Source organism: Mustela lutreola, chromosome 9 (assembly GCF_030435805.1).
Source record: "Mustela lutreola isolate mMusLut2 chromosome 9, mMusLut2.pri, whole genome shotgun sequence".
In the NCBI taxonomy this organism is placed as follows: Eukaryota; Metazoa; Chordata; class Mammalia; order Carnivora; family Mustelidae; genus Mustela; species Mustela lutreola.
Genome location: NC_081298.1, coordinates 76,210,508 through 76,787,223, shown reverse-complemented (window position 1 = coordinate 76,787,223; position 576,716 = coordinate 76,210,508). Strand labels below are relative to the sequence as shown.

The 576,716-nt window shown below is 35.0% G+C and overlaps 1 pseudogene; it reads left to right on the top strand.

Annotated features, from left to right (window-relative positions):
• Nucleotides 1-251,128: 251,128 nt before the first annotated feature.
• On the top strand, nucleotides 251,129-252,024 carry LOC131808375 (large ribosomal subunit protein eL6-like; annotated as a pseudogene).
• Nucleotides 252,025-576,716: the final 324,692 nt, after the last annotated feature.

Here is a 576,716-nt window from a genome sequence, read left to right as displayed (position 1 = left end):
AGTATTTCTGCATAATTCATACTGAATGTAGTGCTCAGAAGCTAGCATTATTGGGGTATGCATATTAATTATTCATATGCAAATTGAGAACCATGGGACCCAGCACAGCTGGAATATATAACTCTTGCTGCCTTTTCTAAAGAAGTACATTTCTTGTACCCTTGTATTATCATTTCTTTATATAACATTTTCCAATTCACCCAAACAAATGTCTACTCATATTAAGATCTTAACTTTTCCATTAGCTAAAGCAATTATGAATGTGAGAAGATGGAAACTGTTAATACAAAACAATTACACTTTATGGCTCATCTTTTGCGGTCCCCTTCTGGGGGAATATACATCTTTTGGATGTTGTTCTTTATGAACCGTGTATTTCAAACACTTCACCTCTATATCTATTTCTCTCATACTTGAGCATTTTTTATTTATGCCCATTGATTTCCCCCTAAAGCAATATTTAGAGAAACATAATTCCAAACTAAAGATACAATAAGGATTCACTTGATTATGACCTCCATCACGACAATCCTCATTTTCTCAGTTGTGACTCCTTCACTGGTGAAGATAAAGGGAATAAATATAGAGGCAGAGGGGGAATCATTAAAAGCAGTAGTCTCAGGACACATTATATTCCAAATATCAAAAGCATCCTCTGAAATAGATTCAGAAGTGAAACTCTTTGCTTGAACTTTGGAATTGCTGGTTATTCTATACATAAGGCTTACATGGCAATTATCAAATTGAAGTCAAGGGTGACAGGAAAACATCAGCCAGGGATCTTCTGTTTCAAGAAGACATACATAGGAAGATGCCATCATTGTTCTGGATTAATATCTCAGTTCATAATTCACTTCTGACTAAAACTATATGGAATGAATAAATCATGGGCATAAGAGGCACCAGCATAGGAGATAAAGTCAATGGTACTGTAATAGCATTGTATGGTGACAGATGGCAGCTATACTTATGGGGAACATAGCATAATGTATAAAGAAGTTGAATCAATATGTTGTACAGCTGAAACTGATGTAACATTGTGTGTCAAGTATACTAAAAAAAATTTTTTTTAGAACTATATGGAATTTTAAATTGAAGAAAGTTGGTCTTTGGCAGCGATGCTGCTGTCACTCCACTTGGTATTCATTTCCTCTCTTCTCAGGGTGCCTGTGCCAAATTCCCAGGCTTCCAGCCATTCATTTCCTCTCTCCCATTACCATTCTCCTATTAAAAGCTGTACTCCAGAAAGACACACTTAAGCATTTAGAGTAACTATCAGATTGGAATGTATCACATCTCCCAGGCCATTTTCACAGAAACAAAAGGCAAAGCCTTAGAAGAGAAAAATTTTGGAGCTGCTGGAATTCCAAGGAGCACCATGACTATGAGAGATATGGGTTATTTAGGTAGAGCCTATAAAGCTGCTTCCTGCAGGGGGGATAGCTGCCCACTCGTAAGACATGGTCTCTTAAGGCCTTGACAATAAGACACATGAAGATGAAGACCAGTAGCTCCATATTCCTGATATCCTAAATGTGATGAAATGTCACATAAAAGTCAAACCATTAAATTTGGGAATCAATTATATTAGGTAAAGAACATGAAAGCAAGAAGCTAAATTTAAAAAGTCCAAGTACAGAGATTATTCTAACTTGTCTCTTAGCTACTACTTCCTTATCTAACACTGCGAGTGCCTTCATACCCGATAAGTCATGAAGTTATTTTTTATTTAGAATGATTACCTAGTCCAGGCCTCCTTCAACAATTGAGAGTTCGAGTCTACGACTGTCTTTAAACTGGACTTCTTGAGCCCATCCTCTATCACTACATCAGAACTTAGCAAGTAACTCCAGAGTATGGCTCCTTAACAGAAAACAAAAATAAAAACAAATATCAACAAAACAACAACAAAAACCCTATGTGGAATGAGAAATTGAAAATAGCTGGAAGTGTATTGAATTGATACATAGATCTCTCATTCCTGCTCTTGATCATCCCATTGGTATTGGATTCTTGGAATTTAGATCGCAAGCTCTTGGACTGATTCTGGTTTCCAGTTACTATCTTGCAACATAGTTATGCTTCAGGAGACCTGACATACATTTTCTGAAGTATCATCTTCATCATCATCTTCCCCTGATGAGGTGGTTGTGTTTCCATTTATGTATGCCTCTGTTTTCAAGCTGTTGATAGCGCATATACCCGTCAGTGTATGCTTTTCCACAGCTCCCTGTACTTTTCCCCACAACAGACCCACTGTTACTCCAGTGAGAAAAATCTCTTCATAAAATCCCAGAGCTTTCTAGGATTCCAAAAATTCTTTTCTTTCACTTAAATTTTTCTTCTTTTTTTCCTTTTTTTTTTTTAATTCTTTTGCACTCTTCAGAAAGGAATATATCCATACAATTTTCTATATTTACCTGGGCCCTCACAGAACCCTTAGTCTAGCTGGTTATTCTATACTGTCTTGAATTGTTTTGTATTTTGGGATCTTCTTTCCCTAAGTACATTTTAGGTTAAATAAAGCACACTGGACAGGTTATCTTGGGAAACTGAACATGTGTCTTTATCTCTACTTTTTTGAAGCCCATTAAATTAAAGAGATACAGACCCAAAAGGATAAAGAGGATGGGAGAAGGGAAGGCAATCAATAACTTTGGGAGATAGATAAATAAAAATCTGAATTGGCAGAATGGATAAAACCAGAATCTGAATGCTTTCCCCAGGAAAAGATAAGAAAGAAGCTGACATATGCTATAGAGAGAATTGGAGGCACCAGGAACTTAACACTAGCATAACAGATTATATACTGGATAAGGAGTGCTAAGATGCCTCAGATATCCTCTGAAGGCCCTCACCAGGCAACTCTCCTCCCTGATCCTAGATGGAGGGAGCCTGGAGTTTTGTTCACTCCAACAACTGAACCAGATATACTCCGTGATTATAGCTGCCAGAGAGTAGTTGCTGGAAACAACTACTTAGTTAATAAAGAAACTATATCAAACAAACTGAAATCAACTGTGACCTTCTTCATCACCTTCCACAGATTAGAACCCAGATTGCTGGTAACCTCCGACTCAGCACCTAAAAGTGTATAAACTATTTCTCTTTAATTTACAGTTCTCTCCCACAAGTACAATGACATTTAAAGATACAGCAGTGAAACAGTAATTTTCTCAGTATTTCTTAAAAATGAATCAAAAGCCTTGGAGAATTTGAAATTTTGAGGGAAGCCTTCAGCATAAAAGACAGACACTAATAAATAAGTTGGAAAACAAAAGAAATGATTACAGCAGAAAAAAGGTAGAAAGCAGAATAAGACATCAAAATGAAATTATAATCCACGTACCAAATTTTATACAGAAGGTTATAACAAAAAATTAAGAAATAGGGTTATTCTTCAGTCTCCTTTAATTATAATTATCTCAGTTGCTATGATAGTAATGCTTAAATAATATATTTGTTTGCATATCAAGCAAGTGAAAGGTAAATTATTTCTCTTTCATTTTTATTGAATTAAGTATGCTGTATAGTTTCTTGAATATCTAGATATCAAGCAATTGTTGAGGGTCTTATTTAATACTACTAAGAACTTCCTTAAAAAGCAAAACTCTAACATTTTTCAAAACAATGCTCTGAGCCCTCTGAAGCAGCTTCATTTCTGTTTTCTTTTTCTTGCTAACCAGCCTTACTTCCTAGAAGCTCTGTCTTAGTGCCATTATGACCTCAGACCACTCCAACAGCATTTTTGCAACCCTCTATTCAATCATTTCTTACAACCTGTTTTTTGATGGAATATTTTAGAACACATATCACAAGTTAAATATAGTTAAGTTATATATTTTTCTACACTGTCACCCAGCTGTCCGGCTAGGAACTTTACAGATGACAAGCATAATAAATACCTCATTCTGGTTCTTCCTCTGGTTACTAGATAATCTAGAAACCAGCCTGAATTAAACCAGCCCCAATTTTTTTGCTTATCATAATTATACAAGCTTTGACCATATAAAATATGGACATTTTTAGATCATTGTCAGTGAGCTCATTTTAAGAGACACTGGGTTGAATTATCTCTCATAAAACCATATTATGGTTTTCTGGTTTGGGTTCATCAAAGAGTAAAGAAAAGAAGATTTAGATTTCTTCTATGAAAAATGACTGTGCTCTTCAAGTATTTAGCTGGTGACCAGCTTGCATGGCATCCAGGCTTTCATGGAATCATTTACTACCTGGAGAGTATAAGCTTTGTTTTCTGATATGAGTTTAATAACACTCAACACCCCTGGGGTTCAGTAATCAGAATTGGGTGTTTATGCCCAACACTTGAGTAGCTAGCTCATCAGAAAGAATGAATGAAAATCCTTTACCCTGAATTTTTAAAAATGTCAGTACTTGTAAAAAAAAAAAAATCTTTAAAAAGAAAATAGCAATGGAGGAGGTAAGAAAAAAAATATTTTTATTATATTTAAGGCCTGAAGTTGTCTGATTCTCATCAGCAGACTAGCTTCAATACTATTTCTTTAACTAAAGTTTTGGAGTTTAAGGTCAATTTTAATTAACCGTTGAAAAGTGCATCCAAAACATTCAAAACATGAGGCACTCTGAGATGATTTTTGTTGTGTGTGGTTTCCATTTTGGTATCTTGTCCTTCCCCTGACATTTTGTGGGTTTCGTATTATTTCATTTTATTTTTCAGGAAGCAGCACTAACGAAAAACATTGCTGGTATCAACATTCCAGCTGAGCTTTATTCACTTTGATTTACCCCATAACTAGTTTCGACGTCTGCAAGCGATGTGAACTGAAGAGTTGAACAATTAGCTACTAAATATTGTCCCTAAAGCTACTTTTCTCCCAGTTGTTTCTTAGTTTCATGATTATCAGAGCAATTACTCCCTCTTTTCTATTGTAAGATGTAGCCATATTTCAGTCCCTGTGGCACAAATATTTAATAAAATGGTCTTGGTGTGTTAGAATTTCATTGCTGGGAAAACACAGCATCTGATCAGGCTCCTAAAATACAGGCATTAATTTTATGTGTATAATATCTTGCTTGAAAGCTACAACAGAGGAGGTGTGCAATTTCTGACAGCAGTTTTCAAGTTGTGTCTCTGAATATTTTTTCAGTGGAGGGATAAAAAGGTTCAAATTTACATTTTAGTCACTTTAAAAATGGGATCGAATTCTCAACATTCACAGTTTGGTTCAGATGCCGATACTGATGACAGTACACCTACCAAACAGGTATGGAGAGGTTTACTACTTACATAATGAGCTTTCTGGGGAGAGCAGAGTGACTCACAACCAGGTCCAAAACGGGTTGAATGAGCAAAGAAAGGAGAATGACTTCGGTTTTTACGGTGGTTCAGGATGGTGGGTGGGGTGAGAGGGTGGGCATGTGCCCGCAGAGATTTGTGGTTTGAACTTTTTCCACAGGGAGCTCTATGCTTCCTTATCCACTTATGCAGATGTGGGGCAGATAGGGAAAAGAGGGGTATAGCTGAAAGGTTTTCGGCTGTCAAAGATCAAAATTAAATCAAACTACTTATTGTAATTTGCATTTAACATTCCCTTCCTAATGAATATTTGCTATCAACTTACTGATCATAATTTGCAAGGTTCCTAGACTTCATTAGTTGTTGATTAAGACTGATAAATTTTTTAAAAGGTGAGGTCTTCATTAATGTGGCTTGTCGAACAGAAATAAATGATGTGTAAGTTGTTATAGACAGTGATGATTTGCCTACTGTTTTAATTTATTTTTACTTTTAAAAATGTCTGTTTATTGCCCATGTTAATATAGACCAGTGGTTTTCAAACATTAACATGCCGTAATATGACCTGAAAAATCTTGTTAAAACACAGATTGCCTGGACCTCATCCCTAGAGTTTCTGATTTAGTAGGTCTGAGGTGGGGCTCAATAATTTGTGTTTCTAACAAGTTCCCAAATAATATTGTTACTAATGTCTAGGGGCCACACTTTGGGAATGACCAACCCAGCTTTTGAGGGTTTTTCTTGTTTTGTTTTGTTTTGTTTTTTAGTTTTGGGGTTTTAATAATTTGTTTCCTGGTATCTTGTCCCTATGAGGGCTTGAAGCTCTTTAAGTATCATTGAATAATGAGTTTTGGTTGTTCATATTAAAAGCAAGTCCTCTTAATGGCTAAAGAGCTATCTTGTTACTTTCTAGTGTAGCTGTAGCCCACACTACAATAGCCTTCTAATTATTAGTATTTTGTGATATTTATACTAAAATATACTCTAGCCTAATAAATTTAATTGTGACATTGGATAAATATTCATAAAATTATATGATCTGTGGCATTTTTTTCTGGCAATAATACTTAAAACTGTATAATTAAGTTGAACTAGTAACTCTCAAAAAGTTTAAGGAAAGTGAATAAACTGCAGATTTATTCACTATTTTCTTGTAACTATTTTCTTTACCAAGGTTCCTTATTCACCAAGATGCTCTTTTCAAATTTAGTCTTCAATTTCAACATTAGATTATTGGGTGTAGTGAGAAAAGATGATAGAATAGAAAACACATGAAACTAAGAGTCAGGAAATATAGATTCTGGACTAATTTTGGACTAATTTTGCCACTAATTTTTCATGTGATCATGGGCAGACTAAACCAGCTGGCAAGTTTTTCTGAAAAGGCAAGACAGTAAATGAAATATTTTACACTTTGGAATTTACATGATCTCTGTCAAAATACCCAACCCCATTCTTATAGAGCAAAACAGCTGCAATTATTTATGAAAAACATGAGGGTCTAGATTTAGTCCACAGGCTACAGTTTGCCCACTTCTGGTTTAAGCATTGGTTTTTATTTGCTTTTGTTTTTTTAATCTGTGAAAGGAATAGGTTGGACTAGCAGCAAACATTCTGTGATGCTGCAACTTGGTGAGCCTTGGTCTTGGTTAAAGAGTCTATTCTCACCCAACAGGGAAGAACTTACATATTAGAATCACTCTTTGTATAAATTGCATCATCCAATTGGAAAGGGAGATTTAAGGTATCATTTCTGATAGAGATAATACCTTATATTCCAACTCTAGACAGGTAGATAATAGTAAAAGATAAAAGAGGAATTAGAAATTGTTACAAGCAGATATAATATATAATGTTAGAAAATGATATTTTATTATTTGTTAACTATTAGCAGTATAACTATTTTTATTGTTATAGCAGAGAGTTACATGGGGGTTTGTTCATGGAAATAGAGACTGGATTTGGAATTTTTTTGGTTTTGTTTTATTTTTATTGTTGTTGTTGTTTTAAATACGATCTCCTATGACTAAACAGCAATGTTTATAGTCTGAGAAGGAGAGAAGAAAAAAACAAAAGAAAACAAAACACAACCCACACAACTGGCGTTTAAGCAAAGACCGGAAGTAACAGAACTAGAAACCATGCTTCAGAGCCAGGGTCCAGGTATATAGATTGGTTAAGAGGGAGCATATACATGCCAAGTTTTACCTAGAGAACGAATTCATAGGCAACACATGGACACTGAGAAAGAAAGAACTGGAACAACTTCTCCGGTGAATTCTTGTTGAAAAGTGGAGAGTAACATGAGGAACTGGGATACAACTGTTGGATTTCTTGCAGGAGTTGCCTTCTGTCTACCTCCACTGGTTTCAAGGATCATTCTTCACACGGCACATAAGAGTGAATAAATGCTTGAATGCATGACGAAGTTAACTATACAGAGGGTGTCCTATGAGCTCTAAAGAACAGGCAATCTCTTCTTCAGGGGTTCTAAGGAGTCACCACCATTTTAATATCAGTTCCTTTCTAGACTTCTTTACTCTCGGCAAAGCAGGCCTTTTATTTTCTGTCTACTCTTCCTTTAATGATGCAGGAAAATATCTGTCTCTCCTCTGAATTATTAGACATTTACGACTTAGATTCTTACCGTTTATGTCTGTGAGAGCCAGTTATGTGCCTTAAAGAGTTTTTTTGACTTTGTTTTATTTTGTTTTGTTTTGTTTGTGTGTGTGTATGTGTATGTAGAAAAAGACACACACATACACATTTTGTATGTATATGTATATATATGTGTGTGTGTGTATATATATATACCATGTACCAAAAATAAAACTCAGTCTTTAGTAAATGATAATCAGCCTCGTCAAATTTTTAAAACCATCTTAAAAGTCTAGTGAATTAAAGTAAATTGAAAGATTAATTTTGCCCTCACTGTCCAGCATTACTGCATTTTCACTTTGGCTTTGGTTTGAACTCAGGTTAGCCTTATCATCTGACAGAGAAAACATAAATCTGGCAGCCTAACTTGTTACTCTCTAGAGAATCTTTCTGTACCACCACTACCCCCCATTTAGACATCTTCTGCAGGAGTTCTAGAACAAAACATGCTGAAAAGGAAAGCTTTTAATCTGATATTCTAGTTAAATTAAAAATGGAGACGTTTCTTCTATAGAGTTCATTTGATTATTTAAGTATATTTTGATGATTGGGCAAAATGCAATCAGATTTATATTAGATGACAAAAACTTTGGGTCTGCTATACAAACCCATTCTACTAAAATATGAAATATTGCATATAATTAATTTTTAACATAAGGGTCTCTCATTTCAGATCCTGGCACAATCCACAACGTGAGCATAAGAATGCCTTGATTCCCATGAAAGGCAGGTTTAGAGTTAAGAATATTCAACATTACCCTAAATATAATCTGTGTAAATAAAATATCAAGTTAATCTAAGAGTCAATTTATTGTGGATTTTAAATGGATCAAAAGAGAGGATTCCCCTCCCTGAGTTTCCCTGCTTCTAACCTGAATCCTCAGCAATTTTTACCAGATAGTTCACTCTAACTTGATAACATAATCTTTTTTCTTTTTCTTGACTAGCAGTTACCCCAAAGGTAACATCCAGATAATTTTCACATTGTGCAATGCTCTTCACAACATGGCTTTTGGTTCCATGTTCATTCTCTTTTGCCATTTTCTGTCCCCTTATACTTTATAATAGAAGAATACTGAACTACTCATTCACCAAGGAACCTGCCGTTTCCAAATTCTTTTGCAGTGGACATATTATTACTTCCATCTGAAATGCTCTTCTTATCAGCCAACTTAGATATTTCTTTTTAAATTAAATTAAATTAAATTTTTGTGTGTGTGTTCCAAAATTCATTGTTTATGCACCACATCCAGTGCTCCATGCAATACATGCCCTCCTTAATACCCACCACTAGGCTCACCCAACCCCCACCCCACACCCCTCAAAACCCCTCAGTTTGTTTCTCAGAGTCTACCATCTCTCACAGTTTGTCTCCCCCTCTGATTTCTCCTAACTCACTTCTCTTCTCCTTCTCCCAATGTACTCCATGTTATTCCTTATGCTCCACAAGTAAGTGAAACCATATAATTGACTCTCTCTCTGCTTGATTTATTTCACTCAGCATAATCTCTAGTCCCATCCATGTTGATACAAAAGTTGGGTATTCATCCATTCTGATAGAAGCATAATATTCCATTGTATATAGGGACCATATCTTCCTTATTCTATTTGTCTATTGAAGGGCATCTTGGTTCTTTTTACAGTTTGGTGACTGTGGCCATTGCTGCTATGAGCATTGGGGTACAGATGGCCCTTCTTTTCAATACACTTGTATCTTTGGGGTAAATACCCAGTAGTGCAATTGCAGGGTCATAGGGTAGCTCTATTTTTAATTTCTTAAGGAATCTCCACACTGTTCTCCAAAGTGGCTGCGCCAGCTTACATTCCCAACAACAGTGTAAGAGGATTCTCCTTTCTCCACATCCTCTCCAACACTTGTTGTTTACTGTCTTGTTGATTTTGGCCATTCTAACTGGTGTAAGGTGGTATCTCAATGTGGTTTTGATTTGAATCTCCCTGATGGTTAATGATGATGAACATTTTTTCCTGTGTCTGTTAGCCATTTGTATGTCTTCTTTGGAGAAGGGTCTGTTCATGTGTTCTGCCATTTACTATAGCACCAAGGACCAAAAGATACCTGGGAATAAACCTAACCAAAGAGGTAAAGGATCTGTACTCGAGGAACTACAGAACACCCATGAAAGAAATTGAAGAAGACACAAAAAGATGGAAGAGCATTCCATGCTCATGGATTGGAAGAATAATCATTGTTAAAATGTCTATCTTTCCTAGAGCAATCTATACTTTCAATGCCATCCCAATCAAAATTCCACTGGTATTTTTCAAAGAGCTGGAACAAATAATCCTAAAATTTGTATGGAACCAGAAGAGACCTCAAATTGCTAAGGACATGTTGAAAAAGAAAAACAAAACTGAGGGCATCATGTTGCCTGATTTCAAGCTTTACTATAAAGCTGTGATCACCAAGACAGCATGGTACTGGCACAAAACCAGACACATAGACCAGTGGAACAGAGTAGAGAGACCAGATATGGACACTCAACACTATGGTCAATTAATCTGATAAACCAGGAAAAAATATACAGTGGGAAAAAGACAGTCCCTTCAATAAATGGTGCTGGGAAAATTGGACAGCTATGTATAGAAGAATGAAACTCAACCATTCTTTTACACTATACACAAAGATAAACTTGAAATGGACAAAAGACTTCAACATGAGGCAGGAATCTGTTAAAATATAGAGGAGAACATAGGCAGTAACCTCTTCAACATCGGCCACAGCAACTTCTTTCAAGACATGTCCCCAAAGGCAAAGGAAACAAAAGCGAAAATGAACTTTTGGGACTTCAACAAGATCAAAAGTTTCTGCACAGCAAAGGAAACAGTCAACAAAACAAAGAGGCAACCCACGGAATGGGAGAAGATATTCCCAACTTAGATATTTTTTAACTGTTCTTTCTATTTCAGTTCAGATGTTTTGTCTTCTGTGGAACATTCTCTGATTGTCGGTAACTGACTAGAATTTCCTTTTTCCTTTGCTTCCATGGTCTTAGCACAAATAAATAAATATCTTGAATTCTGATTATTTTAATACAATATGTAGAAATGTAAAGATATGTTTCTCTAGTAGTTTATGTTGTCGGAAAATTCTCTATGGCTTTTACCCATATTCCTGAAGAGTTCAGAGTTTCTGAACAAAAGGGCATTGTAAGGATGTTTGCTTTAACAAACAGCCTTGGAAGCTAGATTTCATGCCCTTCCAAAGACACAATCTCCCTCTCTAGAGATGCCTTTTCTCTCTCCCGCAGAGATTTGTTTAGTGAATAAATCTATCTCTAGGGCAGAGGATGGGCATAAGTATCAGCAGCTTGTAAAAGTTAAGAGCCTTCTAATTGGGGATCCTCTTCCTGTAATGAAAACCCACTGCATGCACTGATGAACACTGGCCTTCATCCCTTTGTCCTATGGGGATAGTGGCTTTGGGAACCAGAGCTGAAGTACTGTTCTTGTTCTTGCTCTTTACTGTGAGTAATCAACGATCAGCTTCTGACCTAGGGTGTGTGGTGTTCCTCAGTATACATATATGAAACTGCCGCAAGACAACATGTTAGCTAGCATGAAGTTTAAAATCACAGACCCTTCACAGTTTCTAACTTTATAAGGTTGAGACCCAGCACAGTGCCTGGCATATAGGAAATTCTTTATAAATATATACTGAATGTTTGGGCTGGTCTGTGAAGGCTAGAGGAAGACATTAATCGGTATACCCAGTATCAGTAAAAAGTATGAATGACATTGAAATTGACCATAAAGATTACTGATGTATTATCTAGCGTACCCTTCTGGATATCTGCACCTTTCATTATCTTTGAGCTATTTTATTAATCTGTACTGAAAACTGACAGTAATGCAAATGTTTCTTTATCCATTAAAAAAGCAAATAAAATTTGCCATGTGAGTATTGACCCATTTTATATCCATTTGTAAATTCATGTCAGTATTGTTAGGTTGCCTGAATTATCTACACTATGTATTGCCTACATGTAAACATATGTTTATGTGTGTATTATGTTTGGATTTTTCTTTTAATGGGTTTTAACATCTTATTGGTTCCATCATTAGCATGTTAGGAAAATCTGGGATGTTTGTGTTTATTTTAGAGTTATATTAAAGTTATGATTTTATAAAAATATTATACTTTAGGACTAGTGATATATCTTTAACATCATGAAGTGTTGTGCAGGAATTTCCTGTGTGTGGGCATGCTTGTCTCTGTGTGTGTTCATGGGTGTGTGTGGAACAGCTATTCCATTTGACTGTTTTAGACTTCCCTCATTTTCCTTTTCTTGGCATTTTCCAAATCTATAGATCACAGAATATCTACAGTCATTGCAATAACTAAACTACTCTGTGTTTTTAGTATGGGCTTCAGATTTGGTAATATTTAAAAGGTGCTGGAAAAATATATAGTAAGGTAGACAAAGAAATCTCTAAACTTGACCAACCCTTTGCATTGTGAGTAAAAATAACACAGATTTTAGGTTTATAAAATAAATAAATAAACACCTATTATTATATTTTATAAAGGGATTCTAAGTACACCCCGCATGGGAAATATCTTGGTAGAATGAGTCATACCCATGCCATACCACAACTGAGCACCCAGAAGGTGTACACGTTTAAACAGCAACCGAGAAGATTCACGCTGCTTGCTGTACATCTTGCCAAAAGCAAACTTACCTCCAGGAAATTATGAAGTTCTTTATCCCAAGTTCCCTTAAATAGAAAACGGGAAAATTTTTGTTCAGAACATGAGATTAAAGTGAGAAAGTCCTTACTTGCCATTCAGATTTACCCTTCTATTTATGAGAAATCAATTCAACAAAAATAGAAATCATATATACATATATTATTATATTGCAAAGCAACAACAACAAACAACAACCTCACCTAAAACAAAACAAAACAATTGGTGACTTTATTCAGAGTTCATCTGTTTTTTTCACTGATGTCCGTTATCTCAAGACCCAATTCAGGATCTGATTACATTTAGATATTCTGTACCCACAGCATCCTCTGAACTCTGACCATTCCTCAGTCTTTCGCTGTTTGACCTACCTGAAGAACCTTAGTCTGAAATTCTGTGGAAGTTTCCTCAGTTTGGGATTGTATGATATTTTCTCATGATTAGATTGACACCTATGCACAGTGATGCCTTATTGGAAAGAATATCAGAGGTGACTTGACTTTGCTTCATCACATCAGGTGGTTCACCATGATAATATGTTTTCTTACTGGTATTATTTGTCTATAGTGGTGTCTACCAGGTTCCTTCACTGTTTAGTTAGTACTGCTATCCTTGTAATTGGGGAGAAAATATTGGAAGAGAGCTCATTTAAGTCTATGCAAATATCTTGCTTTCTGGTAAAACTTTGACCATTTTTTAGCATCTGTTGATACAGCTTGCCTGCAGCCATCACTGCTGAGGTGATTTTCTATTCTCCTCATTTCTTCCACATATATTAATTGAAATTATTTTCTAAGAGTTGGCTCTTCTCACCCATTTACTTATTTATTCAGTTATTTATATATATTTTATGCTTTAAGTTATAATCCAATACTGTCAAAATTAATTTTGTTGCCCCAATGGTGCCAGGTTTGGCCATTTGGAACTTTATCAAGTTTGTTCCTACAGTTTTCAACTAATTCTCATTTTTTTTTCCCCTAGCACCACAGTATGCTCCAAGATCATTTTATATTTTCTCTGCTTCAGCCTGAAATCGTTCACCTCTCCAAAGAGCCATGGTCCTTTTATTAGAGTATAACAGCTACCGTTTTCTTTCTTTTTTAAAAGATTTATTTATTTGAGAGAGAGAGAGAGATCACAAGCAGGCAGAGAGAGAGGGGGAAGCAGGCTCTCCACTGAGGAGAGCCCGACGTGGGGCTCGATCCCAGGACCCTGAGATCATGACCCGAGCCAAAGGCAGAGGCTCAACCCACTAAGCCACCCAGGCACCCCACAGCTACGGTTTCTTAAACTTGCAAATTTGATAAATGATTCTCTTCAAGGTTTTATGCTAGATTTCCTAATATTTCATAATGGGATATGATTATATTGAATGTTTTTATATATTTCCATTAGAACAAAATGTAAATACTATACTGTACATGAAGAGGTAACTGATTTCATATGCTGTCTTCTGTGTGGCAATGTACTCCTCAAGTAAAAAAAAAAAGCAATAGAGAAAGAAAAGAAATGGCCAGTTTCCAGAACAACAGTCAATATTTATTGAATTCTAACTTATAAAGAGTACTGTGCAAAATACTGCAATATGGAAAAGATAGGGCCCTGCCCTTCAGAGGTGGTGCTGTCCTAGTGAGACCAGGAGAAACATTTAACAAATGAACAAGTGCTAGTGTTCCATGGGATCCCATAGATCATACATTACATTGTATTCCAATGTTTCAACATCATATTTCTCCTTCAATTACTTTTATTAGATCTCCTCTCCTAGAAAAGAAAGCCCACTATTTTTAAACACCATGTAAAATCCAATTCCTTAAAGAATTTCTTCTTTATGAGTTTTATTCCTTAGAAAGTTATTAAACAGGGGGGAGGAGTCAAGATGGCGGAGAAGTAGCAGGCTGAGACTACTTCAGCTAGCAGGAGATCAGCTAGATAGCTTATCTAAAGATTGCAAACACCTGAAAATCCATCGGCAGATCGAAGAGAAGAAGAAGAGCAATTCTGGAAACAGAGAAACAACCACTTTCTGAAAGGTTGGACTGGCGGAGAAGTGAATCCAAAGCAACGGGAAGATAGACCCTGGGGGAAGGGGCCGGCTCCCAGCAAGCGGCGAAGCAACGGTGCACAAAATCAGGACATTTAAAAGTCTGTTCTACTGAGGGACATCGCTCCAGAGGCTAAACCGGGGCGAAGCCCACGCAGGGTCAGCATGGCCTCAGGTCCCGCAGGGTCACAGAAGGATCGGGGGTGTCTGAGTGTCGCAGAGCTTGCGGGTATTGGAACGGGAAAGCTGGCTACAGAGACAGAGCTGACAGTAAGCTCACAGCTCGGTGTGACCTTGAACCGGTCGCAGGCTCGGTGAGCTCGGAGCGTGGCCGGAGGTCAGGCAGACGGGAGTAACTGGGCGCTGTTCTCTGAGGGTGCACTGAGGAGTGGGGCCCTGGGCTCTCGGCTCCTCCGGGCCGGAGACTAGGAGGCCGCCATTTGTATTCCTGTCCTCCGGAACTCTACGGAAAGCGCTCAGAGAACAAAAGCTCCTGAAAGCAAACCCCAGTGGATTACTCACCCAGGCCCCTGATAAGGGCAGTGCAATTCTGCCTGGGGCAAAGACACTTGAGAATCACTACAACAGGCCCCTCCCCCAGAAGATCAACAAGAAATCCAGCAGAGACCAAGTTCACCTACCAAGGAATGCGGTTTCAATACCAAGGAGAGCATCAGAATTCCAGAGGAGGAGAAAGCAAAGCACGGAACTCATGGCTTTTTCCCTGTGATTTTTTTTTTTTTCTTTTTAAAGATTCCGTTTATTTATTTGACAGAGAGAGATCACAAGTAGGCAGAGAGGCAGGCAGAGAGAGAGAGAGAGGAGGAAGCAGGCTCCCCGCTGAGCAGAGAGCCCGACATGGGACTCGATCCCAGGACCCCGAGATCATGACCCGAGCCGAAGGCAGCGGCTCAACCCACTGAGCCACCCAGGCGCCCCTTCCCTGTGATTTTTTTAGTCTTGCAGTTAATTTAATTTTTTTCTTTTTCATTTTTTGTTTTTTTTCTCGCCTTCTGGTTAAATTTTTTTTAACTTTTACCTTTTTCTTTTTTAACATTTTTTAACTAGTTTATCTAATATATATATTTTTTCTTTTTTATATTTTTCTTATTTGTTTTCTTTTTTAAAATTCATTTTCTTTTCTTTTTTTTTCTTTTTTCTTTTTTTTTTTTTCTTTCTTCCTTTTTGAACCGCTTTTTATCCCCTTTCTTCCCCCTCACGATTTGGGATCTCTTCTAATTTGGTTAAAGCATATTTTCCTGGGGTTGTTGCCACCCTTTTAGTATTTTACTTGCTCCTTCATATACTCTGGACAAAATGACAAGATGGAAAAATTCAACACAAAAAAAAGAACAAGAGGCAGTACTGAAGGCTAGGGACCTAATCAATACAGACATTGGTAATATGTCAGATCTAGAGTTCAGAATGACAATTCTCAAGGTTCTAGCCGGGCTCGAAAAAGGCATGGAAGATATTAGAGAAACCCTCTCGAGAGATATAAAAGCCCTTTCTGGAGAAATAAAAGAACTAAAATCTAACCAAGTTGAAATCAAAAAAGCTATTAATGAGGCTCAATCAAAAATGGAAGCTCTCACTCCTAGGATAAATGAGGCAGAAGAAGAATTAGTGATATAGAAGACCAAATGACAGAGAATAAAGAAGCTGAGCAAAAGAGGGACAAACAGCTACTGGACCACAAGAGGAGAATTCGAGAGATAAGTGACACCATAAGACAAAACAACATTAGAATAATTGGGATTCCAGAAGAAGAAGAAAGAGAGAAGGGAGCAGAAGGTATACTGGAGAGAATTATTGGAGAGAATTTCCCCAATATGGCAAAGGGAACGAGCATCAAAATTCAAGAGGTTCAGAGAACACCCCTCAAAATCAATAAGAATAGGCCCACACCCCATCACCTAATAGTAAAATTTACAAGTCTCAGTGACAAAGAGAAAATCCTGAAAGCAGCCCGGGAAAAGAAGTCTGTAACATACAATGGTAAAAATATTAGATTGGCAGCTGACTTATCCACAGAGACCTGGCAGGCCAGAAAGAGCTGGCATGATATTTTCAGAGCACTAAACGAGAAAAACATGCAGCCAAGAATACTATATCCAGCTAGGCTATCATTGAAAATAGAAGGAGAGATTAAAAGCTCCCAGGACAAACAAAAACTGAAAGAATTTGCAAACACCAAACCAGCTCTACAGGAAATATTGAAAGGGCTCCTCTAAGCAAAGAAAGAGCCTACAAGTGGTAGATCAGAAAGGAACAGAGACCATATACAGTAACAATCACCTTACAGGCAATACAATGGCACTAAATTCATATCTCTCAATAGTTACCCTGAATGTTAATGGGCTATTTAGATGTCAAAAGACACAGGGTATCAGAACGGATAAAAAAACAAAACCCATCTATATGTTGCCTCCAAGAAACTCATTTTAAGCCCGAAGACACCTTCAGATTTAAAGTGAGGGGGTGGAAAAGAATTTACCATGCTAATGGACATCAGAAGAAAGCAGGAGTGGCAATCCTTATATCAGATCAATTAGATTTTAAGCCAAAGACTATAATAAGAGATGAGGAAGGACACTATATCATACTCAAAGGGTCTGTCCAACAAGAAGATTTAACAATTTTAAATATCTATGCCCCCAATGTGGGAGCAGCCAACTATATAAACCAATTAATAACAAAATCAAAGAAACACATCAACAATAATACAATAATAGTAGGGGACTTTAACACTCCCCTCACTGAAATGGACAGATCATCCAAGCAAAAGATCAGCAAGGAAATAAAGGCCTTAAACGACACACTGGACCAGATGGACATCACAGATATATTCAGAACATTTCATCCTAAAGCAACAGAATACATATTCTTCTCTAGTGCACATGGAACATTCTCCATAATAGATCACATCATTGGTCCTAAATCAGGACTCAACCGGTATCAAAAGATTGGGATCATTCCCTGCATACTTTCAGACCACAATGCTCTAAAGCTAGAACTCAACCACAAAAGGAAGTTTGAAAAGAACCCAAATACATGGAGACTAAACAGCATCCTTCTAAAGAATGAATGGGTCAACCGGGAAATTAAAGAAGAATGGAAAAAATCATGGAAACAAATGATAATGAAAATACAACGGTTCAAAATCTGTGGGACACAACAAAGGCAGTCCTGAGAGGAAAATATATAGCAGTACAAGCCTTTCTCAAGAAACAAGAAAGGTTTCAGGTACACAACCTAACCCTACACATAAAAGAGCTGGAGAAAGAACAAGAAAGAAACCCTAAGCCCAAAAAGGAGAAGAGAAATCATAAAGATCAGAGCAGAAATCAGTGAAATAGAAACCAAAAAAACAATAGAGCAAATCAACGAAACTAGGAGCTGGTTCTTTGAAAGAATTTATAAAATTGATAAACCCCTCGGCCGACTTATCAAAAGAAAAGAGAAAGGACCCAAATAAATAAAATCATGAATGAAAGAGGAGAGATCACAACTAACACAAAGAAATACAAACTATTATAAGAACATACTATGAGCAACTCTACGCCAACAAATTTGACAATCTGGAAGAAATGGATGCATTCCTAGAAACATATAAACTACCACAACTGAACCAGGAAGAAATAGAAAGCCTGAACAGCCTCATAACCAGTAAGGAGATTGAAACAGTCATTAAAAATCTCCAAACAAACAAAAGCCCAGGGCCAGATGGCTTCCCAGGGGAATTCTACCAAACATTTAAAAAAGAACTAATTCCTATTCTCCTGAAACTGTTCCAAAAAATAGAAATGGAAGGAAAACTTCCAAACTCATTTTATGAGGCCAGCATCACCTTGATCCCAAAACCAGACAAGGATCCCATCAAAAAAGAGAGCTATAGACCAATATCCTTAATGAACACAGATGCGAAAATTCTCACCAAAATACTAGCCAATAGGACTCAACAGTACATTAAAAGGATTATTCACCACGACCAAGTGGGATTTATTTCAGGGCTGCAAGGTTGGTTCAACATCCGCAAATTAGTCAATGTGATACAACACATCAATAAAAGAAAGAACAAGAACCATATGATACTCTCAATAGATGCTGAAAAAGCATTTGACAAAGTACAGGATCCCTTCCTGATCAAAACTCTTCAAAGTGTAGGGATAGAGGGCACATACCTCAATATCATCAAAGCCATCTATAAAAACCCACCACAAATATCATTCTCAATGGCGAAAAACTGGAAGCTTTTCCGCTAAGGTCAGGAACACGGCAGGGATGTCCATTATCACCACTACTATTCAACATAGTACTAGAGGTCCTAGCCTCAGCAATCAGACAACAAAAGGAAATTAAAGGCATCCAAATCGGCAAAGAAGAAGTCAAATTATCACTCTTCGCAGATGATATGATACTATATGTGGAAAACCCAAAAGACTCCACTCCAAAACTGCTAGAACTTATACAGGAATTCAGTAAAGTGTCAGGATATAAAATCAATGCACAGAAATCAGTTGCATTTCTCTACACCAACAGCAAGACAGAAGAAAGAGAAATTAAGGAGTCAATCCCATTTACAATTGCACCCAAAACCATAAGATACCTCAAAATAAACCTAACCAAAGAGGCACAGAATCTATACTCAGAAAACTATAAAGTACTCATGAAAGAAATTGAGGAAGACACAATGAAATGGAAAAATGTTCCATACTCCTGGATTGGAAGAATAAATATTGTTAAAATGTCTATGCTACCTAAAGGAATCTACACATTTAATGCAATTCCTATCAAAGTACCATCCATCTTTTTCAAAGAAATGGAACAAATCATTCTAAAATTTATATGGAACCAGAAAAGACCTCGAATAGCCAAAGGGATATTGAAAAAGAAAGCCAACGTTGGTGGCATCACAAGTCCAGACTTCAAGCTCTATTACAAAGATGTCATCATCAAGACAATATGGTACTGGCACAAAACAGACACATAGATCAACGGAACAGAATAGAGAGCCCAGAAATAGACCCTCAACTCTATAGTCAACTAATCTTCAACAAAGCAGGAAAGAATGTCCAATGGAAAAAAGACAGCCTCTTCAATAAATGGTGTTGGGAAAATTGGACAGCCACATGCAGAAAAATGAAATTGGACCATTTCCTTACACCACACACGAACATAGACTCAAAATGGATGAAGGACCTCAATGTGAGAAAGGAATCCATCAAAATCCTTGAGGAGAACACAGGCAGCAACCTCTTTGACCTCAGCCGCAGCAACATCTTCCTAGGAACAATGCCAAAGGCAAGGGAAGCAAAGGGAAAAATGAACTATTGGGATTTCATCAAGATCAAAAGCTTTTGCACAGCAAAGGAAACAGTTAACAAAATCAAAAGACAACTGAAAGAATGGGAGAAGATATTTGCAAACAACATATCAGATAAAGGACTAGTGTCCAGAATCTATAAAGAACTTAGCAAACTCAACACCCAAAGAACAAATAATCCAATCAAGAAATGGGCAGAGGACATGAACAGACATTTCTGCAAAGAAGACATCCAGATGGCCAATAGACACATGAAAAAGTGCTCCATATCACTCGGCATCAGGAAAATACAAATCAAAACCATAATGAGATATCACCTCACACCAGTCAGAATGGCTAACATCAACAAGTCAGGAAATGACAGATGCTGGCGAGGATGCAGAGAAAGGGGAACCCTCCTACACTGTTGGTGGGAATGCAAGCTGGTGCAGCCACTCTGGAACCCGCATGGAGGTTCCTCAAAATGTTGAAAATAGAACTACACTATGACCCAGCAATTGTAATATTGGGTATTTACCCTAAAGATACAAACGTAGTGATCCAAAGGGGCACGTGCACCCAAATGTTTATAGCAGCAATGTCCACAATAGCCAAACTGTGGAAAGAACCTAGATGTCCATCAACAGATGAATGGATCAAGAAGATGCGGTATATATACACAATGGAATACTATGCAGCCATCAAAAGAAATGAAATCTTGCCATTTGCGACAACATGGATGGAACTAGAGCGTATCATGCTTAGTGAAATAAGTCAAGCAGTGAAAGACAACTATCATATGATCTCCCTGATATGAGGAAGTGGTGATGCAACATGGGGGCTTAAGTGGGTAGGAGAAGAATCAATGAAACAAGATGGGATTGGGAGGTAGACAAACCATAAGTGGCTCTTAATCTCACAAAACAAACTGAGGGTTGCTGGGGGGAGGGGGTTTGGGAGAAGGGGATGGGATTATGGACATTGGGGAGGGTATGTGCTTTGGTGAGTGCTGTGAAGTGTGTAAAAGTAGTGATTCACAGACCTGTACCCCTGGGGTTAAAAATATATGTTTATAAAAAATAAAAAATTAAAAATAAAAAGAAAGTTATTGAACATCTACCATTTGCTAAGCGAAGACAGCAACAAGATATCTAATGCATCTTTCCTAATTTTAAGAAATTTTCAATTCGTAGGGACCAATCCTCCCAGGTCTACCAAATCCATACTACTTTGTTTTGTTTTTATATTTGTCTTACATTTGAAATTCTGAAAAATGCCTATGTACAGTAATACACCTCTGTGTAGTATTTTCCGTTCACATTGTTTCCTAGTTATCTTTTATGGATTTACTTCATTCTATCATCTTAGAGGTTCAATTTGCTTGAGTCACAGGTTTTTAGCTACGTTTCATTTATCCTTGCAGTAGTGGTCAGTGGTATTTAGATTGCAGATAAATATAAGAGGCTTATTATCATTGTCAACATCGACTGCATTTAGTAAAACAGAAAACAAGTCACCTAGATTCAAAGAACAACCCTACTTTTCTCATCGCTGAAAAGTTGATTTGATATTATTTCATAGGGTTGTCATATTGAAGGAATGAGCTCCTACATGTAACATTTAGACAGGAAATTGGAACATAGTATACACTTAATGTTATTAATTTTTAACACGAGTTTATGAGTGACATTAATATTTTATGTGATAAAAAGCATAGAGTATTTACCACACAATGATTATCACTGAAAAGGAGAGTAATATATTCAGATATGTATAACTGAAGTTAAATTTTGAACCAAATGCCAATGTCACTCTTCTTGACTGACCACTTTTTTGTCTCTGTTCAACATCCTCACATAATTTAATTTTTCTTGCTGCAAAAGCATTTGAAGAAATTAATTTTCAAACAAAATTGCCATCCTTGAGCTCCATCTAATTAGTGAGAAGTCAGTACTATTAGGCTTAACAAGTAAACTACAGATGCCTTCATCTGTCCAGGCTACTCTCTGCAAAAGGGTTTGCATCTTTTTGTACAGCCCATGTTTTCACAGATGCACACAATGGCATTCAAGATTAAATAATTTTCAGTTGTTGCTATTTAATATTAAAAACATACAAATAAAAATACAAAATTATCCATGAAAGATACATAAAGTATGAAGAATATCTACTAACTACTTTAGTTAAGTAAATAAGAAATTATAATCACTTTGGTAAAGTCATCCATATGATCTCCCTTCATTCCACAGCTTCCCTTCTTCATTATTTCTAAGTTGTGTTTATTCTTTTGTTGCTTTTCCTCATAGTTTTACAAATTAAATCTGTGTACCTCCTGAGTTTGTCAAGTTCTGCATCTTCTTCGATCTTGTATAAATGAAACACTGTAAATGTATTGTAACTTGCTTGTTTACTAAAAAAAGTCAAAATTTATCCATTTTTTGTGTACATCTATATTTTATTCACTTCACTGCAGTAAAAGAAATCTAAGGTAAGAGTACACCACAGTTTATTTTTCCAATCTACTAAATGATAGAAATTTCAGTTTTCAGGTTTCTTTTTACTTGTTTTAGTTTATCAGCTTTATTGCTTTATTCTATGGATTTTAGTACACATGGATCAGAGTTTTGCATTAATGTGTAGAAGTAATATTGCAATATTGCAAGATTAAATTATCCACATCTTTTTTTTTTTTTAACGATTTTATTTATTTATTTGACAGAGATCACAAGTAGGGAGAGAGGCAGGCAGAGAGAGAGGAGGAAGCAGGCTCCCTGCCGAGCAGAGAGCCCGATGCGGGGCACGATCCCAGGACCCTGGGATCATGACCTGAGCCGAAAGCAGAGGCTTTAACCCACTGAGCCACCCAGGCGCCCCTTTTTTTTTTTTTTAAAGATTTTATTTATTATCCACATCTTTAACTTTACCATATAATGCCAAATTCTTTTTGATTTTGACTTACCAATTGCATACCAAAAGTAGAATATAATTTTTTCTATTATTCCCCATCCTTGACATTAGCTTTTCATTTTTGCCAATATGTGAAGTGTGAAATTATTATTTTATGTTATTTTTTTAATTTTATTTTATGTTATTTTAAATTTGCATTTCATCATTTAATAATGAATGCTTATGTTTATTGGTCAGTAATATTTGTTTTTCTATGGATTATTTTTAAAGTTTTTATCTATATAGTAATTTGATTGGAAATGCATTGAAATAATAAATCAACTCAGAATTCATATTTAATATGTTGAGAATTTACCTTTCTGGGCAGCATTCTAGGTAATTAACTCAAATTGATATTCTGGTTTATCAATTGGGTATTCAGTTGATTTTATCCATGTCAAAACTGTTGTTGAGCTTTAAATAGAAATTATTACATTTTTCATACAAGTTCAATTTAGATTGATTTTTGATCAGCTTGGTCTTTTTTTTTTTTACCTATTTCTTGCAATTTACTTCTATTTTCAATCACCTCTAATATTTTGTTAAATATTTTTATTTTATTTTATTTTATTTTTGCCTAATTATTCTAATGTGTATATTGTCCATGGGTTTGATATGGTTATTTGTAGCTTTCACTCATAATGCCTTGTTTCTTTGTGTTCTGTGAATTTTACTATAGTGTCACGGTTTTTGAATCTTTGTGATCTACTTTGAAGGTAAGCATGTCAGCCTCCCCAATGGAGACCAGTAATCAGAGGCCATCTCAAGTCAAATTCTCTACTTGAGGTTCCTTAGGCCACCAAGGCAATCTGAAAATAAAAAAATCTGCAGTAACCTTGAATGTCAGAGTATAGTTATAATTTTCCAAGGGACATGCCTTTTTTATGTCTACTGAGCACCAACACACAGAGTTCCTCATTTGGAGACAAGCATGGGTTTCACTATTATTCATCCTCTAGGTCATTTCTACTGATGCACCCACTTTGGGTAGCCTTAAAAGTCAAGCTCAAGTTTCCCAGGTTTGGCAAATGCCAAAATGCCCTCCACATGGAAATCCATTTCTGCTTTATGTTTCTCATCTTAGTTTCTGGTCTCTGAGATATACTTTACTTATGTTCCTGTACATGTAAAGGTATCAGTGTGCGTTTTTATTTTTAGCTGTTTTCAGTGGACAAATCTTCCAGATCATAGTATAAGAAATGGAATACTCCTCATTATTTTCTAGTGTGGATGGACTTGTATTTAATTCAAAGAGAAATTACCTCTACTGCCCCAATACACAGATCCATGCTCCAGTGAAAAGAACTGAAATGAGACTGTTGCTGCCAATTTAACACTAAGAAAAAAGCAAGTTTCTAAAATATTAGGACAAAGATATTGGATTCCAAACTAGCCAGGCTCTCCTTCTGCTACCTGTTCCCATACAATGTTCACTTAGAGTCTTAAGGAACAGTGTGTGATGTTTATTGTGGGAATCTATCCTATTATGAAATCTGTGTTTTCCTTTGCTCTGGACCGCTTCATGTGGGAGTAGCTTTTATTCCACTTCATTCCTCTGCATGTTTTCATAAAAAAATGATTAGAGAGGTAGTTTCTGTGGCTGCATCTTTTGCCTTTACCTAAATAGAGGGAATCTTGCTGAAATTAGACCATGCAATGAATATAAAATTTCCAAATGTTTTCCAAATTATCTGGAAACAGTAAAGAAGAAAGTGTCAAAGAGTTGAACATAATTTATTGAAGACCCCAAGTTCTTTGTCTTAAATATTTCATGGTCACAAGATAAATACCTGTAATGATTCAACCCCAGCAAGAAACCAGAGGATCCCCTATGCAGTGTTATTGCAAAAATATCTGACTCTGTCTGGTAATAAAATATGCGCTTTAATAGGTATTATCTTAAAATGTCTCTCCAGCTTCCTTCACTGGTAATTATGATTTGTTTTTTTAAAGGGGTATGTTAGGGTTTTACAATAGTCATTTTGGAATTTTAGAGCAGCAAGGAACTTCGGAGGCCAATTATCTCTATATCTGTCTGGATAATAGAATTAACTGGCAAGTCTTCTGGGAATTCAAGGATTCAGATTCCTGCCCTGCCCTCTGAATATTATTGAAATAGTGGGGACTAGGCATTGGTATAAGTAGTTTTAAATAACTTCTCAGTAAATCTGGGTGAAGAAATGATCATATCAAGTCATCTAACTATATCAAAGAAGAAACTGAGGCCTTGGTTGAATATTTGCAGAAACCACATATTTTTCTTTCTTCGTGCTAAACTGATGTTTTTTAAGTGCTTATATAACGTATAATATTGTTCCTGGCATATCACTAAAACACGCACATCCAAAAGATGATTTGGGAGAAATGGAGTTATAGTCCATTGGTAGTAGTTGTATTTAAAAGTTTGTATTACTGTTACGTCTTATTTGTCCCATCTTACTTCTTCTTCTTTTTTTTTTTTTTTAAGATTTTATTTATTTATTTGAAAGACAGAGATCACAAGTAGGCAGAAAGCCAGGCAGAGAGAGAGAGGAAGGGAAACAGGCTCCCCGCTGAGCAGAGAGCCTGCTGTGGGGTTCGATCCCAGGACCCTGGGATCAAGACCTTAGCTGAAGGCAGAGGCTTTAACCCACTGAGCCACCCAGGCACCCCCATCTTCTTCTTAATATCAAAAAGCAAAGATATTAATTACAGGGTTGAGAGTTACCCTTTATCATGGGGCAGATTCATTTTCAAAATACTGTCGAACTGCTTTGAGTGTTAACACTCCTGGGAATGTATTGAATTCCTTAGACATCTGCTTATTATCATTCGGGTCTCTAAAGTCCATGGTATGTACACATAAAGGACAATGAAAATTGCTTAAGTTTAAATTACATCCAATATTTCTAGTTGTAACCTAAGTGATCTAAATTTTTTAAGAGATCTAAATTTTTAAGGTTTAAGTTTAACTTATTAATATTTTTGTTCCATTTACAAATGTAGTCAATTTTTTATTAAAAGATATACTTTTCACTTTTTCTCTGATAAATGCTTGATTTCTCAATTTTAAAAGATTAGAATTCCTTGAAAACTAGTCTCACTTACAAATGTAGTTTTTTTTTTTTTTTTACTCTTGTGAATACAACAGAACAACATTCTAGATTTAATGATACATTGGACTTTCAAAAAGCACTTCTAACAACTGACAGGGTAGCCATAATAAACTAGCAATCAAGCTCACCCTAGGTTTTAAGCAACTATAGTGAATCTAATAATTAAAACTGAACAAGGTAATATAACAGCTTCTCATACATGGTTAAATACCGTTAACCAAAATGATCAAGTTCTCTTAGACCTTCCAAATTAATATCAAAAGCCTGAAACCAATTTTAAGACTAATAATACTTAAGACAATAAATCAATACCAATATATCAATGTATCAAATAAATATCAGTATCAATAATATCATATATCAAATAAGTAATATCAAATAATATCAATACCAATAGATTTTATATGAAAATGGTAATGTTATGAGTTTTGATTACTTCATCATCTCTACTATTTCCATCCTTTCTTTGGATTTATAAAATCATTCATTCACTTAAACAGGATTAATTTCACTAACTTTGGCTAGCTACAGTTATAGGGTGGTAAACTGGGCCAGGTACAAAGTTACCTATATGTCAAAGACTCCCATTCAGAACTTGGGTATGGGCAGTACATATTGGATTCTTCCCCAGCACACATGAACATGTTCAGTACCTTTCATGGTAAAATTTTTGATTGCCGTGTCATGTAGAGATTCCAAATCAAGAATTCAATATGTTATTAGTTTCACATTCACCCAGATGCCAATTTTCTTAAGCATTATTTTGGTTAAATTAATTTCTTTATTACCTGAAGAGATCTTCCATTTTTTTTCTTTATCTTACCAATCACTCTTCTAGACTCCCTTTACCTCTAATAGGTACTCAGCCATGGCTTGAAAATTGTACCTTGATAGGGTAGCCAGATGAAACAATGAATAGCCAGTTAAATTTATATTCCAGATGAATAACAAATAGTTTTTAGTAAAAGTATATTCCATGCACTATTTGGAACATACTTACACTAAAGAAAAGATTCACTGCCTATCTGGAATTAAATTTAAATGGATATCTTATATTTTTATCTGCGAAATACGGTAATCCTTATGCTTGGCATAGATTTCCAGAAGCTACTGTGTCAACTTTGCTTCTATTAATAAGTGATTCCCTTACCTTTTTTGTAGACACAGTGAGGTTAAAATCCTGTCATTCTTTCCCTTCTCCCTCTGGCAGAGCACACTGCTTCAAGTAGATGTTCAGTGAATATTTGTTTTATGAGGCCTTCTTCTCAGAATCTAAATAATGTCAGTCTCCAGATCAGTTTGGGAAGTGTACAGCTGTTGTGCTGGCTGATATGAGCCTCTAGAAACAAACAAACAATCATACATTCAGGACGTGAATTCACTGGAATGCATGATGTACCTTCTGATCTTCCCACACAGTAGCACAATGGGAGAGGGAGGAGAGATGCTGCCCTTTACTCAACAAAAGTAACCATAATTAGAGTAATTTTGGAGTAGTGCAAAATTACCAATTACAAATTACAATTACAAAAGTAACTGGGAGGGAGTCATTTTTTTTTTTCCTTTCACAAGATGACATATTCCTATTTTTGTGTTACATTCGGTTTATGCAATATTGCTGCTGAAGGCCCATTTAACACCTGTTTTGAGCAAGCTTGCTGTTAAGATGTCCAGGAAGCTGTTCATTCTCCTCTCCAGGCAGGTCATGCTCTGCTGGATGTGGTTTGCAGGGACTCTCATCAGGGGTTAAAAGCCAGGCTTCATTAGCTGGCCTGTCCTGCTGGGGCTCTCACCTCTGCTCTCCCCATTGTAAAATACATGCAGGCTATCCAGGGGCTCTGATTCCTGAGTGGCATTTATATGCTTGATTTAAGAGACTAATGACAAGGAGAGTGATCTTTAGAATATACTACAGATAAAATGCAGGACAGTCAAGGAGACAGCCCCGAGAACGCTCAATGCTGAATGAGAATTTCGGAGTTGAGGAATTTACAGACTTCGCTTCCGTGCAGCTTAGTTTGAAACTCTTCAGTGATCCCAGAGTTACTTCTCTAGGGATTTCAGATAAGAATTGGAGAGATGACCTGGGAATCAATATTCTTTCTAGAAACAACCCCAAATCACCTTCAAATGATTGTGTGGTCAATTTGACACTACCAAAAATTGTGGGGATAGAGGGACTTTTATGAAGATATAAAATCCTCACCACTATGGAATTTATAGTTAGAAAGATCACCAATATAAGAAAGTACCTAACTATAAAAATGTTTTTTTTTTTTTCTCACTGTCTGAGTAGAATATATTAAGTGTGGAGTAATATAAATTTTAGGGGAAAATAATTGAACTTAAACTCCAGGTATGAAGACACAGGCACTACTAACATAATTGGTTCCTTTATCTTTGTAGTTTATATACACACAGATATGTATTTATCAAAATATAAACACACATATATATACAAAACATACACTGTTTTATTATACAATTAATATACTGTTTTATAAATGTAGTTAACATCTATACTAAAAACTCATTAAATATGTATTATCATATGAAACATTGTAGAGTATCCATTTTTGGATTTTACAAAACTTATTTAACCAATCCAGTATAGTGGAACATTAGAATTTTTTTTTCTTTTTTTCTTAATGTATAATTAACATTTCAAATAATATCCTTGTGCTTGTATCTTCAAACACATTTCACTTTCTTAAGATAAATTCCTGGTACTTGCCCTTAAGTTTTTTCATACATATTTCAAAATTGCCTTGCTGAAAGTCTCCTGGGTAATGCTGACACCAGAGTGTGAAAAAGCCTCTCTCCACAAAGGAAGATTATATGGTAAGAAGGGAAGGAATCCTGTGTCTGCAAACGGGAATGGAAAGGTTTGTGAAGAATATGGAAGTCAATCCAGGATTAAAGAATAAGCATTTCATAAGAAAAGAGGAGATGAACTGTAGGTAATGTTTTGACATTGTTGTTATTCCTCTTTGAAATCACATCTGAGCTGAAAGAATTTCAACGTACAAACTAGAACGAAGCCTCATTGTTCTCACTGCAAAAATCATTCCTTCAGGATCACCTGGGTGGGCTCAGTCCGTTAAGCGTCAGACTCTTGATTTCAGCTCAGGTCATGATCTCAGGGTCCTGAGACTGAGGAACGCCATCAGGCTCTGGGCTCAGTTTGGGGTCTGCTTGAGGTTGTCTCTCTCTCTCTCTCTCTCTCTCTGCCTCTGTCCCTCCCCTACTCTCTAAATAAATAAATAAATAGTCTTTAAAAATAATCACTCCTTCACTTCTCCTGGGACATCACGGGATGGACAGCCATTTCTTCTGCTGTTTCAAACTCCTGCACACAGTCCCTCGGGGTAGAATGTACTTCTTTCTACTCACATTTCCATTTTCATCATTCTAAGTCATTTATTAACCAAATCATTTTAAATGAGAAAGGTCCTGTCCCCAGTACATATTTTCTCCTATTGAGAACCAAACAATGTATCCCAAGTGGTATTTGATTTGGAGGATGAACAAGAATGATTTTTCAGCCTAAATAAGTTTGCTTTTTCTGGTTTCCTTTTTTACCAGAAATGCTGTTACTGATGAGCTTCTAAAAGTCAGTCTCCTCTCCCTGCTGGCGGTATTTTCAGAGAAAGTAGAACAGCAGACAGCCTTTGCTGCTCTTTTGCAATTTTAACAAATTGTCTTTTGTATGTGTCTAGGCAAATGCAAAACTCCTCCTTTTGCAGTGATCAAAACCTAAAAACAAAGGCCTGTTGATTGACTAAGTTTTTCAATTTCTAATTAGCAAATTTTGTTCTTACCTTTGTAGACACCATAAATCAACCCCTTTCACTTCGAAGCTAAAAGGCAAAGATCCTTTGAATCTCTAAGTTATGACACATACTAAACAAAGACAGGCTGCACTTTGATGTTTTCTTTGGTTTAAACTTATGCTGCAAACAAGAAGAAATTATACCTCAGCCTTCAGCTCCTGAAGCTTTCAGAAAGAAATTAACCCCTCTGAAGAAGGACTGTCATCTTCTTCCAAGGGAACGTTTTATTAAAAACATGTTAAAAACCAACAACAAGCAAAAACAAAACAAAAAAACCCAAGAGGTTCTCTGAAAGAGGACCTACTATGTTTAAGGCATATCATAAAGAAAAAAAGTTTCTCACAGAACCCTTAGCACAATTCAACAGCTTGACTTTTGTTAGGCCTCATTTAAAAAATAACAACCTGAACATTGAAGAGACTTAGAAATTTGCTCTTGGTCACAAAGTGATGAAGCCAATATCTGAATTGAGATATATTTCACTCCAACATCTGTGTCCTTCCTACGACGCACATTGTGATGTTATAGAATTGAGTATAACACAGTGACTGTAGGCTTCAAATGACTAAATGAATTCATTTTCCTCTGGGCACTTTTTAAGAAAAGAAGAGTAAATGTGAATGGAAGAAATTGAGGCACTTGAACTTTCCCTACATGGTAAAAAAAAGAGTTTACTGCAGTTTACTGGGGAATGTTTTATCAATGATATAGAATAATGATATAATCTTGAACAAGAGAGCATGGTGAAAGTTGCATTTTAAAATGATTCTTATTTTATGCAGGATGAATGTAGTATGTCAAAAAAATGAGAAGGTTTTGGATATGGTCTTGGTAATGGGAAGCAGTTGGGAATGCAAGAGATGTACCTCAGGAAAATACAATGGAATCTGATGGTAGATTAACTGGGGAAGTAAAAGAAGATGCTATACTTAAATATGCATTTTCTAACTTGAAAATCTAAAGAATGTGCTTGTCACTATTAGAAATCAGGAGATGATAGAACAATGAAAACACATCTCCATCCACAGCAGTCCACAGCAGTCCACAGCAGGGATAGCCTCAGTGCTTGATATTTCAAGGTTGTAGGGAAGAAAATTTTTAGTTATTAGTACTTGAAATTTAGAGAGAGGTTGTCAGATTATTGTCAAGGATCTGAAGTTTATCCATTCTAGAATGGAGAGTAAAAATTATAGTGTTCTTATTCATACAAACTCTGTCTGCGAGGATCTCATCTGTAAGTCCTAGAAATGTGTTAGATTGAAGTTTTTCTAGAAGAAACACAATCACCTTTTCATCAGAAGTCCAAGACTCTGCTGTACATATTCTGTTATAATTTCATAAGATGAGGACTTTTAATTCAGTCAGTAAAAGAAACCAATCTGAACCAGTCAGGATCCTAACCCTTTCTTCTTAATTAGCAATTTCAGCTTGCCTTAATTTATCTAGATAAATATTCAGGTCAACTACTTGACTTAAATTAGGTTCAGGAAATGACAAACCCACCCATCTTTGTTTATCCCTTTTTAATCCATATTGTTGGCAAGTTGACTCTAAAGTAGTGATTTCAATCACATTTGAATTACATGACATGAAATGAAAAGAAAGGGAAAAAAAATCCCAATGCTCACTCAGGCCACCCTCAGATATATCAGAATCTCTGCTGATGACATCAGGATGTGAAATTTTAAAAACACCCAGAGTTAAAGACCAATGCTTAAGGAACTACCATTCTGGAAAAATATTCCTCATATTTTTTAACCTCTCTCTCTTTTTTTTTTCTTTTTTAATATTTTATTTTTTATGAACATATATTTTCATCCCCAGGGGTACAGGTCTGTGAATCTCCAGGTTTACACACTTCATAGCACTCACCATAGCACATAACCTTCCCAATGTCCATAACCCCACCCCCCTCTCCTGACCCCGTTTCCCCCAGCAACCCTCAGTTTGTTTTGTGAGCTTAACCTCTCTTTTTTAACACTCAAGACTGTGAGTTAATGCATTTTCATTTACATTTCAATTGGGCCACCATGTTTTGTTTTAGAAACATTTAACATGGAGTTTTATGTTTTGCAGAATTGAATCTACAGTGTGGATCCATCAGCAGGCTGTCCTCACCTCCTGGGGTTTGATTGGCAGGAACATGTTTTCCTGTGGAGTTCTGCCAATAGCATTTGTGTACAACAAACAGGGCCAAGTCTCCAGAAAGGTTTGGGCTGGATAACATGATGGACACTTTGGCAGAACCTTTCATTATTCAGCACACTATTGTGAATTATTAATAAAATTGTGTTTTGAGGACCTAGAAAAGTGAAAATGGTAGCATGAGTCTTACAAATGATTAGGTTCAATATATTATTAATTAGATCATTAAAGAATATAATATGCAAATATTGTATTGGAGCTAGTCAACCAAGGCCAACTGTGGCAAACTTTACTTGATAATTTGCATGTCATACACCAGGTATAGGAAATAACAGATCAGGAATGGTTGGCCTTGCTACATGAGAGAAGATATCAGGATTACAAACCCTAAGACAACAGGTACTATTCCTAGAGCTTCAGAATGACTTTGTAGGGAATGCTTCTTAAAAGACGTCATAGCAGGCTGATATGCCAATATGGACGTCTAATTTACTACTTGTATTTTCTGATTTTCCTCATTTCTGCTTTTTAAAGCAGAGGAACAAAACATGTCCCAACTGAAGGTTTTCTTTCCTTCTACGGTAATATTTTCATCCAGTCCTCTGTTCCAGCCTCACCTCAGGCCACTAAGAAGCCATTGCTAACGTCCACTGATAAATTGTCTAATATCTCGAGTCTCCATTTTCTCGTGGGACTAAGTAGATATGTTACTTTTTCCCACAGCCTATTATACAATATAGGTGTAAGTATAAAAGAAGTCAAAATGTACAAAGATGCTACTCATAGAGTAGGTATGGACTTAATTCAGGTATGTTCCCTACTGTCACTTCCAGACTACTGCTCGCCTCTATACTCACCAGAGTTCTCTCATTGGTATTTGAATATACTCAATCTCCCTGACCTCAACACCCACACTTTTACATGCAACAATACTTCTTCAGAAGCTACAGCCTCCTGTATCCATTACCTTAATTCCCTCATCCCCATTTATTGTCAAATGTCTTAGAAGTTGGTCTTATGTACTGAATCTGCACCTCATACTCCAGTCTGGCTTCTGCTTCTGTAACTTTGTTAACACTAGAGTCACTAAGGATTTTTGTCATCAAACCTAAGGAATTTGGCAGGGGGGAGAGGTTCTTGTCTCAATTCCTAGGAGACTTTAATGCTATTGGTCATATATTTTTTCTTAATACTCTCTCTTCCTTTGGATTCACTTTTGTATTTTCTCTTATCTGTCTGAAAGATTATCATTTTCATTCTAATTTAGATGCTCATCCACTTTAAACCGGCTATGAGCTGTTGACAAAGTGACAAATTTGGAACACTTGTATTTTCTTTACTGTAACATATTATTATTTATGGCCTATATCATACATATATATTGCCAATCTTCCCACCATAATCTCTAGGCATGAAATTAATTCATTATCTGCTGTGGTTTTCAGATGCATATCCCCAGCAAAGATGTACCTTCTCTGGTTCATATCCACATAATTAACCAAAATGATCCTCAAAATCTTTAATGTCTAATTTAAACACACACTACTCTCCCTAAAATCCTTGCACAGTTTTCTATCTCAATAAATGGGACCCTCTCCATCCAATTCTGTGGATCAGAAATTACAGTCACCTCTGCTACCCCTTCCTAAATCTCTGGATTTCATCCACTTCTCTGTATTTTCAGTGGCTATACCCTAGTCCAAGATACTATCCTTTCTCATCTGGACTATTAAAACAGTTTCCAAAATATTCTCCCACATCCACTCTGCCATCCTGTTACTGACTGTCCATATTTCAGTAAGACTGATTTTATCAGGAGGTGATTCTGTTGATTTTATATTCCTCTTCATTTAAAATATCTTAATGTTTTCACATTATGCTAAAGATAAAGATGAAAATTCTCAAAATGAGCAAGAGGCCTATTTAATTAGATCAACTAGTATCTTTCCAGTGTCATCTGACACCACCCTCCCCTTCATTTCCTGTCCATGACACACCAGCTTCCATTCAATTTTTTAAAGACTATATTTGCTAGAGAAGTTTTGGGTTCACAGCAAAATTAAACAGAAGGGAGATTGCCCCTGTATTATTTGCTACCACACATGCATAGCCTGCCCCCCTGGTCAATATTCCCCAACAGAGTGATACATTTGTTCCAAATGATAAACCTACAATGACCTATCATAATCACCCAAAGTCAACAGTTTATATTGGGGATGAGTCTTGTTGTACATTCTATGGGTTTGGGCAAATGTATAATGATATGTATCCACATTATATATATGTATCCACAATCATACAGAATAGTTCCACTGCCCAAAAAAATCTTCCATGTTCAGCCCATTTACCCTTATCTTCTCCTAATCCCTGGTGACCACTGATCTTTGCATTGTCTTCGTAGTTTTCCTTTTCCAGAATATCATATTGTTGGAAACATATAATATGTCGCCTCTTCTGCTTGGCTTATTTCATTCAGTAATATCCATTTAAAGTTTCTCCATGTTTTTTCATGGTTTGACAACTCATTTCTTTTTAGTACTGAATAATATTCCATTGTCTGAATATAGCATAATTTATCTGTCTATCCACCTACTGAAGGACATCTTGGTAGCTTCCAAGTTTTGGCAATCACAAATAAAGCTGGTATAGATATCTATTTGCAAGTTTTTGTATAGACCTAAATTTTCAACTCACTTGGATAAATACTGAGGCCTGTAATTTGCTATAGCAAATGGTAAGAATATATTTAGTTTTACATGAAAATAGCCATAATATCTTCCAAATAGTTTGTATTTTGCTCTTTGCATTCCCACCAGTAACGAATGAGAACTCCTATTGTTCCACATCCTTGCCAGTATTAGGTGATGTCAGTATACAGGATTTCAGCCGTTCAAATAATTGTGTAGTGATAGCTCATTGTTGCTTTAATTTGCAATTCCCTAGTTCCACAGTTTAGTTTTCCCTTTTCCAGAATGTCATATAGCTGGAATCATACAGTGTGTGGCTTTATCAGACTGGTTTCCTCCACTTAGTAAAAGGCACTTAAGTTTCTTCCATATCTTTTCATGGCTTGATAACCTCATTCACTGTATTCCCTTGTCTGAAATAAGCTTTCTTTTACAAGAACATTTTTGCACAAACTTCAGAACAGATTTCATGAATTCTTTCCTCAGGGGCACCTGAGTGGCTCAGTGCATTAAGTCTCTGCCTTTGGCTTGGGTCATGATCTCAGGGTCCTGGGATCGAGCTCTCATTGAGCCCTGCATCAGGCCCTCTGCTCAGCAGGGAGCCTGCTTCCCCGTCTCTCTGCCTGCCTCTCTGTCTACTTGTGATCTCTCTCTCTGTCAAATAAATAAATAAAATCTTAAAAAAAAAAAAATAATTCTTTCCTCAGAAAAACTTTCCCTTCATTCTCAGTTTTCTTTAAAAATATTCTCCAAAACGGAAGTGGAGATGCAACGTGGGGGATTTGAGGGGTAGGAAAAGAATAAATAAAACAAGATGGGATCAGGAGGGAGACAAACCATAAGAGACTCTTAATGTCACAAAACAAACTGAGGGTGACTGGGGGAGAGGGGTAGGGAGAGGGTGGTGGTGTTATGGACATTGGGGAAGATATGTGATATGGTGAGTGCTGTGAAGTGTGTAAATCCAGTGATTCACAGACCTGTACCCCGGGGGCTAATAATACATTGTATGTTTATTTAAAAAATTTTTTTAATTAAAAAAAAATTCTCAAAAACTTACTTTTTTTTACATTGGTAATTATAAATTTATTAGTGGTTATTTGCTTAATGTTGGTGTCCACAGTGGACTAAGTTCCCTGGGGAGAGTCCAGATTTCTCTTGTTCACTGTTATCTTCCCAGGATCTAGTGCAATCTGACCCATATAAGGGGATCAGAAGTACTGGTTGATCAAACCAATGTACAAATGAATAAATGACATTTGGAGGATAATTCAATGTTCAGTAAAACAATATTTAAATAATATTTGGGATATTTTATGCTAAGATTTTATAATAGCACATTAGATTAAGAAAACAGTACCATTTACAAACCCTAAAATGATAATAAAGAATGCTAAATATTTGGTCTTTTTATCTGTTGAACTTTTTAAGCTCACTAAGTTAAAATATACAGCTAATTAGATAAAGAGAATATCAATGCCATTTTATAAATTTCAAATAATATTAGGGCTAAATATTATTTTTAATTTGCCATTTTTTTACTAGAAAATTTGTAGTCTCTCTCTGCTCAGCATTTTAAAGAAATTTTTTTTTTTGTTTGTTATTGTTGTTGTTTAATAAACTCTATAGTTAATTGGGGGAAATGTTTTTCTGTTGATCACAAGTAGGCAGAGAAGCAGGCAGAGAGAAAGGAGGATACAGGCTCTCCGCAGAGCAGAGAGCCCGATGTGTGGCTCGATCCCAGGACCCTGGGATCATGACCTGAGCCGAAGGCAGAGGCTTTAACCCGCTGAGCCACCCAGGCGCCCCTGTTTTTCTGTTTTTAATCAACATGTGAATCTTTAGTGTTTTTCTCTTTTTCATTTGCTTAGTTGGTATTTCTCCCCTTTAATCAGGCCATCCAAAATATAGCTCTAATGTCTTTGTATTTTTGTCTCCAGTATGAATTTTAGATTCTTTAATATGTGGAAATTCCTGATGGCTTAGTTATTTTTACGAAGAATAGCTTAACAAAAGCTTTTGGGAAATCATGCTGCTTGACCTCTTTGCAATATTTTATGGCCCACGTGCTTGCTTACAATTCTTCAGGGCTATACATTAAAATACTGTCACACAATTTAATATTTACTTATAGGAGGTCATTAAATGGAATGCCATATTGAGCTAGAGAGTGATATGTTATTAGAGAATGACTAATTGTCTAAAAAGGAAGGCCTTGCATGTTGACTGGTACTGTACTACATTTACTATGCTCTGATCTAGAACAGTTCAATAAGTCTCTGTGATGATAAAGAAAGCCTAGTCTTTGCTAACACAAAACAGCCACTAGTCATATGTAAATACTGAACAATTGGAATGTGTCTAGAATGACTGGGGAACTGCATTTTAAAATGTTGCTTAAAATGAAATTAATAATTTAAAATACCCACTTGTAATATCCATAGTATAATTAGTCTCTAATGATGCACAAAAAAAAAAAAATAAAAAATAAAAAAAGATCAAGTTTTTGTGGAATTATTGACATTATCTACAAGGCTGGTTTGACTGGTATCTGGTAATTTGGCAGTTTGTAGGCTTCTGTATTTAGGAAAGCCAGAAAAAAGCAAAACAAAACAAAAGATCACTGAAGAGTTGTTTGTTCTGTGGCCTTTGTAATTAGGTTGAGATTCAGTGGAAGTTTGGGAAGATTGCCTAAATCCAATCCTTAAAGAGTTAAATAGAAGAGTCTTATTCCAAATCAGCATAAGAGAAGAAATACATTAGGTAACAAAATATAGCAGAGAATAACAGGCAAACTGACCCTTGCCAAGAGAAAGTAACATATAACTAAGTGGTTACAAAATAGAAGAAGAGATCCATCTCCCCTGGTCTACTACAGAAGAATTTTGTTAGACAAAGCAAGAAAGGCAGAGAGGAGATTAAGCTAGAATTAAGATTATTAAGGGGGTAGAATAATTTCCTCATGTGCAACTGGTAGATGATTGGATATTTGCATCGCTATTTGACTATTTAGTCAATTTTTAACAAAAACTTTTAAATAGATTGTTTTTAGAGCAGTTTTAGTTCACAGCAAATTGTTTAGCTGTTTACTAATCAAAATACCAAGCCAGAAATTATTATTAAAAGTATATACTTTATTATGTGTCAATAGCTTATTCCTAAAATGGCCTCTCTTTATTAAATGTAATACCTTAAACACCTAGCACAGTATCTAAAAGTTGTTAAGCAAATGTTTAAATAAATCATTGCTAGACACATATCAGTTGAAATTTAAATTACAGGAATCCTAATTGTCTACAAATCAATAACACCACCTTCTTTCATAGATGAGAATTAGATAATTTTGAATCACCTTAGCTTTAAATCCTTTGTGAGTTTTTTTTCTTTCAATGACTTTCTTTTAAATAGTTATTGTTCTCAGCCCTCCAAATATCCAAAAAGAAAAAAAAAAAAAAAAACAAAACTAAGTCATTTTATGGTATGTATACTCCACTACAAAATATGTGTTTTTCAGAATTTTACCAAGCAGAAACATAAAAACCCAAGTTCTTGAGCAAAAAATGTAGGGCAAAAAATGTAATTCTCTAGTGTAAATTTTGAAACAAGTAGCTAAATGGAAAGCAAAATTGGAAAAATAGGATTTCACTGTTCTTTTTAATTCCTCCCAACCAAAAAAAGACAAAACCATATTGTCAGATACAACTAGGCTTTGTACCTCTTATATTTGTGTTTATTAGATGACAGGGTTTTATTTCATCACAAAATCCCGGACAATATAGTACACATTGGGGGTTCCTGGGTGGCTCAGTGGGTTAAAGCCTTTGCCTTCTGCTCCCGTCATGATCCCAGCTTCCTGGGATCCAGCCACACTTTTCATCAGACTCTCTGCTAGGCAGGGAGCTTGCTCCCCCCTCCCACCCCACCCCCCGCCTCCACTGCCTGCCTCTCTGCCTACTTGTGATCTTTGTCTGTGAAATAAATAAATAAAAATCTTAAAAAAATATATAGAGAGAGAGAGTGAGAGAGAGTACACATTGTATATAGTATGATACGCTAATTGGATTTTTAAAAATTCTCATCCTATCCATTTCTCTACTTTTTCTACAGGTTAATTTTAGTATTTTCTATTGGCATCTCAGTACCTGGAAGTAAAGCTACAAATATATCTCAATTCTTAAAGTTTTATCACCAGAGAGTAAAAAATTTCACTTCCAGATGAAATTAGAAAATCCTGAGGAAGAACACCAACTTGCTAATAGAGTTTCAGGTGCCCACCCGTTGTGGTCATGTCTCTGTTCTCCATTGCATCCAATGGTGACAGCAGGGAGGTGGGTTCCTTTAAGAGACCATTTCCATTTAGAACATATATTTGGTGAGGGAAAAGAAAGTGAATTGTTGTCTCAAAAGACAGTGTAGTCAGACACAGACACAGACACAGCCACTTTAGAGGGATCAGAGGGACAGAATACCAATCCACTTAAGTCCATCATACTTTCTAAGAACATAAAGCAAGCATCTTTGAATTCCTACGAAATTATCTTACTATATCTAAAAATACGCCACATATGGAGGAGATGTGTTGTTTTTACTTAAGTTTACTTATACTTCTCAGTACACAAACATCTGATGTGGATTTTGACTAAATCTATATATTAAATCAGGCTGCCCAATTGTGTACATTTGAACATCCAGCTGACTGCCTTTTCCCTATCTTGCAGTTTAATTCTTAAAGCTTCCCACCTCCAGCGTGTGTCATGTGAATTTTCAGAAAGCCCTATGGATATTCCTAACCAACTGCCATAATATTCTACATACAGAGAGTGTAATTTAGCTTTCTTTCCTCCAGTACTCTGTTAATGGATTATTTTTATTTAACTCCATATAAGGCACAGTCTTTTCTGCACAGTGGAAGAAAAAACAGAAAAGCAAAATAAATGCTTAGTTTTGATTGTATCCTTTGCACCATTCCCACAGAGATCTATATAGCCCCAGGGAGGAAATATTGAGCAAGGAAATGAATGCAGCAAAAAGAACTGTTACATTTGAAGCAAGACTGTTCTCTATTACTCTGGATAGAACCTGGCCAACCAGGACTCCTTGGTGTTAAGTGAAACAAGCGCTTTCTTCTCTGGTCCTATAACCACAGTGGTCTCTGGTATTGTACCTTCCCAGTGAATATATGGACAAAGTTCATCAAATGGATTCCTTTATTCTTTTAAAGCTAGAAGAATTTTGAATATCTAACTATATTTTAAAGAAAATCCCACTGTCCACTTTGCCTAGTGAAGTACTTTAGCCAGTCTTTGGCTGCTTGTTTTGAAAGAGCAAGGGTCATGCCTTTGGGATAAGACCTTGTGGATTTCAGCTGCCTGTCAGAGAACAAAGCTAAACATTTTCAGCCTATTTCAGACCTGCTTATATGGAATTTAAATAGAATGTGTAGCTCCACTGCTACATTTTGATTACTAACAAGGAAATCAAAAGTGCCTAAAATGACCCCCCCCCAAAAAAAAAAGAAAGAAAGAAAAAGAAAATGTAGTCCTTTTGGCCAAATCTACACATGCTTAGTGATGTAAAGAATTTGACAATTCTTTGGATCGTTTAAACAAAAAATGTTTTTCCCTCGTAGCCATTAAAATATGTTTCCAAGGCTATTTGATGACATAGGAAATATTCACTATATATTTTGAAATGGAGAGAAGCTATGTTAAAGCTCTATTAGTGAGGTTTAATCTTGAGAAATATATATGAGTATAATTAAAAGTAAGAAAAACCCACGGGCATGTTACAATTGTAATATTTAGGTGGCAGATTTAAGGCTGATTTTAATTTTATCTTTCCGAATTACTTACAAATATCCTGCATCAAACTGGTCTTTCAGTAAAATGATGAAAAGCTTGGGTTCTGGAGTTAAGGTGACTATTTTTGAATTCTCATTCAAACTCTTACTAGGTGGTTAATACTAAGCAAGTTACATTTTCCTCATTTTTAGAATGGCAATGATACCGGTAACATTGTAACAGCATACCTGTGACAAACTGAAATAATGTATATAAGGCACTTACAGAGCCTAGCCCATAGTAAGCTTAATAAATGTTAGCTATTTCTGTTGTTTTGATAAGAAACCTATTTTTCAAATGGTATTTTCTACCTATGAAAAGTACATATACGTACATTGCTCAATCTAAAACAAATCACTCTGTCTTAAATTTATGGGAAATTAGGCCATTCAATATTGACTGAGATTCAAGAAATCTGCTAGGGGCTCAAATGAATGCAGACATTCCATTCCTGTATAGTGTAGATGGAGACAGTTTATTTTTTGTTTGTTTGTTTTTGTTTTTGTTTTTTTTTTTTAAGATTTATTTATTTGACAGAGAGAGACACAGCGAAAGAGAGGAAACACAAGCCGGGGGAGTGGGAGGAACTCCTTTTGTCAATAGACTTTTAATGGTGTGGTGCTAAGAGGTGCAGGGAAGGGAAGTGTTCTATTGTCCTATAACTAGGTCTCAGTCTTTTGGGGAGTCTTCTCTGGACTATGAACTATGCTTCTCAGGCTTCCTGCTGTTCCCATCATCCTTAGGTGGGACAAGATGACTAGAGTGGGCTGGAGTCCGGTATGTCCCTTCCCTCACGTTGGTCAGGCTTTGATAAAACTCCAATGGGTCAGACTCTGGTTAACTAGATCCTCCTATGGGTAGATAGGCATGATTGAGAACAGAATATCCTGGCATGTTTCAAAATGGTTACTTTTCCCTCCTCCCCGCTGAAAGTGCAAGTGGAATTTTCTTTGATATTTACGGTAAGAAACTGGTAGAGCTCCTGGAAGTAATGATTAAAAAATTCCCCTCCCTCAAGGCTCGTTCCTACTCTGGAGTTTTTCATTCTCTGACTTGTCCACATTGAGCCTCCAGCAATTTTTCAGTCACTGTTTAGGTTTTCCCATACTCATACTCATTCCTGCAGAGGTTTCAGTGCATGGGTTTCTGTTCTAGTTAGTTGTGGTTCTGTATAGTCATTGTCTATCTGTCTCCCCAGTCTGGGGACAGTGTTTTGCCTTGTGACCTCACTTCTCTGACAGATCTCAAAAGAGTTTTTAATTTTTTAAATTGTTAGGATTTTTATTCCTTGTTAGGACAGAATGATGACTTTCAAGTTCCTTACATGCTAAAACAGAAAATGAAGTCCATAATCATATCTCTTTAAAAATCAAAGAAATATATACATGTTTAGAGAGTCAAATGAAACTGTAAGGCTTGTAATGCAAACGAGCAGCCCCCTCTCCTCCATCTGCCTCTGAACCCACCAGATTCTCAATTCCCTGAGAAGACAACTTCCCACTCTTCGAGGTATTTCTTCTTGAATTTACCTCCATTCTTCCAAGTTATTTGCTCAGACATATCTTGTTTTTAAAGTAATTTCTACACCTAATGTGGGTTCAAACTCACAACCCTGAGATCAAGATTTGCTAACTGGGCCATCCAGGCACCTCTATCTTTTTTTTTTTTTTTTTTTTTTAATTTAGATTATCTCAATTAATTTGGAAGACTAAGATAGTATTTATTGGTGTGGGAAAAGAAAAACAGATTTATCTCTCACTACCCCAACATGGCCACATTTTCAAACCCTCCCCTCAGCCCTTAGGAGCTAATATATAGTTCTATAATCTACTGTGGTTGAATTATTTATCTTTAGTCTATTTTAATTTTGTAGATGTGGTTCAGAGCAGGGCCATATAGTAAAATAAACTATGACTGCATTTCCTTTTCTTTTCCTTTTTTTGGGCAAACTGTTTCTTTTTCCAGAGATAGAAAGTTAACTCATTCTTCCTTAATTAGTTATTTGCTTATGTAGTTTCTATCCAAGTTCTTCCCTAAACTCTTGTGACAGAATTGTGCATGTACTCTCAACATGGACAAACAACAATTTTATTATTTTGTGAACTAGCATGTGTGGGCCCTACCTTTCCACTGGTGCAAGGCACCCTGATTTGCCCTACCTGTCAACCTAGTATCTTGGGTATTTCCTTTTTACACCATCCTCCTTCTTGACTTAATTGTATTCTTGGGTCTTTGCATGTTATTGCTGCTAGTGCTTGTTCCTTTGAACCACGGTGATCTTGGGAAGTCAACTCCCATGTCAGAGTGAAGCATGAGGAGCTGAGAAGGAGTTCTATATGAAGGGTTTGGCTTTTGGATTTCAGACTTTATTATAGAGTGATTCGACAGGACTCAGATCTTTTTTGGCTCACCCCCAAGTTTTAATCTCTATGGATTTTTTTTTTTTCCTCTTGGCCCAGTTTCTTCTGAGAAAATTTGGCAGTGAGTATTTTAAGAGACAAGTGGTAGAACATGCTTGAGAAGCTTACTGTTTAACATTTGTACTTTCACAACCCTGTTTCCAGTAAAATGCCTTGCCTCTTTCACCCTGCTTTTCACTGTGTCTCACATCTTGGAGATTTCTTCTCTGGTGAGTTGTTTGCCTGACTTTTTCCCTCCTTTCAGTGATTTAAGATTATCCAAATAACTTCATTATTTTTTATTCTTTCTTCTTGCCTCCCTCTCGTCCTTCCCTTTCTTTCTTTATATTTATTTCTAAATGTAATTTTTCTTCATACTTTGTCATCAGATGGTTAAAACTCTAAGACAGACACACACACACACACACACACACACACACACAAACACACACACTAGCTTTAAGACAAATTATGGCCACTAGTCAGTTTGAAAATATCTCAAAGTAAAAGTAATTTATGCTGATCATGCTACTCAAAAGCAATAGTATTGATACAGGATCTAAGAATTCTCCTTTGAAAAAATAATGAAACCTCCACAAATGCAGCAATTTTAATTTTAGATTTCTAATTAACTCTTAATTCTAAAGGTGGTAAAATGCCTAAAGCTTCAAAGAGTAAAGATGCTGTAACTATTTTTTAATATAATAATTAACTTTTAATTCATTAATGCATTCTGTAGCAGAACTACTCTACTTGGTATTCAGAATATTCCTAGAATCTTTTCTTCTCAAATGAAAGAAATAGTATTTTGCTGCAAATAAATCAATGCTATATGTTTTATTTTAAAATTTAGTTGTTGTAATCTATTTCATGATACAGTAACATTCTCACTGGGTGATTAATAAGTTAAATTTATATTTCAATTCCTGTAGAATTTGAAATATTTATTGCTTCTTTTAAGGTAGAAAACTTAACCTTCTGTTCTCTCTGTTCTGTGACTGATTAAGTCCTGAAAATTAATGAAGAAGCTATTTTTTTTAGCTTGAGCCACTTCTTTAATACATCTTTGTTGATTCTCAGACTTGTCTTGTCCTTAGAAACCAAGATAATATTCCTAAACCAGGAGGAAGTACCACTGAAGAAGTACATATTGAGTGTAATGTCCCTTGCCAAATTTCTAGAAATCAAACCTTTTTGTGTCACTAACAGGTTCTGGGGCATGTGCGCCTCTGCCTACTTCTCCTTAGACCCCATTCCTTCAAGTGCCCAACAGGTCTATGACTTCAGAATGAGTATCTGGCGCCTACGTTGTGCTGTCAGATTTTGCCAGTTCCCCCTTAATAGCATCCTTTTTATTGTCCCTAATTCCCCATACCTCTGGCCCTGCCTTATTTTAGGTGTCCATAATGAATCTTCTCATCTTACTTTCTAACTCTATCCCCTTCCTCTCCAAATCAATTTTGCATTTGTTTGCCTTAGGATCTTCCTAAAGAATGCTTCTATTAAAACATTCTTTCTCAAAATATAAGTTACTTGTTTCATTCCTTATTCATCGCATGTTAAGTCTAAGCTTCTCTATGTTACTTTAAATATTCCTTTTCCATTATAGCTACACCGATATCCCCACCATTCAAACATTATACTTATTTTCGTTGCTATTTGTTTTTTCATTGTTTACTTTCCTTTAGAAAACACTTTCCACTTCCCTTGAATTTTTTAAGTCTTATCTGTGTCAAATCCAGACCAATTTCTACCTCTCTCTCTATTTCTCAATCTCTGTCTCTTTCTGGGTGTGTGTGTGTATAGCTACACACTAGCTGTAGTTAAAAGTATCTAATATATACCAAGCTACATGTTAAAAGTATTTCTCAAAATGATCTGTGAAATTGTTACTATTTTTTCCAGCTTTATATAAAAAGATGGTGCTAAGAAATACTAGATAATTTTGCCATGCTCATATAGTTGGTAAGGGAAAGAGATGGGATTTGAACTTGTTAATGCCAAATCTAGATCCCAAACCCCTAAATACTGTGCTGTATATTTGGTAAATACATTATGTCCTTTCCTATACCAATGGAATCAAACCACACAGGCAAGTAACTACTCCATCTATAACTTCAGGTCAGGAATATATCTGTAAGTAAAACACCGAAGTGAAAGAAATTTTACAGAATCACTCTAGGATATAGAAAGACAAACGCTGAGAAAGTAAGATGGGATTTCATGTTTAGTTGAGGGAGAAAAAATAATATTAGAGAATTTTTACAGAGACGTTTTTCAGGTTTCCATTTTTGCTTCATAAACATTACACCTTAGATGGCAGTTTAGTTGGTTTGGGGATTGAAGGAGTTCAGAACATGCTACCCAAAAATATGCTGCTTTGTATGTTGGTTATTTTGAGCTGAAGACGCTTGAAAGACAGCACATGCAGAGAGAAGCTTTCTCTGAACTCCTCTTATTTGCCTAAAGACAGATCCTTCAAAAGAAACTCAGTTGTCATAAATCCCTCCCTAGGAGTTTCATTAAGCAAGCAAAACTGATTCTTATGGAAGTCAATACCACACCCAGACGAACATTGTCACGAACGATCATATCTCCCATCTATTTTATTAAGGAGCCATCTATCTTTCAAAAAAAAAAAAAATTACTCTACCCTAAGTTGCCTACCGCACCAACCCCTTCCCCTATTCACATAGTACATAAGCTCTTAAACCTCACTGTGTTTTTGGATATTCATCTTTTCCCCCTGGCATGCTTTCATGCATGCAACATCAAAAATTAATAAATGTGTATATCTTGTCTCCTGTTAATATATGCAAATACTTTTCTTTTCTTCTTCTTTTTTTATTTTTGATAAGCCCAGCAATTGAACTTAGGAGTATAGAGAGAAAATCTTTCCTCCTCTAGTGTGCCATTCTAGGGGCCCTTAGATATTCAACCATCTTCTGTTCTTCCAAATAAAAAATCTCTGTTAAGAACTGATACATTCATGGGGGCACTACACCTAGAATGCAGGCATCTCCTGACAAGGTTCTCATTCCTTCGATTCTCATTGTTTGCTTTTTAAGCAAACTGTGTGTGTGTGCTTCTTGGCTAAAGGGAAAACATCAGCCCCCTTTGTTTTTTCTTCTTTTTTTCTAAAGGATGAATATCAAGATGCAACCAACTGTTGTACACAATCAACATTCTGGTCCTACAATCATCTTCTTTACCTAAGATCAATTACTCCATTTGCTATGGACAATTGACCACTCTCTGCTGTAGGAAACTGCACTACAGAACTGAATCACATAAATGGATATTTTAATGTAATAGTTTAAATTTAAATTAAATTTAAAATTCAGCTCCTCATTTGCACAAGCCCCAGAAGCAGTCGCTCAACAGTCATAGTACTGGACAGCACAAACAGAGAATGTTTCCATCATTATGTGTCATGAAAAAAGTTTTTGACATTGCTACTCAGAGCTCTTTTGTGGTTTCGTTTGTTGGTTTGTTTGTTTTATCATGGCTACAATTAAACTAGCTTTTTAAAAATGCAGAAGTTCTATTACCAGCTCTCACAGTTTTAATCAGAATGTCTCAGGGTGGAGCCAAGGTACTGGAATTTTTTTAAAGTGCCCCACTTTTAGTGATTTCAGGCAGCCAGGGTTGAGGTTCAATTCTATAAAGTAAGGTTTATCTTTCCAGACTCCACAGCTCCCTTTTGAAAATGTCTTTTTAATCAGCATTTAAGTATGATAAAAATCTCTGCTCTCTTAAAAACAAACAAAATCTTTCCCCAGAATAGCTATAACTCCAGTGGCAACAACAATAACATCTCCTCTTGATCCAGGATCCCATTTTTCCACCACTTAACTTTCTTATTATTTACAAGATCAATTCTTTAAATGTGTGCCTTAATCCAGGGTGTCAATTTTCTCACTTTCCACTTAATCCTTATTCCAAATAGCCTGACTTCTGTCTCTGCTATACCACCAAAGTGACTCCTAGTAGGTAGACCAATGACTACCACTTTATTCAATACAGGCAATATTTTTCAATGTTTATTTCAGCTGATTCTCAGGCGTCCTTAACACTTTTGGCAATTTTGTCCTTGATACACACTCTACCTCACCTCTTCTGATGCACTGTCTCCTCTTTTCCTACTCTATCTCTTCTGTTCTCCTTTATTAAGTTTCTCAAAGTTTCATTGTAGGTTCTTTCTACTTCTTGTTATTTTCTCTCTTCTGAAATAAAAATCATAGTTACAGAGTATATGACAATCTATATAACAACCACTCTCAAATTAACTTTTAGTCAAGATCTTTTCTCTAAGCCAGAATCAAACTGTTTGAGCACTATCTTTACTGGGATGTTTTAAATACATGTAAAGTTAATCTGTTGAGAACACAGTGTATGCTCCACTTCAAATGGGTTCTGCTTCTTGTAGTTTCTATCTCAGTCTGAGCCACTGAAATTCTCCCACTGTATAAACCAAGATGCTAAATTGTCTTTGAAATCTGTTAACAGTATCTACCACATGTCCAGTAGATGACCTCAGAAATGTCTCTCAGATACGTGTGTTTCTTTTTCTTTCTGCTACCTCCAACTTAGTCTAAGCTACCACCATCTCGTGTTTCTTTTTCTTTCTGCTACCTCCAACTTAGTCTAAGCTACCACCATCTCTTTCTCCTAAGTGACTTACCTACATTAATGACGGACACCTTCAAACCCCAACTTACACAACCAGAGTGATCTAATATGCAAACAGGGTTCTGTTCTTGACCTGCACAAATGGTTTCAATCATTTTTACTTTTAGGATACAGACCAAAGTCTATTATTTATGCTTGCAAAGCTCTTCTGATCAGCCACCTTATACCTCCCAGCCAAAATATTCCATTCTTCTCCTTACTCTAAGTGCCTTAATCAAGTTGACCTTCTTGAGTTTTTCTTACCTAGATACCTTCACATTTGTCATTTTCTTCTGGAAAGGTTTTCCATTCTACTAATTAAATACTACTACATTTTAAATTCCAGCTCAAATATTGCATTCTCAGGAAAGTTTTCCTTGATTTGATAAATAAATTTAGGTTTTCCTATTATTTATTCTCAATAAATAAATTCTCAAAAAATTCTCAATAAATTCTCAATTTATCCCCAATAAGTTTATTTAGCACAATTAACCACTGTTTTAAAAATGTGTTATTTTGTATAATCATTCAATTAATGTCTGCCTCCTCCAGTGGATAAGTTTCTAGATATCAGAGGCTGTATTTATTCTACTCAATATTTTCTGTCTAGTGCTCTAGCATAGTGCTTGACTCACCTTAGGTATGCAATAAGTATTTATTAAACAAATGAAAAATATTTAAGAACAGTATATAACTTATTTTCTAAATAGAAAATAAGCTGTCTAATGAAATATTAGATACATGGATCTTCTGATATGCTTGGAAAAATGATGATCCATCATCAAAGGTAATTTTTTAAAAATTTTAAATGACATGATCAAACTGATTAAATAGTGAATAATTCAGACCAACCCTGTCATAAGCAGTTTCATTCTTACAAGCCCACGTTCTGTGTCTAGAATGAAAATGAAGGGAGTTATTATATCAGCACAATGTGCATGTTGGAGGAGAGTCTGCTACAGAAGCAAAAAGATGAATGTAATCCTTTTTCATATGGATCAATTGCCTGGGTATTCAAAGCATTTCTCTCTTATCCAGTCTGCCCATGTATACAGAACTGACACCAATTTAATCCCAAATAGATTAAAAAATAATCTACATGTACAGCATGGTAAATTCTTTTTTTGTTTTCCAAAAGCTTGTGCATAACTATTTAGGACAGTGAATTCTTCTTACAATAACAAAAAAAAATTAAAACAAATTAAAAAAAAAAAAGAATGAAGAAAAAGTTGAAATCCTGCTTTGAAAAAAGTGGTTGTTTTAAATATAAACATTTGTTTAGTACACAAAAAATACAAATAAAATCTGAAGCTTTTTAAAAATCATTAAAATAATAATAAAAATGCTCACTCCTGCTCTGAAACCCAGCTTTCAGCAACAGGGTACTGACAATGTTCTCTTGGCAGAGGCGATAAATAGATAAATAACAACATGTAGCCTGAGTTTATGGAGGTAGGAAAAGTCAAGCATGATTTCAGATACATTCTAGGACTTTATTAAATTCATTTATAAGTTAGAGAATTTTTTGATGTTGTATTAGTTTAAAAATTCTCATGAGTTCTTGTTTGTATGAAGTCATGGTAGAAATATGGCCCAGTCCTAAAGTAATCTAATACTATGGGATAAGTAAAAGAGGATTTCTAAATCAGTGTCTGGTACTAAATTCCAGATATGTAAATAACAAGAGAATTCCATTTCTTAAAGATTTCATTGAACAGATGTTTGCCTACTTTTCTGAATGAGCCATGAAGATCGAAGCTATATGAAATGAATTCTTATTACAAAAGTCAGTTAAGAAGTCAGTAACATTTGCATATGGACACCAATCCCTTTAGGTCATTCTTTACCCCATGAAGAGAATGTAAATAGATATACTTAAAATGGCTCTAATGTAGGGCCAGCTGGTTTATTATGCAGTAAAGAAATTTTAGTCTGCAGAGTGCTCAGTGCCCTGTGTCCTGGAAGAAATATATTTACCTAACTGTTGAATTTTTTTTTTTTTTTTTTTTAGTTTCCAGATACACTGAAAATATATTTCTTTTCCTTTAAAAAATAAATTCCAGATAGGGAGAGGCAAGATGGTGGAGTAGCAGACTGAAATGACATCAGGTCACAGGAGTTCAGCTAGATACTTATCAAACCATTCTGAACACCTACAAACCCAACAGGAGATCTAAGAGAAGAAGAACAGAAATTCTAAAAACAGAAAATTGACCACTTTCTAAAGGTAGAACATGTGGAGAAGCAAATCCAAAGCAACAGGAGGATAGACCGTGGGAGAGGGCCTGGCTCCTGGCAAGTGGCAGAGCAGTGGAGCACAAAATCAGAACTTTTAGAATTCTGTTCCACTGAGAGACATCTCTCCAGAGGCTAAGCAGGGGTGGAGCCCTCACAGGGACAGTGTGGTCTCAGGTCCCGCGGAGTCACAGAAGGATTGGGGGTGTCTGGATGTGGCAGAGCTGCCAGGTATCAGAGCGGGGAAGCCAACTAAAGAGACAGAGCCAGGAGTAAGCTCCCAGATCAGGGTAACCTTAACCTGTGGCACAGTCAGACCACTGCTCTTTGAGAAGGGACCCCAAAAGTGGCAGATCCAGGGAGACTTATCTTCCTCCTCTGGAGGCAGGAAACTGCTGGGTTTGGAGACTCCAAATAGGGCTCCAAATAGAGACAGAAATGCCTGGTCACAGGCTGGGTGAGTTCGGAGAGCAGTCTGAGACCAGGAAGATGGGAGCCCAATTGACCCCTTTTCCCTGAGGGCACACTAAGGAGTGGGGCCCCAAGCTCTTGGCTTCTCTGGGCTGGAGATTAGGAGGCTGCCATTTTCATTCCCATCCTCTAGAGCTCTATGGAAAGAGTTCAGGGAATAAAAACTCCCCGAGACTCAAGCAGATTTCTTAGCCTGGCCCCTGGCAAGGGCTGCGCAATTCTGCCTTGAGCAAATACATTTGAGAATCACTGCAACAGGTCTCTCCCTCAGAAGATCAACAAGAACATCCAGTCAAGACCAAGCTCACCTGATCAAGGAGAACAGCAGAATTCCAGAGAGAGGGAAAAGCAATACATGGAAATCATGGCTTTCTCCCCATGATTCTTTAGTCTTGCAAAGTTAAATTAAATTTTTTAATTTTATTTTTTCTTATTCTAATTTTTTTAACTTTTCCTCTTTCCTCTTTTAATGTTTTTAACTAGTTTATCTTAACAATACCTCTCTAAAAAACATCTTTTTAAAACTTCATTACTATAGCCATATTTTATCCTTCATTATATTTAACCTTATTTTTTATATACATATAGGTTTTTTTTTCTCTGAAAAATTTTGGGATACAATTTCTTCTAATAGATCAAAATATACCCTAAATCCAGCACAGGAATGTTTCTAGTCTCCACCCTGAGCACTTTCTCTCCCCCCCTTTTTTTTCTTTCTTTCTTTTTTCTAACCAACTTATCTTATCAATTCCTTTTTTAAATTTTTTAAAAATTTTCACCTTTAGAGTCATATTCCATCCCTTCATCTTGTTTACCCTTATTTTTGTATATATAAGTGTTTTTTTCTTTAAAATTTTGGGAGGTAGTTTCTTCTAAGAGACCAAAAAACACCCAAAATTAAGTGGGTGGCTCGTTCTATTCATCAGCATTTTTTTTTCAATTTCTTTTTACCCCTTTTTTTCTCCCCCCAGTTTGGGGTCTCTTCTGATTTGGTTAGTGTATATTTTTCTGGGGTCTTTGCCATTCTTTTAGTATTTTATTCTCTCATTCATATATTCTTATCTGGATAAAATGACAAGGTAGAAAAAGTCACCAGAAAAAAAAGCACAACAGGCAGTACCGATGGCTAGAGACCTAATCAATACAGACATTGGTTATATGTCAGATCTAGAGTTCAGAATGATGATTCTCAAGTTGCACTAGAAGCCTTGAAAAAAGCATGGAGGATATTAGAGAAACCCTGTCTAGAGAAATAAAATCCCTTTCTGGAGAAATATGAGAACTAAAATCTAACAAAGCTGAAATCAGAAAAGGTATTAATGAGGTGCAATAAAAAATGGAGGCTCTTACTGCTAGGATAAATGAGGCAGACGAGAGAATTAGTGATATAGAAGACCAAATGACAGAGAATAAAGAAGCTGAGCAAAAGAGAGACAAACAACTACTGGACCAGGAGGGGAGAATTTGAGAAATAAGTGATACCTTAAGACAAAACATTAGAATGACTGGGATTCCAGAAGAAGAAGAAAGAGAGAGGGGAGCAGAAGGTATATTGGACCAAATTATTACAGAGAATTTCCCTAATATGGCAAAGGGAACAAGCATCAAAATCTGGGAGGCACAGAGAATCCCCCTCAAAATCAATAAGAATAGGTCCACACCCCATTATCTAATAGTAAAACTTACGAGTCTTAGTGACAAAGAGAAAATCCTGAAAGCAGCCCAGGACAAGAAGTCTGTAACATACAATAGTAAAAATATTAGATTGGCAGCAGACTTATCCACAGAGAGCTGGCAGGCCAGAAAGGACTGGTATGATATATTCAGAGCACTAAATGAGAAAAACATGCAGCTAAGAACACTACATCCAGCTAGGCTATCATTGAAAATAGAAGGAGAGATAAAAAGCTCCCAGGACAAACAAAAACTGAAAGAATTTGCAAACACCAAACCAGCTCTACAGGAAATATTGAAAGAGGTGCTCTAAGCAGAGAGCCTAAAAGTAGTAGACCAGAAAGGAACAGAAAATATACAGAAACAGTCAGTCATCTTACAGGCAATACAATGGCACTAAATTAATATCTCTCAATAGTTACTCTGAATATAAATGGCTAAATGCCCCAATCAAAAGACACAGTATATCAGAATGGATAAAAAACCAAAACCCATTGATATGTTGTCTACCAGAAACTAATTTTAGACCCAAAGACACCTCCAGTTTTAAAGTGAGGGGGTGGAAAACAATTTACCATGCTATTGGACGTCAAAAGAAAGCTGGGGTGGCAATCCTTATATCAGATAAATTAGATTTTAAGCCAAAGACTATAATAAGATATGAGGACACTATATCATACTCAAAGGGTCTGCCCAACAAGAAGATCTAACAATTTTAAATATCTATGCCCATAACATGGGATCAGCCAACTATATAAACCAATTAATAACAAAATCAAAGACACATCAACAATAATACAATAATAGTAGTGAACTTCAACACCTCCCTCACTGAAATGGACAGACATTCAAGCAAAAGATCAACAGGAAATAAAGACCTTAAATGACACATTGGATCAGATGGACATCACAGATATATTCAGAACATTCCATCCCAAAGCAACAGAATACACATTCTTCTCTAGCGCACATGAAACATCCTCCAGAATAGACACATCCTGGGTCATAATTTAGGTCTCAACCAGTATCAAAAGATTGGGATCATTCCCTGCATATTTTCAGACCACAATGCTCTGAAGCTAGAACTCAATCACAAGAGGAAAGTTGGAAAGAACCCAAATACATGGAGACTAAAGAGCATCCTTCTAAAGAATGAATGGGTCAACCAGGAAATTAAAGAAGAATCGAAAAAATTCATGGAAACAAATAATAATAAAATAATAATGAAAACAAAATCTGTGGGACAAAGCAAAGGCAGTCCTGAGAGGAAAGTATATAGCCATACAAGACTTTCTCAAGAAACAAGAAAAGTCTCAAGTACACAACCTAACCCTATACCTAAAGGAGCTGGAGAAACAAGAGCAAAGAAAGCCTAAACCTAGCAGGAGAAGAGAAATCATAAAGATCAGAGCAGAAATCAATGAATCACTAGAAACCAAAAGAACAGTAGAACAAAACTAGGAGGTGATTCTTTGAAAGAACTAATAAGATTGATAAACCATTTGCCAGACTTACTGGAAAGAGAAAGGATCCAGATAAAATTATGAATGAAAGAGGAGAGATGACAACCAACACCAAAGAAATACAAACAATTATAAGAACATATTATGAGCAACTATACGCCAGCAAATTTGACAATCTGGAAGAAATGGATGCATTTCCAGAGACATATAAACTACCAAAACTGAACCAGGAAGAAATTGAAAACCTGAACAGACCCATAATCAGTAAGGAGATTGAAGCAGTCATCAAAAATCTCCCAACAAACAAGAGCCCAGGGCCAGACAGCTTCTCAGGGATATTCTATCAAACTTTAAAAAAAAATTAATACCCATTCTCCTGAAATTGTTCCAAAAAATAGAAATGGATGGAAAACTTTCAAACTCATTTTATGAGGCCAGCATTACCTTGACCCCAAAACCAGACAAAGATCCCATCAAAAAGAGTATTACAAATCAATATCCTTGATGAACACAGATAACGAAAATTCTCACCAAAATACTAGCCAATAGGATCCAACAGTACATTACTACACCATGAGCAAGTAGTATTTATTCCTGGGTTGCAAGGTTGGTTCAGCATCTGCAAATCAATCACTGCGATACAATATATTAATAAAAGAAAGAGCAAGAACCATATGATACTTTCAATAGATGCTGAAAACGCATTTGACAAAGTACAACATTCTTTCTTGATCAAAACTCTTCAAAGTGTAGGGATAGAAGGTATATACTTCAGTATCATCAAAACCATCTATGAAAAACCCACCATGAATATCATTCTCAATGGAGAAAAACTGAGGGCTTTTCTGCCAAGATCACGAACACAGCAGGGATGTCCACTATCACCACTGCTATTCAATATAGTACTACAACTCCTAGCCTCAGCAATCAAACAATAAAAAGAAATTAAAGGCATCTGAATCGGCAAAGAAGTCAAACTCTCACTCTCTGCAAATGATATGACATTTTATGTGGAAAACCCAAAAGACTCCACTCCAAAACTATTAGAACTTATACAGGAATTCAGTAAAGTGTCAGGATATAAAATCAATGCACTGAAACCAGTTGCATTTCTATACACCAACAAGACAGAAGAAAAAGAAATTAAGGAGTCTATCCCATTAACAATTGCATCCCAAATCATAAGCTACCTAGGAATAAATCTAACCAAAGAGGCAAAGAATCTGTACTCAGAAAACTATAAAGTACTCATGAAAGAAATTGAGGAAAACACAAAGAAATGGAAAAACGTTCCATGCTCATGGATTGGAAGAACAAACATTGTGAAAATGTCCATGCTACCTAAAGCAATCTACACATTTAATGCAATCCCTATCAAAATACCATCCATTTTTTTCTAAGAAATGGAACAAATAATCCCAAAATTTATATGAAACCAGAAAAGACCCCGAATAGCCAGAGGAATGTTGAAAGAGAAAACCAAAGTTGGTGGCAACACAACTCTATACTTCAAGGTCTAGTACAAAGCTATATCATCAGGAAGGTATGGTACTTGCACAAAACAGACAAACAGATCAATGGAACAGAATAGAGAGCCCAGAAATGGACCCTCAACTCTATGGTCAATTAATCTTTGACAAAGCAGGAAAGAATGTCCAATGGAAACAAGACAGTCTCTTCAACAAATGGTGTTGGGAAAATTGGATACCCACATGCAGAAGAATGAAACTGGATCATTTCCTTATACCACGCACAAAAATAGACTCAAAATGGATGAAAGAGCTCAATGTAAGATAAGAATCCATCAAAATCCTTGAGAAGAACACAGGCAGCAACCTCTTTGGCCTCCGCCGCAGCAACTTCTTCCTAGAAACATCACCAAAGGCAAGGGAAGCAAGGGCAAAAATGAGCTATTAGGACTTCATCAAGATCAAAAGTTTGGCACAGCAAAGGAAACAGTCAATAAAACCAAAAGACAGCTGACAGAAAGGGAGAAGATAGTCACAAACAATGTATCAGCTGAAGGGCTAGTATCCAAAATCTATAAAGAGCTTATCAAACTCAACACCCAAAGAGCAAAGAATCCAATCAATAAATGTGCAGCGGACATGAACAAACATTTCTGCAAAGAAAACATCCAGATGGCCAAGAAACATATGAGAAAATGCTCCACATCACTTGGCATCATGGAAATACAAATCAAAACCACTATGATATACCACCTCACACTAGTCAGAATAGCTAAAATTAACAAGTCAGGAAATGACAGATGTTGGAGAGGATGTGGAGAGCAGGCAACTCTCCTACACTGTTGGTGGGAATGCAAGCTGGGCAGCCACTCTGGAAAACAGCCTTGAGTTTCCCCAAAAACATGAAAATAGAGCTACCCTACAACCTAGCAATCACACTACTAGATATTTACCCTAAAGATACAAATATAGTGATCCAAAGGGGCACGTGCACCCAAATGTTTATAGAAACAATGTCCACAAAAGCCAAACTATGGAAAGAACCCAGATACCCATGAATGGATTAAGAAGATGTGGTGTATATATACACAATGGAAAATATGCAGCCATCAAAAGAAATGAAATCATGCCATTTGCAATGATGTGGATGGAACTAGAGGGTATTATGCTGAGCAAAATAAGTCAATCAGAGAAAAACAATTATCACATGATCTCTCTGATATGAGGAATTTGAAAGGCAGAGTAGGAGGTTTGGGGGATAGGGAAGGAAAAGATGAAATAAGATGGGATCAGGAGGGAGACAAACCATAAGAGACTATTAATCTCACAAAACAAACCAAGGGTTGCTGAAGGCAGGGGGATATGGAGAGGGTGGTTGGATTATGGACATTGGGGAGGATATGTGATATGGTGAGTGCAATGAAGTGTGCAAGCCTGACGATTCACAGACCTGTATCCCTGGGGCAAGTAATACATTGTATGTTAATAGAAATAGTTAACAAAAAATGTAAAAAAAAATTCCATCTATAAAAACATTTTCATGGTGAATCCCAATAAAGTTATTGTCCTGTGAAGGATATTTATCAACAATCAAAGAACGTCAGACAGTTTCTTTGAGCTAAGGCATCTCATACCCATATTTTAAAATAAATACAGCATATCATATTTTGTGTCTTTTCCTAAAGGGCCTACTTGAAAATATTTATAAAACTATATCTATAAATAATGTCGTTTGTATTAAAGTATAGTGGGATTTTCCATTTAAACCACTTGGTAATAATGCTTTGAATATTCCCTGGAAATAGATTAGAGTCTCAGAAGTTTGGAATATGAGGGTGGTCAACTCTATGTCTCAGCCTTCCAAGAAATTTTAATGAAGAAGGTTTTTTTTTTTTTTTTTTTTTTTTTTTACTTTCACCAAAACTGTTGTTGAGATCAGATAGTTAGAAGCAGCAGAGAAAGGGTCAAGCCAGAGACACTGGAATCCTAAGACAGAAAACCCAGAAGAAAACCAAACAACTATGAATTTGTATTATCCAGTGACAATGTCTTTAAAAGCAGTCATGAAGGAAGCTAATTAAAAAGAATAATTTACCCATTGAGAAAAAGCACAGAAAGAACATGAGAATGTTATTTTTGAACAAGTGTTAGTGCGATATGAACTGGCAGATGAAAATGTTCTTTAGATATCTGGTGGTGATTGCTCACTGTACCTCATGAGCCACACTAATTTTCACCTCATGTTCCATCTTTATTGAGCACCATGCTGGGAAGAGCCCAAGTTTTAATTGATGATCGTCAAGAATATGAGAAAAGCTATAGCAAAATAGGACTGGATCAAAGTAAAAAACATCTACAGCATTCTACACAGACTTTGACCCTGGGTTCCAATTCTAGTTATTCTACTTTATAGGAGATATGCCCTCAAGGAAGTCACCTGGGCTCTCTCTCTACTAATCATCTTATCTATAAAATAAGTGAATTATTTCTATGAAATCTAGAATACTTTCCAGCTTCAATTTAGCACCGAATGGGCTGGTCCTAGCAGCTCCCCAGCAACCACAGTGATTGATGGAGCTTCTGGAACTCTCACTATTTCAGCTGTGGCTCATTATACCACAATTTCTTAATGCTTGATTCCCACTTATATTTAGTAGGGATCTGTATCTATTCAGACTCACACAACAGGTTGAACCATGTTAGAGAAATAACAAAAATATTCCTCCATACAAATATAGAAGCAAGAACACAACATATTATTACTAAGTGTTCACTGGCTTACATACATGTAAGGAGACACAGCAGAAACGATGAAGTTAAGACAAAATATCACACATTTTATACAGCAAAGAAGAAGAAGAAAAAAAAAAGAATTCACTATCTCCTTGAGAGACTAGGGGCTGCCTCTCCTGACCATCCTAGACCATCTCCTACATACCTCATGATGAACTCCTGAGCTAGTTCTGGATTACATTTTAACATATCTGGAGGTGCTGGCATAGAACTTTAGAGAGATCACTACACTGGAAAAACAGGACTGTAAACTTAATTTCCATCAGGATTTATCTCTATTTCAAAGATTATCATGATATCTCAAATATACTATTTCTAAGGAAACACTAAAAAAGGGGAATGGGAAAATTGAACTATCTGCCCTTTATAATAAAATTATTTTAGTTACCCTTAAAGTATAAATAACCTCACAACAACAACAACAACAAAATGGACAGCATAGATTTCTGTTCTGAGGCTGGAATTTTAGTGGAATGTATAATTTCAAAGAGTAAATTATAAAGAGAAAAATAACTCAACCCCAATAGAAACTTCCATGTAGGAATCAGTTCTAGTCATTGTATAACAGTGTCAATGATTACCACTGTCTATATTTCATGCTATTATTTTTTAAAAATTACATTTGCCCAAGATCTTCCAGGTCCTCTCGTTATCCACAGCTTGAAAAAGAAGACTTTCTTCCAGTATTCTAACTCAGTGCTATCCAATTAAAATAAAATGTATGCTTCATGTGGAATTTTGACTTTTCCAGTAACTACATTTAAAAAGTAAAAAGAAGCATATAAAATTAATTTAATGTTATTTTTATTTTAATTTTTTTTACAGACTTTTGTTTTTATTTGAGAGAGAGAGAAAGCCAGCATGAGTGGTTGAGGAGCAGAGGGAGAAACAGACTCCCCGCTGAGCAGGGAGCCCGACATTGGGCTCCATCCCAGGACCACAGGATCAAAACCTGAACTGAAGGCAGGCACTTACCCAACTGAGCAACCCAGGTGTCTCTAAAATTAATTTTAATACATTTTATTTAATTCAATATATCTAAATATTACTATGTTAACTTATAAACAATATAAAAATTATTAAAATACTTTATTATTTAGCCAGGTCTTCATACTCTGGTGTGTATGTTACATTTACAATATTTCTCAATTCAGGCCACTCATCTCAAATGCCAGTGGCCATATGTGGCCAGTGGCTGCCTTAGTAGACAACATAGTTCTACCCAAATTCATAAGGAATGTGCTCTCTGTGGTAATGGTACACATATAATTTTACTCTGATATTTTAAGTTATAGGCAGCAGGATGACTTTTTTCAATTTCTACTGTTGTGCATTGTGGGTAATAATTACAAACATCTCTTTCTAGCCCTCTGAGTTCCAAAATAATTGACAACCAGGCAGATGTTTCCTGCAGCTATGGATCAAAATATCAGCTTCAGTGAAAAGAAAAAAAAAAAAAAGATATATTGTGAAACATGGCTTAGATCTGTTCTATACTATACTTCCTGATCCTGTTCTCTAGGTCTAGCTCTGGGCAGCCTGTCTATATGGGGGTGTATAGAATAGACTGAACTTTTACCCATGTGTGCTACCCTTAGAGAAGGAGCTGAGTAAACAGGATTCTACTATTCTGCAAGGAGACCTCAGGAAGAATTTTTTTTTTTTTTCAACAATCTCATAAACAACTTTTCCCCCCATTTTTTTGGAGGAAAAGAGGAAATTTGAGAAAATTCTTTTCAATACTATTTCACCTTGGGGAATAGAATGGGCAAGGGAATGGTAAGTCTGTACAGCTCCTCCTAAATTCCCAAGAAGAATAAGATTTTAATTACACTAAAGAGAGCTATGTAGCAGTATATTAGAAGGAGGTAGACTAAAGAGCTTTTAACTAGAATTATGGGTGATTTTACTTGCCAAAGTAAGAAAAACCTACAGATCTATGTTAGGAAGAGATACACTAGAAAGCTTTTAACTGAAATTATGGGTGAGTTTATTTGAAGATTTACCATACTATGCCAATTAAAAAACAACAAGGACATGCAAATAGTCTATCCTTCTTACCCAACTTTCTAGATCTCTTTTACCCAGAGCCTTTAGGAATTTGTCAGAATTTGATTGATTAGACTGAAAACAAATGCCCCGGGGCCAGATGTATGTTGTTGGTGTGACTTATCTATTGTTGATTACAGCTCAGTGAAAAATGGCTGACATTTCATGCCCCAAAGCATGGAGGTGGCCTTATTTAAGCTTGCTTATTTATTTATGTATTTATTTGTTTATTTATAATACTGAACAATCATTGACAAATTGGGACAAATTCACAAAAATTGGTTTCTCATATATATATTATATATGTATATTTTATATATATATCTAATATACATATATTTGGAAGAGCTTTTTAAATTTAAGTTTGGCTTTGCATCACATTCCCTCCAAATCATAATAAATAATTTTCAGATACAGTCGCCAAAAAAACCTGAAGTAGGAAGAAAACAGATGCATCTATTTACTCTTCACTATTTTTCTTTGGTTTCTAAGCTTCACTCATTTTTTAAAAAAATTTTTAAAAACAGTATTTTATTTTCAGGATGACATGGGACCTGATAGTCAATGAAATCTGAGGCTCTCTGCTTTGAAAGATCATGAGCAATTAGGGATTGAAAAACAGTGGCTTCCAAGAATCTAGATGATAAATTATTAGGGCTCTGTGTACCTGAAGCACTGAGCTCTGACAGGAGAAGGTGGCCTGAAAGGCCATGTAGCGCCACTGGAAATAATCTTTGTGACTGCACAATTTTTATAGGGAGTGACCTTGTCAAGATCACATATTGCTTCTTCCATTACTTTAAACATTATATAACATCCTTCCTTTATGTCTTTCTTCCGTCACTACTAAATACTACACATTTATTCAAAATAATTTGTTATCATTGTCCCTGAAATGGGAATAAAAATGCCAGCTGATACAGATGACTATTTGATATAAATGGTACTGTTTCCAAAGCTGAGAAAATATAGTGATCTTCAAAGAGAGAGGATGAGGGTACCAAATGCTAAGTTGAGGTCAGTCTTCAATCACCATTTAATCTTGATTTCACTAGTAAACACTGCATTTTTTTTTTCTTTCCTACATATACACCAGAGATGGAGATCAACATGAAACTCGTGAAATATTTAGACATAACTTTTAAGGATACTGAATTATTTTAACAGCCATTTTTGCATTTCTACTGCATGAGATACACTGCTAGAGGTGCTAGTGATATTAATATAAAATAATCAGTCCTACCGTCAAGGATCATGAATTATATCAGGGAGACTATAATAGATATGTGGACACAATGATCTGTCAACACAAACGAGGAGGCACTCTTCTCACAAAATATATTCAGAAACTTCCTTTGGAAATTTGGAGCAATAAGAAAATTTTACTACTTTCAGTGTGGCACAGAAAGAAGAACTGAAATTAAGTCCAAAGTAAATCTCTGGAAAGAAGAGACCAACAGGCAGTTTCAGGTAATTTCTTATACAACCTGCATAAATATCTGATTAATTTAATGAAAAAAAAATCTTTCCCTTCTGTTCTTTCCTTGATAGAGACAAAACTTAAATATCTGATAAACTCAGTGTCTACAAATTATCTGATGCTTAACAAATCAATAAAAATATATTCCAATATTTAAATCATGTGTACATGTCTCTGGACAGATTTTTTGAGTGGTTCAGTGGAGAGATTATTAGGGACAGGAGTGTGGAGTTCAGGAGGGCAGTATGGTAAGAAAGAAAAACATTATAAAATGACATTTGCATTATGCTAGTCCAGAAGAGTGGTTCAGATATTAGTGTTTCAGTGGGGAAGTAGAGAGTTTTTTGCTATTTCTATTGTGGTATTGTAATAGAATTCCAGCAAGTCTTAAGGGTTAACTTGCTTTAGGTTAACATAATCTTTGCTTGATTATCTAAGGCCCTTGATCTGCAACAGAACTAATTTCCTTTCTTTGAGATTTGCAGACCACTGACCTTGGGAAATGAAGAACCAGAATTTTACCAGGCTACAAAGTCCAGCCAGTCTATTTGAAGATGCCTCAGCTTTCCATTTTCCATTAGAAAAAAAAAAGTTTTTTTTAAGGTCACACAAATGACTTTACTGACCTCCCTTTATGCATCTGTACACCTTGCCCTCCTGTGCAGAAAGAACATAGTACTCTTACACAACCCCAGGGTATCAGACCTTCTTGCAAAAGCACCCCTGCGTACCAAGGAATCAGACCTCCTTGCACAACCCCTTCAGACACCAAAGAACTAGAACTCCCTGTACAACTGCCAGGCCCCAAGATAACTCTGTGGCTGGCATCCTTGAGTCTGCACATAATCAAGAAATGTCACAGATCACTGTACTCTCTTAACTGATTAAACCCCTTTAAGAACCTACGGGCCAGGCAGAAACCTTGGAATTGGCCTATGGACAAGAATCACCTTCTCCCCAGGTTGCTGTCCTCCTGAATAAAGCTCATGTTCCTTTCCAATCAAAATTCTTCTGTTGATTATTGAGAATTCCAGTAAAGGGCAGTCGAACTTGGCTTTTGTTAATAGTATATCTACTAAAGAGTAACTCACACCAGAAACTGGTTTCCAGGAAAGTAACATGAAAGATAAGCTAACTATGCTGAGTAATTTTCACACTTTCCCCCTGCTTTATAATTCTTTTCATGGTATCCCTGGCTATATCACATAGGAATGAAACTCTTCAAGCAGAATTTAATGTAAGAGTACTGGGTTGAACATTCAAAAATTTATTCTTAGGTCAAATTATTTGCAGATACCAGATTTAGGTCTTCACATTAATTTGGGGGACGAATTACTACAAAGGCATTAACTCATTTTTGCAAGGATAACTGTAGTTTAATTCTTCCCAATATATGGCTCCAGAAATAACTAGACTCACAGCATGCTTAATTTTTGTTTGCCTGCTCTTTCTTTACACACAAGTATACCTACATATGAAATGAGACCCTTATAGAGGCATTAGACAGCTCACATTAAATGGATATATCATCACATAGAAAGGTACTTACTACTTGGCCTGTTACAGGAAACGGTATCTTAACTGCTGAATTATGGGTAGTTTTTGAGCACAAGCAAATTCTTAAAGTGAGATCTTTTTCATTGCTTCCTTAATTTTTCCGAGTGGGAGGACATCAACCACACATGAGCTAGTTTCTATCCCTCATGGTGTAAGACTATGAACTTTCATCAAACGATATCAGAACTCCCTCTTCAGAAAAATCTAGAGGCTAGGTGGCCTAGATGAGGAGGTTTCAGGGACCTGGAAGAACTATAGGAATCAAGACAAATTACTGGTCATTCTGTTATTAGTTTGGTCCCAGAGCTTGGAGTCTTTTATGCTTGGTATGTTTTCTCTCACATCTCATATCCAATCTATGCTGACATTTTCTAGTGTCCTACTAGTAATTAATGCATGACTTAATACTGAATCCTCCTTAGTCTCTCTTTTTCATAGTATGTATCACCTTCTAACACACTGTAATTAACTTGCTTCTTAATTAAACACTATTTCTGCCTCACTGCTAGAATGCAAGCTTTCTTTTTTTTAAGGTTTTATTCATTTATTTAAGAGAGAGAAAGAGAGCACGCACAAGCAGAGGTGGGTGCGGAGGGCAGAAGAAGAAGCAGACTCCCCACTGAACAGGGAGCCCAACGAGGGGCTGGATAGATCTTGATCTCAGCCAAAGGCAGATAGATGCCTAACTAACTGAGCCACCAAGGTGCCCCAATAAGCTTTACAGACCAGGAAGATGTGTCTGTTTATTTCCTGATTTATTTGAAACCTGCGGAGGTAATGCTTAATAAATATTTATTGATTGACTATATGAAGCTGACATCTGAGCAAGGACATAAATGTGGTAAAGGAATAAATCATGTGGCTATCTGCAGAGACTTTATTCCAGAAGTGGGGAAATGAAAATGCAAAGAGTCAAGATAGGAGTAGCAGGCACCAAGGACACCAGTGTGGCTAGAAGAATGAGTGATGGGGAAAGTACAGGAAATAAAGGCATATAGCTAGTAAGTGATGGATCCTAAATTTAAACCCAAATACTCTGGCTCAGAGTCTGTGCTCTTAACTATTCAACTTAAATTAATATCCAACTCTATCATTTACTAACTATATGATTTGGAACAAGATTCATGAATACTCTCAATCTTAGTACCCCAATGAGTGATATAGAGCTAACTACCTCCTAATAGTATTATAGGAATTAGGGGAAATACTGCTTGATAAAATGCCTTATAAATGTATTAGTAAATATTAGACCTTCTTTCATTCCATGTCTATTCTCTGACTCAGTGGTTATACTGAATTTGTATGGTCAAAGAAGAACTCAAAAAAAAAAAAAAAAAAAAAGCCCATTTGTCCCCAAATCTAAACCTGAGAACCATTAGCCAACCTAACCCACCACACTGATGTCGAATAATATTCTGAAGGATACAAGGCAAGAATTTATTCTTAAGGAAATTCAGGTTAAAATGAACTGGCACTTGATCAATTGTCTAATCAGGGAATTACCCAGGGATGGACAATGAATTTTGAGTAATGATTTAGCTTTCTGTCAGCCTCCAGATAGCTAAGTTTCCCATTTAAGAAAAGTCTGTCTTGAGAGATAAGGACCCAAGGCAAAAATAATCCTAATTACAATCCCAGGCAGGGGACCTCGACTTTCACACTGAGCAGTTGACACCAGTTGTATTCCTTATGCCTCTTTTTAACTCACATGGAAGAAATTAGCGAGCATTTGCTTATTGTACTGGAGATTAACTTTACTACATGGAGTATGAACCCACCAACTCAAGATTTAAAGGATTACAGGACTTTCCAAGAAATTTTGACTTTCAATAACTCAGAATATTTCTGTAGTATAGTAATAATCCACGCTTGTGGTCAACGTGGTAAGTATTTAAAGTCTTACATTTAGGGAGGAGATCACATTTAAACATCATTGAAAATGGTGGGGGATTCAGATTTATCTTAATTTGGTTTCTTTACCTAAGTCCTGCTCTCCAACTCATTAAAAGCAAATTCATTAAGTGCGGTCACTTTCCTGCCAAAGCTGCTCCCTCCCCCCACCAGCACTTAAAACTTTGACATACCAATCACAGTCCAGATAGATTGAAAAGATGTGCTATTTGATAGATTCCAGAAGGAAAACTTCTACTATTTTAGATGAAAGTCCAGATGAGGAATTGCAATTGGGAAATAACAATCAGGACTGACATCCATTAGGCAAAGCAAGGTAGGCTATACCAAGAGACCACAAAGTACTTTCAAGAGCCCATGAAAATTCTTTTAATTTCCCTTAAAATAAAAAAGAACAGTATTTAGGATAAAGGGAATGTTTTTCATATACAGTATTAATATATCCTTTGTACCAATGTGATTATAAAATATAATCTTTATATTTTTTATGGGGAAGGCAAACGTGTTTAGGGCCCATGTAAGTCATAATGTGATAAAGAACTCAAAATATGTTTGATGTTTGGAATATGAACATAGCCAAGGGTCATCTTTTTGAAATGTACCTCTTCATTAAGAAGACAAGGCTAAAGATTCAACTTGGAGGCACAGTCATATTGACAAAAAGCCACCAGCATAGGAAACCCACCTGAGGCCTTGATTTCTTAATCCTAGTTTGTTCTGGTCTGGACATCTGGGTCTATTACTTCCCTTCTGTTCCTAAACTGGATTTAGTTGTCTAACTCTTCATTCTTCTAAGCTGAGATGGTTTTATTTGTTTTTTTTTTGTTGGTTTTTTGTTATTATTTTGTTTTGTTTTAACCTCATTTTAATTTACTGGCTTTGCTTTATTCTAAATTTGTACTTTTAATTCAGAGATGTGGTCTTCAGACTGGAAAGCAAAACCATAGTTGTTTTGTAGGAGTGGGTCATGCTTCAAATCTTGAGTGTAAGAGAAAAGGTAGTCTCCCCTAAACTAATGTAGCTCTAACAATAAAACAAGCTAATTCTCTATCATCTCCTGTGGGAGGCCGCAATAAGGCTTGAGACGAGGACCAAACCAGGCCCTGACTTGTGCCTCCTTTAAAGTCCAGAATAACCTAACAAAAGGTTTAGGATGGGAAAAGTGGAGTAGCACTGAGAAAGGGTCTGTGCTCTGTGTTGTGCGCTGGCCTACGTGACTTCCCACATGCTTGCTAAACAAATGAGAACAATTCAGTTGGGGTCAAAAGTTCATTGCTGGTCTTTGCTGCCCTAGTACTGCTCATAAATTACTTTCAGGTTTGCTGTATCAATACAGAACAATTGTATTGGCATCAGCCATTTAGCATCATGAGGTCTGCTTATAGTTAAATGTGAAACTTATTATGGGAACTCATGATTGTTTAACTAGGCACAGGTGTATTGCTTCTCCTATCATTATATATATGGCCTTAGTGCTTTGAATAAATTTAGTACTGTTGGACATCATCCTCAGTGCTCCTCCTGCCCCCATCTCTTTGTCTCTTAATTTCTTTTCACCATCCTCTTACCCTCACGTTTCCTGGTCGATTTGTCGCGCCAGCCGTGACAATCTCCAAAATTCAAAAAATTTCTATTCATCCCTCAGAAGGGAAGAGATAGAGATGTGATGTTATTTTTCATTGTTAATGTTTTAATTACTATTATTTTAAAATACTAGTCCTTGCTCCTCAGCAGGCAAGTAAAAAATGACATATAGTATGTGCTTAATATGTTTTCTTATAATGGACATAAGAAATCAGGCCTGCAAAGCCTAATTCTTAGAGATGGGCCTTTTTTATGTCATTATTTCATTCATTCAATTAATCAATTCAATTGAATTCAATCATTCAATCCAATTTATTGATATATTCAGTACAAAAAATATTTAAGATATATTCTATGTATGGCTTAAATTTTATGTTGCATTTATTTTGCACTATTTTGGTTCTATACCTTAAGTACTCATTTCCTTTGGATGACTGATATTTTACATAACTTTAAACATATCTGATATCAAGAAGTTTAGTTTACATCAGTTGGAGGAGGGAGTTTCTCAGACTTCATGGATGTTATAAATAGAATCTACTGATATTAATGTGTTGCCTTTTACCTTTCTCTGGAATGGTGCTAAAATACCTGTGATACCAGGGAATCAACAATGGGCCTATGGGTCCAGGCTTGTAAGCGAAGATTCAGAAAAGAAAAGTCAAGATACTATAGATAATTCAGAAAAACATAAGGTAAACTTTAGATAAATTGGAGCTTTATTAATCCTTTGAGAATCCAAGAATATTTTAAGGCATGCAAGGGAGTGGCAACAGTTAATAAATAATTTACTTATTGCATTTTCCAGAATAAAACCTGTTATAAAACCTCTGTGTTGGTCATGGAAGAGGAAGAGCGGGACTGGGGGATTGTGAAGGGCTTTTCAGAACCTCAGTCTGCAGTTAACACACTATATTCACATATCACTGGCCAGAACCAGTCACCTGCCCTGTTAGTTTCTGGGGCCAGGGACACCCAGAGTAGGGTTGTCAGCTGTAGCACACAAGGACCTCCAGTTGAATTTGAATTTTAGATAAATAACAGTAATTAACTTATACCTAAAATTGTCCTCATTTAACTGAAATTCAAATTCACCTAATCATCCTGTATGTTATCTGGCAAGCCTCTCACTAAGTAAAGGGACATTGGTAGGCATTTGCTTTTGTCTGGAGTAACATATTCCTTCCCTTGGGGAATTCTGTGGGCACCCTTCAAAGCACACTATGTTAGTCCTGTCTTGGGTGATTGAAGAAAGCTATTTAGTATTTTTATTCCTCAACTTCTACTCTTCTTTTCTAATAATAGGGTTTTTGTTTTTTTGTAAAAACATGGTTTACAAACCAGCATTAGAGCTACCTATATGGTAGTAGAGTAAATTTAGCTCGCTAAAGTATGTCCTGAGGTGTCTGCAGATAGTACCTATTGACTTTTGTTGAAGGGCAAAGTTTGACTCACAGAAATAGCACAACTTGCCCCTAAGGCTATATTCCATGAAGAGAGCAAAGTTTAGAATGGATGAACAGCTTTAAAGTTACACTGGAACAGAATCAATAGTCCAGGGAATCAAACTTTCAGAAACTAGCTTTAAAAGTTGGTCTGAGGAGATGTGCATGAATGTGAATTTCAAGAGAAATAATTTATGCAGAGGAAGAAATGTCTGGGGGGAAAGAGGTGAAAGGACAGGTCATATATTCAGGAAAGTGAATACCAAAACTATTTCTGTGGTTTGGGGAAAGATTAATTCCTAAAATCCAATAGTTGGGTGAGAGACAAAATGAACAAAGTGAATAAGATGAATGGAACAAAGGACCAGGTGTACAACATTAATTGAGATAGTGTGTATACAACCTGCTTAGACCAGTTCCTGATTTATAAAGGCTTAGTAATTATTAGCCATTATTATTCACTTTCATAGATCTCTAGATAAATTTTTTCTATAATTGAACCTTTATTAAATTCAGGAGTACTTAAAATTTATAAAGTCTTAAAATTTTCTGTTACCAGGTGGTAGTTATGACTTAGGGGTGTAACAACCCTCCTTTGACAACTTTGGTAAGATAAAAAATATGACATTATTAAATGGAAAAGTGCTAGATTACTTGCAAGAAATATGATTGTGTTGAGGGAATTGTAACTAACTAATTAACTAACTAAAATACCCACATGTTAATCCAAGCAATGTTCACACAAATATTCAATTTTAGTCCCTCTCTCAAAGTTTCCAGGCCTTTGGAGAAAGTGCACAGGACAATTAAACCAAAATGCATAGTTTACTAGCTGTAATAACAGTATTTTTAGTAGTCAACATAGTTTGAGGGGATTATTAGAAAGGGTCATTGTGAGATATAATTGAGGTGATACCTACAAAGTACCAACAATATGGTATGCCACAAATGAGTAGCTGCTTTTATTGTATTCATTGTATTCATTTATTATATCACTATCATTTTAATATAATGGCTCCCCTAATCTAGTATCACAGAATCAATACAAAGTCTTTCTTTCTCTCCATCCCATACCAATCTACACAAACCTCTCTAGGCAAACTTCTTGTCATTATCACCCAATGATTCCATTTGCATTTTTACCTCTTTTTCCTGTAACTGGGCCCATGTCTATTCTTTTCACCTAACTAGGTTTTATTTACACTCTTGAGTGGAATTTAAATTTCACAATTTCTGAACACTACCCTAAGAGTCCCAAAGAGATCTCTGTCTTCCCAATCTCATTTGACACCATATTGTCTAGAAAGGCTTAAATTCTAACTCCATGTACTACTAACTATAAGAAGTAATTTTCCTCATCTATAAAATGGGGATACTAATTACATCTATCTTAAGAAGTTGTAAAGATTAAATTATAATATAAATATGCTTGATTCATAAAGCTACTTATTAAATGTTAATTCCCATCACAACTCCAGGCACCAGATGTTGTTAACTCTGCAAATGTATGTACATCGTACCTAACTGTATTTTCAGTTCCTTTAAAAACACCCAACATATTCTTTATATGTATGTACCCATTTTGGTTCCCAGTACCATGCTTTTTTTGGTGCCCAGTACCAGCTTTTCATTTAACATGTTAAGCCAGTATTGTAAGACCTGTTGATATGAAGATTTTAAAAGCATTGAGTGGCCATGGGTCTCTGTGGTGATGGAATTTTTCTGTTATTTTGCCTGTATGGATATCAATATCCTGGTTATGATACCGTACTACAATTTTGTAAAATAATACCATTGTGGGAAACTTGTAAAAGATAGGCAGGATCTCTTAGATTATTTTTTTAAAACTCCATTTAAATCTACAATTATTTCCAAATAAAAATAATTATTTTAAAATAATAAAATATATAATAAACTTTAAAATATGTTGCAAGTTGACTACATTTGTTTGTTGTTTCTTTTCTTTGGCTCTGGCAACAATCTGTTTTTGTTTTACATAAATTAAGGGGCTGCATATAAAATTTTTTTAAATAGAATGCACTAAAAAGAATGAAGCACTGACCCATGTAAGTACATTTGCCTTTTTTGGTAAACCATTAAAACCATTAAGGCATTTAAGATTGTTGGGTGCTTGGGAGTTGTATATATTCAGGGGCTCCAAGTTAGTTTGAAGACTTTAATTTTCACTTTCTTTGCCAATGTAATGCCTTATTTGCCATTGATGTCTCCTCTCTTTGAGAGTCATTTCACCTTCCCAAACTTTTTACCTCTTTGCACACAACCCATCTGTGATCTTTCAGGCCAACTGCAATGGAAGAGAGCCATCCTGAGCTCACTGTGGACTCAGCCACCTTCCTCTGCCCTTGAGCACCTGGGTCTTTTGGAAATGACTTCATTTGTTTTTCCTTTCTTTCTTTACTTTTTTTTTTTTTTTTTTTCTGAAGAAAATACAAAGTTTTGTATTATGTTGAAGATCTGAACAAAAGAAGCCAAAGTGACTAGGAAATCATTTTACCGGGCTCTCAACTGTCATTTCAGACAGACATTTTAGAGGGGCCTAATTGAAGCTCAAACATGAGAGAAGTCCCTCTCCGGCTGCTGTGTCCCTGAGATGGGGTCAGGTTTCATAATCCCAACTCAAATCCTATTGCATTTCTAGTATTCTCTGGTATTATTATCTAAAGTAAGTGCACCCACAATACCCAGGAATTCAATCACTAGGTAATGTTCTATGTGTTTAGATATATATGCAGGGACTGGTGGTTTTATAATGTAACTTCACGTCTAAGCATTTTATTAAAAGGTGTTCTTCAAACAGTGAATTTGGAATTGTAACAGGATTATGAGCTCTCTTCCTTGGAGACTAGTACTCCTGTAATCATCATCATTATCATCATCCTAAATATTGAGAGACAGCAAACACTGCATTATACAATCTATTTGGGAAGCTTTTTAATTCTCAGGATGTTCCAAATTGAGGTAGTAGCCTGACTTCCTGAAGCCTACCAGAATTTTGTAAAAATAGACAGGAAAAGAAGAAGGAAGAAAGAATTACATATGTCAACCTCCCTCCTTTCTACCTCAACCACTCTTACCATTGGGAAAATAAAGCATAACACTCCCTCTTCTCACACTGCAAACTATAGAGCATCCTTCTGTGGCTTATTTTCTTCTTCACTGAACTGTGTGTTATGTTTCACTTAAATAAACTTGGATAAAATAAGAAATGTGGTTGGGTGCACAATTTGAATTGCCCCAGGCTGATCTTTCTTTAGGTGACCTCGATAACGGAAAGAATATTAGAGTGGATATATATGTGTGTGTGTTTAGGGCACAGAAGGATATCTGGAAGGATACACCCAATTTGATAACCTTAAGGAGTAGAAGTGGGAGAACCAAAACTGGGGCAAGGGAATTAAAGGGTGTTAAGTTTAGGGGTGCCTGGGTGGTGCAGTGTGTTAAAGCCTCTGCCTTTGACTAAAGTCATGATCCCAGGCTGCTGGGATCGAGTCCCGCATCAGCTCTCTGCTCAGCGGGAGGCTGTTTCCCCCCACTCTGTCTCTGCCTACTTGTGGTCTCTGTCAAATAAATAAATAAAATCTTTAAAAAAAAAAATAAAGGGTTTTAAGCTTGAAAGATATTTCCAAGGCAGTCTTTCTCTGATTATCATGCTTGTACCCATACTGAGAGCAGATAATCCCCAAATGCACTTCTGCAGAGTTGTTCACATGGGAAATACTAATAATGTGGTTAAGAGATCATCTTCATCATTTTTTTTCCCAGATCTGAGGTCTCAGCAACGGCTCATGCCTGCTTGCAGATATTTAGACAAATGTGTTGATAAAGGCAATTGATTATGGCCATTTAATTCTCTGTTGATTATCTTTGAGGGTTTTTGTGATGGCCTCTTCCCCTCTCTTTGGTTAATCCTATTGTTCCCAAACTGAATAGGCTGCCTCTATAAATATAATTTACTATGTCTGTGACAGTCAAGACTTCTAATAAAATGACTACAACATTGTCAAAAGGCAGGAACAGCTGTGGTTGTTATTAAGCAAGTTATTACCTGCAGAGGTGTTCATTTAACAGCTTCTAAAACCTTTTGTGAAGTAAAATAACATGAAGTGATTAAAAGGAGAGAAAGAGAGTAGAAGTTTGGGACTTAACCTCATCAGTTTAGCTCTTTAAAATGGGACAAATTTTAAATTAAAATATGGAAAGTAAGAACATATCAAAAAATTTTCAGAATTTTCTATTTGTATTTTCTTACATTTTCCAAATGCTCTGATCCTTTTTTTGCCTGTGATGCAGAGCATCTAAAATATTCTGATTAAATTATTAACTTACCCAATAAACTTAAAAATTACCTTGATCTTTCACCTATTTTTGACACTTCTTTAGGTAGAGCCATGATACAGAGAATGGAGGCATGTTGGAAGAAAATATTACGCTTCTTTTTAATTGCTTATTATTGTTATTGCTTTCTGAAATACTTGAATGATCCACAGCAAAAGATATATCGGCACAGAAGAGAGTAGAACATTAACCAGTTCAACTTCTCTTTTCCCTTCCACAGTATTGATCTCAAGAGTAATACCTAACAAACCACCTACATACTGGTATCTGTCTCAAAATTTATGCACTTCCTGAGGAACTCAATCTGTAAAATGTCCTAAGCAATGTCAAAATACAACAATCTGGAAGATAATATTTATAACATTTACCACAGAAAAAAGACTAATACATTATGTAAAAGAGATCTTTTTAAATGTTGGGGATGGGGTGCTTGGGTGGCTCCGTCGATTAAGTGTCAGACTCTTTTTAAAAAATATTTTATTTATTTATTTGACAGAAAGAGAGAGAGAAAGCAAGCAAGCACAAGCAGGGGGAGTGGCAGAGGAGAGTTGGAGAAGCAGGCTCCCCGATGAGCAGCAAGTCCGATGGAGGACCCTGAGCTGAAGGCAAATGTTTAATTGACTGAGCCACCCAGGTGCCCCTCTAAGCTATAATACTGACACAAATTTAAAAAAGTTTGATGACATATTACATTGGTGAGGCTGTGGGAAAATAGTCAGATTCATATGTCAGTGGGAATGCAAATTGCCACAACCACTATGGAAAGGAATTTTGCAGTAGCTAATTAAATCTACATGTATGTTTACTTTTTGATCCAGCAATTCTATTTCCATGAATTTACCATGAAGATACAACTCTAACAATACAAAAAAAATATAGAAAGGATTTTTTTTTCCTATCGTTTGTCATTGCAAAATATTGTAGACAACCCACAACAAACTATATCATAGTTCAATGCATTCATAAGAAAAACTGGGGAAGATCTCAATGAAGTAATATGGAATGATTTCTTGTATATATTAATTATAAAAAAACAAGGTACAAAAAAGCATAGAGTATGCTACTTTTTGTGTAGGAAAGGAAAAGAAATATGAAAATATGTACATATTTGGTCATATGTGTAAAAGGAACCAAAAGAAGCATGAAGCAGATATTTATGAACTTGGTTAACTACAGGGGCAAATAGTAATGCAGTTTAAGGATTCCAGCAGTGGGGTGGAACGGGGAGTTACATTTGTTTCAATAAAACTTTTCACATATGTTTAGAAACCACTGATGTTTTACATATTCAACAATAAACTTAACAACAACAACAAAAAGGAACAAAATAGAACCCAAACAGAAATAAATCAATTTAATTCTATTTCCAATGAATATACAACCGCACTAAGGGAAAGCCAGAATTAACTCTACTAACTTGAACACAGTTTTGATGATTGTTGGGGAAATACAACTGAAAACAAAGTTTTCTAACCCTTCAAGCCCTCCGTGAAGGTAGTGGGAGAAAAAGAACAGTTTTATTACTGAATAACCATTAAATCAGAATGTGATATGCAACACAGGCAATTCCCTAAGACATTGCAAAGACAGAAAGAAATTTTACATTTTTAAATTACCAGGAAGACACAACCTGTTCCATACATGTTTTCCAGATAACAATAACTAGTCCTTACTAGTCCCCACCAGCACATTTTATCACATATAGTCCATCCTACCTTTACTTGTTAATTGGGATAACCTTCAGTGTTAGTTAACTGGCCTTGTACAAAAGAAGAATAAACTTCTGATATCTTAATGAAAGCAGGTAAATTTGCAACTTTGAGCCAAGTGCCAACTGAAGTTAGGGCCCTACACTTCTGTAGAAACAGGGCGATAGTAGCCTTATTTCTATTGTTATTTGTTTATAGTCCCATTTCCTTGAGAAAAATGTTCTTAGATTATGAAACTAGCAAGAACATTAAAAAAAAGGGGGGGGGTTAATACACTTAGAACTAATTCACAAAGAAAACATTCTAAGAAAGGGGGGAGAAGGGGACATGCCAGTCCTTATTTTTTTCAGGATGAATTGAGCCTTTTATTTTAAATATTTGTCTTTACACTATATAGTATCAGTATAAAGACAAAAAAAAACCTGTAAACAAATACTGAGCTATGGCTAGTAGGTTTGTTTCCCATAGTAGTATGAAATAGCAATTCTGAAAATATTTTCTGTGTTTTCTATTGCTGGAAGAACAAGTACATATACGAAGGATAGTAGGTACCAAGTATCTCACTATTTGGGAAGGAAATTACAAATATGAAAAAGCAAAAAGCCAAAATGCACCCTATGGTGCCGGACTGGAATTGGAGGTATCTGTATCAACTCGTGGATATAAAGGTAGCTAAAGAGGAAGAAATCTGTCTTCACACACAAACATCTTCCTAGCTCTACCATGGAGAGGGTCTGGATGAAATAATGCTCCAATGTCAATGTAGCCTTGATCTTGACTATAAAATATCATTTTGCCTTAAAAGTAGTCTGATCTCCTTGGAAAAATTGCTGATTAAAGAGATGAAATGGAAATGTACAGGATAAGGCAGAAACATCTTTTTGATTCAGGAAGAAAGGAAATGCTCAAAGACTGTGAGAACAAGCAGCCAGCTTGGAAAGATTCAAACTGGATAAATTTTAAATAACATGAGAATCAAAATTAATACAGAGTATAATGGATTATAAATCATGGAATAAATAATAATCAATGGGTCCACATTGACAGAAATATAAATGAAAGATTAGATAAAAACAAAGAGAATAGAAATCTCTTCAGGAAAGGTAGAAAGTATGACTGAGTTAAGAAAATCATAATTTGGCAATTATCAGAATAATTCTTTATCCCAGCAAGAATAATCAATGGATGCTAACTGAAACTAATAGGGGAAAGTTTGTGAGGAACAGAGAGTTCTCAAACTATTTTCTCAAAAGTCTTTTATTAAATCCAAGAGAAAAATCAGTAACTGTAAAGTGGAAAAACCTGGCAGACACCAGCTTACCCTAGTGATCAAAACTAACATAATCAATAATGTGCGATGATACACTAAGAAGGGAATAGCATCAATTCTGCAGTATTCCTGGCAAAAATGTATAATAATCTAATCATAGGAAATTTCAGAACCTAAACTGAATGATGTTCTACAAAATAACTCATCTTTAGTCTTCAAAATGTCCGTGTCTATAAACAAAACATAAAAAACATACAAACAAATAAGAGCTAACGTGTAGTGCCAGATTAATGGAGGCCATAGAAGTTCTTAGACTTGGGGTGAACTAAAATAAAAACACAAGGATATTACTGGTACAAGAGATACAATTTGAACATTGAGTATGGATTTGGTAATAGAATTGTATAAATGGTAAACCACTGATTTTAAGTGTAGTTTGGTTCTGTAAGAGAATATTTAGTTTCTTAGGAAATACACATTATAGCTCTTTGGGGCACTGCATCACAATGTATGCAAAGTATTCTCAAAAGGTTTAGGAAATATTTATGTAAATGTTACATAAGTATTTTCTAAACTATTATTACATAAATATTATATATAACTAATAATTATATATAAAATAAACAATATATTATATGTAATTATTTTCTAAAACCATATATATTCACACAGGCAAAGACAGAAAAAGAAAGAATCATCAGCCCAACAGGGTGAAATATACACAACTGGTGAATCTGTATAAAGTGTATATGGCAGTCCTTGGTACTGTTCTTGTCAAATAACTATAAATTTGAAATTACATTAAATGAAAAGTTATAGAAATTATATTTTAATAAATAGAATATGATTAATATTCCTAGGCCTGTGTTTTCTAATGCTAGAAATATGTATATATATGTGTGTGTATATATATATGTATATACACATATACACTCACACACATTTCTAGCATGTGTGTGTCACACACACACACACACACACACATTTAGCAAAAATGAGGTGATACTGTGGCAGTTGTCTACGCTGGAGACCCATTAAGAATAATAAATATATTCTTCTTCTACCCACTTAAGCCTCCATGTTGCATCACCACTTCCTCATATCAGGGAGATCATATGATAGTTGTCTTTCTCTGCTTGACTTATTTCGCTAAGCATGATACGCTCTAGTTCCATCCATGTTGTTGCAAATGGCAAGATTTCATTTCTTTTGATGGCTGCATAGTATTCCATTGTGTATATATACCACATCTTCTTGATCCATTCATCTGTTGATGGACATCTAGGTTCTTTCCATAGTTTGGCTATTGTGGACATTGCTGCTACAAGATGGGATTGGGAGGGAGACAAACCATAAGTGACTCTTAATCTCACAAAACAAACTGAGGGTTGCCGGGGGGAGGGGGTTTGGGAGAAGGGGTTGGGATTATGGACATTGGGGAGGGCATGTGATTTGGTGAGTGCTGTGAAGTGTGTAAACCTGGTGATTCACAGACCTGTACCCCTGGGGATAAAAATATATGTTTATAAAAAATAAAAAAATTAAAAAAAAAAAAAAGAATAATAAATATAATGGGCAATCACTGAATACTTACCACAGAGTAGTGATAATTCTCTCTTTATTTGCATTATGTAATTCTCACAACAATCTTTCAATACAGGTAGTATCTTCATTTTACAGAAGAGATTTAAAAGAAGTTAAGTAATTTTCTATGGGTCGCTGAACCAGATTGACAGATTTGAATTCTAAGGCTTAGTTCATAATTATAATGCTTCTTCTTTTACTTCTTTTTAGAATTGATTTATTTTTCTCACGAAGGTAGAATATATTTTTTTGAACACAACAAAAATAAGTTATAGACCAAACAGATAAAGGGGTGTGTTTAGGTGAGATATATTTTTTAGTAGTTTATCTTGGATTTCTGGTAAGCAAATTTGGAAAGGCAAAGGATCTAGAAATATTTACATGGTAGCAGACTAATGGTTATGTTCTGAATGCTTACTTTTTATTTTCTTTCAAAGAAGAAAGGCAGATTATTTGTATCTGAGGTATCCAAATAGCAAAGTTTCAAGGAGGTATCTATGCAAATTTACCCACCAATATCTCAAGATACATAGAAAACTACCCTTAAAGGCTACAATTTAGATGTATTAGAATTTGTTTCTTCCCTCTTTCCTGCTACATCTCCTATTAGCTACACAGTGCTAGAGGATAAGTGATCCCATACCTGGACACTGGGTCATTATTTCAATCTAGAAAGGTATTCTAACAACTGGAAACATAACTACAATATGAAAACAAAGTCGTGTATATTAGTGGAAAGATCTACTTAATCAAGTATGAGAGGTTAAAGGGGAAGATAAATGTCCACATATGTTAGTAACAACTACATGTGCTTCATACTATATTTTAGATTTTTTTGAATTACATTTGAAGGGACTATCTTCTAGTGACATTAAGAGTCCTCTCATTCATTTATTATTACCCCATTCACTCACTGTGTCTGGGGTGCTTACCATAACTTCTTTATCCTTTGAGTTTCACTTTATTCAGTTCTATCAAACACAGGAAAAGCAAACTTTCCGAATTGTCCTATCTGGTTCTTTGTATTTTTCTAAGCCTCACAAATGCTTTTGCCTCGTGATTTTTTCCTCTATTTGCAATTCAAATTCATTTGACATTGCCTGACAGGGTTTCAAGATCAAAGGCAATGAACAAATTCTGAAGACCTCCCAATCTAGTTGTGATATTCCTACCTAAATATATATTATGCCATTGTATTTAATGGGCTTGCTTTGATTTAGAAGTGCAGTGATAAGTAGAGTAGTAGAGAAGAGGGAATAAACTTGCCATGGTTATCATGTTTGAGTCTGGGCTTCATGTTGAGTAAACATTCAAGAGATGGATGGAGAAAGAGAATGCCAGGAGAAGGACTCCTAATCTAAGGGATGCAGTTAATCTTTAAGATTCCAAGTCAAAGATACAAGAAGAGATGTGAGGGAGTCTGGGTCTCAATAACAGTCACATCTGGATACAAATCAGACAGTTAACAAGGGCAGCAAGCTGGATATTATTGAGGAAGACAAAAGAGAATATTCACCCCAGATGACAGAGATGTCCAAGTGGAAGCATCTAGATGCAAGAGACCAAGCAGGACAGAGAACCCCTTATATGAAATATGCCACCCAGATCCCTGTAGTCTTTGACTGATGGGGGCTTTGCCACCTCGCAGAGATTGTAGCCGGAGTTTAAAGCTGCACATTTGTATTCCAAATCCCACCTATTAATAATTGAGACAATCAATTAAATGCCAATATTTTTTTTTTAGACATACAATGTGCCCAGTATGGTAGTGCTATGTTAGAAAGGATCAAAAAGAAAGAGAAAAAATTCATGTTAAAGTCTGAGTTCAAATAAATGAAATAGCTGCAAATCTTGTTCAACTTAGCAAAATGCTTCTCAAAATACTAATGAAGGAAAATTATCATAGAAAATGTAAGTCTTGGAAATCAGTAGTGTGTTTGCCACATTACGGTAAGTTTGCTGCAAAATATACCATATTTTGAAAAAAAATCAGAATGGGACACATCAATTTACAATCACTCTCTTATTCATGTATTTCTCATAAACTTAGTATGTGAAGAAATAAATTTCTTATAAATGGAATATTTTTATAGGGGAAAAAATAAATTGAAACTTTCTTCAGCCTTGTATGACATGTCTTGATTTTCATTATTATAATGAATATTTTTAATCCAAGGACTTTAATTCCTTATGCTTCATTTTCATCTGTAACTCTTGAAACCTGGGGCCAATTCAGTTAGGGGCCAGGAGAATTCAGTACAAAATGGCTCAAATGACAAATGGCCTAAAGAGAAATACTTTACTGACATGAGAAACCACATAGGACAGCAAAATTAACTTTTTAAATATGCCCCCTCTTTTGAGCCTACAAATTCTAAAATGTTTCTGCATATCATATTGAAATAATGACATAATTATAATAACTCTTCTAGTACTTACAGTGACAAATTTATTCCTAGTTAATTCATTTGTTTTTATGTAGAGACTTCCATTGGATCGTGCTTTAATTCAGTATTAACCATGCTATTATTTCAAAGTGTTTCTAACTCGGCAATAAATGTTGGTGATTTAGTTATAATTAAATAGAAATGAGTATATGAAAGCCTAATGAAGTTCAGAGAAATATTCATTATGTTTCAATACATTTATATTATCTACTCGCTCAATAAATTGTCATACCTCTATTGTAATTAACTAGGAATTAGTTCATTTAATTTTTTAAAAAACAATTTCTGGTCTCAGAATTCTTACTTTGTTATACATCCATTGAAAACCTAATTGAGAGTGCAAGAAACATATCTTCTAATGAGTCAAAACAAAAAAAAAAAGTAGTTTAGCACTGCAAGTGAATTATAATTGACTGCAACTGTTTATGGAATCATGATAGATTTGTAGTATTCAACATTTTTCTGCATTGACTGTCTCTGATACTAAATGTCTCTACATATTTTAGAGTTCAGTGCTTGATCAAATACTGTAATTCTATTTCTTTCCTGTCTTTTGTTACCTGATATGAAGGCATTATCACATTTGTTCGTGTCAGTGAGTCATTTTCGGTTTCTAAAGGATGAGATCTTTTCCTTATTTCATGTTGCTGTGTTTTTATGCATTCGCCTGGCTGGGCAGAGCATGTCTTTCTTTCCCTCCACCCCACAATATCAGAACCAAAGTGTGGATAATGCTAGGAATTAACTGAGTGGCTACAGATTTTTCTTTTGTCATCCTCATCTTCTCCGACAACGTCTTCCTCCTTCTTTTGCTCCTTTGGCAGGTTTATTGAAGTATAATTCACATGCCCTATAATTCCCTAAACCATTTAAGGTATACAATTTAATATTTTCTAGTATACTCACAGATATGTGCAACCACCATCACAGTCAGATTTGGTTCATATTAAGCACCTCAAAAAAACAAAAAAACAAAACAACAAAACCCAAAACCCATACTTTTATCACTTTTCCTATCTCCCCTTCCCCCAGCCCTATAAGCACTAACCTACTTTCTGTCTCTATGGATTTCTCGATTCTGGACCTTTTATATGAATGGAATATCATGTCATATGTGGTATTTTATGAGTGGCTTCTTTAACTTAACCTAATGTTTTCAAGATTCATCCATATTGTAACATATATTACTATGTTATTACTTTCTATGACCAAATACTATACCATTACTATTACATACCATATTTTCTTTAACCATTTGTTAGCTGATGGACATTTGGTTTGTTTCTGTCTTTTGACTATTATGAATAATGTTGTTTATATATATTTATATCCAAGCTTCGGTGTTTCATTTCTCCTGCAGATATAAATAGGAGTATACTTGCTAGATCATATGGAAAGTGTATTTTCAACATTTTGAGGAAAAGCCATCATTTTACAGCCAAAGTGATTGCATCATTTGACATCCCCATCAGCATGGTATAAGGGTTCTAATTTTTCCACATATTCAACATTTGTTATTAAATACCTTGTTGATTAGAATCATCTTAATGGGTGTGAAATGGCATTTCATTTTGTTTCTCATCTGTATTTCCTTGATGACTACTAGGGTTGAGTATTTTTTATGGGCTTATTGGCCACTTATATACTTTCCTCATAAAAATGTCTATTCAGATCCTTTGCCCATTTTTTTTTAATTTTTAATTTTTTATAAACATATAATATATTTTAATCCCCAGGGGTACAGGTCTGTGAATCGCCAGGTTTACACACTTCACAGCACTCACCATAGCACATACCCTGCCCAATGTCCATAACCCCACCCCCCTCTCCCAACCCCCCTCCCCCCAGCAACCCTCAGTTTATTTTGTGAGATTAAGAGTCACTTATGGTTTGTCTCCCTCCCAATCCCATCCTGTTTCATTTATTCTTCTCCTACCCCCTTAACCCCCCATGTTGCATCACCACTTCCTCATATCAGGGAGATCATATGATAGTTGTCTTTCTCTGCTTGACTTATTTTGCTAAGCATGATACCCTCTAGTTCCATCCACATTGTCGCAAATGGCAAGATTTCATTTCTTGTGATGGCTGCATAGTGTTCCATCATTTATATACACCACATCTTCTTTATCCATTCATCTGTTGATGGACATCTAGGTTCTTTCCATAGTTTGGTTATTGTGGAAATTGCTGCTATAAACATTCGGGTGCACATGCCCCTTTGGATCACTACGTTTGTATCTTTAGGGTAAATACCCAGTAGTGCAATTGCTGGGTCATAGGGTAGTTATATTTTCAACATTTTGAGGAACCTCCATGCTGTTTTCCAGAGTGGTTGTACCAGCTTGCATTCCCACCAACAGAGGAGGAGGGTTCCCCTTTCTCCGCATCCTCGTCAGCATCTGTCATTTCCTGACTTGTTAACTTTACCCATTCTGACTGGTGTGAGGTTATAACTCATTGTTGTTTTGATTTGTATTTCCCTGATGCCAAGTGATATGGAGCACTTTTTCATGTGTCTGTTGGCCATCTGGCTGTCTTCTTTGCAGAAATGTCTGTTCATGTCCTCTGCCCATTTCTTGATTGGATTATTTGTTCTTTGGGTGTTGAGTTTGCTAAGTTCTTTATAGATTTTGGACACTAGTCCTTTATCTGATATGTCATTTGCAAATATCTTCTCCCATTCTGTCAGTTGTCTTTTCGTTTTGTTAACTGTTTCCTTTGCTGTGCAAAAGCTTTTGATCTTGTTAAAATCCCAATAGTTCATTTTTGCCCTTGCTTCCCTTGCCTTTTGCGTTGTTCCTAGGAAGATATTGCTGCGGCTGAGGTCGAAGAGGTTGCTGCCTGTGTTCCCCTCAAGGATTTTGATGGATTCCTTTCTCACATTGAGTTCCTTCATCCATCTTGAGTCTATTTTTGTGTGTGGTGTAAGGAAATGGTCCAATTTCATTTTTCTGCATGTGGCTGTCCAATTTTCCCAACACCATTTATTGAAGAGGCTCTCTTTTTTCCATTGGACATTCTTTCCTGCTTTGTCGAAGATTAGTTGACCATAGAATTGAGGGTCTATTTCTGGGCTTTCTATTCTGTGCCAGTACCATGCTATCTTGATGATGACAGCTTTGTAATAGAGCTTGAAGTCCGGAATTGTGATGCCACCAACTTTGACTTTCTTTTTCAATATTCCTTTGGCTATTCGAGGTCTTTTCTGGTTCCATATAAATTTTAGGATTATTTGTTCCATTTCTTTGAAAAAGATGGATGGTACTTTGATAGAGATTGCATTAAATGTGTAGATTGCTTTAGGTAGCATAGACATTTTCACAATATTTATTCTTCCAATCCAGGAGCATGGAACATTTTCCCATTTCTTTCATGCGATCCTTTGCCCATTTTTAAATTGGGTTATTCATCTTTTATTAAATTAATTGTAGGATTTTATATATTTTAAATATAAGTCCCTTATCAGATATATGATTTCCAAATAACTGAAAGACTGTATATTCTTCTTCATCAACAAATAGCATATAGTGCCAAGATCAGATTAATGGTCACAGTTTCTAGTGACACTTTAGTAAATATTCTGAACACTTTTACTAGATGAATTTAGTCTTCATTTGGCATTTATTTCTTGTGTTTGCTATAAATTTTAGAATAAAATTATGAACAGCTAGTCCCTCTTAGCCTTGTAATTACACATCAATATAGGACCCTTAAAAAGATCCTAACTCTAACATTAAGTTCCTGGCATTTCGTATAACCACAAATCCACTGAAGAGACTAGAATAGCTGGAGGATTACAGTCTCCCAAAATGGATTTTCTTCTTTCCTATTTCTTCAGAGACCTATTGAAGCTCATCGTCAAAGCAGGGACTTAAAAAATTGCAAGAAAAATACTCCACATCTCACAGCAATCAAATAGGCTTCACAGTTATTTCTCACATTTAACTGAATTTATATGTATGTATATTACTTCTATATATTCATTCACAAGTACATATTCTATTTAAAATCTCTTCTCAGTAAAAAGCATTCAGCTGTTGGATCTGGAGATAGTTTCTGAGGCAGGATGATGAGTTTACATCAATCTATTCACATACCTTTATTTTGTTCCCTATCTTTCTATAGGATTTTGTGGATAGAAATAGAGCCCTTGGTGCTAGGATACATAAGTACAGACTGCGTGACACTGATTTTTCTCCCATTGCCTCTCCTGTATTAACAGATGTCATGTCTGCTGTTTTCATACTGGTCAGCTGATTCATCCTAATCATGGATCTTGAGCTAACAGTTATTTTGAAGGCATTGCTCAACCATTACAGTTGAGATGGTTCCAGTATATTCTGGGCATTCTTCATGATCTTTTATTTTGTCGTCATTACATAGCTTGTATGAAACTTTCACAGACATGTTTCAATGGCTTCTTACGTCTTTTAGGTGTGGTCAAACAAGGCCTCATACTAATCAGCAAATAACTCTTGAGTTCACATGGGATTCTCAATTGCTGGTCCCTACTTTACTACCCTTTACTTTATTGTTAAGGGGTAACTTTAGCGTTTCATCCATCTATACTCATGGATTGCTATGCTTACAGAAACAATTTTCTTCACTTGTACACTTTCTTCAGTGACAAGAAATATTTGACCCTTAACTTTGTTTTCTGGTTTTGCTTTTCTTAAAAATTATACCTGAAGTTCAGGTTTAAATTAGACAGATTGGTATAAGATTCTAACTAAGAAGACATGTGCATCCTCTAAGAAAATGAAATCCCACAAATGTAACTTAGTAAACCAATGTAGTATTAGATGAATATATTATTACACCTAAGGAATTAATAACAAGAGTAAGACAAGAAAGGCCAGTTTCTTTATCTCTTAGGATACTGTAGTATCATTGTAGAAAATAAGTGCTGACATTCAAAATATTTTTTCTAAAATTTTTGAGAGCTTGTTTACTCTGTAACTTGTCACTGCAGCTACTACACCTCCTGAACAAAAAGATCTTCCAAAGGTCCTCTGCTGACTAAATAACCTTCTTTCTGCAATGTTATTGATTTTACAGTGCTGCATTTTAGTTTCCTCCAGGCCATTTCCTCCAGGCTACCCTTTACTTCCTAAGGCAATAACCATTTTTAATCTTGCCAACCAAGCAAGAGATGGTTTGCTGACAAGAGCCCAGCTGCCAAGCCCCTAGCACTCTCTCAGTTCTTCAATTGCACTCAAAGAAAAATGTGACAGATCAGCAGTAAACTTCTTGTTTGTTTTCAGATTGACCTGCTACTCATATTTCAGGGAAAGAGAATAGTTTCATATTTGAAAAGATGAGGTATGGAAACTTTGCCTAAGATAATTAAGGTTGCTTCTCCAGGAGTCAAGTATTACAAACCACTTTTTTCTCTCCCTCAATTTTTTTTTTCTACAGTTCTCACCACCTGTATGTCCTTATGCTATTTCTAACAGTGAAGGTTGGAACAGTCCTGCTATAGCTTGAAGGTTGGTGTTGGCCCCAAATTTATATGCTGAACACCTAATGCCCAGCATGATGTTATTAGGAGGGGGGGCTTTTGTAAAGTGATTAGGACATGAGACATGAGTGCAGAGTCCTCATGATAGGAATGAGTGTCCTTATAAAGGAGATCCTGGAGAGATCCTTTATCTGAGGACCTAATAAGAAGTAGGCAGTTTGTAAGCCAGAAGAGGGCCTTCACTAGAACCCAAGTACTGCCAGCACCCTGATCTTGAACTTTGAGCTTCCAGAACTGTATTATCAGCACCCAGTTTGAAATATCTTGTTATAGCAGTCCAAAGATACTGAGATAGGTCCTCAAAATTACCTTCCTTTTCTAATAAGAAAATGGAGGTCACCAATTGAGAATTCTTCTGAGGTATAATAATCCATGGAGATAACCAGGTTTATAGTTTTGAAAGCATGAGTTTAAAAATGAGAACAAAATGTTATTCCATTATATCAAAATATTTTGATTTTTAAATAATTTCTCGCATAACATGGGGCAATATGTGCTGGAAGGACAGAGAGACTGTAGGTATGTGATAAATACTAAAGATACTCTACTATGATTTAGTAAAGACAGCAAAGCAATTAATTTATACCTGATTAAACCTTCACTGTAGAAAGGTTAACTCTATGCTGTTTATGATGTAATCAGCCTTTTAAGAAAAAAGTTTTTATTTTGAAATACTTATAGATTCACAGGAAGTTGCAAAGAAATTAGATTAGTTGTTTGCAACCTTTTCCAAGCCTCTCCCAATATTGACATATAAAATAATATATCATAACATAATATACAAACCAGGTAATTGGTATTAGTAATATCCACAGAGCTTATGCAGATTTTACCAATTATAAATGCAGTAATGTGAGGAGGTATATATACTTTTAAGCAATTTTATTACATGACTAACCTCCTAGAACTACCATCACATGCTCCTTCCCTAGTCTAAACCCTACCAACCACTACATATACAATTATGTAATCCGCAAATAGACAGTTTTATTTCTTCCTTTCCAATTACATGGATTTTCTTTCCTTTTCTTGCCTTATAATGCCGTCTAGAGATTGCAGTGCTATGATAAATAAGAATGATGACAGCGCAAGTCCATGTTTTATTCTCAACTTGAGAGGTAAAGAAGTCTGTCACCATTAGGTAAGATGAAGCAAACACTAGGTTTTTGGTAAATAATCTTTACCAGTTGAGCAAGTTCTCCTTTATTGATAGATTGCTGAAAACTTTTATCAGGAATAGGTATTGGATTCTGCCAAACCCTTTCTTTCTTTCTTTCTTTTTTTTTTTTTTTTGGGGGGGGGTTGTTTTGTATTGTTTTGTTTTTGAGAAAGAGAGAGAAAAAGCCCTAGGGGGTGGGGAGCGGACAGAGGGAGAGGGAGAATCTGAACCCAACTCCCCAGTGAGGGTGAAGTCTGGAGTGGGGCTCTATCGCACTGCCCTGAGATCATCACCTGAGCCAAAATGAAGAGTCAGATATTCAACCAACTGAGCCATTGGACACCCTTGTTAAATGCTTTTTCTGCATTATATGATAGGATCATTTAAGTTTTCTTTTTTAGTCTGCTGTTATGGAGAACCATGTTGATTGATTTTAAAAAAAAGAAGAAGAAGAAGAAGAACTTTCCTTGCATACTTGAGATCAACCCCCATTGGACATTTATACCATGATGGATTCAATTTACTGATATTTTGTTTAGAATTCTGGCACCTAAATTTATGGCAGCTATTGGTTTATGATTTCCTTTTTTTTTTTTTTTTGTACTGTACTTATGTGGTTTTGGTAACAGGAAATATTGGCCTCAAAGTGAGTAGAAAATATTCCCTCCTCTTCTATTTACCGATATAGTATAAATTTGTGTTAATTCTTTAAATTCTCCAGTGAAAATATGTAAGCCTAGAGGATTTTTGTTTTTGTAGTTGTTACTGTTTTTTGTTTTTGTTTTGGTGAGGGAGGAGTTTTGTAACAAATTTGTTATATACAAATTATATACAAATTGAATTTGTTTAATGATAACAACTCTATTCAAGTTAAGTAGATTATTGCCCTTTCCTCAAGTTTACTGATTTTATCCTATGTAGTCTCTACTTTGAGGCAAACCAGTGAGGTTTTTCTTTGCTTATTATATATTTCAGGTCTAAAATTTCCCTTTGTTTCTTCTTTATAATTTAAATTTCTTTTCTAAGATTTTCTGTTTTTTTCATTTGTTTCAAGAGGATTTGTAACTGCTTCTTAAAGCATTTCATAATGATCATTATAAAATTTTTGTTAATCTCAGTGTTTTTGGTGTCAATTGACTATTTTTATCTTTCATGTGTCAATTGTACTTCTATCCAATTTAGTATTAAGTGTATCCCAGACTATTCTGTATTAACCATTTATTTGACTCACCAAGCCTGCAGTATTTTTTTATTTGTAATTCAGGGGAAATGCTCTTCCAATCCACTATATAAAATAACACAGATAATTAAAACATAAATCAACTCAATTATTTTCCTAAAAATAGGATAAAATTGGGGCGCCTGGGTGGCTCAGTGTGTTAAAGCCTCTACCTTCAGCTCAGGTTGTGATCCCAGGGTCCTGCTGCATCGGGCTCTCTGATCAGCAGGGATCCTGCTTCCTTCTCTCTCTCTCTCTCTGCCTGCCTCTCTGCCTACTTGTGATCTCTGTCAAATAAATAAATAAAATCTTTAAAAAAATAAAATAAAAATAGGAGAAAATTTATAATCATTTTTGCTTGTTCCATAATGCTATTTTTCAAACTACTTGATCAATCAGAAGTCAAGGTAGGAGAGCTTGATGATTCAATAATAATAAGCAATTTTATTTTCATTTTTAAAACTTTGTAGGAAGAGGGCACCTGGTGGCTCAGTGGGTTAAGCCTCTGCCTTCGGCTCAGGTCATGATCTCAGGGTCCTGGGATTGAACCCCGCATCGCATCAGGCTCTCTGCTCAGCAGGGAGCCGGCTTCTCCCTCTCTCTGCCTGCTTCTCTGCCTACTTGTGATCTCTCTCTGTCAAATAAATAAATAAAATATTTAAAAAAACTCTATAGGAAGATACATTTTGGAGGAAAGGTGGTATTGAAGATATTAAAAGTGATTGATATTTCAGTTTACGCATATCACATCAGGAAATTCTGAATTTCTTTGTTTAAAAAATAGTTTAAAAGACCTAAACAAATTAAAGAACAAAGCAGATTCTCTGTCATCCATGTTTGTAGCATTTCCTTCTCTAAAGCAACTAACTGTATGGTATAATATGACTTCTCCCATTTCTGTACCTCCTTTTAAACTGTGCCTGCCTCTGAAATGGCCTTTTCAGACCCAGCTAAACATCCATGCACAGACAAACTCCCCCACTGTATTGTTTATTATCTGCTTCTCTTTTATTTAGCCCTTCACTGAAGGTCTATGTCATTCTTTATTGCTTACCTTCATAAAACTGAAATGGTAATACTCAAATTTTATTGTTGTCATCAACTTTAAGAAGCATTTATACACACAAACAAACACACGAGTATATATATTGCTGTGGTATCAATCAGCATACACTAATTTCCCTCCTCTACTCACAAGCTTCTTAGTAGTTATTTAGCATTGGAGTTGACCAGGTAAAATTTGAAAATCCCTGCACATTTCATAGACTTATACTCAAGGTTATAAAGGATTGTAAGTGAAACATAGCCTAGACAAATACTATGTATTCACAAAAGTATGTATTATGTATTAGGATAATGAAAGACCCTGAGTTCTATCATGCGGCCTGGTCTTATAGGCTGGTTGTAGGCTGCTGGACTGTTCCATAATAACCAGAACTGTGGGTAAGCACCTTTGACCTTTGGAAGGTTACAACATTCCTCTTCTTAGCTGGCACAGTTAGTAAAATTACAGTATGGGGTGATGGTTAAGAGCATGGATCTTAAAGAAGAAAGGCTTCCCTATCACTGACAAAATTATCAAATATTATTTTATTATTTTGGCACTTTTAAAAACTTCTCTAGGCCTTAGTTTCTTCATGTCAAGACACTCAACATCATTTCTTAACAGGGAAGTGCACAATGAGATATCACCTTATACCAGTTGAGACCACAATGAGATATCACCTTATACCAGTTACAGTGGCTAAAATAAAAATGACAAGAAATAACAAGTGTTGGTGAAGATATGGAGAATGGTGGGAATACAAACTGGTCCTACCACTCTGGAAAATAGTATGCCGGTTCCTCAAAAATTAAAAATACAACTATCTTAGGATCCAGTAATTCCACTATTGGGTACTTACCCAGAGAAAACAAAAACACTAATCCATGTACCCCTATGTTTACTGCAGCATTATTTACAATAGCCAAGATATGGAAGCAACCTGTCTCCATCAGTAGATGAATGGATAAGGAAAATGTGGTATATGTGTATCTATGTCTATATGTATGTCTATATATATCTACACATATATATGAATATATATAGTGGGATATTATACAGCCATAAAAAGATGAGATTGTGTCATTTGAGACAACATGGATGGATCTAGAGGGTATTATGATAAGTGAAATAAGTTAGAAAAAGACAAATATTGGGGCACCTGGGTGGCTCAGTGGGTTAAGCCTCTGTCTTTGGCTCAGGTCATGATCTTGGGGTCCTCGGATCGAGCCCTGCATCGGGCTCCCTGCTCAGCAGGGGCCTGCTTCCTTCTCCCCCTCTACCTGTCTCTCTGCCTACTTGTGATCTCTCTCTCTCTGTCAAATAAATAAATAAAATCTTTAACAAAAAAAAAAAGAAGACAAATATCATATGATTTCACTCAGATGTAGAATCTAAAAAAACCCAAAACAAACAAATGAGTAAACAAAAAGCAGAATCAGACATGAATACGGAGAATAGACTGATGGTTGCCAGCGGGAAGAGGGATAAGGGCTTGAGAAAAATGGGTGAAAGGGAGTGGAAGATAAAAATTTCCAGTTATGGAATGAATAAGTCATGGGAATAAAAGGCATAGCATAAGGAATATAGCCAATGATACTGTAATAGCAATGGTAGAGGACAGATGGTAGCTATACTTGTGATGAACACACCATAATATATAAAGTTGTCAAATATATTTATTAATAATACAAATTAACTGGGAAATTATAAAAATTAAATAAGAGAAAATGTGCATAATGCTTAGTGCCCATTAAAATTGTTTATGTCCATAAAAGCACCTATAGTTATTAAGTATTAACCTTTGGATTGTTAATGTAATGTTTGGATGCCCTTTATTTTATTTTTGTTGGTTTAAAACAGAGAAGGATATAGAGTATATTTGCTATATAGTATGTTATTGCTCTCACAGAAGGAATTTTCAGAGGGGTTAAAAAAATGTGATTTTCTTCACCTTCTCTTCTAAGATTCATTAATCACAGATATTATCACTATCAGATATTATCACCTAAGTCCGACCAAATTTTTGCACATGATTTGTAATTCCACAATCTGATTAAGATTCTTGAAAAAGGTAAGAGGTTACATGATTTAATATTCTAAAATATTTATAGAGCATTAGAAATACTTATATTTAAAGGGATAATATAACATTTGAAAATGGGAGAGAAATAGCAAAATTGCAAAAATATATTATGCTTAATATACATAATTTTAACCTGTCAAGAAAACCAGTTCTTGGAACTGCTTTTTAAGTCATATTAGTATATCCCCTCAAATGGAAAGAATTGATTTGGGAATTTCAGACGAAAGGTGGGTTACAAGTGGGAAAATCTGATTTGATCACTACGCTCATTGGATATTTCATGAACCCTTAAAAACGGGTTATCCCTCTAAAATAACTTGATCAGCTGACCCCCTGATGTAGGTTTGGGAGAAACTAACTTTGGTAGGAAGAAGTTATTAAGTCACATTTTGTATACCCATCTTCAGCTATGCATTTTAGATTTAGTGAGGAGGAGGAGGAGGGGCAGGGGGAGGAGGAGGAGAAGATCTGATGTAATTGAGGGCAATTGGGGGAATGATGATAATTTATATTGGGACAGTCAGGGAATACCTTAATGAGGAAGTTGAGGTCTGAACAATAAGAAGGAACAGCTGAGGATTTTCCTGGTAGTAGAACATCTGTACAGAGGAAGCAGTAAATATAAAAGTTCTAAGGTGGACATAATATTGCTGTGGATGGCCTGTGAAAAGGTAATTTGGTGGGTTGATGAGGTTATAGAGATAAAGAGCCCAGATCAGGAAAACATTTTAGGACTCTAAAAAAGATTGGATTTTACACTAAGTGTAATGGAACACAAACAGGTGTATGAGTTTATTAATTCAATAAACATTTTAAAGTATCTAAGCTAGGAAAGACACTCTAATTGGTACTATAAGAGATGTGGATATGAAATAAAGTCACAGGCAATGTCATGTAGAGACACATGTGGTGTGTGACAATAAATAAAATAATTCCCCACATTTTTAAAAAAATGTGGGCAGAGAATTCAGAAAAGGATACATAGAACTGAGCGTTGAGATGCACTTTATTGAAGACATGATATTTGCACTGAGTTTTTAGTACTTGCAAGATTTTGTTAAGATGAACAAAGACGAAAAAGAAAATGGAGAACAGTTTCAGTGAGTGGGAGAGACTACCTTTTTTACGCAACAGCTATTATCCTCGCCTCCCGTTTTACTGAAGTAAATCTGACCTTAAATTGTATATATTTAAGGTATATTGTGTTGATTATTTTATAAAAGAGAGACTTTTATTGCAACACAAGGTAAACATAGAAATTTAACAAGTCCAGAAAGGTAATGGGACTAGATCAGGATGATTCTCAAAAGTGAAGTTAAGAAGTTAGGGTTATTTTTCTTTAGGTTATGATGGAAGAACATTCACAGCTTTGAGTAAGAGACTGCATGATCCAAGATGTGCCTTAGAGAGGAATAATGAGAGCAATAGTTTGAAAGGGACGTAGATGAGGAAGAAATGTGAATAAGTGATCGTGTGGCGCCATGGACAAAGATGGGGCAACTGAATCTAATTACAAAATACCTGCTGCATCACCCTTTCATTTTCCATTTCCCTCTGTCCTGTATCAGTGCTTTACAACTGGAACATCATTCCCATCTGTCTCTACCTGACATCTTTCTCATCACAGTGTCACCATAAAAACAATCCAAAAACACAGACATTTTCATATAAGGCAACAGGTGAAAAATAGTCAATTTTCTGAGACTGATAGAATAAAGTCCAACTCTAATGTGGTTTTTAAAATCTTCTAAAATGTTGTTTCTTGCAATTTCATCCACTCCTCTCCCTCATTATTTACTAATTACTTACAGTTTCATAAACACATGAGCTTCAGTTCCTCTTGGTCTTTGTTTTTCATCTCTCTACAGACTGTGATGTTTGGTACTGCTTTCTTCACCTGTTGCTAATTGGCTCATGTTTCAAAAACAAACTTATTTTATATCTTTGGTAATTTCTCAAACCTGTCAACCAAATGCACGTGTTCCTTGCTCCTGTTACCTCAGTACTTTGTTTGAAGAGCTACTACATACCAATCCATGTTGTTGCTCTTCAAAAAATGTTACCTCTGCCCAGACTCTCCTCAGAATATCAACAGGGCTTTTGACTGGGATGATGAAAAAGTTCTGGAAATATATAGTGCTGACAGTGGCACAACACTGTGAATTACTTAATGCTACTGAATTATACATTTAAAAATGTATATTTAAAAATGGTTAAGTCCTATGGCATGTGTATTCTATCACAAGAAATAAAATAAAAATCCTGCATCATAACAAACAAATGGTGAAATATTATTAGCATTTTCATCAGGAACAAGGGAAGAATACTTCATCACCAGTGCTTATCTTGGTGAAAGAAGGAAACCAAGAGAAATGAATGAGGCATATGGATTAAAAACAGAAAAAAATCTTTACTTTCAGAAAAAAAAAGTTTGCCCCCTATGTTAAGAATCTAAGACATACAACTAACATATCTGAAATTTCTTATTTAAAATTTCTTCTTAAAAATAAAAAAACACTGAATGCAAAAAAGAAGCAAAATTACAAGACATAAATAAATACAATATGTTCTTTTGGATGGTTAGTAAATATGTGGTCATTATATCATTCTGTTATTCTGTGAGTATGTTTAGCTTTTACCACAGGAAGGGGAAATGGAAATCAGTTCCTGGTGGTTTTATGTGTAAATTGTTTCAAACATAAAACAAACAAACAAACAACAACAACAACAACAAAAAAAACACATGCACTATTTATCATATTCCCTAGCAGACAGAAAAAAAGATTCCACAAATTTTTTTTTTTAAATGGCAAGGATAGTACTTAAATAAAATATTTAAAAAACCTAAATAAAGTGAATTTCAGGAGTATTATGACCAGTCATTATTATTCTTGGAATTAAGAGCACAATATTAAGAAGTTCATTAATTTAATTCAACATATTAATAGATTAAAGAGCAAAAAACATATATTACCATCTTATGAGGCAGTCAAAAGAAAAAGCCAGCTAATGAAAACCAAAATGATTCTTGGCTACTAAGCCCCAAAATGAGAATACTTAATGAATATTACTATGCTCATTATAAAAAAACAATGCCTAAATTCTCAACTTGTGATAAATGCCAAATTATCCCACTTGAATTAAGAAGAAGCAAAAGAGCCTCTATCATTACCATTAATATTTTCTCTGAAAAATTTTGGACAATGCATAAAGACAAGACATCAAAATAAAAGGGACAGTTATTCTTAAAGAGAGATAATTGTATCTATATTGGTTACTGATGTCATTGCATGCCTAGAAAATCCAACCAAAACAACAGAGAAACTATTGTGAATAAGAGCATTCATTAAGGTGATTGCCAACACAAAACAAAAAATCAGAATATTTTTATACATAAATATAATGGAAATATTCTATTTATAATATTAAAAGAAAAATAAAATATCAAAAAGCAGGTTTAACAAGAAAGTTACCAGACCTATGTAAAAAAAAAAAGTCAGTATTACAGAATATTAAAAAAAAGAAATTTTGTCCTAAAATTAATTAATACTGATTGAAAAATAAATGGAAATATAGGTCAATTGCTCTTAATATTTTGTATTTTTATATGTTAGTTATGATTTGGGGGTAGGAAATCTCCAAATAGTATGAATTCAGTAAAAACAGGTGAAACAAGAAAAGCAAAATCAGAGACAAGTACAGCAATATAAAATATAAAATCTTATAGTTTTCTTATATTGAAAATCCACAGCAAATAATGAAATTCACTTTAACTCTCCATATAAATATCTGCTGTTTGTCAAATTTCAGAGGATAGTTTACTTGTGTGGCCTTTGAGTAGGACTTAACTTTAAAATAGCATCTAATTAAGTAACATTTTACTTATATCATTTCCTTTTACATTTCAGGTGAATTCTTAATCTCATGACAGTGCTAAGTAAGGGTATGTGATTTAAAAGATTTTATTTTCCAACAGTTTCAGTATATGCAACTAAGGAAAGAAAAATGTGTGATCTTCTTAGAAATGATAGGCTGTTTATATGTCTTTATATGTGGGCAGTGTTTCTACACATTTAGCTATAATCTAAAAATAAAATACATGAAAATTCAGTTCTTTTTATGCTTATAAACTAAGTTTGCACTTTTTTCCAGAAATGAAACAAAAAAAAAAAATGAGGCTATGACTTTTTGAATTCTAAGTAAATTAAACTGTAGTATATTGGGACAAGGTAAATATTCTTGGAATCTAATTATAATGGAGACATCACTCTGAATTGATCCAAATGGGAAATATACCTCAATAAAAAATTCAATCCAGAGGAAATCTTATTTTATTGTGAGCAATATAGTATAAGTACTAAAACAATTAAAAATAATAATAATTGTTACTCTAAATATTTGTTCTATGGTATTCATCTATCTACCTTTCTATAATCTATAATTCATTTTTTTAAATAGATGCACTCTATGACAGCAGGAAAAGCACTGAATAAAGTTTGTCAACGTAATAAATATCTTATTGTTGAACTGGACAATAAAATATATATGTAAAATTTTCAGTGACATTGGAATAGTGACATTCTAAATTATGCATTATTCTGACTTAACTTGTATGGATTTATTAGGATATCCTAAGAAATCAGTGTACTCTGCTGGTTATTTTTGCTAGCAGACTTTGTCTAAACAAGTAATTTTAATATAATAACTGACTATTCAACAGGTTTAGGCAGACTATAACACAACTAAGTTTAGAATGGGTATCAAAAGACAGGATAACATAGAAACCAAAACCAAATGCCAGATGAAATCAACCATCTTAATAATGAAATCAAATGTGAGTAGTAGTGGATTGAAAAATAAACAAAAAAAACCTAGAACTAACTGTATACCTGTATGAGCTTTACAGGTTATCACCTTAGATTCACTTTATCACTTTAGATTCAACATACAGAGAGGCTGAAAGTAAAACGACGGGAAAAAAATATATACCTGAAAATAACAACTATAAAATAGCTAAAACAATGATACCAATAAGAGACAAAATGGAATTTAGGATAAAAATATCACTCCAAGTAAAAAGGGATATTTTATAGTGATAAAATAGTAAATGAAGAAGATAAAATAATTATAAACAAATGGACCTAAAAAAGTAAATTCCAAAATACATAGAATGGAAGCTGACATAACTGAGGGAAGAAAGAGATAACTATAATTGCTGAGATTTCAATACTCCACTTTTAAGCATGAATACAGCCACTAGGTTGAACATCAAGAAGGAAATAGAATACTTAAACATCAATATAAACTAAATACTACTAAACGTACAGTAAAATTTCAGCAATGTTGGAGGGTACAAGATCAAATTTTAAAAATCAACTGTATTTCTATGGGGCAACAATGAACCATAAAATTAAGTAAAAATAATTCTATTTTGAAACAAATGAAATTAAAATAAGTTTCATAAATTAAATTAAAACAATTATATTTAAAGTAGCATAAAAAGGAATAAAATGTCTAAGAACAACATTAACCAAAAAAATACAAAACTTCTACTCTGAAACCTAAACAATATTGTTGAAAACATTTTAAGACATCTAAATAAATGGAAAGATATCTTAAAGATATTCTCAAAGATATTGATGGGAAAACTTAATATTGTTAAAATGATAATATTTCTCAAGAAAATCTATAGATTCAATTTAAGCCCTATCAAAATCCCATCTAATTTTTAAAAGACAAGTTGATCCTAAAATTCATATGGAAGAATAAAAGACAAACAATAGTCAAAAAAATATTTAAAAAGAACAGAATTAGAAGACTCACAGATCTTGATTTCAAAACATACTACAGATATGTAATTAACAAAATAGTATAATTCTAACATAAGGATAAGAATATAAATAATGAAGTAGAATTTAGAATCTGAAAATAAACTCTCACGTTTATTGGTTAATTGACAAGACTGCCAAGGCAATTCAATAGGGAAAGAATATTTTCAACAAATGATGCAGGGACATCTGTTTATCTATATGTAAAAGAATATATCTGTGCCCATAATTCTTCACCCCATAATGAAAAATTATTGGAAATGGCTCATAGGCATAATACAACAGCCAAATTTACAACTTTTAAAACAAAGATAAGGGCAAATCTTCAGGATTTTGGTTAGAAAGTTTCTTAGATATGAGAAGTAACCAAAAGCAAAAGCAAAAAAAGAAAAAAAAATACAAAAATTTTTTCTTCAAAGGATATCATCAAGAAAGGGAAAGTGTAACCCACAGAATGAGAGAAAATATTTGCAAATAATACACCTGATAAAAGACCAATATCCAGGATATATTAAAATCTCTTACAACTTTATGAAAAAAGACATATAAGCCATCTACAAAATGGTTACAAAATAAAAAGAGGTATTTCTCTGGGGAAATGAACAAAGGTCCAGTAAGCACATGAAAAAATACTCAGATTCATAAGTCATTAAAAAAATGAAAATCAACACCGCAATGAGATATCACGTAACACACACTAATATGGCTGTAACAAAAAAACACATTTAATAGCAAGTGTTGGTGAGGATATGAAGAAATTTGAACCTTATACTTTGCCAGTAGGATTGTAAAGTGGTTCAGCCCCCTTGGAAAACAGTCTAGAATGTCCTCAATTGGTTAAACATAGACTCCAGTTCCACCCCGTGGTATATATCCAAGAGAAATAAAAAATATATGTCTATATAAACACTTGTATATGAATATCAGAGAAACATTATTATAATAGCCAAAGAACAGAAATGATCCAAATTTCCATCAATACATGAACAGATAAAATATGGCATAGACATAAAATGAAATTTAATTTAGCAAAATAAAAGGAATGAAGTGTTGATACACGCTACAACATGGATGAAACTTGATGGAAAAGAGGCCAGATCCAAAAAGACACATATTGTATAATTCCATTTATACAAAATGTCTGTAAGATGTAAATATATAGAAACAGAGAGTAGATTTGTGGTTGCCTGGACCTGAAGAGGTACAGTAGGCATGGGTCAGAGCAAATGGGAAGTGACTGTCGCTGAGTATAGGGTTTCTTTTAGGAATGAAAAAAAATGTTCCGCAATTAACTGCAGTGAGGCCTGTAGAACTCTGTGAATACTAAAATACATTGATTTGTAGAATTTCAATGGATGAGTTGTATATCCTGAATGTTACTTCAATTACATGGTTACAAAACAAAACAAAAGACTGCAATAACCAAATGAAATTCTTTTGAATCTATCCCTGTCTGAACTTTCTAGTTCTATATCTTAGGACCCTTGGTCATAAAATACACTCCTGACAAACGTGTTTTCTCACTCTTACTTTGTGAAGGTTGGAATCCTCCTGCCTTTATGTCCACAGTCAAATCCTACAAAGACTCACAGCCTTTCCTGATCTTCACATCCAGGCTTCTCATTCCTGAACTCCCACATACCTCTATGCCTTCCATCTAATAATGAACTCACTGTTTACATTCTATACATATATGATAACCTATCTGGAATCTCTACAGATTTCTAAAGCACAGGATTTGAGCAGTTATTTAATGTTCTCACTGTTAGCATAGTGCCAGGCATCTTGCAACATTTCAACAAATGTGTGCTGCTGGATGAGCTAATATTTAGATCAATAGATCCACTGACTCTAAACAACAATGGATGAGGCACAAGGCCTCCTGTCATATACCCAATCCTTGGCTAATCTTCCAAGCTGGCATTTACCCTCACAAATAGTATCTAATTTATTTTGTCAGCCAGACACATACATAGAGCTCCCCCACCAAGCAGAATTCCCACTCTGGGCACCCATATGATCCACTGAATAGGCTAGTCCACAGACAGTTGCTGAGATGGAGAAAGCCATCCCTTTGAATAGATTCCAGTACCATTTTATAGTGGAGTGCAGTTACATATGATCTAAGAGGTCATAGACTCTATTGATTAGATTCATCCTTATATCACTAGTGACTAAAGCTATGTTATTTACATGGCAGCCCTTCAGCGATTATTTCCTGAATGAATAAATAAAGTATACAAGGCAACATGGGTACGAGGTATTTCCCCCTATCCATGGTGGCTTTTAGCAGAAACAGTGCTCAGCAAAGACTGCTTATGACAGCAGTTCATGTGATATGGTGTATAATTTTTTGTGAGTTCATCTTCATTATTTCCATCAATGTGACTAGATGTGAGCTGCATATATAGGTAATTTGTAAGCTTTATTTTGAGATGAGAGAAGGTTTCTGACTTACCCTGATTTAATGAAGGAAGTTGTTAAATCAGGAAATGCACAAAAAAAATCCAGCTTTTTTTGGGTGACCAACAACCGGAGGTTTTTTTTTTTTTTTTTTTAATTTGTTTTTACTACTTTTTGTTTTAAAAACATTCTGTTATTTCTACTTAAGTGTTTTTCACTTAACAGAGACTGCTCTCACTTATTTATTAACCCTTTTTTGAGTAAGGTTCAAGGAGATATATGTAAGGATCAATATAAAAAAGTGATATTTGTTAATGGTCTGTTTTTATAGTAATAATCTTATTATTGCTCCATTCTCTTGGGAAAATATACTTTCTTTTTAATAATAAAAATGACAAATTAAATATATTTTCTTTTCTTATTTAGAGTACCAAAATGGCATTCATTCTCAGCTCTCTAAAAAGAGATATTTTAAAATAACTATCATAAAATAATTTAATACTTACAAATTGATGCAAGCTATAAAAACTAGTTTTCATATTCTTGTACTCTTTCCCTTGTTAGAAATGATGTAATTTTTCTCATGAAAGTGGGATGATCTAATATTGGGTATAAATATTTTCCAAAAGAGCATCTACCCAGTGTATGTGTTCATAGCCAAGGAAATTGCTTTCTAATCTGCAGATGGCAAGAAATTCCAATTTAGCTTCTGCAGGATGGCTAATGGTTCCCTTGACATATTCCATTCAGTTTTATCCTTTATTTTTGAGAAGATGAGCACAATATTCTCTGAGATATAGCAAGCTTATTTATATGGACATCACAAATGACAGAGTTAAAATAAATTTTAGGTTGAACCATAATTTCTATTTACATGAGTATGTATCTGTTAAGTAGAAGACACTATGCTAGCTACTAAATATCCATATTCTATATGAAGATGTCAGATATTTAATAAATGTGATAGATTAATAGATAAGTGGATGGATAGATACTTAGGTGTTAGATTTTCTAAAAATTCCCTTTGTAATCAATCAGCAGTAAACCCCCCCCCCAAAAAAAGTAATTTTATTTCTATAGCTTATCTTCTCACTAAAAATCATACTCTGCTAGGACCCTAAACTTGCTATCTTTCACTATGGAGAAACTAAAAACAATAAAAGGTAAGGTACCTTCTTAAACCACTAGGAAAATAGTAATTATTTTTTATGAAATTTTGTTTTGGGTAAAATATACATTGGTTTGGCTTCCTTAGAAGAGAGAGCAAACGATAAAGCAGGTACTGTCGTGTGTCTCTAGCTCTATTATGTTCCTTGAGAATCTCAGAGCAAATGAGAAAGGTTTTCCCACCCCCCACTCCCCAACCCCTCACTATAGGACCTTATTTAGTTAGTTCTTTTCCATCAGCAACAGCAAGACTCTTTTACCTCCAAGTAGTTACTACTTCCTATCTTGCACGTAGATGGGAACAGTAAAGCTGATATGAATCTCTGACACACGTAGGCCTCCATCACCTCAAATTCAGCACTTCCAAAGATCTAATCTGAATTCCCATCAATGACAAAACCAACTGTTTGTTAAGCAAGTCACATGTTTCAAATGATACATGCTCACCTACCTGCCTATAGTATCACCTGTTTTATTTTCTATCTCAATTTCATACTTTTTTGAGCAAAACCACTAGGGAAATATATTTCAATGACAACATATGATAATGCTGCTCTCTGCAGTCCATCTCATTACAGAAGTCTTGTCTTTCTAAAATGGAAAATGGATTTACATCTCTCATATTATTTCTGCCACACACCTATCAGTGAAACAGCATTTGGATAGCTTCAAGTATATTTAATTTTCTTTAGCTGCTCTATGAAATGTGAATCATTCTCAAGTAAATGATGCCACTTTGAAAGTCTGGTTTTTTTGAGGGGTGGGGGGAATGTAATATAAGTGCCCCATGACTGTGTGTGTGTGTGTGTGTTTAACAATGGAGCAGTTATTATCTGACATTTTCAAAGATCTTAAAAGTCATTTCACCATGCAACTCCCCCATTCAAGGGGTTTAAAAACATGAAGAGGCATTCTAGTATATTTCCCTGCCTTTAGTCAGGATTATATTTAAGCCAACACAGGAAACAGTTAGTTCTATTGTCAAAGGAAAAAAAAAACTGCACTGGTTGGAGTTAAAGAGACAAGGAAGACTTTATTCAAGACTACTGAAATAGGAGTTAAGACTCTTGCAATAAGGGAAAGAGACTGGATTCGAAAGCCCTAGACAAAAGGCACAGAGTTTTTAAGCACTGGAATTAGTTAGTGAAGAAGTACTGGAGGACTTTAGGTGGAGCAGCTGGTCAGTGTGATTGGGTCATCTGTGTTTGCTAACTGGCACTTATTTAAGTTAGGCTCCTACCCTTCCACAGAGACTGGGAGACAGGACACAACCTTTCTTGATGATTACATTTCAAAGGGATGGCCCCCAGGTCCTTGGGAAAGAATCCTCTCTTACTAAAACTGGCAAGATCTTGGACGGAAAAGCTACACTTCAAAGAGTCAGAGAGAGAATTTACAATGGCAAGTTTTCTAAAGTAAATGCTCTAGGACAAATGAGGTCAGGGACCAATACATAGGAAGGAAACTGTTTAAAGTTCAGTCAAGCTAAGGGAGCCTTAAGGGCAGTCTTAGTCACTGTCCTTTATGAAATACTACATAGTCCTTTTTATAGTGACTTTACCCATCACTTACAAGAGCAGGACTTTTCCCCCTCATCTTTGTATTGATTTTGTTCCACAAAATTTTGGAAAGATGGAGTGGACATTTGGAGTAAAATAAATGTATCAGACAGTTAATATGTACAACTGAACAGATTTTTAACATTTTCATCAGATTCTTAGTGCCTAAAAATGCTGTCCTAGATAAATCTTGCTAAGGATTCCTTTTGAGAATATAGTTTAGAGAGCACATTTCTATTGAAGACCTATAAAAGTAAATAGAATGTATATGCTTAAATTCAGTATTGTGCAGTATTTATGTAATGAACTCTTTCAGAGTACCAATATGTTAAATACAATTTTAAAAAATTGTTCCCCAACAATTTACATCCTTCACTTGAAAAAAGAATTTAGAATCTATAATATGGTTTGAAATGTGCCCAACCTAAGTTCTAGCATGTTCTCCTACCTCCTTTTTTCTCCCATTATTTTCTGTGTAAGAAATGAAAGATTGCATATATGAATTTTTAAAATACATATACTGTTAACAGTTTATCCTCACTGTTATAGAACAATAAAATACAGTCAAGTATTTCATTTGCTACATATTACATATCTGATTTATACTGAATATTTGGGGGACTAGAAGTCATCATTTACTGACTATGTGTAAGAAACCAAATGGAAAATAACATTTATTGCTGTATATGGTACTCTACATCAAATATTTTGAAGTTTCATTTATTTTATTTCATCTCTTTTAAAAATCCTATAAGGTAGATCTTCCTTTTTTTTCTTTTTTCTAACTGTTTTAAAAAAAACCTAACTGTACAGTTTATTTGATTTATTTAACTGACTGATTCTTTCCTGCTTCTACAGTCTGATTATAATATAAAAGCTGATTCAAACTGCTTAACCATTTGTGAATTTTAAAAAATGAAGACATTTGGCTGAAGAATACATGTTGAGCATATGTTATAGATTACATTATTATTCCCAACATTTTTTTGTTTATGTTAGAGGCAGGTACAATTTTACCTTTTGCTTTGTGACTTGCCATGAATTTGGTGGAAGAGTCTGTATCTCCATGATATTGTTAGGCTTATGCAAGTGACTGATTTTAGGTAATGAAATGTGAGTAGGTCTGACAGGTGCCACATCTGAACAGGGGGTTTTAAAGCCATTATGCTTTTTACCAGGCCATTCACTCATTTTTCTTTACTATAAAAATATTATGTCCCCCAATATGGGGGGGGGGGTGAACCTGGTGGTGGGTATTAAGGAGGGCACATATTACATGGAGCACTGGGTGTGGTGCATAAACAATGAATTTTGGAACACTGAAAAAATAAAATTAAATAAAAGAAGGAGTATTATGTCCCGAACAGAGGATGCTCCTCAATTCCAAACTTAAAAGACACATGAGGCAGTGCTATAGCAACGGATTCATAGCCCCTACCATATGATAGGAATAGAAATAAGTGTCTCCAATTTGGGGCTCCTTGTCATAGCAGCAAACCTGACAAACACAGTGTATACCTTTGATTAAATAAATGTAGTATAGTATTGATCTATCTTCCTTAGATAGCAAAAAATCAAATACTTTAATAAATTCTATGGGGTGACAGAAATTCTCAGTGTCAGCAGCTAGATGTCAAGACCTGACCTTTACTGCTTACCTGCTTGTACCACTGACATTTGTCCCCCATTTTCCTTAAGCTCTTGTTCTTTTTTAAAAAAGTAGGCTCCATGTCCATTGAGGAGTCCAATGTGGGGATTGAACTCATAATCCTGAGGTCAAGCCTGAGCTGAGGTAAAAAATCGATGCTTAATGGACTGAACCATCCAGGTGCACCTTCCTTAAGTTCTTTTTTCCAGCTTTTCTCTTAACCCAGGCAAAAGGCCCTATGGGCATAATATCCCATGATGGAAACTGAAACTAGCCCTCAAGCAATAAAAACTGCCTGGAGATAGAGATTCAGATCATCCAGAGCAGTTTGAGCTAAATCCCTAACTTGCACCTGCACAGATGGATCATGGAGTGACCTCTGAAATGACCAACAATTACCTTTACCTCATTATAATACTATAATTTCCACCCAAGGAGGAGCAAAAGCCTCATTTACATGATATACAACGTTTGCATAGGCATATTTCTTTAAGGCCCATGTGCAACCTTATGCCCACCTCCACATACAACAACAAAGATTTCCCATCTAGTCATCCTAACCCTAAATAAAAGGAACTCATATCTCCTTGCTCTGGGAGTCATGGCCTTAGAAGTTATTCCCCATGATCTCCTTTGCTGCAAGTCATGTTTTGTGTGTGTGTGTGTGTGACAACTCACTGATGTGGGAAACAAAGGCAGAAGAAAAATTATTAAATTTCCTAACTTATTATATTCCATTGACAAGTCCTGAAGCAGGCAGAGTGACATTCCTCCAGGGACCCAACTGCCTGAATATTGACACTTTGCTAAGGGCAAAGGCAAACACAGCCCGATCCCTAGGATCCTATAAGTCTACTTTAGCATATAAAAATTGCTCTGGAAACTTCCTTCATGTCTCCTCCCCAAGATACATGTTGGCAATCATCTCCCCAAGCATATGACCTATGATATACATTGGAAGGGTCTCATGACTCAGGTCTTATTAGACAGTAATAAATGACTTTTTCCAACAATAGTTAGCCCCATCAAGGTCCTGGAAACCTTGCTTCCAAAATTTGTTAAAAACTTGTGCTATCCCTAACCCCCTCCAAACTTGAAAGTATATAATGGGTCACTCTTCATAACCCCACTGCAGTTCTTTCTGTCCGCAGAGCCTGTCCCCATGCTTTAATAAAATCACTTTTTTTTTTTTTCTTGCACCAAAGACATCTAAAGAATTCTTTCTTGGCTGTTGGCTCTGGACCTCACCAACATTCCAAAATTACATCATTTGATGACCAGGAAGGGACCCCGCTTACTCTAGAGAGCTCTCTCTCTGTTCTCATCTTCACTTAATAAATTATCACTTTACCCGCTTGTGTCTGTGAGATTCCTTGACTGTGAGACAAAAATCCTGCAACCCTGCTCTACCTTTTACCTATGACTCATCAAGGACTGAACTCATCTTGTTTCAGTTACTTTAATACTAGTGTAGTTTTATTGTACAGAGTAGCATTTTATTTAAAACAAACTGTAAGGAAACCCTTTGAATATACAGATACAAGTTTTGATATAAGTGTCCCTGTTGGCCCATTTCAGTAGTTTCTATATACTCAGTCAATAATTACATTTTCAATATGTGTAATAAAATCTATTTGTTGATATGCTACTCTCTGAAGAGTAACTGCAAATACCTTCAGGGAAGAGAGTTTGTCTTCACTTCCTGGTAGATGTTAGAAAGCAGCTAAGGAGTGTGAAAAACACAACATGTTTACTTCAGTGGGGGTCCTCTACTCTGAGACACAGACACATTCAGTCCTACCTATTACATTCCTATATACTGAAATGTATGACCTTCTGAGTTCTGCTTGTTACAGCCTGGATGCTAACTATACCCTTGGAAAGCAGAGATTATTCTCAGGAGATCTGACTGCTGCTAGATACACTGTTACCCATATTGGAGCCCTTGGCATATCATAGTCTGTATGGAAAGGGTAACCTACTGGGTAATAAATACATTTTTCCCTCCTGACAACTTAAGTCATGTTCCCAATTTAGATGATGTTTTTTCTTCTACTGTGACTAAACTACCCTCAGATTAAATTAATATATCCTGGCTGTCTCCCGAACTCCAAAAACAGATATACGGAAGGTCCGGGTGGCCTGAAAAATATTCACAATGCATGTGAATTCACAATGTGTTGTAGGCTTCCCTACTCTTGATGGTCCTGCCACCCACCTTGCATCCTTTGAAGATACATATTACTTGGCTTTTAGGAATGGAATACTTAGTCCTAAAAGAATAAAATATATGAGTCAGGATGGAGCTCTAATAATTGGGAAAATGAGACATATAACTCATTTAAACTGGATACATAAGTTGGTCTACTGCACTTGTGAGGAAAGAAAAATAATTTTACCTCTAACTTTCGAGGTTCTTGGTTTGAGACACCCTGTAACTAAGAGACAGGTTAACAGGAAAAAACTAATCAGAAGTTTAATAACTTGTATATCTTCTGTACACATGGAAATACCCAGGGAAACTGAGTAACTCTCTGAAATGGCCCGAGACACCACCTTAAGTTACATCTCCAGCTAAAGACAGAAGATGTTGGGAGGTGGGGGACACCAGTTGGGGGAGGTGGCCGGGGAAAGCATAATCAAAAAGGGTAAGTTTGTTAGGCAGATTTCAGTCCTGCCTTCTTTATTGTGGAGAGTTTCAAGAGTTTCGGGAGATGTAGTCTTCCTTCTCTGACCAGCGCAGGGAGGGAGACACCCTTACAAATAGAGATTTCCCCTTATTAATATAAATAACTCTTATAAAAGGGTAATTTCATTCCATTTTCAGAGCTTTTCCAGTGTCTTCCCCGTTCTCCCCCTCCCCTTCTTCTCCTCCTTCCCCCCCTTCCTCCTCGTGCTCCCTCTTCCCTTCTTCTTCTCCTTAAATATTCAAGCTTTTATTTAAGTTCAGGTTAACATGGGGTGTAATGTTAGCTTCAGGAGCAGAATTACATATAATATCCAGCGCTCATCACAAGTGTCCTCCTTAATACCCACCACACATTGAGCCCATCCCCCTCCCTGTAACTGCAGTTACTTAAAAAAGCTCAAAAGAATCCTTATGCCAAGAGACATATTTTAGAATAGTAAATTCTGTTCCTTTTCCTTCTTTTCCACAGGCAAGAGGCACAGAAACTCTGCAAATGTCTGTTATATTTTGTATAGGCTTGATGTACAGCTCTTGAAAATCATTATTTACCTTTTTTAGAAGTGGGGGAGGTTGCCACCCAAGTGCCCCTTTATTGCCATTCTTTTTTCTCTTCTTCATGGGCTAATAGGGCCAAGCCCTGTGCCATTTTGGTGCTATTTTGTCTCCATTACTTCTAGAAAACCCCACATAGTACATAATTGCAGAAATATAACCCAGACCTGATTGACTAAAAGTGACACACACTCAGGGAAAATGGTGTAACCAGATTTGGAGAAAATGCTGTAATCTCTCTCCACATCTATCTGACTCCACAAAAGTATACTAGGCAGGGCAGGAATAATGCAGATATCCGGAAAAAATGAAAAAAATGATGCTTTGTTTTTCTCATTTGAATCCCGGGTATAAGACTGAGACCTCAGGATAATCATCTCCCACTTTGTCTACTTTAAATTTGTAACATTAATTTATATATAACTTTAGAATTAGAAAGCAAAAATAGCAGTAATTCTGTGCCAGAGAAGTATCACAAAGCTACTTGATTGGATCCTAAGTGCTGATAATTACAGTTTATCCAATGTTAGAAAATATTGCTCTAATTGCCTTAAACATGCTTACCCTAGCAAATAAATGGTGTGTAAAATTCCTTCTTGTCTTTTCACTTGCTTACCCTTATAAGCAGACAGCAATATAATTCCACACAAAATTGTAATGCCATTTAAACTTTCTCATAAGAAAGTTTTCCTTCTGACCTAGCTTCCAGGTTTTTGTTTATATACATTCACAGATCTAGTCTTCTAAGAAATTCCTTTTTTCTATTTAAATTTCTTTTCACTTCAGGATGACAGGCTTCTTGCTCTGCATAACACTAGCAAACTCAACAAGAGACCACTATCTCCATCCTATCCCCAAATTAACAGTAAACAATTACATAGTCAATAATTTGTGCCAGTTAGAGAAATTGTCATTTATTCCTCATGAGTCAGTGATGTAGTTACTTCTACGATTCCCATTTTATAGTGGAGAAAATAGAAAGACAGAAATGTTAATCAATTTGTCGAACATTATACATTGAACAAGTGACTAAACCAAGATTTGAGCCAGGACATTTGGCGGCAGAGTCCATATTCTTAACTATTGTCCTAATCTGCTATAAATGCCAATAATTCAGGTAATATAATACTGATAAATATAGTAAATATTACAAACAACTCTGATAACCCTGGTAATATCTGTGTTCCCATCCACAAATTTTTTCCCATAAAATATTTTCAATGCTGAATATTGGCCTCATGTTACAAATCATCATTTAGAGCTTCTTGAATTGAACCAAGGCAGAACCTAAAGATAAACACTGTGTTGAAAACCTTTGTGTGCACTTTCTCTGGGTGGCTTTTGAACCTCTAAATCTATTTAGAAATGTTCACTGGCCCTATTACTCAATGTAATAGAACATGCTGACACCAAAAGTGTATAAGATTTTAGGAATTTTAAAGTGGTAAGAGCTTAAAAAAGAAAAAAAAAGGTGCTAAGCGCTATTGTCAGACATATCTTTTTTGTTTCGTTCTTAAGCTACATGGTATAGATTAAAAAACCCATTATCATTTTTTTAAAAAAAGATTTATTTATTTTAGAGAATGAGACAGAGAACAGGCACATGAATGGAAGGGGCAGGGGGAGAGAGTGAGTCCCAAGCTCACTGCCTACTGAGTGCAGAGCCCAGGGCAGTGCTTGCTCTTATGACCCTGAGATCATGACCAGAGCCAAAACCAAGAGTCAGACGCTTAACTGACCGAGCCACCCAAGTGCCCCTTTATTGCCATTCTTTTTTCTCTTCTTCTACCTTCTCTTCCCTTCTTTTCTATTTTTTTTTCTCTCACCTCCTTTCCTAAATAAATCAGGCAAAAGCCAATATGTGAGCTGAGCAAAGCAAGCCTCAACGAGGAGGCAGGCAAATAGGACTCCTATTACCTGACACAAGGTTTGAGACTAAGCAAGATGAAGACAACAATACCAGGGGTCCAGCCTGCGGCACTGGAGCCTGAGTGGGGTAAAGAGAGTGTCACCTGAGGAAGGCAGAGAGAGCAAGGTGCAGAGAGTATCACAGATGGGACTGCAATGACAGTAGCTGAGTGCTGGGGTCCAAGCAGGTTGAGGAGAGTATCCATGGAAGAAGGCAGTGGTAGTGGTGGCCCGGCATTGGGTGTTGGATTCAGAGTAGGATGAGAAGGGAATCTCAAGGGGGCATAAAGCAGAAATAGCAATAGGAGACTCATTATATATAGGAGGGTATCAGTCAAATAAGTAAATATTGAGGATAATCGGTTCCAGATTTCTTGGTATCAAAGAATACAGTTTAAAATACAGGAAGGAAGAAAATTGGACTAAAACCTATAATGTTGGATTTAAATTGTTTATATGGTAAACAGAGAGATCAGTAGAGAGAAGTAGATATAGAAATAAAAATGTAAATGTGAGTGATATACATATACAAAATAGGTCTTAATGGATGTTGTTATGCATTGACTGTGTCCCCTCCAAATTCACACATTGAAGCCATAATCCCAGTGTGATAGTATTGGAGGTGGGGCCTTTGGGAGTAATTAGGATTAGATTAGGCTATAAAAGTGGGACTTTCATGGTAGGATTACTGCCCTAGTAAGAAAAAAAGAGATACAAGACTCTTTCCATCAGTACACACTGAAGACAGGGTATGTGAGCACAAAGAGAGGAGACAGCCATCTAAGAGCTTGGAGATGAATTCTCACCAGGAACTGAATCTGCTGCTACATTGGTCTTAAGTTTTCTAGCCTTTAGAACTGTGAGAAATAAGTCTGTTGCTTAGGCCACCCTGACTATAGTAAGCTAAGAGATATGCACATCATAATATAAACATGTGTCCACACATACATGCACACAGGAGTACACACAAGTATATGTATATTCATTAGCATCTCCTCTGAGCATAGGAGCAGCACCACCCCAATAGAAATCAGGACAACTAGCTTCCAGATGTTGGTTTCTAAATGTCATTCTCAACTTAAAGGAATTGGGGCTTTTGGAGAAATAGTTTTTTCTTTTTTTTTTCTAGGCAGGGCTACAACAGGCAAAATAAAAGATGATTCTGGAATTTTTTTTTTTTTTTTTTGCCAGAAAGCAAAGATTCCCCAATAAATGATGCAGACATATCACAATGACACAGAATCTAGCTTGAAGAAGCTCCCAGAAGCCAAATCTTGGGCAAATTGAGTCTCAAGAAATTAGTTATAATAAAAGGTTCTAACTTATTGAATGTAATATAAGCCTTAAGTACATATTTATATAAATAAATGTTTAAAGAATATTTACATATTTTCACAAAGTATACCCTTCAAATTACATAATAAAAGGAGGAAGGTAAGAGTAACTTCACAGTGGGAAACCTACAGACCTATCTTAACCAAATGATCAAAGTTAACTTTACCTGTAATTTTACAAATTGAAATTACCTGCTAAATGATAGGGGAAAATGAAAACCCAACATCACTTCTGTAGTACTGCTCTTACCTTAGATGTATAATTGTAATGTTTTCATGAGGAAAGATCACAGAAAGCCAAATTGAGAGACATTCTACAAAATCATTTTCCTATAATCTTCAAACCTGTCAAGGTCATCAAAACCAAGGAAAGAGTGAACAAAAACTAAAAGACATGGTACCTAAATGCAACATTTGATCCTGGGCTGGTTATTTTTTCTTTAAAAGACATCACTGAGACAACTGGCAGAAACTGAAGGGTGTCTGCAGTGTAGATAATACTAATGTATCAATATTAATTTTCTGATTTTGGTGATTGTAATATGATTAGGTAGAAGAATACACATGTTTATAGGAAATACACTGAGGTCGTTAAAGATGACAGAAAAATCTGTCAGCAACTTAAGCTCAACTGGTTGAGAAAACATGGTTTTTGTGTGTTTTATGCAAATTTTCTGTTTGTGACAGTTTTGAAATAAAAATGAAAATACATATTGCCATATATTTCATAAAACCAAGAGAAATTTAAGGGCTATTTATATTCATTCCATGACATTCAGTGACCCCTTTTTATTTGAGTTACGTGTTATAAGATTTGATGGTCACATTACTTAAATAAACATATATCAGGTGGTCATTTCAGGCAAATGATTACTGTTTCATGCAGCCCTAGATTTCACTGGTTGTGAAAATTCATTTTCCATTTTGGTGAGGTGTTCAGTTAAGTCCACCAATGCAGATAATCAGTCTGAACTTTTCAATTTGCAGAATCCATTTTGGTGCATACTTTCAAGGAAGGACATCTAATTAGTACATTTCTATTTCTGTTGGCTATGGCAAACTGATGAGAAATTCTTATGTATGAACACGTGCTCAGTCCTGGCCTATAGATTTTGCTTGTGAGAGGTCTTGACTAATTAATCAATGAATATTTATTGTACAAAATAAGTAGAAGAGGGATGCCTAGGTGGCTCAGTGGGTTAAAGCCTCTGTTTTAGGCTCGGGTCATGATCTCAGGGTCCTGGGATCGAGAGCCCCACATCCGGCTCTCTGCTCAGCGGGGAGCCTGCTTCACCCCTCTCTCTGCCTGCCTCTCTGCCTACTTGTGATCTCTGTCAAATAAATTAAAAAAAAAACAAACAAAAACCAAAATAAGTAGAAGAAAACATGTAAGTGCATCATTTTATATCTGTACATATAAATACATTATATTCATAACATTCCTTCTTTCCTTCCTAAAAAATTAAGAGCACAAAGGATCAAGATAAAACCATAACAAATTAAGAATTTTGATTTTTTTAGATATTTACTTATTTCATATTTTCATAGACATACTGTCAAATATTTGCTATTCCCCTAACCCCCTCCATATTCTTAGATACCTAATCTGGAGTTTTTCTGGCCCTCTCAGAGTAGTTATCTCCAGCTTGCATAAAGCTGAGTATATTTTTCATGGGTTAGTGATGAAGTTGTTTCACAAAAATATAGTTTAAAACACTTTTTATTTATTTATTTTTATTTTTTCATCAGTCAAGTTGTGATCATTTGAACTTTAAGCAACAACAAAAATAGTAATTGCTGTGTTAATTTGAACAAGGTTTGCTGTGAAAATCAGTGAGTTCCTAAAAACAGTCCACAGAGAACAGTTTGTATAAATATTTTTTTAAAATACTAGCACTGCAAAAAATACGGTGAATATCAAAGGGTATGTTTAAGTTTTTAAGTACTTTTGAACTAAAGGTTACTCAAATTGTAGAAATGTTCAATTTTGACTTTTTCCTATACCTTGAAAATGTGAGATCCTTAAACTCTTTTAGTTCAAACATAAATTAATTCTTTATGCTATTTGGTTTTCCCATAAATATTTTATAGATATATGTTTTCAAAATAAGTTTTTGTTTTGTTTTGTTTTACAAATCACACTTCTCTTGCTTCTGTGAACCCAATCAACTTTTTGATAGGCTTAAGATCTAGTTTCCATATACCTAAAAATATAAATTGATAATATAATTTATCAAAGAAATTACTGTTTGACTACCTCTTCACAGTTATAAATACTTTTCACAGTAGCTTTCTTCTGGCTTGGTTTTGTTTCATGGTAGCTCTTTTTATGGGACAGAAAGGGTTCAGCTTTTCTTAAAACTTGATATCTAATTGGGGGGACAGTTATGCAATAATTTACTAATAATATAAGATCATATAAGTAAAGCATAGGTCCTTTACATGTTCAGAGATTGATAAGACAACTGTGGGTAAATTTTGAGAGGTGTGAGTTTATATTTGAACCTGGAATTTGGTTAGATGGTGATTTTAAAAAATGGGCACTTTAGGAGCAAGTATAGTGGAAGCACAGAAAATATGATAAAATATGGTTCTAAATTATTTGGTACAGTCACAGGTTCCACTGTAGAGGTAATAAAGAGTTACAGACTTACTTACCAGGGTAAAAATACAATGTGTATATCGTTTTACAGAACCCATGAGGACCACCTCACCTGTTCCCCCGTTTTCCCTCACCCAGATGACCTAGGACTATGTACAGAGATATACAAACTCTTCTGGAGAAACTAAGTTATGCTGATTATTAAAAGCTAAGGTAGACAAGTTAACAGGTGAGAAGGTGGCAGGTCTTGAAGGCTAGGATGATAATACAGAGTTCCAACAGATGAGCTCACTGAAGAAACCCTCACTTCTCAAAAAGCTGAATCAGGGTATCAGCAAAAGAAATATAGAAAGGTTATACTCAAAACTCAAAAGATAAGTAAAGACTGGTCCTTTAGCTCCTCTAGCAAATTAAATGGACAGACTTTTTTCTTTTTTTTTTTCTTCTTAGCTTTATTTAGTTATAAACTCTCTTATTCATAGACAACCAGAAACAGAGTGCACTTATTATGAATAATTGGAATATTTACCTCAATAGAACTTCAATGGGACTAAAGGGGCCATGCAGATTTAATAAGGAATGATTAACATTGATTTTAGGCCACAACAAATTGCTATGGTTTTGTCTTTAACTGTTGTCTTTATTTCCAAGGCACTGCAATAATTCAGATCATCCTAAGGAGCAATTAATTCATTCATTAATTTGCATACTAAGTCAGGAAGATTGCTGATGAAGTATTAAGATGAATGAAATAGGGTCTTTGCCCTGAGGGATTCATGTTCTAGTTAAGGAAGCAGAGATATAAGACAGTGATGAGATGAGACCAGCTCCCCTATGCCTACCTTCTGGGCATCAATTAGCATTCTCCTTGCCTGGAAAACCTAGACATATATCTTTAGCTCCAGCAAATAAAGAAATGACCAGAGTTGCTATAGGTGTGAGGCAGCCATCTTATTATAGAAGAACTGTCCCCCTAATGAACACAAGATCTGAGCCATAGAAAATACTATTAAGATATACATACTTTTCTGTAGCCCTAAAACTACTGATTCCACCACTAACAAATACCATTTGTTGCCATGTTCTGAACATGCGATTTACACCAGGCAGGGGTTTCTAAATGTCATTATCTATAAACAAATACCAGAGATCAATTTCAACAAAATATTCTAGAAGCATTTGGTACCAGTAAAGTAGAGCAAGAAAGTTTTATAAAATACATGTGCTAAAAATTAAACACAGTTTTAGAAGTAACAGCATATCATTTTGAACTAAGGCAAATAATTTTACCAATTGAGAAGTGACTAACTCTAATATGGTTGATTTTGTGGGGTCTAAAATCTAATATCACTTATTAGTTAGCTCTAATTTTAAAAAGATAACAGTACTTACAGCAGGAGAAAAGATACCTCACACTCTTTTAGCATAGTTTTTAACTATTATCAGTCATCTTTCATCTTTATATCACATGCATTTAATTTAATTTCATGCAAGCTCTTGGTAAGTGAACTTATCTAAAGAAAATGAAACTTTCAGGTAGGGAAATGTCTTTATAGCTTTGAAATCAAGCTCCTTTGAATTACCTCAGAAAAGCAAGACCACCATGCATATTTTACTAATTACTGTTATTACTAATTACTAGCTAAATTCTAAATGCTGACCAAAAACTAAGCAAAATAGGTAATGAGAAAAGTAATGGGTTCAAATAAACAGAAGCTATCATATGTTGATGACCGAGGCAGTCCATTTTAATTTTACTTTCCTCTTGCTGCTTTGTTTTTTTCTTGAAATAATATTAGTAATATTGGAATTGTGCAAACTTTGGATAATAAACTAATGCATGTTTGTATTCATTCCACAGTGGAAAGGCAAGAGAGACGAATTATAAAGTATATCAATATATGGATCCCGTCATTGTTTTTCTTTTCTGATACTCCTATATTTTAATTGTTACATAAAATATAAAATCATATAGCCATTGTTTTCTTTAGTATCATGTTCTTTAAAAGTTAATATAATATTCAGACAAGATGGATTTAATTGAAAAATTACCTTTGGGATATGTTGAATTAAAGAAAATTAAAATGTTATTGTAGCTATTTCCCAATTTTTAAAAACTATATGCATGATTGATAACAGGTAATATACATATAATAAAAGCTAGGAAGGGATACAGTTCACTTTTTTGAGTTAACAGTGTATCATTGATATATTTTCAGATCTAACTCATTCTTTCTCACTGGTTGCACAGTATTTCTTAGCATGGTATAAACTATCAATAATGCAATGTTTATATTAATGGTTTATTTTCAAAGTTTGCTATTAGAAGGTAGTCAAGAACATGAATGTATGAATATCTTGTTTCTTATAATCCTCTTCTTTAAATAGGATAGAGTTCTAGTGGTGGGTTTGCACATGCAAAATTTATCCATTCATATATATTTTCATTCATTTAATAAACAGTTATTGAGTACATAATATGTGTGAGGCACTGTTGAAGGCCCTGAAGATACAGTGATTTTAAAAAAGTACTCTTTTGGAACCTACCTACTATTAGGGGGCAAAGACAAAAAAGGTGTATGCAAACAAAAAGAGAATATAAGAGCATGTAGTAGAAGTACTGTGAAATTTTTAAAAAGAAAGGCCAATAATACAAATAGATGATGCTAGGGCATGGAATTGCTATTTTTGGATAGTATGATAGGGAAAGTCTGAGGAAATAATACCCAGGCAGAGTCTTCAATGACTCAAGGCAGACAGCCATGCCATGAACCGAGGCAAAGGATTCCAGGCAAAAGTATCAGTAAGAGTAAAGGCCAGATTGAGGATGCTGGTTTGAGGTACAGCAACAAGTGAGTATGGGTGACCTACAGAGAGCAAGGGCAAGAGCCTTTAACAGATGAAGTCAGAGAATTACAAAGGGCTGGATTATGTAAGATCCTGTGTGAAAGAAGATACAGGAGAGTTTTAAAGGGAAGTTAGGGGCAGGATCATGGTGGGTTGGGGAAAAGGTAACATGACCTGATTTGGCTTTTCTGAGGAGAACACCACAGGGAAAGACATTGAATGCTGGGGACTATTGGAAAGCTACTGGATTAGTCCAAGCTAAAGGCTATGATGTCAGACTGTGACTAAGTACTGTAAGTATTAGTGCTCTCAGATTATTTTTTAAAGATAGAGATAGAATTTTCTTATGAATCAAGTAATAAGTGTGAGAGAAAGTAAGAAGAATAACTTCAAATTATGCACATTTTAAATTTTAAATAATGTCTAATTATCTAGCAAAAAAATGTATGCAGTCACCAACAGTGAACAAAAGAATTCATTTAATTTCACCCTATCAGTATTGGATTTGTCAATATTTCCAACTTTTGCCAATCTAATGGGGAAAGAAATATTACTTTAAAATTAGTATTTCATGACTATTATAGGGATTGGAGAAATTTTGTATGGTTACTGATATCTATTATTTTTAAGTTATTGATGTTGGTGTTATTAACTTAAAGAAAATAAATATATTATTGATATGAGCTACTTCATTGACCTTTGATGTAAATCTTGTAGTAAGTCTTGAAATAAACAAATTTTAACTTTCCATATAACCAAAAACATTTTTCTCCTAATTTTCTAACTTCAGTTTTGTGTTTTGGTACTTATTTTTATTGCTTTATTATGAAGATCTTACTCTACTACAGATCATTATTTCAAAAACCTATTATTTTTAAGAGCACATATAGTAAAATTCATGTAGAACCACAAAAGACCCAGATAGTTGAAGCTATCTTGAGAAAGAACAAAGTTAAAGATATTACATTTCCTGATTTCAAGTGATATTATAAAACTAAAGTAGTCAAAACAGTGTATTATATCATAAAAACAGTCACGTAGAACAACAGAATAGGATAGAGTTCCCAGAAATAGACCGATGTATTTGCAGTCAACTAAATTTTAACAAGGGCACCAAGAGTACACAATGTGGGTAATATAGTCTCTTCAAAAGACAATGGTAGGAAAACATATGCAAAAGAATGAAATCAGATCCCTACCTACATGATTCAGAAACATTAACTCAAAGTAGATTAAAGAATCAATGTAAGACCTGGAACCATAAGGCTACTACAAAAATACCTAGGGAAAAATGTCCTAGACATTGGCTTCATCTGTGAGTTTTTAGATATGATACTAAAAACACAGGCAACAAAAGGAAAAATAAACAATAGGATAACATCACACTAAAAAGCTTCTGCACAGCAGAAGAACCAATCAACAAAATGAAAAGGTAAGCCACGGAAAGGGAGAAAATATTTGCAAGCAATCTATCTGTTAAAGGGTTAATATCTAAAATATGTGAGAATCCCATACAACTCAATAGTAAAAAAAAAAAAAAAAAAAAAAAAAAAAACCAAAAAACCTCACTACAAAAATGGACAAAGAACATGAACAGACATTTTTCCAAAGATGATATACAAATTTATATAACTGTTGTATGAAAAGATGCTAAAAATCACTAATCTTCAGGGAAACATACATCAAAACCACAGTGAGATATTACCTCACACCTGTTAGCTATTATCTAAAAGACAAGTGATAAGAAGGGTTGGTAGGGATGGAGAAAAGGAAACAATTATACACTATTGGTGGGAATGTAAACTGGTACAGAACTATGGAAAACAATATGGTGTTTCCTCAAAAAATTAAAAATAGAATTACCGTATGACCCAGCAATTCCACTTTTGGATATTCATCCAAAAAAAGAAAAACACTAACTCAAAAAGATATATGCACCCCCTTCTCTGTTCACTGCAGCATTATTTATAATTGCCAAGATATGGAAACAACCCATGTGACTGTTGACAGATGCACAGATAAAGAAAATGTGATACATACACACATACACATATATGTCTGTGTACTATTTGTGACAACATGGACGAACCTGGAAGTCATTATGCTAAGTGAAATAAGCCAGACAGAAAAAGGCAAGCACTGATATCACTTTTGTGTGGAATTTTAAGAAAAATACAAAGTTATAAAAGCAGAGAATAAAATGATGGTGGTTAGAAGCTGTAGGGTAGAAGAGGGGGATACTGATCAAAGGATAGGCGCTATTGGGCATAAGATGAATAAGTTCTGAGGATCTAATCTGCATAATGGTGAATATAATTAATAATATATATTGAACACTTGAAATTCACTAAAAGGGTAGATCTAAGTTTTCTCACACACATTAAAAAATTATATGAGGTAAGGGATGTGTTAATTAACTTGATTGTGGTTATCATTTTACAATGTATAGATATATCAAATCATCACATTGTACTCTTTACATACATACAAATTTATTTGCTAACCCTACCTCAATAAAATCAATCACTCAATCAATTATCAGAGAACACAGAATATTACACAGATGGTTAGATGAGAGTTAACAAAACAGAGGGATAATACTAAGAAGAGAGAGTACTTTAGAGCTGAAGAGAAGATATTACATAACTCCTCTCTAAGGCTGTTGATTAGTATCAAGAATTATATCTCTAAGCTCCTTCAGTGAAGCCAAGATTTGATATGAAATCACTTAAGTGCCCTTATGTGCCAGTCACTGTATGGAGATATAGGTGACAGAATCAGGGGAGAGTCGGGCTTATGACTTCAAACAGAAGGAAAAATCTGTGCATCTGACAACCAGCCTCTACAGCTGCAAAAACACTTTGAGACTAGATCAGGCCCTAAGTAATTATCTTGGCATTTGTGGTAATCATTCAATAATTCAGTAGACAATCAACATTGCTATGTAATTAAAAAGTAGTTACATGATATTTCCACCCATAATTTAGTAACTAAAATTAGTGTCTCATGCAATTGTTTAAGTCATCATAGATCTATTTCTTTCAATATATGTTAGCGTTTAATAACTTTTCAAATGATACTTTCTCTTTATAATGTCTTTATTGAGATTATAATATCATTAGGAAACCAAGAGATAGATGACATCATTTGGTCCTAATTCCCATTCCCTAGTCTCTAGCTCTGCTTTATTTTCTCCTTGAAGAAACAGTCCCAGGAGTGAGGGACTTGAATGGGATCAAATAGGTAGCTACATTGCACTTTCTTAAGCAGTTTTTACAATCTGAGGTCTATATTCCCATTCAAGAGAGAATTAAGTAATCAGTTAACTAGGTGTAGATAATTTAGCACTTCTTCATAAATAATAATATTCCACATTCTGTGACAGGGAGCTAGAATCAATGTGTAAAAATGGAATTTTTACATCTGATTGGTGGTAGATATAAAGATACAGATATTAATAATTTATCAGCCTTCATGCATGCCAAATTCTTTAGATTCTAAATTCACAAAGATAAGCATGCTTTCCTAATTAGGGAGACTATTCTTATGCTTCTAATCAATGCAAATCACATTTTCTAAACCTTAACCTTTTTTTTTTACCTTCAGTGAAGGTGCTGAGTGTGTTTTTTGTTTGTTTGTTTGTTTTAAAAAACCCTATTCCCAAATATCAGTTAATTTAAATAAATGCCTTACATCAGAACACTGGCACGTTTTTAAATGAGGTTAAAAAATTGCTGTCTAAATGAAATGAAATTATCTAAGCCAATCCATTTTCCGTTTATACCTAAGAGAAGAAATCCTAGACACTATGATCTAACCAATTGGATATAGCAGGCACAGAACATTAGTTGACTACTAAGATACTACTACTACTTAGATAGTGCCTTTTCTATATATGAACTAACTAAATACTATCTTGTAGATAAAAACTACTGAATGCAAACAGGAAAAAAAATCTATGTGTCTCAGATTTTTCATATCACTTGTTAAAATAACAGAAGTATCTTAATGCTCTACGAATGGAATTAGTTCACATTTTGGCTTCATACCATTTATATCTTGTTAAATCAATGATAATAACTAATACAGCTCAGTAACTTTGGGAGTTTCTTCATATTTTGGTGAATATTACTAGAGCCAAAATAAAATAAATGCCCTAGAATCTTGCTATACAAAATGTGGCCCATGTACTAAGATCATGGGCATCATCTGGGAACTTGTTAGGAGATCTCAGGTTTCGATTCAGACTTAGAGATTCCAAATACACATTTTAACAAGATCCCCAGGTGATTTCTATGCACTTCAATGTTTGAGAAGCAACATCCTAGGAGACATAGATAAATACAGATTCTTCTCTTTTCTGTCAATCTCCTCTACTGCAACTCTCTGATAGGTCTCCATTTCCACTCCCACAGCCCCTAGTTTATCACATCGGTCTCCCGCTTACAAAAATTTCCTAGGTCCATTTATTTGTTGTAGTTCTCCTCTATTTCAGTTGGCTGTCTTAGCACACTGACCATTTATCCTACCCATTCTCTGAGTCTATAACCAGTCTCTATTTATCTCGTACTTTGTTGGTTTCCCTCTCCCTGGCTATCCCACTTATAGCACACAGAGGCAGACTTAATTTGATTTGTCTTCTTGACCTATGCAAGATAATACTTTTTGATTATGTTCAAATATATTGAAGTATTCACTTTATAATTAGAAAAAGAAAAAAACATATCTGAGAAATTAAAAAGAAACATTGTTTGTTTTCATGTATACCTAATTATTTGAAGAAAACCTGAGAAGTCTTTGCCATACCCAAGATTTTAAATTGTTACTTTAGAAGTGTAAATACAAATATAATCTCTTTAAAAATCAAATGTCAAACAAGGTTTAAAACAAATATGAACAACTACAGAATTTAATAGTGACCTTGTTACACTTTCGTTCCAAAAGTCAGTGTTGATTGGTCAGGCATGCTTTGTGTTTCTGTCTCTTAACAATTGGAAAAGTTGACCAATATGGTCTGGAATGAAGCTAAAGTACATTTTGATTTAAAGCTATTTGTCAATAGCTAATAATAATCTCTAAACCAAATCACAAGTAATTCCATTTAAAAAATTAACTTGCTTGATGGGGAGAAAAGAGTTTTTATTGATTTGTGAATGTTTTATTTCAATATCCGTGATAAAAAAAAAATACTTTTTTGAGCTAATAAATATACTTGTTTGTACAGAATTTATCAAAATTTTTATTTTGGATATGACAAAATACAATGGTAAAACAAAGTATTTTATCAGTAGAATTCTGCACAATATTTAATCACTCTTATGAATGTATCTTAGTTACTTATACTGATGTGTCCATTTTTCTGATTTATTTTATCTGTCTAAATTCTGCTATAGAATTGTATATAAGACTCATCTATGAACATCATTAAGACATAAATAAAAGTTCTTGGTTGTGTAGATGAAACCATGAGCTGGCACTTAGGAAACTTGGACTATGGTTCAAATCTCAAGCTCTAGGAAGTATGATACCATTTCCAATCATCAGTTTCCTAAATGGTAAATTCAAGGTTTCATATAGACATTCTATAAGGTCTTTTTCTGTGGAAAACTCTTGCTTTCCTATCATAGCTAAAATGTTCAACCTTCTTTCAATTTGGTAGAAAGTATTTTCAAAGCATTTTTTGTGTGTCTGAAAACTCTTCCTTTTTGGCCATATTTTCCTGCTGCACTTAGTTTATTGCTTTGGATTTCTGGGCATGGAGCCTACTTTGGTTTTATTTTTGTTTATGTTCATCATCTCTATTTCTATTTTTGAAGCTGGAGCTTCATAAATATATTATTAGACACTATAAAATTGGATAATAATACTATAAAATTGATTTTCTATATTTGCACATTCCTTGAGAACCTTGGGTGTTTACAGCAATTAGTCTAATTCTTCAAATCGGAAATGTCACCTCCTCCCTTGCCTGAAGCAAAGCAGCAGGAAGTACAAATCACACTCAACAGCTTGACACCAGGAGGAGGAAACAAATACCTCTGCATAGAATTTACACATCTGACAGTGTGTCACCCATATAGAAATGGGAAAAGACAGCTTTTATTTTAGAGAATGCTGGCACTCTTTCTAATAATCGGGACAGGAAAAACATCAGCATCTACTTTAACAGTGGAAAGGGACTTTAAAGATGCTCTCTGTTGGCTCCTCTTGTCGCCACAATATTTAGTTAGTGCCTGACACAGACTAGGTGCTCAATAACTGTTTGCTGAACAAATTAATCAATGTTGTTTTGGATGAGTGTATATCATTAAAAAACAATAACAACTTCATGTAAAGAGCTTGGAAGTCATCACCCCTATCTTTACAACAACAACAAAAAGCAAGGCAAACCAGAGGCACTTGGGTGGCTCAGTGGGTTAAAGCCTCTGCCTTCGGCTCAGGTCATGATCTCGGGGTCCTGGGATGGAGCCCTGCATTGGGCTCTCTGCTCAGTGGGGAGCCTGCTTCCTCCTCTCTCTCTCTCTGCCTGCCTCTCTGCCTACTTGTGATCTCTGCCTGTCAAATAAATAAATAAAATCCTAAAAAAATAAGGTAGGCAAACCAAAAACTAACACATTTCACTATTTTCATCAGAAAACTGAGGTTTCATGGCAAATAGCCACCTTGATATACAAGACAGAAGATTATAGAGAGTTACAGCTGATATTTGCTTACCTGGAGTAGAAACCTCTACAGTCATAAACTGGGAGGAACACTTAAATGGTAAGTATGATAAATTGCTAGAGGCTGAGTGTGGATTACCGTCAGAATGAAGGACCCCCACCCTTCTGCCAAGAATCCCACTAGATTCCGAAAGGTTCCCTTGTGATTCTGACAGGGGAGGGGAATAATAATCCTTATGAAATATTCCCAGAGGTTTTCTCTGTAGCAAAGGGCTAGTCTCCAGGGGGACGAGCTCTTACCAGAGCCTTTTCCAGAGTTATGGGGGAAGAACATTCTTCTCAGTCCAGTTTTCTCTAGCCTTCCTATCTTATTTAATGGGCTAGGGGCAAAAAGTTATACAAGAAGAAATGTTTGTGAAGGTCACAGGCCACTCATAGGCCCAAAGCACAGGCTCTAAAAAGACAGATATTTTGTTGGGAGATTATGGAATAGTCCCTTTTCCCCACACCTTACCACCATACCAATAGTGCCTTAGGGTAACATTGCTACTGAGACAGCTGCATGACACAGATTCTCTCTCAGGAAAAGTATAAAGGGAAGTACCATGTTAGGAGGAGAGACAAAAACAGGAACACTAGAGGAATTTGAAGCCTCTGACACCCAAAGCTACAGTAATCATTAAACAAAATCTCACTCCTGCCTGGATTAAAATACAGCCTCACAATTAAGAGACTTATTCACCTCAGTTCCTATTACCTAATTATACCATGTCTGACTCTCAATGAAAAATTACTAAGTATACCAAAGGGTAGGAGGAAAAAAAAAAAAAAAAACATCACTTTGAAAACAGAAATCAAGTATCAGAACTAGATGCAGATACGACATAGTTGTGGAATCTCAGTCAGGAATTTTAAATGACTATGGTTAATGTAAGTATTCTCATGTAATAAAAAGTTGGATAATATAAACAGAGATGGATACACTAAGAAAGAATAAAAAAGGAAAACTAGAAAAAAAAAGAACTATAACAGAATGTGTTTCTTTCATAGGCTCATCAGCTGATGGGACATAACTGAAAAAAGGATCAGTGAGCATAAAAACTGGTCAAAAAGAAGATTCCCAAACTGTAAAAATGGATAATAATAGACAGTAGGTCATTCAAGAACTATAGAACAAGTTTTAAGAGAGGTAACATATGCATAACAGGAATGCTAAAAGAGAGAGAGAAAAAAAAAAAGGAAAGAAATGTTGTTAATACCAGGATTAATGAAGTGTCATGACCAATAGAAAAAAACAACTTCTTAAAATTAATGACAGACAACAAACCACAAATCCAAGAAAGTCAGAGAACACCAAGGGAAAAAAGCAAAAAGCTACATGGAAGCATATCATATTCAAATAACAGTGAGCCAAAGGCAAGGTGAAAATCTTGAAAGAAGCAGAGGAAAAACTCTTCTTACCTACTGAGAATCAAGTATAAGAAAGTAGATTTCTCATCAGAAACCATGTAATCAAGTAGTGAATGTAGTACTGGCTATTATATGTAAGTGATGAATCACTAAATTCTACTTCTGAAATTAATATTACATTATATGTTAACTAACATTTAGAATTTAAATAAAAACTTGAAACATTAAAAAAAGAAATCATATATATCTCTCTATATATCTATATGTGGAATGGAATAGAATGGAAAATAATGGACTATTACTCAGCCATAGAAAAGAATGAAATCTGGCCATTTGCAATGATGTGGATGGAACTAGAGAGTATTATGCTAAATGAAGTCAGTCAGTTAAAAAAAGGCAAATACCATACAATTTCACTCATATGTGGAACGTAAGAAATGAAACAAAGGATCATAGGGAGGAAAAAAAAAGGCAAACCAAGAAAGAGGTTTTTTTTTTATGTAGGTTCCGCACCCAACATGGAGCCTAATAACAGGGCTTGAACTCAGAACCCTGAGATCAAGACTCGGATGCTTAACTGACTACCACCAGGCACCCCAAAAGATTCTTAACTGTATAGAACAAACTGATGGTTTCCAGAGGGGGATGGTATTGCAGGGATGGGCTAAAGAGATGATGAGGCTAAGAAGAGCACATGTGATGAGTACAGGGTGTTGCAGTGAAGCACTGAATTACTAAATCTTACATCTGAACCTAATATTACACTGAATGTTAACTAATTAGAATTTAAATAGAAGCTTAAAATAAAATGTAGTTGGTTAAAAAAAAAAAAGGAAGTGAATGGAGTGAAAAATGTAAAGGGTTGTAAGAAAAAAAAAAATCCTACCAATCTAGAATTCCATATTCAGTGAAATTATCCTTTAAAAGGAGAAACATTGTCTAAGACAAACAAAAATTGAGGCAATTCACTGCCAGCTGATCTGTTCTATAAGAAATGTTAATATTTTCTTCAGAAAGTAAGAAAATGATATTAATCATTATATGAATCCAATTTATGTTTTTAAAAGTGTATTGAAGGAATAAATCAAGTGACATACTAACTACTATGTAAAAATTATTTGTCTGATTGAACATTACAAAATATGTTCAATTCAGTATTCAAAAATAATAGACTTTGGAATCAGAACCATTTTTGTTAGGATTGAGTGATCTAGAATATATAAAGAGTTTAACATAATGTATGGACTTGATTATCTAAGCAAAAGAATTTTGTTCAATAGCCTAATTTAAAAGAAGTGTCAGTAAACCTTCTTGATAGTCTCATATTGTTTAGGTAAAATAAATAATATATATATATCTATACAGATATATATATATGGTATCATATAAAAAGTTAATATTTGGAGTAAGAATAATCACGCTGTAAATAAGAGAAAACATGGCCTGAGATTTTTTTTTTTTTTAAGATTTTTTTTTTATTTATTTATTTGACAGACAGAGATTACAAGTAGACAGAGAAGCAGGCAGAGAGAGGAAGGGAAGCAGGCCCCCCGCTGAGCAGAGAGCCCGATGTGGGACTCGATCCCAGGACCCTGAGATCATGACCTGAGCTGAAGGCAGTGGCTTAACCCACTGAGCCACCCAGGCGCCCCAATGGCCTGAGATTTCTAATTGCCCTCAAACATGGGCCAAAAGAATTCAGAAAAGGTAAATAATGGTAAGCTATATAATGTAAGGTAATATAACATTCTGACATATATAATGAAATAAATAATATAGTATCATAAATGGAAAAATGGAAGGAAAAGGAAGGAAGAGTTAGCTGAAGAAAAACTGCGATTCAAAAAAGTAATAAAGAAAAACAAAGGGCCTTGAATTACTTATGGTAAAGTAAAAAGCAGGTAACCTTCATTGATGAGATTTAATGGATAATATGAAAAGCTTATTTCATAACTTCAGTAGGTAATTTAAAATCTATGGACACAGAAAGAAAGATAACTGATGACTAATGTCCCTTTTTCCTCCCAACTACACTAATCCTTTAAATGAAACTAAAATATTTAAGTCAGCAGACAAGAAATATAAAATTATATCCCCAGGGGTACAGGTCTGTGAACCACCCCTGGGGATAAAAATATATGTTTATAAAAAATTAAAAATAAATAAATAAATAAATAAAAGAAATATAAAATTATAATTTGAGATTTACCTAATCACCCTTTTCCTGTCCTTCTGCCTAACATTATTTATGAGTAATAAATTAAATCTTAAAATATTTTCATACAATTTTTCACGAAGTGCTTTCCAGGGCAATAGCTCACTTCTAAATAAACAGAAACATAATCCTATCAGTAGTCCTAATTGAACACCTAGTGTGCATAGAATGCTTTGTCCAGGTTAAAGAATGCTACCAATGAGAAAGGCGCTTCTCTTCATGATCCAGGAAGGAAAAATTCTCTGAGCGTTTGTAAACTTCTCAGTTACAAAAGGTTACCAAAGCAATTAATAAGAAGACTAAGGCTGATACAGTGGAAGTGAAAAGCAAATCATTAAAGTAGACATCTGTAATAATAGACTTACATGGGAAGGCCTCCTGCAGGAGGTAAGTCTTGAACCAGAGTTTTAAAATTACTAAAACCATTTTCAAACAGCTCTAAAGAGTCATTTTATTTTAGGAACAAGAATACCTGAGTTACATTAATTTCAGTCATCATCCAAGACTCAAATATAATGATAAAATTGTTTATATGGGTCTTATCATGCAAATTTCTAGCTACTAGCCAAAGAACTGTTCTACAAGTATATCATATTTGAAGTCAGATTTTAAAATCTTGACCTATTAATTCAACTGATGATAGATTTGAGTAAATATTTGCCTATTTTTTTGAGTGAAATTTTTGTTCATATAACTAACCAGTTTTGAATATCTTGGCAACCAGTATGAAATGAGAAAAGAAAAGGAAAACTATGTAATTTTTATGTGAATGGATTAAGCCTTAATTCAACTTTGCTTCATTTTAACAACAGAACTATGAAAGTTAAGTCAATATATATTATCACATTGCCCTGAGGGAATTTCAGTAAGGTAAATTCAAATTTCAGTTGAAATAAAATTTATCTTAAAAAGGGAAATTTATAGGGGCTCCTGGGTGGTTCAGTTGTTAAGTGTCTGCCTTCAGCTCAGGTCATGATCCCAGGGTCCCCCATAGCATCAGGCTTCCTGCTCAGCAGGAAGCCTGCTTCTTCCTCTCCCACCCCCTTGCTTGTGTTCCATTTCTTGTTGTGTCTCTCTCTGTCAAATCAATAAATAAAACTTTAAAAAAAGGAAATTTATAAATTATAAATTTATAGAGAAAACTCCAGAAGCAATTAATATTGTATGCTCTTTCAACAGGTAGGTAGGTAAAACATACTGAGAACAAAGTTCTTAGGTGAAAAATACATTTATAAAGAATTGGACACAAGTATTTGATTTGTTGAAATAGAGGGTAGGAGCCCCGGGGTGGCTAAGTGGGTTAACCCTCTGCCTTCAGCTCGGGTCATGATCTCGGGGTCCTGGGATGGAGCCCCGCATCAGTCTCTCTGCTTAGCATGGAGCCTGCTTCCCTTCCTCTCTCTCTCTCTGCCTACCTCTCTGCCTACTTGTGATTTCTGTCTGTCAAATAAATAAATAAAATTAAAAAAAAAAAAAAAGAAATAGAGGGTATACCAAACATAAGGGTTGGCTCTTAAATATAAGGTATGTCATTTCCAAATGAAAGAGCTAAGGGCTTTAACCAGAAAACCAACAGCAGTCTGAATTTAGGATTGCTACTGGGGCAGGGACAGGGAAAAGGTAGGAAAGGAGGAACTAGAGCCAGAGTCATATAAATAAGATACTGCTATGGCAGGGAGGCAACGTTCTAAACTGCTAATTCACATGGAGATCCAAAGAAAGTAAAGCCACTGGACTTAAGGATCTGAGATCATGAAGAAATTATGATGGTAAAGGTTCCAGTAATGGAGCACCACTCTTGTGTACTTTAGTCCTATGGGACAGGAGGGAGCCACGCCACTCAAGCCATCTATAAACAGGGGGGTGTTGCTGAGGTCTGCTCACCACGGATTGCCCACAGTGAGACCAGAGTGGACTCAGCAGGAAGTCTGGGAATACTGACAATCCACAGCACTTCCCCAGATTGAGGATACCCTAAAAAACTGCTTCCTCTTTAAAAAGCAGCCTTAAAATGAGACACTTGAAAGACGGTGTTAAGACGAATGAGTTACAGTTCCTGAAAAAAATTATAAAATCCTCTACCTGCCTTTTCTCTTTTTTTGGTTCTTCCCTTACCCTTGACTGACTGACTGACCACCTTCCTACCTTCCTTCCTTCGAATCAAATAAATTTTTTTTTTTTGTCTTTTTGGTAATCTCAGGAATGCAAAATGTGAAATGCTGTGAAAGTGAAGAAGTCATTGGACTTTTTAGGGCTTGGACTCAATAGCTTAAAAATAGTAACCTGCCTTGCTTTTGTTGGACTAGGGTAACACTGAGATCATTTACTAGCATGGGAACATACTCTCATCCTACATAAAAATATTAGTAGAAAATGTTAGTATAAATTTATTTAGCAAATTCATCTCAAAAAAAAATCATGCCAGGTAACTGTCAGTCTGTATAAACTGTACAAATAATGGGTGACATACAGTGTTTCTACAGTGTCACAGAATGATCACAATGTGCTAAAATATGAAACAATGAGGAAAGAAGCAGAAGGAATGTTATATATGGCGTGCATCCATCATAAAATACTTCTCTAAAGTAGTAATTTTGCATGAGAAAAATGAAATAAAATGCAAGTCAACCACACAGAGTTTATTTCCCCCTTCCTACCCCGCCCCTCTCTCCTCTAAGATATCTAAGATGCTATCTCTGAGATAGCATCACTTATTCTCACTGTATTTCCCAAGATTTTGAACCTAAGTGATCCTACTTTCTACTCTGGACTTCAGCTTTATGAGTTAGCATAAAGGCAACCCTTCCAGCCACACTTTCCAAAGGATATAATTACAAATATAACATAAGATTCTCTGCTTTCCAGACTTTTAACATTGTTGTTTTTAGAAAGTAATTGGTATTTCTTTTGCTTTTTTTTCCCCTTCCCAAAGCTCAATGCAATCTATACTGCCTGGAAGCCAGACTTTAAATGAAGCAGATGCTCCAAGTTTAAACTCTGCACTGATGGTAAAGCTGTTTCCTAGCAACACAAAGTTATGAAAACTTCAAGAGCACTACTTTGCTCAATACAGTTTCTCCCATTTCGTTTCATACACTCAGTGGGTTATTATAAAGAACTGAGTATCAAGTCAAAACTAACTTGATCCTGCATTAATAAGAATGAAAAACCCACTCCATTTATTTTGAACTACAGATTATTTTCAAACCTTGGGCAGACAAAATCTGGCTTCGTACAGGTTCTCTGAAAGAAAGTTTTTCAGAATGAATTTTGGGAGGGACTTTATGGAAAGGTGATAGAGCTAGGCCATACATGTATCTGAGACACATTGTTTTAAAACATCTAGCTTCTTTAAATAACTCCAGCAGGTGAGTGTTTAAATGGTGTTTAGTTGCAATGTTCTACAGGGGTTTTCAAACATTTTGGTCTTAGAATGCCTTTATAGGCTTTTTTTTTTTTTTTTAAGATTTTATTTATTTGACAGAGATCACAAGCAGGCAGAGAGACAGGCAGAGAGAGAGGGGGAAGCAGGCTCCCTACTGAGCAGAGAGCCTGATACAGGGCTTGATCCCAGGACCCTAGGATCATGACTGAAAGCAGAGGCTTTAACCCACTGAGCCACCCAGGCACCCCAGAATGCCTTTATATTCTTAAAAATTATTGGGCTTCCCAAAGTGCTGTTGTTTATCTGAGTTATATCTAGTAATAGTTACCACATTAGAAATGAGAACTTGAAGATTTTAAATCTTGTCTTGTTCAGTTTGAAATAAACTTGTTAAAATAAATAACATATTCTATGGAAAATTTCAAAACAAAACCAAAGATAGTCTGGTGGGATGAGTGGCAATGTTTTATCTTTTACAAATTTCCCCTAATAGAAGACAGCTGGGTTTTTATATCTTCCTTGGCACTTACTCTGTTATCTCACATCACAAAGCTCCTAGAAAACTCTACTGTGCACTACTGAGAGAATGATAGTGAAAAAGCAAATAAATTTCTCCTCCTTCTCTTCCCTTTCCCACTCCTTCCTCCATCTTTTTTTCTCCTTTTTCTTCTTTCTAAATTAATTTGTATCATAGTTTGAGAACTGCTCTCAATAAGAATATTTACTCAATCTCTAAGATTTAGATTTCTTTTTCCTTATCAGGCGGTATGGTAAAATGATCATATTTATGGTATGTTACAGTCAGCTGGCTTGAGTTTGACGGCTCTCTTGCTCTATGACTCTAATTAAGTCACTCTAGGTCTCCCCTCTATCATTTATAAAATGGGTCTAATGGTAACATCAGTCCCACAGTACTATTAAGAGAAAATAAGGTAGTAAATAAATGGAAAACCCTTGACATACTTCCAGTCCATAAAAGTCACTACCTAATAAATATCATCTGTTATTCTCTCTGATTTTAAGACTGTAAAATGGAAGACTGAAACAAATGCATCAATAAAACACTCAAATAACCATCACTCCCCCCACTCCTGAAAAAGAGGAAATAACATGAACCTGTAATAATCTGATGCTTATGCTCTTCTGTATTTAGAGTTGAAGTTTGCTTTATTTTTTAATGTCAGTGGAAACATATCTAAAGCTATGTGTTCTTTTGTATTTGCTTCTTTCCCAGCACAATCCTTCGATATCATCTGGTGAAGAGACAGAGGGGTGAAGATGTGTACTTTAAAGAAATAGTGAAAATGACCACCTATGCAATTTGAAAAAAAAGTAGAAAAGTACGCAGTTTGGTTTTAATGACTGATGTCTACTAAATTGGTAATTTATGCTTTCTTTGACCTTTGTTTTGGTTCATATGATGGTCAAAAACAAAAATCAAAATGGGTTTGAATCATATGCTGATTTCTCTCTTACAGGATCAATTCCAGCTACCCTATGTAGGCTTCTGTTTCCAGCAGTTGCAGGATTGATCACATTTGCAACATGAATATCATCTTTCATTTCATAATTTCAAAGCTCTCTTAGTACTAACCCAGTTTTTATTACAGCTTTGAGACTAGATACGTAGTAAACTTTTTTTTTTCTTTTTGCCTTGGGACGTAGCTTACGACAGTAAATGAACTGAGATTGCACAGGGTCTTGCAAAGAACTGATAGGGGAGTCTTGAACTCTACAATAAACATTTCTTTTTAAAAGGAGAATAAATGGATGTTCTTGAAAGTCAAATCTTTAAATAGGACCTTAAATATTTTTTTTTAAATTTTAAACATTGGCAAGACAAAAAAATGATGTTACAAAATGCAGTTTAACAAGTGAGCAAGAATCATATTAGGCATGTTAAAAAACATGCTGTTATGTGTCCTACCAACCAAATCAGTTTGACAGCCTTTGTTAGATACATGAGAGGTTAGGAGGCTCTTTGAAACCTGGGTATTTATCCTGCTCAATAATAATTTAAAGAAATCTTGGAATACCTGAGCATAGAGTTTGAATTAAAAAGAAAATAATGTTTAATTTTCTCCTACATTATGATGAATTTTTATGATGTCAAATTGGAGAACCAAAGAAAATAAAAGGTCACTGTGCCTTCTCTCACTTATTTTCTCTGAGAGAAGCATTTGACTAAGTTGTTTTCCTTTAGCAAAATATGGTAGAGTTAGAAACCTTGTTGTCAGATGGTTAGTACAACAGCTTACAAAATGAGTGCTCAGAAATCCATTTCTGAGCTTCTCTGAACTTCACATTCCTAACTACTTTGTAGTTTTATTGTATTAAGTGAGTAGGTTAACATTTATTAAAGAACCACCCAATTCTCAAGAAAAGTAATATTTCCTTGCTTCCTTACTTTCTTTTTTCTTTTCCTACTTTGTTTATTGCAGATCATTTCTTTTGTCTTATTTTTAGTGTTTGGCCTTTACTATGGAGGCTAACAGCAATCAGATTCCATATGCGCATTTTCTTTTTTTTTTTTTTTTTTTTGCGCATTTTCTTTTGCAGTGCATTTAAAGAGAAACTTTTGGAGTCCCAGTTTTTGAATTAAGCTATAACTTTGTTAGAATCTGTATATTTTTAAAAAATATTGCTTAACTGTTTTAACTAAGTTGAAGAAAGTGTAAAATGTTTCCAAATAGCAACAACAATGTTATCATTGTCATTCCATACTATAGTACTATATATAACCTATAATACTATAATATTATCTATAGTACTATATTTAAGGTTCTTATCCATTACACTATAATAATAGAGTAATACAAGTAGTAATGTAGTATTATTAAACTATAATAATAGTAATATAACACATTATCTAAATTTTACAGAAGGAAATCCTGAGACCCACATGGGTACATTAGTTTCTTTAAAGTCAAGGAGCTAGTAAGTGTAAGGTCCAAAAGAAATTATTTTGTTTCATTCTGGGCAATTAACCACTGCACTAGATTAACTATCTTCTCTCATTTGAATAGCTCCCTCCAGAAGACCAGAAAAACTAAAAAAAAAAAAGAACATTTTCATACTCTTCAGTTTACTATGAGGAAAACATGATAACAAATGGTTTTGGTTTGGTAAAAGTCACATCATAATCAATACTGACACATGTACTAGTGTCTTTTAGAATGAGGTTTTACACACAATCGGAGGTCTCTACTGAGAAAAATGATCATTTCCAATGTCAGCTATCCTGGGAAGAAATAAAATTTGGGGAGTAAAATCAGGAACTTGAAAGGTGTAAAATAGAATAAGCCCAGGAGAGAGGACTTTCTTTCTGAGCTTTTTTCTCCATGTTTTCCTCTTTTCTGGAGGTTGTCCTTCAACTCCATAAATGTTGTAGAAATGTGTTTCTGCCTAATGGAACCAAGAGCTCCTAGAAATGGAGTCTGGAGGTAGCAGGCAGGCACCTTCCAGAAAACTTCAGAAGGATATTTTATAGCCTGTGGACTTTGAGAGAAGCTCGAGAGATTAAAATGAGGTATAACCTATTCCCTATGCTGTAATTTCCTTCCACTATACAAAGTAAACATCCTCAAGTGTAACTTAACTGTGACCCACACCTTGATGTATTGTGAGTACAAGTAAGATCAGAGGAAAATTTAAACTTGCATTCTACACATTCAAAGGATCTGTAAAGTTTATTTATAAATGTAAATATACAAGAAAGTAGCAGGATAAAGTAGATGTAATTATTATTATCAAGAGACAAAAAGATTTCCACTTTGGGCTAGGATGTATTAACAGAGACTGGATTTATAGCTTTACCTTGAATAACTAGAAAACTGGAGAAAACAGAAGAAAATACAGCTTTGGGACATTAAGGAATGCGTGATTATGATCCATGAGAGAATAATAAGATTCCCTAATAAACTGTCTAGAGAATTATTTGTCAACCTCGGATATGAATGGCATTTTAGACCAGATCATTCTTTGTCATGGGGCTGTCTTGTCCATTATAGGATATTTAGCTATATCCTTGGCCTTGAGCCTACTTTTCATACAGTAGTATCTCTCAACTCTAACAAACTAAAAGGTTACTAGATAATGTCCACTAGGGGGCAAAATCACCTCAGATTGGAAACACTGGCCGAGGGTAGTCCCTACAATGCAACACAGGGAAGGTAATCCCAAATAGAAGAACCAAGAAAACTTCTCTGAAGAGAGAGATTAAAGGTTGAAGAGGCCAGAGTGGCTAGATTTTGAAAAACAGTCTACATGAGAGGAGGGAGCTCAGAAAGAATGAGACCAGGGATCAAGAAAGTGTGAGACAGAAAGAATTAAAAACAAAAAAGAAAAGTGAAAGAAAGAAAGAAAGAAAGAAAGAAAGAAAGAAAGAAAGAAAGAAAGAAAAAAAGAAAAGAAAAGCAAGGCTCTCAAATCTATCCAGGGGTTTCCTAGCTCTGATCTACACATATGTGAGAGGAAACTACTTGTGCAGGGAAACAATAAGTGGAAATGAGTAGGTAGAACAATTTGTAGAACCAACAAAACTAGGATGGTATTTTCTGCTCATTAGCCAGAGCCAAAAGATTTTTAATAGGTGAGGAAACCCAGAAGGTGCCACTTTAAATAGAGAGATTAAGTGGGAATACAAGGTAGTGCAGCCACTTTGGAAAACAGTGTGGGGGTTCCACAAAAAATTAAAAATAGAGCTACCCTATGACCCAGCAATTGCACTACTGGGTATTTACCCCAAAGATACAGATGTAGTGAAAAGAAGGGCCACATGAATGCCAATGTTAATAGCAGCAATGTCCACAATAGCTGAACTGTGGAAAGAGCTGAGATGCCTTTCAACAGATGAACGGATTAAGAAGATGTGATCCATATACTCACTGGAGTATTACTCAGCCATCAGAAAGGAAGAACACCCAACTTTTGCATCAACATGGATGGGACAGGAGGAGATTATGCTAAGTGAAATAAGTCAAGCAGAGAAAGTCAATTATCATATGGTTTCACTTATTTGTGGAACACAAGGGATAGCATGGAGAACATTAGGATAGGAAGGGAAAAAGAAGGGGGAAAATCAGAGTGGGAGATGAACCATGAGAAACTATGGACTCTAGGAAACAAACTGAGGGTTTTAGCAGCAAGGGGGATGGGAGGATGAGTGAACCTGGTGATGGGTATTAAGAAGGGCATGGACTACGTGGAGCACTGGGGATTACACACAAACAATAAATAATGGGGACACTACATCAAAAACCAATGATGTACTGTATGGTGACTAACATAAAAGAGAAGAAAGAATCATCAGAAAAAGACATTTACAAATATAAGAATATTATAAATATGTGTCACAGATTCAAGAAGGTTAAAAAAAGAACATGAGCATGAGGAAGAGAGAAATAAGACATAAAACATTATGAAATTACATGTATAAAAATACATATAAAATAAAAAGTACACTGAATGGAATTAGTAGCAAATTAGACATTACAGAAGAAAAGATTAGTGAATGTGAAGGCATAGAAGTAGAAATGAAGCAGAGAGATTAAAGAAAAAGACTGCATAAAAACAGCTACAGCCACAGCCACATCCATAGTAAGCTATGAGACAATAATTGTATTCTGACATGTAATTAGGTCCAGAAAGAGGGGAAGCTGGAAAGGTAGTTTTGAGGAAAACAACAACAACAGAAGAAGAAGAAGTAGAGAATTTACTAAATTTGGTTAAAACTTTATACATCCAAGAAGCTAAACAAACCCCAATCAGAATAAACATAAAGAAAACAATACCAGAACATATAAAAATCAAAATGTTAAAGTCAATTACAAGACAGGAATCTATCAAAATCTTAGAGGATAACAGAGGCAGTAATCTTTTTGACATCAGCCATAGCAAATTCTTACTAGATACATCTTGTGAGTCAAAAAAACTAAAAGCAAAAATAAACTACTGGTACTTCATCAAGATAAAAAGTTTCACTTACTTGTGGAGCATAACAAATATCATGGAGGACATGGGGAGTTGGAGAGGAGAAGGGAGTTGGGGGAAATCGGAAGGGGAGGTGAACCATGAGAGACTATGGACTCTGAAAAACAATCTGAGGGGAATGAAGTGGTGGGGGGTGGGAGGTTGGGGTACCAGGTGGTGGGTATTATAGAGGGCACAGATTGCATGGAGCACTGGGTGTGGTGCAAAAATAATGAATACTGTTATGCTGAAAATAAATAAATTTAATTTAAAAAAAAAAAGGTTCGTCCTGCACAGTGAAGGAAATAGTCAACAAAACTACAAGGCAAACTTTGAAATGGGAGAAGGTATTTGCAAATGACATATCTGATAAAAGGTTATAGCCAAAATCTATAAAGAACTTATCAACATCAACACCCAAAAAACCAATAATGCAGTTTAAATAATGGGCAAAAGACATAAATAGAGATTTTTCCAAAGAAGACATGCAGATGGCCAACAGACACATGAAATGATATTCAATATTACTCATCATCATGGAAATACAAATCAAAACTATAATGATATATCACCTCACACCTGTCAAAATAGCTAAAATTAAAATACAGGAAACAACAAATTTTGGCAAGGATGTGGAGAAAGGAGAGCCCTCTTACACTGTTGGTGGGGATGCAAACTGGTGCAGCCATTCTGGAAAACAATATGGAAATTCCTCAAAAAGTTAAAAATAGAACAGTCCTATGATCTAGCAATTGCACCACTAGATATTTCCCCAAAGGATACAAAAATATTGATTTGAAGGGATACAGCAGCATTATCAACAATAGCCTGATTATGGAAAGAACCCAAGTGTCCATCAACTGGCAAAAGGATAAAGAAGAAGTGGTACACACCCACACCCACCTCCACACACACACAGGAATGTTACTCAGCCAAAAAAAGACTGAAATCTTACCATTTGCAATGATATGGATGGAGCTACAGAGTATTCTGCTAAGCAAAATAAGTCAGGGAAAGACAAACACCATATGATTTCACTCATATGTAGAATTTAAGAAATAAAATAGATGAACATAGGGGAAAGAAAAAAAAACACAGAAGCAAAACATAAAGCAGACTCTTAACTATAGAGAACAAACCGAGGGTTGCTGGAGAGGAGGTAGGTATGGGAATGGTGATGGGCATTTAGGAGGGCACTTGTCGTGATGAGCACTGGGTGTTGTATACAAGTGATGAGTCACTAAATCCTACACATGAAACTGATGTTACACCATATGTTGAGTAACTGGAATTTAAGCAAAAACTTGGAAGAAAAAAAATAATGTCAGTGATGAAAAGAAAAATCTTAAGATCAGCCTGAGGTTTGAAAAAAAGAAAAAAAAGAAGAAGAAGAGCACCTGGGTGGTTCAATCAGTTGAGCATCTGGCTCTTGCTTTGGCTCAGGTTATGATCTCGGGGCCATGAGATCAAGCCCCATGTCAGGGTTATGCTCAGCAGGGAGTCTGCTGGAGATTCTCTCTCTCCCTCTGCCCTTCACCTCACTGACACTGTCTTCTCTCTCTCAAATAAATAAATCCTAAAAAAAATACTAAAAATCAAAAGACCTATGATATACAAAGAAATAAAGTTAAATGTGAAAAATCCTTTTCAAAATTTATACAAATTAGAAGAAAGTTTAGTGATACCATTAAAGTACCAGTAAGGGGGAAATATTTTTGAACTTGGCTGGTTAAAAACAAAAAACAAAAAACTCCAAACATTTCCAAAAATTAAAGTGAAAGAAAAATTTATTCAAATAAAATCTGAGAGATCTCATCACTAGCAGATTGGAAGTGTAAGAAATGTGAAGGAAATTCTTCAGACAAAAGAAAAATGGTATCAGATAACAATTTAAATATATGCAAGTGAAAGACTAGGGCCAGAAATTATAATTGTATAATAAATATACTTATTTAAATTCCTTTAAAAATAATTTATTAGAAATAGTTGATTATATGAACAAAAACAATAAAAATATATTGTGTAGTCTATAACACACATAGAAATAAAAATAACATAAAAAATACAGAACAGGTGAAATGGTTGTAAGTCTTGTTGTCTACTTTTTATAGATAGGCAGTGGCATTATATTTAAAGGTAGACTGTAATAAGTTGAAGATGTATATTGTGAACTCTAAAGCTTTGTATCAAGCAAGAGTGATAAGACAACAGAAATGAAAAAGTTGAATTGTAAAAGTACAAGACTAATCCAAAAAAAGGCAGGAGAAGAAGAGGAAAAACGGAGCAGAGAACAAAAGAACAAATAGAAAACAAATCAGAGGACGTTAGGTTTAAAGCCAGCTATATTGATAAATTATATTCAACCTAATTGAAATGATCTAAAACTCCACTTTACTGACATAGATCAAGTTGAATAAAGAGCAATAAACAACTGTATGTGGTATATAAGAAACCCATATTAAATATAAATATACCAGTAGGTTAAAAGTAGAATGTTTTAAAAGATGTATCATAAAAACACTAGGCAAAGAAAACTGGGTGAAATATAGTAATAGAAATATAGTAATACCAGACAAAGTAGATTTCTGAGCTGAGGATATTACCTTAGAAAAGAGAAATACTTTATGCTGATAGAGGGGTCAAATCAGCAATAGAGAATAGAATATATAGAGAAAAGCAATCTTAAATGTGAATGCACTTAATAGCAACAACAAGAACACTTCCAAATCCAGAGGGCAAAGAGATACTACTGAAAGGAGAAATATACAAATATAGTTGGACATAATTAAATTTTTTTCTCAGTAATTAATAAAACATGTACTAAAAAGAATAAAGAGGATCTGAATAACACTATTAACCACTTTCCCCCTTAAACAGCTACAAAATAACAAAATAGCAAATTAAATCTAGCAGTATAAAAGAAGAATAAAACATAACCAAATATGGTTGGTATCTGAAAATCAACAAATGTATTGCATCATACTCACAGGCAGAAAAAGAAAAGAAAAGAAAAAGTGTACTACTATCTTAATAGAGGCAGAAGAATTATTTCACAAGACTCAAAACTCATTATTAAAAATTTTAGCAAAGTAGGTCTAGAAGCTAATAACCCTCAATATGATAAAATATATCTTTGAAAAAAAATGGCACCTAACATCAAACTTCATGATGAAAACTTACTTTATCCCAAAGTAATTGACTTGATAAAATTGTTGAAAATATTTTACATGCCTTGTGATATAAATGATTGCCATCTCCAACTTACTTGGACATAATTAAAGTTCCACTGGGTCATTTCTACCGAAGGAATCTATTTTAAGACATAAGGAGCCCCTTAGGAAATGACTCAGGGTAAAAGAGAGAGTATTGGCACAGAAGTTTGTCATTGTTGTTTAACAACACAATAGAATTAAAGTGAGGTCAACCCCTATAGATTTTATTCATCTTATCCAGTAGTTAAACCACTGAAAAATTCTGCCTTCCTCTGGCTACTGAGTCCTAAAATGAAAGGCAAGAACAATAACAACAAAGGATTTAGTAAATGCTAATCAAAAGATTATAGCCTATTTTCCACGAGACAATGAAGACTCAAATATAAGTGGCACAGATTTCAACAGTTCAGCAGATACAGAAAATCATGTTAGTGTTGTTGAAAGTAATAAGGGCGTGGTCTTGATGTTGACAATGGCAACTGTGATGTCAAGGGGTTTGTCTCTCTAATACCAGTTCATCTCCTCCTCTTCTTCCATGTCACCGATACTGCTACTATCATCAGCAGTGCATTATCATTGTCAGACATTCATTACAGAGCTGATCAGTAAATGAAACATTCACTATTTGCAATTACCATTTTGTGTAACCACTGAAAAGTCTATTGGTAGTGAGCTATTGTGAAAGATGCTTATAGAAGCTTTCCTAAATGCTCTCATGATTTTCCCTGTACTCCTTATTTTTTCAGTAAATTCTTCAATCACTTATACTTTTACCAGGAATTTTGGGGAATCTAATGACAGATATTGGAACATTCTGACTTATCTGTTGATACCTTATCACTAAGAAGCCACTAGTTACAAGTAAATAGCTTCTCGTACCAATGTTTAATTTATTTTCAACTTCTCGGGGGTGGTCAGAAAAGTTGAGATTACATCATTTTTTCAGCTTTATTGTGCTATAATTTTTAAAATATATTATTGGAACATAGTTATCATGTAAAGTTATATTAGTTTCAGGTGAACAACATAGTGATTTGACAATTCAATATATTACTCGATGCTCATCATGGTAAGTGTAGTCAATATCTGTCATTATACTATATTACAATATTATTGATTATTTTTCTGTACTTTTAGTCTCCATTCCTTATTTATTTTGTAATTGCAAATTTGTACCTCTTAATTCTCTTCACCTATTTTATCCATCATTCCACTGAACTCCCCTCTGGCAACCAGTTTGTTCTCTGTATTTGGGAGTCTGGTTTTTTGTTTGTTCATTTGTTTTGTTTTTTAGATTCCCCATATAAAATAAAGCATATGGGTGGGTTTGTTTTTTTCTGTCTGATTTATTTCACTTAGTTTAATACCCTCTAGGACCATCCATATTGTCACAAATGGCAAGATTTTATCCCTTTATATGGCTATTACTCCGCTTTATATATATGCACCACATCATCTTTATACATTCAGCTATCTGTGCATACTTTGGTTGCTTCCATATCTTGGTTATTGTAAATGATGCTACAATAAACATAGGAGTGCATATATCTTTTAAAATTAGTGTTTTTGCTTTCTTTGGGAAAATACCCAGTAGTGGGATTACTGAATTATTTAGTACTTCTATTTTTAATTTTTTGAGGAACTTTCATACAGCCACTTTTCCATAGTGGCTGTACCAGTTTGCGGATTCCCTTTTCTCCACATGCTCATCAACACTTGTTATTTATTGTTTTGAATATTGCAATTTTGACTGGTGTGAGGTGATATCACTGCGGTTTTGATTTGCATTTCCCTGGTTAGTGATGTTGAGCATCTTGTGTCTGTCTTTTGGCTATTTCTATGACTTCTTTAGAAAAATGTTTATTAGTTCTTCTAGCCATTTTTCAATAAGATTGATTTCTTTTTTCTTTCTTTTTTTTTTTTTTTGGTGTTGAGTTGTATAAGTTCTTTATATAGATTGGATATTAAGCCATTATCAGATATATCATTTGCAAATATCTTCTATTCCATAGGTTGCCTTTTCATTATGATGATGTATTCCTTTGCTGTGCAAAAACTTCTTATTTTGGTATAGTCCCAATAGTTTATTTTTGCTGTTGTGTCTCTTGCCTGAGGAGACATTTCCATAAATATATTGCTGTGGCTGATGTCTAAGAGATTACTGCCTATGTTTTCTTTTAGGAGTTTTATGGTTTCAGGTCTCACATTTACATCTTTAGTTCATTTCAAGTTTATTTTTGTGTATGGAATTTTAAAAATGATCCAGTTTCATTCTTCTGCATGTAGCTGTCCAGTTTTCCCAACACCATTTGTTGAGAAACCTGAATTAGTGTAGAAAAAAAAAGAAAGAAACCATTATAACCTTTGTTAATCCCTGCGAACATCATTTTCTTAGAGCATGTACAGAAATTGAGTACACAATGTGGACCTGACTCATTAAGAAATGATTAAATGATGCCCATATGCTCTGTTTAGAAATATAGTAACATATTTAATTTTTTAAGTCATTGAGGGCTTCTGTAATCCAATTGCATTTAAATGCAATTTAGATAAAATTTATTTATTCAGAAATCTCTGCTATCCCTTGTCTCCATCACCTGCATAATATAATTCTCCAAGAGTTCTTTACGAGTAAGATTTCACTATAATTTGATAAGAAGATGCTTTTGTATGATGAGGTAGTTAGCTAAAAACTAAATAATATCAGTGAATAATTCACTAAATGTATATTGCATGTGTAGATAATTGGGATAATAGATATCATTATTATAAATAAGTGTCCTTGTGGACATATTAACTCCTACCCTGAGGAAGCATGAGGTTTTTTTGTTTTTCTTTTTTAACTTGTTTGCAAATTCTCAGGAACACAATGAACATTAATTGATATGTTTCCATAAGAATATATTCTATGTAATAAGAAAGAAGAACAAAATTTCTTTCTCTCCTTCAATACATTTTATGAGAGATTTCACATATTTATGTTAAATGTATCACAAAAGGGCTTAAAGTGTAATCTTTCTCCTTGGATGTATTTTTATAAGATCAGAGAAAGACAAAAGAAGGCAAAACTTTTGATTTGGCATCATGTTAAACAGGATGCTGTCTATACAAAATATGAAAGAAAAAATCATAACAGTAGAGATTCGTGCACTGTTGGTCCTATCCTGACTTCCAGAGAGGCTACTCAGCCTTTTACAAGTGAACATCCACTCCACTGTTGAATAGATTCACAGAGGATCTCAAAATTGCAAGATATTTTTAGACTCATGAAAGGGCTGTGTTGAACTCTATATGGTCTCAGGCTTTGGTGGTAACAGGAAAACACCAGGGAGTATATTTAGGGAAGCTGTCCTGAGGTCTGCACTAAGAGACTACTGCAAACAAAATAGAAACAGATGGGTAGCATCCTCAGTGCCAAGTGATATGGGGATTCTACAGATCATCACCTGGTCCCTCTCTCTCGCTCACTCTCTCTCTCTCATACACACACACACACACACACACACACACACAGCTCTCTCAGCATGAGAGCTGCTTTATTAAAAGCTGATAAGTGTCTTGGTGAAAGAAAAACAAGAACCATAGATATTGTGATTGCAGGAGCATATTAAAGAGGCAAGGGAATAGTCAAATTGATGTACTCTTTGTAATTATGTTTTCAGTACCTTCTGCCATCAGCCAGTACTCTCTCCAAATTATCTAGAGATATGCATGCACACATTTTCTGAGGTTTGAAAGATAATTATATTGCTTCTGATTTATATTGATCAGGCTAAGAAAAACATTGCACAATTAAAGAAAAAAACAAAATTTTAGAATAAACAACAAAGAATGTATTTGTGTATATGATCTGTGTAGGACCCTCCAAGTGTCCTAGAAGATTTTCTAGTTTGGAAGCAATATCCTGGAAAATTCTATATAAGATAATTTCATAATTCTTCTATAAGAATAGGAGGGGAGAAGCAAAAAATTATAGATGTTAGGTATTGAAAGCTGTAATTTGGTTCACTAAAACACCTGCCTCACCTCACAACATTGGTTTAAAGAGTGTGGCTGGTAAAACTGACAACTCCAAGTCACTGACACCTAAAGGACAACTTCAAAGGAATCCTGTTGAATAATGTATCAATCTGTTGTGTTCCACCAAAATACCCAATGATTTTCTTAGAAAAGCATTTCAAAATTCCCAGGAAGGATTCAATGGGCTTGTCATGACCAGATAGTCCTCGGACTACCTATCAAATAAGAGATAGACATTAAATATCAACTATCATAGCTTTAGTGTGACACAGTGGCTTCAGTTTTCTCCAACTCCAGATTATGGGGGAAAACAGCAGAAGATTTTGGGAAAACACTATAAGCTTCATGAAAAGCATAATGAGGATGTCACTTTTTTCCTTTTTTTAGTTAGGAAAATTATGGCATTAATTTAATGACTCCTAAAAAAAAAGAAAGGAAAAGGTCATATGTATCAGTAAGATGAACTTATTAAGGGTCTAAGAAGGTTTGAATGTGATTACAGGAAATAGAGCATAGAGTTAGGGGTGGCATAGGGAATATAAGAAGTGGTTTAATATTTTGTATGTGCATTGAGGCTGAGCACACAGGTTGAGGTCCTTACACTCAGTTGAACAGCCAAGTCTCCATAATTCTCTACCTGAATACTCCTACTGTCAGGGGAAAGAAATCATTCACTAGGTCAGGGATAAGGCTTCAGAAAGAGTATTTTATGACTAACTCCTTAGGTAACTCTGATGCTCAGTCAGGTTCTGGGTAGGATAAAAGCTTGTACTAGGAAAAAAAAATCAAGATTTCTCTTCAGTTTCTGGTCTGGTCCCTTGTTCTTCTGAGATAATCCTTATAATGGCCAAGTGGTAGAACAGTCTGGGGAATTCTGACACCGTGAGCTAATTGCGACAGGAATACATCCACTCTTAACCAAACTTATTTTCTCTGGCTGTATAAAGATTGTCACAAAAGAAATGCATTCATATCATATAGATTTTGAAACTTGGGAGATATCTAGGAAAATTATTTCATCTCTGTATTAATGACACTTTATTGAAATTTAAAGGATAGCTTCAAAATAAAGTTATACTTATAATATCAAAAGATAAATAGAACCAAATAAACTTTAGAATAACTGGGAAGTTTTTAATTAGCTATAAATACAAAAGATGACTTTGTGCCTTTCTTGGTACCGATCTTAACATTTAAAATATATCTAGAATTTTTGAGTGGTGCCTGAACACAGATAAGAAAAGAGAGAGTATAGAGTAATAACAGACGAGAATGATGGGGAGACATGAAATGGTTCAGCCAAATGAGGCCAGAGGAGTCTTGACTTCTGTTGAGATCATGAGTCAGTACAGAGAGGCCTGTAGTGCAAAACAGGAATGGATCTGGTGCATTTAAAAAGGAAAAAAAAATCCACTTCACATATTAGGGGAGAACATCTCTCTCTGACTCTTCTGGTTTCCATGAGGTGGGCAATTCAGTCTAAATCTGGCTCTCAGCTTTAGGAATCCTATTCCAATGCCAGATTTATTCAGTAATAGAGTTTATATTTGCTTCTCCATCTGCCCACTACGTTGTCCCTCAATTGCTTCCAAACGTGGGAAGGAAAACAGAAAGAAAAAAAAAAAAACATTGCAAAATAGTTTTACTAAAAGTCTATTTTTGTATGAAAGCAAAAGCAGAAAGCCAAGTCACTTTGAGAACAATAAACCAGGATACAAATTCATGACTTTTCTTTAATTAATGATTCAAGCACCTTTTCATAATTTGTTTGCTAAGCTTGATGCTTAGGGGCTACAAATAAATACTAGTTGTCATCACCTGAAGAGAGACCTTGTTTTTCTTCTCTATACCACTTCTTGTTGATTTCTCTGTCCAGTATGACTTTCCTTCCAGAATCGAATCCATCTTTAATGTCCTGCGTTAAATATCCGAGGATTCACAAAAACTTCCCTAATCCCCTCCCCTCAGCAGCAGATAGATTCTTCCACTAAAACCTCATTTAAATGTTGTTATTTCTTTTATAACCCACTTTTTATTTTTATTTCTCTGTGCAGGGTTTTCCTTACTATTAATTTTTTTTTTCCCTACTGTTAGAGTATTTTGAAGGAAATAACCAAACCTTCGTGAATTTTATAATCTCCAAGGTTAATCATCACAGATAACTGGACTTGATACACATATTGAATTTAATTGAATGTATACGATCTAGATTCCTCACATGATAGAATAATGTTTGGGGGAGGGTAATGTGATAGTGAAACAGTATGTCTTTAAGTGAGAAAAAATGAGAACATTGCTTCAAACAGTGCCAGACTCATCTGAAAAAATATTTTGTTAAAACATACATTTATAACCAATATCTTTACCTATATTAGGGGAAGTTTCAGATGTAAATGTCTTCCATTCTGCATTTTATAGAGTGTAGCTGATTTGTTTCTAGTCTCATCCTGCCTTTTCCTATAGTCATCTAATTCTCCCAGAAATATCTTCTGATAATAAATCATGCTGTGTATATAAAGATATACAAATGGACAAGTTTCTGGAGTTATACCAACCTAAAGTGATAATTATGGATAGTTACATTAGCAATGACAAACATATACCAATCTTTTTTTCCTGTTGAAATACTTAAGAATGGCATAAGAAGCAATACTTAAAATTAACACCTCACAAAAAATAATATAAAAGTTAAAAGTTCTCAGGGCTCCTAGGTGACAGTGGGTTAAGCCTCTGCCTTCGGCTCAGGTCATGATCTCAGGGTCCTGGGATTGAGCCCCGCATCAGGCTCTCTGCTCAGTGGGGAGCCTACTTCCCCCTCTCTCTCACTGCCTGCCTCTCTGCCTACTAGTGATCTCTCTGTCAAATAAATAAATAAAATCTTTTTTAAAAAAGTCAAAAGTTCTAAGATAAAGAAAATCAGTTATATAACTTAGAATATACCCAACCTGATCATTACTTGTGTGACTTGAGAAATCAGCTGACCTAAAAATAGACAGACAATACATATACAAATTTATCTTTTCAGTTAACTCTCTTGTTTTTCACTGATATTTAAATTATTTATTTACGTAATTATGTATTTCAGTTGGGGGAGCTCTCTTCACATAGAAGTTTGAGTATTCTAAATCTGGGAAATGAGAATTAGGAAAATAATTTAATGAAAGGAGGATTGCCATAGTGACCCAAGATTAATGTTAACATCCTTCCTATTCTATCAGGGTCCACATGTGGGACTTTACTATTCACTACTTTTCTCTTCATTTTTTTCCCTTTTTAGAAGGAGACAAGTATCTGTTTCCTATAGTCATTTGGGCATGTGTCAGATGCCTTATCATTAGACATACGTGCAAATTAGATAAGGCATTTCATCTCAACCATTAGATCCATTCTCAAGCTTTGGTCATAGCAGAGAATACCAGTATGGCTGGCATTAGGACACAAATCTATCTACTTGCACAAAATCTTACTGTTCTGATTTTCCATCTGACAACATCATGGACAGAGCTCCTCAAGCAAATTCAAAGGACGTAGGTTTGAATATTGGTCTTTGGCTAAGGGTTTGGCCTCAGCAATTTTTTTTTTTTTTTTGTCTTTCCTGTCCCCAGTTAGTATTTTTTACTGAAACCACAGTCATTTGGGCTGGGGGAATACAATTCTTATTCTTAAGAACAGTAGTGTGTTGCCTAGACAAAGTATATCCTTCTTCCTAAGAGGAGGAAAGGAAATCACTCACTAATTCTTTAATTTATCCAATAAAGTTCATGGAAATAACAAACAAAAATGAAAGGAAATATGCTGTACAATGTTAGTAGCATATAAAGATTGTTTCACCCTTAGCTGAGTTGCGGAAGAGGAGAAAAAAACACTTAAACAATTAGATAAAAGGCTTGGCGGCAATGCCATAGCCACAGGATGATAAAGGTTCTCCCTGCAAAGAAGACTTTGCTCCAAAATATAGTACCCAGTGATTCGATATGAACTTAGCCATGAGTCCCAAAAGCTATGACATTCAGAGAAATTTATCCCATGTTTTAAGCAGATAGCAGGAGGTTCTAAGAGATGATAGGATTGGCATTTGGGGCAGGTTAGTGACATTATGGATTTGGGAGATTAGTCTTTTAAGAATAAAAAAATTAGCTACGGGTTGAGTGGTAAGAGGTGGAATAACCTAGAGAATTTAGAAAATTGGAGTGGTTGAGATTGGTGCAGGTTTGGGGGCCCTGACTTGAGTGCTTGGGAGAGGATATATTCACTCTAGCAAGGAATTCTAACAGTTAACTGAAGAATGAAGGTTGAGGTTAAGATAACACTGGTTATCTTAACCTCAGCTGGTTGAGGTCACTGCTGCCACCTCCAACACCATACTGCCCTCAACATTACAAATCTTAGTCTTTACCTGACTGATGCCTAGTAGGACAGGGGGCTTATCCTGGGGTACAGCCAGCACATCAGTGATTATAACTAAGTGGGCTAGCTAAGGTAGAAACTGAAAAGGGGTTGGTAAATAAGTCAGGCTCTTCACACTATAAAGTCATACTGATTGACTTTTAATTGTTTTAATACATCAGGATCTTTCATTAGCTAATTAAAGAAAGTCTCCTAACCTCAAAATAAGGCAAACAGAAGCAAAAGAATGTCACTCTAATTTTATCTGGGCTGTTTTGAATTATCACATGTGAACACTAGGCACCTGGTGTGATTAACATGTAGATCTCTATCCACCTAAACTTTAATGTAAACTTTTTTTTTTCTTTCCTAGGCCAAAGGAGTGGTGAGAGTCTGTCTATGTGTTCTGTGAAAGAGAAGACAGAGGAAGGAGGGCACTGAACCTGCTTTTCGACCTTGGACCATATTCAAGGCTCTCTATAAAGGACTTTGTTATCATGGAAGACTTGATGATCAATTATGAGGGCAGAGAGAAGGGCTGCTTTGACGAAGAGACAGGGTCAGAGTCATTCTCACAACTTCTATAGGGACCAAAACATATCTTCTGAGTCACAGTGAGGATGTTACAGCGATATGTGAAAATTCAACATTTTTTCAACTTTGCAGAGTGGGTTAGGTCAGTGTTTAGCACACAAAGGGGGGAGCAGCAGTGTCCTGCCAGAGCAGATTTGCTCTGTGTAGGCACATGGGTAGCACACACTAATTTCTTCTGCTTATTTCAGCACAAGAAGAAGAGAGGGAAGAGGAAACATTTTTAAAAATTACTTTGTTTTTATCACTAATGTTCTTTAATTCAGTCTTTTAATTTGATTTCCCTAAGGCCCTGTGAGTCCAGTATTAACATTCTTATTTTTTTTTAATTTTTTTATTTATTTGACAGACAGAGATCACAAGTAGGCAGAGAGGCAGGCAGAGAGAAAGTGGGAAGCAGGCTCCCTGCTGAGCAGAGAGCCCAATGCGGGACTGGATCCCAGGACCCTGGGATAATGACCTGAGCTGACGGCCAGAGGCTTTAACCCACTGAGCCACCCAGGTTCCCCAACATTCCCATTTTTATTCTAAAATAAAAACCTTACTGAAGATCTCAAAATTAGTAAGGCAAGCCTTTTCAGTTGTACTCTGTGTTTGACCATATACTCAGATTTGCCTGGGTTAAAATTTTTTTTTATTAATTTTTTATTTTTTATAAACATATATTTTTATCCCCAGGGGTACAGGTCTGTGAATCACCAGGTTTACACACTTCACAGCACTCACCAAAGCACATACCCTCCCCAATGTCCATAATCCCACCCACTTCTCCCAAACCCCCTCCCCCCAGCAACCCTCAGTTTGTTTTGTGAGATTAAGAGTCACTTATGGTTTGTCTCCCTCCCAATCCCATCTTGTTTCATTTATTCTTCTCCTATTGGGTTTAAATGTTAATGCCTCTTCATTCACTTCCAAAAATGATCCAGCTCAAGTAATAAATTATATGGTCACTCCTCTGTGAGCTATTTGTAACCCATCCTAGATCAACTGAATCAAAACACATGTGACCCTAGGGTCCTGAATTCTAAACAAATAATGTAGCTTATCTTATTATATGAATTTGGGATTCCAGCCCAAGACTCTCCAAATTCAAAGCCTGTGTAAGTTTTAGTATACAATACTGGCTCTTAAAATATGTCTATATTTGTGCTGGTACCAAATTTCAAAATATAGACGTTGATGGTTTTACATTGTTTGCATCTGTGTTTGCAAATAGTAATCCAAAGCCACATTTAACACTTAGTATCTTTAGGACGTAGGGCTAGAAGCTTTCTTATACTGGAGCAAAGGGCTACTTTGCACAACTTGCTCATATAAACCTTCCTACAATTATTCTGAAACATGTGTAGAAGAGAAGCCAAATTATGACGTAAATATGTGATTTTTACATGTAAATATATGATTCATATTTATTAAATATATTTTATATTTCATTTATTTGTGTTATCTGAATGAATAGAAGACTAGGTACAAGACATTTACCATTAGTTTCTCTATTAATTTATTTCATCACCAGTGAAATTTCTTTGAGCTTTTCATGTTCTAAAATGGTATATGAAGACAAATGAAGGGGAAGCCTGCATGGCTCAATCAGTTAAGCATCTGCCTTCAGTTCAGGTCATGATCTCGGGGTCCTTGGATGGAGCCCCATGTCGGGCTGCCTACTCAGCTAGGAGCCTGCTTCTCCCTCTGACTGTTGCTTTCCCTGCTTGTGCTCTCTCTCTCTCTCTCACCTTGTCTCTCTCTCTGTGTCAAATAAATAAAAATATTTTTAAAAAAAAGGACAAGTGAAATATAAAAAAAAAAAACAAAAGTTTTCCTTGGCAGGTGTGACACAAAAAATTGGGACTTCATGCAATCTACAAATAAAGAAAATTGATCAAGAAAAGGCATGTATTCTTCAGGATGATTTTGAATACAGTACTGGCCCTCCATCATTTAACTTTCTATGGCTTTGCTAGCATATGTTTCTTGGTTTTGTTTTTTCTTTTTTCTCCTTTTCCTTGACATTATCCAAAATTTACAGAGCTTCAGATCTTAGTATCCAAGCTGGACTAATTATCACAGTCCAGCAGATGGTGTGCTCCAAATGGTATGTAACCAAAGCTGTGTAATATCTTCAGACCAGGCAGGCCAATGGAGCACCATTTCCTTCTACTCTTCTACTGTGAGGTTTTATCTCAGGAGTGCTGGATGAGAGGCAGAGGAAAAGCAGCATAGGAAAATCCTCGCCTGCCCTTTGGTACAAAAACCAGGAAATTCATGGCTCCCTAAAAGAGTCCAGCTGTCAGGGGCCTTTGGATCTGTCCAGGAGTCTCCACCAGCTGGTTTGTTGAGGGAATAATTAGGAGAACGTTCCTGATTTGCTAATGCTGGTAGATTGGAAAATGAACCGCTCTCATGAACTGCACTAGTCCCAGAGCGAGGGGCTGGGATAAGAATGCCTTCTGACTATATACTAGGGAACAAATGAACAAACAAAACAAAACAAAACCCCTCACAGTACAGAGAAGTCTATCCCTGATGTTTTAGCAAAAATTACACGAGTGCGCTGAATGAACGAATAAACAAAATTAATAAACCCAAAGCAAAAACAAACAAAACCACAGCAATACCTTTTATTTTACACCACAAGATACAAGACTGAAGAATCTGATCTGCAGGCTCAAGAAATACGTATCCAAGAGTGGATTTAAAGTTACATATGTAAAGTGCTTGTAGGAGCCATGAAAAGGACAAAGATCAAGATGAATAATGAGGATGGGTGCCACTTACGGAGCTAACACAATAAAAGCACAAAACAAAAATTTCAACAACAACAAAAAAAGATCAGAACATCAAAGTGATGCATCAGAGCACAAAAAATTAATTTGTAGAAGAGAACCATTGCTGAGAATGAATTAAAGTCTTGTAATAGCAAATGGGAACAAAAATTCACAGTAGAGGATTTAAAAAAAAAAAAAAAAGAGGATCCCCAGGGCCACAGGTGGGGCGGAGGCACAGGGATCCCCAGCTGTGAACCCCTCATAGATCAGAATGTCCACTGGGGCTGTGGAGTGGCATGGTTTCCAGTGGGCATGGGGTGGGAGCAGGGTTCACACTGGGCCAGGGTGGGTGGAGATGACAATAAGAAGACAAGCACAGTGCTCCTTTCCCAGCAGCCACACTCTCACCCACACCCTGCTGCCAGAACGGCCAGCAACCCCTGTACCATCTGATGAAAGATGACTCCAGAGTTTGCTGGGAAAGAGAGGAGACGGCAAAGGGATCAATGGTCAGAGATGAAGACCCTTTGTGCTTCTCTGCTCCCGCCTTTATTGGTCCTGCAGGATAATCACAAATCCTTATCACTGTTTCTCAAGCACAGAATGTGGGACAAAGGGTCTTACTGAAACTAGGAGGATCTGTTTAAGAGAAAGATACAATATGCTAATTTGCATGTTCTATGAGTTCTGCTAAACATAGCCAAAGGGACAATGCATACATCTCTTAGATCACAGGGCAGCTGTCTGGGCTAAGAAAGCTTTAGGAAGGGAACTCTTGGTGCCATTCCTATGGCAGAGTGGTCACGCAGGCCTTGGCATTCCAAAGGCCTACACCCTCTTCCAGAAACCTTCCATTGCCCTTAGCGGCATCTTTGTTACATTTTAGCGAGCTAGGTATTACGGACGATTTCAGACTCTGCATTAACCCCAACAAGGGAACCTGCCCCATCCCTGTCTGGTCTCTGCCTCTCTGCATGACTTCGAAGAGAATGAAAGTTCAAAGAGGGCACATTTACACACAGGGGAAGGAAAGGTGAGATACTGTCTAGAATGGAAAAAGGGGGTCTTGTAGATGCACAACCCTCCACATGGATTCTCTTAACTCAGTGTGACTAGTGATACCTCAGTACCAACTGCCCTTCCACAAACCCTCAACCAACAGACTCAGAGGGTAAACACTCACTGCACCGAGGCACTGTGGATGCTGGACACTTGCCTTGAGAGCAGTAACTCCAGGATGGAGGAACTTCCCCGCCTTACTTGCCTATGTAGCGCGCAGCTTCTATGTTCCCTAGAAGCAGGAATGCCCTTTGACCTTTTTTGTTAGCACTTGTGAGAAAGCCTAAAGGTAAAAGGCACTTTGACCTCACAGAGGCATTCCTGATATGCCCATTGAAGAGAACCAGAGGCCCTGAGGCAGGTGTACTTTTAATAAACACCTCTAAAGATCAACCAGTTGAACAATATTAAAAAGGGAATAATAAAACACAAATGAAGAGTTATAGGACATATTAAGGAAACTAGTCATTTAAATAACAGAAGTTCCAAACTGAGGAATTCAAAACTGAGGGAAGATAAAGGAAAAGTAATAATAATCACAATAGTAATAACAAAAAGTAATAATTAAAATTTTAGTATTTATTATTATAAATGTTTGCCTAACCTGAAGAACAATGTGATTTAAATCTCTTGCGTTGAAAGCCCTTGCTGAGTCTACAGCATAGTGAAATGTACTAGTCTATATCGTAGAGACACTTTTGAACTTCAAGAAAAAAGAGAATTTTGCAAAGTTACCTACAGGAAGAACATGTTAATTGCAAAGAAACAAGAATCCAAAACAACATTAAATTTCTCATTTGCAATAATGCAAGCTAGAAAATGATAAAATAATGACTAAAGACTTGAACAAATAAATATAGTCTAAATAAAGTTCTATACAAAGTAAAGTGTTACTTTTTTGATGAGGTAACTTAGAAAAAAGGACTATACTGTCCTGTACGCTAAGAAAGATATACAAATCCCTACTCCAAGTAAAATGAATTCTAATATGTAATCAATATATATATAATAAATCCAGTTGAATAGAAATGCATAATGAAAATTTTACTTGGAATTTGGGATACATGTTCATTAATTTTCTTGAAATAGAGTTGGCTCTCTTTTTGCTAGGACCAAATAATTCTCAATTATGTTCCTCGAGCTTGGGCTTCGGGGTGGGAGGGAACACAGTCTTCTTAAGTTCTCACTCTGTAGGGAAGAGGGCCTGGAAGTACAATGCCTTGCTCTTAGAGTGAGCATGGCACACATCATAATTTAATGTTGGTGCATTAATGCACAGGTATAGATTATGTATACGTTTGGACATATAAAGAGAATCATCCATAGATTGAAAAGATATCTAAATTAACATATCGTGGTGAGAAAATATAATCAGGACAAAACTAGAAAAAGGACCAAATTGAAAATAAGAAGCAATAAATTGAAGTGATTTTAATCACAAATTGAAACCGAGCAACAATTCTAAGTATGTCTTTCACAAATTATCATCAGCCTTAATTCTCACGTCCCAAGAATACCTGGACTGATTTGGAATAGGCTCTGATTAGACCTGCTGTACTCAAACCTCATCTAGGCCAGATGATTCAGCAGAAAATACAATGCAAAAATGTATGCTGTTGCTGTGACACAGAAAGAAAGGATTTCTTCTAATTATATTAACCTTTGAATTTTGATGTGCCCATCCAACTACTTCAAATACAAGGCGGTGAACATGTGGTTCCAGGTGTTTCTGATTTGGTGAATCTTAGTTCAATATGTGCAGAATAGATACCAAGCATCGACTATGACTTTGAGAGCAATAAAGGAAGCACCAGGAAGATGAATCCTGCATACATAGCTCTATCCTGCTTTCTTCTGCTGTACAGACATCATTACGGTGCTTACTTGCTGGTCAGGGAGTAACCTGATTAGAAACTAAAATCAAAAATATCTAAGATTTTATTCTATTCATTTTTAAACCAGCCTTAGTGACTTGGCCTAGATAACATTTTAGCTCTACCCTGTTCTCATATGACACAAATTAGTCATTATCATGATTGTCTTATAAAGTCCGAGTTTATTTGAATTTACTCAAATGTTCACCAAATAATATTTGCTCATAATGATTCCTTCATCCTACTTTCATTTTTGTATTCAACTTCCCTCTCCATCGCCCTAAAGCATTCTGTGTTAGGTAGTAACTGCTGCAATTATGTTGAATAACAAAATTCTTTAATGGCTTACAACAACAAATATTTACTTTCCTAACTCATGAATCTGTGGGGCATTTGGAATATTTCTGCTTTATGGTATGAACTGGGGTGGGTTTGGCTCTGTGCTTGTGGTCAGGTTCATGTCTGTTCCATCGGTATCATTGCTGGGTCCAGGTTAAAGGGGAACATGTACTTGGGGCTTATTTCCTCAAGGCGATCACAGGACCATAAGAGGCAAGCCAGACCCCACAAGAACATTTAAGAATATTTAAACTTTCTGCTTCTATTATGTCACTTACCATTGGCCAAACCAAGTCCCATGGCTACACTCAAAATACCTGGGCAGAGAATATATATCACCCATAATGGACCCATAGTGGAAGGAACTGCAATGTAAGTTTTTAACAGAGATGATAATAACAAACAAACATACTGCACATATTTAGTATTGCAAGAAGTTCTGAGAGGAGAAACTTTGCCTTTGTTTAAAACTATGTCATTGGAGTCCTTGATGTTACATGACTATGGAATTATAGGTTAACATAATTTCCTTCAGGATGTTAATTTGCCTTCATTCTCTATTCCTTCTTTTAACTTTCTCTCTTTCCTTCTTTCCCTTCTGTATACATTTTTCTTTCTCTCTCTTCAGGATTCTGTTGTCTTTCTGAGACATTAGTTGCCCTTCTATTCCTTATATTGTAAATAAGCATCCTTTTCTTCTGAATTCCTATAAGTTTTTGATATGTGCATGTGTTAATGTTTTTGTATTATGCAATTTCATTATAATACGTCTAGATGTAACATTTGTTTAAATTTATCTTCCTTCATTCTCTCTGTGTTTTATGATTCTGGAGAGTGGTGTCTTTTATTAAATCTTGGAAAAAAAATCAAAGCCATTTATCTTCCAAACATCGTCTCTTTCATTTTGGGTTCCCTGTATTATAACCACTAAATCTCTTTTTAGTTAAGATTTTAGGACTTTTCATTTTATCTAACATCTACCTTAACATTTCAATAATATCCACAACTTTGTCTTCATGTTCACAATTATGAATTTCTACCTTACTGATAGGATACATATGTTATCAATAGACATACATATATGTGTGTGTCTGTGTGTATGTAATCACTTTTCAGAAAGCTTATTAGTATTTCATGTATTCACAAAAGCTGGTTCTCACTTTGTGTTTGAAATGTCTTACTGAATTTAAATCATTTAAACACATCCATTTATTATTCTTTTTATATATTCAAGGATCAGTCCAAGCTTGGAGAGTTCTAATTCTTCTAATTGTGTCTGCTTCCTCCTGCTTGAGGTGAATTGCTTCTTGGTAAAGGGCTTTGGAATATTTAAATTATGACCACATATTCTGAGTGACTTCTTATTTCTATTTAATTCCTTTGTGACTTGAGTAGGAAGATGTGGTCTTCTGGAATAGCATGGCATTTACTTCTGTCAGAGTCCTTGAAATTTTACCATCCCAGAAAGCCATTTTAAAAGATAAAATCTTAGAATGGAAAAGAACTTTACTGTTTGGCCAGCAGAATTCAATCTCTATCCATGTAGAACGCTCGCCTTGTTCTTATACTTCTCACAGATTTTTAGTCTTTCACTTTGAGACCTGGAAGAAATGAAATAGTCTCTGACTTTCTTTTCAACAGTGCTGCTTTGTTGTTAGTCTGCCCTTTTCCTGTGAATTCAAATCTCATAGAGCCCCAAGGCCATTGTTCCTCTTAATTCCCAAACTAGGACTGATTCCCCCTCCACCACTCAGAGCAGCTCCAGAGTGAAGTTGGGTATCAAATACCTCAAGGTTTGGTTCTTTCTTTGTTTCTAATTTGAGCCTTTAAAGATTTCTTAAGTGAAAGCTCAGCAATGTATTTAAATAGGATTTGTTACATTTTATCCATTATTTCTAGATGTTTGTAGCAGGAAGGTTTACACAGTAATCTTAATCTGCCAAATACCTGGAATTGGAAGTATCTAATCTTCAATGTAAAGCTATTTACCTCAGTAAGAAATGATATATAATATCTGTTCTATCCATAAAATGTTTCATTTATATGTGTTTGGGTATGTATGTGTATGTCCATCTCTACATATGTTTAACAGATGATAAAATTAGCTATATTACTGGTTACATTCTTTGATTAGACTTAAAAATAAGAGACTATTAAATGAAAGACATGATAAATAGTAAAGGAAATGTGTTTCTTCCAAAGAAACCAGAGATCAAAAATGAATTACAAATTACTCAGAAGTTAAATTAAAGTGAAAAATTAACTTTATATCAATACTTTAAAACTTTTTTTTATCAATACTTTTAAATCAGTTTCCAATGGGAGGAAAATGTGTAAATTATATGTATTTTAATAATTAGAAAAATATACTAAAAGTAAGTTTAATATTTGATTTAAGAAGCTAAAAATTAAAAAAAGAGAAGCATTTTAAAAATTAGTACATGATTAAATGAATACATAAAACAAAAATACTAAAATTAAAGAGATCTTAATCATTTAAAATAAGCCAGTGAAGGGGCACCTGGGTGGCTCAGTGGGTTAAACCTTTTCCTTCAGCTCAGGTCATGATCTCAGGGTCCTGGGATCGAGCCCCACATCGGGCTCACTGCTCAGCAAGAAGCCTGCTTCCTCCTCTCTCTGTCTGCCTCTCTGCCTACTTGTGATCTCCCTCTCTGTCTCTCTCACTCTCTCTGTTAAATAAATAAATAAAATATTTTTTTTAAAAAAAGCCAGTGAAGTAAATAGACATCCAGAAAGCTCCTCAAATTAAAAAAAAATACCAAAAACAAAGAATTTTGCAAGAGAAAAAAAATACCATAAATGTGGATAGGTTTGTAAAGAGTTGGAGGATATTATTTAAATTTATTTTAATGTATAAAAAGTATAGACTAATTATTTGATTTGGCCTCAATTTCATTTTCTGTTTGGTTTTGTTTCATTATTCTTATTATCATTGAAAGATAAATTAATTAAAAATTCATAAAAGTTTTGAAAGTGATGATCTCATAGGGACATACCTTACAGAAACCATAGTTATAAAAATCTTGTTAACAAAATGGAATGACATTCACATGGGAGAATACAAATTATTAAAACAAAAAAAAAACCTTCAGAAAATACATAAATTTAGGTTAAAACTTGATATATGGCAAAAGTATCTTTGTACAAAATCTATTTGTGTAATTAATTGAGATAAATATGGTGTACTTAATAATAATTTATATTTATTATTTGTAGTGGGTAAGTAATTTATAGAGAACAATCTTACTTATTCTTTGAAACTATACAAGAGGAAGGTGATATTATTCCAGTTTTAAAGGATTATGAAAGGTCATGACTAAGTGGCCTGCTTCCTCACTTGTTTTTAGTCAAGGTGTTACACTGGTTGGTTATCACTGATAGAAAACAATGTTAAACCTCTCCTTGATGTCAATTATTTTGTGTTTTCAGACAGAATAAAATCATTAATTTGAAAGAAAGAATCTGAAAATATATTCAAATGAAAAGAATGATTACGTAAAATTGGGGCCCAGGTATACCTTTTTATTTTATTTTTTTAAAAGATTTTATTTATTTATTTGACAGACAGAAATCACAAGTAGGCAGAGGCAGGCAGGCAGAGGGGAGAAGCAGGTTTCCTCCTGAGCAGAGAGCCTGATGAGGGGCTCGATTCCAGGACCCCGAGACCATAACCCAAGCCGAAGGCAGAGGCTTAACCTACTGAGCCACCCAGGTGCCCCTCCCCCAGGTATACCTTTTTAAATAAGACAGGATTCTCAGATCCCCTGAGGTAAAAGAAAATCATATTTGACAAAACAACAGTTTGATATTTTGAGTGTCAAAGGATGAACTGGATAATAACAAAAGTAAAATAAGAGAAATCAGTAAAAGTTATAAACTTGAAAAACTATTTTCAACTAAAAATAATAAAATGGCAAATATCCTCCATATATATATATATATATACTTCTACATATTTAAAAGAAACTTTTCAGTAGAAACATTAATAAAAGTTGTGAACAAGCAAGTCAGAAAAGGTGAATATAATTCAGCAATAAACACTTTAAAATTTGCTCAGCCTTATTAATACTCAGGAAAATGAAAATAAATCCAACTAGATACCATTTTTTCTCATTAGTTTAAACAAATTTTGAAAGAAAAATTCAGATCACTACTGGGGGCATATAAGCACTTTCATACATTGCTGACAGGAGCAAGGACCTTAAGGAAAGAAAATTAGCAAGAGCTGGTAATTTTAAATATATACTCTTTGCCATGAATTCCTATATTTTTAAATCTATCTTATATTTTAAAACACTTAGATATAGGCACCTAAACCTAACTGCTTAGACTGGCAAAAAATCTGAAATAGACACTTGATTAGTATGAAAATAGTTACATAATTAATGATATATTATAGAACCTTATGCAATAATTAAAATAAATATACATCTTTGCCTAGGAAATGCCCAGAGAAAACTGTTAGTTGGAAAGTGGTGTTAGACTGTATTTAAAAATGTACAAGTGTATGTATCATGTGTATATGCATACACATACATATAGACATATTTTTCATATCCTTAAAAGTTTTCTGTATCTAATTTGTGATTTATCTTATGTATATGGGCAGTTTAACTTCCAGTTAGCTGGACAAACAGATGGCGGTAGATACGGGGCTACAGAAGAGAAATACAAAGCCAAAGAGATAGGAAAGCAACCTAGGATAAGAAATGTCAGCTGCCTCAATGTCAGGACATTGAAACAGAGAAAAACATCAGGTAATACACATGCTCAGAACATAGGGATTCTGAGAATCTGAATTTTCGGGTTAAAGTTAGTGTAAAATTCCTTTTAGACTATAACTGAGAGTTAAAAGTGTTTGAGAAATGTGTGCATTTCTCTTACTGTCTTAAAAATGTCATAGAAAGTCTTTAATATTTGGTTGAGATTTCTTAAGGTCTTATAGTGCTGTTGCTTATGTTTATAAAGATAATTCTTCTAACCGATGTTACAGCCATAGACATGAGTGTGCAAGAATATAGATTAAATACAACTGAGCCCAATGCCAAAAAAGAGGGTGTTTGGGGTCTTGAAGTTTTAGTAGGAGACCAGGTAGTTGAAAGCTCAACAATTGTGATTGTCAATGTAGTTGTATATTACAACGCAACTGCAGAGCTTTAAATAAATCCAATTGTTCAGACCTTGATCTCCTTCTCCTGAAGCAGATAAAACTGAGACATGTAGGATTCCAGTAATGTATGTTTTTCAAAACTCCCAGTGAGTCAGATACGCTTTCTTTGTTAAGAACAGCTCACTTCCTCAAGTACTCCCAACTGATAGGAAAGTAGGTCCCAGAGGTGCTGAAAATGAGACAAGGACTGTTTCCAGACTCTCAACCTCTTTAGTCATTTTAATCACTTGTTCTTGGTATTTTGCTTTTATTTGACAGTTCACGTGCCCAGGTTCTAAGTGTTATGACTCAGCAAATCAGTGTTTTCTAAATCAGTGGTGCTTTCAATGATGTAGTATCTGCACAAACATTGACACAGGTGAACACAAGCATTTCCATCCTCCCTCTTCTGCTTCAACTCAAACCAACATCTCTGATCACATGCACTAGTTCTCAGTTTCTACTACTAGCTGTTTTTCCTCTCTTGGCCCCTCCCCTTTCAGACATTGCACAAGATGTTGCACTCTTCCTCAATTCTCATATTCACACCCCCTCCCTTTATTTGACTAGCTCCTGCTCCTGCTTTAGGTCTCCACTGAAGTGTTACTTCCTGGAGGAGGCCTTCCCTGCCACTGGGTTAAATTAGGTCCCAATGCTCTGCACAGTAATTTTACCACCCCTCATCAAAATATGCATCTGACATTTAGAAGCTCATACATTTGGATGCCTGTTAATACAATAATTCATCAGTTAAGTGGTTGTTTACTAATCATCTCTGCTTCTGTACCAATCAGCTAGTTAATAGAAATCAGCAAAGTATTTCCAAATACATTTCAGTATTAGGGTGATATCCTGGGAAATTTTCCCACATTGATGGAAATAAGTAATTTGATGTGTACTTTAATTGACAACTAGATAGATGTCTGATGATAATTCCTAGGGATAGAACACATTAGAAGTTGAGACAGCAAATTTACTTGTATTATGTGCCCCCTGCTCAGCATGACATGGCCCCAATCTACCTTTCCAGGCTTCCATAGAAAAATCCTATATATTCTTTGGGTCCCTACTCATTTGAACTAATTTTAATTTTTGGTGTCTAAGCTTGCCTTTTATTTTTCACCTTTGGAACATGTACTCATCCAAATCTGGTCTGAGATGACTGGGGTGTTTCCCTCACCACACGCTTTCCTCCTTCTCATACCCGATTCTTCATTTTTGTCTATCAGTTCCTTTATTTGTTAATGTCAAGGACAGCACTAGATCTTTATTCATACTTCAGTGCTCCATAGGATGGTTGGAATGGAAGAAATTAAACTCTCTAAGTTACGCTTTATATGAGTAGCAGTCATGATTTTTTTAAATGATTACTTACAATCTGCTCAAACAACAAAGTACTTTGTGCCTCTCTTTTCCCTTTTGTGTGCTAAGTTCTCCTGAAGGGCAAGAGAACTTACCTTATTAATTTCTCCACTCCTCAGTATAACTTAGACAGTGCCTTGCAATAGCAGTACTTCACTCTATAGTTAAATACAGTTACTTGGATAAGGAAGAATCCTATTCCTTGGCAAATAAACCTTGAATATGGAAGATATTAGTATAGCTTATATAAACTGTGAATATGGAAGATATTAGTATAGTTTATATAAACTGTGAGAAAAATAAGAGTCCCATTTAGAAAACCACTGAAATCTTTTAGAGTGTCAATGTTCCAAAAATAAATCAATTTCCTAGTTACTTAATGGAAATCCAAGGGAAAATATTAATGCATTGACAGAGTTGAGCAGAAAATTCCAAAGTAAGTTTGGTTCAAATGGTCATTTGTTATACACATACACACGCACATATACACACAGAAAAAAGTTTAAAATTGCCATGAAGTCTTTTTTAAAAATGTAGTTTATTTGCCTCTTGGCAAAGATTTTTGAGACTGCTGAAAAATCCTCCTACTAAACAATATATACTTTTTTTGGAAGAACAGATAGTAGGATTGTAATTATACTAAAATAATCATGAGAACATGAACAAAAATGGCACCTCAAAATATTAAAGCATAAATAAATAAAATTCTCAATTAAAAAGTTATGACTTACTGGTCGTATATACATGAAACCAAATGTACCTGTTTAAATGTGAAAATATTCAACTAATTATTGAGGCACATTGTTTTCAAAATGCTAAGAAACTGGTTCATTTTGGCTGATGGGCTATTGACATCATGTGAGCACAGATTAAATGTCATAAACAAATATGAACAATTTTTTTCAAGGTAGAAAAAGGTATGAAGGCATGCAGTGTAAGCTAATAATGATTAATTGAGATTCAGAAATTAACAAAGTTAAATCTTAATTAGTAGGCAAGCAGGACGGAATTTAAAATGAATAGCCTACAGCAAATACAAATGACACTGACTGACAATAAAGATGAGCAATTTCTCTGAAAGACAGTTACCTAAGGAAAATGTAAAAAAAAGTTATCATGAAGTTATATAGATTTGTCATATGAATAAAAATATATGGATCATACAGATTTTGGTTACTCTGACTTGAAAGAGTTAAGTATATAAAGCATGTATTATCCCACTGTATAATGGTCAGTTACTTAGGGCCTGATATTGACCCAAATGGATTTTCCAATATTCTATTTTCACATTTTTCTGGCAGTAGTGGTCTAAATCTTCTATGTCTGCTGATCTGAAATCATGTTTACTATTTTATTTTGTAAAGATTAGCAAATAATACCTAAAAGACAGAACTTAATATGTCCTTGGGGATGAACACAAGTTGATAAGCATTACTTTGAAGTAAACATTACTCCTAGACTTTCCAAATTCTCAAATTTATAACTTCTCAGAGAGTAGACATAGATTCTACTGTTATTGTCTTTTCTACTAAGTAAGTTGTTTGGTTAAAAAAAAGAAATACTGGTTTTTGACTTTATAAAAGGTGGAAGAGGGCCCCTTTAAAAGATATAATGCAGGGATGCCTGGGTGGCTCAGTTGGTTGGACGACTGCCTTCGGCTCAAGTTGTGATCCCGGAGTCTTGGGATCGAGTCCCGCATCAGGCTCCCAGCTCCATGGGGAGTCTGCTTCACCCTCTGACGTTCTCCTTGCTCATGCTCTCTCTCGCTGTCTCTCTCTCTCTCAAATAAATAAATAAAATCTTTAAAAAAAAATAAAAGATATAACGCAGTATTTTTCTATTATTCATCAAAGTGGTAGGAAGAAGGCATAAAATCAAGTCAAGGGTCAAAGGAAGACACCTAAAGTCTTTTCCTATTTTCAAGACCTTTAGAAAATTAATAACCTTTTAACATAAAAAAATTTTTTAATGTAACTAACAATTCCTAGTTTGTGTTGATATTGTGATTAAGATAATATAGAATGGAAGCTAGAATTGTGACTGACATATGGTAGGTGATTAAAAATTGATTTCATTTAGTATTTAGTAGTATTAATAGCCATTTTTTTCAAGAGGTATTGAATGAGTTTTGTCCCACATGACAGTGACTGGTAGAGCTGCCTAGGATCTTGCATTTGAAACACCGTTGACATTGTATCTAGACCGAGATCTGTAAGGGTTCATGAAGGGCTGTGGCAACATGAATGCAATATATATTTTGTTTTTGTTGAAAAGTTGTTTGATTTCCTTAAAGTGATACAACGTCATCATAATTAGAAATAAGTTCTCTTGCTTTTGGATTTGTAGACATTCAGGATAGAATGCTATTTTTGTTGAGACAGACTTCACCAATGTTACTGGAAATGATGGACATGTATGAGACAATTGATACAGTATATCTGAAGATGTGTGAGTGCATGTGACCATCAGTCACACCTGAAATAAAACAGTGCATCTGCTACAGATGGAGTTTAAAGTCTATTAAACCAAGTGACATTGCTATAAATCTTGGTAAAAGCAAGGTATTATTACAGTTATTTATTTCTATAGTTACCTATTTTAAGAAATATCTGAAGCAATGTGTTTGATAAATTTAAGTCAAGGAAACTGGCCAGACCCTAATAATTGCACTCAAATAGAAATTTGGTCAAAATAAGCAGCATGGTTTTTCCTTTTGACTTTTGCTTTACAACGGAACTGTTTCATTGCAAATATATACTTTCCTTAGCAGCTGTACACTAATTTAGAATTTTTTAAGCCATGCCTAAGTTTGATTTATGAAGACTGAGATACGTAGTTATACCTTGAATAGTCCCTAGAATGTCAGATCTTAAGAGTCCTCAGGCAATGCAGTATTAATTCACCAAATACTTACATGCTCCTCTTACATGCCAGGCACTATTCTATGTACTTGGATTGCAACAATGAATGAAATAGAGACCTTCATTGTGGACTTATATTCGGAAGTGGGGGCATATAATAAAATTAAATATAATAGAAAAGTAAATTATGTAATGTATTTGAAGGTCTTAAGTGCTCTGAAAAAAAAATAGAAGAGAGTAAGGAGTAAGTTTTAATATTAAATAAAGTGATTGGGTTAAGCTTTGTTAAGAAGACAGAGTGAAGGAAAACTTGATAGATGTCAAGGAAATTAGCTATTTCATATATTCTTGACAAACTTTACAACTGGAAAGAATAGTTAGAACAGGGGACCTACAACTAGAGCACACCTGGCATGAAAGACTCCAGTGTGGCTAGAGCAGAGTAAGGGAGGTGGAAGCAGTAACAGATAAAGTCAGGAAGACAGAGTTCAGGTCCTATAAGGCCCTATTTTTTATTTGTTTGTTTTGTTTGTTTTCTTAATTTATGTATTTGAGAGAGAGAGCACAAGCAGGGTGAGGGGCCCAGGGAGAGAGAGATGCAGACTGTCTGCTGAGCAGGGAGCCCAATCCAGGGCTCATTCCCAGGACCCTAAGATCCTGACCTGAGTCAAAGGCAGATGCTTAATTGACTGAGCCATCCAGATGCCCCAGGACCTTGGCTGTTTATGAACTTTGACAACAAAAGGGTTCTGAGCAGAGTAGTGACATGACATCGTCTGATATTATAAGTGTCATTTTGATCTTCTATGTTTAGAACAGATTAGTAAGGAACAAGAATAAAAGTTAGAATAGCTAGGAGTCTATTGTAATGATCTAAGCAAGATATCCTGGGTAGCTTCAGTGAGTAACAGTAGAAATGGCAAGGAATAGATGGAATATATTCCATCTAAACATATTTTAAAGTCAGAATTAACAGGCTTTACTGAAAAATATAATATGACATATAAGAGGAAAAAAATCAGGAAAATTCAATGTTTTTGATCCAACCCAATCATTCAGAAAAAATGAGTAGCCTTTTCCCATATAAGGCTGGCTATGAGTAGAACATCTTTTTTTTTTTTTTTTTCAGATCAGAAATTCAGTTTTAAACTGCTTTTTAGTTAAATATTCAATTAGATAGTTTCAATTTTAGTTAGATATTCCAAAGAGGACTTGGAGAGACAGTGGATATATGAGCCTGGAATTGGAAGCAAGGTTTGATCTGAAGATATAAATTTGGAAGTAATGGGCAGTTACAATGTTAAAGCCATTAATTTGAGCAAGACAATTAAGACAATGAGTATAAATAGAAAAGACTAGAAATGGTTCCTAGAGCATTCCAAACTTTGAAAGTTGTTATCCTATCCCTTGCTTCAGAGACCTTGTGAAGTAGAAATATATTATTATTCTAAGTGTATAATATTTATCATTTGGATATTGTGTATAGAATAAAATTTCTTGATGCAGTTATAAGATGATTAAGTTTCCATAGGAAGGACTTTTTGTTTTGAGCTGATATACTTTCTTTTTGACTTTCCTGTTGAAAACAAATCTTCTTAAATATCTTATATATCTTTATGTAGAACTATATCCCTATCTAGAAGTCTTACTCATTTTAGAAGTCCAAATGCCTATAACCTGCCACACTACTCATTTACTATTCACCACACAAGTGTAAACACATATATACTCTGTTAGAGTAGGTAATCCACAGTGCAGTGGGTGAGAAATATTTAGAGAATAATGGATGTTAAAAGCAAGTGGACCTGAATATAAATATACACTTTCCTGAGTTACCTTAAACAACTTATTTAGCCTTCTCAAGCCTTAGATTTCTTAAATATAAAATGAAAATAATGATAAGCAATTTTCTGATTTGTCATGAGTGTTGATATTAATGGATGCTAAGTCATTGAGAGGCTATTTTTGCTTCTATTGTTTTACCATGCTTATTACCACTGATTCATTATTTTATATTCAATTTTTACCTGGTTTGGTATCTGGAGCTCTGGTTTTGTAATTATTTCTTTTAAAAATATACATACATGATTTGGGGTCTTTGGGGATAAAATCTTTTTTTTTTAATACACAGAATTTATTTTTTTCTGAGCTCACCTGGGCATAAGCAGTGAAATCTATTATATTCAGCAGTTATTTTCAATGCCAGTGTAGATGACCTTCACAAATGTAAATTTTTCTCAAAATTGACTCTCTACTTTCCCCCCCAAAGACATACATTACCTTGACTTCAACTTTTCTGTGTATTTAGAAATTATTACAATAAAGTGATGAGGAAAATAATCCATAATCCCTGAAAATAATGGGCAATTCTGGGTTATAGGAATAAAAGTTTGGCCGATACACAAAGAGATTCATATTCTCTCATTTGACTTTGACTGTTGGAGAGTCTTTAGAACAGTAGTGGTTAAGATTATGGCTTGGCTGCATTGCACTTCCTCTCCATAAAGGGAAGAAGAAAATAAGAGAACCTAGGGACAGTCCTTCATCTGGATTCAGTGTGTACTGTCATCCTTAGAGTGGGGGCCCAACAAAGTGACCTGAGGATGGGTATTACAAAGAGAAGTCTGTGGGGCTGGGATTGCTCAACCAGCACTTCTCCTGAGTGGTTTACTTTGCTTCAAGCCTCTCATATTTTTCTGAAAAAGAGGTTACTCTGCAGAGTTCTTCCCTTCTAAAGAGATTCTCCCAAGATGGGGAAATATATATATATATATATATATATATATATATATATATATAACCACTTAATTACTGTCTCTGTTAAGTTAGTCATCCTCTCATTCCTCCAATAAGTGTTTCTAAAAACTGAGTATGTATCAGGGACCTTACCATGAGCAAGGGAGACAGAGGTCAAACAACTGCGGACTTCGTGCTATGGATGTTTATTCTCTATTGCGGAACTAAACAGAATCTGAGCACCGAGGAAGCACAGGTGAGATTACAACAAATCAAGTGGGATTCCACCTAAGGAGACAGTGTCTAAGCTGAGTCTCTGTGGTTAAAAAGAAGTTGCCCAAGTTAAGAGATAAGGAAGATGAGAACCTATTCCAGGCAGAAGTAGTACAGCATAACAATAAAAAAATCCTGGCACATCCACTGGCCTTGGAGGCTTGGCAGGTTTTATTAGCATTGTCACCAGTGCCTAATTTTATAGGCAGCCTGTCAAATAGTGCTGCAGCTACAGGGGCAGGAATCGCTCATGTTTGTACCTCCACCCTCCTGTTTAAATACACTGCCTTCTTTGCAAGCCTTGGCTTTCATCCTACTACACCTTAAGTGGATTCTTTCTCTTTCTTACCTCTTCAGAGAGAAGACTTATAAAAATATTAGTTTGGGTTTGTATTAAGCTTCTGTCAAAATTACTGTCTCTTAATTCACCTCTCATTCTTTGAGGGATCTTTAGTTGTTCCTTTATCTGAAAATAACCAAGATGTTATAAATGCTATTCTATTTTTTTTTAAAGCAGGATACTACCATTTTACTTTTTGTGCCTAACTGCAATATATATATATATAATTTGACCAGAATCTGTAGAATTGTGTTCCTAAGCTCCAGTATCAGGGTATCTTGGTTTACTGCCCTTTTCCATAAATAAATGTAAACTTCTAGTTCTCACTGAAGGGCAACAACTTTGCAAGAGTATGGACAGAACTTTCTTAATCTAGAGGATTAGGGTGGTCTCTTAAATTAGAAGTGATAAACTTGTGACTGCCATGATGATTCAGAATCCCAGGGATCTCCAATAACAAAACAAGTCACTTTCATACACCAACTTTTTACTGTGGGCTTTCACCAGAGGCACAGTGATAGCAAGAGGAATGATGCAAATAGTTAGAAGGACAGGAAAACTGAAAAACTCCAACACTCACAAGGCTTTCGCCAGTACAAGGCAAAATGCTGCTCACTGCTGGGAGCAGGAAGGATGGGCAGAGAAATAATCATAAAATATACCAGGTCTTCAGAGTACACTATGGAAGACAACCATAGGCTGAACTTCCTGAAAAACAGAAAACCAAGGGAAGGAATGGAAAGCAAAGAGAGTTGTCTATTCTATTGTAATTCTATTCTAATTCTAACTCTATTCTAATTCTATTGCCTATAACATGAAGGACACAGAGAAAGAGAGATTAAGAGATTGAGAGAAAGAAATATCTTTGGAGTTTAGAGAACTGCTAATTTGGGTGTAAAGAAGTAAAGATTTCTCACCAGTTCTCACAACTCAAGACCTGATAAAGCAAAAGTTTCACTGCTTTAAGATCTTTGAACCAGAAATGAGCTGAATCTACTTAATGGCACAAAAATTCCAAGACTGAGCTCAAATGTAGATAGAAATGATTCAATCCTTTCATTAGCAGCCTGGTCGAGCAAGAGTCATGCTCTTTGATAAGGAAAAATTACTTTTATTTTAGTTTCTACTCATTCTTTTAAAAATGGAAAGATAGATTTTGACAAAAATAAATCTTTTGAGATACACAAGGAAGTAGGATAGTCTCTTTGCTGTATCTTCACATGATAGAAGGAGAAGGAAACTCTGTGGGGTTGGTTTCACAAGGGCACCCTCGTTACCTAATTGCCACCCAAAGGTCCTGTCTCCTAACACCATCACACTGGGAATATTTAGGATTTCAATATAATGGGTTTTGGGGGAGAGCAGGAACACTCAGTGGAAAACAGTAGTGTATAGAGAAAATTGTAACATTAAAAGGATCTATAAGAAGAGATGAAATCTTTTAAATAAAAAATTTTAAGCATCTACTGTAAGAAGCTAGAGAAAAATAAAAACACACTAAGTCCAAAGTACATAGAAGAAAGCAAAAAATAAACATAAATGTAGAAATCAATAAAAAACAGATTAAAAAAACAGATTAAAATGATTAAAATATTTTAAAAAGGAAAATAAAATTTAAAATATTAATACCATTTTTATAATGAATCAGTAACACAAAGAGAAAGCACAAATAGCAATATCAAGAATCAGAGGACATTACTACAGATTACACTGACTTCAAAAGGAAAAATGATATCAAGGACAACTATATAGCAATATATTTAATACCAAGAAAAAATGGAAAACTTCCTTGTTAAAAAACTTGAATTTCAATTAAAAAATTATTACATAAAAGACACAAAAACCTCTTATCCTAAGTGGCTTGACCAGTCAATTACATCAGAGATTAAAGAGGGAAATAATATCAATATTATTCAAATTCTTTCAGAAAATAAAGAAGATACACTTCCTCATTCATTTTATGAATATAAAATGAATATAAAATATCTGCATATCCCAAAACTAAATAATGAAATTGTAATAATAATATAAGTACAACAACAAAACATTCAAATATTCCTCACGACACAAACACAAAAATCCTTCACAAACTCTTTGTAACTTTAGTCCATCAATATATAAAATGGATTATGCAAGTATATTTTTCATATGATAGAAAGGTTCATTTAACCTTCAAAAACAATCAATGTAAATCATCACATTATAGAATAAAGGGAAAATTATATGATTAATCAATAAATTCAGAAAAATATTTGATAAAATTCAGCACTCATTCATTGCATTAATCTTTTAGCAAACTTGGAATAGACAATATCTTCTATTTTATAAAATAGACATATAAAATAGACCTTAGGAGATAGAATTCTTATAATATATATACATATATATGTATATATATATAAGACTATATATATATTATGACAAAAGTCTATAGATAACATACTTAAATCTGAAGCATTGCATGTTTCCCCCTAAGATCAAAAACAGGGCGAGAATAGAGTCTAGAAATAAAAATCACAAATATACGTCAACTGATTTTTGACAAAGAGATGAAAGTAATTCAAGAAGAAAAGGAAGTCTTTTTAACAAGTACTACTGAGCAACTGGATATCCATAGGTAATAAAATGAACCCTGACTTCTATTTCACTCAATAGTTAAAATTTAATTGGAGATGGGTAATATAGTTAGATGAATCACAGCTAAAGTCATAATGTCTCTATAAGAAAACATAGAGTATCTTCAAAACTGTATCTTGAATAAATATTTACACAGGTCAGATAAAAGCACTATCACTAATATAAGAGACAAATATTAAATTTAAAATGATCAAAATTGAATATATGACTCCAGAAAAAGACATCAACAAAAATAAGCAGACAACCTACAGATTGAGAGAAAATATTCTATTCCTAGTACATACGTCTGATGAAGGCTTTTTATCCAGAATATACAAAAATTGTATAAAAATCATATTAATGTTTTAATAGAAAAAATACATTAATAATAGTAAAGCAAAAAACTCAATATAATAGGAAAAGTGTTTGACCAGATACTTTCCAAAAATATAAAATTACCAATAAAACCATGGAAAAATACTCTACATCATTATCCATCAGAAGATGTCATTTCATTGGGAGAGAACAGTTTACACTCACACAAAAGATTAAAGTAAAAAAGTCATACAGCCAACTATCAATCAAAATGTGAAGCAAGTAGAATTTACATATTCGGTAAGGAGTGTAAAATGGTACAAATAATCTGGATAAATACATGAGAGTTCTTATAAAAGCTAAGAACATACCAACCATATAATCTAGAATTCTACTTCTTGGCATTTACTTTTCAAAATGAAGTGTCCATAAGAAAACTTGTAAATATATGTTCAGAGCAACCTTATTCACAATAATCTCAAACTTGAATCCTGCCAAATGGCCATCAATTAGAGCACAGTGAGCAAACTGTAGCTTATTCATACAAATTCAACAAAAAAATATTATTCAACAAAAAAAGGAATTATTCAACAAAAAAAGAATATTCTTCAACAAAAAAAGGAATTAATTATCCCGACATCCAAGACAAAGGTGGGTGGTTTCCTTTACTATTTTATTTATTTATTTTAGAGAGCAAGATGGACAGACAGAGGCAGAGAGAGAGCAGGGGAGAAAGAGAGAGAGAGGGGGAGGAAAATAATCTCCAGCAGACTCTGAGCTGAGAGCAGGGTCCTACGTGGGGCTCCATTCCAGGACCCTGAGATCACGACCTGAGCTGAAATCAAGAGTCAGCTACTCAACTGACTAAGCCCCACAGGTGACCCCAAAAGGTGGGTGTTTTCCAATAATTATTCCTGGATTGCACATATTTTCTGGTAATTAAATATCTAAGGCCTTTAGTCTTTATTTCTATATAAATGACTACTAAATGTATACCTTCAGCATCAAGCCTTAATTTATACTAGCCTTCCTGATTATTCATTCATTTGACTATTTATTTATTGCTTACTTAGGATCAGCATTATTTCTATAGCTATATTTGGAAATACATAAATAGGATCCCTACTCACATGGAGATAATAGTGACTAGAAAGCTGTAATAATAATTTTACATTTATTAAAGGTGTTATAAAGAAAAACAAAATGGAAGAAGTATGAGGACATATTATAGTGAGAGGGAATATGTGGCAAGAACAGGGATTAATTCTTTAGGCAGCATAGAGGTAAACTCTATAACAACTGAAACTTTTGCCCTGATGCCTGCATGATGAAAATAAACTGTGCAAAGATCTAGAGAACAATAAATAAAAAATATAATAATTTAATAGGTAATTTGATCATCAGTTGTATTTTTGAGATATGCTTGATTTTCCCCAAAATGATCCCTACTGTCATTATGTAATCATTTCAATAATAATGTACTAATTCAATGCAGTCTAACTAATAATAGATACATTTCATAAATGGCAAATTTTATATATTTAAATGACAAACCAAGATACTTTCAAGGTAATTTGAAACAATTTAAGGTCTTAAGCAGGATAGGCAGTAAACCTTGTTTATAGTATCTATTTTCTCAGAAAGAAAGAAAAAGTTTCTATTATTCTAATAAAATGGTAAAAAAGAAAACCTATCATAACTTTCCAAAAGAGCAAAAATAAATTACTATAAATTTTCCTAGGACAACAACATTCTAGATAACAAAACCAAACCAAACCAAACCATCAGCTCATAAATACAGACCTATTTAGTTAAGATTGAAATAACTTTCAAAAATCTAAACTAAATAACTCTAATACCTCCACCAGTATAAATATTTATTCCTGAACACATATCTCTCTGGGATTACTGTGTCATATCATTTGATTAATCAATTCTGATAGTTTATCTTGGTACATAGAAATGGACTAGCTACAGAAGACACAATTTCTTCTGGATACATTTTGTTTATTTTCACCAGTGAGTAACAACTATATACCTCATTATTAGCTTAGACACAAACCATTCTCCTTGTATGCTTCCCTTCTTATTTCTTCACATTCTTTGAGTTTAGAAACTTCACTATATCACACTCATTTTTGAGGCTTTAGGTAGCAGGCTATTCTTGAAAAGTCTATATAAATCATAGAATAGCCAATTTCCTTTTGGCATGCCAATGATTCTGTAGCATGTCTATATTTCTATTTTTAAAAGCCAAACTAAAGATCTCTATACAAAGTTTTCCTCTGTAAACATGAGCAACTCTTGAAGACTTTTTGTTGATGCTTTGCAAATCAACTTAGTGTTTTTGAGTCAAGGAAAGTTCTGAATATAACTCTTATAAACTTGTAAATTGTGGAAGGTAGGCTTATATGTGTACTGCTCTGAAATTATGCTATGAGCTAAATGTGTTATGATACATTTCAGTTATGAGATATGATCAAAACTATCAATGAATTTTTTATTTCTTAATGAAATTGCTTAGTAATTGTAGAATAGTGACTAGTATCTTTTTAGACTTACTTATCTTTATATTACCAATTTTGCACTTTAGAAATAACATTATTTTTATTTTACTTTAGTAACATTTTATAAAACTAAAATTTTACTAAAATAAGTAAAACTTACTGTCATGCAAGCTGCTGGGGTCATTGAGAACTGTGTATGTTTATTTGTTTTTACCATAAAACCTCTAAAGAATTTACTTTCTCAAAGCTCATAAGCTTCCAGTGAGCCTCCAACCAAATTATTTATCTGCTCTATTGATGAATAATAAACAATATGGAAGAAGAAAAGAGCAGAGTGGGTTCAGGCAGACTAGGGAAGATAGAAGCAAAGTCCCAAAGGATCTGTGGAGAACAAAGAATATTTTCCCAAGGTGTATTTAGATGTGACCTGATCTGATCCTACATCCCACCTTTGTTTTCTTTGACTCTGCAAAAATGAACAAAAGGCAGCAAGCATAGGGATCAGAACCATGGACAGCTTACTGATGATCAGGATGAAAATCATAAAGTGATCCAAAAAGTCAGCCCAAAGCATTCAGGAGAAAAGTAAGTGATCTGAATTTGAGATTCCAAAAGCAGCATGAAAGCACAGTGTAATATAAAACACAGAATAAGAGCAATAATAATGATTCTAATCAGGTAAATACACTCATTCTTGCCCATTTCCCACATAACTTGTACAAAGTAGTATTTTTGGTCTCATTTTTAAATTTATTTTTCCTAAATTTCTGGTTTTCTTGACTTACTATAACGTGGGCTTCCATGCCTACCTGGACTTATTTTCCACTGTTCCTCAACATGCATGCAAAAACACACACATAGGATATCTCTAGATAGGCCATTGTCGTCACCCTCTCCAGCACATGCAGATCCCTTTTGCTCTATTCCTCTCAGTTGGGATACCCTCAACCGTATCTTCTAATTCTCCAAATACTATTGGTCCTTAGACTCCACTAAATTCCTCATATGCAAAAAACTTCCTAACATGCTAATTCTCTAAGAATATTTTACTAGTATTTTCTAAAGTTTATTGTCTGGCTGCTTGAGATCTAGTGTCAAACAGAGGTGAGTCAGAAGATGAAATTGAATGAGTGGTCACAGGAATATTGGTAAGGCCAGGACTGAGAGTCAGAAAACCAAAACAGGTTAAAGAAAAACCAGTGTCTAAGCCAGCAACAGAAGTATGTGAAAAAACAACAAAGGACCCCTGCAAAGTATGAGTACATTGCTTGTTGCTGGCTCTTCTCCTAGTTGTTTTCAATTTCCATATTCAAATGTTGCAGGCCCCTAGAGTGTGTTAAAGGTTCTGAAAAACCTTTAAAGTTAGTAAAGACAAAATGATATATTTATCTTTACTAATCTTCATTTTGCCTTAAGACTCTTAGACATCATTGCATGGTTAGAATAAAAAAAACTGTGAGTAATCTAGATAATACTTAGATGTTTAAAATATTATACCCATTCAAGACCCTAGAGATGATATAGTACAGGACTTTCCAACTTTTTTTTTCTTTTGTCTTGTATTCCTTTGGAAGTCTGGTAAACCCGAGAATGCTAAGAGCCATTTATCAAATAATGTTTGTACATGTATAAAAAGTACAACATGATATTACAAAGAAACCAACAATATTACAGTACAATTACAAAATGTTTTAAAACATCTAATTTGTGATAGTAATATATGTCACCCACATATAGGGTGAAAATAATAACAATAATATATTCAGTTTTCTGCAATAGCTATAGCATGATATGAAAACATATACGTATAACTGATTTCTCATGCTACCAAATTCAAAGATGCCATTAATACTTTCATGATGCTCTTTCCATATACTAGAAACCAGTATACTAGAAATACTATGGTTTCCACATACTAGAAACCATTTGAAGTTAGTTAATGAGAAGATATTTTCTGCCATCCAAGTTCACAGGGCCTATGAATTCTACTAAGCTACCTGAGAGTCAGTGTGGGGGGGGAGGATGTCCCAAGTTTAGAACCCCAATCTAGTAAAACCTTTTCTTTTATGTGTGAAGAAATGATGGAGCTTGCCCAACATCATAAATCCTAGCTGGAAGTGTTGTAATTAACAAAAATCACATGTTCTCCCACCAAGGTCAGCATTCTGAACACCACAAATCTGCTAATTCAGGAGCTTTCATTTTCAGATGGTCACAAATATTAGTGCGTAAATTGGAGGAATATCTTCATAAATCCTCAGAAGGCATCTTGTAAGTGGAGGATTTATGACATTGTGTTCACCTCTGTCTGGTAAATTACTACCTACACTGGCCTGATCTGGGTATTAATCTATCTATCCCAGTAGCCAGTAAACTCTCATAGAAAAGTCATTGTGAGATATTTATCACATTACCACTGGATCCTTGTATTGAGCTTGGTGTGCTTGTTGGAGCTGAATTTAATTTACTAATTGGTTGTTTATTTATTAACCATTGTCTTTCATAGTTTGCTTTTGTTTCCTAGGACATATTTTTGTTTTCTTACTGGGCAAAAAGCTCCTGGTGACAGATAACCGTTGCAGACTGCTATACCCCAGCAGTGCTTAGCACAATGGTAAAAACACTTAATGAAGGATTCTACAGAGAAAGTAAAGTATTTATGAGAAGATAATTTAATGACTAAGATAAATTAAAACCTATATTTTCAAATGTTTCTCAAAATACTATAGAAAAGTTAATATGAAAATTTGCTATTAATGAGCAGCATTGCCTATTTTATAGGGTTTTTTTTTTCAAAGATTTTATTTATTTATCAGAGAGAGAGAGGGGAGAGAGCAAGCACAGGCAGACAGAATGGCAGGCAGAGGCAGAGGGAGAAGCAGGCTCCCCACCGAGCAAGGAGCCTGATGTGGGACTTGATGCCAGGACCTGAGCCGAAGGCAGCTGCTTAACCAACTGAGCAACCCAGGCATCCCTATTTTATAGGTTTAATGCATAATTAAGATACAATATTTTAAAGCTCTTGGATGAATGTATTAGTTTAGAAACATCAATACTTTTAAATTATTCTCCAAATGGAAAATCTAGACAAAGAGCATTTGCTAGTCTCACCTTGGCAGAGAATTAGCTATTATATTTCAAAACATGGCATTCCAAAAATAAAAGTACTATGCATCTTGGGATATTTAAGAAATAAATTTAAAACCATATTTTTCTCATTTCTTCTGTATTTAGATGTCATCTAATTTCACAAAGTTTTATTTTGATTACTGTCGGGGGAATTAGCTTTTTCACAAGTACAATGATCTATACCATTATAGTGAGTGGTTTTATATCTTACTCTCATGCCGTTAGCCAACTGAGTTGACTCTATAGGATCCTGCTATTCCTGTTTCAGGTCAGGTTGAGATTCAAAAATAAGTAACAAATATAGCACTAGATATTGGATTTTAAATAAAGTACCTGGGGCACCTGGGTGGCTTAGTGAGTTAAAGCATCTGCCTTTGGCTCAGGTCATGATCTCAGGATCCTAGGATTGAGCCCCACATTGGGCTCTCTGCTCAGCAGGGAGCCTGCTTCCCTATCTCTCTCTGCCTGCCTCTCTGCCTACTTGTGATCTCTCTCTCTCCCCCTGTTTTAAATAAATCAATAAAATATCCTAAAACAAACAAATAAATAAATAAATGAATGAATAAAATACCATTAATATGGGAAATATGCTCTAGTCCTCTTACTAACTTTACTTATTAACAATTTTTAATACCTTTTAAGTAAGGATTTTTTAAAAATTTAATTTCCATTTGACATAAGGCAGTAATAGGAGTTTATAAATGGTCAGATAGCTTTTGCATATTTTTTTTGTTTTCTTGACAGTCTTTTAAGATGGAAATTCCATTATTTCACTTTTAATTAATTTACTTAACACCCAAGTCAATGGATTTTACTCTATGTGTTGGTAGGAATCATACCATCACATAGAGAGACAGTCCAAACAGGGGAGGGGAGGAAGGGCAGAGGGAGAGGGAGAGAATTTTAAGCAGATTACACACCCAGCATGTGTCAGATATAGGGCATGATATCACAACCCAAAGATCAGGACCAGAGCTGAAATCAAGAGTCAGAGGCTATACCAACTGAACCACTCAGGTATCACTTTGTTATTTTTATTTGAATTTAAAATTGGCCAATTTCAAATGTAATACCAACTTTTGAAAGTAAAGGGTCATGAGATACTAAAATTAGAGTGTTTGATGTGATTTTGAACTTTTCTAATGATTTAATAATCAGGATGGGATTTGAAAGTTTTCACTATATTACAGAATCTTTTTGGTTGGTAGAAGAACTACTATAATTCCACTATTTGGTTTCTTTCCTCTCCTTTCCCTTCCCTTCCTTCTTTTTCTTTCCTTTCCTTCCTCTTTCTTTCTTTAATTCTATTGTTATTCATCTTACTAAATGTTTACAATGTAGTAGTAGTAGTAGTAGTAGTGTAGTATTAATTCTACACAATGATTTTGAAATGTTACATCATTTTTTCTTACGATAATCCTGTATGATAGGTATTCTCTCTCTCTTTTAAAAAACTTATTTACTCATTTGAGAGAGAGAGAGCCCATGTGAATGGAGGGAGGGACAGAGGAAGGGGAAGAGAGAGAGGATCTCAAGCAGATTCCCCACTGAGCAGGGAGCTGGACTGGGGCTTGATCTCATGACCCTGAGATCAAGACCTGAGCTGAAATCAAGAGTCGGAAGCTTAACCAACTGAACTACCTAGGCATCCTTCTCTCTTTTTTAAGAAGAAATATTCCACAAGATAATCATCTTTCCTTTTCATTATTCCCCGATTCTTCTACATTAAAAGAAGTTGATCAGTTAAAACTAAATTTTTTTGAGTTTAAATTGTCATTTGATCTTTTATTTTTAAAAAGATTTTATTTATTTGAGGGATAGAGAGAACATGAGTGGGGGGAGAGAGAGGGAAAAGCAGATACCCTATTGAGCAGGGAGCCTGACACAGGGCTCAAATCTAGGACCCTGGGACCATGACCTAAGCCAAAGGCAGACACTCAACTGATTGACCCAGCCAGGTATCCCTGATATTTTTATAAAGCCACTCTTCTTTAGGGTAATAAATATTTATATCTATTATCATGAGGTAAAATAAATAATTGATTTAAATTATGAATGCAATTTGTAAAATTTCTGCCAATCTTTTAAAATGTATTACTCATAAGATACTCCATATTTTGACAATAGTCTCATAGTAATTTACATCTGGATTTCTTTTATTAGTTATTGAGGATGGCAGAGTGACATCATTATATATGATTACCACATATATTGTAGGAAAAGTATGAATCATTCAAAGAACACCATGGGCATAGTGAAAGAAGGGGAGCAGACTCTACACCAGATACTCAAGACATGGGGAATTTGTACTGGGAAGATGAATCCCTGTAATATTTGGTTTTGAAAACCAGAGAGGGTTAACTTCAAGAATACTTAAAATCAGTGGGGCTTAACACCTGGAACTTAATTTTTTTTTTTAGTGATTTAATGATTTTATTTATTTATTTGAGAGAGAGAGTGAGAGAGAGCATGAACAGAGGGTAGGGGCAGAGGGAAAGGGAGAGGAAGACTCTCCTGCTGAGTAGGGAGCCCAACACGGGACTCGATCCCTGAATCCTGGGATCATGACTTGAGCTGATGGCAGACTCTTAACTGACTGAGCCACCCAGTGCCCCACAACTGGAACTTTAAAAATCAGCTTGGCCTAGGGAAAGCTGGAGGACAAGAAGAAACTTAGTCCCCACCCTTAAAGAGACAGCAAACAAATAGCCCTGCTGAAATACAGCAAAAGCAATTTGATGAATGCCTATAGTACATGGGAGGAGGATTTGTTTACTATTCTCAGAAAAATGTTGGAAGGGCAGGGATCTTTGGGAAACTTCTCCAAAAGCAAAAGAGCTGGTGGGAGCCATTTCATTCCTGGATCCCCAGCCTGGATACCTGGACACAGTGGGAATACTCTCAGTCAAACTTGTGAACAGCAAGCCCTGCCATGACATTCTTTCATGGACTTTCCCTGTCAAACAGACTCTACAGGAGTTTTCCAAAAAGGATACAGGTCCCCTCCACAGCAGAACTGTGCACAGCTTGCTAACAGCACATCTGTCCCCATATCCTCTTATGGACCCAATCTACCCAACACTCCCTCAGCAAGAATACATCCAAAGTGGCTCCACAAGCATGGCAGTGTGCAAGTATCCCAGACAGAGGACAGCACCATTTCAAGATGACTCTTGCCCTGGGGAGAAGGGAAGAAAACCATACACACCAGCAGACATCTGGTCTGACTGAAAGCCCCACCCTCCAATGAAGGTTTCTCAGAGAACAACACAGGAAAAGTGTTCAGTTTGGTGTGATGGCAGCTCTGGAAAACACTTTTAATTACCCAACTCAAGCCCAAAGTGGCCCCAGACTGGCCTGTTAACAACATAGGAGAAAACCGTGCCCACAACAGGCAAAGAGAACCATTTCAGATACCTGGACTGAAGGCAAACGTGGTTCAACCACAAGAGTAGATTGCATGCAACACACATAGAAGAGACCCCTGAAGTAGGTTCTGGTAAACAGAAGACCACACTGTAGGATAGTATAGGACCTCTTCTTCATAAGGCCACTACTTTCAAGAGCAGATGTAGCTGAATTTCCTAACACACAGAAATAGACACAGAGAGTGAGATAAAAAGCAGTCAGAACATTATGTTTGAAATGGAAGGACAGGACACAAATCAAAACAGGAGAGCTAAAAAATGGAGATAAGCAATGTCTGATAGACAACATAAAACAATGGTCAAAAAATTGACCTGAGGAAAGAGTGAAGGATTTCAGAGAGACCCTCAATGAAGAGGTAGAAAAACAATTAGAGATGAAGAACTCAACAACTAGAATTAACAGTATAACAGAGCAGTGACCTGGTGCACAGGGTAATGGAAAGGAATCAAGCTGAACAGGAGAAAGAAAAAAGAATAATAAAAAATGAAAATAGATTAAGGGTACTCAACAGCATCATCAAGTGTAGTAACATTTACATTCTAGTGATCCAGGAGGAGAAAAGCTAGACAAGAGGGCAGGAAATTTATTTGAAGAAGAAATAGTAGCTGAAAAATTCCCAAATCTGGGGAAACAAATTCATATGCAGAAGGCACAGAGATCCCCCAACAAGATCAACCCAAGGAGGTCTACATCAAGGCATAGTAATTACAATGGTAAAATATAGTGATAAATAGAGGATTTTAAAAGCATCAAGACAAAACAGAACAGTTACATACAAAGGAAATCTCATAAAGGTCAGCTCATAAAGGTCAATCTCATAAATCTCAGCTGATTTCTCAGCAGAAAACTTACAGTCCAGGAGAGTGGCATGGTATATGCAAAATGTTAAAGAAAACAAAACAAAACTCTGCAACCAAAATATTCTATCCAGCAAGGCTATCATTCAGGTAGAAGGAGAGACAGAGTTTCTGAGACAGAAAAGTTAAAGAAATTCATGAACATTAAACCAGCCCTATAAAATATATTAAAGGGGACTCTTTGAGTGGAAAGGAAAGACCATAAGCAGGAATAAGAAAAGTAGAAAGCACAAAAACAGTAAAATTAAGTATATCTAAAAAAAAATCAGTCAAGGGATTTACAAAATAGAAGGATGTAAATTATGACACTATATACCTTATGGGGGGAAACAGAGGTAAAGTTTTAGTGCTTTTTGAATGGGTTCAAACTCAGGTGACCATCAACTTAGAATAAACTGCTTTACGCATAAGATGTTATACAAAACATAATGGTATCCACAAATCAAAAACCAGTAATACATATTCAAAAAATAAAGAGAACAGAATCTAAGTGTATCACTAAAGAAAGCTAGCAAACTATGAGAGAAGAGAGCAAGAAAGGAACAGAAAAGAACTACAAAACAACTGTAAAACAAGTAACAAAATGGCAAGAAGTACATACCTATCAATATTACTTTGAATGTAAATGGACTGAACACTCTAACCAAAAAAATGCAGGGTGAAAGAATGAATTAAAAAACAAGATCCATCTATATGCTGCCTACAAGAGACTCATTTCAGACCTCAAGACACATGCAGACTGCAAGTGAAGGGATGGGAAAGCATTTGTCGTGCAAATGCAAGTGAAAAGAAAGCTAGGGTAGCAATACTTATATTGGACAAAATAGACTTTAAAACAAAGACTGGAACAAGAAACAAAGAAGAATACTATATATCATCATAAAGGGGGGAACGTGACAAGAATTATAACAATTATAAACATTTATGAACCCAACCTGGAACAACCCAAGTACATAAAGCAGCTAATAACAAACATAAAAGAAATAACCTATAGTAATACAAAACTAGGAGAGGACTTTAAAGTCTCACTTACACCAATGGATAGATCATCCAAACATAAAATCAAAATGCAAAGAGTAGCTCTGAATGACACACTGCACTAGAGGGATCTAATAGATACAATAGTCTACTCTAAAACAGAAGAATACACATTCCTTTCAAGTGGACATGGAACATTCTCCAGAAAAGATCACATATTAGACCACAAAACATTTTTTAATAAATCCAGAAAAACTGAAGTCATATCCATGCATCTTTTCTGACCACAATGCTATGAAACTAGAAAACAACCACAAGGAAAAATCCAGAAAGAGCACAATAACATGGTTACTAAGTAGCATGCTACCAATGAATTGGTCAACCAAGAAATCAAAGAGTGAATAAAAAACTACATGGAAATGAATAAAAATGAAATATAACAGTCTACTATCTTTGGGATACAGCAAAAGCAGTTTCAAGAGGGAAGTTTATAGCAACACAGACCAACCTCAAGAAGTAAGAAAATTCTCAAGTAAACAACCTAGCCTTACACCTAAAGGATCTAGAAATACAAGAATAAACAAAACCCCAAACCAGTAAAAAAAGGAAATAATAAAGAGTAGAGCAAGCATAAATAAAATAGAAACAAACAAACAAACAAAAACCCACAAAAAACAAAAAACCCAGTAGAACAGATCAATGAATCCAGGAGCTGGTTCTTTGAAAAGATCACAAAATAGAAAAGCCCTTAGCTGGACACATCAAAAAACAGACAAATAAATGGACAAACAAACAGAAACCGAGGGGGAAACACAAATAAAATCAGAAATGAAAGAGGAGAAATAATAATTGACACCACAGAAATATGATGGATTATAAGAGAATATTAAGAAGTTAAATCCTAACAAATTGTACAACCTATTGGACAACCAAATTGGAAGAAATGGATAAATTTCTAAAAACATATAACCTTAAAAAGTCAATCAAGAAATAATAGAAAATTTGAATGGACCAGTTACTAGCAATGAAATGGAATCAGTAATCAGAAACTTGAAACAAACAAAAGTCCAGGACTAGAAAGAAATCTTCACAGAAAAATTCTACCAAACATTTAAAGAAGAGTTAAAAGCCATTATTCACAAACTAATCTGAAAAATAGAAGAGGAAGGACAACTTCCAAATCATTCTATGAGGTCAGTATTACCCTGACACCAAAATCACAGAGATACTACCAAAAAAAAAAAAAAAAAAAAACCCCAAAAAACCACAAACACACACACACACAACAACAACAACAAAAAACAAAAAGCTGAGAGAGAGAGAGAGAAAGAGAGAGAAAGAGAGAGAGAGACAAATGTGAGAGAGAGAGAGAGAGATGAAGGCCAATATCTCTGATGAACACAGATGCAAAAACTCTCAACAAAATACTAGCCAACTGAATCCAACAATACATTAAAAAATATTAAACACTATCACATAGGATTTATTTCTGGGATGCAAGTGTGGTTCAATAATTGCAAATTAATCAACATGATACATCACATCAACAAGAGGAAGAATAAAATCTACATGATAATTTCAACAGATGCACAAAATGCATTTGACAAAGTGCAACATATATTTACAACAACCCTTAACAAAGTAGGTTTAGAGGGAACAAACCTCAACATGATAAAGGCTGTATATTAAAAAAAAAAAAAAAAAAACACAGCTAATACCATATTTGATGGTGAAAAAATGAAAACATTTCTCCTAAGATGAGGAACAACATAGGGATATCCACTCTGACCAATTTTATTTAACATAGTACTAGAAGTTCTAGCCACATTACTCAGACAACAAAAAGAAATAAATGGCCTCCAAATTGGTAAAGAAGAAGTAAAATTTTCAGCATTTACAGATGACATGATATTATACATAGAGAACCCTAAAGACTCCACCAGAAATCACTAGCAGTGATAAATGAATTCAGTAAGATTGACGGATACAAAATCAATATAGAGAGATCTAGTTCATTTCTACACACTAATAATGAAGTAGCAGGATATATATTAATAAAATAAGCCCATTTACAATTGCACCAAAAAGAATAAGAGGCCTAGGAATAAACAATCAAGGAGATGGAATACCTGTAGTCTGATTATAAAACACTAATGAAAAAAATTGAAGATGACAAAAAGAAATGGAAAGACATTCCATTTTCATAGATTAGGAAAACAAATATTATTAAAATGTCCATACTAACCAAAGAAATCTATGGATTTAATACTATCCTTATCAAAATACCAACAGCATTTTTCACAGGACTAAAATAATTCGAAAATTTGTATAGAACTACAATAGACACTGAAAAGCCAAAGTAATCTTGAAAAAGAAGAACAAAACTGGTTTCAAGATATATTACAAAGTTATAATAATCAAAACTGCATGGTACTGGTACAAAAATGGACACAGAGATGGAGCGAACAGAATAAAGAGCCCAGAAGTAAACCCATGATTGTAGGTCAATTAATCAATGACAGAGGCAAGAATATGCAATGGAAAAAAAGACTGTCTCTTTAACAAATATTGGAAAACTGGAAAGCTACATTCAAAAGAATGAAACTCGATCACTTTCTTATACCATACAGAAAAATAAACTCAAAATGGACCTAAATGTGAGACCTGAAACCATAAAAATCCAAAAGAGAGTACAGGCAATAATTTCTCTAACATTAGCCATAGCAACATTTTTTTCTAGATATGTCTCCTAAAGCAGGGGAAACAAAAGCAAAAATGAACTATTGGGACTGCATCAAAATAAAAAGCTTCCGCACAGCAAATAAGATAATCAACAAAACCAAAAGCCAACCTATGAATGGTGGAAGATATCTGCAAAGGATATATGCTATAAGGGGTTAGTATTTAAATTAAATAAAGAACTTACACAACTCAACACACAAAAACACATAATCCACTTAAAAATGGGCAGAAGACATGAACAGACATTTTTCCAAAGTAGACACAGAGATGGCAGACACATGGAAAGATGCTCAATGCAACTCATCATCAGGTGATAACTCCTCACACCTGTCAGGAGAGTTAAAATCAACAACAAAAGAAACAACAGGTACTGGCAATGTGGAGAAAAAGGAACCCTGGTTCCTTTCTCCACTGGTACATGTGGAGAAAAAGGAACCCTCATGCATTGTTGGTAGAAATGCAAACTTGTGCAGCCACTGTAGAAGACAGTATGGAGGTTGTTTTAAAAATTAAAAATAGAATTACCATTACAGTAATTTCACCATAGGGTATTCACCCAAAGGATATGAAAACACTAATTCAAAAAAATGTATGCACCACTATGTTTTTTGCAGCATTGTTTATAATAGCTAAATTATGGAAGCAACCTAAATATCTATTGATATATACAGACGAGATGATATGTATATACAATGGAATATTACTCAACCATAAAAAGGAATGAAATCTTGTCATTTGCAACAACATAGATGGATCTAGAAAACATTGTGCCAAATGAAGTTGGTCAGAGAAAGACAAATACCATATGATCTCACTCATATGTGGAATTTAAGAAACCACAAATGAGCAAATAAAGAAACAAGAAAACCTCACTCTCAACTATAGAGAAAATACTGGTGATTACCAAAGATAGGTGGGTGGGGAGAAAGGTAAAATAGGTGAAAGGGATTAAGAGTATTTTTATCACAATGAGCATTGAATAATGTATAGTATTACTGAATCACCATATTGTCCACCTGAAACTAACATAACACTGCAAATTAATTATCCTGAATTTTTTTTAAAAAGTAACAATGGTAACACAGGATAGAGATGAAAGAATTGCCTGAATGATGTCGTTGAGTAGTCAAGGAGGAGAAGGGTGTAGTGTTCAGGTGGAGCACTGACCTTGGATAGGAAACAGTTCACACATAGCATATATTCTATTATACTGGTGACTAATGATTTTTTTAAAAACTAGCTTCATGAACATTTAAGCTTTTTATTCAAAAGAACTAGGTCTCATAAAAATCATACAGGAAAGAGTATTTTTATTTTCCCTACTCTATAGATGAGAAAAATTAGAGGTAAACTGGATTTAGGAACCCATTATAGTAACAAAATATTTCAATAAAAATATATTTTTATCAAATGTTCTAATACATCTTAGGATTTTAATTGGAAATTGATTGAGAGTAGCCATCAACCCAGATAATTTAGACCCCCAGGATACATCTAGTGGTAATACTGCTATCATATTTGGCTGTACAGCAGAATCACTTTTGGGATTCCACTTTTCTTTGTCTTGACATAGCATCTTTGGTCTCAATCTTTGGATATTCTCATTCAGTGGATTTGGAGAGGGAATGGGTCATCTGTGTTTTAAAACAAAGTATCATAGCTGTTTTCAGAGTGGCTCTACAGTTGAGTAACAGACGTCCACACTCTATCAAATGGTTTTCTACATATAGATATCCTCTGTAAGCCAGATACACTTTCATCATGAAGAAAGATGACATTAGGAGAAGTTCAGAATGTAGTTTTTATGATAAAAAGACCTTCAAGCAGATGCTCTTTCATAATTTGTAACATTAGATACATGAATTTGCTTTTTATAAAGATTGGGGAAATAATCTGATGTTAGAATGGTAAGTCCTAATTCATGTGTTGGTTTTTAGTTCTCTCCAGGAGGCCTTACACTGATGAAGAAAGGTAGACTGGTCCTAATTTTAACCATAATTATCTTGATTTCAAGAGTCCTGTTTAATATTTTATTTCAAAGAATATTTATAGTTTTTCAAATGTTTAAGAAGAATGAAGTAGAGATGGTATTCGTTTAGGATTCAAGACTCCAAACACCCAAATGCTCAGTCAGCTTTCTAATACCACTGCAGCCTTCCCTCAGAACAGTACCATCAAACATCACTAATCAGTCAAAAGATGCTTACCAATTAATCTCATACTCACTGAAACAACACACTAGACAAATAGTATCATCTTCCTGGGTACTTCATTGAAATAAATCTATTTGATATTTCTTCCTTAGGGTAACTGGAGAGATTTACATGTACTGAGATAAAAGTAACCAAAAGTAATCCTATTATTAACCTGAATATTACCTCCTAATTCTACAACATCCTTCTGATAAGCTGGGCTAGATGTGGGTAACTTTAAGTATTATCTGTACAGAGTAGGCAGATCTAATGCTTAGAACAAAAATCAAATTTCTTTGACATTTCCCCCATTAAAACCTCACTCTTATTCTGGCTACTTAAATCTTACACATCTGATTAATAAATTAGTGAACGATTTAATTTAAAAAATACACAGAAATGTTTCATGTTATTATAGGTTCTCTGATAAGCAGAAAGTAGGATAGAAAAATTAAATACCAAGAAACTTTTTATGGAAAAAATTGAGGCCTAAAATGGGGATGGGAGTCAGAAGAAGCTGAGAGAGCCATCAGGCCATCTTCCATGTCTAACCCAGAATGAAGACAAAGAGAGAAAGGAGGAAGTTTGGACAGAAGTTTAAATGGAAGAAGCACAGTTTTAAGGAAATTTGGCAAGGCCCCCAGTGAATTCTTGAGCCAAAGTCACCCATGAAAGGAGACCACCACCCATGAAAGGAGACCAGGCTGCCTTTGCATCTCTGCTACCATCAATCATTGGCAGGAAGCAGCCTGGGAAATGTGGCCTCTGCACCAAACTGCAACAGGTTCTAGAGGCTGCCAATGGAATGGTCAGTTGTACTTTCTGCAGTTGGAGAATAGACAGGGACATTCACATGACCATCCCACATTTATATTCTAAGGATGTGTACTTGCATGTCTGAGTTTGTGTTATTATTCACCGGTTGTTACTGAGTTTAGGTTAAAACTTTGCCTCCAATAGTTGTGGAGGCTGGAGATGACCCTGAATTTACCAAAAAATTGGACCAGAGAACTCGACATTCGTTTTTCATAGTACCACATACACATATTTTAATGTCTAGTTTTTTGGTTTCTTCCTATTATTTCTAGAGTCAAGACCACAGGGGAAATGGAATGTACTCCTGTTTCTATATAAAGGGAAGGAACTTTTCCCAAAAGTCTCCATTAAGAAAGACTGAGAAGGTTCCAGTCCTGAGGCAGTGTGAACTGAGCCTCTCTCCACACAGCACCGACTCCTCTCATTCCTCAAACTCACCAGCTAATGGAATGTGCTACTCCAAGGAGCAAGATTTATTCATGAAATGCCTCCACACAAAAATGTACAGGAGGGAAGCAGTTCTGCTGTTAGAGTGATGGAATTCTTTATGCTCCGTTTGTGAAGTGATTGGTGTTTACATCCAGCTCTCTCTGTGCTTTGGCTTTAATTTGAGATTACCAGGTGTCTGCCTTTCCTTGGAAGAAATCTGAAGATATTTAAAAGGAATGAGAAATATTTCTAAAGTTACCTTCCTTCTCTTCAACCACAAACCTGAACTGGTTCTGGAGACACAAAGATGAGTACACAAGCTCTCAAGCAGATGGTTGCTCACAAACTCTTTAGAGATTTAGAGAATTTGTATCCTGGAAGGTAGGTAACTGTAATGATGTTAGTTGTCTAGAGATTTTTGTTTTAGTCTCAGTTCTGCTCTGTGACTGAGAAAATAATTTAGTCACTTTGAATCAGGTTTCTTATCTAAACTGGCTAAACTAGCCACTGAATGATGCCTCCAGGAATTTCATAATATGGCAGCCTACATCATAGTTTTTCTCCCATCTTTCAAAATCTATTATCTCAACTGGTAACACAGGGGATCTCAGAGTGGAATTTCTATGGCAATGTTCATCTGAGTGTGTGTGCGCGCACATATATACATGCGTACATACAAACATACTTATATATGCATACATATATATATGTATACAATAAGTGGGGTGATTTTAGGAATGAAGAAATAATCTCAAATTATAGCACAATGACTTTTTTTTTAGTTAGTTTGTGGGGATGAAAATAAAGGAGGGAATTTTAGAACCACAAGATATCTTGGTCCAGATTTTTATTTCTAAAATATTTGGTTTGGGACCATCTGTACCATAAGCAGTGATATTTTTTAAAGTTTGATTACTTGGCCTCACATAGACTTGATAAATTTTTGATAGATTTTTTTGATAAATTTTGATAGATTTTTCACATGGGGCCCGGGAATCTTAATTTTCAACAAAATCTCTAGATGGTTCTTTTACGTGTGAGGTTTTGAGAATTGCTCATCTAATCTAAATCCTGCATTTAGGATTTACAGATAAAGAAATTGAGGCTCAGAGATGACAATATACATTTATGGGAGTGAATTTATCAAATTGATCCAAATAGTTCATATTTATATTCCAGTTGAAATATTAATGTCATTCACTCATTCATTCATTTATTCCTCTAATACCAATTTATTGACTGTTTACTCAGGTATAATGCTAAGTGTCTAATATAGATCAGCTTATTTAATTCTTAAAATATCTCTGTATCATAATAACTCAGGGGTTGTAATTATTTCTCAAGAGACTGAGGTTAAATATTGCATAAGTTTATCTACATTCTGACCCCTACTGAGCTGGTGTTTTTAACTCTAAAACTCAGGCTCTGTAACCAGCCTGCATTTGCCCCAAAGACAGAGAAAGAGCTAAAATTTGCTGAATGTCTATAAAGCAAGACCTTTTATAAATGCTATATAATGTCATCTTTTCTTCATTGGATCAGATTTCATGTGTGTGTGTGTCTGAAACAGGAAATTGAGACTCAGAAGCTAAAAGGAATAGGACCAAGATTACACAAGCCTAGGCATTTGACTTCCAGCCTTCAGCAAGTAATTCAATGTGATTTTTAGGACTGAAGACTGTGATTAGCTACTTGAACTTTCTATAGGTGTGTGAGGATCTAGAATTTCTGAAAGCATATTATCTCAAAACCTGAGTTTCTGACTCCCGAACTGTATGCATTACTGACAATGCTTCAGCCCTTCCCCACTGTGCTGGAAGGTCCCTCCTACCTGTCAGCTGAGTTATCAATGGCTATGTGTTTCAATCAAGCAGTGAAATAGAGAGAAAATGAACATGTTTATTTCCCTATATTTGAGTTGGCTGCCTAGGAATACTGTCAGCTGGGACCATACATTATGCTAATGTTATTGCAGCATTGTCTTTTTTGCATTCCAAGGGGGACTGCTTTTGTTCTCCCAAACTGTACCTCACTAAAATCTGGAAGTACCTGGTTTACATATTCACTGCCATTCCTGGCTTCCTCAGGGACCATTTCAAAGTACTAGACGATGGTAAGCAAATTAGTTATTTGATTCCGATGAACTGAGGTCAGCATAACATCTGTTTTTCTCAACTTTGCTACCACCTTTATTTCTGCAGTGTTTGCTTGTGCCTGTGATTTATTCTGTCATCAAAGAGCTTCTTCAGTGACCTGAAGCCTCTTGTCTTTCCTGTCAGTATTTTCTCAAGTTGCTTTTTGCCATAGCCCAGCCAACAAACTATAACTGACTAACCAATGAAAATTTCTCAAATTCTGCTGCTCTCAAACTATACACATGTCCTTTCCCTCCAGTAAATTGAGCAGTGATATTTGGCAGAGTGGTTATAAACATCTTTGTTGTCAGTCTGCGGAAAGGAGGACAAAAGTCCTTGGTCACCCACTTCCATATCAAATAACCATAAGGCAATGAGTTTATTGATCATGTGTCTTATAGAGCAAAATGTTTACTGTACAAATGGTTTAGGAATCATTTTACTTATTTTTGGAATCTAGGTTCTTTAAGAATTAGAAAACTGAGAAAGGCTTAGAATATGCCATCACCACTGCCACCCTTCAAAAGTCATCAGCTTTTAAATGCAAATCCTTTGGGTAAAGTGTCTGCTCCCAAGGGTTAACATGATGGGCAGATAAGATTGGACTAAACTAGGTTGTTACTGTAATGCGTTAGAAGCAGTCTCAATCCAAAGGGTAAGTATAACTGCAGTCCTGAAGGAGAGGCAAAGTCAGAATGAAAGGAGCTGCCAGGTTCAAGAGGTGAGTGCAGGGAGATAGAAAGAAAAAACAAGAAAAGAAAGAAAGCTGGTGATTTGCCTCAACAACATAAACTTCCTAATGATTAGCACTAAATAATTGAATATAAAATGCTTTATTAATCAAACAAGTGCACTTGAACACTTAAAATCATTTCTTTATGGTGAGTAAATTAAAAGAGATCTATTAATTTTTTTAAAAAATTATGCCTGCAGAATATTTACTTTATGTTATTTGATTAAAGCGTATTATTTATGTTTTCTTTTTCTGCTTTTATAATGAATGGTTTGGGTGCCTTTTGTTTACTCCTACAAGGTTTCTTTGAGTATTTTGTAGATGTAATATCTCTGGGAAAATTCTGGGTCAAATATTCATAAAGCACATGTTAGCTGGAGAGTGTAATGTGTCGTCCAGCTCTGCAGCTTCCTTAAGCTTGGGGAAGATGTTGGGCCAATGACAAATGTTTCAGGAAAATGTCGTAGTTGATGTTTAATAATTTTCTGTAGTCTATACAAATTGTGGCAATTTAATCATCTAAAGTGAATGAATACTTGAAAAGCCAATTATAACATTTTCACTCATTAACTTTTCAAAAAAAAAAAAAAAAAAAAGCGAGCCAAAAGTTTAAAAACAACAACGTGTGACAGACTAGAGAGCAGAGTGCATTTTTATAGCCATCCTTTTTGATCCTTTATTTCCAACACTTCTGCCTCACCCCAGAGAGTACCTCATCATTTTCTGTCAGTCCCACTCTGTGCTACGTCTTGAATACCTTTGTTTTCCTCTAGCTGACCTACAATATCTCTCAGTCTCAGAGCAGACATTCAGAGGAGCGCCTCATTTGTTTTTGAGCCTCGGTTATTGAACCATCTCAATTGCATGGTCTAAATAGTACTCATGGTCAGTTGTATGTTTAGAATGTAAACCAGATATTTTCTTATCCTGCTTGAAGTTTTTCAATAGTTCTTCATTGTTCTCTTGCAGCTTTTCAGGTCCAGCATGATTTTACTTCTACCTGCCCTTCCTTCCTGATTTTATACTTTCATACCTTACTTTCCAACTTCATTGCATGAGAGTCACGCTTCACTTCCTTCTCTTCCTTAGGTATGCCCTTCCCAACACAGTGTCTCTGCACTTTGTCTTCATCTTGCAGTTCTTTCATCAAAGGACTGACATTGGCACCATTCTTTAGCTCTCTAAATACCAGTTTCTCAAAGAACACACTCGGACCAGTCTTTCATAGTAATCTCCTAACACTGATAGTTTGTTCTCTATCTTATCACTCAAATTACTTCCTTGTATCATTCATTCTACCTGCAATGCAAGGAATTCTGTGTAATGGTCAACTCAGCCTCCAATCTGCCCTCCTTCTCATGTGGGAAACAAAAGCAGAAGAAAAATTATTATATTTCCTTACTAACAATAGCCCATTGACAAGTCCTTAAAACAGGCAGAGTGACATTGCTCTAGGGAATCAGCTACCTAGATGTTCGCACTTTGCTAAGGGTGAAAGGCAATCTTAGCCTGGCCCAGGATTCTGTAAGTCTACTTTAGCATAAAAATTCCTTTGGAAACTTCCTTTATCTCTGCTCCCCAGGATACATGTTGGTAATCATCCCCCAAGCATATGACCCACCAATATATATCAGATGGGTCTCATGGTAAAGGTTTTATTAGACAGTAGTAAATGACTTTTCCCAATAATAGCTAGCCCCCTCAAGGTCCTGGAAACCTTGCTTCTAAAACTCCTTAGAGACTTACACTATCCCTAACCTCCTCTCAGCTTGAAAGTATATAAAGGACCACTCCTCATGACTCCAGTGCAGCTCTTTCTGCATATAGGTCTTGTCCCCGTGCTTTAATAAAAATCACCTTTTCACCTCAAAGATGTCTCAAGAATTCTTTCTAGGCCATTGGCTCCAGACCTCACCAAGATTCCAAAACTATATCATTTGGCAACCACAAATGGACCCCCTCACTTAATAAAATATCACTTCACACTTCTGTGTCAAGACTTATTCTTCAGCTCAGAGACACAAGAACCCTGCAAACCCTGCAACACCCCTAGGTTGCCTCCTATACTGGTAAGTTGAAATCTATACTTCTTGGACACCTTTGTACTAGGACTCCAGGGGAAACTACGTGTTTTTTGATATTTGGGAAATAGAAATCAGGTACATGCTATTTTCTTGCTGTTTTCGTTGAGGAGCAAGGTTGTAGAGATGAGAATACCAAGACACTACTGAAAAGACTGAACTTTGTGTTTCAGTGTATATGCTCTAGTTTCATTAATGTCAGAGGCAATAGTGATGCAAAACCAGCTTCTGGAGCACAGTTGAACAAACCTGGAGTCCTCTGGAATGTAAGAACACCAGTAGCAAACCTCTGATTTTCATTTCTTCAGCCTATCAACCTATTTTGCATTTTACTTCTATTACTTTCTGTTTTAAAACTTCTTCTGTGTAAAGTACCTAGAGTGTTTTCCTGCACTGAGCACTCACCAGTTAATGTACTAATTTTTATTTGTTTACTATTTATTTATTTGTTTGTTTGTTTTGTCTGTCCCCAGTAGAATGTAAGCTCAGAGTGGACAGGGACATACCTTATTTATCATTATACAACTGTTCAATACTAAAACAATTCATCACACAAGGTAAGGACTAATGAATATTGATGGCACACATGGGTGAATAAATAATACAAATGAACCAAGTTCAATTGATTTAAGAAATAAGTCAAAGATGTCTAGACCATAATGTTTCTGGTACTGATCTCTGTGTATTTATTTTGGACTTATGTCGTGTTAGGGAAAGAAACTATTTTAGAAGCCAAGATTATCATGCCCCTGTTTTTGCTTTTCAGGGTATATAAATGTTAACAGTTTCTATTGAATAGGTTTTCATTTAGGTGTCAACGAACCCCAGTGAACAAAATATGAGAGCTGGATTAGAAGTTTTCATCCATAGCAGTGATTTTCAATGTAGTTATTGCTTTTCTGACAATCTGCATATTCATCCTGGTGAATAAAATCCTATTTTCATAACTTGTGTTTTGCATGAGAAATCTGGAAATACCATACATACTGTCTGTGTTGCACGCTTCTGAGTAACTCTGGCTCAGGCTTGTAGCTTTCCTTCGCTTCCAGGTTTGCTTCCTCTCCTCTCTTCATCTCTCCTCTCCTTTCCCCCGTTTTTTTTTTTTTTTTTTTTTTTTTTGAATATGAATTAATCTCACCCTACAGGCTGACTAATGCAGTTTCTTTATCGTCATTCACGGAAATGAGTCAGCATCTTTCACTAAGCAACTTTGTGACAGCTGGAAGTTTTATATATTTTAAAATATTTGACTTTTTCAGATGGGAATGGTCCCCTCCAATCAAATGGAACTGCTGTTTATGTTACTCTACTCTCTCACCTGCAATACTTCATCAGGTCACAAGGGCCTCTTGTCTTCTTTTGTTTTGTGTATTTAAAATGGATGCAGTGCCCATCACTAACAGACAGATTCTAAGGATTGGAAGCTGGTGCTGTTAATGAATGCATTTATGAAGGCTCTGTTTTCTATTTGTTTTTTTTTCCTTTATTTTTGAAGTAGCATGTAGATTTCTAGTCCCTACATCAATCATATGTGTGTGTGTGTGTGTATGATATATATGTATATATATAAAATCTTTATATATATATATCATATATATATATATCTCACATATATATATATATTTTTTTTTAAGATTTTATTTATCTTTTTGACAGAGAGAGCAAGAGAGCATGCACTAACAGGGGGAGTGGCAGAGGCAGAGGGATAACAGACTCCCCACTGAGAGAGAGCCTGAAGCAGAGCTCAATTTGATCCCAGGACCCTGAGATCATGACCTGAGCTGAAGGCAGAGGTTTAACCAATTGAGCCACCCAGGTGCCTCTAAATTATATATTTTTAACTGGATCTTCTCAAAAGAAAATGTACATAAAGAAAATCCTGTCATGTCAGACTAGTTCAAAAGCTAAATAAAAGGGAAAAACAATCAAACCACTTTCCCCCCCCAAGGCAGTTTTGTGAGCTCTGAAGCAAAGAGCAATTTTAACCAATAGAAACTGATTCTCTCAAGTGCAGCGGGAAAATGTGGCTCATTGCAACAGAGGAGGGAGCTGGAAGCCAGAGGATTGATGTTGCCTGTTTCCATCCATCAGGTTTCATGAGCTCACTCAATGCCCCTGTGATGAGCTGCATTCAGTGTGCAAAGAGCTGAAGAGGCACACGAGTGTGCATGCTGATGAGCATAACCACTCATCATTCACCAACGCGGCCCACTCCTTCAGATCTTCTTTTGTGTTGAGAGAAGAGAGAACACAAGAATATGTGTTTAGAAGTTCTCTATTTATGTTGGAAGAAATAAAGAAGGGAAACTGGCTGGGGGATTGAAATAAACCAATAAACCAAAGAAGAGCTAAGGGAGAGCGAAGGGGAAAAGGGCAGAACCTAAGGAAGTACATTTCTCAAACACTGCTGAAATTTGCTCCTATGTTCTTTGTTCAAAGAAACAAGTAAGAGAGCTGATTTGACATTGCAGGCATGGAAGGAAAAGTAGAAGAAATAAGAAGAGGGTTCTGCTGATACCTCTAATTGTAATACATATCTCCATGAAGAATGATTTTTATCAACCCTACTCATTTCCTTCCTTCCTCCCTTCCTTTCTCTCTTTCAATTACAGGACTGCATCTAGAGACTACATGGCCCAGCCTCCCGCCTCCGCATATAAAGGATCAGGCATCTCTGAAAAACTTAAATGACTGACCAAAGATAGCAACCTCAATTCCTATAAGAGTTGGGAATATAATGTAGGCTCCCAGATTTCCATTCTAGTGCTCATTTCACTGTACAATCCAGTATTATTATTATCACTTATAGTAGATGATATTTCTTAATGGAATTCAAGCATCCTTGAACATTAACTGAAATGACATTTTCCTAAAATTTAGTATTGTGTAAAAGGTACAACTGACATTGGTAAAATATGTTTTGAATAATTCTTAAAAATCAGTATTGCAATGCAATGAGAAGTTACAAAGTTGTATTTTCTGTTGTCAGGAACTCAGAATTAGTCCATCTGGAACCAAGATCAAACAGTACATTTTTAATCATTTGAAGTAAAATCCATTCCATGCCTGATATTTCTGAAGTGCATAAGGGAAGATGAGAACTATCATAATCCTTTAAGTTTCCTGCTAAGAGGCCTTGACTGAGTTCCAACAAGTAGTATTTTTGATAGAACTGAAGTATAAGGTAGATTTCAGGCATAGGAATGAAGACTTGGCAGTGAAAAAGGGAAGTGCTTTATATGAGGCTACTGGTGATTTTTATGTTTTCAGAAATATTTTTTTAGAAAATAATGGATATTCTTTTAAAAATTTAGGTGATTAACAATGCCATATTTAAGAAATGCTCTTGATACTGCAGGTCAAGTGATACTTTTACTTAAAATATACAAAGAGCTGAAATAAAATGTGTTTTGTTCTAGGAAGGAATAAATCCAAGAATGTGAGTCAATATCCAAATCTTCAATTTACATGTCATAACACTACCATAATAAGAAATATCTCAACATTTTTAAAAATTATAAAAATGGATTAATGTATCAAAAGGAAATGTTAGAAGGAGTCTCAAAATCCTGTAACCCAGACTCTAAATCTGGTAAGGAAGAAAATTAAACCTAGAGAGTAAAGTATATCATAAAGATTTTAATTGACTTATTTGTTCTGAAAATAACTATTTTCAAAAGTTAAGCTAGAAACTAGTTCAACTGTGTTCTCCACATTAGATACCAAACAGTGGGCAGAATAATTCTGGAGAGTCACAGATTTGTTTCAAGTGGTCTTTTAACCCATGTGTGCAGGAAATTTTATCTATAGTCTTGAATAAAAAGTGTTACTAAAATATATATTCTATTTCATAGATAGATAGATACAGTATAATGAACACCAAAGCATTTACAATTTAGTGCTCTGCAATTATTACTGCCTTTTTTTTTTAACTACTATGTTAATAGTAGTTTCCTCATATTTTTTTAAAGTCTATTAAGAATCAATATATTTCCCAAAAAGTAACAATTACCATTTGGTTATATCTCAATATTTTTGATACTTAAAGGGCTCTCATATTTGAAAATATTGAGAAATACTTCTCTACTCCATGAATGAATTATCCTTACCAACTCATGACTTAATGTTATAGTTTATCATTTTATTTTGTGGGCAAAAAGGTTGCCAAAAACTTGGATTTGGGGCCCAATCATAACTTAAAATCATGTGGAAATGGTCCTTATTGTTTCCTACATGTTCTCTACTCTTTAAGCATTGCCATGCCCAAATTTATGTTATACTTTACTTAAATGATTTTTTTAAGGTGGTAAATATGACTAAAAATTACATTCAGTCAAATGTCAGATGACTTTATATATCAACTGGTAATTTTTTTTTAAAGTTTATTTATTTATTTATTTGATAGAGATCACAAGTAGGCAGAGAGGCAGGCAGAGAGAGAAGTGGGGAAGCAGGTTCCCCGTTGATTAGAGAGCCCGAAGCGGGGCTTGATCCCAGGACCCTGGGATCATGACCTGAGCTGAAGGCAGGGACTCTAACTCACTGAGCCACCTAGTCGCCCTGTAATTTTTATTTTTTCAAGTCAATATATTTGTGAAGTGTATTTCTTTTCCTTGCCTGAATTCCCAGACATCTGGGAATGTAAGCATACTAAAACTGGCTATCAGTATTGCATCATAACTTTCAGAATGTCTTAAGAGGTAGTTTTGAAAAGTTGAGCTTTGCATAACATTAAATTACATTTTTATACTCTGATTCTATGATTCTCCTGGGAAGCATCCAAAAATTTAGCCTCTGGACCTTGGGAGTTCCTAAGCTTTTCAATGCAGGGACACCTGGTGGGCCAAGACTCTATTTGTTGTGGCACCTAACTTATTTCAAAATGACTCATCAAAAGCCAAGTTTGGCAAGAGTAAGATTTTCAAAGAATTTTGATCACCTCAATTAACCAAACCATAGGGATTCAAAATAAAGCAATTAACAGACTTAAATAACACAGGATGGTAGAAGGCAGTCATTAGTTTGGCTTTTGTAATATCATGTTTTTAATCACTGGTTGAGTGAAAAGCAGCTTCTTCTATGGAGTTACATGTAAAAAGTCAATGGAAGTAACACTTTACAATCCCCCTAACAATTGCTTCTTCTATCTTGGTACCTCTGACTGTGTCAAAATATTTTAATTATATAAATACACATTTCCACTTAAATTAGGGTCCAAAAGAGTGTTTTTAGTATGACAATACTAAGGGAGCAATTTAGAATATCACTCTTGAGTAAAATTTAGATACATTTTGCTAAAAGTAAACCTTTTAAAGTAAATCTTAAACCTGGGTTTAAGATTGGGTGTGGGGGGGCACCTGGATGGCTCAGTGGGTTAAGCCACTGCCTTCAGCTCAGGTCATGATCTCAGGGTCCTGGGATGGAGTCCCGCATCGGGCTCTCTGCTCAGCAGGGAGCCTGCTTCCTCCTCTTTCTCTGCTTGCCTCTCTGCCTACTTGTGACCTCTCTCTGTCAAATAAATAAATAATCTTTAAAAAAAAAAAAAGATTGGGGATGGGGTAAGAAGGACGGGGAAGATGCCTTAGATAATCTTGAACTCAATATATCATATATTTCACATTTATAATAAACTTGGGCACTGGCTTTTAAATAGAAAATGAAGATAACTTGCCAGAGATATACATAACGGATTATAGAAACGGAGAGAGCCTTGGGGTTAAATCTTGAGTTATTTACTAGCTGTGTGGTTTGGAACAAAGGTTTTGGGTTTTTGTTTTGTTTTGTTTTGTTTGTTTTGTTTTATTTTTAATTTTTAATTTGATGATCTGTTCATTTCATTTGCAATATGGTATTCTAATGGCTTTATAGCATTGTTGAAGTATAAAGTACAACATACAAAATAGCTGCTGCTATTTTAGAATGAGCTGTTTTTTTTTTTTTTTAAACCAAGGTCTCCCATATAAAGTTATTTAAGAATTAGCACAAAGATCATACATGTTAGATATGGAAGGGGGATTAAAAAAAAGTAACTTGCTCCCTACTTTTAAAGGGTTAGGGTTAGCAAACAAACAAACTAAAAACCAACTTGAGGTTTACAGTGGTGTTAAAAAAATATCTATGTCCCTTGTTAAAGTTCGTATGGTGGAAGTTATTGAGGAAGACTGTTACAATGGATTTTGTAGGAGGGGAGAGATGGCTGGCTCAACTTTGAAAACATTAAGGAAAAGAGAGAATTTATAGTCAAGCAACACAGTGGCCATCGATGGATAAAAATTACTGAGAGGAAACATCAGATGTAAGGAGGATCTAACAGGATTTTTGCTGAATACAGGCCAGGGTGATCAGATATTACAGATGGATGGTGGAGTATGAGGAACCCAGACAGATGTGAAGAATGATCAGACATCAAGGCTGGGGGACTCTATCTAAACTTAGGAGGATGCTTCCTAAAACTGTGGAATAAAAGATGATTATGAAATCCCAAAAGTCAAGGCCTAGTCAAGGAAAGAGTTCAGAGAGCCTAACTAGTTTGGTCAAGGGAAGAACTTCTACCAGTGGTTAGGTTACTTACCTACCATGGGCTTAAAACAAATGTCCTAGAGAACAGTGGGCATTGATTTAGGTTCAAGTCATAGCAGTAATAAAGAGAATTAAATGTTATCCCTTGGATTTTTTAATTTCTTATGAACTACAAATATCATTTTAAATGGGATGTTCTTTGTTTCACAAAAAGACTATTTTAGAAAGATACCAAACTCTGGCAAAAAATAAATGACTGGAAATTACAAAAAAGTCATTTCACACTTTCTCCTGTTATAGAGACAATTCTATACAAATCTACTAGAGGGGAGCCTGGGTGGCTCAGTGGGTTAAGGCCTCTGCCTTTGGCTCAGGTCATGATCCCAGGGACATGAGATTGAGCCCCGCATTGGGCTCTCTGCTTGGCAGGGAGCCTGCTTCTCCCTCTCTCTCTCTCTCTGCCTACTTGTGATCGCTCTCTCTCTGTGTCAAATAAATAAATAAAATCTTTAAAAAGAGAAATCTACTAGAATAAGTTTTCACAGAAATTGTATTTATCTCTATGAGGTTATATTGATTTAAACACTATAAATATATACATTTATTTTAAGTTTGACTCCTTAATATTTCTTTCTGCCAAAGACAGTTTTTAAATTAAATAACAGTTAATTTTAAATAATTCTTTTAAAATGAGCAAAAAAATAATTTATTTTAAAAATCCTCAAACACAATTGTTAATGATGAAAAGGTAATTTTAATTCAACCAAATTAAAGGAATGAAGATGCTGTATATTAAGTAATCAAAATAGCATTCATTTTTAGGAGAAAGCATAATATAAAACAAAATAAACCTTAAAATGTTTGTAATTGTTTCTTCTCCAAATTCTATAGAAACATTTTACATATACCAGAAAACACTTGCTTTCTATTGCTAATAGATATTTAGTAATGTTCACTGAATTACCTAAAATTCATAATATCTGATCAAATTGATTTTACACCAAAATCTTTATGAGTTGGAATACACAGAGAGATTCAGCATGGTCTAAAGCTTAAACAAATTTATGGTTTTACGTAGGAAGTTAGGCTTGAATAGTATAGGGGTTTGATGGTAGGTCACCATCCCAAGATGGGCTACTTTGGCATAAAGATTATTCTGAACCGAATAAGACCATGTGGGCTCAAGAGATACTTTTGCTCCTCCTTTAACTATATAGGAGAACCTAAATTGAAGGGTCTTTCCAAAATAAAGGTTAGTACCAAAACCAAATTTTATCAGAATAACCCATCTATATGGAGGTCAAACTGTTTACCAGACATTTATTCTTTTTCATCTTCCTGTGAATGGCATTTCTTTCCTCTGAAGTCCTAGACTCATATCCCTTTCCCCTTAGTTCAGAATGACATATATGACTCATTTTGCCCAAATGTCTTCGGAATTTCCATGTTTATATGGATTCCCCATATGTATGCCTTTAAATTTATTTTCTCCTATTTATCTGTCTCATGTCAATTGGATTTGTAGTCCAGCTAGAAGAACCCTTCAAAAGGACAGGCATTCTTGCTGATAATTGTTAACCACAATTCAACATAATGATTGCCATTATGGAGATAAAATATAGTATTGGTAGAGTAGGAAGAAGGATTAATCAGCTGCCCTGCAAAAACAAAAAGCCTTCATAAAGGTGGTATTTAAGCTTGAGTTTGAAGATTGTATGAGATTAAATTTCTAGGGGTCTGCATTTTTCATAAGAAATGAATTAGGCCATTTTGAGATAATTCTTTTCCAGAATTTTATATATGATTTTGTGCATAAGAGAGGAAGAGATAGATGGTCAGGTGGTTTGAGCTAAATTGTTTTAAGAAAATTTTAAAATTTCACCCACAAGTTTGAAGATTTCAAGAGGAAAGTAAACCAGCAATATTTTTAAATAATGAGATTTGCTACTTGAGTTTCTCCTTAAAGTAACTGCAAAATTACACAAAATTTAGGCTAGAGTTCCAATCTACCAATATTTTTTGACTTGCTTCATGTCACTGGACCATGAAACAGCAATTTCATGCTACTCATTTTACAAATCAGAAAGGAAAAACAAAACTATGCGATGTGATCTGAATGCATATGTTTTGTCTCCTTGACATGTTATATACTTCTTGGGGACCAGTTATCAATATCTGCTTCACAAATATGTTTTTAATTACTTTTGGCATAGTATCTTACATATCAAAGTAATTAACTAAGTTCCACACAATAGTGCTATTACGAGTCAGAGTGAAGTCATACCTGGCCAACAGAATTAGAAAAGATGTTTTGCAGGAGGCAGTATGTAAGATGGACTTTAAAAATTGATAGTTCTGAAGAACATACATAAATAGCCAGTAATAATATGAAAAAATGCTCAACATCATTAGCCATTAAGGTTACAAAAAAAAAAAAAAAAAAACACAATGAGACCCCACTTTATACCCACTAGGATGGCCATAATCAAAAAGACATATAATAAGTATTGAGGAAGATGTAGAGCAACTGAAACCTTCATATAATGCTGGCAGATATACAAATAGTACAGTTGTTTTGAAAAAATAATTTTGTAACTCCTCAAAAGATTCAACAGTCGCAGTGTGACCCAGCAATTCCACTCCTAGGTACATACCCAAGAGAAATGAAAAGATGATCCCCAGGAGTCTTTGGGTATTTCCCCAAACATGAATCTAGGTGTTGCTATAAAGACCTTTGCAGATGTAAATGTAGTCCCTAATTAGTTGACTTTAAATTCTTCAAAAGGAAGATTAACCCAGGTGCACCTGACCTAATCAAGTCAATCCTTACAAGAAGTCAGATTCTAAGAAGCAGTGATTTCTTTTTGCTGGCCTGTTGCAGAAGCGAACAACCATGCTCTGAACTACTAGTCATTGTAATCATTTGTTACACAGCAACATAATACTCATACAAATGCATAGTAGAAAAATGGAAGACAAGTCTAGAAAAACAGGTTCACTCCTGCTTAGAGTCTATGGAGATTAGTGGTTTGTAATTAATTTATTTTCCTTCAAATTTGTTAGTATAAAGATGATGAAGATGTTACCTAATTTAATGTTTCTGCCTTTCAAATTGTGTTTAGGATACATGTGAACATTTTCATTAATTCCAAGTTATTTTTACTCAAGCTGCAAAATTATTTTTACCACCTCTTTTCTTATGATATATAAGTATGTTTTCTTCTTCCAGTTAGATAAAAAATAGTTGGACATTACCAATAATGTGCTGAAATATGCCATGCACATTTCTGCTTTGGAGAATTTGGAAACATTATTTTCATATATTAATATTTGATTTTTAAAAAGCTTATCAATGTCTCCTGCATCATCTTCTATGAGTTGTCTATAAAATACAAGTTATATTTAACATAAAAATAATGCTTATTACTTTTTCTGAGCATTTTACATGTATTGCAGGCCTATTGTAGAAATGTTGAAAACTTTAGCAAATACAAAGTTATTTGGAACTGGAAAATATGATTTGTCTGAAAATAACATGGTTGATTGTTATGTAATTTTAAATTCTTCTACATGTATGTGTTTCTCTCCACATTTAAATATTCCAATAAGTTCTAAATGTTTTTGTGTCTGCTTTTCTACATAAACATTGCAAATAATTTACATGTTATTTTTATTCCCTAACATTGTACTACATAGAGATCTAGATATGTAGTTATTATAAATGTTCTTTAAAGAAAAGTGAGAAAATACAAATGAATCCAAAAAGATTGGATTTTAAAATTGTGTGTAATATTACCCTGAAATATTGTTTTATATAAAAAATGGAATCATACCTCCCATACTTGTTATATTTATTTCCTATTGCTGCTGTAATAAACTTGGTCTCTTGAAACAACTCAGATTTATCTTGCACTTCTACAGGTCGAGAGTCCAAAATGGGTTTCACTGAGCCCAAAGTATTGGTGGGGCTAAACTGCTTTCTGGGGACTCTTGGTAAAAATTAATTTCCTTGACTTTCCCCACTTTTATAGGCTTCTAGTACCCCTTGGCTTGGGGCCTCCTTCTATCTTCAAAGCTAGTCCTATGTCATCTTCAGATATCCTTCTGATTCTGATGCTGACCCTCCAGCCTTGTAAGAACCCCTGTGAATACACTGAATCTATCTGGATAAGCCAGGCTTGACCCATCTCAAGGTCAGCTGACTAGTAACCTTAATTCTATCTGCAACCTTAGTTCCTACATTGCCATGTAACACAACATACACATAAAGTTCTGAGAGTTAGGACGTGGCCATTTTTGAGGAACCACTAATCTACACATCACTCCTGATATATGCTTTTCACAAAGCACTATATAGTCTCATATATACATACATTCATTTTAGAGTTTAATTATGTGATCTTGCCAGTATAAATCATTTGTTTTTCCCTGATGATTTCATTAGCTAGTGCTTATATAATAATGTAACATGGTTATACATGTAGGTATTCCAGTGTTCTAATTTTAATGAGAATAATTTAGTGTGACCTGGTTTTAAAATTGTGTTGGCAGTTGATTTGGAAAAAAGTTTTTTTCTTCATTTATGGAAATAAAACTCTTGAAAGGATTTTAAATTATTTATGTGATTCATTATTCAAAAATGTGTGTTGGCTTTTATTGAATTTGTATCCAGCATCTACTGGGATTTTTATGGATTTTTCTTCTTTCTCCATGATCTATGAATACAGCAGACATTAATAGATGTCCTAATATGTAATCATCTAGAAAAATGCTTACTTTGTCATAGACTTAGCTCTGTGTTTTCCTAGAAAGAGATGCACAGTTGGTAATATTTTATTGGATAATGCAATCCCAGTGTGGCAGACTCAAAGAGAACATAAATGAGGCAGAGAAGGAGGAATGTTCTTGAATGGCTTCAGCCTAGTAATATGTGAGGCTAATTTTTGATTTTGCAAGGCATTCTTCAGAAGCCTGAAGGAATATGGCATCCGGGGAAAAGAAGAGGAAAGAATGTGTCCTTTACCCACTCCTTCCTATCACCCATATTTCACTGGTAAGGGTCACTCTACAGGGACTTAAATCTTGCATTTTTATGTTGCCCAATCTTTCTCAGGTAGCCACTGAAGTGAGATAGATTCTCTGGGTGGCCATGTTCCCAGTGCATGGATGTAACATGCAGCATCTTTAGTGGGTATCAATACCAGCATGTGAGGCAACCTCACTATAACTTTGGCTTTGGAAGCAGTGGGGTGATCTGTGTTTAGGAAACAAGCTTGGCAAAAGTGTGTGTTTATGTGTATATGCATGCATTGGTCATGAGGAGGGAGAGAGTGACCAGTGATTTTATTAAAGATTACCACTACAATTAGGTGGCATTAATCTTTAAATTTCTTAGATGGCTTTTTAAAAATTAAAATTAATCTAACTGCACCTTTTTTTCTTTCTCCAAATTTGTATTTAAACTCTAGTTGGTTAACATACAGTATAATAATAGTGTCAGATGTAGAATTTAGTGATTTGTCACTTACATACAAGATCCAGTCCTCATAATAAGTGCCCTCCTTAATCCCCACCACCTGTTTAACCATCTGCCATCCCCACTTCCCCTCTAGTAACCCTCAATTTATTCTCTATAGTTAAGAGTCTCTTTCTTGGTTTGCCTCTCTTTTCTTTCCCCCATGTTCATTCTGCCTTGGTGTATTTTCCAAACTCTGAATTTTTATTTTAGTTAGTATGCATGGATATTTTAGACATCATGTATTTCTTTTTTTAAAAGAAGATTTTATTTATTTGTGAGAGAGAGAGAGAGTGAGAGCACAAGCAAGGGGAGCAGCAGGCAGAGAGAGAAGCAGGCTCCCCACTAAGCAAGGAGCCTGCGGCAGGACTCGAGATCATGACCTGAGCGAAAGGCAGATGCTAAACCGACTGAACCACCCAGGTGTCCCCATGTATTTCTTTTTTTTAAAGATATTATTTTTAAGTAATCTTTACATCCAATGTGGGACTTGAATTCACAACCCCAATATCAAAAGTCACACACTACCAACTGGGTCAATCATAATATCATGTATTTCTTTATATTGCTCCCTCCCAGGACCCTGAGACCATGACCTGAGCAGAGAGCAGGTATCAACTCACTGAGCCACCCAGTTGCCCCAATAAAAGTACTTCTTAAAATCATTGCAAAGTTTACGATCAAGATTGTTCTGTGTTCTAAGTAATTTATTTTCTATTATATGTATCGTCATCACCAAATTTTATTCAGTGAGCCTAATGTCACTGCTGATGTGAGGTGTAAAGTAAAATTTACTGAAGGAAAGCCACAGTAAAATTGGAAGTCAGGTAGACTAATAAACCAATTACGGCCATTCTGAGGAAGAACACCAGTCAGGGTACATTTCTGTGATAAACCTAATTTAAGTTTTGCTTGAAGTTGTTTGGAAAGCTAAATGATTCAATTTGGGGATGTTCTCTCTAGAGAGGATTTATGTTTGCTTCTGTTAGACATCAGATGTCTACCCCACCCCCATCCCAAGGTTGGGACCATGCTCTTTGAAGAACTCAGCTAAAATTGAGTAAAATTGAGTAGTTTCAGGTTGGTCTTCCCCTGACCCTGCTGCTGGACCAAAACTTAGTATGTGCTCTTATTGACAGAATATACAGTTTCATATAATTTTTTGAGGGGTGGGACAAATTCTTGAATATTTCTTTTATTTTTCTTAGAAGCCCATGAATGCATTTTATAGTGAGAGATTCCCTCCTAGTACTTGGCCTTTTATTTTTTTTTTTGACATTTTATATGGGAAATTTCAAATATATACATAAGAAAATAGAATAATGTAATAAACCCATACAACTATCATCCAGCTTCTGCAATTATCATACATTCATTATCTTGTTTTATCTCTATACAACCCATTTTCTTACCCTGAATTATTTGAAATAATCCCAGATATCTCATTGGTTACCACATGTATGTATTAGGATTTTCCAGCCTATGTTCTACAATGACATATAAACCCATCTATACATGTGATCCACTTATGGACCCTAGTATAGACCTGTTACATTAATATATTTTCTAAAGATTTACTTATTTGGGGCGGGGGGAGTAGCAGAGGGAGAGAAAGAGAATCTCAAGCAGACTCCCTGCTGAACATGGAGCCTAATGTGGGGCTTGATCTCACAACCCTGCGAACATGACATGAGCTAAAACCAAGAGTCGGAAGTTTAACCAACTCTGCCATCCAGGCACCCTAATATTAATATCTAAAATGAATAATTGATCATATAATTATGCACAATTCTAAGATGATTAGCCCCACATCTGCTCTCATTTCTACCATTCAAGAAACATATTGAAATGCATGTAAATGAGAGCAGTGTTACAGGCATAATCCTTAATCAGATCCAATATACATCAAGAAAGCATATTATTCTTTTCTTTTTTAAAAAGATTTTATGTATTTGAGAGAGAGAGCAAGAACACCAGCACAAGCAGGGGGAGAGTTAGAGAGACAGAAAAAGGGAGAAGCAGACTCCCTGCTCATAAGGAGCAATGTGTAGGACTCGATCACCTGAGCTGAAGGCAGATGCTTAACTGAGTCACCCTGATACCCCCAGCATATCATTCTTTTATATATAATACTTCATAAGATATTTAATGTAGGGTTAACAGGCTGTATTAAAATGAATAAAGCAGAAAGATCAGAAAGAGTTTTTTTCATTCTATTCTCTGTCCTCAAACCTGTTCTTATGTGTCTTATGTGTCCAACCCATTGGAAACAACTTGGACAGATTTCATAACTTTCCAAGCACTAAAAACTATAACAACACTGTCATTTTTAAGTATTAAAAAGGCCAGACTAGTTATCATCACTTTCTCACTGACTTCAGAATCACAAGGAAAGGGACACATGGCTTCTGGCCGTTTCTTTCCTTCTTTGCGCTCAGTCTGTTTTTCTTTATGTCTTTTTCATCCCTCCCCCCACCATACAGGGGACTGAGTTCAGGGTAGGGGGAAAGGAAAAGACTGAGCTAATATTTGTGCTTTTCATTTTTTGTTCAATGTCCTGCTTCATGGCGAGCGTTCTAAAACTTATTCATTTGGGGGGAATCTTGTGGTTTTGTTTTTCAGAAATCTCAGGAGGCAGCTCCACAGTGTAAAACTACTTGACAAAGGTAAAAAAACTGAGGTGAAACTACACTTGATTCTAGAGCTACTTTCTCTCTCTTGCTCTCCTATTGTGCCTAGATTCTCTTTCCTCCAAACTTTCCAAACATCTGCGAAGGAGTCCTAAGTCTTAACCATTCCAAACTCCAGAAAATTACTGTCAAGTGTTTTTAAAGGATTGTATCATATTCTACTATATAGATATCAGCACAGCATAGATTAGAATATTCTGCAGGTCATCAAATGCAGCTGGAAAATAGGAGGAAGGTTCCCTAACCTCTCCCAGTAGATATCTTGGGCACCTTCTCCTGCGGCACAGGTGAGAGTCCCTTCTTTTCTTATTCAACGGGGAGGAAAGGGGATATGTAACACTGCTCTCCATGCCTGCCCATTTCTTCCAAAAACTTCTGCCCTCTCTAATAACATGTCACTTCTTTCCTAGGTAGTGTGGAAGAATGTGAGGAAGATACATAAACTTAGTTATTTAATAGTGTCAAGCACTTCTCATTTGAATATATTTCATATCCACAATTATTACTAACTTTGGGGTCCAGAGACAAGAGGAATAACCCCTTCAACTTAATGTTATAATTATTACATATTATTTGCCATTTTCCTCACATATGACCATGGTCTGACTATGTGCTATATCACCCTAGACTATATTTTATTTCTTCAATATACAGAAAGGCAGCTCACTTCATGTTACTAAAGAACAAATAATTACCAGCAAGTGAATACCTTCTAGGTATTGGAACCATCCTAACCATTTACACAGATCATCTCATGTAATCTCAGAAATAATATCATGAGGTAGATATAATAGTTATATTTATCCTCTTTTAATAGAGTTAACTTAGAGCACACAAATTATTTACTACTACAGTAAACCAGAGGTCGAGCTAAGATGTGGACCCAAGAATGTTTGCATATTGGATGTCTCATCTTAAAAATCATAGTATGTTGGGGGGAGGAGTCAAGATGGCAGAGAAGTAGTAGGCTGAGACTACTTTAGCTAGCAGGAGATCAGCTAGATGGCTTATCTAAAGATTGCAAACACCTAAAAATCCAATGGCAGATGGAAGAGAAGAAGAACAGCAATTCTAGAAACAGAAAATCAACCACTTTCTGAAAGGTAAGACTGGCGGAAAAGTGAATCCAAAGCGACGGGAAGATAGACCCCGGGGGGGAAGGGCCGGCTCCGGCGGAGGAGCAACGGAGCACAAAATCGGGACTTTTAAAAGTCTGTTCCACTGAGGGACATCGCTCCAGAGGCTAAACCGGGGTGAAGCCCACACGGGGTCAGCATGGCCTCAGGTCCTGCAGGGTCACAGAAGGATCGGGGGTGTCTGAGTGTCACAGAGCTTACAGGTATTAGAATGGGGAAGCCGGCTACAGAGACAGAGCCGACAGTAAGCTCACAGCTCGGTGTTACCTTGAACCGGTCGCAGGCTCAGTGAGCTCGGAGCACGGCCGGAGGTCAGGCAGATGGGAGTTACTGGGCGCTGTTCTCTGAGGGCACACTGAGGAGTGGGGCCCTGGGCTCTCGGCTCCTCTGGGCCAGAGACCAGGAGGCCACCATTTTTATTCCTGTCCTCCAGAACTCTAGAGAAAGTGCTCAGGGAACAAAAGCTCCTGAAAGCAAACCCGACCAGATTACTCAGTCTGGCCCCTGGTAAGGGCGGTTCAATTCTTCCTGGGGCAATGCCACTTGAGAATCACTACAACAGGCCCCTCCCCCAAAAGATCCACAAGAAATCCAGCCAAGACCAAGTTAACCTACCAAGGAGTGCGGTTTCAATACCAAGGGGAGCAGAATTCCAGAGGAGGAGAAAGCAAAGCACGGAACTGATTCTTTAGTCTTACAGTTAATTTAATATTTTTTCTCTTTTTCAATTTTTTTCTCTTCTTCTGCTAAAATTTTTTTAACTTTTACCCTTTTCTTTTTTAACTAGTTTTTTAACTGGTTTATCTAATATATCTAATATATATATATATATATATATATATATATATATGAAATACTTTTTCTTTATTCATTTTCTTTTTTTTTAATTGTTTCTTATCTTTATTTATTTTTCTTTCTGAACCTCTTTTTATCCCCTTTCTCCCCCCTCATGATTTGGGATCTCTTCTGATTTGGTTAAAGCATATTTTCCTGGACTTGTTGCCACCCTTTTAGTATTTTACTTGCTCCTTCACATACTCTTATGTGGACAAAATGACAAGGTGGAAAAATTCACCACAGAAAAAAGAACAAGAGGCAGTACCAAAGGCTAAGGACCTAATCAATACAGACATTGGTAATATTTCAGATCTAGAGTTCAGAATGACAATTCTCAAGGTTCTAGCCAGGCTCGAAAAGGGCATGGAAGATATTAGAGAAACCCTCTCGGGAGATATAAAAGCCCTTTATGGAGAAATATAATAACTAAAATCTAACCAAGTTGAAATTTAAAAAGCTATTAATGAGGTGCAATCAAAAATGGAGGCTCTCACTGCTAGGATAAATGTGGCAGAAGAAAGAATTAGCGATACAGAAGAACAAATGACAGAGAATAAAGAAGCTGAGCAAAAGAGGGACAAACAGCTACTGGACCACAAGGGGAGAATTGGAGAGATAAGTGACACCATAAGACGAAACAACATTAGAATAATTGGGATTCCATAAGAAGAAGAAAGAGAGAGGGGAGCAGACGGTATCCTGGAGAGAATTATTGGAGAGAATTTCCCCAATATGGCAAAGGGAACAAGCATCAAAATTCAGGAGGTGCAGAGAATGCCCCTCATAATCAATAGGAATAGGTACACACCCTGTCACCTAATAGCAAAATTTACAAGTCTTTGTGACAAAGAGAAAATCCTGAAAGCAGCCCGGGAAAAGAAGTCTGTAACATACAATAGTAAAAATATTAGACTGGCAGCAGACTTATCCACAGAGACCTGGCAGGCCAGAAAGAGCTGGCATGATATATTCAGAGCACTAAACAAGAAAAACATGCAACCAAAAATACTATATCCAGCTAGGCTATCATTGAAAATAGAAGGAGAGATTGAAAGCTTCCAGGACAAACAACTGAAAGAATTTGCAAACACCAAACCAGCTCTACAGGAAATATTGAAAGGGGTCCTCTAAGCAAACAGATATCCTACAAGTGGTAGATCAGAAAGGAACAGAGACCATATACAGTAACAGTCACCTTACAGGCAATACAATGGCACTAAATTCATATCTCTCAATAGTTACCCTGAATGTTAATGGGCTAAATGCCCCAATCAAAAGACACAGGATATAAGAATGGATAAAAAAAAACAAAACCCATCTATATGTTTCCTACAAGAAACTCATTTTAAGCCTGAAGACACCTCCAGATTTAAAGTGAGGGGGTGGAAAAGATTTTACCATACTAATGGACATCAGAAGAAAGCAGGAGTGGCAATCCTTATATCAGATCAATTAGATTTTAAGCCAAAAACTATAATAAGAGATGAGGAAGTACACTATATCATACTCAAAAAGTCTGTCCAACAAGAATATTTAACAATTTTAAATATCTATGCCCCTAATGTGGGAGCAGCCAACTACATAAACCAATTAATAACAAAATCAAAAAAACACATCAACAATAATACAATAATAATAGGGGACTTTAACACTCCCCTCACTGAAATGGACAGATCATCCAAGCAAAAGATAAACAAGGAAATAAAGGCCTTAAATGACACACTGGAACAGATGGACATCACAGACATATTCAGAACATTTCATCCCAAAGCAACAAAATACACATTCTTCTCTAGTGCACATAGAACATTCTCCAGAATAGATCACATCCTCAGTCCTAAATCAGGTCTCAACCAGTAACAAAAGATTGGGATCATTCCCTGCATATTTTCAGACCACAATGCTCTGAAGCTAGAACTCAACCACAAGAGGAAGTTTGGAAAGAACCCAAATACATGGAGACTAAACAGCATCCTTCTAAAGAATGAATGGGTCAACCGGGAAATTAAAGAAGAATTGAAAAAAATCATGGAAACAAATGATAATGAAAACACAACAGTTCAAAATCTGTGGGACACAACAAAGGCAGTCCTGAGATGAAAATATATAGCGGTACAAGCCTTTCTCAAGAAACAAGAAAGGTCTCAGGTACACAACCTAACCCTACACTTAAAGGAGCTGGAGAAAGAACAGGAAAGAAACCCTAAGCCCAGCAGGAGAAGAGAAACATAAAGATCAGAGCAAAAATCAATAAAATAGAAACCAAAAAAAACGATAGAACAAATCAATGAAACTAGGGGCTGGTTCTTTGAAAGAATTAATAAGATTGATGATAAACCCCTGGCCAGACTTATCAAAAAGAAAAGCGAAAGGACCCAAATAAATAAAATCATGAATGAAAGAGGAGAGATCACAACTAACACCAAAGAAATATAAACAATTATAAGAACATACTATGAGCAACTCTACGCCAACAAATTTGACAATCTGGAAGAAATGGATGCATTTCTAGAAACATATAAACTACCACAACTGACCCAGGAAGAAATAGAAAGCCTGAACAGACCAATAACCAGTAGGAGATTGAAACAGTCATTAAAAATCTCCAAACAAACAAAAGCCTAGGGCCAGATGGCTTCCCTGGGGAATTCTACCAAACATTTAAAGATGAACTAATTCCTATTCTCCTGAAACTGTTCCAAAAAATAGAAATGGAAGGAAAACTTCCAAACTCATTTTATGAGGCCAGCATCACCTTGATCCCAAAACCAGACAAGGATCCCATTAAAAAAGAGAGCTATAGACCAATATCCTTGATGAACACAGGTGCGAAAATACTCAACAAAATACTAGCCAATAGGATTCAACAGTACATTAAAAGGATGTCCATCAACAGATGAATGGATCAAGAAGATGTGGTATATATACACAATGGAATACTATGCAGCCATCAAAAGAAATGAAATCTTGCCATTTGCGACAACATGGATGGAACTAGAGGGAATCATGCTTAGCAAAATAAGTCAAGCAGAGAAAGATAATTATCATATGATCTCCCTGATATGAGGAAGTGGTGATGCAACATGGGGGTAAAGGGAGTAGGAGAAGAATAAATGAAACAAGATGGGATTGGGAGGGAGACAAACCATAAGTGACTCTTAATCTCACAAAACAAACTGAAGGTTGCGGGGGGGTGAGGGGTTGGGAGAAGGTGGTGGGGTTATGGACATTGGGGAGGGTATGTGCTATAGTGAGTGCTGTGAAGTGTGTAAACCTGGCCATTCACAGACCTGTAACCCAGAGGATAAAAATATATTATATGTTTATAAAAAATTACAAATTAAAAAAAATCATCGTATGTTGCAGGTAGCTTTTGGCTATACAATATTTCTTTTTTAAAAGATTTAATTAATTAATTAACTAATAGAGCATGAGCAGGGGGAAAGGCAGAGGAAGAGAGAAAATCTGAAGCAGACTCTACACTGAGACTCTCCAACATGAGGCTCCATCCCATGACTGAAGATCATGACCTGAGCCAAATTCAAGAGTCAGGTGCTTAACTGACTGAACCACCCAAGTGCTCTGGCTGTCCTATACTGCTTAAGACAAGGTCTCATTTGGTATGCATTAGGAGTTCTTCATCTGGTCATCCATTTACTCTCTTGTGAGAATAAAATGAGCATCCAATCTTCTGGATTTTTAAACTTAAAAAATGTAAAATGTATAAAAAATATAAAAACTATAAAGAACCATATTTTTTTCCTCTCAGGAGTAAGCTAATAAATTTTATTTATTTATTTGATTTTATAATATACTTAGAGAAGCATATGATGAATTATCTCTATATTTTTCATCTCTATCATTGTTTGTTTCTTCAAGTTTTGACTCCTACTCCAAGAGAGTAGAAGGGTTGAGATGTTTAGTATGATTCTTATCATCTCTTCCACAATAAATACTTATTTGGCAATTATGGTGTGCAAATCACTCTACCAATTACCAGAATGCAGATAAATCTATGACATGATCTCTGGCCTCACAAAGTTAAAAATCTAGTAAAAATAACATGAATCTTATGTAAAGAAAAAGGTAAAAATATAAGCTAGCCTACAATAAATTCCTAAAAGACAATAAATGCTTTAAGAATTCAGAAATTGAATTGAATCAGTATGGACCATTCAATCAGGAATAACTCCTTAATCAGGATATTTATAACTGACTATTATATCAGGAAATAATGGTCCTGGGAAAAGCATTTCAAACAAAGACAACAAGGAATGCCAAAGAGAAGAGCAGTCTTACACAGGTTATGTTTGAAGAAAGTCTTGCACAGTCCCTGTCGTAGAGCATCAGAGATGAATTTGGAAAATAAGACCTAATTTTGAAGGTTCTTAAATAACAACTTAAAATGTGGAATAACTCCAGGATCATTATATAGAGCAGGATAGATTGAAGAATATTAGACTGGTAGTGGGAAGGAAGGGGAAAAAATTAAAAACTAAATGAGGAAAATAATAGGAAGCTATTTATGGTAAAGAAAAGATTGTGGGGATCTACCCTTCCTATTTGAGTCATTGAAAAGCTTATCCTAATATATATTTGTTATGTTTTTACCACCCAAGGCAAAACATAGTGGTGATTAAGAACATACACAAAACCACACTACCTGGTTTGAATCTCTGTCCATTAGTTTTTTCATCTTCAACCTGAAAATAATAATAGTATCTCATAGGGATGTTTTGAGGTTTAAATGAGTCAATATGTGTCAGTAACTAATAATAATTATATCTTAGGCATCTAGAAGAGGGAGTACATCAGAGTAAATATTCATTCATGGTTAGCTATCATTATTATCATTTCTCAAGTAATATTTCAAAAGTTTTAAGGTTTTTAGCAGATAGTAAAAGCCATAAGACTTTCCTGTTATCTTCCTATTCCAGTATGTTCTAACCATTTGTTTAAGAGTAGAGGAAGATCTGTAATCCTTAAACCTATTCTCCATTAGAAGGGAGTAAATATTCATCTTACATAATAGCCTTTATACTCTGAACAACTTATCATTTCCCATTACCCTAGCCCCTAGCAATCACCATTCTGCTTTGTTATCATTTCAGTTATTTTAGATATATCACATAAGTGGAATTATACAGTGTTTATCCTTCTGTGACTGACTTATTTAACTTAGCATAAAGTAGTCCAGATTCATTCATGTTGTCACAAGTTGCAGGATTTCCTTCTTTTTCAAGGCTCAATAGTATTCCATTATATATGGACAGCATCTGCTGTTCAACATAGTACCTATAGTTACAGTATGATTTTGTACACTTAAAAGTTTGAAGAGTAGATCTTATGTATTCTTAACAGACACACACACACACACACACACACACACAGCTAAACAAAACACCAAAGGGTGCAAGAAAACTTTTGGAGGTGATAGATACATCTTTTACCTTGATACTGATGCTATTTTCATGGGTGTATACATATATGTAAACTCATCAAGCTGTGTACTTTATATATGTGTAGTTTTAGTATATCCATTATACCTCATAAAGCTGTTAAAAAAAGGAAAATGTCACAGCAACATTTTTCTAGCTATGCCTCTTTAGGCAAGGGAAATAAAAACAAAAACAATTGGGACTACACCAAAATAAAAAGTTTCTGCACAATGAAGGAAACAATGAACAAAACTAAAAAGCAACCTCCCAACCTATGGGAGAAGATATTTGCAAATGATATATCTGACAAAAGGTTAGTATCCAAAATGTATAAAGAACTTATACAACTCAATACCAAAAAACCGAATCTAAATTTAAAAATGGGCAGAAGACATGAACAGCTATATTTCTCCAAAGAAGACATACAGTTGGCCAACAGACATAAGAAAAGATGGTCAACAGCACTCATCATAAGGGAATACAAATCAAAACCACAATGAGAGGGGCGCCTGGGTGGCTCAGTGGGTTAAGCCTCTGCCTTTGGCTCAGGTCATGATCCCAGGGTCCTGGGATCAAGTCCTCCTCAGCAGGGAGCCTGCTTCCCTTTCTCTCTCTGCCTGCTGCTGTGACTACTTGTGATCTCTCTCTCCTCTCTCTCTGTCAAATAAATAAATAAAAATCTTAAAACACACACACACACACACACACACACACACACACACACACAATGAGATAGGGATGCCTGGCTGGCTCAGTGGGGGTTAAAGCCTCTGTCTTCAGCCGCAGGTCATGACCCCAGGGTCCTAGGATCAAGCCCCACATTGGGCTCTCTGCTCGGCAGGGAGCCTGCTTCCCTTCCTCTCTCTCTGCCTGCCTCTCTGCCTACTTGTGATCTCTGTCTGTCAAATAAATAAATAAAATCTTTAAAACAACAACAACAATGAGATACTACCTCATACCTGTCAGGAAGGCTAAAATCAGCAACACAAGAAACAATAAATGTTGGTGAGGATGCAGGGAAAAAAGTAACCTTTTTGTACTTTTAATGGGAATACAAACTAGTACAGCCACTGTGGAAAATAGTGTGAGGTTCCTCAAAAAGATAAAATAGAACTACCTTATAATCCAGTAATTGTATTAATGGATATTTACCCCCCAAATACAAAAACATTAACTCAAAGACATACATGCATCCCTATGTTTATTGCAACATTATTTACAATGGCCAAACTATTGGAAGCCACCCATGTCAATCAAAAGATAAATGGATAAAGAATTTGTGAGATATATATATGATGGAATATTATTTAACCATAAAAAAGAATGAAATCTTGCCATTTGCAACAACATGGATAGAACTAGAGAGCATAATGCTGAACAAAATAGGTCAGTCACAGAAAGATAAATACTGTATGAACTCATTCATATGTGGAATTTAAGAAAGCAAACAAAGGAAAAAAGAGAAACCAAGAAACAGACTCTTAACTACAGAAAACAAACTGATAGTTACCAGAGGGAAGGTGAGTGGGGGGAATTCATGAAATAGTGGGTGGGGATTAAAGAGTATATTGATCATGATAAAAAAAAATGAAATGTTTAAAAAAGGAATAGTGAAGTTACTATGTATATTGAATAAAATTTTGAAAAATAAGTAAAGTATCAGTGAGGCCTGATGCATGCATGATGGGTCCTTAATCATTATCACGTTTTTATTTCTGTCTGTCAAGGTTCAGTCAAGAAAACAGAAAGTAGAGCAGTTACTGCAGCAGAAAAATTATTAATATAAATATTTATTTAGTCAGGTATTGAAAGCTAAAAAGGAAAACTCTGACTTTCTACAGAAATTAAGTATAGAAGCAGAAGCAAGTACAGAAAGCAGCTCCCCATCCCTAGAATGGGGCAAGCAAAGAAAAGCAGTGGGTTGTTAGAAGCTTGGAAAAGGGATTCTAAAGACCCAACTCTGAGAGGGGGTGTTTCCCTGCTGGTGCTGGTGCTTCAGGAACTTAGAGAATGAATACAGAGAATACAGAGCTAGGACTCAGATCTCTGAAGAGAAAGGTGTAAGTCTTACAACACTCCTGTCCCTATGGATGTGTACACCTGGTATTAGGAATCAGAGAAAAGCTGGAAATTAATTGCTGCAGCTGGAACCAAGGGTCTCTGCCAGGAGGAAGAACCACTGAAGTGATGCAAGTAAGAATTGGAAACTAACAGAAAAGAACAATTTCTTTAACTTTAATCCTTCTCCAGCTACCCAGTCTCTTTATAGGGCTCCCTACTGACAGAATTTAAAATGAAACCACCTGGTAAAAGGGACACTGGTTTGCTGTCTTACAAAAGCATCAACTTGGAATGCAGATCAATGGGTTTGAAATTGAGAAAGAGTAGCTTACTAATTCCCACATTTTTCCCTCTTGGATCTACCAGTTCATCACATGATAGCTGTGTAAGTAAAAATTAAAACACGTTAGTGTGTATGTGTGTGTGTGTGTGTGTTATGAATACCTTTGGAGTCACAGGATTTACAATGTAGTAAATGCTTTTAAGGGAGCAAAATGTTCTGGAATTTATATATTTTTACCATTTGGCAAGGAAGGATGTCATCAGTTTGATGGGAGCAAACTCAATCTCTTGCATGTTCATGCAAAATGATTCAATTATTTTGTTCTTTGGGGAACTAAAATTGAGTAATTGTTAATATTAAAAATCTGAATGATTATTATGTAATCCAAAGACCATTGGTCAAAGATAAAAGGGAGAGGTTGAGAGTGAAAAGAATTGGATTTTGATCCAACTTTTGTTTAATTAGCGGATATGGAATGTGGCATAAATTGCTTACTCTTTCAGGTCCTACTTTTTGATCTGTTGAATGACTCTGCTAGAGAAAGTGATCCTTAAAGTCTCTTCTGGTTATGATAGTCTATGTATATTTCCCATAATGCAATGCAGCAAGGTTTATTTGTTCATTACTTAGTTAAATAGTTTTAACTTGAAATAAGGTTTTCATATAGTCACTCTTGGTCCTAGAAAGCTGGTGAATAACATAGTAACACCGTATTGAAAAATTGATTTTTTATACTTCTAGCTTCCTTTCATACCTATTTTCATCTTTCAAGCTACTCGATGGTGTCATGGCATATTTTCATTTTCCCTTCTGAACTGATCACAGATGAATAGCTAGAATGACTACAGATGAAGAGCTGAAATGACTACTATAGACATTCTCTACCTCTAAAGAAAGGATTTATAAAATTATTCCTAAAGGTCAGACATGTGTGAAGACCAAAATTAACTAATATCTGCTGCTAACATGCTGTTATGGTTTTATGGTCTGTACTTTTTATTTATTTCTTTAAACTTTAAAAAAAAATAGGAAGATTTTCTTATCAAGGACTACAAAAAACTTTTAAAAATATTTTTATCAATGTAGGAGTTGTTTTGGTTAGGAGTCTAGACACAGGCAGCAATTCCATTTTAAATATTTTCAGTTTTTCCATTCTATTGTTAAGTTGCAGAATTGGATCCATACTTTCCCTCAATATTTTTCTTGTTTATAGCAAGACACTTAATCCCATGAACTGTGATTAAATCTATATAAACATGTGAAGTTATAATAAACTTACATATTTTCTAAAATGTTTGAACTTTAGTGTCTTGTTTATAACATATTTTGCATTGCTTTTCTTGTATCTAGAATTGTTCAAGAAATACACCAACATACCTTTAAACCTATAACAATGGCATCTAGTTATCTTTTTCATTTAGCATTGGTGCATTTATCCTAGTTCTTCTTTTCTTCAGAAAATATAAGCTGTGGTATGATCTGTAAGTCACTTATCATTTGCCTTTTCTTCTCCCTAGATGGATCTCTGTTTTTAAATGGTATTTGTTGCCTTGAAGCCCCTTGTGTATTTTAATTTTCTTCTAGTCTTTGAGTACATATTATGTTGTTTAGTGAGAAAGAATGTAATCACAAATTATGATGGATGAAAATTTGTCACCTAATAAATCACTTACACAAATGGTATTTACATACATTTTATATATACAATAGGTAAAGTTCAGTAGAAACATGGTGATGGGACAAGAAAATCATGGCAGGATATAGGCTGTACTCTGAAAGTTTTGTAGTCAAATGGGTTTTCAAACTCATCTACATAATAACAAAATATGAATACTATGAGTGTTGGGGGTAACTGAAAAACTCTAAGCAATTAAAAAAAAAAGAACAATTGGAAAGAAAATTAAATACACATCCTCAAAGCCATAATTTCCAGCTTTCTCATTTTAATTTGATTTAAATTTTTCAACACTCCTAATTAGAAATTTCATTCAAAACCCACTGCAGTTCTTTAAGAACTGCAACGTATTTCTTCATGGTCAAAAATCCTGAGAAAATGCTCTTATTTTTGTTAACCATCTTATCTAAATGGTATATTGGTAAAGAGGGAGAGAAGAAAAAAATTAAATCAATAAATAATGTTGCTGTAGGTACCTATGCTATCAAGCTAAACTAATTACCAGAACAATCTCAAACTTAAGTGGCTTATATAACTACAAGGCTATCTCTCACTCATGACACAGTTCAGCTGAATGTTCTGTGGCTAGATTGCCATCTAGGAGAGGACTCTGTGACTTGGGTTCCATTGTTCCCTTATAGCCACTGGGCCTTTAGCCTCTAGTCAGGAAACTACTGAAGAAAAAATGTGGGGGAAAGCTCATAGGGGAATATTGTAGCCCATGTCTGTAAATAATGGTTTATCACTCTATCCACATTCCATTAGACAGAATGTTAGAACATGAAGATTAGTTCTCTGTCCAATATCTATGTGGATGCTACTAAATCTCAGTATTGGTAGGTAAATAATTTCAGAATTTTTTTCTTAATATGGAATCTAAGTCTTAAAAACATTTGTGGGGATCAATTCTTCCTGCTTTGCCTGGGACTTACCTGATTTTAAAACTGGAAGTAGTGCATCCCAGAAACACCATCCTGTTCTAGATAAATTGGAAGGACTTGTTACTGAGCGAACCATCAAGTGCTTAAGATGTCAGCAGATTTAATCTGTTTCTAGATCCACTACAAAAATGTTATGTCTATCCTGGCATGGGTTCATTAGCAAATAATGGGGAAAAATGAAAGAAAACCTTAAAATAAGCACTTTTTATTATGGAATAAACAGTGGTCACATCTCACCTCAGTAACTGGCCTAAAAGGAACCTAGGATCCTACTACTCAGAGCATTCAGAATCCCCAAGAAGGAAAGAGCTCTCTAGTGATTACCATAGGGGATTAAGTACAAGGGAAATTCAGAGATTCTCTCAGGAAAAATGCCCCTGCAAATAGATTTATGTAGGTCTCTGAAATACAGCCAATTTTGCCATTTTATTAGGTTGTAGGAAATACAGAATCAAATTCTGGGCTTAAGCGTATTTATCAGTTCCTCTCAAGGCTGGGAGATATTCTCTGTTTCTGTTCAAAAAGTTCCATTTGTTTTTAATCCTAATGGTTCTATTTTTCAGATTTCATTTTTAAATTGCCTCAGTGGAAAAGTGGGATATGTGAGTTAAAAAAAAAAAAAAATAGAACCCAGGGAAGAATTATCTTTGACTTCTGGCTCCTGGCAAATGAGTGTAGGAATCTGGCTTCTTTCCCAGAGCTTAACCTTGGAGATGCCATGAAAGCAAGAGGGAAGGGGTCTAAACTCAGAACAGTAAAATCTTGAAGAATTCCCAAAGAGGCAAAGATGCTAGGTTTCTGGTCCTGGCTTAGAAAGCCAGAAGTACCACTGGGGGACTGAGAGAAGAAGAGCATTATTATTGTTCTTCTTTTTTTTTTTTTTTTTTTTTTTTTTTTGCCTCTTCCCCAAACTGCCTGAGAGTATCACTGCTGCCTGTTCCATCACTGACAAGATCAAAAAAGAGAATAATCAGTTAAAAAGGAAGGACAGGAATTGGGGGATAACAGAGCTGGCTGTGCTAGAGGACATGTAAGAAGAAATGGGGTGAAATAATCAACCTCTGCTATTTCTGTCCGTCTTCTTCTCTGCCCTCAGTCATCTAGGTTTTTGGAATTCAGAGAAGAAACCCTTGGGTGTGAGCCTTGCCTGCCAGGAGCAGAAGTGCAGAAATTCTCCTGATTGCTTATGTGTTGAAGGAAGTAAAGTGGGCTGACTTGGTGAACTCATATTGCAAGGAAAGAGCAACTCCACCTTGCACATTCCCTACACTCACTCCCTAAATTCACCTTGGAAGGTATAATTCAAAGTCTGGATAATATCACTTTTGCTGGGCCTAATGCATTTCCAGCCAACATAGCTGCTAGTCCCAAAAAAGTATGAATTCATAGGATAAAGATACACAGACTAGGAAATAAATAAACAAGTAAATAAACAAACAGATGAATGAATAAACAAGAAAGCAAAAAGAGAACAGGACAGAAAGAAAAAAATTAACTAAATAGACCTCCTCTGTCAAATCAAAATAAAGTGTTATAAATAACCCCAGATAAGTAAAAGTGATGGAAAAATTAAGTAGAAGTAAGCAGTTGTAGGTAATTATCAAATGAAGATTATGTAAAAAAATTTTTAATTTAATTTAACATTTTTCAGTGTTCCAAGATTCATTGTTTATGCACCACATCCAGTGCTCCAGGCAATACATGCCCTCCTTAATACCCACCACCAGGCTCACCCAACCCCCCACTCTCCTCCCCTCCATGCCCTCAGTTTGTTTCTCAGAGTCCATATTCTCTCATGGTTTGTCTCCCCCTCCAATTTCCCCCAACTCACTTCTCTCCATCTCCCAATGTCTTCTGTGTTATTCCTTATGCTCCAGAAGTAAGTGAAACCATATGATAATTGACTCTCTCTGCTTGACTTATTTCACTCAGCATAATCTCCTCCAGTCCTATCCATGTTGATACAAAAGTTGGGCATTCATTTTTTCTGATGGAGGCATAGTATGCTATTGTATAGATGGACCATTTCTTCTTTATCCATTTGTCTGTTGAAGGGCATCTTGGTTGTTCCCACAGTTTCATGACTGTGGCCATTCCTGCTATGAACATTGGGGAAAAGTGGCCCTTCTTTTCACTACATCTGTATCTTTGGGATAAATACCCAGGAGTGCAATTGCAGGATCATAGGGTAGCTCTATTTTTAATTTCTTAATGAATCTCCACACTGTTTTCCAAAGGGCTGCACCAACTTGCATTTCCACCAACTGTAGAAGGGTTCCCCCTTTCTCCACATCCTCTCCAACACTTTTTTACTGTCTTGTTGATTTTGGCCATTCTAACTGGTGTAAGGTGGTATCTCAATGTGGTTTTGATTTGAATCTCCCTGATGGCTAATGAGGATGAGCATTTTTTCCTGTGTCTGATAGCCATTTGTATGTCTTCTTTGGAGAAGTGTCTGTTCACGTCTTCTGCCCATTTTTTTGATGTGATTATCTGTTTTCTTTGCTGTGCAGAAACTTTTGATCTTGATGAAGTCCCAAAAGTTCATTTTGCTTTTGTTTCCTTTGTCTTTGGAGACATATCTTGAAAGAAGTTGCTGTGGCTGATGTCAAAGAGGTTACTGCCTATGTTCTCCTTTAGGATTTTGATAGATTTTTACCTCACGTTGAGGTCTTTTATCTGGGTTTAGGCCCCTGCCCATGACTGCCTAATTCTACCAGATACCCCTTAAGATCTTTTGCTCTTTTTGAGTACTTTTAACCAGACTCCAAGTTAATGCTGGTCCCAATCACAGACACTTTTTGTATTGGGGTATTATTTTCCAGTGGGTCACTTCTGGTGGTTTCCTCCCCCTTCTGTTTACCCTCCAATATCAGTTTGAGCATTCTCACTCTGCTTTACCTCTCCACTGGTGTCTTCCGCCCTCATAGAGATCCAGAATACATCTCAGGCTGATTTCATGGGTGTTCAGAGTGTTCTGGTAGATAATTAGCTCACTTTAGGGGACCGGTTGAAATAGAGTCTCCTATTTCTCTGCTATCTTTCCCCTCCTTCCCTATGCAAAAATTTAAATAGACTAATAGCCAAGAGATCAAATGAATGATAATGGAATACTAACTTTTGCTTTATATAAGTTATCAGTAAAATAATCCTAGGCCCAGATATTTTTACAGATGAATTTTTCCAAAGTTTCTAAAAATAGATAGCCCCATTCTTTTATACACGATTACAGAAAAGAATTATAGTTATTTAGGGTCCACAGAAAAGACAGAACCAATGATGTATATACATTATAAATAATTAGCTCAAATGGAGTGGGCTGGCTTCTGAAGTTTAGCTAGTCCAAAATCTGCAGTGTGGACTGACTAGCTGATCAGGAGAACTAATGATGCAGATGAAGTTCAAAAGCAATCTTATGAAGAATTCCATTTTGCTCCTTGGGGTTGGAAAGGGGTGGTTTTTGTTTTTGTTCGTTTGTTTGTCTCTACAGATATTCAAATCTGCAAATGATTGGCCGAGGCCCACCCACATCATGGTGATCAATCTGCTTTACCCAATATCCACCAATTTATATGTTAAATTCATCCAAAAATATCCTCCAAGTTGACATATATAATTAGCCATCACAATAGAAAAAGGTCAAAATATATTCACCCAATTTATAAAGCACATTTACAATTCTGATTTCTAACGAGAAGAGGATAGCATGGGAATACAAAAGTATAGGTTCATTTAATTTATGACAATAAATGCAAAATTTCCAAGTAAAATATTAACTTTCAATGGTATTAAGAATGTTTTATGTGTGTTTAAATTGGAAAAATACCAGTCACTTCTTTATTCTAAAACAAATAATTACCACCAGAAGAAAAGATATTTTACACACTAAAGATATCTTTTGTGCACAAAGCACGTGCCAAGAATCTACATTATCTTTTCAAACATAAAGATTACATTGTCGGTGCTTTTTGACACCTATGCATTGGAGGTATTTTAACAAATTAAATATAAGGAATTTTTATTTTTACTTTAATAAAGAGCAAGGAATATCCCCTCAGGTGATTAATCAGCTACTCTAAGATCTTTCTTTAGTTTTAAATTTATTTTTAAACTTACCTGTATAAATGGAGATAAATATATTTCTTACTAAATTCTTTTTACAAAAAGGTATGTTTATTTCCACACGATTTGACTCCAAAAATGTATTAAAATTTATTACATTCTCTTATGTTTTATCCCTAGAATGCAAGCATATTGGGTATCTTAAAAATCTCATAATATAATTTGCCACAAAAGTTGTGTGAGGAGGAAAATCATGTAAGAACTTTCCCAACTGAAACAGAAAAAAAAAAGGTACTATACCTCAAACACCAAGTCACGATGAAAACATTATGCAAAACTAAGGAACTTGCTTTGGTTTTTAAATTTACCTACCAAATTTGTGTGCATGCACACACATGCACCATGTCAACTACAAGCCTGATATTTATGATAACAATAATTAAGACAAGACATATTACTTCTGAGGGGAAAAAAAGTACATTATTAACACTATTTTTCAACATATACTGAAAATCCTGAACTAAGTACTAAGTCAGAGGAACCAAGAAATAGAGGTATAGAATTCAATGTAGCAAAGATATAAATCACTATACACACAGCTCTATAAATTCAACAGTTACCCTAGCCGAGATCAAATTTCAAAATCAGTTGTATCCTAGGAGTTTTACTTCTTGTATGGCCAATTACCTTCTATCAAACCAACTTTCTCTGACAAGTAAAAATAGTAGACAAAAATATAAAAAAGAGAAAAGCTATAGAATGCACAGGGGAGTATCCAGTAGCAGGCAGATGTTGGTGGGGAGGAGGGAGGTTGACATTTTGAAGAAGGAAATGGCATTGAGTGAATTTCTTCTGTTTACAACTTTTATTCTAAGAGCAGCCTGTTGAATTCCGTTAGAAAATGTGCTGGTTTGAAGAACTCAAGTTCTGTCATTATGGAAGTCACAGTAACTAGAAGTGGAGACAGTGAAATTCAAGAAAGGAGATAGAGAGAAAAAGAAGTCTCAATTGCTGCTGCAAATTCTGCCCAAACTAATGACTAAGACATAAACTGTAAATGCAGGGGGAAGAGTCAAAGTAGCCCAGATAAACTAAACTAAACTAAAAAAAAAAAAAAAAAGCTAAAGTGTTTTGAGCTGCTCCCTATCACAGGTTCAGAAAGAAGAAAGTTTGCATAGTTTATCCAAGTTATATGCCTGTTGTACAAAACAAAACTAAAACAGAAAAACACACAAAAATAACCAAATAAAAACAGAAATATTTTTCAGAAGAACATAATAGAATTCAGAGTTTCTAAAATGTAATGTACAGAATGCAGTCTGAAATTTCCCAACAAAAGAACAAGTCTATTCACAAGAGAAGGAAAATAAATGAAGAGCAACCCCAAGATGATATAGATATTGGAATTAACAGAAAAGGATTTTAAAGCAATAGTACAATAATGCTCAATTAGATAAAGAAAAATAGGGTCATAATAGATGAAAAGTAGTAAAACCTCATCAGAGAATCAGAAAATATACAAAAGAACCAAACGGAAGTTCTAGAACTTAAGTACATATTATTTAAATGAAACATTCACTAGATGGATCTTAGAGTGAAATTGAGATAGCAGAAGAGAGATAATGATGTTGATGATTAATCAACATTAAATATGCAATCTAAACAAAGGAGGGGACTGATATCTGGCTTTAACTCTGATATGTAAAGAGGATTTGAAGTCACCACTTCTGTCCTCCCTAAGAGAAAAACACTGGGAAAACGAAAAATCAATGATTTTGATGAAATTGACCAATTCCTTCAAATATCAAAATGACCAAAACCCACATAAAAGTAGTACATAATCTGAATAAATGTATACTTTTTTAAGGAAATTGAATCAATAATTAATAACCCTTTAAACAAGAAAGCAGTATGACCAAATGGCTTCAATGGTGAACACCACCAAACATTTAAGGAAAGAATTAAAGTTAATTATAATTTTCTATAATGTCTCCAGAAAACAGATGCAGAGGAAGCACTTAGTGACTCTCTATATGAAGCAAGCATTATTCTAATATCAAAATCAGGTACAGACAAGACAATACAAGAAGGGAACATTATAAGATCAATAGCTCTCATGAACATAGATATAAAAACCATTAATAGAATTTAGCAAATCAACCCCAAAACATGTAAAGATAATTATACAACATAAACATGTGGGACTCAGTCCAGTGAGGCAAGGCTGTTTCAATATTTGAAAGTCACATAATATAGCCTTCACATGAATAGGCTACAAAGAAATTATCATACCAATATGTGCAGAAATGAGTTTGACAAAACCCAATTCCTATTCATGATAATCTCTCAGAAAAGTAGAAATACAGGGGATCTTTCTCAACCTGATAAAGAATATCTTCAGAGGAGCCTGGGTGGCTCAGTCGCTTAACTGTCTGCCTTCGGGCAGATCTCAGGATCCAAGGATAGGGCCCCATGTCCGGCTTCCTGCTCAGCAGAAGGCCTGCTTCTCCCCACTCATGCTCTCCCTCCCTCTCTCTTTCTCAAATAAATAAATAAATAAATAGTTAAAAAAAAAAGAGTATCTACAAACACCTATAGTTAATACCATACATAACGGTGGGAAACTGGATGTTTTTACCCTAAGATCTGTAACAAGGCTCCATGTGCCCTGTCATCACTTATATTCAGTATCATACTAGAAGTCCTTACTAATGCAATAAAACAATATAAGTAAATAGAAGATATACATATTAAGAAGAAAGAAATAAAACTGGTTTTGCTCATATATGACATGATTATATGTAGAAAATCACAAATAATTGACATATATACTCCTGGAACTAGTAAGTAGTTGTAGCAAGATTGCAGGATACAAGGTTAATATGAGGAATTCAATTGCTTTCCTACATACCAGCAATGAAAAATCAAAAATACATTTGAAATTTAAAAAAATTAGCAACAGCAAAAAAAAAGAAAAAAAAAAAGAAAAACCTAGGTATAAATAATACAAAATGTGTATAGGATATATATGAAGAAATCTACAAAATTCTGAGTAAATAAATCAAAGAAGATCTTTAAAAAATGAATAAATAGTCCCTGTGAATGATAGGAAGACTGAGTACTGTTCAGATATCAGTTCTTCCCAATGTAACCTATGGATTCAATGCAAAATCCTTGCAAGTTACTTTATGGATATCGATAAACTGATTCTGAAGTTCATAGAGAAAGGCACAAGACCCAGAATAGGCAAAATAATATTATTAAAGAAATGCAACAAAGATGGAGGACTGACTCTACCTGACTACAGGGTTACTATAAAGCTACAGTAATCAAGACAGCATGGCATTTGTGAAATAACAGACAGACTGATGGAACAGAAGCTATAGTTCAGAAATAGACTGACACCAATATAGGCAGCTGATCTTTGACAGTGGAGCCAGGTGATACAAGGAGAAAGGAGTCATTCAACAAATGGTGCTGAAACAATTGGACACGAATATGTTAAAAGATTTAGTAAAATAAAACAAATTATTGGGAGTTTATTTATTTTGAACTAATTCATGTATTTATTTCTGTATTCAATAGTTACTTAATGAGTGCCTTTCAAGTGCCAAGCAGTGTTGTAGGCACTAGAATATAGCATTAAAGAAGACAGCAAAAGTCCTATAAGAGAAAATCAATAGGAAAACAATATTGGCTGGATGATTAGGGCACTCAGTTTTAAAAAAATGGTCAAAATATTTGAATAGGAATTCTCAAAAACAGCTTACACTCAAAACTACTAATAAGTTAGTTCAAATTAGTTAGTCTTCCTAGAGAATGCAAATTAAAAATACAAGGAGATACCAATATAAATCTACCAAAGGACTAAAGTTTTAAAAAATAATTGACAATATCAAGTGTTGGGGAAGACATAGGTGGGTTTCTTCTACGTTTCTAATAGGCATGTAAAGTTGGCAGTCCCACTAAAAATAAGTTTTTGTCTACCCTATGCCTCAGTAATTCCACTCCCAGGTGTATACCCAAGAGGAATAAATGTTTATGTCTAGCAAAAGACTAGCAGAAGAATGTTCATAGAAGCTTTATTCACAATAGCTCCAAAACAGATACCACTGAATGCCCATCAGCAGATAAAAGGATAAACAAACATAAAGTTCAAGAAGAGATAAAACTAATTGATGTTTATAGAAGTCAGATTAGTAGTAATCTTTGAGGGGAGTGTGAACTGGCAATGAGCACAGTCACAATTTATGAAGTGCTAGAAATATTCTGCATCTTATTTGGGGTAGTTTCATGAGTATATACAAATATACATGTGCATATATGTGTATAATAAGATATGCACTGAAGATTAGTGTACCTTATACACTTAACTATATATATAATATATATTACTATATATATCTATGTATATGTCTCTCTATATATACATATATTAGACACAGAGAGATTGGTGTTAGAGTATAATTTTTCATTAACAAGTCCTTGAAATGGTAAAGAGGAATACCATTAACATAACTATTCAACAGAGATTCCATTTACTTTTTTCTTAAAAGTAGGTAAAACAAAACAAACAGGAAAAAAAGAGACACACAAATAAGCCATAACAGACTCTTAACTATAGAGAACAAGCTGATGGTTACCAGAGGGGAGATGGGTTGGGGGATGGATGAAATAGGTAAAGGAGATTAAGAGTACATTTGCCATGATGAGCACTGACTAATGTATAGAATTGTTCAATCATTACATTTACACCTGAAACTAATATAACACTGCATGTTATTTATACTCAAATTTTAAAAAATAAATAAATAAATTACAATGCCCTAAAAAAAAAAGTCAAATTTATCAGTGATATGTAAATTTGGGGATTTTTTTTTTTCTGAAATTCTTCAAGGGGTTTTGGTATTGTACTAGGTTTTTCAGTATTTATTAAATGCCAGGTGGATTTCTGGCATTTTATTCTTAATTTTATTTTTTAAAATTTAAAAGAAATTTAACTTTTTTAAATTAATTTTTTAAATATTTAATTTCTGTGTTTGGTTATATATTGAATATAAGGATATGGAAAGAAAATACTAAGAAGACAACAAGTGCTCTGAAAAGCAGAACAAGGTTTACTGGCTAGGGGTTAGGGAATTTTTAAAATATCTCAGTATAATTTATATTTAGTTTTGCTAAAAGTGTGTGATATTCTAGAATTTTTTTAGAATTTTAGAATTTTGCTAAGTGTGTGTTGTTTTTTAGAATTATTTTTGTAGCATGGTAATATTAGAAAAAAGCCCCTAAAATAGCAGAAATATTCAAACTCTTTTACATAAGTTGAGACATTATGAGAGATGTCCACTCAGAAAACTACAAATGAAACAAAACTGAACACCTATATAAAACAGCTTATATTATGCTTATGTATTGGAAGACTCAATATTATAAAGATACCAAATTTCACCAATTGATCTACAGGAAAGTACAATAAAAAAAAATCTATGTAGATTTTTTATTGCATAGAAAAGAATAAATTAGTTCTAAGATTTATGGAAATGTAAAGAGCCAAGCAAAGATAAGGCAATTCTGAAAAAGAATAACAAAGCTAGATAAATTACAGTGTCAGATATCAAGACCCATTAAAAAGCCACAAGAATTGGAAGAGTTTATGATTGGCACAAGTTTAGGTATACGGACCCTGGGGACAAAGTAGATTATTGAAAGAGACCCAGTCGTATACAGTTACTGGATTTATTTTTAGAAAGTAAAATTAGGGGGCACCTTTCAGCATATGTTCCTGGATCAAATACAAATCCATAAAGGAAAAATAGCTATCTGAGGTCCTACTTTACAACATATGCAAAAATAAATTCCACTTAGAGTTCAGATATGAAATCTCAAATATGAAAAATAAGAAAGTTTTCAAAAACTAGCATAAAATAAGATCTTTGTGAATTCAAAGTAGCAAAGATTTCCTAAACAAGATACAAAATGTACTATCCATGTGAAAAAAATTATAAACTGAAAGGTTTAGAATGAAGTACTTTTGTTCATCTAAATATTTCATTAATAGGATAAAAAGGCAAGCTGCAGAGTGAAAAGATATTTGCGATTAAATGTATTTGTCAAAAAACACATTGTATATAGAATGTGTAATCCTATTTTTAATGTCTATACAAAGGATTAAAGTTAACTTATAAATCCTATAAATCAAAGAAAAGAGAAAGAAAACCTAATGGAAGAAAGGACAAAACACTTCAAATACACTTCACAGTGCAGAATATAAAAACTATAGGGAAGGGGCACCTCGGTGGCTCAGTGGGTTAAGCCTCTGCCTTAGGCTAAGGTCATGATTTCAGGGTCCTGGGATTGAGCCCTGCATCGGGCTCTCTGCTCAGTGGGGAGCCTGCTTCCCTCTCTCTGTGTCTGCCTCTGTGCCTATTTGTGATGGCTCTCTCTGTCAAATAAATAAAATCTCTTAAAAAAAAAAAAAAAGAACTATAGGGAAGATACTTCCCATTGCCAATTATGGATTAATACTGAGGGGTTAGGAATGCTTTTAAAGTCCCTGATCATCTGGCACCATTTTTAATTTTCATTAAAAAAATTTTTTTAGAAACACATAATGTATTATTTGTTTCAGGGGTACAGGTCTATGATTTTTCAGTCTTACACAATACACAGCACTCCCCATAACACATACCCTCTGCAATGTCCATCACTCATCCACCCCATCCCTCTCACCACCTCCCCTCCAGCAACCTTCAGTTTGTTTCCTGAGATTGAGTCTCTTATGGTTTGCCTCCCTCTCTGGTTTCAACTTGTTCCATTTTTCCCTCCCTTCCCTATGGCACCATTTTTAAAAACAGGACTTCAAACATTATGTTTCTCCTACTTAAAAAAAAAAAAAAAAAGGTTTGTTATTAGTCCTTCTGATTTATTGAACAGCATTATTCTTTTCTTTTTCTGCCTCCATGTCCCCTCTCTTAGCCTGGTCTGTCTTCTCTACCTCTTTCCCTTGCCCTTTGCATGCAATAATGCTTTAAATAAATGGAACACATATTCCAAAGGCAATTACTATGTATTTCATATGAAATTCATACTTGAATATTCTTCTCATCTTTACTGTGCAATTGAGGAACAAGTCAGTGAAGTTTATTTGCTCAGACCTTATAGAAAGTAAGAGGAGGGGGATCCAGGTCCTCTTGACTAAAGAACCTTAATACTGATACTCAATACTGCCTTGCTGTAAAGCATAACAATGCTGTGTATTTACTGTAATAAAAGCATTAACTGTGTTTAACACTTCACTTATTTTATCTCTTTAATTTTCATAAGAGTCCTATGAGGTAAGTACAAACATCCCCCTTATACATACAAAAAACAAAAATAATAATTTCATTCTCTACCACTCATATATATATATATATATATATATATATATATATATATATTATGTATGTATACTTTTTAATATATAAACACATATACACATACGTATGTAGCCCTCTCTATAAACATATATATATACATATATATATACACACTTACATATATGAAAGAGACAAAAACAGAGATCTCCTTTCTCAAACTAATTTTGTACTTATAATCTGTATTATGTTCAATAGTTCCTGATAGTTGGAAAAGTATAACTAAAAGCCAAATCTTCATAGGAAGAACAAGATGGCAGAGAGTAGAAGATAGAAATAATCATGAGGAGTTCAGCTAGATAGTTATCATACCATTCTGAACACCTAACTCAATAGAAGATAGAAGAGAGGAAGGGCAGAAATTCTAGGAACAGAAAATTGACCACTTTCCAGAAGGTAGGATGGTGGAGAAGTGAATCTGAAGCGATGGGAAGATAGACCACGGAGTGGGGGCGGGGGCGACTTCTGACAAGCTGTAGAGTGGTGGAGCACAAAATCACAACTATTAGAAGTCTCCTCTACTAATGGACATGCTCTAGAGGCTAAGCAGGGTGAAGCCCTCATGGGGACAGTGTGGTCTCAGGACTCATGGAGTCATGAAAAGACAGGGGTGTCTGAGTGTGGTGAAAGGGGTGTCTGAGTGTGGTAGAGCTCCTAGGTATTGGAGCAGGGAAGCCAGTTGCAAAGACAGAGCCAAGAAGTGGACTCTCAGCTTGGGGTTACCTTAAACCATGATCCAAGGCACATTCGGACTCCCACAAGTGGCAGATCCAGAGAGACCCCATCCTTCCTCTTTTGGGAGGAGCAGTGCAGGAGCATGTTACAAGAATCTGCTGGGTTTGGAAACTCCAAATGGGGCCATGAGCCAGAGATAGAAACAGTTGATCAGTGTTCCTGGCAGGCTCAGTGGTTAGGTGGCTGCCTTAGGCTCAGGTCACGATCCCAGGGTCCTGGGATCCTACATCAGGCTCCCTGCTCAGCGGGAAGCCTGCTTCTCCCTTTCCTGCTCCCCTTACTTGTGTTCCCTCTCTCTGTGTGTCTCATTCTGTCAAATAAACAAATAAAATCCTCAAAAGAAAAAAAGAAAGAAAGAAGGAAGGAAAGAAAGAAAGAAAGAAAGAAACACTAGATCACAGACTGGGTGAGCTAAGAGTGTGGCTGGAGACCAGGGAGACAGGAAAAATTGACTGTTTTTCTCTGAAAATGCACTGAGGAGTGGGGCACTGAGCTCTTGGCTCCTACGGGCTGGAGAATGGGAGGCCACCATCTTCATTCCCATCCTCTAAAGCTGTACAGAAAAAGGAAAGCATTCAGGGAACAAAAGCTCTGAGAGCAAACCCAAGCAGATTATTTAGCGTGGCCCCTGGCAAGGGCAGTGCAATTCCACTTCGGGCAAAGACATTTGAGAATTGCTGCAACAGTCCCTCCCCCAGAAGATCAGCAAGAACATCCAGCCAGGCCAAGTTTACAGATCAATGAGAACTGTGGAAATCCAGAGCTAGGGGAAAGCAATGCATAGAATTCATGGCTTTTACACCATGATCCTTTAGTCTTACAAAGTTAAATTTTTTTAATTTAATTTTTTCTTATTCTATTTTTAAAATTCATACTCTTTGCTATTTTAATTTTTTTAACTATTTTATCTTAACAAAACCTTTTGAAAAATCTTTTAAAATTTTCATTGTTATAGTCATATTTTATCCCTTCATTGTATTTAACCTTATTTTTTGTATACTTATAGGTTTGGGTTTTTTTCTTTAAAATTTTCAGATGCAATTCCTTCTAATAGATCAAAATATACTCTAAATCTAGTACAGGGCTTTCTTCTGGTTTCCAGCCTAATCACATTCTTTCCTCTTTTTTTTTTTTTAACCAACTTCTTATCAATTCCTTTTTTAGAATTCTTTTAAATTTTCATCTTTACAGTCATATTCCATTGCTTCATCATGTTTACCCTTATTTGTGTGTGTGTGTGTGTGTGTGTGTGTGTGTGTGTATTCTTTTTTAAGATTTTGGGATAGTTTCTTCTAACAGACCAAAATACACCCAAAATCAAGTAAGTGGCTCTGTTCTATTCACCAGTATATATATATATAAATATATATATATATATATATATATATATATATATATTTACATATATTTTTATCTATATATGAATATATATAGATATATATTTTTTTCCTTTTTTAACCCCCTTTCTTCTCCCCCCTAGTTTCAGGTCTCATTTGGTTAGTGCATATTTTTTGGGGGTTGTTGCTATCCTTTTAGCATTTTGTTCTCTCATTCATCTATTCTTATCTGGATAAAATAACAAGGCGGAAAAACTCACCACAAAAAAAAAAAAAAAAGAATAAGAAGCAGCACTAGGGGCTAGGGACCTAATCAATGCTGACATTAGTAATATGTCAGAATTAGAGTTCAGAAAGATGATTACCAAGGTGCTACATGGGCTCAGAAAAGCATGGAAGATTATTAGAGAATTTCTCTCTGGACAAATAAAAGAACTAAAATATAAACAAGTTGAAATTTTAAAAAGTATCAATGAGTGCAATAAAAAATGGAGGATCTTACTGCTAGGATAAATGAGGGAGAAGAGAGAATTAGTGATATAGAAGACAAAATGACAAAGAATAAAGAAGCTGAGCAAAAGAGAGACAACTACTGAACCACAAGGGGAGAATTCAAGAGATAAGTGATACCATAAGATGAAACAATATTAGAATAATTGGGATCCCAGAAGAAGAAGAAATAAAGAGAGAGAGAAGCAGAAGGTATACTGGAGAAAATTATAGTAGAGAATTTTCCCAATTTGGTGAAGGGAATAAGCATCAAAATCCAGGAGGCACAGAGAATACCCTTCAAAATCAATAAAAACAGGTCCACACTCCATCATCTAACAGTGAAACTTATAAGTCTTAGTCACAAAGAGAAAATCCTGAAAGCAGCTCAGGACAAGAGGTCTGTAACTCACTATGGTAGAAATACTAGACTGACAGCAGACCTATCCACAGAGACCTGGCAGGCCAGAAAGGATGGGCATGATATATTCAGAGCACTAAATTAGGAAAATATGCAACCAAGAATACTATATCCAGGGGGGCCTGGGTGGCTCAGTGGGTTAAATCCTCTGCCTTCGGCTCAGGTCATGATCCCAGAGTCCTGGGATTGAGCCCCACATCAGGCTCTCTGCTCAGCAGGGAGCCTGCTTCCCTTCCTCTCTCTCTGTCTGCCTCTCTGTCTACTTGTGATCTCTGTCAAATAAATAAATAAATAAAATATTTAAAAAAAAAAAAAAAAGAAGAAGAATACTATATCCAGCTAGGCTAGCATTGAAAATAGAAAGAGAGATAAAAAGCTTCCAGGACAAAGAGAAACTAAAAGAATTTGCAAACACCGAGCCAGCCCTACAGGAAATATTGAAAGGGATCCTCTAAGCAGAGAGAGACAAAAAGTAACAGACAGAAAAGAACAGAGACAATATACAGTAACAGACACATTATAGGCAATATAATGGCACTAGATTTATATCCTTCAATAGTTACCCAGAATGTAAATGGACTAAATGCCCCCAATCAAAAGACAAAGGGTATCAGAATGGATAAATAAATAAGACCCATTGATACACTGTCTAAATTTAGACTCAAAGACACCTCCAGATTTAAAGTGAGGGGGTGGAAAACATGCAAATGGACATCAAAAGAAAGCTGGGGTGGCAACCCTTCTATCAGATTAATTAGACTTTAAGCCAAAGACTATATTAAGAGATGAGGAAGGACATTATATCACACTTAAAGGATCTGTCCAACAAGAAGATCTAATAGTTTTAAATATCTATGCCCAAAACATAGGAGCAGCCAACTAGATAAACCAATTAATAACAAAATCAAAGAAAAACATCAAAAATAATACAGTAATAGTAGTGAACTTTAATACCCCCCCTTAGTGAAATGGACAGATCATCTAAGCAAAAGATCAACAAGACAATAAAGACTATAAATGACACACTGGACCAGATGGACATCACAGATATATTTAGAACATTCCATCCCAAAGCAACAGAATACACGTTCTTCTCTAATACACATGGAACATTCTCCAGAATAGATCACATCTTGGGCCACAAATTAGGTCTCAACTGGTACCAAAAGATTGGGATCATTCCCTGCTTATTTTCAGACCATAGTGCTCTGAAACTAGAACTCAATCACAAGAGGAAAGCTGGAAAGAACTCAAATACATGGAGGCTAAAGAGCACCCTACTAAAGAATGAATGGGTCAACCAGGAAATTAAAGAAGAATTTTAAAAATTCATGGAAACAAATGAAAATGAAACCACAACTGTTGAAAATCTTTGGGACACAGCAAAGGTGATCCTTAGAGGAAAGTATATAGATACACAAGCCTTTCTCAAGAAACAAGAAAGATCTCAAATACACAACCTAACCCTACATCTAAAGGAGCTGGAGAAAAACAAAGAAAGCCTAAACCCAGCAGGGGAAGAGAAATCATAAAGATCAGAGCAGAGATCAATGAAATAGAAACCAAAAGAACAGTAGAACAAATCAATGAAACTAGGAGCTGGTACTTTGAAAGAATTAATAAGATTGATAAACCACTGGTCACACTTCTCAAAAAGAAAAGACAAAGGACCCAAATAAATAAAATCATTAATGATAGAGGAGAGACACAACCAACACCAAAGAAATACATACAATTATAAGAACATATTATGAGCAACTAAACATCAGCAAATTCAACAATCTGGCAGAAATGAATGCATTCCTAGAGCCATATAAACTACCAAAACTGAACCAGGAAGAATAGAAAACCCGAACAGACCCATAACCAGTAAGGAAACTGAAGCAGTCATCAAAAATCCTTCAACAAACAAGAGCCCAGGGACAAATGGCTTCCAAGGGGAATTCTACCATGCATTTAAAGAAGAATTAATTCCTATTCTCCTGAAACTTTTCCAAAAAATAGAGATGGAAGGAAAACTTCCAAACTTATTTTATGAGGCCAGCATTACCTTGATCCCCAAACCAGACAAAGACCCCGACAAAAAGAATTACAGACCAATATCCTTAATGAACACAGATGCATAAATTCTTACCAAAATACTAGCCAATAGGATCCAACAGTATATTAAGAGGATTATTCACCATGGCCAAGTGGGATTTATTCCAGAGGTGCAAGGTTGGTTCAACATCCCCAAATCAATCATTGCAATACAATACATTAATAAGAAAGAACAAGAACCATGTGATACTCTCAATAGACGCTGAAAAAGCATTTGACAAAGTAAAGCATCCTTTCTTGATCAAAACTCTTCAAAGTGTAGGGATAGAGGGCACATACCTCAATATCATCAAAGCCATCTATGAAAAACCCATCATGAATATCATTCTCAATGGAGAAAAACCCGAGAGCTTTTCCACCAAGATCACAAACACAGCAGGGATGTCCAATATAACCACTGTTATTCAATATAGTACTACAACTCCTAGCCTCAGCAATCAGACAACAAAAAGAAATTAAAGACATCTGAATGGACAAGAAGTAGTCAAACTCTCACTCTTTGCAGATAATACACTTTATGTGGAAAACCCAGAAGACTCCACTCCAAAACTGTTAAAACTTATACAGGAATTCAATAAAGTGTCAGGATATAAAATCAATGCACAGAAATCAGTTGTATTTCTGTACACCAACAGCAAGACAGAAGAAAGAGAAATTAAGGTGTCAATTCCATTTACAATTGCATCCAAAACCATAAGCTACCTAGGAATAAATCTAACCAAAGAGCCAAAGAATCTGTATTCAGAAATCTATAAAGTACTCACAAAACAAACTGAGGAAGACACAAAGAAATGGAAAAACGTTCCATGCTCATGGATTGGAAGAACAAATATTGTGAAAATGTCTATGCTACCTAAAGCAATCTACATATTTAATGCAATCCCTATCAAAATACCATCAATTTTTTTCAAAGAAATGGAACAAAGAATCCTAAAACTTATATGGAACCAGAAAAGATCCCAAATAACCAGAGGAATGTTGAAAAAGAAAACCACGGTTGATGGCATCACAATTCCAGACTTCAAGCTGTATTACAAAGCTATATCATCAAGATGGTATGGTACTGGCATAAAGACAGCCACATAGATCACTGGAACATAATAGAGAGTCCAGAAATGGACGCTCAACTCTATGGTCAACTAATCTTCAAAAAAGCAGGAAAGAATGTCCAATGGAAAAAAGACAGTCTCTTCAACAAATCATGCTGGGGAAATAGGACAGCCACATGCAGAAGAATGAAACTAGACCATTTCCTTACACCACAAAAATAGACTCAAAATGGATGAAAGACCTCAATGTGAGATAGAATCCATCAAAATCCTTGAGGAGAATATAGGCAGCAACCTCTTTGACCTCCGTCACAGCAAATTAATCCTAGAAACATCACCAAAGGCAAGGGAAGCAAGGACAAAAATGAACTATTGGGAATTCATCAAGATCAGAAGCTTTGGCACAGCAAAGGAAACAGTCAACAAAACCAAAAGACAACTGACAGAATCGGAGAAGATATTTGCAAATGACATATCAGATAAAGGGCTAGTATCCAAAATCTATGAAGACCCTATCAAACTCAACACCCAAAGCACAAAAAAATCCAATCAAGAAATGGGCAGAATGCATGAATAGACATTTCTGCAAAGACACCCAAAAGCCCAACAGACACATGAGAAAGTGCTCAGCATCACTCGGCATCAGCAAAATCCAAATCAAAACCATAGTGAGATACTACCTCACACCAGTCAGAATGGCTAAAATTAACAAGTCAGGAAATAATAGATGTTGGCGAATATTCAGAGAAAGGAAAACCTTCCTACAATATTGGTGGGAATACAAACTGGTGCAGCCACTCTGGAAAAACATTATGGAGGTTCCTCAAAAAGTTGAAAATAGAGCTACCCTATGACCCAGCAATCATACTACTGGATATTTACCTCAAAGATACAAATGTAGTGATCTGAAGGGGCATGTGCACCCAAAATGTTTATAGCAGCACTGTCTACAATAGCCAAACTGTGGAAAGAACCTAGATGTCCATAACAGATGAATGGATAAAGAAGAGGTGGTGTATATATATATATACATATATATATATATATATATATATATATGTATATATATATATAATAGAATACTATGCAGCCTTCAAGGGAAATGAAATCTTGCCATTTGCAATGAAGTAGATGGAACTAGAGGTTATTATGCTAAGCGAAATAAGTCAGTCAGAGAAAGACCATTATCATATGATCTCTTTGATATGAGGAATTTGAGAGGCAATGCAGGGATCGTGGAGAGGTTGGGAGGGGAAAATGAATCAAGATGGGATCGAGATGGAGACTCTTAATCTCCCGAAACAAACTGAGGGCTGCTGGGGGGTGGGAAGTGGGAATAGGGTGACTAGGTTATGGACATTGGGGCGGGTATGTGCTATGGTGAGTGCTGTTAAATGTTTAAGACTGATGATTCATAGACCTGTACCCCTGGGGCAAATAATTCATCATATGTTCATTAAAAATATATAAATAAATAAAAATAAATCTTCGGTCACTCCAGAAAACCGTAGCCAGTAATCATGATGAAAAAGTGTTAGCCTTCTATTCAGATACGAAGATAGAACACACATGCAAGGGCACCTGGCTGGCTGAGTCCATTAAGCATCTGCCTTTGGCTTGGGTCGTGATCCCAAAGTCCCGGATCAAGCGCCAAGATGGGCTCTCTAATCAACAGGGAGGAGTCTGCGTCTCCCTTTCCCTCTACATGCCGCTTCTCCTTGTTGTGCTTGCTCTCTCTTTCTCTCTCCATGTCAAATACATAAATAAAAGAAAATCTTTAAAAAAAAAGTAAAAGTGCTAGCCAAATAATTTATTAAAATATATATTTATAAAGAATAGAAAACGCATAGAATAGAGACAATCATGAGCCACTATGTTCTTTGGAAACTACCTGAAAGAAATCACATTAAGTAGAATATCACAGAAGATCATGGAAATTTGCTTTAATTCTCCAAGAAATCAGGTAAACTTTAACAACTGAAGACAATAGCATTCAAGACTGCATTCTATATATTCCAAGGCAAATGAGCTAATGCATGTCATTCGGTAAGTACATAACTATAATCATCCAATTTAGAGTCATTTCATAAAAAAATAATAAAACTGGAACACTAATAATCTTTGAAAAACCAACTACTTGCCTATTATATGTTCTTGTTTGTATTTCTATGTCCCTTCAGATACATTATTCCTATAAGAAAATGGAATTATGGATCAGACAGAGGCAAATAACATTTTAGAGATCTTTTGGATAATGCCAGTGAGTTTTTAAGTAAATTAGTGTTCTGCCTGTTTGATGACATCATATAGAAACCAAATCATGTTTGTAAATGAAAATACATTAAGACAGTTTTTTTTTTCTTTTTTCTTTTAGTTGGCTGTTGGAAAGTTGCAGTATTCTGGTTTTTTTGTTTTTTTGTTTGTTTTGCTATTCTTGATATAACACTAATAGAAATACAAAATTGTAGAAATGTCACCACGACAGTCTGAAGTCATTATATAGAATTACCTCTACAGAAGCTGAGAAACCTGGGCCATCAACACAAATCAACTACTAAATGCTGAGCACATACTAAATGCTGCAGCTCAATGCTTTCTATTTATCTATTCATTTTCAGTTCAGACCATGGCCAGAGAAGGGGTTTTCAGCCTCAATGAATCATGGTAAAAAGTAACTCTTCTTATTGCCCACTGATGTAAGTACATTTTTATTAAAATAGTGATTTAAGTAAGTTATTGGTGACAATTAGATATGGGATGGTTTTAAATAACAGAAGGTAAAAGAAATGAGTATACCTATAAACCCATAAAATGAAACAAGATTAATTGCTAAAAGGAAAAAAACCCACACAAGTTCCTGATACTTAATCATTTTTTAAAAAATTAGTCCAAAACAGATCTCCTCAATCATTGATTTTTAAGTGCTAATCACAAAATATGCTTAATAAAGGGAAAAATAACAAAGTCATGAGATAGGAAATGCAGAAATACAAAAAGTTAAAATGAGAAAGGACACAACATATGAAATCAGATGATTAAACAGTATAGCCTTATTTTAGTGTGCTGTTTAAAACCAACTACAATGTTTAACTTAATATATATATTTTATATATAGAAAATATATAAATCTATAAATTTATATGTATTTATATAAAATATATTATATATCAAATATAATATATATTTCAATAATATAATATTAAGATATGTCTCAATGATATCATCTATATATTGATATATATACATATAATGTGTGTATATATATATATATATATATATATACAAAATCCATCCTTTCCAGGGCAGGATGATAAAGCAAATGAAGAAAGTTTGTAAAGATAAGACTGGCCTTGGAAAGGCCAAAGGAGTGCTCACGGGGGATTTTCTCTCCTTCTGACACTGATCAGCATGTAGATGGCTAAACTAGCTAAGAACTGGGGACTATCACGTCCAGAGAATGGATTGTCTTATGCAGAAATGTGTAAAGGAGCAAAGGAGATGGCTTTAGAGGGTGAACCAATGAAATCCCAAATTCCTTAGTAAGGAAAACAGATATATGTCACCTTTTTCATATCCTGAATTAGGATTTCATGGACACTTTAAACGTTCTCTCAGTTCAAATCAATTTGAAAAGCAGTTTATAAATGCTGACCATCTTAGTTCTAGCATATCATCCAAAATCCTCAGGATTTGAAACTCCCTTTATGCTTTAGGCTTACTTGTGTTTGATCATTGTAATTTGGGGAAGACTACAGTTTTTTTTTTAATCATTAAATCAGCTCTAGTTCCCTCAGATTCTGTGTTAAATGCTATAATGAATAAAGCAAAATAGAAAAAAGACTTTTAGGAATATATCATGTTTCTATTTTAAGATAACATAAGATTAATTGTTCCCTACTCTTACTTAAACTTGAGTTAAATAATACTGGTCTTTATAAAGTTAGCTCAACTCTCATACAATAGGTTCTTTTTTTTTTTTCTTTTTCCTCTACTGAACATCAGAGATGCCCTATAAAAGGCACAAACTCAAATAATAAACTGGATGTTTTTCTTTCTTAATCACAAATAATTTGTTTGGGAGTGATATGTTTTATTCAGTATCTATATTTCTCAAGTCCCTTGTGGATAGATATGGCTTTATGAAATGATCTGGCCAATTAGAAACAGGCTGATTACTTGTGTTTTGCTCCCCTCCCCCCCACATTTCAGGACATTTAATTCCTACCTGATAAAATGCCATAAATGATGGGTTGGCAAGGTATGCCCCAATTGCCACATCTTGCCAAGCACCTGTTTTGTAAAGTAATGCTAGAGCCTAATTTTGCACATTCCTTTCAATATGTCTATGGCTGCTTTCAAGCCACCATGGCTGATTTGTGACAGAAACCATACAGACACAAAGCTAAATTATTTACTATCTTCTCTTTTTTTTAAATTTTTTATTTTTTTATAAACATATATTTTTATCCCCAGGGGTACAGGTCTGTGAATCACCAGGTTTACATACTTCACAGCACTCACCTTCTCTTTTATTAAAAAAAAAAATACTTTCTGATCCTTGATATAGAGAACTTCTCACAGACAAACACAAGGAGAATTGTTTATGGAGGACCAAGTGTTTGCAATGGCCGTTTCCTACCCTCTGCTTTTTCTTGACTAAACTTCAGTCAGTCTTCTCACCTTTCTCCAGAAGGGCTCTGCATCCTCCCAAGCATGAGCAAGCACTAAAACACTGGAGTCTGCCCTCTATCAGCTTCTCCAGAGAATAAACTGATCACAAGATCCTTTCTGTGGCAGACCTCACTCGTCATTTCCCTTTGCTTGTCCAGCTGTCCCTTAAAAGATTTTGCTTATATCTGCTTGCCCCTCCTTGAGCCTATGAACAAAAAAACTTTTTCTGTTGGGTTGTGAAATGCTTGTATATTTCTCCCCATTGGAGCAGTATTTTATTTTTTTCTGAATAAAGCCTCTAAATCTGGATTTACATTTTTTTTTCCTTAATTTGTTTTTAATTTAATAGTTTCTGGTGCCATGACATGGATAGAGTGCTGACAGACCCTCATACCCTGCTCTCTTTACCTAGGCATTCATTCTGGTTTCTCAAAACCCTGGGTCCTTCCTGGCTAGAGAAATCAGGATCTATGGTAAGTCACAACTCCTAATCCAGTGCTCCAGACATTTCTCTATAGTAGCATGCTAGAGAGTTGCTTTTAACTATTCAATTGAGCTCTTTCCAGTTCTTTTCTATTTGAGTAGGACTTCCTGGTTCTTTTCTGTTTGAGCAGGATTTTTGCTGGGTCTTTTTTGTTCCAGTGAAACTCTTACTGGGTATAGGCTTTCTTGGTTCTTTTGGAGTGGGGATTTACAGCTTGACTTTCTGGAGAGAAATCCTCAGTTTTTTGGGGGGATGCTTCTCTGCATTTCCTGATTCCACGTTCAAGGTTTGCACAGAGCTAGTCTTCTAGCTCTTCAAGGAAAGCACAACAGACCACTTTGGCTCTCAGGGGAGGACTATACATGGAAGTGATTTTTTATTACCTGTCTCCTCTTTCTACCTGATCCTGATCCTCCCACAGATAACTCTCAATTTCCCAGGACTGAGAGTAGATGAACTCCACCTGACTATATGCTTCACCACTACTAATTTCGCCAAAACTTTCAAAAATGGCCAAGTTTTACCAAGGATAACTTTGAATTGCAATGGTCACACTGGGGTTTTGGAGACATCCTTCATTTAGTATATTTTTAGGGAGCTCTTAAATCCTAATTGTCTAGGATTCAAGAATATTCAAATATTCTCCAGTCAATAATCTGGTGTTTTTTATTTGTTTTTGTTTCTGTTTTTTGGTATGAAGAAACCAAAAAAACTGTTCTCCTAATCAAATCTCAGCACCTTAAACAATCTCAATCTATTCTATCAGAAGCTATGCTAGTCAATCTTTTGAGGAACCACCTGTTTTTCTCCAATGTTACTTCTTTCATTCCCTTCTCCAAGATACTTGTACCCTCAACACATTCTACTCCTTCCCCCCCCCTTTTTTTTAATGGTTTCACTTATTTATTTGAGAGAGAGCAAGTGAGCATGAGCAGCAGTGAGGAGGAGCAAAGGGAGAGGGACAAGAAGACTCCCTGCTGAGCAGGGAGCCCAATGCTGCTGATCCCAGGACCCCAAAATCATGACCTGAGCTGAAGGCAGACACTTAAGTGACTGAGTCACCGAGGCATCCCTCCTTTCCCTTCTGCTCCTCCAAATTTATACAAGTCTTTCCCATAACCATGTTCTCATTCACTTTGTGTTTTATCCTCTACTTCTTGACCCTAACCTTACTAGCTTCTTAATTCTCCATTGTATCTTGTGACCTTAGTACTGCTCCTACAATGTTAAGACTCTAAGAATGAGAAACTACAGAGACCAATTTACCCCCTTCCCAGCAGATTATTTTTTTAACATTGGTCTCAAGCTGATCTGTATGTTATAATGAATTTCGTTGACCCATGTAAAAATAGAGACAAGTCTCTATACAATTCAGGTTAATCTTAGGGGCATCCGCTCTGGAACTCATATCTGCCAACTGGCTCAACTCCTTTTTACAATTAGAAAATTCTAAATTGGATCTATGAATAAATTAAAATAACCCTGAGGGCTATAACGGAGCTAAGGAAATGGGGAAAAAGCTCCTTGATAATATCTAGAAACATTTAGATCCAACTCTAGATGGCCACATGGCATCTGCTTTGTTAATGATAGGTTCCATGTAGAAATATTCTACTATTCTAATACTTAATAATATTAGATTAATTGAAGAAATGTCCCTGTCTCTGAAATCCATTCTTTAACACAGTACTCTGAGGATATATGAGCTGATAAAGCTCATATATGAGTACAAACTCATGACTCTCTAAATTAAACAACTTGAGGATAATTATTATAAGACCTTAATACCCCTCAACCTTACTAGGCTTTGGAAGAGACACCTGTGGCCTTTGCAAGGAGAAAGAACACTGGGCAAAAAAATGTCCTAAGACACAATCCTCAGAATTTCGATGACTCTCTTGTGAGAGATCAGCTTGTATCTACCCCAGATACCTTTAAGCAAACTGGGGAAATAATAATCCCAGTGAATGGACATCCCATTACCTTTCTGGTATACACCAGGGCCACCTGCTCTACATGTGACACCTCATGGTTTTCTACCACAATCCCTCAGAGTACACAAACAATCTCTGTGTTGCACTGAACCAACTTACTACATTTTGCCCCTTTTTTAAACCTACTCCTATGTCTCTCAGATATCATTCCCCCACATGGGTTTTTACTAAGTTCCAGAATTCAGTTCATTTAATATGCAGGACATATTATAATTAGATTGTAGTATTTCATGTTCACGTGAGGTATTAATCTTTTCTTCTCTGATAGCTCTAATAAATGATCAAGTTTTCTTGCTCCTTTCACAGCTCACAAGCCCTTTACAATTCCCACATTCAAGACATGTTTACTCACATTTCTGATTCACTTGAGGCTATGGGAAAAAGACTTGGGACTTACCTTGGAGGCGGAGTCCTTAATTGTGAATTTATATCCTTTATGACCTTCCCTAATCCTATTCTCTCTTCCAACCTTCCCTCTGATGTCACTTATTTTATTGTTGCCTTATATTTTGCTTTCTTCAGCATATACTTTAATCCTAACTCCCAGTATCTATTTACTTTTACATGAAAAAAAAATCAACAATATACTGGAACACTCATGCCCCAGGAATTTACAGAATCCTTTACAAAATTTTCCTGAACATTAAGTGCAAATCTAAAAGATTTGATCTTTGTAATTCAACCTTCATTCAATATGTAGATGACCTCTCTTTTTGTCTTAAGACATACAGCAACTCTTTTCATGAAATATACTTACTATAAGACTTAGTTCAAAAGGGCCAGAAGGTTTCAAGAGACAAAGTTCATCTCTGTTGTCCCCAAGTCCACTATTTAGCTTATGATATTCCCCCTGAGGGAAAAACCTGATCCCCCAGATCATATCAAGGTCATATTTAACAACCTCTTATCTGAAACCAAAGGATAACTTCAAGGCTTTCTGGAACTGACTGACCACTGTAGAATGCAGATCCTTACCTTCTCTGCTATAACATCCCTTTTATACAGCATGACTAAAGAAACTTTATCTGATCCTCTGAGACTTGCCTTCTGTCAAATGATTTGAATCCCTTTCTTTTATCCCATTTAGGGCTTCTTGACTACTCTTTGATTTTTCTGTTTGTTCATGTAAGAGAAGGGCATGCCTTAGGTGTTCTATCTCAAAGACATAATAGATATCAGAGGTCAATCAGATATTTCAGTCTTAGCTCAAGCTTTTTGTCTTTCCTTGCTGGCAAGAGTGGCAATTGCAAATAGAGTTCAAACCATATCTGACCTCGTGCTACGTCATACCATGAACATTTATGTCCTTTGTGCAGTTGGGACCCTTTTCCTGATCGCTCAAGTTCACCTGTTGTGGAATTCTTCTACTCTCTTTCCCACCCATGACAAAATCTCAGTCCCACTAGTCTGCTCCCTCTCCCAGCTAAAGGACAACTGAATAATTATGTTATAGACACTCAAGCCTAAATCCTCTCCCATTCTGACTCTTAGAAATCCCTTGCAAATCCAGACCTTATTCTCTTTGTTGATGGTTCAGATCTTCAAAACTTAAAAGGACATTTTTAACCAAAATATGTCATTTCTGATTTTCAAAATTCTATTCAGTGTAGGTCTTCACTTGGTGCAAAGTCAGCTCAGATCTTTGACTTCATGGTTTTCATAAGAACCTTCTCTTTGGCTACCAATAGGAAATTTGGCATTTTTACAGACAATAGATCTGTGTTTTGGAATAGTATATTATCTGGATATATTAAGGAAAATCAGAGGATTTAAGTCAATAGCTATCCTTAGGGGCCACAAAACTGTTAAAGCTAAAGATAGCAGTTTAGATATACTGTTAGATATACTAAATTGTCATAAAGCCCTATACTTTCACTTCAATCAGTTAAGGCCCTAAATCTACTCTGATTACACCTGATCCTCTATTTGCAGTACTTAAAGTCCCCTAATTCAAAGCCCTTAAATATTAAAAGGCTAACTGGGAAATATCTGGATGTCTTATCTAACCAGACAGACTTTGGAATAACCCAGATACTTGCCTGGTTTCTTCCTCTGTGAGTATTTTATAAAGGCCAGAAAGTTTTGGAACACTGAAAAAGAATAAAACTAAATTAAGTTGAAAAAAAAAAAAAAAAGGAAAAAAACTAAATCAATCTCTTTGCCAACACTGGTGAGGAAACTTCAACTCCCTATCTGGAACAAGTGGTGGCTTCTTGCCCAATCTCTCGAAAATATAATCCTGATAAATCTGCAAAAGTGGGGCAAGGAAAGAATCCCCCACCAGGACCTTTATTTCATTGGCAATTAGATTTACTTAGATTTACTAAGATTAGATTTACTTAGATTTAATTAGATTTACTTCCCTTGATCTCATGGATATGAATATCATTGTATTATCATAAGCATGTTCTCTCACTGGCTTGACGCTTTCCCTGTAAAAGGACTCCTGTCACTATTTAACTAAACTTTTTTTTTGGAACTAGTATTTCCTGTGTCAGAATTCTACTGGGTTGTTCAAATGACCAAGGAACCCATTTCATTTGTGAAGTCATCTAGCCAATCCAAAAAGTTCTTCCCTTATGTCCAAAATGACATTGTCATCTGGAATGATGGGAGAGTTAATGGATCATTAAAATTAAAGCTTGACAAATGGATGAAATAACTCAATCTCCTGTGGCTCAAGGTTTTACCATTAGCACTGATTGTCTTCTAGGTCTCTCCTACAGCAGCACAGCAACTGTACCAATCACAGCAACTGTGCCAATATAACTGTATAGTAATACAAGTAATAACTGATGACCTATGATAATTCACTTTTCTGTCTGAGCTCTCAAAAATTCTATCTTCATCAATTCAAACATCCTAAAATACTGCAAGGAACTAGAGACTTAGTTCTCTGATGTCTCTAGAGCTGACATCAACTGAAAATCAGTAATTCACCCCATTGGAAAGGCCCTTAGATCATCTTCCTTACCACTAACACTGCTGCCCAAATCAAGTGGTCCAAGCCTGGATTCATGTTCTTCAGCTGAAATAAATGCTACTCTGAATGAAAGTGTAGTCTAAATAGAAGCCTTAAACATAGGCTCTTTGGAGAAGAGGGAGCCACAAGTTAGATATCTTTACGATAAGCTGATGACATCATGAAGTGGTGATTTTCCACCCAAGATGTCAGAACCTGGCCTCCTACCATTTCCTTAACTACTTTTATTGTCCTTGACTTCATTCTTCTTTATCTTCTTTATCTGCATCACCTTTGCTATCCATGTACCTCCTCACATTGCAACCATAACTTTTCACAATGAGCTTTATATTGTAAAATCTCTTTCCCCTCACACTACTTTAAATAATTCCCTCCTTTAAATAATTCCTCTATTCCTGCAAGGGGCCCAGAATCTATGGCATTCTTTTGCTTAGTTTATAGCACAACCTGACAACCTTTGTTTTTTCTTTAAAATAATTTCTAGTATAAATAACATTGCAACCTTACTTTTGTTTGTTGGCTCTGTATTTCCTTTGGAACCTTCTGGTTTCCCATAAAATCCTATAAAGACTCAGATTTAAGGGCATCCTTTGTCTTATCACTCAGGGGCCTTTTCGGTTTCTACTCCAAAGTTCAAACAGAACCTCCTTCAATTTCAATACATTTCAAACAAGGCAATCTGTTTCCATTGTAATATAACCAGGGATCCTCGATGGGCCTAAGTATTTGCAATCAAACCTACTTTGCCATCAACACAAACACCTACACTATTCCCATGAGAAAGCAAAAAATACATATTTCTTGGCCTGTCATATGAACCTAATAGATCGAGATGATTTTAAACATAATTTTACCCAGTATGCTTGGGACTATTTCTGTAAGCAACAAAGTTACCAATTTCCTCTTCCCAGCTTGATAAGACAACAATTCTATCAAAAGGGTTTACATGAGTCCCAAGACACAAATCTATGGGACATTTATTTTGTGAACCCTGGATAGCCTTTAATGAGGTACAGCAATGCCTATTGGCATATGCCTGCTCACTGAACTGGATCCTGTTATCAAGTTAATTTAATTAGCGCTTATCAAATTTTTAGCCAGACGTCCCTTGTTTCCTCACCTTAACTGTTCCATTACCGACTTCCTCTGCTATCTGAAAATACAGCATTCCTATAAAACCTTTCATAAGCTCAACAGTACAAAGTGAAAAGGCAATTACCATTAATGTATATGGAAAATTTTTTGAACATTCCCGGACACCAAAAACAACCTCTCTTGGGTTTTTCTGATACCTCAGGACATATCTTGCTAACAGATGCACAGAATAAATTGAGATAAAGCACAGATGCTCACAAACAACAGTTCAAAGCTATAGCAGTGACAGGATGAGTGTATTTCCTGGAGAAGGAGCTTGGTGGTGCCACTGTAGCTGCTGGGGTATACAATGTCTTTGTAACAGCTCACGGCAAAACAAACACACTGAACACTATTTTTACTTTTGTCTTTTTTTTTTTTTTTAAACTGAAAATCCTCTGGATTTCTTTGTACCCCTTATCAGCTTCTCCTGGGACTTGAATGACCACAGCAAGACCCTTTCCTTGTCAGACCCTACTGCTCATTTCTTTTTACATGTTTAGCTTCCCTTTATAAGATTCTGCTTCTCTCTCCCTTCCTCTCTTCTCTTTCCTAAAATAAGAAGGTTTTTGTTTTATTTGTTTGACTGTGAGATACTTGCAGATTTCTGAAACCACAGTGTTCTTCCTATGGTAATTGTATTTCCTCTGAATAATACCACTCTTTTCTAAGTCTGAATTTGTTTTTATTTAGCAGTATTCACTGTAGGTCTTTCACAGAAGACAAGTAGCCTAATTCAAACTTGTGAAAAGTGAGGATACCTGCCAGTATATAAGTATATAAGTTTGTAGCTAACATGGTTGTATAGACCTTTGGGGTCATCTGGTACCTAGAAAACTTACAGGTGCAGGTATCCTATAAGGAGACTGTGAAATTCTCACAAGGTTCCCAAGAAGCCTTAGAAGAAGAGGTTAACCTTCTGTGGTCAAACCTCAAAGACTTGACTGCTGCTGTAGATCATGGTGGATAGTCTGTATCTGAAGCTACTGTTTTGTGCAGGCATTTGGGAAGTTTACCAAAACTCTTGCATCTTCTTTGCTCTACTCTAGGAAATATCCATGACGCTATACCAGAAGTTCCAACATCACCGCTAACCACACTAACCACCTAATTGCCCTTCACAATTGTCTGGTGTCACGCATCACCCTTGCCTTCTGAGGGGGGCATTTATGCAGTGTTGTCTGTAGTGCTTGGGAAGACTGCTGTGCATGTTCTTGAATACTCTCTGATGTCCTATGCCATCACCAAAAACATTCAGACTGTGAACTGGGGAATTTGTGAGACTGCCACTGCCAACCTCATTCTACCATCTGAATGAATATGCTTTCAGATCCAATATCTTAGGATCTTCTCAGTTGGCTCCTCCAAATCTCAAGTCTTAATTTTACTCACTTGTTCAAACTTTAACAGTTGCTCTTTTTAAATTTTACTCTTAGATATAACTCTCATTAACTATCCTTCCAACAGTTCTCAGTCTGATAGTACACTCACTATGTAACACAGCTAGTCCTTCAGGCCAAAAAGAATGTGAAGGGTGCTCAACCTCTGAAAATTATATGGATCAATTTTGACCTGATAAGTACTCTTATTCCACTCCTAATAGTATATAAGGACAAACTTTGTCTCTTAAGCAGTTCATGAACTGACAAAATGTTAACTATTGCCCATTTCTTATCCTCTGCTTTATCCTAACCGAACTTCAGTCTGGAGTCTCTCCTTCCTACAGGTCCCTGTACTCTGTATGTCCCAAGAACATGAAATCACTCAAAATGTGGAATTTGTACCCCTTATCAGCTTCTCCTGGGACTTGAATGACCACAGCAAGACCCTTTCCTTGTCAGACCCTACTGCTCATTTCTTTTTACATGTTTAGCTTCCCCTTATAAGATTCTGCTTCTCTCTCCCTTCCTCTCTTCTCTTTCCTAAAATAAGAAGGTTTTTGTTTTATTTGTTTGACTGTGAGATACTTGCAGATTTCTGAAACCACAGTGTTCTTCCTATGGTAATTGTATTTCCTCTGAATAATACCACTCTTTTCTAAGTCTGAATTTGTTTTTATTTAGCAGTATTCACTGCAACATAATTTGTAATACCAAAATTAAACAATAAGCAAACATAAAGAATGGGGAAACTTAAATATCTATAAAGAATGGAAAAATAAAATTGTGATTTATTAATTCATACAATAGAATAGTAATCAGTAGATAAAAAGAAACAGTTACATTAATTCTAAAACAATATTACCTGAGTGTATACTGTTGACAGAAAAAGAAAATGGGGAAAAACATTATTGTATGATGTGATTTATGTAAAACCTAAAAGTCTTCAAATATTTTATTTTTATATGTTCATACATATATACATATGTAATAAAGAATTACATATTAATATAGAATTAGATACCAAGTCTCTCTGAAAAGAAAGGGAAGGTGATATTTGTGCAAGGAGACAAAGTAGGTATAAGCTGTATTGGTAAATCTTTTATTTCTGTAAGAATAATATAAAATTAAAAAAAGCACAATGTTAACATTTCTTAAATCTGGGTGACAGGCACCTGGGAATTCATTATGTTATTCTTTTCATGTATTGTGTATTTCAAGTATTTCATAACAAATCAAACATAGAAACAACTCTAGAACACCAGGGACAGCTGACAAGTAAAAAGTTGTCTCTGAACAAATACTCCCTTAGCAAATGCAAAATGCAAGAACTTTACCAGCAGTTCTTGCCCTGAGCCTGAAAAAAGAATCCACAGAACTCCTAGTACCTTGTAGTCAGTTCTCTGTTGAAGCCTAGGCTAATTTTTCCATCACTTTGACTCACTTAGTAAAGTTATTAGCTGTACATGTATGGGTATTACCAAATTAATGACCTCCTCTATTTTATTGAAGCAAAAATCAAGAACAGATTATTTTTAATCAAACAATGATTAAAGAAAGGAATATTTGTATATGCTATTTACTTTGGTCACTTATTTCAAATAAGGGATTTTGCTAAAGTATAATAGAGAATAGTTACAAATCTTTAATTCTATCTGCTTTTACTGGACAGGACAAATCATGTATGGTACTTCAGGGCAGCTACCTTGAAATTTTTTCATCATAGAAACCACAAAACAATATTTTATTTTATTTTTTACTTTTTTTTTTAATTTAATTTTTAAGGGTTTTTTTTTTTTGTTTGTTTGTTTGTTTTTTATTTGACAGACAGAGATCACAGGCAGGCAGAGAGAGAGGGGGAAGCAGGCTCCCCACTGAGCAGAGTGCCCGATGTGGGGCTCGATCCCAGGACCCTGGGATCATGACCTGAGCCGAAGGCAGAGGCTTTAACCCACTGAGCCACCCAGGCGCCCTACTTTTTACTTTTTTAAAGATTTTATTTATTTATTTGATAGAATGATAGAGTGAGAGCACAAGTAAGAGTGGCAGGCAGAGGGAGCAGGGAGCCCGATTTGGGGCTTGATCTCAGGACCCTGGCATCATGAACTGAACCAAAGGCAGCCACTTAGTCAATTGAGCCACCTAGGAATCCCCAAAACAATATTTTAAAAGTATTTACTTTCTCAAGTGTTTTTAAATAGATGCTGAGAATGTGTTTTTTGGAGCTAGTTAATTCTGTTGTTGCCTGATTTTGCTTGTATGACTCTTCAGTACCTGAAAATGAATTTTAAAGGAATTAAAGCAAATTTAGTCCAACTACATTGCTTTTGCTATGTTTTACATTAGCACAAAGAAGGTTTTTGTTTTGTTTTTTGTTTTTTTACTTTGTTGGTTATTTTGGGTATAAAAAAATAGATACAGTTTTTTCCTTGTTAGAGGACCTAACCTCACAGCCATCATTTTCAAAATTTGACACTATATTAGCACTTGTTGGAAGAAGAATTGACTGAAGTGAGAAATAAGATATTTTATATCAGAGGTAATTAAATGAAAGGATGGAATCGTGCTTAAAAAATTAAATTTTCCCTGCAAGTAAGACCATTCACAACATTTTACACATTATTGTAAAAAGGCAATGTTTCACACTTCCTTGATACTTATTTTGGAAGTCAAATGGAAGAGGCTGCAACTGTGTAAAAACAAACCAAAAAAGGCTGTGTAAAGACACAGTTCTTTTAGAAAATTTAAAAGTTTAACTTTGGTTAGAATTGCACTCAACTGATCTTTGGCTATATCAATCACTAAATAAGTATGCAAACATACTTTCTTCTCTAATTAACTTCTCTAATCCTTCAATTTTCAGGTTTGTTGTGAGACATAAAAGGCAGTCATATATGGAAGCATTTTATCAATGAAAGGTGCTGTTGTTATCCTACTTGGATCTAAATTGTGGATAACTTAGTTTTCCTTATCTGATGGATTATAAGAATTCATTTAAAAAAATACTATTTTCCTGGGAACAATAATTTTAACATGTTTGGTCATGAAAGAGTAGACAGGTACATTATTTTTTGTAAATAATAATTTTTGGTAACACTAATTATTTTTGGACATATTTTACAAAATATTATTTTTTGTAAATATTTTTGGCAATACTAGTTTTACCTAAAAGAATATATATCTCAATATAGTACTATTTGTAGGAGTAAACTGTGTGAGAATGTGTGTGTATATGTGTATGTTCTTAGAAGATGTCAGTGTTAGAAAGAGAAAACAAAAAAATGAAGTAAGACATGTTAAAACATATATAGCATAACAGTTTAAAAAAATACTAACAAAATAATGTTTGAACTACAGAAATTTATCAGGTTTTATTTTTCTCAAGAATCCTGGGTAACAAAACAAAGATACAGATTGGGGAAGAAAATAAATCAATAGAAGAGAAATTCGCTAGTGAATAAAATACCTGTTAAAATACTTTCATTTAAGGGACTTAGTTCTCTTTCCCATCTTGCAAGATGGCGGACGAAAAAGCTGAGGAACAGGATGCTAAAGAGAAGAAACTTGAAGCCAAGAAAGCTGATGCCGCTGGTGGCAACACTAAGAAGGGTAACCCATAGGCTAAAACGCCGAAGAAGGGGAAGCCCCACTGCAGCTGAAACCCTACCCTAGTCAGAGGAATTAGCAGATACTCCCGATCACCTATGCATTCCAGAAAGGGCACATACAAGAGGAGGTATTCGGCAGCTAAATCCAGGATTGAAAAGAAAAAGAAGGTTCTTGCAACCGTCACAAAACCAGTTGGTGGTGACAAGAATGGTGGTACCCAAAATGCCTAGGTATCATCCTACTGAAGATGTGCCTCAAAAGCTGTTGAGCCATGACAAAAAAAACCTTTCAGTCAGCATGTGAGAAAACTGCAGCTAGCATCACCCCTGGGACCATTTTGATCATCCTCACTGGGCGTCACAGAGACAAAAGGGTAGTTTTCCTGAAGCAAATGAGCAGTGGCTTGCTACGGGTGACTGGACCTCTGTCCCTCAATGGAGTTCCCCTGTATAGAACACACCAAAAATTCGTCACATCCACTTCTACCAAAACTGATATCAGCAGTGTGAAAATCCCCAAACATCTCACTGATGCTTATTTCAAAGAAGAAGAAGTTGTGGAAGCCCAGACACCAGGAGAGTGAGATCTTCGACAGTGAGAAAGAGAAATACGCGATTACAGAGCAATGCAAGGTGATCAGAAAACTGTGGACTCGCAAATTCTGCCAAAAATCAAGGCTGTTTCTCAGCTTCAGGGCTGCCTCTGCTCTGAGTTTTCTCTCACAAATGGAGTTTACCCTCACAAATTGGTGTTTTCCCTCACAAATTGCTATTCTAAATTTCTTACAAAGAACCTAATTAAATAACTGACCCATTTAAAAAAATAATAACTTTCATTTTGATCCCCAGGACAGGTTCTATATACTGTTCATTTGCTTCTCAACCTCAAACAGCTTAGCAAGTACAATCTGAAGAGAGTCTTACAATGAAACATACAGCTTGAGCAACAAAAAGAAAACCTAGAAATTGATGGAGAAGACAAAAATTATAAATTTGAAAATAAAATGTAAACATTCTAAAAATTTTTTAAAAAGCACAATTAAGATATTATATAGTACAGTCACACAATGGCATAAAAAACCAAAAGCATGTGAATTTAATTGTGATGATCTCTGATTGTCAAGCAAGTATAAAAACATATGTTTACTGTTCTCAATTTTCCAAGCAATTTTTAGAGAGATTTCAATTATAGCTATCGTAGAAGACCAACATAATAGATCTTGTAACAGTACCAATTTGGATATAATTGGTTTGACTGGAATTCTCCACCCAAAGCTCTTCCAAATACCTTGTGCTATGTGCTTGGAGGATGGGTGGGCACTAGTGGAGAGAGAGGAGAGGTGAGACCAGGGAGAAGACAGTCAACAGAGAGGCAGGAAGCGGATTTCCTGGTTTCCAGTATTTTCCAGCATAAACCCCTACATAAGGCCAAAGATTGGAAATAAATGAGTTTCAAGATTTCATATGGATTGATGCTACTCTTTTTCAAGTCTCTGCCAGGCAGAAAACTCAGTCATTCCGTTCAGACTTAACTCTAAACAGAAACCAAACTTAACTCTAAACAGAAACCAACTACCAGGTTTCTCCCAAACGTAGGCGGGGCTGCCGTTTAAATAGCTCAGCCAAGCCTGGAACTCCCAGCCAGCAACTTAAACAAGCTTCACTGGTGCATTTCACTAACTATGCAATAGTAAGACCACTGGGTTTAAGTTTTGTACTTCATGAACCCTACTTCTCATGTATTTTTGTGCCCCCAACCCAACACTCATTTTACCTGCAACTGTGTTGAGTCATTCCTATGCTGGGGAGGAGAACATTCCATTTTAAAAGCCTGCCAAATCTCTCCCAATTTTTTTGCCTGAATGCTTCCCAAACCATGAGATCTTGCTCAAATTCATGCAAGGAAACCTAGAAGTTAATGGGATTTAATACACTGGGGATGTGGGTGGGTGGAGGGGATGAGAGGTTGGAAGGCACTCCCAGGCAAAGCTAGGATATAATTTCATAATGTAAACCCTTGTCCTGCAGTGGTTCCCCGGTGGAAGTGAATCCCAGTTGTCCATATAAGTAACTAGCTCTGTAATGACACTTTATCTTCTCTTATTTCTCCCTTGTTTTACTCTTCAATTTTCTCACTCTTGCTGCTAGGTGCCAGCTGCTTAAATAAACTATCTGCTCCCAAGTCTTCCTTTCAGGCTCTGACTTGGCAGACACTCAAACTAAGACACTGTAATACCAGAGTTTTACTGTATGTTTTTGGTACTTGAAGGTTTAGCACTAATTATTTATAAATGCTCCTTCTGATTACATACTAATTTTACATTACAAAAAGCAAAACAAAACAGAAGGGTAGTTACAGAGAGATTGGCGAGAACCCTAAAATAGTTAAAAGAGGTTTCTATATGTCCTAATATAACCCGCATGATCTGGGGCCCACCTGCTTTACTGATCTTATTGTTTATATCTACCTCCCTTGTTTATTGTATCCTGTAGTATCTTTTCCATTTGTTCTTTTTTCAGGAACATTATCACTACATCATTCAGGTATCTGCTCTTTTGACACTCCTCAGAGAAGCATTACTTGACAAGCCCATCCAAAGAGTCACCATCTGTTTCTTCATATCTCCTTGCCCTACTAGAGTTTCCCTTGTATCCCTTAGCACTGCTGACATTGTTATATATATGTTATATATATTATATTATTAATGTAAATATTTTATATATATATTGTTATATATATTTTTTTTCTGAGAATATTATACAACCCTTCCCTATACTATATGTCTTCCAGGAGAACATTAATACCTCTCCAAAGAGAGTTAACAGCTTCCCAAATCTCTATAATTTTTGGTACATGTCTGGTAATCAGTAAGAAAGTACCAGGTGAATTTCTCAGGATATAGTAGGAGACACAAACTACATAGTAATTTGCATGTGTTAATAATTTATTAAGAACTATAATAGGAGATGAGCATAAAGGAGATTAGCTACCAAGTCATAAAGAGAACTCTGAAGAATATAAGAGCAGATACTGTGAGCAGCCAGTACACCTTAGGACAAAGAGAACAAGAAAGAAATCTAAGAGAAGGGTCCTGCCTCCAAGGCCTCCAGACTTCAATGTAGACAGTAAGGTTATAGGCAATAGAAAGGCAGGGAAGTTCTGTAGAGGATCTGTGCTTGTGGAATTTTCTGAGACTCCACCTTTGGGGATGATGGAGATGCCATATATGGGGAGCTGTTGTGCTGTGATAATCACCCTCTAAATTGCATGGGAAAACCATCAAATAGGAAGCAGTACAAAGAGAACTCACCACTCACTGTGGTGATGCATGAAGAAGCTATGATCTAGTATGTTGGGGGAAGCTGCCCTGGGGAACTACTATACAGACTACCACAGACAGTAAGTTAAAAGAGAGCATAAACAAGAAGCAAGAAGAGGCCCTTTTCCTTCCAGATCCACTGAATATTCTTTGCTGACAAAGGCTAATTTTATTCCCTCTGACAGGAGAGAAATGTTCCAGGATCATGAGCATAACAATTAAGTGGGAATTTGGTACCTAGAGGCAATATATTTGTTAAATGATATGGTCAATCCCTTTGGCTGCTTACCTTCCTATGCACCCTTCTGCTACAACTGAATTTCCGTGAAACAACAAAACCATGCTAGGTTTTCCACCAGCAAGATAACAGCTACATTTTTGCAAGTCAAAAATTTCACAAACTTTTCCCAAATGAAGTTTCAATCGTCACTGAATCTACAGCTTTAGTTACAATACCACAGAATATTATGTTACTTGAATATTACCTTATAAGGTTAATTGTCAAAAACTTTATATTGAATTATAATGTAAATAAGACAAAAAAGAAAATGGCATATACTAATAAGCACATGTGCATTATAAACACATAGAAAAAATTGCGAAGCAATTGAAGTGTTCATTTCTTTACTTACTCAAAAGATTATAGTTGATATATACATATTCCTTCCCCTACTACATCTTCCTTATTTCCCCTAACCTTAGCCAGGACCTTGGTCTAGGTTTCTTACTTTGTTGAATGACTCAAACTTTATTCCCAAAGGTTCTGTATTGTTAAATTACTTGCGTCTTCTATTTTCAGTTGCTTGATTTTCCCTTGACCTGACTCACAAACAGGTTCCCTAGAGAACCCTCTGGATTACAGATATTGTTCTCCTTGTCATTATTATATAGCAGCAACTTTATTTTTCCTTTGTAATTGGGAATGATCTCTTCAGCCAATAGAGGAAGCTTCTGTCCTGCCTATTGTTTCAGTGGCACAAGGATCCAAAATGTTTAGGTGTCTGTCCAATTTCCTAATACACAACCATTGTTGTGTTCAATGGTTAAAGTATTCCCTCCTTAAAAACTGAGACCTCCATACCACCAAAGCTAAAGATTTCTGTTACAGGAAATAAATATCCTGATAGTAGGTTATTACAGATGATAGTGAGAAAAGCTGCTCCACTTCATAATTATCAGGCATGTATACTCTGGCCATTGCAAGAGAGCATCATATAATGGTATCTGATTCAACCTTATAATACATTTTACAAGACAGAGCTCTATCATCTCAGGGTGTAGTCTAACCATTGGTGCTACAAAGGGGACAACAGCAATGTGGCTTGTTTTAAGGTCATTTAAATTCACTTACGTTAGCCCATTGCTATACTTGAACTCGTAAATAAGTTCCTAGATCAGAAGCAAAGCTATGTGGAATTCCATGATGGTTTACAAAGGCTTATCTGAGTTTTTAAAAGGTAGTGCTGCCAGAATATTACAAGAAGGAAGGAAAAGCTAGATCCAGAATATGTGTCTATCCTAGTAAGGAATAAAAGCTTTCCAATCCATGATGGAATAAATCTGTAAATTAATTGCCACAGGTGACTGGCTTTTACATTCAGACAATGGTGACAAATTTAGAGCTCAGTGTTCATTTCAAATGTTGGAAAATAAGAACTCAACAATATCGTTACCCAAGCTAGTCCTGACAAAACAAAGTACATTGTTGAGCTCATGCATAGCCTCTATTCTTGTGCACACATCTCTTTGTTCATAGATTTGCTGTTCAAACACTAGGCAGACTGGGGAAAGAGTATGACTGAAATCCATAGTGTATGCCAATTGATTAGGAAGAGCCTACCCTACAGGGGATGTTCTTTGTTGGACTTCAACATGAGATGCAAATATCTTCATAAACCCTGCCCATTCTGAAAGGTCGTCTTCTTTGTTACTAGTTTTCCATTCTTTTCTTTTGAAGTCTTTTTCCCAACCAGCCAACCAGTTAGCAACTCCCTGTGAATTAGTGTGGATTCATGCTTCTGGTTCTTACTCCAAGTAGACAACCAAATGTATATGCATTGTTTGAAGTTTTTCCCATTGGGAGGATTTATTTTATCTTATTATTATTATTTATTAATTTATTATTATTTTTTTAAATAATTATTATTTTTACCATACTTCTTAAGGATTATCCCTGAATGGGACTATGGCATCTTATCTGTTCATTTGTCCACTTTTGGGTAATACTGTTATGTTATACTGAGCCATCTCCTAACCCAGCTTGAGATGTTTTTTTTCCCCTTTCCATCAACTGCTCTTAAGGAATACCCCAAACCCCAAGAGCCCATGGATATAAACTGAAGATGAATCAATGCCAAAAGAATTGATATCAAAGGGATTTGAGCTAACTTATGCAATTAGTTATACTGTCTTGACCTGTCCCATCTGGTTTTTAATCAGAGAACTGTGTTATGATTCTCTTATTGTTCAAGATTCCTATTCACCAAAGATTCTATCAGAAGATCTGCTATATCCTAGGGCCCAAGCAGTAGAGTGGTTTGAAGCATAGCCTGAACTTACGGCAGAGCCTCCATTCCTCTGCTCCTTACTTGAAGCTGGCAGATATTTGTGTCATTCTACGTAGATGTAGATCTAAATCTTTTTTTTTTTTTAATTTTTTATTTTTTATAAACATATATTATTATCCCCAGGGGTACAGGTCTGTGAATCACCAGGTTTACACACTTCACAGCACTCACCAAATCACATACCCTCCCCAATGTCCGTAATCCCACCCCCTTCTCCCAAACCCCCTCCCCCCGGCAACCCTCAGTTTGTTTTGTGAGATTAAGAGTCACTTATGGTTTGTCTCCCTCCAAATCCCATCTTGTTTCATTGATTCTTCTTCTACCCACTTAAGCCTCCATGTTGTATCACCACTTCCTCATATCAGGGAGATCATATGATAGTTGTCTTTCTCTGCTTGACTTATTTCGCTAAGCATGATACGCTCTAGTTCCATCCATGTTGTTGCAAATGGCAAGATTTCATTTCTTTTGATGGCTGCATAGTATTCCATTGTGTATATATACCACATCTTCTTGATCCATTCATCTGTTGATGGACATCTAGGTTCTTTCCATAGTTTGGCTATTGTGGACATTGCTGCTATAAACATTCGGGTGCATGTGCCCCTTTGGATCACTACATTTGTATCTTTAGGGTAAATACCCAATAGTGCAATTGCTGGGTCATAGGGCAGTTCTATTTTCAACATTTTGAGGAACCTCCATGCTGTTTTCCAGAGTGGCTGCACCAGCTTGCATTCCCACCAACAGTGTTGGAGGGTTCCCCTTTCTCCGCATCCTCGCCAGCATCTGTCATTTCCTGACTTGTTGATTTTAGCCATTCTGACTGGTGTGAGGTGATATCTCATTGTGGTTTTGATTTGTATTTCCCTGATGCCGAGTGATATGGAGCACTTTTTCATGTGTCTGTTGGCCATCTGGATGTCTTCTTTGCAGAAATGTCTGTTCATGTCCTCTGCCCATTTCTTGATTGGATTATTTGTTCTTTGGGTGTTGAGTTTGCTAAGTTCTTTATAGATTCTGGACACTAATCCTTTATCTGATATGTCGTTTGCAAATATCTTCTCCCATTCTGTCAGTTGTCTTTTGATTTTGTTAACTGTTTCCTTTGCTGTGCAAAAGCTTTTGATCTTGATGAAATCCCAGTAAGATCTAAATCTTATACTCAAGTATCATATCTGTTATCTCTAAAATCCAAAAATGTCTATCAAGTAATTTACCTAGTATTGTGGTAGGAGGTATAAGGAGCAGCAATTTTTCTTTTACTGTGTAAGAGACATCTCAAGGAGGCTCCAGGCTGCATGGAGCCTGATGTAGGGCTAGAGTCCCAAGACCCTGATATTATGACCTGAGTCAAAAATCAAGAGTTTGATGCTTAACTAACTGAGCCACCCAGGCATCCTCAGAAAGTTTTGCTTTTAAAATAAAGCAACAAAAAAAAGAATGTATCTTTGAAATAATTAAAGAGTTTTAGGCAAGAGACAGAGATTGTGGGAAACTTCACTGAAATGGGGGTCCTCTGAATGTTTATAGGGTTTCTCATCCATCTGGTAATCTGTACACATCTTAATAAAACGTTTAAAATACTTGCCATTTCCTGTTCATCAGATCCAATCAGCATAATATTGTTAGAAGACTGGTGTCATGTTTTATGGAATGAAAAAATTATCAAGGACTCTGTAGACTCTGTTATGGTATAGAACAGGGGAATCTGCACAGTCTGTCTCAAAACTGAAGGTTTTATTTGGCCCGGCCAAGTGATAACAAGCTGTTTTTGGTAAGCATTGAAAAACATTATGGACAAAAAAAAGTATTATTTATTTCACTAAAGGTTTTACATTTGGAAGAATAGCTGCAATTGGAGTCACTATCTGATTAAGTTTCTATTAGTGCATAGTTATTTTGAGATCTAGCCAATCCCTGCAAAGGCCAAATAAGTTAAGGGTTAAGATAGGCATCTTTCCGGGATGCCTGGGTGGCTCATTCCATTAAGCAGCTCCTTTCGACTCAGGTCGTGATCCCAGGGTCCTGGAATCTAGTCCCACATCAGGCCCCTTGCTCAGCAGGAGCCTGCTTCTCCCTCTGCCTCTGCCTGCCTCTCTACCTGCCTGTGTTTTCTCTTTCTCTCTAACAGATAAATACATAAAATCTTAAAAAAAAAAAAAAAAAGATAAGCATCTGCCCTAGGTGATGTTACTACAGATTTTCAAGTGAAGGAGAGCTAGTTAAGTCATAAAATGAGGTACTTCCAGTGGTAAGAAAGGATCAAAGTGATTTGAGGGTTCAAGATTGTTTCAGCGTTTCAGGATCCCTCTCTTTCAGAATGAATGTGTTAAACTTTACACAGAAACTCTGAAAACTGTGAATTCAACTGACAATGTAATTCAGTAACCAGTACAATTGGATTTTATGTTTGATTTCTCAGCAATCTTAGCCTCATGGGTGGGAGAAATAAGAGACTAATTTAGGGCTGTCATGGAAGTTCTCTGGTTATCAGACAGTTTCTAAAATTGAAATTAAAGGATCTTGTCATTTTCTTTCTCTAGGTGATCCTATTCACCATGTACTCAGTTGATGCCTATTACACCATAGTCCTGATAGTCATCACTACTGCCATAAAGGTCAAGTGTGGCTTCCAACTGGGCACCCAAAAAGCTTGCTTCAGGGGGCATTTCATTACAGCCATAGTTTATAGTTTGATTACTTGTAAAACCACGTTATGTCATTTGTTACCAGGAACACATTTCCAACTGGCAAGGATTTCAGAACTATGCTGAAGCCAAAATCATGATCAAATCCCATCTTCCCAGTATCAAGTCTGTACTAGTCAGGAGCCAATCAGGAGCCACATACCAGAAAGCAACTTGCAAAAATATTTTTATAAAGAATTATTAACAATAATAGGAAATTATAGTAATGGGGTATAAAGCTATACATTAGCTGCCAAGGTATAAAGAGAATTCTAAAGAAAAAGGGGATATCATATATAAAAAGAAGTCATTACTACTCTTAGGTTAGAGCAGAGCAAACATTTAAGGAAAAAATCTGTAAGAGTATCCCGCTCCAGACCTCCTGAAAGACAGTATAGCTATTAAACATGAGACAACAAAGACATTCTTTGAGTTGCAGCCCTAGTGGAAATATCTAAAAATCTCTCCTTTGGGGTTTGAGAAAACCAACCATATAAAGCCTCTGCGCTATGGAAGCAGCTAGGGATCTACCCTTTGGGGCGCCAGACTATGCCAATAGTAGGGATATTCTGTACCTAAAATCCATTGGCAACTATGGGGGTACTGAAGGGAGTTGTCCACAGGGAAATGGCATGCATGGAACTCACTGGATCAATAGCAGTACCCTGAAAGGATTCCTTCTGGGATTTGGGGCACTGCTGCCTATGGGGAGGTGAAATGCACTAATGACTGCTACTTGATGGGGAGCCTATCAAAAGAGTGTACAGAAGAATCAGGAAGAAGTTCCCCTTCCCTTTCCAGCATTCCTCCAGTGCCCTCTACTAACAAAGCTTAAAATTATGCCACCTGGCAAAGATGAAGTTTTTCATATCACAAGCAGAACGACAGGTATATTTGGAGCTGGTAGGCATTTTAAGAAACAGGACCAAATGCTCTAAAGCTAAGAGAAAAACAACAGAACTTTATGATTACTATGTTCAAAAGATAAAGGAAAGCATTGACAATGTTAAGAGAGTTCTGAAATATATAAGAAATCAAATGCACATTCTTTAAGGGGAAATAATAAAAATTAATTCTTATTAAAATATGAAAACACAAAAGAATATAACAGATGGAATTAATAACCGTTATTAAAAAGCATATATTTTAGAAAACTTAGTAGGAAATAACCCAAATTAAACCCAGAGAGGGGGGAATAGGAATGGAAAAGACAGTAAAGTCTATATGACATGATATGATAAAAAAAAATTAACAGAGGAGAGGAAATGTTATTTAACAGAGGAGAGGAAAGGAAAGGAGAGGAGAGGAAAGAGAGAGCTGGAGAGGGAAAAAAAAAATAGTGAATACCGGCTCTGCTTGCCTTAACTGGAATGAGTAGTCCTAGCTTGAAATTATCTCTCTGGAATTCTAGAATCTATCTTTTCATAGAAGATCAGAGGTGGCAATTTTCCCCACCACATCAGTTTAAGAGACTATGTAGAATTTTTACGCTCTGATGGACAGAAGTTGAATAGGTAGGAATTTAGAAGATTTCAACAGACTTTCATCATAATTATATCATAAAGGGATTTTTGTGTGTGTGTGTGATCTGTGTTTGCTTTTCTATTCTGTGGAATGACCACCAGTATAAAAGTTTCTACATAAGTTAGGTGAGTGAACAATTGCAGTGTCTATTCCCAATAGTCTGAATGATGACTAATGATTTCCTTATTACCCTGGAAGAAATTGGGATACTACTGAGCATATAAAAGCTTATAAAGATGGGATTAGATGTTAGTTTTTGCCTTTAGACCAGGTAAAGTTAGGAGGTGAAACTCAAAATGCAGGATATGAAACTCCTTTCTGAACAAATTCATTTCCTGTTCCTTTTCTTGAGGATTTCATTTCAGATAAAATTTTAACATAGTAAAAGGTGTAATTCTTGGATTAGAGATCTTTCTTTGAATTTAAGTAAATGCTGATTCACAGATAGTACATAAAAATATTATTTATTTGTGGTTTAAGCAAGAGATAAATTATATACCTCAGGAGAGTTAGTCTTCTTTGATTTAGTCTCTTAAATCATTGTGAATAGAATGTACCAAAATGTGACTCAAAGATACTGAAACTGTTTACAAATGATGAGAAAAGTAATTTTAACTTTTCTGATTTTATTAAGTATGTGGAAGGAAGAAATTGCCACTTAATATTTGAAATAAAATTTGTTTATTTCTTGATCAGCAACGGAGAGTTGCGCTTTGAAGACACAGTGTCTCTGAAAAAATAACATTGCTGATCTTATATACAGGCTTTGGGAAACATGGACATCAGAAAACAGTAGGCAAAGTAGAAACAGAAGTGTCTACAAATTGGGTGACTCCAGGCTTCAGTTACAGGGTTGTTGCTGACACCAACTGGTTACCTTTCACAGTGTGGGACAGTCTCTGTGGGACAGCTGAAGTTCTCATTTGTTGATTGGGAGGGTTTTTTTTTTTTAATTTTTTATTTTTTATAAACATGTATTTTTATCCCCAGGGGTACAGGTCTGTGAATCAGCACTCACCAAAGCACATACCCTCCCCAATGTCCATAACCCCACCCCCCCTTCTCCCAACCCCCCTCCCCCCAGCAACCCTCAGTTTGTTTTGTAAGATTAAGAGTCACTTATGGTTTGTCTCCCTCCCAATCCCATCTTGTTTCATTGATTCTTCTCCTACCCACTTAAGGATTGGGAGGGTTTTAAAATCAGTTTTAGAAGTGCCTTTTTATTAAAGCCAAATAATGACAAATATTTCTATAGAAGGATAGAAACTTTATTGTAAAGATTTTATTTATTTATTTATTTATTTATTTATTTATTTATTTACTGTAGAGATAGAGGGGGTAGAGAATGAGAGAGAGAGAACAAATGGAGGGAGGAGCAAAGGGAGAGAAACAAGGAGGCTCCAGGCTGCATGGAGCCTGATGTAGGGCTAGAGTCCCAAGACCCTGAGATTATGACCTGAGTCAAAAATCAAGAGTTTGATGCTTAACCAACTGAGCCACCCAGGCATCCTCAGAAAGTTTTTATTTTAAAATAAAGCAACAAAAAAAAGAATGTGTCTTTGAAATAAATAAATAGGCATCTCCTTTGGCTGATATACTAAATGTTAGAAATAACAGAGGAAAAGAAATTGCAGCTTAGTTTACAGATAGAAAGATAGTAAACAAATCTGAGTGGGAACACAAATAGTCAAGTATCTTTGAACTCTGTAGTTTATCCTTGCTGTGAATTAACTGCAGTAAATTTAAAGAAAGCAAATTTACACAGCTACATTGTTACAGAGAATGAAAAAAAGCTAGCTATTCACATATGTATCTTATCATATATGCAGTAATGAACTGCCCATCATATTTTTCAGCTATTAGAATGTCACATTCTCCTATTGCTATCTCTCAAGTTCAAATGTATACAAGAAGCTAAAACCACAATTAAGGGATTTAGGTCCTCTGTGATGAACAGATGACTACTTAATAGAAGTTTGTGCAATATTTTACCAAGAGGCTAAATTTCCATTTTCCTATAAAGATCCCCTTATTTTCCCCTTATTATGTTCAAAACTTATTATGTTCCCCTTATGTTGTATTAAAGAGTTGAAGAATATTGTGTGAGAAATGGAGAGAGGGAATGGAACTAAATTTTATTGAACCCCTGCTATTTTTCCAGGTGCTGTTCTAGATAATTGGTTTGTTTTCTTATGTTATCTATTTAATTTTCACAGTAGCTGTCCTATTTTTTTTTAATGAAAAACATCACAGATGAATAAATAATTTTTTTTTTTTTTTTTTTAAAGATTTTATTTATTTATTTGTCAGAGAGAGAGAGCACAGGCAGAGAGGCAGGCAGAGTCAGAGGGAGAGGCAGGCTCCCTGCGGGGCAAGGAGCCCGATGTGGGACTCGATCCCAGGACGCTGGGATCATGACCTGAGCCGAAGGCAGCTGCTTAACCAACTGAGCCACCCAGGCGTCCCTAAATAATCTTTATTGTTAGAAGTTTTACTGATGAACAATCTATGACTCAGAGATATGATAAATTTCTGTAGTCAAAAATTAGATTGTGGAAGCTGGGACTGAAATCCAGCCAAGCATCTAAGCCCTTGAGAGTTCTATAATGAAATAAAATTAAAACTCATGGCCTCTATCCTATTGCATTGCAAAGTAATCTTCTTCGTGAATAATTCTATGTTGTAAATATCAAGAATGTTTAACTATGGGGCTTTTAAATTTCTGTTATCCTATATGATTTTGTGGGGAAAAAAGTGAATTTGCTAAGTAGGTTTTGTTCACTGTGACTCAGTTACCCTCTGGGGCAAACATTATTTATGGAGTTTCCCCTTGTTGTGCAAATTGAACCATATACTATGCACACTACTAAAGTGCTTGCCCTGGAGGAACTCAAGTAAGACAACTCTAATAGTCTATTTTGTTTTTTAAAGTGTTGGCATTCAGCTTACTGGAAGGTACATGATAGAACAATGCTTTTCCCCTCTTCAGGAAATCATGCCACATTTGTTGTTTTCCAATTTTCTAGCTCTCTGTAGTGCTCCATGACTTTCCAGCTGCAATTGTGACTATGCTGGGAAGTTCATTAGTCAATTCCCTCAACACCCAGGGATCCATTTTATTTGGTCCTGCTGGTTTATGTATGTTCACATTTTTAAAAAAGTATTCCCTGGTGAGTTTTAGTCAGTAGCTATTTTTTCATTTCTTTCCAATTCTGCAAACTTCATTTTCTTTGTCAGCCCTGCTTTCTTAGGTTCTTATACTGTCTCCAGTTTTTATTTTCTTGCTTTCTGTGAATCATGGGCTTTAAAATATTAGCTAATTTTCTCATCTCTTCAGGGAAACTTCTCATTTCTATTTTTTTTTCTTTTTGCTCTTGGAATTTATATTTTCTGGAATTACTTTAAATTCTATTATTACAAGTGTCTCTTTGCCCTTATTCTAGATTCTGTTCTGTTTATTCCCTTTATCTTTATACCATCTTACTATTTAAACATATTGGAGTTTACTCTTTTACTCATTAACATATGGATACTTCAGCTCACAACTTTTACACTGAAGTTCTCTGTTACATTGCTTGAAGGAATAACATCCCTAGTAGAAAAAAGACCAATAAGGCATTTGGTATATACATACACACACGCACATCCCTATGCAATTAACACCAGGGATATAAATCATGAAAGAACTTTATGTTGCCTAGCATAAGTCCAAGAACTCAGATGCCTCAGTTTATTGTTCATGAATAATGGCCCCTACATATTAACTATGTTTTGGCTTTTGTATTAGGACTCCTTCACACATACCCTGTTGTTTTGTTCAAGACGAATTAAGCTCAGAGACTGAAAATGTCTTTGCCAATAATTCAACACAGGTTCACCACAGGAATTATACTTTATGACAATATTTCACAAGGCAATCATGTCTCTGAATAAGCTAATAAAAATAACATAACCCAAACCGGTAATAAATCAATTAAACTGTTGTTTAAGGAGAAGGGTGGCTGTAAGGAATAAAGTCAGAATTTAGTTGAAACGTACCTTTCAACAAGTTGGATCTTAGAGGAGTTAGCTTTGCCAACCGAGCACAGCTACTGCCAGAGCAAAAGTCGCTTGTTGCTAGAGCAAGTTCAAGTTGCTAGGGAAATGAAGATGCCAGTGCTGGTGGGCAAGATGATTTCCTTCAAGGAGCCACTGTGCAATTTTCACCACTACTGACAGAGTTGCTTTGCTGTGGCAGAGGCAAATGCCCCACAGTCGGTGGAGAGCTATTTAGATCAGCAAAGGGTAGTCTTGCCCAGACTTGAACACTCCTGATAAGCCTTCAAAAACTCTTGGTATTTAAAGTTTAAAGGTCAGTTACATCCTAGCTGTTCTTCCATGTGTTCTTACTGATAAGTGCCCAGCAGCACCTGTGGACAGTTGAGCAACTGAGTACTTAATGAAAATAACAGATGTTGGTAACAACATCCTGATACAGCTTCCTCAATGTAAACAAATTGACCCTTAGACGTCAACAACTTCACCTGAGTCATAAACAAGTTGCTCTGAAAGCTTAACAAACCAATACACAACACCTGTTTTGTAAAGGGAGCAAATTTACTAGTAGTGAAAGAACTGAACCAGAGTAGGCATGGCTCGTATGGAGCTGTTTCTAACCTTGTATATTGGCAATTACCTCTCCACTTAAAAAATTATTTTGGGGAACAAGCCAAGTTAATTCCAGGGTGATTCACATAAGTATTGACATTCTTTTCAGGTCCTGAGAAGTTTACAGATGTCTTTGTAATGTCAAGGTCTTCCCACACAATCTATACTTGGCTTCTAAACTGTATATTTTTTTTAATCTACCTGAAGATGCTATAAAATTTGCATTTGAAAATGTAGAATAATATTCTTATTGGGTTTCTTTTTATGTATTTACTCAGTTTTGATGAGTCAAAAGTCTTTGTTAGGACGCTGAAAACACGGCAGAATGAGACCTCACAATAGAAGAAGCTACACACATATTAAGAATACCCTTTGGGCACCCTTTGGGCTTCGTTGGTTAAGAAGCCAGCTCTTGATTTCAGCTCAGGTTATGATTTCATGGGTTATGAGATCAAGCCTCACTTTGGGCTCTGCACTCATTGTGGAGTCAACTTGGGGTTCTCTGCCTCTCCATATTCTTCTGCCCCTCCCCCAGCTCATGCTCTCTCTCTTCCTCTCTCTCAAATAAATAAATCTTTAAAAAAAAAGGGATATACTCAGATAGGCTATCATGGTAAAGCACTTGTCAGAGAACATTTCAATATAGGCCAAGAGTGTTACTGACTTAGAGCTTATAGTATAATTTACTGGGCTAACTATTACTAATTGAGAATGTAAGACTACAATCGAAGCACAGGGAAATTATATGTTGGTATTGTCCTTTACATACATGGGCATGTATGTGTATACATTTAATCATACATACTCTATGTCTATGTCTGACTCTCATATATCTATATTGATATATCTATACATATATATATAAATAAGTATATGCATGCATGACATTTGAGGAATGTACTTAAATATTATTTTGGAACTACTTTAGGGACAAATAGAATTTTATGCATATGTAAAATATGGAAGAGTTTTACAATATGGTATGCATATCTTTGTTCACAAATTCAATTAACATTTACTTGGTGCCTAGACTATACCATTTGAATCACATACATTATCTCTCTTAATAATTATGATTACATTGAACATGTGATCATATCATCAAGGCATGTCATAGAATGAAATGGAAAAAAAAACAGAGAATATTATCATTGTCTTTGTGTGAGTTACTCTCAGGAAAAGTAAAAGACACCTAGATATGCAAAAAAAAAAGAAAAAAAGAAAAAAAAAAGAAAGAAAAAAAGAACATCAGTTCCTAAAGTCCAAAATAAAGAATGCAAGTTCCCCAAATAAGAGAGAGAATAGGATAAAAAATTTTAGAAATATAATACAAGATAATATTCCAGAGTTAAAGTACAATTGACATGCCCACCATATGCCCAGACAGTAATGCAAAAGACCATACCTAGACATAACATTTTGAGAACCAAGTTTCTAGAGTATAAAATTAAAAAAAAAAAATCTGTCGGGGAGCTTGGGTGGCTCAGTGGGTTAAAGCCTCTGCCTTCAGCTCAGGTCATGATCCCAGGGTCATGGGATCGAGCCCCACATCAGGCTCTCTGCTCAGCAGGGAGCCTGCTTCCTCCTCTCTCTCTCTCTCTCTCTCTGCTTGCCTCTCTGCCTACTTGTGATTTCTGACTGTCAAATAAATAAATAAAACCTTTAAAAAAAATCTGTCAATAAACACTTAAACAAAATGAATGAAATAAATAAACCAAAAATGCAATCTACAAAAGGAAAAGAATCAGTCCTGCTGATTCTATATAGTCCTACTGAACTATACTCAAACATATCACCAGAAAGACTTGATAAAACCCAATAGATTAATCCTTTTAAAGTTCTATGGGGCTTTTACTTATTTTTATTTTTTTTTATTTCTTTTTATTATTTTTAATATAAATTTGAAGTAGTTAACATACAGTGCGATATGTTTCAGGAGTAGAATTCAGTAATTCATCAGTTACATACCACACCCAATGCTCGTCATTACAAGTCCCCTCCTTAATGCCCACCACTCACCTAGCCCATCACCCATCCACCTCCCCCCATCAATCCTTAGTTTGTTCCTTGTCATTGAGTCATTTATGGCTTGTTTCCTTCTTTCTTTTTTTTCCCCCTTCCCATAAGTTCATCTGTTTTCTTTCTATCTTTTATTTTTTTTCAGAGAACATTTTATTTTTGTTTTTCAATGCTTATTAAGGTAAACTAAACATATATAAAAGTACACACATCACAAATGTGTATCCCAAAGTTACCTGTCACAAATGAACACACCCAGAAAACCAATTTTTTTTTTAAGATTTTTATTTATTTATTTGACAGACAGAGATCACAAGTAGGGAGAGAGGCAGGCAGAGAGAGGAAGAAGCAGGCTCCCTGCTGAGCAGAGACCGCCAATGCGGGCCTCGATCCCAGGACCCGGAGATCATGACCTGAGCCAAAGGCAGAGGCTTTAACCCACTGAGCCACCCAGGCGCCTCAGAAAACCAATTCTTAAGATACAGAGCATTATTAAGACTTGAGAAGCCCTTTTCATGTTATTTTCCAGCATGCTTTATTTCCAACATTTCAAATATCTGTACCAAAAAGTACAGTGGGGTGATTTAAAAATGAAGCATTCATGTTGCTTTCTAGGGGAAAGCCACAGACCTCCGCCCTCCCCTGCTGACCAAAGAAATTATTTCCATAAGGAACCACCTTTAAAATGTTTAGTGATTTCTTCTGAATGCTACCTCTATTTCTTTCTTTCTTTTCTTTTTTTTTTTTTTTTTTTTGGCTAAAAAGCCAAAAAAATATGTTTTTATAAACATATAATGTATTTTTATCCCCAGGGATACAGGTCTGTGAATCGCCAGGTTTACGCACTTCACAGCACTCACCATAGCACATACCCTCCCCAATGTCCATAACTCATCCCCTTCTCCTCACCCCCCTCCCTCTAGCAACCCTCAGTTTGTTTTGTGAGATTAAGAGTCACTTATGGTTTGTCTCTCTCCTGATCCCATCTTATTTCATTTATTCTTCTCCTGCCCCCCTAACCCCCAACGTTGCATCTCCACTTCCTCATCTGTTTTCTTTCTTAAATTCCACATATAAGTGAGATCATATGATGTTTGTCTTTTTCTGACTGACTTATTTCACTTAGCATAATACAATCTAGCTCCATCCATGTCATTAAAAATGTCAGGATTTTATTCTTTGTAATGGCTGAGTAATATCCCATTGTATGTGTGTGTCTGTGTATACACACACTACATTTTCTTTATCCATTCATTAGTCAATGGACTAATTATACATATATTACATATATAGATATATAATCTTCTTTATCATTCATCAGTCAATGGACTTAATTATATATATATATTACATATATCTATATCTATATAGATAGATAATCTTCTTTATCCATTCATCAGTCAATAGACATTTGGGCTCTCTCTCCACAGTTTGGCTACTGTTGATAATGCTGCTATAAACATCAGGGTGCACGTATTTCCCTTTGAATGTTCTCATCATAAGAAAAAAAATTCTATAACTATGTATGATGATGGATGCTAACTAGAATTATTGTGGGTGACCACTGCACAATGTGTACAGCTGCAGAATCATTATATGATACACCTGAAACTAATATAATATATCAATTATACTTCAACTTAAATAAATAAATAAATAACCATGAGAAACTAATATCAACAGTGAAATTATACTCAAATATTTCGCTCAAATATGAAGGTATAGTAAATACATTTTAAGATGTGCAAAAACTCTGAACATTTCACAAAAGTTTCCTTAAAAAAATAATTTAAGTTTCTCCACCATAGTTTTACTTGCTATGACATTCCTCAGTTTAACATATATCACAGTCAGGGGTTCCTGGGTGGCTCAGTTGGTAAGCATGTACCTTCAGCTCAGGTCATGAGCCCAGGGACCTGGGATGGAGCCCTGCATCAGGCTTCCTGCCCAGCAGGAAGCCCGCTTCTCCCTCTCCCTCTGCCTGCCACTCTCCCTGCTTGTGCTTGTGTGCTTTCTCTCTCTTTCTCTTGTGCTCTTTCTTGCTCTGTGTCAAATGAATAAATAAAATATTTTTTAAAATAACATATCATAACCATATACATTTTTATTCTTTGTGTGTTTGATTGCTGATTCCTGGTATACTTTAACCACACTCTACTCCCATTTTCTTTCCACATTGTATATTTAAATACAGCCACTCTTATGTTTTCTAAATATGTCCCTTTATCATAAATGAGCCCCTAATTTAATAGGTCATGTCCTTAAAAGAGAGACAGTAAGAGTTTGTGTGCACAGAGAGGCCCTGTGAAAAAACAGTGAAAAGGTGACCATCTATAAGCCAAGAAAAGAACATTGCCAGAAACCAACCCAACCAGCATTTTGATCTTGGAATTCCAGCCTCCAGAACTATGAGAAAAAAAATTGTAATTTAGGCAAAGAATCAACGGTATTCTGATATGGAAGCCTGAGTAAACTGACACAATATTCATATTATATATATCTGACAAAAGACTTGTATCTAGAATATAAAAAGACATCTTATAGGTCAAAAACCAAAAGACCAACAATCTCATTTAAAATGGGAAAATACTGGGACTCCTGGTTGGCTCAGTCTATTAAGCATCTGCCTTTATGTCCCACATCAGGCTCTCTGCTCAGTGGGGATCCTGCTTCTCCTTCTGCCTGCCACTCCCCCTGCTTGTGCTCTCTCTTTCTCTCTCTTTCTCTGTCTCTCTCTCTGAGAAATAAATAAGTAAAATCTTAAAAAAAAAAAATAAAATGGGAAAATACTTAGACACTTCATGAAAGAAAATACCCAAATAACCAATGGGTATATGAAAAGATCCTCAGCATATTTAGCTATTGGGAAAGTTCAAATTAAAATCCTGCTATAGCATTTCACGCCCACTAGAATGGTTAAAATTTAAAAGTCTGCCAGTACCAAGTACTGCAGAGTATGAGGAACGACTGGGATTCTTATATATTACATTACCAGTGGAATTATAAATTAGTATAGTACTTTGCATAACAGTTTGGCCATATCTATTAAAATAGGCTAGGGGCACCTGGGTGGCTCAGTGGGTTAAAGCCTCTGCTTTCGGCTCAGGTCATGATCCCAGGGTTCTGGGATCAAGCTCCGCATTGGGCTCTCTGCTCAGCAGGGACCATCACAAGCTTAGGTTGTCACCTGTGCTTCTGGCCTACTGGCTAAACCAGAAGTTCCAATGACTCCCTCCTGCTCAGAATGCCAATCACAAACCCAGGTTATTACCTGTACTTCTGACCTAATGACTACAGATCAGAAGTGCCTATGATTCTCTCCTTGGGTCTGATTACTTTGCTAGAGACTCACAGAACTCAGAGAAACAGTGTACTTACTAGATTACTATTTTATTATAAAAGGTTATAACTCGGGAACAACCAGAAGAGAGAGATGTCGAGGGCAAGACCTCTCTGGGCATGCCATTCTCCTAGAACCTCCATGCCTGCCTCTCTCTCTGCCTGCCTCTCTGCCTACTTGTGATCTCTGTCTGTCAAATAAATTAAAAAAAAAATAGGCTAAACCTATAAGTAATTTATAATCTACCTACACTACCAAAGAACACATACAAAAATGTTTATAACAACTTTTTTCATAATAGGCAAACATGGGAAAGAACCTAAATGTTCAATGAAGGAATGGATATATTCCTTAATTTTCAAACAATGGAATAATAATTCAGGGCTAAAAACAACAAATTGTAACGACAGGTAACAACATAGGTTCATCTCACAACCGTAATAATGAGTAAAAGAAGCTCATAACATTATGCATATATGTATCTCTGTTCATATCCTGGACATCAAGAGTGCTTCTTTTGTATCGTTCCTTGTACATGCTCTTTTTATATTTTCTCTGGGATATTTGGCCCCAAAAAATGTAAAGAAAGAAGGGAAAAATTAGAACAACATAAGATGTAATATTCAAAGAGAAGAAGAAGCAAAACTGATACAAAAGAAAATGTAGTCAATACACTCTGGCTATACAGCGAACTATATGTTCATATTCACAATAATGAAACCTTCTTTAATTTTCAACATTCAAATTAGTTCATGAACAAACTATAGGAGGCTTAAAATGATTCAGGATAGAATATATACATTATATATCTTCATTTATGTGCATGTTATGTATGTGTATATGCTATATAACTTAATGATATGGAAGTAAAATAAAGATCCCAGTGTGTGGAGTAGAAAGGCTAGAAGAAAGGAAGAGAGAAGTGTCTTTAATTAACAAAGGGGAATTTTAGAGAAGATGCCTATATATTTTTTTTAAAGATTTTATTTATTTATTTGACAGAGAGAAATCACAAGTAGATGGAGAGGCAGGCAGAGAGAGATAGGGAGGGAAGCAGGCTCTCTGCTGAGCAGAGAGCCTGATGCAGGACTCGATCCCAGGACCCTGAGATCATGACCTGAGCCGAAGGCAGCGGCTTAACCCACTGAGCCACCCAGGTGCCCGAGAAGATGCCTATATTTGATGGAACTGGAAATAAGGTTTATATATGCATTAAGTTATTGAAGTAAATGGTATAATTATTTTTTAATTTTATTTTATTTTATTTGTTTTGTTTTAGAGAAACAGAGAATGCATGACCTTAGGGGGAGAAGGGCTGAAGGAGAGGGAGAGAGAGAATCTTAAGCAAGCCCAGCATGGAGGGAACCTGCATCAGGCCTCTATCTCATGACCCTGAAATCATGACCTGAGCCGAAACCAAGAGTCAGATGCTTAACTAAGCCACCCACTTCAGTTATTAAGTATAGTGAACATATGTTGAGAAAAGGAAGTTGGCAATCATTTGAGTGACTAAGAAAGTAAGAATGTATGAAAATCCTCATTTATTATAATAGATTATATAATTATCTATTTAGATATTATATAATATCTAAAATGTGCTAATCAATGATATTAATAAAACCTAATTTAGAGATGCAGACGGCCCAGTTCAATTCTTAGAGAGTAAAGGTTTCCTAGCAAGAGTAAGCAACTGGATACTCTACTACTATCAGAGAATTCAAATCAATTCTGACACTGTCTACCCAGAGACTGTATCAGATTCCACAGGTTAAGGATTTAGTCCTATAAGACTCTCCCCTCCCCATCAGAGGACCATCACAAGCTTAGGTTGTCACCTGTGCTTCTGGCCTACTGGCTAAACCAGAAGTTCCAATGACTCCCTCCTGCTCAGAATGCCAATCACAAACCCAGGTTATTACCTGTACTTCTGACCTAATGACTACAGATCAGAAGTGCCTATGATTCTCTCCTTGGGTCTGATTACTTTGCTAGAGACTCACAGAACTCAGAGAAACAGTGTACTTACTAGATTACTATTTTATTATAAAAGGTTATAACTCGGGAACAACCAGAAGAGAGAGATGTCGAGGGCAAGACCTCTCTGGGCATGCCATTCTCCTAGAACCTCCATGTGTTCACCAACCCAGAAGCTCTCTGAATCCTCTCCTATTTTGTTTATTTATGGAGGCTTTATTTATTATATAGCCAGAGTTGATTAACTCATTGGCTGTTGGTGATTAATTCAAATTCCAAACTCTTTCCCCTCCCCCAAAGTCAGGGGATTAGGATTGAAAGTTCCAACCCTTCAAGCACAAGATTGACTTCACTTGCAACTAGTTTCATCTTTAGATGCTTTCCAAAAGCCGCTTTATTAACATACAAAAGACATCTTTATAGTTTGGTTTACTTAGGAAATTCCAAGGGTTGGGCAAGTAACATGGTTAAAGACCAAACATATTTCTTACCATAAATCACAAAAACAAAGGAGGTAAATACCAGAAGTTAACACAGAGATAAGAGTTAAAATTTGATCCCTTTTTAGAACAGAACAGAGAATGCCAAAAAGCAACAACAACAAAGGCTTATTTGTATTATGAGCCCTTCTTTACAATTAAATATTTTTAATGATGCACATATTTTATTTTGATTATTAAAAAGCTATTTATATAGTTGCTTGCCAACCATTCTTGCACATAAATAGCACAAAGGGTAAAATCTATTTGGTAGGTAGTTTAATAACTATTTGAATTAAAACACATATACTCTTTGACCCAGCAATTCCACTAAGAAAACTTCATCATACAGATATTTTTGCATGAAAGCACAAAGATTTAAGTATGAATATTCACTGCAGTGTTGCAATAAAAGACTTAAATATCCTTCAATAGAAACTCATTAAATGATTTTGCCACATCCATGCATTGGATTATTCTATTTTATTTTATTCTCTCTGTGCTGCTTTGGAGTATTTCAAGATTTATTGTTATTACATCAAAAGAGAAAAAGATGCAGAACATAATTACAGGGTGGTTTAATGTACATAAGTTTATTATGAATATGCATCTGTATATACACAGCACTTACTTGCAAAAACATTTTTGGGTGGAGGAAACTGAGTAGTAATTATTAATTGAGAAGTAATTGCTAACTGTAATTCAGAGAATGACACTGTGGCAAGAATGGTAGGATAGAGGAATTTTTTAGGAGTGGGGGGTGATTCCCTCTGCAGTGTCCAAATTACTGAATTTGAAAATGAATTATGTTTTCCATTATAAAATCATTAAAAACAACTTTAGAATAACTTATTCATCTTTGTATATTTGGGCTGTGTAACTCAATTCTTTGTATGCAGCAAGTGTTCAATAATGTCTGATTATATGAATTCCAAATGAAACATGCCAGCAGAGAGAAATAGTCACATGGCCCAAATGGAGACTTCTACACTGAATACTCAGCAGTGATTTCCTGTCTGAAATATCTTCTCATCTAGGTAGTAGTTAACCAACATAAAGTGCCTTAAGAACTAATTGGAAGGATGGCCAAGGTCCTCGTTGGAGAACATGTTTATAAATTTCATTGCAATTAGGCTTAATGAGGTTATTACCTCCCTGTGTCCACAATGTCATATTATTGGTCAAAGGACACCAAGGCTCATGTAGTTCTGCTCAATTTGAATCAAGATTACTCTTTTCTAGGTAGAAATTTTATTGAGGTGAGAAACATAATGGGGAAAGACAAAAAGGAAAGATTCATGCCCCCCCATTTTTTTTTTTTTTTACAGCCCTACCCATCTTTGGCCATTGTTGTCTACATTCCTCATGCCCTCATAAAATAGGGCCAGTTCATCACACTTACCTATTAAAAGCTGGGTTACAATATAAGTCTTAAGCCCAAAACCTTTACCTATTTCAGAGACAAAAATGATGTGCTTGTTTCAACTATAAATGCAGTCAAGGTAGTGGTTAAGAGCATAAACTTTGTTCAGTTTGATGACCTGGTCTATCAGTTACCAGCTGAACAATTTCAGGAAGTTATTTAACTTCTCAGAGGTTTCATTTACTCATTTGTAGAATGTTGAAAATAATGTCCAAGCCAATAGAGTTGTGGTAACAAATACAACTGCTAGAAAAGTGTCTGCACAGTGCTTGTAAACAGTAGTTATATATAAACTGCAATCACACACAAAAAGGAAATACCTTTTCTCAGTAGGAAAATACATGCTCATAGCTTCTCCTGGGCAAGTGATATTTTCAGCATCAAAAAAATGGAGTTGGCAGGATGATCTTTTTTAGGAGAATTATCATATATTTAGGACAGAGGTTAACTGTCCAATTAAAAACTTGGAAAAAGAGAAACAATAAGCTTGGGAAAGATACTGAAGATTATAAAAGGACTCCTTAGGACTGGTGTACCATATCCTTTTCCATGTGCTAGATAAGTGTATACATTACCCTGAAAAATCCATATGTGTAGAAAATGTACATAACACTGTCAAGAAGACAGAAGAAAAAATTAATGGTCAAAACTTGGGAAGCTTGTCCCCAAAGCCTCAACTATGTGATCTCACACCCTGATTCCAAATGGAACATAAAAACTTTTTGTCTTATTATAATGCCTAATTAACAATCATTAATTCAACAAATGTTTACTGAGCACTCACACTATGCTAAATCCCCAATCAAAAACAAAAAGCAAAAAACAACCCCCCCCCAGAAAAACCGTAAGTGATGCTTCTCATCATGCAGCTCTCAGTTTACAGGGAAAAAGAAATAATGAACCTGTAAACACAGAAATAAATCTACAAAGACTAATTCTAATACATGCCATGAGCTCAAAACTCAGTGCAGACAGAATAACAGCTGTGGTGGGGGGCAATGTTATTTATATAGAGAATATTGTATATAAAGTTACCCAGCACCCAGGTCAATTTATTCTCTCAATATTCAATATGAATTAGAAATGCCTTAAATTTTCAAGATTTACATAAGCCATGTAGTTTCATAATCATTCATCTTCATAAAAAGAAATGAGTACTTTGCAAATTCTTATTTTTTTATTACCGCTAAATTGAAATTCAGTGCACCAAGAATCCAGCTTTATCTCACTGTATACGATTGAAGTTCCATCTGTCACTTTAGTGTGTCATTGATTTCATTTAAAGCCGCACATAATGACTAGATGCCAAAATCTTCTTTCAGCTGACTAATAATGCTTTAAAATTAAAGGAAAATGTTAGAAGTAATTATTTGAAACTGCTAATTTGTTTATGGTTTTCCAAGAAATTTTGCTGTTTTGATCTTTTACTGGAAAGCAAGCAAGGAAATAACAAAACGTAGGTCTGGGGAATTGATAGTGACAAATCTAATTGCTGATTGAAACCCCCTACCAATGTATAAGATGGCAACTTGCAGCTGTTTGTAGAATCCCTCAGCTGGTCCATTACTTGATAGTAAATCAAGCTCTAAATTACTGATTTTCTTTGCCAAGATCTTTATTATCGCTACCCTATCTTTTAAAAAAGACATTTAAAAGGAGCAAAAAAAAAAAAAAAAAGAAGAAGAAGACTAAATGAAAGGCAATGAAACCATTGGATTGTAACTTTGATCCCCTCCTACAAACAATTAGTTCTATTTGTGCTGGAAAGCTAAATGAATCATTTGAATATGTACTAAATAATTACTGTTCCCACCTCCTCCCTCCTTCCTCTGTCATCTTTTGCTGATGTGAAGACTTTAATCTCTTTTATTTTCTTGTTTTGAACATCCATTCTTTACTCCACCAAAAAATTGAGGTAATATTAGGCAGAATGTGTTTCTCTCTCTCTTAATTTTCCACCATCTTTCCTTCAATAAAGGCCACAGACGTAGTCGTTTTCTTGCCTGTTGCTTTGTGGTTGTATGTGATTCATGGCTTGGCAGTTTTGATTGTACATTTTCCTGATGATTTCTGTCCAAGTCTGTCATTCTCATTTAATTCAAAGTTGAAGCTTTGTAGGAGTAAAATAGTTTTGTTACCAGAAGAATCTTGAAGGCTTTTGAAAGACTTTTTCTAAAGTAGTCAAATCCATTTTAGTATTCAATTGCTCTGACTTTCAAGGTTAAAGTCCCATTTCTCACAGGCATAACTTTGAATGCTACAACAGAACACCCTGGGTCTAAGAAGTAGCAAGTACTGATGATACTATTGATTTTAGCCTTGGTTGGTTTCTATATGGAGCTTTGCAATTCTCATCAAGTATATAAAAAGAAATCCAAATAAACTTCCCACAGCAACAAAAAAATTAAACATGATTTTTAATAACCCATATAGCTACTGACACTTCCATCTCTGCAATATTAATAATATACAAATGGATTCAACTTTCTAGTCATATAAATGAGATAAACTTTTTTTTCTTTTCTCAAAATTATTCTTTTATCATTGTTATGATATGTGTTATGCTTTACAATCCAACTATACCCAAGAGACAGGTAAGTAAGATTGTATAGAAGTCATGCATGTCTATTATTTTATAATTGTTATGAATGTCTGATGTCCTTCCATCATAAAACACCTATGAAGATAAATACTTCAGAAAAATAAATTACAGATCTTCTTTCTGTTTTATATAGTTTTTTTTACTTCAGTTATCTGCAGATTTTTGTAAACACTGCATATGCATATAACGAAGTATTTTTATTTATGCTGTATTTTATTTTAGATTACTTTAAAATTTTGGATAATAATGCATATAAAAATCAAAGCACTACAAAAGGTATACAAAAGAATTTTTGTTCTAATCTTTGTCTTGTTCTAGCACACTGACACACTATGTAATTACTCCCATTTTTAATTTGGGTGTTTTCCCAGTCTTTCCTTTTGCAAATTTTAAAAATACGAATACATATTCTCTTCCCTTCTTTGTAATATACTGTCCTCATGCTTTTTTTCATATAAAAATATATTCTTGAGATCACTGAATATCAGGACAGAGAGTTTTCTCATTTTTAAAAATGCTTCACAACATTTTGATGTGGAGTTATACCTTAGATATTAGTTTGCTGCAAAGAAAACAACACCACATGATTAACTTTAAACACTTGTTATTTTGTAGAGTTCAGGTATATCTACAGGGTAGATTCCCAAAAGTGAGACTGCAGAATCAAAGGACGGTGCATTTATAATTTCAACAGATGTTGTCAAATTTTCTCTGCATCGAAGTTGCTTCAACAGCACATTTTTTTTAAATTTAAATTCAATTAGCCAACTTCTAGTACATCATTAGACCCAGTTTAACAATTCATCAGTTGTGTATCACACCCAGTGCTCATCACATTACATGGTCTCCTTAATGCTCATCACTCAGTTACCCCATCCCACAACCCACATACTCTCCAACAACCCTGTATTTTTCCTTTATTTAAGAGTCTTTCATGGTTTTTCTACCTCTCTAATGACTTCCTATTCTGTTTTCCCTCCCTTTCCCTTTGGTCCTCTGCCCTGTCTCTTATATTCCTCAAGTAAGTGAAACCATATGATAACTATCTTTTTCTAATTGACTTATTTCACTCAACATATTATCCCCCAGTTCCATCCATCTTGATGCAAATTGTGGGTATTCATCCTTTCTGATAGCTGAGTAGTATTCCATTGTATATAACAACCACATCTTCTCTGTCCATTCATCTGTTGAAGGTCTTCACGGCTTCTTGCACAGTTTGGCTATTGTGGACATTACTGCTATGAATATTGGGGTGCGTGTGCCCCTTCTTTTCATTACATCTGTATCTTTGGGGTAAATACCTAGAAGTGCAATTTCTGTGACTAGGTAATTCTATTTCTAACTTCTTGAGGAATCTCCATACCATTTTCCAAAGTGGTGTACCAAGCAGGAAAATAGAAATTATAAAGATTAGAACATAAATCAATGAAATAGAAGCCAGAAGAACAGTAGAACAGATTTACAAAACTAGAAGATGGTTCTTTGAAAGAATTAATAAGATTAACAAACCCCTAGCCAGACTTATCAAAAAATTTAAAAAAAAAGAAAGGACCTAAATTAATAAAACCGTGAATGAAAAAGGAGAGATCACAACCAACACCAAGAAAATACAATTTTAAGAATATATTATGAGCAATTATATGCCAACAAGTTAAGCAATCTGGAAGAAATGGATGCATTCCTGGAAACTTATAAACTATCAAAACTGAAACAGGAAGAAATAGAGAACTTGAACAGACCAATACCCAGTAAGGAAATTGAAGCAGTAATCAAAAATCTCCCAACACACAAGAGTCCATAGCCAGATGGCTTCCCAGGGGAATGCTGCCAAACATTTAAAGAATACCTATTCTTCTGAATATGTTTCAAAATAAAAAAAAAAAAAATAGAAACAGAAAGAAAAATTTCAAACTCATTCTATGAGGCCAGCATTACCTTGATCCCAAAACCAAAGATCCCATCAAAAAGGGGAATCACAGACCAGTATCACTGATGAACATGAATGCAAACATTCTCACCAAGATACTAGCCAATAGGATACAACAGTACATTAAAAGGATTATTCACCTCGACCGGTGGGATTTATTCCTGGGCTACAAGTGTGGCTCAACATCTACAAATCAATCAACATGATACATCATATTAATAAAAGAAAGGACAAGAACCATATGATTCAAGAGATGCAAAAAAAAAAAAAAAAAAAAGCATTTCGCAAAATACACCATCCTTTCTTGATTAAAAAACTTCACGGTGTAGGCATACAGGGAAAATACCTCAATATCATAGAAGCCATATATGAAAGCCCATAGCAAATATTATTCTCAATGGTGAAAAGCAGAGCTTTTCCCCTATGGTCAGGAACACAACAGGGATGTCCTCCCTCTCTCTCTCTCTCTCTCACCACTGTTTGTTTGTTGTTGTTGTTTTTTTTTAAGATTTTTTTTTAAATTTGTTTGACAGACAGAGATCACAAGTAGGCAGAGCAGCAGACAGAGAGAGAGAGAGGGAGGCAGGCTCCCCACTGAGCAAAGAGCCCAAGGCGGGGCTCAATCCCAGGACCCTGGGATCATGACCTGAGTGGAAAGCAGAGGCTTAACCCACTGAGGTACCCAGGCGCCCCTGCACCACTGTTGTTTAACATAGTACTGGAAGTCCTAGCTTCAGCAATCAGAAACAAAAAGAAAGAAAAGGCATCTAAATCCACAAAAAAAGAAGTCAAACTCTCACTCTTTGCAGATGACACGATACTCTATGTGGTAGACCCAAAAGACACCACTGAGGAATTGCTAGAACTCATACAGGAATTCAGCAAAGTCACAGGATATAAAATCAATGCACAGAAATCAGGTGCATTCCTATATACTAACAATGAAGGAGAAGAAAGAGAAATTAAGAATTCATCCCATTTACAATAGCACCAAAAACCATAAGATACATTGGAATAAACCTAACCAAAGAGGTAAAGGATCTGTAATCCAAAACCAGAGAACACGTATGAAAGAAACTGAGAAAGGCACAAAGAAATGGGAAAACATTCCATGCTCGTGGATTGGTGGAATAAATATTGTTAAAATGTCTATGCTATCCAGAGCAATCTACACACTCAATGCAATCCCTATCAAAATATCAACATTTTTCACAAAGCTGGAACAAGTAATCCTAAAATTTGTATGGAACTATAAAAGACCCCAAATAGCAAGAGGAATGTTCAAAAAGAAAACCAAAACCAAAAGTGGTCGCATCACAGTGCCAGACTTTAAGCTATATTACAAAGCTATAATCATCAAGACAGTATGGTACTGGCACAAAAACAGACATGTGACTCAATGGAATAGAATTGAGAACCCAGAAATGGACTCCCAACTCTATGGTCAACTAATCTTCAACAAAGGAGGAAGCAATATCCAATGGAAAAAGTACAGTCTCTTCAATGAGTGGAACTAGGAAAATTGGACAGTCTCATGTAGAAGAATGAAACCAGACCCCCTTTTTTTTTTTTCTTTATATCATACACAAGGATGAACTCAAAATGGATGAAAGACCTAAATGTGAGACAGGAATCTATCAAAATCCTAGAGGAGAACATAGGTAACAACCCTTTTGAACTCAGTAGCAGTAACTTCTTTGGAGACATATCTCCAAAGGAAAGGAAAGCAAAAGTAAAAATGAACTACTGGGACTTATCAAGGTAAAAAGCTTCTGCACAGCAAAGGAAACAGTCAACTAAACTAAAGGCCATCTACAAAATGGTAGGAAGATAGTAGCAAATTATATATAGATAAAGGGCTAGTATTTAAAATCTACAAGAACTTATGAAGCTCAACACCCCAAAAAATAAAAAATCCAGTCAAGAAATGGGCAGAAGACATGAACAGACATTTATCCAAAGAAGACATCCAAATGGCCAACAGACACATGAAAAAATCCTCAACATCACTTGGCATCAGGGAAATACAAATCAAAACCACAATGAGATACCACCTCACATTAGTCAAAATGGCTAAAATTAACAAGTTAGGAAATGACAGATGTTGGACAGGATGCAGAGAAAGGGGAACCCTCTTACACTGTCGGTGGGAATGCAAGCTCATCTTCACATTCTTGAAAGCAGTTAATGAAAGCACCTTTCTGCCACTGTCCTATCAACAGACTATGTGCTCAAACTTTTGGATTTTTGCATTTCTCTTATTTGGTATTGAGTTAAACATCTTTTTATCTGCTGCAGGACCATGTTTATCTCTTTTTCTGTGAACTAGGGCTATACTGTGTTCAGTTATTGAATGAACTACTGGTCTTTTTCTTACTCTTCTCAAGGATCTCTAGACATACAAATTTTTTTTTAAAGATTTTATTTATTTATTTGACAGAGCAATTACAAGCAGGCAGAGAGGCAGGCAGAGAGAGAGTAGGAAGCAGGCTCCCTGCTGAGCAGAGAGCCCGATGCGGGGCTCAATCCCAGGATCCTGAGATCGTGACCTGAGCCAAAGGCAGTGGCTTAACCCACTGAGCCACCCAGGCGCCCCATAGACACACAAATTTTTATTGACATGAACATTTTTCAAAGTTTTTATTTTTTTGACTGCAGCGATAATTTTTGCCATGCAAATATGTTTTTTAGGGTTGATTTTGTCAGTTTATAATTGATTAGTAGTATGGTTTTAAATTTGGAATCATAACTACAACATCTTCCCTACTCCAAATTTCACTCATTTTCCTCAAGCACACACATGATTTTATTTTTTGCATGTACATCATTATTTATTTGGAGTTTATGCATGTCTTGAGATAGGAGTCTAAATTTTCTACCCAGCTGACTCCAAATAATTTATTCATAAGTCCATATTACCACTAATTTGAGATACTTCCTTTCCTATATGCAAAGTTTCCATTGCACTTGGATTATTTATTCCCAGTCATGCTCTCCTATTCCTTTGGTGTATATATGTATTCATGCATCTGTACCTTGTTTTTTAAATTATTGTGACATTTTTCAGAGTTCTCCTGAATATTCATGACTGTTTATTTTTTCCATAAGTACTTTAGGCTTTGCACAACAATTTCAAAAGCCTTCTGTTTATATCAAATTATTAAATCATTGCTATATCTTGTGGATTTATTTTTCTAGAGTCAGTCTTTTATTTTCTTGCATGTTTTTCAACATTTCAAAATTTGGTGACTAAGACATGAATATCTCATAGTCGTGTATTTAAAAGTGACTTTACTCTGTCCTTCTGATCATGTGACTTGGCAGCTAATATTCTTTGTATCTCTTTGTAGTATGAGTCCAAAGTATCTAACCTGTCATATAAAAATCTCCAAAGTTCTTTAGCCTCTTCACACACTGTGTACTTCCTTTTTACACAAGGAATTTGTTTGCAATTTTTAAATGGTTTGCTATTTCTTACAACAGGATGTTGGCTAGATACCTTAGCTCTTTACTCTTCAAGAGACTCTCTCTAGCCTTTCAAGTATTCAGCCAAGGCATCAGCTCATCTGGAAAGTTTTCCAGATCTAGGTACTAATGATCTAGGTACTACTCGTGTTTGTTCTCTCAGCTTCTGGATTATATCTCTCATATAGGTCTCATCAAACTTCGATGCTAATGATTATTTTAAAGCCTTTGCCATGTTTTTCAAGTATATTATTTTGTTTTAATGTATGCACATTCCATGAGACTAGCATAGTAAATGTTATAGGAAATGACAAACACCTATTAAATTAATTAGCTAATATAATACTTGAAATAGGTGAGGCATGATATTAATTTTTCTTTAATTAGGGACTCAGTTGTCAAACTCACACCCAAAATTTCACAATGTTGAGACTTGAGACTAAACCCAAGATCCTTGGCAGGGAGCTTATTTCTTTCTTTTATTAACACAATTGACTGTTCACAAAATCTGCAGTCAAGTGTGAATGGCTACATGGAAGGAAGTGCAAAGAATGGTATAAACAGCAACCACAGGTTATGTGTATGGATTTACAGAGTGGTATTAGATTTAAAGTCGTTTTCCACATGTATGATTATTCTTTGCTAGATATTATAGATGGATTATAAAGGGTTAGACATATATAATTTTTTTTCTTCTTTAAATTTTTTATTTTTTATAAACATATATTTTTGTCCCCAGGGGTACAGGTCTGTGAATCACCAGGTTTACACACTTCACAGCACTCACCAAAGCACATACCCTCCCCAATGTCCATAACCCCATGCTCTTCTCCCAAACCCCTTCTCCCCAGCAATCCTCAGTTTGTTTTGTGAGATTAAGAGTGGTTTGTCTCCATCCCAATCCCATCTTGTTTCATTTATTCTTCTCCTACCCACTTAAGCCCCCATGTTGCATCACCACTTCCTCATATCAGGGAAATCATATGATAGTTGTCTTTCTCTGCTTGACTTATTTCGCTCAGCATGATACGCTCTAGTTCCATCCATGTTGACGCAAATGGCAAGATTTCATTTCTTTTGATGGCTGCATAGTATTCCATTGTGTGTATACATACCACATCTTCTTGATCCATTCATCTGTTGATGGACATCTAGGTTCTTTCCATAGTTTGGCTATTGTGGACATTGCTGCTATAAACATTCGGGTGCACGTGCCACTTTGGATCGCTACGTTTGTATCTTTAGGGAAAATACCCAATAGTGCAATTGCTGGGTCATAGGGCAGTTCTATTTTCAACATTTTGAGGAACCTCCATGCTGTTTTCCAGAGTGGCTGCACCAGCTTGCATTCCCACCAACAGTGTAGGAGGGTTCCCCTTTCTCCGCATCCTCGCCAGCATCTGTCATTTCCTGACTTGTTGATTTTAGCCATTCTGACTGGTATGAGGTGATATCTCATTGTGGTTTTGATTTGTATTTCCCTGATGCCGAGTGATATGGAGCACTTTTTCATGTGTCTGTTGGCCATCTGGATGTCTTCTTTGCAGAAATGTCTGTTCATGTCCTCTGCCCATTTCTTGATTGGATTATTTGTTCTTTGGGTGTTGAGTTTGCTAAGTTCTTTATAGATTCTGGACACTAGTCCTTTATCTGATATGTCGTTTGCAAATATCTTCTCCCAATCTGTCAGTTGTCTTTTGATTTTGTTAACTGTTTCCTTTGCTGTGCAAAAGCTTTTGATCTTGATGAAATCCCAATAGTTCATTTTTGCCCTTGCTTCCCTTGCCTTTGCCGATGTTCCTAGGAAGATGTTGCTGTGGCTGAGGTCAAAGAGGTTGCTGCCTGTGTTCTCCTCAAGGATTTTGATGGATTCCTTTCGCACATTGAGGTCCTTCATCCATTTTGAGTCTATTTTCGTGTGTGGTGTAAGGAAATGGTCCAATTTCATTTTTCTGCATGTGGCTGTCCAATTTTCCCAGCACCATTTATTGAAGAGGCTGTCTTTTTTCCATTGGACAGTCTTTCCTGCTTTGTCAAAGATTAGTTGACCACAGAGTTGGGGGTCTATTTCTGGGCTCTCTATTCTGTTCCATTGATCTATGGGTCTGTTTTTGTGCCAGTACCATGCTGTCTTGATGATAACAGCTTTGTAATAGAGCTTGAAGTCCGGAATTGTGATGCCACCAACGTTGGCTTTCTTTTTCAAGATCCATTTGGCTATTCGAGGTCTTTTCTGGTTCCATATAAATTTTAGAATTATTTGTTCCATTTCTTTGAAAAAGATGGATGGTACTTTGATAGGAATTGCATTAAATGTGTAGATTGCTTTAGGTAGCATAGACATTTTCACAATATTTATTCTTCCAATCCAGAAGCATGGAACATTTTTCCATTTCTTTGTGTCTTCCTCAATTTCTTTCATGAGTACTTTATAGCTTTCTGAGTATAGATTCTGTGCCTCTTTGGTTAGGTTTATTCCTAGGTATCTTATGGTTTGGGGTGCAATTGTAAATGGGATTGACTCCTTAATTTCTCTTTCTTCTGTCTTGTTGTTGGTGTAGAGAAATGCAACTGATTTCTGTGCATTGATTTTATATCCTGACACTTTACTGAATTCCTGTATAAGTTCTAGCAGTTTTGGAGTGGAGTCTTTTGGGTTTTCCACATATAGTATCATATCATCTACGAAGAGTGATAATTTGACTTCTTCTTTGCCGATTTGGATGCCTTTAATTTCCTTTTGTTGTCTGATTGCTGAGGCTAGGACCTCTAGTACTATGTTGAATAGCAGGGGTGATAATGGACATCCCTGCCATATTCCTGACCTTAGCGGAAAAGCTTTCAGTTTTTCTCCATTGAGAATGATATTTGCAGTGGGTTTTTCATAGATGGCTTTGATGATATTGAGGTATGTGCCCTCTATCCCTACACTTTGAAGAGTTTTGATCAGGAAGGGATGCTGTACTTTGTCAAATGCTTTTTCAGCATCTATTGAGAGTATCATATGGTTCTTGTTCTTTCTTTTATTGATGTGTTGTATCACATTGACTGATTTGCGGATGTTGAACCAACCTTGCAGCCCTGGAATAAATCCCACTTGGTCGTGGTGAATAATCCTTTTAATGTACTGTTGAATCCTATTGGATAGTATTTTGTTGAGTATTTTTGCATCTGTGTTCATCAAGGATATTGGTCTATAGCTCTCTTTTTTGATGGGATCCTTGTCTGGTTTTGGGATCAAGGTGATGCTGGCCTCATAAAATGAGTTTGGAAGTTTTCCTTTGATTTCTATTTTTTGGAACAGTTTCAGGAGAACAGGAATTAGTTCTTCTTTAAATGTTTGGTAGAATTCCCCTGGGAAGCCATCTGGCCCTGGGCTTTTGTTTGTTTGGAGATTTTTAATGACTGTTTCAATCTCCTTACTGGTTATGGGTCTGTTCAGGCTTTCTATTTCTTCCTGGTTCAGTTGTGGTAGTTTATATGTTTCTAGGAATGCATCCATTTCTTCCAGATTGTCAAATTTATTAGCGTAGAGTTGCTCATAGTATGTTCTTATAATAGTGTGTATTTCTTTGGTGTTAGTTGTGATCTCTCCTCTTTCATTCATGATTTTATTTATTTGGGTCCTTTCTCTTTTCTTTTTGATAAGTCGGGCCAGGGGTTTATCAATTTTATTAATTCTTTCAAAGAACCAGCTCCTAGTTTCGTTGATTTGTTCTATTGTTTTTTTGGTTTCTATTTCATTGATTTCTGCTCTGATCTTTATGATTTCTCTTCTCCTGCTGGGCTTAGGGTTTCTTTCTTGTTCTTTCTCCAGCTCCTTTAGGTGTAGGGTTAGGTTGTGTACCTGAGACCTTTCTTGTTTCTTGAGAAAGGCTTGTACCGCTATATATTTTCCTCTCAGGACTGCCTTTGTTGTGTCCCACAGATTTTGAACCGTTGTATTTTCATTATCATTTGTTTCCATGATTTTTTTCAATTCTTCTTTAATTTCCCGGTTGGACCATTCATTCTTTAGAAGGATGCTGTTTAGTCTCCATGTATTTGGGTTCTTTTCAAACTTCCTTTTGTGGTTGAGTTCTAGCTTTAGAGCATTGTGGTCTGAAAATATGCAGGGAATGATCCCAATCTTTTGATACCGGTTAAGTCCTGATTTAGGACCGAGGATGTGATCTATTCTGGAGAATGTTCTATGTGCACTAGAGAAGAATGTGTATTCTGTTGCTTTGGTATGAAATGTTCTGAATATATCTGTGATGTCCATCTGGTCCAGTGTGTCGTTTAAGGCCTTTATTTCCTTGCTGATCTTTTGCTTGGATGACCTGTCCATTTCAGTGAGGGGAGTGTTAAAGTCCCCTACTATTATTGTATCATTGTTTATGTGTTTCTTTGATTTTGTTATTAATTGGTTTATATAGTTGGCTGCTCCCACGTTGGGGGCATAGATATTTAAAATTGTTAAATCTTCTTGTTGGACAGACCCTTTGAGTATGATATAGTGTCCTTCCTCATCTCTTATTATAGTCTTTGGCTTAAAATCGAATTGATCTGATATAAGGATTGCCACTCCTGCTTTCTTCTGATGTCCATTAACATGGTAAATTCTTTTCCACCCCCTCACTTTAAATCTGGAGGTGTCTTCGGGCTTAAAATGAGTTTCTTGAAGGCAACATATAGATGGGTTTTGTTTTTTTATCCATTCTGATACCCTGTGTCTTTTGACAGGGGCATTTAGCCCATTAACATTCCGGGTAACTATTGAGAGATATGAATTTAGTGCCATTGTATTGCCTGTAAGGTGACTGTTACTGTATATGGTCTTTGTTCCTTTCTGATCTACTACTTGTAGGCTCTCTCTTTGCTTAGAGGACCCCTTTCAATATTTCCTGTAGAGCTGGTTTGGTGTTTGTAAATTCTTTCAGTTGTTTGTTTGTCCTGGAAGCTTTTAATCTCTCCTTCTATTTTCAATGATAGCTTGGCTGGATATAGTATTCTTGGCTGCATGTTTTTCTCGTTTAGTGCTCTGAAAATATCATGCCAGCTCTTTCTGGCCTGCCAGGTCTCTGTGGATAAGTCAGCTGCCAATCTAATATTTTTACCATTGTATGTTACAGACTTCTTTTCCCGGGCTGCTTTCAGGATTTTCTCTTTGTCACTGAGACTTAAACTTTACTTTTAGGTGACGGGGTTTGGGCCTATTCTTATTGATTTTGAGGGGCGTTCTCTGAACCTCCTGAATTTTGTGCTCGTTCCCTTTGCCATATTGGGGAAATTCTCCCCAATAATTCTCTCCAGTATACCTTCTGCTCCCCTCTCTCTTTCTTCTTCTTCTGGAATCCCAATTATTCTAATGTTGTTTTGTCTTATGGTGTCACTTATCTCTCCAATTCTCCCCTCATGGTCCAGTAGCTGTTTGTCCCTCTTTTGCTCAGCTTCTTTATTCTCTGTCATTTGGTCTTCTATATCATTAATTCTTTCTTCTGCCTCATTTAACCTAGCAGTGAGAGCCTCTATTTTTGATTTCACCTCATTAATAGCTTTTTTTATTTCAACTTGGTTAGATTTTAGTTCTTTTATTTCTCCAGAAAGGGCTTTTATATCTCTCGGGAGGGTTTCTCTAATATCTTCCATGCCTTTTTCGAGCCCGGCTAGAACCTTGAGAATTGTCATTCTGAACTCTAGATCTGACATATAACTAATGTCTGTATTGATTAGGTCCCTAGCCTTCGGTACTGCCTCTTTTTTTTGTGTTGAGTTTTTCCTTCTTGTCATTTTGTCCAGCTTAGAGTATATGAAGGAGCAAGTAAAATACTAAAAGGGTGGCAACAACCCCAGGAAAATATGCTTAACCAAATTAGAAGAGATCCCAAATCGTGAGGGGGGAGAAAGGGGATAAAAAGAGGTTCAAAAAGGAAGAAAGGAAAAAAAGAAAAGAATTAAGAAAAAGAAAACAAATAAGAAAAATATAAAAAAGAAAAAATATATATATTAGATAAACTGGTTAAAAAACGTTAAAAAAGAAAAAGGTAAAAGTTAAAAAAAATTTTACCAGAAGGCGAGAAAAAAAAAACAAAAAATGAAAAAGAAAAAAATTAAATTAACTGAAAGACTAAAAAAATCACAGGGAAAAAGCCATGCGTTCCGTGCTTTGCTTTCTCCTCCTCTGGAATTCTGCTGCTCTCCTTGGTATTGAAACCGCACTCCTTGGTAGGTGAACTTGGTCTCGGCTGGATTTCTTATTGATCTTCCTGGGAGGGGCCTGTTGTAGTGATTCTCAAGTGTCTTTGCCCCAGGTGGAATTGCACCGCCCTTAGCAGGGGCCGGGGTAAGTAATCCACTTGGGTTTGCTTTCAGGAGCTTTTGTTCCCTGAGAGCTTTCCATAGTGTTCAGGAGGACGGGAATACAAATTGCGGCCTCCTGGTCTCCGGCCCGGAGGAGCTGAGAGCCCAGGGCCACACTCCTCAGTGCGCCCTCAGTGAACAGCGCCCAGTTACTTCCGTCTGCCTGACCTCCGGCCGCGCTCCGAGCTCACCAAGCCTGCGACCGGTTCAAGGTAACACTGAGCTGTGAGCTTACTGTCGGCTCTGTCTCTGTAGCCGGCTTTCCCGTTCCAATACCCGCAAGCTCTGCGACACTCAGACACCCCCAATCCTTCTATGACCCTGCGGGACCTGAGGCCACGCTGACCCCGCGTGGGCTTCGCCCCGGTTTAGCCTCTGGAGCGATGTCCCTCAGCGGAACAGACTTTTAAAAGTCCCAATTTTGTGCGCCGTTCCTCCGCCGCTTGCCGGGAGCCGGCCCCTCCCCCCGGGGTCTATCTTCCCGTCGCTTTGGATTCACTTCTCCGCCGGTCCTACCTTTCAGAAAGTGGTCGATTTTCTGTTTCCAAAATTGCTGTTCTTCTTCTCTTCGATCTGCTGATGGATTTTTCAGGTGTTTGCAATCTTTAGATAAGCTATCTAGCTGATCTCCGGCTAGCTGAAGTAGTCTCAGCCTGCTACTTCTCCGCCATCTTGACTCCCTAGATATATATAATTTAAGGGCATGTGATAATAATGCCTAAATGTATATGACTAAAGATTAAATCACCTCCTGAGAAGTATAAATTCATTTTAGCAAGCCAAAAAATGTACTTCTAACTGTAAATTCAAGAAGGGGTTAGAGGGGTTAGAGCGTTTCTGTAATCTTAGTAGGGAAAGGTTAAGTATATCATAAAGTATAAAGGAAAGATGATATATTTAACTGTATGAAATAATATTTATGTATATCAATAATAGTATAATCTTCCCTCAAAATATAGAAAGAAAATACTTTAAAACATGACAAAAGGTCAATGTACTTATATAACTAACTCCTACTAATATAAGGATTTTTTAAAATTGGTATTAATAACATAACAGGCACAGAACACTCCTAGATAATTTATAAATGACTAAATTGCACCAATAACCAAATAATACAAAAAAGAAAAAAGTTGCATGCATTGTAGGGGGATTAAATACATACACATAATAAAGAAAAAGCAGCTTTTTTCTTCTTTATGACTGCCTTAATTTTTCCCCATTGCTCCAATTCTCTGAGTAGTGGAAAAATGCTAATTTTATAATTAACAATATTGTCACTTTTTCTGATGTAAACTACCTTAAGTCTTGGGAATAGTATGAATGCTTCCTTGTCCCTGGAATTCTTTCTTCTGTAGCCTTTTCTCACTTAAAACTAATGAATCCATCCTTATCCATCCTTCAGATGTTTACCTGATTGTCAGTTCATCAGGGAAACATCTTTTCTCCAACAAAGTCTCCAAGTAAAGTCTCTCCACTAAATATTCTCATACAGCCTTACTCTGCTTTCATGGTATATATATTAGGATGTAATTATTTGATTAATTACCTATCTTCTTTATTAGACTGTGTTTTCATCTACAGACCTGTGTCTATTTTCCCTACCACTGAAAATGTGCTTAGCGTAGAGCTGGCATCCACTAGGCATTATTTAAATAAACAAATAAAGAAGACCCCTGGACAGCAGAAGTAAAAGGAGATATAAAATTGTTGGAGATAAAAGTGGGTATACCCTTTGGCCTACTACAAGGTAATTCATTCTGAGCCGTATAAAGATAAACATAATATTCAGTAAGCATTATTTATAATAGGAAAATCAGAAACAAACTAAATGTCCAACAACATGGACTTACTAAAATAAATCACTGCACTTTAATAGAAGACAATACAAAGTACTCTTTAAGATGTCTTAAAAGTATAGCTTTAAATGTGGGAAAATAATCAGTATAAAGTTCTAGATGAAGAAAAGCAGATTTTGTAATGACGTTTACATTGTTTTTAAAAGAGATGCTCACATTCACATACAAATATATACAAATATTTTTAAAGTCATTATGTGGGAAATGTAGGTCTACATGATTTCTTCCTTTCGTGCATTTTTACATTTATTTCCTGCACCGAACATATATTCTTTTTTATATAGTATTTTTATATTAAAAGGAAAAATTAAAAATAATACTAGTTCCAATTATGGGGAAATTATATTTTAAAAATTGTATTATCCTTTAAAACCTGATATATCAGCACTGTATGATAAAAAAATAGGAAAAAATTTGGCACCACAGAAGAAAAAGGTAATTGTGTTTCAGAATCACTGCATTTGGTATATCTAGCTAAAATTTCAGAAATGGCTCTCTTTCCCTGCCGCCGCCGAGTTGTGCGGAGGCGGAGGCAAGGGTGCAGTCAAGATTCGGCTAAAAAAATAAAAATAAAAATAAAATAAGATAAAATTTCTGAAATGTATTTTTTTTTCTATCTAAGGCTATAAATTAGTAGAAGATAATCTAATGGATTCAAAAGGTAAATACATTTCCAAAAGCCTTCTCTGATATAAAGCTTACATGAGACAATGTTTCAGTGCTGGAAAAATCAGGCTTTGTGTCAAGGCTGAATGAAAGAATTTGGGGTTTAACCTTCTTGTTCCGGCTTCGTAGTGATGATCTGTGTCAGTTGGCAAAGATCAGGAAAATGAGTGAGCATCAGCTTTTAGATCCTGATGAAAACACCTTATTTCTGACATGACAACATTGTGAGCCAAGGGTGGCCCAACCTTTCCTGAGTCACTCCTCCCACTGAGGTGTTCTTTGATGCCCACCACAATGGATGTCTGTTACACTCACATGCATGCCTGGAATTGCCATAGTGAAGTACAACAGGTAAAGTATGTGGTTGATTGCCTGCAGGTGTCTGACTGCAGGATGTCTTCACAATTCATTGAAAAATCAAGGCATTCTGAGCCTTGAAGGTAAGTCACTTTGCCACCTCCATCTATTTTTAGATCTACAATGGTAGGAAGTAAAAACAAAATTAACATTTGCATTTTTGTTATATTTGTGAATCAAGAAAATGGGGTCAGGAGAGAGGAAAGAAAACCAGTGTTTTAAGAGATGTCGGAATGGAATTCAGAAGCTGTGGACCAGATGTCACCTCTTTTTTGTTTTCTTTTTTTTTTTTTTAAGGTTTATTTATGTATTTGCAAGAGAAAGAGAGAGAGAGGGAGAATGAGAGCAAGCAAGCGAGCACGAGAGCAGGAAGGTCAGAGGAAAAAGCAGATCCCCTGCCGAACATGGAGCCTGATGTGGGGCTTGATCCCAGGACTCCAGGATCATGACCTGAGCTGAAGGCAGTCATTCAACCAACTGCCACCCAAGGGTGCAAGATGTCACCTCTTATATAAACATAATGTTGGGTGAATCTCACAAGTGCCTTGGGTCTCATTTTCCTTTTAAATAAATGATGGGTTATATAATCATTAATGTCTCTTTCACTTTCTAAATCTTATAACATATAATTTAATTTGTGGCTATCTTAATCAACCTTTTAATAAAATGTATTCATGGCTAGATTGTGCTCACATCCTTTCTCAATGACTTCAATCTTTTTTTTTTTTTTAATTAACATATAATGTATTATTTACCTCAGGAGTACAAGTCTGTGAATCATCAGGCTTGTACATTTCACGGCACTCACCATAGCACATACCCTCCCCAATGTCCATAACCCAACCAACTTAACACTACTCCCCCATCCCCAGCAATCCTGTTTGTTTTGTGAGATTAAGAGTCTCTTATGGTTTGTCTCCCTCCCAATCCCATCTTGTTTCATTTTTACCTTCCCTAACCCCCACAACCTCCTGCCTTGCCTCTCAAATTTCTCATATCAGAGAGATCATATGATAATTGCCTTTCCCTGACTTATTTTGCTCAGCATAATATCCTCTAGTTCCATCCACGTCATTGCAAATGGCAAGATTTTATTTCTTTTGATGAATGCATAGTATTCTACTACATATATATATATATATATATATGTATATATATATATATGCACACACACACACACACACATACACACTACATCTTCTTTATCCATTCATCTGTTGATGGATATCTAGGTTCTTTTCATAGTTCGGCTATTTTGGACATTCCTTCTATAAACATTCAGGTGCACATGCCCCTTCAGATCACTGCATTTGTATCTTTAGGGTAAATACTCAATAGTGCGATTGCTGGGTCATAGGGTAGCTCTATTTTCAACTTTTTGAGGAACCTCCATACTGTTTTCCAAAGTGGCTGCACCAGTTTGTGTTCCCACCAACAGTGTAGGAGGGTTTCCCTTTCTTTGCATCCTCGCTAACATTTGTCAATGACTCCAATCTTAAAGTAAAGAAGATAATTTCCCAAACTCTAACTTTAGCATCATTTTATTGGTAATAGCTGTAATGAATAAGCACAATTTGTTCCTTCAAATTTTTATCCTTGTGCAATAAGCCAGCAGTGATCTTCATATTCTTAACTCTGAAAAGAAAAAGTTGTGGAATTGATCATGATAATAGAGGTAGAATAAATAGAATTAAAAGAATGAAGTTGTCAGGGGCTGGGGGTAGAGATGTTGACCAAAGGTTATAAATTTTCATTTATAAGACGAATAAGTTCTGGAAATCTAACAAACAGCATGGTGATTATAGTTCACAATATGGTTTTGTACACTTGAAATTTGCCAAGTCAGTAAATGGTAAGTGCTCTCACCACACACACACGCACACACACACACAATTATGTGAAGTGATGCCAGTGTTAATTAACTTGATTGTGGCAACTATTTTTACAATATATGCATATATATTAAATCTTTACATTCTATACCTTAAAAATCGTGTTGTTCAAGCTAAATTTACACAATTTTTATTCATCAATCATACCTCAATAAATTTGAAAAAAAAAAAAAAGAGAAAATCTAAGTTCTGAAGGCACGGTTTTCAATTTTATGATCCTACCAATTTGTAAATCACCAGAGTCATATCTAGCTCTTAAAAAGTTGAAGCAAAATAAATTAATCCTTATATCAACTATACTATCATGTAGAAGTAAAAGTGTAGAGTAAAGGACACAACAATATAGTCTGTCTTATACTCTAAGATTTGAAAAATAACAGAAACCAAGGTGAAAGGTATGTGGGGCCAATAATGAGTTCATTTGGCTCAGATGCCATCTTGACCACAGCCAGAAATTGTCTGTCTTATTTTGTTATGGTCTATTTGTCTTCCTAATGTCTGATGTAGAATGTTAAGAAGTGATAACGTCTTCCTGGAGGGACTGCCAACTGAAAATAAAATTACTTCCTACCTAAGTCTAGATCTCTTTCAAATTCCTTGCCCTGCAACATCATCGTATGGAGGAAGGGACACAACCATTTGAATCAGAACGTCTTGAAATCAGAGAGCAGTTCTGGTGTTAGTCAGCAACTAATCTAAAACAACTTCTCCCATGAAATTAGAATAATCCCACTACATAGGATTTCTGAGTCAATACATAACATGTTATTACAGGGGAAAATGCCTGGCATTCAGTATTTCCTTAGTAATTTTAGTTCTCCTTTCTTTATCAACCCCATAAGTAGATGCTGATGACGGTAGATAGATAATCTTACTCTAAAGTCCCGGCAGCAATCAAAGGAGTGGTTTCTTATATCCATTCTTGTAAAATATCTTGCAAAAATCTTAACTGTTTTCAAGCTATATAACTATACATCTGATAAAATGTAATTTACACAGAACATGATTTTTATTTTCCCTTTCTGAATTCCCCAAGTATTTTCCAATGAAATAAAAGGTGGAGTACAAATGATTATGACAGATTAGAATATAAATGAAAACAATGGGAATAATTAGGGGAAGTTAAACTGTTATTTAAATACAACCTTACCATGTTGTTAGTAACTGTTAGTTACTAACAACAGTACTGTTAGTACTGTTAGTAACTTATTTAAATATAACCTTACCATGTTGTTAGTAGAATAATACTGAAGGTCTCAAGGGACTAGTAAACACATGGCTCCCAGCTAAGAGTGATTTCAGTAGGAGTGGGAGCTGGATAATCGTAGCTCAGATACTCAGTTGCTGGTCAGCAATGTCCAGCACACAACCCACATTCCCTTTTACTTTGTGCAGTTAAACTATTTGCAGGCAAGTCAGGTACTCATTGTTCCTGAGTCATCAGAGCCATTCCAACAAGATAATATTTGAGAACAGACCTCACAATGCTGTGTTAAGAGGGCAGAGACAGAGTACTTTACCTGGAGAATATTTAAGAAGTAGATTTGCCATTCAGTATATCAGTTTCAAGAATTTTCTGGGGCTTTCTTCACTTTGGGCTATTTTAAATGTTTGATATATGAGCAGAGGTACAAGGAGGTTAAGATTCCTTCTACCTCATGTAACAAAGCTTCTATTCTCTGGGATGAGTACTCTATTTAGAAATGTTGAGGTGAGATCTTCCTTTGTGACACCGTTAGCCTTCCTGTCACTTCTGCTTAACATCTCACTTGGACTGACTGCCTGGAAGTTAAACAAGGGAGAAGAAATCATGGCTTGATTTTTAGCATGAGGGTGAATATGGGATATGCCATTGTGTACACTCCAGATAACCTGAAGTTCCCTTCTGACAATGGATTTCTGTTGTAATTCCTCATTGCTTCTTCATTTTATATTCCTGACTAATAAAATGGATTTTGGTTTCAAAAACCCAGAAAAGTTTCTGAGAGTTTGGATGGTGAATAATCATGGTTTTCTAACCAGTGGACTTGAAAAACCAGTGGACTTGAAAAACATGGCAGTCCTGGAAAGATACTGGCTCATGGACTACGACAGCTGAAAGGATTTCTTACCTTTTCTATGTTTTATTGATGTGAATTAGTGGTAGGCTTGGGGCCACATTCTAGGTGGGCGACAGATTTTATTTCAGTGTAGATAGTGTAGTCTGAACCTTGCTTTGGTGTTAGCAAACACATGTCAGTAACTACGGTTAAGTTAATTAAACTCCTGTCTTTGGTTTCTTCAATTCAAATTAAGGATAATGGTACCTGATTCATGTTTCAAAGTGAGGTTCAAATGAGATACGGAAAAGATGGTGTTTTTAGAAATATAATTCAAGTTGGAACTCAAGAAACCTATGTGCTCCAGACAAGCTAGCCTATCCCCAGCCTCCTTGACACCATCACAGAGAGGAAAAACAGAGTGCCAGAACTCTGTCATCTTGCAAAGATTTTATTCTCTTTGCCAATCCTCCAAAACTCATAAGTTTGTCATGATCTGAAGTGAGACCATCAAAACTAATCACTTTATATCCTTTATCCCCATTTAGATCAATCTCCCTAAAAATCTCAAGAACCTAAGGTTAATCTTCATGCCTAGATTGTAGTTCCTGTAAAGTTTGAAGGAGCCACATTTAGCCCCTACCTTTTTCCCATTTTCTCTGCATCCCCTATCACCCTTGTTGCTTTATTTTTCTCCAGAGCAAATACTACCATATGATTTACTATATGTAGTTTTTGTTTTTCTGTTTTCCCCACTAAAAGCTCCAGAGAGTGCCTACGTTAAGTGTCTGCCTTCAGCTCAGGTCCTAAAACTAGGGTTCTGGGATGGAGCCCCACGTAGGGCTCTCTGCTCAGTGGGGAGCCTGCTTCTTCCTCTCCCTCTGCTGCTCTCCCTGCTTGTACTCACTCTCTTTCTCTGTCAATAAATAAAATCTTAAAAAAAAAATAAAATAAAATGTAAGCTCCATAAAAAGGAGCTTTGGGCTGTCTTGTTCAGTCGTTTCCCAAGCACATTGAGTATAACTTGGCATAAAGTACATAATTAATAAAGATATATTTATTACAAGTACAAATGGAATTACTAAAACTGTGATATTAATATATATTTAGCAAGTATTTATGAGCACTTAATACACTATCCATAACAAATGATATTAAAAGTGATATATAATGTCTAATATACATATCCCCAAATAACAAATAAGCTAATATTTATCTTTCCAATAAATCAGGGATCTACAATATTAATTATAAATTCTGAATGTTGGAGAGTCTACTGTTTTCAGGTCCTATAAAGTATAAAATAAATCTCTATATTCAAGTACTTCAAAATACTGTTTAACTAATAAGGCTTGCACTTAGATAACTAAAATGCAAAGTAGGAAATGTGATTCAAATAAAGCTACAGATAAAATTACTTGACTCTTAAGAAAAGGCTATTAAGGTAATTATGATTTGCTGGTCAAAAATGTTACAGTAGCAGGCAATAAACACTCTTTCTCGTAGTGTGTTATGATTGAATAATTTAATATTTAGTATTACATTTTAAGCCCCATGATCTTGGGTAGTTTCAAACTAATAGAATCCAGAAAATTATACTCGGTGATGGTTTACATCAGTGCCTGTCAAACCGCAAACGTGTGTTTGTATCAACAGAAGATTACGTCAAAAATTCAGATTCTTGGGGCGCCTGGGTGGTTCAGTGGGTTAAGCCGCTGCCTTCGGCTCAGGTCATGATCTCAGGGTCCTGAAATTGGGCCCCACATCGGGCTCTCTGCTCTGCAGGGAGCCTGCTTCCTCCTCTCTGCCTGCCTCTCTGCCTACTTGTGATCTCTGTCTGTCAAATAAATAAATAAAATCTTAAAAAAAAAAAAAATTCAGATTCTTACTCAGTAGGTCTAGGGTAAGACTTGAAACTCTACAGTTCTAATGAACTCTCAGGTAATGTTGGGAAAGCTCACCAGACCATAGACCAGACTCTGGGCAGCAAGGACCTAAAAAGCATCATAGTCATTAATGAATGATTATTATAACAACTGGACTTTTAAAATAATAAATTATAGAAAAAGTTTATTGAACTTTATTTAGAAGCCTGTTGGTCCAAAGAGCAAAAGACACTGAAAGCCAGATCCAGTGTATTAACAGTGAAAATACAGAGGAAGCAAAGAACATATACGTGTGTATTATATGTATGTGTATGTGTACACATTTGTGTGTCTCTCTGTGTGTGTATTGGTGGGGATATAGATGGATATAGATAAGATACAGATTTAGATTTAGATATAGATATAGATTTAGACATATATGATATATAGGGGCACCTGGGTGGCTCAGTTGATTAGGTGTCTGCCTTTGGCTCAGGTTGTGATCTTAGGGTCCTGGGATCAAGCCCCACATCGTGTTCCCTGCTCAGCAGGGAGTCTGCTTCTCCCTCTCTCCCTCTGGCTGTCTCTCCAGCTTGTACTCTCTCTCTCTGAAATAAATAAATAAAAATCTAAGAAAAAAATATTTAGATGTACAGATGACTCATATATGTCTGTTACTCGGCCCAGATATATGTATATGACTCCCTCTCTTCCTGTCTCTCTACTGTCTCTCTCACTCTCTGTCTCTCTGTCTCTGTCTCTGCCTCTGTCTGTCTCTCTATATATATGACTCACTTAGTAATTGGATCTGTGTGGTATCTATTACAGTTATCTTATAAATAACAAAAGCTTATAGATGTTGATCTAATCCTAATATAAGATAATGATGAAAATTATTAATATGTAGGTGAATCAGTATCTCTACTTACATGATATAATTTTGTGTGTATCTTGTCAGAGTATTAATATCTTTTTAATTAGGATTCTGGGAGAGATTTGTTGGGAACACAGCCCTGCCTTCCTTATTTTTATAGAATCCCCTAGGATATGAAAAGTAGAATGCACCACCCCAAAATATACCACTTTGGCATAGGATTACTTTGAGCTAAAGACATTGAAAAACAGCATTATAAAAACAGATTTAAACACTCATGTGAAAGATGTCCTCTCTTTTTTAGGAGAAAAGAAACATTCTTTGATAGAGAATCAAAGCCAAGAGAATTCTGTATAAGCAGACCTTGTTAAAATAATTCTTATCTTCTTTCGCTTCCCTGTATAGCTTAGCTACATTTTCACCATTGTCTCTCTTTGTGAAACTTAATATACAGCATGTAGGGCCAGTTCTTTGGGTCTTTATTCCCTAAGAGGGTTCCCACATCACATTAACTTGTATAAATGTGTATGTTTTCTCCTATTAATCCATTTTATGTCAGTTTAATTTTCAGGCCTAGCCAACTCTCTCTATAGAATAAAAAGCAATATTGGAATATGATTTACCACAGTGTCCTGTAACTTCCAATGTATTTTTCTATCTGTCCTGTTTTCAGTATTATATAAATGAAATTTGTATCAGGGTCTGATTTCTTTGTGAGTTCCATTCTGTTTCCTAGCTGCAGACCATGAGATTATTTGGTGCAATGTGTTATCTCAAATATGTATGTTTTTAATAAAAAATAAGTCTGCATAAGAGAACAAGAGTTTTCTAACCCAACTAAATCCAACCATGAAAAGTGACACAACCTGTTATGTTGGTTTAGCAGTGTCATGTTTATATAGAGAAGTGATTACATTAATTTATGGATACCACATGGCAGTGATCGGCATGGGTAGCATTTTAGCAAGATCTCAGAGAAGAGAGTAATGTATTTCAAGTGCATGCTCTGATACCTTCCAAGGTTCTGCAGGGGTTGCAAAGCTGATGAATGCAATGCCTTTGAGAGTGCAAACATCCTCATCACCCTACACCCAGTAAACACGGGTCGCTACTATTTCTTGTTTTGCTTTTCTTTTTAATTTGCTGGAAATGTAGACTGAAGCAGCAGAATTAGTAGGGTATTTCTGTTTTCTGTAATAAACCTAGGGTAGATCTGGGCCAGAAAATTGTTTCACAACATCATGTGGTTACAAGTTATTTGTATTTCAAATGTGACATTTTGTTCAATGTTGAAAGGCATTTGAATAGAATATTTCTGCTAAATCCCAATGCAATAATTACATTCTTCCTCTTAAACAACCACTGATATGTTCCTTGTTTAATGTGTAAAGGATTATGTGGTTTAAGTCTAAGATGATAAACTTGTCCAAACTCTTGCTATCAGGGGAGGATTGAAGTCAGTAGGTCATGTTAGAATTTGTCATATAAATAAAAAGAATCAGACCAAGGGGGGAAGGGGATAGAGAATGATTTTGTTGAAAAAAAAGTTGGGAAACATAAATGTATTTCCCAAAATGACTTCTTACCAAAATGTGTGGTTTAAATTTTTTTGCAGAAATGTGTCTATGTGAATCTGGCTATGAAATTTTTAGCTCACCGCTGCTTTATAAATGCAAAGCAACTTGGATTTATTTTATTTTCTCTTACAACAGGGATACTACTATTTCATTTTCTAGTCCCAGATGCAAAATAATGGCTCCTCTTGCATGCCTCAGTAATTTTTGAATTTAAATTAGGTCATGAAGGTAAGTGAGGAGGAAGAAAATGCTAACATTTTTCAATGTTTAGTACCTGAACTTCCAAATTACTTCAAGAAAATCACAAACTTCCCTAAAATTAAACATAGGCAGAGTCCAAAAATTGTATTTTTACCTATGTAAGCCAGATACACAATTATATTGGAAGTAGTTGTTTTTGCAGCTCCAAATTTTGTCATTCTCCTATTGTTTGAATACTATGTTATCTTGCAGAAGACCTAGTCAATTCTGTGGTTGTATGCCATATGGTCTAGAGTATTGTTCTCAAGACCTGAGTCTAATAAAATGAATTTCATAGGCAGATTTTGTCTACCTAGCAAAGTAGAAGAAAATAACATTACCTCTAAACTTGATAATTTTATTGGTGTTACCTTTTAACCAATAAACACAGGAACAGGAATCTTAAGATACTGATTGCATTGATAAAAACTTAATATCCTATTTCCCCTGAACTGTAATTCTCTTGATTCTTAGTTTTACCTCTCTCTCTTTCTCTCTGTCTCTCTCTCTGTCTGTATTCTCTCTGCTTTTCTCTATATATCCTCTTGGCTTTTGCTCTTCTATTGAGTAAAACTACTTACGCAGAGTGCTCAGCATAATTTACTTGACAGCCACTTACATAACACTTACTATGTCCCACTATTCTAAATGTTTAAAAAATTAGTTTATTTAATCAAGCATAATCCTCACAACAACTCCATGAAGTAGGAATGACTTTTTTTTGAAGATTTATTTGAGAGAGAGAGAGAGCATGAGAGAGAGCATGCAAGTGTAGGGAGGGGCAGAATGAGAAAATCTTCAGGCAGACTCCCCACTGAGTATACAGCTGGACATAGGGCTCAATCCCATGACCCGTGAGATCAGGAGATTTGACAAAAGTCAAAACACAAACCAAGAGTCAAATGCCCAACCTACTGAGTCACCCATGCATCCTTAAATTAGGGATTATTATAATTGTCATTTTATAAATGATGAAACTGAAGACCTAAGAAATCAAATCAATTAATTAGTGAGAGATTAGGGATCCAAATCAGATATATCAGCTTTCAGGGCCACTATTACTTTCATTATGCAGTGTAACTTTTTAAATCAACCGGTAAGAATAAATAGGATCAAGAGTTATATTGTAGACAGTTCCCTAGGAGACCAATTCTAAGTCAATAATTCCATTGTTTGTTGATTTATTCTGTGGATCTAGAGTCTTGTGAGAGAAGATCCAACCCAAACTTGTAACCATTATCAAGTATTTATTAATGTAAATTTCCTTAATAACTTATGTTTATTAAATCTTTACTACCAGCTTAATATCACTCTGCATTTTATTTGAGCTTCCTCCATTAATACTCATAACAATCCAATGAGATAAGCACTATTGTTATCCCAATATTCCAAATTAGGTCAGGCTCATAGAGGTATATAACTTCCTATATTCCACTGCTCCTGAATAGCTCAGTCATGGCTTGAAATGGACCTAATTTATTTCAGAGTCCAAACTAGTAACTTCAGGACTTATAATCTGTGATAACACTTAAAAAAGTATAATAAAACAGTTCATTACTGATATCAGATTTTATTCTACATACCTAACATGAGGTAACTGGGCATGCTTTCATTTATTCCTGGCTGGGATTATAAACATGTTCAACCCTTGCTTCCTTCTGGTCATCTTATTTGTCTCAGGGCTTGCACATACCCAAGGGATATATTTAAAAAGTAAAGATGACAGAGTAACTCCTTAAAATTTAACTCCTAAAAACCTTTTATATTTCATGGAAAAAATCTTGCCTTTTTCCTCCCTTGTATTCTTATATCCAGAACATCGCCTGACTTTCACGGACCTGAGATAACATTTTACTCCTGCTTACCTTAGGGGACTCTCGCCTGCAGAGCCACAGATTCCCATCTTTTCTTCAAACCCTCTCTCTCTCCCTGCTGCTCAATCCTTGCCTCTATCAGGCACTTCCTGTTCATCTGGACTCGCTTTTCAGCAACTCCTCTGCTGCAATCACAAGGGGACATGTAAACACTGGCATGGGGCATGGTAGACACTCAATGACTTTTTTAAAACAACCACTTATTTTTTACTCCTTTAATCACCGGTTTTGACATACTTGGTGATCAAAGCATGGCTGTTTCTACTTTTACTTTTTCTTTGGTATATAAAATACAAAGCATCTTCCATGGATGCTAGCACATAGTAGGCATTTGATAAAGATTTCTACAGGATTGAAAGTGTCACTGAAACAGGGATGGAAGCTGGTGACCTCCTTTCTATATCTAGTGCCGTGTTTGGACATAGGAATCTCAGTAAATATAAATCTTATTAATCAATGACATGACTTTTAAGCTCTTGACAGTTTCTTTTCTATGTTAGTATATATTATTTATTTATTAATGCACTTCATACTTAAAAAATTTTTTTTTTATATTTAAGTAATCTCTACATTCATCGTGGGGCTCAAATTAAGAGTTGCACACTCTGGGGCGCCTGGATGGCTCAGTGGGTTAAAGCCTCTGCCTTCAGCTCAGGTCATGATGCCAGGGTCCTGGGATGGAGCCCTGCATCCATTGGGCTCTCTGCTCAGCAGGGAGCCTGTTTCCCCCTCTCTCTCTGCCTGCCTCTCTGCCTACTTGTGATCTCTGTCAAATAAATGAAATCTTAAAAAAAAAAAAAAAAAGAGTTGCACACTCTACCGAATGAGCCAGGCATTTCATACTTCTTAGGAATCTAAATCGTTTTAGTCTCATCCTAGGGCGTTCATATCATTAAAGGACTTCCAAGTCATTGGCAAAGATCTGTACTGATAGGGTTTTCTTTTATCTATCTTCAGAAACATTATACACACACACACACACACACACAGAGTATTTGGATTTGTTTTTCTAATGGCAACCAGAAATAACTAGAAACTTTCTTTTAAATTAACAAAACAGGGGCACCCAGCTGCCTCAGTCAGTAGAGTATGCAACTCCTGATTTCAGGGTCATAAGTTCGAGCTCCATGTGTGGCATAGAGTTTACTTCAAATAAAATACAAAATTAAAAAAAAAATTAATACATATCAAGACAGTGAAAGCTGCACTTACATTTTAGGGAAATATTTTATAGTTAAGTTAGAATATTTGTGCAGAAGTAAAATGTTACATTACTCTGTGTTTTCTCTAATAATGGATTCACTCCTGTCTGTGAAGAGAATTTGTAAGATGAAGATATGGTGACTGAATTGACAAGAACTAGAGAACACACTCTAAATACAAACAAATGGGAGGAGCTCTGGGCAGGAAGTAGGAGAACCTGTGGCCTCAGTTTTGCCACTAATCAGCAGTTTGCTATTAAAGAAATTTTACTCATTTCCACTTAAATACCTTTAAAAAAACAGTGAGAAGTCAGTGACACAAATTATTTTTTAAATGTATTGAGGTCCATTGGTAGCACCCACTGAGAGACTGTGAAATTAGGTTTTGTGTGTGTGCAAAATTGTGTTACTTATTTCAATCCCTGAGAAAACCCAATCCATATTATCTATTCCCACAAAGGATGATTTTAGTCATTGCTTGAGCTTGTGGTATTTGCCTAGAGATTCTGGCCTTTCAGCAAACTTAAGCTGGAGGTTTGAACAATTGACTTAATTCCACAGAATCTCACAGTCTTCTTAACTACAAATTGGAGAGATTCAACACACATTTTGGAGTCCCACGGTTTCTACTCTTTCTTCATGTTGTCTTGTTTTAGATTACCTCTATCTTGAAAGAGATAATTTGCTTTTTATTTTTCAAGACTACTTACTTCACCATCTTTTTTTTTTTATTATTACCTTAATATTTTGGAAGGTCCAATTTACTCAGTGAATAGCCTGCACCCTCACCCTGCTACTGTTTTATTACCTTAGAAATGAAAGTTTATTAACCTGATTTAATATTAATTCTGAATACCTCTAATAGTTACCTCTTTTTAAGTTTATTCCTTTTGTTGGTTTAAATAGAACTCAAAGAGATTACAGGGCAATTTTGAATTTTCCCTTCGCTCTGTTATAAACACATGTAAAATGCCATGATAAGCTAGTAATTGAAGTTAAATAGGCAATTAGAGGAAGTCTGTATGTGCCTTGGTGATAGTCTGTATTGACTAAAGAACACCCAAGGTTAAGTAGTAAGGAGACAAATAATCTAGTGTTTGAGACCACAGGATCTGTGATCATGCAGAATCTTTTTCCAAAATAGGTTTATTCCTTTTTATCTGTATGACCTTGGGTAAAGGTTGCCACTTTTCTAGGTAAGGCTCTTTCTATGTAATTTTTAGATAATAATAGTTTTCTGCATATAGACGTTGAAAACATTAAATTTTATGTCATGTTAAGAATGAAGAATAATGTTTAAATGCAGGAAATGACCAGTAATTTTAAGCAACTATTATGATTATTTTATTATTGTTTTAGTGGTAGCCTTCTAAGAAATTTTCAATAATAAGACTTATAGGAATTGAAGCTGAAAGTGATGCCCTATATTTTATGGTATCAAATGGCATCCTAGGAAAGTTCAACTTTATACATTATCTGGGTCTCTTTTGTAACAGTTTTAAGTGTCTAATCCAAAAGAGAGATAGCACCTGGAGTAGGATGCAGGACACTAACTATTCTAGAGTTCCACCTAAGGATGTTGATCTCAATTATACAGAACATACTTTTCTGTATATTAGTTTCCTACTATGCTGTTTTTTTTTTTTTTTAAGATTTTATTTATTCATTTGACAGATCACAAGTAGGCAGAGAGGCAGGCAGGAAGAGAGAGGAGGAAGCAGGCTCTCCGTGGAGCAGAGAGCCTGATGCGGGGCTCGATCCCAGGACCCTGGGATCATGACCTGAGCCGAAGGCAGAGGCTTTAACCCACTGAGCCACCCAGGTGCCCCCCTACTATGCTGTTTTGTACCTGTGAGTATTTTCGGACTTACTAGAAATTGAGCATAGAAAACAAGTGGAAATACACATCATAATTTTCCCCCATGTTTTCTTTATTTTTGTAAAGCCAGAAATAAAAATTTTCTTTATACATTTAAATATTTATTATCCTTGAATTAAAAGCATTGGCACTTTCAACTTAATAGCAGGCAGGCAAATATATCTGACATTTTGAAATGTGTTCTGTACAATATGTAGAATAATTATAAGTTCCAAATCATAACTAAATATTTTCAATCGACTGGGAGTGTTTGAGATTTGTACAACTATCGTATCTAATAATTATTGTTCAGCATATGTGAATTATCTTACACTCCTTGAGGCATGCTGTGTTATGTGGTATGTCATGGCACAATGTTTTACACTGCCTTATTTATAATTCCAACCCAAAAAGTTCCATAAATCAAAAAATTCTCCACAATTATTCAGCAAATTTATTTGACGGCAAACATGAAATGAAGGATGTGGGGTTCTTTGTTGTCCTTTTATTTCCTTGTTAGTGTAGCTCTTTATATGTTTCACTGGGGCAATATTATGAGGTTTAATTAAGGAGTGGTGTCATAGATGCTACTGGAAAATTTATGTAATACACAATATATGCACTGTATTTCCTTTCTAAAATCTGAAGGTTTCTGAAACTCTGTAACACATCCTGCTCTGAGTATTTTGGGAAAAAAAAATGGGATTTCAGACCTCTGCTAAGGATCATACTATGATAACTAAACTTTAGAGGATTAAATAAGAGAAGTAACTGCAATCATTAAAATGACAAGACTTTCAAATGTTTACTTAAATCTCCCATGTTTCTGCCCCCAAAAGTCATCTGTTTTGTTCAACAAGAGACTCAATTCTATTTAGGCAAATGTATTAAATTGGTCAAGAGTTGTCTATACTCACACCATTCCCTGATCAAACCAGTGTAAACTTTCCTTTCCATAGTCCATAGCATCTATTACTTCTCCAAGAAGCCTGTCAATTTTTCCATAAAACAAAATTGTCTCTCTTCTCTCTCTCACATGTCAAGATAAAGTACATGGGGTATTGCTTACTCAAAAAAAAGTTGAAACTACATTCTATCTCCCTGGACTATTTGTCATGCTCTTGCTTTTTTGGGGAGCACATGGATATTCCATGTGCCAAAGGAAGTGATAGATAAAACTATGAATGATGTCTATAAACATCATACTAGTCATAGTATTCTCAGGAATAAAACAATATATATTCATTCCATCAGGAATTTCTTCCCAAATAAATTGTGTTTGCAGTGAGGACTGTTGTTGTGCCAGTTATTTTTAACCTTTCTGGTACCCAATCTTCTATGACCTTTATTATTGTCATATGAGTCACCACTGAGTTATATTTGATGTTATGTGTTAATACAGCCCCAGAACTGGCATGAGCCTCTACAGCTGCACATGGAGTAGGCTAAGCTAGCAGAGATGTCGGTGGATAAAATGCAAGCTACAGATGTAAAATGCAAGCAATGACAGGATGTTTCCAACAACAGAAAATTAGTTAAATAAAAAAAATTATGGTAAATCCTTATGATGTGGCAATGTACAAATGTTAACAACTATAATGCAAAATGCAATATATTTAAAGATGGACAATAATCAGAGAAATTTATTTTATTTATTTTTTAAAGATGTTATTTATTTATTTGAAAGGAAGGGAGAGGGAATGAGCATGAATTGGGGGGAAGGGGGAGAAGAAAGGGAGGGAAGCAGGCTCCCTGCTGTGAAAGGAGCCCCACTAGGGGCTTGATCCCAGGACCATGAGATCATGACCTGAGCCAAAGGGAGACGCTTAACTGACTGAACCACCCATGTGCCCCAATCACAGAAATTTTTAAAAGTGTTTAAAAGCAACATGGAAGTATGATACTAACTAACTAACTAACTATATATATATATATATATATATATATAAACATACACATATATGCAAATTATATATAATGTTTTTTGAAGAAAGGACCATGAAATCATTTGACTCTAAAACATTTGTGATAATATTTTCAGTGGAGGTGAGTTACTAGTGATTTTCATTTCCATTTATTTGCCTTTTTTCATAGGCGGGGCTTCAGGTACTTAGCATTCTTGAGAACATGTGGTACTCTTATTTCTTTTGTCCATTTTCTTGTTTTTTCTTACAGATTCATCAGAATTCTTCACATTTTGGTGTATTAATTAATGGTCAAAAATATGTGTTGCAACTATAGTCCCCACTCATTGCTTTCTTTTCATCCTTACTTTCTTTTCCTTGATTTCATTTGTTATCTGTCATGATCCTAAGTTCCTTCTTTTATTTAATTTTACAAAGTTCTTTATTTTAAATTAGTCAAATTGATCATTGTATAAATGTTCTACTTCATGCTTCATAATCAATGCAATATATATCTCACATATATGTATATGATATGTGTAGATAGATTGATCAATAGATAGATAATCAACTGCCCATGTCTATTCTTCCCCATGTATCAACAGCAGCAAATCTATCAAATATGACTGTCTATATATATGTGGATCTTTTACTTGGACCTCTAATTCAATGGTCTATTTTTCTATTGCTATTCCAGTAATAAAATTAATAACCATAGCTTATAATAATAATTAGCATGAAGTCAGGCATATATTCCATATAGTTCTGATTCTTTAGGGATGTTTGGTTGTTCTGGCTCTTTCTCTCCCATATAAATTTAGAATCATCTTGTGGAAATCCTCTCACCTACTCATCAAAAAGCATGTTGAGATTCCTACTGGAATAGCATTGAATCTATAGGTTAATTTAGGATGAACTAAAACATTTAGAGTGTTAAGCCTTTGATTAATTAAAAATAATATCTTCTTCAATATAGATCTCTTACATATTTTAATAAAAATTACAGTAGTCCAATACCTTGAACATATTTAGTTAGATTTATTTCTAGTTACTTTGAGTTTCTGCTGCAATTTTAAATTGTATGTTTGAAATTTCATTTTCTAAATGTTTATTGTTGATACGATAAGTAACTGAATTTCATATATTACTTTTGTACCCATCAAACTTAGTTTTAGCTGTTTACCTATAGTTTCTTCTGCATTTTTCTACACATATGATATCATCAGTAAATAATGACAGCTTTTATTCTTTTTCTATTTTTTATAGCTTTTTTTCTTATTCTTGCCTTATTGGACTGGCTTGTGCATCATGTGTGGTACAGAACAGAATAGTGTTAGTGGGTGTTAATCATCTTTTTCCTGAATTTGAAGAAAATGCTCCCAGCATTTATATTTAATTATTATAATTTCAGTAGGTTTTCCATAAATCGCTTTTAGGTAGTTTAAAGAATTCTCTCTTCTTCAAAGGTTCCTAAGAGTTCTATTTTTTAATTTTCATTTTTATCAAGAATGTAAGTTCCTAGAGGTTAGTAATTTTCAATTTTCTACTTGGCCCATTGGTGTATCTCAGTGCTTAGAAGAGTGGCCTATAGTAAATGACCAAAAAAGAAAAAAAATCATTGTTAACCAGGATGTTAAATTTTATACACTTTTTTCTGCATTTATTTTGATCATCAGTTTTTCATATCAATCTGCCAATATAATGAATTACATTCATATATTTTCTATTGCTAAGCAAGCCTTGCATTTCTGCATGTTTCTATAGGGAAGCAGATGCTAGGAAGTATGACAGACATTTCTGTCACTATACAGATTCTGCAGCAAAATATTTTCTTATGATCAAGGAGAATATGGCATCAAGCTAAGATTATCATTTTAGGATATAATTATAACCTATATGGTTTTCACTTTTTCTCCTCAGTTCTCAATGCTGAAAGAAGATGGGGCAGTATGTTACCATACACAAAATAAAAATGTATTCACTACTTTCTAAATATTTAGAATTTAAATAATCCAAATTAATGTGTGAAAAGATGGGCTTATAGGATAAGTTCAAAACTGTAATTTCATTAATTACTGTTCTAGAACTAGGTGTGACACACATCAACTATGCAATTCCTGTGGGAAAATCTATGATAAAGATTTTATCTTGTTAGCTATAACAAGGTGGGGCACCTGTGTGGCTCAGTTGGTTAAGGGACTAACTTTTCATTTTGGCTCAGGTCACTGTATCAGGGTCTAGGGCTTAAGCCCCCCGTGGAACCCCAAATCAACCCTCCCATCAAGTTGCCAGGGAGCCCCTCATTGAACCCTATGTGGAGCCCTGTGTGGGGCTCTGAGCTCAGCAGGGAGTTTGCTTGAGGATTCTCTCTCTCCCTCTTCCTCTGTCCCTTCCCTTCCTTGCTTGCACATACTCTATCTCTCTCTCTCAGGTAAATAAATAAATTTTTAAAAATAGGATTAGCTAAAATGTGCACTAAAGCAACTTTAAGTTATACTTTCAGTTCTAGCCTTGTTGTTCCCCCTGCGTAAAGTATTAGAAAAATTAAAAACCCTCGGTTTATTTTTCCTGTTAATAATTTTACTGTACTGTTCTCTCATTCTGAAACTGAGAATGTAAATTGTCTTGTCATTTGAGACTTTGCAAGAAATATTCTTCTGATAAGCTATGTGGTGCTCCCTGTGTCTAGTAATTTCTTAGAACATTGACTGAATTGTTTTTTCATTGAATATTTCTCTACCTTGTTATCTTCTTGCACTTATGAATAAAAACCAGGCCTTTCCCTTGCTCTGCAACTCTTAGAAATGAAAGATGCATCAGAAAGGATTCATCCTTGGGGCGCCTGGGTGGCTCAGTGAGTTAAAGCCTCTGCCTTCAGCTCAGGTCATGATCCTGGGGTCCTGGGATTGAGCCCCGCATCGGGCTCTCTGCTCAGCGGTGAGCCTGCTTCCCCTTCTCTCTCTGCCTGCCTCTCTGCCTACTTGTGATTTCTCTCTCTGTCAAATAAATAAATGAAATCTTTAAAAAAAAAAAAAAAAAAAAAGAAAGGATTCATCCTTTAAACTGTGTATGTAGCAAAATATAGGAGTTACCCACATACACACAAAGGGACTTTCTGACCTTTTCCCTGGGCACTTTGACTGTTAGGGAAGCGTTTCTAAGTTTAATATTGACAAATTTCATTAGTTTTGCAGCAAAATAAAATCTAGGATATTAGTATTGCTAACTGATGACTTTAATGATAGGGATTCATACTAGAAACATGTATTTAACATTAGCTTGTTAATTGCAGAAGAAAGAATAAAACTAGAGTGCACATGGCATCCCTTTTTCCTAAATTTTTTTTTAAGATTTTATTTATTTATTTGACAGAGAGAGATCACAAGTAGGCAGAGAGGCAGGCAGAGAGAGAGAGAGGAGGAAGCAGGCTCCATGCTGAGCAGAGAGCCCCATGCGGAACTCGATCCCAGGATCCTGAGATCATGACCTGAGCCGAAGGCAGCGGCTTAACCCACTGAGCTACCCAGGCGCCCCCTTTCCCCTAAATGTTATATAAAACCCAGTCTGTGGCAGATGCAAATAGTGCTTATGCAATTTCTTTGGCCTTGATTAAAATTTGTAATCTAATTATTAATTTTATAATAACTATTCTATCAGTTTGATAAAATGTTCTTTAGAGATATAATAAATTAGGGCAATCCTAGACACAGAAAAAATATCTAATTGGGCAACATATTTCTTTTGCCCATTTATCACTAATATCATGCCTTATTACTTTTTCATGTTATAATCCCTGAGTCTCTACCGCTGCCCTCTGTCTGGATCCAACTCTTCTGTTTCTCCCATATTCCTGGCAAAACCTGATTATATTTTTCCATTCATAGTTGTATATGGATGATTATATTTGATATAATTTTTCCTGGAGGTGTTTGCATTTTAATAGAGGCACTAAATTATGTGTGTCCAATATTTCCCCGTTTCACCAAAATGCTGGCTTATTTAAAAGACTATTTCAAGACGCATGAAGCTTTCTGTACTCCCTGGTCACCAGTAAGGAGCTTGGAGGGGTAAAGTGAAGAAATAGTTAGTATCCTGTAAAAGTATTTTCAAACCGAACTGCAATGACAAGGACATTTCTGAGATATCTTGTTTGAAAGGTTGGAAGACTAATGATGTGGGACCTTTACAATATTTCATTGTCAGTTTCATTTATAATGACACCAAGTATAATTTATTTGTCTCTTTTATCCAGGAACAACATCATTTAGGCAAAACTGCTTTCACATTGATAATCAGATATTTCTCCCTGAACACTATTCCCAAGGGTAGTGATATAGCGTATGTAGTTGGCTCAGTAATACTGATCAAGGAAAAGGGTGGGCAAAGTGTTGGTTGATTTTTTAATATTTTTCTTTTGATATATCCTCTCCTAAAGCACCTTGCTTAAGATTCTATCAAGCCCCCCAATGGTTTCAGCCATGGTCTAAAAAATAAAGTGAAAATTTCTGTGTAAATTACAGTGGTTGGATAGTTGCTGCCAATAAGCATCCTGAATGTCTTCTGATACTGCATTCGCACTACAAAAGAGTACCATGTTCAACTACTATGTCTACCACAGATGCAAGAGGGGATATAGGGCAGCTAATGTGTCAAATTAGTACTGGCTCTGCTGGATGATAAGTGATTACCAGATGGGATTATAACTTGGTGATCTATTTGGGGGACATGGTCTTTGGTCTCTACTGTTAATAAATTATAATAAATTGCAATGTTAAAAAAGAAGAAATTGAAATGGTTTTAAAACTAATAATTTCTTTTATTTGCAAGGTTTGTCTTAGCCACAAAATTGAATGAACTATTCCAACCATATAAGTATGGAAGTGCTCCTGAGGATTAAGGAACAGAAAGAGTACAATCTTGTTTTGTATTTGATTAAATGAATCTGGCAAAATCATAAAGTGGACATTATAAAGTCAAATATTATTTTGTTATATTTATGTATATGAGTGTAGGTTTTTATACTTCCAAAGCACTTTTCCACTAGATATTTTAAAATTTTAATCCCCATGATGACCTATTGAGATATAGAAGGGGACACTAGTATTCCTATCTTACGCAATATGAAACTAGATACACAGCAAATCAGTGATTGATCAGGGACAAGAATTCAGGTGTCTAACCTTAAAAAATAATGGTATTTCTGTTATACCACTTTAACATCTATTAAACTATGTAAAGAAAGAGGAATAATAAATATGAGAGCCAGTTACATGTCGAACCCTATAGCAATAGCTTCATAACAATTATCTCCTTTAGTTATCATAACTCTCTGAGGTTGCTGATAATTATTTTTATTTTATGAATTTTATGAATAAGAACACTAAAATTCAGAAAAGTTAATTAGTTCATCCAATGAATACAACTGGTATATGGCAAAGCTACTGTGCCACATTAGGAATGGCTAATACCAAAAACTACTACTTATCAAGTATGTTATCTAATCTTTAACTGATCCTATTATCAGAAAACTTTAACTCTTTCCTAATTAGGCTGCCTGTTTATGACTTTTATGACTTCCCTTTAGAGCTTCTCTCTGCTAAGTACTACCTATATGCTGGCATTGGCAACCAAGATAGTAATTATTCTTAGTGGCTGAGCTGGTGCTCTGCCCATGAGTCACATCTTGTTCAACACTTTGTGAGATGCTACATTTGAAATTATAAATACCTCACCCAGAGTCTAAAAAAAAACAGTAGATTTATATAACTAAGAACATTGTGGAATTTTAATTTCACTTACTATAAAATATAATTTAAGCAAGATTATACATTTAAAGTGTCAGACAAGATGCCAGGCACATAGTAATTTTTTTTTCCCTCTTTCCTTCAATTCTCCACCTGCCTCTTAGGGTTTCTCACCAATAAGTTCTAGACATTTTTGCTATTGGGACTGTTTTTTTTTTTTTTCTGTTCATTAAATAAAATAGAAACTAAGCTTAACATATCCCATATTAAGAAGTCACAGCATAAATTCCCTTAATAATATGCAATTTGTTTGATAAATTTGATCTTGAAATTCTCCTAACAATACTTTTTGGACAATGCATGATGCTAATATCTTTTCATGAAAATAGAAATTTGGCATTTTTTTAAACATTCAGTACAGCCTTGATGAGAAGCTCTTCCTGAAAGATATAGATCTTCTGATTTACATCTCTAACTCAGTTTTTCAGTCTCATTCCATTATGGTTCTGCAAGTGTGACTGGAATATTAACTTTGCATAAGCAATCTTGGAAAGCTTCTGAAGACCAGTTTTTGCTACCTCCTTAGTGAATGCATTTCTCAGAGTTGCTCCTCAATTTTGGAATATGGCTTTGTTTTAACCGAACCTACCTCTGTTTTCTTGATGTCCTTCTTGATCAATTTAGCCCAATGATCATTCCTTCTAAATATAAACTTAGTAATCTTACCACATGTTGTACACTTAGTTCTTTCTAATTACTCCATGGGGGTTATTGTCTCCCATGTATATTTCTTTAGTGTTCTGTAAAAGTTAGGGCTAAGCCTAGTATCAGAACTATTAAAGGCACCTTGAAGTGTTTGTTTTATGGTAATTAAGCTGGAGTCCTTGAGGAAAATCATAATGTAAGGGAAAATTTTCCTCTCTAGTAAATGCCATTTAGCTCCAAGTTGGCAAAAAATAGCAAATTAATTTGATCTTTTATACCAGTTATTATCAACTGGTGATAAACTGTTATGTTGAAGAATATTTAGAGACTCTATCAATGTTCAATAAGTAATGACTAATTAACAATTCTTTCTCCAAGCACAGGAAATAGGGGGTGGGGGTAGGTGCTGGAACGAATGGACACCATTTTATTATTATTATCACAATTTTTTCTTTACTTTCTGAGTTATTTTCATATTTTTCATACCAATTTTTATATGGGGGATTAAATTATTAACTAAAGGAAATAATAAAAAACAAATGTAAGTAAATTATGTCCAACCAAATCATGAATAGTTAAATCTGAGTAATTACTTCCAAAAAGTATGCATTTCTTATAGCCAGAATTAAAAGCCAATAAAATAAGGTTCCATAGAAATATGATTTAACTTCTGATACCAGTTCTCTTCTCTTCTCTCCATGAAGATAATACCAAGTATTTTCAGATGCCATAGAGAATAAAACCTTCTTTTGTACCCAATTTATAGTCTTCCCCCCAACACACAAACTAATGAATTATTGAGACATTTCACACCATTATATAAAAAGTCTGGGTCATTAATTCGTAGGAATTTATGCCCTGTAATATGGCATCATCTCACTGTGGGAGGGGCAAAGGGAATGCGCACACATTCCCCTTTCTATTATTCCCACTTTGCTTATACTGGGAATCCTTTTCTTGTCTTACCCAATATGGCTTAAGGCATCTCCAGTAATCAAAGAAATCCCTTAGTACATGCCTGTATATATATATATATCCTGGAAATTATTGATCTAGCTCTCTTTCATTTCTGACATGTTCTACTTTCCTTTATTTTACATTCTATACTTCCCTCCCCATTATCTGTGACTTCAGTGAGCACATAAACTGCACTCCAGAGTTCTTTTCATAGTAATTTTTATCAACCGAATACATACATATGCAATTTCCCCCAAGATGAATGGGAGTAAACACGTAGATCTGGAAAACAGAAAAAAGTATGGATCAGAATCTTGCTTGTTATTCAAAATTCAACTTGTTATCACTTCTTGCAAGAAGACTTTTTTGAACTTCACCAATTTTTCCTGAGGTTGTGCTATTTTCTGTCTTTCATGCTTTCACAAGACTCTATGCTTACCTGAATCAGCATATACAATATGTTTGTACAAAGCATATACAATATGTTTATTAGCTTATGGGTTAGCTCTGAGTTAGCTCTGAGTTTATTTTCTATAGTGAATTTTTTCTCATTCATTTTTGAATTCCCAGTTTCTCTCACAGTATCCGGTATATGGTAGACCCTGTCTTTGTGATTATGGAATAATGTTGTACCCATGGTCAAAATGAGAGATATTTTTGGTAGAATAATAAGTAAACAACTAATAAATTTTTATATGACTGAAATAATTTTATTTCAAGATTCATTTTTGTTTTAACATTAGGATTTATATCAATTCTCTATAAACCAGCACTTTCATTTTTATAACGATAATAAAATTTTTACAACCACAGAACTACTTTGCATTACTGGAATACTTATTCTTTATAAAGCCCCAAGTGTTTTACAGCCAATGATATAGCACTCTAATTACAATGTTTTGAGGGACAATAACTTACTAACAATTCCTTACAGCTCATTAGCATCTGGCATAGAATATTGTAGTGAAGAAGATTTGTGAGACTGGATAAACCAACAACCTCTTCTAACAAATGAGCCTAGGAAAGACCAGAGAAGTGGTATAACCTGCCAAGGTCCTATAGTTGGCTAATTATGGTGTCAAAGCCAAAACTTATATTTCAAATCTAAAAACTGGTCCATGAATCTCTAACTGCTTACTATGTTTCCACCTCTACGGGAAGGAAATGATTATGGACAGAAGATTTGCATAAAGTAGAATTGTCAATGACATGGAATCTATTTCCCTGTCTACACAATGTACCAGGAAGTGCCCTGTTAGCTAAAGGCAGAATTGGTAAACTAAGTAGTTTCATGCCTTTGACATGAATTGCTTCAAGACTGTTCAGAATAGTGGAAAATCAGATTGGCAGCTGAAAATTTCACCTAATCCTACTTTCTCTTATACAGTGTGAATGGACAATGCACATGAGGATGGTGCCATGGAAAGAGAAATGTGTACTTGCTCAATGACATCATTGAGTTCATACGAACTGATGATTTATGTTGTCATGCACTGTACCAGTGGCTGAAAAAAAAATTGGCATGATGCTAATATTCATAGATCTCATAGATTACCAAGGAAAATGAAAGTTATTCAAATTCATAGGCAAGGAATTATAAACTTAAAATTTTTAAAATTGGTATTTAGAAAGCATATTATACAAATATTTGGTTTTATCAAGGAGGTTAGGAGGGTGCCTGTGTGGCTCAGTTGGTTAAGCGACTCCCTTTGGTCATGATCCTGGAGTCCTAGGATTGAGTGCCTCATCAGGCTCCTTGCGGAGCAGGGAGCCTGCTTCTCCCTCTGACCCTCCCCCTTCTCATGTTTTCTCTCTCTCTCTCTCTCAAATAAAATCGTTTTGTTTTGTTTTTTTAAAGGAGGTAAGAAAGGTTTCCCTGTGTAAGTAAATTAAGTTTAAAGAGTGAACATTTAGTATAAGACAGGAGGGGAGAACATTCCTGTAGAAAGAATGGTATGTTCAAGGATTCCTGAATGGGGGAAAGAGAGGCTCTTTCAAGTGACTGAAGGATGGACAGTGTAACTAGAGTGGTGTGAGAAGTGGTGTTCCTGCTTTTAGTCTTGCTGAGCAGATAGAGCTAAGAATTATATGTATACATGCTAACCCATGCACAGACACATCTATATTTCTGTATCTAACTCTCTCTCTCTATATATATATATTTTGAAAATGTGTTCTTATTAATATCTCAATTTAAAGCAAACACCATATCATCCTACTTTTCCACTTTATCCGTAATTTCCTTCTCTGACACTGAGAACGACTGTTCTCTTTATCTATATAGCTATGAGTAAAAAAAATGCTAATTAGAGTACAGTAACTGTATAGAGTTTTGTTATCTTATGTCTTATAACATGCAAGCAAAATTATTTTTTCCCAAATTTACTTAAGTTAGTTCTTTTCTTCCCACCCCTTCAATGTGGTTGTATTAATCATTTGTTACAGTTTGTATTTCATTTTTTAAAATTTTCCCCACATCCTTACTTCCTTTTTTAAATTTATGTACTATAAAATTCAAACTTTTGGTATATAGTTTTGTGGGTTTTGGGAAATTCAGAGTCCTGTGTCCACCACCACAGTCAGGATACAGAAAATTTCCATCACCCCAAAATTCCCTCATGTTCTCATTTATAGACAACCCCTCCCCCTACACTGGTTTTACCATCTACAGAACAAGCTGAAGTGGCAACCACAGGCAAGAATTTCCCTTGAGGAAAGCTTCAGCTGTTCTCTTAAGGTCTTTCAATTGCCTGAATCACATCCATTCTCATTACCTAGGATAATTTCCCTTACTTAAAGTCAAACATTGTGGACTTAGTCATATCTACAAAATACCTTCATAACAACACCTACACAATATTTGATTAACTAGCCAAATTAAAACATGAAATAAACCATCACAGGCATATTATTATGGGGAATCTAAAGTAAATGAAATAGATGATGCAGGAAATGTTTGCTTATGGATATCTACTCTCCTTTTCTAACCTTATTAATAAAAATGGAACTAAAATATATTTTCCCAGCCTGCATTTTAATTAGTGTGTCCAAGTGGCAGAATTCAGACTGATAAGATATAAAGGAAGACCATATGGATGACTTCCAGTTAAGTCTAAAATAAGATAGACTCCGTTGATAATATATTCACTTTGCCCTCAGTCCTATAACCTTCTTCCCATCTGCACCTGGATATATCTGGTGGGAATCTTGAGGCACCTGAGAAACTCAGTCAGTTAAGCATCTGATTCTTGGTTTCAACTTGAGTCAGGATCTCAGGATCACAGGATAGAGACTGCTCAGTGGGGACTCTGCTTCCCCTCTCCCTGTTCCTCTGCCCCTCCCCACACATTCTCTCTCTCTCTCTAAAATAAATAAGTCTTTAAAAATACTTAAATCTTATTTAAGTGACTGTTATTTTGTTTTTCAGTTACAAGGATAAATGGTGATCACCTGTGCAAGTTTAAGCCACATACACTTAAGACTGAAATTCTAATCACATACACCTAGCTAAACTTACTTTTTGAATAGCATGACCTGAGTCTTGAAATCATCATGTTGTTTAAAATCTACTGAAACTTTACTTTCACTCTTTAAATACACAAAAAAGAACCAGACAGTATTTTTAAGAAGAAAAAGCTGTATTTCAATAGAATGCTGAAAAACCTAACTGTAATGTACAATGGGACCAAGATTGGATAGACGATTTTTAAGATAAAAATAATTGTTTTCATGGAATCAGAAATTTGGATCACTGATAAATCACAGTGATTATTTAGATTCAACTGCTTATTTTACAGATAAGGAAATTGCACCCAGACAGATCTAATGATAGGTCCTATGCCACACACGTTGTAAGCATCAGAATTAGATATACAATGTTCAACATCACTAGCCATCAGTGAAATACAAATCAAAACCACAATGAGATACCACTTCATACCAGTTAAGATGACAAAAATTAACAAGACAGGAAACAGCAAGTGTTAGTGAGGATGTGGAGAATGGGGAAATCTTTTACACTGTTGGTGAGAATGCAAGCTGGGAACAGCCACTCTGGAAAACAATGTGGAAGTTTCTCAAGACACTAAAAAGAGTTACCCTACAACCCAGCAACTGTACTACTAGGTATTTACCCCAAAGATACAGATGTAGTGAAAAGAAGAGCACATGCAACCCAATGTTCATAGGAGCAATGTCCACAAGAGACAAACTGGAAGGAGGCAAGATGTCCTTCAACAGACAAATGGATAAAGATGTGGTTTATATATACAATGGAATATTACTCAGCCATCAGAATTAATTAACTGTCTCAGAGCTGTGTTTTTGGATTTTGTTTATTGCTAGGATTTTTCAAAGTTTTATTAGAATATTTCCATTAAAAAAGCATATTTGCATATATGTTTGGGAGTTCAGAAACACAGATATATTTGAAAACCATTTGGCTTTCCTCATTTCAGTTATCTGTCAGTATTCTTGTACCCTTGAAGATTATCAAATTCTGATTTGTTTCTCCACAGGTCTGAGTTTGGTTCCACCTTCATCCATTTTGGATTCAAATGTTCTTTTATCAGACAGATCTTACTGTCTCCAATGGAATGAATGAGAGTTCACAGAGAGTGAAGAAGACTTGGTTCCAGAACTCTTGGGACACAGTTTGAGATTGGACCGATCTATGGAAAGAATATTTTCTTTCTTGAGTAAATTCCCAGTTTCATTTCTGTGGCTTATGATACATAGGTAGGACCTGGAAATCTTCAAGAAAAAGGCTCATGATCGACTATAAGCAATAGTTCAAAGAACACATTTTATTTTATGCAGCTCTTTTCTTATGTTTGTCTCAGTTTTCATGGCAGTTATGTGTTTCCTGGGGTTCAGAAATTAGTTTAAGTCCTGGTTTCACAGAAATAAGAGCAAAACATCTATTTTTCTATGAAAATCTATCTTAAATTGACAAATCATTTTGTTATTTTACTTAGTTTACTTTTTTATAAAAGAAAATACTTGAGTTGGCTTTAACACAAGCATTTTTTAGAAAAAGTGCTAAATATTTTATACTAACAATATGCTCTTTATTTAAATAAGATTTATTACTTACTATGTGCCAGACACTGTTAAAAATTCTTTGAAATATTTATTCAATGCACACAATAAATCAATGAAAGTAGGTATTATTATTATCCTCCTTTTACACCTGAGAAAATGTTTAAGTAAATAAATGTGGTTACTGAGGTCCTATATATGTTTACTACTTGAATTTACTGTCTGTGCAAAACCTCTGATTTAAAGAAATGAAATATTTGAAAAAGATCCATTGGCAAATGGTTGCAAAAGTATTCCCTGTGAGTTTGATGATTCTGTCATATTGTTGAGGAACACTTAGCACATCATAAGTACCTTTCCTTTATTTTTTAAAAAAGATTTATTTATTTATTTATTTATTTATTTATTTATTTGAGAAAGAGATGTGAGTGGGGTGGGGGAGGGGCAGAAAGAGAGAGAACACTTAAAAGACTTCCCGTTGAGCATGGGGTCCAGCCTGGGGCTCAATCCAAGGACTCCAAAATTATAACCTGAGATGTAACCAAGATGCTCAATCGACTGAGCCACCCACGTGCCCTACTCTTCCACTATTTCCTAATTGAAGTTTGTAGTTCCAGGTAGAGTTATTTTATCTGAATAATAATGGGGAAAAGTAGAATGTATCTACTGCTATGTGGTGAACATGGGATGTTTCTTATATGGAATGCACAAATCGTATGTTAACAGCAAGAAAAAGGTGATTATAATTCACTTCATAAAAGAATACCTCTTAGATAAACATCCATCACAACAAGGGAAAACTGAGAAAAGACTACTAAATAATTGATGTGTCAAAGATGAAATTGTAATGGAATTTATAAAATATTTAGTAGTGAAAGGCAGCAAAAACATTTCATATAGACCTTTTAGATTTTACTAAGAAATATTTAGGTGATTTCCAACCTTAGAAGCAAACAGCAGAAAAGACAATAAGACAAGTTAACATTAATGAAATATATATTCCAGCAAAAACAAAACCAGAAAGCAAATGCCATGGCACATTCTAAAAATATACAGAAATAAAGTTTAAAAGTAAAAATTAATGACTTGAGAAACAATAAAACCCAGTGAGGATCAACCAAAACCTGCAGACTCATAAAAGAAAATAATTTGTGATTAATTAAGAAAAACAGGCATTTAAATAAAACAGCCCCCCACACACACCTAAGTCAGAGGGAATATACACTGTATACAGTAGAGATCAGAATATCATAGGAGAATATTCTAAATAAATGTATACAAATATATTTGGAAACTAGATGAAATAGACAAAAGAAAAAAAATTGCCCAAATTTTTTCGAGAAGACATTAAGCTGAAGTAGACTTATAATCACCAAGGAAATCAAACTAGGAAAAAATTTACACAAAATAAACTAAACAAGTCCTGAGAATCTTCAGTCAAGTTTGACCAAAATTCAAGGAACACTAATCTTTTACTTATGCAAATTGTTTCAAAAAATTGAAAAAAAGAAAATCTTCCTATATAGCACCTTAAGGGGCTTTTTATAAGTGTAATGGAAAGATTAGAAAGAATAGAAAAAGAAAGAGAGAAATCAGAGGTCATGTTCTCTAGTGCAAATATTTGCAAAATCTATAAACAAAATAATAGTAAAGCCAAGTAAGGTATTAAGTATATGTAATTTTTTTATATAATTTTTTATTTTTATATGTAATTTTAAAAACTATTATAGGCTTACGAATATATTTAAAGTGAATGTACCTATTAATATAGTTCAACACCTTAAGAAAAAAGAAAGACCTATAATCATCTTAATAGGTGCAGAAAAACACTGGATACAGTGTAGTGTTCATCATGTTAAAACTTAGGAAAAAATTAAGATTTTTTCTTATAATAATCAATGTATTTTTAACCTGTGATATAGATAGTATTAGTGAAATATTAAGCACTTATCTTAAAAGTCAGAACGTATATGTCTACAGTTCCACTTATATTTTTTATTCCAATCAAATTCTGATCAGAGCAATAAGACCAAAATCATTATCAGAGATAATGTACCAAGTTTAGTATAAATTATGATTGTCTATATAAAATCTCAAAAGAACATAAAGACAAATGATTAGATTTAATAAGATGCAAGATTTACATTACAAAATAATAGAGTTCCAGGGAATCTGGGTGGCTTAGTTGGTTAAGCATCTGCCTTCAGCTCAGGTCATGATAGGGGTCCTGGGATCTAGCCCCATGTCAGGGTCCCTGCTCAGCGGGGGGTCTGCTTCTTGTTCAGCCCCTCCTATCCCACTGCTTATGTTTGTTGTCTCTCTCTCTTTCTCAAAAACAAATAAATAAAATATTTTAAAAAATGGATTTTCTATACATTGGAAAATAAAAAATACCTCGAAAAATGATAATAATTGCAAACCTACAGTTTTTTCATAATAGAAAAAACATTTAAAATTATCTAGGATTAGATCTATGAAAAACCCCCCGCAAATATCATTCTCAATGGAGAAAAACTGAAAGCTTTTCTGCTAAGGTCAGGAACACGGCAGGGATGTCCATTATCACCACTGCTATTCAACATAGTACTAGAGGTCCTAGCCTCAGCAATCAGACAACAAAAGGAAATTAAAGGCATCCAAATCGGCAAAGAAGAAGTCAAATTATCACTCTTCGCAGATGATATGATACTATATGTGGAAAACCCAAAAGACTCCACTCCAAAACTGCTAGAACTTATACAGGAATTCAGTAAAGTGTCAGGATATAAAATCAATGCACAGAAATCAGTTGCATTTCTCTACACCAACAGCAAGACAGAAGAAAGGGAAATTAAGGAGTCAATCCCATTTACAACTGCACCCAAAACCATAAGATACCTAGGAATAAACCTAACCAAAGAGACACAGAATCTATACTCAGAAAACTATAAAGTACTCATGAAAGAAATTGAGGAAGACACAAAGAAATGGAAAATTGTTCCATGCTCCTGGATTGGAAGAATAAATATTGTGAAAATGTCTATGCTACCTAAAGCAATCTACACATTTAATGCAATTCCTATCAAAGTACCATCCATCTTTTTCAAAGAAATGGAACAAATAATTCTAAAATTTATATGGAACCAGAAAAGACCTCGAATAGCTAAAGGGATATTGAAAAAGAAAGCCAACGTTGGTGGCATCACAATTCCGGACTTCAAGCTCTATTACAAAGCTGTCATCATCAAGACAGCATGGTACTGGCACAAAAACAGACCCATAGATCAATGGAACAGAATAGAGAGCCCAGAAATAGACTCTCAACTCTATGGTCAACTAATCTTCGACAAAGCAGGAAAGAATGTCCAATGGAAAAAAGACAGCCTCTTCAATAAATGGTGCTGGGAAAATTGGACAGCCACATGCAGAAAAATGAAATTGGACCATTTCCTTACACCACACACAAAAATAGACTCAAAATGGATGAAGGACCTCAATGTGCGAAAGGAATCCATCAAAATCCTTGAGGAGAACACAGGCAGCAACCTCTTTGACCTCAGCCGCAGCAACATCTTCCTAGGAACAACGCAAAAGGCAAGGGAAGCAAGGGCAAAAATGAACTATTGGGATTTCATCAAGATCAAAAGCTTTTGCACAGCAAAGGAAACAGTTAACAAAATCAAAAGACAACTGACAGAATGGGAGAAGATATTTGCAAACGACATATCAGATAAAGGATTAGTGTCCAGAATCTATAAAGAACTTAGCAAACTCAACACTCAAAGAACAAATAATCCAATCAAGAAATGGGCAGAGGACATGAACAGACATTTCTGCAAAGAAGACATCCAGATGGCCAACAGACACATGAAAAAGTGCTCCATATCACTCGGCATCAGGGAAATACAAATCAAAACCACAATGAGATATTACCTCACACCAGTCAGAATGGCTAAAATCAACAAGTCAGGAAATGACAGATGCTGGCGAGGATGCGGAGAAAGGGGAACCCTCCTACACTGTTGGTGGGAATGCAAGCTGGTGCAACCTCTCTGGAAAACAGCATGGAGATTCCTCAAAATGTTGAAAATAGAACTGCCCTATGACCCAGCAATTGCACTATTGGGTATTTACCCTAAAGATACAAACGTAGTGATCCAAAGGGGCACGTGTACTCGAATGTTTATAGCAGCAATGTCCACAATAGCCAAACTATGGAAAGAACCTAGATGTCCATCAACAGATGAATGGATCAAGAAGATGTGGTATATATACACAATGGAATACTATGCAGCCATCAAAAGAAATGAAATCTTGCCATTTGCGACAACATGGATGGAACTAGAGTGTATCATGCTTAGCTAAATAAGTCAAGCAGAGAAAGACAACTATCATATGATCTCCCTGATATGAGGAAGTGGTGATGCAACATGGGGGCTTAAGTGGGTACGAGAAGAATAAATGAAAGAAGATGGGATTGGGAGGGAGACAAACCATAAGTGACTCTTAATCTCACAAAACAAACTGAGGGTTGCTGGGGGGAGGGGGTTTGGGAGAAAGGGGTGGTATTATGGACATTGGGGAGGGTATGTGTTTTGGTGAGTGCTGTGAAGTGTGTAAACCTGGTGATTCACAGACCTGTACCCCTGGGGATAAAAATATATGTTTATAAAATTATCTAGGCTTAGATCTTAAAAATATATGTTAAGACTTTTATGGAGATAATGTATTCAGGTAAAAATAGCAAACTACAAATTGTCTAAACATGCTCATATATGGGAAGACCTATAATGTGCAATTTCACAAACTAAACGAAAATTTATATGGGTAAAAGTAAACAGTCAAGACAATAATGAAAAAGTAAAAACAGAGTGGCTTTCTTACATATATTGGGACTAATTATAATGCTATAGTATCTTAAAAAATGAAATATGATACAGGACAGGAGTAGTCAAATTAAAAAGAGAATGCAGGAATAAATCTACATTGTATGAAGTTAAATGAATCACAGAAAAGGCATTCAAATACACTGAAGAAAGAATATACTGTACAAATTGGAATAGGTAAATTTATAATAGATAGATCTATTAAGGCATATCTTAAGGCATAAATACCTATAAATAGATAAATTTGGGGCAAGCTGCTATCCAAAAGCAAAGTAGCTAAAACATATTCTAAATATGTAGTGACAGATTTTACTTCATTTTAAAATGCAGAATATGTGCCTGATGATCAAACTAGCTAACTGGATTGCATATACTAATTTATATATATTTAGGTGAAAAGTAAGCACTTTAGCATGGTACTTAGATGCTTGCCAATTTTAATTTAAATTATAAAACATTTTGATGAGTGAAGGCAAAAATGTAATCCAATTACAGATAACACCTTTATTCTGTTTTCTATTCCTACAGTTTTACCATTTAGAACTTCATTATTTTATTTTACTTTATTTCAGATTTATGTAAGTATGTCTGTATGTATGTAAATTTTTTGAGTATAGTTGACACACAATGTTACATTAGATTCAGGCATACATTATACCGATTCAATAAGTCTGTATGTTATGCTATGCACACCACAAGTGTAGCTACCATCTGTCACCATACAACGCTATTATGATACCATTGACTATATTCCCTATGCTGTACCTTTTATTCCCATGTCTCATTCATTCTATAAATTCCTAGAAGCCTGTATCTCTTACTCCCTTTTACCCATTTTACCCATTCCCTCACCCTCTTCCCCTCTGGCAATCATCCCTTTATTTATTTTATTTTTTTAAATTTTTTTCATCACTTTTAAATGGAGATAGTCTGAAACAATGACAAAGAGGTTTGAGATACAATGTATATTTCAACTCAACTTTCTACAGATTTGGAAACTACTTATAATGGAGTTACTTATATATTAGCAAGAATCATGTGAATAGCATGTGTTTTATTTTTCTTGAAATAATGCCATTGAACCTTAAATGATCAACTGAAGAGATTTGTTTCTATATAGCTCCAACAATAAAATAATAAAGGCCTGGGACACCTGGGAGGTTCAATCAGTTAAGCATCTGCATTTGGCTCAGGTCATGATCTCAGGGTCCTGGGATGGAGTCCTCTGCCAGCTCTCTGCTCAGCGGGGAGTCTGCTTCTCCCTCTGCCTCTCTCCTTCCCTCATGTTCTCTCTCTCTTTCCCTCTCAAATAAATAAATAAAAACCTTTAAAAAAAGAATAATAAAAGCCTACTTGTATACAGTAAGGATTAGCTATGTGGGAAATCTTTATTAATATAAAAACTTGATAAAATGGACATTTTTATTTTCAATGTTTGGTGAAAATATAAACAAGCAGATATGAAAAAAAAATTTAGTGTGAAATTGATATCATTTGTTAGAATTCTATATGTGTTTACCATTTGACCCTTCAGTTTGCTTATAGGAAGTTTATTCTGTTAAGACTGCTCAAATGCATCAAACATATTTTTCACAGGACTGTATGGAATTATGAAACACTGATAAAAACTTAAAATCTGTTGGTAAATTGTGGTAAAATCAATTATAGTATTTCTATAAGTAGAAATATTTGTACTGACATTAAGGGATGGTTAAAATGCATTAATTGGGGGGAAAATAGTAAGAGCACAGGCCTTTAATAAAACCTCATTTTTAATTTTGTTTTTAAAATAGATTTAGAAGGATACCTGGGTGGCTCAGTTGTTAAGCATCTGCTTTTGATTCAGGTCATGATCCTGAGGTCCTGGGATTGAGCCCCACATTGGGCCTCCTGCTCAGCAGAGAGTCTGCTTCTCCCTCTCCCACTCCCCCTGCTTGTAATCCCTCTCTCGCTGTCTTTCTCTGTCAAATAAATAAATAAAATCTTTAAAAAAAATTAAAATAGATTTAGAAGGACAAATTCACAAATAAAATAAATAAAATTAGATTTATGACTTGTTAAAAATTGGTGAAATGGTAAATGGTGAATGGATTGAGTGAATTGGTAAATGGTGAATAAATTATTGAATTGCTATTGGTATGAGATCCCAGACTTTCCAATTAGATATCATTATCAATCTAATAGGTGAATTTACTGTTAATAATGGCAGTTAATAAAAATGTAACTCATGGAAACAAACAAAATATACTAATGCCATGGAGTAAAGAGATTTTCTAGATCACTGTATTGCCTTCCTTTATAGAATATCGTTCTGAACAAATCATTATGTTTGTACTTTGTAAAAACAAGTAAAACAAAGATGTATGGCATAGAAAGTAAAAACTTCTAAATCCTACATTTCAGATACATTTAATGTTAACAATAAAAATTCACAGGTAAATTATGAAGATTACTAAAATCTTTGAAGTATGGAATTTCAATTTCACCCTTAAAATCCATAAATTTTGAAATAATAAAAAAAGTTCCTTTACTACAGCGTAAGGTTATAATAAGTTCATTGTGATTAGAAAGTATGAAAATGATGGCATTGTGAGGCAGAAGTTATATTGATTCCTAAGAAAATTCCAGTGCAAAATGAACTGCAATAGGAGAAAGTTGAAGATTTCTTAAGTATAACCTTCACCAGGAATAAACAAAACAAAGCAAAACAAAAACAACAGCAAAAAACTCTTAATAGTGTAGTTACAGCACTACTTATAGTATCCTTTTGTATTATTCTTTAATAAAATTAGAAATAAGCATGTATACCAGAGTTGCTTGCCAAAAAGGGGGCATCCCCATCCTAGAAGGGCACTGGCCTTACAATGGGTTGTACTGCCTATAGTGCCTTCGATATCCATTCTAGTGGCTCAAAGCTCTACTTCCTCATTGTTTTGGTGACTGCATTCCAATCTATGGTATTTCATAATCCTTATTTTATGTACTATCTACAAATTTAGTTTTATTTTCACCTTCAGCTAAGTTCTTTTAATGAAATATTTTCTATTCCTTTAATACGATGATAATCAAGTTTTATTTTATTACAAAACATGAATGCTATTTGTAAAATTATTGAGACATGGACGGATGGAAGAAGGAAGGAAGGCAGGCAGTCACGCAGGCATAGAAAATTCTTAGGAATATTCTTATGAATATTCTATGTGTGCTTGAAAAGACTGTATATTCTCTAAGTCTTAATATATACTTAGAAGATCTGCTTATTGATTATGCAGTTTAGCTCTTAGATATCTTTATTTGTTCTTTATCTGACTGATCAATTTTGGACTGAAAGTTGTGTGAGAAATTCTATTAGCAGTGTTTTTTGGTCTATTTCTCCTTCTACTTTCTGTATTCTCTGCTCTTTGAAGGTGTTATCTGATACATAGATATTCACTATTCTTGTATTATCATTGTGAATTTTGGTTTTTAGCATTACGGAGGGCTTGTTTTTTTTCTTTTTCTTTTTTAAATTTTTAAAGATTATTTGTTTATTTGAGAGAGAAGGGAGAAACACAAAGCGAAGGGAGAGGCAGAGGGAGAGAATCTTCAAACAGACTCCCCACTGAGCACAGAGTCTGATGCAGGGTTTAATCCCCCAATCCATGAGATCATTATATGAGCCAAAACCAAGAGCTGGACACTTAACAGACTAAGCCACCAAAGTGCCCCCCTTTCTTCTTTTTAACAGTTATTTTTTTGCCTTAATCCTTCCTTGTGTAATATCAAGTTTGCATTGGTTTGATATTTTCTTTCCACCTCTTTTTTCCCCACTATTTGAAGGTAAAGTTTACATAGCATAAAATTCACCCAATTTATGGAGAATTCTACCAGTTTTGGTAAATGCACACTGTCAGGTAACTCCCACCATAACCAAGGTATTGAACAATCTTACTAACTCTGAAAAATTCTCTTATTTCCTTTTATAATCCAGTCATCCCGTGACCTCTAGTTCTTGGAAACCATTGTTAAGTTTTCTGATCCTATATTTGCCTTTTTAAGAATGTTAGATAAATGGAATCATCTGGTATGTCACCCGTTAAACCTGGCTTTTTCCATTTAGCACAGATGTTAGCAAACATTTTCGGTAAAGGGCCAAATAGTAACTATTTGTAGCTTGTGAGCAATACAATCTCTGTTACAACTACTAAACTGTCAGTGTAGCTTGAAACAGACTTAGACTATATGTAAATGAATGGTAAAGCTGGATTTGGCTCTCACAGCAGGACAGGATTTCCCTATGGATTATAGTTCCCCAACTCCTGGTTAGCATAATACATTTAAAATCCATCCATGTTGTTGTATTGTGGTTTGCTTTTTTTTTTTTTTTTTCATTGCTGAGTAATAGTGCATTACACAGATATACCAAGTTTTCTTTCTTTATATTCATGGACAAATTTAAGGACATTTGGGTTTTCCCAGTTATAGATGGTTGTAAGTCAAGCCACAATAAATACTCATAGAGGTTCTAAATAAACACACTTTCTCATTTTTCCTGTGTAAATACTTAGCATTGACATTACCAGATTATATGGTAAGTGAGCCACTTTGATCTAAATATTTTATATTTGCCTGGACCACAAATATAAGATAAATATGGTGGCTTTGGGTAGGATGTTAGGGAGATTTTATTTACTTATTTGTTTTTTAGTTCAAAAGTTTCATCATTGAGGGGCGCCTGGGTGGCTCAGTGGGTTAAGCCGCTGCCTTCAGCTCAGGTCATGATCTCAGGGTCCTGGGATCGAGTCCCATATCAGGCTCTCTGCTCAGCAGGGAGCCTGCTTCCTCCTCTCTCTCTCTGTCTCTCTGCCTGCCTCTCTGCCTACTTGTGATCTCTCTCTGTCAAATAAATAAATAAAATCTTTTAAAAAAAAAAAGTTTCATCATTGAATCTCTTCTTCAGTTTGCCCATGTATACTTGAAAGATTATTACAGAGGGTGCTCAATTTTCAGTTCAAGTTGTAAAGTTAAGTTGCACAGTGTCGCTCATTTTCATAGATTTGGGTCCACTGGTTTTCTACAGTGAGATAGTTTCTAAATTTAAGAGTTTTCAGACACCTAAATCAGTGTCTCATATTATTTTTGGTAATCACAAGACATCCTTAGACAAGGGTGAGCCTACTTTCTACTGTCATATAATTAAGAAGGCATATCTTCTGGGAAACTTCCTATTTTGCAGTATTTTGTCCACAAAAATTCTCTATTTTCATGTCTTAGGCATTATTTATATTTTTGTTTTGTTTTTACAGTTACTCTTCAATATTTGTAAAAGACAACTTTTTTCTGAAGAATTTTTATTTATTTGCTGGAGAGAGAGAAAAAAAAAGTAGGAACAGGCAGAATAGCAGGAAGAAGGAGAATCAGGTTCCCTGCTGAGCAAGGAAACAGTTGTGGGGCTCCATCTGAGCCAAACGCAGTCACTTAACCAACCTAGTCACTCAGGCACCCTTGTAAAAGACAACTTGTATCACAAGCCTCTTATGCAGTGGGTGACCACACCTGTTAATCTGCCTTACACTGCCCTGGTTTATGTGTGTTTTCCACGTGTAACTGTTAATAGCACCCCCTTCTCTCTTAAATTATTCCTCATGGAGAATAAATTATAATGTTGTCTTATTTATGCCATCTCAGATCTCTTTAACCTCATCTGTTGTTGAGGCCTTTGGCCATTGTTTTGCACAGTTGTCACCATAGCAACCAGAATGAAGTGGACTCAGCCCCACTGCTGCCACAGCAACCACCTTCACACAGGAAACTTCAAGAGCACCTCATCTTGAGCTCTCATCCTGTGACTCCCACCTCCCTTACTGAGGTTTTGCTATTGATCCTGAAGCATACAATTCCAGAAAATGTGAATGACACAACATGGAAGCATAGACAACTTAGTATCTGAAGGAAGAAAAAAATGTGACCCATGAGAAATGGATCTGATAGAAAAAGTATCCACCTTCCATCCTTTCTGAGGAGGAAAAATATTTGTAGATTCTCCAAAAAGACAGTACAGTGCTATCAAATCATAATTTGAGCATGACTCTAAGCAGTAGTCAGCTAGTGATAAACCAATGTATTTGTCATTTCTCCTCCTCACTCCCCTTTCCTCTCATTTCTGCTTTCTTGAGAATGCACTCCCTAAATAAATAGCAAAATCTGAGTCTCTGCATTTGTTAGGAACATATATAACTGGAAGTTGTAGCTGTAAGAAAATAATTTCATAGGTCCAGAAAATTTTTAAGTATTTTTGATATCAGATAGGACTCACTCAACCCAAGGGATGATATTATATATATACTACACACAAACACACACATATATACTTGTACATATGCATATAAACATATATTACATACTTATGTGTATGTACGTGAGTGTGTGCCGATGGGTGTGAATATGGTATGTGCACAGGAAATAAGTATAACTTCATCATTATTATCTCTACTCAAAATGGCTTTGAGTGCCTAAGAAGGTGATTTGGAATAATAAGTTTACCAGGGAAATATCATGGATATGCAGATATGTCACGTATTGTGTTAGATGCTTTATACTCATCACTGCTTGCATTTATATCTTACAGCTGCTCTGCAAAATGGAGGAATTAAGTCATTGGGTTTAGTTCATATCATTTATAGTGTGTTGTATTATGTTTTTGTGAAAATTCTTTTTTTCATCCCTTCTATGTTCTTTGTTATGAGTGGGCTGTATTTCCTAGATGCAGTGACATCACATTTGTCCACATGCCTTGATTAATCTGATGAAATGTAAGAGTAAGTAACAAATGCCACTTGTGAACAAAATGTTTAAGAGCTTGCAGAAGGTTTCCCATATGCACCTTCCCTCTTTTTCAAAATTTACATAAATCAGATTCTCAGCTCATCTACAATGAGCATACAGTGTGAACTAGAAATAAACCTCTGCTGCAAGCCATGACTTTCAGGTCATTTGTACTGAAGCATAATGGACTATTCTGTCTTATATTCAGTTACTAAATGGGTGGTGAAAACATTAAAATGTTTAGGTCTTAAGTGGGGAAGATCAGAATACATATCCTGTTCTCACAGGGTAGGGGATGTCATTAGGGATATAAGAACACAAACTTAATATGAAAGGAAAATATTAAGAAATACAAAATCCTAAATGAGGGTTAGTCAATAGCTGTTAGATTTCAGGGAAGAAAGAGAGTGATTCTTAATTTACATGATCTTTCCTACCCACCTACTGGGTGTTGTTTCTTCTTTTCCATACCCTGAACTTAACATATTTTATTTCATGCATTTATGCAAAAAGTAAGTAAGCAATCCTCTGTTTGTATTTATTTTTATTAATTGAAGTCTCACTATACACATTATAAAAGATACAATGATGAAAACCAAAATCACTGGACCATCCTGCTGACTTCTTTGGTCCCTATTAAGACTTTAAAGGATTATGCTTCCATTAAAAGCAATAGCCTTTCCTTACATATTAAAGAATCATGGTTTGGTAACAAGAAATAAAAACACTCTCTATACTAAGCACAAATATAAATAATGGAATATTAGGAACCCCACAGAAACAAAGGAAGACCATATGTAGGTAAGTGACAAAATTCAAGGTTGCTCCAGAGATGCAAGATTCTGATTTTATAAAATATGTCTATAATGGTCAGCCTAAGAACTAAGCCTATAGAAAATAGGGCCTTTTCCAAATACATAACAAGTTTGGTTGAATGACTGAGGGAGAAAAAGGTCAAATTCTAACAATAGCCAGTTGAAAATCTCTATATCCCCAGTTTTTTGCAGTTTATACACACCCAGGCTTATGCTGCTTAGCAAACCTCAAAACTTTCATTCTAACTCATTGAATGCTATCCTAATAGCTCTCACTCACCTATTCCACTTCAGTGTAGAAATAGTAAGCATGTCACATGATAGTAACATTAATCACAGAGTTAATAGGAAATGATAAAGTGATAGCTCAGATCATTGAAAAATTAAACTTCTAGATCAGCCTTTAGTACTATGTGGCATCCATTTAATTTCTTACATAGAACAGACATAAGCATTAGGAGAATATTTATAAAAATAGTTTCATAATGCTGGTAATATAATTCTCAAAGAATATTTCAGGAAAACCATGCTTAGTCTGGTATTGAGAAGTCAAAGTTCCTTTAATTTATTTGCTCACACTCAAGATTAAATTTATCATATACAGACTGAAGAGGGGAGACTGACAGAACTATTCCTCTTTTGGTTACAATTCTTTATTAACTTTCCCTAAAGACCAACATCACTGTTTCTGTGTTATTAAAGACATTACTCTAAAAATACCTCAAATGACCCTAACAATTGACTTGCTAGTGTGATGGTTGGCTCAGCTGACTGATCATGTTAATTAGATTGATGAACTACAGAAAATATCCTTAGTTTTATTATGATATTCTGAATTTGAGAGTTTGGAACCTCTAGACAATCAATTTGCTGTGAAAGAATACAGGCCATCTTCAGAATCAAAGTCAAAGGGAGCTAATATAAAACTGAATAGATTATAGAATTAAATAGTCTCACCCCTGGAGTTCTTTAAGGACTTAGATACCTAGGTTTGTCTCCTGCATGCATTTTTGTAAAGTTACTTTAATAAAATAATTTAAGGTTGTGTTTGAGGGCAAAGAAAGATATAATTCCAGAACATCATAGGTGAACCATATAAAATAAAACAAAGTTTGATAATAGAACAAGAAAATGTATTGGTTTGAATAGTCTAGGGACTGACATGTTATTTATCCAAAAATCAGTTTTGGCAACTTGAATACTCTGGAATATAGCCAAGAGGCAATAAGAAAACTAAGTGAACAAACAAGAGTACTAGATAGCAATCCCAACAAGTGAATATCTAATGCAAAGTTTGAAGTTCCTGTATTCAAGCCTCTTCCAGACCAAATCACTGTAACAGCATTTATCATTTTAGTTACAATCATTGATTTATTCTCCTCCTTTATTCCATTAAATTAAAAATTCGTTAATGGTAAAACTAAATACCATGTAGGAGAATAAAAACATGTTGAAATTAAGGTGTAGAAAAAAAAAAATCATAGCATCATCCAAAGGATAGTTTGGATATCCTTTGGTATTCAATAGGATACATAGGATAACTTAAGTTTATCTTGTTCATCTTTATTAGCCACCTAATGCTGACCTCAGTGTTTTCATATTATTGTCTGTATTACTTTAATATGCAACTACAATTAGTGTGTCAAACTGTTTTCCTAAGTCATACCTAATTAAAAGCAGGACATCAACAAAGCTAGCCACAGGCATCTGGGCCACTGACAAAAAGAAGGGGAGCAGAGGGAAACAAGTAAGAATCAAAGAAAATGCTAGTAACACAGAGAATAAAAAGAGAAAGCTTCATAATTCCTGCAATCATTAAGGAAAACCCCGAATGATATCCATTTTATAACTTTAAAAGCAGGCAAGTATATATATATATATATATATATATATATATATATATATATATATATACATTTTCATCCAAAAATATGTCAAATTGAAAGCTGTTAGCTCCTAAGCAATAAGCTTCAGTTATATGGGGGAAAAAAGGGTCTTAAAATAAGTTATTCACACATGATGCTAGATCAAAGATATTATTGTATTGCTAATAAAAGAATCTGTGTTGATTCATTTCAACTTTTGAAAAACGTTCACATGAAAAGCCTGTGATGAGTTCTTATCAGAAGAATTACATTTGCTTTGCAAGCTTCTCTGACACCATAAATCCTCACTCTATTCGGAGGTTGGGTTGTAATTGATGGGTAGTATGACATTGTATTTGCATTAGAGATTATCATAAAAAGATCATGAAGAGGAGGTGTCCTTAGTACTTAGAAAAATCCTGCCTTCCCAATTAATTAGTTGGTAGGGGACAAGTAAGTGACTCCTTAACTATATAGCTGAATAAGTTATGATTTTATTCAGTGAAGTCCTATCAATTTACATTCTTTGTAATATTTCTTTAAAAAACAAAAACAGAGTACAACTTTGAGATTTAGGCATATATATCTGATGTTTTTGTGTCTGAAACCCAATATTGTTTTGTCATTTCTACTACAAATTTAATTTGAAGAAAGCGTACAATCTGATGAACCCTTACTCACAGGAACAATGCTAGGCAACATATGACTAAATAAATCCAATCATTTGGCTGCTATTTATACAAATTCAACACAATATATTTCTTTGTGAATGTCTAATATTGGCTCTTTTATTATTTTTAAAATGGTCTCAATGTTCATCTCCAGATTTGACTAACCTAAGTAAAATCACAAGTATGAAGAATTTAAATAAGAACTTTTGAATCCCTCATATATAAATAAATGGCAGTTGTATCAGTATGATTCTCTATTAGCAAATTTCAGAGGGAGCCACTCAGTTTCAGGATGATCTCTAAATAATCATATTCTCATTTATCATGCTTTATTTATCATTCAGCATGCTACTCTATACCCCTCAAATAACGAATCCTCTCATCTATTTCTATAAGAAAATATTATTTGAAGCATTACAACATTCTTTTCTCACCTGTAGGTTCTGGTATCTAATCTTAGGGCTCCATAGCATTAATCACTACCAAAAAACCAAAAACTACTTAAAGATTAAGTTCATTTTTAAAAAGTTCTGAAACAGTGAAAGCAACCGAGAAATGATCTTCATTCTTTTTTGCACAAAATGACTTTAAAGCTCAGAAAAAGTATTTGCCCAAGTCATATACCTAATAATAACCAGTACACAAAGAATGCTTCATAGATACTATAGTTAAGTCCTTTACATGGACTGTTCCATCTAATCATTTCAACAAAGTAGGTATTATTACTATCCTTATTATTACAGATGTATCTTGATGAAGATAAGAAACATTTTTTAAGTGTGAAGACTATAGCAATAGAAATCAAGTCTTTTTCTGTCAGGAATCTTATTTTTTATATCACCTTTTAGTGCATAATTAATCTTCTATTTAGACAAATTTAAGATAAAAAATAAATTATATTTTTATTCAGGTTTTATACTTAGTTTAAGAATATTCATAGAATACAAACCCTTGAGCTAACAAATTCCATAGAATTAGAGCCATCATAAATAATTTGAGGGCACATTTTAAAGTTAGGGTCATCAAAGAAACTCAAATCATGAAATGACTATCCATCTACTTCCATTTACATGAGGTTAATTAAACCATATTTCCTTGGTTCTTAGATGCAGTTTTTTTGCCATACTTTTTTAACATTATTAAGTCAGGACGTTCCTTACAACTGAAGGCATCTTACAAATGATACTGATCAGGAGGCAGATGTTACAGCTCCTATTGCATGGCATGTGCTAACTTGACCTGGCTGCATATAAGTCGCTGGAAGACTGAAACTTTAAGGTTAAAGAAAAAAGAACATTGGGGTGCCTGCATGGCTCAGTGGATTAAGCCTCTGCCTTGGCTCAGGTCATGGTCTCAGGGTCCTGGGATCAAGCCCCATATTGGGCTCTCTGCTCAGCGGGGAGCCTGCTTCCCCCTCTCTCTGCCTGCCTCTCTGCCTACTTGTGATCTATCTCTGTCAAACAAATAGATAAAATCCTTAAAAAAAAAAAAAAGAAAAAAGACCATTTTGGGAAAAATATGAATATCAGTTTTCTCTGAATACCTTCCTTGACACTTTCTTGTGAGATCAAGTTCTCATCATTTAAACTTGCAACATAGTAGCAGCATGTACTCCCTGAAGAAATGTTACATAGAAACTATATGGACAACAGAGACTTTGATCCTGCAGGAGACCCACTGGACAATGTTAACTCTATGTTAAAAAAAAAAATAAAAATTCTGCCTCTTAAGAAATTAGATAAACTTGTCACACTTACAATTTTCTTTTTAGTGTATGCACAAACATGATATATGACAAAGTATCAGTGTATAAGTATGTCTACAAGAGATCTTAATAACAAATTTTAAGTGATTTGAAGTCAATATTTATAGTTTATTTAATGGCTTTTTGTCTTAATGACATAGAATGTGGCATTTTTCAAGAGATGGTGCCCTGCATATGTGAAAGCATGTTAGTATAGGACTTGACGATGATGATTTTGTCACTAAATTGTATCAAATGGAGGAAGAGCACACTTCTTCAAAGATGACCAATAATTTAACTTTTCTGGATGAGTAACAACGCTGGTATAGCTGGAAAAACTTTGTGAAAGAAAAGATCAATATGGACAAATCTTACTATTAAAAAGTATGATCAGGGGGCGCCTGACTGGCTCAGTGGGTTAGGCCTCTGCCTTTGGCTCAGGTCATGATTCCAGGGTCCTGGGATTGAGCCCCGCATGGGGCTCTCTGCTCGGCGGAGAGCCTGCTTCCCTCTCTCTCTCTGCCTACCTCTCTGCGTACTTGTGATCTCTCTCTCTCTTTGTTAAATAAATAAATAAAATCAAAATTAAAAAAATAAAGTAGGATCAGTATTGGATTTTGGCAGGAGGAACAGTACAGTATTCAAAAGGATTATGAGCTGTTTTATTGCTAACAATGTTTTATATTTTACCTGAGTTGGTAGCTGTGTGGGTATTTGCTTTGTGGCAATTCACTGAGCTGTTTATTTTTCTTTTGTGTGCTATTTATACATGTGATAATTGTGTCAGTGCAAATGGGAAAACATTTTAATATTTTAATAGGCATGGAACAGATACAAAATAGTCATATAGCTATTTAAATTTATCTTGAAAGGTGTAGTGCAATTTCCACAATGGCAAAGCCGAGAAAAAGTAATATTCAGAGTACTTAATATCATATAGGTAATTCGTACTAGAGATAGGTCCTTTGACTCTAGATAATGTCATGATCAGTTAAACAAGCAGTATTAACTGATGTACAAGATACAGAAAAAGATCAGAACACTTAGGACATAAGGCAAAGAAATTAACAAAATTCTCTAAGACGAACTACAACTTCCTGGCCTAAATCTTCCCCTGTATGAGAGAAAATATAGATGACAATGTTTGAAGAAGGGAAAAGCACTTCGAAATATTTACATGTCTAACTCTCTTTCCCCAAACCAAGCCTAAAATACACAAGAAACACAAGCTTGGGGGGATTTATGCATGCAGGTTTATTGACTATGTGTAGGAGACTCTCAACTCAGTGGTCCTTCTCCATGATATATCATGACCCAGACATATCCAGGGAATGATTTATTAAAAAAACAAGCAAACAAACAAACAAAAAAACCACACCACTGTTACATATTGAACCACGGGCTCTAGTTTTGTCAATCATTTTTCTTTCAAATTTAATTCATCTCCTTTTTATTCACTTACTTCTTAGAAACTATGTAAACCAGAAAGCAATGGAGGAATATCTTTGAAGTAGTAGAAGGAAAAGGAATACTTTCAATCTAGGATTCTATAACCACTGAAAATACCTTTCAGAAAAAAAGGCAAAATAAAGAGTTTAAAATATACAACCAGAAGCTGAGAGAATGTGTCACCTCTAGACCTCTATATTAACAGATGCTAAACAAGTTTACTCACGGACTATGAACAATACTATGAAATAATCTGCATCTACACAAACTAATGAATAATGCCATAAGTGGTAAATATGTGGGTGCACATTAAAGATAATTATTCTCATTTCTTTATTCTTTGTGAGATATAATGACTTGTAAAACAAAAACAGTAACAACAAACTGGGATTTTCAAAAGGTATCATGACACCCATAAACATATTTTTATATGCATATCTTAAACCTATCTTAGTTCCAATTAGTTCTTTAATCTTTTTTCAATATTGCCACACTCATATCGTGCCCACTTAAGCAATTATGTTTTGTTTATGTACACTATATGGCCATACATTGCAGAGAGGCATTAGCTGTCTAAAGCTGTATACTCCCTTCTGAAGAACCCAGTAATGAAGGGACCACAATTGTTCTCAAGTGGGGTATGTGTGTGTGTGTGTGTGTGTGTGTGAGAGAAAGAGAGAGAGAGAGAGAGAAAGAGAGAGAAACTGGGGATTCTTATTTTTTTATGAGTTAATAGCCATAGTCAAATGCAATATAATGATTTCACCTGGAATTTCTTCCTTCTATGAGAATATGTACCTTAGTTGGATGATTGTCTAAAGTATTTGAGAAATAGCTCTTCTTAAAGGAACACTGAAGTAGGTAAACCAGACTCATTCCCGCGCAATAAATGAATGAATCTGAGAAACCTGTGCTATATGAAAAATGCCAGAAACTAAACTGTATAGTTTAGATTATATGGAATTCTGGAAAAAGCAAATCTGTTGTAATTAAGAACTGATCAGTGATTGCTAGGGACTAAGGACAATGGGAAAAGACTGATACAAATGATTGACTTTTTGCATAATGGAAATATTCTGTATCTTGAACGTGATTGTAGTCACACATGTGTATATATTCATGAAACCAACGGAATTATAACTAAAAAAATTTGAAATCTGTTACATATAAATTATACTTCAATATAACTGACTCCCTAACAACTCCACCCCAAATAAAATTCTTTTAATCTCATCTACTCCTCATACCTTATTTCTAGAGAAAAATAATCTAGAGATTTAGTCAGAATGAAGTTTTCCCTGTGTCTTGCCCACTACTTGTATAGGTAGCTTTGGATCCACCCTTATTCATTATTCATGTTCTTGAGTACATTATCTGCATATGTAAACAGTGAAATTATCTGAATTGCTTCTTCCTTAGCAGAAAGTTTGTTGTTGTTATTTCTGACATCACTCAGGATATTACTGCAATCTCTGCTTTCAGCCATTTAATGTCTCAGCTGAGGCCCAGAAGCAAACCAACAGCTGGGATGTACTGAGTATTTGTTAGGTACCAGTCACTCTTCAAAACTCTTTACATGTATTAATTATTTGTTGCTCCTAATAACCTTGGGGAGTATATTATCTTCATTTTACACAGAAGGAAACTTAAGACACAAAGAGAGTAACATGCCCAACCTCACAGAACTGGAAACAGGGAAGCTGGGATAACTGTCTATCATAAGGTTAGTAACAAGCAGATTTCAGTAACTTGTTGAATCCCATATTCCAAATGTCACTGTTTTTACTCTCCTTCTAGATTTTACCAGAATCTCCAAACAACACAGATCTTTATATTCACACCCTTAATCTTGTAAAAACAGAAAAATTCAAATTTTTCTGCATATATGACCTATCAGCCAACCCGGAAATATCAAGTCCCATACAACAGTCTCCCAATTAAGAATGTGCTCTCCATGATGACCATAGTTAACATTTCTATATGATACACTGAAGTTAAAAGAGTAAATCCCAAATTTCTCATCACAAGGAAATTTCTTCTTTTTCACTTTTTCTTTTTACAATATTTGTGTGAGATGATGAATCCTAATTCAACCTAAAGCAATAATCATTTCATACTATATGTAAGTCAAATCATTATGCCATACTCTTTAAAGTTATACAGTGATGTATATTAATTTTATCTCAATAAAACTGGAAAAAATACATAAAAATAGAAAAAAATAATTCATTCTTCCTTAGACTTTTTTTTTTCTAACATTAAATCTTCAAAGCCTGCCAGCTGTTCATTTTACTGGCCAGAGAAGCCTGTTATATTAAGAGTTTAAAGGTATCAATATACCTACATGCATCATTTCTTTAATGAAAAGATCCAATATCCTCTTGTCCTCTAGGGAGTCTGAGATATTTGAATTTTATCACAGTTTCGCATTTCAGTAACTCTAGAAGTTCTCAATTAGCATGTTCAATTAAATCTTGGTTTAGTGCAGATTTTGGTATATCTGAGCCACCTAAGTAGTAATGACTGGGTTTCCTACTCGCTTATACATAATATCTATATTGCTAAGGCACTCTGGTTTTAGAATAAATATATTCTCAAAACAAAGCTGTGATTAATATTTATGTTGCTGCTACTTTTTTTTTTTTAACCTTTTTATACTGCATCCATTTATTCTGCCAAAGACTACTATGGAATATTTGTTAGAGCCTCTACAAAATAGTGCAAACTGAAATTGAATTCCAATATTTAGAAATCAAATCTTGAAATGATGATTTGAGTGTCCATTTATTTGGGAGATGAGCCCCAAACCATCAGACTATCCAAAAAGTCAGACAGAGAAGAAACCCCCCCCCAAAAGGGAGTGTTAATGAGTGTTGTAGACACTTGCCAGATAAAATAAAGGATGCCCAGTTAAACTGAAATTTCAGGTAAGCAGTAAATATTTTTGATATATAAGAATGTGAAAAATATTTTCATGGGACATATTTACACTAAAAATTATTTGCTGTTTATCTAAAATTCAAATTTAACTGGGCAGCTTACATTTTTATTTGATCAAGCTAACAACTCTAGCAAGTACCACCATGGGCAACTAGAGATCAGTCCTGAGAAACCATATGGAATATGTGTCAGAATCATCTTCACAGAGGACAGGATAGCTGGGACTTTCCAATTTTGTTTAGGGTTGCCCTGATTGCTTAACTCTATGCTCCCTTAGCCCTCTCCCAACTTCATTCCGAGTTATGCCTGCCTGTCTCAGCAAGCTCCTGCATGTGGTATTGGAGAAAACCCTTGGCAGAGAAGATACATGGGCATCCAGGGAGAAAGTGCATCTCTGGCCAGAGTTTCCTTCCCCTGTGAGGACGGTTCCCAGCAGGAAGCCCTGTCTCAAGGCTTCAGCTGCCAGTGAGCTTCATCCTCTACTTCTCCCTTCTGCTTCAGGCCAAGAATTGGCGATGGTTTTCAATACATTTAGGTACCTAGATTTCTTAAAGTCATTTGCCTGTCAGTTTAATTCTTCATCCCTCTTTAATTAGTCACTTAATAAAATATTAAGTGATTTTTATTTGAACCATATGAGGCAAATTTTATTTCTTGTGTGACAGCCTGTAAAATTCTATGTACTTTTCTGAATATGCATGCTATTATTTCTCAAAATAAAAACAAGTCAAACAGGGAGAGAAAAAGAGTCACAGAGAGAGTGTGTGTCTTATGATTATTTAATTGATGTTGTGGAAGGAAGAATCTATTTAAATAGAACTTGGTTCTTCCTTTCTTGAGACTGGCCGGTATATAAGAAAGTTGCACTTTGGTGTGATTAAGTGAGTTTAGTGGGCAGCGTTAGAACAGTGGTGAGTGTGCCCAGTTCAAGGACTTATCAGCAAATCCATCTGGTTGTGTGCCTCAGTCTCATCCCCTGATATTTTCTATCAATAATAAATTTGATTTCTTATCATCATTGGCCTGAGTCCTATGTATATCTTTCAAATTGATTTAGAAAACAAGTTTGAAAAGAGAAATACATTATGGGTCCTTAGAATTGGATTTAGGGAACAAAAAAAAGAGGGAAGAAGTATTTTTGATGTGCATAAATCATGCTAATTAAGTTGTTAGGCATGAGCAATTAAGGATCACACAGATTATTTTACTTTAATATTGTTCACTGACATTTTGTGCCAGGAGGTGTGTTTTCCACATCTGTGGTTGACTTTTAACTGGCATAGCAAGGGCAACTTTGATATGATCATAAGCTATTTCTTCTTTAGCTTCTTGATATGGTGGATAATATTAATTACATTTCATAAAGTGACTAACCTTTCATACTTGGAATAAATCCCACTTGGTCATGGTTTATAATTCTTTATATACATTCTTAGATTTGCTAATATTTTGTTGATACCTTTGCATACATGTTCATGAGGGGTATTGGTCTGTTGTTTTCCTATCTTGTAATGTCTTTGCTTGATTTTGGTATTAGAGTAATTCTGGCCTCACAGAACTCATTAGAATTCGTTACAATGAATATCCTTTCTGCTTCTGTTTTCTGGGATAGATTGTAGAGAATTGTCATAATTTTTTCCTAAATGTTTGGTGGAATTCACCAGTTACCTCATCTGTGCTTAGTGCTGTTTGGAAGATTATTAATTAAAAATTCAATTTCTTTAATGGACAGACCTATTCAAATTATCTACTTCTTACTATATAACCTTTGATAGATTGTACACTTCAAATAATTCATCTATTTCATCTATATTATCAAATTTGTAGCCAAAGATTTTTTTCAGAATATTATCTTATTTTTGTTTAAATTTAAATTCCATTTAAGTAACATACGGTGTATTATACATTTCGGAGGTAGAGTTTAGTGATTCTCAGTTGCATATAACACCCAGTCTCATTGCATCAAGTGTCCTCCTTAATGCCCATCACCCAGTTACCCCTTTCCCCCATCCAACAACCATGTTTGTTTCTTATGATTAAGAGTCTTTTATGGTTTGTCTCCCTCTCTCTTCCCATCTTATCTTTCCTAGAGGGTACTCTAGTCCATCCATATCATTACAAAAAATGGCAAGATTTCATTCTTTTTGATGGTATAGTAATATTCCATTATACATATATATCATATCTTTATCCATTCAACTGTCAATGGACATCTGGAATCTTCCCATAGCTTGGCTTTTGTAGATAATTGCAATTATAAACACTGGGGTGCAGATGTCCCTTCAGTTCACTACATTTGTATCTCTGGAGTAAATATCCAGTAATGCAATTGCTGGGTCATAGGGTTGCTCCATTTTCAACTTTTTGAGGAAACACCATACTGTTTTCCTGAGTGGCTGCACCAGTTTGCATTCCCATCAACAGTGTAAGAGGACTCCCTTTTTTTTTTTTTTAAAGAACTTTTTTTTAATCTTTTTTTTTTTTTAAGATTTTATTTATTTGTCAGAGAGAGAGAGAGGGAGCGAGAGCAAGCACAGGCAGACAGAATGGGAGGCAGAGACAGAGGGAGAAGCAGGCTCCCTGCCGAGCAAGGAGCCCGATGTGGGACTCGATCCCAGGATGCTGGGATCATGACCTGAGCCGAAGGCAGCTGCTTAACCAACTGAGCCACCCAGGCGTCCCAAGGACTCCCTTTCTATGCATCCTTGCCAACATCTCTTACTTACTGAGTTGTTAATTTTAGCCAATTGTGACAGGTGTGAGGTGGTATCTGATTATAGTCTTGATTTGTATTTCCCTGATACTGAGTGATGTTGAGCAATTTTTCATGTGTATCTTGGCTATTTGTATTTGTTCTGTGGAGAAATGTCTATTCATGTCTTCTGTCCATTTCTTGACTGGATTTTTTTGTTTTGGCGGGCTGAGTTTGACAAGTTATAGTTTTTGGAGGCTGGTTCTTTATCTGATAAGACATTTCATTTGTGAATATATTCCCCCATTCTATACGTTGCCTTTTAGTTTTATCCACTGTTTCCTTTGTTGTGCAAAAGGTTTTTATCTTGATGAGGTCCAATTAGTTCATTTTTGCTTTTGTTTCCCTTGCCTTTGAAAATGTGTCTAACAAGAACTTGCTGCAGCAGGGTCACAAAGTTTGTTTCCTGGGTTCTCCTCTACAGTGTGATGGATACCTGTATCACATATAGGTCTTTCATCCATTTTGAATTTATATTTGTGTGTGGTGGAAGAAAAGTAGAGTCTAGTTTCATTCTTCTGCATGTGGCTGTCCAATATTCCCAGCACTATTTATTGAAGAAATTCTCTTTTTTACCATTGGGTATTCTTTCCTGCTTTGTTGAAGATTAGTTGACCATAGATATGAGAGTCAATTTCTGGATTCTCTACTCTGTTCCATTAATCTATGTGTCTACTTTTGCGCTAGTACTACATTGTCTTGATGATTACAGCTTTGTAATACAGCTTGATGTCTGGGATTTTGATTCCTCCAGCTTTGGTTTTCTTTTTCAACATTCCTTTGCCTATTTGAGGTCTTGTCTGGTTCCATACAAATTTTAGGATTGTTTGTTCCAGCTCTGTGAAAAAAACTGATGGTATTCTGATAAGGATTGCATTGAATGTATAGATTGCTTTTGGTAGCATAGACATTTTAACAATATTTGTTCTTCCAATCCATGAGCATGGAACATTTTTCCATTTCTTTGTGTCTTCCTCAATGTCTTTCATGACTGTTCTATAGTTTTCAGAGTACAGATCCTTTATCTCTTTGGTTAGGTTTATTCTTAGGTAACTTACAGTTTTTGGTGCAATTGTAAATGGGATCAATTCCTTTATTTCTCTTTCTGCTGTCTCATTATTATTGTATAGAAATGCAACTGACTTCTGTGCTCTGATTTTATATCCTCCAACTTTGCTAAATTCCAGTCTTTTGTTTCTAGCAATTTCTGGGTGGAGTCTTGAATTTTCTACATAGAGTATCATGTCATAGACAAGAGTAAGAGTTTAAGTTCTTTGCAGATTTGGATGATTTTATTTCTTTTTGTTACCTGATTGCTCACTATGTTCACTATGTTGAACAACAGTGGTGAGAGTAGATATTCCTGTTGTGTTCCTGACTTTAGGAAAAAGCTCTCAGTTTTCCCCCAATGAGGATGATTATCTCTTTGGGCTTTTGTATATAGCTTTAATGATACTGAAGTCTGTTCCCTCCATTCCTACATGGCAGAGAGTTTTAATCAAGAAAGAATGTTGTATGGGGTGCCTGGGTGGCTCAGTCAGTTAAGCATCTGCCTTCAGCTCAGTTCATAATCCCAGGGTCCTTGGACTGAGGCCCTCATTGGGTTCTCCACTCAGCCAGGTGTCTGCTTCCCCCTCTCTTTCTCCCTCTGTGACCTCTTTCACTTTTGCTCTCTCAAATAAATAATAAATAAAATCTTTGCTTTTTTAAAAAGGATGCTGTATTTTGTCAAATGTTTTTTCTGCATCTCTTGGAAGGATCATATGGTTCTTGTCCTTTCTTTTATTAATGTAGAGTATCACATTGATTCATTTGTCGATATTGAACCACCTTTGCAGCCCAGGAATAAATTCCATTAGGTTGTGGTAAGTAATCCTTTCCATGCACTGTTGGATCCTACTGGATAGTATCTTGGTGAGAATGTTTGCATTCATATTCATCAAGGATATTGGTCTGTAATTCTACTTTTTGTTGGGGTCTTCATTTGATTTTGAGATCAAGGTAATGATGACTTCATAGAATGAGTTTGAAAGTTTCCCTCCATTTCTATTTTTTTTTAATTTTTTAAAAAGATTTATTTATTAATTTTAAAGAAGAGAGAAAGTGAACATGAGAAGAGGGGTGGGGCTGAGAGAGAGGAAGAAGCAGACTCCCCACTGATCAGGAAGCTTGACACAGGGCTCAATCCCAGGACCCCAAGATCACGACCTGATGTGAAGGCAGATGCTTAACCAACTGATAAACACCCTGGTGCCACAACATCTCTGTTTTTTGAAACAGCATGATTTTTATTTATTCTGGTCCTTTCTCTTTTCTTTTTGCTAAGTCTGGCTAGGGGTTTATCAATCTTATTGATCCCTTTGAAGAAAAAGCTCCTGATTTCTTTGACCCGTTCTCCTTTTTTCCCCCCTGTATCATTGATTTCTGCTCTAATTTTTTTTTTCCCTTCTTCTGCTGGAGTTAGGCTTTACTTGCTGTTCTTTTTCCAGCTCATTTAGGTGTAAGGTTAGGTTAGGTAGTTGAGATTTTTCTTTTTTCTTTTTTCTTGATAAAGGACTGTATTATTATATAGACTTCCCTCTTAGGGATGACTTTGCTGCATCTCAGAAGTTCTGAACTGTCAAGGTTTCATTTTCATTTTTTTAATTCTTGAATTTTTAAAAAAAAATTTTTTAATTTCCTGGTCGGCCAATTTGTTCTTTAGTAGGATGCTCTTTAACCTCCCTATATTTATGTCCCTTCTAAATTTTCTCATGTGATTGAGTTCAAGTTTTAAACCACTATGGTCTGAAAATATGCAGGGAATAATTCCAGTTGTTTGGTACCAGCTGAGACCTGATTTGTAACCCAGTATGTGATCTGTTCTGGGGAATGTTTCATGTGCACTTGAGAAGAATGTGTATTCTGCAGCTTTAGGATGAAATATTCTGAATATATCTGTAAAGTCCATCTGGTCCAGTGTGTCATTTAAAGCCTTTGTTTTCTTGTTGATTTTCTGCTTAGATGATATGTCCTTTGCTATAAGTGGGGTGTTAAAGTCCCTTATTATATTGTACTATTATCAATGTATTTCTTTAATCTTGCGATTAATTAGCAAAATATTAATTAATCATACTAATTAATTAATATAATTAACTATTATGATTATTATAATTAATTATTATAATTAATTAGCAAAATATTAATTATAATATAGCTGGCGGCTCCCCAAGTTAGGGGCATTAATATTTATAATTTTTAATTGTTATAACTTTTTATTGGATAAACCCCTTTATTGTGATGTAGTGTCCTTCTTCATCTCTTGTTACAGTCTTTGGCTTAAAATCTAGTTTGTCTGATATAAGAATTGCTACTCTAGCTTTCTTTTTAAGTGTCAATTAGCATGACAAATGGTGTTTTACCCCCTCACTTTCACTTTGGAGGTGTCGTTGGGTTCACAAATTCTTTTAGTTTTTGTTTATCCTGGAAACTATCTCTCCTTCTATTCTGAATGACAGTCTTCCTAGAAAAAGTATTTTGGCTGCATATTTTTCCCATTTAGCACATTCAATACATCATGCCAGTCCTTTCTGGCCTGCCAGGTCTCTGTAGGTCTGCTGCCGGTCTTATATGTCTACTCTTATGGTTTAAGAACCTCTTGTCCTGAGCTGCTTTCAGAATTTTTTTTTCATCTCTGAAATTTGTAAGTTTCACTACTGTATGTCGAGGTGTTGACCTATTTTTATGGATTTTGAGGGGTGTTCTCTGTGTCTCCTGGGCTTGAATGCCTATTTCCTTCCCCAGATTAGATAAATTAGCTATAATTTGTTCAAATAAACCTTCTGCTCCTCCCTCTTTCTCTTTCCATCTTCTGGGAACCCCTACTATACGAATATTATTTTGCTTTATGGTATCATTGATTTCTCGAATTCTCCTTTGTGATCCAGTAGTTGTTTTTCTCTTTTTCTCAGCTTCCTTTTTTTCCTCTCATTCTGTCTTTTATATCACTGACTCCCTCTTCTGTTTTATTTATCTTAGCTGCTAGAGTCTTCATTTTTTACTGCATCTCAGTAATAGCATTTTTAATTTTAGTCTGATTAGATTTTAGTTCTTTTATTTCTATAGTAGAGGATTCTCTAGTGTCTTCTATGCTTTTTTCAAGCCCAGCTAGTATCTTTATAATCACTGTTTTGAATTCCAGTTCTGACATCTTACTGGCAGTGAGTACTTCTTCCTGTTCTTTATTTTGGGGTGAGTTTCTCCATCTCATCATTATGTCTAGAAAAGAATAGAAGAATGGGAGATAAAAGACAAAAATAACAACAATACCAGAAAAAATGCAAGTAAAAGTAACCAAAAGAAAATGCAAACAAAACAAAATTAGAAAAAAATCAAACAAGAAGTAAAACCAAACAAAACAATAAACTAGATCCTGGGTGTATTTTGGTTTGTTTGTTAAAAGAAACTAGATCTCAAAGTAGGAAAGAAAGGAAAGAAAAAAAAGAAATATATATATATATACACACACAAAAATACAATAATATACAATGAAAAGAAGCCAAAAATAATATATATATATTCACATATAGAAACAAAAATTTTAAAAAGAATTTTAAAAATTTAAAAAAATAAAAAAGCTGAAAAAAATACTGAAAAACTACAGAGTAATAAAAAACCCAACAAATGCTATATATTGTTTTCCCCAAGACCTGAAGTTCTGCAGGTCTCTAAGACTGGTAAATTTTGGTGCTAGCAAGCTGTTCCTGCCGCTCTTCTGGAGGAGGGACCTTTTGTGCTGATTCCAATTAAACTCCCCTTGCCAGGGGGCCCTGCTCAGTGTAAGCAGCTCCGGATTGCACTAAGTGGTGTTCTTTTTCTCCCTGAAGGCTTTCATCATGAAAATAGTGATGCCTCAATCTCTAGCCCTGGAGCTAAAGTCTGTATCCCCACTCTTTAGTGAGCCCTCACAGAAAAAAAATCAATCACTTTTGTCTCCCTGGTTTCTGTTCAAACTCTGTATTCACCAAGCATTTTTTATCTCAGGCACGTGACACAGTTTTGAGTCTCCAAACATTTCAGACTTCCTGCTGCACAGACCTGCGCCATTCCTTCCAGGGGAGGGTGGAGGGTCCCTTTTGCTGGGCCCCTTCCCTGGGGAGACTTCAGCAACTATGTAGTGGTTTGTAGTTTATGAAAACACTGAGAAAAAAGCCAGTGACTAGTCTTGCTGTTTTCAGCCAGCTTCCCTTCTCCAGTGCCTGGAACCCTGCCACACTCAGGAACTCCATTCTTTATGTGACCCTAGGGATCCTGAGGCCCTACTGTTGCACCTGAGATTCTGCCCTGCTTTGCCACCTGAGCACCTTTAAGCCCGGACATCCCCTACTGTAGCAGACTTCTAAAGGTCCCAAATTTGTGCTCCACTGCTTATAATACTTTGGGGTCGCTTCTTCAAGCAAACTCTTACCCCTCCACCTATCTTTAGATATACAGCCCTAGATTCATGTCTCTGTACCTTCTACCTTCCAAAAAGTAGTTGCTTTCCTATTTGTAGAATTGCAACAATTCTTTTCTCAGATCTCCAATTTATTTCGCAGGCGTTCAAAATGATTTAGTGATTCACACACCTGTACCCCTGGGGATAAAAATATATGTTTATAAAAAATAAAAAATTAATTCAAAAAAAATAAATAAATAAAAAGAAAAGAAAAGAAAAGAAAAAAAATGATTTAGTAATTAAACAAATTCTAAGGATCAGATGAAATTAGGGTTTCTACTCCTCTGCCATCTTAAGTCCTTCTCCATATTTTCCTTTTAATGTTTATGGGAACAGTGTGATAGGTACCTCGTTTTGTTTATTATATTAATAATTTACATCTTTTCTCTTTTTTTCTTAGTTAGCCTGACTACAGAATTATTAATCTTTTTTTTTTTCATCACAAGAAATGCCCCCTTTAATACCCATCACTCATTGAGTTCACCCATCCACCAATTCTTGCTTTGTTCTCTATTGTTAAGAGTCACTGCTGGCTTGTTTCCCTCTCTCCTTTTTTTTTTTTCCCCTTTTCCTCCTTCCCATATATTCATCTTATTTATTACTTAAATTCCACAGATGAATGAGATTATATAGTATTTATCTTCCTCTGACTGACTTATTTCACTGAGCATAGTACATTCTAGTTCAGAATTATTAATCTTATTGATCTTCTCAAAGAACTAGCTTTTGGCCTTGTTGACTAGAATTGTCCTTTTAAACCTATAATTGTAACAGCAACTCGGAAAATAACCTTAGAGATTATTATACTAGGTAATTACAGAAAATTTGATTGGATCTGAGACAGACAGAACAGGAAGACCAGTGCAACACTCAGAGAAAAAGTATAAATGAATGGGTTTCTAGATGATAGTTTTTATATATGCAAATGCAGGTTTGCATTTCCAATGATATAACATGGTAGAGAAAGGTCTAATATTAGGGAGGGTGTTAGATGTTAAAGGTTGACCAAATGAGAAACTATCTTTTGAGTGAGGTAGTCCTATTCAGAAAGAGAAGAATGGACAAGATGCATTTGACCAATGAACACTTGTAGTAGGTCATAATATTATTAATTTTATTTTTTCTAATAAATATAGAATAATATAATATATAATATATAAAGTAATTTTTAGACAAATTTCTGGGCCATAAAACAGGGTAAAAAAAAAAAGATACTCATATTTAGTAAGAAGTACAAACTGTATTAAGGATAGAAGAAAATGAAAATCTATCTAAGCAGCTTTTTTAATAACTGAAATGAGTGGGAGAATACCAGAAAAATATTTCTATCTTTCCATCTATCTATCTCTGTAAATCAGAGATACAGAAATATCTGGAAGAAAAAAATATTGTCAGCATTAAAATAACAGAAGCAGAGACTTAAAATCCAGATGTAAATAAATACCAGAAAGGCATTACTCTTAACATGGCTTCTAGGGCTAATAAGAATCAACACTCTTTATAGATCAAGAATTTGTTGAATGTGATTCTCCATTTGGAATGAAAGAAGAAAAATACAGGTAAACAATCCTAAAACTAAGGATTCATAAAACCAAGGATTTATAGATCCAAGCAATTCAGTGCCAAATGAATTCAACTCAAAATGGCAGTGGCAGGAGCTATTTGGACAAGAAACAGTAGAAATTAGAAGTCAAGAAATTACAAGGCACAGATGAACTGTGCCCAAGACATAGGAATCAAAGGGAAATAAAAATTAAAAGTTTTTAGTATGTCAGAAATGTGCTTTAAATAATATCTTGTCACTGAGATTGCAATTTCCAGACTTTTAACTATGTTAAGAATGTCAGAAATAATATAGTCTTAGAGAAGAGAAAAGATTTTTTTCTTTGAATGCTTTCCTACCCTCCATCTTTAAACAGTACATATAATAGTTTGTTTGTTTGTTTGTTTGTTTGTTTTGATGGAATACTTCTACAAATAAAATTAATTTCATAGGCTGAAACAAAGAAAGTCTTCCCATTTTATTCTCCTCCTCTTTGGTACCAGTAATTTTTGCCATTATATTTGGAAACAGAATCAGGTGTAAGCCAATGCTATGATAATACTTTATATTCTATTTAATTTTGAATTCTTTAAAAGAAGGAATCATGAGAGACCAGATAACTGCTAAGGTCTTAAAGGATTTCATTGGAAGACATTCTATATTGAAGCTGTTAAAAGAATCTACCTCTACCAGATATCAAGAATCCCTTTTGCTGACTTTAGCAGAATAAGAAATTAGATAGGATTAATTTTGGATTTTAATTAATTTGAACTAAGATAACTGGGCTATAGTCCATAGTATCCAACCAGAATTCATATAGATGCCCTTTATAATATGGTTAGGAACATAAGCCAACTCAGATGAAGAAAAAAAAAAATCCAGCCATGTTACTATCATTTTTTTTTTAAAACCAAATACCTTTTCTGTCTATGATTTCTTCCCATGCAAAATTTAATGGTCGGGATAGAAAATGTATGAGGTTTCTCCCAAACCCGTTTTAACTGTTTAATATAAGAAGAAATCTACCTTAAAATATACCATTACTCTTGAAAACATAAAGTACAAAAAAGGCTTTTTCCATAAATGACATATATAATATTCTATTTGGTAAAGTATTATAACTGTATTCATTCCTGCAAGTACACATGAGGTTTCTGAGGCAGGCAGAGGTTTACTATTACTCACAATAATAAACACTCCAGTACCTCCCACACTCCAATTTCCCTCTTCTGGGGTAATACAACCAGAACTAGGTGCCATTGTATATGTACTAGGATCTATACCATAAGTGAGAAAACTTGCTAGTTACATGGAAAACTGGTACAGTAGTCTTACTTTCCTCTTGAGCAAAGGGAGTCTATTTGCCTAAGGCAAACAAATTCTCCTTAGAACAGAAGGAAAAAGATCCAAGTTCTTATCCTTTGGAATATAAATGCAGGCAGAAGATAAGTCAAGCCTCTCTGAATTTCTAACCCTAGAATGCCTTCTTGGCTCCAGTTCTGGTCCCCTTTGAAATGCAAATACATTCCTCAGACTGGTAGATCTCTCCCAATGGTCTCATTATTTACTTACCCTTTAACTTCAAAAATCTCCTCCCTGACCCAGGTCCCAAATTTCTGCTCAGAAAGTTCTACCCATTCAGAAACATAAAAAATGTCTACTTCCTGATACTATTAAACTATATTTTCGAACTAAAATTACTTTAGCTTTTTCCTTTAGATCATTGGTTCTCAGTGTGTGGTCTCTTGACCAGCACCATCCCTACCAGCTGGGAAATTGTTAGAAATAGGAATTCTTAGACCCCACCCTGACCTTCTGAACCAGAAATTCTCTGGATTGGAACCAGAACTCTGATTTTTTTAACAAGCCCTTGTGATTTTGATACAAACTTAAGTCTGATAATCATTGCTCTAGATAATAATGAATGGTATTGACTTTCTCTCCCAATTTATTTTATTGTGGTAAAATACACATAACACAAAATTTACCATTTTAACAATTTTAGTGTTTATTTCAGTGCTATTAAGTGCATTTATATTGCTGTGCAACCATCATCACCCATTTCCTGAACTTTTTTCATCATGCAAATCTGGATTCTGTACCTATTAAACAATAACTCTTCATTCTTCTATTTCCTCAGCTTTTGGCAATCATCATTGTACTTTCTGCCTCTCTGATTTTGACTACTCTAACTACCTCACATAAGTGGAGTCATACAAGTGTTTGTCACAGAAAGACATTTCTGTGACCTAATTATTTCCCTTAGCAAAATGTCCTTAAAGTCCATTGATGTTGTAGCATATCAGAATTTACTTCCTTTTACTTTTAAAGATTTTATTTATTTATTTGACAGACAGGGAGATCACAAGTAGGCAGAGAGGCAGAGAGAGAGGGGGAAGCAGGCTCCCTGATGAGCAGAGAGCCTGACGCGGGGCTCGATCCCATGACCCTGACCTGAGCTGAAGGCAGAGTCTTAACCCGCTGAGCCACCCAGGCACCCCAGAATTTACCTTCTTTTAAGGTTGAATAATATTACACTGTATGGTAGGGGCTAAGGGGGAGCTGTCTCAAGGTGGGCCACTTTGGGATGAAGATTACATTTTGAGTTTAAGTCAATGAGACTTTGTGGACTCAGGAGAAATTTTTGCTCCTCCTTTAACTGTATAGAGAGATCTAAATTAGGGATCTTTCCCAGAATAAGGATTACTACCAGAGATAAATTTTTTCTGAGTGACTCATCTTTATAGCAGGGTAAACATCTAATTACCAAGTATCTGCTCTCCTTATTGCCCTGGAATTGTATTCCTTCCCTTCAAAGTCCCATACTCTTATCTCCCTCTCTTTAGTTTAGGATGACGTAAATAGCTCATTTTGCTTTGCTGTCTTTGGAATTTCCATGTCTGTGTAGATTTCCCACAGGAAATTAAATTTGATTTTCTCCTACTGATCTGTTTCATGTCCATTTAATTCTTAGTCCAGTTAGGAGGATCTAGAAAAAGAAAGTTCCTGCTCCCTAGCAGTATGTATATATTACAGTTTGTTTATCCATTCATCCTCTGATGGGCACTTAGTTTGTTTCCAATTTTAGCTAAAATTTTGAATGATGCTGCTATGAATATAGAAGTACAAATATCTCTTCAAAACCCAGTTTCAATTCTTTTGGATATATATCTAAAAGTGGAATTGTTGGATCAAATGGTAATTCTATTTGTAATTTTTTTGAGAACCCGCCATACTGTTTTCCACAGTGGCTGCACCATTTTACATTACCACCCCAGGAACTCTGTACAGAGGTCCAACCTTTTCCCCTATATCCTTGGCAAATTTGTTATTTTCCTTCTTCTTTTTTTTTAATAGTGAATATCCTAGTGGATATGAAGTGATATCCCATTGTATTTCTGATTAGTGATGTTGAGTGTCTTTTCATATGCTTATTAATAGGCCATTTATATATTTTCTGTAGGGAAATGTCTATTTAATTTCTTTGTCCATTTTTTAACAAGTTGTTTTTTGTTGTTGAGTTTTAGGAATTCTATATACACTTTGGGTATTAAACCCTTGCCAGATATTGATCTGCAAATATTTTCTCCCATTCTGTGGGTTACCTTTCTACTCCATTGATGGTGTCATTTGAGATATAATTTTTAAAAAATCATGAATTCTAGTTTATTCACAAGGGTTTTATTTCTATTTAGAGATCACACATTTCAGAAAACTACTAATTGAATTTTAAATTTCACCTTCCCACAATTGTAAAAAAATGTAGAATAGAATGATCTTCAAATCTATGACAGCTCGTTACATTATTGAAATAAAGTTTATTTCTTTAAGCACCTTTATTAGGAAAGTGTAATGGTCATTTTGGAGAAAATAATGAAAAATATTATGATAAGGAGCATTATGTAATATATCAACTTGAATTCAAATATTGTGTGTAATGAAGCAACTTTAATACAGGATTTCATAATGAAAGCTTTTTGCAATTATATAAAACTTACAATTTCCAACCGATGGGTGGGTAAGCTAAAGTGTGAAGCACATATAAAATAAAATAACTAGTCAGGTCATGATCTCATGGATCATGAGATTGAGCTATGCATTAGGCTCTTGGCCTTTGAACATTTATGATATTAATATTTCCTGTATACAAAATGAATTATTTAATGTTATCATATAGGTGAAGAGGTTTAATCATCACTTAGAATAATTTGTGTCCCCACGTAAGTTTGGTATTTTGACATACTCCTTTTTCAGGTTCAATAAATATTGTAAGGAAGATTACAGACAAAATTGTCCACAGAGATTATCTGTTAATTATATTATATCATTTTCTGTCTCATAAATATGAAGGTGTCTTGATAAACCAAGTCACAGTTGCATTTAATAGTACCTACAGATGTATTAAATTGTTAGTCTCATAACGGGGAGTGACTAGTCTTTTTTTTTTTTTTAAGATTTTATTTATTTATTTGACAGAGAGAGAGAGAGTTCACAAGTAGGCAGAGAGGCAGGCAGGGGCGGGGCGGAGTGCGTGGAAACAGGCTCCCTGCTGAGGAGAGAGCCCAACACAGGGCTCGATCCCAGAACCCTGAGATCATGACCCGAGACAAAGGCGGAGGCTTTCACCCACTGAGCTGCCCAGGCGGCCAGGCTGTGACTAGTCTTAAAATCCATCATAACTGTTTCCTTTGCTGTGCAAAAGCTTTTGATCTTGATGAAATCCCAATAGTTCATTTTTGCCCTTGCTTCCCTTGCCTTTGGCGTTGTCCTAGGAAGATGTTGCTGTGGCTGAGGTCGAAGAGGTTGCTGCCTGTGTTCTCCTCAAGGATTTTGATGGATTCCTTTGGCACATTGAGGTCCTTCATCCATTTTGAGTCTATTTTTGTGTGTGGTGTAAGGAAATGGTCCAATTTCATTTTTCTGCATGTGGCTGTCCAATTTTCCCAGCACAACTGACAGAATGGGAGAAGATATTTGCAAACGACATATCAGATAAAGGACTAGTGTCCAGAATCTATAAAGAACTTAGCAAACTCAACACTCAAAGAACAAATAATCCAATCAAGAAATGGGCAGAGGACATGAACAGACATTTCTGCAAAGAAGACATCCAGATGGCCAACAGACACATGAAAAAGTGCTCCATATCACTCGGCATCAGGGAAATACAAATCAAAACCACAATGTGATATCACCTTACACCAGTCAGAATGGCTAAAATAAACAAGTCAGGAAATGACAGATGCTGGCAAAGATACAGAGAAAGGGGAACCCTCCTCCACTGTTGGTGGGAATGCAAGCTGGTGCAGCCACTCTGGAAAACAGCATGGAGGTTCCTCAAAATGTTGAAAATAGAACTGCCCTATGACCCAGCAATTGCACTATTGGGTATTTACCCTAAAGATACAAACGTAGTGATCCAAAGGGGCACGTGCACCCGAATGTTTATAGCAGCAATGTCCACAATAGCCAAACTATGGAAAGAACCTAGATGTCCATCAACAGATGAATGGATCAAGAAGATGTGGTATATATACACAATGGAATACTATGCAGCCATCAAAAGAAATGAAATCTTGCCATTTGCGACAACATGGATGGAACTAGAGCGTATCATGCTTAGCGAAATAAGTCAAGCAGCAAAAGACAACTATCATATGATCTCCCTGATATGAGGAAGTGGTAATGCAACATGGGGGCTTAAGTGGGTAGGAGAAGAATAAATGAAACAAGATGGGATTGGGAGGGAGACAAACCATAAGTGACTCTTAATCTCACAAAACAAACTGAGGGTTGCTGGGGGGAGGGGGTTTGGGAGAAGGGGGTGTGATTATGGACATTGGGGAGGGTATGTGCTTTGGTGAGTGCTGTGAAGTGTATAAACCTGGTGATTCACAGACCTGTACCCCTGGGCATAAAAATATATGTTTATAAAAAATAAAAAAAAAATATATATATATATAAAAGAAAATAAATAAAGTAAAACCTAAAAAAAAAAAATCCATTATAAAAGAAGTCCTGACCAGGAAAACTGTCAGGAAAATAGGTAATTTAACTCAGTAGGGGCAAAAAAGCTCAGAATTCACAAAAGTTAGTGCTTTTGAATGTACTTCAGAACTTAATTTAATTTAAAAGCTTACACAGAATTAGATAATATAGAGCTGAGGCATATTTTACCTTAAAGGACAAACTCTACAGATTCACCCAACCTTTGTATTTTACTATTTTATACATCACAGTCTAATATTTTTGATGTGTTTTTTCATCTTACAAAGCACAATAAATCTAATTTTTAAAATGAGCAGGAATAATCTGTTTCATTGTTTGTATCCTTAGTAGACAGTCAAAGGCTCAAAGGCTGTCTGCAGACTAAGGGATATCTGGACTTTGTTACTGAATTGACAACAATTTCATATGCAGTCAACAGGATAAGGCTTCATGGCAGTTGCCTTAATAGATCACTTACCATGATTATTTAATATTTGAGTTACTTAATATGGTAGATTCTATTCACTGTTAATTATATTCAGGCGTGAAGTAAATTGACTTGAAAATTAAATTCATTTTTTTAGGCCACACAGTACTATGTAGGCACTACACATATAACTAGAAATACAGTCTAACATTAAAAGCAAAAAGCTCTATTAGTTTCTTTAACTTCAATGATATAGTACTTTAATGCAAATGTACACTTATGAATAAAAATGTCACCAATAAAATACTAAGAATAAAACAGTTGAATTTATTTAAATGACTTGTATTTAATGAAACAGTTATTATTTCTAATTAATAAGATCTAACCACTTATTTTCAAAATAAATTCAGCTTGATAGGTCAAAGTTATTTGTGTTCATCCCTAGGATTTAGCATAAAGAAAAGAAAAGAAAATAGAATTATAAATATTTTATATACATCTGCTTTTTCTCAGAATACTAAGTTTATAGAATCTGTGAAAATAAAATATACTTCAAATAACACCAGGCCTTCCTGAAATATCACATGCTGGGCGATTAAACTCTCTTATTTTTAAAAAACATTTAACTAATTTATTTATTTTAGAGAGAGAAGCAGAGAGAGCACATAAGAGCAGAGATAAAGGGAGAGGCAGAAAAAAAATAATAATTTTTTTCTGTTAAATTTTAGAAAAATGAGGAAATGTAGAAAGATCAGGAAATCCATTAAAGTAATTTTAAATCTACTTTACTTGGGCATTTTGAGCTAAGTTGTATTATATTGCTGAGGTACTTTATGAGCCTGATGGTTTTAATTTAGAGGTCTACAGTATTTTCCTTTCAAAGACCAGGTAGCGATTTTCTTAGGATTTGCAGGCCACAGAGGTTTCAGTGTTTGATGTTTCTGTTGAGGGACGGAGCCTTGGAGCTACTTGCTCTGCCATTTTTGCTATCACCTTATTCAGCCTAATTTGAATCATACAGTTTGGGAGGAAGACACTTGGCTATCTAACAAAAATGCCCAAATTAAGCACTTCTGATGCATACTAATGAGACTATTGTTGGGCGGAGGGGATGTGCAATTACTTAAATTTTAAGATAAAGTACTACTCTTTTAAAATTTCATTTCAGGGCGCCTGGGTGGCTCAGTGGGTTAAGCCGCTGCCTTCGGCTCAGGTCATGATCTCAGGGTCCTGGGATCGAGTCCCTTATCGGGCTCTCTGCTCTGCAGGGAGCCTGCTTCCTCCTCTCCCTCTCTCTGCCTGCCTGTCTGCCTGCTTGTGATCTCTGTCTGTCAAATAAATAAATAAAATCTTTAAATAAAAAATAAATAAATAAATAAATAAATAAATAAATAAATAAATAAATAAAACTTCATTTCATTCAAATTATGGTATTTGATCTTGGGTATTTGATAGATATTTCAGAAATTAATGCAGTGTGCATTGTATTTGTGGCCAATGGTAAAAGTTGAGATTTTAAATGAAAAGAAAAATCATGGAAAACTTATATTTGCTGCTTATATTATTCACAGGTTCCCAGTGAATAAATGCTTTTTTGATGATATCTATGATTATATCAACAAATATAGTTTTTAAATAATATATGAACTGTGTTAACATTTGGAAAATCTGGATAACTCATTGAACAAATATTTTCTATTTTTTAGTAGATGTGCTGCCAAAGCGAGCACAAACAAATATTTTCTAAATGACCAACGTATGATGACATAAAAATATGCATGGGTAAAACATCCATACAATGCAACATAGGTGAATGAATTTTAATATATCAGAGTAGGAAAAGTTTATTTCTATGATTTTGAATTCCACATTGCAACTTTTTAAAAATGATTTACTTATTTGATAGAGGGAAGAAGCATGCCCATGCATGAGAGAACAGGGGGAGGAGCAGAGGGAAAAGGAGAGAGAGAATCCTCAGGTAGACTCCCCCCATGAGCTGAGAGCCCAACACAGGGCTCGATCCTAGGACCCTGAGATCAGGACCTGAGCTGAAACCAAGAGTCCAACACTCAACCAACTGGTCTACTCAGATGCGCTGCAACTGTCTTTTAAGGAACTACTGTTTATCAAGTTTGGGTGCAGTATCAAAGAACATTTTAGTTATATGAAGTAGTTATTAAAATACTCTCCCTGTTCCAATTATATGTCTGTGTGAAACCAAATATCAACCAAAATGAGATGTCATATTAACTGAATGCAGAGGCAGATAGGAGTATCCTGCTGTTCCTTTTATGCAGGATAATAAACAGATTTGTAGATATGTGAAAAATGACATTCTTCTCATTGATTTTTTTATTGCAGAAAATACAGTTGTTTTTATAAAATGTTATTTATATTAACATGCAATGAATTTGTTACTGTTAAATGAGTTAAAAAATTATTGATTTTTAATTTCTTAATTTTTTAGTTGGCAAATATCAATTAATAAAAGTCAGGCAAACAAAAGCTCTTTAGAGTCTTCAATATTTTTTAGGAGCATAAGCGTTCTAACATGAAAAGATTTGGGAATCGTTACTTTTTTTAACCCTAGTTATGCTCACTTTGGCATCAAGGTCTTGAATCTAAAAAGCAGGTATCCAACTTGTGAGAAATTGAATTTTGTACATGTAATATATGTGTAATTAATTTTATAGCAAATACAATGTTTTCTGTACTTGGACTTTGGTTTCCTTTCATGAAGAGACTGATAAACCCTTGACCTATAATACAGACATGGGGATGTTCCAGGTGGCCTGTTTCTCCTCTATGAGTGGAATTTTGTCATCCTTAATATCTTTATCCTTCAGTGTAATTATTCACTGGTTCTTTGGTTTTGGGTTAGTATTTATATCTTCAAACCTCACAATTACTGAATGATGTCATGTTGATGAGCCTGGTTCACTGCTCTGTCAGTGGCTGTGAAGTGAGCTGCCTCTGCAGCTTTTTCTGGAACATGTTCTAAATGCTCTTGGGCACTTTTCTCTCAACATTCTTTTGACAACTGCAGCAAACAAAGGGAGTTATATATAAGAGGACATGTGCTACATCAGCGTTTATTTCCTTTTGTTTGGGAGATTTCTTCATTCAGCAAAATGAAGACAAATTTCTTATCTGTGGATGAATACAAGGATGGAGCATGGATGCCATTGTGCTTCCTGTGCTCTCATTAGTCATACCTAGTAAGAAATAACTATGGGTGTCACTGTTGAATCACTTCATGGTGATTATGTGGTTTATATGTGCGAAGCTATGGATTCAGTGTAATGGGTTTAAAAGTACGTTTTTCTTGGAAAATAAATTATTGTAAGCTGCAATTAAAATTTTATAGAAATATAATCAACTATGCTAAAAGTATAACCAACCATCTTCCACTTGGAAAGAAGGAAGGAAGGAAGGAAGAAGGAGAGGGAAGGAGGGAGGGAAGGTGAAAGGGTGGAAGGAAGGAAGGAAGGAAGAAGAAGAAAGAGACAATGGAAGGAAGAAGAAGAAAGAGACACTAATGAATGAAAGAAAACAAAAATAAAACTTTTGTTCTCACTTTTCCTCTGAGAAGGCCAGTCCTGGTCAACCTGTGGGCATTTTGGTGGCAGAAAGAATTAGTCCTTTTATTTCCAGGTCTTCATTTTGCCTCAAATGGAGTGATCTATTTCTAACGCAAATTTGACTATTTAAAGACAACTTATGTATTCTCTAACTGGTTCTTTTCTAAAGATTTTTATTTATTTGAGAGAGAAAGAGAGAGATGGAGAGAGAGAGCACCAGCAGAGGAGGGGCAAATGGAAATGGAGAAGCAGACTCCCCACTAAGTAGGGAGCCCAACAAGTGGCTTGATGCCAGGACCCTGGGAACATGACCTGACCCGGAAGGCAGATGCTTAACCAACTGAGTCACCCAGGAGCCCCTCTCTAACAGGTTTTTATCTTTTGTCACATACTATCCACCTCCACATCCCCCGCCCTTTGTTTTAAGGTCAAAATTATTTAGGAAGCTAATCTTGATAATACTCAAGAGTTACAAACTTGCTTGTCAAAAATAATACTGGAAAGCAGATTTTAGTGAAACAATGCTGACGTCCAGTGACTACTTAAACTAATGCAAAATCTGTAAATAACATAGAACTTGAAAGAGAGTGTTCATTTAAGGTCTAGTCAATGTGAAATACTATTGTTATCTGACTAATCAACATATCTAAGTCAGAATCTAGGAAATACCTTGTATAGTCAATCTTTCTGAAGTCTCTGGATTATCAATGACTGCTATTCAATATGCCTTTAAAACAACTGATGTTAGAGTTATTGTGCCTACCATGTACGATATAGTTAAACTTTCTCCAACATAGAAGTGGAGTTAAGAAGATATATAAATAGATACTCATTTTATGAAAATGTACTCTATCCCCTCTAAGAAAGAGAGAAAAAGGAATTAACATTTTTTCATTACAATTATAAAATATGTATATATCAATTAGTAATTTTTATTTATTTGACAGAGAGAGAGAGCACAATCAGAGGGAGCAAGAGAGGGAGAAGTAGGCTCCCCACTGAACAGGGAGTCTGGCATAGGGCTGGATCCCAAGACTCTGAGATCATAACCTGAGCCAAAGGCAGATGCCTAGCTGACTGAGCCACCCAGGCTCCCCTAGTAATTTTATTACTAAAACCATGTATAACTTATCAGATCAGCTACTTTATGCATTGAATAAAGATTCATTCTTGTTAAATTAAATATAAAAGCTATTAGCAAATATACTAACAAGTTTATTAACTGAATAATAAATAAATTTTAAAAACACTCAGTTCTGGTGTATCCATTTCTCATAAATAATCTAGAGCTAACATAATGATTTTAAATAATTTTATAATAGCAAGCTAATTTTAGTGTTTTTTAAATCTTTCACTTTATGGGTACAAAAATCATTTTATATAGAGCTTCTTATTTGTTAGTTAAATACAGAATATGCTTGTTAATTGCAATACTTGCATTCTGAGTTAATAAATGCTTTTTCTGCACCTATTATATGCCAGTTGTATAGACTTCCCACAAAGAAACCTGGCATTAATATTAGAAGTTAGTTCCGTGCTTTCTTACATTTCCCATGCAATTAAAAAAATTGAATTCTAGAGTTATTCTGTTCCTATTTGTCAAGGCTGATAGTTGGAAATCATTAAAGCTAGCCCTGGTAACTGTTTTTAGGATGTCAATTCCTATTAGGGATGGGATTCTTCCAATATTTTATCCATATTATGTCATTATTTCTGGTTTTAAATATTTATGCTTTTACATTCAATCATTGCTACAGGTAAATGCTTTTATCATTCAACTGTCAATGCTGACATATATATTTTTGGGTGTAGTTTTATATATCATTATATATACATATCATATTACACATATATATCATATTATACATAATGTTGGAAAACTACCCATGTAATACCTTTTTATTAACAGCCTTTTAAAAATAAGAATGAATAATTTTATCCAATTTTGATGCATAAATGAAGGTGGTAATATAGAATGTATTCCTTGACATTGTTATAATTAATCTTATTATTAATAGATTTTCTACCAGTAAATTATACTTCCATACATAGGTTAGTATTCTTAGCTAGTCTGCTACTTAGAAAACCCCCAAAATGAAAAGAAAAAAAAAAGTGAATAGCTAAAAATATGCCCTAGAAAGCATGGCAATTTTTTAGAAAGCAGAACAAGATGAATTTGTAATAGGTGGTAGCCTGACTCAAGCTACAGGGAAATTATCTGGCGTGCCTTGTGCCATGACAGAATTCGTTTCTTGCTTAGGACCTGTTTAAAGTCAAGGAATGGTAAGAAACTTCTTCCATTTAAGTAAAATACTATTTATTTTAACTAATGGCCTGTGGAAAAAATGACTAGGAAAGGTTAACAAAACAAGCACAGAGTGGAGGGCACCTGGGTGGCTCAGTATTGTGAGCGTCTGCCTTCGGTTGAGGTCATGATCCTGGGGTCCTGGCAGAGAACCCGCTTCTTTCTCTTCCTCTGCCTGCTGCTCCCCCTACTTGTGCTCTCTCTCTCTCTGCACTGGAAAAGTCATCATTACTCTTATAAAGGATGGCTTTTTATTTTCAATCCAATTTTACTGTTTGAAAATGTAAAATGTTAAGGACTTTATAATACTAACCTTAAATTTTGGAACAGTCTACAAATATTTGTTTTGTTCATTAGATTTACTAACATCTCTGATACTAATATCTCTTTCCTAAATTCCATAAAACGTACACACCGGCTTTTAAAGACAGCATCTAATCTATACACAGTCCACAAATCCTTTATGTTCTCAAGCCTGCATTTAAGTCATTATTTCAAAGAAAAGTCATTATTTCTTTCTCATTGTTCTGTTCTTCCTCATATTACATGAGAAAAAGAAAAAAAATGAATGACTTTGCAATGAGTGCTAAAATTTCCAATAAACTGAAACAGTAGTGAACAGCTGTCAGTACCTTACTCATCAAAAAATATAACACTATTTCAAATTTTAAAGTTGTAAGATATTTTACTATCTATATATGCAACTTCTAGACTTTTTAGACAGTCTTTTTGACTGCCTTTTAGAATGAAAAATAAGAGAGATATAAACTCTTGTTAGTTCTTTAAATATATGAGATAGCATTGCAAAGGAATTGGTAAGAGCGTATAAATGAAAATGAGGATTTTTAGCAGTCATTTTAGTTGTTTTGTCCATATAAAGTTATCTATTTAAAGCTAAATCATTGACAATTGCAGTTTTGAAAGTTCTCATATAGGTACACCATTTCCACAGCACATTCTAAAGAACAAAAAGAAACTTTTTATAGTTGAAGTGAAAATAACTCCTTAGTCAATGAAACCAACATAGTCTTTATTCTTTATTACTTATAACAAGAGAGACATAAAGACTCATTCTATGCCATCATTATTCGCCTCTTCAGTAGAGCTGAGAAGAGTTCATGAAAATTCATATTCACGAAAGTTAAGTCTTAATAATTAGAATAAGGAAGAAAAGAAGACTAAGACATCAACATAATTGCCTTATCCTCAATCCATTCTTACTCACAAGGTCTGATTGTCATGTTGACTAGTTCTCAGCAGCCTACAGGGCACAAGGGGATAATAGACACATGGGTCAGGAGGTCCCACCTCGATTATGATATAGATTTGTCCTAGTGCCCAGCAAATGCCCAAAACTAGCAAATATTCAATAACAATTAAGAGATGATGCTCTATAGAACAATATTTTTAAAATAGAATTTCCCATGTTGCCAATTTGAGAATTTTTTGTGGCTTTTTTTCTTAGTTGCCTTTATATAGATAGATGCCTGATTTCCTAATGGGAAATTTGGTTTTCTAAAATTAGGCACAATATTTTCTGCCAACTTTTCATAACAAAAAAGCACAGAGAATCTATTTGACAACGATTAGTTGGATGGCCAATAATTTTTCTGAAAAGAAAGAAATAATTTTGTATATTCTGACTGGTATTATGAATAATAACAGATAAATGAAATGAGTAAAAATTCATAATAGTGTATTTATTTACAATTTATTATATAGATCATATACACGGGCCCTGTAGGAAATACCTATTTTACATAATAAGTTAGATGGACTGTTTTTATGCTTAATATATTCTAATTTCCAATTAACTTCTCATTATACATTTAATTATATCACATACCATTTTAATTGCTTAGGAGTGGTAATGGATTATCTAGTTTTCATGGTACTTCCCATAGAATTTCCAAATAAAAGGTTATTATTCTCCTTTGGTTTCCTGGTAGAATTTGTCTCTAGTTATAAGTGCTGAATTCTTTCTTAAAGTAAACCAATCTTCTTTTTCAAATATTACAGAAAATATCTCTTGTCTTGACAATGGAAAATGCCCAAGATGCTGACGGTCATTAATGAAGTAATTTTGAAGCATTATCTTGCTTTGGATTAATATTAAGTCTCCAATATTTTCAAGAGTACATTAGTATATAATTTAAAGTAAGTTTGGAGCCAAAAGAAGTATCTGAATTTTGTTTGACATGCTGTTTTACTAAGAGAAGTTCTTGTCTGAATGGCAAACAGATGAAGCTTTGACTCTCTTAAGATTAATTTGCACATTATCTAATATTTTCATGCTGAGAAAGCAAAAGCATCATCCCAATTTAGAAGCATTTAGTAATTTCTAAACGCAAAACCCAGGAAACGCAAATATCCATTTTTCCCCCCAAATGGAGCTTTAGATGAAGGTTTGGCATGCACTTATGCTTTTTGTAAAAAATAAAATAACTAATTGATTAGACACTGTCAAGTCACTGAAAAAATTTCTTAAATTCCTATTTAAAATAATATAATTTAACATTTTAGTATATATGAATATTTTAATTTATTTAGGTGACAGTAGAAAAAAATCAGGAGGAAAATCCCATAGATGTTTTAAAAAAACCACAGATCTTTAATAACCATTTGCTACTTGTACAAAACATTAACATAACTCAGCCATATTTCCATAGAGTCAGAAAATACATCTGGTGTCAAAAAAAAACCAAAAAACCCAGAATCGCATCCCTGGGTGGCTCAATCGGTAAAGCGTCTGCCTTCAGCTCAGGTCATGATCTCAGGATCCTGGGATCAAGCCCTGTGTCAGGCTCCCTGCTCAGTGGTGAGCCTGCTTCTCCCTCTCCCTTTTCCTTTCCCCCTGCTTATTTCCTCTCTCTCAAGTAAATAAAATTTTAAAACAAAAAACAGAAAACAGGATGCCAGACAACTTAAAATGCAGAATCTGGAAGCTGATGTAGAACAATAGAAAGAATCTATAGAAACTGGATTATTGGAAGATATGACATGATGACAATAATAAAAAAATAACATAACAATAGTTCATATTTGCTATGAATTTTTGATGTTTCAATTATCTTTTCAAGAGCTTCTCATTGTTAATTTATTTAACAATGAGATTGGTTACCTGACTTTATAGATGAAAACAAAAGCAAAAGGACATTAAGATACTTGCTTAGAATCATGTAAATAATAATTTCAGGACCCTGGACTCAATCTCTAATAGTGTAGCTTAACTATTTCTCAATATTAATAAATAATATAAGATAAGCTAATAATGAGATAATGCTAATAATTTTTTAAAATATTAATCTGGTACTAATAGTGGTGATCTTTTTAACAGTAATACAGACCTGACGGGTTTGTTGTCAGAATTAATAATACTAGTGCTTATTTTAACATTTTTATAAAGTATCCTAGAAGTTATCACTCATTCTTATCTTTTATTTTTTTTAAGATTTTATTTATTTATTTGACAGAGAGAGAGATCACAAGTAGGCAGAGAGATAGGCAGAGAGAGAGGGGGAAGCAGGCTCCCTGCTGAGCAGAGAGCCCAACATGGGGCTCGATTCCAGGACTCTGAGATCATGACCTGAGCCGAAGGCAGAGGCTTAACCCACTGAGCCAACCAGGCGCCCCTGATCACTCTTATCTTAATATGTATTAATATGTTTCACTTATAAAATTGTCAATGTGCTTACGTGAGTGTTTGTTCCATTAGTTAGATTGGAGGTTGGCAAGGTTTTTTCTGCAGAAGGCTTTATGATATATATTGGGGCTTTGTGAATCATGAAGTCTCTGTCTCAAATTACTCAACTCAAGCACTAAGCTGCCATAAACATATGTAAACAAATGAGTGACTGTGTTCCAATAAAACTTCATTTAGAAAAATAGACACCAAGGCTGATTAGGCTCACAGGCCATAATTTCTCAAACCCTGTCTTAGATAATATTGGTTTAGATATGATAGAGCTGAGATGTTATATTTTAGTCCATGTTTAGATTCTATAACTGATATGTAGCTGCAGAAGTACATTATATTGAATCTTATCTATAGTATCTCCATCATAGTATCTTCTTTAGATAGAGCTGCATGGCAGCCTGGTAACTTCCCAGCATGGTTTACTTATGGGATTCTGATTATATGGTAACTATCTCAACAACTCACATGTATTTATAAAGTCCCAAGTGAGCTAACAGAATGACACCTGAATTAATGATTAGATGAACAAATGCTACTTTCACATATACTTTCTATGCAACTATTTTAAGTTGTACATCAGACAACTGGAAGATGGAAATTTTATACACAATGTCAAGAACCACTTTGGAAAATGTGTTTTTTTGTAGAAGCAAATTTCTGGGGAAGTCTCTATTATATTTAACTGGCAGCTTGACTGCTGAGCAGATGATACTAATGCAGAAGGTGCTGCATAAATTCCTCATTAAAACAGAAACATGAACTTTTTATGTGAAAGCAATTTAATTCCCTATGCCTGTATCTGCAGTTTGTTTCCCAGTGAACATCAAGTTTGAAAAGAAAAACCTTACATATATTTTTATTGATATGAATGAAAAACTAAAATGATACTGAGAAAACACATAGAAAACAAATATTGTACGTTTTTACATGTACAATGATGATTCATGAAAATGATACTTTATTCTTCCTATGTTCAGAACATAGATGCAATTTCATTTGGCAGTTTCAATACCAGGGGTTACTTCACTTTCCATTAAGTTATCAGAAATTTCAAATTTTGGACTTCTTTATTCTCAAATGTCCTTGCCTCCAACTTTACAAAGTTTGTATGTAGACTAAATCACCTTCATGTCCTTCTGAGAAAAAGATCTCACCTATATACATACATATATATGCACACATTCACTGTGAAAATGTGCATTTGCCCCCATCCTTCCTTGTTTTGTGTTCCCTAAAAAGAAAAGCAACTCTTCTCATGCAAAGCTAATGCCTTTCCCATCTCCTCCTAGTCCTTTAATCTTCTCAAGGCCTAATGCTTGAATCTAGTTTCTAGTTCTAGAATCTTGAGTCTCATTCTCCTCAGTATGAAAAACTCACAATTCTGCTAGGTCTTCTGTCTTAAATATTGAATCTCCCCTAGTTGTTATTTTAATTTTGTTCTTTCCTTCTTTGCTAAACATCTTGGAAGAACAATGTCTGTTTTCTTACTACTTTTATTTTATTTTATTTTATTTTTTCTTCTTACTGCCTTTAAAATAAGGTATCTTCTGGTGCTGTTCTTCCTAGCACCTGTATCTGTAATACAGCTTCTTTTAACAATCTTTTAACAATACAGGATCTTTTAACAATCTCATGAAAGTTATGGGTTTGCCCCTGTGATAATGTACATACTTGGAGAATTCCTTATATAAGCTTAGGGTATTCAGACTCCTTAAAGCTCTTCTATGATGACAGGTGATACATTCATCTCAAGTGAAGCATCCCTGCACTCTTTCCTGTAATAAATCCCCATAAATTTCAATACCACCTACATAGTCATGAATTGTCAATCCATGAATCCTTCCTCAACCTCCTTCATAACTCCCAGGTCTTCTATTGGACTTCTCTCCTTGTACACTGCACATTCATTATGTCTATAATTACCTATAGTATTTCCTCCAAATCTATCCCTACCCTTACTTCCTATCCTGATAAAATACAGCATCATGGCCAAAAACTGGGGGGACTATCCTTGCCACATTTACCCTTTGTATATGATCTGTGAGGAAGTCATTTTGACTATAGTCCTAAATTTCTCAGATCCTCTCCATATTCTATTGTTTCAGAATCTGGATGTGCCATTTTCAATGATATAACCACAAGTCCTATAACAAACCATCATCATTATGTCCATATCTCCATCTAGAGAATAAAAAGGGTCTGTTTTTTAAGCAGCCATTATTGTTCCCCAATTACTTGTTTCATCCTTCTGTTTTGGCATGTCTTCTTTTCAGTGGCCATTTTAATTGTCTGTGATATTCCCTTTTAGTTAGAAGGGAAATTAGTACATCTTTTGGTTGGAGGTAATAGAAATATAAGAAATTTGTTCAACAGGTTCTTATTGACGAAGAGAAACTTAAAGGGTGAAAAATAATCCATAATCTCTGTATGCAATAGTACTTGCACAAAGTTAGGAAATTCACAAAGTACCTAATACAGAAGTTTATTTCCATCATGTCTTACCTTTTTCTATCCCCAGTTCTTCTTCGCAAAGTTTACCAGTGTTACCATTTTTTTGTAATTCCTTGTAGAAGAATTAAAAAAAGAGAAAGAAAAAATATATATCTATTTTTAATTTTATGAAAAAGAGATAAATGCCTACATATAATTACTTAATAAAATCATTTGGAGATTCATTTATTAAGCAAATGTTTTCTAAGTGTCTATCATGTTTCTAGAATTGAATTTTAACTTTGTCATTTATGACTCTGAGCAAGTTTTTTAAACATTCTTTGTCTCAAGTTCTTTATGTTTAAAATAGGGGAAATAGTTGTCCCTACTCACAATTTTTGTGAAAACTAAATAACTTGCTACATGTAAAAGTGCCTACAGTGTCTTGCTTGGTAAATTAAATAAGCTTCATATAAATGTTAGCTCTTATTATTTTTCTTTCTATTATTATATTTCAGGTACTGTTTTAGACACTGAGAATTTATCCATAACAATGTTGACAAGGACCTTGATTTAAAAAAAGAAAAACTAGATTCCCACGGTGGAAGGAGCAAACAATAAACAAGAAGATTAGTAAGTACAACAATAACATCAGCTATTGATATGTACCATGAAGATAATATGAAGTTGATATAACAGACGAGGACCAAGTAGAGATAGGACCAAGGTAATCAAGAAATTCTAGTACAGTGGTTGGGGAAGGCCTCTGACATATTGATATTTGAGCTGGGATGTGAGAAGTGCTAGCCCCACAAGGATGAGAGGAAATGTATTCCATGTAGAGAAAAGAAAAAGTAAAAAAAAAAAAAGGCTCTGACTTAACATGAAAATGAGTATGATGTTTCATGTAAAAAAAAAAAATGTAGAAGTGTAGATTTAAAAAAAAAAAAAAGAAAACACTGAGCCAGGGAGAGTGGGGTAAGAGGTTACATAAACATAGGGAGAATGTCTTTTGTTGGCCACAATAATATAGTAACTGGTACCAGACTTGTTTTCCTATCATACCCAACTATAAACTGGATGAGCTCTGTAAAGTATATCCAATTGTTGGAAAACGGTCATGTTGAGTTGTATCTTGTGTTCAGATAAGATGTCTGACAAGGGGCACTTTCCAAGGTGGTGGAGCACAATCAGAGTGGCTGTGTTGATAAGCTGAGAAGACAGACATCATAGTTGGGAGTGGCTCAAAAGCGTTGTCAAGAACAGAAACCTATACAGGAGGGTGAAGAGAGGTGGAGGTATGAACTTGGAATCTGTACATGGGATCCAACAACAGATTTTTGACAGAGAGCTTATCTTCAGGTATACTGGATAAGCCTCCATAAGGCCCGGCAGAGAGCAGTCATTATGGGGCTGAGAGCAGAACAAAGATACCAGAGGTCATATGTTTTGTGAAACTTGGAGTTCCAGCTTAGTACCTGGAGGGATCCTGCTGAGCCTCTCAGGAATTCACATAAGACAAGGAATGGAAGACTAGGATTTTGGAAAAAAAAACAGGGACTACAGCCCACAATAGGGTTTGGCAAACATTGACCATAAAGGGACAGACAGAGAATGTTTATCACATATTTTAACTTGTTTTTTAATAAATCTTTATCAATTCAAAATATTTTTACAAACCACTGGATTTTGTCACCTGGCTTTAGTTTGCTAACTTCTAGTATAATATAAATCTACATCCTAAGGCTTAAAAGCAAAACTAAAATAGACCCACCAGAATAATGACTAAAATGAAGTCTGAATGAACAAAAAGATTTCCCCCAAATTTAACTACTTATCAGGAAAAGTCAACATTCATTAACACTGTTAAGGTTTATAACTGATCATACTGTAGCATCAACAAGGTAGAGCATAAACTCAAAAACATATGTAAAAGCAAGAAAATGCAATCTCAAATTTTAAAAAAATGAAATGAGCCAATAGAAATGGAAGCCAAAATTACCCAGAGGTTGAAGTCAACAGACAGGAATATTCAACATGTATTATAAATATGTTCATGGACTTAAGAGAAAGGATAGTCATATTGAGGGAACATATGGGGACTCTCAGCAGAGAAATGAAAACTATTTTTAAAAGAAGCAAACTGAAACTTAAGAACCGAATTATAAAATACAGGAAATGAAAAATTTACTTGAGCTTAACATCAGATTGGAGACATGAAAGTGTCCGTGGCCTTGAAAACAGATCAATAAAAATTATATGAATAACAGAGGAAACAGTCTGAAAAATAAATGAATGGAGCCATGGTGACAGGTAGGACACTACCAGTTAGTAAAATCCTGTGTTATTGACATCTCGAAGAAGAGGAATAATACACAGTGGAGCAGAAAAATATCTGAGGAACTTATGGATAAACAATTCCCAAATTTGATGAAAAATATCTGCAACTTAGAGATGTACAAATTTTAGTGAAACTCAAGCAGGATGAATACAAAGACAGTATGCCTAGAAATATCAAAGTTTAGTTACTGAAAAGCAAAGATGAAGAGAATCTCTTAAAAATTAGCCCGAGAAGAAGGACACATTGTGAAAGAGGGAAACTAACATCCTTTCCTCTAAAAAGGTTCATACAGCTTATATTCAGTCACCATGATTCATACACCACTTTATAATGCCTCTGTCCATCTAGACTACATGAAGAAAAAGGATAAATTATACATGCACATGTGTACACCCATACATACAACATATATAACTATATGACTGATGCTGGAGAAGTACTTTGCTTCTTATGTTTCACTGAATTTTTCCAAAATGTTGAATTTGCATTAGACAAAATTTAAGTGAAGTATTTCCTAAAGTTTGCCTTAGTATATTTTACTTGATTTTAAGGTGTGTCCATGTTCTTACCCATCTTGCTAAAGGGAAATAAAATTTTATAAACAAAATGGCATTTCATTTTTTTTTAAAGTGCTTTGTAAACCTCATATATTTATAGACAAGAATTCTCTGTTCTAATCCTTCTAGTGGAAGCTATTCTCGTAAGCTAAAGTCAGATCAAAATGGTTTTAACCTGTTTGTTTAAGAAGTAAATGATAGCAATGTCTGGTTATTTTTCAGATTTTATTATAAGCTTCACCTTCACAGCAAATAAAGCATATGGACAAAATCTATAAAATATTTCTTTGCTTATTGTATAAAACAAGTTAATGCCTCCAAACATATGTTATACTGAGCAATCTCCAAATGCTTTTACCAATACATTCCTATTTTGTATTAGTTTTCAAAAAGGTCATCAGTCTATAAGAAGTTGAGAAAGACCTGCCAATTTTTATGTCTTGGCTTGGCATCAGCAGACACACTGTCAAATGTGGCCTTTAGAGAGAATTCTGGCCCACTGGAAAACAAGCAGTTCAACTGGAGCTTCTGTGAAGAAGTCATTTGATGGGCAGGTCTAAAACAGAAAAAAAGAAATCCTTTCTCTGTCTACTTCTCAGAAAGATTCTTTACATGCTAATTTTTTCACTTTCATTTAGAAAAAAACGAACAAAGAAGTGAATATATTCATTCAGCAATTATAGTCATTATGCAAACTCATAAATTTAAAATCTTCAGAGCTTACTCTTCTCAGTTTAGTCTACTCTATTGTTCATTAATTTGAGTGTGATAAAAAAGGAAGCTTTGGAATAGGAAAGGAACACAAGCTGAACATTCAGGTTTGTATTCTGAGTGCTCTGTTCATGTTAAAAATGAGATCATCATGATTCTGAAAAACTTGACTTTGAAAAAAATTATCTAAAATAGGTAAGTGGTATTACTGGGAGAATCTTCTCTGTATAAAGCTGACACTTTAATAAACATGTTTTTCCTTGCTTAATTCTAGTTTGTTTTTTCCAAAAATGAAATATTTCTTTTTACTTTCTAAATATATTCTCTAAAAATGTTTTATATTAAAATTCATAAACATGTTTTACATGAACAATTATACTTTTTCAATTTTTCTTTATTTGTTATATTTACAAAAATTAAAATTGATAATATACTGATAGGAGATGCAAGAGAAGAAAAGTAGGATGCTAAGAGGAAAAGTAAGTATTAACAACTTTTTTTAAAAAAAATAAGCTCAGCAATGGGCATGCCTCTGCCTCCTAGGGCAGGGCTTGAACTCAGTATCTGAGACCAAGACTGGAGCTGAGATCAAGTATAGGACACTTAACCAATTGACCAACCCAAGCAACTCTTTTGAGAGTAAAACGCCCATACTATCCAAAGTCTCCTACTAATTTGATGCAATCTCCATCAAAATACCAGAGATATTTTTTTGCAGAAATATAAGAGACAATTTAAAGTTTGTGTAGAAGCACAAAAAACCCAAATAATCATTAGCAATCCTGAGAAAAAGAACAAAGCCAGACAATACCACACTTCTGGATTTCAAACTATACTACAAAATCTTTTTTTTTTTTAAAGATTTTATTTATTTATTTGACAGAGAGAGATCACAAGTAGGCAGAGAGTCAGGCAGAGAGAGAGGAAGGGAAGCAGGCAGCAGGCCCCCCGCTGAGCAGAGAGCCCGATGCGGGACTCGATCCCAGGACCCCGAGATCATGACCCGAGCCGAAGGCAGCGGCTCAACCCACTGAGCCACCCAGGCGCCCCTATACTACAAAATCTTAGTAACTGAACAGTGTAGTACTGGCTAAAAAACAGATATATCAACCAGTGGAACAGAATAAAAAGCCCAGAATTAAACCCCAGCATATATGGTAGCTATTTGACAAGGAGCCAAGAATACCCAAGGGCCCAAGGGGTAAATGATAGTCTCCTCAACAAGTGGTGCTGGGAAAACACATGGAGAAATACATAAAGAAGATGTCACACACACACACACACACACACACACACAAATATTACGCAACCATCAAAAAGATGAAATCTTGCCATTTGCAACAACATGGATGGAACTAGAGGGTATTATGCTAAGTGAAGTAAGTCAGTCAGAGAAAGACAAATACCATATGATTTCACCAATTTAAGAAACAAAAAAGCAAAGGGGAAAAAGAGAGAGAGGGAGAGAGAGAATGAGAGAAAGAGGCAAAACAAGAAACACTTTTGAGAATAAATTGATGGTTATCAGAGGGAGGTGGGTAGGGGGATGGGTGAAGTAGGTGTTGGGGATTAAGAAGTATACTTGCCATGACGAGCATCAGGATGTATGGAAGTGCTAAATCACTATACTGTTACCTGAAACTAATAGTACACTGTAAACTAACTAGATTATTTTAAAGATTTATTTATTTATTTAAGAAAAAGAAAGAGAAAGGGAGAGCGATAGAGAGAGGGGATTGGCAGAGAGAGAGAGAGAGAGAGAGAGAGAAAGAAAGAAAGAAAAATAATCTCTAGCAGACTCTCACTGAGCATGGAGCCCAATGTAGGGCTGGATCCCATGATCCTGAGATCATGACCTGAGCAGAAATCAAGAACTGGGCGCCCAACTGACTGAGCCACCCACATGCCTCTAACTTACTGGATTTTAAATAAAAACTTTAAAAAGTCAGGGTTTTTTTGTGTTTTTTTTGGTCTTTTATCTTTGTTCATTTTGTTTCTTAAATTCCACATATGAGTGAACTCATACACTATGTCTTCCTCTGACTGACTCAGTTCACTTAGCACAGTACCCCTTAGAACCATCCATTCATTGCAAATGGAAAAATTTCATTCCTTTTTTATGGCTGAGTAATATTCGTGTGTGTGTGTGTGTGTGTGTGTGTGTGTGTGGTGTGCCACACCTTTATCCATTCATCCACACATGGATGCTTGGGCTGCTTCCATAACCTGGCTAGTGTAAATAGGGCCCAATAGACATAGGGTGTATATATATTTTAAAATTAGTGTTTTCACATTCTTCTGGTAAATATCCAACAGTGGAATTACTGGATCATATGGTAATTCTTTTTTTTTTTTTTTTTTTTTTTTAGGAAACTTGATACTGTTTTCATAGTGGCTGACCAGTTTGAATTCTTACCAACAGTACATAACAGTTCCCTTTTCTTCACATCATCACCAACTCTTGATTCTTGAGTTTTCTATTTTAGCCATTCTGACAGGTGTGAAGTGATATCTTATTGTGGTCTGATTTGCATTTCCCTTGATAATGAGCATCTTTTCATGTGTCTGTTGGCCATCTGTATTTCTTCTTTGGAGAAATACAAGTGTCTGTGTCTTCTGCCTATTTTTGAACTTTTTTTTCTTGGTGTTTAGTTGTATAAGTGCTTTACATATTTGGGAGGCACCTGGGTGGCTCAGTGGGTTGAGCATCTGATTCTTGGTTTTGACTCAGGTCATGATGACAGGATAGTGAGATCAAACCCCACATCAAGCATGCTCAGCAGAGTCTCTTGAGATTCTGTCTTTCCCTCTTCCTCGTCTCTCCCCCCATATATGATCTCTCTCTCTTTCTCTAAAATAAATAAATCCTTCAAAAATACTTTATATATTTTGAATATTAACCCTTTATGGAATTTCAAATATCATTTGAAAATATTTTGTCCTGGGGCGCCTGGGTGGCTCAGTGGGTTAAGCCGCTGCCTTCGGCTCAGAGGTCATGATCTCAGGGTCCTGGGATCGAGTCCCGCATCGGGCTCTCTGCTTGGCGGGGAGCCTGCTTCCCTCTCTCTCTCTCTCTCTCTGCCTGCCTCTCCATCTACTTGTGATTTCTCTCTGTCAAATAAATAAATAAAATCTTTAAAAAAAAAAAAAAAAAAAGAAAATATTTTGTCCTGTTCAGTAGGTTGTCTTTTACTTCTATTGATTATTTTCTTTGCTGTGTAGAAATCTTTTGTTTTGATGTAGTCTCAATAGATTAATTTTGCTTTTGTTTCTACTGCCTCAAGAGACATATCTAGAAAAATTTTGCTATGGCTGATGTCAAAGAAATTACTGCCTGTGGACTCTTCTAGGATTGTTACAGTTTTAGGTGTCACATTTAGGTCTTTAATCCATTTTGAGTTGATTTTTGTGTATAGTAGAAGAAAGTGGTTCATTTTCATTCTTTTGCATGAAGTGGTCTAGTTTTTCCAACACCATTAATTGAAAAGCGCAAGTCCCCCAAAAGATAGATCACAAGCGCAAGTCCCCCAAAAGATAGATGACTAAACCTTTTACCTAGAATCAAAAACAAACGCTCCAGTATGATTTTTCAGTCACAGGTAAGGTATTTATCAGAGAATCTTCTAGAAGCTCTCTTCAATAAAAGATATTAGGTTAAACTATCTCCTAAAAAAACAGGTAAACTACTGAGTTGCAAGACTTCCGAATTTATCCGTATTAAATAAGAATGAAGGAGAGAAGTAACAGTCTATAAATGTAGGTGAAATGTGAAATTAGTCTTTTTGTTAGTCTAGTATCTGATTCTCCAAAGGTGGCCTACATACTATTACTTCCACCATCACATAGGTTCTTTAGTCTCAATGGCATTTTTAAGTTTCTGTATTGTTTAGGACAGGTTAATTCATCTAATGCCAGCAAACCATTCTGAAATTTCAGTGAACTGGTACCAATAAGACTTCTTCATTCTTATGAAGCCTGCTGCACATCTAAATGATTTTGTAGGATAACTATTCTCTACACTTACACAGTCAAATATCCAAACTTCTGGGGTGCCATCACCCTACTGCTGAACAATTACACATCTATGGCTTATGTATTTGATATGGCAGAGAATCCTGTATGGAATTTCCATTCCCTCAACCCAGAGGTAGAGGATATTCATTCTGCTCATTGCTTATTGTATAATACTAGAGATGAGGCTATAAAATACTCTACATTACTAGAACTTTCTTCCCCAAACAGGTCAGTTATTTATTCCCAGGTTTCTCATTCAGATATGAGTTATTTTTATATGCTTATATTTTTATATGCTTATATTTTTATATGCTTATATTAATGCATGTAATTCCATTTATCTGATGTATAAACTTTGTATTATAAATCAAAACTTCCATTTTGATTATTATTGCAAATAAGATGAATATTCAATACTGAATCACATATCCTCATATCACACTAAGGTATATTAAAACACAAATGGAGTAAGTTATCAAATAAATTAGTTATCACATCCACTTTTATATATTCAAGCCCAGATCAAACCATGTAATAATGTAAAGTGAATCACTGGACAATAATAGGATTAATTTCCAGATTCTGGTCACTAGTTCCTTCTTTTTCCTACAGATCCCCAACTCAAATACTTATAAAGGTCCTGGAAAAGTCCTGGTGGTTATCAATACTGAGATATGTAACTTACTTTTTCACAGCATTATAAAGTTAAATACAGATTTTTAAGATTATAGTAAGAGCCCTCATTTCCTGTTGCTCTCGCCAGCAAGAATGACCAGGAGACCTCAGCGAAGCAAGCTATATTTCTGCATAGCTGTTGGGATCTCCCCCTCCCCCGCCGTGCATTTCTATATATACCAAGTTTGCACAACCAATCACTTGCAGCCACATAGATACAAAATCCTAACTTCCGCCTACTGGCTTGCATCCAGCCACCATCTTAATGGCGTGTTTACTTTGGGGCACCGAAAAAGTCGTGCGGCGCCTGCCCCCCCCCCCCCCCCCCGCAGGCCCAGCCGGAGCAGCTCTGCACCGTCGCCACCCGGCGGCGGCGACGGCTTGAGGCAGCGGTGGCCGAGGCATCGGGCACGGCGGAGCCCAGAAGCATCACCACGCATGCGCTACAAGCTGCTCAGGCACCGACATCTCCCCTTTTCTTTTATATTAGGCATGCAAGGCAGGAGATCGTGCCTGTCTTAGGTTGTCAGCTGCCATGAACATGCTTACCCGTCATCGGATAATTCCCCCTGGTTGGAGAACTCCTGGCTTAGGTTGCTATGTGCATGCAGCCAATCTTACCCGTCGTTGACTACCGATCTAGCGCTACCAGCCAGATTTGGGGAAATGTACCAGCTTCCAGTGCCATGCAAGCTTGTACTAGTGCCAACTGTTACCTACATTGTTGTTTACGTAATGATGCAAAACGGCGGAACATAAGGATTTACAACAGATACCCAATCCCGTAATGGAGCTATGTCAATCTTATCTGCTTAACTCTTTCGACAGATTAGCAGCAATAGAAAGGTCATTATAGGCCACGGAGGTTATGCAAAGTCCAGAAAGTGATTGGATGCATCCGGTCGTCAATAGTTTCTGGAGAATGTCCACTTGTTACAGATGTGATGAGAGCTACAGCTGCTGCAGTTGCTGCAGCTGCGGAGGCTGCTACAGCCGCAATAATGGCTGCAGTGATCCCAAAGTCTCTTTTATGTCTTGAGAGCAATACAGGCGAATTGTTAGGATTTACAGAAACGGGCATGGGAATGAAAGTAGGTATACAGGAGGGAAGATGGCGGACTCATTCGTCAGTGGCATGGGGAACGGCCAGGCTTTCACTATTGCCCATTGGTGCATCTGTTGAAGGGATGCTGGTGTCGCCAGGATCGCTATCAGGTCGAGCATCAGGACGGGGGGGGGCCATGTTGATCGATTCTTCTAATCAGTCGCTCCGGGACCCAGATAGGCACTTGGGCATCCTGTGGAAAAAGACAAACAGAACCTCGGTGCCATCTTAGGACCGGGTCAGGGCCTCTCCATTGGCCCGTGAGTATATCTTTCCACTTTGCCTGGGCTAGAGTGCGTTTGGTAACCACCTCATGCCTGTCCGCTGCAGATGTACCATTATGGTCCAAGGACAAAAAGTTTAAAATGTAAAGGGTGAGAGATGTAAGATCACGGGGTGACTTGTAGTCATCCCCTATTCCCCCTTTTCTTATTTTTTGTAAGCATCGTTTGAAGGTGCCATTGGTGCGTTCAATTATTCCTTGACCTTGTGGATTGTAAGGTATACCTGTAGTATGGACTATACCAAATTGACTTAGGAATTGATGGATAGATTTTGATGTATATGCAGGTCCATTATCTGTCTTTATTTGTTTTGGGATATCCCAATCTGCGAAGCATCGTAGGCAGTGTGTGATGACTTGTTTTGAATTCTCCCCCGTGAGGGGAGTAGCCATTATGATACCCGAATAAGTGTCCACTGATATATGTACGTACTTTTGTTGCCTGAATTCAGGTACATGTGTGACATCCATTTGCCATAGATGATTAGCTTGAAGGGCTTTGGGATTTACCCCTAAGGAAGGCTGAGGGAGTAATGTGGCACAATTCCCACAGGTCCTTACTATATCTCTTGCCTGTTCTTTGGTGATATGGAATCTATATCTTAAGGTATTAGAATTCACATGCCATTTGCTATGGAACAGCTTCGCCTGTTCTAAGGTAGGGCAAATAAGTTGGAAACGACTATTGTGGTCTGTTAGAGCATTGCCCTCAGATAATGGTCCTGGTAGGCTCATATGGGCTCTGATGTGATCTATAAAAAATGGTGCAGTGCGCAGATGCACAACCTCTTGTAGTTGCCTTAAGATCCATGGAATAGGTGAATCACTTAAGGAGAGGATGGCTGTTTCAATATTTTTTGTTGCATTTACCATGTATTGACTATCAGAAATAATATTTAGGGGAGTGTCTGAAAATCTTTGGGGCACTAGGAGCACTACTAGTAGCTCTACTTGTTGAGCCGACCTGGCAGGAACTATGACTGGGTTCACGATTCCATTTATGATATAAGCTCCTGTGCCCTCTTTACTTCCATCTGTAAAGACAGTAGAGGCTTCTTTTAGTGGTGTCGATCTACTAATTTTTGGTAGTATGAATTCAATACCCTTTGTGAATTCTATAAGTGGGTGTGAAGGATAATGATTATCAAATTCTATTGAGTAAGAGGTGGTCAGTATCGCCCAATCATCCAGGGTAGCACATAGTAGGCGAATCTGTTCCTTAGTATATGGCACAATGCAATTGTCAGGTATGATTCCAAGAGTAGAAATACAAACAGTGATCAATTTGTTAGCTAGCATGGCTATTGCAACTGGATATGTTGTGATTATCCGAGGAAGAGTGTTTGAGAGGTACAGCAATTGTAAGGGCCCACCTTGCCATAGCACTCCAGTAGGTGAAGAAGGGGATGGAATCACTATGGCTTGGACTATCTGGTTAGGATCACATCTATCTGCTGAAGTCAAGGCAAGCCTGTCCTCCACAATTTTCAAAGCCTGTTTTGCCTCCAGAGTAAGGTTCCTAGGAGAGTCTAGACGGGCATCACCCTTCAGAATATCAAACAATGGTTGTAATTCTCCTGTAGTTATTTTCAGGTAGGGTCAGATCCAATTTATGTCCCCCAATAACTTTTGGAAATCATTGAGTGTTTGTAATTTGTCAGTTCTAATGGAGGCTTTTGAAGGTTTTACCATGGTATTGTATAGTTTCATGCCTAAATAGTCTTTGATGCTGGAAGCCTGTATCTTTTCGGGGGCTATAATTAACCCCCATGAATTTAGCTCCTTTTGTAACATTACTAAGGCTTCCGAAACTGTAGTAGAGTCAGATCCACACAACAATATGTCATCCATGTAATGGTAATACATTAAATCAGGGTATGTCTCTCTAATAGGCTGTATGGCTTTAGAAACATATAATTGACACATAGTGGGGCTATTAGCCATGCCCTGAGGGAGGACAGTCCACTCATATCTTTGGTTAGGCTCTGCATGATTAATAGAAGGTAGGGTAAAGGCAAATTTAATTGTATCCTCAGGATGCAGAGGGATAGAGAAAAAGCAATCTTTTATGTCAACCACTATTGATGGCCAGTTTCCCGGTAAGGCGGTTATCATGGGTAATCTCAGCTGTATTGGTCCCATGTTCTGCATTTGCCTATTAATTTCTCTAAGATCATGTAAAAGTCTCCATTTACTAGATTTCTTTTTAATAACAAAGATAGGTGTATTCCAAGGTGAGGTAGAAGGTTTCATATGGCCCGCCTCTAACTGTTCTTATACCAGGGCTTTAGCAGCTGATAGTTTTTCGTTAGTAAGGGGCCACTGAGGCACCGAGCAGGGCATATCTGTCTTCCACATTATTTTCATTGCCTCAGTGGCCCTTACCGAAAACCCAGGCCTTGCCCCTTATATTCTGAGGTGAAAGGGATGGTGTCTATTTTACCTTGCTCCTGTTTCCCTAACCCTTTTCCTGGTATGTATCCCATTTTTTGCATCATAGCTATTGATCGGGGGCTGTATATAGTTTCAGTTGTCAGGCGGACGCTCATCTGTTCCAAAACGTCTCGTCCCCAGAGGTAAATAGGAATATTGCAGACATAGGGCTGAAAAGTTCCCCTATGGCGTTCGTCATCCTCCCACTCAAGGGTAGCTGTGCTTTGATCAGGACTTTGAGCGATTCCTAAACCCCTGAGTGTTTGTTTTGCTTGTGTTAGGGGCCATCTCGGAGGCCACTCTTGTTGGCTGATGATGCTCTTATCGGCGCCCATATCCAGTAACCCTAAAAATTTCCTTCCTTGCACCTTGAGGGTAATTATAGGCCTATCAATCATATCCAGGGTCAGGCATGTTAGGTCAACTCCCGTAGACCCCAAACCTCTCGTACCTTTTTCTTTTCCTTTACTGGGAAAGGCTTCATGATGGCTAGAGAGTATGAGAAGTTGAGCTATCTGATCTCCTGGGCTAATTGCAGTAACTCCCCTTGGTGAAGACACCAGTATCTTGATCTCTCCCTCATAATCTGAATCTATTACCCCAGGGTGAACTATCAGACCTTTGAGATAAGTGGAGCTTCGGCCAAGTAATAAACCTACAGTACCCTGAGGGGGGCCCCCTCTTAGATGGGAGGCCAATGCTTGAATGCCCATCTCCGGAGTTAGGACCATTCGGGTGGCTGCTCTGATATCGAGCCTTGTTGATCCAGAGGTTGCACGCCTTTCTCCCAGGGAGGATACCATGTCCTGGGCATTTTTGCGTTACTGTCCCATAAATTTGTGTTGGGCCCCGGGGCCCTGCTTCCCGTTTTTTGAGTAATTGGATTGAATCCAGTTATTCGGTGGCAGGGGATTTCCTTGAATATCTTTCTGGGACCTACATTCATTAGCCCAATGATTCCCTTTACGGCAACGAGGGCACAACCCAGGTGCGGGCTTGACTGGTCTAGGAGGTCCTTTACCCTTTGGATAATCCCTCTTAAGATGACCGTCCCTTCCACAAAGGAAACAAGCCTTGGAAGAACTCCTGGTTCCTCCATTGAAACTTCTTATCCTTTGGGCTACTGCTGCTGCCACAACTTGGCCCTGAACAACTGTATCAGTGATGTCTCGACACACTTTGATATATGTAATCAGGTCCTTAGACTTCCAAGGGTGGATAGCCTCTTTAAACCATTTATTTGCTTGTTCATAGGCTAATTGTTTAACAAGGGGCATTGCTTGGTCCACATCCCCAAATATGCACCTTGCTACTTGGAGCAGATGATCTACAAAGTCAGCATAGGGTTCATTAGGCCCCTGCAACACCTTGGAAAGTTGTCCCTGCAAATCGCCAGAACCCTGTATGGTCTTCCAAGCCCTAGTTGCTGCAGCTGCTATCTGTACATACAACCCTGGGGGGTACCCAATCTGATTGTGTTGTCCCACAAATTGACCTCCTCCCATGAGCATGTCAATATTCCAGTGAGGATTCCCTGACGCGGCGTTACACCGGGCAGTTTCTGAGCTACACTCTTGCCAAGCAGTTTTCCATATCAAGTATTGTCCACCAGACAGAGTTGCTTTTGCCATGTTAGTCCAATCGTCTGGGGTAAGGTTCATGCTACTGACTGTTCCAAAAGTGAAAGTGTATAAGCAGCCTGTGGCCCATAAGTAGTGACTGCTTCCTTAAACTGTTTAATAAGTTTGAAGTCTAGTGGTTGATGAAACCTCTGTTGATTTTGATCTTCTAACACTGGGTATGCAAGAGGGGAGGGTTTAGTAAAGTCCGTAATGTCCCTCCATCCTGCATTTCTACATTCTGGACAACCGCATGCCCCTCAGGAGCATGAAGTGTTATATGGTGGCGGCCATTCTGCAGGTGGCGCTATAGGTCTACATTCAAGGGTAGGAATTCTTGACCTTCTGACAGAGGGCTAGGGAGTCATATTTTTCCCCGGCTTCTTTGTATGTCTTTCCCTTTAAAGGTTCGTTAGGGACTTCCTCTTTTAATTTTAAGTGTGTCATGGCTTCCCCAAGCTCATCTTCAGAGGAGCTCTCCTCTGAATTTTCTCCCCCTCTGCTAGATTCTGCCTTAGAGGCTTCTCTGACCTGCTCCTCAATAACATTTTTAACCGTTTTATGGTTAGAGTCTAGCGGAGTGCCGTTAGCCTTAAGCACCTCTGCAAGTAATCCTCCCATCTTAGTAAACTTTGATCCCATTATTTCTTGTCCTATGCCTAGGAACCCTTTTACTTCTCATCCTATACTTAGGAACTTTCTCACTTCTCGTCCTATACTTAGGAACTTTCTCACTTCTCGTCCTATACTTAGGAACTTTCTTATCTGAAATTTTGTGCACACTTACCGGATCGTTGTGTTCACTGAGTAATCCTCGGTGTAGGTTTCGGGTTTCCCGGGTTTCGGCACCACTTGTCGCTCTCGCCAGCAAGAACGACCAGGAGACCTCAGCGAAGCAAGCTTTATTTCTGCGTAGCTGTTGGGATCTCCCCCTCCCCTGTCCGTGCATTTCTATATATACCAAGGTTGCACAACCAATCACTCGTAGCCACATAGATACAAAATCCTAAGTTCCGCCTACTGGCTCGCGTCCAGCCGCCATCTTAATGGCGTGTTTACTTTGGGGCACCGAAAAAGTTGTGCGGCACCTGGGGCCCCCCCCGCGGGCCCAGCTGGAGCAGCTCTGTACCGTCGCCACCCGGCAGCGGCGACGGCTTGAGGCAGTGGCGGCCAAGGCAATGAGCGGGCACGGTGGAGCCCAGAAGCATCACCGCGCATGTGCTACAAGCCGCTCGGGCACCGACAATTTCCCATGGGTTCTAAAAAGTTATATTTTTAAAGAAATACTAATCTTTTCTAAATACTGAGAATTTAACAAATACCAGCATCTAAAGCCTTTCAGTGTTTATATACAATATCTATTATACAGTAAAAATTACTTAAGTACCAAAAGATAATATTACATTACCAAAACCAAGATAAATAAATCAATAAAAGCATACTTACACGAATAGTGGAGTTAGCTAACTAAGAATTAGTATGTCTCCACCAAAATCCTTGAGGAGAACAAAGGAAGCAACCTCTTCGACCTCAGCCGCAGCAACATCTTCCTAGGAACATCGCCAAAGGCAAGGGAAGCAAGGGCAAAAATGAACTATTGGGATTTCATCAAGATCAAAAGCTTTTGCAGAGCAAAGGAAACAGTTAACAAAACCAAAAGACAACTGACAGAATGGGAGAAGATATTTGCAAACGACATATAAGATAAAGGACTTGTGTCCAAAATCTATAAAGAACTTAGCAAACTCAACACCCAAAGAACAAATAATCCAATCAAGAAATGGGCAGAGGACATGAACAGACATTTCTGCAAAGAAGACATCCAAATGGCCAACAGACACATGAAAAAGTGCTCCATATCACTTGGCATCAGGGAAATACAAATCAAAACCACAATGCGATATCACCTCACACCAGTCAGAATGGCTAAAATCAGCAAGTCAGGAAATGACAGATGCTGGCGAGGATGTGGAGAAAGGGGAACCCTCCTACACTGTTGGTGGGAATGCAAGCTGGTGCAGCCACTCTGGAAAACAGCATGGAGGTTCCTCAAAATGTTGAAAATAGAACGGCCCTATGACCCAGCAATTGCACTATTGGGTATTTACCCTAAAGATACAAACGTAGTGATCCAAAGGGGCACGTGCACCCGAATGTTTATAGCAGCAATGTCCACAATAGCCAAACTATGGAAAGAACCTAGATGTCCATCAACAGATGAATGGATCACGAAGATGTGGTATATATACACAATGGAATACTATGCAGCTATCAAAAGAAATGAAATCTTGCCATTTGCGACAACATGGATGGAACTAGAGCGTATCATGCTTAGCGAAATAAGTCAAGTGGAGAAAGACAACTATCATATGATCTCCCTGATATGAGGAAGTGGTGATGCAACATGGGGGCTTAAGTGGGTACGAGAAGAATAACTGAAACAAGGTGGGATTGGGAGGGAGACAAACCATAAGTGACTCTTAATCTCACAAAACAAACTGAGGGTTGCTGGGGGGAGGGGGGTTGGGAGAAGGGGGCTGGGGTTATGGACACTGGGGAGGGTATGTGCTTTGGTGAGTGCTGTGAAGTGTGTAAACCTGGCGATTCACAGACCTGTAACCCTGGGGATAAAAATATATGTTTATAACAAATAAAAAATTAAAAAAAAAAGAATCAGTATGTCACAAATATAGAATGAAGAGGTGTGGAAAACAAAAGATGGATAATTCTACCAGGGAATCTGAATCTATATAAAACAATGAAAGACTATAGAACTGAAAAATAAGATTTATGAATTAAGAAAACCTGTTACATGAATTTAATGGTAGCTGACATACACTAAAAGAGAGGAGTAACCTGAGAGACACGTCAATGACTAATTGAATTGATTGACAACTGATATATCAATTGAATAGATTGAAGCAAAATAAGAAGAAAAAAATTGAAGGTCTATAAAAGTCTACTAGGAATATGTGGGCCAGAGTAAAACAGCTTAATACAGATGTAACTGTAGCTTGAGAAAGAAGAGAAGGGAGATGTGTTGTATCAACAATATTTGAGGAAATAATAGTGACTAAATAAATATATCAGCTCACAGATTCAAAAAGAAACCTCAACCATAAGCAAATGAAAAATACTGTAGATAAGCACAAGGTAGCAAAACTACTGAAAGCAAAACAAAACAAAACAAAACAAAAGTGAAATGCATACTCACTCAATACCCTCCTGAGAAAAAGACACATTACTCTCCAAAAATAATCAAAAGATTGATGATTGGGGTGCCTGAGTGGCTCAGTGGGTTAAAGCCTCTGCCTTCTGCTAGGTCATAATCCCAGGGTCCTGGGATCCAGCCCTACATCGGGCTCCCTGCTCGTCGGGGAGCCTGTTTACCCCCTCCCCGCCTGCCTCTCTGCCTACTTGTGATCTCTGTCTGTCAAATAAATAAATAAAATCTTAGAAAAAAAATTGACAATCAAAATAATAAATCAGAAAACAATGGAATAAGACGACTGTAAAAATAAAATAATTACCAACTTAGAAGTTTATATGGAGAAAAATATCTTTATAAAATAAGGTAAAATAAAAACTTATTCCGACCAAAAACGAAGATACAAAATTCTAAGACAGCATTAGCAGCAGACCTTCCTAGCAGATATACACAGAAAGAATTTCTTCAGATAAAAGGAAAATAATCGCAGAAATATAGGAAAGAATGAAATCTATAGAATAAATATATGAGTAAATGTAAAGAAAGATAATATAAACACAATAATTAAAATGTTTAGGAATAAAAATGTGTAAAATAACAATGTTAATGCACACTGCGGTAAGAAGTAACTGGAATAAAGTGTTTTTAAGTTTTATTATTTTCAGAGACATTTTAAAATTAATAAATTGTATGATTATAAATCAAGATATATATTTAACCTCTAAAATATTAAAGGATTGAACTATAAATATTAATTCACTGAATGAATATTGGATTATGAATATGGATTCATGTAACCCATATGAACATTGGATTCACGCAAAACTAGTAAATAAGAAGAAAACTGGAATAACATTAATGTGAAAGAATGGAAGAGGAAAAAACTATATCAGAGAAATACAGTAGATATAAATTCAAATATATATGTTATTACATATTCTCTAAAATATTAGATATTTGAAAAAATTATGATTGTAAACTGGGTAACAAATTCTTGCTGTTTCTCAGAAACATCTTTTATGTGAGTATGCTACATGCTTGAAAATGAAAGGATTTTTAAAATTACACTAAGAAGGTGTGCCTAGGTGGCTCAGTGGGTGAAAGCCTCTGCCTTCAGCTCAAGTCATGATTCCCAGTGTCCTGGAATCGAGCCCCACATCAGGCTCTTTGCTTGGCAGGGAGCCTGCTTCCCCCTGCCCTCTCTCTGCCTGCCTCTCTGCCTACTTGTGATCTCTGTCTGTCAAATGAATAAATAAATAAATATATATTTAAAGAAATACACTAAAAACAATTATCAAAAAAAAAATTGGTTAGCTATACTAAGTCAGACAACGTAGATATTATATCAGAATCACCAGAGATAAAGACGGACATTTCATTATAATAATAAGGTCAATCCACCAGGTAGATACTATGATTATAAACATGTATGCCTCTGGCAGTTGAATATAGAAAATTATATTGAAATAAGTAAGCAAAATGAAAATAATAGTCATAATCAATGTGGGAGATATTAAATCATATATATCTCATAAATTTTGTACAAGCAAACAAAAATGCAGTAAGGATAGAGAAAATATAAAAGCACAAATAGGGCGCCTGGGTGGCTCAGTGGGTTACGCCGCTGCCTTCGGCTCAGGTCATGATCTCAGGTTCCTGGGATCGAGTCCCGCATCGGGCTCTCTGCTCAGCAGGGAGCCTGCTTCCTCCTCTCTCTCTCTGCCTGCCTCTCTGCCTACTTGTGGTCTCTCTCTGTCAAATAAATAAATAAAATCTTTAAAAAAAAAAAAAAAAAAGCACAAATAAAAATGTCTATAAATAGGGGCACCTGGGTGGCTCAGTTGGTTAAGCAACTGCTTCAGCTCAGGTCATGATCCTGGAGTCCCAGGATCGAGTCCCACATAGGGCTGGCTGCTCGGCGGAGAGTCTGCTTCTCCCTCTGACCTCTCTCCTCTCATGCTATCTCTTTCATTCTCTCTCTCTCTCTCAAATAAATAAAACATTGGAAAAAAAAGTCTTGGTTTAAAAAAAAAAAAAGTGTATAAATAATCATATATAACACCTCTCCAGAAAAGACCCAAACATGCTTACATCATAAGTACATTTGAAATATATTTTCCATGTATCATGGATCATAAAGTATATCTAAACAAAATTCAATAATGAAATTTTACTTAGGATGTTTTCTGACCAAGGAAACATAAATAACAAAAAAGATAATCAGAAAATTTCCAACTGTTAGAAATTAAGCAACATACTCTCAAACAACTTATGGGTCAAGAAAAAAAATCACAATAGAAATTAGAAAATATTTTAAACAGACAGATAATGAAGACACAGCATATGAACATTTATGGGAAATAGCAAAAACAATGCCTAGTGAGGAATTTATAGGCTTAAATACATATATTGGAAAAGAACTAAGACCAAAAATCTGTGATCTAAGTCTCTATCAAGATGCTCAGAAAAAAAAAAAATAAAGATGCTTAGAAATATACAGAAAACAAAAGATAAGAACCCTTAAAGAGAAAAAATGCATAGAAGAGCATATTGACTGAAGAAGTGGTTCTTTGAAAATATGAGTGATCTTAATAAAATGCTAACAAGACTAATCAAGGAAAAAATAAACATTAAAAAGTTACTAATATCAGATATAAAGTAGTATTACCTCAGACTCTATACACATGAAAATGAAAATAAAAATATACTTTAATACTTTATATCAATACATTTGACAATTTTTGAGAAGAAAAAAGTCCTTGAGAAGTAGACTTCAAGACTGACACAGTAAGAAAAAGATTAATAGTCCTACATCTATTTAAAAGAACAACATGCATATTCTATTATTAAAACTCTTCAGAAAGAAGATTTCTTGACCATAAAATTATTTCAAATATTAAAGAAAGAAATCAAGTCAAACTTATAACAATAGTCCAGATTGTGTGTGTATGTGTGTGTATAATATTTTATGAGAGCTGCATAATCTTATATCAAAATCTACCAAGAAATTTCATTTAATTTTTTCCTCATGCAGTTCTCCAATTTTTCATCTCCTTAATATTTTAATAATAATAATTTCAATATTCCTATCAGTTAAGTCCACTAACTACTCATCTGTGGGTATATCTATAGGTATCACGTGACAAATCTTAGGATTTTCTTCTTGATTTTATCACTCTTGGTATTTCTAGTTTTGTTTTGTTTTGCTTTTCTAGCCATGTTGTATAATAATGTAGAGGTTCCATATTATGCAGACTTCCACCAGAGGAGGCCCACTCTTCCCTTTTCTAGGTAGACAGAATGTCAAACAAATCAATTAAAGCCTATCTTGTATGGAGTCTAGAGGAGACAGGGTTTCAGTTGTAGGAAGGCTCTCACTCCAGTCCTCAGGCTACAGATGCCAAAGTTTTCAATTTCGAATTTTGTTGATTCACCAGGACTACTTCCCTAGGACATCTAAACTCATCACCACCAGGATACTCTGGAAAACTATTCTCTGCTTTTCAGAATGTTTCAGCTACAACTGTGTCACCCACTCCACCCAGACTCAGATTTGGCTAGTGTCTTGAAGGATAAACTGACATTTGAAGCCATTATCGAGTGTCCAAAGTTGTCCATGTAGCCCAGAAATCAGCAAATTAGCCTATGCGCCTACTCCAGCCTACTGATTTTCTCTGTAGCCCAGGCGCTATCAAAAGAACACATTATGAAATGTAATATTATATAGATTAAAATGTCAATGCCAGTAATGTATTATTAGAACACAGCCACACCTTGCATTTATTTACTATCTAGGGCTACATTTGCTATAATGGCAGAATTGAGTATTTACCATAGAGACTGTATTATAGTAAAGTTGAAAAAAGAAAATACCATCCTCTGCTCTAGTCTATAATACTAACAAAAATTCTGAAATTTTCTGTGTCTCCTAGGAGTTGTCCTCTGCCCAGGTGAAGTCAATATTCTCATTAATAGCCTACATGAAAAAAAATATGGTTTCAGACTGTAAATTTATCACCTGCAGTCCTGTCTCTTCAAAATCTTTAACTCTCAAATCCTTCTCACTTAAAACTGCTCTAATTCATTTATATACATACATATATATTTTTTCCTATTTTATGTACCTTTTGCTATTTTATCTAGTTTTTCTTGATAGGAGTAATCATATACAACAAACTACTTCATTCTATTTGCAAGTGAAAAACAACCATTAATTTTAAGAATCGACATTGATGTATTTTATTTTGCTTATTGTTGGAGTTATCCAGAAATTTAAAAAGGTAAAAGTTGAAAATAGTTGGGTCATCAGAGAGTATCTGGTTTGAAACGAACCAACAAAATAGTTCAATTCCTTATTTTGTAGATTAATAAATCACAGCTTAGAGAGAGGTATGAGCAGGGGTGGCTGGCTAACTCAATCAGTAGAACATGCAACTCTTGATCTTGGGGTTGTAAATTTCAGCCCCACGCTGGGTGTAGAGATTACTTAAAAGTAAAAAATCTTTAGAAAGAATTGTAAACAGTTTGTCAGTATGACTGTCTAGATTTTGATAGTCAGTATTTGAGTCCTGAAACCTCGAATCTAGATTTCCTCTGCTGCTTTCTTTCTTCTGTGTGACCTTCACTATACATGTTCATATGTGTGTATAAGTTCAGTTGGAGTGGTAGGCTGTGTGTGCTTGTGTATACACCTCCCAAAACCTATGCGTATTTGTGTGCCTGACACAATTAGATAATGCTCTGATATTTGAAGTTATTGACAGTTATCTTTAAACTCTTTGACCTGTGCTCTTCCCAAGAGAGAATATTATCTTCCTGCCTTGTTTGGTACAATGAAATCACCAAGGATATTTTAGGTCAGTTTAAACTTATCCAAAGTGATTTAAATATTATTTTCTGAAGTAAAAGTATAATATGTCATTTTTAAAAGATAGGGTTAATGAGAAAAATGCTGACAGGTTCATCATTCCAGTGTCACTGCATACAACTTTTTATTCAATGCACCAATTAAGTACAAATTTACATTTAGCTTGTCAAAAAGTAGTCTTTTAAAAATTGTATTTAGCTTTTATAATTTTAAGCAGAACTTATCCTCTAATACTATATATATATGCTTACATTTGCTGGCATATCCTTTATAGAAAACAATGGAAGCACTAAAATAAATATATTTGTTATTGCAGAAAATGACCAAAAGATTAGACCCAGACCAAAGCACACAAATGAATCTTAAATCTAATTTTCTCACTGGCATTAAATATTTTTAACCAAAATTGTTAAGTTGAATAAATTTTAACATCCAGGACAGATATATTAAACTATCATTGATAAAATATATAACATATGGAGGATTATATCTATACTTAGAAATTAATTCAAATTTCAAGTTTTTCATGAAATCTTTTGGAATTAAATATTTTAACTCCATGTTGTCTATTAATATAACTCAGTATAATAAGGCATACCCCAGAACTGGGTATGATAAGCAAACATTTGTTTTGCTGGTAATGTCCTTCCTACTGACCTTAGTCATCTTAAACAAATACATATAATTTAAATACAGGTTTTCAGGCTTATCCAAATATTTCTTTATTTTCATGTTAATATTAATTTGCTGCAAAGGTTATCATTATATCAGCATTGTAGCTTAGTTAGAAAACAACTGATAATTCTCTATTATATGCCATTTTCATTATATTGATTTGTTATTATTTTGTTATTACAACAGAGCATCTCATTAATATTTGTATTTGTTTGTATGTATGTATGCATTTTGAAAGAGAGGGTGGGAGGGGCAGAGGGAGAGAGAGAATCTGAAGAGAGAATCTTAACCTGTGTGGGGTTCAGCCTCACAACCCTGAAATCATAACCTGAGTCAAAATCAACAGTAGGATGCTTAACTGATTAAGACATGCAGGTGCTCAGATATTTATATTTTTAAAAAGATGTATAACAAAAATGTTTGAGATTAAAATAAGTTCTTTCTTTAATTCCTGTATAGATTTGCAAAACCTCTACATGTCCAGTGTTTGGAAAGAAAAATATCAAACTTCCTTTTTTAGTAGTAATCTTCCTGGAAATGGAAAAGACAGGAAGAAATAAAGCAGAGCATGATTGCATATAAAATGTGCACGTAAGATAGATATACTTGGAATAAAGATATACATTTTTACAGTTATTTGGAATTTAGTTAATTATTTCCCATGGTCAATATGTTTTGAATTTGACCAAACAATTTTCTGTTAAAATGATTTTCTTTGTGAATAGCATAATAAGTAGGCACACAATAAACATTCATTGGAGGGTTAACTGAATAAATGAATGGATACAAATTATGAAGAACAGGATAAATATAAAGGAAAAAGGAGGGATTAGTAAGTAACAAAGAAACACTTCCTAGTTTTGAGTTTTGTGATTCATTTTAAATGTTAAGCAACATCTATATAATTCAGAAGATGCTAGGTATGTTGCCATTAAAAATAATGATCACATTTTAGTGGCTTAAAATAACAAAGCTTTATTCCTAGCTTATGGTAACTGCCTAATACACACTTGCTCACTGTTTCAGACTGATGAAAGTTTCATCTTACATGTTCCCATGATCATCATGCAATGGGAACAATAAAGCTATAGGATGCAATGCCTGCTACTCAAAATTTGGTACACATCTATGTCCAGGACTAGTCACATAGTCCCATTTAACTTTAAGAGGCAGAAAAGTATCACTACCTGTGTGTCAGGAAAAGAGAGTAACAGGATATTAGAGAGGGTGGTAATGTCTGCCAAGGTGGGGAAATTTTCTAAATCAGGAGGGATAAGGCATAATTGAAGGTTAAAGGTTAGAATTAACTAGGAGCAGGAAAGACAGACAGACAGAAAGAAAGGAAGGAAGGAAGGAAAAGAGAGAGAGAAAGAAAAAGACAGGGAGGAAGGGAGGAAAGGAAAAAAATACACAAAAACACACCCCCATTAAAAAAAAAAAAAAAACCTTTGGCCATTTTGCAACTCAACATCACATGGTTTATGGTGGTTTGAAAAGTCCCCATTTTCAATTAGGAGGTTAATGGATTTGAGTTTGATGCTATGAATTACAGAAAACAGATTTTTAAAAATAGTGAATTATAAGGATAAAAATATCAACCATTACTATATGTATTCAGTGCTTGATAATTCTGGCATTTTTGCTTTGGATAAGTGGAACAGGAGAAGGCAGAGTTAGAGTAAGAAGATCCAATAAGCTAGTTATGATAATTCAGATAAGGAGCAAGATTTGGACATGGACTTATAATTCTGCTGAGGAAATAGAAAACACACACACACACACATTCACATCAGGAGAAAATCTAGACCTTTCTAAAGAAGGAGATATCCAGAACTACAACATATTTAATTTTAAAAGAAAAAGAGAATTGGAAAAAAATCCATGGTTATATATTTTAGTGATTGATAGAAGTGTATTAGTATGTCTACACATAAGTACAAGAGAGATAAGAGAAAACAAACAGTTTTTGAAACAAATCAAAGCATTCGAACAACTTCACTATAGTGAAAATTATATCAAAGTAGAAATAAGGTAAGATAAACAAGGCTCTCTCTCTGCCTTTGAATAGCAATATGAAATTAAGGGTGAGATAATTTCCTATTCATGGAAGCTATTCTGCTTTGAAATTTACTCATACGCTCAGATATGTTAGAAAGGTAATGCACTCTGTAATGTGGTCTTTAAAATGCACAGTGTGACTGGCATGGTTTAAATAAAACGTTTAGTTGCAATATCACCCCAAATTATCCTAGCAGGAAAAGCTGAGGCAAACCACCAATTTTGACTCCACATGTATTCCAGATACAGAAAAATGGATAAATTGGCTTCTTTTGTGCTCTCCTTGCTGCTTGTCTTTATGAGCAGTAAAATTGTGTGGATGGAGATTTCAGCTCACAGAGAGGCTTCCAGAGGAAAGCTGCAGGAGTTAGCACCTCACAATAACCTGGATTGCAAATGGAACCCAGAAATCACCAGGCTGAAGAGGGTGGGTGTAGATGAGAAGGTAGGGGGTAGTTATTTTAAGCAGCAAGCCCCAACTGTATGAACTCCAGTGGAGGAAAAGGAGACCCATGGTTAGTGGGCAGTCCAGGAAAGATTAATTTGGCTTTTCAAAACAGCTTTTACTCAAAAGATTATCAATGGGTTTCCAAGACTTAATAGTCATTTTACAGTTTTCTAACACTGTAACTGTATGATCTTCAGCGAGTCACTTAACTTCTCTGTGCCTCAGATTCTTTCTCTGCACAATGGAGAGAATGTCTAGAGATCACAGGCTAAGTTAGAAGATCACAGGGGTCTCTCCTCACTTTAAGATGTATAATTCTATGATTTGCAAAGGCCTCTAACTATAACGACTTGCCACTGTAATTCTTTAACCTTTAAAATTGTGGCCACTTACCTCCTACAGTTCAACACCATTTTGGATTCTAGGCTAGTTGTGTTCTTACTTGAAGATAATTTAAGAAAGCTCTGAGCAGTAATGGCTAAGAATTAAGTACCTATATCTTGGGGTAGTTATGGGAAATGAATGTATTAATGTCTTAAAGTTCTTAACCTACTGTTTGACATATATAAACTATCCAATAAATACTAGTGTTGGTGGGGGTACTGATGACAATCACTGAAATAGCCCATTGTGCTAATGGTGTCCTCAAACTTTCTGCTGATCCATTCCAACATATTATACTAATTCCTTTATACTGGTAATAAGTGCTGTTAAGTTTCTTGTGACCAAATTCGCACTGTCCATTATTATTTTGTATCTTGCTTTTCTTTTGTTCCTTGGTCTCATTTCTTGTGCTCAATCTTAAGCTTGACTAATCAGTTCTTCAAGGAATAAAAAATCTGTGCAAGAGCTGTATGGTATGTGATAGGAGTGGATTCTTATCTGCTTTGTCTTGATGCAGGTAGCCATGTGGACCTCTACTGGCTGGAGTCTGCAACCTGATGTTCTGCTCTTCCCTCTGTTGTAAAATCTTCCCTCCAATGCAATATTAGTCTCACTATACCTGGCCAGTTTTTATGGTCTCCAGTGAAGCTGCTAATAGGTCACATTTCCTTCTTAACTTCTGAAAAATTTAGAAAGTAAGAGAGAAGCCAGAATCCCATCTTTCATATAGTTAGGTATTGGGGAGCTTGGGTTTAGGTTAAGAGATCAAATAACTTCCTAACATGGAACCTCAGAATTAGGCAAGAACAGATGGGGATGATGGCTGTTGCAGGATATTAGACTGAAAAGGAGAACAACGTGGAGCTGAGTTCAGGATGCCTGGATTTCTCCCCAAATGTGCCAACGGGAGAAGTGAATAAAAGAGTGCTAACAGATTAAAAGTATCTTAAGAGAAAATAACCCTTCCTCGGGGAAACTAGAAGTGGCTTTTTCCTGGTTGTCTATTTTTCACTGTGAGTAGTTACCTCTAAGTCTTGGCCATATTTGGACAAAATTCTGACAGTTACTAAGATCTATATTTTATTTGGGGTAGCACTAGAGAGCAATATAAGCCCTCTATAAAACCTTTACTTTTTTGAGGAGTTCTACATTAGAGTAAATGGAATACAAGTTTGTGTTCATAATATAAATTTAGCAAACATAATATTTGGTGTTAATTAAAAACAGACCCTGGAGAGAGATGCTGAAAGTGCAGCATCCTCCCTTAAGACAAAATAAAAGAACATTTATTTTGAAAAGATAGGCTTATTTGATCCTGTATGTAAAAGCAGGAGATAAAATAATTGTCTATGTAATGAGCATTAATTTAGTATTTGTCATATTTCCTTATGTTACGATCATGTCCTTTACAATATGTGACCTACGGTACCATTTCTGCTGTTTCTTTGTCACAGCATTACGTCCGCTAAGAACTTCTCTTTTTCCTTGTGTAGGATAGTGCTGCTGGTCATCATCAAGCACTTTTAGGATCTGAATTCATTAAAATAATATGGATGAAAAATATGTCATTTTGGAGTGTATCCTAAGGGTCCCAAAAGGACCAGTAGGAATAATAAATTAACAGAAAAGGAACTTAACATAATGTCAAGCAGTAAAACAAGGCAAATAAATGACACTGGTTACATCTCTAGTAATTTTGAGTTAGAAAAATAGAATGGGAAATCGATGGTATGTGCTTTTTTTGCTTTCTTCTGTTAGAATCTCAGTGGCTGTGGTACTGGTAATGGTGGTGTGTGGGTCTAATTTGAAAAGGAGAAGGTCAATTATGTTTCTGCAACTATATTCTTTTACACACCTTCACAGCTGTAACCAATATTCCAGAGTTGTTGCAGAGGCACCAGGACTCTTGCTGACCTACATCAATAACAGGTAGGCTTTGCGGAGTATCTACCCTGAGCAAAGCATGTGCTGAGTAGTTTGCATGGGATCTCTCAATCCTTCAATTATTCTATAATATAATTAAATATTTTTAAACTAAAACTTTAAGAGGTTATATGTGTCTTATAAAATAACATACTACTAGAAAAAGTAGTCAAAGATAAGATTTTTAAACTCTTGTCTGTCTGGCTCCTTAGCCATCTTCTAAGCCGGTGGATTCCAAATCATTCATCAGGGTATGAGCAAAAAGATACACTGGGGAGTGGACAGAAAACATTGAGATATGTATTTCTTAATATATTCATCCTTTAAAATTTTTATTTTTGCAGATGTTTTAGAACACAAATGGCATGAATAAATTATTATATTCAAATACTTGTAACATATGTACATAAACATAGTGCACTGGCTCAATTTTGACTACATTTTTGTTTTTATTTTATTGATATGGATACATGATAAACCTTGAGAATGGCTCTAATTGATTCAATCGTATTTGCAAAAGGAACAAAATGCATTTTTGATGTTTGCCCTACCTCTTTCAGCTCTTCGACTTTCTGACATCCTTTCTTCCTTAACCTCTAGGCTGCCAGTGTCCTTATACTATGTACCACAAACCCAGAAATGACTTTAGTAACCTATAACAGTCTCCCTCAAGTTCAGGCTTTCCTTTCTTGACTTACTTCCTCACACAAAAAATGCTAATGAGTAATGGCATGATATCTTCAGAGTATGTATCACGTAAAAGTGAAGTCTTTCACATTAAACAAAACTTTGGAATGGAGACTAGATGGAAAACTCATTTTTCTCCTTCTTCACTCAAAGATAGGAATTATCAATTAAGTGTAATATGTCAAGAAGTTTAGGAATACATGCATGTTTTTGGTGGTGTTTTCACTTTGCAACATTGGTGAAGTTTGAAAAATAGACATTTTAAACACAGGTCATTAAATTTATTTTTTTAATTTAAACTAGGGGTTATCCTAAATTCTGTCTTCCTTTATATTCATCTTTTCTCCAATGACTATTTTTTGTTATTTTGTTTGTGAAACTTGATAATTTCTGTAGGTGAAAATATAATAGTGTCTTTTGCATGAAAAATACTTTTTTGCCAAAGGTCAAACAAAAATATTTTTAGCTGTACCCTTCACATGGCGGAAATTAACTGCCAATGTCATTAAGGTCCTTAAAAAGAAAGGTTTATAATGTCTTTGAAATTCTGATGATATGTTAGTATATACTAGTTGTGAAAATGATCACAAGGCTAATATAAAAACAACAAGTAGATCTTTGATATATTTTGTTTTCTGCAAGTACCTCTTTACTTACAAATCCATCTCTCTGGAGGGATATCAAAGCTATGCAGTGAAAACAGCATTTGTTACACTGTAAAGGGTACAATGAAAGAGAAAAAGAGCAGAAGAAAACTGGAAACTAAAAAGACTTTTCAAGAAATGTTAGTAAATTCAGTTTAGATCTGGTGAGTTTGTAGGTTTTCATAGGTTTTGATTTTAATGTGATTCTATTTACTTTTTCTATCAGAAATGAACATTTCACTGTCATGCACTCAGGTGATATCCATGGTACACTAACCTATCACAGTGAGCATTTATCCTAGCACTCTACATAGCCCAGAGAAGCCTAAAAGAACTGGCAAAACATTTCCACACGAGGCTGTGCACAACCCAGAATGTCTATTCTACAATATGTCAGAAAGGTAGACTATAGAGACAAGCATAGAATATTAATGCTTAGTCTTGGGATGAAAGCATCACAGAGGTAGAGATGTTGAGTATTATTCATTCAGTATACAAAATGAATATGTGGTAAATTACATTACAAACTTACTTCAATACTCCATTGCTTTATTAGGGTTTGTCTGTATTAAAATATGAACTACACTAATCCTGTAGGTACATTCAAGCTACTTAATTTACTTTGCTTCTGCAGCTTCAGAGAAATCGAATTACTCTCTCAACAGATTTAAAGCATCACACGTTTATTCTGACATATTCATGTTTTTATTACTTTAAACCTTAAAATATTAAGATTTGAGTAAGTCTTTTACTTTTATGTCTCAGAGAAAATAGACAAATAAATTTTAACTAACTTCAATTCCTTAGTAGAGTAACTTCCCCTTTTTTGGTTTGACACTATTTATCACTAAGAGAGTGTGTATGTGTATTATATAGTTCTGTCAAGATAGACTGGAATTGAAAAGAAAAAAATCATTCTATAGTCAATCTCTCTCTCTGAAACAATGGATTTTTCTATATTTGTTTGCTGAATTAGAGGTTAATTATCTCCATTTTCATGTACTTACAATTTATTAAACTCTGCGTTGAGCACAAGTTGTAGCCACATTATTTTATAATACCATCTTGTTTGTTACAACCTTATCTTTCCACTAAATAAATTATACACAAAAGAAGAATGATTCCCCTCCTAATTTACTGATGTGTTGGTGTAAGACATATTTAAAAAAAAAAACTTTGAAAATATGAAGACAGACTGGAAGTATAGAGAAGGGCCAAGTGTAAATTGGAATGATCAGTATTTGTTGGAATGAACACTATCTATTTTGAAAAAATATGCTTTTATTTATTCAATTTCCATGTGAATAAGCTTTATAAAACCAGAATTTATATAAGGAAATAAAAGAACGCAAGCAACATTGTAACTTCAAAATAACAGTTTTTTCTGTTTTCAGATGTTGAAGTAAACCCGATTAAACCTATTTCATATAGACTCAGACTTAAATTTTTTTCACTCTGGAAATTGAAAACATTAAAATGTGTTTTCCCAAAATAAAAAACAATGTCAATTTACAGTAAATATTTTTATGATCAGTTTTCTTTTTGTCAGCTTCTGCCTTGGGAAGATTCTAACTAGATTCTAACTAGAATCTATACCACAATTGTGAAACAACTTCATCAATTATAGAACAATGCTGTGTGCAATTTCATTAACCTCTAGTCTTACAAATTCCACTCACTACCAGTTATAGATCAGCCCCCTTTCTTCCTATACCCTTCCAGGAAGTTGTTTCCTATCTTTGTAACAAAGTTACACTGTTATGTCACATTCTGAATTTTTCCTGGGATTTACCCAACTTGCTAAATATGTTTTTTAATTGCATTTGTTAAAGTTTGCTTTGTGCTGTAACTTCTGTGAATTTTGATAAATAGATAATGGCCTGTATACACCATTATAGTACCATACAGAACAGTTTCACCATGCTAAGAAATCCATTGTGTTTGACAAAATCAATTCTTCTGTCCAAGCTTTGAACTCCCAGCACTTTTTACTCTACAGCTTTGCCTTTTTCAGAATGTCATATATCTGTAAATATACTGTGTGTACTCATTTATATATTAACTTCTTTCACCTAGCAGTATGTGGTTTAGGTTCATCCATGTCATTTTGTGCATTGAAAGTTGGTTTCTCTTTGCTGCTGAAAAATTATCCATTGTATGGTTATATCATCGTTTGTTTATTCATCCACCTACTGATAGCTTGGGTCCTCCCAGTTTCCTTCCTTCTTTCTTTCTTTCTTTTTTTTTTCTTCCTCCCAGTTTTTGACTCCCATAAATAAAGTGGTTATAAGTAAAGGTGCAAGGTTTTAAGTGGACATTTTAGGTCAATTCAAATATCTAGAAACGTGTTTGCTGGATCACACAGAAAGACTGTGCTTAGCTTTCCAAGAGACAACCAAACTCTCTTCCAAAGTGGCCATACATTTTGCATTCCAAGAGCAATGAATGGGTTTCTTTTGTTCCACATCCTCACCAGCAATTGGCATTGTCAGGGTTTTTTTAAGTATCCCAATAGGAGTGTGATTGTACCTCACTGATGTTTAATCTAAAGTTCTCTAATTATAAATGATGTTGGATTTCATTTGTCATATGCGTATTCGCCATCTGTGTATCTCCTTTGGTGAGGTGTCTGTTTAGATCTTGTCCAATTTTTAAATTAAACTGTCTATTTTCTTACTGTTTAGTTTTAAGAGTTCTTTGCATATTTTGGATACTAGTACTATGTCTGACATGTGTTTGCCAAATATCCTTTTCCCAGTCAATAATTATATTGCCATTTTCTTAACTGTCTTTTTCAGACAAGTTAGTATTTTAATGAAGCCCAGCTTAATGATTTTTTCCTTCATGGATCATGCTTTTTGTCTTTCATAGAAAATCTTACTGCCACACAGTGAGATAACACTTCACATGCACTAAGTGACTATAACAATAATATTAGGGGAAAAATGGAAAATAGAAGGTATAAATGGTACAGCCACTGTGAAAACACTTTGTCCATTTCTCGATAAGTTAGACCTACCAATGTGACCTACCAATTTCACTTCTAAGTAGATACTCAAAAGAACTGAAAATAGGTACTCAAACAAATTCTTGTATATAAATGTCCATGGTAATACTATTTACAATATCTATCAGCAGATGAATGGATAAATGCAATGTGGTGTATACACAGAATGGAATATTATTCACTACTAAAAAAAATTAAGTACTAATACACGCTGCAACATGGATGATTCAAGAAAACATCACGCTGAGTGAAAGAAGCAAAACATGAAAGCTCACATAGTGTATAATTCCATTTATATAAAATATCCTGAATAGGTAAATCAGTAGAAACAGAAACAAAGCAGTGGTTACCAGTGAATGGAGAGGGACAGCTTAATGTGTACAGGATTTCCTTTGGGGTGATGAAAGTGTTTTGGAACTAGGTAGAGATGAAGGCTGCACAACACTGAATGTTCTAAATTCTGCTGAGCTGTACACTATAAAATGGTTAATTTTATGTCATTTGAATTTTGTCTCAGAGAAAATAAAGGGGAAAAAAAATAACCTCATTGCCCAATCCACTGTCATCTCATTATTCTCATATATTTTCTTTTAGAAATTTTAGAGTTTTGCCTATTTTTATTTAGTGATTTTTAAATTAAAAGATATATATATAGTTTTAAAATATTTATTTATTTTAGACACAGAGAGAGAGAGCAGGGGGAGGGTTGGAGAGAGAGGGAGAGAAGCAGACTCCCTGATCAGCACAGAGCCCAACATAGGGCTCCATCTCGAGATCCTAAGCCAAAATAAAGAGCAGGACGCTTAACTGACAACTGACTGAGCCACCCAAATGTCTCTAAATTAAAAGATATTTTATATAATTATAAATGTTCTAATTTACATATTTTTCATGGTTACCTAATAATGTAAGTTTGTAAATTCTTTTAAAAATTTTAACATTAACTAAACTTAGAATTTAATAAAACATTTTGTAAATATTAATTTCCTTTTTCTATCTCCTTTCTTTATTCTCATATATTTATGTTTGTTTTTTTGTAACTAATTTCTACTGTTTTTGTTCAAAGATGCACTTATGGGTCAACATGGAATAAAAGCAAGAAACTAGTTAACATACAATGCCTGATATAAATAAAAATATATAGAAACTGACTTTTTCTTTGTTGCTATAATGAACGACAAGTTCACTTAATACTTGTTGATAAAAAAGTGTTACAAAAAAGCTTTACATAATTTTAAATCTGTGTAATTATTGGACTCTATTATAAGTATGTAAAGTTCAAATTTGAATTAATTACACAAAAAGTTATATTTTAAAATTTTATGAAAGTCAAACCAATTCAAAAATCATATTTTTCCAGCTTGACTGTTCTCTCTGAAAAAGAAAAAGTTATAAATACACAATACATGTTCAGAGGGATCAAACCAGAGTATACATTTTACTTTATATTGAAACTTGGAAATTAAGACTAAGATGTTGAAACACTCTACAATGTGGTATTAATAAACCATTATAAATAAGTTTTAATATTTATTATCCTTTAGCCACATTTTTCCATCTTTACTATAAATCCTTGAATTGTCTAATATGTTTTATTTTATTCCTTGGATAAATAACTACATTTATTAAAATTTGAAAGCAAGCAACCAGAATAGAAATGGCTAGAAACAAAGAACATGAAGACATTAGTAATATCAACAGAGGGACCTTCTGTATTACATTCTAGCTAGACTGGCAGCTCTTCACTAAAATGCAACAGCTAGCTCCCTGGATGACTTATATATTCCACTGAATATTTTATATAATATTAGGCTATTTAGGGTATTTGTATATTTGATTCGATGCCTGTCAAATTTTCGAAGTCATGGAGCTGTTGATGTAGTCTATTTATACAATATGTGATTGGTATAAAAGAATACAATGTTCAACAGGAGGCTGTTTCATCATGTATAGAGAACAAAACATTTCAAAAATAAGGGAAGTTTTATTATGAATGAATATGAATGTATATAGTAGCTTCAACAATAGGAATCACTGCATTTAGCTGTATCTGAAATCCTTAGTAATATCATCTCAGGATACCTTAGATTTTTCAAACTTGTTTTTCTCTATAAAGTTGCTTATTTGAAGCACTCTCTGACATGTTGGGTCTCATTAGAGCCTCATGTACCTCCTTTACTTATTCTGTACCATGCTGCCCTTGGCACAAATCATATTGTATGACCCAGAAAACACCTGTGTTTGCTTGCTTCCTTCCCCCAAGTCTTGCCTCTCTTTCTTTTCTAGGACCACCTTATCATTAGAACTCCTAAGTCATTTAAAAATAACAGACTGGTTTCCTTGCTAAGGTCTAAATGCACAATGCCTTTAGAAATGGTCCACTCTGATTTTAATAATATAGGAAGTTGTTTTCCTGTTTTACTCCCTATATTGTTCCCTGGCATAGGTGCCTCATATTAGGGCTTATGATCAGAAATTAAAATGTGATCAAATCCATAACACTCAAATTTTGTTTTGAACAAAATTCAGTTCTGTTTCTAATACATACCTATTCTTGCTCCAAACTCTCAATCTCTCAACAACCACTGATGTTCAAGAAAGCTAACTGATACCAGTCTTTTCTCCTACCTGATTTTAGACACAGAGAGATAAAGTCACAGGTAAAGGCCATTTTCCTGATAAAGAAATTCACACACCCCCAGCCCCCCACCCCCACACCATTGCATTTTGTAACTACTGAGATTGGACTGATGGACTTGGATCTAGTATGATAGCATCAATTAAGGACTTTAGCATTTCTCACATTGAGACACTGAGGCTTTTTTTTGACAACAAAATAATGTAGTAACACAGACTAATTTCTCATACGGTTACACATGATAGAAGTTTCGAAAGGAGCAATGGCTGATCCAGACACTTAAAGGTAGAGATGGCTATTAGCTCCATGTTTGGATTGACTACCCAGATGTAAAGTTCAGCTTTCTAAAGAAATAGGCTTTAAAAAAAGAAGGATTACACAGTAAACGTTCACATTTCCATGTATTTTAAAGGTGGGGACAAGATATTTTAATTTCCAGTGAATCACTTCTCTTGTCGAATCAACTGAATGAATGACACAATCCTAACTCTGAATCTTACACTTGGTCATGCGTAAGCAACAATGAACTAAGCACTGCATGTGTCTACAGGAGGAGAGAGGTAGAGATCTTTGCAAACCAGGCATCTGTAGCAGGTGTGTCGATGGAATCTACTTCCTGTTCCTAATACAGCTGCATATGTCTCTGGCAGGCAGTTTAAATTTATGCCCTCAACCGTAGTGATTTTGTCTTGCTTGGCTCTAAATTCTGGCATGCCTATGCATAAATTGTCAACTTTATTAGAGTTATAAAAGACCCGAGTGTTAACATGAAACATGCAGATGCAGCCCTTGCTTAGCCAAGCCACTTCCTGGATCACCAAAATAGTGCAGCTGCAACCATTGTGTGCCACGAGTGACATTCTGCAAATCTTAATCTGTTAAACTCTGGCACCACATAAGTTGATCCAAGGTAAACATTTGCTAGTTCAATTAGCTAGTGGGAAGATTCCTACAAATATGCTACTTTTCCCCATAGGGGCTAAGTTATATATCTAAAGTCAAAATACTAGTTATAAGAAATCGCTGGTTTGTAACTGCTTTTGGCAACAATTTGGTGACTTCTTTTATCCTTTGTCCTTTGATTCCTCAAAGTGTTCTGTAAAGTAACTTTGAGGTTAGGACTTCTATTTCATCTGTGTCTAAAGCATTCAGATGTTCATTATAGGTCCTCTAATGGATACGGATGTTTTTTGTGGGTCCTTTTTATCTTTTGACTCCTTAAAATTGACTCACATCTGTTCACATCATTCTGTTAAATTGCACCATGAAGAATAGAATCATCCCAGATGTAGTAAATTAATATCATTTCATGATAATATAAATACTATGAGATATCAGTGTTAAACTTTGATGGAGAAGCAATAAGCCAAACATGAACATTATTCTAATTTATTTAAAATATTTACTAAAAAAAAAAAACCCCAAAACAAAAAAATAATATTATTGGCCTAAGGGAATAAATCTTTATAATTAGACATAACTAAAACAGAGACATTTGATATATTAAATGGGTGTCATAAAGATCTATTATTAGGGCATCCTTCTCAAAACTAGTTCTTTTAAATCTGGTATGTGTTATTTATGTACTATGCCCAGGGGATACAATGGGAAACAAAACGTATGACATCTGTCCTTCCTCATGGAACTTGTATTCAGTCTTACGGTCTACCATGGTTAGTAAACGCACTTTGAAATTCACAGAATGTTATTTCTCTAAATATGACTATAGTCTCAACTGACTATAGTTATTTCTCTAAATATGACTATAGTCTCAACTATGAGTAGGGATTTATTTCGTTATAACTTTTCTATTGCTGCTATAATAAATTACACAAATTTAGTAGCATAAAACAACACACATTTACCCTACAGTTCTGTAGGTCAGAAGTCCTAAAATCAACGTGCCAGCCTGCTGTGTTCATTCTGCACACTCAAGGGAAGAATCTGTTTTCTTAACTTTTTCAGGCTCTAAAGGCAGGTTATACTCCTTGTTCTTTGGCTTGTGGCCTCCTTCCATATTCAAAATCAGAAGCAACACAGCATTTTCAAATGACTCTCTCTTCCTCTCTGCCTCTCTCTTTCTCTCATTTTGGCTCCTATGGTCACATCTTCTGTTCAGACTTTGACCCTCCTACCTTCTCTTATAAGTGCCTTTTGTGATTACCTTAGTCTCACCTAGATAACTCAGACTAGTCTCCTGATCTCAAAAACCTAACTTAGTCAAAACTGGAAAGTCTCTTTTGCCATTTAAGGCAAAAATATTTGCAGGTTATAGAAAAAGATTTAGACACTTTAAAAAGCTATTATTCTTCCTATCACAATCTCTATTTATATTAAGGTGACTCACTCATTTGTAAATTGATAACCTATTACGTATTATACAACATGCAGATGAAAAGTCCAGTTAACTAAATATTTTTCTAAAATATCACACAATCTGAAATTATTTTGAAAAATTTATGATGGTTTAATTTTTAATTTTTTTCTCATAAGTTGATGTTTTTGTATTGTATAATTTATTTCCCTTGAGCTTATAGATTTGTATCCTGAAATGTTAAGAAAAACATGTTGTTTCCAATCTTACTCTTTAATCATCATAATCATTGCCTTGTTGTGTGATTGTACCATTTATCTCCTTACTTACCTAGATCCTTTCTGTAGGTAGCTGAGTATGAATGTAAGGAAGCTGAATCTTACTCACCATGTCTTTCATTAATATTGGATGAATTCAGATTCAAGCTAATCATTTTATTTTATTCATTTATTTTTTCTTACCACACAGTAAGTGTTTATTACAGATTAGAAAATATGGGTGAGCTAAAACAAAACAAAAACTCGCCAATGCTTATACCACACCCAGAGATAACCAATAACATGATATAAATATTCCATTTTTTTCTAGATATAAACAGCTCCCTTTTTCTTCCCCAAACAGGATCATATTTAGTCAGTCTGAACATTTTTCAGAGCTGTTATTGTTTATACATAAATTTATAAATGACATATCACAGTCTATTATATAGGTTTGCTATATTTATCTAATCAATTCCTTTTTGTTGGACATTTCAGTATCTTCTAATTTCTTTTTTTTTTTTTAATGAATCCTTCTTTTTTATTATCATGGTAGAATATCCATAATAGTAAATTCACCAGTTTAGCCATTTTTAAGTATACACTCATTAGCATTAAGTACATTGACATTGCTGTACAGCCATCACCACCATCTGTCTCCAAAACTTTTTCACCACCCCCTACTGAAATCTACCCATTAAACAGTTTCCCGCTATCCCTGGTAATGACTGTTCTAGTTTCTATCTCTCTGGATTTGACTATTCTAGGTACTTCCTGTAAGTGGAATCATATCTTTACTTGTATTTTGATTATTTCATTTAGCATAATGTCTATGAGGTCCATTCATTTGTATAAGCTAATCATTTTAGCTATCCCTAGCTGTGATAGTTAATTTTATGTGTCAAATTGGTTGAGTCACAGTGCCCAGATATTTGGTTACACATTCTGCATGTTGCTGTAGGATATTTTTGGATGAGCTTTACATTTAAATTCATAGACTTTGAATAAGCAGATTGCCCACCATAATGTGGATGGACCTCTATTTAAAGGAATCCAATCAATTAAAGCCTTGGATACAACAAAACTCTGGCCTACACAGGTAGGGAGGAAATTCTACCCACATACTTCCTTTGGATTCAAATTGCAACTCTTTCAAAGTCTTTAGTCTGCTAGCCTTCTCCGTTAGATTTTGGACTCACTAAGTCTCCTTAATTGTGAGAGCCAATTCCTTAAAATAAGGAAAATATATATATACGTATATATGTCTATATATACATACATATGTGTGTGTGTATATATATATGTGTGTGTGTATATATATTATATTTATATTTATATTGTTCTGGAGAACCTTGACTAACATGCTAGCTAAGAATAAAGTCATCTGCAGTTTTATGATAACCAAGTTAAACTCTTACAAACTAACATAGCAGAATTATTTCTTACTAGTTCTCTATTGCTGCACAGCCACTTACTCCAGAACATAATCATGAACATTTAATGTTGTACACTCTGTGAATTAAGAATCTGGAAGTAACTTACCTGGCTGGTTCTGGTTTAGATCTTCCATAAAACAGCAACCACGATGACAGTCAAGGCTGCAATCATTTGAGGTTTGACTGGGTGTGGAAATTTCGGCTATGGCTGGAAATTTCAGTTCTTTGCTGCATGAGTAACTCTTCATATGATTGCTCAAGATTTGACAGCTGGCTTCCCCAGAACATGTGGTCTAAGAGATAGAAAGCAAAACCATACTGCGTTATATGGCCTAATATTCTTGTCACATACTGTCATTATTGCTTTATTTATTCATTATAAGCAAGTCACCAAGCCCAGTTCATACTCAAAGGGAAGGGACCACATAAAGGTGTAAACACTTGAAGGGCCAGATATCTCTGGGATCATCTTGGAAGCTGGCTGTCCTACATACGTAGAGGGATAGATAAAACCCTTTATTTAATATATATGCCGTGTAGTTTACCATGGTAATAATCAGGGGTTAGTACACCACATTTTGGGAGTCAAATCTACTCAAGGTGCATATTTTTATGGCCTAAGTTAAGAAAGTTTTTAAAATATTTTATATTTTTATATATAATCAGGGGTTAGTAAACCACATCTTGGGAGTCAAATCTACTCAAGGTGCATATTTTTATGGCCTTCAAGTTAAAAATGTTTTAAAAATATTTTATATTTTTATATATGTTTTAAAATATTATTGAAGGGCTTAAAAAAAGACAAGGAAAAATATATGACAGTGACCGTATGTGGCTAGAAAATGTAAAACATTCACTATATGGTCCTTTACAGGAAACTTTTGTCAGTCCCTGTTCGCCAGGAACAGTATCTGAGGCAATACCAATGTCTTCACAGTTCCCTGAAAAAAGTTAAGCAAATATGAATTTGTTAACTATATTATTTTGTTTTCATTTATATAATTTAGCAATGAATCTGTTATTATTGTTGTTTGGTTTTGCTGTTGTTGTTTAAAAATTTTATAATGTTGGGGCGCCTGGGTGCCTCGGTTGGTTAAGCAGCTGCCTTCAGCTCAGGTCATGATCCCAGAGTCCTGGGATAGAGCCCCACATTGGGCTCCCTGCTCATTGGGAAGCCTGCTTCTCCCTCCCTGTCTCCCACTGCTTGTGTTGCCTCTCTTGCCGTGTCTGTCTCTGTCAAATAAATAAAAGCTTAAAAAAAATTGATAATGTTAACTCCCATGAATACTTATGCAGAGTGCTATCAACTCAAAAGTGAAACCATTCTTTTTTAGGAAGCCCTTCAGTATCAAAGTCATACTAAACTCCGTTATTTCTTTAGCAAGGCCAACTCAAGAGTGGAATAAGCACAAAAGAACTATGATTAATACTGATCTTAATGTTTTAGAATTCTTTAGCTGAATCCCTCCCTCTACCCTCTGCCATTCTCTTTTTGAGGCTAATGTGTTGATAGAATCTTCTTGTGTTCATTTCTCAGAAGGACCATCACACTGTGGATCAAAATTGTTGAAACTTAATTTTTTACTCCACAGAGGTTTATTCCTACATGTCCTAGAGTTTCTACACTATATTTCTCTACTGTACAAAAACATAAAGTCACTCAACAAATATTTACTAAAAACATTACATTAAATATTTTATGTACTGTGGAGATCACAAAGCCAGTATAAGTGAAACACTAAGTCAGTTCTGTGGAGAAGAAATGTATGGAAAACTTGTCCTGTCGAGTAGCATACATTTTAAAAACAGACCACTGTGTGATGTTTAACCTTATAGTCATGATAGAATTTTGTCAAAATCCATGAAGATTGGGTGGAGGAATAAAAATAGTGGAGGAGTAGGTAGGGGGACTCTTAAGTTTGTCTCAACCCTTGAATACAAATAGACAGTTATCAAAACATTCTGAACACCCAAGAAATCAATCAGATATTTGAGAAAACAAATGCTGCAAGTCTACTGGTAAGAAAATGACCATCATTTGGAAAGTAGGAGGTGCAGAGACTTGAATCCAGTGTGATATAGCTAAAGATAGAGTAGAAGGTAGGGAGCCTGCTTAAGGAGTCTACTCCAAAGTAGTATAAGCAAAGGAGTACAAAATCAGAACTTTCAGAAGTCTGGGACATCCCTGGTTTAAATGTGCCCAAATGGTAAAACAGGGGGAAATCTCAGGAGTGATAATGTGATCTTCAGATCCCTGGGGTCACAAGAAAAATGGGTGGTGCCTGAGTGCAGCAGAGGTCCCAGACACAGGAGTGGGAAAGTTGCCTGAAAACAGCACGTCTAGGGGCCAGCTTTCTGCCCTATGTTGCCCTTAACTGTAAACTACTACACACTCATGCAAATGATTTCCTGGGTGAGGGCCAGCAAAAGGCAGAGGCATGGCAAGACCCTCTACCTCCCCCAGGGAAGAACAGTACAAGTCTGCGCCACAGGAGTCCCTAAAAATTTGGGAGCTTTGAAACTCAGTCGAGTGCCTGAGATTAAAAAAAACAAACAAAGAAAAAAAAGAACGTTCCATCACAGCCTGAGTGAAAACAGAATTCTGAGGGAAACTGGGGAGATAAAAGTGATTGATTGCTTTTCTGTGGGGACTTACTGAACAGTGAGGGCTAATACCATTTATGGCATGGCTCTGATTGGCCTCACAGAAACATCTTTTCTTTTCATTCATTCATTAGCATTCATTAAGCAAGTAGTAGTGATATAACGGCATTGATAATACTATTAACAAAAACAACTTACACATATACACAACCATTTATTGAGCTCTTATTAGGGGCTAGATCCACAGCTAAGATATACTTATTTCATTTAATTTTTAGAAAATCCTGGGAAGTTGATCTTGAGAGTTGGAATCAACTTGTTCAGTCAAAAGTTAGGAAATGGCTAAAATTTTCAAGATATTCAGGATATCTTTTTTTTTTTTTAACTTCAAATATCATTCTAATAATAATTACACTAAGCAGTCTTTTTGTTTCATGCAAGGCAGTACGCTAGACTCTGGGATAAAAGGAGAATAAAATACAGCTGATTAGGAGTTCATCGTTCTGTGGGGGACATGACTCAAACTCAGGAAATAATGTTGACACCACATTCATTTTTCTGCGGATATTGGGGACTGTCTAAGCCAACACCTAGGGTAGGGATGCTCAAAGAACTGATCTGAGCTGAAACTTAATAGAAGAGGAGTAGGCATGAACCAGGTGCAGAAGAGGTGGAAGTAAAAATCCATCCAGGTAGATGGGCAGCAGGTACAGGAGAAGAGGAGGTACAGAAAGCCTGCTGGAAACTATTGTTCTTATAATTCCTGGTGTAAAGTCAAGTGAGGCTGGAGCTGGCAGTCAGGACCACTCAAAGAAGGAGGACTCTGAAAGGATTTTGGCCACAGAGATAACCCTGGCAGCTCTTTAGAGGAGAAAGTGAAAGAGGACAAAATAAAATGGGGATGAGAGAAAATGGAGACATCTCAGTCAAGAAATAAAGAGAATCTGACCCAGGCTTGTGGCATTAAGGATGGCACAGAGACATTGGACCAGAAATACATTTAAGAAGCAAAACTGCAACTTGTTGCTTGGATTTGAGCAGAGTGATGGAAAAGAAGGTGTGAAAGATAGACTTCCAAGTTTCTGGCCAGAATGAATGGAGAGGTTATGTTAGCAGAAACTTCGGAGTTCAGTTTTGACATCTTGAGTCTGAGGTATGTAGGGTATTGAGGAAGAAATGTCTAGCAAGTCGTTGACTTTAAGTTTGAAGCTCAAGAGTGAAGGTGGGCTGGAAGTTGGGATTTCCTAATCCTTAGTATGTGGGTGCTAGTGAGGCTAATGCAGGAATTTTAAGGCAACTTATTAGTACAGATATTCTTTTCAGGGGCAGCAAATTACCACAGTGAACTTGTGTTAGGCAGAAGTTCTGCAGGCCTGTCCCTCATGGTACGTTAAAACTTCAGATGGTTCAAGGGCAAGGGGAGGCTTGCCGGGCAAGTTAACAGACAATTTAATACTTTTAATAGTATATTCCAGCCATTGCCAAGCACCAAAGTAACCTTACACCAGCCCCGTGATCTTTGATCCCTGAGGCATATATTTTTATAGTGTAGGGAATCCCAATTCCCTATCGTGAATCTTCAGCCTCCCACATTTCATTCTTCACCTTTTATCTAATCTAAAATATAAGCAGTGTGGGTATTTATAAAATATGGGCTTCTATGCCCTCCTCCTGCTTCTTCCAAGTACTGAGCACCTTCTATCTTTTCTGTTCCCTCACTTGCCAGTTTAGTGACTTGCTATGCCTCATGAGCTTTGTAACTGGTACAGGACATATTCATATCTCATTAAACTTACAAATTAATGAGATTGACAACCCCCTAGCCAGACTTAGCAAAAAGAAAAGAGAAAGGACCCAAATTAATAAAACCATGAATGTAAGAGAAGTCACAACTAACACTGCAAAAATGCAAGCAATTATAAGAGAATATTATGAGCAATTAATTAGGCAATATGGAAGAAATGGATGCATTCCTAGAAACATATAAACTACCAAAACCGAAACAGGAAGAAATAGAAAACCTGAACAGATCCATAACCAACAAAGAAATTGAATCAGTAATCAAAAATCTTCCAGCAGATAAAAGTCCTGGGCTGGATGGCCTCCCAGGGAAATTCTACCAAACATTTAAAGAAAAATTAACACCTATTCTTCTGAAACTTTTCCAAAAAATAGAAATGGGAGGAACATTTCCAAACTCATTCTTTGAACCCAGTGTTACCTTAATCCCAAAATGAAAGACCCTACCTAAAGGGGGAATTACAGACCAATATCCCTGATGAACATGGATGCAAACATTCTCATCAAGATACTAGCTGATAGGATCCAACAGTACAGCAGAAGGATAATTCACCACGACCAAGTAGGATTTATTCCTGGCCTGCAAGGGTGGGTCAGCTTCTGCAGATCACTTAGAGTGATACACCACATTAATAAAAGAAAGGACAAGAATCATACGGTCCTCCCAATAGATGCAGAAAAAGTATTTGGCAAAATACAGCATCTTTTCTTGATTAAAACTCTCCACTATGTAGGGATAGAGAGAACATACCTCAATATCATCAAAGCCATCTATGAAAAACCCACAGCGAATATCATCCTCAATGAGGAAAAACTGAGAGCTTTCTCTCTAATGCCAGGAACACAACCGGAATGTCCATTCTCACCACTGTTGTTCAATATAGTACTAGAAGTCCTAGCCTAGGGGAAGGTAAGGAAAAATAAAATAAGATGAAAACAGAGAAGGAGGCAAACCATAAGAAACTCTTAACTACAGAGAACAAACTGAGGGTTGCCGGAGAGAAGGTGGGTGATGGAACTGGGTGATGGACACTAAGGAGGGCGCTTGATATAATGAGCTTTGGCTATAATATGCAACTGAAGAAATCATTAAATTGTACCCCTGAAACTAATAATACAGTATATATTACCTAAGTTGAATTTAAGTAAAATATTTTTAAAAATCTATGAAGACTGGAAACTTTTTTTTTTTTTTTTGGTATAGAATTGGAGGAACTAAAGCTTAATATGTGATTTTGCATTGTTCATCTTTAATATTTCCTTTAGTACCAATGGCCCAGGGAGACTAAAAATTTAAACGTCCCAAATATACTTCCAGTAAGTATCTGGTAATTATATATATCACTAAAAATCAAACATACAAACCACTGCTGTGATGATGCCATGAATATTTTTATATTCTCACCATCCTTAAACAGATGTCCAGCTAATGTAATGCAACTGAATTGCTGAGAAATTAAATCTCTGATTGTTGCAGATGCAATAAATGAAGCCGTGAGAGACTACAGGCAGAATGAAAGAAGGGATATTTAAAAATGCCTTTGTGTGTGTGTGATTACATTCAATTTTAATTTCTACATACAATGATAATGATGGCTGTGTTCAGTTCTTTCATAAAACAGTAAATGAGGCACTATACATTCTTTTAAAAATTGTTCTACCTTCTTTCCTTCCTTCCTTCCTCCTTACTCCCTTACCCTCCTCCCCTCTCCTGCCTCCCTCCCGCCTCCCTCTCTCCTTCCTTCCTTCCTACCTTCTTTCTTTTCTTCCTCTCTCTTTCTTTCAAGAAAGCTCATTCATTTGGTTTCCTAAGGTACAGCTTTTCTGTATATTAGATGCATATGCTTCTCTGAAACCAAACATCAGAAAAGAGCAAGATAGTTGTTGGAAATAGAACTTTTTTTTAATCCCCTTCAAAATTTAGTTAACCTCCATTCGCACCTTGTCAAAGCAATTATTTGATACATATAAAAGTTAAACTGGTATAAGTATAAATGCATATTTGCAGGTTTGCCTGAAATTTCAATCTGATTTGAACATTGGAAATGCTTCTTTAAAAGGTAAGCTTGTTTGTGGTCTTCTTAGGAGAAGATTTAATGCCATACACTTTATTTCAGGCAAGAAGAATTTTCTGAAAAGAACACCAAAGAACTAAAGGCATGATGAAGTATTCAGTTCTGAAAGTTCCTAGACAATTTGAAAATGTCAGGACACACATTATTCTGTTTATATTAAACAACCTGTCAACCCAGCACATTTGTGAAAAATAACAGTGGTTATTTGTTTGGTATTTTCAATGTCTCTACATTTAACTCAAATGCAACGCAACCCCCTCTACCCAGAGCCCACATGAAAAAAAGAAAATCCTTTAACATCATGTAGTACTCCCCAGTCACATAACAACATTATTAATGCTTAAATTAGGAGAGAGCTAGTGATAATGTCCTTGCTATAGGCTGAATGTTTGTGCTCCACCATAATTCATATGCTGAAAACTGATCCCCAGTGTGACAGTATTTATAAGTGGAACTTTTCGGGGGTGATTTGGTTATGAAAATGGAGCCTACATGAATGGTCTTAATGTACTTATTTTGGGGCAGGACAATAGTGCCCTAATACAACAGACCCCACGAAGTTCTCTAACCCCAATTTGCCATGTGAGGACACAGCAAGAAGACAGCAACAATTGGACCAGGAAGCAGGCTTTCACCAGACACCAAATCTCACAGTAACCTGATCTTGGACTTCATACTCTCCAGATCTATGAGAAATAAATTTCTTCTGTTTATAGGCCACCTGGCCTTGAGATTTCTTTCTATAAGCAGTCTGCTAAACTAAGACAATCCTGTAATACACAGAAGAAAGAAGTGAAGAATATGAATAGAAAGTAATATAACAACAACAACAAAAGAGAATCTAAAAAGAAAATGGTCTTCATGTAACATGTAGGGTCTACCTACTGGCAGTATGAATGTACATATACTAGTTATCTTAAAAATACCTGATCTAATTCACCTAATGACATTTTTAATAAAAACTGTTTTGTTTTTGTTTTAGTTGAACTCCTGGATCTATATATCTAGAGTCCAGAGTGCTAACCATTATACTATGGAACCCCACTGGATCTATATTTTCAAATCAATCAATTAATATGTCTTGAGAGTTGTACTCTAATCAAGACATTATACTGAGTAGATAGCATGGAGGAATCTGAACTCCAAGACATGGTGGCTGCCATGTCAATTTGAAATCTATTGGAAATTGTAGAAACCAGAGAGAAGCCAAAAGTAAGTCTAAGTAAAGGTAAGAGAAGTCAAATCTGCAAGTTTCTGAGAAATGAAGTTAAAGTGAATGAGGATATAAAGTCAGGAACTGGATTTCAGGAATATCTGTGCGTCATAAACCAGGCAATGTCTTCCATGACTCTTAATGGATAATGGATATTCCAAAATACCTTCAAGATAAAAATTCACCCTCGGAAAATGAGTAAATATAGCCAATAGCTGTGCTGCATTTAAGAACATAACTTTATTCACTTTTAAGAACATAACTCTATTCAAGGGACTGTCAATCTGTTCAGGCTGCTGTAACAAAAATTCTTCAAACTTGGTGGCTTATAAACAACAAACATTTATGTTTCACAGAGATGGAGACTGGAAAGTTCAAAGTAACAGCACATGTCTGATGAGACCAGCTTCTTGTTAATGGCCATCTTCTGACTGTAACTTCACCTAGAAGAAGGGGCAAGGAATCTCTCTGGGGCCTCTTTTATAAAGGCACTAATCCCACTCATGAGGGCTCTGCCAAACTCATAATATATAGTATACAAAACAATTGTATTAAAAATATACGTAGTATAGTATAACATTTATTACAATATATACAACATATAATATTGTATGTAGTACATATGCATAATACTACATATACTTCTATATAAAATTTAGTATATATACATTTATAGAAAGAATTCAACATATGAGTGATAAGAAATGACATAAAAGGGTACCTGGGTGGCTCAGTGGGTTAAGCCACTGCCTTCGGCTCAGATCATGATCTCAGGGTCCTGGGATCGAGTCCCGTATTGGGCTCTCTGCTCAGCGGGGAGCCTGCTTCCCTCTCTCTCTCTCTCTCTGCCTGCCTCTCCATCTGCTTGTGATATCTCTCTGTCAAATAAATAAATAAATAAATCTTAAAAAAAAAAAAAAAAAGAAATGACATAAAGGTAACCATAATGATTTGCATTAGACTAACAAACAATTCACTGGTCCAAAATAACAAATTTCAAGTGCATACATGAATAATTCTACTGAGAACATTTTATACATGTCCTTTGGGGCATATTGGTATGCATTTCTGTTGAATATATAGAGAGTAAGTGAATTACTGGGTCATATAGAATGGGTACTTACTTACATTCGTACAGAAGAAACTGACAGTTTTCCAAAGTGATTGCACATACTTACATTCTCAGCATGAAAATGTAAGAATTTTAGTCACTCCATATCCTTGCTTACACTAAGTATTCTCAGTCTTATAAAATTTGGCCAAATCTACCATTTGCAATGTAGTCATAATCATACCTTTTCTATCAGTCTGAATATCACTGTGGCCATCTAATAGTCCCCAAACTTGCTACTTTTCCCCCTATTTTGAATATTTAGAATCTGACTTACACTATTTACTTCAAATTTGTCCATGAACAGTCTGTATGGATAACCTAATCTCAATTCACTCTTCATCTAAACCATTATTCCTTTAACAGTTTAATTCATGAACACAAAAGACAACACATAAAAGGCCTCAAATATTCCTGATATCTAATTTATCCTCCATAAAGTCTTTTTCATTCAATAACTATTTTGAGGCTTTCTGAGATTTTTTCACTATCGAGACCTAATTCTTTCTCGGTAAAATTTCTCATTCTATTACAAGTTCTCAACAAAAGAAAATCTACCTCCCATCTCTTACTTTGGATTTCATTCTTTTTAATGCTTTATATGTATTCAAGGACCAGGCTTGGTATATTTGGGAACTAATTTAATAAGTCAATCTATAAGCTTTATTAGCTATTTTGGAGTTCATGGAAATGAGCTAGCATTTAACGAGTAAATTCAGATTCTGCTACACTGAAACATCTGGCAACTGCTTCCTGAAACTCTCATTGTTGGAACTTACCCCAGGGGTTTTACCTTGTATCTCTTTCTAAAGATATGCTTGGATCAATAATGAAATGATACCCTTTCTCAAACCTTGCCTAGGGCCTTGAAAAACATACGTGATTTAAAGAAAAACGTCTTCACTCTTTTATACTTAGACTTTTGCTTTGGTTACGATTGAAATAGTCTGAGTTTTAAGATGCGATTCCTTTTATGAAATGCTTAAGGAAAAACATGAAAGACAAAACAATGATTTAAGTCCTATACTGATTTGCCTATAATAAATTTGTATGTCAGTTCTATTGAGAATTAATAGAATGGCTTCTGCAAGTAAAAAAACAAAACCACAACCTCTGATGGTACCTGAAGATTTACATAGAAATCAACTGCTAAGTTTTTGAAAACTTCTATGTGCCAAGAAATTTCCATTGATTATCTTTTATTCCTCTAATTAATCCTATTGAAGTATTATCGTTCATATTTCCTAATGCCAAAGTAACTGGGCAATATAAAAATGAATAGTTCTCATAAACACTAAGTAGTAGAGTTTATAAGTTAAATTTTTAAGTTAGGTGTGGGGTTCTTTTAAAATCAGGTTTTTATGTTGAAATGTTGACTTTAAAGCTAAGAAACCGGTTTTTTCCCCCCACTACTGTATCCTATGTGTTTATTTTTTAATTTTCTTTTTTTTTTTTTTTTTAAATATTTTATTTATTTATTTGACAGACAAAGATCACAAGTAGGCAGAGAGGCATGCAGAGAGAGAGGAGGAAACAGGCTTCCTGCTGAGCAGAGAGCCCGATGCGGGGCTCGATCCCAGGACCCTGGGATCATGACCTGAGCCGAAAGCAGAGGCTTTAACCCACTGAGCCACCCAGGCGCCCCTAATTTTCATTTTTTTAAAGATTTAATTTACTTATTTGACAGAGGCAAAGAGGGGGCTGGGGAGAGCAGGCTCCCCGCTAAGCAGAGAACCCAATGTGGGGCTCAATCCCAGGACCCTGGGATCATGACCTAAGCCAAAGGCAGAGGTTTTAACCCACTGAGCCACCCACCCTATGTGTTTAACATAGTGCCTGAAACTTAGTAAATATTCAATAAAAGTATTTTAAGTTAAATAAATTAAGTAAATGAAAGATTTCAAATATAGTATGATTTAAAATCTGACAATAGCATGTAAGATGAATGTGAACAGAAAGGCAGAAAAAATAATTAGATATTTATGGTAGTATTTTGGGTGTGAAAGTGTTAAGAATCTTAACCAAGGTACTTTAAGAATGGAAAAGAAAGGTCATAAATAGATTATAAAATTGGCAGACACATAAAATCTTTGTGTGACTTATACATTACTGAGGAAAATAACAATTTGAGCTACTAGTTGTTAGTTACATTGATCAGACTGCAATTATTTTGCTATTCTTTACTTGTTTTGACATTGTACTACAAAGAACTTTGTTCATCACATCTTTACTCTGAAATTTCCAAAGACTCTCTTTTTTCAGGCAAGGTCTCAGTCTGGAGTATTTCTGTTGGTAATGTAGATACAAACTTTTACAATAATTTACTGGAGCTATAAAATCAGGTGCATGCGAAGTTGAGATATAGCTCCAGTTTAAATCATTTTAGCATTTCCCTACCTAACATAAAGCCCAGACCTTCAAGGAAGACATTTATTTATTTTACTTTATATTTGTAATTCCTGGACACAGTGTGTTATTTACAAAATACCTACAGTTGTTTAAGTGAAATAATATTTTCAGCTCTTAAGGAGTTTTTTTCAAAGTCAGCTAATTGATGTAAAGCTTGAGATCAATATGAGTTAAAGGAAACCATTTTCCTAATACCTAAAGGAGTCCACAGGGGTATTCATTATTATCATTATCACTAGGCAGTATGTTGAACACCAGAAAAGCTGGGTATTATTCACTCTGAAAGCTTTGAGGGCATACTATACATCACCTTGTTGCTTTTTAATAGATTTGAACACAGGAAGTGAGTGTGTGGAGAGGAAGAATTCCAATAGTTTCCGATATAGTCAAAATTTTTAATGATGAATATCATATATTAAATAGACATTTTCCCCTTGTATCAGGAAAGAAATAGAAATAGATCCACTTCACAATGTATTATTTAGTGTGTTGTCAAGAATATTAGAATTTTTATGGTAAACAAAATTAGACTGGCTATACCATTTTGTTGTGAAGTTAAGATTGAAATATAAATTCCTTTCTGGTGTCCACTAGTTATGGCAGAGAAAAAGTGTTCTTTAATTTGCTCAAATTTTAGTAACATTAAAAACTAATATATTTTGGAAATAAGTTAATTTGGAAAAGAAAATCTGGTAAATAAGGCAAATAAGCTCTTTGAACAACTTGTCATGATTTTGTTTATTTATTTCACTGTTAAGTTATATATGTTTTGAAATTGACTCAGGGAAGATAATAAGTAAACCACAGTTAGCTATTGACTTGGAAATCAACATATTTGCAAAGTTTTCCCTTATTTCTAATTAGATATTGAGGAAGAGGCTCTGCAGTATTTATTTGAACTTTATTTAAATTACTCCCTTTCATTTTAGGTCAGTGATTTTCAAGCTTAAATATAAATAAAAATCACCCAGACCATACCTCATGAGAATTAAACTAAAATCTCTGGAGATAAGACATAAAAATCAGTCGATCTGAAACTTTTCTAAATGATTCCAATATGAGCCTAAGATTAAAAACTGATGGTAGACTCCTGAATTTCCTCTCTCTCAGCATGATGTGTGTTGTATGAGAATATTAAATGCTTAGTATAAAGCTAAAGGTCTAATTTACATATTCAAGTGAAGTGTCAAAAGCTCTGAACCTTTTATCCAGATGCTCTTGCTCTTGCATTCCTCATTTGCTTCCTCCTAAGGCAGACTTTTTGCGACGCATTTTTCACTCAAGGCATCTGAGATAAAGAAGAAACATAATCCACCTTCTTTAATAGAAAAGGACCTATCTACTCTTTGGATTTCAATTACAGTTTTCAGGAATTGATTATATCAAAATAAATGAATGAAATGATTAGCAACTAATGCTGGCCTGAGGCTTGAAAATCTAATTCAAACTGTATTTAATTTTAAACACATAATGATTGAAATAAATGGAAGATATTCACCACAGTCAAAATATCTATATGTCAAACACCAGATTGCTGATAACTCTTCTTTCTGTGAATATTAACTTTTGTGTTAAAACTTTGAATGAAAATGTAAGCCACCACAGGAAAAAAAAAATGTGGAGTGAAAATTCAATATGCTACATGCTATTTTTATAACCTTTAATTATATGGGCATATGTGCTCTAGTGGATTTAATAATGTCTGTTTAGAATCAAGCATTAAGTAAGTGCCTGGCAGTGTGCTCAGGGACTTCACATTAATGAATATTTTTACTTTTATGACAGTAATTATTTCCATTTTACAGGTGAGGAAAGCAATGTTTATAGACTTTAAATAGCTTGTGTGCAAGAGATTCTCTGGCACACCTAAAATACAAACTTAAAATTTTTTTTTAAATTAACATATAATATATTATTTGTTTCAGGGATACAGGTCTGTGATTCAACAGTCTTACACAATTCACAGCACTCACCATAGTATTTTCTCTCCCCAGTGTGCATCACCCAGCTACCCCATCCCTCCCACCCCCCTTGCCCTTCAGCAACCCTCAGTTTCTTTCCTGAGATTAATAGTCTCTTATGGTTTGTCTCCCTCTCTGGTTTCCTCTTTTTCCACAAAATACAAACCTGCTTTTGTATAATTCTAAAAGTACTTCCTTGCAATAACTATGCTATTCTAAACATTAATTAAGATTGTCAGCTTGCCATAATAAAGTTTGTAAGTGCAAATTGAGGTTAATGAAAAAAGGAGAAAATTATGAGATTTTTAACATTCTTTGCAATGTTATATCCTTTCCACTCATTTGTCATTAATTAATTTATTAAACTTGTACTAAGCATCTACTCACAGGCATAGTATCAGATCCTAGGAAATCAGGGTTTAAATACAGGGTCCATTCCATTTAGGAGCTTGTAGTGAAAGCTTAAAAGAACAATTGTTCATTTATGAATTGCTTTTTGTAAAATGTGGAGGAATACCATACAGATGGCATAGTTAACATAACTTGAAAAAAGTAAGCAGTCAACTACTCCACTGTAGTCTGGTAGTAATGGAGTATACAGGTACAGATCAGCCTCCATAAAAACCTTCCATATATTGTTAAGTTACTTGGCGGCTAATTGTTGTTTTCTAATGAAACAAGAGACACACAAAACTCAACACACACTTCCATAGATATGGTGAAACATATTTTAAACATGAAATCGGCCATTTGTCTTAATACATACTTAATTATTCTAGAATTTATTTCTTATCTATTTATTTATTTTTAACTAATGCAAAATTTATATGTGTTACAAGTGACCATTTGTAGTGTACATGTCTACGAGTGTTGACAGATGAGCAAAATCATGAACTGCCACAATATTTTTTCAAATTTTTATTTTAATTCTATGGGTCCTCTTCCTTATTGCAATTGTTAAAACGTAAGACAACAAAAAGTATTGCTTACTTTTTTTTTCAGGGCTTGAACCCACAACCATGAGATTAAGACCTGAGCCAAGATCAAGAGTTAGACACAACTGACTGAGCTACCCGGGCATCAAAAGGTATTTTACTATGATTTGTTTGTTTGTTTGTTTATTTAGAGCAGAAGCAGAGATGGGAGGAGCAGAGAGAAGGACAGAGAGAAAATCTTAAGCAGGATCCCTGTCTAACATAGAGCCTGACACAGCGCTTGATCTCACAACCCTGAGATTGTGGCCTGAGCTGAAATTAAGAGTCAAACACTTAACTGACAGAGCCACCCAGGCATCTCAAAAGTATTTCTGATTTTTAACCAAAGTCACAGCAAAAATAAAATGCATGAGTTTAACATGAATCAAAATTTGCCATTTAATAAAACAAGTCTTTTCACGGAAATCGACCACAAAATAATGTACTAGGACATTAAAGTTATCTTATATATAAATTACATCTATGGAGTTTTTGTGAGACATCAACAAGTCATCCTAAGCAAATAAAGGTTCTCTTATATTATAGACTTCTAATAAAGAGAATATTAATATGAGCCAAAAATATGAGGTATACACATGGTCTGATAACAAGTGCTAAAGAGTAGAATTTGCAAGAACAGATTTCTTTTTTTTTTTTAATTTTTAAAGATTTTATTTATTTATTTGACACACAGAGAGAGGGTGCACAAGCAGGGCGAGCAGCAGGCAGAGTGAGAGGGGAAACAGATGCCTCACTGAGCCAGGCCCAGGATGTTGGGATCATGATAACCTGAGCCGAATGAAGACGCTTAACTGACTGAGCGCCCCAGGCATCCCTGCAAGAACAGATTTATAAGTAACTGGAAATATTATACATTTTTTTTAATTGGAGAAGCCATGGGCCTACATTTTAACATGTGCCATTCAGTTAAAGATTATTTCTGCTCCTTAAGATATACATACGTAACTAAAAGCATGAGGGATTATTGACCACTGCATAAAGGCACATATCCATTTCTGGTCAATTTGTCAATATCCTTTTTCCAATCATTGGAATATGGTTTGCTTTTTAGAAAATAATCAAATCACTTGTAAATAGAAAGTCTCTTTTCTCACATGCTTTGTTTTTGACTTTATATATTTTAGCCCCAAATCTCAGTATTATGTATAGATATACTAATGCTTATGACAAGGCAATGTTTATTGCAGCCAAAGCTACATGCAAGCTCTTTATATTGCACTAACATTAATGTGACTTGCAGTGTATTAAGTATACCATCTCTGACACAGGAAATATGGGACAGATAAAAAGCTGCAGCCATGAGGAAAATAAGACTATAGGGGATAAAATTAAAATTAAAATATCTTAAACTATGATGCACTTTACTAATGTACACTCTTACAGTAGCAGAGCAGTCACAAAGCTGTTCATTGTATTTCTAACTACTGCTAAGTTTCCCAAAGGGAGTTGAAGATTTTCAAAGAGAGATTTGTCATCTTCTCTGATAAAAAATCTAATCATCCTATCCTACTTCATTGTTGTTACTTTGAATTTGCCAGTCACAAGACTTTGCTTTAATTTGCCTGCTCCTGAAATTTTGCACCTGTTATTCCCTCATTACAATGGTATTAAAATAGAGCTAGGAATCTTTGCTACTCCTCACTTTAAATGTGGCTTAGGCTTAGTTACTTGGTTCAAACAAATAGACTAAACATGTTATATGTGATGCTATGTGACCTCGGAGACTAGGTCAATAATGAGTAACTTCTGCTTGTTTTCTCTTAGTTTGCTCATTGTGGGGGAAATGAGTTGCTATATCAGAAGGAAGCTTAAGAAGGCCTGTGGAAAAGTTCCTTTGGAGAGAAGCTGAGATCTCCCACCAGTAACCAGCTTCTAGCTATGTATACTGGCCATCTTGCAATCAGATCCTCCAGTGCCAGTCAAACCTCCAGACAACTGCATCCCCAGCTGATATTTTGTCTGCCATCTCAGACAAAGCTTGCGACACTGGCTGTCCAGTGGTTTCTTCTTAATCGTGAACCCACACAAACTATAAAAGATAATTCATATATCTTGGTTTATGACACTAATATGTGAGATAATTTATCCAATAACAGTAGATACAATACAAATTTTGGTATCTAGTAGTAGGATGCTCCTTTAACAAACCCTAAAAAAAAGTGGGGAATGATTTCGGAACTGAGCGGTGGGAAGCAACTTGGAAGATCTTGAGGAGAATAGGCATTGTCCCAGCTGCATCCTCAGCTCTCTTTCTCTCAGATGGAGCAACATGGTTTTTATTTCATCTCCCTCACATCTTACATGTCACCTTCTTAGTTTCCTTAACCATCTTATGTAAAGATAAACAACAAAAAACCCAAATTCCTCTTTTTTTCACTGTATTATTATTCTCCTTAATATTAAAAATGTTCCTAACACATTATGTATTTTGCCTCTTTAGGATATTTTGTCTCCTTCCTATAGAATATATAACCACAATCAGGGCGGGGTTTTGTTTCATTAAATGCTTTACTCTAGTTCTTAGAACTGTGCCTGGTACATAGGAACATTCAAAAGATTATTGTTGAATGAGTCCATGGCCTTAATGAATGAAGTAATGCTGGATGCTAATGATTTCAAGGGCAAAGGCCATCTTCTGGGAGTGGTGTGGTTCTTTTAGTGTTTGCCTAGGCCCTGAGAGTAAGTAGGAATGAGGAGTAAGATTGGGGATGGAGAGAGGCAGAAGGTAGATGCTTTCAAGGTTCATCCTTTCCAAGTTTAAGGGACTTAACAGCTGGAGAGTTTATATAAGGTCAAAAAGGGGAAAAAAAAATTATTTGCATTTCTTATTAACAGAAACACATGCTTAAATTTGTTTCCCACTTAGTTTTTAACCAGCTAGTTGCATACTTTCTTTACACAAATACATATACAATATGTATAAAGCCAAAAAATTAGCTGTGATCTAGCCCCAATGTCTCACTCTCCCCTCCCAACCAATCAATAACAAATCCACATTGCTTTTCTGCTAAAAGTAGTAGGACCTCCCCATGTTCTCTGACCTCAGTTACTTCCTTTCAAACTTTAGTTTCTTTAATCTTTACTCAGATCATGTGCAGAGAAATTTTTAAACTTATATCTAATTTTATCCCTCTCATGCTAATTTTATCAATGTAGTCATGTTGCTTTAAGCATAAACCCCAAACCTTAACATTTGTAGAGGAACCCTTGCAGTCAGTAATTCAGCAATACAGACTTCCTTCCAGGCCTAAACTCTAAATTCTAACAATATTCATTTAAGCCATGGTATATGTATTTTGAATATTAAGTCTTGGCTATATCATATTTCTCTTGTAATAAGCTTTTCTTTACCTCACCTTATTCAATGAAATAAGAATAAATTATTAGGGTATAGACTATGTATCTCAAATCATGTAGGGAATAAGTTAGATTGTAAACAAATAATTTACTCTAATTAATCTTGTTTATATAACCTAGAAAATTATGTCATGTGTGGGTTTTTTATGTGTGTGGACAAAGAGTCAGTTTCTCCTGATGTCTGCTAGTTGAGACAAAGTTAAATACTTGGGGTGCTCTTGAGTTTTTGGTACTGCATAGACCATTCAGCGCATCAGACCAGAAACTGGTTATAAGGAGTTGGGCTCATTATATATTTTTGGAAGTTCTTTTCCTCAATAGACATCTATGGCAGTATTTTAGGGAAAAAGTAGTCAAATCATGATAAAAATATGATTACTGTTCTTAATATCCCTGACTGTTTAAGAAATTTAATGGTCATCCATGACTATAAGACTTAATGGCAGATTTAGTGGTTTAAATTCTAAACAAAGGAACATACACACACAGAAATATATACACACATACACAAATATGGAAATAGAGAAACAGAAGCAAAGTATTGTGTACCCATTCCTTTTGATTCTTGAGTGTTCTGAAAATATTTCCTTAACAAAACAAAATGTAACACTTATTTTAAAAAACTTCTGATTTCTTTTGACAGGTCTCTCCATTTTTATTTTTTAAGAAATATTTAGAACTTCTTTATTTCAAAGTTTAAAATGACTTTCAATTGTGTTTATTGATGTATTCGTGAATTAATAGGAAGCTAAGTTCAAGGTTTAGTACAAAAAAAAAAAAAAAAAAAAAAGAGGTACCTTTAAATTGTGTGGCCAAAGACATTCAGTTATAAGGGGAAAGTTTTCCTTTTTAAAACCACAGCCTGGAGAACAGTATTTCCATAAAAATGCTGCTTGGGAGAGTTTGTCCCCCTCTAATAATACATAAGGAAATTGTTCTGGAGTGCGCTCACTGTCATCTCTCTGGTGTTCCTATCACCCAGTTGTGTTTCTTCCCCTCCAGAGTAGACCAGTTGAGTCCATATTCTCAAGGAGGCTTTTACAAGACTTGGTCACTTCAAAAACTGAAAGGAAATCAACAAAGCTGACAGGGAATTACAGACACAAAGCTGGTCTTCTTCTGTCTGTCTCCTTTCCCCTTTCTCTACCTTAATTAACCCATATTTGAGTTCAAATTCTATTCTAATTTCTCTTAGTTGCTCTGACTATAAAGGGCATTGAATAATCTTTTGTAATTATATGAAACAAAGTATATTTCTTTAATCATATCCATCTGAGAACTTCCAGAAATTCTGCATGCACAACTTCACTAACCCTCTACGTGCTTTTGTTTTGTTTTGTTTGCTTTTTTTAACCTCTAATTTTTTTAATTTTAACTTTTTAAAGGAAGACTTTATTTTTAGAGCAGTTTTAGGTTCACAGCAAAATTGAGAGGAAGGGAAGGAGATTTCTCAATATACCAACCTGCCCTTACACATGCATAGCTTTCCTCGTTTTCTACCCCCCTCCCCACCAGAGTGTACATTTGTTACAATGACGAACTTAAACTGAGACATCATATTATCTGAAATGCATAGTTTACATGAATGTTCACTCTTGGCGTTGTACATTCTATGAGTTTGGACAGATACATAATGAATGTATCCATCATTATAGTACCATGTGGTGTATTTTCACTGTCCTAAAAATTCTATGCTTTGCCTATTTATCCCTCCCCCAGACCCCAACTTCTGACAAGCACTGATCTTTTTGTTGCCTCCAAAATCTTGCTTTTTCAAGAATGTTGTACAGTTGGATTCATTCATTCTATAGCATTTTCAGATTGGCTTATTTCATAGTAATATAAATTTCCTCCATGCATTTTCATGATCTAGTAGCTCATTCTTTTTAGCACTTCCCTCCATTGTTTGGAAAGAAAATATTTATTTTTAATAGAAATACATTCCTAGATATATATCTTCCAAAACTAGTCTCAAGTTAAAACGTATGACACTCTATGAAACTTCATGAAAAATCATACTCTAAGAAAAAAAAAATTTTTGTTAAAATCTGAGACAAAGTCACCATGTAGATAGCTACCTGCAACATTATTAAAGGAATCATCACAGTCTCAGAATTCCATGTCTGTTTGTTTTCTAAAACATGAAGAAGGGAGAAGTATTTTAACTTCATGTGCTTTTCACCCTCAAGGTAAACACATATTTACCATGAGATACTGTGTGTGCATAACTATAAAGTTCAAAACAACTCATAAACTGCTCTAGGTGTAAACCAAATATAAAAAGGAAAAAAATATTAGAAACACCAAATCTCACTAACATAAATGGATGTTATTTTTTGTCTTTTCACTAAACTGGACTAGTTCTTGCAAAAAACTATCAATTTAGTGAAATTTTTATGGCCACTGGTCACTAGATACTTCTATTAGAGCATTAAGAGGAGATATTTTTAGAAAGACAATTTGGGGCTAATTTTTTACTCCTCTTAATTTCTCTCCATCTTTGGGTGAGACTAGATTTCTTTTATATTATTTTTAGTCTTATACTTTATAAAAATAGAAAAATATTTGAACCTTAAAGGGAAACATTTCATTTTATCCTATATCTTCAATCCCAGTTTGCAAACTCTACTGACACATGATATTTTTGGAAGTATATATCCATACACATATGCACACAATACAGATATAACACTAAAATTTAACTCTGGTTTGAACAATTCCTAAATTGGCATTTTTTAAAAAATGTAGTGTTCCATGATTCATTGTTTGCATATAATATCCAGTGCTTATGGCAATAACATGCCCTCCTTAATAACCATCACTGGGCCAACTCACCATCCCACCTCTTCCCTTCTGAAACCCTCAGTCTGTTTCCTGGAGTCTGAAGTCTCTCATGATTCATCTCCCCCTCCAATTTCCTTCTCCTGTAATTTTCCCTTCCCTCTCTAAATTGGCATTTGTGTGTGTGTGTGTGTGTGTGCATCTGTGACTATGTCTACACTAGCTGGGGTTGGAGGGTAGCTAGTAAAATAGCAACAGTAAAACACACTAAAAGTAATGAGGAAAATAAAACAATTTGGGATTTTTTTTTTTTTTTAGTCTGTAAGCCTCTAAAGAAAAAGAAGCAGAACCTATAACTTGAAAGTTTTTTTTTTTTTAAAGATTTTATTTTTTATTTGACAGACAGAGATCACAAGTAGGCAGAGAGGCAGGCAGAGAGAGAGGAGGAAGCAGGCCCCCTGCTGAGCAGAGAGCCCGATGCAGGACTTGATCCCAGGACCCTGGGTTGTGACCTGAGCCAAAGGCAGAGGCTTAACCCACTGAGCCACCCAGGTATCCCTATAACCTGAAAGTTTTAAGTATTTTTCATTCTTCTCTGATCTATACTATTTCTCAAATTGACCCGTGCGTGCACACACACGCACAATTTATTTTTACATACAGCATAATATTAGTTTCAGATGTACAATAAATTAATTCAACACTTCCATACAGCACTGGGTGCTTACTATAAGTGCAATCCTTATTCTCCATCACCTATTTAACCCATTCCTCACCCACATCCCCTCTGGTAATCATCAGTTTGTACAGTGAAGAGTCTGTTTCTTCATCACCAAAGGCAAGGGAAACAAAGACAAAAATGAAATATTGGGACTTTATCAAGATCAAAAGCTTTTGCACAGCAAAGGAAATAGTCAACAAAACCAAAGAGAACTGACAGAATGGGAGAAGATATTTGCAAACGACATATCAGATAAAGGACTAGTGTCCAGAATCTATAAAGAACTTAGCAAACTCAACACCCAAAGAACAAATAATCCAATCAAGAAATGGGCAGAGGACATGAACAGACATTTCTGCAAAGAAGACATCCAGATGGCCAACAGACACATGAAAAAGTGCTCCATATCACTCGACATCAGGGAAATACAAATCAAAACCACAATGAGATATCACCTCACACCAGTCAGAATGGCTAAAATCAACAAGTCAGGAAATGACAGATGCTGGCAAGGATGCGGAGAAAGGGGAACTCTCCTACACTGTTGGTGGGAATGCAAGCTGGTGCAGCCACTCTGGAAAACAGCATGGAGGTTCCTCAAAATGTTGAAAATAGAACTGCCCTATGACCCAGCAATTGCACTATTGGGTATTTACCCTAAAGATACAAACGTAGTGATCCAAAGGGGCACGTGCACCCGAATGTTTATAGCAGCAATGTCCACAATAGCCAAACTATGGAAAGAACCTAGATGTCCATCAACAGATGAATGGATCACGAAGATGTGGTATATATACACAATGGAATACTATGCAGCCATCAAAAGAAATGAAATCTTGCCATTTGCGACAACATGGATGGAACTAGAGCGTATCATGCTTAGCAAAATAAGTCAAGCAGAGAAAGACAACTATCATATGATCTCCCTGATATGAGGAAGTGGTGATGCAACATGGGGGCTTAAGTGGGTAGGAGAAGAATAAATGAAACAAGATGGGATTGGGAGGGAGACAAACCATAAGTGACTCTTAATCTCACAAAACAAACTGAGGGTTGCTGGGGGGAGGGGGTTTGGGAGAAGGGGGTGGGATTATGGACATTGGGGAGGGTATATGCTTTGGTGAGTGCTGTGAAGTGTGTAAACCTGGTGATTCACAGACCTGTACCCCTGGGGATAAAAATATATGTTTATAAAAAATAAAAAAAATTAATTAAAAAAAATAAATAAAATAAAATAAAATCGTAAAAAAAAAAAAAAAAAAAAAAACCAAATAATCCAATGCCCAGAAGACATGACCAGACATTTCTGCAAAGAAGACATCCAAATGGTCAGCAGACACATGAGAAAGTGCTCAGCACCACTTGGTATCAGTGAAATACGAATCAAAACAACAATGAGATATCACCTCACACCAGTCAGATGGTTAAAATTAACAAGTCAAGAAATGACAGATATTGCTGAAGATGCGGAGAAAGGGGAACCCTCTTACACTGTTCGTGGGAATGTAAGCTGGTGCAGCCACTCTGAAAAACAGTATGGAGGTTCCTCAAGAAGTTGAAAATAGAGCTTCCCTAAGACCCAGCAATTGCCACTGGGTATCTACCTCAAAGATAAAAATGTAGTGATCCAAAGGGGCATGTGCACCCCAATCTTTATAGCAGCAATGTCCACAATAGTCAAACTATGGAAAGAGCCTAAATGTCCATCAACAGATGAATGGATAAAGAAGATGTGAGATATATATATATATATTTATATATATATATATATATATATATTCCATTATATATATATAATGGAATATTATGCAGCCATCAAAAACCCCTGAAAGCTTGCCATTTGCAATGATCTGGATGGAGCTAGACGGTATTATGTTAAGCTAAATAAGTTGATCAGAGAAAGACAATTATTGTGTGATCTCACTGATATGAGTCATTTGAGAAACAAGACAGAGGATCTTAGGGGAAAGGAGGGAAAAACAAAACAAGATGAAACCAGAGAGGAAAACAAATCATAAGAGACTCAGTATCAGGAAACAAACTGAGGGTTGCTGGAGGGGAGGGGGTAAAAGGGATGGGGTGGGGGAGTGATGGACATTGGGGAGGGTATGTGTTATGGGGAGTGCTGTGAATTGTGTAAGACTGAAGAATCACAGACCTGTACCCCTGAAACAAATAATACATTATATGTTAATTTTTAAAAAGAGTCTTTTTTTTTTAAGATTTTATTTATTTATTTGACAGAGAGAGAGAGAGAGAGAGCAAGAGAGAGAGAGAAAGACAGAGACAGCACAAGCAGGGAGAGTGGCAGGCAGAAGGAGAGGGAGAAACAGGCTCCCCACTGAGCAAAGAGTCCAATGAGGGGCTCCATCCCAGGGTCCTGGAATCATGACTCTACCCGAAGGCAGAGGCTTAATGGACTGAGCCACCCAGGTGCCCTAAGAGTCTGTTTGTTGAATACCACACACTTTTGATTATCACAGCTTTGTAGTAAGCTTAGAAAACATGAAGTGTGATACTTCCACCTTCACTGTTCATGTCCAAGACTGTTTTAGCTATTTGATACCATATGAATTTTAGAATTCTTTTTTTTTTTTCTGCAAAAGATTTCATAGGGATTTTGATAGAGATGTCACTGAGTCTGTAGATCACTTTGGATAGTCTCACATCTTAATAATATTATGTCTTCCAATCAAAGTATATCAGATATCTTTCTATTTACTATTACCTTCTTTAATTTCTTTCAGCAATGTTTGGTTGAATCATTTTTGCATTTCAGGAGTAAATCCCATTTGGCCATGATGTATAATACTTTTAATATGTTGTTCAATTTGATTTGCTAGTAAGTTGTTGAAAATTTTCATCAATGTTAATCAGGGATATTAGTAGTTTTTTTCTTTCACTGTTTTTGGCTTTTGTAACAGAGTAATGCTGGCCTCAGAGAATGTTGTTAAGTGTTCCTTCCTCTTCAATTTTTAAAGCTGGTATTTTGTGTTTTCATTTCCAATTGTTGCAAAATATTTTTTAATTTCCCTGCTGATGTCTTCTTTATCCACTAGTTATTCAGAAATGTGCTGTTTAATTTGTAAGTATTTGTGAATTTTCCAGCTTTCCTTTTGCCATCAATTTCCACTCACATTCCATTATAATCCTAAAAAGATATTTAATGAGATAAGTCTTTTGAAATTTATTAATACTGGTTTTGTTGCCTAATATATGTTCTATCCTGGAGATGTTCCATATGCACTTAAGAAAAATTCACTTGGTAGTACGTTCTATACATGCCTTTAGGTCCAACTGGTTTGTAGTGTTGTTCAAGTCCTTTATTTCATTATTAATCTTCTTTCTGGTCGTTCTACCCATTATTGAAATTGGAGTACTGTAGAATTATCTATTGTAGTACTAGTATTGTAGAATTACCTATTCTTCCTCAATTTTGTCATTATTTGCTTTATAGATCTTGGAGCTTTATTGTTTGTTGGTGCATATATGTTTATAATTTTTATATCTTCTTGGTGAACTGGTTCTTATATCTTTATATAGTGTCCTTCTTTGTGTCTTGTAACAGTATTTGGCTTATAGTCTATTTTCCATTACTAGTATAGCTACTCCTCTCTTTTGGATACTACTTGCATGAAATATTTTTTTTCATCCTTTCATTTTCATTCTACACATCTCCATAGATACAAAATGAATTTCTTATAATTGCTACATAGTTGAATGCTTTTTTATTATCTATTCTGCCAATCTATGAGATTTCTTTGGGAAATTTAATCCATATACATTTAGAGTAAATAGTAATAGGGAAGTATATACATTGACATTTTCTTGTTTTTTTTACATATTAAAACATTTTTATACCCCATTTCTTCCTTTCCTGCATCCCTTTATATTCTCCCCCCATTTTGTTGTTGTTGTTGTTGTTTCTTTCCCTTTTGTTGTGGCATATGTCTTCTGTTAAGTCCCTCTAGTAAATTTTTCAATTACTGTATTTTTCAGCTCTGGCATTTCTGCTGAAATTTATTTTTTGTCATATCTTTTTTGATATTCTCATTTTGTACATGTATTGTTTTCAGGAATTTCTTTAGTTTTCATGTTTCTTTCAACTCTCTGACCATATTAAAAGATAGCTATTTTTAAGTCTTTTTCCAGTAACTATGAAACATGTTTCTTCAGGGAATGTTTCTGGAGATTGAGTTGCTTTGAATGAACACTTCCTTTGTATGCCTGTGGTCTTCTGTTGAAAATCAGAGATTTGAAAAATGGATCACCTCTCCTAGTCTTTGAAGAATGGTATAGAAGACCTTCATGATTAGCAAACTCCTGAGCCTAGAGATCAGTCTGGAGTAAAGGTGTAAGGACTTCTCAGGTCTTGTAGGTATGGGTCTTGTTTAGGCCTGAGTGTGTGCTTTATATATTTATTTATCCATTCAGTTTAAATTTCTTCAGCTGATTTTAAATATCTTAATTTCCTTTTTTTATTTTTTTAAGATTTTATTTATTTATCTGACAGAAAGAAAGAGGGAAAGAGAGAGCACAAGCAGGGGGAGCAATAGAGGGAGAAGGAGAAGCAGACTTTCTGTTAAGCAGGGAGCCCAATGCAGGGTTTGAACCCAAGATCGTGGGATCCTGACCTGAGCTGAAGGCTTAACTGACTGAGCCACCCAGATGCCTCTAAATATCTTAATTTCCTAAAGACTATCACCCCAACTTCTCATGAACTTAAATGCTCTATTGTATTCCTCTTCCCATAATCTCTTGCCTACCTCCCACAATGTGTCCATGGATCTGCTGCCCACCCCTACAGTTTTCAAACATCTCAGTGCCCAGTAACACCTTCTGCAGTTCCCAGCTTGCAATCCAAACTATACTTCTATTCATAGACTAAGCTCTTATCAAGTAAAACAAACACACAATAAAACAGCCCTTAGGGAATTCCACAGACATCTAGAGATTTTAAACAAGTTCCATTCTTTTCCTTCCTTCTTGCATGAGGTAACTGGGAATTATGTTATTTCAACCAGGCCACTCCATGTCACACTCTGGATGGGGTAGTGCAAAGTGTAGATAAAACTGTTATGAAATTTCCTACCATTTGAATATGGTTTCTTCTTGATTAAGCATTTGCTTAATTGTTGTAATCTTTGATTTTCAGAGTTCCTATAAAATTATCCTTACTTGTTTATTTGATATTTCTGTGGAGAATAAAGACCTGGCACTTCTTAATTCACCATCTTGCTGATATCATTCATACACACACACACACACACACACACACACACACACATAATATGTGTATATATATATATAATTTTCATACAAATTATTTATTATAATTTTTATGACAATTGAGAAAGGTTGTTAGATTCTTAGACTCCATTCCCATCATAATATAATATATGGCCTTAAAAAATTAAATTGCCTTTGGTATCAGTACAAGAAATATTCTTAAGTATATATTTTGAGTATCTTTTATTTCAAGGGAATACTGATTTCATGTTTGAAATTATAATCTTTCTCTGAGTTCTAAAGCAAATATTATAATCACATCATAAGATATAGATACAAGATTTTAGAAAATAAATAAATCTCACCCTGTGCAAAGATTTATAATTAAACATTAGGACTTCTGTACCAATTATCTATTCCCCCAAATCAGTGGCTTAGTATTTTCAATATTTATTTATCCCACTAGTCTGAATGCTTGCAATTTAGGCTGTGATCAGCTAGTCAGTGTTTCTGGTGTTGGCTGAGCTCACTCAAATACTGTGGTCTCTTATGTTGTGTGCTCACTCACAACAGCTAGATGTTGGCTGATTTAGGTTGGTCTTGGCTGGGAGCACTTTGGTGATTTGGCTGTGCTCCATGTGTCTTTCATCTTTCAGCAGATTAGTCTGGGCATGCTTTTCTGATGATGGCAAAGGTTCAAGAGAGCAAAATTCAGTGCACAAGGCAATATACCATTCTAAAAAGCAAATCACATGGTTGAACTCAGTGTCAACTGATGTAGTAGCTCACTCCGATCTCAGTGGCAAAAGAGTATGAGGTTACATGGTAAAAATGATGGATACAAGATGGATAAAACATTGTGACCATTGCTGCAATCACTCACAACCTGAGAAGATCTTTTCTGTAATCTTAAGCTTAAAAAGAATTATTAAACTTTTTAGCTATTGAAACATTTCTAGTACATCGCCTGGTTATATTTTGGTAATCTAATTAACATTAATCTTCTTATTTTGGACTAATAAATTTTAATTTCCCAACCTCTTGGTCCTTTAGCACATAAAACAAATAATTAGTTTTTACTATTAATAATATAGAAATAAGTAATAATTGGGAAGCAAAGGAGTCAGTACAGTATTTTTCAAAACTGTGTTCTTTACTCACATAACTCTCAGCTCAAGCTTTAGCTCAAGAATGTACTATTGGTTCTTATTATTTGCATCATATTATCATGTGCACCCAGTGGACATGAGTAGATGACTTCTCGACTCAGTGACTGACCTCAATACTTTCACCAATTATGTTCATGCATTTAAAAACATAAATGCAGCTGTAATGCTTCGACTTGGAGGCTTTCTCACTGAGACCACTACTCTATTAATAGAAATCTGATTATGTAATCTGAAAATATCATATTATTAAAGAATAATGGATTTGAGACTAGCAAAAGTAAAAAGCATGAAGGGTGTAAAAGAAAATTTATTATGGATGATTGATCATTTGAAAATAAATAGCTAGTATTTTGTATCTTTTCTCTGGTAACACTGTATCATATACTGCAAGGAAAAATTTTATATAACTGAATTACAAAGCTAAAATGAATTTCACCTTTCATTTTCTTATCAGACCTTATTTCCCCTCAAATAAAATAATAAGCTGGAATCAAACTACAAAAGAGATAAAAGTGGAGCGGCTTATTGAATCCCTATTTATTCAGCTTCTTATTACTCACTTTTGCCTACCCTAGCACTCAGACTGAGTGAGCAAAACACTTAACTGTAAGTAGAATGCAATTCAAAAAACATTGAATCTGTTGCGTTGTAAATAAGAAACTGAGCAGTAGAGAAAAGATTTAAGTGACCTAAATTAGCAGGGCTATTTACTAATAGATCTGGAAATTGAAGGTAAGACATCTAACTCTTGATTGTGGTTTATTAATGCATGTTAAGAAATGCCTTCATGTCTTTGTTTGGTTTTTGTTTTATTAGCCATAACTGTGATTCCTTTAAAGTTTCTTTTCTGAGATATAATGACTATGAGGTTAAGTAACTGAAATTGATGTAGGAAACAAAGGCAGAAGAAAAATTATTAAGTTTCCTTACTATCTACAGCCCATTGACAAGTCCTTGAAACAGGCAGAGTGACATTCCTCTAGGGACTCAACTGACTAGATGTTAATACTTTCCTAAAGCCAAAAGGTAATCCTAGTCTGAGCCTCACCTCCCCCAGGATCCTGTAAATTTACTTTACCATATAAAAATTCCTTTGGAAACTTCCTTTATCTCTAAACCTCCTAAGATATATATTGGCAATATCATCCCACAAGCATATGACCAACCGATATACATCTGAGGGGGTCTCATGACTAATGATCTTTTCCCAACAATAGCTAGCCTCCTCAAGGTCCTGGAAACCCTGCTTCCAAAATTCCTTAGGGACTTACACTTTCCCTAACCCCCTCCCAACTTGAAAGTATTTAATGGGCCACTCCTCATGACCTCATTGTATCTCTTTCTGCCCTCAGGTCCTGTCCCCGTGCTTTCATAAAATCACCTTTTGCACCAAGGACGTCTCAAGAATTCTTTCTAGGCCTTCGGCTTCAAACCCTTTCTTTCCGACATCATAATTATAAGACTGTTTGAAAGGAAAGTAGAGTCAAAGCATTTCATGTTTCAGAATTTTCTGTTGCTCTTTTCCCATGCAAGTTCTTCCTCAGCTTTGAGACCTGCGCAACACCCTGGCTGACACACACCTTACACTTGAAATTACCCAACTCTATACTTGATTGCTGACACAGCTGAATAAGTGGAAAAATGGAAAACCCTTGCGCTCTCTGCAGCTGTCATTTCTAATCTGTATTGCAAGTAAATTTTAATTTTTCTTTTAGTAGACTTGTTTTACTTTCATTCTGATATTCGTTATTTTGAAAATCAGTAGCTAGAGGTAGACTAGGAGTATTGAGTTCAACTACATTTTTTAGAGCCTGAAAATTACCTAATACTGTTCTCTTCGTAGTGAGTAAATTTGCTCTTTTAAAAAAATACCTGTTTGTCTATCAGACAACTTTCTAAATAAGAGGAGAAAATAAGACTGTCTCTTAACACAACAACATGCAAGGATAGATAAAAATGTTATCACCAAAGTTGTGGAAACATAAATTATGATCAGATGTTATTATACTGACAAGTCGTGAATCAAACGGGTAGAAAGATATTCTAAGAGAATATTACCTTTATTAGATTTTACTGAAAAAATCAATGATAAATTCACCCAACCAAGAAGTGAAACAAATAAGGAATTTAGAAATGAAAAAGCCATTGTAAATGAATGATCTTAAGAGGCAAAATCACTTAGGTTTGGAAGTGAGTTCAGCAATTTAGAAAATTGTGGTTGCACAACAGAATACCTGTAAAAAGAAAATAATGTAAGCACACATAATCTAGATGTGAGGGCAGGATGTTTGGAATCTCTTTGTCATTCAAAGTAGAATATCTATCAGATAGATATTTTAATAAGATATAAGGTCTGATAAGATATCTTAACTATATTAAAACTTTATTAAATACTCCAGTCCTTAATTGTCCTCATAATTTTTCCTAAATTTAGTGAGTTCTTTCTTGAGGGGAAAATAAAAAGATGATTTACTACTAAATTGTTTGCAATTCACCGATTCTTTTAGTTTACTTTTCTTTCTTTATATTCAAGACAGTATATTACATCCTTAGACTACATATACAGAATGATCTAAATAAAAACAATCTCTCCCCATTCATTCATTTTTCTAGCTGTATCGGTACACTGATAAAGCAAGGACATTGATAGATGATAGATTTCGTGAAATCAGATATGCCACATATCATGACTGCTGCTATCTCTCAGTACCCCATTTGGGGTTCATGTTTCTTTTTCTTTTCTGTTTTGTTTTGTTTTCCTGTAGTATTTAAGTGTTTTACCTTTTAAATAACTGTTGAGTACTTTCATTAACATAATTAAAGCACATTCCTAAACCACTAATTTCCTTTTGTTAGAGTTTATCTCAAGTAAGTCAAACTGTAGTTTGTAGGCACACTCACAGAAGGCTTTGTACACAATTTTCAAGAGGTTAAGGTCCAATTACAAGGTTGAAAGGAAGAGTCCACAGAAAAACACCCTCACTTCTGACAACTGCAAACCTGGTGTGGGGAGAGGCAAAGACCAAAATCACACTCAGTTTAAAAGCTTCCACCTCCTGGAATTAATGTGTGACAGTATGCATAAAATATTATCAATCATAGCAAGTTCTTATAAGCATCAATGTCCAGAGTTTTTACTGAAGCTGTGTTCCATATGAATAATTAATTACTTACTTGGTTGAACTTCAGATCAACTGATAACGTGACTTAAAGTCACCACCCTAAGTCACATGGTTAGTTTTTCTGACTTGGCCAGGCCCACCCTAAGACTATCAGGTGTGGTCAACCCTCATCCTAAATCACATTGTTACTAGGTGGCTACTACAATATTCCCAGGCAAATAAAGATATCTCTAAGAAGATGAGGACAAAGATCAGATCTTTCTTTGGGGAAGATCAAAATTCTTTACTGCACAGAGCCCTATCTTATGCCTTACTTTAAAGATTTACTTTTCAAAAGACTTACCTATGCTTATTATCTTCACTTATTCACCTCCCTTTGACTCATCAAACCTATAAAATATAGCTTGTCATTCTTCATCATCATCACCATAATTATCATTATCAGAGCAATACATACTGAACCAGATCGACCACAAATTACTATTACTAACTTATTTAGTACTTCCAGCTTCCCAATGATTGAGGCATTATTATTATACCATTTTATAGATAAAGACACAAAGGTGTTAAATTATATCCCTTAGGTCAAATAGCTGTAGGTGACAAAGCTAGGAATCAAACCCAAAAAGACTGACTCTTGTGCATACATATCAACCTATATACATCAGTAGGCAAAACAAAACAATACATTCCCAAAGGCCAGTAACTTCCATGGTACTGAATCTGGTATATATTTTAAATTTCTCAAGTCCTGTATACCACATTTGGGGCGTGTGCACACATATATATACGCCCTTAAATTTGAACTCCAGTACATGGGTTTTAATTTTTACTCCGAGAATACTGAAGGAACTGGGACAAATTCGATAAGCTCATATTTGTCACATTGGGTTTTTATAAGAATTAAGTAAAAGATAACTAAATTTCATCCATTCTGTATACTATTAATATTCCAAAGCATGCTACATGCTCTTCAGTTCCACTGTTTCTAACACAGTCTAAGCCACCAATATGTCCCATATGATCTACTTCAGTTTTCTCTTCTTCCTACTCCTGTGTGGCTCTTTCCAAGAATTTGATAGTACTGTATAAAAAGGATCACATATAAAGTGCAAAATGTATCATGGTGCCACTTTGCTTATAACTTTTTAATTACTTTCTCCCACTGGAATAATGTGCCAAATCCTTAGCATGATGGCCAAAATTCTATCCTCTCCAACCATTGCCACCTTTGCACACAGGATATTCTTCATTCTCTTTGTTCCTTTGACATATTGGTCATCAGTCAGATCTTAAAAAATGGTAAGGTCTTTCCAGTCTCATGATTGTCACTCTGTGTGGGATACATACTCTCCCCATTTCTCCCCATATAAATAATGTCTATTCACTATTGGTATCCCACAATTGAAAGCTTAATATTTACTTCTCTCTATATGATACTGTATATTATATATAAAACTATATATAATGTGCATATAAATTTTATAATATACATCTTTTAAACAAATAATTATAAAAAATAATTGATTACAAATAATCCCTCCTAGATTAGGCTTTCTCTGAGTAAAGAAAACAATGTCAGTCTTCTTCATCCATTGGTTTGGTAATATAAAATTGTAAGTGATCAACAAATTTGTTAAGTAAGTAAATGAATGACTTGTAGAATAAATTACAAATCGTCACTCTATCTTTACTTCATTAAAAAAACAAAACAAAACAAAACAAAATCTAAGTTTCCCAGATCATATTAATGAGGATATGGGGGGCCAGTTAATGAATCAGAACATATATAAAAAGTTCTGGAATGCAATTATCATCTGACTTGAGATTTTTGGCAACTTTCTCATTATAGAAATTTCTATTGTCTAGATCATATATTTTATAATTATTGTGAGATAAAAATCTAGTATAGTAAAGATACAAGGCTAATGTAAATTAGAAAAATAGACTAGCTGTTCTTTTTTAAAAAAACTCTCTGCCATAATCTGGCCTGCTTGATTACTTTCTGACAGAAAGCTGTTATGTAGTTAAATAGTTGTACTTTGTGCTACACTCAACAGAAGCAGAAGTAATAGTTTTTTACTGTCAAGCAGAAGTAGACAACTATTTTCAGTGTTTGAAACAATTGTTTGAAACAATTTACCAACAGGCGGGTAAATGCCATTGAACATGCCATCATTCCCCAGATTGAACGTACCCTTATATCATCACAGAGCTGGATGAGAGCGAGCGAGAAGAGTTCTATAGGTTAAAGAAAATACAGGAGAAGGAAAAGATTCTTAAGGAAAAATCGGAGAAAGACTTGGAGCAATAGAGGGCAGCTGGCGAGGTGATGGAGCCTGCTAATCTTGGCTGAAGAGAAAGATGAGGATCTTCTGTTTGAATAATCTTTCCTGCTCTGGTTCTTTCATAAGCCCTAACACGGCACCATCTTAAATCACGATGTGTAGGTTTGGTATGTGTGGCTATTTATTTTTTGGCCTAAGAATTCACTGGTGGTAAAATTTTCCTGGATGTTGGTTTTGGGACTACCTTTGCAAAATCCTAATCAGCAACCATTTATCACTTGAGATCTGCAGACCCTGCCCAGGAACCTGTAGAATTTATTTGGCAGAAGCAGTACCCTGTTCCATGTACATCTGCTCAAGTGATCTACTTACCAAGCATATTAGGAAATTCCCCTTAGGAAATAGCAGTGGCCTTGGGCCAGCTGTTGCTGTAGCAGCCTGCTTCCATCCTGCTCCGACACTGTGGCACTGTTGTCACCATCCTGTGTAACTCTGGTACTTCCTCTCAAGCTTTATGAAACCTTCACTATTTTTCCTTGCATGACAGGTCTCTGTCCTGTCATGGGAGTTCTGCCAATTTTAATATGATTATGGTATAAACAGTAAAATGATATAAAAATGAAAAAAAAAAAGAGTGGTCTTAGTGTGAGTGGAAAATATATACATTTGAGATAAAAAATAAAAGTACTCAAAATATTAATGTTTATAATTATTTTAGACTGATTTGTTTTTAAAAGTATTTATTACTTTTCTTATTTTCAGGTACCTCATGAAAGTGAAGTGAATAGCTATACTCTACTTAAAGAAAGCCTTTTCCATATGAAGTTGTTTATATAGATTTGTAACTTTTTAGTTCCCAGACTAATCTTGATATTTGCTAAAAATTAAAAGTGTGCTGTTAAGGGTATTTTATTTTTGACCCCAAGTTTATATAATTTAACAAGTTTAGTAATCTATTTATTCACAGCAATATCATCAAGAATCATTAGGTCTCTTAATACTTTAGTAAGCTGGTATATTAGTATATAGATGCTTATATACTGACATTTTAAAACCACCAAAATGGCTAGTGATAACAGCAGTTGAATGCCCTCCCAAATCTATGTATTTATATAACCAAAAAAAAAAAAAAAAAAAAAAAAAGAATACTGGGAAAGAACTCAGCTCACATCATGGAATGTGCTGCATGCAGTTTCTTAATATTCAAAACGAGCCTGATTCATTTTCTGAGATGCTTCACTAGGATTGTTTTGGACCCAACCTTCTTTTTTTTTTTTTTTGGATTTTTTATCTCTATCATTGTGGTAGATATTTGTATTTTGGAATGTCAGTTATCCATTTTATTTTCTTTTTGGACAGTAATACCCTGATTTTTAGTTAGAGTTCTTTTCCATCCTTATGAAGTCTGTGTACTCTCAGGGAAGCTGCCCTCTTCCCAGATGCTTCAATCACTCAGGACAATCCATCAGTGGCTACAGGCCTGAAACTATGAATGAGCACATAATGACACAGACTAAGGGAGAGTTCAGATAAGCTTCTATAAGCTTATGTAAATTACCTTTTGATTGTATATTTTGAATGCTACATGCAAAATAAAATGATTACTCACACTGAATATGTTAAAGTTCTTATATTAAGTTTTAATAGTAGAAACTAAACCTATATTCTTTAATTCCCAATTAAAATATTCAAAATACAAATATTAATGTTAATTCTATAGGTTAATCTGAATTTATATAAATTTATGATAATTATGGTAATTAAATATAACAGAATTATTCTCATTAGAGGACAAACCAGGCTTGCTGATCACTATGCTGGCTCTAAGCCTTTACAACTTAATGAATGCTAAATTATTAAAATCTCATCCAGTTTACCATGGAGCCATAATTTATAAGAATAAATGCATAATAATCCTTTGGACTTCAGAGGTAATTTATGAGCAATATTCTCACAGTGGATGATGATAATTCACTCTCAATTAGCTCAGCTTGATTTAAATCATTGATTGCCCCATGTTTAATAATAATTTAGTAATAATGAAATTAATACTTCTTTCTATTTTTGTATAAAGTTTTTAAAGACTCATGGTGAATTTAAGCTTTGAAATGAAGGTTTATAAATATCTTCTTGCAACTTTTCTATTTTGGATTTGTCTCCTTCCAGGTATTGTTAACTTTATATGAGAAGTGTGATTTCCTTGAAAATGTTGCGGTTGTATATAATAAACTGTGCCTACCTACCACTATATTTAAGGTACTTCCAGAGGTGCCCAGATCTGGTTTGTAGATGTCTGAGCCTGCCAAAACTACATTGACAATATTCACTTTCAGAAATTTGAAGATGACATTGGTAGAATTAGATATTTAATATGATCAGCCATTTCAAAATAAAAGAAACACTTCACAAATATTTTTTAAGAACATTACATAGTCTATGTCTAAAATGTATTATAATCATTATTAATTAAGCAGATATTGCCCTGATTCTGTTAAAATGGTTTTATGGAATAATTTATATATTCAATAATCTTAGCAAATGAGGAAAATCTATCAAAGATAGCAATATCTAATGAGACTGGACTCATTCCAGCTATACTATGGATTTTAATATGATGTTTTCTTTTTCCCATGGGTTGAATATCTATTTAAGAAGACATACTGTGTTCTATTTGTGCAACAATGAGGTCACCTAGTTTAGTTCCATCTTTTCAGTTAGGATTGAGGAAAAAGCCAGTATAATCCCATAACTCAATGAAAACAAAAACCAAAACCTAAGTGTTCCTTAGGTTTGATCAGGAACATCATTTTTTTTTTTTTTTTTTTTTTTTAGGAACATCATCTTTAGGAAAACTTTTGTCACAGAGCCATTGTGCTTCCCTGATAATGTTGACACCTTCATAAGTCAACGCTGCAGATTTTTTCTTTTCTTTCTATTTTTTTAAAAGATAGTATTTGTGGAAAAATACAGAGATGGTAGCAAAATAAGAAGAAAAGAGGAAAAATCAGAATGCTGTTCTTTTACCTTACTTGGAAACCAGTATGAGTAGAGGGGAAAGAAAGATCGTTCCAGTGTCACAAGACAATTCATTTATACCCTTAACCGTCATCAAGTTCTTAACTTAACCATCGTCATCAAGTTCTTCTGTGACCTAAGAAAGGTTACTTCTTAGGACATCAGTTGCATTTGTAAGAAGGATGGGAAGGAGATGGTCAAAATTTCCCAGTAAGAAGTGTACATCAGCCTAACTTTTTGAAATTAAACCAAATGCAAATGTTGGACCTTTACCACAAACCTACTGAATTAGAACCTGTGTGGCCGGAACCAGACTAAGTGCAAATTCAAATTCCACACTGATATTTCTGAACACCTCTAGAGCAAATGAATCCTTGATATTCTTTCTAGCTCTGGTGTTTCTCTTTCTATGATTCTGTAGAATGGATGTCAACTAATGGGGCAATATAATTTAGAGATATTAAGTGAACTACAAAAGCTATCTTTAAACGTATGTGTGTATCTTTGTGTGCATGTGTATGTGGTGGAAGGAGGGATAGAAAGAAGAGATAATAATTTCCCACTTTCAATTTGTCTAGTCCATTTCAGTGAGAAATCTAACAAACAACAACAGAGGAAATAGTTAAAATAACAGATGGCACAGAGATTTAGATGACATACCCTGTAGCTACAGAGTTCAGGAATACTGCTGCAAGGAATCAGGTGAAAAAACATTTTTTTTTCAGGCAAAAATAGCAAGGTGTACTTTAGAAAGGCCTGGCACAAGCAAAAACCACAAAGAGATTGGAAACATACTAAAAATAAAGAACTTAGAAAAGAGATCTCTGTCCATATTGTAAAGAAATTTGAATGTTTGTATGTGAACTTCGCTTTTAACATAATGGGCATGGGAACATTGTTGAATATTTATTGTAAGTTCTGGAATCACATTTAAAATGGTTTGACAGTGTTAGTTGAAAATTAATTTAAACACATAATTCTTTGAGAGCATAATATATTCCAGTTTCCATGTTAACTAGTTTTTTTTTTTTTTTTTTTTACTTAATATAATGACTCTTTGGGTGGGTGTTGTTTTCTTTCAGTCTGAGGTTCAGAAAGGCTATACACTCCTATTATAGCAGATCTAGCTACATATGTCCTTTTCTATTCATGAAGCCGGTGGGTTTGGAAATTACCCAGACTGTTTTGCTTTGGGGAATCTGTCCATATTCAATAAAACGAATAGAATTATTATTTTATTTTATTTTATTTTATTTTATTTTTTTTTTTTTTAAAGATTTTATTTATTTATTTGACAGAGAGAAATCACAAGTAGATGGAGAGGCAGGCAGAGAGAGAGAGAGGGAAGCAGGCTCCCTGCTGAGCAGAGAGCCCGATGCGGGCCTCGATCCCAGGACCCTGAGATCATGACCTGAGCCGAAGGCATTATTGAGAAACATAATAGAGCTGAAGAGAAAAAAGAAATGAAGGTCCTTGTCCTAATATTCAAAATGGGGCTCCCGGGGATCATCCAAGATGAGGAATCTCTCAGGCATGCTTTATAACTGACCCTTCTATATGTTGTTCTGGACTTTCTAAAAGAGGATATTTCTCACACTGTATTGTAATTATTAACAAACCAAATCTATGAGGCCTGGGATTAAGCCTTTTTATTTGTTATCCTCTTAGAAACTACATAGTGCTTGGACCTAATGTTTAATAAATATTTCTTGACTAAAGGTGTGAGTAAATAAACAACTACTGTCACAAATATATTCTCATTCTCAACCAGGTTATTTCCTCAATTTAAACATTAAAACATGATAGTAAAGTATATTAATTTAAATATATATCAATTACCTATTATGTTGCAAGAAATATTGTAAGATCTAGGAATACAGCTGGAAACAAGAGGCTTAGGTTCCTACTTTCATGGAGCTTATCATCTAGGGAAGAAATATATGATAAATATGTTTACTTTTAAATTAAGTACACAAAATTCATTAAAGAAACTAAACAGGGGAATGAGATAGAATGTTGATATCTGAAAATGAGTGACTTTAGAATGAGTAGTTTGAAGATGCAACATTTTAATTAAGCTGTGAATGATACAATAAACAAGTATTTGTAAAGCTGGAAGTAGGGCATTCCAGGTAAATATGCAATGTTTGTGATAAAAAAGGATTTGATATTTGAAGAATAGGAAAGGAGTCCTGTGCAACTAAAATGTAGTTCATAAAGAGCATAACATGGTAGGATTACAGAGGTAAGCAACTGTCAGATCATACAGGGACATACAATCCATTTTAAAGAAAGTGCATGTTATCCTGAAATCCATATAAACCCAAAGGCATTAAGCATGGCCTGAGTTGGAATTACAAATATAACTTGGAAAAAAAAAAAAAAATATATATATATATATATATAACTTGGCTTGTTATACAATGTATGATTACAGGTTCCTAAATAGAAGTTATTTATATAGGGGCAAAAGTCCAGTAATCACAAAGACGTGATTGTAATTTGGAATGTAGTTAATACAGTAAAATTCAAAGAAAATGACATTTAACACCTACCTTTGGCACTAAATACAGCCTTGGTATAACACAGGGTTTTCTTCTTTTAGCAAAAGTCACTTACATAATTAAGGTGAATGTATATGAACTAAATATTCTATTCCAAAATTATATATTGTCAGATTTGTTTAAAAAAAATGTTAGCCATAGAGATAAAGAGAGACGCTTCAAATAGGACACATGTAGGCTGAAAGGAAAAATATGAGAAATACTATGCAAGCTATAACCAAAGGAGATCTTTTTTTTTTTTTTTTTTTTAATTTTTTATTTTTTATAAACATATATTTTTATCCCCAGGGGTACAGGTCTGTGAATCACCAGGTTTACACACTTCACAGCACTCACCAAATCACATACCCTCCCCAATGTCCATAATCCCTCCCCCTTCTCCCAAACCCCCTCCCCCCGGCAACCCTCAGTTTGTTTTGTGAGATTAAGAGTCACTTATGGTTTGTCTCCCTCCCAATCCCATCTTGTTTCATTTATTCTTCTTCTACCCACTTAAGCCTCCATGTTGCATCACCACTTCCTCATATCAGGGAGATCATATGATAGTTGTCTTTCTCTGCTTGACTTATTTCGCTAAGCATGATACGCTCTAGTTCCATCCATGTTGTTGCAAATGGCAAGATTTCATTTCTTTTGATGGCTGCATAGTATTCCATTGTGTATATATACCACATCTTCTTGATCCATTCATCTGTTGATGGACATCTAGGTTCTTTCCATAGTTTGGCTATTGTGGACATTGCTGCTATAAACATTCGGGTGCATGTGTCCCTTTGGATCACTACATTTGTATCTTTAGGGTAAATACCCAATAGTGCAATTGCTGGGTCATAGGGCAGTTCTATTTTCAACATTTTGAGGAACCTCCATGCTGTTTTCCAGAGTGGCTGCACCAGCTTGCATTCCCACCAACAGTGTAGGAGGGTTCCCCTTTCTCCGCATCCTCGCCAGCATCTGTCATTTCCTGACTTGTTGATTTTAGCCATTCTGACTGGTGTGAGGTGATATCTCATTGTGGTTTTGATTTGTATTTCCCTGATGCCAAGTGATATGGAGCACTTTTTCATGTGTCTGTTGGCCATCTGGATGTCTTCTTTGCAGAAATGTCTGTTCATGTCCTCTGCCCATTTCTTGATTGGATTATTTGTTCTTTGGATGTTGAGTTTGCTAAGTTCTTTATAGATTCTGGACACTAGTCCTTTATCTGATATGTCGTTTGCAAATATCTTCTCCCATTCTGTCAGTTGTCTTTTGATTTTGTTAACTGTTTCCTTTGCTGTGCAAAAGCTTTTGATCTTGATGAAATCCCAGTAGTTCATTTTTTCCCTTGCTTCCCTTGCCTTTTGCGTTGTTCCTAGGAAGATGTTGCTGCGGCAGAGGTCGAAGAGGTTGCTGCCCGTGTTCTCCTCAAGGATTTTGATGGATTCCTTTCGTACATTGAGGTCCTTCATCCATTTTGAGTCTATTTTTGTGTGTGGTGTAAGGAAATGGTCCAATTTCATTTTTCTGCATGTGGCTGTCCAATTTTCCCAGCACCATTTATTGAAAAGGCTGTCTTTTTTCCATTGGACATTCTTTCCTGCATTGTCGAAGATTAGATGACCATAGATTTGAGGGTCTATTTCTGGGCTCTCTACTCTGTTCCATTGATCTATGTGTCTGTTTTTGTGCCAGTACCATGCTGTCTTGATGATAACAGCTTTGTAATAGAGCTTGAAGTCCGGAATTGTGATGCCACCAACGTTGGCTTTCTTTTTCAATATCCCTTTGGCTATTCGAGGTCTTTTCTGGTTCCATATAAATTTTAGCATTATTTGTTCCATTTCTTTGAAAAAGATGGATGGTACTTTGATAGGAATTGCATTAAATGTGTAGATTGCTTTAGGTAGCATAGACATTTTCACTATATTTATTCTTCCAATCCAGGAGCATGGAACATTTTTCCATTTCTTTGTGTCTTCCTCAATTTCTTTCATGAGTACTTTATAGTTTTCTGAGTATAGATTCTGTGTCTCTTTGGTTAGGTTTATTCCTAGGTATCTTATGGTTTTGGATGCAATTGTAAATGGGATTGACTCCTTAATATCTCTTTCTTCTGTCTTGCTGTTGGTGTAGAGAAATGCAACTGATTTCTGTGCATTGATTTTATATCCTGACACTTTACTGAATTCCTGTATAAGTTCTAGCAGTTTTGGAGTGGAGTCTTTTGGGTTTTCCACATATAGTATCATATCATCTGCGAAGAGTGATAATTTGACTTCTTCTTTGCCGATTTGGATGCCTTTAATTTCCTTTTGTTGTCTGATTGCTGAGGCTAGGACCTCTAGTACGATGTTGAATAGCAGTGGTGATAATGGACATCCCTGCCGTGTTCCTGACCTTAGCGGAAAAGCTTTCAGTTTTTCTCCATTGAGAATGATATTTGCGGTGGGTTTTTCATATATGGCTTTGATGATATTGAGGTATGTGCCCTCTATCCCTACACTTTGAAGAGTTTTGATCAGGAAGGGATGCTGTACTTTGTCAAATGCTTTTTCAGCATCTATTGAGAGTATCATATGGTTCTTGTTCTTTCTTTTATTGATGTGTTGTATCACATTGACTGATTTGCGGATGTTGAACCAACCTTGCAGCCCTGGAATAAATCCCACTTGGTCGTGGTGAATAATCTTTTTAATGTACTGTTGGATCCTATTGGCTAGTATTTTGTTGAGTAGTTTCGCATCTGTGTTCATCAAGGATATCGGTCTATAGCTCTCTTTTTTGGTGGGATCCTTGTCTGGTTTTGGGATCAAGGTGATGCTGGCCTCATAAAATGAGTTTGGAAGTTTTCCTTCCATTTCTATTTTTTGGAACAGTTTCAGGAGAATAGGAATTAGTTCTTCTTTAAATGTTTGGTAGAATTCCCCCGGGAAGCCGTCTGGCCCTGGGCTTTTGTTTGTTTGGAGATTTTTAATGACTGTTTCAATCTCCTTACTGGTTATGGGTCTGTTCAGGCTTTCTATTTCTTCCTGGTTCAGTTGTGGTAGTTTATATGTTTCTAGGAATGCATCCATTTCTTCCAGATTATCAAATTTATTGCCGTAGAGTTGCTCATAGTATGTTCTTATAATAGTTTGTATTTCTTTGGTGTTAGTTGTGATCTCTCCTCTTTCATTCATGATTTTATTTATTTGGGTCCTTTCTCTTTTCTTTTTGATAAGTCGGGACAGGGGTTTATCAATTTTATTAATTCTTTCAAAGAACCAGCTCCTAGTTTCGTTGATTTGTTCTATTGTTTTTTTGGTTTCTATTTCATTGATTTCTGCTCTGATCTTTATGATTTCTCTTCTCCTGCTGGGCTTAGGGTTTCTTTCTTGTTCTTTCTCCAGCTCCTTTAGGTGTAGGGTTAGGTTGTGTACCTGAGACCTTTCTTGTTTCTTGAGAAAGGCTTGTACTGCTATATATTTTCCTCTCAGGACTACCTTTGTTGTGTCCCACAGATTTTGAACCGTTGTATTTTCATTATCATTTGTTTCCATGATTTTTTTCAATTCTTCTTTAATTTCCCGGTTGACCCATTCATTCTTTAGTAGGATACTGTTTAGTCTCCATGTATTTGGGTTCTTTCCAAACTTCCTTTTGTGGTTGAGTTCTAGCTTTAGAGCATTGTGGTCTGAAAATATGCAGGGAATGATCCCAATCTTTTGATACCGGTTGAGTCCTGATTTAGGACCGAGGATGTGATCTATTCTGGAGAATGTTCCATGTGCACTAGAGAAGAATGTGTATTCTGTTGCTTTGGGATGAAATATTCTGAATATATCTGTGATGTCCATCTGGTCGAGTGTGTCGTTTAAGGCCTTTATTTCCTTGCTGATCTTTTGCTTGGATGACCTGTCCATTTCAGTGAGGGGAGTGTTAAAGTCCCCTACTATTATTGTATTATTGTTGATGTGTTTCTTTGATTTTGTTATTAATTGGTTTATATAGTTGGCTGCTCCCACATTGGGGGCATAGATATTTAAAATTGTTAAATCTTCTTGTTGGACAGACCCTTTGAGTATGATATAGTGTCCTTCCTCATCTCTTATTATAGTCTTTGGCTTAAAATCTAATTGATCTGATATAAGGATTGCCACTCCTGCTTTCTTCTGATGTCCATTAGCATGGTAAATTCTTTTCCACCTCCTCACTTTAAATCTGGAGGTGTCTTCGGGCTTAAAATGTGTTTCTTGGAGGCAACATATAGATGGGTTTTGTTTTTTTATCCATTCTGATACCCTGTGTCTTTTGACAGGGGCATTTAGCCCATTCACATTCAGGGTAACTATTGAGAGATATGAATTTAGTGCCATTGTATTGCCTGTAAGGTGACTGCTACTGTATATGGTCTCTGTTCCTTTCTGATCTACCACTTGTAGGCTCTCTCTTTGCTTTGAGGACCCCTTTCAAGATTTCCTGTAGAGCTGGTTTGGTATTTGCAAATTCTTTCAGTTGTTGTTTGTCCTGGAAGCTTTTAATCTCTCCTTCTATTTTCAATGATAGCCTAGCTGGATATAGTATTCTTGGCTGCATGTTTTTCTCGTTTAGTGCTCTGAAAATATCATGCCAGCTCTTTCTGGCCTGCCAGGTCTCTGTGGACAAGTCAGCTGCCAATCTAATATTTTTACCATTGTATGTTACAGACCAAAGGAGATCTTAAGAGACTACACTAATAAGAGACAAAATAATTTTTAAGACAAAAATATTACCTAGAAATAGAGTTACTAATAACTCTAAAATGTCAATTCATCATGAATATATGTAATATTTATAAACATATATGCATATAACAATACATTCCCGAAATATGCAAGCAAATGGTGACAAGAGTTGAAGATTAAAATAATTGTATAATTGGGGCGCCTGGGTGGCTCAGTGGGTTAAGCCGCTGCCTTCGGCTCAGGTCATGATCTCAGTATCCTGGGATCGAGTCCCGCATCGGGATCTCTGCTCAGCAGGGAGCCTGCTTCCCTCTCTCTCTCTCTGCCTGCCTATCTGTCTACTGTGAACTCTCTCTGTCAAATAAATAAATAAAATCTTAAAAAAAAAAAAAAATAAAATAAAATAAAATAATTGTATAATTCAACAATAAGAGTTGAAGTCTATAATTCTTAATATTAACAGAACTAGACAGAAAATCAGCAACGACAGAGATGACAAAAAAAATTACCAACCACCTTAATATAACTGTCCTCTATACAACAGTCTACCCGAAATCACCAAAATATACAAAAGATGCAAAAACCACATCTTGTTTGGTTTCATTAGTAAGAAATGCCCCAAATGTCAAATTCATAGACAATTAGTGGTTGTCTGGAGCTTGAGTGGGTGTGGTGACCAGAGAGGAAGCTGACACAGTCCTTGTAGTCTTAGAGCCAGGTCAGAGACCAGCCCTACCCACCACAGTTCAGCCTTAAAGCGCTGCTGTTAACAGCAGCTTGCAGAAGAACCTAAACCACAGAGCAGGAGGTAGACCTAGAAAAATAGATCTGCCCTTAGGCTAGTTGATCTGATACAATGTAGTGTAACAGTGCTGAATGAGAAAACTGTTATCTACTGGCAGATTGTTCCACTGAATTAACCATGCAATAATCAAAGTAACTCCCACATGATTGTATTGTACTTGAATCATAAAAAACTGCTATAAACAAATAAACATCTTCTCAGCATTGGCTGTGACCCTCCAGATCCCATTTTTTGTCTTTCTTTCTCATTCCTGCCTCGGAACTCAGGTTTATTCCTTCATTCAAGGCTGGTCCTTGGCAAGTGGGAACGTAACTGATTACAAATGACAGAGATCTTTTTAGGGTGATATAAAATTTTCAAAAAAAGGTTGTAATTGTGCAATGGCTATTCAATTATATAATTTTTTTAAATCATTCACTTGTATATTTAAAATGACAGAGTATTAGCATATAAATTATTCCTCAATAAAGTTGTTTTAAAAAGCAAAAATATACCTAATATTTCTTCAGTGAAACATTCCCAATTTTTATATACAGTTACCTGCATGTTTTCCTGTACCCCAGAATACTTCGCAAATCCCACCATTGTAATAACCAATTGGGGAACTTGAGCATCTCCACAGCTAGACTGAAAACATCTAATGGTACTGATCATAACATTAACTCATTGACATTTCTGTCACTAGACTAATCAAAGTAAGTTAAAAGCAATTTGTTTTCTGATTTTCTTAAAGAATCCTGGTACCAAGTCTGTATCATTTGCATAATCCATGCCAGGTGTATCACAACTCTTTAGTAAGGATGTACCTTAATTTTACTTTAGCTTTCTTCATTGTAAACTTATCACTTACTAGAATGAATCTTACATGAGTTTGCAAAGTTATTTATTCATTTATGTTCATATTAGAACTGTGATTTATAGGAAAGAAAGAAAAATTATACAAATCTTCATTAATAGGGAATTGATTAAATAAAGTATGCTCTGTATTCTTATATTATAATGGGATAGATAAATATAGCCTAGTAATGAAATAGTTTTAAGTTATATGGTTAAGTGTAAAGAATGCATCAAATTATGTGTAATATAATTTTATTTTGTTTCCTTAAAAAGTTGATAGATGATAAAAACAACAAAAATTATAGAGAGAGCATCAAATCCAAGATACTATCAGGAAGCTGGAAGAACTTGAAAAAAATTTGTACATGTGCAATAAAAATTATCATAACATCAAAATTTGTCAACCCTGGGAAAACTGGACAACTACATGCAAAAGAATGAAAATGGATCACTTTCTTACATCATACACAAAAATAAACTTAGAATGAATTAAAGATCTAAATGTAAGATCTCAAACCATAAAATTTCTTAAAAAAAAAAAAAAGACAATAATCTCTTGGACCTCATCCTTAGCAAATTTTCTGGTCTCTGTCTCTTCAGAAAAGGGAAGCAAAAGCAAAAATAAATAATTGAGACTACAGCAAACTAAAAAGCATTTATACAGTGTAGAAAATTATCCATGAGATGAAAAGGCAGCCTACTGATTTGGAGAAGATGTTTGCAAATGATGTATCTATAAGGGGTTAATGTCATATATATATATATATATATATATAATATATATATTAAATACATATACATATATTTATATACATATAATATATGTATATTATATATAAATATATGTATATGTATATTTTGTATATATATATATCTCATAGAAGTGAACATCAAAAATCAAATAATCTATTTTTAAAAATGAACAAAGGACCTGAATATACATTTTTTTCTAAGAAGATAAACTGATGGCTAACAGACACATGAAAAGATGCTCAACATCACTAATCATTAGGGAAATACAACTCAAAAACACACCTTTTCTGAATCAGAATATCATCTCATCTGAATCAGAATGGCTGCTATCAAAAGACAAGAAATAACAACTATTAGCAATGATAGGAAGAGAGGGCAAGTCTTGTGGACTTTTGGGAATGCAAATTGGTACAGCCACTATGGAAATCAGTAGAGTGTTTCCTCAAAAAACTAAAAATAGAAGTACCACACAATACAGTAATTCTACTTCCAAATTCTAAAACCTACATACACTACCATGTTTATTGCAGCATTATTTACAACAGCCAAGAAGTGGTTGCAACCTGTGTCCATAGATAGATGAAATAATAAAGAAGCTGTGGTATATATAGAGAATGGAATATTACTGAGTCATAAAAGAGAATGAAATTTTGCCATTTATGACAGCATGGATGGACCTAGAGGTTATTATGCTAAATAAAATAAGTCAGACAAAGAAAGACAAATACCATACAAATATACATGTAAAAACCAAAAAAATATGTGTGCCTGAGTGACTCAGTCAGTTAAATGTCTGACTATTGGTTTTGATTCAGGTCGTGATCTCATGGGTTGTGAGAGTCGGGCTCTATGCTCAGCTGTGAGTCAGCTTGAGGAATCTTTCCCTGTGCACCAACCCCCTCAGATAAATAATAAATAAATCTTTAAATAAATAAAAAAAACATGACAAATGAACAAACCAAGAAAAAACAAAACAAAGAGAGAAATCTTGTAAGTATGAAGCGCAAACTAATGGTTGTTTAAGGGGCAGGAAGGTGGTTGGATGGGTGAAGGGGATTAAGAAGTACCAATGTTCAGGTATAAAAGTACAATGTGGGGATTATAGTCAATAATATTCTAATACATTTATCATGGGAAGCATTTAGTAATTTAAAAAAATCCAATTTATTGACTTAAAAACACACTGTTATTCATGAACATCTTCCCTATGATAAATTGTCCTTCAGAATAGAAATCAATTTTTCCAGAATATCCATTAAAATACTTGACTGAATTCAAAATAAAGATCTAACTAATACCCAAGCATTAAATAAACAAAGCAGAACTGCCTTACAATAATTTGTGCTGGATAGAGGAACCTGGCAATTAAAATATACAAAGTTATCCAATCTATAATAGAATTGGTAAATAATTCCCAGACAATGCATCCACTTTGGGGTGACCAAGCTGAAAATTACTCTAGGAATCATAAAACTTTGTTGGAATGACGAAGAGTTTGGAAAGAAATCTGGAGAAAAGTGACTTATGGATTAAAATCTCCTGTGATTGATTTCAATAAGTTTTAGCAGAAACTGGATATTACACATTCCACTGTGAGACTCAAATATAGACATACATTTTTATGACACTTATGTTTTTATAGTTTTTAAAAATCTAAATTGTTATGGATAACCCATAAAGAAGGGATTAAATTTTTATGACATTCTATAATAAATTAATTTGAATACATTAAAATTGTGCCTAGCTGAAGAGAATAACATTATGGAGGATGTATAGTTCATACTGCATGTCTGTTTTTTTAAGTTCTTAAGAATGAATTGATTTCGTAAACTAAAAAATATAAGGATTGAATAAAAACATTTAACGGTAACTATTCAAAATGAAAATTACCAATCAAAATATAAATACACTAATTCTAAGTGAATTCATGCATATTAGGGTTTAATAATCGCTTTAGAAATACGGTAGCCAAAATATTTTCACCTTAGATTTACACAGCTTATTGCCATTTATTCTGAGTTATCCATTTTATTGTGCACATTCTTTACAAAAATGTCCTTATAGTCAATATTTTTTATATGGAAAGGAAATTATCTCTATTGAATTATTTAGTGAAGTAATTCAAATGTGGGCTTTTGCAGGCAATTTTTCATAGTATGTATGGATATATTTTACTAGTAGTATAAGAAAACATAATATCTAAAAATTGTATTTCAAAGAAGTAAAGCATATAAATGAAGAAAATATTGCCTATAGAGGGGAAAAAATAACATTGAACCTATATTCTTTGGTTAAGGTTAAATCCAATAAAATGTGAAATAGTTAAAATTTATCACACAGCACCAAACACTGAAATGTATAGATGAATCAGTCTAGCCAATCATTTACCTAGATCACATTAAGGTTTATGTTCATCAACAACATTCAATAAATTAAAGGATAAACTATAATTTGAATGTTTTTCTATGTGTGTGAAAACTAAGGATCTTTTTTCATTTAGAAATTAAGACAAATGAATAATAAAATTCTGTCTCTGTCAAATGTACCAATTTGAAGTGATAACCACCAATATTGGAGTCTGTTTCTTTAGTCTCTTTTTATAACTTCTGCATTAATAGATGGATCATCCTTGCCAAATTCGTGAATTTAGAGAGCATGGGGCACTTTTCATGCTGGCTACATGATGTTGATTTTGTTTTGTGTAAGTCTGTTGGAAGGCTTAATGTAAAGTTATTTTGCAAGCAATTTTCAGGATAAGGGTTATGTCTCCAATAATTTCATCATGTCTTTAACCCCATTTCCTGTGGTTACCATTATCTATAAACTTGATAGCAGATGATTATAGGATGTGGTGTTCACAGTAACCAGGGTGATTTCCAAACTGTTAGTGTGCCCCGTAAGTGGTGACTACTGAGTGTTTGTTTCTAGGAAAGAAAAAGAAAAGCAGCAAGAATCAAGTGTTGAACCCTGCCGTTCCATTTACTTTTAAGGCTCCAGATTCTATCATATCAAAATACTCTAGAAATATGAATAACGTCCTGGTGGTATGTGCTGTGCCCTCTCAGTTATGAAATCCCTCATGCAACCACTGGCAATGCATTTCAGTAAACTCACTCTGTCATGCATGCATCTATTATTGCTCATACTTTTATTGTACACCTACTACGTGCCACACTATCCTAAAAACAGTGTATACTTAAGGTGTTAAAGCAAATGGAGATGGCCTCTGCCTTTTTAATAAAGTCCTATAAAGGGAAAGTAATGGTGCCGTAAACTGTCCAAGGGACTAATTACATAAGTGGTGAGAAATGAGGAGAAACTATTAACGTAGATAGAGTATCAGTGAGGGACTCTCTACAAAAGGACATAATGTTAAAACTGAGACCTAAAGGAAAAGTAATTGTTATCTAGGGAGAAATTCAGTGAAGGAGGCAACATATAGACAGTCTCATGGGTAGAAAAGAATTTGGAGTGTTTTAAGAACTGGAAAACCACATGATTTCCTGAACATAATGAATAAGCAGGTAAAAGAGAAGATTAGGATGAAGAAGTTGGAAGGAGCTGGGCATTCAGGGTGTTTTTAGACCACATTTTTATAGTATGATAGACTGCCTTTGAAATTACTTAAGAGAGGTAGTGAGGAACATTCAACTTAAATTCTCAAAAGATCATTTTCATATAGAAAATCAATTGGAGGGGAGTAGAAGAGAAATTGGGCATTTAATTCAAGAAGAGAATTACAGTGGCAGCAGTAGGAGATGATGATATGTTCTATGGTGTTAAAATAGAGGTGGAGAGAACAGGAAAGCAACATTTTTGAGATATACTTCAGAGACCTTGGTGGCATACTGCATTTTGATAATGACGGGTGTGAAGAGGAAGTGACCCAACATGCTGCCTGCGTAACTAAATGGGTGGAGATTTTGAAGTCTGGAGGAAGAGAAAGATTTGGCAGGTAAGATTAAGCATTCAGTTTTGGATGTGTTAAATTTGAAATTTGTGTCAGACATCCAAGGGGAGCTATAACAAAATCTGTTGGTTATATAAGGCTTGATCTGAGAAGATAATTTTGGTTTAGAAATAGTAAATTTGGAACTGTCGAAATGTAAGTAGTATTTAAAGCTGTGGATATGTATTAAAATCCTATTTTATAAAAACCTCCTGTGTTCAAGGTTCTTACACTCATTAAAGGGAAAAAAAAAGTACTCACATAGAAAGTTAATACCAGCCTAATGGATCTAATTGTAGCACATTATAGAGTGCTGGTTGCTTGTTAGGACTACATCTGGTTCAAATAAAAAAGTTCTATTGCTGTGGCTCAAAAAGATAGAAGCTTCATTTTCCCAAGCATCAAAAAGCTAGGGATATATGAGATAATAGAAAATATATATTGGTGTCTACCCACCCTAGTTCCTGGCAAAAAGATCCTAAACATTCTTCTAATTTTCTTTCCTTTTTTTTTTTCTTTCTTCCTGCCTTTTTTTCTTTTCTTTTCTTTTCCTTCCTACCTTCTCTCCTTCTTTCTCTCTCTCTCTTTCTTTCTCCTCCTTCTTCCTTCCTCCACTCCTCTTTCTTTCTTTCTTTCTTTCTTTTCTTTTCTTTTCTTTCTTTCTTCCTTTCTGTCTTTCTTTTTTTCAGATTTATGTATTTATCTGAGAGGGTGTAAGGGCAGAAGGAAAGAATCTTCAAGCAGATTCCCCACTGAGCATGGACACATGACTTGATCTTACTGACCCATGAGATAATAATCAAAGCCAAAGCCAAGAGTCAGATGCTCAACTGACTGAGCTATCCTGGCATCCTACGTTCTTGCAATTTTCTAAGTGAAAAGAGTAATAGGAAGGTTTTTTGTTTTTGTTTTTGTTTTGTTGTTGTTCTAATATTTTGCCTTCAGCTCTGGTTTCTAAAACTCTTATAATTTCCTTGGTGATAGGAGTGGCTTTTGTTCTAATGAGGTGACTCTGGGTGAGCTCCTTGATGACTCCTGGATGAGGGTTGGCCTCAGGAAAGAACAGACAATGATTAGAAGCTTGGAATTTTATAACAAACCCCTCCCTCCACACAAAGTTCTTATGAGAAGATAAAAGGGCTGAAAATGGAATTAATGACTGGTGTTTGGAGAGTACTCTAGTTGGTGACACATCCACCTGCAGGGAGAGTAGGCACTCCATGTCCACAGGGACAACAGCTCCTGCTCTCAGGATCTTCCCAGATCTTAATCTATGTATCTCTTCATTTGGCTGTTTTATCCTCTAGCATATCCTTTAATAAACTAATAAACATAAGTGTTTCCCTGAGTTCTGAGAGAGGCTCTAGCAAATAACCAAATCCAAGAGGTAGAAGATCATTGGAGCCTCCAATGTGTAGACATATTGAAGATGAGTTGTAGGCAACCTGGGAGATTTCTATTTGCAATTAGCCCCTAAAGTGAGGGGCAGTGTCTTATGATTGAGCCTTTTATCTGTGGGATCTAAGGCTAGTGTCAGGATTGAGTTAAATTTTAAGACATTCAACTAGTGTCAGAATTGCTTGATGTGGGGGGAACACCCCACACATCTGGTGTTGGAAGTGTTGTGAGTGTGTAGTAGTGTGAAAGTAAAGGCAAAACACAGGGATGGACTGGGTTTTCCTAAAACAGGGAAAGACAACTCAAGGCTAGAGTTATAGCTCAATATACCAGGTTGGTATTGTACTTTTCACCCACTGTACCTCAGGATATATGCCTTTAACATCCAATCAGGATTATCAAAATATTAAACCTGTAGTTTCATGCTTGCATTTCTTCTCATTTTCTTTACCTGGGAAGACCAATGAGACAAGGCCATTCCTGATATACTAAGTAAGTTTAACTGAGACATGGCTAAAAGGAGTTCTACTCATAAGGACAGATGTAGGGGGATTTCAATTGAGTGGATAATTAGCAACCACCAACTTTGGTATATTGTATGGTATAGAATTTTTCAAATTTGAGGATCCTTATTTAATTTCTAATAGTCATTTCCATAATATTACTTTTATTCATTTGAATTTTTCTTATGCTCTGTACTTCCCATTTTGTAATGAATTGGAATATTCATGAAATTTAATGTCTGTGAATATTTTATAACATGATGTTGCTTTTTTTATTTTAAATATTTTATTTATTTATTGTCAGAGAACAAGGGAGAGCATGAGCCGGTGAAGCAGTAGGCAGAGGGAGAAGTAGGCTCCCTGCTGAGCAAGGCACCTGATGTGGGACTCAATCCTAGGACCCTAGGATCATGACCCCAGCTGAAGGCAGCCACTTAATCGACTGAGTCACCCAGGCATTCCTGTTGCTTTTCTATAACATACTAAAAGATAGACACCATACATGGACTACTATTATTATGCCTTAATAAATGTGACCAAAGTATATTTTAAAAACCAGAGGTCTAAATTTCCACAAATAATAAATTAACATAAAGTAAATGAATGATTTAGAGTCTAATCTAAAATAGTATAAATGAATAGAATATATATACTGACTTAGAAAGACACCCATTACATAGGGTCAAGTGAAAAATATAGCAACAGATAGAGTGAATCAATGTCAGCTTTTTTGATAAAGGGCCAGACAGTAAACATTTTAGGCTTTACAGTCATATGGTTAGTTGCAATTACTCAAACCTGTCACTGTATTATGAAAGCAGTCATAGACAATATGTTAACAAATGAGGGTGACTGTTTTCCAATAAAACTTTATTTGTAAAAACTGGATTTGGCTTACATTTGGTGGTCTGTCTACCCTCAATATAGAGGATAATTCCAAAAGAACACAAATTAACTTAATAAAAATGGAGAGAAAAATAGAATCATTGCTGAAAGATACTTTGAAAGAGTGAGGAGAGTGAGAAGTAGTGATAAGAAAATTAGTTGTACAGACAAATGGATAAAGAAGATATGGTCCAGGGGCGCCTGGGTGGCTCAGTGGGTTAAAGCCTCTGCCTTCGGCTCAGGTCATGATCCCAGGGTCATGGGATCGAGCCCCGCATCGGGCTCTCTGTTCAGCGGGGAGCCTGCTTCCTCCTCTCTCTCTGCCTGTCAAATAAATAAATAAAATCTTAAAAAAAAAAAAGAGAAGAAGATATGGTCCATATATACAATGGAGTATTATGCCTCCATCAGAAAGGATGAATACCCAACTTTTGCATCAACATGGATAGGACTGGAAGAGATTATGCTGAGTGAAATAAATAAAGCAGAGAGAGTCAAGTAACATATGGTTTCACTTACTTGTGGAGCATAAGGAATAACATAGAGGACATTAGGAGAAGGAAAGGAAAAGTGAATTGGGAGAAATCGGAGCGGAAGACAAACCAAAAAAGACTGTGGACTCTGAGAAACAAACTGAGGGTTTGGAGAGGAGCGGGGTGGGAGGTTGCGTGAGCCTGGTGGTAGGTATTAAGGAGAGCACTTATTGCATGGAGCACTGTGTGTGGTACATAAACAATGAATCTTGGAACACTGAAAAAATATTAAATTAAAAAGAGTTCCATATCTATATATATATATCTATAGGCATATAGATATATAAATAATTTGTTGTCTTCTGCAATGAAAAACTAGATTTCCACAAACAGAGGCTTGGAAGTCAGGAAAATAAAATTGTAACTTCTTACTGAATATAAAATTTAAATGATGAGATGTAATTTCTAGTTGTGTATTTACACTTCACAAATAAAAAGCTCTTTAGAAAGGAAAGTATGGTTTTTAAACTGTATTTATGGCTTTACTTGCAATTAACTGACATAAAATCAGCTGTTATCTGATGCTTTCATTTGAACTATAAAAGGAAATATTTCAGCTTCTAAGAACTGATAATTAATAAAAACATTTTATGATATACTTTTTAAATTTTTCAACTATAGTTATTATGTTTGTAGCTGATGTATAGCAGTTATATAAAAATATATTATCCACATTTCAGAGTAAACCATAGATTATAATTTAAGTTCAGAGGCACAAAATGAATTCACAATAAGTGATAAAAATTTATCAATAGACATTATGGGATCAAAAGGAAAAAAAAACTGCATTTCTTCTTAATACTATTAGGAATATCAGTCAATCAATGCTCCATACTTCATTTAGTTACCAATCTAATTCCTCCTATGCCCTCATTTGAAAAACTACTACTCCTCTTACCCTGCCTCTATGGCCTGATTTCTTTGATTCCAAACAGATTATTCTAATCCATTCTCATATAATATTTTAACTCTCATTTTGTATTGTTCTTTTACTACATCCCTTGAATACTTGCAAATTCAAACTATTTTGAAATGCTAAGAGGTGAGACTGAGTGCTGATGCCAATAATAACTATTATTAGTGATCATTATTTCCCCAGTTATAAAGGCTTTTGTTACTAAATACTTACTCTGTGCCAAACACTCTGCTAAATTCTTTATATGCATTCCTTCATTTAATCCTTATATAATGCTGTGATATAGACACTCTTGCTCCATTACTACAGATAGGGGAAGTAGAGTTCAGATGTGTTAAGTACTGGCTCAAGGTTATATAGCTAGAAAGGAAGAGTAGAAACTTGAACCCAGGGCAGTTAGATTCCAAAATGCATTCTCTTTGTTGGCCATAATTTCCTATCTCATACTGACACTTTGGCTGGGGAGAATCACTCGGCCCTATAACAGGATGACAGATATCATGCTCTTTAACTTGAGTGAACCCTTAATGTCACCCAGAAATCTTACATGATTTAAATAACTTTTCTCTCTTACTTTCCACAGTGACTGTTGCCAGCAGGTCTTGTCCTTTCTCCTCCATCTTTTCTGCCTTCATGCTTGAGACATACTTGTATCTATTTCACAGAGAAAACAGAGACTGTCAGGTGGGATTTGCCAATACTTTGTGATTATCCCCATGTGAAAAATCTTATTGGCATCAGCACGCAGTCTCACTTCTTTGCATTTCGTCTGATAGAAAATGTCTTTTTTTCCAAAAGCTAATTCTTCCATTTAATTTTAGGATTCCAACTTCTTCTAACTTCCAAAGTAATTTCCAAAGAAAGTTACATTTTCTTCCTCTTCCTCTCTATTGGCTCTCACTGATCAGGCTGGAGTCTGGTTATATTGACGTGGACTGAAACCTTGGCTTTATATAACAAGTTCTGAAACTCTCCAAGGCTAGTATAAAAAAGGAATGGAGAGAACATAAGTCTCACTGAGAAGGCACATCATTCCTATTGAAACACTTAACAATTTCAATATATCCTTGGCTTATCATCAAAATTCACTTACAGGGCAGTTCCTAGTAGGTAATTATTTTACTAAAGGTAGTTTTGCGGAAGAAGATGTAGAGATAGTAACTGCTTTGCAAAGGTTTAAGGTCAAATTTATACTCTTAATTGTTCTATTTTGCACCCCCTCTGATATTTTAATTTTTGACTCAAGATTTATCTCTGCATTATAAAGGCGCTTTTTACCTTGCTTTGGCACACAAGCCATCCTTTAGAATTTACCTTTAAGTTATTTGGTTAAAACAAAAATGACCAGAAAAAAATTGCCTGGTTTTGAAGGAAAAATTAAATATCTATGCTTGAGTATTTCCTAGGAAGAACATAGTCGTGAAATTTACTGATATAATTGGCAATTCAGCCTCTTTGGATCCTGGATCCATCTTCTCTAGAGATGCATCCTTTCAATATCAGTATATTCTCAATAATTATGAAAAACTTAGTAAACTTATCTAAATAGAGTGAACCATTTGATATTTGATTTTCTCACATATTTTGATACTGATTTAATTAGACCTTGCATAAATACTGAAAATCTACATAAAATATTTTTCCAATGCAAAAATGAAATTAATCACATGATATCATGGTTGGTGGGTGAAGATTTCTGTAACTCATTTGGATAAACTAGTCTAGGGATTATCTGAGTATTGAATTAGTAAGGCAAGGAAGAGATTTTATAAAATTCTGATTTAGAAGGTTCTAAACATCTTTTATATTGCATCCTGTGCATCAGTTAATCATTCAATGCCCTCTACAAGTCACGTTTTTTCCATGACTGCATCTTCACAGATGCCTCTAGCCAGAAATAATCTCTTCCTCCACTGTCCCTATTTTGTAATTAGTACCTATTCTGTAATAGTTTGCTTTCTGACATCTGTTTATTTCCCATTAATAATATGGATGACTGGCACTTTGTAAAGTCAACTTCTGTATTCTGCACAGCACCTAGTACAGTGTCATATTTTTAGTAAATACTAAAACACATAAAAGATAGTTGATTAAAATATGTGCATTTTAAGGGGTGCCTGGATGACCCAGTCAGTTGTGTCTGCCTTCTGCTTGGGTCATGATCGCAGGGTCCTGGAATTGAGCCCTGCCTTGGTTGGGGTGGGGGGCAGTTTCCTGCTCAGCAGAGAGTCTGTTTCTCCTTTTCCCTCTGCCCCACTACCCCAGCTTGTGCTTGCTCTCTCAAATAAATAACTAAAATATATATATTTTAAATACGTTTAAAAAATATGTTCATTTTGAGCATGTAAATCTCAGTTTAATGTGTTGGGGGAAAAAAAATCATTCTAGTGTGATCTTTGAGTCCTTATTGGTTGATAAATTAAACCATGGAGGGAATAACCTCTGATTACAGGGAGTGATTTTGGCAATAGAATGAATACACGTAAGTAGGTTACCTCTGGGTTGTATTTTGTTTGAAACCCAATGAGAGAGCTTTTATAGACATCTAAGTTTTCAGTTGTTTCAATATAAAAGAAGCTTTTTATTTAATGAGATTAGGTATACAAACTTTGCACATAATTTACATTGTTAAGATAGACTGATAGAGCTCAGCAAGAGATGGAATGAAAGTATTTAGAAATCTAATTATCAACTGGCATTGGTGTGTGTCTGATCTGGAAACATTATTAAAAAATGTATTAGGTAAAATACTGGGGAGAATCACGCTTTATGGTTTCAAGGACCAGAAAAGGGGTACTTCTTGTGACCTCAATTAACTTCAGATGTAAAATGTTTATAAAACAACTATTCTAAAGGTTAAAAGGTGTGCTATGGTGACATGAAGGTATACTTCCTGAATTCTAGCTAATAGATTTCAAACTGGAATATGGATTTACATTTGTTCCCTGGTGTTTCAGAATATACTACATAAAGAATATTGTGACAGGGAATACTAGCTTTCTCATTTTTCCCTTTTTCCATATGAGAGAGTTGAATAAGGAATGGTTGTATGGCTAAATGCTCTATACCTTTTTCTCTATCCAGATGAGACCATATATTGAAATTCTAGACAGCAGGATGTCTATAGAAATTATGTTTCACTTCCAGTGAATATCCTTTAAATTAAGATGGTTTTACTTCTCTTTCTTTTCTTCTTTCCTGCCATGCTAAATATAGTCTTTATGAAAGGGTTGGAATAGCTGTTTGGAAACAAATTTAGCATAGCAGGTAGGTGAAGACAGAGAACTGATGACAATAAAGCATAGAAACATAATATTGAAAGGGGAAAAATGAGAGTGAAATTCTACCTTACACACAACACACACACTCCGATGAAAGTAGGTACCTAAATTTAGGTTTGACAGATGTGGTATGCAAAAATGGAAGATACCCAGTTAACTTTGAATTTCAGATAACATCTTTTAGTACAAATATGTCTCCAGCACATTTGGAATATAATTATACTAAAAAGTTATTTGTTATTTATCTGATATTAAATAAAAAATAGTGTCCTTCACTTTTATCCAGTCACCATTAAGTATGCATGTATGTATCTATCTATCTAGAGATCAGCATAAGGGACATGGCAGCATAAGATGTCCCTTGTTTTTGTTTTTGAATCCAGCAAAAATTTGGTATCCACCCATGAACAAAAGCACCTTTGAGTGAACTGTGGGATCTAGCAACATATGTCAAAGGGCTGGGAAAAAGTATTCTTCTCTTGTACCTAAAATAATAGGCAGACAGACCATGGTCGTGACTGTGGGATCCAGCTGTAGCTTCTTTTGGAATTGTCTGGGGGCCTCTAGGAAACACTGCCTTAGACAATCACCCATGGATGAGAGAACCTTTGTGGAAGTCCTGGTTTCTAAAGGGGAATTTCCAGCACACTAGTAAAGCAAAAGAATAAGTGTCTGAATGCACTGGAGTAGGTAAGAGGAACAGCTTGGTTTTACCTGTTCACTCCTCTATTAAGCCAGCACAGTTCAGGGCCAAGAGAGATTTTCTTGTCCTGTGATTTCCCCTGTTAGGGAAAGGGAGAACATGTGAATAAGCACTCAGCAAAGGGGCTCATTTTTCTCTCATCTTATCCAGGGAACTGAATCTTAAGCTAAATGACTAGGGAACATGAAGAGACCAGAGAAGTGGTAGCTAAGATACTTGGAGGGTATGAAAATGACACAGATTCTACTAACCACATTGTAGACTCCATCAAAAAGCCCACAATGAACCACTGGGAACACTTCATCCACAGATCCCCCAGTGGAATATGGGCATCCCAAGCACTCCCTGTGTCTCAATCCCACATACCCTCACCCTGTGGCTGGATTCCTGTGTGTGTTCCTGACAGCAGCACTAAGAGCTAGTTTTGGAAATTAGCTAATGACCATTTGCAGAAAGTTGGCCTAAATCTGTGAGCCAGGGAGTAACCACAAAGCTATGCTGTAGTACAAACTTTGGGAAAACAAAAGAGACTGTCAGCACTCGGTTTGGTGCTTTGCAGGGTCCCCAAAGGCATATAAGCTCAAGAATTATGTCAAAAGGAGGAGGAAGAAGTATGGAGCAAGTATACCCACAGAAAGTCTGAGACAGTCTTAGTATCTCTAACAGGGTAGATGGAAGGTATTTGTCTCCCAAAGGCAGTTAGTAAAAACTGGAGAAGGTGACTGCTCTGTCAAATGCAAAGACTGGTAACCTAAAACCTCAAGGAATATAAAAACCAAGGTGACATGACATCACCAAAGGAAAAGAAAAGAAGTGGTGAAAGCTTATTTAAAGAAATAATGAATGAGAACTTCTCAAAATCTGGGGATATTTGGCTATTGAAGACCATCAAGCTCATAGGAAACCAAAATCAACTTGAAGTCCCCTGCAGGACATATTATGATAAAAGTGTCAGAAGTCAAAGACAAAAAAGAGAATCTTAGAAACAGTAAGAGAAAAATGTTAGTAACTCACAAGAAAACCCCCTTAAGGCCATCAGCAGATTTCATAGCAGAAGCCTTATAAACTAGGAAAGAATGGGTGGATATATTCAGAGTGCTAAAAGAAAGAAAAGAAAACAAAAACTACCAACCAAGAAAACTTTACCCGGTAAAGCTATACTTCAGAAATGAAGGAGAGATAAAGACTTTCCCAAACAACAACTGACACAGTTCAGGACCACTACACTTGACTTACAAGAAATGCTGAAGGGAGTTCTTGAAACTGAAGGAAACAGATGCTAACTAGTAACAAGAAAACATATGAAAATATACAACATCTTAGTAAAGGTAAATACATAGTCAAATTCAGAATACGCTAATGCTATGGTTATATTATATATATTATATTATATAGTATATTATATATTATATTTTATTACTACTATATATTACTACTAATTCATAGTAATTAAAATACTAATAATTAATTAATTAAATTACTACTAATTAAATACTACTAATTAGTAGTGGTTACTACTAATAATATATAACTACATTATTACTATACATTATATCATTATATATACTAATATTATATATAGTATAATACATGTTATATTATACATAGCAGGGTATATTTTTTTAAAGATTTTATTTACTTATTTGACAGAAAGATCACAAGTAAGCAGAGCAGCAGGCAGAGAGAGAGGGGGAAGCAGGCTCCCCACTGAGCAGAGAGCCAGGACTCTGGGTTCATGACCTGAGCCGAAGGCAGAGGCTTAACCCACTGAGCCACCTAGGTGCCCCCTAGAGCAGAGTATTGACCATTTAGCCTATAAAGGTTAAAGGATAAAGTATTAAAAATAATTATTGGTATGATAATTTGCTAAGGAATACACAATATAAAATTGCTTAATCATGATATCAAAAATATAAAAAAGAGGAGAATAAAGGGTATGTATACAAAATTGTCATCAGTTTAAAACAGGTCATTTCACTCATGATAAAAAATTGAAGAAGACACAAAAAGATGGAATAGCATCCCATGCTCATGGATCGGAAGAACAAACATTATTAAAATGTCTATATTGCCTAGAGCAATCTATACTTTCAATGCCATCCCGATCAAAATTCCACCGTTATTTTTTAAAGAGTTGGAACAATCTATCTTAAAATTTGTATGGAAATAGAAGAGACCCCAAATTGCTAAGGAAATGTTGAAAAAGAAAAACAAAACTGGGGGCATCATGTTGCCTGATTTCAAGTTTTACTACAAAGCTGTGGTCACCAAGACAGCATGGTATTAGCACAAAAACAGACACATAGACCAGTGGGACAGAGTAGAGAGTCCAGATATGGATCCACAACACTATGGTTAAATAATCTTCGACAAAGCAGGAAAAAAATATCCAGTAAAAAAAGATAGTCTCTTCAATAAATGGTGCTGGGAAAATTGGACAGCTATGTATAGAAGAATGAAACTCGACCATTCTCTTACATCAAACACAAAAATAAACTCAAAATGGATAAGACCTTGATGTGAGGCAGTAATCTATCAAAATCCTAGAAGAGAACACAGGCAGTAACTCCCTAGACAGTGGCCACAACAACTTCTTTCAAGACACATGTCCAAATACAAAGGAAACAAAAGTGAAAATGAACTTTTTTGACTTCATCAAAATCAAAAGCTTCTGCATTAGCTTCTGCAAAGCTTAGGCAAAGGAAACAGTCAATGAAACAAAGAGGCAACCCCCCGAATGGGAGAAGATATTCACAAATGACACTACAGACAAAGGGCTGATATCCAAGATCTATAAAGAACTCCTCAAACTTAACACTCAAAAAACAGATAATCATGTCAAAAAATGGGCAGAAAACATGAACAGACCCTTCTCTAAAGAAGACAAATGGCTAAGAGAGACATGAAAAAATGTTCATCATCATTAACCACCAGGGAGATTCAAATCAAAATCACACTCAGATACCACCTTACACCAGTTAGAATGGCCAAAATCAACAAGACATAAACAACAAATGTTGAAGAGGATGTGGAGAAAGAGGAACCCTCTTACACTGTTGGTGGGAATGCAAGTTGGGCAGCCACTTTGGAAAACAGTGTGAAGATTACTTAAGAAATTAAAAATAGAGCTACTCTATGACCCTACAATTGCACTCCTTGGTATTTACCCCAAAGATACAGATGTAGTGAAATGAAGGGCCATCTGTACCCCAATGTTTATAGCAGCAATGGCCACAATCGCCAAACTGTGGGAAGAGCAAAGATGTCCTTCAACGTACAAATGGATAAAGAAGATATGGTCTATATATACAATGGAATATTATGCCTCTATGAGAAAGGATAAACACCCAACTTTTGTATTAACATGGATGGGACTGGAGGAGATTATGCTGAATGAAATAAGGCAAGCAGAGAGTCAGTTATCATTTGGTTTCACTTACTTATGGAGCATAAGGAATAACAAACACGGAGGACATTAGGAGAAGATAAGGAAAAGTGAATTGGGGGAAATCAGAGGGGGAGATGAACCATGAGAGACTGTGGACTCAGAAACAAAATGAGGGTTTTGGAGTTGAGGGGAGTGGGGGTTAGGTGATCCTGGTGATGGGTACTAAGGAGGGCATGTAGTGCATGGAGCACTGGGTATGGTGCATAAACAAGGAATCTTGGAGCACTGAAAAAATTAAATTAAAAAAATAAAACATACCATTTTATCTCCAAAATGTTTTATGTAAACCTTCTTGTAACCACAAAGCAAAACTTACAGTAGATTCACAAGATAAACAGAAAAGAATTAAAACATACTATTTGAGAAAATCAAGTCACAAAGAAAGGCAGCAAGAAAGAAAGGAAAAAGGAAATTACAGAAGTCAGAAAACAATGAATAAGGATGGCATACATAGGCTTACCTATTACCCTTACCTATTAATAATTATTCTAGATAAAAATGGGTGGATTTCTTCAATTTAAACACACAGATTGTCTGGATGGATGGAAAACAAGACCCAAGCACATGCTGGCTAAAAGACTCACCTCAGCTTTAAAGACATACAGTCTCAGAGTGAAGAGATAGAAAAAGACATTCCATGCATTTTTCACTTGGTCACCTTTCAGTGCTATATTATCTTTGAATAAAATATAATTTACTTATCCTCCATTTCCTTATATATTCATGGAAGTATTTCCTGGTTTGTGGTTGGCCTTATACCACACTTCATACTTTCAGGAAGTTTACTCTTCTTCACCATATCCTGGTGCTTATAGCTTAATAAAAATCAGATCATTGTTAAAATTTGACTTTATACTTGTGAAAGCTTCACACATAAAATGAGTCTAAGTATCTTAGATGACTAGATATATCCTATCTTTTCTGACCAGAAGGACTTAATAACAAAATGCACACAGGGGATGAAGTAAAAGATAGAGAAAAATAATACCTCTTAAAATGATTTCACATTTCTACTATTTTTGAGTTCAGCATTTTAATTTTTTCTTTTATATTTTATGTAATTATAATCAGTTTCCATTTATTACCTTACACTCAGATTTTAACTACCATATCTCTAAAATGAGATATTTTAATTAACTTCTTAATTAACATGATTTATAGTGTATTATATTTCCTCTTTCCAAAGAGGAAAAAAAAAAAGTGAGCGTTTAAAGGACTCTATCAGCTTTCTGTACAGCTTCATGGTTTAGTTTGACAGAACTGTGAAGAAATAATGCCACAAATGAAATGAAATAGTAGCTGTGATAGTGAAGATATCTATAGGAAAAAGAAATGGTTTGCGTTGAGAGAGAATATAATGTGAAATTAATTTTATGTATTTGTATTAAGAGAATGAGGATAAATTTTAGGAGATGATTTGCGTATTATGTGGCAAGCATTGTACTTGGGTTAATATATTTTACATACATTCATTTAATCCTTAAAATAACATTTTAAAGCAGATAATACTGTCCCCACTGACAGTTTAAAAAAATGGCCCCAGGAATGTTAAAGTAACAGATTCAAAATGACATTGAGTCTGTTAAAGAAAGAGTTAAGAGGGGTGCCTGAGTGGCTCAGTTGGATAAACATCTGCTTTTGGCTCATGTCATGGCTTGGGGTGCTCGAATGGAGCTGAGTATCATGTATCTATCTATCTATCATCTATCTATCTATCAATCTCTCCCTCATCTATCATCTATCTATCTATTGGGCTCCCTGCTCAGCATGGTATCTGCTTCTCCCTCTCCCTCTGTGCGCTTTCTCTCTCTCAAATAAATAGATAAAATCTTTTCTAAAAGAAGAGTTAAGATTAGAACCAGTTGGGCTAAATTCAATGCTGTATCCACCGTAACTTGCTGCCTCACTTAAATCAAAGCATTTAGGGGCGTCTGGGTGGCTCAGTGGGTTAAGCCTCTGCTTTCTGCTCTCATCATGATCTCAGGGTCTTGGGATCCAGCCCCACTAGGTTCTCTGCTCAGTGGGGAGCCTGCTTCCTCCTTTCTCTCCTCCTGCCTCTCTGCCTACTCTGATTTCTCTCTGTCAAATAAATAAACAAAATCTTAAAAAAAACACCAAAAAGCAAAGCATTTATTTTTATCTGTTTTTGTTTATTTTTTAAAAGATTGTCTTTATTTATTTGAAAAGGACAGAGAAAGAGAGAGAGAGAAAAAGGGAGCATGAGCGGGATCATGATCTGAGCTGAAGGGAGGTGCCTAACCCACTAAGCCACTCGGTGCCCTGAGCATATATTTTCATTAAGGATAGCTTACAATGGGTAAATGATAAATTCTGGTAGGATAGTGACAGTCTGGACATGAGTAGGACTCAGATCAAGTTTTTCATTGTTGTGTTTGTTTTAGGATTTTAATTTTATTTATTTGAGACAGAGAGAGAGCAAGTAAGAATGAGGGGTGCACAGAAGGAGATGGTGAAACATACTTCCCTCTTAGCAGGGAGTCCAACAGAGGACTTGATCACAGGATCCTGGGACCATGACCTAACCCAGAGACAGACAGATGCTTAACTGACTAAGCCATCCAGGTGCCCCGATAAGGTTTATTTTTATTTATTTATTTAAGATTTTATTTATTTATTTGACAAAGAGGGACACAGTGAGAGAGGGAACACAAACAAGGGGAGTGGTAGAGAGATAAACAGGCTTCCCGCTGAGCTGAGAGCCAGCCCGATGGGGAGCTCTATCCATGGACCCTGGGATCATGAGCTGACCAAAGGCAGATGCTTAATCATCTGAGCCACCCAGGTGCCCCAAGTTTATTTTTTAAAAGATTATATGTCAATGTTAATTAGGTCAGATGAGGAATTATGTTTAAATTTTTTATTTATATTACTCTTTCTGACATATAACAATCATTAATTCTAATTAGTTTCTTTATAACTTTAAATCAAAGTTTACATTATAACTCATAGCTTTACAAAGCATTTTGCAAAGATAAATATCTATAATCTTGAATCATATTTTCTTTGATGCTGGGATAGCAAATCCAAGTCTGTCAGCTATTTTCTTCATTGCTAACATATAACTGACAACTGTTCATACCTGAGGCATGCTAAATTAGCTTATATGTGAAAAGATAGTGACAATCCATCTAAAACCTCAGAATAGGTACTAAGTGATGACAAGGAAGTCATATCCAGCAGCAGGATCTTCCTGTAAGTTTCCCCAGACATCCCCGTTAATAAAGAGGCACCAGACTCTGATAAAAGGACTGAATGTTAACAGGTCCCTGGAAGAAACTGTTTCCTTGGCAGCCCTGTGAGCAAGTTGCAGTCTGAGATGTTTAAAACAGATGACGAAAATCAAGATGATAAAAATAGATTTCTTCTCTTTTTAATGTGGTAGCCCTGAATTAGATCCCTATATTAACACTGACTGAATTGTTAACCAAATAAAAAAACTGAAACAACACCCATCCTACAGATGACACTTTCCTTTATCTGCAGCTGAGTTTCTGACAAGCACAAATTTTACAGAATGTCATTTTATTTGGTCAAACATCTCTGAATGATTTGTAAGCCATACAAACAAGAAATGAGAACAGTAGTGATTATTTTTAGAGTCGTAGTATTCATTCCTGAAATAATATCCTCTAATTAGAATGCTACAGGTGAATATTTAGCACAGTTGTAGAAAACAAAGTAAACATATTTGTAAATATATGTTTCATTCAGTTGGGAAAAATGAAAATATGGGTTATAATAAATTGTGCAATCTTTTTATAACATTAGCAAAAATGGTTGGGGAAAATTATACCAAAATGGAATTCATAAACCACAGAAACAAGTTTTATTTACATAAAATATAAGCTGGTTAAAAAGCAAATATTCAAGGATATAAAGTAAAATGTTCTCATTACATCATTGAAGCAACTGAGGCTGGGATAGTTTACATAATTTCTAATCAAAGAAATGCAAACTGATAGTTCTAATTCAAACTAATTTAAAAATTTATGTATAAATTTGAGAAATAACTAGTTTTTATTTCTTCGTTTTTGAAATGAATGTAATAAAGCAAATTATAACCATATTAAAATGCTGTCAGCAAAATGGAAATTTAGCAAGTCACATGAAAGATATAATTCCATTTTGTTGTAATACGGAATTGGGTCATAATCGAGCATAATTTCTTCTACAGAATTTATTAATCGGTTTTAATTATTAGGTGTCATATTAATTATATTTAGGAATTGTCTTGGAAAACAGATGTACTGAAATGTAAAATGGAAGCTTCTCACATTGTTGAATTGCAACCCTTTCACCTGTGTTGACTACCTTTAAATTTGATGAATATGCCTATATAAATTTTTAAAAATATATTATTCTCTAAACCTCCTGTGTTCTTGGGGAAAAAAATTCAAAAGTCCTAAAAGAGTTAGGTAGCAAGGAAAAAAAAAATAAATGAATAAGGTTAATTTTGTCAGACAAAAGTGGCTGTTTTCCTTTTCTCCATTTATAGCAAGTAAAACGGCCAAGAACAGACAGTTCCCAGCACTACTAGATCTGGAGACATGACTAAATTCCATCTAATGCCATCTAAAGCAGAAATACCCTCGTAGACATTCCTATATAGTATCATCCTCTATTTCCATAATAAAACTCTCTATTTATATCATGTAAAATGGCCACGAAGATAGACAATTGCTAGCATTTTTATGTGTGAACACATGATTAAATTCTAATTCCCTGTAAAGCAAAAATGTTCTACAGCAGCTTTCAGAGCATTCCTTAAGAGAAAGTGCTAATGCACAATCTCTGTCCCTCCTCAGTCATTCTTTTGTCTATGCTTGTTTTAGGAACATAGATTTGTCTACAACTTGGTCCATGTGAGCATTCCAAAGACCATGCTAAGAATATATGAGAATAATTAAATAGAATTAAGTTGCCCAAAGACTTCACAGAGTAGATTATACTAGCCTTAGACTGCTTATAGATTTTTATTTTGTTTACACCACTATTATTTTGATTCTTTATTTCTCATAGCTGAATATGAAAAATGATATAAATCAATAGTCATATGCACATTATAAAATGAAAAGGAAAATAAAAGATAAAATTAAGTTAGGAAAAATAGGAAATTATTTAAAGTTGATCTGGAACTTATGCTAGAATAGCTTCCTTTATCATAAGCAATCAAAAATATTATCCCTGAGGGCACATGGTTATATCTTTCTGCAAGTCTGCCATAAGTCTGAAATTTCCACAATAAAAAAATAATAAAATAAACAAAAAAGTCTGACACAGAGATAAAATCCTGCAGAACACTGGTGTGAAGAATGAGAACTGAACCAAAAACTACAAAAAAAAAAAAACAAACTTTATTAATAAAAAAAATAAATAAGTGAGAGCACCTGCATGGAGAATGTCATGAAAAATAAAATAAAAATATAATTTAAAAAATCTGCAACACATGACAAATGTCTTCATGAAAACCAGTTTCATCTTTCAAAGGTTTAAAATTTTGGCAATACTTAAGCTGTGGCTCATGTTGTTAAATGAACACTTGTGTATCAATAATAGGAGTGGAAATTGGTGTAACATCTTTGAAAGGAATTCGGCAATACATATTAAAACTACGTGTGCTTGTGAACTTGGCAATACACGTTAAAATGTGCTCTTTTACCCCCAAATCCCTACTTCTAGAATGTCACCCTATAGATATGCTTGCATATATACAAAGATGGTCTTTGCAAGGTGTTCATTCACAAATTCTTTATATTACGATAAAACTCAAAAATTTATTTTTCATCAAGCTATGAACAAGCAGTTCTCATTCATTCATTCACTCATTCTTCACTTGTTTAATGAACAAATGTTTATTTTTGATATTATAGGTTCTCTTCTAGGGCTGAGAAGCCAATAGTAAAGAAGACAAATCCCCTGCTCTCATGGAATTTACATTCTAAGGGTATAGAGGGAGATGGAGAGAGACAAACAATAAAAGTAAACCTCCCACCCCAAATAATATTTTTTGTTGATAATTGCTGTAAAGACAAAAAATAGAGGGATGTGTAAGCTACGTATTGAGGGAATAGTTTTTTTTTTTTTTTTTTTTTTTTTTTTTTTTTTTTTTTTTTTTTTTTCACGTTCCTAAGCTCCTTATTTTTATTTTTTATTTTTTATAAACATATATTTTTTATATACATATATTTTTATCCCCAGGTCTGTGAATCACCAGGTTTACACACTTCACAGCACTCACCAAATCACATACCCTCCCCAATGTCCATAATCCCACCCCCTTCTCCCCAACCCCCTCCCCCCGGCAACCCTCAGTTTGTTTTGTGAGATTAAGAGTCACTTATGGTTTGTCTCCCTCCCAGAGGGAATAGTTTTGATAGGATATTCAAGGGAAACCATTCTCAGGAGATAATTCAGCTGAAATCTTAACGATACTTTGAAGGCTGCTCTGCATACTTTGAGGGTAGCATGTTCAAGGTAAGAGCCAGTTCAAAGGCAAAGATAATGAAGACTAGTTTGGTACATGTTTCAGTAAGTTTTCTGTACAAGTAAAAGGCAACAGCTGGTCATTTAAGCAGAACAGACTTAAAAAAAAAAAAAAAAGATTCATTTGTTTATTTTTAGAGCAGGGTGGTAAGGGTAGAGGGAAAGGGAGAGAGAGAATCCTAAGTAGAGTGCACTCCCCACTGAGGGCAGAGTCTGATGCAGGGCTCAATCCCATGACTCTTGAGATCATGACCTGAGCTGAATCCAATAATCAGACTCTTAAAAAAATGAGCCACCCAGGCACACTACCAGAACAGACTTTCTAAGAACTAAGGCCTATGTAATTGCTGGAAGAATAGGCCGTGTTTCCAGGAATGGCCCTCAGCATACCAGAGAACCAACCTGCAAGGGAATTTGTCTTTTGAGACTTCTATTGGATCTGCTTAGTTCCACACATGCTGCCAAAGCTCTTATGTAGTGAGCCAAGATAAATTACACAGCTGTTGATATTCCACACCCACAAAGCTGGTCACTAGACACTGGAGAGAGAAATTTGGCCACTGCCTCCCCCACACCTGCCTCTCAACAACCAGGAAACTGGAGGATGGACACTTGAATATTGCTATGAGAACCTTTGGATCCTCAAATTTGTTTGGCAGAAGGAAACGGCCAATGGGGCAGAAAGCTGCCCACTGTCTCACTTCTATCTTCCTAAAGCTCACACAAGAGCACCTGATTAGCAATCCTGATATTCATCCAGAAATATGGCTGGAGGGAAGCCCAGGGAAAGTAGTTCTTAGCTTTCTCATGTTTAGAGGAAGGAATGAATTGCAGTTGGACGAGCCATTCAGTTTTGGGAGAACATTTTATGAGATGAGGCTGAGAAGGTAAGTATGGGCCAACTCAGATAAGGCTATTTAGGGCAAGGAGTTTGGATTTTATGCTACGTGCAATAGAAAGACAATGGAATTATAAAATGGGGCTGGGGTATCTGTAATCTCGTTTATATTTTGAAGTACCTCTTGAGGTTCAAAGTATAGATTGGATTGTAAGAGGGGGAAGAAGAAAGGAAAAAGGTCTATAGCTATAATATAAGAGAGAAGTGACAGTGACTTTAATTATGAAGAAAATCAAGAGTGGAAAGATGTAGAATATATTTTGAGGAACAGCTAATGAAACTTACAGATGTACTGAATGTGGGAGGTGAGGTAATGACAAGAATTAAAATTGGACTCCTAGGTTTTGATTGAATATATGGCACATGATAGTATGATACACTAACATGAAGAAGCAGAGAAACCGTATGGTGTGAGACAAAGTTTTGCAGGATGGAATTCTGTTTTGTCTTTGAATTTTTTGAGATTCCTATTAAATATTGATCTATGGTCTTGAAACAGTTTTGAGAATCATTGGAAATAAACAATATTTAGAAGCACTGGGTTCCTGGCCATCATTGCGAAAGACAGTACAGATAAAATAGAAAAGGAGGACCTCTCCCAGGATTGTTTCTATATTAATTAGCAGAGTTGCAGACAGGATAGTAGATTCAGAAGAGTGACAAAAGCCTGGAGAAGAGAAGGAGGTTATAATCAATTGTGATAAATTAGTCATTGTATTTCCATATGGTATGTTCCTATGCTGCCTTAAAATAGCTAGAACAAATCAATATATACTAATATAGAAAGAACTTCACATATTATTAAGTGAGAAAAATGTCTATTTATTAAACTATTTGTGTGAACAAAATATGTTTACATTTATATATATATATAAAACTTTCATAATAACAAGATCATTTAAATAATAACAATGAAGAACTATTACATCAGCTTACATAGACACATTAGAATGTCCTAATTTATGAAATTATTTCACTTGTTTTTTGGAAATGCTTGGACAAGCCTCCGAGTGACCTCTAAATGGCTAGACTCTTGTATAAAAAGTGGACAGATGTCCTTGTGTAGTAGACAAAACTATGGAATTCTAGTCCTATATCTGGGGCTTTCTAGCACTATGATCTTAACCAGGTAACTTAAACTTATAGAACCAGGTAACTACATGGATAACAGACTAATTCAGCTGTGCTTTTTAAACAGTTAAAAATATGATGCAATTGTGAAATACTGAAGTATGTTTAATATAATTCTTATTTATCAGGAAACAATACAAAGCAAGACGACAATTGTAAGTAATAACAACGATAATGACAGCAATGAATGCAGTGCTAAAGCCTTTCCTAAGACCTCCTCTTTTCAAGGATACCAAAAATTATCTGTGGGTTCTTTCTGATGTTGCAAACCCACTTCTTCAAAACTACTGTCATTTTTTCCTCTATCAACATAAGCTCACTGAACCAATACCAAAAATAACAAACAAACATTCAAACAAAAAAGTAAACTGGAACTGCTGATGTGGGACACAGAGGCAGAAGAATAATTATTAAATTTCCTTACCTACTGACAAGACCTTAAAAGCAGAGTGACCTTCACCTTAAGGCTTTGCTAAGGGCAAATGACAATCCTAGCCTGACCAACCCCCTATCCCCAACCAGGATGCTGTAAGTCTACTTTAATAATACCTTTGGAAAATTTATCTGTAAACCTCCAAGATAGTGTCGACAATCATTTCCAAGCATATGGCCCACTGATATACATCTAAAGGGTCTCATGAGAAGGTTTTATTACTGGTAATGAATAACCTTTTCCCCAGACAATAGCTAGCCCCTCAAGGTCCTAGAAACCTTGCTTCCAAAATTCCTTAGAGTCTTATGCCATCTCTAATCCCCTCTCCAACTTACAAGTATATAATAGACCACTCCTCACATCCTGGGGCAACAGCTCTTCCTGTCCACGGGTCCTGTCCCCGTGCTTTAATAAATCACCATTTTGCATCAAAGATGTCTCAAGAATTCTTTCTTGGTCACTGGCTCCAGACCTCACCCCACTGAACCTCACATATGTTCTAGAACTTTATCACTGCTACCAATTAAATGTCACCAAATTCACCGGAGTTTTTAGTTTTTCCTGATAATTTTTTAAACTATTCTTGGTCATTGTTTTCCTTCCAGCTTTTCTGAATATATATTTAAAGATTTTATTTATTTATTTGACACAGAGAGAGAGAGCACAAGCAGGGGGAGTGGTAGGCAGAAAGAAAGGGAGAAGCAGACTCCTCATGGAGCAAGGAGCCTGATGCAGAGGCTCGATCCCAGGATCCTGGGATCATGACCTGAGCTGAAGGCAGATGCCTAACTGACTGAACCACCCAGGTGCCCCCTGAGTAACTTCTGGACATCTTAACGACATATCTCCAATCTGTCTTCATTCACTCTAAATACATAAATTTCTTACAGCTTTGTGGAAAATTGAGAGCATTGATAGTGATCAAATATATTGCCCCATCATTATAGGCAACATATTTACAGTTGAGATGGAGTTCTATCTATTAGACTATATCCTAACAGTTAAACATATAAAATAAGCCTGTAAGGATTTGTTTTGGTGACTTCTGACCTTTTATAAAAGAGAATACCTAAAAGCACACAGGTTTTTGGTTTTTTGTTTTCAGAAAAAAATGGTATATTACAGGTAAAATTTGGTTTTTAAACTGTAGTTTCATAGTATCCTGCATTCCAACTCTTGGCTACTCTCTGCTTCTGCATTTAGCTCTTGACTCCAATCCATCTGGATGTTTCTGTCCATGACCTTACTCTCACTATACAGTCAATACTTCCTGAGCCTACTTGAGAGCTTCCTGTCTTTCCAGCCAAGGGTTGCAAGCTATGTAGAAAGATTCCCCTCTCACTGTCTAAAAGCTGGCATAAATGGGTAGCTGCCCAACTCCCTTTCGAAATCAACTAAAATGGAAGCAAACATTTTGTCAGATAGAATGATCAGGCAAAGAACTATCTATCTACAATTGTCTGTCTGGCAGAGCAATGCAATGTTGTCAGAACCATCTGAAAGAAATTCAGATCTGGCACTTCAAAACAAAGGTCAATATGCAGGAAATACTATATCATGGAAGACTTGGGGCATCAAAGGGGGCAGGATGATTCAGAACTTTATACTATTTCTTATGGAAATGAGATAACCACACATATCTTGTTCTATATTTAGTTTCTCTGTTGATCTTTCATATGCCTGATTATTCTTGCTTAAAACTTAGAGAAAATAAAGTTTTGTTTTGTTTTCTCATAAATCTCCTTCTAAATCTTTTTTGAAAAAATTCACTAGTCCTACCATGTCTTTTTAGGAAATTTCCCCTGGCCTTTCTCTATTTATATGACATAAATGACAGTTTTATTCTTCCTAGATATATAGTATCTCTATAGTTCCCACAGTACCATGTAGATGAAGAAAAGAGAAAAAAATTAGTAGATGAATAACTATGAGAAAACAAATCAGTGATGTGTTTGTCAAAAACTCACTTCTTAAAGAAATTCCAGATCTGATAAATTTCTCAGAAAATTATATCAAATCTCCAAATAAGCAGCCAATTCCTTTAGTACTGGGCGTATTCTATGGCACATAAAGAAACGGATTCTGAACATTTTTACAAGACTTTTTCTACTAAATAAGGAAATAAAAATAACTGAAATGTGTATCTTAATTAAAATAACAACAGAACATATTCTTAAAATCAGAACCATAATGCATTACTTTCAAATTATTATCATTTTTGATGGCTCGATTTTAGGAAGTCTTTTGTTAGACTATATATCAAGAAATAAAAAGAAAAGGGCCATTTTAACAGATGATCTGTTGCTTGATTACATTTAAGTTCTTTTCTAGTGATAACATGTGGTAAAGTAGGAGTTTTGATAGGAGAATTCAACACAAAATAAATACTGGTTCTCCCAAACTTTAATTATAAATTCCAAGCAGTATAACTCAGAATCCCAACGGGGAATATTTGAACTCTGAGGGAAAGTGTTTTGGAGGTTCTTAGATTATACAAAGTATAAGATGACAAACATATGGACAAGATAAGATCCAAATCATTTTCTTTCTATAGCATTAGATATGCCTCGTAACACAATGCAATAGGAAGTATGCAGCATCCTCATTAAATTACCCTTGCCTGCAAAACTGAACATAAATCTAACTTTAGATGTAACTCCTAGAGGAACAAGTTAAATTATACCACTGTTTTAAATTTTTTGACTTGTCTATTAATGTGTGTCATCTTTATAATTAAAGAAAGAAAATAATTTCCAGGAGACCCCTTGACTCAAGGCAACTGGGCAATTGGAGTGTGACCTGCTTTTCTAGATCAGAAACTCCCAGAGAATTAACACCCAGGGAAAATGCTCACTCATTGAGGGAAGGGAGTTGGTGGACTGCCAAAGCAGATATCGGGCCTCCCAGGAGCACGATTCTGGGACATGTTCTTTCAGACCCACAGAACTAAAACACCGCCTTTTATCCAAACTTCTATATAGAGGTATCACAAAATTTCCATCTCATTTCATACTCACTCAATCTATTGAAGATTGGTTTCTCCAACCCCCAGAATAGAATTTGAAGGAATTCTATTACACCATGTGTCCTTCAATGTTCCTGATGAGTCCACTGTTTCCTGGCTTGGGCAATACTTTCCTTATTACTGAATAGCTAGGAATGTTTTTCTATAACTGTTTCTTTCCTCCTGCATCATCAATGCTTCCTCTATGTTTTATGTAACTATCATGTATTTTCCCATTTTATATAGTTACACACACACACACAATTGCATACACACATGCATACCTCAAATGCACACACTCTGATCCTACATGCTCCTCCTGCTTTGTCACTGATCCCTCTGCTTCTATTACCTTCTCCTTTGAACACATTTATTACCCATATAGGTACTGACAGATATCTGTGTGAACTACACATCTGAACTCATCACACTCCTACCAAAATTATCTGATTCCATCCTTATGCCTAGAGATAAAGTCCATTTATTCATGCGCCTGATGATGAACTGAATGTTGCTTTCCTGTACTGTTCCCTTCTGTGCATTCTTGCATTGCATATTATTATCTAGAATTACTGAAATACTACACACTTTTTATTTTTTTCCACTGTCTTTTTGGTTTAGTCCAACATGTTCAGAATTACTTGTCTTTTTCCTTCCTTTTTTACATTTATCTTTTCCTTACTCTAACTGGCTAACTTCTATTCAACCTTTGAAATATAGCCAGTTGAAAGGCCTTGTCTGTTTTTTCAATGGTAGATGCATTACGTTTCATAGGAACAATCTTTCAGGGTTTATCTTTCCCACCAGGTTTTAAGTTCCTTATAGAGTAGGACTCTGTTTTATTCTTTTCTTTGTGTAGCACCTGGCAAATAGAGGCCTTCAAGTAATCTAAATAAACTAAATTAATGCCTTAATAAATACATTCTAAATAAATTGATAACTGGAAGATTTCTTAACCTCACTAAGTCATTTACAATTTATAAAAAGTCATTAATAACTTCCTTAGAGGATTGTTTAGTATATTACATATCTTAAGGTTTAATGCAGTATCTGGCTCATCCAAGCAGAAAATAGTATTAGTCCCTGTGGCAGACTGTATTTTCAAAAGATAGCCACACCAATAAATACTCCATCCTACAAGTCCTCTTTAAATATGAGGTTGATACTTCTCCATTAAAAGGTGGAATTTATGAACTTAAGGAATCTTTATTGTATGCTAAATTCTAGAGTAATTACATAGTCATAGTAAATGAAAATGTTCTAGTGTTACTTCAAATATCCTATATGAGCAATTATCAGAATTGGTCTCATATGAAGGTATTTACAAACAATACAGCTATGTCTCTACCTAACCATGATTGTGGTTGACTACATCATCATCAGCAAGGTAAAACACTAGGGCAAAAAAGAAAGAAAAAAAAAGGGGGGGAGAATGAAACAACATATTTCATAATTATTTTCACCATATATGTCAATTTTAGTATAAAATAGTACAAACAGAATTCCTTATTATCGCTATGACATCAAGTTGGAGCATATGGCCCTAACGTTCAAGATAAGTAACCTGATTTCAAACTCAGACTGATAATTTCATCTTTAGACAGGGTCAGGTACGAGTAGGAAAAAATAAAGGAAAATGTGTGGCAGTGAAGATGATTTAAATGTGGAATATGTGAGAGTAGACATGAAATTTCCTTTGCAAAGTCATTTAAGGAGACAATAAAAGGAGAAAAATGAAACTATTGACTGCTTTGGAGAAAAGGTTCTAAGCACTAATTTTTATCACAATAAATTTTACCAAGTTTCATATATAGGTGGACACATACAGATAAGAGAATCCTCCTACTAAATTTAAGTCATCTGGGGCGCCTGGGTGGTTCAGTGGGTTAAAGCCTCTGCCTTCAGCTCAGGTCATGATCCCGGGGTCCTGAGATTGAGGCCCGCATGGGGCTCTCTACTCGGTGGGGAGCCTGGTTCCTCCTCTCTCGCTGCCTGCCTCTCTGCCTACTTGTGATCTCTACCTGACAAATAAATAAAATCTTAAAAAAAAAAATTAAGTCATCTATTTTTCAATGTTGCATAATCACGAATAATGTGTAGGAAAAAACTATATTGTTTTATCCCTAGTCTTCCCATTTTGATTAAATGTTGCTTACAATTCCTTTGAATTATCTTCATATCTAATCAGGAAAGAGTTCTCCTTATTTCGATCAAACACAGAAGTGGTGAAGAAACAGAAGAATGTTCCATTTCCTTAGCATTATGAAATTGATATGATGTTACTACCTTCAAATCTCAGGTAACATTCTAAGCCAATCCAGGTCATTTCATTCAACACCTCCGAGCACTTACCATATCCTAAAATATTATGCACTACAAGTATTAAGATCCCATAGAAACATCGTGTTTTAATAGGAAACCAGTCAGGTAAACAGCTAAGAAACATACAACAAGTAGCACAATAATGATATATTCTTAATCCTTTACAGTAAATATACAATCCTCTACATGCCTTTCTGGCATCTGAAACTATCACAATAGCCTTTCTTTTCATGTTAGAGCTCGTACACAAAGGTTATTATAAGATATATATATATATATATATTTTTTTTCCTTTTGATCATCTGTAAAGACGTTTGTAAGGACAATATGTATCCTTGTACCTTGCCCTTACCTTTAAATTAATTATTCTCTTCTGTGAGCAATGAAGCTGTGATTGGAACTCTGCAAACTACACTTCCCAGAAACCTTTACCATCCAACTTCTTGTTAGCTTTTACCAACAGGGAATTTTAAAAAGGATTCAAAGGCATGAAAGAAGAAGAATATTTACTTTCTTGTCAACATGGCACCAGCAAGAGGAATTAGCCCCACTAGCAGAAACTAGACTTCACTCAACAATGGCACTTGACTATAGTCTTCTGCCATTTTTAGAATTTCTGTAACAAGCCTCTTCAATAATCCTTGGGCTGTGCCCAGGACCACAACCTAGTTACCAGTAGCAGCCATACAGCTGCTATGTATACTGCCCTATCCATGGAAATCCAAGGTATACTTCATAATGAAATATGATGGATTCCTTATTTAAATTTATTCTGTTGAAAAGCCTAATGTATTTTTTATTTTCCTTACTGAACTTTCACTGAACCTACCACAAATGTATAGAAACAAACGTCTGATCACAAGAAATTCACAAGTCCTTGAATGTTCCCAAGAATTTATTCTATCATTCTTTTCTTCCTGACTTTTCAAAATGTTCCCACAGAAATTCAGTTTTTCAGCAGGTAATGAGTAATTTGTGTATGTGAATGCAATAATAATTATATAGAGCTTTCAAAATAGTTATACCAAATACTCTGTTACACACCCACTCTAATTTTGAGGTTTTGAGGTCTTTTCTCCCCTCTATTCTATTTATAGGAAACTAGTCAGAAAAAATATTATATAACAATTGTTCAGAAATAACTGCTGTTTGCTTTTTCAATTATTTTTAGTAAACCACAGGAATAACTTATTTATATGCATTAAATATAGTTTTAAATTGAATTTCTACCATAGAAAATGTATAAGACATTTAGATATATGCTGAGGAAGCATAATTGAAGTACACAGAGGCATTATATGAAAATTGATATAAATTTTGCATATTACATGTAAAATTTGTTGCCTTGGGATCTCTAGATAAAGGGAAAATACTGGGGCGGGGGTTATCTCATATTTTACCACCTCACTAACTAGAACTTATTTATTTATCTAGAGGAATTTCAGTCTTGTAATAAATTTTAAATTGTAAATAAATACCATTTTATATTCTTTAGGCACTCAGTTCAATTATATGCTATTACGTATTTTATACGTAGAGATTCTCCCAGGGCAGCTTTGATGACTAGATAAGACCCATTTAGATTTAACAGCATCCATTTTTCTTTTAAATGACTGGAGCTATAATCTCCAAAGGAAGTTTTCTTAAGAAAATTAAAACACTTTTTATTTATCCATTTGTGACATAAAATTGCATATCAAATTTGTTCTCTGAGATGGTAAGAATGCATTTATTCACTCATTTCCATTAATATCACCTCTTACAAAATAGTTAGGTAATTCTCTAAATTTAATGCATAAAAATCATGTTGAGTTGCTAATTATATAAATTATTAGGTCATAACCCAGAATACTCAACAAAAATCTATGAGAGACAGGCATAAGCATCAACATTTTTAACAGGCATCTTAGTTACATTTAATACTAGCAGTTTTGAATTCTTTAAATCTCAATTACTACATGAATAAAAAAGTTGACTGACTGAAACTAGCTGGAATACTGGTATAGAAACACATTTCCAATAAATTAGATACAATTCAGTATTTAGAGCATTACAAAAAATAAAAAAATTATAATTGATCTGCAAATAAGATGTTTATTCCCAATGAAATTTTGATAATTAAAAAGCTAAACCTTAATTGCTTAAAAAAATAACTTCAGTGGAATCCAGTATTCTTTGATAATACTAAAGTGAAATATTATCAAGTGAACACTGGTTACTACTATTTTTTAAAAGATTTTATTTATTTATTTGAGAGAGAGCGAGAGACAGAGCACAATGGGGGGAGGAGAGGGAGAAACAGGGGTCTCCCTGAGCAGGGAGCCAAAGCAGAGCTTTATCCCAGGACCCCAACATCATGACCGAGCTGAAGGTAGACACTTAACCAACTGAGCCACCCAGATACCCCTTGGCTATTACCATTTAACAGCATTTTCAATGAATTCTCAAATTATTAATGAGGAAAATGTAATAGTGCTTCAATACCGTTCTCATTTTTTTTTTTTTTTTATACCCCAGTAAATCTAAGAAAATGAATAAGCTTTCATAAAATGTATTCTGGCTAATATTTGCAAAGAGCCCTGTAACACTATTTCCTATTATCTGAAGAAATGTCACAAAATTATTTTTTTACTTCTAAGGCAAACAAATGCCATTCTAAAAAATTATTTCTGGGTAGTCTCCAGACACTTCCAGGCCGAGATTCTTATATGTATGCAAAATTTAGGATTTGGGAGTCTCTTCTGATCTCTGTACAAGAAACAATGGAAGACAAATGATGGAGAACTAAACTGAATGCTCAAGGGAAAAATCTACATTTCAAAATCTGAATTTCTATTCCAAATGAATGTGTTGCCAACAACCTTTAAGGATAATTCACATCAGCTGCAAAGGAAATGTGATTACAGCTTGTATAATGGTGGCTTTAATCACATATCCATTGGTCTGGAAAAAAGTGCATTTTTCTAAGGTAGGTGCTATTTTCAGACACTTCATATGAATTTTGGAGAATTATATGCATATGAGTAATTTTCCTGTTATGCCTTCTAAAAGAAGAAAAAATGGTACATTGCCAAGGAATCTCAACACTATGGCAACATTAGCAGTTTTCTCTATTTGCCCTTTCCTAAAATAGAATCATTCTTTTTAAAATTTTGTATTACTTTCAAGTTCTCTTTTGGTTATTTTGGGAAAATGTGAGCAAATTCACTTAACACCAGAGAATCTGTATTTCAGATTATTGGTTTTTATTTTTCTAATTTTAAGAATGTTCACTTTTTGACACACTGTAATTAATTAGCATCCTTTCTTTATGTCACTTTCTGTTTTCCTTCTTCATTTCCTCCTCGTTCTTTCCTCGTTCTTACCATCCTTTCTTCTCTTCTTACTTAAATATTTATTTCCCTTTTCATTCACAAAGACTATTGGAGATTTTACACAAATCCTTCCAATACATATAAAAATCAGGCATTGGTTCAGGTAAAAGTTGGAACAGAAAATTAAATTAAGTTTTAGGAAAATAAATTCACATCATAATATCCACAACTGCTATTATATTTAGAAAAAAAAAGTTTCTAACACTCTTAGTGGTTACTAATGTAATTTATATACATATGCATATATAAAATATACTTATATATTTTATTTTTATATATTTTATTTATATAATTTATGTAATTTATATAATTTGTGTGTATACATATATATATATATATATATGTAATTTATATGATTGTCTTGGAGAAATATACTTTTTCTAACTTAATTAAAGCTTTCTATTGAACAAATCTCTACTGAGTACCTATGATGGTCATGCCCTATGTTAGGTGGTTGCTTCAAATGAGAAACAAGATAAATATACATATATAAGCATGTTCTTATGCAATAAGAGGGAGGTGCTAGTTAATGTCATGGTGATAATCATTTCCCAATAGAAAATGTATCCAGTCAATACACTTTGCACCTTGAACTTAGACAATATTTTGTCATTTATATCTTAATAAAGCTACAGAAAATGTTTTTGTGTAAACAACTGTTTTCACTTCTCATGAGTAAGTACCTAAATATGGGATGTGTGAGTAGTATGGTGAATGTATATTATATCTCAGTAGATACTATCATACTGTTTTTCAAAGTAGCTGTCCACTTTTTCATTCATATAACTGGAATCATGAAATATGTAGTCTTTTGTGTTTGACTTCAAGTGATGTATCTAGATTTGGAATTGTTCCTTATTCTAAACAAACCATAGTTTGTCTTTTTTATATGTTAGTTATTCTTATATGTGTACAGTGGTATTAAATGGTGGTTTCAATTTGCATTTATCTGATAACTAGTGAATATTTTCTGAGAAGTATCTGATCAAAATTTTGCCTATGTAATTTTTTTTTTTCAGCAGGGGAAAAGTCTTACTATTGAGTTTTTAAAGGAATCAAGGGTTGTTTGGAAAAATGACCTATTCCACGGCTTGGAAAAGAAAAAATATAAGATGAGCCTGATGCAAAGGAAAGAGTGCTTTAAAAACTAAAATATGGAGTATGCTACAGGGACACAAAAATCAAACTGGAAGAACTACTGGCTAAAGCTGGAAAATCTGAACAGCAAAATAAATACTATATGAGCCAATTATAACCCAATGCAGTAAATAAATACACACAAGTTCATAATTATATAAACAAATAAATACATAAACTGAAGATAAGTGACAACAGTACTTTATAGAAAAATTCCAAATACTGCACATAGCTCCTTCCTTTCAATAATTCAGAAATCAAAGGTCTATCCAGATGACATTTTTATTAGTTCATTCAACAACCACATTTTGTATAAATAACTCATATCATGTGTCAAAAAAACAAATATTTTTAAAATGTGGCCTCTGACCTTATCAGAATGCTTGCTTTTTCTTACAGGCTTTATTTCATTTGTGTTATCTTCATGTCTCTTATTATATACATAAAGTAATTGAAGACTGGAAATAAATTTCAATCATTTTTAATTTGTAGCATTTAGTGCAAAGTTGTGCATGCTTGCTCAGCAAGTATTTGATAATTTTTCACATAAAAATGAGGAATGAACAAAAAACAGAACAATTTATTTCATACATCTGGTCTTATTTGCCACAGTATGATTTAAGAAGAAACATGAAGGCTGACTCTGGCAGATACCCAACATATTTGGTGTTGAATAGAATTTCTCCTAAGCTATGCAAAACTCTTCCTATTTAGCATTTCTATTAAGATTTATTTTGGAATATGGTAATCTATTAAATATTAGCACTCTGTACTTATCATAACATTGTAAATATGGATTTATTGCCCTTTAAAAGCCCTTCATAAATGTGCATTCTCATTTGCATTTGATCAATTCATTTTTCCTTTATTAGTTTTTGAAAAATGATAGTAATGGATTCAAGACTAGGTATATAATATTCTATCATTTTTAGTTACCATATCCTGGATTTGACTGATAATTATTTTTCACAACTATAACACATTTGAGAGAGTATTGCACTATATCCATCTTTGATCCCGTTGGGTTTGTGATATTTCATAACATTTTAAGAATTGATTTTTTAAAATATTTTTCTCTGTGCTTAAAAGTAATATTAGTATATTATTTATATAATCTTAATAAAATTATCTCTGAAATTCCTTTTAAAGAAATGAGATTCCATAACTATTTTATTAGTAGACTTTTCTACTTTAAATGTACTATATTTTGCCTACTTAAACAATATTATTGTATCATACTTGTCTTTTTTACTGTAATGAAGTCACTTATTCAATAAAATAATATTTGTTTCTCCCACCTTTATGATGACATAACAACCTAGTCTAAACTGTAAACCAAAGAAAGACCTTACACATCTATTTCTCTTCAGCTAATGAAAGTACTTCTGGCAATTAAATACATGACAGAGCATTTTATTTGTGTATTTAGAGTGGGTATATGTGTGTGTACATGTATTTTTTTTTTCATACGCTCAAAGAACATTTCTCATTTTGCCTCATATATTTTAGACTCTTTTGAGTACTGCATAGTAGTTGCAGGTAGAAAGCAAAAGCATTTTTGTTTACCTTCTGTTATCCATTTTAAAAATTTTCATTCACTAAAATAAAAAAATCTTATCTATTTTCTTAAGAAAATTAAATGTCACAACCTTTAAAATGACATTTATTCCAAGACTGATTGAAGAGTCTTACATACATTTGATTTTGTTGCCTTCTATTGAAGAATAACCTGGTAATAATTTTCTACTTACATTCTATCAAAACAAACAAACAAACAAACCTGAGCTGTAATATTGCTTCTAGCATTTATGTTCTTATACACTTGTGCCTATAATATTTGGCTGTATCTGTCTGCTTCCTTTAGCGTGTTCATCTAACATAGTCAGCAACACCTTTGATAGAAAGGGAAAAGATTTCATATATTCTGCCAATTTCATTTTTATAGGAGTTTGACTTGAGTATTTTAGCTTAGCTGTGTAAAAGCCTCACTTCACTGGTTGTCTAATTTATATTCCTTGTCAATGACTGAAAAGCTTTTTCTGATAAGTATATGTTATTTGTTAGAATTTTAAAAATCAATAAATTATTTCCCAAACTACCCACTGTTATTAAAACAAACAAATTTTTGGCATTTCTCATTCAGTCTTTATTTTTTTATTGTCAAACTATCAGCTTGTCCTTACACTGTTAGCACGTTAATTGCATCATTTTCATTATTTCTGCCACAATTCTGAAGCTTCCCTTATACTATGAACATTTAAAAATATGGCCATCTGAACAATAGCATATTTAGAAAATACTTTTTTGTTTGTTTGGGCATATTATGAGTTAAACTTTTAGGAACATGTATGTATGTACTTTTGTGTGAATGTAACTTTTTATTTCTCTGAGAATAACGTCTTTTAGTGCAACTGTTCAGTTGTAGGTTAGTTTCATGTTCAGTTTTCTAAGAAACTGAAAAACTATTTTTCAGAGTAGTTACACTATTTTATATTCTCATCAGCAATTTATGAGTGATCCAATTTCTTTACATCTTTGCCAGAAATTGATGTTGTCACTATTGATTTTATTTTACCTTTTCTGATATGTGTGCAATAATATCCTTGTGTTTTAGTTTAAATTTTCTTAATGGCTAATGATGCTTAATATTTTTTCATGTGTTATTTTCCCCTATATTTGTCTGTATATCTATTTCTATAAAATGCCTGTTCACATCTTTTACCTATTTTCTTACTGAATTACTTGTTGCTTTTTTAGTGTTGAGTTTGAAAATTCTTTCTGTATTCTAGATAAAGTCTTTTGCTGGATATGTGGTTTGCAACTACATTGTCCCATCCTCTGATGTCTTTTTATCCTCTTCATAGGGTTTTTTGAGAGCAAAAATACTAAATTTTGATAAAGTCTAATTTATGAATGTTTCCATATATAAATTATGCTTTGGGTATAAAGTCAGACTTTCTTCCTAGTAGTAGAATTCTGAATATTTTCTCTGATTTTTTTCTACAATTTTCATTGTTTTACATTTTATACTTATCCATTGGAGTTCATTTTTGTATAAGGCATAACACTTAAGATTCACTTTGTGTATATGGATGGCCAATTGCTCCAGCACCATTTGTTAAAAATGCTCTTGATACTTGAATGAACCTTGAAAACATGATGCTAAATGAAAGAGGCCAGACACAAAAGTCTACATATTATATGATTCCATTTATATGAAATGTCTACAACAGGCAACTTTCTGTTTCATAAAAATAGAAAGTAGATCACCTGTTGTCAGAGGATGGACATAAAGGATAATTGGGACTGACTCCTAATCAGTACCAAGTTTCTTTTTGAAGTCATGGCACATTATGGACTTAGTGGTGATGGTTGTGCAAATGGTAAATATGCAAAACCCAGTAAAGTGATGCCTTAAAAGGGTGAAAAAAAAAATGCTCTTTCTTCCATTGAATCAATTTTCTACCTTTGTCAAAACTAAAAAAAATTGATTGGGCATATTTTTGAAGGTCAATTCCTGTAATCCCTATACTATTCCATTGACCTATGTATTTATCCCTTCATCAGTATCACAACCTTTACTGTTAAGATACAGAGTTAAGTTTTGGAATAGATTAGACTTGATTCTCATTTCATTCTTCTTTTTCAAATTCATTGAGCTGCTCTTTTGAGCTACTTCTTTGCCTTTCCATATAAATTTTAGTTAGTTTGTTTATTTAATTTTAGAGAGAGAAAAAGTACATGACAGGGAAGGGGGCAGAGGGAGACAGAGAATCATAAGCAGGTCTCACGTCCAGTTCAGTGCCCCACACAGGGTTCAACCTTAGGACCCTGAGATCATGACCTGAGCTTAAATCAAGAGTTGGATGCTTAACCCACTGAGTACACCCAGGTGTCCCACCATATACATTTTAGAATGTATTGGTTGAGCTAGTTCCTTGCCTTTCCATGTACATTTTAGAATAAACTGTATCTACAAAAACATCCCTCTCTCTCTTACAGTGAACTTGAATATTCATTTGAGGACAACAGACACTTTTATTATGTTTTTTTTTTTTCCAATCTACAAACATAATACGACCTCTCTTTTTGACTTTTTTTGTTTTTTTTTTTTTTTTGCTCACCACTTTTGGGATCTTTAGGAAATGGTCATGCAATTCCTATCATATTATGCTGGCCTTTTTCATTTGTCTCCTTATGCAATCTTCAAAAAATACTTCAAAATTATTTGTTACTTCCTCTAATTTGCCAGTGAAAAAAGTAAGACCAAAAGATGTCACCTAACTTCTCCATATTACACAGCTGGTAAGTAGCAGAACAAAATTTCAAACAGTATTGTATTACCAAAGCCCATTCTTTTTCTTCAATGTATCAAAGCTTCCCTTGGATGAAATTGACACCTCTTATACATCCAGGACATATTGCATTTATTCTCAGTTCCTTTTTGCTCCTATAATTCTTTTTCCATTATATAAAATCATTACATTTCTCCACCGAAAACAAACACCCATACTTTATGATTGTTTAGGGAGTTTCACCAATCACAGTAATCTTTCCATTTACCTGGGCCCATCCATAGCTCTACTCCTCTGTAATCCAATTTTGTCTCTAATAACTACTATAATTTAGAAGTTATTGAGCACCAAATGATCTCACTTGTATATTTTTATGTGAACAAAATACTGAGAATATTGAAGATAAAGACAAGTTTTTAATTTTTCTTTTTGTATTCAACCTGCTCCAACTGGCACCAGCAACTGATTGTTAAAATGATAATGTCTCAGCACAAAGAGGGATTTTAGCAAGAATCCCCATTTTATCGCTGTTTTTGGCCATCATACTGTCATATTCTTGTAATTTCCTCTACAGGTGTATTCATGAATTTATTTCATGCATTTTATGCCAAAAAAACCCACAAAAAGCCCACGATAGAAGACTAACCAAAAATCTGAGAAACTTGTAAAGATGTTTTTAATCAAAAAGCTCCAAAATAAAATATTTCCTATGTAACAAAATAATGAATCCATTAGACACTTGAGATATATGCATCACCATCAATTTTGTCATCATTTTCAATAATAGTTGTATATGTGGTGACAGAGAACATTATTGGTTATTTCTATGTGAATTATGTGGATTCCATACACTCTTACATGATGATACATAAGAGAGTTTTCTCTGATTTCCCTATTAAGTTGATCACTCTCCTCGCCAAGTAGACATTTTTATGTTTAAGATACCATAATTTATAGGTTTAATAGCATGGAATACCAGTTTTGGAAGCATATTATATATGTGTTTATGTGTACATTACATATAATGTTTTAACATTTTTATAAGAATATTAATGTTTCTCCAAATTTGTACTTCAGTTACAGGAGGAGCAAAAGTATTTCTTAGTATATTCCCACAATATCTAAATCATGTTCCTTATTATTCACTTAATGTGCTGATATTTGATGCCTCATACACATTTTTAATTTTGAACACATTAAGGAAAAGACCCAATGCCCATATTGAAATACAATTTTGGTACCATGGAATATTAATCTGTTGATGTGTATGCCCTTGTTGGAGAGAACTGCAAAGAGAAGCAGGCCACTAATTAACTATTTTCAAATGATGTATCACCTCCATGTGGCTTTCTATGAAAATTTGCAATAAAGGTGAAAGTTAATGACAATTTGACCAGGCAGGAACACTGCCATAGATCAAGAATGCCATTTAGCATTCAAAAACCACAAGCACATCAAAGGATTCCTTGAAAATCAAAGATTTTAGGTTTAGGGGCCTCAGAAAATCAATTTAACCATGTGTTTTACTGACCCCCAAGGAATAGGATCAAAAAATAGTAGAGATGCAGGAAATAATTATTTACTTTATGAGTGCTACCTCCTCGGCTCTCCAGGGAAGAGCAAATGTCAAATGAACATCACAGCAATTCTTTAATCTAGAAGTGAGTGCAGGAATAGTGATTAGGAAAGCTGAGAAAACTAGTAAAATCAAGATTAACTTTATCCTAAATAGGAATTTAGACTTTACCTTTTTGGGGAAGTTATATATGCCATAGGCTCGTAGGCCCTTTTGAAGTGATGAAAATGTCATACAGAAATATAGAGACTGATTTGTAATGGGGCATATACATAATAGTATTCCAATTACAGAACTATGAACAAGAAACAAATTTGTTTCAAATAATAATGTCCACTTTTATTACTCTTCAGTGTATTGATGCATAAAAAAAGAATACAGAAGGAGCTAAAAATATAAGAGTGAAATGCAGAATGGGGAATAAAAGTGGAAGAGAAACTCAAAGGAAGGGAGGCTGAGATGCCTACATATAAAGGAAAGGGAAATAAATGAGAATGGAAAGGACTACCAAAGATAAATCAAGGACTGGGTATTATGAACCATTAGTAAACATGTTAATTACCCTCTATTTCCTTGAGTTATGGGTCACAGTGTATTAACACTTCTTATTGTAAATATCTAATTAATCCATCAACCACTTCGACAGTTCTGCAACTGCTCTTTATCTTTAAACACATTTGGTCCCACATCGAATAATAATGTCATCACAACTCACCCCACTCTCTCTAGTTTTGAGCATATTATATTTTCTAAGTTTTATATTTATATTAAATAATAGTTATCATTCTAGGAAATTTTTATTCACAATAAAATTTCATAAAAAGAAAGGAATATATAATTTTTGCAGACTTTTGTATTTTAATACATTCCAAGAGTAAAAACACATATTGATGAAAAGATTTATATTTATAGTATACAGCTAGTAAAATTATACATGTTGATGAAAAGATTTATGACAACTAGTAAAAATATACAGAAAAAGAACAGCTCCATCTCAGTTAAATTAAACAGCTATATTTAATTCTTCTAGGCTTTTAAACTAAGACCATAATAAAAGTATCTGTAATTGAGTACATATTTATGCACCCGACATGGTTATAAGTGTTTTACACATATTAGCACATTCAATCTACTACAAGCTTATAAAGTATTATTTTTGTCCTCATTTTGTAGAGCAGCACACTAATATATAAAGGAGGTTTAATAACTTAGCCAAAGATACACAGCTAATAAGGAACCATAGGTTGAACAATTTCCAGATACCTTGCCCTTAATCTTAGAAAATCATTATCTTAAAACATCATCATAATTGAACAATGAGCTTTCTGTTCCTTTTTTGATCTGACATAAGTTTTGGTTATTCTACATCAAATTAGGTTCTTCCAGCCCATGCGTCAACTAATTTATTTGTGAAAATGCCTAAGTAGTGGAAACAAATATTCACTGAAGATACTGGGACAAAGTTAATCATAGAGCAAATAAAACACATGCACTATATACATATTATTAATGTTTCATACTAATATCTTGCTGTAAAATTCAGAGAGATGGGTTAATTTCCATATATGAGAAAAAAGCACTTACTCTTCTACCTGAGGACTTTAAAGCATAAATTAGATTTTCTTTTATTGTGCAGTGATAAAAGTAACTAGTGTTGTTTTTATTGGAAAGCACATTGAACATAAAGTCAGAAAGGCTGAGCTGTCTTCCTAAGTCTGCCTAAGTCTTCCTAAGTCTGCATAACCTTAGGCATGCACAAAAACTCTTGTCCCTCTGCTCATCTTTAATTTGGGGATAACCCACTACCATGGTATCCATCCACACTACCTCTCTCTGTTCTTATGAGTATCAGCATAAAATGTGTCTCTGAAAAACAATGGTGGGCACTGGGGTGGCTGAGTCCCTTAGGTGGTGACTCTTGGTTTCAGCTCAGATACTGATCTCTGGGTCATAAGACTGAGCCCAGTGGAGCACCTAGTGGAGCCTGAGTCAGCCACTCTCTTGCTCTCAAATAATATAAATCAACCTTTAAAAAGAAAAGAAAGGGATAAAAGAAAAGGAAAGAAAAAAAGGGAAAAAAAAGGAAAGAAAGAAAAAAAAAGGTAATCTCTTTAGTTAAAAAAGAAAAAAATTCAAACTCTAAACTAAATCTCAGGATACACACCAATAGCAAGGGTTGATTTCAGAGACAGATTAACTTTTTTCTATTTGTATCCAAATGGTATAATTTAATGGTCTGTCTCATTTGGTTCTAATTCATAAATACCCTTAATAACACCAATCATTCAAGAAGGAGCAACTTTATGAAGTGAGATTGTTATCAATCCCTTTGGCTTCTCCTCAGTGAAGAAGATACCTGGTTATAGAAGAGACTTAAATGACTTTTACAAGTGGAGGGAATGTTACAGATACACAAATAAATATTTATGGTCATCTTATGATAACAGAAAGATGGTTTCCACTTCTCATCACTATGTAGCATAAGTGGCTAAATCGAATGCCTGCTCATTTAAGCTTTCTTTTTTTTTTTTTTAATATAATTTTTTATTTTTTATAAACATATATTTTTATCCCCAGGGGTACAGGTCTGTGAATCACCAGGTTTACACACTTCACAGCACTCACCAAAGCACATACCCTCCCCAATGTCCATAATCCCACCCCCTTCTCCCAAACCCCCTCCCCCCAGCAACCCTCAGTTTGTTTTGTGAGATATTCTAGACCTCGACACAAGCCTTGGGATAAGTGCTCAATGATTATCTACTGTCAGTAATGATGGCTTATTTCTATCAGTTAGAAATTTTATACAATTTCACTTTCATAAATAATATTCCTATATCTTAATAGTAGGTGAATCCCCCCCCCCACTTTAGTGACATTAAAAATTATTTCAAAGCCCACTTATTTGACCCGTGGAGTTTAAACTTAAGAATTTCTTCCTACAAATTTCATTATTGGTCTTTGTTGACAGAAGATTAGAGGAGTTTTTATGCTTGGTAAACTTTATTTCAAGTGCATTTAATTACATAAAAATGACTTTTAGCTCATCCCAATGCTACGTATGCTTAGGAAACCAGGAAACAGACAAAGGAGGAGGAAGTAAATGCAAACTGTCCAACAGTAGCATCCTGGGAAATCAAGGTGAGACAAAATCAGAAACTATACAGATTCTGTGTGAGCATCATGGGTTTGTAATAGCCCTTGATTCAAGAGGCTGCTTACAAAGTAAATTTGTGAAAACAGAATTTCCATAAGGGCTTCTAAAATTGAAGAGGAAAGATACAAACTATAAGCACATATTCCCCCTCCCCTTCTTTTAACAATATAGAGAATCCCCTTCTCCTAGAAGCTTTTTGCATTAGAATTTTCTTATATTTTGTAAACTTAACAGTTTTTTTCAGTGTTTGTTGATTGGAATGATAGGCAAAAAGAAGAAGCCCAAAGTAAGTAGAATAATGTTACAAGAAGGAGTGCTAAATTACAGATTTGGAAAAAGTAACACATAGACATACAGGACAGAGAAAAATTGTCCCTAGAGAGATTAGGAAAGTTTACATGAAGAGGCTATGTGAGCAGAGTATGGAATGCTCATGGGGAGCTTTGTGGGTTGAGATGGGTGTCAATCAGCTTTGTAGGAGGCAAGTACAAGTCTAGCACATAAAAGCCATAAATCAAATCGGACTAACAACTTAAATTTCTTATCTCATTTTCTATCTACATTATTTATTTACTTACATTTCAGTAACTTAAATCAGGAGATGAAATCTATATTCATGTATCTTGTTTTTGAGTTCAGCCGTCTAAGTTGCTTTGGCCAATTCTTAGCGATGTCACATAAAAAGGACTTGAGACAGTATGCATCTCTTTCTGGAGCAAGCAAGGATAGATACTGTTTGTCAATATCTGTTTCAATTAATTATACTTTGGTCTTATATTCTTCTGTCCATTCTTGTGTGTTGGTTTGAGTTTTCAGTAAGCTTGAGGACCATGCACAACAATCAGTGTATAGTTAATCCATTCAAAGTTTCTAAGCACCTACTCTAGTTGAGGTACCATTCTGAGTGCTGTGGACACAGTGATGAGCAGAGCAAAATCCCTACCTCCACTGATTTTATAATAATGAGAAACTTGCCTCAGAGTTGTTGTTATGTTGCTAGGGAGAAAAGAAGAAAAACATCTTTGAAAAAATGAGAGACACAAATGAATGTAAAGGATCCAGGGAGTCTGTGTTCTCTTGCCATCTGTGGTCTTTATTTTTTCATCTACAAATTTAATTGTATAAAATAGAGCAGTGCTGCTCACACTTTAATATGCACACAAATGAGTAGGTCTTGAACAGTACCCCAGAATCTACATTCCTAACAAGGCCCCAGGTGATAGGTATGCCTAAAATGGGATTACTTATTGAACACTTTCAAGTTTTTGTTTTAAAGATAAAAATATATATATAATTGTAATTCATGCAATAGGTCCACATTGTCCATACTTTCAAGACAGACTTAGATATTTTTACTTATTTTTAAGATTCTAAGAGTTATCAGAATGTGTGTCTAATTGTTTATGATGACTTAAAAAAATATATTACCTGAATGTTCACCTAATAATAAAATGTTTTCAGGTGTTATCAATGCACATGTTTCTTATGTCACAATTTATATAGAGAGCCTAGACTTTTCCAACAGCCTTCATGCTTTAGCTTTTGCCCCTATCAATCTGTTCTCATAGGAAGAGACCTGAAATACTCACAAAATATAACTCACAGCATGTCATTTCTTTGCTCAAAATTCTCCAAGGTCCTCAGATTTCACTTCCTATTATCGACATGACATTACATCATCTGGTCTCTTTCATCTCTTTCCCTTCATCTCCTCTTACTCTCCTCTTGCTCACATTATAGAAGTATCTCTCTCTTATAACTCAAGCAATGACAAGCACAAGCTGCTTTAGTTCTCCGGAACTACTCTTTCCTCTCCCCAGATAGTTCTCATCCTCATGTCCTTTGGATCTTGCCTCAGAGGTCCCCTTTTCTATAAGGGCTCCTTTATCCAACCTAGACACTTACAACTACCCTTCCAAATACTCCTTATTCATCATCACTGCTTTATTTTTCTCCGAGGCAGTCATCACCTTACAATATACAATATTTTGAATTTAGTGTTTAATACCTGTTATCTTAATAGAAAGTAAACCCTATAAAAGTTGAGATTTGAGTCTATTTTGTTCACTGTTTTTTTTCCCCACAGCTGCAAGAATATGCCTACCATATTGTGTGTTTGTGTGTATATGTGAATATATAAATGACTACTCTTTAAAACAAACAACAAAAATAAAAGTTATTTGACTTTAGGCCATGATATATCATAAGTCTCCATATTATTTTATAGATATTTACATTTTTGGGATTATCTTAATATTCTTTGGTATTTTGCACTTTTATACATCAGTCAGTTTACAGACATCTAAGAGATAATTAAAATAATCAGTATCTGTGACTTGCTACCAAAAGAGCATTATAGAATTCAGTTCTGTCATACTCGTCTTTTCTTAATTGGTTATCAAATAGTTTTGGAGAAAGCTACATTGTTTAACATTTTAAATGTTTCCTCAGGTTATTTCTTCTTTTCTCTTGTTCTAAAATTTTCCACCTTCTGTGGAGCTGGCAATTAATCATCTCAGGTTTGCTGGCGGGAAACTGACTGTTTGGCTCCTTTATAGGATATGCCGTATGTTTCTTTCTTATTCTTCTTTGCTGCTTTGGGATTTTTTTCCCTCTCTCTATCTCATTTTTCCTTTATTGCATATGTGTATATGTTCCTTTAAAGGGAGAGAAAATTGTTTTAGACCGTTGGTACAAGCCAACCTGAAGGAATCAGCTTCCGATGTCTTCTCTAATCAGAGACTAAACTAGCTTGTAAAATGTTTCTTTTTTTTTTCTTTGGGGGGGGGGGAGTCTCCTTCTGTTTGTTTCTATCAACAAGTGTGTGTGTGGAGTGGGGGGATGGGGAAAGGTCATTAAGTAGAGAAGAATTGTTTGCAGCACAAATCTTTTTCCCAGAACAAACATTACTAGGAAACGGTTTCTCCTTAAGTCAGCAAAGAATTTCTAATGTAGTTTCCAAAACTAATTGACTTGAGATCTGATTATTTTTTAAGATGTGCCAGATTTCTAGCCTTTACCATCTGCTCAGCCAATTGGTAGCAAGTAAAAATATAGTTGTGAAGATGAATACTAATACTGATTAATTAACCTCCAGGCAAGTGCCTTGAGACCTTATGACTTCTTCCTATTCTTAGATCTAAAGCCAGAGCCCTTTTGTACATGGCTGTCAATAGAGAGTTGAAATTCTTCATTCTTTTCTGCTCCAAAAAGGGCCTAAGAGAATTACAATGGAAAGGCTAATTTAAGCTTAATATTTCTACCAGATTTACTGAAAGAATTTAGAAAATAATTTAGTTTCACTTAGTTCTATAATTAGGGTGATAGGAAAATCCTTTATATTCCACCAAAAATTAGCATCTCTTTATTTTTGTTCCTAGTGAGAATTAACTTTATGTAATAGGAGTTTCTTAGAAGATTTAGAAGATAGCCTTATTTAATAAGTAAGGTTACATTTAATGAGATCCCTCCAAGACAAAAGGATGCTTCATAATGGTATAACAGTTTTACACTCCGTGGTTCTCAATAAGTTCTGACTGGTCTTCAAGAGATCTTTCATAGATGATGTCTCATTTGCTCAATTACAAATCTGAAGATATTCTCTCTGAACTGCTCTTCATGGTAAGCCACCATTTTCTTTACTGCTAAAATCCTCCTTTGTAAATGCCAATGAAATTATTCTCTCCTCTTGCTTTAAAGCCGACAATCCTTGAGGTAATCAAACATTACAGAGCGTGCCACAAGAATATGGAGAAAGTCCCTCTCCCTAACTTTGCTCTCATAATTTATCACCTTGGTCTTAAATCATCATGGACGGGGCACCTGGGTGGCTCAGTGGGTTAAAGCCTCTGCCTTTGGCTCAGGTCATGATCCCAGGGACCTGGGATGGAACCCCACATTGGGCTCTCTGCTCAGCAGGGAGCCTGCTCCCCCCCCCCCACTCGCCCTGCCTGCCTCTCTGCCTACTTGTGATCTCTGTCTGTCAAGTAAATAAAAAAATCGTTAAACAAAATTTTTTTTCAAAAAATAGCTCATAAAATAGCAATTTCTTCAAGAAATTTTTTGGCGTTCCAAATCAACAAAAGAGTGTAAAACTGGGAGAGTCTCCATGCCATACTATGCTCCTCTTCTTCTTCCTGCACCCCTGGTTGCCTCTGCCATAAAATAAATACATACATGAATACATGTTGGAAGCAGATCCTGAGAAGAAGATTAGAAAGCAATGGATTTATTAGTAAGCATTCCAAACAGAAAACTTTAAGACTGTAAGAGAACCAAAAGAAGAAAGGGGAGGAAGCCAAGCAAAGCTTTGATCTCAGTTAAAGCTGATTACACAGGGGAATGCTAGGGTATAAATTGTGCCTCACTGTTTGTCCTGGTTAAAAACAAGGGATGAAGGTTTTCATACTCCTACAGCAGTCAGTCATTGGCAAAGAGCTGCCTCAAGGTGATGAAAATTCCATGGAACTTCTACTAATTATGTGGACAAAATGGCCCCAGTAGTCGCAGGGTAATGTTCCCCAGGTGAATTATGCTGCAAGCAAAAAACAGAAACTAGGCAAAGGGTACTTACAAGGTTCACTGCATTCTTTTGTAAGTCAAGAAAATCCAAATTCCTATGTATACAACTCCTTTAAATACATGCTTGGGAAAAGGAATGCTTCTTAACCCTACTTGAACTAAAACCACAACTTTGGACTCTGCTCAATACCCTGGTAAACAAGATACAAGTATTCTAACTATGCTATGATTCATGGGCAATCTCTACAGACAATATTGCTGGATTTTTAAATTGTTGCTGTTGGCTAATAAAAGTACCTTGAGATAAAGAGACACCCAAGTAAATCCAGCAAATACAATGGAGGACACATGCATCTATCTAATTTTTCTTATCTAACCTACCTTCCATATTTGTTTATTTTATATTTCTAATAGTATATTAAAAATAGTTTACTTATATCAGACACACAGAGTGATTACTATGCAGATGCATTTGACACTTACCATTTATTTTCAGTGGAAAAAATTGAGTGTCTTAGAACATTTAATGCTAAGTAGTCCGGCATTTTCTTCAAGTCCTAGAGACTACTGAGCCATTAGTAAAGGGAACTATTCAATAGCTAATAGCAATGTGTTGGCTTTCAGTGATCAATTTTCAACCACTTAAGAATTGTTCCAGATGCTAATATCAGATCAAAATATGTTCACAATTAACCCTTATACAGAAACATTTTAATAGAACGAGGATTTTTTTTGTGTATAAACTAAATAATGCTCCTTGATTAGTAATATCAGTGCTTTGTATATTAAGTAATGATCAGTGTAAATTTGTGATTTAAATGATTTTTTAGTTACTCATGATCTTTAGGTAAGACTCCATTTTAAAAATAAAAATGTGATTAATTTTCTATTCCTTTTAACCTGTCTTTTTTGGGAGGCAGGAGTAATGTGGGTAGAAATCCTTCTGCACTTACTGATTTTATGCCTACTCCCTAGATATGCAATACAAGATTCAACAAGCAATATTTTATCATGTTAGATGATACTTCAAGCACCAGGGAAGTCTGACAATATGGTCAGGATAGAGGAATAGTACAGTGGAGGAAACCAGAGCTGGAGAGGACATCACTGTTTTTAATGAGAAAGACACTGCTTTTAATTCACTGCACTCCCTACTATAGAATAACTTAACAATTCTGAAGTCATAAAATATCAGTAAGAGAACAATATTATAGAGAAGATAAGCTGAATTTTACTACATTGTCCTTAAAATCTCTGTAGTATCCACTTAGAAATAGAAGCTGTTGGAAAAGTGGACCCAAAGGATAGAAGAAAACTACCCATAGAAATAAAGGTTTAAAAGCAACCCTCAAATAGGATCATAGCATATATGGCACAAAGGGAGAATGAGAGGGAAGAATAAATAACTTTGGGCAAAATCTTTGGGAAACCAAATATTATGAGATAGAAAAGGAGGAGCCATGCATATACAAAAAGAAACTGGAATCTTTTAAGAATGCAAAGATATATATATATATATATATATATATATATATTGTGATGTTGGAAGCCAAGAGAGAAAAGTGTTACCTTAGGAATGTAGTCAACTGCATATCTGATGAAGCCTGATTTTCTTAGCACTTATAGTTAAATGCTGAACTGCATTAGTTGCCACAGCTCTTTTCTTTTTTTCCCATCAACAGGATCAAAGGTGTTTGAACTACGGGATTGAAGGTGATTCTTTGTTCCTCTACAAGTAATACTCTTCACTATCCCCTTGACTCATTTTCCTTCCCTTCTGGTAATAAGTCAGCGTTTATAAGTTATTGAAATTGCAGGAAAATCATTATGTTGTATTGGGAAGAAAGATGCCATACTTTGTTTCTTAATTACCTGAGAATAATAAAAACTCCCACTGGAACATAATATAATGAAAAAATAATGCAACTAAAATATGTTCCTGAGCTGCCACTGTGGATCAGGCACTACTTTTGATAATGGGATACAGAGGTGAAGAAGGTATTTAAATATATCTTGGGTATAAAGAGATTATGGAGAACTGGATATATATATATGGAGAACTGGAGATATATAAGGAAACTAGATTGATTGTCATGTGCCTAGGCTTTGTAATATTTTTTCTGAGGTTTTCCAAAGGACTCAGCTATCAAATAAGGAGGTAGATCCTGGTACCTAGGAAAAGATCAAAACTGTGAAAAATATTTTCACCACATAAGCATGTTTTAGTGCTAAAAAGTGATGGTTGATAGTCTAAAATAGACAAAAATATGCCCCTGAAGGAAAGAATTAAAGTATTAAAAGTTACCTTGATTATCCCCTCTAGTAGTATCTCCAAAAGTGGCTTAGAGCTGCCAGGTAAAGCAGAAAACCACTAAAAAAGCTTATACTATGGAACTCTCTAAACACAATAATAAACAAGACCACAAGGCATTATCATCGTAAAGTATAATTCAAAGCAGTGCATTCTAGCCCTACATTTTGGTGGTTTGTGAGAAGTTATTTCTTTTCAAATACAGTTGTGGGGATAATAGAAGTAGGTTAGGCAGCAATTTTGTTTTTCCTGAGGCTTAGTTTTTCCTTCTGTAGGTTTTTAGACTCATAAATTTACTCCTGTGGGTTTTTAGACTCCTAAATGTTGATAATATGGCATTCTGAGAATTAGAAACCAACGCTTTGATTCTACCAGAAGGAAAAATAGTATTATTTCAGGTGAAAAATATTTTTAGGTGTATATAGCAAAATTACAATAGCAGAAAATGAAACATAAATAGTATGAACTTCCCTCTATTTGGTACTTTTTAAAATAACATATAATGTATTATTTGTTTCAGGGGTACAGGTCTGTGATTCATCAGTCTTACACTATTCACAGCACTCAACATAGCACAGACCCTCCCCAATGTCCATGGTTTAATTCTTTCTTATTGGAGGCACAACTTCACAAGGTTCAGAAAGGCTAAATTATAGCATCTCCATTCATTATGGGTTGTTCCTTTCTAGATCTCATGTTATCTCACAGATTAGCTATCCTTGTTCTTAATCAAAGTTCTGTATTTCATAAACTGTAAGACTAAATATATGTCACTTCACTATCTTTAACTTTATCTGATTAAAATGTAACAAAATATATATCAAAACTTTAAAGATGTTTAAAAATCTTTATGCAAGGGGGCGCTTGGGTGGCTCAGGCATTAAGCGTCTGCCTTTGGCCCAGGTCACAATCCCAGGGTCCTGGAATAGAGCCCCGCATCAGGCTCAGCAGGAAGCCTGCTTCTCCCTCTCCTACTCCCCCTGCTTATGTGCCCTCTCTTGCTGTGTCTCTTTCTGTCAAAAAAATAAATAAAAATCTTAAAAAAAAATCTTTATGTAAGGCATGTGGAGAAAGAGGGACACTATATTTAATGGTTTCTTCTAATTAAAAGTTACAAGTGAAATATCATCCTTTTGCCTATGTATCTAAATTTAGTATAGCTTATCAGTCAAATATTATCTAAGAGTGTCACTTTTGGAGTCAGATACTTTCAGACAGCAGCTTGGAAATGCAGGATGTAGTTTTTTTCCTATTTGGTAGCCAACACATCCCCTTGTAAATCTAGTCCTGCTCTCTGAGATCTTTATCAGAGTTCATGAATATGAAAGGGAGACACAAGAAAGGATAGATATTAAATAATGAGCAAGGATCTGGAAAATGAAAATCATTTGAATATAGTTGACACACAATGCTACACTGGCTTCAGGTGTACCACATAGTGATTCAACAATTTTGTATATTATGCTATGCTCATTACCAAGAATAGCTATCAACTGTCACCACACAATGCTATTAAAATATCATTGACTATGGGAGCCTGGGTGGCTCAGTGGGTTAAAGCCTCTGCCTTCAGCTCAGGTCATGATTTCAGGTCCTGGGATCGAGCCTGGCATCGGGCTCTCTGCTCAACAGGGAGCCTGCTTACCTTCCTCTCTCTGCCTGCCCCTCTGCCTGCTTGTGATCTCTGTCTGTCAAATAAATAAATAAAATCTTTGAAAAAAATCATTGACTATATTCCTTATTCTGTGCCTTTTATTTTCAGGATTTATTAATTCTATAACTGCAAGCCCCTATCTCCCACTGTCCTTCACCTATTTGCCCAGCCCCTCATTTCCCCCACTCTGGCAACCATCAGTTTGTTCTCTGTATTTATAGGTCTAATTCTGCTTTTCATTTGGCTTTTTTTTTTTTTTTGATAATCCATATGGATAAACCTGTATGGTATTTGTTTTTCTCAGTCTGATTTATGTCACTTAGCCACATAACATAATAACCTTCTAGGTCCATCCATATTGTCACAAATGTTATGATTTCATCCTTTTAATGGCTCCATAATATTCCATCATGTATATATACCACATCTTCCTTATCTATTTATCAATGTATAGCTGTGTTGCTTCCATATCTTGGCTATTGCAAATAATGCTGCAACAGACACAGATACATATATATTTTTTTCATTTTCTTTGCGTAAATACCCAGTAGTGGAATTTACTGGATCATGTCATATTTTTATTTTTAATTTTTTGAGGAACCTCTACATTGTTTTCCACATTGGCTGACCCAATTTACATTTCCAGCAACAGTGCACATGGGTTCCTTTTTCTACATATCCTTGCCAGAACTTGCTATTTCTTGTCTTTTTTATTTTAGCCATTCTGACAAGTGTAAAGTAATTTATAAATGTGGTTTGGATTTGTATTTCCATAATGATTAATGATGTTGAGCATCTTTTCATGTGTCTGTTTATCATCTGTATGTCATCTTTTCATGTGTCTGTTTATCATCTGTATGTCTTCTTTGGAAAAATGTCTTTTCTGATGTTCTGTGCATTTTTTTAAAATATTTTATTTATTTGTCAGAGAGAGAGAGACAGAGAGAGAGGAAGCACAGGCAGACAGAATGGCAGGCAGAGGCAGAAGGAGAAGCAGGCTCCCCGCTGAGCACAGAGCCCGATGTAAGACTCCATCCTAGGACACTGGGATCATGACCTGAGCCGAAGGCAGCCACTCAACCAACTGAGCCACCCAGGTGTCCCTCTGCCTTTTTAAATCAGACTTGTTTTTCTGGTGTTGAGCTGTACATGTTCATTATATATTTTGGATATTAATCTCTTATCAGATACATCATTTGCAAATATCTTCTCCTGTTCAGTAAATTGCCTTTTCATTTTGTTAATAGTTCCCTTCACTGTGCAAAAGCTTTATATTTTGATCCATTGCCAATTGTTTAGTTTTGCTTCTATCTCCTTTGCCTCAGAATTCATATCTAGAAATATGTTGCTATAGCCAATGTAAGAGAAAGTATTGTCTGTATTCTCTTCTAGGATTTTTGTGGTATCAGGTCTCACATTTAGGTCTTTAACCCATTTTGAGTTTACTTTTGAGCATGGTGTTAGTTTAAATCCTTCGCATGTATCATCTAATTTTCCCAGCGTCATTTATTGAACAGACTGCCTTTTCCCCATGTATATTCTTGCCTCCTTTATCACAGATTAATTGACCATATAAAATGTGGGTTCATTTCTGGGCTCTCTGTCCTGTTCTATTGATCTATGTGTCTATTTTTGTGCCGGTACCATATTGTTTATTACTACAGCTTTGTAGTGTATCTTGAAATCGAGAATTGTGATACTTGCTTGAGTTGCAACTTTAAATCACAGGGTATGATGGTTTCCAGTTTAATACCTCTTAGCTCCAAATTCACCCTTTTTGTCTGCTCCATAAAATTGGATCAGTTCCTTTTAAATATTGTTCCTTTTTTCTTAAGCTTAGTTAGAAGGGTCCTGGAGAAAGAAAGTTAGTACAGTGCAGAAAGAGAGAGTTTGATCTTGTTCCAGAATCCTTTTGAGGCCTCCCATGCAGGTTCCTACAGAGCATGGCTTTGCTTAGCACTGAGCTCCTGCAATAGGAGCAAAAACTCCAGGCTCAGGCTACTTGCAGTGTATACTCCTTGCAGATATACTACCCAGCATCTTGTACCACCCAGTGGCCATACAATTCCCTGGGAACCTCCTTCAGACAGTTTTGTAGCTGAGAGCCTTTGATGAGATACCTCCACTTCCCCCACAATGAACAACTTTCTCTAGCAACCTAGAGTGCAGATTTCTGGCAAGTTACTGAAAACATATTTCCAGCCTGTTCTAGCAGTGTTGCTTCACAGCAACATCCTTTCCATTCTGAGCTATGTTCTTGTTCTCTCCAACAATATCTGGATTACATCCCTCATTGGGAGCAGGTAGAAGATAAAAATTCTTCTTTGAATGCCTAATCTAAGCCCTAGAGCAGTAGCTATAACATATCATACCATATATCATATCATATTATGTATGTTATTATATTAAACACATTTCACATCTGCTATTCAGTATTCTTTAGAGTCATCTTAATTTCTTACTAGCTCACATGATTTAATTCCAATCCTGTTAAAATTAATAATTTACTATATTCAGCTTTCCTTGTTTTGATTCCTGCCTAGTTTCTTTTTCCAGATTGGACTTAGTCTGACATATAAGTGTAAAAGAAGGTACAGCAACAAGATAACTTTAAACTGTAGAGTGCCATGCCAGGCCAGCCCTGAACCACTACTCCTGGACTTCATTCACATAAAGAGAAATAAATAACTTGTTTAAATTACCGTGACTTTTGGTTTTTCAGCATCTAAGTATCATCCTGCTTTGATAAGCAGCTAAACTAATCATATTTTTCCACCCAACACCGGATATAGCTTTTCAAGTGTTCCAGATAATAGAACACAGAGTCTGCCATTTAGTAGGTGCCCTATAAACATCTGCTGAATAAATGAATCATAAGGTTCATAATGACTATATAAACTGATAATGAACTCAAACAATATAATGAATGTAACCTGGTATTATGTAGAAAACATCGCATAAGAAAAAGAAATAATCTGCTATCACTGACTATGGAGAAAATGATAGGTGAACTCTAAGTACAACTGTTAATTAAAAAATATAGTATCACATGCCTCAAACACATTTGAAAACATTTAGGGTTAAAAAGACAAATATGGATGTTAAGAGAAGACCCCAAGGCATCTTACATTCTATCTTCCTCTTAATAACCCATATTTTACTAACATTAGTTCTACAGTGCTAAAACTCTCAGCTTTAAGGATAAATATACACTGATTTATGGTAAGCATAGATACTTTTATTCTTCAATTATTTTTCGGTGCAATCATTTTGCTGTGAAATCTGTGGAGATAATTAAGAAATGATCACTTCTCCTCAGGACTTCCCAGTGTAGGGGAGCAGCTGCATGTTAAAACAACTTTGATGTAATAGGAATAAAAAATACTGTAATATAGAAAGAAGTTTGTGTGTAAATGGGAGAGATGAACCGAATACAACTGATGGGGTAAGGGAACTTTTAACAGATTGTAGTATTTTAAGTTCAATCTTAACTATAGAAGGATTTGAAAAGTCAGAAGGATTTGAAAAGTCAGAGAAATAAAGCTCTCCAGGTATTACTACAAAATTAAACAAACCCACTGAGCTCAGAATACTTAAGAACTTTTCAGAGAATCGTAAAAAGAACAATTTGTTTCGAGTTGTCTGCATGGGACCTGAGAAAAAAAGCTGCATGGACAAGTTGTAACAAACGGAGGAGCACTCTAAGTGCCAACTGGAAAAGAGACAAGAAAATTTTTGAACAAGGGTGAAAAAGGTGTAAAGAAATTATCTCAAGAAAGCTGTTCAGAAAGGAATGTGTAGGAAAGACTAGAGTTATGAGAGATAGGAAGCACACAGACAACTTATTAAAATTACTGTGGTCATCATGTAAGGCCTGAGTGCGATGGCCTGGATTTAGAAAGAAAGTGGAAACAAAAAGGAAGGAGTGAGCAAAAGACATTTTGCGGGGAACGCCCATAGAATTTTGTAGCTGATTAAATTCAAGGTATTAGAAAAGGAGAGGCTAATGTTTTTTGTTGTTGTTGTTGTTGTTGTTTGTTTTTTTACGGAGAATACAATTTTATTTACAAAGCTCATAAGATAAAAGTTCACTGATGTAGGAACACCACAGTTAAAGCTTCTGTACTATAAACACTAAGATAGGTGACTGAGACACTATTTAAAAAGGGCTTTTTGAGGAGGGAATTAAATTCTATTAAAAAGGTCATTAAGCATATTTGGGTTAACTAGTTAGGACAAATTTAAACATTATATGATGCTGGAGAGGCTAATGTTTATTGTGAGATTTTGGAACTATTAAAGAATGGTTGCATATATACACACCAATTGCACCTATAAGAGTTCTTTCTTTATGTGGTTTTGATATGGATTAACTGGAAGTCTTCTGATTTTTTTTCTTTTGCTCTAGAATAATTTAAATACTGTATGAATTATTATTATTTTTAAGCCTGGCAGTGCTTATGCACAAATTCATTTGGGATTGGTGTACATTTAAGAGAGTGAAAATTAAATTTTTATTACTCTCTGTGGAATTTACATTTCTATTTATCTAGAAAAATAATGAATTTCATCAAAACTTTCAAGTTTACTTGTTGAAAAGTGTGTATAATATTTTTTGCATTGTATGCCATCTATATCTATCATTTTCTTTTTTCCTGAGATTTACTGTATCTTTATGCCTTTCTATGTTACTGATCACTTAAAGAATCAGTTTTGTGTGGTCTTTATTAAAATAATTTAATAAAAAATCACCTTTTAGTAAGTATGACTAATTTCTTATTTTATTTCAGTGTCAACAATATGGTTTATAAAATGTTTATTTTTAATTTATTTTTTCTTTCCACGCATTCTTGTAAATGTTTCATGAAGTTAAAATAGGAGATACATTCTCTACTTTAAAATTATATATTATCATTTAATTTACTTATAGTCAATACATACCTTCAATCTTTTTTATCTGATTGCTCATGGTTTAAAATATGTAAAATAATTATTTTAATTATTATCATTATTCAGGTTTTTATATAGATAAATGATAGATAGAACATTATATTATTATATTTCTACTACTGGTCACTTCTAAATCTTCATGTGTATAAAGTATCAATGTTGGATTTATAACCTATAAATAATATCTTTAGACCTCAATTACAGGTAATAAGGAAATGCGCATCTTCACATTTCCCTCATGTTTCTTCCTTTGCCCTCTCAATTATTCAAGTATTACATTATCAAAATTTTTGTCATTTATACTTTTCTATATTCCTAATCTTCAAGGTTTTTAGCCTTATTTATTACTAAAAGTATTCAATAACTTATGGTTTCTTTAGTAATATATTGGTTTATAGAATTTTGACATTCAATAATTTTTTAAAAATAATTAAATGATTATTTTCCCTGAGATTCATGTTATTTTTAATTTTGTTTTTAAAATTTTAATAACTCAGTTGTACAATTATTAGATTTATTAGATCACTTTCCACCGAAAGACTTTATAATGTTTACATACCATTTTTAACCATGAAATGCTGCTATGTGAAATTTAAAACCTGCTTGATTTTTTACTCTTATACATACTTTTTTGTTTTTGAAATTTTTTCCAAACAAACACTTATAAACAATCTCCAAATATTCTCAGAATAAATTTTATTTCACTACATATTTATAAAGAGAACAATGTCACCTGCACTTCCACAACTGTTTTCCTGAAAATAAATTCTTTCACGAAGAAACAATTTTATAGGACATAAACTAGCAGTCTGGGTGAAAGATCACAAGAATACTAAAACTAAAATTATAAGAATTATTATAGCTACTACATTCATTTTATAGTTCTTAGAATTTTGTTTTTCTTTAATTCAACTATTTAAAGGACTTCTCACAGTATTCTGGAGGCAGAATTAATATGTACTGCATACCAAATTAATGCTGTCAAAAACATCCAGCTGATACTTGAAGATATTTTAAGATTGAGGTTGGCACAGTACTATCACTGTTTTTTAGATCCGGCAGTCATGAGAAATGCTTACTTAAACATCTAATATTAAGACATACTATATTATCCTCTCTAATATGTTAGTAGTTTTTTTTTCCCCCTTAAGATTTTATTTATTTACTTGAGGGGAGGGAGCGAGAGAGAGGGAGAAGTGGACCCCTGATATGAGGCTTAATCCCAGGACTCTGTGATCACAACCTGAGTTGAAGGCAGGCACTTAACTAACTGAACCACCCAGGTGCCCCATTTTCTTCACTTTTTTTTTTAAGAGAAAGAGAGCAAGAGAGAGACAGGGTTTGGCAGGGGGAGGAGCAGAGGGAGACAGACTATTAGGCCGACTCCACGCCCAGCAGAGGGTCCGATGTGGTGCTCACACTCAGGACCCTGAGATCATGACCAAAGCCGAAATTGAGTCAGATACTTAACAGGGCCACCAAGGCATCCCTGCAACATGTTGGTTTTGAGCCACTCATTTTCTACTTTCTGCATGGATTTTTATCTCGTTCTTGATCACCGAGCTATCTCTTACTCATCTTTAAGAACCCAATTTACTTCCCAAGACTCTGGGGACCCTCATTGGTGAATCCTAACCAACTCAGCTCCTTCTTCTCAACTTTCATATAGTATTACATCTTATTACCCTGTATTTACCCCTTCATGTGTTTTTACTCTATACAGTTCCTAATTATTTCATGTGTGTTTTCAGTATTTTTCCAATTTTCTCAAGGTCATGGGCCATGTTTTCTCCCCTAACACTTAGGTCCTCAATCTTAAAACTGTAAGGATCTGAATTTGCCCGAAAATATGAATATACTGGGAAGTGAAATTTTCCCCAGGGCCTCCAGACAAGAATTCATCTCAGCCACATCTTGATTTCAGTCTTGTGATATCCTGCCAGGGAACCAAGCTATAGATAAGGACTTCTAACATACAGAATTTTGAACTAATGAATGGGTATATTTTAAGTTAACAAGATTATCATAATTTGTACACAGCAATAGAAAACAAATGTATTATATGAAATGCCACCCATTCTGCAATTCATAGTAAGCCTATAGTATGAGAAGCTCCATTTCATTCCTCTGGGAATGCATATAAATACCTATCCATACCACTTGACTGAGGGTTAGCAGATTCTGTCATTATTCATAGCTAATCATTTCCTGTATTTCTTCAGACTTCTAAATAGGTTAACTGAATAGCAAGCATTCTGCACACTTTTTATCTACCAATTATTATGTGAAGTACTGTATATATTAATGAATCTTCACAGTATCCAACAGCCCTTTAGGAAAGGATATTTAGGGAAGTTAAATAAATTATCCAAAGTCACACAGAATATAAATGAGAACTGAATTCATATTATAAGACTCTGTTGCCGATGTCCTGTCCTTAACCATCACATTCTAGTGACAGAGAGCAAATGTTATACTTCTTCATATCCTCAGTCTAAATCCCCTTCTGGCATGTGCACAAAATATATTTGAAATATTTATAAATAATATGAATTAATTTGTTATTTTTAAATTTTATCAATAGAAAGAAAATATGCTAAATACCTAACAGTTATGGAGGATCCTTTGTCAACTCTCTATGGTGCTGAAATATCCTTCTGATGCTTACCCATATTATGAAGTTTTTTTTTCTTAACACATTATTCATGGTAATAAAACCCTTTTCTTTTCCTAATAACCATTCTAAAATGTGTATACATCTTCCACAAGGGGAAATAATGTCTATTGTGTTAAGGGAAGAAAAAACGTTCTTAAATTTTGTGTGTAAAATTCTATTTATCCAAAAATTATCTTCACCTTATATTTACTGATTCCATGAAAGAATGGAGTCATCTAGCTCTTGGTAACCAAATGAAGTTAGAATGTCATTCTTGCATATACTTTGCATGATGTAAGAGAACTATGAGTGAATATCTCAGTGGATAGTCAAAATAAGGCAAGAATGCCTCATCCTTTGAATCATATGCTCAATCATGCTTTGAGATTAGACTGTGGGCTCGTAACCTCTGCCTCTTTGCAGAGGCGAGTACAGTGGCTTTAAGAAAGTCTTAGGTTGCTAAAATGATATCTGGAAAGACAGAAAAAATAAAAAAAGGATAAAATTTTGTTTGGTCTCTTCTTTGTTCTTGAAAGTTGTATATCTCTGTAGTTAAATGATTCAAGATATGTTTCAAAGCAGAAAGCAGGGAGCCAGTCCCACAATTTGAAATATTTAAAACATTATCCAGATATTTTCCTTGAATGTAAAATACTTGAAAGACAAAAATTTACTATGTCTGTGGAAAGATATTTTGGGAAATAATTTGAGCTTATTTATTGGAATTAATATGACTTATACTTACTCTCTGTTGCTAATGGTGTACTTAATATTCTAAGGATTAGCACTATGAAAATTATTTCACACAGACAATAACATATGGTTCTTTTTAACTTTGTTTCCTATATTATATGATTCTTTCCCTCTTAAAATAGCAAATGACTGCTTGGACAATAACTGATTAGTCACTGATGTTCTGTTTTAATTCAGAAATCTAACAATAGCTTTGGAAAATTTGGGTGAGTTAACTACTGACAGATGATAGCAGTTAAGGGTGATTCCACTCTAGTTGGCTATCAGACTCACTGAATGATGAAAAAAACTAGAGAGACTCAAGTGTATGTTTCAGAATTGCCTGGGAAAAAAATCCTATTAGGATACTGAAATACATTAACTTTTAATGATTATGATGTGAATAAATCTAATTGACAAATAATTAACCTAATATCAAAGAAGCAATAGAAGATGCCATGCATTTTCATTAATACATTAAATTTAGTATAGAAATTATATGAACTGTATTCAATTTCTAAAAATAACTGCAGCAAATTTAAGTGGATTTCAATTAATAGCTTAAGTGTTAATTGATGTAAATTTAATATTCATCAAACTATAGCTAGAGTTTTAAAATAGATCAGCAGCTGAACTTTCTTTTTATATGAAAACAGGTTAGATCAACTTACAAGAGTGCTCTAAAAACAAAACTAATGTAAATCAATTATTTAAAACAGAATGAAAATATCTTTCTCTTAATTCATTTCCATAGATTCAGACACATAACAAAATATAAAAAAATGAAAATTACCAGCACTTCATTACTCAAAATTAATATTTTGTATATATTTATCCATTTATTTTATACTATAACATGTATTCACATATGTAATGGGGAAAACCTTTTTTACTTAACTTTTCTCTCTGTTACATATAAAATTGTTTTTATCATAAGTATCTGTCCATTTCTGAAATGATATCAATGATAAAATGTTAGAATTCCTGTACATGTGGGTCTATATCATCTAAAAATCTGTATAACTTGATATTATACAAGCAATATGTGGTTGAAAATGGTAAATTAAATAATTCTAAAGAGTAATAAGTATATACTTTGCTTGCCCATTACCAATCACATTTATAGAAATAACTGAAACTATAGAAAATATATATCTTGGCCTCTGCCCCCAGTTTCTAGCACAAAGCTTTTGAAACCTTTGTAACTTCCTAAGTGATTAGAGAGTGCTAGGTACATCTTATGTTTTAATATTTGGTCTTTGGCCCTGGTTACTGACACAGGACTCCTAAATTCCTTGGAATCTCCTGGGTAATAGGAGTGTCTTTTGTTCAAATGAGTTAAATCTGAGTGGGCCCTTAAATGGCTTCTGGATGGGAGCTGGTCACTAGAAGGGCCAAGTCATTGTTGGAAACTTGGAATTTCAAGCACCAGCCCCACTTCCCTGCAGAGGGGAGAGGCATTAGAAATGGAGTTAATAATTAATTATGGCTAAGTGAAAAGCCTCCATAAAATCCCAAGTGTATAATATTTGGAGAGCTTCCAGGTTGGTGAATGCCTCATACCAGGAAAGTGATATACCCAAACTCCACAGACAGGGAAGCTCCTCCACTCAGATATCTCTCGGACCTCCCCCTATGTATTTATTCATCTGGATGTTCACCTATGTCCTTCACATATCCTTTAATAAACTGGTATACCTAAATGTTTCTCTAAGTTTTGTGAGCCGTTCTAGCAAATCATAGAACCTGAGGAAGGAATTAGGGGAACTTCCAGTTTGTAGCCAATTTGGACAGAAGTTGTGGGCAAGGACAACCTAGGACATAGTTCTTGTGATTGGCATCTGAAGTAGGTCATTTCATAAGACTGATCCCTTAACCTGTGGAATCTGACACTGTGTTTATGTAGATGGTGTTGGATTGAATTAAATTAGAGGACACCCAGCCAGTGTCAGAGAATTACTTGGTGGGAGAAAAACCCCATACATCTGGTGTCACAACTATTATGAATGTGGTAGTAATGTGAGAATAAACGATGATAACAACAAAAAAACAAAGAAAGGGAGACTGAGGTTTTCTTCTCACCTTATTGGTACTGACAACTTTGTTTGTGGTATTTCTTCTGAGTATAAAGATCATATACATTTAAAATATGCATTTTATACATGGTATTATGTAATATATACACAATTCAGTAATATTTTTCCCTAAAAAACGGATATTGTTTTATCTACTCACATCAGGCTGCATTTATCTATTACTCTAATAATAACTGCAAAGTTTCAGAAGCCTAAATGCATCATAATTCGTTTCCCAAATATACACTTAATGGGAATTTAGGTTATTACTGATCTTTTTCTATTATAAGCAGTAACGCAATGGACACCCTTATGTTTATATATTTGCATACTTATTCATTTAGTTTTAATTCTTGTAATTAAGTGGATTAAGTAATTCAAAGTGGATTAATTAAGTGGATTGAGTAATTCAAAGGATATCCATTTTTCACTTTTTGTTAATATTTCCAGACTGTTCACTGAAACGGTCATCTATGAAAGACTGATTTTCCTCACCAACTTATCAAAAACTCCTACCATTAAAAAACTGTTTTCTCTTACAAGTCTTAACTTTGCACATTTGGAGATAATCTAGACAAGAAGATATAGATTTCACCAATTTCCTCTTAAATATGTTTAAATAGATAGCATGTGTTAGTCTTTGGGGAAATACTAGTAAACCTGTTAGACATGACACTCTCCAACTTTCATAGAATGTCTAGTTTAGAGCTATGGTTTGCAATTATAAAAAAAAATCATCTGATATGCCTGCTAAAAATAATATTTCCTAAAGTTATCTCCCCAAATTCTAATTCACTGGGGGTGATCTGTAAAGCAGAAATCTGTAATTTAATAAGCACATTTCTCTTGCTCTATGTTGTGGTAATTACTCTAAAGGCTGTTAATATAGATTATGATATTCTATTGCTACCAATGCCAGTGGTGTTGAGTCTATAATACTACACATGAATAGTTCAGCTTTTTCATGTTCTATATCATAATTTTGGATGTGAACAATTAATGTGGCTATTAATATATTCCATTAAAAACTGTCTTTCCACTTTGATTGCTGGAACCAATACTTAGAATTCTCTCTTTCCTTACTATTCCTTCTTCTTCCCCCTAAGAAGATATTCTGATTTTATATGAAAATTAGCCCTTACTGAGTTAATATCTAGAATATCTGATGGTCACTGATATATATATATAAATCCCAAATGACAGATTTGCATAAACTACCTCTCTCCTACATGTCTTTTGCCTCATACCTTACTACTATCTGAGAAAAAAAGTGTGTTCTAGCCACAATCAACTACTTGCATTTCCCCAAGTTCAGGAGTGTAATTAACTCTTTCATATTTCCTAAGGTTTGGATATTTATTCTTTATCTAGACATGTACAGATTTCTCCATCTCCCTCATCTAAATTTCTATTTAGCTTTCAGGACTAAATTCAAATTATCAGCTCCTCTATGATGTGCCCTTGGTGTTCTTTCTCTCCAGGACTCACACCGAGACTAGTTCATGTGTCTTGAAATCCAGCCCACATTCCTTTCACTAGACAAGTCTTGAGCCCTGGGGATTGAAATCTGGTAAGAAAAGTTGTGTATTGCTCTTTTACATAGGTGAACCATCTACTTTAAAGTTCATTACAAAGGGGAGAGGGAGTGCTTATGGTCATGACAATCCAATATGATTTTCCTTTTACTTTTTTTAAAGTATTTTTTATAAATTTATTTGAGAGAGAGCCCATGAGCAGGGGGGGAGAGTCAGAGGAAGAGGGACAAGCAGACTCCTCACTGAGTGGGAAGCTCAACACAGGACTCCATCTCAGGACCCTGAGATCATGACTTGAACTGAAGTCAGAAGCTTAACCCACTGAGCCAGCAAGGCTCCCCTTCTTTCTACATCTTTAATCACTTCTGCTGGACATCATGAATAGATAAAAGAAAAAAAATTTTGCATGTATATTGCATGTCCCATGTTTTGTATTAAATGCACAGTAAGTCTGTGATAGACTGATAGGACAGCAACATACGGCCTTAAAACTGTTCAACACGACTAATTCACATGACGAAACAATTATTAAATTCCTACTACTTTTTTTTTAAATTTTTATAAACATATATTTTTATCCCCAGGGGTACAGGTCTGTGAATCACCAGGCTTACACACTTCACAGCACTCACCAAAGCACATACCCTCCCCAATGTCCATAATCCCACCCCCTTCTCCCAAACCCCCTCCCCCCAGCAACCCTCAGTTTGTTTTGTGAGATTAAGAGTCACTTATATGGCATATATAGGGGAATCAGCTCTTTGATAGATAATTCTCTAGCTAATGTAACAGCTTGCCAGAGAATAAATAAGTTGAAGGTAAGTTTGCTTTTGCTGAGTTGTAGCGAAAAGGATGGACTTTTCCTGTAGGTGGACCTTCTGGGAGTCCTCAAGTGATATTTTAAGATACAGCTATATCTCTAAACTACCCCCTCTTAAGAATAATTCAAGGTTTCAAAACTCAATACTCAGCAGGTTAATCACACACCAAGATGAATACTTAATATTACATTCATCACAAGTTATACTTATTCTGAACTCAGCTTTTGAGAATGTGTGACATTTGGGAAGAAGGACTGAAAGATAGGATGATGAACTAAATTCCTATTTCTGTATTTGTCTATAATATCAGAGGACTGTCTTCTCCTATAAAATACTTAAACTTTTCAATGTTCAATTCAGTTTAATCATATAGGTGGTTAAGGAGGACTTTCTCAAGCTAATCTGCAAGCCTTTGTGTAATCCTGGTTAATTAAAAAATGTTTTTTGATTGAACTATAAGTTCCTTGAGGGTATAAACCATTACTTCTTAAAACTGACAGATTCTTGCTTGCTTGTGTATGTGTGGGGCAGAGGGGATTAAAAATAAATAAATAAAATGGGCTGTGCTCCTTACCTTAGTTTTCAACTGATGTGTAACAATTACCCTAAACTTAGGAACATAAAACAACATAAAGTTATTATCGCACAATTTCCACAAGTCAGGATTCTAGCATCGCTTAGCCAGGTTCTTCTTTCAGGTCTCACAAGGTTGTAATCAAGGAGTTAGCTGGGGACTCACAGTTTTCATCTGGGGGCTGAGGTCATTTTAAAAATTCATTTAAAGTTAAATTCAAAGTCAAGCAGAGAGAGTCAATTATCATATGGTTTCACTTATTTGTGGAGCATAACAAATAACATGGAGGACATGGGGAGATGGAGAAGAAAAGGGAGTTGAGGGAAATTGGAAGGGGAGGTGAACCATGAAAGACTATGGACTCTTAAAAACAACCTGAGGGTCATGAAGGAGTGGGGGGTGGGAGTTTGGGGGAACAAAGTGGTGGGTATTAGGGAGGGCATATATTGCATGGAGCACTGGGTGTGGTGCAAAAACAATGAATACTGTTACACTGAAAATAAAAATAAATAAATAAATAAGAAGGGCACATGATGTGATGAACATTGGATGTTCTACGCAACTAATGAATCACTGAACACTATATCAAAAACTAATGATGCACTAAATGTTAGCTAATTGAATTTAAATTAAAAAAAGAAGTAGGAAAAAAAATAAAGTTAAATTCAGTTACTTTTTTTTTAAATTTGTTTATTTTTTAGTGATCTCCATACCCAACATGGGCCCAAACTCACAACTGAGCCAGCCAGGCACCTGCCAAGTTTAGTTCCTTATGATTATATAACCGAGATCTTTGTTTTCTTGCTAACTGTTCACTGGGGACTTCTCTCAGCTCCTAGATGCCACATCTCTATGTAGTCTGCTATATGACTGTTTCCTTCCTCTAGACTTAAAGGGAAAAGTAAAAGAAACAAACAAACAAAATCTCTGCTTTTAAAAGGCTGCTTAAATCTGGCCTAATCTACTATTCATGATATATCCCTATCCCCTTTTTACTTCCTCAAAGTCAGATGATCTGTTACATTGATTATATCTGAAAAATCCCCTTGCCATCTAATCACGGTAGTGATAGCATACGTGGAACTCTGTGTACATTCAAGAGACAAGCTTACAAAAGGGTGAATGCCACTGGGGATAATCTTAATAGTCTGCCTAGCAAACCATTTTTCTATTATATATCAAATCACATACTTTTATGGTAATTACATATTTTTCTGTCTACAACAACATTTTCCCTGTCAAGTAATTCTTGCATTCTCACCCAAATGCTGAGTCTGAAACAAAATAGAAACCTCCCTATCAAAATGAAATCAAAGTTGAAAACAGAAGCGAGAATCTGGAGTAAATGATCACCTGTTTTCTTAAATGTTCAATTTCTCATACCTCTAATCACTAATGTTGTTAACTTTGCCTTTCTATCATTTCTTCTTTTTGGTAACTAAGTGAAATCTGAACAAAATTTGTTGTTAACCTGGAAAAATTATTTCCTAACTCTTAGTTGTCACATACTCACTATGTTATTCACAATAACTGAATAATAAATAGAACTTTGGGATTTGGCATATTGAAAAAAAGTCAAAGACACATTTCAAAAATATATGTATATGTTTCTTTTACAAGTTCATCTCAGATACATAAATGTATTCTGGCTTTAATGAGTTTGGAAAGAAAAACTTTATCTTCTAATTAAGAAATGGTAAAACAAATAGAGTACTACCCCACTGGGCCCTATTATCAAAGCATTAACAGACCTTTAAGCAGACATTTTCTCCAATTTATGTCACAGTTCTTACAAAGCTCTACTTTCCTTGTGCTTTTTTATTTTACAGTATATCAAGCACTCTTGTAATTAAACAACTGGTCCAGCCATGTCACTTTCAAAATGTGAAGAAAATGTTTTTGGCTTTTTTGAGTTATCCACTTATTTGTTCACCTATTCAAAAATATTAATTGATTGATTTATTTATTTATTTTTTAAAGATTTTATTTATTTTATTTTTATTTTTTTTTTATTTTTTATAAACATATATTTTTATCCCCAGGGGTACAGTTGTGTGAATCTCCAGGTTTACACACTTCACAGCACTCACCAAAGCACATACCCTCCCCAATGTCCATAATCCCACCCCCTTCTCCCAAATCCCCTCCCCCAGCAACCCTCAGTTTGTTTTGTGAGATTAAGAGTCACTTATGGTTTGTCTCCCTCCCAATCCCATCTTGTTTCATTTATTCTTCTCCTACCCACTTAAGCCTCCATGTCTTTTATTTGGCAGAGGTTTCACTACAACATGCTCCATGAGAACACACTGTCAGGTCCACTGCTCTGTTCTGCATTTGTTACTTCTTTACTGTCCCTACCTGGCATTGTTTTCTCCTTCATACATCATTAAGTTAGGGAAACTGACCCAGCACCAGGGCCGTACATTGAGGACCAGTCTTCTCTTAACTGACCAGACTTTGTTTCCCATGATACCTCTAAGCCAAAGGCAGTCTCTGAGAAGCATAAAACTGGAATCTGAATGTCGTAGGAGTTAAAAAAACAAAACAAAACCAAACAAACAAACAAACAAAAACAGGGGAAGACTCCTTACAAAACTTGCCTACTGGGCATTTCCAAAACTTTAATCTTATTTCTTCATATGAAAGATTGCTTATTATTAATTTTTAGCAAGATAGTCTCATTTGCCAATCCTTTTTAACAGCAATTTTTACTGTATCTGTACTTGCGGAACCCTTAGATCCACAGAAATTGGTCTAGCTTAGGATTTCTCTCCTTTTGTCCCCTTTGAAATTAAACAACTAATATGAGTGACTTCAGCAGGATTCCAAGGGAATGCTCTACCACTTCAATTTTGGTAATGCAGTTTGGATAAACTTTGACACTTTACCTCCAGGTACTAGCAAATTGTTCGTGCCAGCATGAGTAATAAATTTGCCATCTTTATATATTCCTTTCTCAGTATTCTAGTAAACAATGATTAGACAACCTGTACACATGCACCTACACCACTCCTGGCAGCAAATACTACTCAGAATACATTATAAATCAACATCTAAAAAAAAAATTTATTCCCTTGATGCACAGGGCCTTCTGCCTAGGGGGAAATGTTACCTACATTACTATGCAAATAAGCTTCTATATGGAGATAATGTTTAGAGACCTCCTAAAAGTTCCCTACCTAAGCCCATCATGCACACTTGGTTTCCTTCTTTCTTTATTTATTTAGTTTTTAAAGTATTTTATTTATTTATTTGTCAGAGAGAGAGATAGAGAAAGAGGAAGGGCACAAGTAGGGAGAGCAGCAGGCAGAGACACAGGCTACCTGTTAAGCAAGGAGCCCCACATGGGACTTGATCTCAGGACCCTGGGATCATGACCTGAGCAGAAGGCAGCCACTTAGCCAACAGGGCCACCCAGCCATACCAGAACAATTTCTTAACTAGATAAGATGTTGAATATCTTTTCATATGCTAATTTTCATCTGTATGTCACTGTGGTCCCAATTCAAGGCTGAAAATTATTTAGAATGGGACACATTTTGCCACTGAAAATATTTCTCTCTAAATTCTTATTAAAGCAATGATATAAATGCTTTGGAGTAGCATATTGTCCCCTTTCAAGGCTATCAACTGTAGGATCTAGTGATAAACGTTTTGGCTAAGTGTCCAGACATTTAGATTTAGTTCAGCTCTTCTACTAAACAACATTGTTATTACTAGATATGTACTTTTTTTCTCTGTTATACTTCTCTCTTAGCTTTACTGGTCTCTTGGGATTACAGTGAAGAAAAAATATAGCTGGTGGGATAATACTTTGTAAAAATACTATGAAAATTCAAAATAGAATCACCATTTTCTATTTATATTGTATAACTTAAACCATCCCTCCCATAACACACATAAACCCATATCCCCTAATATATTTTCATGCAGTTAGCTTCTCTCCTACATTTTTTATAGAAAATATTGTCTAGAAAATCATTAAATACATAATCTTTTTTTATTCATTAATGTTTCTGACTCATTCAATACATTTATTCATTCTTTTGACATATTTTCTTCATTGTTCTCAATCATATGAATATCTTGTTTCTTCTTCCATGTCTTTGATCACTTTACTACCTCCGTCCACTAAGTATTCTTTCACCATCAACTGTACAGTGAAAAAAGTGTGTTTCAAGCTTTCTGTCACTATTCTTTCATTTCCCCGGTAATATAATCATCCTATTATCCATCTGTATCTGTAGCTCCTGTATTACCAAATGAAGCAGGATTTTTTTTTTTCTTTCATCATAATACTTCTTCTGTCTCATGGACTAAATAATTATTTATTTATTATATCACCCCCACCCCCCCTTAGGATATTTTGTCTTTCTTTTCCTCTATTTTTCATAATACATGATTTTTTTAAAAAAAAATTCACATTAAACTTCAACTTTTGTGGTATAACCAATTGAGAGTTAATAAGACATTTAGAAATATAGAAATAGAACTTGAAGGAGAGATCAGAATTGAAAAAGATAAATTTATAAATTTATATCTAGTAGCATGTCAACTTTAGGAATGGGGAAATTAATATCTAGAAAAGTCAATTAACTTGTCCAAAGTTAGCAATCATTAAGTGGTAGTTAATTCAAGCATGTCTGATTCTTGAATCCAAATCTTAGCCATCATGACCAACAAGCTATGCTCATAAAGACTGAAGTATTGCCTGAATGAGTGAATAAATTGTTCTTGCCCCATCTGCTCTTAAATAATATTTTTTAGAAGTCTTTTAAATATTTCTATAACCCTGGTCACCATCGTCTTTTACTTACACTACTGCAATAACCTCTTGAAAGATCTTTCTGCTTTATAATTTGCTTTCTGTGATCTATAGTCCATTCTCAATATCATAGCCAGAGTGAGCTTTGAATATATTAGTCAGACAATTTTACTCCTCTGCTTAAACTCATGTGATGATTTTCCATTCCTACAGCATAATATCTAAACTTCTTACAATGGCCTACTGGACTCCACATTATCTGAACCTTTATAACTTCTCTGGACTTTTTCTTTAGTTTACTCCAACCATACTGGTCTCCTGTTGATGCTCAGGTAAACTGAATTCCTCCCCTTGCTCCCTTCTGTCATCTGCACTGTGGCATAGATAATATACATAGTTAATTCTCTCAATTCCTTCAAATCTTTTTACAAAAGTCATTTTGTTTATGAAGCTTACTCTCATTATTTTATTAAAATTCCACACCACATCATTCTAGCCCTATAATTTCTCCATAGAAATTTATTATTTCTCTACGTACTACATAATTTATGTATTTATTAGTTTTATAGTTTGTTCTTTATTTCTTCTTCCTGACTAATGTAAACTTCAAAAGGGCAACTATTATATTTTCTTTTTTTTTTTTTTTTTTTAAAGATTTTATTTATTTATTTGACAGAGAGAGATCACAGTAGACAGAGAGGCAGGCAGAGAGAGAGAGAGGGAAGCAGGCTCCCTGCTGAGCACGGAGCCCGATGCGGGACTCGATCCCAGGGCCCTGAGATCATGACCTGAGCTGAAGGCAGCGGCTTAACCCACTGAGCCACCCAGGTGTCCCAGTTTTCAACAAATATTTATAAATATTTGTTTTAAATAGCTGGTAAGGTAAGGAAATCATTGAGAAGCAAAGTAGGACAGAAATGGCTAGATTAGAGAGTTATAAGGTTATTAGTGGAAAATATATCATTATTCTCTGATACTTAGACAAGGTGTTTTATGAGACTAAATTTCTCCCCCAAAATAAGAGAACTTAATTTTGTGTTTTCTCAATGCACTTTTAGCTCTGAAATGTGAAATATGAATGAAAGGTTATAGTAAACTTCTATTTTTCATTAAGTCCACAATATTAGAAAGGACCTCCTGGAATTGAAAGTAGAGGTTTTGTAGCTCTACAGAGTAACCACTTATTTCGCACAGTAAGTAGTAAACATATGGAACTTATATTCACAGGACCTGGTCTGACTGAAAACTCCACTAAATTGAAAACAGTTTAAGATACCACTTTAGATTATGTTATTATTGTTGCTGTTGATCTTTTGAAATCAGGATCCTAAATATCAACTTTCCTACCCCACACCCTGGTAAAGACATATTAGAAAAGCTGCATCTTGACTTAATGAAACAGTTTTACTAAGCATAGTTAGAATTTTCACAAACTTTATAAAGATGCAATCCAAACACTATTCCATGTTCATGTCCTGGGAAAGAAAATGTCTACCTGTTAAGTGATACATGCATCTTAAGAAAATTAGAATCAGGCAGATTTATTCTAACGTTGTTACTCAATAGTCTATCTTGGAATTATCTTACACTTTTAAAAAAGATTTATTTATTTACTTGAAAGAGAGAGAGAACACAAGCAAGGAGGAGGGACAGAGGGAGAAGGAGAAGCACACTCCCCGCTGAGCAGGGAGCCCGATGTGGGACTCATCCCCAGGACCCTGGGATTATGAACAGAGCCCAAGGCAGACAATAAAGGACTGAGCCACCAGGTGCCCCGTTTTACTTTTTTTAGTCTATTCTCTGAATTTAGTGGCTACTGGTTTAGTGATTAGCTGCCACTTCTGTTTGGGCAAGTGATATTAAAGAATAAATTTTATCTGCCTTTAATCAGTGTATGAGCAGTGACTGAATTCCAGGAAATAAAGATTACAAAATGTTTTATTTAATATATAGTAAATGATAAGCTGCTAGTAAAATTTTAGACATGTTGCTATATTCTTGATGATTTCAATTATTCTCTAAAATGCTAAATTTTATTTTGATTTTGCACATCTGGAAGAATGAGAATTGTATTGACAAAACAGATATTACCATCCTGGAGAACTGGATTTATCCTGCCCTAAACTCTATTGCATATTATTTGACCATAATCTTAATTTTAAATCTCTACATCCTTGATGATATGTTAAAACAGAGGAACTTGACCAACACAGAGAAAATGTGAGATTATAACAAAAACCTCCATGAATATATTCTAAGATCCTTGAAAGAAAAATGACACAGTGAATATTATAAGAAATATTCATTAATAAAAACCAAGCAAATCTGATTTCTAAATTACCTTTAATTTAGAAGGTAGTACATTGGTTTGCTTATACAGTATGGGATTAAAAAGAGATTTCTCAATAAATATTAATCATGCCTATAACCATATAGGAAATAATTTACTCAAACTTTATTTTTTAATTTTTATTTATTCATTTGAGAGAGAGACAGAGACAGCACAAATAGTAGAAGGCAGAAGGCAGATGCTTAACCATTTGAGCTACCAAGGCAACTTGAGTTTCTCAAACTTTGAAGAAATAATAATAGTCTCCTTTTTTAATAAAATTGATGTATGTAAATATGACTCTAAATTTAACAATTGCCAAATATCACCACTATCAAATTGGTGATTCTAAATCTTTCAGAAGCCTAACATATCTCAGGGAAGGAGTTTAAAAACAGTCTTCGTGATGTCAAATGATCTAATTGTTTTTAGTTTTTCATTCCTGTTTTCATTTGAAATCATTCTTAATTTAAAAAGTATGATTTATTTTTTTTCTCACCAAGAAGAAGAGGAGAATCAAACTCATTCTTATTCTGTAGCATCACAGTGGATAGTGTACCAAATTGTTCAAGATGGCTTTACAAAATGTATGTATTTATTGACATATTGTATTGGCTTCTGTATATTTGTAATATATGAGCTAATAACTAAAGATATCTGTATCACTCCTCATTTACCAGAGATATCACTGTTAACATTCTAGTGTTAGAATGGCTGACACTTCTACAACATATACACATACATTTTTTTCCAAATTAAATTTTGTTTCACTAATGGTATTTTCCAACATTTTTCTCAGTTCATCATATATTGTAAACATATTTCCATTTCTGTATAATTTCATCTCTTCATTTTTTTAAAGCATTTTACATATCATTACATTGTAGTGATGAAAGTTACTTTTGGTTTTCTTCTATATACTATAGACTATACTAAGAAAATATGATTGATTTAGTGGATTGGTAGTTAGCAAACATTTGGATATTGTTCTTCTAGGTAGAGTCTGGAAACAAAACACCCAGCTTCCAGACTTACATATCCAGTTAGAAGCACTCTGTGAAATTTGAAAGGCATAAGATAGTGACCATACTTTTGAAATTTTTGTTAGTACAGTGAAATAGTGTTTCTGGCTTTAGTGTTACAAATTTTTGATTACAAATATTTCTTAAGAGTAGCTTATTTTATAAAAGCAGCAATAACAACAACAAACAACCTGATAAGTATACAGGATTTGCTTGTATTTTTCATTTAAAATATTGTACCTAAAGAAATAATGGGATTTTGGGACGCCTGGGTGGCTCAGTGGGTTAAGCTGCTGCCTTCGGCTTAGGTCATGATCTCGGGGTCCTGGAATCGAGTCCCGCATCGGGCTCTCTGCTCAGCAGGGAGCCTGCTTCCCTCTCTCTCTCTCTGCCTGCCTCTCCATCTACTTGTGTTTTCTCTCTGTCAAATAAATAAATAAAATCTTAAAAAAAAAAAAAAAAGAAATAATAGGATTTTGACCAGGTCTTATGTTAAATAGAACAGCATACTTAGTGTTATGTATTTCTATAAACTAGGTCCTTTTACATAAAATTACATTATATTTACAAACTTTCCATCCTATACTGCAATGTTCTATTTCTGTGAGGAGTTCCCAGGATTTTTCTAAGGGATGAAGCTGATATTACAGGGAATTCTAGGCTTAGGCTGATGAAGACCTTAATGCAGTCGAGTATAGTTTATGTGTCAGTACAGGTTATTATGGAAGCCATTACTGAATAATTTAACAATAATGTTTTCAATAGAATGTAATAATCATGTTTGTAAATATTACAAACTATTTAAACAGTAATTTAGTTTTATTTATACCAGAAAAAAAATATGCTATGTCAAGTCTATATTCTCTCCATTACCATGGATTTGAAATAATTTGAATGTCAAATGACATATTCTTAGTGATCAGACACATCTAAATGAACACAGGATGAATGTGGTGTCCATGTAGCCTTGGAAATAGAAATAATTAGTTCTGGAATTAATTGACATCTTAATGCTGATCAGATGGAAGGAACAATGAGGTAAAAGATAAAGTTGAACAAAGATATCTTCTGGCACTTAGGTATAGTTTTGGTGTGAAAACTGTCATTTTGTCTAAACAGGAAATTGATTTATGATAAGGCTCAATATCAGTTGGAGATTACATGAAATGGCCATCTTCCAATCAAATATGCATTTTGACCAATCTGACAAATTATTGAGTGCTATTATTAACATGCAAACTCATATACAAATGTGCCATGATTGGGCTTTCCTTTCGTAAAATGACAAACAGATGATAAAATAAAACTTCACCTGAATCTTAACTAAAATATCAAACTGTATTTAAAATTTAGACAAAGCAAGTCATGTATTCAATGTTATTGATTTGGTAAATATATTTTAAAAGCACGCCAGATACACAATACTGTATTAGGAGCCATAGTGGAAGAAGTTATAACCCAGTAACAGCTATAAGACACATGAGGACTTATGTAAAAATATAAAAATAAAATAACAAAACAAAGCTATGTCCCACACCTGATTAAGGAGTAAATGGGTATTAGCATCCAAAATGAACTTGTCGGGCAGAAAAATAAACCAACTCTAATGATATGAAATTATTTATCAAGGGTCACTTTATTTTTTTAAGATTTTATTTATTTATTTGAGAGATAGAGAAGGAGAGAGAGAGTGCACAAATGCCTACAGGTGTCTACTAGGAGGGGGAGGGGAAGAGGCAGAGAGAGAAGGAAAGCAGACTCCCTACCGAGCAGGAAGTCCAACAATCGGAGCCTCATGGGGGTCTCCAGCTTAGATTACAGGACCCTGGTATCATGACCTGAGCCCAAGCCAGAAGTTTAACGAACTGAGACATCTAGGCACCCCTTATCAAGGGTCATTTTAAAATCTAAAGCTAGTCAAGCAAAGTTTGAAGCTGCCAAAAGACCATCTTTATTTGATTGTAATCAGGTTAATGTAAAACAGGGTCTGAAAGTGCTAATTCTATTGTACTACTTTATTTTCAGACATTTGAGGTGTTGTGTTCAATTACATCACACATTTCAAGAGAACAATACTATGTTCATGCAGTAATGGTCATGATTCCAAGTTAAGGGTTCTCAAAGGCATTTTACCATGAAATTAAAAACACTTACTATAAAAAACAGAGGAATCATACAGGCAGACTCCCTACCGAGCAGGAAGTATATGTTAGTATATGTGCTGCCGAAGCGAGCACAATCATACAGGCATTAATAACTTTTTTTGAAAAACTGTCATTTGGAAGACAAATGGGTGTTGTTCTTATTACTCTAAGAGAATTTGCACCAATGAATGAAATGTGCATGAGGCACATATTGATGTAATATAGGGAAGAATTTTTTTACTTTTGAACTTGGCTGCAACTTCCACAATGAGGATGGGTAAAGAAACTGAATGAACACCCTTACTAGAAGCTTCAGAGGGAATTTGTTTTCAATATGGAACTAGCAACAGAATATGCTTCTGCAGTTTCTTCTAAATATGAAAGTCATTTGTCCTATGAATTATGGTTATTAGTTCATACCTTTAAGGTTACGAGAATCAGAGGCACACTGAACTTACCTTGAGTTATGGGAATTTATTGAAAATTGATTCAGAAAGATTTCCTCACAAGTTTCATGTAAAGGGTTCTTGACCATAGAGGAGCTCATCACTCATCAAGATGTACCAGCAGCTCTCAAGTCAATATTCTTAGTGTTCACTCCAAAGTGGACTTCCACTTCTCTCTTCCAATGATGGACCACTCATGGCCTATCTTCTTTTGTTTGTACCTGTCTCTATATAGCCTTTGCTATTTACTCTTTATTTTTCTGATATGATCTCTGCCATTTCTGTAGGTACCCTCTCTCTGTTTCCACTACCTTTAAACTGCTTTGTTTTAATTTCTCTATGAGTGACCATCTACTTGAGTCACTATTTAAAATAAAATGTTCTTTCTGAGCACAGTCATTACACAAAACACTTCACAGCCTGCTGAACTTCCTTATATCTGGTCTATAAATATCTTTTTGTCAGTTGCAGATTTGAGTTTAATGAATTGTGACCAGGACAACAGGGTGAGAATGTAGAGCTTACTGTCGTAGGTAGAGGAAAAAATCTCTTTCCATAGACAAGCACTGGGCATTATCAGTGTTCCTTCCCATTCTAGTCACAGATAGCTGATGAAGAAGAGATCATCAGTTCAGGAGTGGAAGATAGAAGAAAAAATCCCTTTATTCAAATCATTCTGACTCTTCTGAGTATCTTAGAAAGAAATGCTTCGGTTTTCAATCTAAAAAATCTCCAGATACTTGACAATTTTGGTTTCTCCACTGTGACTTATAAAATGATAGTCTGGCCTCAGGCTTTAATGAATTATTCATTTTTATAAATCTATTTTTCTAAATATAGTATCTAATACATGCAAAAGTATATATGTACCATATATATATATATATATATAATTCTACATTCTATTAATAACTTGTGTACATTCATCTATCACTCCACCTAAGAATTAAAGTGATATTTAGCATGAATAATTTATTCTCTAATCAAACTCCTGCTTAATGGTAGTCCAGTGATAGCTATAGTATGACTTGTGCTGTGGACATCAGACCTACACAAATATTTGTTGACTTATTAAGAGTATAGATGGCCATTTGACAAATAGTCAAAGAGAACTGCACATCAATATCTCCTTGGATTCCTTTTATCTTGATTTATAAGGTTATGTACATTAATATGTAGCAATATGAAAAAATATTTGAGGGAGGAGGTGAATTTGGAGAAAGATCATGAGGAAAGAATATCATTATCTCCTTTATTCACATTTAGGTACCTATTGTACCTAATTTTTTTTAAGTTTTTGTTTATTTGAAAGAGATAGAGAGAGTGAAAGAACAAGAGAGAAGGGTGAGAGGCTGAGGAAGAAGCTGACTTTTCACCTGCCAAAGGCAGACACCTAATTGACCGAGCCACCCAAGGACACTGATTAGCTAATATTAATTTCTTAGTCCTAGTCATTGCTTTGTTTGGCTTCTCTGATTATTATACTTAGATTCTGGAATCCTTCTGCTATACAGAAATTGAAGGTGTTATGTCTTGTAAGAATAATTGCTACTCTTACAAGTCAGAAACCTGATAAGATATAAGTATAGAGGCCTTCAATGTTAGTGGAAGATATGTGGAAATTAGGAGAAATGATACAGATGGAAGAGCAAGGAAAACATTGTGATGAAGTTAAGAAATTAAACATCATATTGTAGCAGAATGTTATATAAAGTGATAAACAATAATACTTCTTATCATTAGGACAGCAGAACATTTGGTAAACTAAAACAACACTAAGATGAAGTCTTACCTGCAGTGCAACCTAAGTTTCACAAATTATACAAATGGTCTGAGACTCAATTTTCTCATTTTTATAATGTACATAACAGTATCTAACATGAGGGCTGTTTTCAGTAGCCAGCGAAATATTGTGTGTGAATGGCTTAAACGAGGGTCTGACAAACAAAACACTCTCAATATATATCATTTATTCCTATTTAGTTTCTATAAAATTTTTGGGAAACCATTTAATTCTCTGGTTTTATTTTCCCATGCAGGAGTATACATGGATAATTTTCTACACAATTTTATTAAAATTTTCTCTCCCAACCTGCAAAGATGATATGGAAATTGAGGAGATAATTCTTGAGTGAAGAACATTGTTCTAACATTTTGGGGTGAAAGGGCTCTATACCTATAACCACTGCTAACTCCCATACACTAAGGTTACAGTTGTTAGGTTGCATAATACAACTCGTGTGCTATTAAGTATTTATTAATAATAATATTGCATAAAATCTTATCTGGATGATCAACAAAAAAAATCCTTGTGTTTGGTTTATTGCCATTTCGCTGCTGTAATGTAAGCAATTCAACTGCTTGTGCTCAAAGTAGTATTAAGGCTAAGTTATCAGTATGTTTCAGGAAATTATATATACTAAACCTATTTCTCTCAGAGTAACTTCTATGCATTCCTGGACTTCTTATATCAGCTCCATTAAAAAAAAAAAAAAAAAAAAAAAAACGAGGGGCGCCTGGGTGGCTCAGTGGGTTAAGCCTCTGCCTTTGGCTCAGGTCATGATCTCAGGGTCCTGGGATCAAGCCCCACATCGGGCTCTCTTCTCTGCTCAGCAGGGAGCCTGCTTCCTCCCCTCTCTGCCTGACTTTCGGCCTACTGTGATCTCTCTTTCTCTCTCAAATAAATGAACAAATTCTTTTAAAAAAATAAAAACGATATCTAAGAATCTTTTTTTGTTTTCTTTTTCTTTTTATTTAATTAATTAATTTATTTATTTTAATAAACATATAACATATTTTTATCCCCAGGAAGATGGGATTGGGAGGGATATCTAAGAATCTTTAAGCCTATATTCTAGAAAGACATTAATCTATGAGAAGAAGGCATCAGGCAAAAATAATGTATTTTGGTGCAGGAACTTTGGAATTAGTGGGATGCAGCCCAAGCAAACTGCAACAAGAATGCCCTGTAATCCCAGAATGCCTGAGCTAGAACAAATGTCAGAGCCCCACAGCCCATATTACAGAACAGGAAGCTAAATTTCAAAGATTTCAGCTGGAAATTGGAAGTCACAGAACAGGTAGGTTTCTTGCCTGTTAGTTCTTTCACCTCTCCATGCCATACAACCTGGAATTGCCCACATTGAAAGAATAACGATTATCATGAAAGGAAATATGAGAAGAAAACCAGAAATCTGTTGTTCTAATTATCTTTCTTTTTATAGGCTTTGAGATTTAATGGCTTAAAATTAATACTTTATTTGAATGGTTACTGCCATTATAAATACAACAATCTTGAAATAAGGATTTGTACTATTTAGTTTCAGAACATTAGAGAAACTATTTCTTAGATCTTAAACATAAATTATCTTCCTTTTCAATGAATAAATCCATGTTATTTGACTTGATATATTATTTCTTTTCAAATTAGGGAAATCTTACTCTACCAACAATGGTTCTTCCAGCCTATGTTATCTGCCTGTAAAGTCTTAGTTCATATGTATAAAATCGACCATTCCCACTTCACATATAAATGCTGACTACACGAAAATTCAAGTAACTGATAACATAGTGTTTAAAATGGCTAGGTTATTTTCCAGGTTAATCATAACTGAGACCTAAGTCTGTATGTCTTTTTTGCACAGTTAGCAAGTGATACCAAATTCAAAACAATGCAACTACATAAAATAAGAACAAATGTGCTCAGAAATCTCCAAAGTTGCCATGAGGAGTTGAACTTATTACAGCATTCCGACTAAATCTTGTTAGAGAAGAGGTTAAAATAGGACATTTGGTTCAGTGAGGTTCTTTTTACACCGAAAATTCAATTTACAGATTGAGAACAAGGCAGGCACTATCAATCATTTCTTAATTGTCTAGTGTAGGCATATTCTTGAATGGCAGGGAATATACATTTTCTCTTTTTAGTGGTAAGTACACTTCCTAATTTTCCCTAGGCACACAGATAGAATACATACTGAAGTTCAAAACTCTTTCATTAAAAGAGGCCTTGCTTTCAATCTTTGCTTATTCTTCATTTTTATCACTGAAGAATTTGAAAACTGAAAGTATGTTCAAATATAGTGAAATGTCCTGGTCATAGCCAAGGATTTTACATTTCACACCAGCAAGGGCATTTAAAATAAATTAAAAATGGTTCTACCCTATGCTTCTGGAAAATATTTTCCATTTTAGATATTTTTACTTCAAACGGAAGATAGTATACTTCCCGAAAATAGCTCTACAGAACCTGGTAGGCTTTCTGTATTGTAAATTCATCAGTGAAAGAGTTTAAAATCAATAAACTAAGATACAGACAGGTAACTAGAACAGAAGTAGCATCAACCCAAGAATAAGAAAGTAAGCTTGAAATTCATGTAAATGTAGCATGTGCCAGAAATCTTCTAGGGACATCTAATACTAAAAATGTGACAAATACTAATTGTGTGTTAATATCTGGGTTAAGCTTTGCACATGTAAGATTTTACTCTGGTTAAGACTAAAGTTTGTTAGAAGATATGAACAACAGATTACACAAAACAAGACAAAGGAAAAGATACTATATGAGGGTTAAATATAAAGAAGGGGTAAGTGTTTATAGAAATAATGTCACCATATATTTGGTTTTCTCCAGAAAGTTCTGGTTTATGCTTTTTGTCTTACTTAATTGTTAACGTCAAACTTTCCAGGTTTGGATTTTAAATTATATAGCTAAACAAGTTTTGGGAGAACAAAAATAAAAAAAACACACAATTATCTAAATAAAGAAAAAAGAGTGTGTGCATGTTTGTGTTGAGGGGGGAGAACTCCAGAACTTTTTCAAGTTAAAGTCATACATAACATGAAAATGCATGGTATCTTTGAGATATTGAAGGTAGTCTATTATGTGGATGCATAGACCGGGAGAAGGCTAACACACAAAAAGTGGAGAGACCAGTAAGTTAGATCCTGAAATCCTACTGCTCTGCTAAGGAATTCTATTTTATCCCAAATCCAGTGAGAGGGGAAATAAATATCTAAACAAAGGAACTGTATAAGTGGATTCTAATTGTATCTAAACAAACAGACAAAAAGGCTGAAAATTTGATATTATGGTCACTGTCAATAATTCAGGAAGGACATTATTAAAACTTGAAGAAAGACAGTGACATTTATGTTTGAGAGGAGAAAGTGCACTCAAATAATATCAAAGAGGTTAAATTATAGGTCAAGAGGTTTCTTAAGCTCCATATTTTAAAAAGACATTATTACATTACAAAATTCATTGCCCTTTAAAATACCATAACTGAAACAAATAATGAAATATTTGGGTGCGCTGTATGTAAAATACAATTCTAAACATATATACACCCAACACTGGAACACCTAAATATATAAGCAAATATTAATCTATCTGAAGGAAGAAATAGGCACTATAACATGGGCAGGGACTTCAACATTCCACTTCCAATGGCACTGGACTTAAACTATACTTTAGACCAAATGTTTCCAATAGACATAAACAGAGCATGCCTTTGAACAGCAACCGAATAGACATTCTTTTCAGGTACACAAGGAGTATTCTTTAGAACATATTATATATTAAGTAATAAACAAGACTCACCAAATTTTAGATGAGTGAAATCATACCAAGTATCTATTCTGACCATAATGGCATGAAACTAGAAATCAATAATAGGAGGAAGACTGAAAACTTCAAAAATATACGGAATTTAAACAACACACTCCTGAACAACCAATGTGTCAAAGAAAAACTCAAAAGGGAAATAAAAAAACATTCTAAAACAAATGAAAATGGAAACACAACCTACCAAATGTACAGAAAAAGCAGTTGGATGAGGAAAGTTGATAGGGATAAATGTCTTTGTTGAGAAAAATTTTAAAAATCTCTAATAAACAACCTAACTTTATACTTCAAGGATCTAGAGAAAGAAGAAAAAAACAATTCCAGTGTTAGCAGAAAGAAGAAAACAACAAAGGTCAACAATGAAATGAAAAGGTAACCTATAGAATGGGAGAAAATATTTGTAAATCATACACCAGATAAGGGGAAAATACCCAAAATATAAAATAACTCATACAACTCAGTATCAAAAAACAACTGAACTGAAAAATGAGCAGAAGGCCTGGATAGGTACTTTTCCAAAGACATCATACAAATGACCCACAAGTAAATGAAAAGATACTTAGCATCACTAATCTTTCAGAAACAACAAATCAAAACTAAAATGAGATATTACCTCACAGCTGTGAAAATGGTTATTATAAAAAAATAATGGGTAAGAAATGTTGGTAAAGATGTGAAGAAAAGGTAATCTTTGTGCATTCTTGGTGGGAATGTAAATTTTTAATGTTACTATGGGAATTATTATGAATATTACCAAAAAATTAAAAATAGAATTACTATATTATCCAGTAATCCTCCTCTTTGTATAAAAAAGGAAATAAAATTGTTATCTTAATGGGTTCTCTACATCACCATATTCATTACAGAATTAATCATAATAGACAAGACATGGAAATATTTTAAGTGTCCATCAATGGATGAATGAATAAAGAAAATGTGATGATATATATACATTAAGCATATATATGTATATGTTATATGTGTGTATATGTACACTATATATATTATATGTATTATATAAATAAACTATATGTATGATAATTTATATATATATATGCACACATATACATATCGACATATCATTCAGACATAAAAAAGGGCATCCAGCCATTTGTGACAATATAGATAACTTTGAAGGTATTATGCCAGATGAAATAAATCAGACAGAGGAAGCCAAGTACTATATGATCTCACTTATATGTAGAATGTAAAAAAAGTCAAACCCATAGATACATGGAAAATGCTTGTGAATGGAGGGAAAAAAACCCTAATACCCAGGAACAATTTTTAAATTCCTGAAAATAAATGAGAAAAAGACAATGACTCAAGATAATCACTCTGACATTACAGAACATTTCACTGGAGAAAATATAACATGGCCAATAAACATAAAAATATTTCTCCTATGAAGTAACTAAGAAAATGCAAATTAAAATACAAATTAGTAAAAGATAAAAGAGTTATGCAATCTGAAGAGAAACCACAGTATGGATGTTAGGGAGGGTATATGCTATGGTGAGTACTGTGAATTGTGTTAGACTGATGATTCACAGACCTGTACCCCTGAAGCAAATAGTGCATTATATGTTAATAAAAAAATTTAAAAAATAATAAAAATAAACAAACAAATAAATAAATAAAATACAAATTATACTACAGCCGTTGAGAAAGAAAGCTATCCTTTAAACATACAATAAAATCATGGGAGTAGGAGAAGTTATTTGCTCTATTTGCATCCAATTGAAGACACTTGCCCAAAACTTCAAACCACCTACAAGAACAAAGCAGACAATTTGGTAGAAAAATGGGAAAAAGTTTTCCTAGTGGTTACTAAACATAAGTAAAGATGAATTTTAGTAGTCATCAGGGAAAAGCATGTAAAACCTATTTGATGTCACTACACACCTACAATAATATTCAAATGAAAAGACAGAAAATGTTGGCAATGAGGTAAAGAAATCTGTTGAATGGTGATTTTTTAAAGTGAGGTGTTAAGAGTCCCCCACTATCAATATATTACTATCAATTACTTCCTTTATGTTTCTTATTAGCTGCTTTATGTATCTGGATGCTCCAGATGTTGGGTGCATAAATATTTACAATATTTACAACTGTTATATCTTCTTGTTGGATTTTTCCCTTTATGATTCTATACTGTCCTTCTTTGTCTATTATTACCATCTTTGCTTTAAAGTCTGTTTTCTATGATGGAAGCATTGCTCTTCTGGCTTTCTTTTCACTTCCATTTACATGATAGATGCTTTTCCAGTCCTTTATTTTCAATCTGCATGTGCCTTTAGGTCTAAAATGATTCACTTGTAGGCAGAATACAGATGGGTCTTGCTTTTTTATTCATTCCATCCCCCTATGTCTTTTGATTTTTATTATGTCTTTTTTATTCATTCCATCTCCCTATGTCTTTTTGATTTTACATTCAAAGTAATTATTGATAGGCAGGTATTTATTGCCATCTTGGTTTTGAAGTTCTCTGTTCCTTTCTTCTCTTGCTCTCTTCTCTTATGGTTTGCTGACTTTCTTTAGTAATACACTTAGATTCCTTTCTCTTATTTTTTACATATCTATTACTGTTTTTGATTTGTGGTTACCATTAGGCTTATATATAACACCTTCTGCATACAGCAGTTTATATTAAGTTGATGTTCACTTAAATTTGAACCTATTCTAAAAGTATTAAAGTTTTATTCATCTCCTCCCCACCTCTTAGGTATGTGGTGTAGTACTTTACATCCCTTGATTTTGTAAATCCCTTGTCTCCTTTTTATAGAAATACTTGATATTATGGCTTTTGTGCCTCTTCTGTGCCTCTTACTTTTCTTATTCCTACTTAGAGTCTTTCTACTCAGAGTTCCCTTAACATTTCTTGTAGGGCTAGGTTAGTGGTGATGAATTCTTTTAAGTTTTGTTTGGGAAATTTTCTCTCCCCTTCTATTCTGAATAACAGTTTTGCTGGGTAAAGTATTGTTGGTTACAAGTTAATTATTTGTTTGTTTTTGTTTTTGAATATTTCTTGCCACTCCAGCCAAGTTTCTGCTGCAAAAAGACAGCTGTTAGTCTTAACGGGGTTTCTCTTATACTGTTTTCTTTTCTTTTGTGGCTTTATATATTCTCTCTTCATCACTACCTTTTGTAATTTTAATTACTATGTGTCTTGGTGTGGACCTCCGTGAGTCGGTTTTATTGGAGGCTTTCTGTGTCTCCTGGGTATGGATTTCTGTTTCCTTCCCCAGATTTACTAAGTTTTATCTATCATTTCTTCAAGTAAATACTCTGCTCCCTTTTCTCTCTCTTCACCTTCTGGGATCGCTATAATGGGAATGTTATTATGTTTGATGTTGTTGAGCTCCCTTAGTCTATTTTCATTTATCATTAGTATGCTTTTTTCTTTCTTCTGTTCAGCTTGATTTCTTTCTATTATTCTGTTTTCCAGGTTGCTAATCTGTTCGTCTGCTTTCTCTAGTCTACATTTATTCCACCTACTGTATGGATGGTAAATTTGTAAAACCACTTTGGAAAAAGTGTTTGACAATGTCTACTGCAATTAAATATACCTATACCTATGATACATCAATTTAATTACCAGATATATTTTCAAAAGAAATATGTATATATACATATTTCATATATATATTTGATACACACACACACACGCACACACACACATACTCTAGAATGGTCATTGCTGCACTGTTCAAAACAACTGTAACCTGGAAATGCCAACCAGCAGTGCAACAGGTAAATACACTGAGGCATAGTAACACAGTGGGTACACTACATAACAGTGAGAGTGAATAAACTCCAAACTCACAGACAGTGGGAATTATTTCAAAAACATAAGATTGACCAAAAGAAGCAAGCAGAGGAGTTAATATGTATATATTTATATAAAGTAAAAAATATAGGGAATACTAATTTATGCTTTTAGAATTATGATAGTGTTTACCTGTATTAGAAATGGCTAGTGAGCTGGGAGCTTGATAAATGTTACAAGGAGTTTTAAAATTCCTCCTAATTAGTAACAATTTACAAACGTGCCTTTTTCTAAATTTATATTTTATTAGATTAAAAAAGTTTTTTAAAAAAATTATGTTATTGAGTTAGCTAGAATGTGACGATATGAGTATTCTTACACTTGCTGATGGGTATATAAAAGGGCAAAGCTAATCAAAGGTCCATTTAGTAACTTTATGAAAATTAAAAATGTGCACACCCTGCAATCCATTAGTTCTATTCTATCCTCAAGAATACTTGCACATATGCAGGAAGACTAAGCAAGAATATCTATTTCATATTATCTTTTAAATTGTACATTAGCACCCTTTATACCTACTTGCAGGGCTTGACTAAATTAAATATTCTATATCCATTCCACATAGGAATTATACTCTATAGCAAGTAAAATAATTAACTAGACCTCTGGACATGCAAAACGCTCTGTAATATTGAAAAATGCATATATTTTTCTAAAAATGTAACTATTTTAAAAACTAAAATAATCTATTAAGATTATAAGTTTATGGCATAATTATAATTCAACTACTACAGAAATGTAAACATATAAAACATTATATTAATATTTGATCATGATTAACTAATTTAGACTACATTAACAATCATATTTATGATTTAAAAATTAAGACAAGTCAATAATCCACAAGCAATAGTAACACATTATGTGTGTTAGTAGAAACACATACATGCATACAGAAACACACGCAGGTATGTATACAAATACATATGATTATTAACATTATAAATCTTATATATAAATATTTAATTTTGAAAAGACACATTGGTTGTTCAGGAGTGTGTTGTTTAAATTCCATATATTTTTGAAGTTTTCAGTCTTCCTCCTATTATTGATTTCTAGTTTCATGCCATTATGGTCAGAATAGATACTTGGTATGATTTCACTCATCTAAAATTTGGTGAGTCTTGTTTATTACTTAATATATAATATGTTCTAAAGAATACTCCTTGTGTACCTGAAAAGAATGTCTATTCGGTTGCTGTTCAAAGGCATGCTCTGTTTATGTCTATTGGAAACATTTGGTCTAAAGTATAGTTTAAGTCCAGTGCCATTGGAAGTGGAATGTTGAAGTCCCTGCCCATGTTATAGTGCCTATTTACAAAGTTTGACTCTATTTTTAAAATTTTATTCTTAAATTTTAGACTACAGAAAACAGACCTGTGATTAAGGTGTAGAGAAAAATAAGCATACACTATATTTTTATTCTATACTGTGAGCAAACCGATATGTACTTTGTGTTTTTACAAAATAATAAGAACATATTTTTCAAAGTAACTTGTCAAAAATTTCTAAGTAAAAAAGTATACTGAAAATGCCTAATGTATAAATACCATATTTCTAGGGAAATCTTAATAAGTGAGTAAGCACAAAGGGATAATAATGAATTGTGATGAACAAAAATATAAAACATGAATATGATTTAAATTTTAAAAAATGTTTTCATATCCTAAAACTGTAAATGGGCTAAAATCACCAATAAAATAGAAAAACTTTAGGTTTGAATTAAGGTTAATACCCATATAATTTTATATTTTATAGTCATCAGGCATATGTTATACTAATCATTGACATGTAATGTATATTTGTACATATATATGTAAAAAATAAAAAGGAGAATGACAATGTGTCAACAGAAGAATTCTAAAAAGCTTATTGATATTGATAAGATGTGTGCAAGTTTTAATAAGCAAGACAAAATTACTTTTTGATTTGAGAAGTAATAGCTTACATAATTCTTGGGTTAAATAAGAAATATACATTCAAGTTGCCAATTCTTTATTAACTAATAAGATGATAATCATGACCATAGATTTGAGGGTCTATTTCTGGGCTCTCTATTCTGTTCCATTGATCTATGTGTCTGTTTTTGTGCCAGTACCATGCTGTCTTGATGATGACAGCTTTGTAATAGAGCTTGAAGTCCGGAATTGTGATGCCACCAACGTTGGCTTTCTTTTTCAATATCCCTTTGGCTATTCGAGGTCTTTTCTGGTTCCATATAAATTTTAGCATTATTTGTTCCATTTCTTTGAAAAAGATGGATGGTACTTTGATAGGAATTGCATTAAATGTGTAGATTGCTTTAGGTAGCATAGACATTTTCACAATATTTATTCTTCCAATCCAGGAGCATGGAACATTTTTCCATTTCTTTGTGTCTTCCTCAATTTCTTTCATGAGTACTTTATAGTTTTCTGAGTATAGATTCTGTGTCTCTTTGGTTAGGTTTATTCCTAGGTATCTTATGGTTTTGGATGCAATTGTAAATGGGATTGACTCCTTAATATCTCTTTCTTCTGTCTTGCTGTTGGTGTAGAGAAATGCAACTGATTTCACAGCATGGAGGTTCCTCAAAATGTTGAAAATAGAACTGCCCTATGACCCAGCAATTGCACTATTGGGTATTTACCCTAAAGATACAAATGTAGTGATCCAAAGGGACACATGCACCCGAATGTTTATAGGAGCAATGTCCACAATAGCCAAACTATGGAAAGAACCTAGATGTCCATCAACAGATGAATGGATCAAGAAGATGTGGTATATATACACAATGGAATACTATGCAGCCATCAAAAGAAATGAAATCTTGCCATTTGCAACAACATGGATGGAACTAGAGCGTATCATGCTTAGCGAAATAAGTCAAGCAGAGAAAGACAACTATCATATGATCTCCCTGATATGAGGAAGTGGTGATGCAACATGGAGGCTTAAGTGGGTAGAAGAAGAATAAATGAAACAAGATGGGATTGGGAGGGAGACAAACCATAAGTGACTCTTAATCTCACGAAACAAACTGAGGGTTGCCGGGGGGAGGGGGTTTGGGAGAAGGGGGTGGGATTATGGACATTGGGGAGGGTATGTGATTTGGTGAGTGCTGTGAAGTGTGTAAACCTGGTGATTCACAGACCTGTACCCCTGGGGATAAAAATATATGTTTATAAAAAATTAAAAATTAAAAAAAAAAATAAAAAAAAAAGATGATAATCATGTAATGAAAATCTACAGTGTCTATTCTAGACACATTTGTTAGCAAACATATGACACTAAATTTATGTAGTATTATGTGAATAAAATAAAAGAGCCATGCATTCATTTTAAGAAACAGACCTTCACAAAGAGTTATAATAAAGAAAAGATCAATACGAATGAACTGGAAATGAGAAAAAAATCTAGACTTAATAAATACCAGATGTTCTTTCTAAGATGTCAATAAATATACATACAAATTTGAAAAGTCAAATCAAAACAAGTAGAGATAAAATAAAGAATACTAACAAACACATAGAAAATAGAATTGAATTAAATTATATGTGAGTATTACTAGTTTTAGCGACTAGAAAGACAGCCACATCTTTACTGCATTACAAACTATCTACGATTAAGAAAAGAATGACATTATACTAATATAGACATTTTCCTCAGAATGGGGATGGATTTCTAGGTAACATCAGCATGTAACTGATTATGTTCTTATATCCTAATGTCAAAACTCACAGGACAGTGACCCCAAGATATACCAAAAGAGACCCCTGCCCTCTTTTTATACCTCTCTCTCCCTCTGTAGAAATAGTACAAATAATTCTTGGGCAATGGTCCAACCCTTGTACTCACTGATCACACAGGTAAGAATTAGCTAGTTAGCACACAATCTTTAACTCAATTATATGGACTATGACAATGAAATATTATCTGGGCACCAGTGTGGTAAATGATACTTAAAAATCATTAGATTGTCTTTTTTCTCTAGCATGGCATTTTTTTAACAAGTAATATAAGGCCAAATAATTTATCTGAACATTAAAATGAGAGATTCGGTGTTTAGTTTATTGTCCAGGGGTACAACCCTAACTTGGAAGGACAAATTCAAGGTATGGATTTTAGAATAATTTTATTTGAAGTGTCTTCTAACATTTTTAATACTCACAGACTGTTTTTAAATGTTAATAAAACTCACTTAAAAATACTCTGTGACTAAGTATTTTAAGAGAAGAGTCTTCTTCTCCATGGGTCATGCAGCAATAACTCGGGGTGCTAAAAGAGTCTTTTACAGTAGGTGCTTTTCAAATGCAAAAAGTTGTGAGGGGATGGGTAACTTACTCAAATCAATTTGAGAAATTCATGGTCAGCCAGAATTAAACAAGTGCTTTATTGCTCGGATTATTAAAATATTTAATGTCCTTCACAAGAATATTTGTACATTATAAAATGCCTATGGATTTTTCTTGGAAATATCTTTTTCAATGACTATACTTGGGATCAGTGTTCCACACAATACATTTCAGAAAATAATTGTTTAGACTTGCTCACATATAGAGAAACCAGGTTTTATGTATTTTGATAACCACTGTAAGTTTATAACATGCTGTGTGATTTACTGGAATTTAACACATCCAAAAAAGAAATATGTTAAGAAAGAATAAATGTTTGGGGTACCTGGGTGGCTCAGTGGGTTAAAGCATCTGCCTTTGGCTCAGGTCATGATCTCAGAGTCCTGGGATAGAGTCCCGCATCGGACTCTCTGCTCAGCAGGGAGCCTGTTTCTCCCTCTCTCTCTGCCTGCCTCTCTGCCTCCTTGTGATCTCTTTCTCTATCAAATAAATAAATAAAGTCTTTTAAAAAAAAAAAGAAGAAATGTTTTTAAAATATAAGTTAATTCTTCCCTCTTTTTTCCGATGTTGATTCTTATATTCTAAATATCTATCCCTCCTTTTCGTTCGTTTGTTCGTTCCTTCCTTCCTCCCTCCCTCCATACCTCTCTCCCTTCATTCCTTTTTGGATAAACCTCTTTCACTGATTCTAGCTTATTTAAGCAAGATGAGATCAATTGGAGAAAGAAGTGACAGGAGCTCAGGTGTTCTCTGGTGCCTTCTAGGAAACAGTGTTCCCTCATGAACCCACAGCTTATCAGCTCAGGAAAAGTGATTACAAAATTGGGTTTGGGTTTTTTTTTTTTTTTAAAGATTTTATTTATTTATTTGACAGAGAGAGATCACAGGTAGGCAGAGAGGCAGGCAGAGAGTGAGAGGAGGAAGCAGGCTCCCCGCTGAGCAGAGAGCCCGATGTGGGACTCGATCCCAGGACCCTGAGATCATGACCTGAGCCGAAGGCAGCGGCTTAACCCACTAAGCCACCCAGGCGCCCTGGGTTTGGGTTTATTAGCAATTTAACTTGCAAACTGCCTTTTTACCTTCCTGGGATTCAGCTAAGTCTATCAGAAGTACAGTTGAACAATTCCCTCTTGCTATTCTCCTTAAATTCTGACATTTCATTATATGCATCCTTGATTTTTTTGTTTTGTTTTGTTTTAACAAATGCAACCAAGAAAAGTATCATGGAAATTTGGGGGAATTGTGTTGTTGTTGTTTGCATTTCTTGTTCAGATTCTTAAGAAAAACATTTCAGAAATTTTTAATGAATGCATTTGGAGGCGAGACATTGAGTGAGGATAAAAATATATTTCACAGTGTAAAAGCAGGCTTCCATATGTCTGACGATAGCACACCAAAAAATGCAAAGGTTGCTACGTAAGTATAAAAATGATATGAAAATGTAGAAAAACAAGAAAGTAATTACAAGTCAAAGCATCAAGTTGGATGTGGCATTTGAATTGGGCCTTGAAGCTGAGAGATCCAACGTATATAACTGGGGAGCAAGCATACAAACCCCTCAGTGCAGGAAACAGGGGCAGCATGAGAAACAGTGGCAGGGAGAGCAGGGTCTACCATTAGAGCATAGCAATTAGAATCCTAGTTCTGACCCTCTACACCCTGTGACAAAGTTCCTGTCCCTTGCAAAAAACAAAGAATATAACAGCGGCATCTAAATTACAGGAGTGTTATTAAGATTATATGAGATAATGAATTTTAGTGCTCAATATAGTTCCTGGTGTGCAAGGAGCACTTCTTGGACATGAGCTGTCATTCTTGCTTAAGTTAAGAAACATTGAAGGGCACCTGGGTGGCTCAGTGGGTTAAGCCTCTGCCTTCAGTTCAGGTCATGATCTCAGGGTCCTGGGATGGAGCCCCACATCGGGCTCTCTGCTCAGCAGGGAGCCTGCTTCCCCCCATCTCTCTGCCTACTTGTGATCTCTCTCTCTCTCTCTCTCTCTGTGTCAAATAAATAAATGATCTTTTAAAAATAGAAACAAACAAACAAACAAACAAACATTGAAGGGGCACCTGGGTGGCTCAGTGGGTTGAGCCTCTGCCTTTGGCTCAAGTCATGATCCCAGGGTCCTGGGATTGAGCCCTGCATTCGGCACTCTGCTCAGCAAGGAGCCTGCTTCCCCCTCCCCTTCTGCCTGCCTCTCTGCCTATTTGTGATCTCTGTCAAACAAACAAACAAATAAATAATCTTTAAGAAACAGTGAAAACTTTGGTGCATGTGAGCCAGAGTTAATAGGAAATTGGTGTGTTCAGAAATGAGGATGGAATTGAAGTGTGGAGGCACTGAATATGTTATTTATTGGTATAATTTTGAGTATAGCAAGGGTATGGTCACATAAGTGCTTAAAGTGTATTCACTGGGAATGTCTGGCATGTCTAAAATAGGTAAAAAATTAGTGGCAAAAACTGGATGGAAAGTTTTTAAAAAGCCTGGAACAGGCGGAACAAAAAGAGGACAAAGAGAAGAGTCAGTAAGTATGGATGAATGAATAGGTTTGTGGTAAGAAAAGTCTCTACCAACAGAAAGGATGAATACCCAACATTTGCATCCACATGGATGGAACAGGAGAAAATTATGCCAAATGAAATAAATCAAACAGATAAAGGCAATTATCATATGGTTTCACTTATTTGTGGAACATAAGGAATAGCATGGAGGACATTAGGAGAAAGAAGGGGAAAAGGAAGGGCAGGGGGAGTCAGAGGGGGGAGATGAACCATGAGAAACTATGGACTCTGGGAATTAAACTGAGGATTTTATAGGGGAGAGGGGTGAACCCAGTGATAGGTATTAGGGAGGGCACGTACTGCGTGGAGCATTGGGTGTTATACACAAACAGTGAATCATGGAACGTTACATCAAAAACTAATGATGTACTGTAGAATGACTAACATAACATAATAAAAATAATTTTTAAAAAGTCTCTGCATTTAAGATGATGAGGATAATAAGATTTTCCTTTAGCACTCATTTAAAAAATATTTCTTAAGCTCTTGCTATTTTATAAACACTGTTATAGGAGCTAGTGATGTAGAAGGGGCCCAAAACCTCACGCAATTTACATTTAATGAGATGATGTATATAAGATACACAGTTGATACAGAAATAAATAATTGCAGTTTCAGTAAGTATCATGAAGATTTTAACAGAAACATTTTAAAGAGATAAATAATATTGTAGATAAACAGAAAGACAGGTTTACTTTAGGAGCTTAGATGGGTTAAGACATGTATTTATATTGCACATGTGATTGAGGAAAAGTTCTGTAAAGATAAAGATTTAAACAATTTTCCCTTCAGTTTTACTAGTTTCATAAAGAATACACATCCTCTGCTAAAGACTGTAACACATGTCTTCAGAAGTTCACAATTAAGGCACTGAGAACTCAACAGAGAAAATATTATGCCCTACCCAACTATGCTACAATATTGTTTTACTTTCTCCAAATAACTTTATGGATCAATGATAAACAATGAAATGTTTGTTTGATCTCAGATTTCCAAGGTTCTGCAATTTAAGATAGTCCACCTCCTCTACTGATGCTCAAGGTGATCTTTTCTAAGACATTCACAAAGGATATACGTGTGAAAGAATACATTTTATCATACTAATTCCTACAGAAACCTGTTTTGTGCTTCTGATTATTTAATACTTGTGAATTAATTTTTCCTTTCTTACTTTCTTTCTTTCTCTGTGCTGATTAATAAAAAAAAACAACTTTGGTTTTATTAATCTTTGGTACTGTTTTTTTCTATTCCCTATTTAAAAAAAATATTCTTTAATCTCTATTATTTCTTTTCTTCTGCTACTGTTTGGTTTAGTTTGTTCATCTTTTCTATTCCCTTAAGATGTAAAGTTAGTTATTGATTTGAAATCCTTTTTAATGTAGGCATTTATAGCTACCCATATCTCTTCAGCACTGTCTTTACCACATCCCATTAGTTTTGGAATGTTGTATTTCCATTTTAATTTGTCTCCATCTTCTAGCTTCCTTTGTGATTTCTTCTTTGATCTACTGATTGTTTAAGAGAGTGTAGTTAGGGTTAGGGTTAGGGTTAGGATTAACCTAACCCTAATTTCTCTATATTTGTGAATTTTCTAGTTTTCCTTCTGTTCTTGATTTCCAGCTCCATTCCATTTTTGTTGGAGAAGACACTCTGTATGATTTCATTCTTTTTAAATTCATTGTGCCTGTGTGTGGTCTGACATGTGATTTATCTTGGAAAATGTTTCACATGCATATGAGAAGGAGTTCTCTTGTTGTGAGGAGTATTCTGGACATTGCTGCATCCCGTGTATTTATAATACTGGTCAAATTATCCTTTTCCTTATTGATCTTTTATATAAACATTCTATTATGAAAAGTGGTATATTGAAATCTCTATTATTGTAAGTTATTTCTACTTACAATTCTGTCATTTTTTGCATTATATATTTTGGTGGCTTTTTGTTTGTTTGCTTCGCTTTGTTTGTTTTGGTGTTCTGTTGTTTACTGGACATGGCTTTCTAAACACCCTGTATACACAAGTGCTTTTGAATGTCCTAATTTCTGATGTAATTTCACCCAGCTTTTACCCATTGCTTTTGATGGTCAGTTGTGTGTCTTGAACATAATCTCTTGTCCCAGGCATCTGCAATTTTGTTAGTTCACCTTGCAGTTTTCCAGCCACGCTTATTAGTTCTCTGGCTCAAGTTCTGATGCAGGCAAAATAGATACAAGCACTTGCACAGTCTTTCTGGTAGTCCCAGACAGCATAGAACAGGCAAACCCAATAACCTACACCTGAGTCGGCACTTCTTACTCTGGTACCTGAAACTAGCATCCCACACTGAAAGCAGGGCTGACTGATTTAGGACTGCCATGGCTTCAGGGATGGAGTGAGGCAAAGGCAAATTAAAACACCAGAAAACTTTCCTTATGTTTTCAAGTTGCCTTTTTCTCGATTCAGCATTCATTTGGGTTTTTACAAACTTTTAACAGTTTTCCAGGGTTCCATCAAAGTTGGTTCTGACATTTCTGCCTTTTTGTTGTTGTTGTTCTTTTCTTTTATTCTGATGTTTCTGTGTGAGTATAAGACTTTGGGCTAATCTGCTCCACCATTATGCTGATGTCACTGCTCTGAAATCTGTGCTTTAACTGGTCTGCAGTTGTTACTGCTGCCTACTAAAGTTTGAGAAATGCCAAACGCTGATTAACAACCTTAGTTTAAAAAACAGAAATCATGGTGTTGGAGCTCTCTCTTTATAAACTGTAAGATCTTAGATGGATTATTTTCTCTCTCTGACTGTACTGTCCAGTGCATATAATCTTTAGTGTTTTATATAGATAAAATTTGGAAAGAAAAAAATAAAAACTATCTGAAAATAAAAGTATTCAATAAATGTTGTTTCTTTTCCTACTCTTCTTCCCATCCTAACACCATGAGCACGCACATTCTAATCCTTCTCTGCCCTTTCCTGAAGGCGTCATAGAGGAGTGTCTGAATGAAGTTAATAACATATGTTTGAAAAGAAACTAGAAAGAAGGGAAAGGACCCTCATCTAAATTTAGAAGACTAATTTCTCAATTCCTTTTTTCTCATTTACTGGATACATGTCTCTGGGCTACTGGTTTAAGATTTTTGGTTCTTCTTTCTTATCTGTGAAAGAGAAGTTACTGTATCTACAGCACACAGTCTTGGGAGAATTTTAGAGAGAAGTAAATCTGCTTATCAAGATACATAGTACAGAAAACACTCAGGATATATTTTAGAAATGGATGAATTAATTAATCCATGTATGATTCTGAAACCTAGTAGTACATGACAAGAAGTAGTTTATGAAGATAATGTCCAGCTGTCCCCACTTAGTACAGTCCCACACAAAGGAATGAAGAAATAGAGATACAAATAGTGAAAAAACATTATCTCCCTTTTTATAAATCTGTGGAATAATTTTTAAGTAGGAGAGAAAAGTCAATACAGATTTCAAAAATAACCTTTAACAAGTCAATCAATGTATCTGTGCATTTTCTGTCAAATGGAAATTAAGACACTTCACCAAATGTATACAAGATTTATTAAGATATATGCCACCCTCCACCCCATGTTGAAAGCTATTGCCCTACAAGAGGATATGAATTAGGTTGGCAGCACATTTGAGCTCAGAGTTAAGAAATACTGTTGACAAATATATTCTTCTTCTTTTATAATAATAATTTGGCACATTATGGTTATAAATATGGTGGGTTTTTTTTTTAAAGATTTTAATTATTTATTTGAGAGAGAGAGCATGATTGGGGGAGAGAGGCTAAGGGAGAGGGAGGAAGAAGACTCCCCACTGAGCAGGGATCCTGAGATTCAGGGGCTCAATCCTAGGACCCTGGGATCATGACCTAACCCAAAGACAGATGCTTAACCAACCAAGCTACCAGGTACCCCATGCTGGGGTCATTCTGATGAAATTTCACAATTTCATCAGAAATTTGTTAAATTTCCCATTTGTTTATAAATGGTGTATCAAAAAGAGGTCATTACCTATATGAGTTTTCTTTTTTTCTGTCAGTGTCACACATTTCACAATTACTTAAATACTATACTATTTATCATTTACAAACAAGTTCCTGGTGAGAACATCTTTGGTATTTGGCCACATAATTCCTTGAACTGTACTGTCTATGTATGTTACAGGTACAACTCTGGGACAAGACGAGCCAGGGTTGTTATTTTAAGTGCACTGGTTACATAGATCCTTATTTTTTACTAATTTTCAGAGCAGAACAGTTCCCCATAAAAGGTAAAATTAGAAAAATATGTTTGGTGTGTATAAAGTCACCTAAAGCTCAATAAGGAACATGTACTATTTTTTAACCAGTAAATACATAGCCTTGTAAATAGCATTACCATCAAGATACACTAACAAGAGGAAAGGAATATAAAGAGATTTTATGTGCAGATGGTGCCTTGATATTTATCACTGAGCCACAAACAATTATCCTGGAAATATTGAGATTAATAGGCCCATTTAGTAAAAGAGCTAATTGTGAGAGGCATTGGGATAAATCTGAGCTATTTTCCATATCAAAAGTTTTCTCTAGGGCAATTGCATTTTCTACAGAGTTATAACCTACCCACCAATGCCAGAAAATTTTTTTCTATGGTTTTAGGAAGCTTCATTTTATGGGAATGCAATTATGCTGGGATTGTGGGGTTATATGCAGATAAACCTGGAAGATGGCACTGTCTAAGGGATGCCAATTACTTGCAACATTTTCAGAAGTTTGGTTTCCCTCATGCATCTGAATTCTGTCTCCTCTTTATACTTTAGAGCCTAACAGAACTCAGCATATTTTGGTAGTGATTTCCAATTAATGAATATTCAGTAACAGCGAACATTTTGAAAGGGTTTGGATTTTTACCATGCTGATAACTGGGGGATTTGATACAGCTTCCTTAAATCAACAGGCTGTAAACAAAGTTAGGCAAAGAAATTTTATGACTAAGGCATAGGCAATTAGATGGCAAAGTAAAGCTGAATAACAAAGAAACAGGAGACTGAGTTTAGAAAACACAGAGTCAAGTTCCAGATCCTTTCCTAGTTGTGAGATCCCTCACCAGTCAATCACTCCCTCTGCCTCCTTTCGTGAAATGGAATTTAAGAGCCAGTAATTATGCAGCCATACATGAAGCATACATTAATTTTATTCAATAAAATAAGAAAAAAGATACAAATACTAATTTTGGTTGTTTCCTATAAATTGGGCCATTAATGCTCATCTCTCTCAGAAAAAAGTTAAACAGCTTTCAACTAAACACCTCAGGCTGCACTGTAAATTTCAGTAGGGAGAGCTGCCATTTTAGAAGTTAGGATATTCTTAGAATCATGAAAAGAAAGCATGTGTAAGTTGAATTTATTTCACTATTTGTTAATACATTGTATTCTTTTTGAGATACCCACAGAAGATAAAGCAGAGCAAACACTTCTTATTTAGAATTCTACAATTTTGCTCCTCACAAATAGCATAATACAGCAATATTACAGGTAGAACAATTTGATAGAAAGAGTGATGGAAGAAAATTGAAATCATTAAAGCTAAATGTCACTCTGTGTAACTTAGGCTACCTATTAAATGACAACCAGATTTAACTTTTTTGATTAACTACAGCTAGACAGAGGAGACATTCACAAGCAACTAATATCATATAAAAACATTTAGAATGATATTTTCTTCTTCAGCTTTATAAAAGCTAAAATGATAAAAATAAGCATATTTCCTCATGGCTATCATAGTAATCTGATCAGCCAAATTCTTATTCTGTTAGCGTCTGTTACTGATAAAATGAATGAAACTGGGAATGAGTTAGATACAATCCTCAAGAAAAAAAAAGTAAAGGAACATTTACTTCATTGGAAGGTCCAGGTCTATAAGATGAGGAAAAACTCTAGTGCTTACCACACCATGTGAAAAGTGTTATTTTTTTTTCTTTTTCTTCACTTCAGTCTGATATTTCCATAATATGCAATAAATATATTAGCAGTAAAATAAAACTTCTTTTAAAAAGTACAAAAATAGCTCTATTTTTTGGTTATTAAATTTAAAAATAAGCTATTAATCTGTCAAATCATATTATAAGTTTCCAAAACGTTTAATCTGTCAAATCATATTATAAGTTTCCAAAATGTTTACTCTCGGTTTCTGTACTTCAGTCCTCACTGATAAAAGCAAACAAGTTGGGGACAGTTACTAGACTGAAGACTAGACTCGTAGCTAACTTTTCTTCTGTAAATGGCCAGATAGGAAACATTTTAGATTTTGTGTGCCACATGGTCTCTGTTATAACTACAAAATTCAGCTGCTATAATATGAAAGCAGTAATAGATAAGGCATAAATAAATACCCATGACTGTATGTTGCAATAAAACTTTATAAAAACAGTTGACTGGATTTGACCCCTGGGCTATGGCTTTTTGATATTTGCTCTAAGCTATGACATTTGTGCTATCTCTGAATGTAATGCAGGAGAGAAAATCTTAAGAAACTGGCATCATAGGTTTTCAGGGAAATTCTTAGGATGGGTGTAAACTTTTATTAGGATTAATGTAACGAGGTGAGGAAAACAGGTAATCGTAGGACCCAAAGCCTGATTTAGAGCAAAGCAGATAAAGCTCTGAAAGCAAAAAGCAAGTATACACACAAAAAGAAGAAAGGATAGTTTCCATGACTGGATGCAGGTGGGATCAGTGTGTGCCATAGGAAGGTTAAGAACCAAGGCCCGCCCTTGGTAGCCCAGTCAGTAAAACATTTGACTCTTGATTTTGGCTCAGGTCATGATCTCAGGTCCTAGGGTCTAGCCCTGCATGGGCTCATGGTCAGTGGGGAGTCTGCTTGAGAGTCTCTCCCTCTCCCACTGCTCCTCCCCGACTCCTACACTCTCTCACTCTCTCTCCCTCTAAAATAAATAAATAAATCTGTAAAAAAAGAACTACATCTCTGAAGTCAATCAGTTTTGAGTGTAAATCCTGACTCTGCTATTTATTAACCAGTGAAAAAAGAGGAGAAATAACCTTATGAAAGTTTCTCATCCTTCTTAAACCTTAATTCACATAGTAAGATGGAAGAATACATTATGTAAAGGACTGTTGAAATAATTAAATGAAATACATGCACTGCATTTAGCACTCTCCCTGAGATACGAGGTGTTCAAAAATATTGGCTAGTATTATAAGGTAAATCTTACGATAAGAGATTAATTTTCAATTATTATTTTTTTTTAATGGACACTTTGGTGTGCTGTAGTTAAAATGGTATTTTAAAGTCTTTGGCTGTGAGGAAACAAAGTACAGGAGTAGCAACTTGCTATTAATCATGACAACTGACTGTATTCCAAGAGAGTGACTATTGTCTCCCAACTTTGATCAATGCTCATTCAGTCTCTGCATTTTTAACATAAGGTGATGCACTCAACCTAGTATTTCTTTCCTTCAAATTATAGATGTTTTATGGAGTGGGAGGAGCAATGGGCTGAGATGCACCCTTTAGCTTCCTCCACCACTGACCAGCTATATCAATGATGAGTTACCAAAATGTTCTAGGCATTATTTCCTGACCTATCAACATGAAGCTTTGGATTGATGACCTATAAGATCTCAAAAAAAAGAAATTACCTTATGTCAGATTTAATTTAGGGGTAATTCTCTATATGGATATATAGCTACTGACCCTTTCAACTATGGCACACTCTCGGCTAAGTATCACCAGGATTTTGAAAGTACCAGGTTGTTTTTAGCTGAGGAGATGATTTTCAGATAGTTCTAAAAGAGAAATTATGCTTTCATATAATCTGAGGTTCTAGTTTGAGTGATGGTACCTAAACTACTTTAGGATGCAAATAGAATAACAGAGCAATTATTAATGTCTAGTGAAAAAGAAGAATCATCTAAAAGACCAGTGTGCAGCATAAGAGTCCATAGCAAAAGAGCAAGAATACAATCTTCTGGTCAGAAGACCATGTAGGATTAGTGACCTTAGAAGGAAAAACAGAAGACATCCTTTATCTTTTTTTTTCAATTAAGATTTTATTTATTTATTTGAGAGAAAGAGAGAGGGAACAAGTCATGGAGAGCACGAGAGAGAGGAGAATGAAAAGCAGACTCCCTGATGAACAGGGAGCCCAAAGCCGGGCTCAATACCAGGACCCTGAGATCATGACCTGAGCTGAAGGCAGAGGCTTACCCAACTGAACCACCCAGGCACACCTTAATCTTCTTCTGTATTCTCTATTGCCAAGACAGATTGCATTTTAACCATTTTAATGCTATCAACATAAAGTAGACAGATAGATGATAAATATTTTGTTATGAGAGTTAGAGAATGAATAGTAAGATATACTGAACCTGGACTCTTAAATTAGTTGAATTTTAAGTTAGTTGAATCTTGTCACTACCTTTAGAACAACTGCACTCATATAAATTGCTCACATCTACCAGTAGCTTATCCATGTTCACATACATTTATACTTCTAATAATATAAGAAATAATAATATTTTAGAACTTTCCCTATTTTCTACACTATTTCAGTTTCTTATTATTTAGTTTTTTTTTTTTTTTTTAAAGATTTTATTTATTTATTTGTAAGAGAGAGAGAGAGTGAGAGCGAGCACAGGCAGACAGAGTGGAAGGCAGAGTCAGAGGGAGAAGCAGGCTCCCTGCGGAGCAAGTAGCCCGATGTGGGACTCGATCCCAGGACGCTGGGATCATGACCTGAGCCGAAGGCAGCTGCTTAACCAACTGAGCCACCCAGGCGTCCCACTTATTATTTAGTTTTTAAGCTATATTTTTTTAGTTGCTATTGCTCTAGAAAATAAGAATACAATTATTTGGGGGATAAAATCATTATAAAATATATTCCTTCCCAGTGGAATTAAACTTAACCATGGTATGAGGCAATTAATTAACGTGTTCACTCTTTCCTTATTTTTCACACTGTTTTAAAGATTAACTGGTATGCAGTAGGTTATCAAATAATATTTATTTCTGAATATGTTTATATTTGTTGATTTTTATCTTGGTTACTGATCATATTTTCTGGCTCTTTGCAAGCCTGATGATTTTTTATTGTAGGCTACATTTTGTACATTAAATTATTAATTTCTGTGTTATACTATAATCCTTTAAATAGTATTGCTCTTTATTTTGGTATGCAATTGAGTTATTTGTGATGAGTTAGATCCTTTCCAGACTTGTTTTTCTACTTGCTTAAGGTGAGCCCAAAGTACTCTTTAGTCTAGTGTTAATTTACCCCCCTATCTAATGTGATACCCTGAGAACTCTATCAGATGCCCTGGGTATGACATGATCTTTCAACTCTAGCTGGAGGGAATACAAATTACGCCCATCTCTGTAGGAACTCAAGGAATTATTTGTCCTATTCCTTGCTGATGGTTTCCTTCTTTTTTAATTTTTTTCTTGCAGCCTTGGTAAGTCACTTTTTTTTTTTTTTTTTTTTTTTTTTCCCAGCCTTGGTAAGTCACCAAGGTGGTTGGGGGGGAGGGTGTGCCTGGGTGGCTTAGTCCCTTAAGCCCTCGGATCATGTCATGATCCTAGGGTCCTGGGATTGAGCCTCACATGGAGCTCCTTCCTGGGGGTGGGATCTTCTTTTACCTCTCTGTCCCTCCCCACCACTTCTGCTCTTTCTCTCTCATGCTCTCTCTCAATAAATAAAATAAAATCTTCTAAAAAAAAGTATTTAAGGGGATCATTCTTCAGATTTAAAATTCTTTCTTCTTCTCTCAATTTATCTTTCTCCCATCTTCTTTCTGTGTCTGATCGAGTTTTTGTTTTATCTTGATTTGGTTTATGGTTTTTCTTGGTTTGATCCTTTGTTTTTGCCTATCTACATAATACAATAAATATACTTGTCAAGCAATGCCATCAATATTGTCTGAAATGAGTAGGATTTATTCATCCTGTTTTGTTCTTTATCATAAGTAAAACTAGAGAATCATTGCTGTCTGCTAAAATGACTATGGACTTGGTTGATACAACCCTGCTGGACTTGAAGCCTCGCCATTTCACTTACTAACTCTGGGATCAAGAATCTGCATAATTCTTTGACTATAAAATAGGGATGAAATACTAATGCTTATTTTGAAATATTTACTGTTTTAAACAATAGATGAATTGCATGAAATATAGTATTTATCATACAGATGATGCAAAAAATATGAGCCATGGAAATCTATGTGCTGCAGAAAAGGGCAGGGAAAAAAATTCTCAAATAGGAAGAAATAGAGAAAACAACATAATTCTATGTAGGAGGGCACTAATCTTAACTTCCTTCTTGGAAAATTTACTTGACCTTTTAAACCTCACATTTCTCATTTTTATAATGAAATGGCATAAACTGATAATTTTGATAGTTATTTATGAAAGTTAAATTATATGGTCTAGGCCAGCTTAATACTGCATCTTAACACATTGAGCTAACCAGTCCTAGAAATATTTCAGTTTTTCCTCTTTTTTTTTCTTGCTTTTTTTTCATGTTAAGCATTAGCTAAGAGTAGATTTTTGTGATTACTTGTTATCATAAAAAGAGGTTGCTGTATTATTGTATCTTGTATTTTAGAGCAAGCAACTTCTCTTCTTTTTGGGTCCTACCACATAAAAGATTCCATTAGTCAGCTTCATTTTATCCCATAAATCATCTACGAAGCATTTCCTTGTGCTTACTTATCTCTGTAACTTTCTCTGAGTGGGATACCTCTGCTGGGACACTATTCATTAAATCTTCCCCTAATATTTTCAGTATGGAAGCAAAAAAATCCTGGGGATTGTCTCTCCAACATTTTAAAATAGTATTAGTGAGGCTGTGGAAACCTATCTGAAGTTAAATTTTTATTTTTCACAGCACTTAACCCAGAGTAAATTGTAAATTCAAACGGGAGGTAGGAAAAAAATATTAAAAACAAGAATCACTTATATTTTTATTAATTCAAAATGTGGACACTACTTATGCAATGCATGGTGTTTTCTGATGATGTTTGTGTGCTACTGAGATCTTGAAAGCTGATAATGAAAATGCCCACATATAAAAGAAGCCAAGTTAAGAAAAACAAACCACTTTATTATTTTAATACTATATACCATTCTGCAATTATGTGCCTGTTTTTTTCTCAGTGCTTCCATCTAACACACATTTGTTTTGTGTTCAATTTCCTATCCACCAGCCTGGATAAGCAGGAGATCAGGATACTGGTCTTGGGAGCTGTGCAGGCAGAGTGAGGACTTCACCTAGTTTCCTTTGTAGAGACTAGAGCAACCTCAGAGTCAGTGATCAACGCAAGGCTGGGTCAATATACATCATTTCAAAAGGGCTAGTTATGACTGGGCTCTAGGTCCAGTGTAGTATGTTAACAACTAGGGATAACTAAAGAGAGCTGGGGTAAAGGTGAAGGGAAAAATAATCCTGAGTCCCAAGATAGGACTGCAAATACTTTCACCACCATTTTTCATTTAAAAATAAGTTTTACTTTTTTTGGATTATGTTATATTAGTCACCATACAGTACTTCATTAGTTTTTTGATGTAGTGTTCTATGATTCATTGTTTGTGTGTAACACACAGTGCTCATTGCAATACATGCCCTCCTTAATACCCACTACCAGGCTAACCCATTCCCTCACCCTCTCCCCTCTGAAACCCTCAGTTTGTTTTACATTTTAGTAAAATATAAGTGCTTTCAGTTCATCTGGTGTAATTACAGTACGGAACTTTGTACCACTATTTTGATATGGAAAGCATAATTCTTTGCAATTCTATTTCACCCTTTCTAGTATTAACATGGGACCAAACAAAAAGGAGATCTGAGGGTGCCTGGGTGGCTCAGTGGTTAAGCCGCTGCCTTCGGCTCAGGTCATGATCTCGGGGTCCTGGGATCGAGTCCCGCATCGGGCTCTCTGCTCAGCAGGGAGCCTGCTTCCCTCTCTCTCTCTCTGCCTGCCTCTCTGTCTACTGTGATCTCTCTCTGTCAAATAAATAAATAAAATCTTTAAAAAAAAAAAAAAAAAAAAAAAGAGATCTGAGAGGATTTATTATTTTCACCTGTCACTGGCATTCTCCAGAATATGTAAGTTAATAGGATTAAAAATGTGAATACATACAAATCAATAATAAAAAGAGAAAATGTATTGAAAAGGAGAGCGAAATTTTTGAAATAATGTAATTTAGAAATATGAAAAGGATCTGAATCTGTATTTTTTGAAAGAAGACTTACAAATGGACAAGAAGCATATGAAAACTAAATATTATCAGTCTTTAGGGAAACCCAAAACAAAACTACAATAAGATACCACTTCTCATGGACAGGATGACTTCATCATCATCATCAGAGCACGGGAAATTACAACTATTGGTTAAGATGTGAAAAAAGTGTATCTCCTACTCACTTTTCATTGGAATGTAAAATGGTGCCGCTGCATAAGAAAACAGTCTGGCTCTTCAACAAAAAGTAAAACCTAGAGTTAGCATATGACACAGCAATGCCACTCCCAGATTTATAACCTAGGCAACCTTAAAGTTCCCCTTAGATTTAACTAAACTTTATTGTCAGCTTTAGACAGGTTTCTTCCTTACTATGGGTCATTAACCTCACATTTCTTAGAGACTTACCTTAGAAAATTGTAACTGAAAAACTTTTTCTCTGCCCCTTTGAGATGTAAATCTACCAGCTTCTTGCCAGTTTTAGAATCCAGCAATATCTCTCTCAAGGACCTAGGACCCATTCTTTTGAAATGTAACCATCTAAGGAGATAGTATTCCTATGTCCCAGTCGGGGGAGAGAAGGAATCTTACTTTCATAAAAGACAATTATCAAGCACCAAAGGCCTAACCATGTTGACCAACCTCCATTAGCTCACTCCAACATGTAAAAATCCTCTTGTCTTTTGTTTTGGCAGAACTGAGTTGAATCTATTTCCTCTTGTGCAGTAGTGTTGCAAAAGTCTCCTTTGCCTGTTGAACCCAATCATGGTGTAATTTGTTTTTAAACTAGGTATCTAAGAGAAATAGAAATACATGTATCTATACAAAGTTTACACATGGATGTTCCTAGCAGTTTCATTCGTAGTAGCCAAAAAGCTGAAGGAACCAAAATGTCTATCTGCTGATGAATCATTAAGAATATGATATACCCAAACATAAGAATTTTATTTGCCAATTAAAAAAAAATCTACTATGTGCAATAACATGGCTGGTACTGAAAATATTATGCTAAATGAAAGAACTCTGTACAAAAGATCACGTATATTGTATAATTCCATTTACATGAAGGGTCCAGAGTAGACAAAGTGTCTAGGACAGAAGAAGAAAGAATACTATTGATTGCTTAAAGCTAATTAGCTGAGAGGCAATGGGAAAGTGACAGCTAATGCGCATAAGCTTTCTTTTAAGGGGGATTAAAATATATCAAAGATTATGACAATGACTAATATATCATAGACTATGACAATGACTGTACAACACTATAAATACACCAAAAGAATTGAACTGTGCTCTTTAGAATTGTGAATGATATGGTATGTAAATTATATCTTAAAACTTTTTTTAAAAATTTGCTTTAATACTAACATTCTCTGTACCTTACACTGATTTATTTTTATTATCTTATGTATCACATATGCATTTCATTTGTTTATTGCCTGCCTTCTCACCATATAGAAAATTCTATATAAGCAGGGTTTTGGCTTGCTAGTTGGTTTGCTTATTTTAGCATTTATAAGTCTTAAGATTTCCTGGACAGAGTAGAGTAGCCGTATTCATCTGGATTAAGCAGAGGCAAGATTATGTGTGTGGGAGTTTATTTTGGGATATATTCTTATGACACAGAATAAAATAGAGGAGATGGAAAGCCAACAGAAAGATGAGTAGTAGAATAGCTCTCCTCTGTGGAAAATGGTACTCAATGGAACTGGAACTTACCAGGGAGATTTATATATAGAATTTCACAATTGCCCACAAAAAACAAAAACAAAAAAGGAAGTACTTATCATCATCTTTTATCTCCTATCATATAGAGGTTGTCTCCTTAGGATGTTCACTGCCATGAGCTATTAGTAAAGCATGTATAAGTGTAAAGTTGGTTCATAAAATTTACTTGACACAAAGTTATAAAAGCCCAGGACAAGAAAACAAGAAAGCATGACTGTGGTGATGCAAAGTGTTTACATCTGCATGAATCTATTTGTCTCCTCAATGGCCATAATAAAGATTAGGTAGAGAGGATGTGATAGAGGGTAACATAAGTATCCAAAACAACAATAAACATGATGGATACCTCAGTCCCCCTGGGTCCATTTAAAAGAACATGATCAGTAAGACTAGAAGAGCCTAATATATTCACTGGGATACTAATCATGACCTCCAATATTTCCCCTCATTTCTCATTTATAAAGAACTGAAGTTCCTTGCTCTTGCTTCTCTGCCTCCACAACATCCAGGTGTTTTCACACCTTACCTTCTAATTCTTTCCTGAGGTCTCCTCTTTCCAACCCTTTGTTCAAACAAATTAAACTTATTCAAATTTCTGGACTCTCTTTAAAAAAATACCCACAAAAGTCACCAGTGTAAAGGCAATATAATGTATAGATCATAAAAAAATTCATTTTGTTAATTGTGGATAACAAATTGAACAAAACTAGATAATTTTTGGTAAGTGAGAGCACATCTTCCATATGCATCAAAACACTTAGACTGTGGTCAAAACTCTGGTGAATGTATATTGAATACTGAGAACGTAGGTGAAATCTTCCAGCCTGCCTAAATAATTCATTTTTAATATAAAATAATAAGCTACTTTCTATTTCTTCTGCACATTTATAAGAGCCTAGATAGGAATGGGTCCCCACTAACCTCTTTGTCTCCTGCCAAGAGTATTCCAAGCTCCCAGCCTTAAGTAACTCATATGGATCATGTGAATCTGGTTTGTGCAGAAGAGCCCTGAGTATCCTTGCCCTTGGCAAATTCAGAAATTGTGTCAGTAACATCTCAATCAATAAACTTCCATTCTAACTACCATGTCATTTGGACCTAATATCTGAGTTCCCAATAGTTTTAACTCTACCAAATGGCCTAGACATCTGCCAATGTTTGCATTACAGACACTATAGAGTCTTTCCAGAAATTGTGTCAAACAGCAAGACTAATTACAGTCTTCCATAATTGCTCTTTGGCAGGGCTGGAAGTGGTTAACCCTGGCTCCTAAACAGACTGAAGTAATGGTCTCCTTAAACTAATAAAAAGATCCACTAGTTAACACTTTAATACATTTTTTCCCAAACATATGCTCACACACACAATATTATTATGATAATAAATAGGCACATGCCTGCTTTCCAGCCAAATGATAAAAACCAGGACCATTTATCTCAGGGTTCATCTGTGGTTTGTTGAAAACTAATTTCTTCCTTATAAATACATCATATTAGCAAATGTATTCTGCTATATTATGAAAACTGTCTAGATTTTTAAGTGTACATTTTTCCTTATAAAAGCATATATTCTTCCATTATTATCTATAATACTATTAAGGACCCATGCAGTTATGCAGAAGATCATTTCTCATACTGCCATACTTTGATGCATTTTTAGGGTTCTTGTGATAGAGTTGAAATGTGTCTTATATAGTGGCTATGTCATATGTTTTAATATGTTTCACTTTAACCACCTGCTACATTAGGATTTATATAAAATGTATTTTGATCTCAGCAACTTCTTTCAGATATTAATGTAAGTGTTTATGTTTCATATAAAATCCTCATAATCAACAGATCAAATTATTAGTACATTGTACATTCCACTCTTATCCAAAGTCCAATTTGTAATGTCTAACATGAGAAGCAATGGTATTGGCTGTGATACTTCAAATTCAGATATACTAATCCAATGAGGCACAGGCTAATGAAGTATACACATAGGAAGTGTCCTTGACATTTAAGGAAGGAGGGCCCTGTGATATGTCCCAGGTTTGGAACACTAGTCAGTTTCTTTCTAAAATTTCCAGATCATTTGCAAACAATTATCTCATCTTTCAACTTGGCCAATAGCATATTAGTAAGACATGTATTCCCACCAACTTTCTCCTATTTCAAAAATAAAATCCTTTCCCATATAATCAATTTTTTCTTTTCATCTGTTTGCTAGTTGTGGAGTTATATTATTAACCTTCCATTCATACTGTGGGTTTTGCATAAATTAGTACCAAGCTTAATAATTCCTTACTGTCTTATAGTTCTGGAATGATGGATATGTTTCAATCTCTTATCAAATATCAGGACCAATTAATTACTATGTGGCTAAGCATCCACACTATAAGTCTTTCTAGTATAAGGCACTTCTGTATTCAGTGTCTTAAATCACTAAGGAAGGACTGTCTTCCTAGTATAGATATAGTTATGAATATTCCTTCAGGGAAGGCTGGCCCCTCAAATGACCGTTGCTTCTGAATCATAGTGACTGCTCTAAGGTAAATGGCTGAAAACATCCCAATTAGAGTCAACATATCTCTCACTCACTTTCCTTTACGTTATGTATGTGGCAGGTATCACTGCATCTCCCTACATGCTTTCACACTCACAGGTTTTTTTGCAGAGCTAGTTCCAAAAGAACAACCTTTGATGTCAGCTGGTATTGCTGAAACACCAAGCAAAGTCTGTTCTGAGCTCATAGTTTGCAGAGTTCTAGAAACAATCACTCCAGATTACCTTCCTGTCCTGGCAGACAATTTCCACAACAATAAAGTATACACAATGCTACTTAAAATAAAATAAAATAAACGTTTTATTTATTTAAAGAGAGAGAGAGAGAGAGAAAGAGAAAGAGAGAGAGAACATGCAAGCAGGGTGGAGGGGCAAAGGGAGAGGAGAGAATCCAAGCAGACTCCCCAACCAGTGCAGAGCCCAATGCAGGACTCACTCTCATGACCCCGAGATCATGAACTGAAGCCAAACCAAGAGTCAGAGGCTTAAGAGACAAAGTCACTCAGGTGCCCCTGCACAATGCTATTTTTTAAATGAGACTTTCAAATAAAGCCAATCTCAAAAATTTAGCCACTACAGTGTTTTTGAGGGGAAAAAAATAAACTGCAATGGGTTTTTGAAATATTCTCCCAATTCTTTTCAGGAAAACTCTGTGGCTTTCATCAGTAATGGTAGCTGTGAAACACTCTGTCTCTAACTGGCATAGATGCGTGTGTGAATGATACATGATAAGTAGGATCAGGATGAATAGTATTTTTCAAGGTTTAGTTTGCACAAGGCAGATGGCCCTTCCGGTCTCATCAGCATTTTTTAGTGTCTGCCAGGCTAAGTGTTCTACGTAACTTGCTGATTATTAACCTTGGAAGGAAACATTATTAAACCTTCTCCTATGCTGTTAGCCATTCAGTGTCTGCACAGAAGCATCCCCCAATAAAAATGGACATATGTCCTCTGTACCTTCCCCATCATTCACTAGAGTGTGCCTTGAGTCATTGGATTTATGTGACCACTACACATTAGACTCCACAGAAAAGACTGGATTTAAGTGTACCCTACCCAAGGCATATAACCACTTCAAATAAAGGCATTTGTAGTTGCTATTATCATCTACACCAATAAATCAGCATATTATCTATCTGTTTACCCAGACTCAATTTTAGGGTTCCAAATAAAAATAATAAATGATATATTACAGTCTAAGAATTTCCCTAAATTATACTTGCAAGTCATAGAAGGATTTTCCACTCTAGAAGCTTCCCTAGTTGCAGTCCTAGAGATGACCTGCTACACTACTCCTTCTTGTGAAAGGAACAGATTGTGATTCCTGCCCATATACAAGGTGATTAGGAAACATGCTTGGGGCTCAGATGAGCCTTCTAAGTCACCAGCTGTTAAAAGTTTGGCTAAACTACTCCATATTGCTGGCATGGCATCTATTTTGTATGGCCAAGTGGCCTACAGGAGTCTTGAACTGACTGATGCTGGTCCCTCCTGTGAACATCCGCCTTAGATAATAGCAAGCAGAGCTGCAAATAAAGGTAAGGTATGATACAACTCCGCCAACTGCCCTTGGGCTAGCGTTTATCCCTGCCTCCCAGGGCCTTCCTCAGTGCACCTTCTGTGTACCCTGGAGCTTACCAAAACTCTGCTCTTTTTGGCTTAAACTGGCCAGTTGGGCCTTGTCCCAGGAGCTTCAAAGTACTCCACCCATGGCCCTTAATAAAGCCATGTGTTTCAGTTCCTGTTGTTCTCTGGCTCTGTGTGTGGCCTCTCCAATGTACCTGGAAGCAAAAAACTTCTCTGCTTCTGTTCCTTTGTGAACTTTTTTTAAAATGCCCTTTACTGGTTCACCACCTGACACCCCAGGAGTCTACTTAACAAATGTTAACAAAGGAACAAGACAGGTTGCAAGAACCTGGGCTAAATATGCAGGGTACTTTGGGTCTGGATAAGCACTGTATTCAACTTGAGCAACTGAAAGGTGCACAGTTATGGAGATGATTTCAAATATTGGTCAACAAAGGGAACCTGACAGCAGAAATAAAAAATATGGGGTGCCTGGGTGGCTTTGTCTGTTGAGTGTGCAACCCTTGGTTTTGGCTCAGGTCATAACCTCATGGGTCCCAGAACTGAGCCCCGTGTTGGGCTCCATGCTCAGTGGGGAGTCTGCTTAAGATTCTCTCCCTCTGCCCCTCCCCCACTCACGTATGTGTGTGAATGCACATGTTTTCAATATATAAAATAAATAAATCAATTTTTAAAAAAGAACTAAAAAGCTGCATATAAGGAAAAGGTTTCCCAGGTCATATAAAATTTTCAAAAGTGTATATAGGTATAAACAAAGCAAAAAGATCTGGAGTATAAAAACAAACAAAGGTTAATATAAAAAGGGTCAGGATGCAGGCTTCTGGATCTTGAACATGGTGAACACTGGTAGCTATTTGTGATGCAAACTATCCGGAATGGGAGGCAGACCTGCTGACTTAAAGAAGCTATGCACCTTGTATAAATTAAATGTTCAGCTCTGGAGTTTTATTTTTTTCTTAGTTACCTGGGAATTTCCATTGTCACTGATTGTACAACTTCTCTCTTTATTTCTTAGGTAGGGCAGTTGTTTGTTTTGTTTGTTTTGTTTGCTTTTTTAATTTTTTAAAAAAGATTTTATTTACTTATTTGACAGAGAGAAAGATCACAAGTAGGCAGAGAGGCAGGCAGAAAGAGAGGGGGAAGCAGGCTTCCTGCTGATTAGAGAGACCAATACAGGGCTCGATTCCAGGACCCTGAGATCATGACCTGAGCTGAAGTCAGAGACTTAACTCACTGAGCCACACACGCACCTGGTAGGGCAGTTGTTTTAAGGCAGTCTTTTCAATGGGGGCAATTTGGTAATATCTGAAAATATTATTGGTTGCCAAAGGACTGAACTGGAGTGTGCTCCTGGAATTTAGTGACTAGACGCCAGAAATGCTGCTAAACATCCTACTGTATGCAGGAAAGTCGCTTACAACAAAGAATTATGCACCCTCAATATCAGTATAAATAGTGCCAAGGTGGAGAAACACTGTTCTAACAACAGTAAATATATAGATTCGTCTATATTTTTGTAGGTATTTGAGAACAGAAATAATAAATTAAATAATAATAGCTCTCATATTTGATTAGACATCAGAATTATGAGGGTTTTGAGAACCATGGTTCTAGGAGCCTCTTCCACACTTGCTGAGTTAGAGTTTTAATGAATATATTTCATATTTTATTTTATTTATTTATTTTTTAAAGATTTATTTATTTATTTATTTGACAGAGAGATCACAAGTAGACAGAGAGGCAGGCAGAGAGAGAGAGAGAAGCAGGCTCCCTGTTGAGCAGAGAGCCCGACATGGGACTCGATCCCAGGACCCCGAAATCATGACCCGAGCAGAAGGCAGCGGCCCAACCCACTGAGCCACCCAGGCGCCCTGAATAAATTTCATATTTTAAAGGACTAAATAGTTGCTTCTGTTAGTTATTCATGCTTGAGAGTAACTAAGGTATTATCTCCATTTCTGGCTAACTAGAGAAAAGGGATTTTATTTTGTGATTCTGTTTATTCTCCCCGGAAAGTTCTTATTGATCTGTTTGTTAAATTCTGCCTCTAAGCACATATGGAAAAAAAATAGAAAAATGTATTCTACATCAAAATTTAACATCTCTACACATGAACTGAGGGATTATGATGATGATGATTCAGATTATTAAAATAATAAATATCATAGGAATTGTTGATATAGTTGTAGCATGCTGATACTTAGGGTTCAAACAATTTCTTTTTCCAAGAGGCTTACATTGATTGTCACAGTAATGAAAACTAAGAAAACATTTTCAACTCTATTCATAATAAGTCCTATCCTTATTGCCTCTGCTATGTTTTTTATTAAAATAGTACTCTAACTCAAGGACCTGAGTAAATTTAACATAAATATTTCTACCTTTTTCTTATTGAAACATTTTTTTAAAAATAAATCTTTTTTTAAATAAATTTAAATTTATTTTAAAAATAAATTTAAAATTAAATTTTAAATAAATTATATTTCTGTATGAAAATTATATATGTGCTTTTTTGAAAATTAAATCAGATAATACATAAGAATATATGGACAAAAGTAAATAGTCACTATACCACCTACCCAGAGTAAAAAAATGCAACCATTTTTTAAAAAATCATTCAATATTATTTATATGCACATAAACATACATTAACAGCATTTCCTTAGTTTAAAAAATAATTGAAAGAGTTTCTGCCTGGTCATTATAGAGTAGCAGTATTGGACTAATTCTACTGCCAAAAATTATTATGAAAGCTGAATAATTCAGTAAGTCTTAATGTGACTGAATCTGTATTCCAAAAATTTCTCCAAAAGAGAGGAACTCAGAAAGGCAAGCAGTAAGGGAGGTAAGGAAGGAAGGAAGAAAGGAAGGATTTCCTCCCTCCAGATGGCTTCACTGGTGAATTCTTCCAAATAGCAAAAGGAGAAATAATATCAATATTACACATATTTATCCAAAAAACAAAAATGTGAGACCACCTTTCAGCTCCTTTTATGGAGCCAGCACAACTCTGGCATCCAAAGTCATATGAAAACTACAAGGAAACAGATTACAGGCCTGTATCTCTCATAAATCTACAGATATAATATATAAATATGATAAAACCATTTCCAAATGAGGTTTATTCCAAAAATCCAAAGTTGGCTTAACATATGTAGATTAGCAAGGATAAAAACAAACAAAAAACAAACAAACATGATCATAGTAGAAGAATAAAGTTCTTTGATAAATTTTAACATTTTAACATTCATTTACTTTTTAAAAAACAAAACAAACAGAAATCCTTTCAGCTAAGAACAGAAAGGAACTTCCATAATCTGTGTTCTTTACAAAAGGCCTACAACTAATGCCATACTTAATGGGAAGAATTATTGAATGTTTTTTTCTGCCTTGGACAAAGAGCAAAGATGTCCACTATCACCATTCTGTTCAGCATTTTACTAGAGGTACTGGCCATCACAATAAAGAGAGAGAACTAGAAGGTATAAAAATTAAAAAGGAAGAAGTGACACCACCATTATTTTTAAGATGTCTCTATTACTTAATTCAAAATTCCAGAAGGATCCATAAACATTTATAATTAATAAGTGAATTTTGTAAAGTTAATACACTTTATAAATAAAAACTTTATAAGTAAAAAATGTGTACCTCCATATACTAGCAAACAAACAAGTTGGAAATTATATAAAACATCATCAGTTAAAATTACTTCAACTCATTTAAGTAAAACTGGGCAAGACACCTACACTGAAAACTTAGACATATTGCTGAAAGAAATTAAAGATTTAAATAAATCTTCATGAATGGGGAGACTCATAAGAACAATTCTATTCTCCCTAAATTGATCTAACTGACCTCTGTAGGTATTCTATTCAATATCAGTTGGTGTTCAATGTTCAAGGAAAATTTTGGAGATGCAAGGAATATAGACTAGCCAAAGCAGTCTTTAAAAAGATAAATAAAATTGCAAGACTTAAACAACCAAAAATATATTATGAAGTATAATATTGAAGATAATGTTAAATAATTTCATATGTATACAAAAAGACTACTAAGAAATATCGGAGGTCCTAGAAACAAACCCACTGGTAGATAATTACCCAATTTATATAAGACTTTTGTAGTTTAGAGCAACCTTGAGATTGGTCTTTCCAATAAATGGTGCTGGAACCACTGAACAGTAGCACAGAAAAGTTTTACTACTACCTCATACTATTAAAAAAAATTATTCAAGGAAGTTCATGATCCCTTGTTCAAGGTAAAATAATAAAGATTCAAGGGAAAACATGAGTATAATATCTTCAAGGACTTGAGAAAAACAAAGGTTTCTTAAATAGACCATGAAAAACATTAAACAAAGAAAAATTAATATTTTAGAACTTCATCAAAAGGTCATCTTTAAACAGAGTACAAATGTAAATCACAGCGTGGAAAAAGACAGCTGCTATTCACATACTTAACACAGTACTCCTATCTAGAATATGTAAAGAACTACACATGAATTTTTTTAAAGAAGGTAAAGTACATTAGAAAACCCGGCCAAAAGCCTTAACTAGGAACTTCATCAATGAAAATGTCTAAATAGCCAGACTATAAACATTTGGTCTGAATTTTTAGACATCATGGAAATGCAAACTTAATCAACACTGAGACTGATAAACACCCACCAAAATGGTATAAATAAAATGACTGAAAATGAGGATGTACAGCAATTCAAGTTGGCATATGTAACTGTTGTAGTGTAAACCGGTAAAACAGTCTTCAAAAATGTTTTGCCAGTATCCAAAAAACTAAATATACATTTACCCCATAATTTAGCAAATTCATATACCTACAAATTTCCTTTCAAGAATGTTCATGGCATCCTTATTCATAGTATCCAAAAACTGAAAATATACGTCAACAGTGGAATAAGTGAATAAATTAAATGTGTGTTAAACTGCAATAAAAAGAATAGTATACTGATACACATAACAAAGGTTAATTTTTTAGATATATTGCACAAACGATATTGACAGAAATCAAAACAAGTGGCCAATTTAGGTTGATTTTATTCTAGTGAACGGTATTGGGTAAGTCTGGGACACTGGGATATGACATAAATTACACAGTTTATCAAATACCACTGAGTTTGTCAAATACCATTTCAAAAGGAAATAAGAGCCAAGTTTGACCAAAATAACTACAGACTTCTGAACTCCCTCCTTCCCATAAAAACAGCAAATGTAGAGCTACACATTGGTCAGTTACCTCCAAAAAAAATACAGGGATTGATGCCTATACATCAAGCGAATGAAAAAATACCTATGGAAATAGGCAAAATTGAGACCCAATCTTGCCATACACCCCATTCCCAGCCCAGTGCCATACAATCAAGGGGAACCTCCCAACTCTCAGGTCCTCCAGAGGGGGTGAAGGGCTTAAACCTCTCCGTGACTATAGCTGATAACACTTTATTGTATAGTTGAAATTTGCTAAGAGAGTAGACTTTAAATGTTCTCACCAAAAAAAAAAAAAAAAAAAAGTAAATATGTAAGGAGACAAATTAATTTTAACTTGTCAGGGGAAATACTTTCACAATGTGTATGTATATCAAATCATCGTATTCTATATTTAAATATCCCTACAAATTTTTTGTCAATTTAAATTCAATAAAGCTGAGAGGAAAAAAAAAAAAAAAGATTGGTAGAAACATTAAAAAAAAATAAAGGGAAACAAGAGCCAACCTGAAAGATTTCTCACTGGCCAGAGTTAAATATCAAAAGAACAGTGACAACAGACTGAAATACTTCAAATATGTAAAAATATACTTGTTCATAATGATACCAAAATATTTTTGTTAATCAACTCTGGAGATTTCTAAAGCAACATATAATTGTTCTGAAATTAACAATAATGGGAAAGAATTGCATATTTAATTATCCCTATTTTTCCAGATAAACTGTTTTAGAGCATCCTGATATTTGATGAAAAAATGTCATTTCTGGCCTCTTGTCAGATAATTGCAACTAACAGAAGTAAAAGAAATGATAAAATTAGAAAATCACTGTTTGCAACCACTTATAAATAATAAATCTAGGCAATGATTATCAATGGTTGCTAAAATTGTTAGGTAAAAGGTTAATGGAAAACTTTATAATGGATGGATGTGGCTAAAACACCTGAACCTACTTATCTATCTTAACTTCACAAGTATAGGGACAGCAGGCATTATGACTTTCCTGACTTGATGTAAAATGGAATACATTACCTATAGAGAAATATTGCCATTGCTCCCAAATGCATATGAATCCAATCAAAGCTCTTGTTTCATCAGTTAAGAAAATGAGGAAGCAGCTAGAATACCCGTCCAATGAATTCAGTTTAAATAGAAGTTTTGTGGGGCGCCTTGGTGACTCAGTTGGTTAAACACCTGACTCCTGATTTCAGCTCAGGTCATGATCTCAAGGTTATGTGATCCAACCCCAAGTGGGGCCCCAGAAGAGACTCCAAGTTGGGCCCCACATCAGATAGAGTTCGGAGTTTGGTTTCACACTTAGCATGGACTCTGTTTGTCTCTCACCCTCTGCTTCCTGCCTCCCCACTTTCTCGATCTCTCACTCTCTCCTTCTCAAATAAATAAATAAAACTTAAAAAAATAAAAATAAAATAGAAGTTTTGTTTCAAATTTAAAAGTTTTAAAAACTATGTCAAGATGTACGTGTAGACCTTGTCTGCTTCTAAATTTCAACCATGTATAAAAGTTTACTTTGAGATGATTAATTTTAACATAAGTTAAGTATTAAATATCATTTAAAGAATTATAATTAATTTGGTAAAGTGTGATAATGCCATTTTGTTTATACTTAAAAATATCCTCATCTGTTCCTTATATATATGGAAATACTTATGATTGAAATTATATGATGCCAAGATTTGTCTTTAAATACTCAAACACTGGGGCACCTGGGTGGCTCAGTGGGTTAAAGCCTCTGCCTTCAGCTCAGGTCATGATCCTAGGGTCCTGGGATCGAGCCCCACGTTGGGCTCTCTGCTCCGCAGGGAACCTGCTTTCTCCCCTCTCTCTGCCTGCCTCTCTGCCTACTTGTGATTTCTCTCTGTGTGTCAAATAAATAAAATATTAAAAAATAAAATAAAATAAAAAAAATAAATACTCAAAAACAACATAAATAATAGTGCCAGGGGAGACATGGGTAAAACAAGATTGGCTAAATAGCATTAATTGTTGAAACTTGGTGCTGGAAATGTCGATATTTATTATATGAATAGATATTGATTTTTTTGCTTGTTTGAAAATTTCCATTAAGATATTATCACTTTGTATAATTATCATTTATTCTCAAGGTATTATTTAACTTCTTAAGTTTTTATTTAAATTCCACTAGTTAGCAAACAGTGTAATATTAGTTTCAGGTGTACAATTTAGTGATTCAACACTTCCATAAAATACCCTGTGCTAATCACAAGTGCCCCTCCTTAATCCCCATCACCTGTTTCATCTCCCCTCTGGTAACCATCTGTTTGCTATCTATAGTTAAGAGCTCATTGGTTTGCTTCTCTTTTTTTGGTCTTCTATGATCATTTGATTTGTTTCTTAAATTCCACATATGAGTGAAATTATATGGTATCTGCCTTCTCTGATTTACTTTGCTTAACATAATACCTCTCTAGCTCTATCCAAGTTGTGACAAATGGCAAGATTTCATTCTTTTTATGGCTGAGTAATATTCCATTACCTATACATACCACTTCTTTATCCATTCATCAGTCAATAGAAAGTTGGGCTGTTCCCATAATTTGGCTATTGTTGATAATGCTGCTATAAACATCAGGGTGCATGTACTTTTTGAATTAATATTTTTGTTTTCTTTAGGTAAATACCTGGGAGTGCAGTTGTTGGATTGTAGGGTAGCTCTACTTTTAACTTTTTATGGAATCTCCATACTGTATTCCAGAGTGGCTACACCAGTTTGTCTTCCTGCCAACAGAGTAAGAGGGCTCCCCTTTCTCCACATCCTTGCCAACACATGTTGTTTATTTTAGGCATTCTGACAAGTGTGAATTGATATCACATTGTAGTTTTGATTTGTATTATCCTTATGATGAGTGATGTTGAACATCTTTCCACATGTCTGTTGGCCCCATGTGTGTTTTGTTTTGTTTTTATTTTTATTTATTTATTTATTTATTTATTTATTTATTTTATTGATAGATCCCAGATTTATTTTGATTTTTCTTTTTTTTTAATTAATTTTTTATTTTTTATAAACATATATTTTTATCCCCAGGGGTACAGGTCTGTTTCAATGTCTGTTCATGTCTTCAGCCCATTTTTTAATTGGATTATTTGTATTTTGGGTATTAACCCTTTATCATATATGTCATTTGCAATTATATCCTTCCATTCCATAGGTTGACTTTTAGTTTTTTAATTGTTTCCTTTCCTGTGTAGAAGACTTTTATTTTGATGAAGTCCCAATAGCTTAATTTTGCTTTTGTTTCCCTTGCCTCAGGAGACATACCAAGAAAGAAGTTGCTAAAGAAGTTGCTATCAAAGAGGTAATGCCTGTTTTCTCCTCTAGGATTTTTATGGTTTCAAGTCTCACATTTAGGTTTTTTTTTTTTTTTTTTTTAGGATTTTATTTATTTATTTGACAGAGAGTGATCACAAGTGGATAAAGAGGCAGGCAGAGAGAGAGGAGGAAGCAGGCTCCCTGCTGAGCAGAGAGCCCAATGTGGAGCTCGATCCCAGGATCCTGGGATCATGACCTGAGCCGAAGGTAGAGGCTTTAACCGACTGAGCCACCCAGGCACCCCTCACATTTAGGTTTTTAATCCATTTTGAATATATTTTTGTGTTTGGTGTAAAAAAGTGGCAAAGTTTCTTTCTTTTGTATGTTGTTGTCCAGCTTTCCCAACACCACTTGTTGAAAAGACTGTTTTTCCCTGCTTTCCTGCTTTGTTGAAGTTAACTGACCATATAGTTGTGGGCTCGTTTGCCAGTTTTCCATTCTGTTCTATTGATCTTTTTGTCTATTTTTGTGCCAGTACCATACTGTTTTGATCACTACAGCTTTCTAATGTAACTTGAGGTCTAGAATTATGATCCTTCCAGTTATGCTTTTCTCTTTCAAGGTTGTTTTGGCTTTTAGGGATCTTTGTGGTTCCACACAAATTTTAGGACTGTTCAAGCCCTGTGAAAAATACTGTTGGTATTTTGATAGGTATTACGTTAAAAGTGTAGATTGCTTTGTGTAGTATAGACAGTCTCACAATATTTGCTCTTCTAATCCATGAGCATCAAATATTCAAAGTTAAAATTTTATTTGAATTGTCTTTAGAATCAGTAATCAGTAAGTTAAAACTAATCTCTTTCAAATCTTCTGATTGATAATAAAATTTTTGTGAAAATATAAAATATGCATCATTAAAATATTTTAATATTTAATATTAATATTAAAATTAATATTAAAATATTAAATATTAAAATATTTTTAAATTTACCATCTACATATCACCACTGTTAATATTTCATGAATGATATTCCAGGTTTACCTCTTTGAGTATATAATTATAATGTATTGTATCATCATTCTATTTAATAATTATTATTTAATAAATAGTATTATTAATAACAAGAGAACTAAGAATATATATGATAGACCAAATAGTGTATGTGTTTTAAGTATTGTACATAATAAATAAGGTCATTTATCCTTGTGAAACCCTTATGATGAAAGCATTACTATTTTATCTCACAATAGGGTTAAATAATGCACCTAAGGTCACAGTTACTAGGTAAAGAAGATAAAAAAACATACCTACACAATAAAACTTTGCAGCCTAATTTCTCTCAACAATTTTTTTTTAAAGATTTTATTTATTTATTTGACAGACAGAGATCACAAGTAGGCAGAGAGGCAGTCAAAGAGAGAGAGAGAGGAGGAAGCAGGCTCCCTGCAGAGCAGAGAGACCGAAGCAGGGCTTAATTCCAGGATCCTGGGATCATGACCTGAGCCGAAGGCAGAGGCTTTAACCCAGTGAACCACCCAGGTGCCCCTCAACAAAATTTTAATAGAAAAAGACACCAACAGGAATTTGAGGATTTCTGAAATTAAAAAGCAGGTTTTGTTAAATCATTTTTGTAATTTAAAATGAACACTATGGACTCTGGGAAACAAACCGAGGGTTTAAGTGTGTGGGGTGATGAAGTAGCGGGGTGATGGGCATTAAGGAGGGCACGGTTTGTGATGAATGCTGGGTGTTATACGCAACTAGTGCATCACTAAATACTACCTCAAAAACTAATGATATACTATATGGTGGCTAACTAAACATTAAAAAAAATTAAAAATAAACACTAAAATTAGTTTGCTCAACTTTTTAGTATGCTGATTTGTATGATTTAATAACATTCCAAGTGGAATGTATCTATGCATGAGATTAGTTCATAATGAATGAGTGTATATCTGCTTGTATAAGCAGATTCCTTGGTTGGTTTTATCATTAGTACTAATCCAACATCTTAGCTTCTATCATATAACTGTAATATATACTTATTAATCATAGTCATCAGGCCCAACATTTAAACATTTTATTATATATTCATTCTTCATTTCTCTTTCTCTGTCACACACACACACACACACACATAGATGATATGAAGACAGACATGCGTGTAATCAAGCAACTTTTAAAGAACAAAAAGATTGGCCCCAGTTTAGGGTAGGAAAATAATTACAGACCTTTACAGAGTATCTTGTAGAATTTCTATAATTATATTTTTAGTAATTTTCCAGTAGAAGGAAACTGCATGATAAAATGATTTGGTTTGCTAAAAAAATACAGACAAAGATAGGTACTATTATGCAGTTCAAGAAAATTTGGTGGACTGTGTTGCTGAAATTTATAATGAAAAAGTGGCAGATTTAGGATAAAATCTATGCATGAATGTCAAACCTAAGCTTCTATGAAACAAACAGATGAATATTCTTTCCTTTTTCAGCTTTTTAACTTATCATGCTCTAGAACTGTTTATATAATATTAATCATTTTGTCCTTCAAAGTAAAAAAAAAAAACAAAAACAAAAAAACCCACATAGCTATGCCACATAACGGCATTTTAATGTCTTCATGGGTCTTTTTCCATTCTCATTTTCTACTTCTTCTTGAAATTACTTTTTCTAATGTACAATGCTTATAATAGTACACATTTCATTAAGTTTTATTTATGTTTATTTTCTAATTTTGTTAATTTGTTTTAACACTGGGAGTTTTAAAAACTGATTTCACCTTTCATATACAGCTGTGAAAAATGATTCTTGGCACCCATGTTGGACACAGATCTTTTGATATCTGCTCCTGTGCTTTTACTATGTATGTTCTAGATTGATAAGCACTGCCTCAGTTCTGGGAGACTGAATACTTTCTAAGAATTTGTAATTCCATCCCTTTTCTTCATTTGACTTGTGATTAGGAACAGAGATCATTGCAGATTCATGTGAAAGGGCTTATGAAAATGTAGTAATTTCCATAGGCCCAATGCTCTTTGCTGCACTGAAGGTTATAGAGTGCACTCTTCTTCAGTTCTAGTCTGACCTGATGTCTGAGGCCATGTCTAAAGCTGTCCTTTTCCTTCATGTTAGAGGACGTAGTGGATTTCTTGATGCAGTTCTCTGCATATGAATTAGTCAAAGAGATTTTACAATTGGCTTCTTGTGATTCTGTGTTGTGATTCATCTGCTTTGACCTGCATCCACTCTTGAGCATGACTTTTTTCCTCTTCCAATGACCCAAATGTCCTGGTAACTTCATTTACAGAAAATCCTTGTTTCTGTACTGAGACATATTGCCCTCCTATAGTTCCAAGAATCAAGGATCTGTCTATGACACAGTCTCTTCTTCCTATTGAATATGCAGAGAAGTAAAAGGAACTAAAACTGGCTTGTGCATATTCTACCTGTTTTCCCATATCCTATTTACCTACCATCTCTGAGATTTTCCATGGTGTCTGTTTTTCCCCAGAGCACACCAAACTCACAGTGCTTAATTGGTGACCTTTGACAATTTCAGTCACTGGGGAATTACAACAGCTCCTGCCCTTGAGTATTTCAAGTCAGACAGGACCTGGAATATCATTACTGGCCTGGGAATTTACATATTATTTCCCTTTCTTATAGTCACATCTTATTGCTGTAATACTTCTTTAATTCCTCTCCTCAAAACAAGGGTTTATTTCTCTTGATTTGCATCACTGCATATGCATCTTCTTTTAGTAGAAAAAACATATTACCTTTATACTGATTTATTCTTTACAAGGGAAGATTCTTTTAATTAATTTTTACTCTTCTGGTTATGCAAATTTTCTTTGGCTTTTTAAGTGACCTTTCTAAGGCAGTTTTATAGGAGGATCACTCCTTTTTTTTTAACTTACTAAAATAAAATTTTCATATACTGAAATCCACAGATGGTAAGTATGAAGTTGAGTTTTCAAAATATGTACACCCATGTGAAACTCACACTAATAATGTATTTCTATAATTGTAGAACATTCATGTATGTCCCATTCTAGTTAACTACCATCTCCCACAGGCATACCATAAATTAGTGTTTGCCTATATTATACAGACAGAATCTTACAATGTATATGCTTTTACTTCTTTTACTCAACATGTTTTTGAGATTTAAATGGTTGTGCATATCAGTTCATTCTTTATGCTGCTGATTACAATTGCATTTTATGAATATACCACAATTTTTTCTCTTCTTCTGTTGATGGACATATCATTTGTTCTAAGTGTTTTTTTTTCCCACTTTGTAATCATTTCTCACTAGTATATTGATGGACAGTTACAGAATAAATCAACTGCCCATCAATAAACCAGCAGGAAATTCATCTTGCAAAATTACTAAATCCAATCATTAGTTCTAGTTTTGTAGATTCTTTGGGATTTTCTATGTAAAAATTCA